This window comes from Dermacentor andersoni, chromosome 6 (genome assembly GCF_023375885.2).
Source record: "Dermacentor andersoni chromosome 6, qqDerAnde1_hic_scaffold, whole genome shotgun sequence".
Lineage (NCBI taxonomy): Eukaryota > Metazoa > Arthropoda > Arachnida > Ixodida > Ixodidae > Dermacentor > Dermacentor andersoni.
Window position 1 is genome coordinate 183,383,078 of NC_092819.1, and position 576,716 is coordinate 183,959,793.

The 576,716-nt window shown below is 47.0% G+C and overlaps 5 protein-coding genes and 2 long non-coding RNA genes across 14 annotated transcripts; 3 read left to right on the top strand and 4 right to left on the bottom strand.

Annotated features, from left to right (window-relative positions):
* Positions 1-39,953: 39,953 nt before the first annotated feature.
* On the bottom strand, positions 39,954-42,631 carry LOC129382800 (uncharacterized). Of its 2 annotated transcripts, XR_008610836.2 has the most exons (3): positions 42,472-42,631; positions 40,403-42,340; positions 39,954-40,334 (listed from the first exon to the last, which is right to left on the bottom strand). It is a non-coding gene; the product is annotated as an uncharacterized lncRNA (long non-coding RNA). The 2 variants fall into 2 exon arrangements; XR_008610835.2 differs by lacking the exon at positions 42,472-42,631 and having other exon boundaries at positions 40,403-42,462.
* Positions 42,632-48,569: 5,938 nt separating this feature from the next.
* Sod2 (superoxide dismutase 2) lies at positions 48,570-203,971 on the bottom strand. 2 transcript variants are annotated; one of them, XM_050172386.3, is made up of 5 exons: positions 203,807-203,971; positions 131,092-131,270; positions 85,839-85,955; positions 68,491-68,670; positions 48,570-48,783 (listed from the first exon to the last, which is right to left on the bottom strand). In XM_050172386.3, exons 1-5 carry the CDS (start codon positions 203,842-203,844, stop codon positions 48,635-48,637), a joined length of 663 nt encoding a protein of 220 aa, XP_050028343.1. In that variant the 5' UTR covers positions 203,845-203,971; the 3' UTR covers positions 48,570-48,634. The 2 variants fall into 2 exon arrangements, with proteins under 2 accessions (XP_050028343.1, XP_054922991.1); XM_055067016.1 differs by lacking the exon at positions 203,807-203,971 and adding an exon at positions 202,285-202,322.
* LOC126523981 (uncharacterized) lies at positions 137,335-138,224 on the top strand. Its single transcript, XM_050172385.3, has one exon. The coding sequence runs from the start codon at positions 137,335-137,337 to the stop codon at positions 138,028-138,030; it is 696 nt and encodes a 231-aa protein (XP_050028342.3). The 3' UTR covers positions 138,031-138,224.
* On the bottom strand, positions 165,790-175,430 carry LOC129382817 (uncharacterized). Its single transcript, XR_008610857.2, has 2 exons — positions 173,936-175,430; positions 165,790-169,850 (listed from the first exon to the last, which is right to left on the bottom strand). It is a non-coding gene; the product is annotated as an uncharacterized lncRNA (long non-coding RNA).
* A 444-nt stretch (positions 203,972-204,415) lies between the features above and the next one.
* On the top strand, positions 204,416-366,897 carry LOC126523976 (pre-mRNA-splicing regulator WTAP-like). 6 transcript variants are annotated; one of them, XM_050172375.3, is made up of 9 exons: positions 204,416-205,335; positions 205,438-205,487; positions 250,239-250,294; positions 270,449-270,516; positions 304,397-304,521; positions 337,755-337,838; positions 346,177-346,358; positions 366,045-366,199; positions 366,261-366,897. In XM_050172375.3, the coding sequence occupies exons 2-9, from the start codon at positions 205,452-205,454 to the stop codon at positions 366,722-366,724; spliced, it is 1,170 nt and encodes a 389-aa protein (XP_050028332.1). In that variant the 5' UTR covers positions 204,416-205,335; positions 205,438-205,451; the 3' UTR covers positions 366,725-366,897. The 6 variants fall into 6 exon arrangements, with proteins under 6 accessions (XP_050028332.1, XP_050028333.1, XP_050028335.1 ...); XM_050172376.3 differs by having other exon boundaries at positions 204,416-205,256; XM_050172378.3 differs by having other exon boundaries at positions 204,416-204,730.
* A 2,405-nt stretch (positions 366,898-369,302) lies between these two features.
* LOC140219142 (uncharacterized) lies at positions 369,303-369,965 on the top strand. The gene has a single exon (XM_072289034.1). It carries the CDS (start codon positions 369,303-369,305, stop codon positions 369,963-369,965), a length of 663 nt encoding a protein of 220 aa, XP_072145135.1.
* A 40,930-nt stretch (positions 369,966-410,895) lies between these two features.
* Positions 410,896-412,756, bottom strand: LOC126523940 (uncharacterized). Its single transcript, XM_055066979.1, has 2 exons — positions 412,073-412,756; positions 410,896-410,951 (listed from the first exon to the last, which is right to left on the bottom strand). The coding sequence occupies exons 1-2, from the start codon at positions 412,713-412,715 to the stop codon at positions 410,896-410,898; spliced, it is 699 nt and encodes a 232-aa protein (XP_054922954.1). The 5' UTR covers positions 412,716-412,756.
* Positions 412,757-576,716: the final 163,960 nt, after the last annotated feature.

A 576,716-nucleotide genomic window follows, 5' to 3' on the forward strand; every position in this document is an offset into this window, starting at 1 on the left:
AGCGCAGCGTGGGCGTGCTTGGCACATCGTTTGGCAGAAATCCACGTGCACGCTCTGGCAAAAACAGCATGTGCATGCTTAACTTGTGGTTTGGCAGAAAACAACGTGCGCGTCTACCAAAAGATGCATGTACATTCTTAACAAGTGGTCTGGCACAAATGCATCCGCGTGCGCTGAACCGCGCAGCATGGGCGTGCTTGGCACATCGTTTGGCAGAAATCCACGTGCGCGCTCTGGCAAAAGCAGCATGTGCATGCTTAACTTGTCATTCGGTAGAAAATAACGTGCGCGTCTACCCGAAGATGCATGTGCATTCTTAACAAGTGGTTTGGCACAAATGCATCCACGTGCGCTGAAAAACGCAGCATGGGCGTGCTTACCGCGTCGTTTAGCAGAAATCCACGTGCGCGCTCTGACAAAAGGAGCATGTGCATGCTTAACTTGTGGCTTGGCAGAAAACAACCTAACCTAACCTAATCCTAACCAAACCTAACCTAACCTAACGTAACCCAACCTTTCCTACCGTAACCTAACCTAACCTAACCTAAGCCAACCTAACCTAACCTAACCTGTCCTAATCCAACCTACCCTCTCCTAACCTAACCCAACCTAACTTAACCTAACCTAAAGCAGCATGTGCATGCTTAACTTGTGGTTTGGCAGAAAACAACGTGCGCGTCTACCAAGAGATGCATGTGCAATTTTAACAAGTGGTTTGGCACAAATGCATGCGCGTGCGCTGCAAAGCGCAGCATATGCGTGCTTGGCACGTCGTTTGGCAGAAATCCACGTCCACGCTCTGGCAAAAGCAGCATATGCATGCTTAACTTGCGGTATGGCAGAAAACAACGTGCGCGTCTACCCGAAGATGCATGTGCATTCTTAACAAGCACGCCCATGCTGAAAAGCGCAGCATGGGCGTGCTTGGCACATCGTTTGGCAGAAATCCATGTGCGCGCTCTGGCAAAAGCGGCATGTGCATGCTTAACCTGTGGTTTAGCAGAAAACAACGTGCGAGTCTACCAAAAGATGCATGTGCACGCTTAACAAGTGGTTTGGCACAATTGCATCCGCGTGTGCTGAAAAGCGCAGCATGGGCGTGCTTGGCACATCGTTTGGCAGAAATCCACGTGCGCGCTCTGGCAAAAGCAGCATGTGCATGCTAAACTTGTGGTTTGGCAGAAAACAACGTTTGCGTCTACCAAAAGGTGCATGTGCATGCTTAAGAAGTGATTTGGCACAAATGCATGCGCGTGCGCTGCAAAGCGAAGCATATGCGTGCTCTGCACGTCGTTTGGCAGAAATCCACCTGCACGCTCTGGCAAAAGCAGCATGTGCATGCTTAACTTGTGGTTTGGCAGAACACATCGTGCGCGTCTACCCGAAGATGCAAGTGCATTCTTAACAAGTGGTTTTGCTCAAATGCTTGCGCCTGCGCTGAACAACGCAGCATGGGCGTGCTTAGCACGTCGTTTGGCAGAAATCCACGTGCACGCTCTGACAAAAGCAGCATGTGCATGCTTAACTTATGGTTTGGCAGAAAACAACCTAACCTAACCTAACCTAACCTAACCCAACCTAACCTAACCTAACCTAACCCAACCTAACCTAACCTAACCTAAAGCAGCATGTGCATGCTTAACTTGTGGTTTGGCAGAAAACAACGTGCGCGTCTACCAAAAGATGCATATACATTCTTAACAAGTGGTCTGGCACAAATGCATCCGCGTGCGCTGAAAAGCCCAGCATGGGTGTGCTTCGCACATCGTTTGGCAGAAATCCACGTCCGCGCTCTGGCAAAAGCAGCATGTGCATGCTTAACATGTGGTTCGATACAAAACAACGTGCGCGTCTACCCGAAGATGCATGTGCATTCTTAACAAGTGGTTTGGCACAAATGCATCCGCGTGCGCTGAAAAACGCAGCATGGGCGTGCTTAGCACGTCGTTTGGCAGAAATCCACGTGCACGCTCTGACAAAAGCAGCATGTGCATGCTTAACTTGTGGTTTGGCAGAAAACAACCTAACCTAACCTAACCCAACCTAACCTAACCTAACCTAAAGCAGCATGTGCATGCTTAACTTGTGGTTTGGCAGTAAACAACGTGCGCGTCTACCAAAAGATGCATATACATTCTTAACAAGTGGTCTGGCACAAATGCATCCGCGTGCGCTGAAAAGCCCAGCATGGGCGTGCTTCGCACATCGTTTGGCAGAAATCCACGTCCGCGCTCTGGCAAAAGCAGCATGTGCATGCTTAACATGTGGTTCGGTAGAAAACAACGTGCGCGTCTACCCGAAGATGCATGTGCATTCTTAACAAGTGGTTTGGCACAAATGCATCCGCGTGCGCTGAAAAACGCACCATGGGCGTGCTTACCACGTCGTTTGGCAGAAATCCACGTGCACGCTCTGACAAAAGCAGCATGTGCATGCTTAAATTGTGGTTTGGCAGAAAATAACGTGCGCGACTACCCAAAGATGCACGCGCACTCTTAACAAGTGGTTTGGCACAAATGCATGCGCGTGCGCTTAAAAGCGCCGCATGGGCGTGCTTGGCACATCGTCTTGCAGAAATCCTCGTGCGCGCTCTGGCAAAAGCAGCATGTGCATGCTTAACTTGTGGTTTGGCAAAAAACAACGTGCGACTCTACCAAAAGATGCTTGTGCATGCTCAGCAAGTGTTTTGGCACAAATGCTTGCGCGTGTGCTGAAAAACGCAGCATGGGCGTGCTTAGCACGTCGTTTGGCAGAAATCCACGTGCACGCTCTGACAAAAGCAGCATGTGCATGCTTAACTTGTGGTTTGGCAGAAATCAACCTAACCTAACCTAATCCTAACCTAACATAAGCTAACCTAACGTAACCCTACCTAACCTAACGTAACCTAACCTAACCTAACCTAACTTAAGCCAACCTAACCTAACCTAACCTAGCTTAACCCAACCTAACCTAACCTAACCTAACCCAACCTAAACTAACCTAACCTAACCTAAAGCTGCAAGTGCATGCTTAACTTGTGGCTTGGCAGAAAACAACGTGCACGTCTACCAAAAGATGCATGTGCATGCTTAACAAGTGGTTTGGCACAAATGCATGCGCGTGCGCTGCGAAGCGCAACATATGCGTGCTTGGCACGTCGTTTGGCAGAAATCCACGTGCGCGCTCTGGCAAAAGCGGCATATGCATGCTTAACTTGTGGTTTGGCAGAAAACAACGTGCGCGTCTGCCCGAAGATGCATGTGCATTCTTAACAAGTGGTTTGGCACAAATGCATCCGCGTGCGCTGCAAAGCGCAGCACTGGCGTGCTTGGCACATCGTTTGGCAGAAATCCATGTGCGCACTCTGGCAAAAGCAGCATGTGCATGCTTAACTTGTGGTTCGGTAGAAAACAACGTGCGCGTCTACCAAAAGATGCATGTGCCTGCTTAACAAGAGATTTGGCACAAATGCATGCGCGTGCGCTGTAAAGTGCAGCATGGGTGTGCTTAGCACGTCGTTTTGCAGAAATCCACGTCCACGCTCTGGCAAAAGCAGAATGTGCATGCTTAACTTGTGGTTTGGCAGAAAACAACGTGCGCGTCTACCCGAAGATGCAAGCGCATTCTTAACAAGTGGTTTGGCACAAATGCATCCGCGTGCGCTGAAAAGCGCAGCATGGGCGTGCTTAGCACGTCGTTTGGCAGAAATCCTCGTGCGCGCTCTGGCGAAAGCAGCATGTGTATGCTTAACCTGTTCGGTAGAAAACAACGTGCACGTCTACCCGACGATGCATCTGCATTCTTAACAAGTGGTGTGGCACAAATGCATCCGCGTGCGCTGAAAAGCACAGCATGGGCGTGCTTGGCACATCGTTTGCCAGAAATCCATGTGCACGCTCTGGCAAAAGCAGCATGTGCATGCTTAACTTGTGGTTTAGCAGAAAACAACGTGCGCGTCTACCAAAAGATGCATGTGCATGCCTAACAAGTGGTTTTGCTCAAATGCTTGCGCGTGCGCTGAAAAACGCAGCATGGGCGTGCTTACCACGTCGTTTAGCAGAAATCCACGTGCGCGCTCTGACAAAAGCAGCATGTGCATGCTTAACTTGTGGCTTGGCAGAAAACAACCTAACCTAACCTAAACCTAACCTAACCTAACGTAACCCAACCTTTCCTAACGTAACCTAACCTAACCTAACCTAACCTAAGCCAACCTAACCTAACCTAACCTGTCCTAATCCAACCTACCCTCTCCTAACCTAACCCAACCTAACTTAACCTAACCTAAAGCAGCTTGTGCATGCTTAACTTGTGGTTTGGCAGAAAACAACGTGCGCGTCTACCAAGAGATGCATGTGCAATTTTAACAAGTGGTTTGGCACAAATGCATGCGCGTGCGCTGCAAAGCGCAGCATATGCGTGCTTGGCACGTCGTTTGGCAGAAATCCACGTCCACGCTCTGGCAAAAGCAGCATATGCATGCTTAACTTGCGGTATGGCAGAAAACAACGTGCGCGTCTACCCGAAGATGCATGTGCATTCTTAACAAGTGGTTTGGCACAAATGCATCCGCGTGCGCTGAAAAGCGCAGCATGGGCGTGCTTGGCACATCGTTTGGCAGAAATCCATGTGCGCGCTCTGGCAAAAGCGGCATGTGCATGCTTAACCTGTGGTTTAGCAGAAAACAACGTGCGAGTCTACCAAAAGATGCATGTGCACGCTTAACAAGTGGTTTGGCACAATTGCATCCGCGTGCGCTGAAAAGCTCAGCATGGGCGTGCTGGCACCTCGTTTGGCAGAAATCCACGTGCGCGCTCTGGCAAATGCAGCATGTGCATGCTAAACTTGTGGTTTGGCAGAAAACAACGTTTGCGTCTACCAAAAGGTGCATGTGCATCCTTAACAAGTGCTTTGGCACAAATGCATGCGCGTGTGCTGAAAAGCGCAGCATGGGCGTGCTTGGCACATCGTTTGGCAGAAATCCACGTGCGCGCTCTGGCAAAAGCAGCATGTGCATGCTAAACTTGTGGTTTGGCAGAAAACAACGTTTGCGTCTACCAAAAGGTGCATGTGCATGCTTAACAAGTGATTTGGCACAAATGCATGCGCGTGCGCTGCAAAGCGAAGCATATGCGTGCTCTGCACGTCGTTTGGCAGAAATCCACGTGCACGCTCTGGCAAAAGCAGCATGTGCATGCTTAACTTGTGGTTTGGCAGAACACAACGTGCGCGTCTACCCGAAGATGCAAGTGCATTCTTAACAAGTGGTTTTGCTCAAATGCTTGCGCCTGCGCTGAACAACGCAGCATGGGCGTGCTTAGCACGTCGTTTGGCAGAAATCCACGTGCACGCTCTGACAAAAGCAGCATGTGCATGCTTAACTTATGGTTTGGCAGAAAACAACCTAACCTAACCTAACCTAACCTAACCCAACCTAACCTAACCTAACCTAACCCAACCTAACCTAACCTAACCTAAAGCAGCATGTGCATGCTTAACTTGTGGTTTGGCAGAAAACAACGTGCGCGTCTACCAAAAGATGCATATACATTCTTAACAAGTGGTCTGGCACAAATGCATCCGCGTGCGCTGAAAAGCCCAGCATGGGTGTGCTTCGCACATCGTTTGGCAGAAATCCACGTCCGCGCTCTGGCAAAAGCAGCATGTGCATGCTTAACATGTGGTTCGATACAAAACAACGTGCGCGTCTACCCGAAGATGCATGTGCATTCTTAACACGTGGTTTGGCACAAATGCATCCGCGTGCGCTGAAAAACGCAGCATGGGCGTGCTTAGCACTTCGTTTGGCAGAAATCCACGTGCACGCTCTGACAAAAGCAGCATGTGCATGCTTAACTTGTGGTTTGGCAGAAAACAACCTAACCTAACCTAACCTAACCCAACCTAACCTAACCTAACCTAACCTAACCCAACCTAACCTAACCTAACCTAAAGCAGCATGTGCATGCTTAACTTGTGGTTTGGCAGAAAACAACGTGCGCGTCTACCAAAAGATGCATATACATTCTTAACAAGTGGTCTGGCACAAATGCATCCGCGTGCGCTGAAAAGCCCAGCATGGGCGTGCTTCGCACATCGTTTGGCAGAAATCCACGTCCGCGCTCTGGCAAAAGCAGCATGTGCATGCTTAACATGTGGTTCGGTAGAAAACAACGTGCGCGTCTACCCGAAAATGCATGTGCATTCTTAACAAGTGGTTTGGCACAAATGCATCCGCGTGCGCTGAAAAACGCACCATGGGCGTGCTTACCACGTCGTTTGGCAGAAATCCACGTGCACGCTCTGACAAAAGCAGCATGTGCATGCTTAAATTGTGGTTTGGCAGAAAACAACGTGCGCGACTACCCAAAGATGCACGCGCACTTTTAACAAGTGGTTTGGCACAAATGCATGCGCGTGCGCTTAAAAGCGCCGCATGGGCGTGCTTGGCACATCGTCTTGCAGAAATCCTCGTGCGCGCTCTGGCAAAAGCAGCATGTGCATGCTTAACTTGTGGTTTGGCAAAAAACAACGTGCGACTCTACCAAAGATGCTTGTGCATGCTCAGCAAGTGTTTTGGCACAAATGCTTGCGCGTGTGCTAATAAACGCAGCATGGCCGTGCTTAGCACGTGGTTTGGCAGAAATCCACGTGCACGCTCTGGCAAAAGCAGCATGTGCATGCTTAACTTGTGGTTTAGCAGAAAACAACGTGCGCGTCTACCAAATGATGCATGTGCATGCTTAACAAGTGGTTTGGCACAAATTTATCCGCGTGCGCTGAAAAACGAAGCATGGGCGTGCTTAGCACGTCGTTTGGCAGAAATCCACGTGCACGCTCTGACAAAAGCAGCATGTGCATGCTTAACTTGTGGTTTGGCAGAAATCAACCTAACCTAACCTAATCCTAACCTAACATAAGCTAACCTAACGTAACCCTACCTAACCTAACGTAACCTAACCTAACCTAACCTAACCTAACTTAAGCCAACCTAACCTAACCTAACCTAGCTTAACCCAACCTAACCTAACCTAACCTAACCCAACCTAACCTAACCTAACCTAACCTAAAGCTGCAAGTGCATGCTTAACTTGTGGCTTGGCAGAAAACAACGTGCACGTCTACCAAAAGATGCATGTGCATGCTTAACAAGTGGTTTGCCACAAATGCATGCGCGTGCGCTGCGAAGCGCAACATATGCGTGCTTGGCACGTCGTTTGGCACAAATCCACGTGCGCGCTCTGGCAAAAGCGGCATGTGCATGCTTAACTTGTGGTTTGGCAGAAAACAACGTGCGCGTCTGCCCGAAGATGCATGTGCATTCTTAACAAGTGGTTTGGCACAAATGCATCCGCGTGCGCTGAAAAGCGCAGCACTGGCGTGCTTGGCACATCGTTTGGCAGAAATCCATGTGCGCAATCTGGCAAAAGCAGCATGTGCATGCTTAACTTGTGGTTCGGTAGAAAACAACGTGCGCGTCTACCAAAAGATGCATGTGCATGCTTAACAAGAGATTTGGCACAAATGCATGCGCGTGCGCTGTAAAGTGCAGCATGGGTGTGCTTAGCACGTCGTTTTGCAGAAATCCACGTCCACGCTCTCGCAAAAGCAGAATGTGCATGCTTAACTTGTGGTTTGGCAGAAAACAACGTGCGCGTCTACCCGAAGATGCAAGCGCATTCTTAACAAGTGGTTTGGCACAAATGCATCCGCGTGCGCTGAAAAGCGCAGCATGGGCGTGCTTAGCACGTCGTTTGGCAGAAATCCTCGTGCGCGCTCTGGCGAAAGCAGCATGTGTATGCTTAACCTGTTCGGTAGAAAACAACGTGCACGTCTACCCGACGATGCATCTGCATTCTTAACAAGTGGTGTGGCACAAATGCATCCGCGTGCGCTGAAAAGCACAGCATGGGCGTGCTTGGCACATCGTTTGCCAGAAATCCATGTGCACGCTCTGGCAAAAGCAGCATGTGCATGCTTAACTTGTGGTTTAGCAGAAAACAACGTGTGCGTCTACCAAAAGATGCATGTGTATGCCTAACAAGTGGTTTTCCTCAAATGCTTGCGCTTGCGCTGAAAAACGCAGCATGGGCGTGCTTGGCACATCGTTAGGCAGAAATCCATGTGCGCGTTCTGGGAAAAGCAGCATGTGCATGCTTAACTTGTGGTTTAGCAGAAAACAACGTGCGCGTCTACCAAAAGATGCATGTGCATGCTTAACAAGTGGTCTTTCTCAAATGCTTGCGCGTGCGCTGAGAAACGCAGCATGGGCGTGCTTAGCACGTCGTTTGGCAGAAATCCACGTGCACGCTCTGACAAAAGCAGCATGTGCATGCTTGTGGTTTGGCAGAAAACAACCTAACCTAACCTAACCTAACTTAACCTAACCTAACCTAACGTAAACTAAACTAACCTAACCTAACCTAACCTAACCCAACCTAACCTAACCTAACCTAACCCAACCTAACCTAACGTAACCTAACCTAAAGCAGCATGTGCATGGTTAACTTGTGGTTTGGCAGAAAACAACGTGCGCGTCTACCAAAAGATGCATGTACATCCTTAACAAGTGGTTTGGCACAAATGCATCCGCGTGCGCTGAAAAGCGCAGCATGGGCATGATTAGCACGTCGTTTCGCAGAAATCCACGTGCACGCTCTGAAAAAAGCAGCATGTGCATGCTTAACTTGTGGTTTGGCAGAAATCAACCAAACCTAACCTAATCCTAACCTAACCTAACCTAACCTAAAGTAACCCTACCTAACCTAACGTCCCCTAACCTAACCTAACTTAAGCCAACCTAACCTAACCTAACCTAACTTAACCCAACCTAACCTAACCTAACCTAAAGCAGCAAGTGCATGCTTAACTTGTGGTTTGGCAGAGAACAACGTGCACGTCTACCAAAAGATGCATGTGCATGCTTAACAAGTGGTTTGCCACAAATGCATGCGCGTGCGCTGCGAAGCGCAGCATATGCGTGTTTGGCACGTCGTTTGGCAGAAATCCATGTGCGCACTCTGGCAAAAGCAGCATGTGCATGCTTAACTTGTGGTTCGGTAGAAAACAACGTGCGCGTCTACCAAAAGATGCATGTGCATGCTTAACAAGAGATTTGGCACAAATGCATGCGCGTGCGCTGTAAAGTGCAGCATGGGCGTGCTTAGCACGTCGTTTTGCAGAAATCCACGTGCACGCTCTGGCAAAAGCAGAATGTGCATGCTTAACTTGTGGTTTGGCAGAAAACAACGTGCGCGTCTACTAAAAGATGCATGTGCATGCTGAACAAGTGGTTTGGCACAAATGCATGCGCGTGCGCTGAAAAGCGCAGCATGGGCGTGCTTGGCACGTCGTCTTGCAGAAATCCTCGTGCGCCCTCTGGCAAAAGCAGCTTGTGCATGCTTAACTTGTGGTTTGGCAAAAAACAACGTGCGCATCTACCAAAAGATGCTTGTGCATGCTCAGCAAGTGTTTTGACACAAATGCTTGCGCGTGCGCTGAAAAACGCAGCATGGGCGTGCTTAGCACGTCGTTTGGCAGAAATCCACGTGCACGCTCTGACAAAAGCAGCATGTGCATGCTTAACTTGTGGTTTGCAGAAAACAACGTGCACGCATACCAAAAGATGCATGTGCATGCTTAACAAGTGGTTTGGCAGAAATGCATGCGCGTGCGCTGCAAAGCGCAGCATATGCGTCCTCTGCACGTCGTTTGGCAGAAATCCACGTCCACGCTCTGGCAAAAGCAGCATGTGCATGCTTAACTTGTGGTTTGGCAGAAAACAACGTGCGCGTCTACCCGAAGATGCAAGTGCATTCTTAACAAGTGGTTTGGCACAAATGCATCCGCGTGCGCTGAAAAGCGCAGCATGGGCGTGCTTAGCACGTCGTTTGGCAGAAATCCTCGTGCGCGCTCTGGCAAAAGCAGCATGTGTATGCTTTACCTGTTCGGTAGAAAACAACGTGCACGTCTACCCGACGATGCATCTGCATTCTTAACAAGTGGTGTGGCACAAATGCATCCGCGTGCGCTGAAAAGCACAGCATGGGCGTGCTTGGCACATCGTTTGCCAGAAATCCATGTGCACGCTCTGGCAAAAGCAGCATGTGCATGCTTAACTTGTGGTTTAGCAGAAAACAACGTGCGCGTCTACCAAAAGATGCATGTGCATGCCTAACAAGTGGTTTTGCTCAAATGCTTGCGCGTGCGCTGAAAAACGCAGCATGGGCGTGCTTACCACGTCGTTTAGCAGAAATCCACGTGCGCGCTCTGACAAAAGCAGCATGTGCATGCTTAACTTGTGGCTTGGCAGAAAACAACCTAACCTAACCTAAACCTAACCTAACCTAACGTAACCCAACCTTTCCTAACGTAACCTAACCTAACCTAACCTAACCTAAGCCAACCTAACCTAACCTAACCTGTCCTAATCCAACCTACCCTCTCCTAACCTAACCCAACCTAACTTAACCTAACCTAAAGCAGCTTGTGCATGCTTAACTTGTGGTTTGGCAGAAAACAACGTGCGCGTCTACCAAGAGATGCATGTGCAATTTTAACAAGTGGTTTGGCACAAATGCATGCGCGTGCGCTGCAAAGCGCAGCATATGCGTGCTTGGCACGTCGTTTGGCAGAAATCCACGTCCACGCTCTGGCAAAAGCAGCATATGCATGCTTAACTTGCGGTATGGCAGAAAACAACGTGCGCGTCTACCCGAAGATGCATGTGCATTCTTAACAAGTGGTTTGGCACAAATGCATCCGCGTGCGCTGAAAAGCGCAGCATGGGCGTGCTTGGCACATCGTTTGGCAGAAATCCATGTGCGCGCTCTGGCAAAAGCGGCATGTGCATGCTTAACCTGTGGTTTAGCAGAAAACAACGTGCGAGTCTACCAAAAGATGCATGTGCACGCTTAACAAGTGGTTTGGCACAATTGCATCCGCGTGCGCTGAAAAGCTCAGCATGGGCGTGCTGGCACCTCGTTTGGCAGAAATCCACGTGCGCGCTCTGGCAAATGCAGCATGTGCATGCTAAACTTGTGGTTTGGCAGAAAACAACGTTTGCGTCTACCAAAAGGTGCATGTGCATCCTTAACAAGTGCTTTGGCACAAATGCATGCGCGTGTGCTGAAAAGCGCAGCATGGGCGTGCTTGGCACATCGTTTGGCAGAAATCCACGTGCGCGCTCTGGCAAAAGCAGCATGTGCATGCTAAACTTGTGGTTTGGCAGAAAACAACGTTTGCGTCTACCAAAAGGTGCATGTGCATGCTTAACAAGTGATTTGGCACAAATGCATGCGCGTGCGCTGCAAAGCGAAGCATATGCGTGCTCTGCACGTCGTTTGGCAGAAATCCACGTGCACGCTCTGGCAAAAGCAGCATGTGCATGCTTAACTTGTGGTTTGGCAGAACACAACGTGCGCGTCTACCCGAAGATGCAAGTGCATTCTTAACAAGTGGTTTTGCTCAAATGCTTGCGCCTGCGCTGAACAACGCAGCATGGGCGTGCTTAGCACGTCGTTTGGCAGAAATCCACGTGCACGCTCTGACAAAAGCAGCATGTGCATGCTTAACTTATGGTTTGGCAGAAAACAACCTAACCTAACCTAACCTAACCTAACCCAACCTAACCTAACCTAACCTAACCCAACCTAACCTAACCTAACCTAAAGCAGCATGTGCATGCTTAACTTGTGGTTTGGCAGAAAACAACGTGCGCGTCTACCAAAAGATGCATATACATTCTTAACAAGTGGTCTGGCACAAATGCATCCGCGTGCGCTGAAAAGCCCAGCATGGGTGTGCTTCGCACATCGTTTGGCAGAAATCCACGTCCGCGCTCTGGCAAAAGCAGCATGTGCATGCTTAACATGTGGTTCGATACAAAACAACGTGCGCGTCTACCCGAAGATGCATGTGCATTCTTAACACGTGGTTTGGCACAAATGCATCCGCGTGCGCTGAAAAACGCAGCATGGGCGTGCTTAGCACTTCGTTTGGCAGAAATCCACGTGCACGCTCTGACAAAAGCAGCATGTGCATGCTTAACTTGTGGTTTGGCAGAAAACAACCTAACCTAACCTAACCTAACCCAACCTAACCTAACCTAACCTAACCTAACCCAACCTAACCTAACCTAACCTAAAGCAGCATGTGCATGCTTAACTTGTGGTTTGGCAGAAAACAACGTGCGCGTCTACCAAAAGATGCATATACATTCTTAACAAGTGGTCTGGCACAAATGCATCCGCGTGCGCTGAAAAGCCCAGCATGGGCGTGCTTCGCACATCGTTTGGCAGAAATCCACGTCCGCGCTCTGGCAAAAGCAGCATGTGCATGCTTAACATGTGGTTCGGTAGAAAACAACGTGCGCGTCTACCCGAAAATGCATGTGCATTCTTAACAAGTGGTTTGGCACAAATGCATCCGCGTGCGCTGAAAAACGCACCATGGGCGTGCTTACCACGTCGTTTGGCAGAAATCCACGTGCACGCTCTGACAAAAGCAGCATGTGCATGCTTAAAATGTGGTTTGGCAGAAAACAACGTGCGCGACTACCCAAAGATGCACGCGCACTTTTAACAAGTGGTTTGGCACAAATGCATGCGCGTGCGCTTAAAAGCGCCGCATGGGCGTGCTTGGCACATCGTCTTGCAGAAATCCTCGTGCGCGCTCTGGCAAAAGCAGCATGTGCATGCTTAACTTGTGGTTTGGCAAAAAACAACGTGCGACTCTACCAAAGATGCTTGTGCATGCTCAGCAAGTGTTTTGGCACAAATGCTTGCGCGTGTGCTAATAAACGCAGCATGGCCGTGCTTAGCACGTGGTTTGGCAGAAATCCACGTGCACGCTCTGGCAAAAGCAGCATGTGCATGCTTAACTTGTGGTTTAGCAGAAAACAACGTGCGCGTCTACCAAATGATGCATGTGCATGCTTAACAAGTGGTTTGGCACAAATTTATCCGCGTGCGCTGAAAAACGAAGCATGGGCGTGCTTAGCACGTCGTTTGGCAGAAATCCACGTGCACGCTCTGACAAAAGCAGCATGTGCATGCTTAACTTGTGGTTTGGCAGAAATCAACCTAACCTAACCTAATCCTAACCTAACATAAGCTAACCTAACGTAACCCTACCTAACCTAACGTAACCTAACCTAACCTAACCTAACCTAACTTAAGCCAACCTAACCTAACCTAACCTAGCTTAACCCAACCTAACCTAACCTAACCTAACCCAACCTAACCTAACCTAACCTAACCTAAAGCTGCAAGTGCATGCTTAACTTGTGGCTTGGCAGAAAACAACGTGCACGTCTACCAAAAGATGCATGTGCATGCTTAACAAGTGGTTTGCCACAAATGCATGCGCGTGCGCTGCGAAGCGCAACATATGCGTGCTTGGCACGTCGTTTGGCACAAATCCACGTGCGCGCTCTGGCAAAAGCGGCATGTGCATGCTTAACTTGTGGTTTGGCAGAAAACAACGTGCGCGTCTGCCCGAAGATGCATGTGCATTCTTAACAAGTGGTTTGGCACAAATGCATCCGCGTGCGCTGAAAAGCGCAGCACTGGCGTGCTTGGCACATCGTTTGGCAGAAATCCATGTGCGCAATCTGGCAAAAGCAGCATGTGCATGCTTAACTTGTGGTTCGGTAGAAAACAACGTGCGCGTCTACCAAAAGATGCATGTGCATGCTTAACAAGAGATTTGGCACAAATGCATGCGCGTGCGCTGTAAAGTGCAGCATGGGTGTGCTTAGCACGTCGTTTTGCAGAAATCCACGTCCACGCTCTCGCAAAAGCAGAATGTGCATGCTTAACTTGTGGTTTGGCAGAAAACAACGTGCGCGTCTACCCGAAGATGCAAGCGCATTCTTAACAAGTGGTTTGGCACAAATGCATCCGCGTGCGCTGAAAAGCGCAGCATGGGCGTGCTTAGCACGTCGTTTGGCAGAAATCCTCGTGCGCGCTCTGGCGAAAGCAGCATGTGTATGCTTAACCTGTTCGGTAGAAAACAACGTGCACGTCTACCCGACGATGCATCTGCATTCTTAACAAGTGGTGTGGCACAAATGCATCCGCGTGCGCTGAAAAGCACAGCATGGGCGTGCTTGGCACATCGTTTGCCAGAAATCCATGTGCACGCTCTGGCAAAAGCAGCATGTGCATGCTTAACTTGTGGTTTAGCAGAAAACAACGTGTGCGTCTACCAAAAGATGCATGTGTATGCCTAACAAGTGGTTTTCCTCAAATGCTTGCGCTTGCGCTGAAAAACGCAGCATGGGCGTGCTTGGCACATCGTTAGGCAGAAATCCATGTGCGCGTTCTGGGAAAAGCAGCATGTGCATGCTTAACTTGTGGTTTAGCAGAAAACAACGTGCGCGTCTACCAAAAGATGCATGTGCATGCTTAACAAGTGGTCTTTCTCAAATGCTTGCGCGTGCGCTGAGAAACGCAGCATGGGCGTGCTTAGCACGTCGTTTGGCAGAAATCCACGTGCACGCTCTGACAAAAGCAGCATGTGCATGCTTGTGGTTTGGCAGAAAACAACCTAACCTAACCTAACCTAACTTAACCTAACCTAACCTAACGTAAACTAAACTAACCTAACCTAACCTAACCTAACCCAACCTAACCTAACCTAACCTAACCCAACCTAACCTAACGTAACCTAACCTAAAGCAGCATGTGCATGGTTAACTTGTGGTTTGGCAGAAAACAACGTGCGCGTCTACCAAAAGATGCATGTACATCCTTAACAAGTGGTTTGGCACAAATGCATCCGCGTGCGCTGAAAAGCGCAGCATGGGCATGATTAGCACGTCGTTTCGCAGAAATCCACGTGCACGCTCTGAAAAAAGCAGCATGTGCATGCTTAACTTGTGGTTTGGCAGAAATCAACCAAACCTAACCTAATCCTAACCTAACCTAACCTAACCTAAAGTAACCCTACCTAACCTAACGTCCCCTAACCTAACCTAACTTAAGCCAACCTAACCTAACCTAACCTAACTTAACCCAACCTAACCTAACCTAACCTAAAGCAGCAAGTGCATGCTTAACTTGTGGTTTGGCAGAGAACAACGTGCACGTCTACCAAAAGATGCATGTGCATGCTTAACAAGTGGTTTGCCACAAATGCATGCGCGTGCGCTGCGAAGCGCAGCATATGCGTGTTTGGCACGTCGTTTGGCAGAAATCCATGTGCGCACTCTGGCAAAAGCAGCATGTGCATGCTTAACTTGTGGTTCGGTAGAAAACAACGTGCGCGTCTACCAAAAGATGCATGTGCATGCTTAACAAGAGATTTGGCACAAATGCATGCGCGTGCGCTGTAAAGTGCAGCATGGGCGTGCTTAGCACGTCGTTTTGCAGAAATCCACGTGCACGCTCTGGCAAAAGCAGAATGTGCATGCTTAACTTGTGGTTTGGCAGAAAACAACGTGCGCGTCTACTAAAAGATGCATGTGCATGCTGAACAAGTGGTTTGGCACAAATGTATGCGCGTGCGCTGAAAAGCGCAGCATGGGCGTTCTTGGCACATCGTTTGGGAGAAATTCACGTGCGCGCTCTGGCAAAACCAGCATGTGCATGCCTAACTTGTGGTTCGGAAGAAAACAACGTGCGCGTCTACCCGAACATGCATGTGCATTCTTAACAAGCGGTTTGGCACAAATGCATCCGCGTGCGCTGAAAAGCGCAGCATGGGCGTGCTTGGCACGTCGTCTTGAAGAAATCCTCGTGCGTGCTCTGGCAAAAGCAGCATGTGCATGCTTAACTTGTGGTTTGGCAAAAAACAACGTGCGCGTCTACCAAAAGATGCATGCGCACTCTTAACAAGTGGTTTGGCACAAATGCATGCGCGTGCGCTGAAAAGCGCCGCATGGGCGTGCTTGGCACATCGTCTTGCAGAAATCCTCGTGCGCGCTCTGGCAAAAGCAGCATGTGCATGCTTAACTTGTGGTTTGGCAAAAAACAACGTGCGCATCTACCAAAAGATGCTTGTGCATGCTCAGCAAGTGTTTTGGCACAAATGCTTGCGCGTGTGCTGAAAAACGCAGCATGGGCGTGCTTAGCACGTGGTTTGGCAGAAATCCACGTGCACGCTCTGGCGAAAGCAGCATGTGCATGCTTAACTTGTGGTTTAGCAGAAAACAACGTGCGCGTCTACCAAAAGATGCATGTGCATGCTTAACAAGTGGTTTTGCTCAAATGCTTGCGCGTGCGCTGAAAAACGCAGCATGGGCGTGCTTAGCACGTCGTTTGCCAGAAATCCACGCGCACGCTCTCACAAAAGCAGCATGTGCATGCTTACCTTGTGGTTCGGTAGAAAACAACGTGCGCGTCTAGCCGAAGATGCATGTGCATTCTTAACAAGTGGTTTGGCACAAATGCATCCGCGTGCGCTGAAAAACGAAGCATGGGCGTGTTTAGCACGTCGTTTGGCAGAAATCCACGTGCACGCTCTGACAAAAGCAGCATGTGCATGCTTAACTTGTGGTTTGGCAGAAATCAACCTAACCTAACCTAATCCTAACCTAACATAAGCTAACCTAACGTAACCCTACTTAACCTAACGTAACCTAACCTAACCTAACCTAACTAAAGCCAACCTAACCTAACCTAACCTAGCTTAACCCAACCTAATCTAACCTAACCTAACCCAACCTAACCTAACCTAACCTAACCTAAAGCTGCAAGTGCATGCTTAACTTGTGGCTTGGCAGAAAACAACGTGCACGTCTACCAAAAGATGCATGTGCATGCTTAACAAGTGGTTTGCCACAAATGCATGCGCGTGCGCTGCGAAGCGCAGCATATGCGTGCTTGGCACATCGTTTGGCAGAAATCCACGTGCGCGCTCTGGCAAAAGCGGCATGTGCATGCTTAACTTGTGGTTTGGCAGAAAACAACGTGCGCGTCTGCCCGAAGATGCATGTGCATTCTTAACAAGTGGTTTGGCACAAATGCATCCGCGTGCGCTGAAAGGCGCTGCACTGGCGTGCTTGGCACATCGTTTGGCAGAAATCCATGCGCGCACTCTGGCAAAAGCAGCATGTGCATGCTTAACTTGTGGTTCGGTAGAAAACAACGTGCGCGTCTACCAAAAGATGCATGTGCATGCTTAACAAGAGATTTGGCACAAATGCATCCGCGTGCGCTGAAAAGCGCAGCATGGGCGTGCTTAGCACGTCGTTTGGCAGAAATCCTCGTGCGCGCTCTCGCGAAAGCAGCATGTGTATGCTTAACCTGTTCGGTAGAAAACAACGTGCACGTCTACCCGACGATGCATCTGCATTCTTAACAAGTGGTGTGGCACAAATGCATCCGCGTGCGCTGAAAAGCGCAGCATGGGCGTGCTTGGCACATCGTTTGCCAGAAATCCATGTGCACGCTCTGGCAAAAGCAGCATGTGCATGCTTAACTTGTGGTTTAGCAGAAAACAACGTGCGCGTCTACCAAAAGATGCATGTGTATGCCTAACAAGTGGTTTTCCTCAAATGCTTGCGCGTGCGCTGAAAAACGCAGCATGGGCGTGCTTGGCACATCGTTAGGCAGAAATCCATGTGCGCGTTCTGGGAAAAGCAGCATGTGCATGCTTAACTTGTGGTTTAGCAGAAAACAACGTGCGCGTCTACCAAAAGATGCATGTGCATGCTTAACAAGTGGTTTTTCTCAAATGCTTGCGCGTGCGCTGAAAAACGCAGCATGGGCGTGCTTAGCACGTCGTTTGGCAGAAATCCACGTGCACGCTCTGACAAAAGCAGCATGTGCATGCTTGTGGTTTGGCAGAAAACAACCTTACCTAACCTAACCTAACCTAATGTAAACTAACCTAACCTAACCTAACCTAACCCAACCTAACCTAACCTAACCTAACCCAACCTAACCTAACGTAACCTAACCTAAAGCAGCATGTGCATCCTTAACTTATGGTTTGGCAGAAAACAACGTGCGCGTCTACCAAAAGATGCATATACATTCTTAACAAGTGGTTTGGCACAAATGCATCCGCGTGCGCTGAAAAGCGCAGCATGGGCGTGCTTGGCACATCGTTTGGCAGAAATCCACGTGCGCGCTCTGGCAAAAGCAGCATGTGCATGCTTAACTTGTGGTTTGGCAGAAATCAACCTAACCTAACCTAATCCTAACCTAACCTAACCTAACCTAAAGTAACCCTACCTAACCTAACGTCCCCTAACCTAACCTAACCTAACCTAACTTAAGCCAACCTAACCTAACCTAACCTAACTTAACCCAACCTAACCTAACCTAACCTAACCCAACCTAACCTAACCTAACCTAAAGCAGCAAGTGCATGCTTAACTTGTGGTTTGGCAGAAAACAACGTGCACGTCTACCAAAAGATGCATGTGCATGCTTAACAAGTGGTTTGCCACAAATACATGCGCGTGCGCTGCGAAGCGCAGCATATGCGTGTTTCCCACGTCGTTTGGCAGAAATCCACGTGCACGCTCTGGCAAAAGCAGCATGTGCATGCTTAACTTGTGGTTTGGCTGAAAACAACGTGCGCGTCTACTAAAAGATGCATGTGCATTCTTAACAAGTGGTTTGGCACAAATGCATCCGCGTGCGCTGAAAAGCGCTGCACTGGCGTGCTTGGCACATCGTTTGGCAGAAATCCATGTGCGCACTCTGGCAAAAAGCAGCATGTGCATGCTTAATTTGTGGTTCGGTAGAAAACAACGTGCGCGTCTACCAAAAGATGCATGTGCATGCTTAACAAAAGATTTGGCATAAATGCATGCGCGTGCGCTGTAAAGTGCAGCATGGGCGTGCTTAGCACGCCGTTTTGCAGAAATCCACGTGCACGCTCTGGCAAAAGCAGAATGTGCATGCTTAACTTGTGGTTTGGCTGAAAACAACGTGCGCGTCTACTAAAAGATGCATGTGCATGCTGAACAAGTGGTTTGGCACAAATGTATGCGCGTGCGCTGAAAAGCGCAGCATGGGCGTGCTTGGCACATCGTTTGGGAGAAATCCACGTGCGCGCTCTGGCAAAACCAGCATGTGCATGCCTAACTTGTGGTTCGGAAGAAAACAACGTGCGCGTCTACCCGAACTTGCATGTGCATTCTTAACAAGTGGTTTGGCACAAATGCATCCGCGTGCGCTGAAAAGCGCAGCATGGGCGTGCATGGCACGTCGTCTTGAAGAAATCCTCGTGCGTGCTCTGGCAAAAGCAGCATGTGCATGCTTAACTTGTGGTTTGGCAAAAAACAACGTGCGCGTCTACCAAAAGATGCTTGTGCATGCTCAGCAAGTGTTTTGACACAAATGCATCCGCGTGCGCTGCAAAGAGCAGCATATGCGTGCTCTGCACGTCGTTTGTCAGAAATCCATGTGCGCACTCTGGCAAAAGCAGCATGTGCATCTTAACTTGTGGTTCGGTAGAAAACAACGTGCGCGTCTACCAAAAGATGCATGTGCATGCTTAACAAGAGATTTGGCACAAATGCATGCGCGTGCGCTGTAAAGTGCAGCATGGGCGTGCTTAGCACGTCGTTTTGCAGAAATCCACGTGCACGCTCAGGCAAAAGCAGAATGTGCATGCTTAACTTGTGGTTTGGCAGAAAACAACGTGCGCGTCTACTAAAAGATGCATGTGCATGCTTAACAAGTGGTTTCGCCCAAATGCATGCACGTGCGCTGGAAACTGCAGCATGGGCGTGCTTAGCACGCCGTTTTGCAGAAATCCACGTGCACGCTCTGGCAAAAGCAGCATGTGCATGCTTAACTTGTGGTTTGGCAGAAAACAACGTGCGCGTCTACCCAAAGATGCATGCGCACTCTTAACAAGTGGTTTGGCACAAATGCATGCGCGTGCGCTGAAAAGCGCAGCATGGGCGTGCTTGGCGCGTCGTCTTGCAGAAATCCTCGTGCGCCCTCTGGCAAAAGCAGCTTGTGCATGCTTAACTTGTGGTTTGGCAAAAAACAACGTGCGCATCTACCAAAAGATGCTTGTGCATGCTCAGCAAGTGTTTTGACACAAATGCTTGCGCGTGCGCTAAAAAACGCAGCATGGGCGTGCTTAGCACGTCGTTTGGCAGAAATCCACGTGCACGCTCTGACAAAAGCAGCATGTGCATGCTTAACTTGTGGTTTGCAGAAAACAACGTGCACGCATACCAAAAGATGCATGTGCATGCTTAACAAGTGGATTGGCACAAATGCATGCGCGTGCGCTGCAAAGCGCAGCATATGCGTCCTCTGCACGTCGTTTGGCAGAAATCCACGTGCACGCTCTGCCAAAAGCAGCATGTGCATGCTTAACTTGTGGTTTGGCAGAAAACAACGTTTGCGTCTACCAAAAGGTGCATGTGCATGCTTAACAAGTGATTTGGCACAAATGCATGCGCGTGCGCTGCAAAGCGCAGCATATGCGTGCTCTGCACGTCGTTTGGCAGAAATCCACGTGCAAGCTCTGGCAAAAGCAGCATGTGCATGCTTAACTTGTGGTTTGGCAGAAAACAACCTAACCTAACCTAATCCTAACCAAACCTAACCTAACCTAACGTAACCCAACCTCACCTAACGTAACCTAACCTAACCTAACCTAACCTAAGCCAACCTAACCTAACCTAACCTGTCCTAATCCAGCCTACCCTCTCCTATCCTAACCCAACCTAACTTAACCTAACCTAAAGCAGCATGTGCATGCTTAACTTGTGGTTTGGCAGAAAACAACGCGCGCGTCTACCAAAAGATGCATGTGCATGCTTAACAAGTGGTTTGGCACAAATGCATCCGCGTGCGCTGAAAAGCGCAGCATGGGCGTGCTTGGCACATCGTTTGGCAGAAATCCATGTGCGCGCTCTGGCAAAAGCGGCATGTGCATGCTAAACCTGTGGTTTAGCAGAAAACAACGTGCGAGTCTACCAAAAGATGCATGTGCACGCTTAACAAGTGGTTTGGCACAATTGCATCCGCGTGCGCTGAAAAGCTCAGCATGGGCGTGCTGGCACCTCGTTTGGCAGAAATCCACGTGCGCGCTCTGGCAAAAGCAGCATGTGCATGCTAAACTTGTGGTTTGGCAGAAAACAACGTTTGCGTCTACCAAAAGGTGCATGTGCATCCTTAACAAGTGCTTTGGCACAAATGCATGCGCGTGCGCTGAAAAGCGCAGCATGGGCGTGCTTGGCACATCGTTTGGCAGAAATCCACGTGCAAGCTCTGGCAAAAGCAGCATGTGCATGCTTAACTTGTGGTTTGGCAGAAAACAACGTGCGCGTCTACCAAAAGATGCATGTACATTCTTAACAAGTGGTTTGGCACAAATGCAACCGCGTGCGCTGAAAAGCCCAGCATGGGCGTGCTTCGCACATCATTTGGCAGAAATCCACGTCCGCGCGCTGGCAAAAGCAGCATGTGCATGCTTAACATGCGGTTCGGTAGAAAACAACGTGCGCGTCTACCGGAAGATGCATGTGCATTTTTAACAAGTGGTTTGCACAAATGCATCCGCGTGCGCTGAAAAACGCACCATGGGCGTGCTTACCACGTCGTTTGGCAGAAATCCACGTGCACGCTCTGACAAAAGCAGCATGCGCATGCTTAAATTGTGGTTTGGCAGAAAACAACGTGCGCGACTACCCAAAGATGCATGCGCACTCTTAATAAGTGGTTTGGCACAAATGCATGCGCTTGCGCTGAAAAGCGCAGCATGGGCGTGCTTGGCACGTCGTCTTGCAGAAATCCACGTGCACGCTCTGGCAAAAGCAGCATGTGCATGCTAAACTTGTGGTTTAGCAGAAAACAACGTGCGCGTCTACCAAAACATGCATGTCCATGCTTAACAAGTGGTTTGGCCCAAATGCATGCACGTGCGCTGGAAAGAGCAGCATGGGCGTGCTTGGCACATCGTTTGGCAGAAATCCACGTGCACGCTCTGGCAAAAGCAGCATGTGCATGCTTAACTTGTGGTTTGGCAGAAAACAACGTGCGCGACTACCCAAAGATGCATGCGCACTCTTAACAAGTGGTTTGGCACAAATGCATGCGCGTGCGCTGAAAAGCGCAGCATATTCGTGCTTGGCACATCGTTTGGCAGAAATCCACGTGCGCGCTCTGGCAAATGCAGCATGTGCATGCTTAACTTGTTTGGTAGAAAATAACGTGCGCGTCTACCCGAAGATGCATCTGCATTCTTAACAAGTGGTTTGGCACCAATGCATCCGCGTGCGCTGAAAAGCGCAGCATCGGCGTGCTTGGCACATCGTTTGGCAGAAATCCATGTGCACACTCTGGCAAAAGCAGCATGTGCATGCTTAACTTGTGGTTTAGCAGAAAACAACGTGCGCGTCTACCAAAAGATGCATGTGCATGCCTAACAAGTGGTTTTGCTCAAATGCTTGCGCGTGCGCTGAAAAACGCAGCATGGGCGTGCTTAGCACGTCGTTTGGCAGAAATCCACGTGCACGCTCTGACAAAAGCAGCATGTGCATGCTTAACTTGTGGTTTGCAGAAAACAACGTGCACGCATACCAAAAGATGCATGTGCATGCTCAACAAGTGGTTTGGCACAAATGCATGCGCGTGCGCTCCAAAACGCAGCATATGCGTGCTCTGCACGTCGTTTGGCAGAAATCCACGTGCGCGCTCTGGCAAATGCAGCATGTGCATGCTTGACTTGTTTGGTAGAAAACAACGTGCGCGTCTACCCGAAGATGCATCTGCATTCTTAACAAGTGGTTTGGCACAAATGCATCCGCGTGCGCTGAAAAGCGCAGCATGGGCGTGCTTAGCACGTCGTTTGGCAGAAATCCACGTGCGCGCTCTGGCAAAACAGCATGTGCATGCTTACCTTGTGGTTCGGTAGAAAACAACGTGCGCGTCTGCCCGAAGATGCATGTGCATTCTTAACAAGTGGTTTGGCACAAATGCATCCGCGTGCGCTGAAAAACGAAGCATGGGCGTGATTAGCACGTCGTTTGGCAGAAATCCGCGTGCACGCTCTGACAAAAGCAGCATGTGCATGCTTAACTTGTGGTTTGGCAGAAATCAACCTAACCTAACCTAATCCTAACCTAACCTAACCTAACCTAAAGTAACCCTACCTAACCTAACGTCCCCTAACCTAACCTAACCTAACCTAACTTAAGCCAACCTAACCTAACCTAACCTAACTTAACCCAACCTAACCTAACCTAACCTAACCCAACCTAACCTAACCTAACCTAAAGCAGCAAGTGCATGCTTAACTTGTGGTTTGGCAGAAAACAACGTGCACGTCTACCAAAAGATGCATGTGCATGCTTAACAAGTGGTTTGCCACAAATGCATGCGCGTGCGCTGCGAAGCGCAGCATATGCGTGTTTGGCACGTCGTTTGGCAGAAATCCACGTGCACGCTCTGGTAAAAGCAGCATGTGCATGCTTAACTTGTGGTTTGGCAGAAAACAACGTCCGCGTCTACCCGAAGATGCATGTGCATGCTTAACAAGAGATTTGGCACAAATGCATGCGCGTGCGCTGTAAAGTGCAGCATGGGCGTGCTTAGCACGTCGTTTTGCAGAAATCCACGTGCACGCTCTGGCAAAAGCAGAATGTGCATGCTTAACTTGTGGTTTGGCAGAAAACAACGTGCGCGTCTACTAAAAGATGCATGTGCATGCTGAACAAGTGGTTTGGCACAAATGTATGCGCGTGCGCTGAAAAGCGCAGCATGGGCGTGCTTGGCACATCGTTTGGGAGAAATCAACGTGCGCGCTCTGGCAAAACCAGCATGTGCATGCCTAACTTGTGGTTCGGAAGAAAACAACGTGCGCGTCTACCCGAACATGCATGTGCATTCTTAACAAGTGGTTTGGCACAAATGCATCCGCGTGCGCTGAAAAGCGCAGCATATGCGTGCTCTGCACGTCGTTTGGCAGAAATCCACGTGCACGCTCTGGCAAAAGCAGCATGTGCATGCTTAACTTGTTCGGTTGAAAACAACGTGCGCGTCTACCCAAACATGCATGTGCATTCTTAACAAGTGGTTTGGCACAAATGCATCCGCGTGCGCTGAAAAGCGCAGCATGGGCGTGCTTGGCACATCGTTTGGGAGAAATCCACGTGCGCGCTCTGGCAAAAGCAGCATGTGCATGCTTAACTTGTTCGGTAGAAAACAACGTGCGCGTCTACCCGAAGATGCATCTGCATTCTTAACAAGTGGTTTTGCACAAATGCATCCGCGTGCGCTGAAAAGCGCAGCATGGGCGTTCTTGGCACATCGTTTGGCAGAAATCCATGTGCGCGCTCTGGCAAAACCAGCATGTGCATGCTTAACTTGTGGTTTAGCACAAAACAACGTGCGCGTCTACCAAAAGATGCATGTGCATGCTTAACAAGTGGTTTTGCTCAAATGCTTGCGCGTGCGCTGAAAAACGCAGCATGGGCGTGCTTAGCACGTCGTTTGGCAGAAATCCACGTGCACGCTCTGACAAAATCAGCATGTGCATGCTTGTGGTTTGGCAGAAAACAACCTAACCTAACCTAACCTAACGTAACCTAACGTAAACTAACCTAACCTAACCTAACCTAACCCAACCTAACCTAACCTAACCTAACCCAACCTAACCTAACGTAACCTAACCTAAAGCAGCATGTGCATCGTTAACTTGTGGTTTGGCAGAAAACAACGTGCGCGTCTACCAAAAGATGCATGTACATTCTTAACAAGTGGTTTGGCACAAATGCATCCGCGTGCGCTGAAAAGCGCAGCATGGGCGTGCTTGGCACATCGTTTGGCAGAAATCCACGTGCGCGCTCTTGCAAAACAGCATGTGCCTCCTTACCTTGTGGTTCGGTTGAAAACAACGTGCGCGTCTACCCGAAGATGCATGTGCATTCTTAACAAGTGGTTTGGCACAAATGCATCCGCGTGCGCTGAAAAACGAAGCATGGGCGTGCTTAGCACGTGGTTTGGCAGAAATCCTCGTGCGCGCTCTGGCGAAAGCAGCATGTGTATGCTTAACCTGTTCGGTAGAAAACAACGTGCACGTCTACCCGACAATGCATCTGCATTCTTAGCAAGTGGTGTGGCACAAATGCATCCGCGTGCGCTGAAAAGCGCAGCATGGGCGTGCTTGGCACATCGTTTGGCAGAAATCCATGTGCACGCTCTGGCAAAAGCAGCATGTGCATGCTTAACTTGTGGTTTAGCAGAAAACAACGTGCGCGTCTACAAAAAGATGCATGTGCATGCTTAACAAGTGGTTTTGCTCAAATGCTTGCGCGTGCGCTGAAAAACGCTGCATGGGCGTGCTTGGCACATCGTTTGGCAGAAATCCACGTGCACGCTCTGACAAAAGCAGCAAGTGCATGCTTGTGGTTTGGCAGAAAACAACCTAACCTAACCTAACCTAACCTAACCTACCGTAACCTAACGTAAACTAACCTAACCAAACCTAACCTAACCCAACCTAACCTAACCTAACCTAACCCAACCTAACCTAACGTAACCTAACCTAAAGCAGCATGTGCATGGTTAACTTGTGGTTTGGCAGAAAACAACGTGCGCGTCTACCAAAAGATGCATGTACATTCTTAACAAGTGGTTTGGCACAAATGCATCCGCGTGCGTTGAAAAGCGCAGCATGAGCGTGCTTGGCACATCGTTTGGCAGAAATCCACGTGTGCGCTCTTGCAAAACAGCATGTGCATTCTTACCTTGTGGTTCGGTAGAAAACAACGTGCGCGTCTACCCGAAGATGCATGTGCATTCTTAACAAGTGGTTTGGCTCAAATGCATCCGCGTGCGCTGAAAAACGAAGCATGGGCGTGCTTAGCACGTCGTTTGTTAGAAATCCACGTGCACGCTCTGACAAAAGCAGCATGTTCATGCTTAACTTGTGGTTTGGCAGAAATCAACCTAACCTAACCTAATCCTAACCTAACCTAAGCTAACCTAACGTAACCCTACCTAACCTAACGTAACCTAACCTAACCTAACCTAACTTAGGCCAACCTAACCTAACCTAACCTAACTTAACCCAACCTAACCTAACCTAACCTAACCCAACCTAACCTAACCTAACCTAACCTAAAGCAGCAAGTGCATGCTTAACTTGTGGCTTGGCAGAAAACAACGTACACGTCTACCAAAAGATGCATGTGCATGCTTAACAAGTGGTTTGCCACAAATGCATGCGCGTGCGCTGCGAAGCGCAGCATATGCGTGCTTGGCACGTCGTTTGGCAGAAATCCACGTGCACGCTCTGTCAAAAGCAGCATGTGCATGCTTAACTTGTGGTTTGGCAGAAAACAACGTGCGCGTCTGCCCGAAGATGCATGTGCATTCTTAACAAGTGGTTTGGCACAAATGCACCTGCGTGCGCTGAAAAGCGCAGCACTGGCGTGCTTGGCACATCGTTTGGCAGAAATCCATGTGCGCACTCTGGCAAAAGCAGCATGTGCATGCTTAACTTGTGGTTCGGTAGAAAACAACGTGCGCGTCTACCAAAAGATGCATGTGCATGCTTAACAAGAGATTTGGCACAAATGCATGCGCGTGCGCTGTAAAGTGCAGCATGGGCGTGCTTAGCACGTCGTTTTGCAGAAATCCACGTGCACGCTCTGGCAAAAGCAGAATGTGCATGCTTAACTTGTGGTTTGGCAGAAAACAACGTGCGCGTCTACTAAAATATCATGTGCATGCTGAACAAGTGGTTTGGCACAAATGTATGCGCGTGCGCTGTAAAACGCAGCATGGGCGTGCTTAGCACGTCGTTTTGCAGACATGCACGTGCACGCTCTGGCAAAAGCAACATGTGCATGCCTAACTTGTGGTTCAGTAGAAAACAACGTGCGCGTCTACCTAAAGATGCATGTGCATGCTTAACAAGTGGTTTGGCACAATTGCATCCGCGTGCGCTGAAAAGCGCAGCATGGGCGTGCTGGCACAATGTTTGGCAGAAATCCACGTGCGCGCTCTGGCAAAAGCAGCATGTGCATGCTAAACTTGTGGTTTTGGCAGAAAACAACGTTTGCGTCTACCAAAAGGTGCATGTGCATGCTTAACAAGTGGTTGCGCCCAAATGCATGCACGTGCGCTGGAAAGCGCAGCATGGGCGTGCTTAGCACGTGGTTTGGAAGAAATCCACGTGCACGCTCTGGCAAAAGCAGCATCTGCATGCTTAACTTGTCCGGTTGAAAACAACGTGCGCGTCTACCCGAACATGCATGTGCATTCTTAACAAGTGGTTTGGCACAAATGCATCCGCGTGCGCTGAAAAGCGCAGCATGGGCGTGCTTGGCACATCGTTTGGGAGAAATCCACGTGCGCGCTCTGGCAAAAGCAGCATGTGCATGCTTAACTTGTTCGGTAGAAAACAACGTGCGCGTCTACCCGAAGATGCATCTGCATTCTTAACAAGTGGTTTGGCACAAACCATCCGCGTGCGCTGAAAAGCGCAGCATGGGCGTTCTTGGCACATCGTTTGGCAGAAATCCATGTGCGCGCTCTGCCAAAGCAGCATGTGCATGCTTAACTTGTGGTTTAGCACAAAACAACGTGCGCGTCTACACAAAGATGCATGTGCATGCTTAACAAGTGGTTTTGCTCAAATGCTTGCGCGTGCGCTGAAAAACGCTGCATGGGCGTGCTTGGCACATCGTTTGGCAGAAATCCACGTGCACGCTGTGACAAAAGCAGCAAGTGCATGCTTGTGGTTTGGCAGAAAACAACCTAACCTAACCTAACCTAACCTAACCTACCGTAACCTAACGTAAACTAACCTAACCTAACCTAACCTAACCCAACCTAACCTAACCCAACCTAACCTAACGTAACCTAACCTAAAGCAGCATGTGCATGGTTAACTTGTGGTTTGGCAGAAAACAACGTGCGCGTCTACCAAATGATGCATGTACATTCTTAACAAGTGGTTTGGCACAAATGCATCCGCGTGCGCTGAAAAGCGCAGCATGAGCGTGCTTGGCACATCGTTTGGCAGAAATCCACGTGCGCGCTCTTGCAAAACAGCATGTGCATTCTTACCTTGTGGTTCGGTAGAAAACAACGTGCGCGTCTACCCGAAGATGCATGTGCATTCTTAACAAGTGGTTTGGCTCAAATGCATCCGCGTGCGCTGAAAAACGAAGCATGGGCGTGCTTCGCACGTCGTTTGTCAGAAATCCACGTGCACGCTCTGACAAAAGCAGCATGTTCATGCTTAACTTGTGGTTTGGCAGAAATCAACCTAACCTAACCTAATCCTAACCTAACCTAAGCTAACCTAACGTAACCCTACCTAACCTAACGTAACCTAACCTAACCTAACCTAACCTAACTTAGGCCAACCTAACCTAACCTAACCTAACTTAACCCAACCTAACCTAACCTAACCTAACCCAACCTAACCTAACCTAACCTAACCTAAAGCAGCAAGTGCATGCTTAACTTGTCGCTTGGCAGAAAACAACGTACACGTCTACCAAAAGATGCATGTGCATGCTTAACAAGTGGTTTGCCACAAATGCATGCGCGTGCGCTGCGAAGCGCAGCATATGCGTGCTTGGCACGTCGTTTGGCAGAAATCCACGAGCACGCTCTGTCAAAAGCAGCATGTGCATGCTTAACTTGTGGTTTGGCAGAAAACAACGTGCGCGTCTGCCCGAAGATGCATGTGCATTCTTAACAAGTGGTTTGGCACAAATGCACCTGCGTGCGCTGAAACGCGCAGCACTGGCGTGCTTGGCACATCGTTTGGCAGAAATCCATGTGCGCAATCTGGCAAAAGCAGCATGTGCAAGCTTAACTTGCGGTTCGGTAGAAAACAACGTGCGCGTCTACCAAAAGATGCACGTGCATGCTTAACAAGAGATCTGGCACTAATGCATGCGCGTGCGCTGTAAAGTGCAGCATGGGCGTGCTTAGCACGTCGTTTTGCAGAAATCCACGTGCACGCTCTGGCAAAAGCAGAATGTGCATGCTTAACTTGTGGTTTGGCAGAAAACAACGTGCGCGTCTACTAAAAGATGCATGTGCATGCTGAACAAGTGGTTTGGCACAAATGTATGCGCGTGCGCTGTAAAACGCAGCATGGGCGTGCTTAGCACGTCGTTTTGCAGACATGCACATGCACGCTCTGGCAAAAGCAACATGTGCATGCCTAACTTGTGGTTCAGTAGAAAACAACGTGCGCGTCTACCAAAAGATGCATGTGCATGCTTAACAAGTGGTTTGGCACAATTGCATCCGCGTACGCTGAAAAGCGCAGCATGGGCGTGCTGGCACATTGTTTGGCAGAAATCCACGTGCGCGCTCTGGCAAAAGCAGCATGTGCATGCTAAACTTGTGGTTTTGGCAGAAAACAACGTTTGCGTCTACCAAAAGGTGCATGTGCATGCTTAACAAGTGGTTTCGCCCAAATGCATGCACGTGCGCTGGAAAGCGCAGCATGGGCGTGCTTGGCACATCGTTTGGCAGAAATCCACGTGCACGCTCTGGCAAAAGCAGCATGTGCATGCTTAACTTGTGGTTTAGCACAAAACAACGTGCGCGTCTACACAAAGATGCATGTGCATGCTTAACAAGTGGTTTTGCTCAAATGCTTGCGCGTGCGCTGAAAAACGCTGCATGGGCGTGCTTGGCACATCGTTTGGCAGAAATCCACGTGCACGCTCTGACAAAAGCAGCAAGTGCATGCTTGTGGTTTGGCAGAAAACAACCTAACCTAACCTAACCTAACCTAACCTACCGTAACCTAACGTAAACTAACCTAACCTAACCTAACCTAACCCAACCTAACCTAACCTAACCTAACCCAACCTAACCTAACGTAACCTAACCTAAAGCAGCATGTGCATGGTTAACTTGTGGTTTGGCAGAAAACAACGTGCGCGTCTACCAAAAGATGCATGTACATTCTTAACAAGTGGTTTGGCACAAATGCATCCGCGTGCGTTGAAAAGCGCAGCATGAGCGTGCTTGGCACATCGTTTGGCAGAAATCCACGTGCGCGCTCTTGCAAAACAGCATGTGCATTCTTACCTTGTGGTTCGGTAGAAAACAACGTGCGCGTCTACCCGAAGATTCATGTGCATTCTTAACAAGCGGTTTGGCTCAAATGCATCCGCGTGCGCTGAAAAACGAAGCATGGGCGTGCTTAGCACGTCGTTTGTTAGAAATCCACGTGCACGCTCTGACAAAAGCAGCATGTTCATGCTTAACTTGTGGTTTGGCAGAAATCAACCTAACCTAACCTAATCCTAACCTAACCTAAGCTAACCTAACGTAACCCTACCTAACCTAATGTAACCTAACCTAACCTAACCTAACCTAACTTAGGCCAACCTAACCTAACCTAACCTAACTTAACCCAACTTAACCTAACCTAACCTAACCCCACCTAACCTAACCTAACCTAACCTAAAGCAGCAAGTGCATGCTTAACTTGTGGCTTGGCAGAAAACAACGTACACGTCTACCAAAAGGTGCATGTGCATGCTTAAGAAGTGGCTTGCCACAAATGCATGCGCGTGCGCTGCGAAGCGCAGCATATGCGTGCTTGGCACGTCGTTTGGCAGAAATCCACGTGCACGCTCTGTCAAAAGCACCATGTGCATGCTTAACTTGTGGTTTGGCAGAAAACCACGTGCGCGTCTGCCCGAAGATGCATGTGCATTCTTAACAAGTGGTTTGGCACAAATGCACCTGCGTGCGCTGAAAAGCGCAGCACTGGCGTGCTTGGCACATCGTTTGGCAGAAATCCATGTGCGCACTCTGGCAAAAGCAGCATGTGCATGCTTAACTTGTGGTTCGGTAGAAAACAACGTGCGCGTCTACCAAAAGATGCATGTGCATGCTTAACAAGAGATTTGGCACAAATGCATGCGCGTGCGCTGTAAAGTGCAGCATGGGCGTGCTTAGCACGTCGTTTTGCAGAAATCCACGTGCACGCTCTGGCAAAAGCAGAATGTGCATGCTTAACTTGTGGTTTGGCAGAAAACAACGTGCGCGTCTACTAAAATATCATGTGCATGCTGAACAAGTGGTTTGGCACAAATGTATGCGCGTGCGCTGTAAAACGCAGCATGGGCGTGCTTAGCACGTCGTTTTGCAGACATGCACGTGCACGCTCTGGCAAAAGCAACATGTGCATGCCTAACTTGTGGTTCAGTAGAAAACAACGTGCGCGTCTACCAAAAGATGCATGTGCATGCTTAACAAGTGGTTTGGCACAATTGCATCCGCGTGCGCTGAAAAGCGCAGCATGGGCGTGCTGGCACAATGTTTGGCAGAAATCCACGTGCGCTCTCTGGCAAAAGCAGCATGTGCATGCTAAACTTGTGGTTTTGGCAGAAAACAACGTTTGCGTCTACCAAAAGGTGCATGTGCATGCTTAACAAGTGGTTTCGCCCAAATGCATGCACGTGCGCTGGAAAGCGCAGCATGGGCGTGCTTAGCACGTGGTTTGGAAGAAATCCACGTGCACGCTCTGGCAAAAGCAGCATGTGCATGCTTAACTTGTTCGGTTGAAAACAACGTGCGCGTCTACCAAAAGATGCATGTGCATGCTTAACAAGAGATTTGGCACTAATGCATGCGCGTGCGCTGAAAAGCGCAGCATGGGCGTGCTGGCACATTGTTTGGCAGAAATCCACGTGCGCGCTCTGGCAAAAGCAGCATGTGCATGCTAAACTTGTGGTTTTGGCAGAAAACAACGTTTGCGTCTACCAAAAGGTGCATGTGCACGCTTAACAAGTGGTTTCGCCCAAATGCATGCACGTGCGCTGGAAAGCGCAGCATGGGCGTGCTTGGCACATCGTTTGGCAGAAATCCACGTGCACGCTCTGGCAAAAGCAGCATGTGCATGCTTAACTTGTGGTTTGGCAGAAAACAACGTGCGCGACTACCCAAAAATGCATGCGCACTCTTAACAAGTGGTTTGGTACAAATGCATGCGCGTGCGCTGAAAAGCGCAGCATGGGCGTGCTTGGCACGTCGTCTTGCAGAAATCCTCGTGCGCCCTCTGGCAAAAGCAGCTTGTGCATGCTTAACTTGTGGTTTGGCAAAAAACAACGTGCGCATCTACCAAAAGATGCTTGTGCATGCTCAGCAAGTGTTTTGACACAAATGCTTGCGCGTGCACTGAAAAACGCAGCATGGGCGTGCTTAGCACGTCGTTTGGCAGAAATCCACGTGCACGCTCTGACAAAAGCAGCATGTGCATGCTTAACTTGGGGTTTGCAGAAAACAACGTGCACGCATACCAAAAGATGCATGTGCATGCTTAACAAGTGGTTTGGCACAAATGCATGCGCGTGCGCTGCAAAGCGCAGCATATGCGTCCTCTGCACGTCGTTTGGCAGAAATCCACGTCCACGCTCTGGCAAAAGCAGCATGTGCATGCTTAACTTGTGGTTTGGCAGAAAACAACGTCCGCGTCTACCCGAAGATGCAAGTGCATTCTTAACAAGTGGTTTGGCACAAATGCATCCGCGCGCGCTGAAAAGCGCAGCATGGGCGTGCTTAGCACGTCGTTTGGCAGAAATCCTCGTGCGCGCTCTGGCAAAAGCAGCATGTGTATGCTTAACCTGTTCGGTAGAAAACAACGTGCACGTCTACCCGACGATGCATCTGCATTCTTAACAAGTGGTGTGGCACAAATGCATCCGCGTGCGCTGAAAAGCGCAGCATGGGCGTGCTTGGCACATCGCTTGGCAGAAATCCACTTGCGCGCTCTGGCAAAAGCAGCATGTGCATGCTTAACTTGTGCTTTAGCAGAAAACAACGTGCGCGTCTACCAAAAGATGCATGTGCATGCCTAACAAGTGGTTTTGCTCAAATGCTTGCGCGTGCGCTGAAAAACGCAGCATGGGCGTGCTTAGCACGTCGTTTGGCAGAAATCCACGTGCACGCTCTGCCAAAAGGAGCATGTGCATGCTTAACTTGTGGTTTGGCAGAAAACAACCTAACCTAACCTAACCTAACCTAACGTAACCTAACCCAACCTAACCTAACCTAACCTAACCCAACCTAACCTAACCTAAAGCAGCATGTGCATGCTTAACTTGTGGTTTGGCAGAAAACAACGTGCGCGTCTACCAAAAGATGCATGTACATTCTTAACAAGTGGTCTGGCACAAATGCATCCGCGTGCGCTGAACCGCGCAGCATGGGCGTGCTTGGCACATCGTCTGGCAGAAATCCACGTGCGCGCTCTGGCAAAAGCAGCATGTGCATGCTTAACTTGTGGTTTAGCAGAAAATAACGTGCGCGTCTACCCGCAGATGCATGTGCATTCTTAACAAGTGGTTTGGCACAAATACATCCACGTGCGCTGAAAAACGCAGCATGGGCGTGCTTACCACGTCGTTTAGCAGAAATCCACGTGCGCGCTCTGACAAAAGCAGCATGTGCATGCTTAACTTGTGGTTTGGCGGAAAACAACCTAACCTAACCTAATCCTAACCAAACCTAACCTAACCTAACGTAACCCAACCTTACCTAACGTAACCTAACCTAACCTAACCTAAGCCAACCTAACCTAACCTAACCTGTCCTAATCCAACCTACCCTCTCCTAACCTAACCCAACCTAACTTAAACTAACCTAAAGCAGCATGTGCATGCTTAACTTGTGGTTTGGCAGAAAACAACGCGCGCGTCTACCAAAAGATGCATGTGCATGCTTAACAAGTGGTTTGGTACAAATGCATCCGCGTGCGCTGAAAAGCGCAGCATGGGCGTGCTTGGCACATCGTTTGGCAGAAATCCACGTGCGCGCTCTGGCAAAAGCAGCACGTGCATGCTTAACTTGTTCGGTAGAAAACAACGTGCGGGTCTACCAAAAGATGCATGTGCATGCTTAACAAGTGGTTTGCCACAAATGCATGCGCGTGCGCTGCAAAGCGCAGCATATGCGTGCTTGGCACGTCGTTTGGCAGAAATCCACGTCCACGCTCTGGCAAAAGCGGCATGTGCATGCTTAACCTGTGGTTTAGCAGAAAACAACGTGCGTGTCTACCAAAAGATGCATGTGCACGCTTAACAAGTGGTTTGGCACAATTGCATCCGCGTGCGCTGAAAAGCTCAGCATGGGCGTGCTGGCACCTCGTTTGGCAGAAATCCACGTGCGCGCTCTGGCAAAAGCAGCATGTGCATGCTAAACTTGTGGTTTGGCAGAAAACAACGTTTGCGTCTACCAAAAGGTGCATGTGCATCCTTAACAAGTGCTTTGGCACAAATGCATGCGCGTGCGCTGAAAAGCGCAGCATGGGCGTGCTTGGCACATCCTTTGGCAGAAATCCACGTGCGCGCTCTGGCAAAAGCAGCATGTGCATGCTAAACTTGTGGTTTGGCAGAAAACAACGTTTGCGTCTACCAAAAGGTGCATGTGCATGCTTAACAAGTGATTTGGCACAAATGCATGCGCGTGCGCTGCAAAGCGCAGCATATGCGTGCTCTGCACGTCGTTTTGCAGAAATCCACGTGCACGCTCTGGCAAAAGCAGCATGTGCATGCTTAACTTGTGGTTTGGCAGAAAACAACGTGCGCGTCTACCCGAAGATGCAAGTGCATTCTTAACAAGTGGTTTTGCTCAAATGCTTGCGCGTGCGCTGAAAAACGCAGCATGGGCGTGCTTAGCACGTCGTTTGGCAGAAATCCACGTGCACGCTCTGACAAAAGCACCATGTGCATGCTTAACTTGTGGTTTGGCAGAAAACAACCTAACCTAACCTAACCTAACCTAACCCAACCTAACCTAACCTAACCTAACCTAAAGCAGCATGTGCATGCTTAACTTGTGGTTTGGCAGAAAACAACGTGCGCGTCTACCAAAAGATGCATGTACATTCTTAACAAGTGGTTTGGCACAAATGCATCCGCGTGCGCTGAAAAGCCCAGCATGCGCGTGCTTCGCACATCGTTTGGCAGAAATCCACGTCCGCGCTCTGGCAAATGCAGCATGTGCATGCTTAACATGTGGTTCGGTAGAAAACAACGTGCGCGTCTACCCGAAGATGCATGTGCATTCTTAACAAGTGGTTTGGCACAAATGCATCCGCGTGCGCTGAAAAACGCACCATGGGCGTGCTTACCACGTCGTTTGGCAGAAATCCACGTGCACGCTCTGACAAAAGCAGCATGTGCATGCTTAAATTGTGGTTTGGCAGAAAACAACCTATCCTAACCTAATCCTAACCTAACCTAACCTAACCTAACGTAACCCAACCTAACCTAACGTAACCTAACCTAACCTAACCTAAGCCAACCTAACCTAACCTAACATAACCTAATCCAACCTACCCTAACCTAACCTAACCCAACCTAACCTAACCTAACCTAAAGCAGCATGTGCATGCTTAACTTGTGGTTTGGCAGAAAACAACGTGCGCGTCTACCAAAAGATGCATGTGCATGCTTAACAAGTGGTTTGGCACAAATGCATGCGCGTGCGCTGCAAAGCGCAGCATATGCGTGCTTGGCACGTCGTTTGGCAGAAATCCACGTCCACGCTCTGGCAAAAGCAGCATGTGCATGCTTAACTTGCGGTTTGGCAAAAAACAACGTGCGCGTCTACCCAACGATGCATCTGCATTCTTAACAAGTGGTTTGGCACAAATGCATCCGCGTGCGCTGAAAAGCGCAGCATGGGCGTGCTTGGCACATCGTTTGGCAGAAATCCATGTGCACGCTCTGGCAAAAGCAGCATGTGCATGCTTAACTTGTGGTTTAGCAGAAAACAACGTGCGCGTCTACCAAAAGATGCATGTGCATGCCTAACAAGTGGTTTTGCTCAAATGCTTGCGCGTGCGCTGAAAAACGCAGCATGGGCGTGCTTAGCACGTCGTTTGGCAGAAATCCACGTGCACGCTCTGACAAAAGCAGCATGTGCATGCTTAACTTGTGGTTTGGCAGAAAACAACCTAACCTAACCTAATCCTAACCTAGCCTAACCTAACGTAACCCAACCTAACCTAACGTAACCTAACCTAACCTAACCTAACCTAAGCCAACCTAACCTAACCTTACCTAACCTAATCTGACAAGATTTCATGGTGGCAAGAAGACATATCAGACATGATGTGATCTTTCTAATTATTGTGCACAGAGTTATCAGCATGATAATTTCCTTAATGCTATAAAGAGTACCTCCAGCAAGCAGTCTATATGCTAATGCCTTTTTGCTGCTTATGGCAACAAAATCCAACATCCTTTGAAACATGCTCACTTGCTGTCTGATGCACAAAATGAAGAACGCTGCCTTCTCTAAATTTATTACGAACAAGAAAGCCACTCTGGAAGCAATTATATACATACACAGCAACACACACTAAAACCTACAAATGGGAGAAAAAACACAAACTAGGCTAACAATAACAGAAACCTGACACCAAACAAGTGTTACACGTTACTCAAGTATGCACATTCAAGATGGTCGACTCCCGCACTCCTGTGCATGCATGTGGATATGTTAAACCTCAGCTACTCTTTCTATATCATAACTATCCCCATGTTTGCGAATTTTGGTGTACAACCGCAAGAACAATGATGGCTTGACAGGTGGTTCACCTTTCACTGAGTTCTATAAGGAGGATGCATCAACTCTTCCAGCCAATGTACACATTACCACATGAAAGCAGCAGCTTATAAACAGCACAACACCACACAGCACAAATTATATATTTGCCACGTGTTATTAAACTTACATCATTAAAGTACATTAGAATTGGTGCTAAGGCTGGTGCACAATATATGCACATACTTTAAGCAATCATAAATAATGCAGGAGCTTGGAATATGATTGACTATTCTCGGAACTGCTTTGATAGTCCAAAAGTCAAGGCTTTGTTTTTGGCATCACCCACTCCAATTCGTTTTCTTTTTTTCAATTGAAGCATTGGCAAGGTTTGTGCCATGCGCATCGACCGTGATTTTTTGTTGTTCGTGCACGGCCATGACCATAATACAAGAAAATCGCCCTAGTAACGCAGTGGTTCCTGCCTACTTTTTCATATACTTTACCGCAATACATTACGTATGCTTCACCGCATATTATGACTGTATTGCGGCAAAGCTGATTTTATGGAACTGACATTATGTAACGGACCTTTTGTTCTTCTGCTGCTCGCATGAGCATAAGCTCGAAAAAGCACAAAATACAGACTTGGCTTGCTGCTGGTTGATTTCTAGCTAACATTTCGAGACGTCCACGTTGTTTAAAAAAAAATCGGTGAAGTTTCTCGCGCTCGGACGCGCTTCAAATGCAGCGTGACCACCTATAATTAGGGCAGTCATAAGCGGCAACGAAATCCACACAAGGTACATCAACTTCCACAAAGCTACTGGGCAACGCCATCAATAACTGGCACAGGGGCCACCCAGGAGCTGGCAAACGCTGCGATGACATCCACACAAACCACGTCGCTTTCCACAAAGCTATTGGGCAACACGATCAGTCACAGGCACAGGTGAAGTCCGCAAAACACTACATGGGCAGAACCACTACGGCCATACTCAATCACTTCGCCACAAGCTCTCACATTTAATGACATCAAACAGCTACAATCACTTCTCTGCAGCCACGGACACAGGCGAAGACCGCACGGGCAGAACGGAAGCACCGATTCAGAGCTCTCGTAGGATGGATGGATGGGTGGATGGACGTTATGAGCGTCCCCTTGGAACGGGGCGGTGGGTTGCGCCACCAAGCTCTTGCTACTATGCTGCCTAATATCCTACCTAGGTTAACCAATGAAAAGAGAAAAAAAAGAAAAAAAGAAAAAAAAACACTATGAACTACCGCGTCCAAACTTTCTGATCTCCTATTGCGAATTGTGCTTTTGTACGTCTCCGTCTTTTGTCGTTTCCCTACTTTTCTTCCACCAATCCTCCAATCGCCTCTTACTAATGTCTATTGCGGACCTGTTTGCTTTACCACTGCTCCCGCTGAACCCAAAGGCTTCAAGGAGGCCAGTGGTGCCTAAATCGACCGCTGGGTAGACGTCTTCACATTCTAATAAAATATGCTCCGTCGTTTCCCTAGCTTTACCGCAGCAAGCACATGCTTCTTCTTCCTTCTTATATCTCGCTTTATAGGTGCGTGTTCTAAGGCATCCCGATCTCGCTTCGAAAAGTAATGAGCTTCCCTTTGAGTTCTCATAAATGGTTTCTTTCCTGATTTCGTTTTTTCCTCTTAAGTAGTTACTCATGGCAGGTTTCTTTTCCATTGCTGCCACCCATGAGATTAATTCATGAAATTAATTCGTAGCGTTCATCGCTTTAGCGCCACCTATTTAAAAATAATATACGGAGCCAAGCCAAACCATTATTTAGCGTCTATTTGGGTGAACCTAACCACGGTGGAAGATTTATTCTTCCACCGTGAACCTAACGCTTTCGGGCCCTAAGCGTTCGAACGACCAGGGCACTATAACGCTTAACCCCCTTTCCACTCCGTCGACCGGGTCGCAGGAAATCCAATTTCCATAGAGTTACTATACTGACTCTAGAGGACAAGCTACCCATAGGCTCCATGCTAGGGTGGCCTACCCATGCATTGAAATCGGGAACCGCAAGAGCGCCGCCATGTTGCTACGCGCCGAGGTTTGCCAGCTCCTGAGACGCTTGCTAGACTTGGTGACAGTAGTCAGTTTTAATCCGGCAACCGTAGCAGCATAGCAGCATGGCGTCTCGCTTGTAGTGTCGTGATGTGTGCGTGCAGCCGTGTGTTTGGGCCACCGTTTGGGCTTTATAAGTTGGTTCTTTATTCTATGTTGCGGGACGGTGTGGGTGTGATCCATGTTGGCCGTACAGGTGGCAGTTATGCAACCGAGGGATGATCCTGTTGAAGTTTCCGGCGTTATGCGGTTTTCAGCGGTCATGCCTGTTGCAGGGGTGTCACGTACTCGACGAGGTTACGAGCTCGAAGCTGTGGTCAGATTCTTCGTTGGCGTTCCGTAATTCTCTTCGACCGGGCGCGGTATGTTGCAAAAGCCGCTTTCGCGATCTATCGTAGCGACGATAGATCGGGTTTCTTTATTATTATAAGTACTGATCCACCTGTAGGGCACATGTAGCCGACAAACGGAAGTCTCAGGAGAGCACCTGAGATTATAATAAAGCAGGCGGCACAGGAACTCCAGGGCACCCAAGGGACAGTGGGGTGATCAAAGCTCGAAGCAGAACGGTACGTAGGTTGGGGCCGCCGAGGCAGGTGTGTGCCAGGGAGTGTTCGCACGGACAGCTCCCCTGGCACGCGCAGCAGTGCCTCGCAAGGTCGAGATACTTTAAAGGCACCTGCGCCCATGATCTTTCTTTTGCCTCGGTGCAGTTAGCACGATTAATGAGAATAATATGGAGGGCATCCGGTGCAGTCGCGAATGCGTCATGGCAAATGTAGCTGGCGTCGCCTGGCGTGTGTAGTAATATCAGAGTTGGTTGTATGAACTTCATCATATTAATGCGCTTTGTTACGGTACCTTAACGGAATGGGTCTAGAGGACGGTGTTGATACATTTTTTTCGTACCGCCCTAATCCTGTTATACCCCCACTACAAACACACACACATACCCCCCCCTTTTTTTTTTTTATGTATACATACAATTCCTTGCCATGATGGATCATAGCCTCCTTTATTTTTGAAAAATAGAGGAGGCTATGGACGTATTGACCAGTTCAAGTTGTCAACTTGTCAGTAACTGTCATAGGAATGACTGTAATAAACACAATTCCACGATCGGATTGTTTACTTTCATTTTTTGTTGTAACACTGAGGACTACATAGAACTTTATTTTGTGTATGTGAGAGAAGTATGTGGATATCACGAGCTTAAGCCAATGTGCGATACACAGACAAAACATCTGCTACAACATGAACTGAATTGAGGGCCACACAACACATACGTAATTAAAGGTGCAAAATATAGGGGGAAGCTTCAAAATACGCTCTGTAGCACTGCAAAGTATAACATATATTGTGTGTGTACAATAAATGATCAAAAAAACAATGCATCAATGTCCCATTTGCCTTCAAGTTTATTATCAAGTTCAAGTTTACTGAAGTTTATTATGAGCATATGTACAACAGGAATCTACTAACACACCCGCAGTTAAGGTGGCTGTTCGAGGTGTGCTGGCTGCCTCAGCGTAAGAAAAAGAAATTGGGCGAATGTTGACACCAGTGCCACTGCTTCTTGCCTCTGACCTGCACGTGCCTCCGCGGCATCTTTGTGCACAAGTGTGCTAGCGTGGCAAACGTAGGAGTCATCCGAGAGAAAGAGTATCGTTTACATGGAGAAGTGGCTGTTCACATTGCCTGTCGCTTTCCCTCAAATGTTTCCTTGGCGACTAGGGTGACACACCCGCAGTCAAGGTGGCTGTTCGAGGTGTGCTGGCTGTCTAAACGAAAGAAAAAGAAAGAAATTAGATGAATGTCGATACCAGTGCTATTGCTTCTTGCCTCTTACCTGCATTTGCCTCCACGGCCTCTTGGCTTGCGGAGTCTGTATGAGGGAGCTTCTGTGGCTAGGCGAAGGCATTGTCGAAGGAAAAAGAAAAGGCCATTCAAATGGGGAATTATAGAAATAAATGCAGTTCTTATGTCTGTTTCTCGCACTGTTCTTGCCTAAAAGTTTTCAAAGACAGTGTCCAGAATACACCAGCACTTTAACTGCTTTTGCTGTTTACCTGCAAGTGTTGCTGTGAGATCCTTAGTATGGCTGCGTGCAGCATTGTAACACTTAGAGGAGGCATTTGACGTGGTAGCCAAAAATATAATTATCCTTGTCTGCATGAATGCTTTAAATTTCTAGATGCAGTGGTAACTATTACTATTGGTGCAAGGCCCCCCACATCTATGCGGCAAGTGCCATAGCTCGAAACTGAATTTTTCCTTTAGTGTTTCACAAGGTGTCTGATATGTCCACATTAGACGTGATCCGTTTCTTATTATTTATCCCAGTGTGGAGAGAGCATCATTAAATAGTATTTTTTTATTTTTGCATGGCTTGCTTTTTGGTTTGTTTCTGAATTTATCAAACAGCAGTCTCATGATGCTAAAGTGACTCATGATATGACAGTCATCAGCTTTAGTTTTTCAGAAAAACAACGCATTTCCTGACCCATTGTGTGCTATCCCATTACTCGCATAATTTCTCAGAGTATTCTACCTATACTGACTTGCTTGATTTCCACTAAAGAATCTTGCATCTTCAAATACCATTCTTTCCTTAAAATCATTCGACACTTCCCATAATTTCTGTACCTTGGGCTTCTGATACTCTGCATCCACCATTTTTGCTTGTTTCTGACTAGAAATGTCTTCTTTAATTTCGAGCTTAAATTTTACCTTTGGAACACACGGAAGGGCTTGCCATTGCATATCTGCATAAAAGGGAAACATGTTTCATGCGAAATCCAATTGAAGATTGATGAATGCAGCTTGCAGTGTGATATGACTGAATGATCCATAAAAGTAACTCATCTCACTTGGTAAATTAAAGCACTTATTAGTGTGATGTACAAGATACGTTACACTAACGTGGTGGCTTCTCTTGCTTATACAGCAAAAGAATCTGTGCGCGAGAAAAAAATTATTTTTGCATACCCCTTGTACACACTGATTTAAGGAAAATGAGCTGAAGCTGTCCACATAATCTACTTATTTTACCTGCGAGTATGGTCAACAAAAATGTGTCCCAGCTGCTTATAGTGGTATTTGAGATTATGTCAGTATTGCATATATGTGCCTGTTGTCTAAAATAACCGAATTTTGAAAATGCTCGCAGGGATCTGATGTGCATATCTGCAGTTTATGGGTACATGTAAAAGACTCAGCATCAAGTGCAAGTGAACGGACCTACAGGGCCGAAGTCGATCATGCAAATAGATTCGCTGCACAAATTTGTGACCAAAAAAGATATTCCACATGAAATGGCATGCAAGGAAGTGTTGAAAATATTGCACAGTTAGTAAAACGCCTACGTTATTAATATGTGGGTTGATACACTCGTTATGCAAAACGGAGGTGAGGCGTGCAGACAGGACACAAGAATAGAGTATTTACAAGCAAACATGCAACACGAGCGCCGCCCACTTCTCTACTCTTGTGTCCTGTCTGCACGCCTCACCTCTGTTTTGCATAATGAATCCTTACCAACTAGCTCAGCTTTCTGTCGTTCTAAGTCTCAATGCACTCGATTTCGTCCGCATTAGGCACTCGCCTCTGGACTACTTCGTGGCACAGAAATACTCGGCATCAGGCTGTTTTTCTGCTGTGGCCTTTGTAGAAGCATGATTGTTCAAAGTGCAACAATTAAACAGATTCTTTGAGTTGCTTGTGGCTTCGCCAGTACAATTCCGGTGCGCTGGTCCGCCTGTCCAGCAATTTCCTACTGAAGGGAAACCTGCAAATAAAAACGCCGCTCCGCATGTAGAAAAATGCTCTACTGTGACGCTTCTCAAACAATTGTGATGCCCCACAAGTGCTGCCTACTCGCGTGATATTCTCAACAAGGAGATGCATTCGTTTACTTACATGTGAAGGTACATGTCTGGGCACTTCGGGGCTTCGGTGGCACAGAAGGCACGAGTGTGCCATAGCGTCCGATGTCGACGCGCGATCGCATGTCAAACCTAAACTGTACGAAACTACTACGCATCCAAAAACCAGATTCGAAACCGAAATTCGCGTCATCCTTTATTAAATGAATGCGTAGTTCGTGATTTACATAAGTCACGGACTTACCGATTGCTTTCTGTAAACTTAATATTAGTGCACCACCTTCATAAAGCCATCAGGTATGCGTTTTTAGATGACAAAGCATAAGGTGACCTGTACTTGTTTTCAGCTCTTTCAATAGTAATTGCGCTGGCCACATTGACCAGTAGCAACAGGGCGGCGCCCTAGAGGTTCCCACTTTTCCGGCCCAGCTTTTCCTCTAGAGTTGTTCTACTAACTCTATGCCAATTTCGATGTGCTCGTGTTCATATGGGGCTCTTGCATTGCCCAGGGGGCGCTGCGAAAATGGTGCTAAAAAGCGCCCTCTGTCCTGAACTGCGTAGTACCAAGGTCGGTCGTCTGCTTCGGAAAGCACGTTTACAATAGGGACCCGCCACTTTCGGTTGTGTTGTACCACGGCTTGCAGCGAATATCGGGCGCCGAATATTTTTTCAGGGGTGGCACGCTGCGTAAAGGCAAGAAATCATGCAACGCCGAATACGTATGTGCCGTTCAAGAAACAATCGGCGAAGTTTTAGCGCGGTGTCAATCGCAAGTGAAGCGAGTCACGTACGAAGTTGAACTTCAGGTAAGGTTGGCACGCTGCCAGATTCAGGTGCACAAACGCGAGGAAATGCTTGCTATAAATGAATTCACAGCAGCGATAAGCAGACATCACGTGTGCGGAACTGCTCGAGCGCATGATCCTATACGCGCCGCGACAGCAGCGGTCTTTCGACATGCCGCGAAACGGCGGGCCTCCTACAATCTTTTTTGACAGCATGCCGCTAGACAAGTAGTTGTGCCCGCAGTGTAGCAGCGGCCGTCTGTCCCTTTAGCAACTGATAAATAACTGATGCAATGCATATGAGCTCGCAGTAACGTACGTGCGAATCGCTCTGCAGCGCGAGCACGTGCGCTGCTCGCTTGATGTATACTATAGCTTTTAATGACAGGCACATCGAACATCGATGTGCTGCAATCAGTACTACTTTGCTGCGCTGCCTCAACGTGCTGGCTTGAGGTCAAGGATGAGCACATTTAACTCTCTAACCTGTGCTGCCCGTAGTGGGGTAGTGAATTGTCACCGAATCAGCCCGACCATTTGTGGTCATTTGCACACATCTGGTCACTTCACCACTTCGCACCGGTCGAATTGTTAATTGTCGCGCTGTGGCTGGGTCTCGAATCGTGAATCACCAGCCATGCCTGCTGCTATGTCGGTCTGCCGTCGGGACTGTAGGTGCAAAAGACCGAATTTTAGAACGCAGATAATAAAGCAAGCTTCAAGACAGGCGAAGCAGTCAGCATGGCGCGAAGTTTCGCTTATCCAGCGCGACGAACTGTAGCTATATCCATCGCGCCCTACGCTCCGCTTCGTGAGGCCTTGAAAGAAAACGGTAGAATTTGATGTTGGGATTCAGGCCTTCTTGTTCATGGCAGCCCACGACGCAGAAGTAACGACGGTGACGCTTTTTTCGAGGCTGAGCTAGGTCTCTCCGGATCGGCGCAGTCGATTCCTTCTGCTTCCAGCATTGCGTCCCACGGAGAGTCCGCTTTCGTTAAACTATAGGCTGCGGCTAGCTCGCAGCGTGGTATGCGAGAAGTGACGAGCCTTTTCGCACTCGCAACAGGGTCGAAAAAAGTGCGAATCGACGCCAAACTCGGGCTAGAAACGTGCTTCGCCACAGCCAGCTATAGGGCTCAATACTACCCAAGCTGGTACTACCCAGATAACGTTTCGCGGGCCGCCACCAGGCGCCGCTACTATACCTCAAACTCCAGCGCAAGACGCCCATATAGGTCAGACCGGGCGCTGTGTTAATGAGCGTGTCAGGGAGCATGAAAAAAATGTTGAGCAAATGAAAGAGGGCCCAAATTTGCCTAAGCACATCGGGACCTGTACCTCACGCTCTTGTAAACCACGTTTTCCAGATGTGCGTATTCTTGCTCGAAGATACTAGAGCAAAGGAACTGGTTGAAGCTTATCACATAGGCAAGAAAGGCAGCTTGTGCATTAGCGAAACTTCGATATCATTATATAAGGCCGAGATGAGGTATCTTGAGCGTTGTGCGTCATGAATATTTGATCAGATGCGTGAATGAATGATTGCTCTGTGCGCATGTGTTGACTGACGGTATATATGTGCCTGCGTTCTGCAAATAAAACAGTTGCGAGTAAAAAGGCGCCCTGTCCCGTTCTCTTCTCTTGTGTGTGTCGATCGGTTTATTTGGTGTCTTCATATTTTATAATGCTTGGCATCACAGACTCAAATCAATATGACAAAGATATTTCCATCGCAATCGCGCTAAAGAGATTGGAAACTACTTGAATGGTGAAAGACTCGGTGCAAAATGAAATTCACTATGCTGTCTTTAGGTATCCAAGCTAACCTTCATGTAGCAACCACAAAAAGAATCAATGAGATGAGTTTCAGTACAGCTGGTTACATTCTTCAAGAGCTGAATACGTGCCTAGAGGCAGAATCATCTGCAATATTTTGTTGCTGCACAAAAATATGTAATTTTCTACAGTGGTCACTGATGTGCCACTTTGCACTGCCTGTGCGTGATTTTAATGGAAAAACTAAAATTTTCAACAAGTTCTTACAGTACTTAAACTGGTATAAAATAGATTCTGGAAAGTTCATTTAACATTTTATGTGTGTTAAGGCATAGTGCAACTTGCTACTGGTTTCCATTATTTCTTCAAGTGAATTGGATATTCTGCTGCAGTTCATTGCACAATCAGTCCAATTATTAAATTTAAACTTTCAAGTGTCCACTGTTCCAAGATAAATACTTCAAGTCTACGTAGATGTAAAATTTTTCAACATTAGTGAGAGGCATGTGAAAAGGCAAACAGAAGGCAGAAAATTTTATCGGCTCAGTGAAATTTTCTTTTGAATGCTATTTTCACATTTAGGGGCTGGACCCTTGTGCTTGCAGCCTTGTGTATGTTCTTCTAGCACTAGGTGGGCTCCAATTCAATCTGATGGGAAAAACAACAGTTGTCTATGTTGTACATGCATTGCACTGACAAAAGTAGACTGCAAGTTTGCATATATTGCAAGACAAGGATGCCTAAACTCACGACTGAAAAACTGAGACCATTATGTGAAGCCGTATAAAGCAATAAAAATGATATGTTCCATGTGAAAATATGATTGAACATGAGGGTTAGCCTTGCAAATCACGAATTTATGTTTAATGAAGATAAGCTTCTAGTGGCTGTGCATTATGGTATTCCTGAAAGCCAACAGACGGGTGTGCAGTGAAACCTCGTTAAACCGTAGTTGGCCGGAGCTCGGAAAAAGTATGTACTAAGCGGTAGTACTGCTTAACCGAAATAGCATGAGGTCACCCACTTACCTGTGAAAAGCGGAACTCAGAGAGAGTGCGACGAAAAGGGAAAAAAACATGCAGTTATTTACTTCGTGCGACAAAAGTGGTATTTTCGTGTGATGCTGCGGCGGCCAAGCAGTGACGACAGCGGCCTCAAACTTACTGAAGCTGCGAGTCAGCTTTTCAACCAGCCCCCTCTTCTCGGCAAACACTTGCATTGCAGATTCCTCATTGGCGTTGCATATTCTCCACGTGGGTGCAGTAGCGTTGTGGAAGTCGCGGGGCACCTTTTCATTGCGGGGTGCTGTTCTCGTCACGACGATTGCATTCGTGCAGCTTCTGCCACTCTCGGGCCTGAATCGCCCGTGCTGTCGCTTTCCGTGACATCCTTATCACTGTCGCTAGGCGACACTTCGGCAAAGCAGAGGCAACGATGGCCAAAAGTCGAACCTAGCAGCCGACATCTCTTCGCGGTCGCAGCAACTTCTTCACGTCCCAAATGCCACACACTTTAGTCAACAGTAAACCCATGTAGCGTGCCAGTGCCGACTTCGTGTCATGTTCGACAGCACGAATCATGTCTAATTTTTCTTCTATGCTGAGCACCCGACGTCTTTTTTATCCAAGCTTCAGCATGACTCCACAACACTCTCAGGGACGGCGCCGAAATGATGATCTTGCTTCGCGCACAAACGCACAGGGCGCTTGGAGGCCGTTGTTCAGATCTCCAAGGCTTGTTGTTCTGCCGGGCTGCCCGATGGAGGCGATGCACCACGGTGCTTGCGCAACGAAAAGTGAAAACGCTAGGTGTTAACTAACACGTACGCAATTACCTGGTACGGTTTATGCAGATACAAAACCCATTATGTTCAATGGTCACCGAGTCGGCGATTTGACTTTGCTACTTTTAAAACGAAACTACTGTTTAAGCAGGTTTGGTTTAACGAGGTTTTACTGTATATAAATTTACATTCGCACCGAATTTATTGGCTCGACTCCCATCACTGTACATCCCAATGATTATACAAGATTCAGAAGTGAGATGAAATGACAGGCAGTGTGTACGGGAGTGTTCACCTATGCCTTTGCTATAATATCTTGTGCACAACTATTTATATATCACACTTTAATGAATTTACTTCAGTGGATGTACTTTTCTATATCTTCATGCCTAAATGTAAGCAGGCCTTGTGCCACTCCCAGTGGCTCTTGACAGCCTGATCCTACCCCATTTTCCTAACTGCCCATCGTGTATGTCTGTTTTCATATAAAACATTGTAATCATCTGTGTGTGTTCGGCTAGCAATGAATTTAATGGTTATTTCTCGCACAGTTAAAGTAGCCAGCAAGAGGGTACACAGGGCAAAAAGCTGCTTTGATGCAGCTTGAAGACTGTCCAGTGCCGGTAATCACATTACAGCATTTTGACAACAACTGAGATCTCGACCTAGCTTCGTATAGGGCCAAGTGCTAATGGGTCGAACAGAGCCCAGCTGGGCTGGGTCAGGCCGGGCCAGAATCTTTCGGGCCCGGGCCAATGCGTGGCACTTTAAGGCTCGGGCCTGAAAAAACCAGCACGTGCAGTGCTCTAGCCTGTCGAGACCTATGGGTTTGCACTGTCAACCATCACCACAGTATAAAAGACATGTACAAAATTCTGGAATTAAAAGCCTGCAGAGCACCTTGAAATAAAACAGCGCGAAAAAAAATGAGGGCGGATAGAACGAGAGAGTAACGCCACAAGTGTTGTGTCTCTTGTTCTATCCATCTTTGTTTATTGTGCACTTTTTAATTCAAAGACGAAGCATTACCAACTTGCCCAAGTTGCAGTTTTATTGCATGTAGAGCTTACCTCAAGCAGGCTAGGCGACTATTTGTCACCGCCCCATTTTAAAGAGGATGCCAATAAATCACCACCATCGAGGACTGACACCACAGCCAAACAGTCGGTTGGGCATATTGTGGAAGTAATCTGTGCATCACCTTTTCGGGGCTGCCGACTGTGCTCGACGTTTCCCTTTGCAAACACCAAAGCTCCTATCTTTAAAAAATGCAAAAACAGTTTTAAAAAAAGCAAGATTTCTAAAGCCTTTCGTATCTTTACATGCAGGGATGCATGCTTCCTGTAGGTAACAGAAACAGAATATCTGTCGTGCTGATCCTTTTTTTCCTTTTGATGTGTATTCCTTCCTCATGCGTCTATATATTACCACTCGGTTGTCAGAGCTCTGTTCCGTGGTTCTTTTGCTGTGCTGCACAATTCAATGTTGTTTAAGAAGGAAATTGCTTTTGTGCAGAATCTACTGTGAACATCTGCAATTTTTCAGACTGGCTTTTGCAAGCATCAGCGACTTTCACTGTATTCCTCCTCGATCATTGCCTTCGCCATATGTTACCATTACGTGCACAGTTACAAAATAAACAAGTTGCAAGTCTGCTCACCATTGGTTTGTCCATGTGTTTTTTTTGCAATGTTGCACATAGCACAAGAAGAAATATATGAGCACTCTTTGTGTAAATCATATGGGAATGGAAAATGGCTGCAGTCGTGCCAAATTGACTGTGCTAGCTTCGCCACTTCAAGCTATTTATTGATCAGTCAAAAGTAAACACCTAAAGGTGAAGGGCTAGGATCTCATTCGCTGCGTGCCTTCTGCAGCCTCACAGCAACATTTTCCCAGTTGGCAATGTCCCAGATGGCCTTGACGTAGTCTGGTCGCACATTCTTGTACTGCAGGTAGTATGCATGCTCCCAGACGTCTATCGTAAACAAGGGCACCAGTCCTGCGAAGAGAAAGCCATGCATCAGTAAAGGACAATTTACTTCAGCGGCACTCTAATGCCATGTTAATTATACAAAGTGGTAAAATCTCCAACAATATTTCCTCAATCTTGTGCCGACACCACCAAGCAGTCCACATCGCTTCAAGAAATAAACCTTGTCTGCTTTGCTCTGCAAAGAACGAAGTATTATATGATAAGTAGGGGTGTGCGAATGCAGTCGAAGCCACTTATAACGATACCTGTTTGAACAATACATTGGCTATAACAATGAGAAGCTGCTGCACTGTCAACTTTTGTATGCTTTCCATGGTGAAATAACCCACTTACTACAATGCCCCAATGCCACACTATCGGTTATAACGATGAAGCCTGGCTGCTGGGTGGCCAAGCCAAAAGGTAGTGAAATGCGAAATTCTTGACAAGAAAAAAAGAAAACGAGAAATTTGAGGTGCTGGACAATGGGCTGTTGCTCCAACAGCTGCAGCGCACTCTTTTTCCAGCCATCTCCGTGCTCTCTCCTGTCCCCCTTCCGCCCCTCCGAACACAAATGGGCTGTGCCCACAGTTTTGCGCCACCCCACCCTTCGAAACACAAATGGACTGCACCAACTGCGTTGCTCGCAGATTGCTTGCATGTTGTCCGCTGACTCCTCATTCAGTGCACCTCTTCAAACAGCTTAATCACTCGCGTTCGTCTTTGTTGGTTGCATCAAAATCGTCCCTGGCCATGCAGTTTCTCAGCCTTGTTCGACTCGCCGCTGAAACGGAAGATGGCCGATTCGCCTGCTGATCATCGACAATGCACCACGTTGCCGGTGAAAAGCGCACGGCCATAGATTGGGAAAATAAGTGCTTCTCACTGATGAAACGATTGTTGCAAACGTGCTTGCATCAGATGGTGACGGCAGTGATGATGCAGTGATGATGCAGTAGGGCATGCTGCCTCAATGTTGTCCTCAAAAGAGGCCTGGCAGGTGATTCAGTCTCTCCGGGGCTTCGTTTTCACGAGGAACACTACGTGGAGCACCTGGATGCTTTGGAGAAGGATGTCGGCAAGCTTCGCGTAAAAGCATGCAAGGCTGACGGACATAGGGTTTTCACATGCAAGCCAATGAGAAGAACGTGGCAAAACACTTCGAGATCTCATCTCAGCGTTTCTTCTGTATTTCTCAATCTGAGAGGCTGCCATAGCAGCCTTCTCGCAATTTTCAAAAGGCCCCCTTTGTACACCAGGTACACCAGGTACAAGGATGCAAAGCTACGGTCTTGAGAGACACGGGAACCAATACCATTTTAGTGAGGAGGAGCCTAGTGCCACCAGAAAGCATGACCAGCTATTTTAAACCAGTAATCTTGGTAGGCAAGTCCATTAAATATCTGCCAGAGGCACGGATTCAAATATCAACACCCTTTTTTACAGGACTAGTTACAGCTAGATGTGTGGAGGACCCATTTTATGATTTGATAGTGGGAAATTTTTTGGAAGCTGATGACACAAGTATCATTGATAATGATGATTTGTTGTGTTTTATGGCGCAAGGGCCAGGTATGGCCAAAGAGCGCCAAGCCAATGGTAATGAGATCAAAGTGAAACGTTAAATTACAAGTAATGAATGTTACAGGGCTGTAGAGGGGCCTAAAAGACGGTTACTGCAAAATGCGTAATAGCTACATGTAATAAAACTATGACTGTAATTATGAAGTGTGGCAAGGACACGAAACAGGCAGTATAAAAGAATTACATCGTGATAAAATTGGTCATCTCGATAAAAAATTTTGAAAAAGCACTACTGCCCTAACAGAGACCTTGAAGCGCAAGGACCTGAAGGTGTGTGCTGTCCAGAACTACTATCAAAGCCGCATCCTCAAGAAAGGATGTGCTACGATACTATTGGGCTATTAACATGCAGAACCACATCACTCAAGAAACCTAAGACAGCTTTGGTGCTAAAAAGAGGTTCCTTACCAAGAAACATACCGGGATGGAGAGGGATACAATACCGGTATGCTAGGGGAAAATGTTTCCTTCTTTCTCTTTCGGCTTCCCGAAACTCCACGAGGACGTGGAGGACGGTGAGCCTTTCACCACATCTACCACAGGTAGGAGGTTCGTTGCCAGTAAGCAGAAAATTGTGAGTGCCATATGTGTGTCCTATTCTGAGTCTACAGAATAGGACATCAGTCTGTCTTGTTTTTGTAACGGGGGCCCAGAAACCTATCCTTGGTTTAATCAAGTGGAGCTTATTATTTGCTTCATTGTCCCACATGCGTTGCCAGTAGCTTCACAGTTTCGTTCGCAAAAAAGGCTTGAGGTCTGTGGCAGGAATAGCAGTTGTGGTATTACCAGCTTGAGGTGCAACTGATGTGGCCATTTGGTCGGCCAGCACATCACCTTCAATGCATCTATGACCAGGGACCCAGCATATTGTCACATGTCTACGAGACGAATAAATATTGCACGAGAGACAGTAAAGCTCAATGAAAACATTATTTTTGTGTTTTCTTAAGGACATTAGTGCTTTTACAACACTTAACGAGTCTGTGAATATTATCGCTTTCTCTAGCTTTAATTTGTTTATGTGCTTCACCGCAGACAGTGCTGCGTATGCTTCTGCAGTAAAGATGCTTGTATGGAGGTTCAGTACCCCTGCTTCAGAGAAAGAGGGTCCAACAGCCGCGTAAGACACACCAACATGCGATTTCGACGCATCGGTGTAGAATTCCGGACAACAGTACTTCAATTGGAGTTCATGGAAATGCATTCTTATTTCGAGCTCTGCTGCGTATTTTGTAACTCTTACAAAAGATATGTCACATTGTATCACCTGCCAATCCCAAGGCGGTAGCTGCTTCGCTGGAGGCATCAAGCGGTGTTCGAAGAGTGGAACATCCATTTCCAGGCTAAGCTCTCTCACACGGAGTGAGAAAGGCTGTCTCACAGAGGGTCGATTACGGAAGAGTGCAGTACATGTTGAATCATTAATAGTTTCACAACACGGATGTTCAGGATTAGAGTGTACTTTAAGGAAATATGTGAAGCTGATGTAAGATCTCAGCAGATTGAGTGGCCACTCGTTCGATTCTACATACAAGCTTTGAATGGGGCTAGTTCTGAATGCGCCTGTGGCCAGACGGATACCTAGGTGGTGGACGGGATTCAGCATCTTTAGTGCAGTCAGGGCGGCAGAGTTGTACACTATGGCACCATAGTCTAACCGTGATTGAATGAGGCTCTTGTAAATATTCATTATACACTTCCTATCGCTACCCCATGTTGTGTGTGATAGTATCTTTAGTAAGTTCATAGTTTTTAGACATTTAGTTTTGAGATATTTTGTGTGTGAGATGAAAGTAAGCTTAGAGTCAAGTATTACACCTAGAAATTTCTATTCTTTGTTAACAGGTATTTGTTGTCCACCCAGTTCCATGCACGGGTCTGGAACCAAGCCTCTCTTTCTTGTAAAGAGAACACATGTACTTTTGTGGGGGTTGACTTTAAATCCATTTTCGTCTGCCCACTTAGATATCTTGTTCAAACTCTGCTGTACTTGTCTTTCGCACACTGCAAGATTACATGATTTAAAACCTATTTGTATGTCATCTACGTACACTGAATAAAATATAGCTGGAGGTAATGAAGCGCGGAGTGTGTTCGTCTTAATTATAAAGAAGGTGCAGCTGAGCACACCTCCTTGGGGTACCCCAGTTTCCTGTATAAATGGCCGTGAAAGTACATTCCCGACTTTCACGCGGAATGTACGGTTGGACAAATAGGTTTCTATTAGGGTGAGCATGTTGCCACGGATGCCCATTCCCAACAAGTCCCTCAAGATCCCGTAGCGCCACGTTGTGTCGTACGCCTTCTCCATATCGAGGAATACGGATAGGAAATATTGTTTATGTAGAAAGGCGTCACGAATGTTTCTCTCAATGCGCACAAGGTGATCGGTTGTGGACCGCCCTTCTCTGAAGCCACACTGAAAGGGATCAAGCATTTGCTTTAATTCCAGGAAATGTATGAGCCGCCGATTAATCATTTTCTCAAACAGCTTACAAATGCAACTTGTGAGGGCTATCGGGCGGTAACTTGACGTCAACGAAGGGTCTTTACCTTGCTTCAGAATGGGAATAACAATCGCTTCTCTCCATGCAATTGGAAGATATCCAGCCGCCCAAATAGTAATAAAAAGTGCAAGTATTGACAGTTGTGTGTCAGTGTGTACGTTCTTAATCATGTCGTACATTATTCTATCGGGTCCCGGTGCAGAGCTGTTGCATACGGTCAAGGCAGAAAGGACGGTTGTACGGTGCGTTTTGTGGGGATTTCCGCTCAAATGCCTTACGTTCTTCTATTTGTCTGTACTTGTTGAAGGATTTTGAGTAGTGTATGGAGCTTGACACATGCTCAAAGTGCTCCCCTAGGGTGTCTGCCTGTTCTAAGGTATTCCCTTGATTGTTCACCAGAGGCAACGGATTTATTTGCTGCCCTTTTACCTTCCTTACGCCATTATAAACTTTCGCCTCCTGTGTGTACGAAGTTATACCTGAAAGGAACCTTGCCCAGCTTTCTCTCCTAGCCTGACGTCATATTCACCTTCCCTGCGATTTTATGTGTTTAAAATCAATTAGATTTTCCGTATTCGGCGATCTGCGCAATATTCCCCATGCCTTATTCTGCCTTTTCGTGCATTTCTACAGTCATTCCACCAGGGAACACGTCTTTTAGGTGAACCACCATTCGATTGCGAGATGAACTTTTCAGCAGCATCACAAATAAAAGCGGTAAAATATGCGACAGCATCGTCTATACTAAAATTGTTTATAAAATCGGGTGATAAATGAGTTGATTCCTTAAAATGCTCCCAGTCAGACTATGCTAATTCCCAAATGGGAAGACGGGGAGGGTTGTCATGCTGCGTTATTAAGTTTAAAGTTATCGCGAAGTGGTCACTTTTAAATGGATCATTCATTACATTCCATTCCAGATGAGGGAGAAGGGAAGCGGAGCCTATTGCTAGGTCAATGGATGAATATGAATTGTGTTGAATGCTGTAATATGTTGGTTCCTTCTTATTAAACAGGCAGGCACTAGAGGTCAGAATAAAGTTTTAAATGAGTCGGCCTCTTGCGTCGCAATGTGCGTCTCCCCACAGTGTATTGTGGGCATTAAAATTGCCCACAAGTATGTAGGGTTCCGGGAGCTGTTTTATGAGGTTATAGAAATCGGCTTTTTGGAGGTTATAGCTTGGGGATCTTCTGCAGCGGTGGCGTAGAGGTAGAACACCCGCCTCGCGTGCAAGAGGTCCGTGGTTCGAATCCCGGTGCCGCGCAATTTTCCACCGTATTAAAAAAAAAAAATCCGTGTGGTGATAAAAATTGCATAAACAGGCCTGGAGTGTGGCCTGATCCCGGTGACCAGAACCGGTAACACACTCCCTCACCAGAGCAGGATTGGCCACAACCTCCTATATGAACGCAACAATCAAACCCCGGCCCTCAGTCCCCAGCAGCTGCGAAGCAACTGACCACGGCGGCGGTCAGACCTGCGACGCTGCAGAGGGTGCTAAGAATCCCTGGCTCTGGACAGGCCGCCATTGGAATATGAACCTGGCAACGTTTAACGCTAGAACGTTATCTAGTGAGGCGAGTCTAGCAGTGCTATTGGAGGAATTAGAGGGCAGTAAATGGGATATAATAGGGCTCAGTGAAGTTAGGAGGCCAAAAGAAGCATATACAGTGCTAAAAAGCGGGCACGTCCTGTGCTACCGGGGCTTAGCGGAGAGACAAGAACTAGGAGTCGGATTCCTGATTAATAAGAACATAGCTGGTAACATACAGGAATTCTATAGCATTACCGAGAGGGTGGCAGGTCTTGTGAAACTTAATAAGAGGCACAAAATGAAGGTTATACAGGTCTACGCCCCTACATCCAGTCATGATGACCAGGAAGTCGAAAGCTTCTTTGAAGACGTGGAATCGGCGATGGGTAAAGTCAAAACAAAATACAGTATACTGATGGGCGATTTCAATGCCAAGGTGGGCAAGAAGCAGGCTGGAGACAAGGCAGTGGGGGAATATGGCATAGGCACTAGGAATAGCAGGGGAGAGTTATTAGTAGAGTTTGCAGAACAGAATAATATGCGGATAATGAATACCTTCTTCCGCAACTGCGATAGCCGAAAGCGGACACGGAGGAGCCCGAATGGCAAGACTAGAAGTGAAATAGACCTCATACTCTGCGCTAACCCTGGCATCATACAAGATGTGGATGTGCTCAGCAAGGTGCGCTGCAGTGACCATAGGATGGTAAGAACTCGAATTAGCCTAGACCTGAGGAGGGAACGGAAGAAACTGGTGCATAAGAAGCCGATCAATGAGTTAGCGCTAAGAGGGAAAATAGAGGAATTCCAGATCAAGCTACAGAACAGGTATTTGGCTTTAACTCAGGAAGAGGACCTTAGTGTTGAAGCAATGAACGACAATCTTGTGGGCATCATTAAGGAGTGTGCAATAGAAGTCGGTGATAACTCCGTTAGACAGGATACCAGTAAGCTATCGCAGGAGACGAAAGATCTGATCAAGAAACGCCAATGTATGAAAGCCTCTAACCCTACAGCTAGAATAGAACTGGCAGAACTTTCGAAGTTAATCAACAAGCGTAAGACAGCTGACATAAGGAAGTATAATATGGATAGAATTAAACATGCCCTCAGGAACGGAGGAAACCTAAAAGCAGTGAAGAAGAAACTAGGAATTGGCAAGAATCAGACGTATGCGTTAAGAGACAAAGCCGGCAATATCATTACTAATATGGATGAGATAGTTCAAGTGGCTGAGGAGTTCTATAGAGATTTATACAGTACCAGTGGCACCCACGACGATAATGGAAGAGAGGATAGTCTAGAGGAATTCGAAATCCCACAGGTAACACCGGAAGAAGTAAAGAAAGCCTTGGGAGCTATGCAAAGGGGGAAGGCAGCTGGGGAGGATCAGGTAACGATAGATTTGTTGAAGGATGGTGGGCAGATTGTTCTAGAGAAACTGGCCACCCTGTATACGCAATGCCTCAGGACTTCGAGCGTACCGGAATCTTGGAAAAACGCTAACATAATCCTAATCCATCAGAAAGGGGACGCCAAAGACTTGAAAAATTATAGACCGATCAGTTTACTGTCCGTTGCCTACAATATATTTACTAAGGTAATTGCAAATAGAATCAGGAACACCTTAGACTTCTGTCAACTAAAGGACCAGGCAGGATTCCGTAAAGGCTACTCAACAATAGACCATATTCACACTATCAATCAGGTGAAAGAAAAATGTGCGGAATATAACCAACCATTATATATAGCTTTCATTGATTACGAGAAAGCGTTTGATTCAGTCGAAACCTCAGCAGTCATGGAGGCATTGCAGAATCAGGGTGTAGACGAGCCGTATGTAAAAATACTGAAAGATATCTATAGCGGCTCCACAGCCACCGTAGTCCTCCATAAAGAAAGCAACAAAATCCCAATAAAGAAAGGCGTCAGGCAGGGAGATACGATCTCTCCGATGCTATTCACAGCGTGTTTACAGGAGGTATTCAGAGACCTGGATTGGGAAGAATTGGGGATAAGAGTTAATGGAGAATACCTTAGTAACTTGCGATTCGCTGATGATATTGCCTTGCTTAGTAACTCAGGGGACCAACTGCAATGCATGCTCACTGACCTGGAGAGGCAAAGCCGAAGGGTGGGTCTGAAAATTAATCTGCAGAAAACTAAAGTAATGTTTAACAGCCTCGGAAGGGAACAGCAGTTTACAATAGGTAGCGAGGCACTGGAAGTGGTAAGGGAATACATCTACTTAGGACAGGTAGTGACTGCGGATCCGGATCATGAGACTGAAATAATCAGAAGAATAAGAATGGGTTGGGGTGCGTTTGGCAAGCATTCTCAGATCATGAACAGCAGGTTGCCATTATCCCTCAAGAGAAAAGTTTATAACAGCTGTGTCTTACCAGTACTCACGTACGGGGCAGAAACCTGGAGGCTTACGAAAAGAGTTCTACTTAAATTGAGGACGACGCAATGAGCTATGGAAAGAAGAATGATAGGTGTAACGTTAAGGGATAAGAAAAGAGCAGATTGGGTGAGGGAACAAACGCGAGTTAATGATATCTTAGTTGAAATCAAGAAAAAGAAATGGGCATGGGCAGGACACGTAATGAGGAGGGAAGATAACCGATGGTCATTAAGAGTTACGGAATGGATTCCAAGGGAAGGAAAGCGTAGCAGAGGGCGGCAGAAAGTTAGGTGGGCGGATGAGATTAAGAAGTTTGCAGGGACAACATGGCCACAATTAGTACATGACCGGGGTTGTTGGAGAAGTATGGGAGAGGCCTTTGCCCTGCAGTGGGCGTAACCAGGCTGATGATGATGATGATGATGAGCTTGGGGATATATATATCGTACAGACAGTTACCAACTTATTGAAAAGAATCCCTCTAATTGACACTGCCTCGAGGGGCGTTTCTAAGGCTACCTGGTGACAAGCTACGCACTTGTCTGCAAGGATTGCTGCACTGCCGGACAAGGTGTTAGCCTCAACACGGTCCTTGCGGAAAATGATGTACTGTCGGAGGAAGTTTGTGTGTTGTGGTTTTAGGTGTGTTTCCTGTAGACACAGCGCTTTTGGATTGTGTTTGTGGATAAGCTCTTGCACATCATCAAGGTTTCTAAGAAGACCTCTGACGTTCCATTGAATTATTTGTGTATCCATATTGGAAGTCAATAGGTGCTGTGTGTACAGAAACAGAAGTAGTGATTATGGAAATTCATCATCATCATCATCATCATCAGCCTGGTTACGCCCACTGCAGGGCAAAGGCCTCTCCCATACTTCTCCAACAACCCCGGTCATGTACTAATTGCGGCCATGCCGTCCCTGCAAACTTCTTAATCTCATCCGCCCACCTAACTTTCTGCCGCCCCCTGCTACGCTTCCCTTCCCTTGGGATCCAGTCCGTAACCCTTAATGACCATCGGTTATCTTCCCTCCTCATTACATGTCCTGCCCATGCCCATTTCTTTTTCTTGATTTCAACTAAGATGTCATTAACTCGCGTTTGTTCCCTCACCAAATCTGCTCTTTTCTTATCCCTTAACGTTACACCTATCATTCTTCTTTCCATAGCTCGTTGCGTCGTCCTCAATTTGAGTAGAACCCTTTTCGTAAGCCTCCAGGTTTCTGCCCCGTAGGTGAGTACTGGTAAGACGGTATGGAATGGTAAGACTGGTACGGTATGGAAATTACAGAGATTAAATTACAGAGCCCTTACGAGGCCCTGTAATCGGGGTTTTGCCCTTTCTGGAGCGTTCGAGGGAGCCTCGCCACTCCTTAGGCGTTTGGTGCGCCTTCAGGACAGGTGTAGTGTCCATTGCCTCTAGTGAGGCTCCGGACATGTGCTCTTGCGAGCGAGAGGTTACCAGAGAGAGTCCCGCCTTGGAGGGCAAGACCCCTGCGCCCACCAGCCCGGAGGTCGATGGGGCTCCCTGAGGGATTTGGCTGCGCCAGCTGTTGCCAGCGCTGGAAGGGGCCGGGGAGGCTGGGGCAGCCTCGGCTGCGCCGACCTTTGGGGTCGATGATCCCTCATTCTGGGTTGACGGAGCAGCGCTAGCTGCAACCGCCACGGGGGCAGATGGCGTAGCTGCCGACTCACTGCTTGTGGGTCGGACTGCCGCCGGAGGCCGTTGTGACGCTGCCCCCTGACGCGCCACTTCGGCAAAGCTTTTCTTTGGCAGGTATGCTACCCGCCTGCGTGCCTCCTTGAATGAGATATTTTCTTTCACTTTGATCATTACGATTTCTTTTTCTTTCTTCCAGGATGAGCACGACCGCGAGTACGCGGCGTGCTCCCCATCACAGTTTACACAGTGGAGAGCGTTCTCACAAGTTTCAGTGGTGGGTTCTTTGGCACTGCATTTAGCACAAGTTTGGCGGCCTCGACAGCCCTGCGAGCTGTGGCCAAAGCGCTGGCATTTGAAACAACGGAGTGGGTTTGGCACGTACGGCCTAACATGGAGCTTGATGTACCCGGCCTCGATTGACTTGGGCAAGATACTTGATCCAAAGGTAATTATTAGGTGCTTCGTCTGAATCTCTTTACCATCCCGCCTCATCTTAATTCTTCTGACATTGATCACATTTTGCTCACTGAAGCCCTCCAGGAGTTCCGCTTCAGTCAGCTCAAGCAAATCATCATCCGACACAACACCACGGGTGGTGTTCATTGTACGGTGCGGGGTTACTGTTACGGGGGTCTCCCCAAATGACACTAGTTTCGGTAGTTTCTCATATTGTTTTACATCGCGGAGCTCCAAGAGGAGGTCACCGCTTGCCATCCTCGACACCTTGTAACCTGGACCAAAAACATCAGTCAAGGACTTTGACACATGGAACGGTGAAATGGTCCGCACTGGTTTGTCCGTCTTTTCAGAGTGAATAACGTGAAAGCGGGGGAAGTTTTGGATATGGCATCCGAAAAACTGGAATAAATCTTCGGTGTGCCCTCGTTTCTGAGGGCGATCAGGAAGTTTGGGGAAAGAAGTTTCCATGAAAAGATGTATACATTCGGCAACAGCGCCGACCGCCCACCACGGAGCCCAACGAGGGGACGTGGCAGAGCTTGCATACAAGTCTGCGCTACGCCAGTCGTACGCCGTCTCTATAACCGAATATGGTGTACCCAAGGTTGGATAGCCACGCAGGGTTAACCCTTGCCGCCAGGAGAAAGGAAGTAAAAAGAAGAGACGGAGACAGGAAAGGTAAAAAAGTGAGAGATAAAGACGAAGATTCAAGGAGACAGAGACAGGAAAAGGCGACTGCCGATGTCCTCCAGGTGGGTCAGTCTGGAGGTGCCGTCTATGTGAAGCCAAGGCCGAAGAGGTGTGTTGCCTCCGCCGGGGGGCCTTAAAGGTCCTAACACCCAGCATTGGCTCAACCCCCAGGATCCCCTTTTCCCCAGACACGGCTAAGCCGCGCACGGCTACACGCGGGAGGGTACAACCCTCATGTGCTCGGGTACGTGGCGTCGCCACACACCAAACGTCTGCTGACGCAGACGCCCCTGCGGGGCACAAGTATCTTTGACTACTTGTCATTTGCACTGGACAATTTTGATTCTCAAAGCGATATCAATACCATGTGGCAATCGTTCAAGCATATTATTTTCCATTGTATTAGCAAATTTGTGCCGGTTCGTAAAAGAAAGAAAAGTTAACGGAACCCTTGGATCAACTGGGACATCATCCAACTAAAACGTCGAATAAGCCGCCAGAGACTGAAAGTAACAAAAGACCATGCAAAAATAACTGAGTTGTCTGCACAACTGCGTTCTATGATAACTGAAGCCAAAAGTAAATATTACAAAGAAACATTGACAGATTTCATGAGGTCGTCTCCCGATAAATTTTGGCGTCACATGTCAAAAAAGGACAACGAGTCGCATAGCATTGTAGTTGATAACACTGTAGTTACTGATCCTGCAGTGATTGCTTCTTCTTACAACGAGTTCTTCCAGTCTGTGTTTTCAGCTCCATCGCAATCCAGTACTGAATCCATACTCTCCCCATCGCTTCGCTCGGAAGAGATGCCAGACGTTGAAGTCTCATATGAGGGAATTGTAGTTCTTCTACTAAACATTGACGTCAAAAAATCAGTAGGCCCCGATGACATACCCAACGCATTTCTGCGCAGGTATGCGGAATGGGTTGCGCATTACTTAAAGATTATGTTTGACGCATCACTTGCGGAAGGCCGAGTCCCTGATGACTGGCTTACGGCAAAGGTTATACCTGTGCACAAATCTGGAGATAGAAAGCTAATTGAAAATTATCGTCCAATATCGCTGACCTGCGTTTGCTGCAAGCGCCTAGAACATGTTGTAGCGAAGTCAATTTACACGTACATCGAAAATGCTAACTCATTCTTTCCCAACCAACACGGATTCCGACAGTGCCTTTCCACAACAACGCAGCTTCTTGGAACAATCCATGACTTTGCCAGCGCATTAAACAATAAGAAACAGATAGATGCCATCTGTCTTGATCTGTCGAAAGCGTTTGACAGAGCGGTACATGCAGAATTGATTGTGAAACTGACTAATATGGGAATAAACGCGAAAATAGTACAATGGATACCCGCGTACCTCCGGGGCAGAACGTAGAAGTGGAACACACTAAATCAAAGCCGTTGAACGTAACGTCTGGTGTCCCACAGGGGTCTGTCTTAGGTCCTGTACTACGTTTAGTATATATTAATGACATTTCCTCTGCAATTGACGAAGGAATCACGGTGCGACTTTTCGTCGATGATTGCTTACATACAAAAAAATTAATAGCACTGAAGATCAGAAATTGCTCAGTGACGCTCTTAGGGCTATAGAAAAATGGTGTGACAAATGGAAAATGAAAATAAATGAGAGTAAAACTGTTGTATTGCGCATAACAAACAAAATAAATCATATTTTTGACTTTAATTGCACAGTGAATTCTTCGGTGCTTTCTACGGTTGACGTGCTGAAATACTTGGGCATACATATATCTGCGAATTTAAGCTGGTTGAACCATGCTACAAAAATATGCCACACTGCGGAGAAGAAGCTTTGGTTCTTGTGACGGAAATTGCAGTTAACCTCACAGTCAGTAAAACTAACAGCTTATTTAACGTACGTTCGACCCACGTTAGAATATGCCAGCATAATCTGGGACCCTTATCAGTCCGGGTTAATTGAGAGACTGGAAAGAGTTCAACGTCGAGCAGCAAGGTTTATTCTATCGCGCTATTCTCGCACAGATTCAGTCTCCGAAATGCTCGGTTTGCTGAACTTTCCTACGCTCGCTGAACGCAGGCGCATAGCTAGGTTAAAGTTCTTTTTTCTTCTGACAAAAAAACACATTCAACATCAACAGCGAACAGTATTTGATAGAAAGACAAGGTAGAACACTACGGAAAAGCAAATATAATACTTATCAAATACCTCAGATGCACATTAACGCTTACGCATTTTCCTTCTTCCCAAGAACCCTTAAAGAATGGAATGAATTACCTGTGTTAACGCGAGACAGCATCAGTGCGGAAGAATTTGAGAAAAACTTAAAGCAACATTGAAAGATGTACGCACGCACACTTGCTAACCCTTTTCTTTTTTTTTTCTTTTTTTGAGGGGGAGGGGGTGTATAACCTCTTTTATTACCACTGCATTTATAGTCATATTGATCTGAGTATCTGCAGAATATTTCGCTTATGTATCTTCTTTATTCGCTTAGTTCACCTATTAAAACAATATTCATGTACTGCCTTAGTCATGTACTGTACTAATTCCCGAAATATTGCTATTGACTTGTTTTGTTTTTGTGCTAATGTATTATTGTAATGCCATGTATTGTACTAACTGAAGTGCTGCTTTGACCCACCCTGTAATGGCCAACAGTATGAGTAAATAAAAATCTACCTGGGGTGAGGAAGGCAGACGACCCTGACCCAAGTTGGAAGAGGATATGGAAGGACGTGGAATTGAAAGAACAGTCAAAAACTCATAAAGAGGGGATGCGAGAGACAGATGTAGCGGGTGCAGTAAAAACACAAGCAAGCAATAGTAGTACCAAACCTCTGACAGCATGGCAGGTTACAGCCATTAAGGGATTAAATGTAACGGCTGCAGAATTTAAAGAACTACAGAACAAAGACGAGTCAATACGAAAGTGCGAACTAAAGATAGGGGAACTGGTGTGAAGGAAAAGGAGTAGGGCCATGGTGAAGTTCATAAAAAAGAATAACCTATTATACCGGAAGTGTGTGTTTAGCTCAGGTAGGGAAGTACTACAGTTGATGGTCCCGAAGGAGATGAGGGACACTGTACTGAAGATAGGGCACGGTAGTGTAACCGCAGGTCACAAAGGAGTAAAGGATACATTAGAAAGGATCACAGAAGAGTTCTTTTGGATCGGGGTGCAGAGTGACATGAAGCGGTACGTGAAATCATGCGACGTATGCCAAAATACAGTGGCTAAGGGATGTGTAAAAAAGTATGAACAGAGGAAGGATAGGAAGGGGGAAGAACGAGCAGAAGACTAGAGTTTGCACGGTGACTGCAGAAGAGAAAGACCACGGGGAAGTGCACACTTATATTGGTGAGAAGACCTTGAGGGTAGGAGAGGGTTAGGTTACCATGGCCTAGCGGCAATACAAGTACAGAAGGTAAGGGAGTTGATTCATAAGTTTGAGGAAGTGTTTGAAGACCTCCCAAAGTGGACAGAAGTAGTGTGGTGTGAGCTATAATTAGTAGTAGGGCAGATTTCACGAGTAAGACATTGGAATGATGAAATGTCAAGAGTGTAACGCGGACGATTGAGTGTACATGTGTAAAGTGGTGAGAACAATGAACTCGCAAACGTTCTGAACTGTGCATGTCGTGAAACGTGTGTGACAGGCTGGTGATGTGTCATGAGCCACGACGACGCAAGAAAAAGCACCCAAGTCACAGCGGGAAAGTCAAATTCGCCACCACGAAGACCGACAGAAGGCGGTTAGAGAAAAAAAACTGAAAAGGGGGCCTACGTCATATGTAAGAGGCATGGGGCACCAAAGAAAAGAAGAGGACGATGTGCGACGACCAGTCTGAACGGCATGAGCCCTCGAGGCGCGTTACCCGAGGTGTGATTGAGGGAGAAGCGGCGCCAAGCTGGGATTATCGACGTGGCTCTGTGCCAAGAAGGTTGGAGTGCCAGCTTTGCACTGGCAATGGGAGCCATGGAGGTTTGGGCTGGCCCGTGATCCTGGCTATCCAGGGTGTGGCCGTCAACCTCGGTGACGTTCGAGCGAGGCACCCTGGACCTGCTGCAGCCTCCCACGGCGCGGCCGGGCACTCCAGGTATTGGATCCCCCTTCTTCGGCAGACCAGCACGAACGGTAGTCCCCGGGGTTTCTCGTCAGCACTCAGAAAGCTAGCGGCAGAGCCCGGTGGTAGGCCAAACCAGGAAGGCCAGAGTCCGTCACCGACATAGTTCAGGGCACCGACATCCGAGACGGAGGAGCTGGCTGGTCGATGCCACGACACCAAAGCTTTCAAGTCGGCAGGAGCACCGACTGGGATCAAGAGCCGATGCACATCAAACTTGGAATTACATGCGACAACGGAACTTTGTTAGAGCGTTCCCTTTTGTTAGCGTGCAGCCATAGGCCAGGGTTGCCAGACTTTCACGCGAAACGCGCTAAGGACGCACGCAGGCGAGGATAAGGACATTGTTTTGGCTATGCAAGTGTGTAGTTTTATTTTTTGCCAATTGAGTTTTGACTTTTCCTTTTTGAGTTTTGACTTTTCTATTTCGAGTTTGGGTAAATTAAAATCTGTTTGCTGTGCTTGCCTGCGTCTCCCGACTCCATCTCTCCCGACAACTGCACGGCCCTGAGATCAGTGACAGCAATAAACAAAAACATCCATAGCAAAGAAACAACAAACTAAGGAAGTTCGTCAGCATGCGTAAAAGGGCTTAAGACGCACCATGTGGACCACTTCATATTGTGCATGGCACTGCTGTGAATGCGAAATGCCATCTGGCACGACCTCATTGTCCAGTTCGCCAACACGTCGGATGATCTTGTAGGGTCCGAAATAGCGCCGTAATAGTTTCTCACTCAGTCCTTGTTAACGTATTCGGGTCCAAACCCAAGCATAGTGGCCAGGCTGGTACTGGACATAGCTTCGTCGGAGGTTGTAGTGCTGGCTGTCGGTACGCTGCTGGTTCTTGATCCGTAAGCGGGCTAGCTGTCGGGCTTCTTCAGCATGCTAGAGATAGGTGGCGACGTCAAGATTCTCTTCGTCGGTGACGTGCGGCAGCATGGTGTCGAGAGTCGTTGTTGGGTTCCTGCCATAAACCAGCTTGAATGGCGCAATCTGTGTTGTTTCTTGCAGCGTTGTGTTGTGAGCAAAGGTTATGTACGGCAGGACCGCTCGATGTCGACGTACATTGCTAGCATGTCGGCGAGGGTCTTGTTCAGGCGCTCCGCGAGACCATTCATATGCGGGTGGTAGGCAGTTGTCCTCCTGTGGCTTGTCTAGCTCTATTGCAGAATGGCTCGAGTGAGCTCTGCTGTAAAGGCCGTTCTTCTGTCGGCGATGAGGACTTCTAGGGCACCATGTCGTAGCAGGATGCTCTCAAAAAAAATTTCGCCACTTCGGCTGAGCTGCCATTTGGTAGGGCTTTAGTTTCAGCGAAGCGGGTGAGATAGTCTGTCGCCACGACGATCCACTTATTTCCGGATGTTGATGTCAGAAACGGTCACAACAAATCCATCCCTATCTGCTTAAATGGCCGGCAAGGAGGTTCGAATAGCTGTAGTAACCCTGCTGGCCCTGTCAATGGTGTCTTGCATCGCTGACAGTTTCGGCATGTGTTGACGTAACGGGCGACGTCGGCGGTCAGACGAGGCCAGTAATACCTTTCCTGTATCCTCGGCAGCGTCCGGGAGAATCCAAGGTGCCCAGCGGTTGGATCATCATGTAGGGCGTGCAGCAGTTCTGGACGCAGCGTGGAGGGAACAACAAGGTAGTTGGCGAGGACTGGTGAGAAGTTCTTCACTAGCAGGTTGTTTTGTAGCGTGAACGATGACAATCTGCGCTTAAATTCCCTAGGAACAATGTCTGTGTTTCCTTCCAAATAATCGACGAGGCCTTTCAGCTCCAGGTCTGCTCGTTGTTCGAGGAGGAAGAAAGAGGGCCACAGACTGTCTCCGCGGCACCATTGCGCGGGCCTGAAAAAATATAGGAGGCTATGCGCCGACACATGCAAAAACAAGGAAATGCACCCATTCAGCCACAAGTTGTGCCAATTGGATTGGATTGGCCAAGTTTCAGCCACTTGATGTCAATGGCGATGCTGCGTTTGGGTATCGCTTTTGTGCCGCGTTTGCCGTATTTTCGTTTTCGAGCTTTGGTGGCTGCCTGAAATCATCCGAATTATCCGAGGTGGGCTGGAATCCGTCCGAATTAACGAGAGTTTCGTCCCATAGACTCGTATATATAATTGTAGGGACCAGGCGCGAAGGTCGAATTATCGGATTTTCCGAATTAATGGAAGTCGCATTAAGGAGTGATTGGCCGAAAATTCTGTCCCTGCTCTTTATGTCGGCGAGACTGTGGTCTAGCTGCACCATGCCAACAATGACTACGCGTGAAGCGGTGATGAAGTCATCTGATGCACGGTTTACACTTTCGTCCGTCGCACAGATTGACCTTCACAAGCTGATGATAACAACCAAAACACACCTGCCCATAAAGCTAGGAAAACGCTTCTGTATTTTGGAGGTTATTCGGAAAGGAACACTTTCAATGAAAGGGAGAAATTGTCATCCACTCGACTGTAGCATGAAGCAACACAGGAAACCCGTACGGGTTTCTCAGAAAGAAAAACATCATACATTGCCTTTACTCTTGTGACATCGCTATGTCTGGGTCACACACTGTGCATCCAATTCAAGTGGAGTTTGCATTTCAGCACAGCTTGTAAATGATTCAGCAGATAAAAATAAAGAATGGATGATAATAAGGTTGTGGCCTTTGTGGTGGATAAACAAGAACATTTCACAAGATTGCTTGTTGCATAGGATGAAAGTAAAAATGATGTGCATCACCATGAGTTGTAAAGCATTTAGTTAACCGCATTACTAAAGCTTCACTTCACATAGATTCTAACATGCATGTTGGATCTACATAACTTCTTCCCTGACTAAATCCGAAATCTACCACAGTAAAAGCTTGTTAATTCACAACTCCTTAATTCCTTTAAGTTCTGTTAGCTTGTTAAAAAAGCCATGCTTTTTTGGTACTGTGAGCGCTGATCAATGTCACGGCCACCATATTTTTCTACATTACCTGGAGCCGCTTCTCGGCAGAACACCTCATAGAGAAAAAGCATAGCCTCCAGATGTAAAATGAAAAAAAAAAGAAAGAAAAAGAAACATGCATCGCCGTGTCTGCCTTTTAATCTTAAAGGTCTTGAGAGAGGGAGAGAACTGACCTGCAACAAAGGCATTGGCTGTGCCTGGCCTGGCGCAAACGAGTCTCTCTCCACTCGGGCCTAAACAAAGGGTCGCAGAAGGAAAGAACAAAGCTGGGTGGCCCGCGCGGTGACACCAGCATCGCCAACGTGCTCCCGTACACTAGCACTCTCCCCATCCACGATGGCACGGAGTTCGAATTATCAGTGGTGGTGCGAATTTGAGTGTCGATTAGCGCGATGCATTACATATTGCTTTCAATACATTGTTGGACAGGCTTCAGCGGCTACTTCGAATTATCTGAAATTTCAAATTAGTGTTGTGAATTAGAATGAGCTCGTGAATTAACAAGCTGTTGGGGAGTAAAACAGTGCCTGAAAGCCGGCATCTAAAGACAGATGGCTGGTGCTTGCAGTTAGCACAAGTGCCAGCAGAGCCACCGCAGCACTACGGCCCACTGAAACTACCAAGACGTGAAAGCGCAGGGGTCGGGTGATGTCGTTAAGTTCTTTTTTGAAGAATCGAATAAGTGCACAAGTGGTATCTTCTGCTGTGTTAAAATACAATGCAATGCCTTTTTTATTATCACTGGTTGAGTACTGTAACACAATTATAATGAGGCATTAAGACATTGTGGCGCAAAGAACTAGAATGTCCTGACAGTCTCAAATGACGCCCTAAATTTACCTCAATTTATCATTTACAAAAGTGCTGCTCTTGATAATACTGATGCCTTGGAAGTTTTCAAGCATTAAAATATCACTTTAGGTTGGCTTAGAATTTGCCTTCAGTGTCCGTTTAAGCATTTTTTTACACTGCAAGTAAACCAAAGTTTTGCTCATTTGTGTATGTGCGTGATTTGTTTCCTTTAATTTGTCACAAAACAATATGGCAGTTTTCTTCAGGTGAGTGATTCTCGAAGTCAACTTCAAAAGCTGCAATTAAACTAGATGATTTGCTGTTCATTTTGTCAATGTCAGCGGGTGCGTAGCTAGAATCCTTTTTTACTTGTTAGCACGTGGCAACGAAAGAAAGCAACCTTGTTGTCACTAAATCGCAGTTCCGGCAAGATTAGAGCAGGACTAGAGCTGAGTACAGTTTTGAAAGTGAAGCGATTGAAGAACCGGGGGCATTTTCATCGATTATGGCTAGGCATCACAGATCTGGCATCCAACCATAATGCCTCAATATCCCTTTTTTCTGTTAAACACATAAATAAAAATTATGCTTGTCTTGTGGAAGCTTGGTGTTAACAGCGTGAAACGTAGAAGGGACAGGACACGAGAAGTAAATACCACAAGCGCTGACTTTTAGTTTAGCTGAAAGAAACACGGCTTTTTATACATTTGCCCACATCTGTTACGTTTTGCACTGTTAACACCAGTACGGAAAACCAACAAGCGCAAGGCTGCTTTTCTAGCAATGGAAGCTGCTACAATCATCAAATGATAAACAAGTTTCCAGAGTAAAACAACTATTTAATACTAAGAAGGCCCCCGCCATCTCCTCCATGCAAAAAAAACACCCATCTTAAAGAGCATGGATCTTGAAGCAAATTAGAAAACTGCATTTGTGCAATACAGTAAAGGGCAGGGACCACACAAAAGATCAGAGGAGGAATACATGTTCCAATGACACATTGCCAGCCTCTTCGGTAAGGTCCACTGACCTTCAGCGTCAATTAGGGAGTCCTGGTTGAAAGTGTTGGCCACTTGTAGCTTCTGTGTCTTGGGGTTGTAGCCAAGCCAGGCCCAGCCAGAGCCCTGCACCCCTACTGCACGGGCAGACATCAGGGTCTTGAGAGCCTCGAAGCTTCCAAAGTCCGCCCTGATTGCCTCCAGCAAGTCACCTGCGCACCACATTTGGGTCAAGTTTTCATGGCACCACTGGTGTGTGAACGGCAAGGAAACGTTTTATTTATTGATGCAATACCCATGGTACATTAAAGGCCTCACAGTGGCCATAGTACACGACATGAAGTTGGTTCATGGCTAACAATCAACGTTAATTTTGAGACAAATACAAAAAGCAAAATTACAATACAGTAAGGAAACCTAGAATTTACACACACTGTTAACATGCAGGGGAAATCATAGCGGGCAGTAACATTTTATTACAAAGCACAAAATAGACCACTGAAAATGGCAGTCTGTTACACTCCCAAACTGTTTGTGGAAAGACATTCTAAACAGTTCTTCATTAGAAATTATTTTTGCATAACTACGAATATGACCTCCTTGCACTTTTGAGTGCATAACTTATTACTAATGTGGGACCTTGACTTTGTTTTACAACTGGAACCGTGAGGGATTCTCTCCATGCGATAGGAAAGTGCCCAGCAGCCCCTACAGCATTGAAAAGTGTGAGCAGAGTTATTTGAGTGCCACTGTGTGTTGCGTGGTTGGTGCCGCGCATGGCACGAGCGCGCAGGGACGGACCGAAACGTACAGCCGCTTGCTTGGACGAAAAGGGAATGCCCCTTCTTTATTGGGCCCGAACATATATAGAGACACACACACACAGATCACAGGGGGCGCCACACTCTGGTGGCAGCCTAACAAAGGAGGCTGAACTGTGGCGACCTCTACATCTCCCCCCTTGAAGCATTGGAGGTTAGACGGGAGAGATTCAGGAAGCCAAACACATCAAAAGTTTCACAAGTTCAAGTGGCGCGGCGGAACAATAGGCCGGCCGTAACGTGTTCGTGTCACACCTTCACTGCGGTCCCTGGCTGCAGGGGACTGTTGCCCAGACTGTCCGAGGGGGACCGTCGATTCCACGATGTTGGCAGGCCGAGGCTCCTGACAGCGAACTTGCTGCAGTGGTGGTGGTTCCTCTCCGGAGGCAGTAGGCCCAAAAGGCACTAGGTGATGCCGGTTGCGCTGTAGGGTGCCACCTCGCTCCGTTTCGACCACGTAGCTTCTTGGTTTTTGCCCCGGACTGAGGACTGTAGCCTGCACTTGATCAGGTCGCACCCAGATGCGCTGACCTGTTTGGAGTGGCGGTAAGTCTCAAGCTCCATGATGCCTGTTGTAGTCGTCGGCCTGCTTTTGCTTGTAAGTCACATCCTTGGTGACGACTTCTTTCGTTGGGGGCCAGTTGGGACATAGCTGGGAGCCTTGCTTTGGGACTCTGGTTCTGAGTTGACGTCCCATCAACAGCTGGGCTGGACTAAAGCCGTTGACTCCCGGAGTGTCCCTATAGCTGAGCAGAGCCAGATAAGGATCCTTTGACTTGCGAAACAGGTCCTTGATAGTACGCACCATCCTCTCCGCCTCTCCGTTCGATTGAGCGTAGTGTGGACTGCTGGTCCTGTGGTTAAAGCCATATGACGCTGCAAATGCCTCGAACTCTTGCGACGAGAACGGTGGGCCGCTGTCTGACCTGACTTCTTGCGGGATTCCATGGCGGGCAAAGATGGATTTGAGAGCGTCAATGACTGCCTGAGCTGTCGTGCTCCTCAGGGTCGCCACCTCGGGGAACCTTGAGTAATAGTCCACCACCAGAATGAACGTCTGGCCGTTGAGGTGGAACAAGTCCATTCCAAGGAACTCCCAGGGATGTCCAGGTAGGGCCGTGGAGAGCAGGGGCTCGGCAAAGTTCACGCGGGTGGAAGCGCACTGTTCACAGTTGGCAACGAGAGAGGCGATGTCTGTCGAGATACTGGGCCACCAAACTGACTCCCGAGCTAGGGCTTTGGTCCTGTTGATCCCCCTGATGACCTTCATGCAACAGCGTCAAGACCGCTGGCCGAAGGGACAATGGGATGACTATCCGGGCGCCTTTCAACAGAACTCCGTCGCAGACAGAGAGCTCGTCTGCCACAGAGGCGTACTTTGAGAGGTGCAGTGGTATCGTGGTCCTTTTAGGCCAACCATTCTGGCAGTAGGAAGCGAGGGCTTTGCACTCACCATCGGACTCTTGTGCCTGTCGCACGTCTTTAGGGCTGAGTGGCAAGACTTCCGACGTGCAGCCGACTACCTGTGCTGCAAAAAGTTCGATCGTGTCTAGAGGAGTGGGTGGCTTGTAGGTGATGCGCGACAAAGCTTTCCTGGCACGTGCAGCATATGGAACTGGTATCGCATGGTCTTCAGCCGTAGTCTCTGAATACGAGGCGGCAACATGTCCAGTTCCATCTTGCCGAGAAGCGAAACGAGTGGCAGGTGGTCACGACATTGAAGGGGATGCCACGGACGAACTCGTCGAACCTTTGAATAGCCCACGTCGTTGCCAAAGCTTCTTTTTCAGTCTGGCTGTAACGCTGCTCGGTATTGGTCATTGACCTCGAGGCAAACGCGACAGGGCGGCGCTCTCCTGAGGGTTGCGTCTTTAGCAAAACTGCGCCGAGTCCGAATGAGCTTGCATCAGCAGACACCGTAGTGGCGTACGACGGGTGGTACTTGGCCATGCACCTGTCTGACGTCAAGAGTTCCTTGATTTTCTCGAATGCTGCCTCTTGCTCGTGCTGCCACACCCAACTCGCAGACTTGTTCAGTAAGGCTCTGATGGGAGCTGTGACGTCCGAGATGTGTGGCAATAACCTGGCAAGATGGTTCACCATTCCGAGCAGTCTTCTAACGCCAGCAACGTCCGTTGGAGCTTCCATGGCTTTGACTGCTTCGACCTTGCCCGGATCTGGCCTGATGCCCTGTGCTGAGACGACAACTCCGAGGAAGGAGACCTCGGGAACCCCAAAACGACACTTGTCCTGGTTCAATGTGATACCTGCTTGTGCAAGGCGAGATAGCACCTGGCTCAGTCTGGTGTCATGTTCCTGGCGGGTGCGTCTAAAAACCAAAATATTGTCTATCATATTGGCGACTCCTTCTTGGCCCTCCAGGATTCTTGCCATCTGCTTTTGGAAGTACTCTGGTGCGGAGGTGATGCCAAAGGGGAGCTGGCAGAAGCAGTATCGGCCATATGGGGTGATGAATGTCGTAAGCTCTTGGGAGTCTTCAGAGAGCTTCACCTGGTGGAAGCTAAAATTGCGGTCGCGTCCAGCTTCGAAAAAACTGTTGCATCACCGAGGAGGCCAAGGACTTGCTCGACAGTTGGCAGAATATGTCTTTCACGAAGGACGACCTTATTGAGTTGTGTTAAGTCGACGCAGAGGCGGTAGGAACCATCGCCTTTCCGGGCGACGACGAGACCCGAGCACCATGGTGTTGGCTTGTCGACCCTACGGATCACGCCTGCGCTTTCCAATTTGTCCAGCTCGCGGCGGACGATCTCGAGCAGCGGGATGGGGATCCTGCGAGGTACGCTTAGTGAGAAAGGTACGGCATCGGGTTTCAACCGGATGTTGTATTCATCCTTGAGGGTGCCCAATCCATTGAAGAGCTCGGCGTGCAGCGTCGCTTTTGAAGTCTTGAGTTGATCAAGAAACCGAACTACTTGGAGGGCTTGGAGCGCAGGCAGTCCCAGAAGAGGCACAGTGAGAGACTGGATCACGTAGAGGCGCTGACAGCTTGCTTTCCTTTGCCACTGAAGTCGTGCCACATACGAGCCCAGCACGCGCAGTGGCTGTCCTCCCGGGCCAGTGAGCAGAGTGTCGACTTGGTCGAGTTTGGCAGGCAAGGTAGGAAAGTCGCTGGGAACAGCAGATACTTCGGCTCCGGAGTCGACCTTGAACTGCGCCATGTAGTCGTCAACGGTGACGTCGAACTTTGCCGAGGTGGGCGTCGCGACGGCGTGCAGGTGAACGGAGCTGAGCTTGTACTGCTTGAACTTCTGCGAGCGGCATACTTCGGCAAAGTGGCCTTTCTTTTTGCAGAAGTTGCAGGCGGAGCGTCGGGCCGGGCAGCGTATTTGGAACATCCAGAAGGGACAACATAGAATAAAGAACAAACTTAGAGAAGGGAAACTGTAGCTTCCACCGTGGTTCGAAAATAAGCAGCGGCAGCGCATGGAACTTACTTTGGGGGACGCCAGATGACGTTGCTCAATCCGGAAGCGGAAGTGCAAATTTTTTTTTTTTTAGAGCAAAATTCAATATGGCCGTTTTTTGCCGGTCGCGTACGCTGGTACGCGCCGTGCTTGCCCTGCAGGCTATGCGGCATGCCTCAATGCCTTCGCTACCGCGTAGCTGATGCGTTCTAATTGCCAAGAGCCTCTACTGACGCCCATACAAACAAGCCACAAGTGAGTGAACAGAACGCGCGACTTTATTGGCAGAAGACAAGCAGTGTACATTCTCGTGCAATAGCAGAAATAAAATTTGCATGTCGAGATACGCTGGAATCATTGACGCGAGCTCGTAAACGGCTCACCGTCGTCGTCGCACGTGGTGGTCAGGTTAACGAGCAACAACCAGCAGCGGAAACATATTGGACAGAGTGTGCCACTTGTTTGCAGCGACAGTCGCCGTAAAAAATGCCCAAATCGAAGCTATCGGGAGACGCAGGCATCTGCTGCCGCAGCCTACACAGCGACATGGACTACCCCAGATTTTAGCCGTTCACTCCTTTCCAACCTGCACGTTTCTTTTCTTTCGGGGGCCGCTAATGTGTGGCTCACACTTGGTGTCTCACATTGTCTCACTATGGACAAGTCGCTTTCGTGGGCATCGCCTCCATGAGCTACTTTTGCGGGCCTTTCCAACCATCTGGCTATCAACTTCATACGCATCGGACTATGTAAGCACGTATGCTAGTCTCCGTTCATGCCTAATCGCGGCCGAGAAAGGCCAGAGGCACAATATACCCATTGCTGCAGCAGGAAAGCGCGAACGGGGAGCACGAATCACGGTGCATGAAAATTGGGAGTCTATGTCGCTGTGCAGGCTGCAGGAGCGAATGCTTACTTCGAGAGACTGCTTCCCAGTGCAACCGACCAGGCCGCAATATTCTAAAAACATAACACTGCAACCATAACCAAGTGACATAACAGCAAAATTAAACTGCAATCAGTCACCGCATGAGGTTCAGACAATACATTATACATTGGCGACGAACCATATGGCAACAGTGAGCATTCACATACACGGGTCTCTTAGGGTACATTGAGCTGCCTACCTACAGGCGTAGTGCCTGCCTTCGTCGCACGTGGTGGTCTACTAACGAGCAACAAACAGCAGCAGAAACAGATTGGACAGAGTGTTCCACCTGTTTGCGGCGACAGTCGCCGTTAAAGATGAGCAACTTGCAGTGCAAAGCAATCGGGTGACGCAGCCTACACAGCGACATGGATTACCCATCATTTTAGCATTGACTCCTTTCCAGCTGCATGTTTCTTTTCTTTTGGAGGCCGCTAATGTGTGGCTCACACTTGGTGTCCCACATTGTCTCAATATGGACAAGTCGCTTTCGTGGGCATCACCTTCATCAGCCACTTTTGCGGGCCTTTCCACCCAACTTCATACACGTCCGACCATGTAAGCACTTATGCTGGTCTCCGTTCATGCCTAATCGCGGCCGAGAAAGGCCAGAGGCACAATTTGCCCATGGCTGCAGCAGGAAAGGGTGAACGGGGAGCACGAATCATGGTGTGCGTAAATTGGGAGTCTATGTCGCTGTGCAGACTGCAGGATCAAATGCTTACTACGAGAGGCTGCTTCCCAGTGCAACCGACCAGGCCGCAATATTCGAAAAACATAAAACTGCGACCGTAACCAAATGACATAACAGCAAAATTAAACAGCAATCAGTCACCGCATGAGGTTCAGACAATACATTATACCTTGGCTATGAACCATCTTACAGGCATAATGCTTGCCTTTGTCACATGTGGTGGTCTGGTAACGAGCGACAACCTGTGGTACAAACAGATTGGACAGAGCCTCGCACCTGTTTGAACCAACAGTTGCCGTTGAAGATGAGCAACTTCCATTGCGAAGCAATCAGGTGACGCAGGCATCTGCTGCCGCAACCAACACAGCGACATGGACTACCCGGCATTTTAGCGTTAACTCCTTTCCAACCTGCACATTTATTTTCTTTCGGGGGCCGCTATGTGTGGCTCACACTTTGTGTCCCACTTTGTCGCAATGTGGACAAGTCGCTTTTGTGGGCATCACCTTCGGCAGCCATTCTTGCGGGCCTTTCCACCCATACGGCTATCAACTTCATACACTTCGAACCATGTAAGCACATATGCTGGTCTCCGTTTTGAGCAAATCATGGCCAAAGTAGGCCACAAGCACAATTTGCCCATGGCTGTAGCAGGCCAGAACGAACGGGGCGCACCAGTTACGGTGTGTGTATACTGGGAGTCTATGTCGCTTTGCGGACTGCAGGAGCAAATGCTTACCTCGAGGGACTGCTTACCAATGCAACTGACCAGGCCCCCACATCTGAGAAACGTAACACAGTTACCACAACCAAGTGTGGCAGCAAAACCAGATTCTGCAATCAATCACTTTCACTGTAGCTTGCACAAAGACCCAGGCTATCAAGGAAGAGGAGCAATCATCGAGACTAGGAATATGGAAAATGAGAAAGCTTGCATTCAAGAGAGAAGCCACTCTGCTCTGCAAGCATTGAAGGCTAAAAACATCAAGAAAGGTAAAATGGTGCACAGCACATGTGCATAGGTTAATGCAAGGCGCATGCCGATGCTGCATCAGCTATTTCAGGAGAGGAATTGCGCATGACAACATGCACTAGAAGATACTGCTACAGATATGTTAGGCTGCTAGACAGTGACTGGTATTAAGTATCAGCGAAGAATCGGTTGACCTTTATATTTGGATGAGGATGAATGACCTCTAACAAAAATGGGCAATGAGAAAGCTTGCATTTATAGAAGAAAATTACACTTGGCACAAACGGAATTAACCTGGCTAGGAAGCTGATTAAGGGCAAACTGATGGAACTCAATCTTTTGGCCAGCGTCGTCCGTGCTTGGTCAGATGTTGCAGGTGCATCTGAAGATGAAGAATTTCTAGAAAGTCCTTCTTGAGTTACCTGGATGACTCAGCCAAATGTACGTGCTGGTGGAATGGTGGCTGAAGCTGTTTTCAGTCTTGACACAGTGCTCTGCAGACTTGATATCTCATTCATATTCTTCTGCATGTGCTTCTTTGTTCTTGGTGTAAAAGCCTTGCAAATTCGGCTCCAGCCTCTTCCTGTTGGCGCAGATAGGAGCTCCTGTGATGACCAAGATGTGCTTGGCATAGACTCTGTTGGGGCAAAACGGTGACACATGAGATACAGCACAGATTAGCCAAATTTATGTGTGTTTTATATGTTCGAACCAATTATACTGAACCATAAATATGAACAAACATTCATATCTGCTGCAAACAGCAAGCCAATACAGCATATATCAAACATATTTATTTCTGAACCATGTGTTGTTTACCTTGTAGTAGTAGCCAATGTCCACACAATGACCTTGTTGTAGCAGGCAGCGGCTTCTGTTTAGTGCGTGGAGTGTGTTGCTTTATACTGGTGCCGTCCTCATTACTGCATGTCTGGAACAGAAATTTTGACTGAATCAGAAATTGAAAAAGCAAATTTTTGCAATATGAAATGCAAAAAGGTGTGACATATATGTTGTAATGATTTGCAACTACAGAACACATGCAAATGTACACTGTCTATTCTAGGGTGCTTAAGCAGCATGTTAAATAAATATTGCTATTGTCCATAAAATTGATGTCTGCCTAACTACAATGCATGTCAACAGCGCAAGTACTATTCAGATCACAAATGAGAACATTTGTGGGTTCATTTATACACTAGAAGTGATCACACTGCTAGTTCCACAAGCAAATGCATGAAAGTCATGAAGCTATTAGAACTGATGCATTATTTTTCTGCACGAACGTGATGCACCGCTTCACTACTGCAAAAATAAATGCCCTACGGTAAACCAATCTGAACAGCAAGAACATTTGGAACCAACAAGTACGAAATATGGGTGAATTATCATGCTTGCAACTGTTTAATACATTAAATTCTGTACTTTCACTTCATTTTACCAAAGGATTGTTCGGTTTGGTGGACGAAAGACGTTGCCGGCCGACTCGAAAAAAAAGTTTAATATGTATATTGATAAGGCTACTCAGTCACCTACAACCACGGCTACAATAACATGAAAAATGAGACGCGCGTTCCGATATCGCTCTTTCTTTCCTGGTTGTGTGTGTAAACCAAACGACAGCCTCGCAAGTAAAGGTTTATTTAGGAAACAGCAACTGAGATCCTCACTGCCCATATGTAATGCAGGATCTAGTTCGTTAACTTGTGCCCGCCTGGAAGGTAATGAGACGGATATTATATAACGATTCAAGCAGCGGTGTTAAACGACTCACCGTTGTTGCCGTTGTCAGCCGCAGCAAAATCCAGCTCCCGTTTCGATGCAGACCTGTTCCGAATGGCTCACGACCGAAACCCAACTGCCGGGCTTACATGTACGCTTGCAAACACGTAACTTCACCCCAAGTTAAATAACGCGAGACATCGAAGCGCAAGAAACTAGTTTTAGAAACAAAGAAGCAACCAGTCTTGAGTGTACGAACGAATGAATCCGTGCCGCCGTGCACTCGGAAATACCGGTAAAAATTTTAAATCCAGGCCAGAGGTCACGTGAAAGATCGATGATGCTGAACGCTATTTGCGTTTATAATGGCAAAGAAACAATAAACTCACTAACAAAGAGTACAATATCTAATTAGCAATGATAATTTTGCACTGTTCTTATGTAAAAGAAAATGCTTCGGTAATTGTAAGAGAAAGTTTGTAAAATAAAATTGCGCTTATTACGACGCCTCTACCGGGAAATGTTGGAACTAACGAACGAATCCCGAGGTGACGCTACTACGTCGGCTTTGTTAGCAGCGGCGCGCGGTCGATTTTTTCGCCCTCTGTGGCCATTTGTTGAACTTGAGAGTGTGCTACTAGGGTGGCTAGAAGGGGAGGTGTGAATACCGGCGGCGCAAACGTGACCCCACAGCGCACCGATGCCGCGGGGCGGCGCTGTTGACCAAGGCGGGGTAAGGTCCCTCTAAGGCGGGGTAAGCACGCAGCCGAAATGAGCGCCTCGCCAGCCTCACGTCAGCTGCATCTCTACCACCGAAGTGAAAGTGAGCCCGTTTCGGCTATCGCGCGCTTTCTGCGAGCGTCAAAGAATGAATCTTTACCATGACAACAATGTTATGTCAGCCCACATCATTACTCCTGTGAAATTTTACGGGCCCAGTTCGCACTGTATCGAGATTAAAACGCGTTTCGTCTGTGCGCATTTCGTGAGCTGGCTTTGGGTGTTAGGGGCTAGTGGGGGGCTTCGAAATAATTTCGAGCACTTCGGGTTCTTTAACGCGCACTGACATCATACGGCACACGGGCGCCTTGCATATCGCCTCCCTGAAAATGCGACCGTCATCTTCGAGATCAGCAGTCAATCACCCTATGCGTGCCGTAAGACCTGTAAACTGCAGACATTACCTGATAAAGTCTGGACGTATTTACAAACCACTTTTTGTCTGCACTTGCAGACCTGTAGCATGTCATTTTGACGCTCATATAAGGAATTTACTATGATTGCAGACAGTGAAGCAACAGATCTGGTCATGAAATCGTTTATTTACAAGTGAGCAAAAAAATTTACAACACACAAGGTTTCAGTGTTTTCCGTTTCTTCTCACTGCTCTGCTGATTGACACCTTTAAGCAAAAAGTGAATCCTTGTGAGGCAATAAAAACGTATAACTGAGGCTTTCAGGGTAGCAGAATGGTCTAGGGAACCAATCTTTGACATTTAACCAATTGACTGCAAAATCTCGGCCGCAGCTTTGGCATGCTAGCGTGTTACACTGAATTAAAAATTATAGGGTTCTACGTGCCAAAACCACTTTCTGATTATGAGTGGAGGGCTCCGGAAATTTTGACCACCTGGGGTTCTTTAACGTGCACCTAGATCTAAGTACACGGGTGTTTTCACATTTCGCCCCCATCGAAATGCGGCCGCCGTGGCCGGGATTCGATCCCACGACCTCGTGCTCAGCAGCCCAACACCATAGCCACTGACCAACCACGGCGGGTTTTACACTGAATAAACGAGTGAGCTTGTTTTCAAGGGCATTGTCCAGCTTATAGAACGATTCTGAGGGATATAAAAGGCCCTCAAGGTCCCACTCTTTGGATGCCTCTGGTGGAAGCTCTCTGGGGATATTGCCTTTATGGTGCTTCGCAGTCTTCACAATGTGTGGGCAAAACACGCCTTCTCGCCACATAACCTGCAACGTAATAAACTAGCCGTGCGTCGCTGCGGTGCTCAACATAACTTTGGTGGTCCACAGCATCTCGCCCTCGAATGACGGAATGTCGGGAGGAACACTCCAAAACAGACGACGAGACCAACTGGCAGCGGAGGGCGCAGGCCAGCACGGGAGTACCACGCCGTAATACCACGCCGCGAGCAGCAGCGCCACGTTCCCCCTGGTGGCATCGGTGCGCAAGGGGGTCACGCGCGCCCGAAGGAAAGCGCCGCCGGTATTCACACCTCCCCTTCTAGCCACCCTAGTGCTACCCCTGGGGACAACGCATGGCAACCGCAGCGCCACACTATTGGCTGCCGGCTGCGGGGACGCGCCGTGGCGTCATGCCTAACAACGTACTCTCATCACCAGCGGTTTCGCGTAGCTTGTTGTGGGTCGTGGCCAACGCCGTGGCCGTTTCGTCGTGGCTGGCACGCAGACGCGGCTACATGAAACTGGCGTAACTATGTGCTGGCGCGGTCGCGAGCCGAGGGTGACGCGACTATCCATACCATCCATGGAAGCGCCCTCTCCGCCCTGCCGATTGATAGGAATCGGGATCTACGCCGGTGCGACAGTTTACGCTGCGAGGATCGCTGGGCGAAACCCATGCGCCCATGCCGACAAGATCGGAACCTGTGAGATGGAGTCGTATTCCACCACTACTGCTAACGATACGCAGCGCGATGCCCTCAAGAGGAAACAAAACGCCCTTGCGATTACTGTGCTGCTCACGTCCTGTTAATGCAATTCGGCATACATCGACACGGCGTGAAAGAACTGAATAGTGTTAACGTATGTGCGCTGGCACAAAACGTTATAAACAGTCCCGAAAGAGCCTATATTGTGTTGGATGTTAAAGTTCACTCTAGATATCAATAAATGTTGCAGGTATGTGCCAATTTCTTCACCTAGTTGCAGAGAACTCTCTCGGGCTGTTATTGCATTTTTATGGCTTCCTCCATGTCCCAATATGCTGAATTTCAAGTACATTGAGGTTGTTGCAGATGAGAAATGCCACTTTTATGATGTATTTGGTTCGCCTGTTAAATATAGTTTAAAAAGTTCTGTTCAAAAAGAAATTCCCATCTTTTTACAACTGGGATAAAAAAATGTTAGAGGTGGAAAGCTGTTATAATGGCATTATGCAAGCTAATACTTTAATTTACCTCTTTAAATTCGAAATATTGGACACAGACTGGGAACACTGCTTTCCAATACACTTGCTGAAACTTCCTTATCAGAACACCCTAGTACACAATGCAGATCCATTAGGACGCGACAAGACAGTTTGACAATTTTAATCATTGAAAGACTTAGCGAAACCTTTTTGGGTTGTTTTTTCTTGCTTTCAGACGCTGCACATTGCCTTTTAAGGCATGTTTTCAGTTTCTTTTTTTGTGGGGAGGGCGTGTTAACATCTTTTACACCATGTCAGTTATGTGGTGCCATAATGTGTTCTTGGATGGAGTCTTGCCCTTTCATTCAGTACAATATAATGTCGTTTTTTGTGTCATAGGCCGTTTTACATTTGAGTATGAGTGTAGCATTTTGCTAAGTTTTGCCTCTGTCACCCAAGCTTGCAAGTTTGCTACCCACTGCTGGTGACGTGTGACACATCTGATTTTGTTCAATAAAAGGAAGTCTGTCACTTATCCTGTGCACGGGTTGTCTTTTTGAATTACAATTTGTTGCCTATATTAGTTCTTTTGTTCCATCTCCGATTAGGAATGGCTATCATAGTTGACATCATTTAACCATATTGCACACAATGTGGATATGTACTTGCAATATATGGCCACCATAAATATAAATAGAAGTTAATAATTCAAGAATAGTGCCTTTGCATGATGGGACAGCCATGAATTGTAGCTACAAGGTACCAGCGCTGCAAGTAGCACTGTTTGTACAGAATATAGTTCAACTCTACTACTTTCAAACATCATTGTTTTTGTCTGTATTTGTATACCTCCAATTCCTGTGAACAACACACATCTGGTGGAAGAGTGGCTTGCACCTGCAGTTGGGCCCAATGAATAGCCAAATTTCTGCATGTTTTCATGTTATTAGCATATTAGTAGAGGCGGTCGTTCTTCTACACTTGGCCTGTTTGCCAAGTGTAGAAGCCACTGCGGGTGTCAGGATGTTGTACACATCTTCGGCTTTGCAGGGGACACAGCATCTGGCACATAGTTTGTCACAGGCCATGTCTTTGGGGCATGTTGGGTTTACTCACTTGCAAAGGGAGAACCAAGCTTGTTGGATAAGAATTAAACCGCCTGTACACTCAGTGGCCTTCTTCATTTTGTGTGACATATATGGTTATAGCTACCCTAGCTTTATGCACTTCTTGTCCGGCAGCAGTCCTGCTTTTGAAACACTTGGGATAGCTTTCAGCAAGCTGGACAGGAATAGCACTGAAAAACCAGCAGATGTCAATTGTCGCACTTGTCATGCGAAGCTTCATTCAGTATGATGAGGGCGGAAATTAATGAGGGTGTTCCTCAAGGCCTTGTAGCACATGTCATGAGTTTGGAGCAACGTGATGTATAGCACTTTTCTGATCACATACTATAGGTTCAGCAGGTGTGGCCGTGGTTTAAGTGCAGTGCAAGGTCAAGAAAACAGACATCTATGAGCAGCACCCTGGTAAAGGAGACGCTGGGAAAACTAATGGGAAGCCTGTTGAACATCTAATTGACCAAGTTGCTGGCTTCATCAGGCAAAGTGTGATAAAGAGAAGGAAGTCATCAACACATCAGAATGTTTTTGCATATAGACACTGCTAAGGTTCTCAGGCACGCCAACAAGTCTTAGTGCGCAGGCTATGCATGACCAACTACATATGCCTTCTGTTTGGACAAAGAACTGCTCATTGTAACTGGATGAAGATGGAGTGGACAGAAATAAACGGCAGCTCCATTAATCTGGTTTCACTGGCATCAACACTGACTTGTAATCCGCATCGCCATACTCCGCAATGCCTTCTTGGGTGACATCAACAAGGACCAGCTTGAGGCAAAGGGTAATAGACATCTTTGCAAGCTAAAAATGCATGCATGCATGGAGAGCACTTTGTGTCCAAAAAGTAGGCACTTCCACAGGGGCACGGGAAAAGGAACATATTATTGACAGTGGGCAAAGACAATCTTCTCTGCTACTATACACCCAGCATTGTTGCCATGTAACGACATCTGAAACAATCCCTCTCAAAGAGGAAATCATCTTTGTGTATCCATAAAGAGGGCAGCAGGCAAAGCCCCTTCAGCAATGATGCCAACTTCAAAAGGCCCACTTGCACATCCTGAATGCTTCCTTCTTAGACTTTGCTGGGTGCAAGCATTCTACTGTCCAAAAGTTGTCATTGAGAGCACTGTTCGTTTGGTTGCAATACAGTTCTGAAGTGATTGCAACAAATTTCCCTTCCTAGTTGGTCTGGAGGCTCACGGTGCTCATGTAGCAACACCATGAGATATGCAAGGTGACTGGATGCCTCCAAGCCCTTGTTTGTTTATCACACTGTTTTGTTAGTAACAACCATGAGATCTGAGACCAACAAGCTCACGTTCGGCACTCTAATGGTTACTGTGGAGGATCCATAAGAAGCACAAAACAGAAAACTCAACAGAAAGGATAAAGCACCATTTAACACTTAGTATTGCTACAGCCCACCCCCTACTTTTATTTTGTCTGGTCGTGCTACATCTTTTTACTATATATAGGCATGAACTTAGGTGATGTTCCCAATCAGTGTCCAATATTTATATACGCTATGTGCTGGTTCAATGATGTTTGAAACACTGCAATGGAAGCTTCAAGTAGAAAAGGTGCCTGGAAGATAAAAAAAAAGCTGTGCTGCAACCATCTTGGCAACATCTTGTCCCCTTAATAAAAATTGTGCTTTCATATCAACTTGAGCCCTCCAGTTTAGAGTAAAGTACTAGTGCGCTTATGAACAACGAATCAATTCTCAAAGAGCACGTGCAGTCCAGCCAGAAGCATAGGCATGAATCCGCAATGTGCTCCTGCATTGAAGGTGAATAATGCATTGCCAAATGGGGAATGTGCCTTAGTAAGCTTCCCGGCAATATGAATTTGTAATGTACAAAGAATTGTCAATAAAGCTTACCAAGAGCACAGATGCACTTGCAAATTATATCACAATTGAAAATAGTGAGTAAACCTATGTGCCCTTTCCACTCTTAGTATGCTTTACTGCACGATGCTACACCCCTGTATTGCGGTGTAGCAAGCTACGAAAGAAACGTTGCATAATTGAGCTTTTTATTATTACCTTTTTGCAATACACCTATGTACTGCGGTGAAGCATACTAAAAGTGGAAAGGGGCCACTGTCACTGGACATAAAAAGAGTTCTTTAATTACACTCGCGCAACCGCCGCCTCTCAGGTCGCCTGAGTGGACATACTATGCTGGGTGATAGCGGACCCCTCCCACTTTTAGTATCCTTCGGCGTGTAACTAAAATGTACTGCGGCGAAGAAGCAGTACATTTGTATTGGGTGAATAAACAAATGGTTTTTACAACAGTACAGAAATAAATGCGCACCATGCATCAGTCTACCACATGGAAGAGGGTCGCAACAAAAGGTAGCTGATTCACACAGGCTGTGTAGCCCGCTTATCAGTCGTAAAGGCTATTATGGGAAATTCAAAATTTCAGACACACAGAAATATGTTTATATGTTTACGTTCGTACTCCTTGCATAATAAGACTGCCAGAACTTCCACAATAGGAAGTAATTTACAACACACAAATGCAAACAACACAGACATATGCCTTGTTTTCAACTCGGTCGTCATGCAAATGACATATAGCACGGAAAAACGTGAACATGCGGTGTGTTAGCATCGTAAACTTCATACTAGGCAAGGAGCACACCACAATCCCGCGACAGCCGCTAATGAGACCAAAACGGGAGCACATATCTGTCAACGTGCAAATGGAAACCCCTAAGCCACTAAGCAGGGGGGCGTTATCCGGCCACTGTTGACACCATGTCGCGTGGTTGGTGCCGTGCGGGGCACGAGCGCGCAGGGACGGACCGGAACGTACAGTCGCTTGCTTGGACGAAAAGGGAATGCCCCTTCTTTATTGGGCCCGAACATATATAGAGACACACACACACAGATCACACGGGACGCCACACTCTGGTGGCAGCCTAACAAACGAGGCTGAACTGTGGCGACCTCTACACTGTGGAGGTGTTTAATCATGTCATACATGAATCTGTCTGGTCTAGGTAGAGAGCTTTGACATGCAGTCAAGGAGGATCGCAACTCGTCCATATTAGAAGGGATGTTATAGGATTCGTTCTGTCTATTTTCGGTTGATGGTCTTGTGCTCCGCTATTTCTTTGTGGGAATGCCTTGGAATAATGACTGGAACTAGATATGTGCTCGAAGTGTTCGCCAGAGCATCAGCTTGGTGTTCCAAGCTATTCGCTTCGTCGTTCACTAGGGACAACAGATGGATTTTTTGTCCCTTTAGCTTTCTTAGCCCATCCTATATTTTTTACTCTTGAGTATACGAATTTATACCCAAGGAAAACCTCTCCCAGCTTGCCCTCTTTGCCTGTCATCCTGCCCCCTTCCCTGGGATTTAACATGTTTAAATTCTATTACATTTTCAGCCGTAGGACATTCACGTAGTTTGCCCCAAGCTTTATTTTGTCTCCTTCATAATTGTCTGCAATCATCCTTCCACCACGTACCCATCTTTTGTGTAAAACTCTTGCTTGGGCTAGTTGGTTCATGCTTGAATGTGTAAAGAGCAAGGTGCAATAGACCAGGACAGAAGAACACAAACGACCGGACCGGCGCCACTTGAGACTGGCAAGCTGAGATGGCGATCAAGTTGACGCACAAAATGGCAGGATCGGTGCGAAAGCTTCGTTGAAAGAAAGGGCCCAATGTAGAAGAATGTATTTCTTCTACATTAGGCCCTTTCAACGAAGCTTTTGCACCGACCCTGCCATTTTGTGCGTCAACTTGATCGCCGTCTCAGCCGCCTCGAAGAAGACAAGTCCACTTGTCGAAACGTTGGCTCCTGCTTTCACTTTGTTCTAGTTTTGCTCATTGTCAAAGGTGGTTATGACACACAAGGTTAATCCTCGCTGCCTGGAAAGTTGGGAGTAAATGGAAGTGATTAGAAGACAGGAAAGATTGAACGTAAGAGAGAAAGACGAAGATTGTAGAAGGAAAGGAAAAGGTAACTACCGATTTCCTCGGGTTGGGTCAGTCCGAGGGTGCCGTCTACGTGAACCCAAGGCCTAAGAGGTGCATTGCCTCTGCCGAGGGGCCACAAAGGTCCAAGCAATCGACACTGGCTCAACCCCCAGGATCCTCTTTTCCCCGAAAACGGCTAAGTCGTGCACACGCGGGAGGGTCCAACCCTCATGTGTTCGCAAATGGGGGGTCGCAACATATCAAATGCTTGCTTACACGACGCCCCTGTGGGGGTGGGTCACACTCTGCAGACTTCGAATTTGAGTTCTTGCAGGCGGCATGAGCAATAAATGTGAGTGAAAACGGTTTGAATTCTCAAGCATGCCTCATTGCAAACACATTTGAAAGACTGCATCTGCATGATTGTTCCCTTTGCGTGTGCTGATGTGTAGGCTATCCTGCACTGCACAAAGGCGGTACCTGCCACAACGGATACCAATCATCAAATGAGATTAAGTTAGAACAATGTATAATAAATCTGCCTTAAAATAATGAAGTAAAAAGGGACACTGCCAACATTGTTTACCTGTGGAGAATAAACGTGCATGAAAAAGCTCTCAAGTGACACCTACCTGTGGGCTCCCCACCACCATTGGGCGACAGGTTTGTCCAGTAGATGCTGTGGTTCAAGTGTCCACCACCATTAAACTTGATTGCAGCTGCTGCCGAGATGATACTCTGGGTACAGTCTGTGTCAAGCAGACAAAAAAGTGGCATTGCATACAAACCAATCTGGTCATCCCAGACACATGCAGGCACGCTACTGGAGGCATGCGGCACACATCGCCCACGGACAGTGGCAAAAACAAGAGGAAGAAACAAAAAGAGACAGGGACGTTTCCCTTCATGAATGCAGGTAACGCGCAAGCATATGGGTGCTATGGCACATACAAAGCTATTGGCCCTCCGTGTGCCAAGACTGTCTGCATAGCAGATCATATTCAAGACAGGGCTTGCATGGCTGCGCCATATACAGCAGATGCCGGAGTAGAATGCCCCTTTGTAAACATTCGCTTACTAACTTAAAGCGTAGTGTCAGCGTGCACAGGTAAACATGAATGCATCACACTCGATGACCGCAGACGTTCGATGTCAAAATGCTGGCTTGAGGAATCACGGCAGCACCTGCAAGCAAAGTGACCTTCACGCTGTCTGTCCCTTCTAGCAAAATTGGGCGGCGAAAACACAGCGCACGCAAAGCTACGAGCCATCGGCCCACCTAGACTGTGCCCCCAAAGCAGATTGCGACCAAGATAAAGCCGGCGCAACCGTGTGTGGTCGAAGTACAATACCCCCCTCCTTCCCTCCCCGGTGGCATGCGTGCAATGGAAGATGGCGCAATCCCTCCCCCACCTCTCCCACCATTTTCTCTTATGCGCACGTGAGATTGAGCCGCCAATGTCGGCTCACCATGGCACGCTTTCACTCGTACCCTTAGCGTACAGTGCGTGAGGACGATGTTATCATGACATGAACCCAGTACCTCCGTATCGCAAGCGAAAACTGTAGCAACTGCCAGAGAAGGTCAACCCAGCGCGACTTTGCCTCGCTTCTCCTTCCCCACCTCGCGTAACGTCACGTAGACTTTCATCTAGGTTGCGTTGCTTTGCTGCGCATTCAGCACACTTCTTTCTACTTTCGCCAAGCTTGGAGCCTGCACTCATGACCGGTGAGGCAGCAGATTACTGTTTTAACTCCCTAGCGAGCTATTTCCAGCAGCACAAAGGTGCAGAATAACTTTTTAGATCACTTGGTGAGATGACATCGTTTGTGGTTGCTCGCCAAATTGCACAGAAGCGTGAAAAGTCCATCACGGACTGGAGGATGCCAAGCAAGAGTATCACTTGAAAACAGTTTTCTATTAGGTTCAGCTAAATAAATTATTTTTATGCCGTACCACCCCCCCTCCCCCCCCCCCCAAAAAGAAAAACTTTTCATTGTCTCTTTAAGTTCGTCTTAAAGCGAGTCTACTGTAATTGTGTAACAATAAAGTAATTACAATTGACATTGTTTAGACAACAAAGAATGTTATTATGCTTGAAACAGCGCAAGAAATTGGCGGAAAAAATCAGGAAGGGCCAATATGCTCCCACCAGTGAGCCTAGCCTTTGGTTTAGAAGAACTTGTTGTTGGGCGAGTTGGTAGATATTAGCAAACATTGTTTAACTGCGTGAACAAACGAACCACAAAGACAGCAAGGGACATGGACGGGCGCAGACTTGCAACTAATGTTTATTCCACAACGACCACATATAAGTACACCCCCGACATACACCACTGCGCGTGCGCAAAAAAAGGCAAGATAAAAGAAAAGTAAAACCTTGTATAAGCAAAACGCGACCTACCTACGCTCATCAATAAAACTCATCTCACTGTTGTGTAAATAAACTGAGGTGTCACTGACACATTCTTGTCCCTTCTTTCTAATATGGTACGCCTCGAGTAGCTCTCTGCCTCGGCTATCTCGGCAGCGGCACAATATCTTTACTTCCTTCATGATCAGCTTGATTGATGCTTGGCGTGCACGTGCAAGCCGAACATGAAGGAAGTAAAGATTTTGTGCCGCTGCCGAGAAAGCCGAGCCAGAGAGCTACTCGAGGCGTACCATATTAGAAAGAAGGGACAAGAATGTGTCAGTGACACCTCAGTTTATTTACACAACAGTGAGATGAGGTTCGTTTGTTCGCGCAGTTAAACAATGTTCGCTAGCCCTTCGTTGTGGCCGCTGGATGTGAATAGTGGCCCAAGAGATATTTTTAAAATGTGTAAGCATTTTTATGTTAACTGAATGGGAAAAGCGTCCATCTGTCCCGTAAGACTGCTGCTTTCGAGAGAGCACTAGCAGCAGCGAGCGAATTCAACTTTGCGCTGCCTCTCACTTCAACACCAACGAAGCGGCGAGAACACAGCGCTCGCGGAGCTTTCAGCACACGCCTACTCTGCCACTTTTGTAGCTGCTTTCAAGATACGGGCCCATGAGTCTCTCTTCAAAGCTAAGTAAGCGGCGAGTACACAGCACGAGAAGTTCTCAGCAGTCGGCACTCTGTCGGCATCGCAGGTCAGTTTCAAGGTGTGGCCAGTGTAGTGGTGCCATGCGAAGCCGCCCGCCCGAGTACGTTTGGTCACAATTCATAATGGTTGGATGCGGATGGATAAGGCACTCAAGAGCGATAATGGCTTATAATGATTGGAACATCATCACTGCTCCTTGTGCTGGTGTTGGCACCATGTTGCTACTGGGCTGTCGCTAGTACTGGCCTGACCAAGTTTCATTACATTGATCATGACACCAGGCTGCATGGAGAAGAGCGAGTGGCACAATGCTTCTGCATATTTAGACAACTCCCAGAGGAAATTCTGTGTGAATTTTATTTTGACATCGAAGCTGTATATAGCTACCCTCTGGCGGTGGTCGATGTCCATCCATCTATGTGTCACGTGGGCACATAAAAAAAAATCTCCAGTTTCTCATGAATGCCCCGTAGCTCTCAACCCAACGTAGGCATCTTGGAAAAAATCATACTGAAATTGGCTGCTAAGACAACTATCATTACACTGAGTTTCATTTACTTGTCATAATTAGTTCACAGTGAAGTTGTAAACGTTGCAGAATTCCTGTCTGCTGTCAATCCATGGCCGTCTACGGAGGGAGTATAGTTACAGAAAATGGCTGTAACTTTTGTTTTACTGGACCTATCCCAATACAAATCATACTGAAATTGGCCGCTAAGACGACTATCACTGTGCCGAGTTTCGTCTACTTTTCATAATTACATAGTTCACAGTGAAGTTGTAAATATTGTGGATTTCCATCTGCCATGCGGCAATACTTCTACACATCACTACTTCATAAAAGAATAAGGATAAATCACTCCATAGTCAAAAGAGGTGTGGTAGTGGCGAGCTACATGGCCAATTCAGTGGAAACGGAAGCAGATTAGTTTGTTGTCCACAGTTCTCAACACAATAGGGTTGCAAAATCATGGAGAATACAAGTCGTTGGGACAAACAGCTGTTGGCGCCGGTCTGGCATCAGGTGGGGAAACAGAGCAGGCAGCAGGAAAACCGAGGTTGGCAAATTCCTGCCATACAACTACATGGATGAGGGAGATTGCTGGTGCTGTTTGGTCAGTGGTGTGGTCAAATGGGCACAGATACAATGGGGCCGGACTTGCAGCCTCGAGCTTGCAGCAAACTATACATGTCACATTTGTATTGGAGGGACGTGCAATGGTAAGGTTGGTGCAGGATTACATCGTAGCTGTGTTTGGGAGGCGGGAGAACTGTGGAATGGTGCGGCGGCTTTTGGCCAGCTTGAGGCGGTGCCATTCCTTCACAATGATGTCGATGGTGGAAACACTGTAGACCAACAAGTTGAAGGCATCGTTCGCGATCCCTTTTAGGACATGGCCTACTTTGTCAACCTCGGCCATTTTCTCGTCGGCTCTCCAACAAAGAGCGAGCACGTCTTGCATGTATCAGACATACGATTCAGTGGAAGACTGCATTCTAATAGCAAGCTCTTTTTAGGAGCCAACTGGCGACCAGACGGGTTTTCAAAGAGGTCACAGAGCTTGTCCTTGAAGGCATCCCAGCTAGACAACTCGTCCTAATGAGTCCGACACCAGACATGCAGTGTTCCGCCCAAGCAGAATTTTACATTTGCAAGCATTATGGTAGGGTTCCAGCGGTTGTTTTCGCTAACACCCTCACACATGCCGAGTCAGTCCTCAACGTCGTTACCTTCTCTGAAGAATATGCCAAGGTAGTGGGTACTGGTAACCACGATGTAGACTGTTGTTGGAGTGGCAGGTGTAGATGCAGACAAGGTGTGACTTGGAGCCATGGGGAACAGCTGGACGGTGTGGCCGCTCCGGAGTTAAGTGGCGAGGACGGGGAACAGCAACCTCCAGCAAAATGTTATGCAAATGAGGGATTAAGCAGTGAAGGATATTGACACAACTATATTTGGCACAACCATAATGCAGCGGGTATGCGCCAGTGGGGACGACGCTGAAGTAGCGCGGGTTTTTAGGTGAAGCGGGGAAACGAAGAAGACGTCGTTTATCCCTTGGATGACTGATAAAGTGCATTTCTTGGCGGTGCTGCTCCGCATACTCGTCGATCCCACGTCGTTACACTGGTGGAGGTGCGGGGTATTCTTCATGCTTGGCACCCCTTTGCGAAGCCAACGATCGAGCCCGGAATCACCATCGCGCATCGAAACACCGGTCCACCGGTTCAGCCGTCGCCTTAGCTTCGCCTCGGGCTTAGCGCCAGAGTCCAGTCCCCTGCAAGAAACTTCGAGAAATCGTTTGCGTCCTACAAATAACATGGCCACCGCAGCTCCATCGCAAGTAACACGACAGAATCCTATGGTCCTGGAGAGCTTTCATGGTGATACCTTTGAAAACGTACAAGATTGGCTAGACCAGTTTGAGCGCATCGCCCAGTACAACCATGAGACCAGCTCGGCCGACAAACTCTCGAGCGTCTATTTCTATTTGAAGGACAATGCTCGTATGTAGTACGTAAACTGGGAGAGGAGCTTTGCCACGTGGGACGACTTCCGCGCACAGCAGCTGGATACCTTTTCAAGCGTCGACAGGAGGGAAAACGCGCAGCGTCTCCTTGAAATCCGCGTTCAAAAACCCAATGAGAGTGTTACTATGTTCTTGGAAGACATGGCCCGTCTTTTCCGTAGGGCAGACCCAGACATGCCAGGGGAAAGAAAGCTGTGATACTTCTTGCGAGGAGTGAAGGAGCAACTGTTTGCGTGCCTTGTGAGAAATCCACCGACAACAATGGCACAGTTCACAAAAGAGGCTACAGCTATTGAACGGGCCCTGCCGCAAGGATACCGCCAGCATGACATGAGCAACTCGGCGGCGAACACTTCCGTACTGGCTGCGAGTAACGCCATGTCTCTGTGTGAAGTTGTCCGAGAGGTGGTGCGAGAAGAGCTTCGGCAGCTCAGCTTTGTTGTTGCGCCTACGGAACCGATGCCAGCGTTATCTTTTGTTGCTGATGTGGTCCTGGAGCAAGTCAAGGAGGGGGCAAGCTTTTTCAGCACCAGACTGTGGGAACGTTCCGCGACGTCTCACTTATGTGGAGGCTGTTTGCCGTCCAATCAACGCAACTTTAACGCCGTTGACACCCACAACTACAACACCACCTACGCCACAAACAGAGCCAACACCGTCACCCTCGTCGACTCTACCGACCCCGCCGATCATGCCAGCACAAACAATGCTGTATTTTCGACATGTGCACACCACTCCTTGGCTCCATGGAGTATCGGAAAACCGATTTGTGGCGCATCGCCGACCGTGTGCCAGTGTGCTACTATTCTGGCGAAGCTGGACACGTCTATGGAGTTTGCCACAAATGGAAAAACTATCGCGCCGCTCAACACCTAAGCTTTCCTGCCAACTATGCTTATTTTTCGTACGACAGTTGACACGCTTGCAACGACGACGCTCCTGCGAACGGTCAGCCACAAAATACAACAACGCCCTGACCACGTTCTCCTTCTCCATCTCCTGCGCGCTACAATTCACCGACTCATCGCAGTTTTGCCGACATCACTAGGGGCAGATCCCCTAGCCCTGGACGGGGATACTAGCCGCAGTGACCTCCGGGGTGAGGTTGCCAATACTCTAACTTCTCCACATCCCCCGTTACCGACGAACGACGACGTGAAGACTACGATGACAAAAAAAGACACCCAGTACAACGACGAATACGACAAATACAAGTATGAAAGACGTAATTGACATCGTCAGCGCCGAGCTCATTGTTCACATTGACGGCCACGAAGTACCCGCTCTGGTTGACACTGGCTCCCATTTTTTAATCATAAGCTTGCAGATTGCTGACAAACTAAGGAAGATGAAGACACCATGGCACGAGCCCAACATAAGAACCACCGGAGGTCAGCTGATGACACCTGTCGGGAAATGTACGGCCCGACTTTTAATCACCAGTTCGACCTTCATCGCCACCCTCGTCATCCTTACTGAGTGTTGTAAAGAACTTATATTGGCCATGAATTTCCTACGTGAGTACGCCACCGTGATTAACATCCGTGACAGAAGCGTCACATTTGCCACGAGCTCGGATACTGTCACCCATGAGAAGCAACAACAACCTCGCTTACGTATTGTCGCGGACGACGCCATACTTTTGCCGCGGAGTTGCTCTCTCGTACAGGTGCACTGTGACAGCCTGCAGAATGGGACTGGAGTAGCTGAACACATCAGTGCGCTAGCACTGAAATGCTGTGTCTCCATTACCAGAGCACTTATCAATGTAATCGACGGAAGCGCCACACTCTTGCTGACAAATTTGAGTAAGGAGCGCCGACACATCGTTAGAGGCACTGCTGTCGCCTATTTCGAGAAGTGACACAAATACAAGACTGCCACTTAGCGCAGGAGTCGGCCTCTACAATCCACACAGCTGCGCCTATTGTAGACGTTAATCTAACATTAATGGCCGTTGAGCGGAACCGTCTTCTTGAGCTCGTCAATCAGTACCAGGGCTGTTTCTTCTCTGCGTCAAGAGTTAGTCAAACGCCACTTACCAAGCACCGCATCATTACTGATGTCGACGCCAGACCCATTCGACAAAACCCTTATCGTGTGGCCCCAAAGGAACGTGAAGCAATACAAAAACAAGTGAAGATGATGCTGGAAGATGGCATTATTCGACCATCTAAAAGTCCTTGGGCATCACCTGTAGTTTTAGTAAAGAAGGACGGTAGCCTGCGCTTCTGCATCGACTATCGGAAGCTCAATCAGGTCACCAGGAAAAATGTTTATCCACTGCCACGTATTGATGATTCCTTAGATAGGTTGCGAAACGCGTGCTACTTTTCGTCAATGGTCTTGAAAAGCGGTTATTGGCAGATCAAAGTGGATGAGAGAGACCGTGAGAAAACAGCCTTTGTGACGCCTGACGGACTTTATGAATTTCAGGTACTTCCTTTCGGTTTGTGGTCGGTGCCAGCATCATTTCAGCGTCTAATGGACACTGTGCTCTCCGGACTCAAATGGCAAACATGCCTGGTGTACTAGGATGACGCGATTGTCTTTTCCGCAACGTTCGACGTACACTTACGAAGGCTGAAAACTGTTTTTGATGCAGTACGCTCTGCTGGTCTCACTTTGAAGCCTGAGAAGTGCCATTTTGGTTTTCACGAGCGCCAGTTCCTTGGTAACGTCGTCAGTAGCCAAGGAGTCCGACCTGATCCACATAAAATTGCCGCCATCGCTAATTTCCCGATTCCATCAAACAAAAAGGCCGTGCGATGTTTTCTGGGACTCCGTGCACATCGCGCATCGCGCATCGCATGGCCGTTAACACAGCTCACCCGAGAAGATATGCCTTTTACTTGGGGCGAAGACCAGCAGCGGGCATTTCACGAGCTCCGGCAACGCATGCAATCACCTCCCGTATTAGCACACTTCGATGAGGAAGTCCCGACGATATTGCATACAGACGCTAGTAATGTCAGTCTAGGGGTGGTGCTAGTACAATGGCAGGGCGACGGCGAAAAAGTGATTGCTTACGCCAGTAGGACACTATCCCGAGCCGAGGCTAACTACTCCACTACTGAAAAAGAATGCGTCGCAATGGCATGGGCAGTTCTGAAATTTCGTCCGTATTTGTATGGTCGGTGTTTCACCGTCGTTAGCGATCACCATTCCCTCTGCTGGCTCATTAAGTTGAAAGATCCTTCCGGCCGGCTCGCACGCTGGAGTCTTCGACTCCAAGAGTTCGACGTTGTTGTTGCATACAAGTCGGGGAAAACGGCATGCAGACGCCGACTGCCTTTCTCGGTCTCCTGTTGAGCCGGCAGCACAAGACGATGACGACACGGTCTTTCTGGGACTCGTGGATACTGCTGATCTTTCACGCCAGCAACGGGATGACACTGAATTGCTGCCGCTTACTGATTACCTCAAAGGACGAACCAACATTGTGCCGAGGCTCTTTGCAAGAGGGCTGGCATCGTACTGCTTGCATCGCAACATCCTCTACAAGAAGAACTTCTCGCCCAGTGGCAGCAACTACTTCCATCATCGCTTCGACGTGACACCTTACACGCCTGCCACAACGAGCCGACTGCTGGGCACTTGGGCTACACTTGCACATTGGCACGGATTCGGCAGAATTACTACTGGCCGAGACTTACTGTGGTCGTTAAACGTAACGCTCAGACATGTCTGGATTGCCAACGTCGCAAATCGCCATCCGTCAAACCAGCCGGCTTACTGCACCCTGTTGACGTACCGGCCACACCATTTCTGCAAGTAGGCATGGACTTTCTGGGCCCCTTCCCAACGTCTACGACTGGTAATAGGTGGATAATCGTCGCCACGGATTATCTCACTAGATATGCCGTAACAGGTGCTCTGCAACGGGCAACAGCAGATGAAGCGTTTTTTTCTGGAATCCATCATTTTAAGGCATGGCACTCCCGCAGTACTCATCACGACAGAGGTATTGCGTTCATGGCCCAGTTTTTAGATATCGTTCTATGTCTAAGTGGTACCGCCCACTGGAAGACAACGGCGTATCACCCTCAAACAAACGGACTGACAAAACGACTCAATAGGACACTGGCTGATATGATAAGCATGTACGTAGATATAGAGCATAAGAACTGGGACGAGGTTTTACCTTATGTCACCTTCGCGTACAATACGGCTCGTCAAGAGACCACTTGCAAGACACCCTTCAGTCCCATATACGGCCGTGAGGTTACAACAACATTAGACGCAATGCTCCCTCATGAATTTGATGACGAGACGGGTGCTGAGAGATAACACGCCGAGCAGAGGCAGCTTGCGCGTCTGCGAATCCACGAACAACAGGACTGTGACGCCAGACGCTACAATCGTCGGCACAGAGCCGTAACATACAACATCGGCGACAAAGTGCGGGTGTGGACACCTATTCGACAGCGTGGGCTCTCTGAAAAGCTCCTGCGCAAATACTTTGGGCCCTACATAGTTCTCCGACGCCTGAGTGACGTCAACTACAAAGTCGTTCCAGACAGGTCTCACTGTTCAATGCGACGACGGCATTTACCCGAGGTCGTTCACGTGCTTTGTGTGAAGCCGTACTATGAGGACTGAAAAGACTGCGCAGTTCTTTACCGCTGCTCTTCAAGCCTCTGTCATCGGGACGATGATCTTTTCTAAAGGAGGAGCAAATGACACAACTATATTTGGCACAACCATAATGAAGCGGGTATGCGCCAGTGGGGACGACGCTGAAGTAGCGCGGGTTTTTAGGTGAAGCGGGGAAACGAAGACGACATTGTTTTTCCTTTGGACGACTGATAAAGTGCATTTCTTGGCGGTGCTGCTCTGCATACTCGTTGATCCCACGTTGTTACAATATTTACAATGTATATTAACAAAATAACTGCAGTGCTGGCCAGTTCAGCCGACAGCTCGAGAACCAGGTGCAGTTTGTCTTCTTTGTCGTGGTGCCCATGCGCACTGTCCAACAGAAGCAAGCAATACGCATGTAGCAATATGAAATATGGCAGCCGACTTTGAAACCACTACAAAACCCCGAAGAAACTAACAGGAACGGTAACACAGTAACAACAGTGCTTGTACTGTCTGCATGTGTCTGAATTTTACTGTCCCGTTCTCTGCGTGCTATTCATTGCTATTCAAAGGAGCGGTGTACTCTAGCCAGTGTTGCGGAATCACCACTCTGGAGTTGGAAAGAGTCCGGGATGTAATGGCAACAACGCCTGGAGGAATGGAATTAAGTGCCTTTGTCTGGAATGGAATGGGAATGGAATGGGAATGGAATTACGTCTTTTGCCGAAAAGAGAGCGCGTTTTTGTCTATGCGCCGTTTTTTGTCAAAATATGCCAAAGAACCAAGCAGTTCAAATATTAGTAAGTAAGAGCCTCGAATTTAACAATAAAGTAGTATTTTTAAAATGGCTTGGCTAACTACAAAGCACAATACATTTATAAGCAACGTGCCTACTACGATTCTGTCAAAGATTCAGTTATTCTGAAGTTTGTCTCGATTCTTTGAGGTTCTATAACATTAGCATTCGTCGTACGGAACTACGACAATGGCATAACCCCTGCCCCCCCACCTTGCAATTTTTTTTTTACCCCGGCGGCACCTTTGCCCCAGGCGCCTGCTGTCTTCCTACCCTTCACTGTGTTCTTGCTTCTGTCGCCGTCGGCAACTCGGACACATATTCGTAAAAGTGCTTTTCTAAGTTGCGATGCGTACTGACGCTGGCGCGATGCTTGCGTTCACTGCAAGCTTTCCCATACCAGCTTGCGCGCCGTCTAATTTCGTACTACCCCCCCCCCCCCAACCCTTTTGCAATACTGTTCCCCATGTCTAGACACACGGATGCCTTTGCCCGAAACTCTGTCGACGAAGGTCTGCAGGTGACCGCAGCACACAGTCAAACATGTACTGTGCCCCCTACCCGTCCACGCAGAGAGAGAGGGAATCAACTTTTGAAAGCATTGGTTAGGGAAGCCAGCCGATGTAGGAAACCCCACGTAACTGCCATGGCGGCACCTCCACAAGCCCTGACGCGAGGATTTGTGCTGAAGAACACCCACATTCACTCTGTTCTAGGGAGCTCTGTTTTAGGATGGGGGGAGGCCCAGGTGGCGCCACCATGCTGGTGCCTGTTGGTGGCTAGAGAAGCCCAACAGTTCATTTAGAAGCTTGCTCATACTGTGAATGTTACAGAATGCTTCGAAACATCCCCTCGACTTTCTGTACTACCACCCCCACCCTCCTTTCCAGCCTTCTATTGCAAATAAAAAGTGCTTCCATAATACACTGCAAAGAAAACAAACAAGCTGCAAGCTGCAAGCTTTGCTCCGAAACTATACATGCTGTAGTCAGAGCCTTATGTAATTTGATTTGGCACCTAAAAAGAAAGCATGAACTTGAGTACATGCAACAGGAGAAAGGGCTGGCGAGCCAGCTGAAGATAACGTCGGCCTCCACCGTTCGGTGCAGCTCTGTGCCTGTTCATCGAAAGGCTGCTCTTGATGACACCATAACAAGCATGATTTGCACCGACATAGAGCCCTTTCGTGCTCTCGAGAGGGAGGGATTCAAACAATCCATAACGGTAAGTTTAACAATATTATAAGCCGCCTTTCATCAAAGTAACCGCTTTGTATTCTTTCACATTTAGGTCGCCATCCCGGGCTACAAGTTGCAATTGCGGGACGACCTCGGTGAGAAGTTCTTGCCTGGGAAAGTACCAGCGCTGCAGACTAAAATATTGTCTTTGGGGGAAGCGGAATATGTATATTGCACTAGACACGTGAACGTCGCAGTATAATGAGGGCTTCCTGACTGCTGAAGCAACATTCGTGGACAGCGACTTCACGGCTCACACATACCTCCTCAGTTTCACTCGCCTGATGGGGAGCCACACAGCTGCTCAGATCCACTCTGAGTATGACGCAGCGTTGCTGTAGTGGAACATCGCTGACAAGGTGAAATATGTATTTTCGTAGAGTTTCACCTCCTTGACAGTTTTTATTTCATTTTCCAGTTGCTTGGCGTGGTGACAGATAACGCTTCATCAATGATAAAGACATTTGCCTTTACCGGGTGGAAGACTGAAGAGGACGATGATGATGACAATTTCGACAAGTGCCTGGAATGCCTAACCAAGTGAGTATAATTTATTTTATTTATTTAGTACCCACAGCGCCCATTCAGGAATTACAGTGGGCAGGGGGTGAGGGAGGTACAGATGCAAAACCAAGCATAAAAATTGCAGGTTTGCATGAATTTGTGTAAGTCAACAACACATTATTATACGCCGACAAAAAAAGCACACAGCCAAGTTGCACGTAGCCACGTCGGACAAAGGCACATTGCAGATGTCACATGTCACATTTGAAAAAAAGAAGTACATAAAGCACAATGATTACAAAGACTCATAAAGAAAAAGCAAAAAAAGAAACAAAGCGAATAACATGTTGCAAAAAAAAAAGGAACAACGCGGTGATTAAGATACAGTGCGACAAGGTGAAAAAAGAGGCACTAAAAGAAAATGTCATTTGCAACTGGGATTGTTTATAGGTAATGATTTTTTCTAGACTTACACAGGATATTTATCAAGCCTTAGGGATCAAAAGATTATATTGCTTTTAATGCAGAAAAGAACTTGTTAGGACAAGAAATTCCTACAACTGAGGAAGGAAGTCGGTTCCACTGACTGATGGTTCTTGGGAAAAAAAGAGCTGCTAAAGGCTGATGTATTACATTTGTATTCTCTTATCTTCTGTTCATGATCTTTGCGTGCTGATGTGTAGTGAGGCTGGTTTATGTACACGTCACGCAGAATTCGAGTATGAGAGTGATATATGCTGTGTAAAAGCTTCAGTTGAAACAACACTCTTCGGTGCTGGAGAGATTGCCAGTTTAGCATTGCCTTAGATTTAGGTGCACTGAACTGCCTGTCATACATTGCTATATCTAGTACATGTCTTGCCACCATGGACTGAACTTTGTCTAGTCTTTGTTAGTTACTGATGAAGGGTCCCACACAGAGCATGTGTATTCGAGCGCAGATCTTGCATATGATTTATATAGTAACTCCTGTGTTTGTTGTGGAAACGCACGTGTATTTCGTCGTAAAAATCCCAAGCTCCAACAAGCTTTGCCTACGGTATAATCTAGCGCAGCGTTCCATCAGTTGGAGCAATTTCGATTTGGCTGCGCCACCCACAGCCTGCAGCTTGCCGTAAAAGATGCCATTCGGCAGGTATGCGCTATTAAATAACATCTTGGTTTCATCCTACGTGCATTGATATGTCGTTCATTTATTACTATTTTCATGAACAATTGTTAGGGCCCAGCTTTGTTAAATAATTTGCCATGAACGCACGGAAAAAGAATGTATGAATATAACCAGGGTGTCTACCAAGTTGACATTTCCATATTCGCTGAGTTTTCCAGGTTTTCCCTGAGTGACACAGAACTTTGTTTTAAGTCAAGACAGGCTGACACCTTGACACCCGATGCTGTCACTCTCTAGTAAGCATGCTAAAAAATGACTTAATCCAGTTTGAATAGTAAGGATGATTATTTATTTTATATAAGCAAATCTGTAGCGACGGGTTAGTAAAATGCACAGCAAATAAAATAACTTTGAAAAAAAATGGTAAAGCTAATTTCAAATCAAGTGGAACATTTTCACATATGAATATAAAAACGAGATGCATACATAAACAAATGTTTTCGAATATCCACTTCAGTCACCAATTATGATCGACTGTCGATACATATGTGTGAAACATAGGTGGTGCTTGAGACTCCACTGAAAGCAAATCAAGGTGATAGAATGACTCTGGAGCAGTTTATGATGAGTCATATCTACAGAGTAAATAAATATTTGAATATTGTAAAGTCAGTCATGCTGTGCTTCTTCACAAAAAGGATTAAATCCCCTACTAAAATTACATGCACAAGTTATTCATCAACCTCAAGCATTTCAAGAAAGAAGTAAATACTATATATATATATATATATATATGTATATATATTTCACAGTTGCTACCGACATGCCCCACATCAAGCGTCATGTAAGACATGGTAGTGCCTTCACCAAAGCGATACTCTGTAACGATGCATATCACTCAGAAGCAAAATGGAAGTAATTTAGGTTAACAGAATATTCAATTTGCCGTAAGCTTAATGTTCATGCTCTATTCCTTGCTACCACTGCACGGAAATGGCAAAAATAGGTGGCGTCTACAAATGTGCACACAGTGACTGAAGGTGATATGAGCTACTTTTATCAACTTATAGAAAAGCTCATTGGCGTGAGGCCCGAACTTTGTCACAAATGATATTCTCCACAGCTGGTGTGTCACCCTCAACTCTCCTGACATACTCTCAGCCCGCGCACAACACCTCAGTGTTGCATTTCACTGCTTTAGCGAGTCTGTTTCGACTTGGATGAAGAACACCTGCATTCCAACGTTAGCTAACACTTTGTTTTTTGAGCTCAAGATCCTTGAAAAAAGCGGCGGCAGGCTTTCTTTCCCGTTCATTCCTCAATGCGTAGGTCCTTTCTGTTCTCGTCCTCCTCCCGCGCATTCACCCCACGGATGATTCAAAGCATCCTATTCGTCAGTTGTACAGTCAACGTCCGATTTTTCTGACTCCACGTCCGTAAAATCCGGCAGTCCGTAAAAATGAACGCATGTCTTTTACTGCCATTAAAGGCTCAAATCGCCACAGCAAATCCGAAAAGGCCACCAGCACGCTTATTAGGCATATCGGTGCCCGAACTGTGACAGGAGATGGTGGATGGACGCGTGTATAATTAAAGGGAAGCTGAAACACTTTTAGAAAAAAATGAGTTCTCTGCGGCATTCTACAGTTTTGAGTCCCCTGAACACGAATATCTGGTTCAAAAAGGGCGGAAACAAACGCAAGCGGCTGTTTTTCCAAGAAAACGCACACCAGCGCCTCAGGGCATCGCGCGAACGCCGCTGTTGCCCGTGATTGGTCGGGGCCGCTGTGACGTCTCTCGCGGCAGTCTCCGGTCGGCACCGCCGTTTCAGAGCGTAGCAAGCTGTTCTGTTCTGGCTTCATAGCCGAGTTGTAAGCATTATGGAACGTTCTCGCTGTCTCGGACAGCTTGTATTTTCACCGTACATGTTCGAACCGACAGCCGATACGGAAAACGATGGCGGCAACAGCGATGTAGAGTGTGCCAACAGCGAGAGCGATGTGTGCACCTTCTCGCGTGTTGGAAATGTTAGCTGGTACTTATGTTTTTTTTTTTTTTTTCATGTAGCTGCAGGTTCCAATGCCGGGAGAAAAAACGCGCTAACGTGTCACTGGGAACTTGCTGCTGGAAGAATGCCAAAGCACTAACTTCTCATTAGATTGTAAACACGGGTGCAATTCCGCGATGACAAGCACCTTGCCGCTGCTTGTCTAAAGTAGTCCCGTGGTTTTTTGAGTGTTGATACACGATCGTGAACATAAGTGCCGCGTTTCAAAGCGCGGACATGCAGTGCTGCGGGGTACAGTCATGGAAGTTGCTTATCATACAAATCCAGAGATGGCCAGAGGTATTATATGTGCAATATTCATACTATGGTTCGACGACCTTGCGATTGTGGCTCGATCAAGAATCGGTATGCGTGCTCCATGCTAGTGTTGACATAAAGATATTAGGCAGTTTTAGCACCGCCGTGTGGTAAACACGATAACTGCAACCGTACGTCGAATGTCACTAGGCAAGCCTATACTCCATTTCATACCTCAGGTGCAACGCTGTGGAAGCTACGCACGAAGTCCGGTCACCAAAATTTATTACTGCGCGCATTTCCGTCTAAGCTTCGCAGCGTGCCAGTGGCGTTTGCTCGCGCGAGCATGCACGTGAAGCTGCCGCGTCGGGCTACAATGAAAAAATACCGAAAAGAAAATTGATTTAGAAGAACGTGTTAGCAGCCGTATAAGTGCGCGGATTCTTTCTATGGGTAATTTCTTTCTTTTTTTCATTCAGAACTGAGCTTATATATGGAAAATTTTCTCAACAATCGGGTCAAGCAACACCAAACTTTTTCTAAGTGCGAACGCAGCCACTGCAAGAAGTATCTCAAGCCTCCACAGCGTTGCACCTGATGTATGAAACGGAGTATAGCAACGCTAGCAACAACGCGTTTCCGCATTTGTCGTAAGGCTATCGGGCTACGCTAAAACTGTGTTACCAGACGTTAATGGCTGCGAATGTTCGCATTTCTCGAGTGCATCAATGTGTGTCTAATCAGGCTTTCATTAAACTAGGTGCACCTGCATGTGCTGCGTATTGATGGAAAATGAAGAGCACAGCACAGTTGATTTCATCGGCACGAACTTCTCTCCTCACCGCACGGACCCACTGCGCTGCAAGCTTCTTGTCCTTCCGGAACCTGTGAAACACCACATCGTCTCGCCCGCCTGTGTTCGCGCAGCCAAATGCTGCACAGAACGAGGGCATGTTGGGCGCCCTTGGCTGTAGGCACTCACGCAGCACAGAAGGAAAGAATAGTTTACGAAAATCGCAAAAGAAAACAAACGTGAGCAGCGGCGGCAGATCTCTCATAGCGTCGTTCAGTAAAGCGCAGGATGGAAAGAGGCATGCCAGCACATGCCAGCACGCCGGTCCGGCAGCTCGGTCCTCGCCAGTGACGTCACTCTCGCCGGTTCTCTCCTCTGGCAACCACCTCACCCGGCGCTCCGGGAAGCGATGGGGGCGTGTTCGCGGGGGTGATTTAGAAAGCGATTTTCGCCCCTTATATTAACAAAACGAAAAAAAAAAAAATACGGAGCCGTAAATTATTAGGTCTGTTCTTCCCAATCCCAGCAATTCATGGAAATTGAAAACCGTTTCAGCTTCCTTTTAAGAGGAATAGATAGCGTGTCCCGTGACAATTGCCCCTTCCCACGCTTGTTATGCTTCACCGCGTAACACGTTTGTTTTGAGGCAAAGTTGACCTTTGGGAACCGGCATTATGCAACGCGCTGTACTTTCCGAGCTTTGAAGCCAATCGCGAGGACCACAAAGACGAAGTCAGTGCCACTGCGTAGAGCGGCGAATTCTTTCAATGAAAAACACGGCGCCGAACGGCAAGAAGCTTTATAACAAACATTGAAGCAGCTAGGCCTAGCGTTGCCGCAGTGGTGGCTACGGCTGCCGGCGGATCTGCGTGCGAGAGCGCCGGTTCGAGGCGGCAAGGTAATCAAAATGGCAGCGGTGGTGGCTTTGATTAATGTCGTTTCGCACCTGTGGTCACGGCAAAACGTCCGGAAAATCGGACGGCGAAGAGCTGTTGCGTCCAAAATTTCAGACGTTCTGATAGATTGACTCGTACGTCGTGGTGCCGCGAAGCCGTCCAAATTATCGGGAATCCAGAAAGTCGGTCGTTGACTGTACACTGGCAACTCCTCCAGCCGACAACAGGTCGTCAAAGACGATTCATTACGATTCTTGCCTGTTACTCGAGCCAGCATTTCCGCGGATTTCGACCCTTTCAATGAAATTACAACTAATTTTCCCTGACAGAGGCAGAAATTCTCTGAGTTTTCCCCGAGTTTTTCCAGACTACTCAATATCCCTAAGAATTCCCGGTTTTCCCGTTTGGTAGACACCCTGATAATAATTGAAGTTTGAAAAGTAGGGGCAGACAACTGTGCTTATTACAGTTTTGATGCTTTAATGCTGTATTATGCAACTACCCCCAGCTCATGTTTAGCCGAATTTTTGAGCGTGCTTCGCTCTTTCATCTTGTGGATTCGTGGTGCATTTGCCGCCATGACTGAGGTCACCAACTCTGCTTCCCATCAAATAGTGGCTGTGGATCATTCTTCTGCCGCAGGCCAGGCACCAAGCTTAGCGACGTCGAGGTCTGCTCTCACCAAGTCAAGTAACAATTCTGAAATACCTCTAAAGACAAACAAAAACAAAACTGGCACATCATGTAAAGAACACCCACGGTGTCCCAAAGATACATTTTAAAAGATTTGGATTTAGTTGATTCCTTGTTCAAGCTATCTTTCTCTTATTGTATTTTGTGCTCCTTGCTATATTTCTCCTTTCGTGATCTCCCTCTCCCTTCTTGTGGATTACCCCCCCCCCTCTCCCCTGCCCGGGAAAACGAAATTCTGCAAATGACACTCCTAGTACAAATCGCTGTGCCTGTAAATACAGATGCCTGGCATATAAGACCAGTCAGCGAAGTGGCAGTCTGCTGCTAGTATGTTTTTAACGCAATAGCGCTAAGGGCCCCGTGTTACAGAAAATTCAGCGCCGGCGTCCTGCCTCCGGCATCACTTCAGCAAAAAGAATTTTGAACCTAATTACGAACCACGCATGTCCAAGCACTCTTCTACCACCAAAGTTGCTCATACCTTGTCTTTCATTCTTTACAAAGTTATTTCTTGGAATTATTTCTTGGCCTACAAACAAATGTAATGAAGAAAAAAAGAACATTTACAGTGTATATATCTTTTATGTTAGCTCTTCTCAGACTGAAATATTAAAAGTGCAAAACAATAACAGGAGACCGACCTATGCAAGAGGCCACGTTTCTACCAGAAAGCTTGCCTTTGTGCATAGCGACCGCCGCCAGCATTTCCCAGTAAACATTACGGTTAAATAAGCTGCAGTTGCCCAGGAAGCATGAAAAGCAGTCAGGGGTCTTTGAATGCTATCACATTCTACTCGTAAAGGTGAAGCTTGGGTGTCCTCCAAATTTTTGAATTACGACGCCCATTTGAATAAGATAATACCAGCCGTAGTGTCGTAGCCAGGGCACTATGTGCACGACAATTACCTATTCCTAAAGAACAGGGAGGTGCAGCCTATGCATTTATGTGCACTCAATTTATCTTAGGGCTAGAGAAAACGGCTGTGTTTGTCCCCACTTTATTTTGTCTAATGCAGTCATTCTAATACAGTCTAATACAGTGTCAGTGTGTTGTTGAGTGCAATACCGTACAATTACATATGTCATCATTCTCTCTTTGAAAGTCTATTGCATTGCATGTTTGCTGTTTGTGCTACCTGTACCTGTACCTGAGTGGCAATAGTCACTCATTATCGTTCTCACTTAATTTTAGGACTCAAATGCCAAGGAAGTCGTACAAAAATGCAGCGCTATCGTTTCAGCTATGCGCAAGAGCACCGCCACCACGGAAGAAGTGTTGAATGTGAATCTCACAACGTGACGAGGTTGAACTTGCAGCTGTGAATGAGGAGAAAGCTCGTTACCACTTTTTCGAGTCATCCAGGCCTGACAGAAACTCTGCATGAGTGCGCAAGAAGGCTAAACTGTCTAAATATGAACTGAGGCTGGCGACAGACTTGAGTGAGCTTCTCTCACCTGTAGAGGAAGCCAAGAAGTTGCTGCCGAAAAGGCAAGGGACAGCCGTGCTTTTGCTTCCCATGTTGCGAAATATCAAATTTTCCCTTGCGGAAATCTTAAGCAAAGGCACACTTCTTTGCAAAGAGGCAGCTAAAGGCCTATAGTGTAGCCTGGAGAAGTGGTTCGCAAGCACATGGACTGACTGTTTCTTTTATAGGTGCCCTCCTAGACCCATGGTTTAAGTCTTCTTAGTGTTCAGCTGTAACAGCCAAGCAGATGCATTCTGCTGTGCCGGGGAGGGGGCCTCTTTTGTTATGGCAGGACAGCGTCAGCACCATCACAAATGCAGACTCTGAAGCAGGGCCAAGCTTACTGATGTTTAAAAACATCAGGTAAAATGAAAATTCCCGCCAAGACAATATGCCTGGATTCATTGCAAGGGAAATTTCTCTTTACCTTACAGAGGGAACTTATGCAGACATGGTTAAGCCCCTGACATATTGGAAAGCAAGTGCTAGCCGCTTTCCTTTCCTTTCCTGCCTCGCAAGGGCAGTTGTCACTGTGAATGCGACATCAGCCAATGTGGAATGCGTGTTTCCTGCAGTATCCTTGATAATCTGGTAATACGAGTGAAATCAGCTGTCAAGAACCTCTTTTGAGCAACTGATGTTTGTGAAGCACAACACATACTTAGGTAGAAGGCAATTATTTAATCTCACTTTTTTTGTTCTTAGAACTAACCGTTCAAGCAGCTGTCATTTACACTTCGGGTTTTCAAAACTAAACAGCAAGGCACTCATTAAGCTTATGACATTTTGTTGCAAAATTTCGATCAAGAAAATGAAAATAAACTTCTTTTTGCATGTTGCACTTCTTGCGACCTGGACTGCAGCACTTAAAAATCACGAGGACACCTAAGAAAAAATATACTATGTCGTCATTTTAGCATTAACATATTTAAGCTAAAACAATAATAAAATATTACAAGCCGTTAAAAGATGCTGACCATGCAAATACAGTTTAGCAGAATGCGTTGTTGGGCAAGTTGGTTCATTGTATTTGGAAAGATTGGTTGCGCTTTGTAGACAGTCACAAATAAGAAGACAGGACAGGCGCAATCCTGTCCTGTCTTCTTACTTGCGACTGTCCACAAAGCGCAACCAATCTTTCCAAATACATGCAAATACGGTAAAAGCATGTTAATTCACAATCCGTTAATTCGAAATTTCAGATAATTCAAAGTAGCCACCGCAGTCCATCCAACAATGTATTGAAAGCAATATGTAACGCATCCCGCTAATTCACACTGAAATCCGCACTGCCACCGATAATTCGAACTCTGTGCCATCGTGGATGGGGAGAGGGCTAGTGCGCGGGAGCACATTGACCTTGCCTGGCCAGCCATGGCCAACGCCTTTTTTTTGCAGGTCACTTCTCCCTCTCCCAAGACATTAAAGATTAAAACGCAGACATGGTGCTGCATGTTTTTTCTTTCTTTATATCTTTCTGTTATATCTTGGAGGCTATGCTCTTTCTCTATGAGGTGTTCTGCCAAGAAGCACCACCAGGTAATGGTGTTCGACCAAGAACATGGTGTTAAGGTGTTCCACCAAGAAGCACATGGCGAACGTGACGTTTATCAGCGCTTGCAGTACCAGAAAGCATGGCCTTTGAGCTTCGCGGCTATAACATGTATCCCAGCGATGCTAGGATACGTGTGTGGCCGCTGGCTGTACGTATAGTGGAACTCGGCAACATGCATCCGCTGCAGCTATGAAAGTACAATGGAGACCAACATCGCAGCAGGTTGTGGTGCGTTTCGGAAGTGCATTTTAGAGCGCAGCTGTTGTTTCTGCGGCCCAAAGGCGCGTTTATAGCCTGACGTTTTTAGCACGCATTGCTTGGGGCCAGTCACGCTATGCCGCTTGCACTGCGCCAGCCGAAATGCTGTCCCCTCTAGACTTCGGCCAAAGCACCTAATGCTTAACTTTCTGGTATAACGTAAAACTATTCCAATCAGTTTTTATTGCATTAGCAATTATATAGACACTCGAGGCACATTTCTGCCGTTGTTATCGCCATGATGTTCCGCATAATGTCCAACATTGTCGCTGCGTGCTATACGTTGTATGTGCGAGTGAACGTGCGTGGGTGAGCCAACGATGGCGGCTCAATCTCGTGCGTGCAAGGGAGTAAAGTGGGGAGAAAGTGCACCATTTTCCATTGCATGCAAGGAACTAGGGGAGGGAGTGGGGGGACAAGGGTTGCAATGTGGGCTTGTTGCAAACAAATCTATCTTGAAGGCAATCTGTGATGGGTACAGAGTGCACCGAGAGATGACAACTTCATGTGCACTGTGTTCCCACCACTTGGTTTGCGTTGAAGCGAGAGGCAGCACGAAGGTCAAGTCGCTTGTTGCTGCCGCGCTTTACCCAGCATTTTGAAACTGAGTGTGCGCGGTCATTCAGTGAGAGGTGTTCATGTTTGCTTGTGAGCTTCACCCCATGTTTGTTAGTAGTTTAGTTAGTAAGCGAATGTTTACAAGGTTATAGGGCTGATAAATCTATCCTTACTGCATACAGCTGTCTGCTAATTTGCTATCACAATCAATGTTCTTGAATTTTGGGCTAACTGGACTTATTATTCCAAATCAGCCATTAGCCCTTCATGATAGGTCAAAATGGCTCGGGCTTCGCCCACATGGGCATAAAAAACAGATTAGAATAGTTTTACATTATACTGGCCCTGTGGACCGAGACACCCACCCACTGGACCTGCTGCAATGCACACCTCTGTAATATCTAGTTCGCTTGAAGCACCTTCAGCCTATCTTTAATTGTTTTGTGCCTCAGCTAGGGAGCATCGCACTGCTTGAACCACTGAACCATATTCTAGTACCCTAAATGCAGCCACCCTGGCCATTCCAACAGCAGCGACAACAGCCGGGAGTGGCTGCACGCGTGCTGGCCACTTACTGGAAGCGCCGAAAAGGCCAGTGTTATGGGTGCGAAAATTACGGGAGGCTGTGCGCGAGGCACCGTCGCGTGGTGTGTGGAATGTGAATGGCTGCACTCTCTTTCAGAGAATGACTCCACTCACTGTTTGCGGCCGCTACCGGAGCACAGATGCCGAAGCCGTTTTGGCGCAGTGGGGAGCGATTTCAGTCAACTTTCTGTATTTGGTGCAGGAGCCCCACCCCTGCTATAATGATCCCTGTGCAGGAAAAGAACACTACGGAGTAGGTAGGATCTTTTAGTCAGGCTACTCACACAACAGCACGCAGTCAATTTCATACCGACCCTTGACGAAGCCTGACTAGCTGTCTAATCGCTTACATCTTGCACACTGCCTGTGCAAATGCCCTTATTTATTACTGTACAGCCCTGCACAGGAACTCAATGAAGCATGTAGAGGCTCCAACACCAGTTGTACATACACTAGACCACCTTACTTGCATAGAAAAGCTGATCAAACGCAATAATCAAGTGTGACGAGGCTTCTGCATGTTCCCTGACATGGCAACCATTGCTTTGCAAACCTAAAGGACGTAGTAAAAAACAAATTAAGTGCCTGCTGCAATGAGTAAAAAATGAATGCTACTTATACAATTCAGAAGAACTTCAGTTCGGCCTAGTTGGTGTTTACTACATGTCATATTGACCGCAAATAAAGACTGGAACAGCAGGAGAGAACACATAAACAACACCGCCCGTGTTGCTTATGTGTTCTCTCCTGCTGTCCCCGTCTTTATTTGCGGTGAATATGATATGCAGTACTTATACAATAGAAACTTGCCTGTTTTAACATCTTCGAAGCTACGGCTTTCCTGCATAGCAGAGGCTTGTATTGACAAGAAACCTCCATAATATTTTTTTGTGATCTGACTTACGAAAGTTGGAAACAAGGAGCCAGGTGCATATTTTGCATATTCAAGATTTTTTTCAGTCTTTGTACTTATACTAATAACAAATTATTACTTTCATTCATGCTCCTTAAGGTGCTTTGAAATTTCAGATAAGAATTCTCGAAATTGTCTGCACAATTATTACTGCTATACACCCATACAAAACACCAGTGATCAGACTAATTTCGTGTATCTCAGTACATGCTGCGACTACCATGTGAAATTGTAGCGCCGAGTGACGCCGTAAAGCAGGGATGCTATGGTCAGCCGGCTGCAGAAAGAAGAGAAAAAGTCGGGTGACACATGCTCGAGACGCAAGCAAAGCCTGCACAAGGTTGTTCTACAAGCCTGATATGCTGGCTCGCCACAGCCGCTGCTCCACTCGCTGTCTTCGACCTTCTGCTGAAATAAATGTAGGGACGACGGCACGGTTCGTGGGCCACCGTCACAAGTTCCTACAAAATAAAATTTTGAAACAAATGTTTCTAGCAGAAACAAAAACTTTAGGGACTGCCAAACTGGAGATTATTAAGGAGTGCAGGTGTTTTGATTGAAGAGTCACCATATCAGCCAACAATTCATGCAGCTTCCAAGCACTGCAGTTACGTCGTGCTGCTTGGACCTTCCACTGCCCAATCGGCTACCCACCAACCTTGTACACATCATTCACCGTCAAGTTGAGGCATCGTCCCTCCCTTCCTTTTTCACACACCCTTCCGACGACTCTCAACCAACTCTTTTAATTCAAGCCGTTGATAGGAAAGGGCTGGCTAATGCAGGACTCGGTTCTCCCATCAGTGGGCCGCACTGATTTTGCCGCCCACCACCAGCGGGATGCTCCCGAGCCAGAAACACAGGCCAGGAAGTTGGCAGTAATCATGGCCGATAACTGTGCTAGACCTATAGAACACTGCAGCCGTACTGTCGGGGAATGCTATTCTGGACACTTGGACCTAGAAAGACATCCTTGAGCTGCTTCACACACTGCATGAGTAAATCGTTCCCGCCGCTGCACTCAACTTTATTTCACAGCAAGCGAAGCGTGTTTCTCGCTTCGGCTGATGTCGACACCTCTCGAGGTCCTTCAAAATCGTTGCCATCGTCTTCCCCGTTCCCTCCATTTGTAGCCATCTTAGCGATTTGGGCTTCAGCAAATTCACCTGTTACTGGCACATCCTGGTTGCACAGCGTGTATTCGTGAAAGCTCATGTTGCCCCTTTCTTTGGCACCATTCCCGGTAATTCGGTGTTGTATGCATTTTTATTCTATGTTGCGTAGAATAAAGAATCCGTGCAGCATCCGTTGTGTACAATACAATTCAAACAGAAATCGCACCGCTGATGATAAATCATGTGCGCTGCATAAAGCAAACAAAACAATCTGCGTCAAGCCTGATATTTTGTAGGGCCTGCCTATGTGCATGTCTCTCCCTTCACATGATGTGCAACACTGTTGCTTCACAAAGCTGTTATGCTGCCAGGTTCAGACTTCAAATTCAGGGAAAGCGTCCGCTTCGTGGTAGGCATGGAAGACTTGCATGGTGCTTGTTAAACGGCCCAGTGGCTGAGTTTTTGTTCTACTCTCTGTCAAGGTTTCGAGATATACGAAATTTTACCCAAGAATACTTTGAGATAAAGGGCAATAAATACATGGCATGTATAGGAAATGGGCCAGTGCAGCGTAAGATTTACACTTTACCCTTTTTTCAATATACAGTAAAACCTCGTTAAACCGTACCCACTTAAAACAGTAGTTTCGTTTTGAAAGTAGTAAAGTCAAATCCCTGACTCAGCGGCCATTGAAAATAATGTGCTTTGTATCTGCATAAACCGTACCACCTTATTGTGTACATATCAGTTAACCATATGGGTTAACATGTAGTGTTTCCATTTTTCATTGCACGAACACAGCGTGCGTCATCTCCATCGGGCGGCCCAGCAGAACAAGCCTCAGAGATTGGAACAACGGCCTCCAAGCACCCTGTGCGTTTGCCCGTGAAGCCACACCAACATCATCATCATTTCGGTGCCGTGCCAGAGAGCGTTGTGGCATCGTCGTGCAACCAAGGTCTTGCAAAGCTAGGATAAAAAAGACGCCGGGTGCTCAGCATAGAAGAAAAATTAGACATTGTTTGTGCCATGTTCGTGCTATCGAAAGTGACTCTAAGAAGTCGGCGCTGGCACGCGACAGGGATCTGCTGTTGACTACGATGTGTGGCACTTGGATTGCAAAAAAGTTGCTCAGCAGCACTGCTGCGACTGTGAAGAGATGTCGACTTAAGAGGTTCGACTTTTCGCCATCGTTGCCTCTGTCGTTTGCCGAAGTGCTGACTAACGACAGTGATGAGGACGACATAGAAAGCGACAGCACGGGCAATTCAGGCCTGACAGTGGCAGAAGCTGCACGTTACGTCAGCCTCACGAATGCAATCGTCGCGACGAGAACAGCACCCCGCAATGAAAACGGCGCCCCACGACTTCTGCAATGCTACCGCGCGAGTGCACAGAGAGTACGTAACGCCAACGAGGAATCTGCCATGCGAGTGTTTGCCGAGAAGAGGGGGCTGGCTGAAAAGCTGGCTTGCAACTTCGGTAAGTTTGAGGCCGCTGTCGTAGCTCCTAGGCCGCAGCGGCATCAAACGAAAATAACACTTTTGTCGTGCGAAGTGAATAAATGCTGCGTATTTACAGGAACCTTTAAACCTTTACAGGAAGACATGAAGCTCCTTTTTGGGCAGCCAAGTTGATGAGATGGCACGGGCAACCAACCCCTATCAAACCTCAATACAGTAGAAACACTTTTCTTGCCAATCATGATATTGTCATTGACCAAACATATAGCCAACAGGTTTCCAACAAACTAATCCCGAGACTTCGTCTCGTCTAGAACCAGATTTTGAATCTTATGGCCCGTCGCTTCCCCTTGGATTGTCCCAGGGCAAAGAAGGCGGCTTTCGACTGTACTCGCTTCTTTAACAAAATATGTCGCAACAACAGGGTAAAGCTGCATATTCCTATTGTTACTGCCATCCACAGCGATCGAAAATACTTGCTGTTTTAGGGCACCCAGCAAAGAAGTCTCCGCTTGGCGGCCATTTCCCGAAAAATTGATGTCATCTTTGTTGAGACACAGGCGTAGCGTTTCGCTTCATCACACTTGGGAAACATCTTCCGGAAAAGTGGCGTGACATGATCGCCGACACTCAGTGGGATGTTGTGTTTAACTAAAAATGCCGTGAGGAGGCATTCTGCCTGAATCACACCGAGGTTGTTGTCACTGTGTACAAAACTTGCTAGGCTTGGCTGGCTGCCCAAGGCTTGCACGTATCCCTCATGCTTTTTCGAAGCGATGTGGACCTTGATGTCAGACTTGCCGCCATGCGAGAAGTTCACATCACAGGCAAACGGTGCAGAATCCCCTTTTTTCAATGGCACGAAGCACGAAAATTCTGCCGTGTATGATTTCAATAACACTTGGAAGTACTGTCGGGGCTTTGAGCCCGCCATTGCACTGTGGAGCCACTACATACCTGCCAACCTGGCGAGATAAAAAATCGGGAGACTTTTTATTCGTCTCAGGGGGGGTCATTCAAAACTCGTTCAAACATTCCGGCAGTGTTTGACGAGTCCTTTTGCAGGGACCTTACAGTAGCAGACTTCGCTCACTTCAAAAATTTGTCGGAGTAACTTTGCTCAAAACATGGTCCAGACTGATGGCTCTTCACTAGCAGCAGGTGTTGGAGGGCTGTGTTGCACATTGATGAGCGGAATTCAGTCCTAGTTTTTCGTGCCGTGCTAAAAATCCTCTCACACTCTGTGTTGCTATGCAGTATCACGTTGATGCGGTATCAATCCAGCGTCACCTTACCAACTCAGTGAAACATGTTTTCCATCAGTGTTTTTCATTTTTCCAACCATAGACCACTGCCCACCCCACCTTTTTTCATTCAGAATGTCCTCTGGAAGACTATATGCCGATAGTGTGGCAAACTCAGCTTCGAGAGCCTCCAAAGCGTCTTCAGCAGATTCATTGGAATCATGGGGCAGCAGTTGAGGGAAACTCTGAATAACGAAACGAAGACTTGAGAGCGATGCCTGTGAAATAAATTTCAGGTGAGCTACCTCCGCATTCTTCAGAGCTGCGTTTCAGAGTTGTGTCCACATCCATAATGCTCCGCCTCATCGCATCTAGGAAACATTTTCCGTAGAAGAGGCCCAATGTGGTCGCTGACACTAAGGGGTAGGTTCTGTTCGACGAGGAATCCCGTAAACAGGCACTCCACACGTACGACCCTGTCGTCGCAGTTGTTTCAGAGAAAGTTCACTATGTTGCCTTGCTGCTCAGCGGTGTGAATATAGCTTTGATACTTTGCCACAGAAACATGCAGTTTCAAGGCTTTGCCACTGTGAGACACGCTGACGTCATGTCAACATGTACAAAATGCAAAATGTTCTCCTTTTCTTGATCAAGAAGCACCGATATTCAGCAGTATAAGATTGCAAAAACTTGTGCAAATACCTTATCTTGAGCTTTGATAGCGCCATGGCATCCAGCACACGAGGATTCTAACTTTACATGGCGCACCGCACACAGACGACCTAGCCAACACTAATTATATGCACAAGCAGCAGCAACAAGATGCACCATGGAGGAAGGCATGCATGAAATGCAAGAGTTATATTGGTGGGCTTACTAGGCACCGCAGTTGGCTGCTTAGTCGATGATACCAATGGTGCTAGTGCGGCCGTTGTTGGTGATGCTGACGATTACGATGTGGCTGTAGATTCTGCGGTGCCAGTTTCACAAAAACCATTATTGTGTGAACAGAGATGACTTCTCAGGAGATATAGGACTGTGATCGTACAATCGGAAGGTTCAGCAAAAAATCGGAAGTCTCCCGGGTGAATCAGGAGGGCTGGCGGGTATGCCGCTACAGGCCAGTTGCACTGCGTCCGATGTGACAGCTAGTCACACAAAAGGCGAGGCCAACACTGCAGTGACTGAAGCCCAACCCCGTGCGCCCGTGAAAACAAAGGCAACAGCATGGCAACAGCTTTGCGTAGGCACTAGAGGTACTATCGAGCTTTGGATATGGATTCGTGACTCCCCTAGTAGACGAGAGAAGTCACTAAAACCTTGCAGCTGCTGATGATGATACCACACATACGTATTGCCCTCTCGTGGTGGCATAAGGTACCACGGTGAAGTTTTACATTTTCACATTTTTTTTCACAAATAAAATGTTTTCCGTAAAATTTCAAGCAAGATTCGTAAAATCATGACTGGTCAAAAGTTGTACATATTTCGGAAAATTAGGATGAGTTGGCAGGTATGCATACATATTGGCAATGCATGTCCAATTCACCAGTGATGTTACGCGGTGTCACCATCTGAATGCCAAGTTATTCAACAATAGGTTGACAATGTGTTAAAATAAGGCATTGAGGCACCCGTAAGTCCGTGGTTTTCCCCTGCCGTCTTAGTTAAAAAGAAGGACAACAGCTGGCGATTCTGTGTAGATTATCAGCATCTAAACAAGATCACCAAGAAAGATGTCTGTCCTCTTCCACACAGTGATGATACTCTGGATTGCTTCACAGCCTGACTTATTCTTCATCCATCGACTTGTGCTTTGGTTACTGGCAGATCACCGTTGTTGACAGTGACTGTGAAAAGTTGGCACATGTTACACCTTACGGCCTCTATCAGTTCAGAGTTATCCCATTTGGCAGGTGCACTGCCCCAGCCACATTCAAGCGAATGACAGATGGGCAAGCTATTGCACAGCTTTAAATGGTCTATCTGCCTGTGTTACCTGGCTGCAGTGATTGTGTTCCCTCCAACCTTTGCAACACACCTTACACTTTTTGCATTCATCCTATCAGTGTTTTGTGCGGCTGGGCTAGAACTTCATTCTTCGAAATGCCACTTTGATCGCTACCAAATTACTCTCCACGGATATCTTGTTGACTTATCTAACGTCCAATCCAATACTACCAAGGTTTGTGTGAGTTTCCTGTACAGTGAAGCCTTGTTAATTCGGATTTCATGGGAGAGAAAAAAACGTCTGAATTAACCAAATGTTGAATTATCGAGGGTATCAAGAAAATAATAAACAAATGCTAACTACATCAACAACTTTAATTTACTAAATTAAATGCCAATCCTCTTTCTATTTTGCACAAAAACAGTGCGGAAGCTGCAATTCTCATCATATAGCGACTGATTAGCGCTTGCAGAAGCAAAGGCCTAGCGACTTCCTTCACAGTGCGGCCGTGGCGCACGTCTTTATCTGAGAAGCTTTTTACCACCACACACACGTCCCGATTATTTTTTCGCCAGGTCGCCAACCATCGCGATGTGGATAGTGCTCTTCACCCTCTGTAGCTTTGCACTGAGTAAAAACGATACTACTGTTTGCATGGACACAACTGCGGCCGCTTTGCGACGCAACCGCGGCCGCTGTCAATGGGATCATGGATGGTGACCTTGCGATTCTGAAGGCGCACAACCAATGCCAGCACCAAGTCAAAATGAAACCGCCATTTGCCGCAATGGCTGCAGAGGAAATCGTGGCTGTAGCAACGCGATCATGGAAGGTGACTAAGCAGTCATGAAGGCACACGGCCAATGCGGTGCTATGTGCGGCAGTAAATGCAAGAATACAGGCTTTAAAGGCACAAATAGGCACGAAGTGTTCTGGCATTGCTGTCATTCACATACGATTTGCACTGATGACTTTGGCAATGCAAGCTTTGCCGCTTGATTTCTGCCAGACGCTAGCACCACTTTTGCCCTTTCGCATCGCACATTTGCAGCGCTCCGCACTTGCCAAGCTCCAAGAGTTGTGTCCGCATTAACCGATGTGTGGCTAAATACGTCCGAATTAACGAGGCTTTCATTGCATGAAGTAATGCATACAGCTGCCGGGAAAAAAGGAAGAGTCAAAATGGTTCGATTTTCCGAATTAATTAGGGTCAAATTAACAAGCTTTTACTGTACCAACCTGTGCCAAGGACGTTTGAAGCTTTCTAGGATTGTGCTCATTTTTCCTTCGTCGCCTCGCGGCCATTAGGAGCCGCGAGGCGATGCCGTATAGCAATCAATAGCAATTGTTTATACACAGAGCGCCCGACCCGTAGTACTGCTAGCACAAAAATCAGTTCACAGTACGCCCTGCGCACCGCTGAAACGCACACCTGCTGAGAAGGCGCGCTTCACTGCAATGCAGTGGGCATACCGGTTTTTGTCACGTGCTCTCGTCCCTGACTCCACATGCTCCTCGCAGTCGCAGCGATCACAGCATCAGCGCATGTTCTGTGCCGCTGCCACTGGCTGCCGTTCGCCCATTCTTTCCTGCGCCTACGGCGACCGTGTGTGCGCGCAACGCCGGTCTGCGCGGTTTTTGTGTGTGCGGCGGTTAGGGGTGTTGCAGCTAGCGTGGTGTTCTTTCTTTTCTTTCTGAACTGTGCAGAAGTGCCAGTGAGTGAAGATGCGAAAGTATAAGACTTTAACGCTGCAGCAGAAGTTCTCCTTGATACAAGAAGGGGGTAAATTACGAGTTCCAAGACCAAGTTGGCTGAAAGGCACAGCGTGCCCCTCTCGACATTGTCCACAATATTGCAACGGGATAGTATTTCCAATGACGAAGAGCCGAGCAGTAAGAAGACGACGACGACGATTGGAAGCTAGCGCGAGCTGTTGCCTCTTGGCCAACTGCGGCGTATTGCCTTGTAAATATACTTGTAAATAGCTTTTCGTCGGTGTCTTCCTACGTAACATATCTGGTGGAGGTGGACGTTCCCTGTACCTCGTCACGGAGCTTCGCAGTGGACGGTACGTCGAGCCTTCCTTCATGGCTCCCGGTGACGACAACTCGACTCCGCCGGCTCCGACACCTGCTGCCACTTCGACGACCTACATCACTCTCCCCGCTCCCCGTGATCCTGGCGTATTCTCGGGAAAAGATGGGGAAGACGTCGAGGACTGGATCAGCCTGTACGAACACGTCAGCCGCAATAACCGGTGGGACCCTACTATCATGCTCGCCAACGTAGTCTTTTACCTAAGTGGCACACCTCGAGTTTGGTATCGGACGCACGAAGATGAGCTCACCAGTTGGGATTCGCTTAAGCAAAAGCTCCGAGACTTGTTCGGCAACCCCTACGGTCACCAACTTGCCGCGCAGAAGGCGCTTTCTGGTCGTGTGCAGACGTCAACGAAGCCCTACGTCACGTACATTCAGGACCTCTTGGCTCTGTGCCGCAAAGTTGACGCACACATGACCGAGTCCGACAAGGTCTCCCACATCCTCAAAGGCATTGCCGATGACGCCTTCAACTTGCTCGTATTTAAAGTGGCGACGGTGGATGCCGTTATAAAAGAGTGCCGCCGCCTGGAACTCGCTAAAAGCCGACGTATCGACCAACAGTTTGCCCGTCTGCCCAACACCCCAGCGACATCTTCCTGTGCCAACGCTCCTCGTCCCAACAACACTGGCGATGTTACCAGGATTGTCCGGCGTGAGATCGAGGCTGCCTATCCGGCTGCCTTCGACTCCTGGCCCTCCAATGCACCTGCAGTCACTGTTTCCCTGATCCAGGCAGTTGTCCGCCAGGACTTCGCCAACATGGGTATTCACACCATCTGCTTGGCCCATCGCCCTGATACCCACCCGGCTTCTTCGATTCCGCCCCGTCCCGCACCTTCTTACCCACCACGTTTCCGTAACCCCTCTGAATGGCGCACTGCAGACGACAAGCCAATTTGTTTTCACTGCCATCGAATTGGGCACATTTCTCGGCACTGTCGCAGTAGCTGGAGTTCCCCGAACCAGTCTACATATATTGCCTACTCTCGCCCCCCAGGTGGCCTTTCTCGTTTCTATGCTGCCCGCTCAGATAATGCTGCCACCGATTCTCCTGTGCCGAACCGCCCCTATTCTCGTTCGCCTTCGCCCCAATGACGACAATCTCGCTCCCCCCAGCCCCGTCGCTCCTATTCACCGACTCCCTTCGGACGTCGCTCCCAGCAGGAAAACTAGACGATGCAGCGCCTCGAGGTGACGCTGCATTGCTCCCTACGCCGCCAAATCCTCTCCTGACGTTGCCCACTCATCTGAACCTTGACGCGCAAGTCGACGGTGTTCCTGTATCTGCTCTCATAGACACTGGGGCGCATTTGTCAGTAATGAGCGCTGACCTTCGTAACCGGCTAAGAAAAATAATCACGCCCGCCACAATGCCTGTTGTCCGTGTCACCGATGGCGGAACAGCCCCTGTAATTGGTATGTGTGCCGCCCGTGTCTCCTTCGCCGATCGCTCCACTACCGTGCTATTCACAGTCATCGCTCACTGTCCCCACGACATCATCCTTGGCTTAGGCTTCCTCTCCGCACATTCTGCTCTCGTCGATTGCTCCGCCAGTACTCTCCGTCTCGACCTACCTGTTCTGAATCCCGCTGAACAACACCCTACTCGCCTCAGTTCCGTCGACTGTGTTCGCTTGCCACCTTCGGCAATGACTTACGTTGACTTCGTGTCATCCCCACCAGTCCCCGATGGTTACTACATCGCGGCTCCTATGCAAGACGTCCTCCTCACACACGGGATCACAGTACGTCATTCAGTTTTATCCATTACGGCGAATTGCGTCTGCGTGCCAGTGGTCAATTTTGGCTTGACGACACAAGTACTGCCACGCGGGATGTCTCTGGCCCAACTTTGCTCATTCGAGGATCACTCTGTAGCATCGATTTCAGTAGACGACAATTCAGCCGATTCTCCTCTACCATCGCAGTCGGCAACTTGTACCATCGCCAACTTAGAGAAAATGATTGCACCCGACATGTCGCCCGCGCACGCTCGTGCGCCCTACCGCGTTCCGATTTCCTACCAAGATATTTTTTACTTTAACGATCGTCCTTCGGCCCAAACAACAGCTGTTAAACATCGCATTAATACCGGCGATGCCCCTCCTATTCATCGCCGCCCGTATCGAGTATCACCGGCTGAGCGTCAAGTTATTCACACCGAAGTTCGCAAAATGCTTGCCAAGAACATTATTGAACCGTCATGTAGTCCATGGGCGTCACCTGTTGTGCTGATAAAAAAGAAGGATGGCTCATGGCACTTTTGCGTGGATTATCGGCACGTTAACAGGGTTACCAAAAAGGATGTGCATCCCCTACCTCGGATTGATGACGCCCTTGACTGCCTCCACGGTGCTCACTATTTCTCCCCTATTGACCTTCGCTCCTGCTATTGGCAGATTGCCGTGGACGATCTCGACAGCGAGAAGACTGCCTTTGTAACACCCGACGGTCTTTATCAATTCAAAGTGATGCTGTTCGGTCTATGTAACGCTCCTGCCACTTTTGAACGCATGATGGACTCCCTTCTTTACAGTTTCAAATGGTACACGTGCCTGTGCTACTTGGACGACGTTATAGTATTCTCCCCAACATTCGCTACGCACCTCGAGCCCCTCTCAGCAGTCCTGGACGTTTTTTGGCGAGCCAGTCTGCAACTCAACGCATGGAAGTGCCAATTCGGCCATCGCCAGATTACCATCCTTGGACATCTCGTTGACGCGAACGGAGTGCAACCGGACCCAGGCAAGATCCATGCTGTGAAGCACTTCCCTGTTCCAAAGTGTGTCAAGGATGTGCGAAGCTTCATCGGCCTTTGCTCGTACTTCCGCCGTTTCGTGAAAAATTTCGCAGCCATAGCACGACCACTAACCGAGCTTTTGAAAAAAGATGCCCCTTTCCAGTGGGGCGATAACGAGGCCTCTGCATTCTCGCTTCTAATCGACCTTCTCACAACGCCTCCCGTTCTGGCCCATTTCGATCCTTCTGCGCCTACCAAAGTCCGTACTGATGCCAGCGGTCACGGAATTGGCACAGTACTGGCACAACGCCAGCGTGGCCACGACCGTGTTATCGCTTACGCCAGCAGGCTCCTCTCGCCTGCGGAGCGCAACTATTCCATCACTGAGCGTGAGTGTTTGGCCCTAGTTTGGGCAGTTGCGAAGTTCCGCCCATACTTATATGGCCGACCCTTTTCCGTTGTCACAGACCATCATGCGCTTTGCTGGTTATGCTCATTGAAAGACCCTACAGGAAGACTTGGTCTCTGGGCCTTACGCCTCCAAGAATATTCGTTCTCTGTCACCTACAAATCTGGCCGACTACACAAGGACGCTGACTGCCTGTCTCGCTACCCGGTAGACGAGCCTGACAACGCCGACAGTAGTACCGCCGACGGCATTTTCTCTGTGTCTGCCCTCGCTAACATCGCTGATGAGCAGTACAGAGACCTATCGCTGCAAGTACTCATCGAGCGTCTGCGCTCTACACCTACCGATGCATCCGTTTGCCGATATGTCTTCCAGGGTGGCATTCTGTACCGAAGGAACTTGCTCCCTGATGGCCCTGATCTTCTTCTTGTCGGACCAAAACATCTACGACAGACTGTGCTCTTTGAGATGCACGACGCACCCACTGCAGGACATCTTGGGGTAACCCGCACGTACGACTGCATCCGCCGTTGCTTCTATTGGCCTGGTCTCGCTCGCTCCGTCCGACGCTATGTTGCTGCCTGTGATCCCTGCCAGCGTCGGAAAACACCTCAGGTGCTACCTTCCGGTCATCTCCAGCCAATCACCGTCCCTGTGGAACCGTTCTTTCGTGTTGGATTAGACCTCCTCGGTCCCTTTCCCACATCATCCTCTGGGAACAAATGGGTAGCCGTCGCGACTGATTACGCCACCCGATACGCTATCACACGGGCTCTCCCTACAAGTTGCGCCACTGACGTCGCGGACTTTCTCTTGCATGACATTATCTTAGTGCATGGCGCCCCGCGACAGCTGCTTACTGACCATGGTCGTAACTTCCTCTCGAAAGTTATCGCCGACATTGTGCGTTCCTGCTCTATTCAACACAAGCTGACTACCTCATACCATCCTCAAACCAATGGCCTGACAGAGCGGTTAAACCGTACTCTTACCGACATGCTGTCCAAGTACGTTTCGAAGGACGGCCACGACTGGGACATTGCCGTTCCTTACGTCACATTTGCTTATAATTCTTCCCGGACCGCCGGATTTTCTCCATTTTATCTACTCTACGGTCGCGAACCGACCTTGCCCCTTGACACGGTACTTCCTCCTGCTGCGATCTCAACCACCGAGTATGCGCGTGACGCCATCGCCCTCGCTGACCATGCACGCCAGCTTGCCTGTGCTCGACTGACAGACTCGCAAACCACGCAGCAGCGTCAGTACAACGCCCGCCACCGTGACGTACAGTTTTCGCCTGGTGTACTCATGCTCCTGTGGTCGCCCTCTCGTCGCGTCGGACTTCCAGAAAAGCTCCTTTCGCGATATACAGGTCCCTACTGCGTGCTGCGCTAGGCGACGCCTGTGACGTACGAAATTGCTCCTGTGAGCGCAACCTCGTCATCTACTCTGGCATCTAGTGATGTCGTGCACGTCAGTAGGCTCAAGACCTACTACACTGCTTTAGAGTCCGGCCTTTAGTCGCTCCGGGACGGCGCTTCTTCCGCCGGGGCTAGTGCTACGGGATAGCATTTCCAACGACGAAGAGCCGAGCAGTAAGAAGATGACGACGACGATTGGAAGCTAGCGTGGGCTGTTGCCTCTTGGCCAACTGCGGCGTATTGCCTTGTAAATATACTTGTAAATAGCTTTTCGTCGGTGTCTTCCTACGTAACAATATTGAAGAACAAGTCGAAGGTACTGGAGGCCTACAGCAAGATATATTCTTCGAAGCGGTCGTGAGTACGGGCTCCCACGTACCAAGATGTGGAATCAGCTTTACTTCACTGGCTGCAGAAAGCAAACGCAGCCCACCTTCCCATCAATGGAATGATACTGCGGGAGAAAGCCAATGACTTGGCTCTACAGCTTGGGCACGAAGAGTTGAAGTGTAGCAATGGATGGTTCAGCCGTGTTAAAGAGAGCAATAATTCGACCTTCGTAGCCGTCTGTCGCGAAAGCGACAGCACAAACGAGAACGTCGTTGATGACTGGAAGAAACACACGTTGGCTCCGTTGCTTAGCAAGTACGGTGCAGACGAGGTGTACAACCTTGATGAGGCAGCCCTTCTTTACAAGATGCTGCCCACAGAAACATTCGCAGCAAAGGACACCGCAGCCAAGGGTCGAAAGCAAGGCAAGTAAAGAATAACCATTCTGTTCGGTGCGGACATGTGTGGTAAACACGAGCTGCTGTTACTCTTAGTTGGAAAGAATGGGAAGCCTCACTGCTTTAAAAATGCGCAGCTGCCGCCAAGGGATGAGCTTATCTGCCAGCACAACAAGAAAGCCTGGGTCACAGGCGCAGTATTTGAGGAATACATTCGGCAGCTTGACCGCAAGTTCGCGGCCACAGGCAGGAATGTACTCTTCGTTGTTGATAATTGCCCGGCGCAGTTTTGTTGATTGCCACGGTGGAAATTCTCAAATGCTGCAGGTGGTTGCCCAACTAGAAAACGTGACCCTTGGAGCCTCGAACTACAGGACGCGGCAAACCAGCAACTCTGATTAATCCAAAGATCGCCGAAGATTGTTCGAATTATGCAGTGGTGGTGTAGAGATGGAACATCCGCCTTGTGTACAAGAGGACTGTGGTTCGAATCCCGGTGCCGCACAATTTTCCACCGGATTAAAAAAAAATCCGTGTGTTGATAAAATTGCGTAAACAGGCCTGGAGTGTGGCCTGATCCTGGTAACCAGAACCGGTAATGCACTCCCTCACCAGAGCAGGATTGGCCACCCTGGTGCAGTACTTGGCCACAACCTCCTATATGAACACAAGTCATTAAGGGTTACGGACTGGATTCCAAGGGAAGGGAAGTGTAGCAGGGGGCGGCAGAAAGTTAGAATTAGTAAATGCAAGGCGCAGAAGAACAGGACTCAAGAACACACACGACAGGACCGGCGCCACTCACAACTAAGTTTATTTCCGCAACAAGCCTGCCTTATGTAAGTTAATCAAGCAGATTCACACACAAAACTGACGATTTTCGTCCGTTGATGATTTTCTAGTGGCTCTTAAGCTTTTGTTGCATCAGCAAAGCAACAAAAGCTTAAGAGCCACTAGAAAATCGTCAACAAAATAAAACTGGTTAAATAAAAGGAAGACAGATGGAAAAAACCTAAATAATATCACTCTAACATGAGGCCTAAGTGAAACCTTCTAAAAAAGTATTCTCCTTGTCACTAAGCACAATGGACAGCCTGCTGACGCATTTGTTTCCCTCTTGATGAAATAGGCTTCCACAATTTCCCGCTCGAACCTGTCTTTTCCAAACTTCAAAAATTTAGTTTTGTAGAACTGAGGGCAGCAATTAGTGCAGTCTCTGCAACAATGAAGGGAGTTTCCTTGCAGAGCAGACACTACAAGGAATTGCAGACGCTGCAACGCAGACACTGTTCTTTAGACCCTTTATTGGTCAACTGTTCTGTCCATTTCATTGTTTGTCACATGGTTCATTTTCCGCGTGGTCACATGTTTTATCAATTTTTTAGGTGAGTGACTATTAGAGATTTTAGTTCTGTTGCAGAAATAAACTTAGTTGTGAGTGGCGCTGGTCCTGTTGTGCGTGTTCTTGAGTCCTGTTCTTCTGCGCCTTGCATTTACTAATTCAAGCATGAACCAACTAGCCCAAGCAAGAGTTTTACTTGCAGAAAGTTAGGTGGGTGGATGAGATTAAGTTTGCAGGGACAACATGGCCACAGTTAGTACATGAACAGGGTAGTTGGAAAAGTATGGGAGAGACCTTTGCCCTGCAGTGGGCGTAACCAGGCTGATGATGATGATGACATCGGATTAACGAGGTTTTACTTTTAAGACGTGGAGAAAAGGCAGCTGGCGTATACAAAAACACGTGTTTGGCCGCGCTGGTGCTAAGCGAGGATGGCGCCGATTCCATGCCCAGTAGCATCTGTGTGAACTTCAGTAGTTGCGGATGGGTCGAAGTGAGCCAATATAGCCGGTGAAGTGAGCAAGTTGGTCAGTGCCAAGAATGCAGCAGCTTGGTCGTGGCCCCATGAGAAGGGGACATCCTTCTTTAGAAGGTTATTCAGGGGTCTACAATGATTGCGAAATTGTGTATAAAACGGCAGAAGTATGAACATAATCCCACAGAACTCCGAACATCTTTAGTAGATGGGGGTGCCGGGAAGTTCTTGACAGCGCTAATCTCGTCAGGGTCAGGTGGACACCTGTAGCACTTACAAGATGACCAAGCACAGTGATTTGCTGTCTGCCGAAATAGCACTTTTTGGATTTTAGCTGGAGTCCCGCCTGACGAAAGACAGCTAGAATGGTCGCCAAACAAGTAAGGCGACTTTCAAATATTGGGGAAAACACAACGTTGTCTAGGTAGCAGAGACAGATGGACCATTTGTAACCATGAAGGAGAGAGTCCATCATGCGTTTGAAGGTTGTGGAGGCATTGCACAGTCCAAAGGGCCTAACTTTGAACTGGTAGAGGCCGTTTGGTGTGACAACGGTCGTTTTTTCTCAGTCCAAGTCGGCAACAGAAATGTGCCAGTAATCCAAGTGCAGGTCCATGGATGAGAAGTATCTCGCACCGTGCAGACAGTCAAGGGCATAATCGATTCGTGGTAGCAGATACAGTGAAACCTCGTTAAACTGTAGTTGGCCGGAGCTTGGAAAAAGTATGTACTAAACGGTAGTACTGCTTAAGCGAAATAGCGTGAGATCGCCCACTTAGCTGTTAAAAATAAAACTACGAGAGAGATCAAAGGGCAGAAAACACGCAGTATTTATTCACTTCATGCGACGAAAGCATGTTATTTTCATCCGATGCCGCGGCGGGCTAGCAGCGACGATGGCGGCCTCAACCTCTCTCAAGCTACAAGCCAGCTCTTCTGCCAGCCCCCTCTTCTGGGCAAACACCCACATGAGGCTGACGTAACGTGCAGCATCTGCCACTGTCGGGCCTGAATCGTTCGTGCTGTTGCTTTCCGTGTAGTCCTCATCACTGTCGTTGGGTGACACTTCGGCAATAACAGAGGCAATGATGACGAAAAGTCGAACCTTGAAAATTCGAACCTCGTAGACAACGTATTTTCATGGTTTCAGCAGCATTGCCGACTAACTTCTCCTTCGTATTCCAAATGCCACACATCGTAGTCTACAGTAGATCCTTCTTGCATGACGGCACATACTTCTTCGTGCCATGTTCGACAGCACGAACGAAGTCCAATTTTTCATCTATGCTGAGCACTGGTTTTTGTCCTAGCTTGCACGACACCACAACACGGGCCACAATGCTCCGACTGGCACGGTGCCGAAATGATGCTGATGTTGATGTGGCTCCACCCTTCCAAGCGCCTTTTACATTTACACTTGGAGGCCGTTCCGATCTCCGAGGCTCATTGTTCTGCCGAGCCGACATACCGCCGCGATTTCACGTACGCAATACATGATTACACAATATGTGATTACACAATATATGATTACACATATGCAATAACCTGGTACGGTTTATGCAGATACAAAACGCATTAAGTTCAATGGCCGAAGAGTCGGGGATTTGACTTTACTCCTCTTAAGATGAAACTACTGTTTAACTGGGTACGGTTTAGCCAAGTTTTACTGTATACGTCCTTACGTGTTATTTAAGGCATGATAGTCGATGCAAAATCTCCAGCTGCCATAGTTTTTTTTTTGACCAAGACGACGGATGTCGCCCATGAAGTGGAAGAAGCCTCTATGATGCCTTTGGAGAGCACCTTATCGACCTTGCGATGTATGACCCAGTGTATGGAATGGGACAAATGATATGGTAGCCGTCTGATAAGACTAGCATCTTATTTTTTTAATACGAGGGTCAATGCCTCAGGGCATACAGGGGTATGGGATGGGGGTGAATAAAGATGATTAAATGAATGAAAAAAGATTTGCTGACCTAATGAAGTCCAAGAGGGATCGATAATGCGGTCCCTGCGTCCAAGCAGTGTAGTCGCTCGAATTATGTGGTGAGAGTCCCGCTACTGCGAGGTGTCGGAGCCTCGTCAGTTTCAGTGCAGGGCAAACCCACAGCACGTGGTGGATGTCGGCTTCAGCATTTTGCGACTTGCAGAGTGGAAACTCAGGACGACAATATAACGGGCGAAAGTGCGGCCACTTCCTAGTCACGGCAGGAGTGAGGGCAACCCTGACCCGGATCCTCCGAAGCGCAACCTCCTCTGCACAGGTAAGACCGTGGGGGAGGTTTACCGCACACAGAGGTATGAGAGCATGTGTGCGGCGCCGGAGGTGCTTCTTTCTTGTTAAAAGGAGGGTGGCATCATCTAGGTGAAAGAGTTGAGGCAGTGACGATGGAGAGGTCGCAGAATCCGCACGGCTTTGGAAGCTTAGAAGGTCGCGTGGGATCCACTCGACAGATATTGGCTGCGGGATGCGTGCCGCCAAAAGATGGATCTGTTGGCATATGTCAGGGCTGCGACTGACGCGTCGCGGAAGCCTCGTCACCTGGAGGGCATCAGTGCGGATGACGATGCGAGACGTGGGGACCATGGGAAAGGCGGCCACAGAGCACAATGCTTCTTGGACAGCAAGGAGCTCAGCACAAAAGGAGGAAAGAGATTCTTGGATTTGAAACCGGGTCGTCTTATTAAGGGCAGGTGCGCATGGGCAATAAATTGCAGTGGTTGTTTCACAGTCCTGAATGCTTGCATCAACATAAAGGACGATAGAGCCAAGCGGCAGGTGGGCATCTTGAGCTATAATTCGGTCACGAAGCGCCGCCGCCGTGTGAGTTGATGTTGGGCGATGTATATCAGTTGGCTTGTTACCACTCAGCTGTACAAAACTCCAGGGAGGAAGAACTGGCGATGGTGGTGGTAGAAGAGAGTTCAAGCGTAAGTCCTGAGAGCACACGTTGCGATGAGACCTGCAACACAGCCATGATGGCAGAAAGATAATCTTTACAGTTGTCATTTTCTTCTACACAGTATCCAATGTCATCTTTGTCCCATTGCTCGCAGTCATCATCATTGCAACGTGTGACTAGCATCTCCCGTATGTATTTCATGACTTACAAGAGACGTTTGACCCAGAGGGCGATTATAGAAGTCAAAGATGTCCCTGTAGGTCGCCAGGAGGTGGTGGAATTCCATGGCTTGACAGGTTGGAAGGTCAGGGGCAATCATCTTGGTAATTTCGTCAGGAACTGGACTCGCCGGGCTAGTTGTGAGGAAGGACGAACAAGTTTCAGCATCTAATGCTGCGATGTCACATGCATCAAGCACTGATGCGTTGGCCAACGAGATGCCTTGCAGGAGAGCTTGGGTTGAGTTGAAGTTGAAGAGCGGGAGCTGGATGTGGTTGTCGACAACAGTCATGAGGGTGTGCGGCACAGCAATATTTCGGGTCAACAGCCTGTCAACTAGTGGAGATACTACGTAGTCACCGTCGGGGACTGGTGATGCCGGCGTCAAGGGAACATATGCGGCGGCTTGCGGTGACAACCGAATGTAATCAACAAAGCATAAGCGGTGTGATGTTGAAGGTGGAACATCAACGAGTTGAGGAAGCTCAAACTGAAAGACGCCGGTTGCACAGTAAGTGAGAGCAGCATGCACCAACAAGAAATCGAATCCTAGAATGACGTCACTGGGGCATTGCTCAATGAGAGTAAACAAAACAGATATATGGTGACTGGACATGGTGATACGAGCTGTGCACATTTCGATGACCGCAGCACTTCGTCCATCAGTGATGCGAATAATACCAGTAGCGGCGGGGGTATTATCACCCCACTTGATCCTACCACATCTACTTTCTCAGACAATGTGTATTCTTCCAGCCTTAAGCCATACCTTTCGCCCACCACCCTGTCTTAGGAGCAGGGTTGGCGATTTCCTAGCCAGAGGTCAATGTCAGGAGACTGCAAGCAATGTGACAAAGATGACATTGGATACTGTGTGGAAGAAAATGACAACTGTAAAAAGATTGTCTTTCTGCCATCATGGCTGTGTTGCAGGGTATTGTAGAAAGCTTGTAAATATATCTTTATATTAATTAAGAAAAAATGAGACATCTACCCAATCGTAGCAATTGCTACAAAGGAAACCCCCATACGGGTTCCTCGAAAGAAAAGCCTCAAGTTTAAGAAAAATTCGTCCTGGTCTGGGACTCGAACCCGGGACCACCATCTTTCCAGGGCAGTTGCTCTACCATCTGAGCTAACCAGGCAGCTAGCAGATGGCAGGGCGAAGTCGAAGTTGTCAACTATTTGAAGCAAAGGCAAGAGTTTGACGTAATAGTTGTGCGGAAACCCGCAACATGGAGTAATCTGCTAGCCGCCTGGTTAGCTCAGATGGTAAAGTGGCTGCCCCGGAAAGGTGGTTGTCACGCATACGTTAACGCCTGGTACGCTTGCTTGAGCAGGCAGAATGAACACACAAATGCTAGGTGTAGCACACACAACATTTATTCGATACGGAATTTTAACAGCAGTAGCACATGGTAACATTCAACACTTATTGCACACGGACTGCGTCCTCCCTTGCTATGTTTTACGCTCGCACTACCGTGTTAACCAACGTCTGTGCGGCGATCGTTTATATGCTATCGTAGGAGCACTTACAGTACCGGTTCTGTTCGAGGCAGATATCGGCGTCCCCCGGTCTGTGGTCCGTTGTTGCAATCAGGTCGTCTTCAGTCATCGCTCGTGTCCGGCGTCAGCGGTGCCCCGGTCGATGTGACAAAAGCACAGTCGCTGAGGAGCTGTCATGCTCCGGCAGAGCAGGACTCGTGCTGGCTGGCGCTCCTGGTGCGTGCCGGCCCAGCTTAGTTCCCTAGATGGGACGGTGACTGGCTGCAGCCAGCCTTCGTGCGTCTACGCTCAGCGGTGTGAACGCTGCGTCCCGGCCACCACGTCCTTCTATGCGTGCCCCTTCTCCAAGATGGCCGCTCCACGCGCTCGCTTCACTCCCTCTTCCCTTTTTTCTTTTCCATCTCTTCTTGTGTGCCTTCAATCGTAGTATCGCTTTCTTGTCTTCTTTCTTTGTTTGCACTTGTCACTCCTGACAACGGTATTCCTGGGTTTGAGTCGTGGACCAGGACAAATTTTTCTTAAACTGCGAGGCTTTCCTTTCGAAGAATCCGTATGAGTTTCCTTTTTAGCAATTGCTACGATAGGGTGGATGTCTTATTTTCCCTTAATTACTTTTCTCCACCTTGTGGTTTTCTGCAGAACTATTACTTCAACATCTTTATATTGTAACATAGACTGAAGACGGAGTCTTGCAAAATAGACGCTTCTCTTTAACGGCGGGCCAGAAGAAGAGTGTGCAGCTTATGCGCTTCGTCTTTCATGGCGCCGACCTTTGAGCGCACCGTCCTGCAGTGCGGGAGCCCCACATTATTGTGTCAATATTTTTACCCGTAGCAATATACTGTGCACACACCAAAGAGCAATGTCCGTCACATGAAAGAACACGTTCTCGAGGTCTCCCATAACACAATGGCATCTTTGGATCAGAACAACACGAGACAGGCTGGCTACACCAGCCACAGCGGTCGCAGTGTGAGGCCACCACACTTGTGAAGAGTCACCTAAAGAAGGTTTCATGTGCGGACACACGAGAAGTGTCCACTATCATCATCATGACCACACCAGCTAATAGTTAAACCTCGACAGAACCAAGTGGCTAAAATTGGCAATTCACTTCATTACACTACGAAATTCAACATTTTATGCAAGTAAGTGCAGTCACTGATGGATCTTTCTAACATGGAAGGGGCTGCCAAAATTTCAGAATTATTGGACAATCAGAAATAAATTTTAATGAGAAAAACAGACTATTTTGTTAAGTTTGAGAGTTTGCCATGAAAGCCAGCCATGCTTTCACGTCTGCTCCGACGGCTGATGGTGTCACCTGCAGTGGGACAACACTGTCATGAAAAGCGCCAGCAGCAGGGAGCAAATGCTTTGTCTGCTTTGCACTTCAAGGCGTGTCTAAAGCTCAGGATTACTCAACCTCCAGTACTAAAAGAACAAGAAAGCGCACATGATGTCATGCAATCTGAAACCAGCTGAAACTTCTGCACGCAATATACACTGATGCGACAGGCATTGACAAGCTAAAATACCTTAAAGCACCCCACCATATATCAAACAGAAGAGACCGCAGTTTTAAAATACGTGATATTTCCTGCAAAATGAACTATATGAAGTTTTCTTTCTTTTTCCCGCAGTATTTCTGAATGGAATAAGTTGCCAGTTGAAGTTGTGAGTGCTCCTCGGGATGTATTTTTAAGACTAATCAATGATTTGTGATTGCAATCTTCTTCCAAACCAATGGCTGCAGGCTGAATGTACTTTTTTCTCTTGTACTGTTATTCGTGTACTTTCTTGTACTTTTTTCATGTACCTTTTTTCTCGATCTTGATGCATTGCTCCTTTGTCATCCCTCCCTTTTGTGCGATTATATTCTCGTGCTAGTCACTTTATGTTGGAATGCATCATGTAACTGCGCAAACAACAAAGGACAAAGAAGGAAACATACAGGACAGGCACGGATCTGCACCTTCCCTGTGTGTTTTCTTCTTTGTCCTTCGTTGTTTGCGCATGATGCATTTCAAAATCGACCACCAACTAGCCCGCTTCTCCCTGTTAAATATGTCACTTTATGTTGTACCCACTCCCTTGCTATAATGCTTCGGCGCTGCAGGGTGTACTGTAAATAAATAAATAAAATGTCAGCATGCCAACTTTTTGCGCACATAACAGATTATCCTAAAACAGGACACGCAGGCTGCATATGAGATCAGTCGTGTTCACAGCTATGCACGGCCACAGTACAAAAGACTATGCTTTTTCTGCCTTCTGCTATTTGGTATTGTTGCGACTACGAATGAATCGCTTGTGCTCATGAGATTGGGTGCATAGATGGGCTTAGAATGAGTTCATGTGTTATTTGAGAGCAATAGCTGGATGACTGCTGCACTCACTCTTGGCCAGTGCTTGAGACAGCTTCTCCTCGGCAGCATTGAGGTTGTTCACATAGGCTGCATGGTGCTTATCATGGTGAACCCGCATCAAGTCGGCCGATATGATGGGCTCCAAGGCATTGTAGTCATACGGCAGGTCAGGCAGGGTGTGCTTGCTGCGTGCTCCTGGACGGACAAGGCTGCCAAGTAGTAGGGGAGATAAAAGAACCTGTCAGTTTCCTTAATAATTGGCCTTTCTGCATATTTAAGTGGAGATAGGCCCCAGATCTTCATTGTTCGACAAAGTTTAGTAAAGCTACACACAGTGGCTTCATTCTTTCAAGTGTTTTAAAACATTGACATAGATTGCTGTAATCTTTTTTCAGCAACTGCTTTCACTGTCTAACCACAGTTACAAAGTTATCCCTAGGCAGCAGATGCATCTACATGTATCAGAACATGCCTAAATGCTGTTGCCGAATATATAGTGAAAAGTCTTGTGTAATGAGACTGTGTGCGATGCAAATGATGGTGTACATTCTGAAATGCACACGAGCAGCAGCGCTAGAGTGTACGATGAGTCATGACCCCTACTAGACCGGATTGCCGCTACTGTGCTCACCGCTATTGTTCTGCTACAAGTGCTGCTTGTTCTGCTGAGAAAGAGTTCGTCCAATAAAGAGATAGACTTTTTAACTAGGATTTTTGGCAGTTATGTTCACCTTCACTACAATGGGACAATACACAGCTTAAGTAAGATTACATTGTTTAACCTTCATTAACTTGAAAAATAAAGTAATTACAATCTGCTCCCTCGTGTGTGTGTGAATTATTGGAATCAAACTTCCGTCAATTTGAAGGCGGCACGTCATTTGGACAACCTGTAGGGCGTGCAGAGTGTAAAGTGCCTGGGCTGAAAAAAGAGCAAAAGTGACACGGCAGAATCCGTATTGCCCAGCAGGACAACAAGGACCTTTCTACGTAAAGGTATGATGGGGGTGCAATCCCTAAACACGTGTTCATAGTCTTACTTTCTGCCATTGCGCAGTGCTTCGTGTTGCTTGGCTCTCAGGCCCTTTGTGGCAGATTTGAAGATGTATTTGTACAAAAATGAATAAATATTGTCACGTGGTAGTGACAATAGTGACAAAGAAGGCAGTAAAACTGTGACTAACAAAATGAACGTATTATTGGGCGAACTTGTGCCCTCAAGAACAGGCTACACTAAAAGAACAACGGTAGCGGCGAACACGATCGGCGGTCGTCAAAATATGATCAGCAGGTCAAGCGCGTCGGCTTTTATACAGCAGTCGTCGAATGTTCCAGACTAATCGCTGGGACCCGCATGTCTTCCACAAAGTTCTACACCATTCATGTCATGCGATGAAATCGGATAACACAAGGTTCGGCGACAACAGACAGTGGATAGAAGCATCGACAACATTCCAGAAACTTCCGATACATGCAGGCGTGTCCCAAGCTGTGTGATAACATTTGTTAGGCAGCGAAACGTGGTCACCCGATAAAGATAGGCAAGTGTACGTGTCAATACCCCCCTCTTAAAAAGCATCGACTCGATGCTGCAGACAAACGAAAGTAATAAAGAAAAACACCCGTAGCAAAGAAACAACAAAACAAGGAAGTTCGTCAGCGTGCGTAAAAGGGTTTAAGACGCACCACGTGGACAACTTTGTTGTCCTTCGCGAGGCCACCAGCATCGAGAAGACACTCAAAATGCGGAACTGGAAATTCAACCGCCGCACGAACTCTACCAATTACGCAGGAATTCAATCACTGGCCACCGACGACCTGCGCGAGACTATCAGAGTGGTCGTACGGGAAGAACTGCATAGGTTGTATCCTAGGTCGCAGCCTCAAGTAGCCTCAATCACCGAAATCGTCAAAGATGAGCTTGAGTGATCACTTAGAGTTCCTGAGGTGCAACCTCAATTACCGCAGCCCCAGCCAGAAGCGATGACCTACGCCGCCGTCACACGTCGTCAAGGCCCCCCTCCGCGACCGCGCCAGGGCCCTGTAACGCCTCAATTCCGTCGTCCGCCAGCACGCCCACCCGTCGCCCAGCGCACCTACGCGAGGAAGACGGACATTTGGCGAGCCCCCGACCACCGCCCGCTCTGCTATCACTGCGGAGAAGCCGGCCATGTGTACCGCCGATGCCCATACCGCGACTTGGGACTGAGAGGGTTTGCCGTCAACGTGCCGCGTCCATGGCTTGGGGAGCGCCCACGTGACATCGCCGACTACCTAGCCGCCACTCAGTGGAACTCTTGACGACTGTCCCGATCGCCGTCATCAGGCCGCTACCTGTCGCTGCAGCGCCGACCATACGCTGGCCCAGCCCGGGGCCGGTCCGTCAGCCCATATCCGGAAACCTAAAAGCAGCAACCGATGGAGGTGCGGTTGCTGTTCGTCGAACTGACGAAGATCCTCCGCCGCCGCCGAAGACGCAGGAAAGACCATCTCAACGACATAACGACGACACAGCGCTGTTCCGACGAAGTCTGGCAGGAATGAACACGTAGACGAAAGACCACCTGACGACGCCACGTACCAACCACAGGTCAACGTGACGCAGCCGTGATCCGACGCCAAGGCCTAACTGTAATGCAAAACAAAGAATCACCGACCTCGACGTGCTTCTCAACGGCCACACAGTCACCGCCTTAGTCGACACAGGGGCCGATTACTCCGTCATGAGTGGACACATCGCCGCACAGTTGAAGAAAGTTAAGACTACATGGGAAGGCCCTCAAATTCGGTCTGCTGGAGGACACCTCATCACGCCGACTGGAATCTGCACGGCAAGAATTACCGTTCATGACCGGACTACCCAGCACCTCCACAGATGTCACGTGGTAGTGACGGTAAAGAATGGAGCAAAACTGTGATTAATGAAACGAACGTTTTATTGGCCGAACTTGTGCCCTCAAAAACAGGCTACAGTCAAAGAACAACGGTAGCGGCGAACACGATCGGCGGTCGTCGAGATTTCATCAGCGAGTCAAGCGCGTCGGCTTTTTATAGCAGTCGTCGAATGTTCCAGACTAAACGCTGGGACACGCGTGTCTTCCACGAAGTTTTACACCATTCGCGTCACACAATGAAATCGGATAACACAAGGTTCGGCGACAACAGACAGTGGATAGAAGCATTGACAACATTCCAGAAACTTCCGATACATGCAGGCGCGTCCCACGCTGTGCGATAACCTTTGTTAGGCGGTGTAAATTGGTCGCCCGATAAAGATAGGCAAGTGAACTTGTCAATATTACCCTTGTTCCATATAGCACCACTGTGCTGGCCTGTGCGGTTGCCCTCAGTAGTTGCCATCGTTAAAAGTTAAATTGCAGCATATCATAGTAAAGTGTGTAGTGGCATGTATTTTTTTATTTATGCAACTATCTACAGCGCTCATATCGGGGATTATTTAGGAGGGCAACAACATGAATAAGGCACAAAAGTAGCAATCAAGAGAAGCATATGAACATATGTGCTTGCTTATCTTTATCGGACGACCACGTTTCACCACCTAAAAAATGTTATTGCAGAGTGTAGGACGCGCCTGCATGTATCGGAAGTTTCTGGAATGTTATCGATGGTTCTATCCGACGTCCATCACCGAACCTTGTGCAATCCGATTGCATGTATGCGCAAGGCGAATAGTGTAGAACTTTGCAGAAGACACCAGGGTCCCAGCGATTACTCTGGAACATTTGACTGATGTATAAAAGGCAACGCACTTGACCCGCTGATCAGATTTCCAACGATCCCCGACTCTGTTCGCTGCTATCATTGTGCTTTAAGTTTAACTTGCTTTTGAGGGCAAAAGTTCGCCCAGTAAAAATTTAGTTTTGCCATTTACAGTATTGCTACTGTGTTCGTCACAGTCACTACCACATGACAATATGACAAAATTGTGTGAAACAGCACAGGTGATCAGTTTTCACGCAAAAACATGTTATTGCAGCAGAGTAAAAAAGAAAGATGAGGCGTCCACCAAGGCCGTAGACCTGGTTTTCCAAGGTATTCCCTTGGTCCTTTTATTACGAATAGTTGAGTACTAGTGACAGAATTATAATGAGGAGTGCCTTTGCCATCAGGCTAGCCCTTGAATGTCCCAGGGTTGTCTCTGTGTCCTGCATTTACCTCAATTTCTCTATTACTAACGCTTTGTTCAGAAAAATATTGCTACTAGGCGCTGCAGTAGCGAACGATTAAAAAAAAATTAAATTGTGGGGTTTTACGTGCCAAAACCACTTTCTGATTATGAGGCACGCCGTAGTGGGGGACTCCAGAAATTTCGACCACCAGGGGTTCTTTAACGTGCACCTAAATCTAAGTACACAGGTGTTTTCGCATTTCGCCCCCATCGAAATGCGGCCGCCGTGGCCAGGATTCGATCCCGCGACCTCGTGCTCAGCAGCCTAACACCATAGCCACTGAGCAACCACGGCGGGTAGTAGCGAACGATGATGAGAGAACTGACGAAGACAATGATCGCAGATAGTCGTGCACACGGGCTCCATCTTGTATGCCTGTCTTCTGCCCGTTGTACATATCTTGTAAATATATCATCAAGAGCCTTTTCTCCCAATAACATTTTGGTGGCGAGTGCGGGTTTTTCCAAGTTTCAAGATGTATTTTTGCCGTGGACGCTCCTTAGCATCATCTACAGTGCCCGCGCAAGGCGGGGACGAGAATGCTTCGAGCAGGTCACCAACAGTGCCTCAACTATCCGCCGCCAACTGCCCCGTCATCTTCACACAACCGCATGACCCAGGTAGCTTTTCTGGCTGTACAAACGGGTGAGCACTAGACACAACTGGGACCAGAGTTTGATGCTAGCAAACATCATATTTTACCTGGCAGGCACTGCACAAGTGTGGTTTCTGAACCCTGAACAGGAACTTACCAGCTGGGAGGTATGTAAATAAAAGCTCATCAATCTGTTCGGCAAGCCCATCGGACGCCATCATGCTACACAGAAAGAACTTGCATGCCGAGCTCAGACTTGAATTCAGGATGTGCTCGCACTTTGTCACAAAATCGATGACATGATGCCAGAAACGGAAAAGGTTGCGCATATCCTCAAAGGTACTACGAATGATGCGTTTACACTTCTGGTTTTTAAGAACTCATCCAGAGTGCAAGAGGTCATCAATCAGGGTGTCTACCAAGTTGACGTTTCCAAATTCCCCGAGTTTTCCGGGTTTTCCCTGAGTGAATTTGCAATATTCCCTTAGTGACAGAGAACTTTGTTTTATGTCAAGACGGGCTCCCTACATCATTTTGCCCAATGGTGTCACTCTCTAGTAAGCATGTTAAGAAATTAAAAAAAAAAAAAAACAGTCCAGTTTGAAATGTAGGGGGTATTGTTTCCTTTATTCAAAAAGAAAACAGTAGGGAGAGGTTAGTAAAATGCACAGCGAATAAAATATCTTCGAAAGAAATAGTAAAAACCATTGCATCTCAAATACGAATAGGAGATGCATGTAGAATATTTTCGAATATGAGCTATTTCTATCAACTGATAGCAAGCTAATTGGTACGAGGCCTGAACTCTATCACAAGTGAGATTATCTCGCAACAGCTGGTAAGTCAACCTCAACTCTCCTGACGTACTCTCAGCTTGCACACAACGCCTCAGTGTTGCATTTCACTGTTTTAAAGAGTTTTTTTGCTTGATGAGGGACACCTGCATCTCGGCATCAGCCAAGACTTTGCTTTTAAGAGTGCAAGCTCCTTCAAAAACGTGGTCGCATGCTTCCTTTCCTGTTCATTTCTGAATGCGTAGGTCCTTGTCTTCTCTTTCGGCAGCGCGTTCGCCATACGGACTATTTGAAGCATCCTCCTGGACAATTGTACCGTAAGCGTCCGATTTTTCGGACTACCTAGGAACCGCGAAAAGGTCCGAAAAAATGAATGCATTTTTTTTAAAGCCCTTAATGGTTCAAATCGCCACAGCCTTGCCGAAAAAGCTCTGAAGGGCGGCCAGTACACTTATTAGGCATATCGGAACTTGTACTTGTTATATTCAGTTTCGTTATTCATTTCAGTTCTTTATTCCCCAGGGGGCGCTTCTGTTCTTCATTATATATATTGGTTGTATATATATGTTAAATAAACGGCTTTTTACTTCGGTACGGCTGGAGTCTGAGTTCCACCTTTGGTCAACACCACATTGGCGACGAGGATGTCATGAACGTACCCCCAGCCCCGCTGCGCCATCCGTATCCGCCCACCATGAGCTTCACCGGGCTTGCTCCGCCCCCGTTTTTCCTTCCGACGCCCGGCCGTCCCTCATTGCTATGGGAGCAGTGGGAGCAGATGTTCAACGTGTACTTGCTGGCATCCGGAGCCGTCGCATTCAAGCCGCAGCAACGCAAGGCTATTCTTTTGCATTGTTTGGTGGCGGAGAGCCAGCGTATTTATCAGATGCTACATGCAGGGACCAGTGCCGCAGCACCGGCCGCGCCAAGTGCCGCAGCACGCGCCGATGACAAGTCTGTCGTGGCCCCTCCTGACGAATACGACTCTGCACTCGCCGCATTACGGCACCAGTTTTTGACGTCGTGCAACGCTATCATAGAGCGTCATCACTTTCACCGCCGCAGCCAACACACAGGCGAGTCCGTTCATGACGTTGTTGCCGCTCTACGGGAGCTAGCGTCACATTCTTCGTTTGCCTCGCAAGATGATGCTCTGCGGGATCAATTCGTTGCCGGCATAGCTTCCACTCGCGTACGTGAGCGGTTACTGCTCGAGGGCTCCACACTTTCATTCGAGAATTCTGTTCGAATTGCACTTCAGTTTGAGCAGGCGGCTGAAGAGCTAAAGGAGTTTTCTGCTTCGGTCGAACCAATTTCGTTGTGGCAGCGTCGTAAACCATCGTCGCATTCCTCGAAAAAAAAAGGAATTCACAACCAGCAGCCACCTTAGAGCAGAATTTAACGAGGAGCGCGGGCGGCTCACGTGCGCCGCAGCGGAACCGCCCCCCTGAGCGGAACCGAGAACAGAGTAGTCGCTCCGGTTCGCCACATTGTTTCCGATGCGGCTCGCGGGACCACATCGCGTCAGCGCCGCAGTGCCCAGCGCAAGGCAAGACTTGTTCGTTTTGCGGTCGCAAGGGCCACTTTCAAAGGGCAAGCTAACCCAAATGCAAGGCCGAGTCCGTGAAGTTGAATTACATGATGTTTCGTCATCCAATAGTGCTGAGGAAGTTTTGACTGTGCAACGTTCCGCGCGTAGCGGAATTCATATTCAAGTGCAAGTCGCGAATGTCACTTTGACATTACTTGTTGATTCAGGGTCGTCCGTTTCAATTTTGTCGGAGTAAGAATTCAGTTGATATTTTCAGTACGTTCCGCTTCTGCCTGCTCCGCATGTTAGTCTGTTTGACTACTCTCAACAGCCGATTCCAGTGCTAGGTTGTTTCCAGGCAGACGTTCGGTTTAAAGGCCGCACAGCGTCGCTACGTTTTTATGTTGTTCACCGAGGAACTTGTCTGATCGGTCTTGATGGCATTAAAGCCTTGGATCTTCGCATTGAGGGTTCTGCTCTCAAGTGCTTATACACGTCCGCTGCTCCACAGCCGACTGTACGCAGCCCCGTAACAAAGCTCTTCCGCCAGCCTTAGCACATGAGTTCAGTTCACTTTTCAGTCCAGAGTTGGGTCTTGCTAAGGGGTTCACGCATCTCATCAAGACACGGCAAGGCGTGCAGCCTGTAACTTCGAACCTTCGCCATCTGCCATATTCTCTCCGGTCACCAATATCAAACGAGCTTCAGAGGTTGCCGAGCCTTGACATCATCGAGCGGATCGATGCTTCTGAATGGGTCTCCCCCATTGTTGTTGTTAACAAGAAAGATGGTAGCATCAGGATATGCGTAGACCTTCGAGAGCCGAACAAAGCTATTGTTCCAGACAGTTTCCCATTGCCCCATACAGAGGAGCTGCTTCACGCTTTGGTAGGCGCTACACACTTCTCCAAACTTGACTTGGCTTCTGCTTACCATCAGGTTCTCTTGCACCCTGACAGCAGGGATCTGACAGCTTTTATCACTCATGATAGCCTTTTCCGTTTTAAAAGAGTTTGCTTTGGGTTGGTTTCTGCCCCAGTGGCATTTCAGAAGATGATGGCGAAAATCCTTGACCGCTGCCCTGGCGTGTTGTTCTACATTGATGAAGTCATCATTTTTGGCAAGACCGCAGAAGAACACCTTTCAAACGTGAAGACCGTGCTGCAAAAGATCAAGAACGCAAGTCTGAAACTGAACAAGAAATGCCTTTTCGACGTTCCAGAACTTGCCTTTCTGGGGCACAAGGTCACTGCTTGTGGTATTTCGCCACTTCCAGAGAAAGTAGACTCCATAGTTAACACACCAGTGCCAACTGATGTGGCCACCCTTTGTTCGTTCCTGGGTCTCGTAGAATGCTACTCCAAGTTTGTTCCACACTTGGCACAAGTGGTTGAGCCTATGAGAGTCTTACTTCGTAAAAATGAGCCATTCATCTGGTCTGCCGAAGCAGAAAGCAATTTCCGGAGGGTCAAGGAAATGCTTTCGTCGAGTACAGTCCTCCAGATGTTCGATCCGTCACTGCCAGTCATTGTGGCGACAGACGCGTCCGACTGTGGGCTGGGAGCAGTCCTGCGGCAACAAAGTGGTCACGAGCTCCGCACAGTCGCTTTCGCATCTCATACACTCTCGCCTGCCGAGAGAAAATATTCAGTCGGTGAACAAGAAGCTCTTGCGTGCATTTGGGCGTGTGAGCAATGGCACACGTACCTGTGGGGTCGCCATTTCACAATTTGAACAGACCACCAGGCCCTGGTGTCCTTGCTGTCGTCACAAGGACATGGAAGACGCCCACTCCGAATCGCACGCTGGAGTGCACGACCGCTTTGCTACAATTTCACTGTTGAATACCGCAAGGGGTCCACAAACACTGTAGCAGATGCACTTTCTCGGCTACCACCACCTACCTCGGAGGCAGAGATTGCTAAAGGAAGAAATTGTCTCGTTCATTGAGCCAGCCTGCGTGACTAAGGAGAAGTTCAGGCAGGCCGCCCTCGACGACAGTTGCCTGGAAACAGTCAAGTAATTCGTGCTGAGTTCCTGGCCGCCAAAGAAGTCCATACCAGAAGAGGCGAAACCATTCTACGCCATTCAGAAAGAACTTTCTGTTGTCGATAAACTGCTACTGCGTGGAAAGCGCCTTGTTCCATCCTCCCTCACGGCTCAGATCATCGGCACCGCGCACGAGACACATCCGGGTATAACGCGCATGAAGGCGCGACTGCGTGAGCGGTTCTGGCGGCCATGAATGGATAAGCAAGTGGAAACGGCATTAAAAAACTGCCATATCTGCCTGGAGGCAGATCATCATCAACCTGGTTACGTCCACTGCAGGGCAAAGGCCTCTCCCATACTTCTCCAACAACCCCGGTCATGTACTAATTGCGGCCATGCTGTCCCTGCAAACTTCTTAATCTCATCCGCCCACCTAACTTTCTGCCGCCCCCTGCTACGCTTCCCTTCCCTTGGGATTCAGTCCGTAACCCTTAATGACCATCGGTTATCATCCCTCCTCATTACATGTCCTGCCCATGCCCATTCCTTTTTCTTGATTTCAACTAAAATGTCATTAACTCGCGTTTGTTCCCTCACCCAATCTGCTGTTTTCTTATCCCTTAACGTTACACCTATCATTCTTCTTTCCATAGCTCGTTGCGTCGTCCTCAATTTGAGTAGAACCCTTTTCGTAAGCCTCCAGGTTTCTGCCCCGTAGGTGAGTACTGGTAAGACACAGCTATTATACACTTTTCTCTTGAGGGATAATGGCAACCTGCTGTTCATGATCTGAGAATGCCTACCAAACGCACCCCAGCCCATTCTTATTCTTCTGATTATTTCCATCTCATGATCCGGATCCGCCGTCACTACCTGCCCTAAGTAGATGTATTCCCTTACAACTTCCAATGCCTCGCTGCCTATTGTAAATTGCTGTTCTCTTCCGAGACTGTTAAACATTATTTTAGTTTTCTGCAGATTAATTTTTAGACCCGCTCTTCTGCTTTGCCTCTCCAGGTCAGTGAGCATGCATTGCAATTGGTCCCCTGAGTTACTAAGCAAGGCAATATCATCAGGCATCAGGCAGATAAGTCTGCCAAAACGTCACCAGCACCGTTGTAACCTGCTGAATGGCCTGAGCGACCGTGGCAAAAGCTTGGCCTAGACATTGTTGGTCCTTTGGAGCATGCAGCTTACAACAGCAGATTTGCTGTAACGCTTGTTGACTACCATTCTAAATGGCCAGAGGTGTATTTTTGCAGCGAAGTGTCCACGAGCACTGTGAAAGACTTTTTAACAAGTGTTTTTGCCCGTGAAGGATGCCCGGAAGAGATTGTTTGTGACAATGGACCTCAGTTCACTTCGCATGAGTTCATAACTTTCCTGCAAAACAGAGGCATCAGTCTTTCACATTCTTCAGTATACTACCCCCAAGCCAATGGGCAAATAGAACGTTTTAATCGCACATTGAAGAATTTCATTGAAGTTCCACTCCTCGAAAGACGACCACTCCGGCAAGCTGTCACAGAATACCTTGCCATTTACCGCTGTACTCCGCATGCCACCACTGGGGTCGCCCCAGCAGTCCTGCTGCATGGTAGAATGCCCCGAACCAGGCTGGATGTCGTGGGTTTCTCAGCACCAGCATTTGCTGAAGACCCAGCCAAGGAGTTGGCGCGACTTCGTCAAAGGGTTAGGCGTCAGCAGCAAAGCAGCAAGCACTACATGGACAAAAGGAGAGCCGCCAAGAAGACAAAGATAGCCGTAGGCGATTTTGTCCGTATCAAAAAACAGTCCGTTCGTTTCAAGGGAGACTGCGCCTTTTCTTCACCAACTGAGGTGATCAAGAGGAGGGGACCAGCCTCTTTCCGACTTGGAGACGGCCGTACGTGGAATGCCTCCAAGCTTTCCAGGGTCCGGAGAGGGGCACCTGGGAACCAGGCCCACCTGCCACGCCGCAGCCACAGTCTCCCGATGTGCTGCTGCCTGCCGTGCTACAGCCTCCTTCTCCCAGGACGCAGGCACTGTCTCCTGGCATACCACAGCAGCAGTCAACGAGCCCATTGCCAGTGCGACGTCCAACGCGGCCGACCCAAGAGCGCCGGCCACCGGCCTGGCTCCAAGACTATCAGACCAATTAGTTGGCGGTCTGACATTGTGTACATAGGTTGTAAATATCTGTAAATAATTACAGTGTGCATGCTTTGGGGTTTTCCTTACTAATACTTACGAACAACTAACCACTAAAAATAAGGGAGGGAGTATGTTATATTCAGTTTCGTTATTTATTTCAGTTCTTTATTCCCCAGGGGGCGCTTCTGTTCTTCATTATATATATTGGTTGTACATGTTAAATAAATGGCTTTTTACTTCGGGACGGCTGGAGTCTGACTTCCACCTTCGGTCAACACCACAGTACTGTGACAGGATATGGCGGGTGCACGCATGTATAATTAAGGAATACATACCGTGTCCCGTGACACTTGCCCCTTCCCACACTTATGCTTCACAGCGTAACATTACTGTAATGAGGCGAAGCTGACTTTCGGGAACCGGCATTATGCAACGCGCCATGCTTTCCGAACTTCGAAGCCAATCGCGATGACCACAAACGCGGTATCGATGCCATTGCCGACAGCGGTGAATTCTTTCAATAAAAAACACGGCACAGTACGGCAAGAAGCTTAATACCGAACCTCGAAGCAGCTAGGCCTAGCATTGCCGCCGTGGTGGCTACGGCTGCAGGCGGATCTGCGTGCCGGGACGAGACGACGAGGTTATCAAAATGACGGCGGTGGTGGTTTTGATTAATGCCGTTTCAGACCTGCGGTCACAGCAAAAATTCCGGAAAATCGGACGGTGAAGCGTTCTTGTGTCCGATATTTTAGACGTTCTTATACATTGACCCTATGGGGTATGTAGTTGTGCCGCGAAGGCGTCCGAATTATCTGGCGTCCGGAAAGTCAAGTCGACTGTACTCTGGCAACTCCTCCAGCTGACGCGGCGTCAAAGACCATTAGTTACTATTCCTCCCTGTTGCTCGAGCCAGCACTACCGCGACTTTCGTTCCCATTCAATAAAATTACAGCTAATTTTCCCCGATAGAAGCACCAATTCCCCGAGTTTTCCTTGAGTTTTTCCAGACTACTAAAATCCCTGAGAATTCAGTTTTCTCGGTTGGTAGACACGCTGCCAATGAATGCCGATGCTATGAAGAAGTAATAAGTCACTGCGATACTCTGAACTTCATGCTTCCAAAGACGGCTGCGATGTCTACATGCGAGGACCTCCTTCTCCCACCAGCTCCAACCGTTCCTGCTGCATCCAACAATATTGTGCGCACCATCCACCAGGAGATTAAAGCTGTCTCCCCAGTTCCCCTTCAGGCGTGTAACCCAGACGAGTCCCATGCAACTATTTCCCCTATCCAAACAGTTGTGTGTCAAGAACTAGCAAAGGCAGAATTACAGATGCTTTGTCCAGTGAACGGACCTGTCTACTACCCACCCGCAGCACCTGAGTTATACAGGTACCTGGGTTATACAGCACCTGAGTTATACAGGTATATGCTGTGGGCTCGGCAGCAGCGCTTCGGGAATGTTGCTTCAAAATCCGCTCTGCTTCTCGGTGCAGGTTCTCGCTACCCCAATCACAGTATGGTCACCGAACCGTGCTTGTGCATCGGACGGACTTCACTGCCACAATCTTGGTGACAGCGTCATCGAGGTATCAGTGGATGGCGACATGTGCGAGATCAGCGAGAACATCCCGCCTTTCCTCCTGACATCTGCGCTTGCTCCTTCATCTGTGACGTCGCATCACGTGGGACTTCCAGCGCCTTTAAAACGGGTCGCACTGCAAGTTGCCTCCTGTGGGCTCGGCAGCAGCGCTTCGGGAATGTTGCTTCAAAATCCGCTCTGCTTCTTGGTGCAGGTTAGTTCTTACTTACCTACGAAGTGCTATCGTAGTGACACCCGTTTCCTGATGCTGCTGCCATGCCCACTGCTGTTGTCCGATATGTTTCCGTTTGTGTTGAATCTTTTATCATGTGGCGATATTGAGGCAAACCCAGGTCCGACTGAGAAGGAACTCTTGATGAAGCTACTTGATGGCCAGAATAACATGATGACCACCATGAATAGCCTATTGTCGAATCAAAATAGAATGGAATTGGATATAACAGATATGAAGGAAAGACTAAGCTGTTTAGAGACTAACTCGTCTGTTGCATCTAACAATATTGTGCGCACCATCCACCAGGAGATTAAAGCTGCCTCCCCAGTTCCCCTTCAGGCGTGTAACCCAGACGAGTCCCATGCAACTATTTCCCTTATCCAAACAGTTGTGTGTCAAGAACTAGCAAAGGCAGAACAAGAATTTAAAAACGTGAAGTCATCTGTCGCTACTTTGCAAACACAGGTGTCATATTTACAGAATAAGTTAGATGACTAAGAAAATAGAGGTAGACGGAACAACCTGATCATTTACGGGATCCAGGAACATGACAATGAAACAACGGATAGCCTAACAAAAATACTACAAGACGATCTTTTCAAGGATAAGCTGGGACTCAGTGTTAGTGGCATGGAGAGATGTTACAGACTAGGCAAAAAAAGCAGAAAAGGCCGCCCAGTGATAATTAAATTCTTGGATTATCGTGAGAAACTAACAATTCTCAGGTCTTGTTCAAAGTTAAAAGGAACAAACCTTTCCGTAACAGAAGACTTTTCATTCAGAGTGCGTCAAATACGAAAAAAATTGTGGCTAAGTGCGAAACAGGAAAAAGAAAATAATGCTAAGGTGAAGTTGTTCCTTGATAAGTTAAGCGTGGACGGCGTAATGTTTGGCTGGGACGAAGCTAAAGATAAACGCTTTAAAATTACTAAACAGAAATGAATTGAGAAGATAAACAGCAGGCCTTTCACAATTCTTAACATGAATTGCCGCAGTGTCGTGAATAAGACTGTCCAGCTTGAGAGCATGCTTTTTTCACTAGAAGCCGACGTGGCAGTACTAACTGAAACTTGGTTAAGCGATGATATATTTGACAGTGAATTCGTACCAAAGAATTGTAAAGTGTTACGTAGGGACCGGGATAGAAGAGGTGGAGGTATTGCTATACTGTATAAATCTTCCATTATGCTGCAGACAATGCCTGATGTTCCGGATGTAGAAAGCATATTTTGTAAATTATACATCAATAATTTTAGATATATCCTTGCAGGTTTGTACAGACCTCCTAACTCCACTGTTGATTACTTGGAGCACTTGTCAACTTACATGCATTCATATGTAACGCAAGAAGATAAATTAATATTAACCGGTGATTTCAACCTGCCAAATATCAATTGGGAAACTTTTTCTTCATATCCAATTCAAAGTGCGGAAAGTGTTATGACTAATATAGCTTTTACTTTTGATCTACTACAAATTGTGCAGGATTTCACAAGAATTCAAAATGATTCAAGGTCCATTCTTGATTTGTTTTTTGTAAGTGGCGCCATTAAAGACTGCATCTCACATACAGTAACATCCGGTATTTCTGATCGCAAAGCAGTTGTCCTGACGTTGAAAAGTGCTTTAATCAATCGAACCAATAACGTTCAATATTTTCCAAATTTTTCAAGAGCGCAGGATGACTCTATAATAGAGGCGCTAGCTTTTAACTACGATCACTTTCAAGGCCTTGATTGTAGTGTAAACGACCTCTGGCTTTTTTTTAAAGACCTCATTTTTGATTGTGTGGAACGCTTCGTTCCTAAAATAGTGAAGAAGTCGGAGCGCCGCAATCCATGGATTACGCGGGAGACGTTACAGATGAGGCGGATACTTAAGCGATTAAAAAAGAAACGCGCCCTAATGAAGGACAGCGAAGAACTTAAAGCCGATATTGATAACTTGTCCGAAAAACTTCACGAAAAGATTGTCAAAGATAAAGAGCATTATCACAGCACATTACTACCAGACTTTATCAGATCATCTCCCGATAAATTCTGGAGGGTTGTGACGCCTGCCTCTTCATCTTAAGACACCTTTTTTATAAATGGCGAAAGTGTTCGGGATGAGAAAACTGTGTGTTCTGCTTTTAATAACCATTTTAAGAGTGCATTCACAAGTGATGATGGCTGTTTACCATGCTTTTCTGCTGAACTGCCTTCCCTTCCCGACATTGTTATTTCAAAACAGGGTATTCTAAATTTATTGTTAAAGCTTGACATTAAAAAATCTCCAGGACCCGACGATATTCCGAACTGTTTTCTAAAGCGTTACGCTGAATGGTGTGCAAAATATCTGTACATTCTATTTGCGAAGTCAATTAACGAAGGATCACTACCGGAAGACTGGAAAATTGCTAGAATAAAACCTTTACATAAATCGGGGGATAAATCACGCATCAATAATTACAGACCGATTTCATTAACATCAACATCTTGTAAGCTCTTAGAACATATAATTCATAAACATATAACTGGTTTTCTAGACGAACATAACGTTTTCACAAACATGCAGCATGGTTTCAGAAGTGGCCTTTCGACGACTACTCAACTAGTTGAAATCATACATGACTTTGCTAACACTGTAAACAAAGGGAAACAAACAGACGCGATATTCATGGATTTCAGCAAGGCATTTGATAGGGTGTCTCATGTTAAATTGCTTCATAAGCTAGGTGCTGTGCTTAAAAATGATAAAATATTAGCATGGATTAAAGCCTACCTAATAAACCGCCATCAGTTTGTTACTGTAAATAAAACAACCTCCGATATAGCTGCTGTAAATTCTGGTGTCCCACAGGGATCCGTTCTTGGCCCCCTTTTCTTTTTGTCATATATAAACGATATTGTCACTAACCTCTCTGTTAAAATCAGGCTTTACGCTGACGACTGCGTTCTGTACGATGAAATAACAATGGAAGAAGACTAACTTAGGTTAAACAGGGACTTTAAGAAGGTAGTTGAGTGGTGAAGACAATGGCAAATGAGCATTAATTTCGAAAAGACAGTATATATGCGGATAACATTAAAAAAGAAGCCACTGGTATATCGCTATGGCACAGAAAACGCTTTTTTGGCAGAGGTAGCGCAATATAAGTACCTTGGCTTGTACATAACAAAGGATCTTTCCTGGTCAAAGCACCTTGATACAGTAATAGCAAATTGTCGCCGCAAGTTGTTTTTTCTAAGACGCGTATTAAAATCCTCCACACCAACAGTACGTCTATTGGCATACAAAACACTAGTCCGCCCCGTTTTAGAATATGCTATAGTTATATGGGACCCGTTCACTAAAAGCGATATTGGAAAACTAGAAAGCTTACAGAAAAAAGCAGTTCGATTCATTTACAATACATATGGGCGTAGTTCTATTACTAACCTTTTATCTCGGAGCGGCTTGCCTTCTATAAGTGACAGAAACCGTGCATGTCGTTTAAAATTCTTTTTCCAAATAATAAATGGTCACTACAACATCGACACGTCTCGCATTATCACCTATGCAACAGGTTACACTACCAGACTGCGACACTCACTAGCTGTAACTTCATTTACAACACGTGTCAACTGCTTCAAGTATTCCTTTTTTCCGAGAACTATAGTAGATTGGAATAAGCTGGCCGATAAAACTGTAACACAGGACTCATTATCACTTTTCAAAACATATCTTTAACTTTTTTCTTTTTTTGCACTTGCTGAGATTGTCAGTGATAGCACTGTTTTACCGTGTGATTGGGAAGTATCGCTGATGTAACCTTAAAGCGCTTGTTTTTGCGCCTGTGTTTTTTGCGCCTGTGTTTTTTTGTGCCTGTTTTTTGCGCTTGTGTGAAGCGCTTGTTTGAAGAATTTTTGAGTACAATTCCCCATTTTTGTATTTATATTGTTTCGTGAACTTACTCGTGTACCACGCTGCTAAGATCTTGTTTAAGATCGCAGTATTTATAAATAAATAAAAAAAAAAGCCCAACTGTTCGTCCTCACTGTCAGAATTTTGCAGAATGGCGCACTTCCTATGACAGGCCCATCTGCTTCTGTTGTAGAGGCATTGGACACATTTCCCGCCATTGTCGCAGTACTTGGAACATATGATGTCCAGGTTGTAGTTCCTGAGTGCCGTTACACAATGACGACGACAGCGCTCCGCCATCATGGCTAGCACGATCAAACCACTCCCCTTCGCCATCCCAACACCTGCCCCGCTCACTTCTGCGTCAACGCTCTCCTCCTCCCTCATACTCCCGCCGTTCATTGGAAAACTGATGGGCGCAGCTCCGAGAGGTGAGCCTGCCACCACTCGACCCGAAATTCCTCTGCTCACACTACCTGGACATCACAACCTCATCAACGTAGACGTGGATGCTATACCTGTCATCACGCTCATTCACACCGGCGCCCACATATAAGTCATGAACTCAAACCTCCGTATTCGTCTGAAGAAAGTTCTTACTCCTGCTCCAATGGTTGTAGTCCGCATAGCCAATGGTGTGACTCTGGCTGTTGCTGGGTTGTGTACCACCCGTGTTACTTTTGCCAGACGCCACACTTCAGTTTTGTGTTAAGTCTTGGACCAATGCCCACATGCCATCATCTTAGGACTTGATTTCTCTTGGCACATTCGGCTCTTATTGACTGCTCTGCAGGGGTTATCCAGCTTGCCTTACCTCATGCCATTCAGCCTTCTGATCCTGCGCCGAGTCGGCTCTGTTCCGCCTATTACATTCGTTTACCACATCTAGCCGTGATGTACATTGATGTCTCTCCTGATCCCCCTGTGAACGACAGCAATTACATTGCGTTGCTCAATGCCTCTGTCCTCTGTTCGCAAAATGTCATGTTCCCGCACTCGGTCATCAGTATAAAGGGCGATGCCGCATGTCTCCCTATTGTGAATTTTGGGCTATGCCCTCAAGTGATTTCCCAGGGTATCTCTCTTGCAACCCCAGCTCCAGCCTCTGACTATCATGTTCTAGTCATAACTGAGCCTGCTGCACCGCCTATTGCTGCTATTGATTTGAACCCCACGATGTTAGATAACATGATGAAGATTATCACCACTGACCTTCCAGCAGAACACGCACAGGCGCTTCGGGGCCTGCTCATGTCGTACCAGGACAGTCTTGATCTCAATGATCAACCACTGGGCCAAGCAACAGTTGTCAAGCATCGGATTCATACCAGCAATGCGAAACCCATACACCGACGTCTTTATCGTGTCTCCTCCACTGAGCGCCAAGTTATACAAAAGGAAGTTGACAAAATGCTTGCCTGTGATATCATCGAAAATTCTTCAAGCCCATGGGCATCTCCTGTCATGCTGGTTGGAAAGAAGGACAAGAACTGGAGCTTCTGCATCGGCTACTGAAATCTCAACCAAGTAACAAAAAAAGATATGTACCCCTTACCTCGGATAGATGATGCTCCCGACTGTCTCAGTAGTTCCAAGTATTTTTCTTTATTAAACCTTCATTCTGGGTATTGGCAGATTGCACTTGAAGACATGGATCATAAAAAGACATTTATTATACCTGATGGGCTCTATCAGTTTAAGGTGATGCCATTCCGGCTATGCAATGCTCCCGCCACATTCAAAGGAATGATGGACACTCTCCTTCACGGCTTAAAGTGGTCAATCTGCTTGTGCTACCTCGATGATGTCATTGTCTTTTCGCCGACATTTGACACACACCTTGAGCATCTCTCGACAGTTTTTTCAGTGTTCCGAAAGGCAAGAGTTTAGCTCAATTTGACAAAATGCCACCTCGACCGCCGGCAACTTCCTGTGCTTCGACACTTCGTCGAATCTTCCGGTGTTTGTCCTGATCCGGAGAAAGTTTGCGCAGTCATGGGCTTCCCTGTGCCCACCTGCGCAACCGACATTCACAGCTTTGTAGGACTCTGCTCCTACTTCCGCAGATTCATGCGAAATTTTGCTGACATTGCACACCCTCTAACGGACCTTCTTAAGAAAGACTCGACTTTTGTCTGGGGTCCCGACCAAGCTAGTGCATTCACTGAGCTGATGACGCGACTCACATAGTCATCAATTCTCGGCTACTTTGACGTGTCCGTCCCTAGGAAGGTTCGCCCTGACGCCAGCGACCACGGTATCGGCGCTGTTTTGGCACGACAGCTCGGTTGCGACCATATCATTGCGTACGCTAGCAGTCTTCTATCACCAGCTGAACGCAATTACTCTATCACCAAACGTGAATGCCTCACCATTGTTTGGGCAGTAGGTAAATTTCGCCCCTACCTCTACGGACGGCCTTTCACGGTTATCACCAATCACCACACCCTATGATGGCTTTCATCTTTAAAAGATCCAGCTGGACGTCTTGGTCTGTGGTCTCTACAGCTCCAAGAGTACTATGACACAGTGGTGTATAAGACAGGCAGACTCCATGAGGACGCTGATTGCTTGTCATGTCACCAGACCTGAGACCGGCGATTCAACTTGCGTCCTCATGCTTACGGCGTTTGGTGATATCGCCGATGAGCAACGATGCAACCCTTACCTGAGAGACATCATTCCCCACCTGACGGACCTGCCAACTTCCCCCTCTTCGCTTATGTTTGTGCTGCAAGATGGCGTATTGTACCATTATAACATGCACCCTCATGGCCCTGAACTACTACTGGCCGTTCCCAAGTGTATGCATGAGACTGTACTCGCACAGTTGCATGATGTCCCAACTGCTAGTTATCTGGGAATGTCAAAGACACATGACCATGTTTGGCATTGTTTCTTTTTTCCAGGTATTTACTGTTCTGTTTGTCGTTACGTCGCCTCTTGTAAATCTTGTCAGCACCAAAATCTTGTCAGCCATCTTCAGCCCATTGAATTACCATCTCTGCCATTCTTTCGAGTTCGTCTTGGCCTCCTTAGCCCTTTTACTCTATCGCTTAGCGGGAACAAGTAGATAGCAGTTGCTATGGACTACACCACTTCGTATGCAATTATGCGGGCTCTCCCTACCAGTTGTGCAACCGACGCTGCTGACTTCCTATTGACGCTGTGACACTTCCCCACGGCACTCCCCGACAATTCCTTACCAACTGGGGCCAGTACTTTCTCTCACAGGTTGTCCAGGACATCTTTCACCCTTGCGCTACGAAGCACAAGTTTACACCGGCGTATCACCCTCAGCCCAACAGCCTCACAGAGCGGCTCAATAGAACTATCACAAATGCTCGCTATGTTTGTCTCTACCGACCACTGTGACTGGGATGCCACTCAGCCATTCGTCACATTCACCTACAATACGACGCCCGATGATTCTGCTGGTTTCTCTCCATTTTTTTTTCTCTTGTATGGACGAGACCCTATACTAGCGTTTGACACAATCCTACCAGCCCTTCTCGATATGTCAGAATATGACCGAGATGCCATATATAGAGCTATCGAGGCACGCAAGATTGCACGCCTGCGTCTGACCCAAAAAAGCAACAACGCATCTATGACGCTCATCATCGTGATGCCCACTTTAACTCTGGTGACATTGTGCTTTTGAAACTAGCACGGTGAGTTGGACTTTGTGAGAAGCTGATTTCACCCTACTAAGGCTTATACCGTGCTTGCGTCAAGTGACAGATGTGACCTACGATTTACAGCCTCTCCATACCTCCACACCGTGATCCTTCTTTGATATCGATATCGTTCACGTCGCTCGACTGAAGCGATATCGCTCAAACCTACCAAGCGCCGGGACAGCGCCTCTGCCGCTGGGGGTCATGCTACTAGGCGCTGCAGTGGCGAACGATGATGAGAGAACTGACGAAGACGATGATCGCTGATAGTCGTGCGCACGGGCTCTCTCTTGTATGCCTGTCTTTTGCCTGTTGTATAGATCTTGTAAATATATTGTCAAGTGTATTTTCTCCCCGTAACAATATTGATGCCTTAGACATATTGACTAATTATCAGCTCGGCTCGACTTAATAGTTACCTTTAGTGCGCACCAAATAATGCCACATCTAGGTTCCACATTGCTGCATACTTTCCAAGGTATGTATTTTTCATATTGCAAAAAGATCTGTTCACAAAATGTCGATATTTTATAAAGACAGGAAAATCATCAGGGCTCCTTGATTGAACAAATAGAGTGGGCTTGGCGGCACCGCGATGAAAGGACTGACAAACTCAGTTTTGCACTTCACACAGGCGGTGTTGCTGTCGTGTCCGGTTCAAGCGTAAGCCGAGGATGAATTCACACTTCTTCCCAAAATTGAGTTCTTCAGTGGGACCCGCTTCCGTGTATTCCGCTGGAACAACTGACATCATACTGCTGCGCACCCGGGCATTCACTGCATCGTGGGAAGCACTGAGGTCATTGGTATCACCGAATCGGGCGGTTTCTTCGACGATGGACTATCGCTGCGGCGACAGTGGGCTTGGCGGCACCGCGATGAGAGGACTGACAAACTCAGTTTTGTTCTTCACACAGGCGGTGTTGCTGTCGTGTCTGGTTCAAGTGCAAGCCGAGGATGAATTCATACTTCTTCCGAAAATCGAGTTCTTCAGTGGGACCGCTTCCGTGTATTCCGCAGGAACCACCGACTTCATACTGCTGCACACCCGGGCATTGACTGCATCGTGGGAAGGACTGAAGTCATTGTTATCACCGAATAGTGCGGTTTCTTCTACGATGGACTATCGCTGCGGCGACAGTGGGCTTGGCAGCACCGTGATGAAAGGACTGACAAACTCAGTTTTGTTCTTCACACAGGTTGGTGACAAATGCTCTTATGCTTGTTTCAAAGACGACTGTCCTGGTTTGCTAGTGCTGCCGAGCCCACAAGCCATTTGTGCAATTTCCAGTGAATGTTTGGATGTTATGATGCAATAGTTATGTCGTGGTGACGTTGAAATGAATCCGGGTCCTGAACGACAGTTACTAGAACAAATTCTGGCTGAAATTAAAAGGTTGAAGACAGATGTGACCGTCCTAAAGGCAACAGTTGCTAAGGTTGAGACTGTTGTGTCTAGTATTCCTGAGCTAACTAAGAAAATAGAACAATCAGAAATAGAAATTTCTAACTTACGTACGTGTTTGGATGGCATGCAGTCGAAGCAATAACCTCATCGTAATGGGATTCTCAGAGACAGAAAATGAAACAGAGAAATTGAAAGGTGAAGTAGTTGGCAGAGCTTTTTTAGAGAAGCTCAATGTTTCTGTTACGAGTGTAGAATGCCTGCACAGAATTGGAAAGTATTCTTCAGGCAAAACGAGGCCAATATTCCTGCGTCTTACTAATTTTGATGAAAGGCAGGCTGTACTTCGAAGTGCTCGGAAACTTAAAGGGACAGGTATTTTTATTATTGAAGACTACTCAAAAGATGTTAGACAGAAGCAACGGAACCTTTGGAACAGTGCTTTGAGGGATAGGGAGAGCGGGCGCAAAGATATCCTCGTTTACGACAAGATGAAGATTGACGGCACCACTTACGCCTGGGATGACGTGAAGAAGCAACGTTATGTAATGTATCAGCAAAAGGTTGACCCGAACGCAGCTGGAACTAGAGCGTTAACATCTGACTGATGTCACCAGACGCGCATGCTTCACTTGCTCAATATTAATGCCCGTAGCCTCTTAAACAAAAGCATTGAATTGGAGTATGTTTTAACCGAGCATGAGCCGGATGTAGTGATAGTGACGGAAACATGGCTCTACGCCGAAGTTTATGATCACAAAATCTGTCCGCCGGGGTACAAAGTAATAAGGAACGACCGTAGCAGCCGAGGTGGGGGTGTGGCGATTTTCATTGATAGCAGACTGCAGTATACGGTATTTGAATATCCTTTAGATATAGAAACAGCGTGGTGTAAAATTTCTTTTGGGGTAAACGAAGTTGTTATCGGTGCAGTGTATTGCCCACCTGGGACAAGCGCAGCAGCTATCGAGAGACTGAATGATTTTGTGCATTGCCTGCGTGTACAAAACAAGAATGTTATTGTAGCAGGTGATTTTAATGTTCCTGGAGTATCACGAGACAGCATGTTGCCGGGAAGTAGGTAATGCGAGTCTGCCACCACACTAATTGAAATGCGTTTTTCACACAGTCTTCAAGTTCTCAACAAATACACTTGTGTCCAGCAAGTCAGCAAATCTGTCCTTGACCTTATATTTCTGAGTGAGTACTTGTTCCTCCGGATACACAAAGTTGAAATTTTTCCTGGAATTTCTGATCATTCTATCGTTGGCATAACACTGATGTTGCAGCAAAATGGAAATGTATGCAGACGTGTTTCGACTTACAGGGACTACAATATGGCCGATGACACGGCTATACTTGAATTGGACATTTCTTTTGAAAGGTTTAAGGAGCTTCGTCTCCAACAAAATACGGATAGAAACAAAATTTGGCTAATGTTTAAAGTCCTTGTACACCAATGCAAAACCCAGTTTATGCCCTAGAGGGTAAAAAACAAACGTGTGCATAACCCCTGGATATCCCGCGAAATTATCCATTTGAAAAGAAAGATACAACCTTGAAATTTGAAAAGGAAGATCCAAAGCAAAGTACAAACGTGTTCGCGATCTAGATCTGTTCGATCAGATTATTGCAGTCAAAAAAAGAGTTGAAGGATAAAATAAGAGAGTCCAAACAGAAGTATTTTAATGTTACAATGCCAAAGTTCCTTAAAGACTCACCCCAGAAGTTCTGGAGGCACTTTTCAAAAGATAAAAAGGCAATCTCTGAGTTGAGTACGACTCAAGGCTTTATTACTAATGAAGAAGATATTGCAAATGAGCTTAACAGTTTCTTCTCCAGTGTCTTTACTACAGATAATGGCGAAGTAAACTATTGCTCAATCTAAAACAATGTAAATCACCTGGGCCTGATGAAATTCCTAACGCATTTTTAAAGAGGTATGCAGAGTGGATGGCCAAACAGCTCTTAGTTAACTTTCAAAAATCACTCTCATTGGGGGCTCTACCTGATGATCGGAAATTAAGTAAAATAATCCCAATACCAAAAGGCAGGGATCTTAACAACTACAGGCCTATTGCACTAACGTCAACACCATGCAACATTCTTGAGCACGTTGTCTCCAAACACATAAGAGAATTTCTGACAAGCAAAAATTTCTTCAGTGAGTCTTAGCATGGTTTTCGTAGCGGCCTCTCGACAGTGATCCAACTTGTGGAAACAGTGCATTTCATCTGTGAAGTGCTAGATCGAAAAGGCCAAGTAGATATAATTTATCTAGACTTAAGACATTCGATATGATTAGTCACACGAAACTATTATTGAAGAGTCGTGTTAGGTAACTGCAAAGTTGTCCAATGAATCAAAGCTTTTCTAATAAATCGCCGACAGTTCGTTAGTGTTAAAGAAAGCCAGTCTACAATATGTGAGGTTGTCTCCAGAGTGCTGCATGGCTCTGTGCTGGGACTCCTGCTCTTCCTAATATATCTATCAATGATGTGATAGCAGACGCATCGATTGAAGTCAAATTATTTGCAGATTGCGTTATTTTTACTGAAGTAACCTCCACAGCTGACCAACTTAAACTTAATTCTTACTTAGATCAAATACATGAATGGTGTAGGAAATGGGAAATGTCACTGAACTTGGATAAAACTGTATGCATGACAATATCACACAAACATGCCCCTTTACAGTTCAACTACTCCCTATCGGGTACCCCACTAACTCAAGTGACCGAATACAAGTACTTGGGCGTAACTTTGACTGCAAATATGAGTTGGACGACCCACATTGACAATATAGTAGGCAAGGCAAATCAAAGATTAGGATTTATTCGATGGACTTTCAAACAAGCACCTGCAGAATCCAAGCTTATCGTATACAAGATGCTAGTTCTTCCTATAATGGAATATGTGTGCGAAGTCTGGGACCCATACAACCAAAAGAACACACTAAAATTAGAAGGTGTGCAACGGCAGGCCTTGCGCTTCATTTTTTCCAAATATCGAAGACAAGGCTCGGTGTCACCGCTTTATGAAAAGGCAAACCTTCCTTTACTTAAAATGCGAAGGAAACGGAAAAGGCTGAGCCTTTTTTACAGCATTATAAATCACATGGTGCTGGTAAACAAGGAACGCTACATAACCGAGACAATGTCGCGGGTAGTAAGGAATAAACATTCAAAGTACGTGAAAGAGGGTAGATTTTCTAAGGATCGTTTTTAGTATTCTTTCTTTTTGCAAACTGCGAGAGAATGGAATAAACTGCCGGAGAGAGTGGTAAGCACGACAGACTGCGAGCAGTTTCGGACCCAACTTCAACAATACCCTTCTTAGTTGCGCGTGATTTCAGTTTTTTTACCTATAGTGCTGTACTTAAGTACCACAAGCTGATGCACTAAGTGTCATAAATTGTTCTTAATACTGTTTGTGTATACCTGATCATATGCGCTGCTGTGTGTTTAGTATTTGTTGTTGTATAGCATGTAATACGTTATTGTACTCATTCCTATCTTGGCCCTGTAAAGGGCTGATAGTATGTTCAAATAAAAAAAAATTTTTTTAAACATTTGATCTTGAGGCACTCATTTATCAGCCAAGGTTTACATATCTTACTAGACTTGTCTACGTTCCTAAATTTAAAGCAGTTAGTAGCTACTTTAAATTATACCCGTGCCACACGGGTATAGAAAATGGCATTCAGTAGTTAAGGCCTTAAGTTCCCGAATGAAATTTTTTTCGGCAGAGCTGCCACACGTCCAAATTTAATGGCATGTGACCCGATGATGTCGATGAAAGCGTCTTCTGAAGTGGGCAATGTTAGGGTATGAATAAAAAAATAACTGCATTTACAAGTTTAAACTGCCGTAATAAACAGTGACATGTAAAACTAAGCATACCATGGCACGGTTAGCTTGAGTGCCTTGCTGTCTTTTAGAATCGACCATAGCAACTGTGGCCAATGTATGTCAAATCCCAAGCCCAGAAACAATGTGGCGCCTGCCGCAACGAGACCGTACGGCGCAGCGCTAACCTGAAGAAGTTCGTCTTATCACGCGGAGCCCGTAAACAAAAATACTGCACGTCAACGGCCTGCGCGCGACGAAAGACTACCGTGCAACAAATACAACCCGTCCATAAGTGACTTCCGTCTGCTTCACAGGTAGCCAAACTTTTGTGCAGCTTCATTAGCTGTAACAATCCTTGTGTTCACCAAGATTGTTTGCTATAAACCAAAGGTTTCTTCTCATAAAAGTGCCGATTGCACATCAAAGTTATGTATACATGTTTTCTTACATGCTTAAATGCTTCAAATACCTTACCTGCACTGAGAAATGCGTACTCTCGACGCCGTGGCTTGTGAAGCTACGGCGTCGAGAGTACGAATTTTTCAGTCGAATGAGTTATGGCGAATGCATTAAATAACGAATGGCATTAAGGCGAATGCCATTTGATTTGCTCGTGTGGCACCACGCAAATGACATTAAATAATAAGGCATTAGGAAGTTAATGCCATTTTCTGTGCCCATGTGGCACGGGTATTAAACTGCCAATAATAGCTTACCATACAACTCCACCTTGCGGGTTTCCACAGAACTACTACGTCAAACACTTGCCCTTGCTTCGTGTTGTTGACAAATTGGACTTCGCCCAGCCATCTGCTAGCCGCCTGGTTAGCTCAGATGGTAGAGCGGCTGCCCCGGAAAGGCGATGGTCCCAGGTTCGAGTTCCAGACCAGGAAAAATGTTTCTTCAACTATGAGGCTTTTCTTTCAAGGAACCCGTATGGGTTTCCTTTGTAGCAATTGCTAGGAACGGGTGGATGTCCGATTTTCCCTTTATTCATTACTTCCCTCTACTTTGCGGGTTTCCGCATAACTACTACGTCAAACGGTTTATCCCTATCAAATGGTGAGCTCATCACAGCGAGCGGTTGGGGGACATGTATGTCAGAGGAATTTCTCCGCATTTTCAAGCATGTGATGGTGTCAAAGTCAGTTCATGCATGTTTATGCACATGCGGACTTGAGAACTAAAATGAGCATTTGAACAAGTGATTCTGCTCGTCTTGACAGAGTCAGCACAGGTTAGCTGCGAAAATGACTGGGTGCAAGACTCATGCAAGGCTGGAATCAACATTTGTACTGAAGCGTCTAATATTAAAACAAAAGCGGATACTCAGAGGAAATGCTAATGGAGCTAAGCAGTCAATGGAATACAGTTAAGGTGCGTCAACTGTTATCAAGCAAATGAGTGCTCCCCCCCCCCCCTCTAAAAAGATATATACTGCGCAGCTGAACGGGGCAGCAAGCAGTCCCGTAACAATGATTTATTGGCATGCCCTTAGAACCGGGGTGGTGACAAATACTAAACTAGCCTGCTAGAGCTAATCAAGTAATCTGTAGATATTGTTTCATTGTTTTTTCTCTTCCTTAAAACCTCTATGAATTGATACCACGTCATTGCTCATCTCTTCATGAAAGACCATAAGTCCCCATTTCTCTGCGCTAAACTGAAGGTCTAGATTTGTCATTGCATTGCCACACATATTCGCAAGTACTTGGTATAGTTACCTATGTCTGCAACGCATTCAGTCCTATCAATCTCTTCCCTGCTTTCTTTCCCACCAATACTCTAAACGTCTCTTGCTTACTCGACTGCTTACCAGTAAACGCTTCCATCCACTTTAAATCCAAGCACTTCTGGAAGATCTATGTTACCTACAGGCTTCACTGGGTTAATACCTTCACATTTCATTAGGATGTGCTGAGTGGTCTCCAGATTTTTGCTGCAGCATACACATGCCTCATCTTGTTGAGAATATTTGCTCTTGTCTTTGTCCTTAGGCAACCAGCTCGGGGCTGTAATAGCAAGGCATTGCTTTTTGCATTATTGTATGAATTTTCGTTGCTAATTTCCTGCTTGACATACTTGTAAATTTACATGGTCTTTGTTTCCCTCTTTTTCATCCAATTTACTGTCTTTGTTCCCCTCACTTTCTTTTTTGATGACTCCTGGTTGTCTACACTTTTAGTTACCTTGTATTTGGTTGCCAACATTCCTGACTTTTTTATAGTGTCCAGCTCTTCAGGTAGATTTATGCACTTTAGCCATCCATTTATTTTCACCCATTCTTGAGTCTTAAGAACTAATTTTGCTTTGCACTTCTCCAACTTCAAAAGAGATGGACCAAGCCATATCTCCCTGTACTGCCTCATTTGTGGTTTTACTGTGGGTTCCCAAAGCCAACCAACCTACCGATCTTTGGTTAACTTCCAAACCAGCAAGATATCCGATTTGAAGAGCAGAATGGCATTTGCTAATGTTAGCACTGGCACCATTGCTCCTTTCCAGATTCCATGCACTACCTCATATTTATTGTGACTCCAAAGTGCTCCATGTTTCATTATGGGTGCAATCCTCTTCCCATTTATTTTCAGACTATCTTGGTGGGTGCTTGAGTAAGTCCCTGCTTCGTTTATGCGTATGCCAAGACATTTATGTTGTTACTATAGGTATGACTTGCCGTTGAATGGACACCCAAGTAATGGCTCGTCTCTTCATTAAAGGTTGTAATTCCTGATTTCTGTGCTAAATTTAAGGCCCAGATTTGACACTGCATTGCCACAGATATTCACGTGTCTGTAAATCTCTTGCATTGTCTGCTAGTGGCACTATGTTGTCCGCATACATTAGTCCGGAGACCTTCTGTTGCGCCATTTGTCTATTACGCATGTAGGATAAATCGAACCCTAACTTCCTGTTTTTCAGTTGTCTTTCTATGCCGTTAACATAAAGTGTGAATAATACTGGCGACAGAGGGCCATCCTTATTCCAGCCCTTGGGGAATTTTCACAACTTCACAGCACTTTCAGCCTTCCCATACAATTTGCACTCGGTTGTCTCTATATATTTCACTAAGAAGCTCCACAAAATTAGTGTCTAAGCCTTGGTGCTTGAGAATATCTCGTATCAATTTCCTGTCTACGTTGTCGTAAGCTCCCTTTGTTGCGTCTTTACAGCTGTAGTTGGCTGCCTACCATCAATTAAACTTGAGGAACTGGAACATACTAGCAGGCAGTAGTTCAGGCGTCGGAGTAAGCACTGGCGAGGCATTCATTCCGAGAGGCGCGCTCATGCCAAGAGCGTCAGTGCCTTTGCGTGTACTCTTCATCATTGTCTTCTGGTGGCATGTCTTCACTTTGTTCACCTTAAAAGGACACTAAAATTAAATATTAAGTCGGTGTGGACTATGCGCAATGCGTTGGCGGGCTAGTTGGTGCGAATCCATGAATACTTTGTTTAGCGCAAAACAACAGACACAAGAAAGACGACAGGACAAGGCGCTACTCGAGTAGCGCCTTGTAGAGTAGCGCCTTGTCCTGTCGTCTTTCTTGTGCCTGTTGTTTTGCGCTAAACAAAGTATTCATTGACGTGGACTGTTAAAATACCATTCCAGGAACCTTGCAATGCTTGTTTCATGCCAAGAAATGACTTCGTTTACGAGAAAATTGCATCTGAAGGGTCTGAATACCTTTTTTGTAATTCAAATAGCCCGCCACCCAACCAGGGCAGTGGTGTCATTGCATACACCATCACCACCCTTAGCTGCCACCGGTGAGTGAAATGGTGCATGACAGATGGCGGTACCGAGCCAAAACAGAGCGGTGGATTCGGTGCAGCAGCTGCTTTTTGGTCAAATGGTGTAGAGCGTTCAGGCATCCCGCGACATCACATGGACGTCAAATTCTCAGCTACTTGCAGTTTGTGCGAGCAAGCGAAACCAGCGCAGCACTACGCGATAACGAAACTAGGGAAACGCGAATGTGTGGGTGGAATCGAGTGGAAACAAAACCTTCATCCGCCTGCGTCATTGTCAAGGGTAATTTCAACGAGTTATTTTTTTCTAAAAATGAAATATAACTGGACAAGTAGCATTTTATTTGGTCTTATACAATACAAGGATGTTTTTTGCAACGAGTGCTTGAGTACTAGTGACTGAATTTAACTGAGGAGTGCGTTCGTCATCGGGCAAGTACTTAAATTTCTCACAAGAGTCTATAATCATGTCCTGCATTTACCTCAATTTCTCTATTATTAAGGCTCTGTTCGCGATAATGTACACAGAGATTCTCGAGCACTAATCTACCACTTTAGCTTCACTTAATATTTGCCTTTAGTGTTTGTTTAAAGACCTCCTGGGGGTGGGTTAATATATTCAACAAATAAATACAAGTCACTGCATCATAATATAAGAGGTTACAGCATTTGTGTGTGACAATGGGCATGCAATGGCGACAACATCGGCGGGGAGGGCATTCCAGTCCACAACAGTGCGGGGAAAAAAGGAACCTGAAAAAGTACTTCGAGAAAGAGGCAGGTCAATCTGAAATGGATGTGCCGTGCGGTGAGGTGTGCGGGTTGGATGAGTAATGTAAGGTGTTTGATTTAGATGGCTATGGTAAAATTTGTGGAGTAAACAGAGGCTGGCGATGCAGCGGTGAGCTTCCAGGCTTTCGAGACCGGAGTTTGTCTTCAAGGATGAAACGCTGATGTTATACGAATATGAAGAATGGACGAAGCAAATGGCGCAGTTTTGAACAGACTTGAGTGGATTTTTTAGGTATATTTGGTGCAGGTTCCAGATCGGACTGGCATACTCAAGTTTAGGTCTGATGAGGGTTTTGTGTGCCAGCAGTTTCACGTGTTGCGGCGCATGACGAAGATGACATTTTATGAATCCTAGAGATCTGTTGGCAGATGATATGATTGCAGTAATGTGTGTTCGTCAAGAAAAGTCACTGCAGAGGGTGATACCAAGATACTTGAATGACTGAACGCTTTCTATAGGCGAGTTAGCAACTGCATAGGAAAAATTAAAGGGGTTGTGTTGACGATGAAATGAGACCAGTTTGCATTTGTTAGCGTTTAGCGTCATTAAGCAGAGGCCGCACCATTCAAGGACACGATTAAGGTCGTCTTGAAGGGTAGCTTGATCCGAAGTGTTAGTAATAGTACGATAAATTACACAGTTGTCGGCGAAGATACGGATTTTACACGATACTTAGAGTGCCAGATCATTAATATATATGAGGAACAAAAGTGGGCTGAGCACAGATCCCTGCGGTATGCCCGATGTTACAGGGAGAGTGCTGGATTGTTGATAGAAACGAACTGAGAGCGATTAGTTAGGAATTCTTTAATCCATGCTAGAGTATTAGGGTGCAAATTTAAAACAGCGAGGTTTAGTAATAGGCATTGGTGTGGTACCTTGTCAAATGCCTAAAACAATCTAAAACAATCTAAAAACAATGTATCGGTCTGCAGGTTATGGTCAAGGTGAGAATGTAGGTCGAAGGTGAAGATTGCCAATTGTGTTTCGCAGAAGAGTCCTCTACAAAACCCATGCTGAGCTGGAGGACTATCCTTAATGAAATGCTACACTAAAGCCATTGAAATCTCTCTATGCAAAAGTTAGCACAAAAATAATGCCAACCGCCTGCGCCCATTCTGTGGGGTATATTCTTGAACGTTCCCTTTCGGCGATACTTTCGTGTGCTGTAGTGCTCAACCAGCCAATCAGCTCACATATATATTTTATCACTCGTGTACCGCAGCGCATCATCCCCTCTTTTAGTAACTTTTAGTTGGTGCTTGTAGTGCGCATACATGGCTCCACAGAATCTATTTCTGTGGTCACAGCGCCACCACAGCATTTACTGCGCGCCTCACTGAAATGAATGCGCTGCCACTCGGCCGACTGGTGCCACTAGGCCTCTTCAACTTTCCGCTTTTGGCTACTCGTGAGCAGCCAGAGCCCGCAAGAGTGCCTTCGTTTTTCTCGGATTGCTCTGACCACTGTGCCTCGCACTTCTGCCAGGCATTTGTTTTACTCGGGCTGGACGGTTCTGGCTACCTGCGGGTTACCAGAACCAGCCAGGACGATTTCGGTCTGGCTGCTTTCTGGAAGTTCTCTGGCCAGCAGGCAACTAAAGGAAGGCGATAAGAGCTCGCCACCATTTTTTAGGGGACTCGACGGATTGCAATGCAGGCACGCTTGAGGACTTTACCTCGCTCAGCCAATTGGCTGCAGTCATTTTCACATTTCTTTACTTCTAGCACTACCTTCTTAGGTTCCAACGCATTGTTCGATATTGCGAAGCGGTGCGATACGAGTGGAGGTGAACCATTTGAAACTTTCGTGTGTGTCCCACGAAGTACTACTCAGTGAACAGCGCGCTGTGCTCCCATGTATGCATGTTATCTGCATCGTGTTCCACACAAGTTATAGACTCATTCGCACATATTGCGGTGCGTTTTCAGTTCATTTTTCTCTGGTGGCGTTCCTTTTCACACATCTTGCATATATATGCGGCAATATCTCCTTTTCTGCAGTTACGTGTCACAAAGGTGCCACAGCTAGCCCGTGTTCGCTCTGTCTCCATCATGTGATTGGGTGGCAGCTCAAAACAAATGTGTGTTGTAATTGCAGGACACTGATGTTAAGAATGCACTAGTTGAGTAATAGGCATACGTACATTAGCTTATTGCTTTCATGGTCGCGACCAACACTGTTTTTCGTGTGAAACTTTTCAGTGGTGACAGGCGGCGTGCATTTTCATGTGCAAGCTGCATCCCCAGCTCCTTAAGGTCATAAGAGAACCACAATCAGCCGAAACAAACTTTCTGAAATCAAAGCCCAAGCAGGTCTGCACAAATTTTTTTTTTCGTATAAGATGTACCAGACATAGGCGGAAAGTTTTCATTTTTCCTGGGGTCCGACCAGCTTTCCAAACCCCGTAAAAATTTATGTGTGTGTGTGTGTGTGTGTGTGTATATGTACACACACAAAGAAACCTCATGAAATATGAATACCACGTTCCTACCTACATCATAAAGCTGCACCCTCAAATTAACTGATTGAAAGCAACTGCATTGCCTGACGCAAACCCGAAGAGACAGCACATCACTTTGATAATGGTACAGAAGGAGCACCAACAGCAGGTTTCGCGTTCTGCAGCTATTCCTTCTCATTTCTAGGACACACTTATTATCCATTTCTCAAGGCCGACTGATCACATTGACAACAAAAAGCCCTTGATAACACAGTCGAAGCGCCGTTCTGACTATGCACGAAGTGTGAAAAGCAATGGAATAGGCATAGAATGTTTCAAAATCCCGGCTTTACTTGCACAGCATTGAAAAAGTGTGCGCACAGCTGTATTTCACGTCAGAAACTTGCTTTGGACCAAAGCCAAATTAAAGTGACAGTTTTATTTTTGATGAGTGTGTACACGTGCTGCAAAAAGAGGTTCGTGGCAAAAAACAAAAACAAACCTGGAAGCGACCCACGTATAGAGAAAAGGTAAAACCGATATGTTAAAAAAAGTAAGTAGAGTTGAACTTCAGAATAACGAAATCGGCGGGGAACGTGAAAAAAATTCCCTTTCGTGAGAATTTCGTTGTTGCAAAAAGACACAGCACAGATGGGTAATGCATCGCAGAGCAAAACTTTACTGTTAGAATTCCGTTAGCCTACTTTGCAAGCTTTGCTCAAGGATATAGAACCACATTGCCGACAAAGTGCGCTGCATGCGTCGACCAGTGGCAGCACTGCCGTAGTGCACTATTCTCGGTCAAGTGCTTTCGGAAATGCAATTACTTTAGTGAGATTTTGTATAACTCGGCACCAGACGCAGAGCAACAGCGCATGCACCAGCATTTCTCCAGCGCACTGTGTTGCGCGTAGGCGCCGACGCGTCCGGTGCCCAGTGTAAAAGTGATCGTATCTCGTGTACCGGAGGGATCGAGATAACTGCCTTTCCACGCAAATCTACGGCAGGCGCCGAATACGTAGGCGATGCCTGTCGGGTTGCACCAAAACCAGCATTCTTGAAGCAAGGGATGCATATTCCCGGACGATCACTCAATCTTGGCCCGATGCGTGACACTCCATATGCTGTGACTGCCATCTCAAGCGCCATAAACAATTTCATGTCGGTGGGACATGGATTTCCTTGTTTTTGCTGCATGTTTCTCACCGAGGTGCACATTACGCAGTGTACTGCTGCGATTGTTCTTCGAAACACGCGCTCAGTTGGCGTTCAGTTTCGCCTCATGGGATTGGCCTAGGCCTCGCTGAATCGTCAGCTGCAGGAAACACAAACTGAACGGGCGTTTCGAACAACAATCTACGATCTCACACAAACCATCGTCACATGTTGGTAGCAACATGTGTGCCGCTTCAAACAGGCGGTCAACAAACAAGATGGTGGTCGTGACGTGTTTTCAGCGCACTGACCGCCTCCGGCTTTTGGTTGTGTTTGTGAACAAAAATGGCGGTGCACAGGCAAGTGTAATGTAGTGTGAGAGTCGCAAAACACCTATATAAACTTAGAGAAGGGAAACTGTACCTTCCATTGTGCAAGGGAAATAAAAGTAGCAGTGGCGTTGAGAACTAAAGTATACAATTGAGAGATGGCACTGGCAAAATCAAAACTAATATCATCATCATTACGTAATTAGTAATATGCCCGCTGTGGTAGCGCTCCTCGTGCTACTCACTCACTGGTTTTGGCCGTTTTTTTACCGCTTTCGGGGTGGTATTCGTGCATACAGTACTCTAACATGACCACAGACATCTTTACTATGTCTCCAGGTGACCGAGAGGTCTAAACTGGCAAAAAAGCACTCAAAACAAGTACTAAGCTTACATTGTTTATTGTCAATGGTAAATGAAGCAGTACATGCTCACAGTTTTCATACAGGTCAGGTGGACTGAATGTTGTCGGTCACTAGGTTTACAATCTACAGAATCACAGATAACCATCTATTTAATGGAACTGAAAGCTAAATCAAGCGAATATTTCTCATCATGTTTGTCGTGCCGGTACAGCAGGGAGAGTGATACTGCAGGCAATATTTATGCTGGGCTACAGCTGTACTCGTAGCTGCGTACAGTGCGGCTTGATGTGTTTCATACTATACGTATATTGTCTGCGTTTGGCAATTTCAGGTACATAAAAAAAAAAGATGTGCTCGGCGAAGATGTGCTGTCAGCAAGATATGCTCTAGCTGCAATGCCCCACTGTTTTGATAACACATTGGTGAGTGGCACGTAGTCCAGGGGGAAAAAAAAACGTGCTAATTTTGCAGCACATATTGTCTGCTCTTGATACTTATGCTGCACGTTTAGTGTTCAGATGCGGCAGTAAATGCTTTGACACAAATGGAGTACTTGTAGGAACGCAAGAAAAGTTACGGAGACAACAGCGTTTACAAGGACTTCGGCAAATATTATGTGAATAAACAAGGAAACTAAATAAACTGTACTTAAGGCACTGGGCAGAGGGCATGGTGCTAGTGAATGAGAAGAAGACAACGAGAAGTACTTGCTTCCCCGTTTCGATAGAACGCCGACCTGTTTAAGCCTACTGCTACAACCTATAACTATAGAGTGCTGCTAGGCGAACACCCCCATTGCATTTGGTGGAGGCGCTGGGTTTCTCTTTGACATCCGGGAACTCTGCAGTCGGACGCTACCACCAGCTACTGCAATGGATGAACCGGGACTGTCCCAGGCTGCTGCTCCTGTGCCCCCGGCCATCGTCTGCTCTGGCGTCATCCGGCAATATTTAGTGGCACAGATGACCATGACGTGGAAGACTGGCTCGCCGAATATGACCGTGTAAGCGCCTATAATAAGTGGGACAACCGCGCCAAGCTCATAAATGTCATATTTTACTTGACTGACATGGCAAACCTATGGTTCCGCAATCATTAAGCCGATTTTACCACCTGGTCGGCTTTCACGACAACTTTGGCTGAGGTCTTTGGCCGTCCTGCCGTGCGCCGGCTCCGCGCTGAGCAGCGCTTGCGTGGTCGAGCTCAACGCCAGGACGAGACCTTCACCAGTTTACTGAAGATGTGATCTCTCTCTGCAAGCACGTCAACTCATCTATGGACGAAGCTGACAAGATCAAGCACGTCATGAAAGGCATCAATGACCATGCTTTCCAGATGCTCGTCGCGAAGAGTCCCCGGACGATTGCCGAGGTCATACAGCTTTGTCAGCAGTACGACGAGCTACGCATGCAGCGTGCATCCACACGTGCTGCTCAGCAGGACACCGCGGATTTATCTCCATTGGATTTTGGCTGCGACGCTGCCAACATCTCTGCTTTAATGCCGGAGATAAAGCAGTTCTTCCGTCAGGAAGTCGCACGCCAACTCTCTCTGGTGAATAGCACGCCCGAGCCGTCGACACCCTTGGCTCCTTCATTTCGTCATGTCATTCAGGCGCAAGTTGCTGTGGCGCTGCCATCTGCCCCTTCTCCGCAGCCTGCAGCTGGACCGCTAACTTACGCTGACGTTGTCGCCTGGCCTTACGCTCCTCTGGCTCCTGATGCCTACCGGGTCACCGGCACCTTCCATGTGCCGCCGCCACCTTCGCGTCCGATTGTCGTCCCTTAATCGGCCACTGAAGCCCCTGTTGTCCCCGTGGCGTACACCTGATAACCGGCCAATATGCTATTCCTGCCATTTTCCGGGCCACGTAGCACGATTCTGCCGCCGTCGCAGCCCTTCTTTACCTGACAGTGGGGGCGCCTCAAGCTACAGGCCTGTTCGACTTCTGCGTCAGGACCAATCTAACCTTCCTCCGGACTCGTCTTACAATCGCCTCCCCTTCGATTCACGCCGGTCGCCTTGTCCACGTCGCTGATCTATTTCGCCGATGGTTCGCCAACCCAGCCCATCCCGAGAGGAAAACTAAGTCACAGTTCCAGAGGCAAGAACTGCGTTTACGTCAAACATTTCAAGGCCTCATTCTGCACCAGCCAACGAAATTGAACTGTTCGTAGACGGCGTCACCGTTCACGCACTTATCGACACCGGAGCCGCCGTTTCTATTAGAAAGAAGCTATGCCGCAATTTGAACAAAGTCACCATACCTCTTATCTCTCTTTCTCACCGTACGGCAACCTCGTGTCGCATTCAGCGTCGTGCACAGCCCGGGTCATCATTCAAAGTGTTATGTATGTTATCGAATTTGTCGTCCTGTCTAGTTCCTCGCACAACGTTATTCTTGGATGGAATTTCCTATCTGTCAATCAAGCTCTTATCGACTGCGCTCGTGCTGAACTTACGTTATCAGTGCCGTGTTTTGACCCTGACGACCATTATTCTCCTAGAGTTGTTGCCGCCTCGGATATCGATATCGCACCATTCTCCGCCACTCTGGTTCCTGTGTCATGTAACTCTGCTGCGAACTCATCTGTTCAGTTTACATCGTCGGCCACTTGTGTGCGCTGCCGGAACTTTCTGCTTCCATTTGCTGTCGTCACTTTTTGCGATGGTTCTGCTGCCCTTTACGTGTGCAATTCATCCGCCTGCCCATCAACCCTACTCCGCGGCAAGTTTCTGGGTACCTCTGAACCTTTCGATTGCATTCTTCCGGCCCCCATGTTTGGTGATACGGCATCACTTCCGATTTGTGCCAACACTCCTCCCGCCACGACCGATGCTCCTGGAGACGTGCCATCAACGCAGAAGTCACACCTGCACAGCACTTGACATTGGCCAACCATCCTTGGGCAGAGCGTCCGCAGTCGTTCACCGTATCGACACCAGTCAACAAACACCATTGCGCCAGCGTCTGTATCGTGTGTCGGCCGCTGAACGCCGTGTCATCGACCAGCCCATTGACGACATGCTGGAGCATGGCATCATCCAGCCCTCTAACAGTCCCTGGGCATCTCCGGTTGTCCTCATTAAAAAAAAGATGGCTCCATTCGGTTCTGCGTTGACTATTGCCCCCTTAACCGAATAACGCTCGAAGATGTCTATCCTCTGCCACGCATCGACGATGCCTTGGACAGTCTGCAAGGAGTGGACTTTTTTTCCTCGCTGGATCTACGCTCCGGGTACTGGCAAGTGCCAATGGCAGAGGCCGAACGCCAAAAGACTGCCTTTGTAACTCCCGATGGGCTATATGAATTCACTGTCATGCCATTCGGCCTCTGCAATGCGCCTGCCACTTTCGAGCGAATGATGGACACCATTCTTCGAGGGCTGAACGTGCCTCTGTTATTTAGATGACATTGTGGTTTTTTCCACTGACTTCGCATCGCACCTCAGCCGCCACGAGCAAGTTCTTGCGTGCCTCTCCACTGTAGGACTGCAACTAAATTTGAAGAGATGCCACTTCGGCACTTGCACGCTTACTATTCTCGGCCATCTAGGTCAAAAGACTGTATCCTCCCGGGCCCCACAAAACTTAGCGCCGTATCCGAGTTCCCTAAAACCAACCACCATGAAATAGCTTCGCAGCTTCATCGGCCTGTGCTCATATTTCCGATGCTTCATCCCTACCGTATTTACACGATTGTAAGTCGACTCGAATGTAAGTCGACCCCCCCCCCCCCCCCTATATCATGTGACAGGAAAAAAAAAAAAAAAAAGGAGCATACCCAAGGGCACATTCGATAACGAAAATTTATTAGTAGCTGACGTGGTCACTGGACTACTCGTCTTCACTAGTGCTGCCATCGTCATCGTTGCTGCGGTCCCACAGTGCGTCGTCGTCCAGCGAAATTTCACATTTGGCAAACGACCGCACCACGACATCTTGTGGAAAAGCAGCCCACGTCGAATGCACCCAACTACACGCAGCCGTCAGGGAGGCTCTTTTGACAGGTCCGGTTGGCGTAATTTCGCGGTCTTCTGCTGCCAGCCCCTCGTTGCGCTCACGGCGGAGCAGGGCCTGAAAAGGCAAAGGTCCGGGCTTGTCTCATGTCCATGTGGCACTTCACGGGCGGGGACAGATCACGCATTTCAGCGACGTACGCCGCTAGCTTAGCCTACAGCTCCAGAAAGCGTCCAGACTTCGGCACGTGGGAAATTTCTCACTTGCCGTCACAGGGGAAAATTTCGCTTCGCTGCAGTCGCCACTCTCGCACCACCCGTTCACAAACATGGAAATTGCGGCCTGCTGCGCAGTGATTCGTTTCTTCGGCGTAGAGGATGGCAGCCCTCTTGAACGCTGCTGTGAACAAGTGCCGAACGATTAGTGGGCCTGGAGCACTCATGACGACTGGGAAAGCATAGAAGTAGCACGTAGCCGGCAGTCAAGTGGAACGCGTCAAACCAATGCCAATGCCTTTCAACAGAGAAAGAGAAACCCGCGAGCGGTGTCTGCTCTCCCATGAACCAGCGATACTCCCCGCAAGCGCCGCCATTCTGAGGGTGCCGCCGCAAATGGGAACAGCGGCGCTTCCATCAACTATCGACACCCTCCCCATGAGTGTTGTGTGCACTGTAAAACTAAAGAAATGTTGAAAAACCCTTCCGAAAAGCGACCAAACAGGCGGGATAGCGAAAAGATACGGGTAGGGCCATAGAGCAAACATAAAATTGTAACTATGTTGTAGCTCGTGTTGGTCTCGCTTTTTTGACAGGGCTATGTTTTGGTTTCGATTGTAAGTCGACCCCCCAACTTCAGACTTTCAAATTTAAGAAAAGTGGTCGACTTACAAAAGTGTAAATACGGTAACTTTGCTTCTATCATCGCCCCCTTGACGCAGCTTCTCACCGGCAGTTCTGACCTATCCGCCTGGTCCCCGGCATGCGACGACGCATTCCAAGAACTGCGATGCATTCTCATCTCTCCTCCAGTACTGCGACACTTCGATCCCTCTGCTCCAACTGAGATCCATACGGATGCTAGTGGTGTCAGGCTCGGCGCTGTTCTTGCACAATGCAAGGATGGCTTTGAAGAGTATGTTGTCGCGTATGCCAGCCGCACCCTTACCAAAGCCGAGACGAACTACTCGGTTACTGAAAAGGAATGTCTGGCCATCATTTGGGCTATCGGAAAATTTCGTCCTTATGTGTACGGGCGTCCATTTGACATCGTGACCGACCATCACACCCTATGCTGGTTATTTTCTTTAAAAGATCCAACTGGTCGGCTCACTCGTTGGGCATTGTGCCTACAAGAGTACGACATCCGCGTTGTTTATCGCTCAGGCCGAAAGCATTCAGACACAGACGCTCTATCCCGGTCACCCCTGCCCTCTGGTCCTGTCCACTCGTCTATTTCCACCTACGGAGCCTTCGCCCTCAACAATTCCGACATGCCATCAGAGTAGCGCAAAGACCCACGGATCTCTTCGCTTATTGACTTCCTGTCTAGCCAGTCGCCAGTGCTGATCTCTCGGATGCTGTGTCGTCAAGCCGTGCACTTCATAATTAGGGATAACCTGCTGTACCGCCACAACTGCAATTCGAGCGGCCACAAGTGGTTGCCTGTTATACCCCGACACCTCCGCTCCGGCATTTGCGCCACGTTCCACGACGACCCCCAATGCGGCCATGCTGGTGTATTAAACACATACTCTCACCTCCAGCTTTGGTACTACTGGCGCGGTATGTACCGTTTTGTTCGCCAGTATGTCCGGTCATGCCTCATATGCCAACGACGCAACACGCCACCTCAACATGCCACCGGCCCCTTGCAACCGCGCCTTCGACCGCATCGGCATTGACCTATATGGTCCGCTTCCCAGCACTCCAAGCGGCAACTGCTGGGTGGGTTATTATCGCTATCGACCACCTCACGCGGTAAGCTGAAACTTCAGCCCTAGCATCTGCCATAGCAAAAGACGTCGCCAGTTTTATCCTTCAAAACCTGATTTTACACCATGGAGCACCTCGAGAATTACTGAGCGACCGCGGTCGCGTTTTCCTCTCAGATGTCATTGCAGCATTGCTAAAGGAGTATCGCATCATTCAACGGACTACCACGGCATATCACCCTCAAACTAATGGGATGACAGAACGTTTGAACTGCACCCTTGGCAACAAGTTGGCCATGTATGTTTCATCTGACCACTTGAACTGGGATGGCATTCTGCCTTTCGTCACCTACACTTACAATACCGCCACGCAAAGCACCACTGGGTTCTCCCCTTTCTCCTTTATGGACACGAACCTTCATGCACTATGGACACGATCCTACCTTACCGGCCAGATGCTTCGGATTGCACGACTGTTTCTAGAGCAGCTGCTTACGCCGAAGAATGTCGTCAGCTCGCTTGCAAAACATATAACTATGCCCGCGGTTCCTTGGAAAATGCAATTTACAGTTTCATGTTGAAAAAAAAAAAAAGATCTCGGTTTGCGCATTTGAACAAAGCAAAGTGACTGCAAGGTGACAAACATTTCAATTGAATAACAGATGCGAGTTAGGAAGGCTCAGCCTGAATCCAATGTTTCAACAAGCAAACATATTTGTGAGGGCTGTGACGAAGACAAATTCCCACGCTGAGATGTCCCTTGCTCATCCACTGTTGATTGGCTGAATGTTAAGTCAAACCTACTTCGAGCATACTTCAAAAACTTCTTGGGAAAACACTGTGCTCAGGTTTATCATCTACTGTTTGAACAGAAACAAAAATTGGTTTTAATAATTTTGCTGTTTGAGAAGTGCGGAGTAGGCCGATTGTGTGAACATACCTTTTCTAGCTATCTCTTATGGTGCAGGGCTAGCCTAGTTATTGATTTCATGCAACCTGTACATGAGCCGTTTGCAATTAACAAATGTAAAATAATGTGCATATCTATATCTTATTCTAATCATAGCACTTGTCATGTTAAGTACATTCCCTTAGATTTCGTCATGTCATATAAATATCTTTCTGTACACATTACAAATAACTAAAAGTGGACCATTAATATAGATTACACCATTAACGACACTAATAATATATTTGGGTACTTACGGCGCAACTTTTACAAAGCACTGTCCACGTTAAAATCACAGCTTTACAAGACTGTAAGGCACTCGAAACTTGACTATGAATCTGCAATATGGAATCCCAGTTGCATTAACCTTATCACTCCACCTGAACTAGTAAAAAATAACTACTCGTTTCATTCTTTCTAATTATAACCGTAGTGCAAGTATAACCTCAATGAAAACTAACCTAACGGCTATTTAACTAGCTAACCGCCGTAAGGTCGCTCGTCTTTCGCTATTTCATAAAATTTTTTATCACACCACACTTCACGACTTCATGAAACAAGTGCAGCTTCAGTACATTTCAAAATGCGTCGATCATCGCAGTAAAGTAGGAATTGATTAATGTTATGCGAAGTCTTTCTTTCAATCTTTCATCCCCCATACATCTCAGGAATGGAACTACCTTCCTTCAAGTATTGTAGCCATCACCGATAACAAACTTTTTCGCAAAACATTAGCTAGAGTTGTATAATCAGGAGAATTATTTTAAATTACTAGAACTCACCGCACTTGTTTTACCCTACTACTTTGTAGCAACTCCCTCTCTAATGCCATATGGCCCTGAGGGTACCTTAAATAAAACATAATAAAATGAACAGTGACTCCCGAGTTTCAGTCATTATGAAGCATCACTTCCGCCAGATTGCATTGTGCGCATTTGATCGTTTTAAATTTCTTTGCATTTTCATGTAACAAATTATTGTTGTGAGGGAGCATGTGATACTCGGTGGTAACACCCATCAAGTTGATTTGCAAAGAGCATATGACATAGTTTGAGCATTAGAAAGTAGGAGCTTGCTATACTGTTTCTGTTCTGGTCGTCATGGCTATAGTGACTAGAAAAGAAAAAAACTTGGGACTCAACATGTTACTTATCCGTTTGTCATAGAATGCCTTTAAAAGCAAGTAAGCTTGTACGCAAAATTTTAGCATTCCAGCTCGGTAAAATACAAAACTGTAGACAGTTGCTCTCATAATAGGGCTCATGCCCCTCTATCTGGTAAACTTGCAAACATTCCATGGTGAGGCACATAGTTCAAGAGGACCTGTTGTCAATATGGTGACCACCGAGATTCTTATGCCTTGGAGTGGGCAGCTAGCAGACCAATAACCTCTATTTTGCCCATCTTTCTGAAAAGAGAAATGATGAAGCCATGACAAACATGCAAACAAAAAATGGTGAAACAAAAGTTAGTCCAATAAATGAACAAATCACGGTTCAAGTTGGTGTTCAGAAACATACCTTGTGAGGATTTTGGACCTTGATGTTACTACCACTGGTGACACATTCAGTGTTGACTTGTACATCCAGAGACAATAGAGTCCAAAGGGGTGAACAAGTGCAAGCAGCATCTTGGAGGCTGGAGTTGAAAGAAAAAAAAAAAAAAGACTCGGTTACTATGGTGTAAGAGTGATTGAGCTTGTGATCCATGTATGACCAAGAATGGTATACAAAACGCTCCATGGCAGGAAAGCACACACACACACACAACACTGTTTCGCATGTGCATTCCTTTCAATGGTATCTTTGTGTGGGCTGTGCTTAGTGAGGCCTCGATTAGATGACATTTTATCTGTCAGATATTAGGTAATAAACACTAGTCATTTTATTCTATCTCAAATACAATTAATCTAACTGTATCACAGGAAGTATGGTTGCCACTAATGAGCAGTTAATTTATTGCAGTGTATCCTTTGTACACAAACAAGCAAAACTACTTATTCACGCTGTAGTCCGTGTTGGGAATTTTAGCGACAAGACAAAAAAACAAGAGCCTCATTTGAATTGCCTTTGAAGAGCAATAACTTTATAATAATTATTACTTTCCACTTTTAGAAAATGACTACAGGAATCGGTTTTATCCGCCTCGCATGCAAAGAAATTCAAAGTTGAGAATGCGAAGGAATGCTTAACTCACCGGTGCACAAACTCAGAGGCTGCAACGTTAATCCACATTCGTGGGTAGTCTCCAAGCAGACTGTACTTGGTTCCAGTGATGAATTTTTATGCTAGCTAGCAAATTTTTTTCTAAGCAACATGTCATTACGCGGAAGATAATTAACGCGGAAGATCACTAATGATGGAAGTCGTGCCGCCATTATGCCAGTGAAACGCCATAGCTGATGAATTTCACCGTCTTTAAACAGGTTCGCCTGGTGGCGGCTATCGAATGTTGGACGCATAAACTGGCTGAAATATTATTGCTAATTAAAACGAACCTGCGTGATGCTGCTCAAAGGAAACGACCACCCCGTTTGCAAATATTCCCGTCGTACAATTCGAACCGATAAACGGCACAGAGTGCAAGATACTAGTGGGCTGCTGCTCATCAGTGAGGTCTCAAAACCTTTAATGAAGTAGTAAAGCACATACATTAATAACGCAAGTCCAATAAAACAATGCTCTGCTTATTTTGTAAAGCAATGACATGTTAACTACGTTTGCCAGTTATTATAAGTACATTTATAGACAGAATATTTAGCCGCATTGAGCACCCCTAGCAGAAAACTTACGAATTAAAGTATACAACCAAATTACAGTAGCTTCACCTGTGCGTTTCATGCTGGAACGTGCCGCGGTTGATTTTTCGACCTCTGTGGCGATCGCTGGAACTTGAGTGTGCGGGGCCTGGTAGAGCATGGAGCAAGGAAAGCTGAATGTGGTAGAGTGACCTGGAATTGGAGTGCCTGGAACGAGCTTCCAAAGGTGAAGCCAAACAACACCGCTGGGGGCGGTGCGATCGGTAGAAGGTCTGCCTCCAAGGGGCAGTGCAGCAAGGGTCTTTCTCTTTTTTTTTAATACTACATGCGTTGATGTTTATATTGTTTATACTGCTGCTTAATACTTGCTTCCGTCGCTATGTAGTGCAAGAAAGAGTGAACCATAACATGGAGGAATAACATCATCAACAGCCTCTTTTGTGTCCACTGCAGGACGAAGGCCACTCCCTGCGATCTCCAATTACCCCTGTCCTGCGCCAACCGATTCCAACTGACCCCAGCAAATTTCTTAATTTTGTCAGAGGAATAAGAACAAAATTAGAATTTTTAACATTGAACGATAATTTTTGCAGCCCCATCTCATGGGAATGAACAAAAGTATCCGCACCAAAGCATGGCCTCCGAGACCTGTACGCATACACAAGTCTGCCGACGGCAGCTCAACAGGCTTTGCTTGCTTCGCTGGCTGTGTTTTCCGGAGCCATCGACGCAAAAGGGAAACAGGCTGTAGTAGCCGACGTTTGGTTACCGCGAAACGGCGCAGGTTCGAATACTGCATATGCGCATACTCATACACTGAATGCACCCCAAGAGAGAAGTCTCCCATCGCTGATGGTATGCAAAAAGTATGCACTCCGGTAAATATATTGAAAAGTCAAAGTATTTGCCAATAAAGAAGGTTGCTGAAGAAGGGCAGTCTTTGCTGTTAATTAAACCTACCTTTACACGTAAATCTCATTTACATGCACTTCGCTCATGCACACCACTATGTCCATTGTTTCGTTTAGAATTGGCAAGAATGAAAGCACAGGCACAATGTCGTTTCTTTAGCAGTATTTGAACCTGCGCTGTTTCGCGGTCACCGAAATTACTACAGCCCGTTTCCCTTTTGAGTTGATAGCTTCGGAAAGCACAGCCAGCGAAGCAAGCGGAGCCTGTCAAGCCAGCATCAGTAGGCTTGTGTACGCATACAGGTCTTGGAGGCATGCTTTGGTTGGGATAGTTTTGTTCATTCCCATGAGGTGGGGCTGCAAAAATGATCGTTCAATGTTAAAAAAATTAACTGTCATTTCTCCATGTTATGGTTCACTCCTTGCATTACATAGCAATGGAAGAAAGTATTACGCAGCAGTATAAACAATATAAACATCATTGCATGAAGTATTAAAATAGAGAGAAAACCCTACCCTTTGCCGAGATTCGAACCCCGGTCTTTTGCGTGGGAATCAGATATTCTACCTCTGCACCACGCCCTGTGCGTGCTACAGATCGCAGCGTCCCCAACGGTGTTACGGTCTTTTAGCTTCACTTTGAATGCATTGAAAAAGCGGCCGTTCCGGACACTCTCCATGTTCTAGTATACCCTAGTAATGGTATTTTACGCAATTTTAGTGCAAAACAGTTGCATTTGAGCACATTTTGGAGCCTGCTAGTCCTACGTGAGTAGGTAATATGTGGAGTTACGTTCCGGCAAATTTCGTTGATGCAGGATTGCAGTACAGCAACATTTCGTTGCCAAGAGGTACGAAATGCATTGAATTCTATGGGCATTCGCTGGGGATAAGAAAATGTTTCGTTGTCGTGGGATTTTGTATCGTGGGTTACAACTATATACCACTTGTAAATGAGCGCAATTTGCAATCAAGATGTCTGCACAAAAAAAAAAAAAAAGAGAAACACAAGAAGAACATAAGATTTCAGTGTGTCCTTATTATCTATGCATTTGAAAGCACAGTCGAACGCCAGCTGCTGCCTAGAGGGTACGTTCGCGTAGGTCTCCTGCAGCAGCTATGCGATACTGAGTGCGTTTTATCACATCTTCAGCGACTTTCTTGATTACCAACGCTGGAATTCTACGACAGACATCAGTTATCCTTGCCTTGAGCTAATCTGATGTCTGTCTCGATCATGTAAGGACAATCTTTCACATAACCCGAAAAATAAAATTTAATGGAGAGAGGTCAAGTGACCTAGCTGGCCAATTTACAGGCACATGCGTTCCAATCTATTCATGACAGAGTGTATAAGCGCGACTGTTTTTCATGAGCAATCTATTGCTCATGAAAAGTTACATCCAGCCAGTTTTGTGCTCAGCTGCTGCCGTGTGCTGCCACAGAAGTGGAGGATGTTACAGTGGGACTTCGGTGAGAAACTTACCCACCACTCCAAGGTTTTCGTCCACATAATGCTGTCTAGTGAGTGTGTGATTGAATAACAATGGACCAATTATAGCACCGGCATAAGTTCCGCACCACACATTGAACGACCACTGGTAGTGGTGCCGATTGCGCTTTACCCAGTGTGGACTGGAGTCACTCCAATAGTGTAAATTATGCAAGCTTACCTGGACGTTTCTGCGAAAATCGGCTTCATTTGTGCACAAGACGCTGCTCAAAAAGTCTGGTCACTCATCGGCCTTTGTGACAACCCAATTAGAGAAATCTAGACGATTCTACAGGTGCCTATCTTCCAAGCATTGCTGCAGGTTTAGGCGGCATGGGTGAAAGGCCGAATTATTTAGAATCCTCCAAACTGATGACTCGGAAATTGGTACCTGAACAGCCATGTCCTGCACGCTAGCAAGAGGCTTTGTGGCCCACAAATGCTAGAACATCCGTGCACAGGCTAGTCTTGAATTCCAATGGCGGAGTCTGAGTGGCCGACAGACTCCGCGAGCGAGTACTCGACTCTGGAGTAGAGCAACGCCTCCAAATCCGCGAGTGGAACACAACCTGCACCGCCAGAGCAAGGCGGAAGCAGAACTTCTATCGCCTAGTTACCCAGGATGCCCTGCGTGTTGTCATTTCCTTCCGCTGTTTGCTCCCAGCACCGCCGCACCGGTCACTTGTCTCTTCTGCACCGTTCACCTGTAGTTTTTTTAAAAGTGCAGAATGGATATCTCGCCAAGCGTGCAGCAGCTTTTGCTTCCTGGCGAGTCACGACCGGTGGCGCCTCGCAGCAGACAAATGTGGTAAAGGAAATACGTCACGCAGAGTCCTGGTCCACTCCGCTGACTTTGGTGGAGCATCTTTTTCTGCTCCACGGAGTGACTCCCGCTCTGAATCCACTCCGGCTCTCTCATTGGAACACCGTACTCCCGCCCTCACTCTGTCATTGTAACAAACTTGCTGTGAAACAAGCAGAAAAACTTGCTCCGACTCCGCCATTGGAATTCAACATAGGACTGAAAGATGGAGCCCTCCACCGCTATTTCTTTAAGCTGCCAGTTAGTCTCAAATTTTCATAATTTCTGATAATAGTCGATGCGTTTGGTCTACCACCACACTTTCATAACTGATATATATATGTGCGGCCTACCTCTTGTTGCCATTTGCAGCTCTCAAGGCAAGGATCATGTTTACCTTTGCTCATTAGAGAGACATGGCAACTGGAACAAAACAAAATGTACCTTTAAATCTTTGCACTGATGTTGTCCAAGTCGCTTTTGTGGTGATAGGTATCGTGGGGGAGAAAAAGACATCCTAGTATTTTATCTACGCTAATACAACAGCTATCACAGCTTGTTTCCAACTAACACGAAATGCGATGTGTTACTTCAGCCAGGGCACAGCAGATAAAGAACTAGGTAGATCCCGATGGTTTCCTTTATTTCTTTCTGGCTAACTCAGAGGGAGCCTCTTCGAGGGCGCTGCTTTATGATGCGGGTCAAAGCCCCTTGATAATTTGAAAGAAGCAACACTCTCCTCCCCATGGTGCTTTCCTCCTCAATTCTCCTCACCTGCGGGCTACGCGCACTGCGCACAGCATGCTTTTTCTCCTGGGCTCCCGCGGACGGGTCCCAGTATTCTATGGAGGCACATTATTTTTGGGCCAGTTGCGTGCCTCAGTGGCGTTGAAAATTTTGAGAAATGCTGATAACAGCATCGATAATGCTGAAGGCAATGTTTATGAGGAGGTTGGTTTTTTCTGAAAGCCGTAGAACGGGGTATACTGATGCAAAGGAGCTTCGAGGTGAGTTCAATACTCCACACATTTTTCTGCCACATGATGGGATGCTTTGCTTTGTGTGTCTGATCTAGTATTGTTTGTGGCATATCCCTCTGTGTGTGGCTTATCAGTTGATTGGCTTATTAAAGGGCCCCTCACCAGGCCCCAAAGCAAATTTTGGTTGTACACTGGAAGTTGTTACATGTCCTCTAGGGAGCATCCTGCCACAAAAGCTTTTCAAATTGGCTCGTTAATAGCCAAGGCAGAAATATTTCAGTGCCGTGAACCCATGATTTCAGCAGGTGGGCTCCACTGCCAAGCAAGACGCTCTTTCCACTCGCCCCGTCTAGCCTTCGCAAGTGAAATTTCTTCCCTGCGTTCTCCCATACCAGACCTCGAGGATCGCGTGATGCATATGTCACACGCCCCGCCTTCATTTTCTTTTCTCCTCACTTTTTCCCGGCGCTACGCGTTTCCGCTGACAGCATCGCGCGCACTGTTTTCTCGTTTGTGCAGCACACGATTTTGAGCACCGGGCACAGGGAAACACGACTAGCGGTGTAATTCAGAGCTATATGAATACTGAGGCAGAACAAGTGGATCGCAGAGCATGATCACGTGCTGGAGCACAGTAGAAAATGGCATAGTTTCGGTACCTACGCATGTGACCGTATGACCCTGAGAACAAGCAGACGAAGCGGAAATAGATCTCTTTTCCTTCAGTGCAAAGTAAAACAAAAAACACGCAGACATTCTGTTTGTATGCTTTATTATTGCTCTAAACTTCAATTCGTCAATTCAAGCAACAGATTGCACAGATAACAGATGTTGTCTTGAATAATTCTCGAAGTCACGTGTCACCACAAGCGACGTTACACTGTGAACACGACTACGTAGGTGCAGGGGTACGACTACGTCACCGTTCGGCTTGGAGCACGGCAGCCAGGCGGAGAAGGAAAAACAGCGTTTCGTTTAAAATTTCAAGTCTTTCCCCAGCGTGTAGCGATTAATACTTCGCAAACACGATCGTTATCACTCAATGTATGCTCTGCGCTTGTGAACTCAAAATGGCCAGACTTGGTGAGGGGTCCCTTAAAGGGACACTAAAGGTTACCAGAAAGTCAAGTTAAAGTGGTAAAGCAATGCTCTAGAACATCTAAGGCATCAATACTATCACGAACAGAGCTTTAGTAACAGAGAAATTGAGGTAAATGCATGACACGATTTGAGACCCCCCAGCGACATTCCGGTACTAGCCCGATGACGAAAGCACTCCTCATAATTTATGTCACTAGTACTCAAAAACTCGTATTAAAAAGATCATCATTAGATTATAAGACGGAAGAAAATGCTACTTGCCTACTTTTAATCGATTCTAAGAAAAAAAAAAACATTTTCACGTTACCCTTGAGTAGTACGGATGATCGAAAGGTTTCGTTTTCGCTCGACTCTGCGCGCGCTTTGGAGTTTCAGTTGTTTCTTTATCACGTCGTGCTGCGGTGGTCCTGCTGGCTCACGAAACTTGCATTTGGAACAAGCAGTGAGAATGCCACGTCCATGTGATGTCGTGGGATGCGCGAACGGTCCGCAGAACTTGGCCAAGGGCAGTTGCAGCGGCGAATCCAACGTTACTTGTCACTGTGTGCCAAAGAGTGAACCTCTCCGTTCGAAATGGTTAAGTGCCGTACCTCTGCCACAGCCCCTTGGACAAGAGCCGAAAAATTACATAGTGTACTCGCTGCACTTTCGTCCAGAGGATTACGAGTTCAACGCCGACTTAGTGAAGTCGCGTGGAGTGCCTTTCAAAGCAGGCCGCCGGCGTAGTAGTACGCAACGACGCCGACAGCGCGAGCCCTCAGCAGCAGGTCACATTCATCACTGCTTAAATCGCGAGCCAACGACCCCAGCATCGCGAGCCAATGTGTCGTCAGGGTCGTCCATTGCAACGAGCGTTGAAGTTGGCGTCATAAAATAAAGCACAAGCTTATCGTCGCGCGCTTTCCCTTCCGCTCTCCACCATATTTCCGCTTTCGCGCTGCTGTCGGCTCTGTCTTGGCTCTGTTTCTGGCCGCGCGTTTTCGTTTTGCGCAGAAAAGCGGTAGCGCCGTCTGCGGGAGCCGTTTTACTCACCGACGGCGCAACGTCACTATGAGACCATGACGTCAATACTCCTCAATTGGGGGGCGGGCGATTTGAACTGCGCTAGAGCTACGCGGAAGCTTCAGAACGCATTTTCTCTTAAAATGTCTCTTCTTCGCATGAAACAAGCGTTTCAAGGCTTCTGGGATGGTATTTCAACAGACCACGTTGACTTAATATTAACCTTTAGTGTCCCTTTAAGCAAAAGCCTCAGATCTCTGTTGCAAGGTTGTGTTGTGAGGTACTGTATAGAAAATATCACGTGACCCAAGGAAGGCCAGAAGCGAACCAAAGCATGTCCAGCCGTGTAAGGGATGATTACTGATTAGCAAAGTTAATGATTGATTGGTGATTGTGTTAGGATAGATTAAGGAGGAGTAAGGTGTAATAAGGAGAATTAAGGTCGATGACTAATTAAGGAGGACTATGGTGGATTAAGGTTGATGAAGGAAGATGAAGACGGATTAGGGTGAAATATGCTGCAGTGCTAAACATTACTGCCTGCAGAATATTCTCTGCATTATTACATTATGACCAGAATCATGATATTATTACGATATAATCGAGCGATGCTCAAGGGACGAGCCGCCGCGAGGACGACGAAGTGGGTCTGTGCCCTTGGCGCGAGCGTCTGCCTGGCGATCTGTCTCCAGTGTAAATAGCCTGTATATAGCCTCTTTAACCTGAGTCTTTCCACACGTAACATTCTGGTGGAGGTCGGCGATCCCCGTCCTCACCACGGAACTCCGGAGTGGTCAGTACATCACGCTTGTCACCATGCCTCCCAGTGACGAGACCGCCTCTGCAACGGCTTCGGCTTGTCCGACTGCTCCAATCATCGTGGTTGCCCAACATCGCGACCCTGGTGTGTTCTCTGGCCTGGAGGGAGAGGACGTTGACGAATGGATCAAGCTCTATGAACACGCCAGTGCTAATAACAGCTGGGACCAAACGATCATGCTCGCCAATGTCATCTTTTATCTCGGCGGCACCCCACGCGTGTGGCACCAAACGCATGACGACGAGATAAACAGTTGGGACTGTTTCAGAGAAAAGCTCAGGGAACTGTTCGGCGACCCCATTGGGCGCAAGGCTGCTGCGAGAAAGGCTCTTGCGTCTCGTGTTCAGACATCTACAGAGCCGTACGTTTCATACATCCTCGACGTCTTGGCGCTCTGCCACAAAGCTGATGATACTATGTCTGAAGCAGATAAAGTGTCGCATATGCTAAAAGGCATCGCCGACGATGCTTTCAATTTGCTTGTTTTCGGCCATGTCTCGACTATCGACGCCATCATCAAAGAATGCCGTCGCCTTGAACAAGCTAAGAGCCGCCATATCCCACATCACATCACGCGGCTACCCAACACTGCTGCTATGTCGACATGTGAGGGTCGACCGCGTCAGACCACTCCCTGTGACGACGTAACTCGCATTGTTCGCCGCGAGCTCGAGGCTGTCTGTTTGCCAGCTTTCTCCGCGACGCCTCCCGATCCACCAGCAACCACGATTGCGCTGATTCAGGCCGTCGTCAGACAGGAATTTGAGAACATGGGTCTCAACTCCGTGTCTTCATCGTCTACACCCACGGTTCCCCAGGTCTCTAGCAGCCCCCCTTGTCCCCGGCAGTCCTTTTCTGCCACATCTCACCGCAACCCAGCCAAATGGCGTACCCCTGATGACAGGCCGATCTGCTTTCACTGCTGTCGCATCGGCCACATCGCTCGTCACTGCCGCAACCGATGGCCACCACCTCCTCGGATATACACTGCCGCTCATTCCCGCCCCTTTGGACCTTCTGTTCCCTATGCCACCCGCCATGAACCCATTGCCGCTGATGCTCCCGCCCCGAACCTTCGCTACAGCCGCTCGCCCTCACCTCGACGCCATCAGTTTCGTTCGCCCCAACCCCGTCGCTTCTCTCCGTCGCCTATCGCCTCCCAGATCCAGCCGGAAAACTAGGCACTGCAGCTTCTGGAGGTGAAGCTGCGTTGTCCACCCTGCCCTCAAATCCTCTGCTCACGTTACACACGAACCAAAACCTACTTGACGTTGACGGCTACCCTGTCACGGCACTCATCGATACAGGTGCACATCTTTCTATTATGAGTGCTGCCTTCCGACGACGATTGAACAAGCTCCTCACCCCAGCGTCGGCACGCGTCGTCCGCGTTGCGGATGGCGGTACTGTGCCTATCATCAGCATGTGTACGGCACGTGTTAGCATCGCCGGCCGCCACACTCCTGTCCTCTTCACCGTGATTGCTCATTGCCCCCACGACCTCATTCTCGGCCTCGATTTTCTCTCCGCGCATTCTGCTCTTATTGACTGCTCTGCTAGTACCCCTCGCCTTGAGTTGCCGATTCTCGCAGAACCTTCTGACGCACCCCAGTGCCGCCTACGCCCCACCGGCTTTATTCGCCTGCCGCCAAAATCAATAGCCTATATTGAATTCTCGTCTTCTCCACCAGCCCCTGATGGCGAGTACCTCGTCACTCCTCTGCCCGACATTCCACTACAGTATGACGTTACCGTGCCTCACAGTATACTTACTATTAATGCGAACTGCACTTTCATGCCTATCTTTAACTTTGGATTGGCAAAGCAAATTCTACCGCAAGGTATTTACCTTGCCACCGTTGATTGTCTCGGCGACCATCACGTGGCAACTTTATCGACCGATGCTTCTTGTGAGCTTAGCAGGCCCATCGTTCCAGCCTCGGCTGCCGACCCCAAGATACAGAAAATGGTTGCGACGGACCTGTCCTCTGCGCAGGCTGAAGACCTTTACCAAGTATTATCGTCCAACAGAGATATTTTCGACTTCGACAATCGCCCTTTAGGCCAGACGCTCGCGGTCAAGCATCGCATTCTTACTGGCGGTGCTACTCCTATTCACCGACGACCGTATCGAGTTTCTGCGTCGGAACACCGAATAGTTCAAAGTGAAGTCAACAAAATGTTGGACAAAAACATCATTGAGCCGTCTTCGAGTCCCTAGGCGTCACCTGTAGTGTTGGTTAAGAAGAAGAATGGCTCGCGGCGCTTCTGTGTAGACTACCGCCATCTGAACAACATTACTAAGAAGGACGTCTACCCGCTCCCACGTATAGACGACGCCCTTGGCTGCCTCCACGGTTCCAGCTATTTCTCTTCTATTGATCTTCGTTCTGGATACTGGCAGATTGCTGTTGACGATATAGACAGAAAAAACCGCGTTCATCACACCTGATGGCCTATACCAATTTAAAGTAATGCCGTTTGGATTATGCAAAGCCCCTGCCACCTTTGAGCGTATGATGGACTCCTTGTTCCGTCGTTTCAAATGGTCCACATGTCTCTGCTACCTCGACGACGTCATCGTCTTCTCGCCCACGTTCGACACTCACCTAACAGCTATACTTGATGTATTTCGAAAGGCGAAGCTGCAACTTAACTCGCCCAAATGTTGTTTCCGCCGCCGCCAAACTACTGTTCTGGGCCACCTCGTTGACGCTTCCGGAGTACAGCCTGATCCCGACAAAATTCTCGCTGTCCGAGACTTTCCGGTTCCGAAGACAGCCGCAGACGTTCGAAGTTTTGTCGGGCTATGCTCGTACTTTCGTCGTTTTGTTCAAGATTCTGCGGCAATTGCTAGACCTCTCACTAATCTTTTGAAGAAAGGCGTACAATTATCGTGGGGTACTGCAGAAGCCGCTGCCCCTTCTCTCGTCTCGTTACTCTTCTCTCCTCACCACCCATCCTTGCCCACTTCGACCCTGATGCCCCTACAGAATTGCGTACAGATGCCAACGGTCATGGCGTAGGTGCCCTCTTAGCCCAGCGTCAGCGTGGCCAGGATCGCGTTATTGCTTATGCGAGCCGCCTCCTCACACCATCGGAGCGCAACTATCCCATTACGGAACGCGAATGCCTTGCTGTAGTCTGGGCGGTTGCGAAGTTTCGTCCTTACCTTTACGGTCGCCCTTTTTCCGTAGTCACTGACCATCATGCTCTCTGCTGGCTCTCATCGCTAAAGGATCCTACATCGCTAAAGGATCCTACCTTCTCGGCCCATTTCCGCAGTCTACATCAGTGGGTTGCATCTACAAACAAGTGGGTTGCAGTTGCGGTGGACTACGCGACCCGCTATGCCGTAACCCGCGCTCTTCCGACCAGTTGCGCAAGTGATGTTGCGGACTTCCTCCTGCATGATATCGTTTTGATTCATGGTGCTCTGCGTCAATTGCTAACAGACCATGGCCGTACGTTCTTAGCCAAAATCATTGACGACATCATGCGTGCCTGCTCAATACAGCATAAATTTACCACCTCCTACCACCCTCAAACGAACGGCCTCACTGAGCATTTGAACCGCACCCTTACAGACATGCTATCCAAATACGGTTCAGACGACCACAGTGACTGGGACCAGGCTCTACCTTACATTACATTTGCGTATAACTCTTCCCGTCTCGAAACTGCTGGCTTTTCGCCTTTTTACCTCTTGTATGGCCGTGAACCGACGCTACCACTGGACACTGTGCTTCCATCCACCACAGCCTCAACTAGCACTTATGCCCGTGATGCTATCACCCATGCTGACCATGCTCGCCAACTTGCGCGCACTCGTCTACAAGTCTCAAGGCAAACAAAAGCAACGCTACGACTTCCGTCACTGCGATGTCCATTTTGTGCCCGGCACCCTCGTGTTGCTTTGGTCACCATCGCGTAAAGTTGGCCTTTGTGAAAAACTGCTTTCCTGCTACACAGGCCCATATCGCGTGCTTCGCCAAGTAACCGATGTCACCTACGAAATCGCTCTAGCCAGGCCCACTACGTCCTTCGCTGTGACAACCAGTGACATTGTTCATGTCGCCCGACTCAAACCCTACAACTGTCCACGCGCCTTGGATATTTAACAGCACCGTGACGGCGCTTTTGCCGCCGGGGGGTAGTATTACGATATCATCGAGCAATGCTCAAGGGACGAGCCGCCCCGAGGACGACGACGAAGTGGGTCTGTGCCCTTGGCGCGAGCGAGTGTCGGCCTGGCGATCTGTCTCCAGTGTAAATAGCCTGTATATAGTAGCCTCTTTAATCTGTGTCTTTCCACATGTAACAATATGATCGCTAAACCTTCTAAATCAAACCACATTGATGAAATGATTTTCATCATCATCATCAGCCTAGTTACGCCCACTGCAGGGCAAAGGCCTCTCCCATACTTCTCCAACTACCCCGGTCATGTACTAATTGTGGCCATGTTGTCCCTGCAAACGTCTTAATGTCATCTGCCCACCTAACTTTCTGCCGCCCCCTGCTACGCTTCCCTTCCCTTGGAATCCAGTCCGTAGCTCTTAGTGACCATCGGTTATCTTCCCTCCTCATTACATGTCCGGCCCATGCCCATTTCTTTTTCTTGATTTCAACTAAGATGTCGTTTACCCGCGTTTGTTGCCTCACCCAATCTGCTCTTTTCTTATCCCTTAGCGTTACACCCATCATTCTTCTTTCCATAGCTCATTGCGTCGTCCTCAATTTCAGCAGAACCCTTTTCGTAAGCCTCCAGGTTTCTGCCCCATATGTGAGTACTCGTAACACACAGCTGTTGTACACTTTCCTTTTGAGGGATAGTGGCAACCTACTGTTCATGATTTGAGAATGCCTGCCAAACGCACCCCAACCCATTCTTATTCTTCTGGTTATTTCAGTCTCATGATCCGGATCCGTGGTCACTACCTGCCCTAAGTAGATGTATTCCCTTACCACTTCCAGTGTTTCGCTACCTATCGCAAACTGCTGTTCTCTTCCGAGACTGTTAAACAGTACTTTAGTTTTTTGCAGATTAATTTTCAGACCCACCCTTCTGCTTTGCCTCTCCAGGTCAGTGAGCATGCATTGCAATTGGTCCCCTGAGTTACTAAGCAAGGCAATATCATCAGCGAATCGTAAGTTACTAAGGTATTCTCCATCAACTTTTATCCCCAATTCTTCCCACTCCAGGCCTCTGAATACCTCCTGTAAACATGCTGTGAATAGCATTGGAGATATCGTACCTCCCTGTCTGACGCCTTTCTTTATAGGGATTTTGTTGCTTTCTTTGTGGAGGACTACGGTGGCTGTGGAGCCGCTATAGATATCTTCCAGTATTTTTACATATGGCTCATCTACACCCTGATTCCGTAATGCCTCCATGACTGCTGAGGTTTCGACTGAAACCAACGCTTTCTCGTAATCAATGAAAGCTATATATAAGGGTTGGTTATATTCTGCACATTTCTCTATCACTTGATTGATAGTGTGAATATGGTCTATTGTTGAGTAGCCTTTACGGAATCCTGCCTGGTCCTTTGGTTGACAGAAGTCTAAGGTGTTCCTGATTCTATTTGCGATTACCTTAGTAAATACTTTGTAGGCAACGGACAGTAAGCTGATCGGTCTGTGGGATTTCGAATTCCTCTAGGCTATTCTCTCTTCCACTATCGTCGTGGGTGCCACTGGTACTGTATAAATTTCTATAGAACTCCTCAGCCACTTGAACTATCTCATCCATATTAGTAACGATATTGCCGGCTTTGTCTCTTAACGCACACATCTAATTCTTGCCTATTCCTAGTTTCTTCTTCAGTTTTTAGGCTTCCTCCGTTCCTGAGAGCCTGTTCAATTCTATCCATATTATAGTTCCTGATGTCCGCTGTCTTACGCTTGTTGATTAACTTAGAAAGTTCTGCCAGTTCTATTCTAGCTGTAGGATTAGAGGCTTTCATACATTGGCGTTTCTTGATCAGATCTTTCGTCTCCTGCGATAGCTTACTGGTTTCCTGTCTAACGGCGTTACCACAGACTTCTATTGCGCACTCCTTAATGATGCCCATGAGGTTGTCGTTCATTGCTTCAAAACTAAGGTCCTCTTCCTGAGTTAAAGCCGAATACCTGTTCTGTAGTTTGATCCGGAATTCCTCTAGTTTCCCTCTTACCGCTAACTCATTGATTGGCTTCTTGTGTACCAGTTTCTTTCGTTCCCTCCTCAAGTCTAGGCTAATTCGAGTTCTTACCATCCTGTGGTCACTGCAGCGTACCTTGCCGAGCACGTCTACATCTTGAATGATGCCAGGGTTCGCGCAGAGTATGAAGTCGATTTCATTTCTAGTCTCACCATTCGGGCTCCTCCACTTCCACTTTCGGCTAACCCGCTTGCGGAAAAAGGTATTCATTATCCGCATATTATTCTGTTCTGCAAACTCTACTAATAATTCTCCTCTGCTATTCCTAGAGCCTATGCCATATTCCCCCACTGACTTGTCTCCAGCCTGCTTCTTGCCTACCTTGGCATTGAAGTCGCCCATCAGTATAGTGTATTTTGTTTTGACTTTACTCATCGCCGATTCTACGTCTTCATAAAAGCTTTCGACTTCCTGGTCATCATGACTAGATGTAGGAGCGTAGACCTGTACAACCTTCATTTTGTACCTCTTATTAAGTTTCACAACAAGACATGCCACCCTCTCGTTAATGCTATAGAATTCCTGTATGTTACCAGCTATTTCCTTATTAATCAGGAATCCGACTCCTAGTTCTCGTCTCTCCGCTAAGCCCCGGTAACACAGTACATGCCCGCTTTTTAGCACTGTATATGCTTCTTTTGTCCTCCTAACCTCACTGAGCCCTATTATGTCCCATTTACTACCCTCTAATTCCTCCAATAACACTGCTAGACTCGCCTCACTAGATAGCGTTCTAACGTTAAACGTTGCCAGGTTCAGATTCCAATGGCGGCCTGTCCGGAGCCAGGTATTCTTAGCACCCTCTGCAGCGTCACAGATCTGACCGCCGCCGTGGTCAGTTGCTTCGCGGCTGCTGGGGACTGAGGGCCGGGGTTCGATTGTTGTATTCATATAGGAGGTTGTGGCCAAGTACTGCACCAGGGTGGCCAATCCTGCTCTGGTGAGAGAGTGCGTTACCGGTTCTGGTCACGGGGATCAGGCCGCACTCCAGGCCTGTTTGTGCAATTTTCTCAACACACTGTTTTTTTTTTTTTGTATTTTCCGGTGGAGAATAGCGCGGCACCGGGATTTGAATCACGGTCCTCTTGCACTGGAGACGGATACTCTACCGTCCCCGTAGGAGTTAAATTAAAAATTAATTTATGGGGTTGTACGTGACAAAACCACTTTCTGATTATGCACGCCGTAGTGGAGGACTCCGAAAATTTCGACCACCTGGGGTTCTTTAACGTGCACCTAATTCTAAGTACACGGGTGTTTTCGCATTTCGCCCCCATCGAAATGCGGCCGCCGTGGTCGGGGTCCGATCCCGCGACCTCGTGCTCAGCAGTCTAACACCATAACCACTGAGCAACCACGGCGGGTCCCGCAGGAGTTGTACGCCTCATTTAACCTACAGTGGTGCCCTATTTGGTCAGTCAAGGTGGACCAATCTGAGCTCGGTTATACCGCATGGATGGCACTCGGCTAGAGAACCTGGTATTTATGACCTGCACATGTGAGTGTGAGGCCATACATATTTGAAGATATATATTTATTTATTTATTTATTTATTTATTTATTTATTCAAATACCCTAAAGGCCCTCTTGGAGAGGGTATTACAAAGGGGGGGGGAGGCACACGAAACACACTAATAAGAATATGCGAAAAAAAAAATAGTAAGAATAAACAATTCAGCAAACATAGTAAGAACACCACAAAATACGCATACACCAATATTGGAAGTGGATTAAAGTTCGAATAAAGATAAGAACGAAGTGTGAAAATTGAAACACCGGGGGTTCAAGGATAACACAAAAAGAGAAAAAAACTGCAATACGATGTCAAACAAGATAAAAAGGTATTAAATTAGCCCTGAAAAAATATAGCTAACACCAAAGACGCATAGAGACGTCAAATTCTGATATGATTCCACAGCATTTGATGAAATTGATCGGTGTTAACTTCAGTGGCAATATCAGATGGTAGGTTATTCCAGTCAGCTATGGTTTTGGGGATGAATGATTGTGCGTAATGGGCCGAGTGGCAAGCTGGGCGTTTGACTTTACAGGGGTGATCACGGCGAGGAAAAATGACAGGGGGTGACTGAAAAGTCGTCGCGCAAACGATCATGATGATAAAGTTTGTGAAAGAGAGATAGGCGGGCATGTTTCCGTCGTAGTGATAGCGGAGGCAGTTCGGCACGAATTTTTAAAGATGTAACACTGGAGTACGGAGAAAAATCTGAAAAAAATGAAGCGAGCAGCACGGCTTTGCAGGGATTCAATGTTACGTATAATGTAGTCTTGGCTCGGGTCCCAGATGGCACATGCATATTCAATTTTAGGCCTGATTAACGTGGTGTACGCGAGTTTCTTTAGGTGTGAAGGCGCTTGCTTTAGTCTGTGTTTCATGATTCCGAAAGTACGGTTAGCAGATGCAAGGGTAACGTTGATGTGATGATGCCATGTTAGATCCGATTGCAAGTTGATTCCTAAGTATTTGTACGTGGTAGTAAGTTCGACAACATTGTTACCTATAAAGTATGAAGTTGGAATACGGGAAGAGGAGTGCGTAAATGACATGCACTTAGTTTTAGTATGATTTAGGGTCATTTGCCAGTGTGAACACCATCTGTTTATTGCGTTGAGGTCTGACTGCAAAGCTTGATGGTCAGTGTCAGTAGAAATGGTACGGTAAATTACGCAATCATCGGCAAACAGTCTTACTCTGGACGACATGCAGTTAGGCAAGTCATTAATGTAAATTAGAAAAAGCAAAGGGCCAAGCACGCTCCCTTGGGGAACGCCGGACGTGACAGGAATAAAAGGGGAGTTGCAATGATTAATATTTGTGAATTGAGTTCAAAAAGACAAGAAATCTTTTATCCATGCAATGACTTGTGCGTCAATGTTAAAATGTTTAAGTTTCAGTAGTAGCCTGTGGTGAGGAACGCGGTCAAAAGCTTTGGAAAAATCTAAGAATATCGCGTCGATTTGGTTGCCAGCGTCAATACATGAAAGCAAGTCATTAGTAAACCCTGCAAGTTGCCCATCGCATGAATATCCCTTGCGAAAGCTGTGCTGGTATTTGAAGATTATGTTATGTTCTTCTAAGTGTTTCATGATTTGAGAATGTATGATATGTTCGAGTAGTTTGCAAACGGTGCTAGTTAACGAAATAGGCCGGTAGTTAAGCGGTGATGAGCGATCGCCAGATTTAAAAATTGGTATGACCTTGGCTGTACGCCGGTCATTAGGAATTTGGCCGGATGATAATGACTGTGAAAAAAAGAGCGCACAAGATTCCCGAAATGCTTTGCGATGTACTTTTAAGCAACTTGTTGTTGAACCCAACGTGGTCAGATGCAGATGATACCTTACGATTATTAACTAGTGATATGATACCGGACTCGGTAATATTTATCTGAGGCATGATGATATCGGAAAGTGTACCTATGTTTGGGCATGAAGTGACGTCCTCGCGGGTGAACACAGACGAGAATGCATTGTTTAATATTTGTGCACACTTTGACTCGGGAACAGTGGCGCCTGTGGGATCGGTAAGCACAACATCAGGGTGATTGCTTGGATTTATTACTTGCCAAAATTTACGAGGATTGTTAGTCAGCATAGATGACAGGTCGTGGTTGAAAAAGTGACGACGACTGGATTTAAGTAACTCTTGGTATTCTTTGTCGCACTGTTTGTATTTAAGCCACGATGGTGCAAGACTGAATTTCTGGGCTTGCCTGTACAATCGCTTTTTTTTGTTGTTTAGACGCCGAAGTTGCTTGTTGAACCATGGCGTAGAGCTCCTACTCCTAATTGTTATGGACGGTATATATTTGTTAACGACGTCAGTAAACATATTTTTGAACGCGACCCAGTTTTCTTCAACTGTACGGGACAAGAAGTCATTAAGAAACTGGTCGGCAAAAAGAGATAATTGTGCATTCATTCCATCAAAGTTAGCTCTGCTATAGCATTTAATTTTTTTTTCAATGATCTTCCTACTGTTACGCCGACAAACAATGTTCCCAGTAATGACGTCATGATCTGAGAGCCCCTCTAGGTGACTAATGTTGGCGCAAATGTCAGGGATATTAGTAAGGATTAGGTCAAGAATACTGGAGCATGTGGCAGTGCGCCGTGTGGGTTGCATGATAAGTTGGGATAATGAAAAATCTAGACATGACTGAAGAAATGCATTCGATTCTCTTTCACTCTCCGTGACAGATAGAGTTGCCCAATTGATGCGTGGATAATTAAAATCCCCAAATATTAATAATACACAATTAGGAAATCGGTTACACACTTCACTCAAAATGCGATAGAACTCTTCAACAAAAGTACTGGCCATATCAGGGGGGCGATAAAAAACACCAATAAGTATGTCAGTACTGCTACCGTTTAACAACACCCATACACATTCAAGAAAAGTAGAAATTATGATGGGTACACATGATAAGTCTTTTTTTATTGCCAACAGAACACCACCACCTCTCCGATTTGACCTGTCGCAGCGAAATATGTTAAACGTCGCCTCGGTAACAAAAAAGCTGTCGTCGGGAACATTGTCCGTAAGCCACGTTTCCATGAACGCGATTAAGGATGCAGAGCATGAATCGATAAGCGAGGAAATGGGAACAGCTTTAGAGAGGATACTTCTGGTATTTGTATAGAGGAAAGTTAATGCGGTATTATGGCAAGGCTTATGAACTGACGGCAAAGAAGGGTTGATTACTTGAGCTGAGGCGGGAGAATGATTGGGTCATTCGTCAGCACTTCCGTGGGCGCCGTCCTCTACCTCTGGCGCATCATTTCCAGATGTTTGTAAACGGACTGCACAGTTGGCATCCGTGTCCCAGACGTAAGCTTCATCATTTAGAATGAGCTTGGTGAAAGCAAGGCGGGGACGATCACCCTCCTTTTTTATTGACTTCGAGAACTGCCAAAGCTTTCGGCGCTTATCGCGCACGGCAACAGAGTAGTCCCGTGCTATCCTGAAATCTGTTTCCTTCAGCTTGCTGCCATTGCTGAGCAGCGTCTCGATTTCTTTTTCATTGTAGAATTTAGCTATTATTGGCCGATTTTTCTCGGCTGAGAACCGACCCAGGCGGTGGGCCCTGGCAATAGACTGTACTGAAACCCCCAGTTTATTTTTACAAAATTCTCGAACTATAGCCTCGGTACTGTCCCACGTTTCTGAATGGTCGGTGTCTGCAATGCCAAAAAACAGTGCATTCGATCGTCGTGAACGGTTTTCGAGGTCATCAATTTTCTCTTGGAGTTTGCGAACGTTGCTGTCACAGGTTTCTTTGCGTTGGAGGCATAGGTACACGTTTAGATTCAAGGTCATCGACGCGTTTAGTTAGCGCGTCTAAGTCATTCTTAAGGATGCTATGCATTTCTAGAACTTTATTTACAGATTCTAGAAGGCTCGCGTTATTTGTCTCGAGACGCCTAATTGCATTGCACACTAAGTCAAGCTTCTCCTATGTTCTCCTATGTTCTATGTTTCTTTTCTTTTTTTTTAGGAGGGTTCCCGTACAGTGATAAAATAATGGAAAAGACATTAAAAGAAAGAAAAAAAAAAAGAAAGAAAAAGGGGCGAAAAAAAAAAAGGAACATAACAGGTGATTTGAACTCGTGACCCTTCGATGTTGCCCGGAAAGATAGCTCAGTCGGTTGGTTCGTCAGGCCCCAGGCTACTTTCAAGCGCCACAGCTCTTGCTCCGAGCCTCACACTTACGTGGAAAGAGACTCATGTTGTCCGCGATAGTCGGTTTTTGCTGATTCCGAGTAGTTGGAAGGCATGCTTTCTAGGAAAAATGGCCGCTTGAGGAGAAGAGCGAACTCGAGCGGCTTTAGAGGCTAGGAAAACTGCCTTAAAATATTTAGACTTGAGGGAAAGCTTCGTTAACGAACTATAACACGGCAATCAGCACTCGAATACGACGAGAGAAATTACTGAGACGTGGAAAATTCCCTTCAAAAAAAATCTGGTTTGCGAGACAAATGCTTGTATGTATTGAACCTCTTAAAAGATGAGGGGGGGGAAATATGCGCTCACCGAGAGGGCATCGTCAGCACGAGACATCCACAAGGCACCTTACAGAGATGTGGAGAACTTCGCGGCCGGAACGAAGCCTCCCTTCTCCGCCGGCCAAGAGGGGGAAACGCGCTTTCCGATCGCTCAAGGTTGCGCGGGCAAAGCATAACTCTAGCGTCTAGGAAAAGCTTAACCAGGTGCGATGGCGGCACGCATAGCGTGGGAAGCTAGCCGCCAGAATAACTATACCAAGGACTGCTGCTGATGAGGGCGAAATACCTTCGTGTAATTATAATAACCCTAATAGGACTACTTTCGAAAGAAAAAAAAAAGGAAACGGCCCAGAGGGCTATGACTGATAGTTTTCTATATATATATATATATATATATATATATATATTCATCTCATCTATGGGATCGCATGCGCGCGCGGTTGCTTTGTCTCTGCGTGTAGTATAATTAAGAGAGCCAGTTTAAGGGCGGAGAAGAAGAAAGAAAAGAAAAGAAAAAACTGCAGCGCCGTGGTTTTAAAGCGCACCCGTGGTAGAGAAACGGAATGCGATATAAGCGTGCGTAGCCATGATACGCACACGACAAACTGCCTTAAAATATTTAGACTTGAGGGAAAGCTTCGGTAACAAACGATAGCACAGCAATCAGCACTCGAATATAATTATAACCCTAATACTAATTGTAAATATTCATCTCATCTATGGGATCATCTATGGGATCTCATCTATGGGCTTGCGTTAAATCAATGAAAGAAGTTTCCCCGCAGAACAACACTGCAGAAAGATGACTTTAAAACCTTCGATATTATTGTGAAGACTCCTGGACTCCGCCTAGATGTCGGTATTGACAGCAAGTGTGCGCGATCATCTGAGCACCCCTGCAGGTTGCCCACACATGCGTGCGTGGAAGCGCAGTTCAAAGCAAATTCCGAAAATCGAAGGTGTCTTTAGGTGGACCTTAGGTCCTTAAGGCTCAACCAGACGTACATGCTAGAACGCGCCCGCACGTGCCGCGCCGACTCCCCGTTGCATCGTGCCCAGCGAAGGAAGAGGGCGCGCACCCAAACGATGCACAAGTTGCCGCACGTCGCCGCGCGTTATGATGCGGCGGCGCAGTGTTGATAGGTACCTGTGTTAAATGCAGCCCACCCTTCGCTTAACGGTCATGCTAAGCAATTTGCTAAAGATGGCAATAAAACACAATAAGCTTAAACTAAAAATTTTTTTCTATATATTAAAGAAAGATCGATATTGCAGGACTCCTAGTGTTTCAGTCAGCTCAACTGCGACTTAATACCCAGTATTGCGAACCCAGTGAAACCTGCAGCAGTGTCGGCATAGCATCCCTCGCATGCTGCACGCTGTGTCATGTCCCGAACTATGGCGATGAATGTTTCGTTAATAATGCACCCGTTACGGCTGAAGAATTCAGCGGCTGCCATCGTAAAATACCAAGGCCCGCAGAGAACTCCGATCACAATGCATGTAGCTTGCCCGGGCCTGCCTGCACACCGCGATAGGGATTGTTCCAGAAGTCAAATTAGTTCGTTGTTGTCACGTGAGGCGTGTCGAGCGGGTGACGCAAGCGGCAGCTCCCGGCACGGGCGCAAAAAACCTAGCAGTGCAAGTTCTCCACGCCGCCCCATGTCGACATGCGATGCAGCCTTTGTGCCTGACACCGTACGCGCTCAGACGTCTGGTTGGGGCTTTAGGCCTAAGAGGTGCGAATGCACAAGCCTTGTAAAGGCTACTGTAATTTACCTTAATTCATATCCATCAATCCTAATCCACCTTAATCTGTCTCAATCCTCCTCCATCAACCATAATTCCCCTTAATCACCCTAATCGACCTTAATCCTCCTTCATCAACCTCAATACGTAATCCTTCTTAATACACCTTTCTGTTCACAAGACGACCTTGAAACAGATCTAAAGGCTCTTGCCTTACAACTTTTAAAAAAATATGTAATGCGGACTAGCTAGCGTTGAACACCTCAACACCACAGGTATACTTGCCGCAAATTTGTTCAGTGCATGCATTATTTATGAATAAAGGGAAAATCAGACATTCACCCGTTCGTAGCAATTGCTACAAAGGAAACCCATACAGGTTCCTCGCAAGAAAAGCCTCACAGTTGAAAAAAAAAAATTCCCTTTATTCATTACTTCTCTCCACCTTGCGGGTTTTCGCAGAACTACTATGTCAAACTCCTGCATTATTTGTATGACTGACGCACACATCAACGTAAGCCAAAAATAATAGACAGTAATCTCCTCTACAAGCCACTATTTCAATTTTCAGTAAAACAGGCAACGGATCCTAACAATCGCAAAAAGTGCAATAGAGAGGCTGTATCTTGGGACACAAATGTTCACAGCGGAAAGAAGAATCTACAGTGCTGCATTTCCGACTGAATAACAGTTGGCGACGCACGAGGTGATGGTGTCCCAGCCAAATATTAAGCATACTGAGGACACCCCCATTTTTTGGCAACGTACAAATTGCCACAGCAAGAACACTGGTGAACAGGCCGGAAGAACTTAAAAAATGCAGCATTAGGGAACACTTTGATACAAGCGATAAGAAGGATGCCTCACCTCGCAAAGAACACTGTTCTTTGTCGGAACAAAGTTCTTTCAACTAATGTTATACAGCCACTGTTTCCTGTGCAAGCCGTCACGCTTTCCTTGTGGTATCATATGAACTGCATAACCATCTTCAGGCTTCTTTCTGCAGTTATCACGGCATAGCGCTAGCACAGAGAGCAGGAATCAGTGTAAAACTTTCACAACACCGAGCCAGCCGAGCTGAGGAGCAAAATGGAACAGAGAAAAAAAAAAAAAAAAACAGGAAAACGAGCAAAACGCAAGAGTTGTCCGTTTCCAAGGGAAATGACAGGGAAACCAACCGCTGTGCAAAAAAGAACAGGCGTAAGACCGCTTCCCGCGGGAGGGACGTGGAGGTCGCACAGCGGTGGCAGAGTTCAAAGAATGGTAGTACTTTCAAGTTATTAAGGGACTTTAATGCAGGCAGGAGCGCAGTCAAGTGGTATTTTCTATATTTCGTGGGATTTATTGATCTGTAGGGAAAATTAGTACGCAATTTGTATGTGACTGAAAACATACATGTCCCTTGGTTCTGCCTCCAAATGCCTCAATGACACTTCGATAATTAGGATAGTATGTCTCGAGTTAGATCATTATTTAGTTACCTAATTAAATCTCAGTAATAAAAATATTACTGGCAGCTACTCCACTGTACTGGAAACAATATGCACTAGGTTTTCTTTGAGTAACACATTGATCTTTTTTTCAAATCTTGGTACATGATAGTTAACTGGGACACACTGTATATATCTGACCTCTGCATGAAAGTGACGTTTCCATTTTTAATTAATGTCGTAAATTATTAGGAGTGTTCTTTTTTTCATGATTCGTTATCATTTTTTACTGAGAAGTCAAGCAATACTAAGACATACCATTCACGTGCATTTCACAGATGAAAGACTGCCGAAGGGGTCATTGAAGTCTACAGGCTTTTTTCAGGGTAAAAAAAACAAACAAAAAAAAACATGCAAAGCAAGTTGAAGCGAGGTGAACATACAGCAACATATTCTTTCTCTAGGCATAGGCTACTTACACATTTAGATATAATTGTTAATTTGCCTAGCCCCTCCTTCTTCAAGAATATAATAAACTTTATCCTGTATTTAAAGGTTTGTTTGATTCCAAAAAAGGTGCATGGCACCACAAACGAAAAGGTGCAGGGGTGTCAGTTATGGTATGCCGGCCTGCACCCACTCACTGCAAGGTTCAAGGGTGCACTGCACCATGACGGCACCTTGCCTTGCACCCCGTTCAATCGAGCATGGGAGTGCAGGGTGCACTGCTGCACCTTGGGGAATCGAACGCCTAGGTGCAGTGCACCGTGGTTAGGTGCAGGGAAACTTGGCTGAATCGAATAAACCTTACATATATTGTGTATGTACAGGCGCCGAAAAAAGTAGTATACTCCATGCAGTGGGAGCTGGAGCAGCGGCACACTGCATCGCAACGGCATCTACATTGACACGAGTCAAGCGACAATGCCTGCAGATAATAACGGGCACCCATTGGCTGTCTCGATCCCAGATGCTGCCTGTAGATGGCGTTGCGATGCAGTTTGACTTAGTGTTCCTGTATATGCTCCCGCAGGGAGCAGAGTTGCGCATAACTTTCCGGTGCCGCTCACACCGCTATTCGCCGAGCGCAATCACGTGGCGCAAAATGACGTCAAATGATCAACTGCGCGCTCCGAAGCCAACTTTACGGAAACGGCGCCGACTCGTTTTTTTCAGTGCCATCGAAGTTGCAGGCAGCGGACCGCCGAGCGTGCGTAGCAGCGATCGGCTCCGGGTTGCAGGTACGGTATACGAGGATAGTAAGTTAATGACTTTGGCGAAGTGCTACGAAGCAGATCATTTTGACACTTGTGTTCCAGTATGACGGGTTGCAGCGCACCAAACTGCACAAATTGCACGGAAGGTGACAAAGCTTTTTACGCGGTGTCGTGCGGACGGACGAGACCGGCCGGCTCCGAAAGGGACCAGGATATGCGTGGTCCGTTCGCCTTGTTCACCGAGGTGAGGTCGGCTTGTGTACACTAAAGCGACATTTATATCGAGTAACACTCCTGTACACGCTGAAATGCGTACCCCCTGGCATGAAAGGTTGTTCACTAGTGCAATTTTTTGAGTATATGTGCAGCGCAACACAAACGCGGTACAAAGAAAGGACGACACGACTGTGTCGCGCTGCACATATACGCCAAGAATGTTAACTTACCAACTCGCTCAATTCGCTTTGTTGCTTGTACGATTGTTCTGACTATGCGGCTCCAGAAAAGTGTGTTCAGAACAGAGTAAATACTAGCAGGTACAATTTGCGGGTGCTACACCCTGGCTTTTCTCTGCTCGGTTTTTTGTTTTCTTTTTCTCGGCGTTCTCATTTTTCATGTAAAGCCGATTGATGTGCTGGTGTTCATTGTTTTGTAGTAAGCGAAAACACCGTGCGCTCCCGCTTATGAGACAGCTGCGATAGCTTCAGCATTTACCGCCCGCAATATGTTGCTTGTTCGATCAGCCTAAGTCGATGTGAGGAATGTGAAATCATTTTTGTACGTTTAATCAGCGCTACGTTATAGTAAATTAACCTGAGTAGTATGAAGAGATGAAGAAAAATGTGCTGTCATATTACAGTCTGCAATGTGTGAATAATTTGCCAGTTTGTCATCTTATGTGATTAGTCCAAAAAAAAGATCACCAGTTGTTACACTTAATAACTTGTTGCCTTTCCAGTGGCTTTGAATTCTGCCGCCCCAAGGCTCCAAGAACCAGCACTCATCCCCTGCTGTCACCAGCCATTGCTCATCCATTCCCTTGAACAAAATAAATGTAATCTAGAAGTTTGTGCATCTTGAATCTTTTTCCACTTGCAGATTTGCTGCTACAAAGCAGCTGTTAAGCTTGCAGTATGAACCGTAAAAATAAGCTTTGCATAAGATATGCGCATGTGAACATTTGAAATGCGTTTAAATTTATGTGTCTGCACCGCATATATCGAAAACGTGCAGCTGCTGTGAACGACGTTTAGCGATGAATGACGGTCAATGGTCACTGACATAATTGCATGGCACGATAGTTCTGTTGGCGACATTCATTATTCGTCTCGTTTTGGCAGCCAAAATATGCTTACATAACTGTCTACCACACGTGTGTCAAGGTTTCCTTAAACATCCTTTAAAACATTTCTTGCCTTCCGCCTCCGCGATAGAACTTGGTATGCATGCTGAAAAACATTGCACCGCTTTTTGTTGCAAGGTAATGCACGTTTGCACGCGAACTTTTGAGGTGTTCGAGTCACAGGCGTATAGTCAGGATTTTATTTCGAGGGATCGAGGGGGGTCCTATTCTTTATATGTACATTCGTGCGTGTGTTTGTATATGTGCGTGTATATATGTACACAAACTAAAAATTTTGGGGAGTTGGCACCTCTCCAGCTACGCCAATCGTTCGAGCTTAGCCTGCATTAAAAAGTGTCATCTTGCTCAGCGCTTGCGCACAGTTGCCACACGTAGCTCGCGATCAGCAGGCAAAAAAGCAAATGGAACACCGCACGGCATTTGCCTCCTGCGCGCGCGAGGAGTGGCTCCACTGCAGAGCTGGATCATAAACCGGACCTATGCGCAACTCTGCTCCCTGCGGGAGCATATACAGGGACACTAGTTTGACTACCGGGTTTAATGTATGCGGACGATATTGTGCTGTTAGCAGATAGCCAGGAAGATTTGCAAACTCTGGTTAATTGCTGTGGAGACGAAGGAGACAGTTTAGGTTCAGTTTTAATGCAGCTAAGTCCGGTGGGATGTTTTTCAACGATACCACTGATCAGGAGCTTACAATACAAGGCCATGAAATACCCCGAGTGGCCGAATACAAATATCTCGGGGTATGGATAAACGAAGGGCAGAAGTACACGGAAAAGCACGAACAGTCTCTCATAGCAAAAGGGCGAGGAGATGCTGGGATAATGAAACATAGGGCATTGTGGGGGTACAACAGGTATGAGGTACTGAGAGGTATTTGAAAGGGAGTAATGGTGCCGGGGCTTACTTTCGGGAATGCGGTCCTGTGTTTACGGGCAGAGGTTCAGTCAAGACTAGAAGTAAATCAGAGAGCTGTGGGAAGGTTAGCGCTAGGTGCCCACAGGAAAACCACAAACGAAGCAGTACAGGGAGATATGGGCTGGGCATCGTTCGAAGCACGGGAAGCTCAGAGTAAAATCCTATACGAAAAACATCTGAGGAAATTGGACGATAACAGGTGGGCAGCTAAGGTGTTTAAATACCTATACAGAAAGAGCGTTGACTCACGATGGCGGAAAAGAACTAGGAAGCTAACCAGTAAGTATGCCAGACACGAGGACGTAGAAAGACAGAGCATTAAACAACAGACAAGTTAAAAACGCGGAAGATAAAAATTGTATAGTATAAATTCAATGGAAAAGAAGCATAGTGTGGAACTATATCGATACTGGAAACAGCAGATCAGGAAGGAAGCGTTTTATGATAACTCAAGAGGCAGTGCCCTACTTTTAAGCTAGATCAGGATGTCTTAGAACGCGGAGCTATAAAAAGAAATTTAACGAAGAAGAAGACACACATACTGTGTGTGGTAAATATGTAGAAACAATGGAACACCTCATGCTAAAATGTGATGGTATCAAGCCCGATGTCGATGCAGCCACAGTCACCCTTCCTGAGGCCCTAGGGTTCAGAGATAATAATAGTCATGTAAATAAATATGCGGTGGAAATTAGCAAAAGGCGATTGGAGGATTGGTGGCTCAAAAGCTCAAAATCAGAGAGGTGACATAAGGTTAAAGGGGTAGGAAGACGTATTTAAAGAAAATCGAGAAATTCAATCACACAACACAGATAAAAATAAAAGGCAAAATAAACATCTGAGCATGGTGGCAACTGCCATTGCCCCGTTTCAAAGGGGACGCTCCTACCTACCTTCTATCCATCCATCCATCCATTGCTCCGGCTCCCACTGCGTGAATATACCACTTTTGTAGGCACCTGTACATGGTGCTTACAGTGGAAATTTAAAACAATGTTGAAGTGAGCAAATACAGATGAGCAGCCACTGCTGATGCGCTTGTCCTCCTGTTGTCAGGATTTGCAGAATGCGTATGAACTGAAAGCTGTGCACGTCTGCGCCAACAAGGACGCGGTAAGCTATTAGCCAAAATAAAATTTTAAGTGAAAAGGTCAAGGCGAGAAAAGAAACCTCAGATGATGTGAGTGACAAAACTGGCAATGACACTTTAATTGGGGGTGTGGGCTCTTCCCCTTCCGGAAAACTCCAGAGGGCGCTCGTAGTCGCTCGTAGTCGGCGCCTATGGTACCCGATATCCTTCATTTTCATGTCTCGTGAAGTGATGACACAACAGCATCTCATCAATGTCGCCGATGGGCGACGTGATCGCCGCGAGCAGGCATCCTCGAGCGATCGTTTTCGGGGATACAATCACGCGCAATGTCGCGTCTTGCCATCGGACGCGTCGGAGGCCGTCGGTTGCGCTGTGCAAAGTGCGGTTGGCCAAGTGCATGTCCTGTGCCGAGTCGCGCGAAATTTCGCGAAAGTTGTCGTATCCCTGAATGCAAGTACATATTTTCAAGCCGGCAACATATAAATCGGCCGACTACGCCGAGCGCGCGCCGGCCTCGCCGGATGTTGTAGTGTTTACATTTAGCCCGTGGCCAGCCGGGGCAGGCCGTGCCGAGCTGCCCCGGCATTCGATTCCTTGGGCAACTGCCTTGGGACACCAGCCCACGTGAGCTCCTGTCAGGACCGGAACTAGCTGGCTGCCGTCTGGATGCCAGAACTCCGAAAATCGAAGAGGCCCACTATAAAAGCCTATGGTGCTCGCAATGTGCACATTGCAATTTTCAGTTGTATTGGTCTTCTTGTGCCTTTGCTCCATCTGTCTGTTCCTTCTCGTGTCAACACCACGGTGTTAGAAATATCCTGGACAAGAAACCCGTTCGCCCTTCAGCTATCATAAATTTCACCCCTAATGCTACGCCATATTGCCAGTTCGAATTTAAAAATTAAATTATGGGGTTTTACGAGCCGAAACTGACTGATAGGCACGCCGTAGTGGAGGACTCCGGAAAGTTGGACCACGTGCGGTTCCATGCACATGCACGGGTGTTTTCCATTCCATGCACGGGTGTTTTCGCATTTCGCCCCCATCGAAATGGGGCCGCCGTGGCAGGTTTAGATACCGCGAACTCGTGCGCTATCGGGAAATTTCCTGGTCTTCAACATATTCCGCGTTCCAATACTGCTGGTACACGTTCTTGAGTGCAAAATTATGCAAACACGTAAACAACGTCCGCAGTATGTTTGTTCGGCTGTTCGTTGAGGAACCCTCGTGCAGGGGCAAGACGACGGTCAGCCAAGCGGCATTTTAGGGGATGCTGCTCCACCTCGGCTAATGTAATGAAACGGTATGTCGACAACGCTTACCTTCGCAAAACAAGGTTTGCGCTGCGGGCTCCAAACATATTTCTGGTGTGCGCCAAGGGCGTAGTAGACAATCGGTACAAGGTGTAACACCTACACAACTTGCAACGGGTTGAGGTAGCCGAGGATTACCGTCTTCGCTGGACCAACGCCTCCTGAACCGATGGGACCGACACCGGTGGATGGATGGAAGCTAGGAGCTTCCCCTTTGAAACGGGATGATGGCAGTTGCCACCATGCTCAGCTTTTTATTTTGCCTTTTATTTTTATTTACCTGTGCTGTGTGTTATTAAAATTCTCGATTTTCTTTAAATATGTCTTCCTATCCTTTTAACCTTATGTCACCTCTCTGCTTTTGAGCCACCAATCCTCCAATCGCCTTTTGCTAATTTCCGCCGCATATTTATTTACATGACTATTATCATAGAGTTTCTCACTGTAGTGAAAAACTCTATGACTATTATTATCTCTGAACCCTAGGGCCGGAAGACTGATGCACAGCGTACCGGCAGTTTCGGTATCGTGTAAACACGAGCGTTTTCTCCGAACAAAGAAAAAAGATGTAACACTGACTGACAACTCGAACTTTCGCGATGCAATTTCGGGCATCTCGATTCCGCCGTCCAGCAGCAGTCAACAGGGAAAGTCTCGGGATATGCAGGGAACATTTGGGGAAATCCTTCTTTCTCTTCGCCTTCCAGCAACACTGAAGATGGTAGTAATGGCGGCGTGCAATTGTGTTTCGTCGAATGGGACAGTGCAAGCGCACTGCAGTTAGCGCAAACATCGTGCCCAGAGCCAAGGGCCCGAGTGAGTCCACTTCAAGCAGAGCAACGGTTTCGGCAGCCCCGTCGGTAGCTACTCCGTCCTGGACAAGTACTACCACGTTTGACTCGTTTCCGAAGCGTTTACTAAGCCTAAAAAGAGGTTTGGCTCGGCAGTTTGTTTTGGACCTTCATGTCGAACTTGTCAATCGCTTTGATCTGTCGGAGGTGAAATAACGTTTTCTGCGTTCATCTGGAACGCTTTATGCGGCCCGCGGGTCTCTGGCAGCCCCCCCTCCCCCCTTCCCGAACATCGGCTCGCGACAAGTGGCCGCCGCGCTTAATGCGTCGTCGACAGCCCGACTGCGAGTCGTCCATGCAAGCACCCCTGCAGCTTCTCGTGGATCGCATGCCTTCCGACCACGGTTGCCAAGGAAACTGCCATCGGACATACGCTTATCCCTCACAGGACTGACTCTCATAAGCTTGACTTTTACGCCAAGTGGCAGGCGCAGGGCAGGCCGGAAACTTTCTTGGAGCTGAACTGCAGTGACGCTTGTTTGCCCTATATAAGTTCCGTTAGCACATTGTCGGCGCGTTGCATTTATCGCGAGATTATGTAGTGAAACATGTTTGACTCCGAAAAGCCCTTGCTTGCGACTTGACCGAACCTCTGTGCTGTGTAAGCTGTAAGTTTCTGCCAAGCAAAGTTGTCACGCGTTGGTTTTCCTGTGGCAGAATGAATGCCTCGCCAGGGTTGCATTTTATGTGAGTGTTTGGAATTAAATGTGTGACACCATGGGCAGTTTCGATCGGTTGAAGCATGCGCACCAGCATGTGGGCATTACACTTCGTTTTGTTGTTTTGCAGAGGACTAAGTGAGCATGGTAGGTTCGGAAACACAGCCGCCTCCGCAGCGGGTAAGTTGTACTTCTACTCTTTTCGAGAGTTGGTTCCTGATGGCTTCACGTTTATCATTGTCATGGCCAGAATTTTGGTGGTGACGTCGAGTGCGAAAATCTCGAGACCATCGGAGTAGTGGTCAAAATGCACTGCTGTTCCTGATGGTAGCGTGCCAGCATTTGAGACTGTCATTCATTTTCACCTGCCAGCGTGCTTTAACCTCGCGCAGGTGTGACAGAAATCTTCACAAGACTATACCAATGAGCATGCTATGGTGGTGGTCTATACTGATCTAAACAGAGGATGAAGCACCACTTAAATCGGCTTCATAAGGCTTTGTGCGCGCATCAGATAAGGCCATTGAATAATGTCAATGCGGCTACCTTTACTAATTTTGATAAACACTCGCCAGCATTCAAAACAATTGTTTTCAGTGTCTTGTTACTCTGGCAAAATGACCTTGATCCTGTGCCATGTGTCTGGCTGACTGCTCTTGCAAATATGGGTACATTGGGAAAAGCCACCAACCAATATCATGTGTCCAGGAAGATGTGTTCAAAATAGAAAAAGGAAGTTGTTGGTGGAGAGAAAAAAGAAGAAACTGCGAATCTTGAGAAAAATTGTCATGCAAGCCGCATCTGTTCCTTGATAACATTGAGCGATGTGTGCACAGCAGCTGTGTAAAGGAGCACCTTGCACTCTCACCATTATTCTCGAGCACAAGTGGTTGAATTTAGTACGTAGGCGCGGAAAAAAAAAAAAAACGTACACAGATCTGGAATGCAGGCTGCTAGAGCTAGCACGTTGATGCAGTTTATCCTGTGCTCTCGACAGCTCACCTTCTGTGGCTGGTCCTTGTGCAGTTCTGGAAGAATGAATGAATGAATGAAATCACGTTTATTCCACATTAAAATGCGCGAAGACGCTGCGGTGGAAAGAGGAGGGGTGTTATTGGAAGTTCTGGAAGGGAATTTTTGAAATGGTTTGAGTGCTTGATGCACTGGCTTTTTCTTTCATTTATTTATACTCTCAAGGCCCTAGGGCATTATAGAGGGGAGTGGTAGGATTGAAATAAACATCGAAATTACTGGTTATGCAATATTATCTAATTATTCACAGCTAATGGTGTCTTGCATGATGTTCTTGGTTGCACATGAAAATTCCTGGTTATACAATGTTAGGTAATGATTTAGGAAAACTAGCAACATCTCATCTAGAGAAATTGATCTGGTCGGGGAAGGTGTTTCCAGTCTTCCCAAGTCCCTCGGCTAAATGACTATTATAGAGGCAAGCTTTGGTGCCACAGGTGTTGATACCGAGTTTATTACTGCAGTCAAAGTGTGAACAAATAAAAGTGGGTAGGGAAAGTTGATTAAATTAGAGCTGCAGGATATGGTAACAGATTTTTCAAGTAAGATATTTTACAGCGCGATGCAAGTCATGGCAGTGCAAGGGCATTTTTCATGAACATGACACTTGTTGTGCCATTATAGTTAGTAAAAATCTGGCAGAGTTATTCTGAACAAGTGCAATTGCTCCATTAACAAGCTTACTTGCAAATGGTGGATCATATATAGAGGCCTCACATTCCAGTTTACTTCTGACAAGAGTTTTGTAGAGTAATTTGCGAAAAGGGGCAGAAGAGAAATTGCGGCAAAGGTAACCTAGCATGTAGTTAACATCGTTAACAATACTGGTGATATGTCCATTAAAGATCTGAGGTAATGTGAACACCAAGATAATAAGAAGAAACAGGTTCCAGAATCATGTTGTTGGAAAGATAGCAGGGAGAAGTAGTGACAGTTCGAGTTAAACAAAATATTTTGCACTTAATAGGATTGAGTACCATGAGCCACATGTTACACCAATCAGATATGGCATCTAGATAGCTTTGTAAGGTGGTAGCGTTGTCATTGTTGTTAATTTCACTGAATATAACACAATCGTCGACAAATAGATGAATATTAGAAGATGTGGAATTTGGTAGGTCATTAATGTGTGTTAAAAACAGCAAAGATCCTATAACAGACCTTTGCGATACTCCAGAGTGAACAGGCTTGCTGGAAGATTTTGTGCCATTGCATGCAACAAACTAAATACAGTTGGTAAGGAAGTACTCGAGCCAAGTAATGAGATGAGCATCTATATTTAATTTGCTTATCTTGAAAAGTAGTAGTTTATGACACACTTTGTCAAAGGCATTTGAGTAATCAAGAAAAATGCTGTCAGCATTTCTAATTGATGTCTGGTGTGTGCGATTCACAGGCAGAATAAAGGGCAGCCAGAAAAGATGCACTCTTGCAGTGTGGGAAAAGCACTGCCCTGTTTTATTATCGTTGGCTTGTGCCAAGCATAAAAGCCTGTTTGACATATAAACAAATGGTTGGCACAGTGGTATCGGTACTGTGTGATACTGGGGATACACAAAATATTTCTTAAATACCTTTCATCTTAATGCTCGATGGAATCGGCATCTTAATCCAATGCTTCCTTACTAGATGCCTGCCACCTTACTCGTTTTTCAATTTGAGTGGAGGTTCCTGTGGTTCAGAGTAGTTGCAGAGAGACAGTGTTCGTAGCATCCAGTACTTCCTGTTGCGGCAGACTAGAAGGTTGGTGCGTGCTCCTGCCTGCGAGATTGCAACAGACGCCTTTTCAGAGGAATATGATTTAAGTTTGGAGTGGCCTACAGTGGTGGAGAGCAAGAGGAAAGGGGCTGGAATCGGCTGCCCAGCTAATTTGGCAGGCATCTAGCAAAGCAGGAATTGACTAAACAAATGCGAGGCATGCATTGAGAATTAAATATTTATTGGAGAATACTTATTTCACTATGGGAGAAAGGTGGCTTCACGGTGCACTTTCTTTTTCGAGCGGCAGGGAAGTAATGCTAAGTCGCGTGCCTTGCAAGCGTTGCACCAGCTGTGAAAATGTGGCACATGACACACACTTCTGAAGCAGTGCCGTGTTCGTTCATTACGGCTAGACTTAACAAGGCACAGTAGGCTAGTAAAACAGACAGGTGAACTCGCAACTGATTTTAGTAACAGCATGTGCCTTATGTACAGAGCTCAAAACATTACAAAGCTTACTTCCCCCATCAACTTCAGTGCTTAATATGTTTGAATTTTTTGAAGACCTCTCCTATATTTGATTTCATGGTGTAGGTTGACTATAAAAGAAGAGGTCAAAATCTAGTTATGGCACAAACGAAATGGGGTTTATTTAATAGGCTTCAAGGTGAGCCTCAGGCAGTCCTTCATTCTCAGTGCTCACTCTTCCACTTGTGCAGCTGCATTTACTGTAACGTTTCTCCCCTCTGGATAAAGCCCGCTGGGCGAGTCAGTCACATTCTCGGAGTGCAGGGCATCAGACGAGCAACGTGTATAGCTTCATTCATGGCGGAGCGTTGTCCAGTTGCGGTGAGACTCTCCAGTTGACAGTTCATTGAGTTGGTCAACAACAATGAAGGGGCCACTATAGTTAGCGAGAAATTTCTGACACGGGCCATGTTTGCACACCAGACACCATTGTCAGACTAAATTGCGTGGAGAATAGGTGACATCCCAATAATGCCTGTTCTACTGTGCCTTTCACCAGTCTTGCAAAGCTAGAGTATGCATGCGGGCCAAACGTCGAGCTTCTTCAGCAAGGCAGAGTCTCAGCGATGGGGGGATTGTCGTCAGTGGAGAAAGAAAATATGATGTCCAATTTGTGATGCAGCAGACGAGCATAGAGGAGGAAAAACGGGCTGTAGCCAATAGTTTTGTGCTTGCAGTGTTAGAGGCATATGTAATAAAGGACAGAATGTCGTCCCAGTCTTTATGGTCCAACGTGACTTACATGGGCAACATGTTCACCAGTGCACGGTTGGTACGCTTGGTCAACCCATTTGTTTGCGGGTGATATGGTGTGAGTGGCGAAAACTTGAAGTGCACAGTCGAAGCTCTTCTACAACATCTGCAGTAAACTGGCGGCCGCGGTCGCTGATGATGACTCGAGGAGGGCTGTGACAGATAATGATTGAGTGCAGCAGGAAAAGGGAAACTTGGCTGGCAGTGGTAGGTGGTAAAGCAGCTGTTTTGCAGTACCGGGTCAGATAGTCGGCATGTACGATGATCCAATGGTTCCCTTTTGATGAGCGGGGAAAGGAACCCAAGAGATCAATTCCAAGTTGTTCGAAAGCGCAGCTAAAAGACATCTGTGGTTGTAGGAGTCTGGCTGGTGTCATAGTTAGATGCTTGTGGGCCTGACATTGAGTGCAACTGGCTACATACATTTCAGACAACCGAAGCATTCAGGGCCAGTTAAACCATTCTTGGCCACTATGAAATGTATGTGCTGCTCCTAGATGTCCGGAGCTAGGATAATCATGCATGGCCTGCAGAATAGTGGAGTGTACCTTCTTCGGAACTCGAGAAGGAAGCAGACACCAATGGTTGCGAAATTCTTTTTATAGAGGTCACCATGAACAGAAAAGCCTTGAGTTGTTGTGTAGGTAAATGCAGCATTGAAAAGCGTTTCTAAGCTGAAGTCTTCTCACTCCTCCTTGTCAAAGGTCTTTTTATCAGGAAATGCTGGTGCCCAAGAAGTAATCAGGTGGTCGAAGTTATTTGCATCACAAATTGTCATGTTTAATAGCATTCATGAAAGGCAGTCTGCATCAGTGTGTCAATAACCACTCTTGTATGAAACTATGAAGTTGTACTCCTGGAAACGTAGAGGCCAGTGCGCGATACAACCAGAGGGATCACGAAGGTTGACAAGCCAGCACAATGAATGATGATGAAATCGAAGACATCGATGTCAATCGATTCTTCGATTGACATCGAAGTGGACACCCATACACATACGAGTGCAAACGTTGCGCAGCAAAAATGGCCGCTAGGCGTTCTTACTTTGTAATGGTGTAATTGTGTTCAGGCTTACTTAACGTGCAACTTGAATAAGCAATGATGTACTCTTTCCGGTCGCATCGTTGACCAAGGACTCCACTGATGGCACCGCATCGATGGGTCTCTGTCGGGACGGCTGGGCCAAAGATAGGGCCTGTCGTCAGCATGAAATTCAGTTGACGTAAAGAATTGTCGCACTCGTGAGTGCAATCAAAAGCAGTATCCTGTGCAGAAGACAAGTTTAGGGGATAGGCTAGATCAGCAAAAGCAGGTGTAAATTGACAGAAATAGGAGTACAGATTTAGGCAACTACAAAGCTTTTTAACAGACTGAGGAGGCCTAAACACTTCAACAGCTGCTGTCTTCTGTGGGTAAGGCCTGCTATCATTATTGTCTACAAGATGGCTGAGCACCAATGTGATGAGTGGCAATTTCTTAGAATTGAGTACTAAGCCAGCATGTTCGATGCAGCTTAAGACAATGTGGGAGGCGGCACAGAGAGGTAGCCACTGTAGCAACGGTTTATTTAGGCCGGCTAGCCATGGTGCTGCGAGATCTTGGGAGCGGCTGACAGCCCGGCTGCTCAGGTCGAGCGCCAGCGTGTTCTATCTCGATCGTGAGCCGACTTCTTTACTGGCTCTGGAGGCAATTGTGGTGCCGCGACAGGGCCCCCTTCTTAGTGCGAAACACGATTGAAATATGTGCAAAAGGCGTGCATTGTCTTGTGTGTTGCAACTCGGCAAGCAGGATTGAGACATATTGGCCGATTTTTGGCATGTGTTGAGAGTTTACGTCGTTGAGGGAAACAACGCTGAAAACTGTCTCGTCGAACGGTGTGCAACAGTGGCAGTGGCGTAGGTAGTGTCATTGGTAGTGGCAGTCACAGCTGTTGGTAGCGTCGGGTTCCGCAGTCGAAGAGATGTACCAGGCAGCACCGGCAGTTTAAGTTGTGAGCAAGGTGCAGCCGCAGTGATGCTGTAGCGCGAAGTCATGACCTGCCGCAGGTTCTCGTAGAGGCCCAGGCGTGTAGAAGTTGCAGCTCTGAAAGAGGACCGTCTGGCAGCTCACGACTTGCATAGAGATAGCACAAGTGTTGGTCACTCACGTTATTGATGTAGAAGTGGTTCTCGAGTTCAACAAACCAGATGGCAAAGCTGCTTCTGCAAAACTTCCGTAGGTCAGGCATCTGTGGAAAGTGTGAGCACAGTACATCGGATGACTCACCTGCTGCTGCTTGCAGTGAAATCTTCAATGCTGATGGCATCAGGGTTGCGGTGGTCACTGAAGGTATTGCGAAGTTTGTGCCTGTGGCATTGTGCTTGCGAGTGAAATTTTCACCTAGTGGAGCCGGTGGGAGAGCCTCAGAATCGGGGATGAGTGAGGTATCCCCGAATGGAAAGCGGGGATGTCCAAGAAAGCAGCGGGCCATAGAATTGCTTGTTTGACCCAGCGAATTCCTTGGAAAGAGTCGTTGCACAGCTGCCTTTGAGTTGGGAAGGAAGCTCCGAGTAGAGGTTTGATGCCGGGGCCGGTGCGTGCTGACGATCGGCACAGGTGGACGCAGGCGAGGTGAGACGGCAAGAAGTGGAATGACCTGATGGTTCAAATGGTGAGAGCTGTTGTGACTAAGTGCTAAAGGTGGCGTAGTGAGCAAGGACGGCTGCCCGCAAGTCCTCATAGAAGTCGAGGCCGGGGGTGGCAACTGAAATCTGGAACCCTGTTGAGACGGAAGTGGCTGTCTAGCTGGATGAACCAGATGTCCGGCACGTTGATGTAAAATTCCCAGACGCTCTACAATTAGGGACGTCTGCCGGACCACGTGAGGCCACACATCACTCTTATTTTGGTAGAGCTGGTGCGTTGTCGCGGGCATGTCTGGGCTTGGTCACCTGGTGTCACCAATTCGGGGGGGGGGGGGGGGGGGGGCGATGCAAAGAGGTATCTGCCGTAGCCATGGTTTAGCCATGGTGCCACGGGATCTCGGGAGCGGCCGATGCCGTGGCCGCTCAGGTTGAGCGCCAGCATGTTATCTCTCACTCATGCTCTATGCTTGTGGGCCATCTTCTTCTTCAGCTCCGAAGGCAGTAGTCGCACCGCTACAACAACTTCCGGGCACCAGTTCTCTTCAGAAGTGTAGACGAGGTCTCGGAAGTATGGAGTCCATGAATCTTTCGATAGTCATGGGTGCATTGCAGAGCCCAAACAACATGATGTTTACCTCAAGAAGGCTGTCAGGGGGTTATAAATGCCAGTTTTTTTTCTTGACCTCGGGTGCATTAAGTGTTGCCAGTACCCCGACAGCAAATCAACGAAAGAAAAGTAGGACGCCGAATGAAGGCAGTCCGATGCATCATCTGCCCTTGGCATCCGCCTTGGTTGCTTAGTGGCTATGGTGTATGTTGGGCTGCTAAGCACGAGGTCACGGGATCGAACCCCGGCCACGGCAGCTGCATTTCAATGAGGGCAAAATGTGAAGTCACCCGTGTACTTAGATTTAGGTGCAAGTTACCCCCACTACAGCGTGCCTCATTATCAGATTGTGGATTTGGCACGTCAAACGCTGTAATTTCCTTTTTCATCTCTCCTTGGAAGATGGGAAATATTTTTCTTGTTGGAATTGAGGCTGCAGAAATTTACACAAAATCTCCAAGTACGGTCTTTCTTTTTGACAAGTAGGACTGGAGCAGCTCGTGGACTGGATGATTCCTGGATTACTCTTTCCTGTAGCATTTCACAAACTTTATAATTGCTAATCCTGCTGTCTTACATTTGCTGGAATATTATTTTTGAATTTTGTGCAGTAATCCCAGGGCTGGTATGTCATTGTGATGTCAGCGTATTTTTTTGCTCTGTGGTTGAGTAAAAGTTCTACCCATGTTCAGTTTCTTGTTGTTTCCACCGACATTTAGGCCCAAGCAGACTCGTCAAAATGTGATGAAAGGAAATTTCAAGGCGCTGTCGCCGCCTGTCTTAATGTGTCTTCTGAGAGTGGCTTAATGGTTTACATAAACAAATATATCTGCTGAATGAGCGACCGACCCAACAGCCATGTGAAACCTGGGAAAGTGTGCAAAGAAAGCTTTGCTTTAAAAATTTATCAAATTTCCTCTCAACTTTAGAACCTAGTTGGAAACATGCTTTTCCAGATAAAATGGCTACTGTGTGACTAGCTTTCCAAACGTGCTAAATAAATACTTGCTGTCTAAGATAAACCATTATGGAAAAAAAGAAATGCTGCTGAAGGACCTGTGTGCTACAGACATGTAAAAGGGCCTGTTGCAAAGAAAGCATCAAATGTTGTGGTGGAATAAATAAAACTCTGCATGACTAAATTGCCTACATGACCGACTACAAGCAAAAGCCTCCGTTAGGTGTCTGACGCGAAACTAAAAACAAAGATTGCATTATGCATTTTGTTTCTGAAGCACTTGGAAAATCGTTTCACTTCTGGTTATGTGCGATACTTTTTTTAGCAGATGGACAACAGTAACCAGACTAACATTCAGTTGTTGCAAAATAATTAGTTTTGGCTTTTTGAAAAAAACCGAACAGTTCCTCGAACCCAAATGTGAATAGTTAGTTTACAGTAAGCGATTTGTATTTGAAACTTTCAATATTTGCTCACCCCTAGTGTTGTAATGTTTGGGGTCGGGCATGAAATAGATGGTAATAGATGCCGTCGTCCAACTTATCCACACTGAGGACGTTGTTGAAGGGAGAGACTTGTTCTCATCGAGAACGGGGAATTATTTATATTTATTGATACTGCAATCCCGGTATCGGGATTATAACAGGGTGGGAAAAAGAATTAAGCAGTTTCACAAAAATGGCAAAATGTAAACAAAGGAAATAAGGGTGCAGGTTGAAGCTCTGCAGCCAGCACCAGGAATACATTGGAACAAGATATCAAACAGTAAAAAAATAAAATACACAATAGAACAGTAAAGTGATGAAATGCAGTAACACAGACTAGGTAATATGTTGAGCTAATAACGTTAGTGACGGTTGCAACACTTCATTGTTAGTGAGGTTATTCCAATCGGTAATGGTTCGTGGAAGAAATGATTATTTAAAACAGTTATTACGGGTGCGAAAAGGAGTTAAAGTTAGCTGATGTCATTGTCGGGTCGCATACCCAGACAAAAAATGAACTAAATGGGTGAGTTCAGTTCTGTAGTGTCCTTTAATTACTTGGTACGTGAATTTGTCTTGCGGAACGATTTCGCTCGTTTATTGTCGGCAGACCAGCTTTGATTAAAAGATGTGTTATTGATGTACGTTGGTAATTATTATGTATGTATCGAGCAGCCCTGCTTTGAACCCTCTCTACTTTGTTTATGTTAGTCTTAGTGAATGGGTCCCAAATGATAGCAGCATAATCTAAAGTAGGCAAGACAATACATTTGTAAGCAAGGAGGCGGACAGATGGAGTGAATAACCGCAATGCCCGTCTTAAGAAAAACAATTTACGAAAAGCGTTACACGTTATGAAATCGATATGTTTGTTCCAGCTGAGATTGTTAGTGACCCAGAGCCCTGGGTATTTATATTCTGTTACTTCTGCAAGTCTCGCATCATTAATACTGTAATCAAACGGTAAGGCATTCTTTTTGTGAGTAACCCCCATCAATACAGTTTTTTCAAAATTAATGGACATTTGCCATGATTCACACCATGCAGAAACTTTTTGCAATGCGCTATTTAGTAGTATTTCATCTGAGACGCTTCTTACTTCTGTATAAATGACACAATCATCAGCGTAAAGCCTAATTTTCACAGCAATGTTAGACACAATATTATTAATTTATATGAAAAGCAATAGAGGCCCAAGAACAGACCCCTGAGGGACGCCAGAGTGAACTGTAAGCTTGTCAGAACAATGATTGTTAAAAACAACGAATTGTTCTCTGTTTAAAAGGTAGGCTGAAATCCACTTTACTAATTGTTTGTTATGAAGTATTGTGTCTAACTTATCAATTAACTTTTCGTGAGTGACCCTGTCAAAAGCTTTTGAGAAATCCATAAATACGGTGTCAATCTGTGTTCCATTGTGAATTGAGGAGGAAAAATCATGTATAGTTTCTACTAGCTGTGTACCAGTTGAGTAACCCCTCCTGAATCCATGCTGATATTTAGTAAAGAAATTGTTAGCTTCGAGGAAGTTTGATATGTGATTGTGAATTATGTGCTCAAGTAGTTTACAAGCAGCCGATGGTAGCAAAATTGGGCAGTAGTTCCTGTCTCCACTTTTGTGAAACGGTTTCACTCTGGCATTCCCCCAGTCTCTGGGTATTAGACTTTCACGCAAGGACTTTGTAAATAAAACAAACAAATATTTAGATGTCCATTGTGCATATCTTTTCAAAAAGGCATTAGGTGTGTTGTCCGGTCCAGGTGATTTCTTTACCTTGAGGTTAAGCAGCATACTTAAGATACCATGCTGACTAATGACAAGGTCCTCCAAAGGCGGCAGGGAGGCTTCAAATTTTGGAAAGATGTTATTGTCGTTAGCAAATACGGCCGTAAAATGTTCATTGAAGGCATTCGATAGTTCGTGTGCATCACTGACCAGAACACCTTTAATTTCAAACTGATCATGGGTCTTTGAGGTTCGGGAAACCGAACGCCAGAATTTCTCAGGAGACTCTGATATAAATTTGGGCAAAGATTTTTGAAAATAATGCTGTTTGTCAATGACCGTTTGCTTTTTGAGTTGAGATCTAAGGAAAGTTATATTTTGTTCCAATTTCGGAGAAATAATGTTTTCTTTTCTTTTTAGCTGCAGTGTCGCCCGAGAAATCCATGGGTATTTTGTTTTCTTTTTAACAATAACTGGCACGTGACATTCAATACATTCATGTACCATGGCCTTAAACTGGTCCCAAAGTTCTTGAACACTTGCAGTGTTATTACAAAATGAATAAAAATTAAAGGAAAGAACATCAATAATGGAAACATGGAAACATCGTCAGCACGGGAGAAGTTTCTAAAATGCATTTGAGGGCAAACTTTATCAATAGTCGTGCCGTAAAGAGCCAGGAGAACAGCCTGGCAATCGGAGATACCAGGTATCACTACACATTTCGCATTGAAGATTGTTCCAGAAACAAAGAAGAGGTCTAAAATAGATTTTGAATTCCCTTGTATTCGGGTGGCGTGCTCTACAGTTTGCGTCAAGTCAAACGAGAAAGCTATATCAAGCATTGCCTCACTTGATTCATCACTATGCGTTTTGAGTGCGAATGTTGACCAGTCAATATCCGGCAAATTGAAGTCGCCTGTTAAAATAATGCGATCATTTAGCCTATTAAAGGTTGTCATGTAATCTTTAAGGTTATCCAAGACTATGACAGGCGATCCAGGCGGCCTATACAGTGCTCCTACAATATACCGGACATTGTTATGGTATGCCTTACAGAAAATGCATTCAATATTAAGCACTTCAGGCATGTTCAATATATTTAAATATTCTTTAAAGAGTATGGCAACTCCTCCACCTTTACCACCACGGTCTTTCCGAAGTACACTGTAGCAAGCCGGCACGCATTCACAATCGTAAATGGTATCATTTAACCATACCTCTGTTAAGACTGCGATGTCAGGATCTTAGCAAAGTAAAATTCCTTCCAAATCACTAATTTTGTTTAATATGCTTCTACAATATACATTTAGTATTTTTAGTGATTTAGGAATGGGCTTGTGCTGTCAGTTATTTTTATTGCTCAGCTCATAACGGGCACCTTTAACTTCATCCCAGCCGTACATTACATTATCAACGGACACTTTATTGTGCACTAGTTTCACCTTGGCTCTATTAGCCTTTTCTTGCACATTCTCGCGTTCTGGTGGAAAGATCTTCAGAGATTGATATTTCGGAACCCTTTAGTTTGTGCGCGGATTTCAATGCTGACGCCTTTTTTCGGTAGTCTAAAAATTTGAGTATTGCGGGGCGTTCCCTATCTTTAAATTTGCGACCAATTCTATGACACCTCTCAATGCCAGAGACAGTTAATCCTAATTTGGCCTGAAAGACCTCAGTCACTACCTTATCAAGCCCAGTCAGTTAGGCCGTATATAACTAAATTGTTTCTGCGACTCCTATTTTTTAAGTCGACTTTAGAAATGAGAGCAGATAACTGTTTATCAACCTTCGCAACAGTGTCCTCCATTGTTTTCACACGTTTGTTCAGTGTGTTCAAACCAGCCAGCTGTTTTTCAAAACCTTCTATGCATTTCGTCAGGGCTGAAATGTTCTCAGTATTGCCTTGAAAGCTCTGCTAGGCTTCCACAAATGTGTTCAACTTTCCCTGGCCGATCAGTAATTCGGAAAGCATTTCTTTTTCTGTAGGACCCGCATTTCTATATCGCCACACACCAGCAAGTCACTTGGCATAGAAATGACATATCTGAAAACATTTAAAAAAGATAGTGGGCAGGGCAGCAGCACTAAGAAGTGATCATCGCTTCAATAGCATTTAGTAGGTAAGAACTGACTTACCTGCAGTACGAAACAGAAGGGATTCCTTAGCATGTTGCCGCTGAGGCTGCTGCCATGCCCGCTGGTGAAGTTCAGTGTGGTCTGGCCTTTTTAGCGGCGAAGCGAGTCATGTGGTCCGACGTAAATGCTGTTTGCCTAGATGCGGTGACGATAGTTGGCAGCGACGAATCTTTCATGAGGCAAATGTCACCGGCACGTGTCGATGACATTGGATACGGCCCCAGGATTTGATTGCTGCGTCGTGCAGCGGGAAAACAACTGCATGATGATGGCTCGGTTTGCAGCAGAACTGCCACAACCTGCAGTACGAAACAGAAGGAATTCCTTAGCATGTTGCCGCTGAGGCTGCTGCCATGCCCACTATATGGGTTTATTTACAGTATTTACATGAGAATGTTACAGTTCATCAGTCTAACATGACTGTAAGAGGAATGCACGCTGAGGAGCTGCCAATGGCTCCTTAAATACACTATGTCCTCCCTAGATCCCTAGGTGAGGGAAAACGGCCGTTCAACCTGCTACCAATTCGGAGTGTTCAAAGTCATCGTAGCCTACCCGACTTTGAGGGGGATGGTTTACACGCACTTCCGCACAGGTTTCGCTGGCCACGCCGAGGTGAGTGGGTTCTCGCAGACACGGTGCTTGACCCGAGCAGGCGCCTCTTCATCCCAGTGTTGACCCTGCAGACAATGGCCGTTGCGTCTGTCCACGACTTCTAAGCCCCGTGAGATGGCTGCAAGACATATTCTCCCAGGATTTCCACTGCGTCTAAGAAGCCATGACGGCGACGGCGAATCCACTAACAATACTTGGTCTGCCGACCGCGTTTAGTCATAGCGGCGCCGAGGGGGTGTTGATGCGGCACATCGTCACCCCTACAATATGAATTGCCGCAGCAGGTGGGGAAGGGTTCCACAGTCGCTTCTTGGAAGCTCGCCACCTTCGCAGCTGCAGCTGGCTGGGAAAATTTTGTAGGTCGGTACCCTTGCAGGCCGTTCATAACAGCTCCTCCATAGCCCGGAAAATCTCGACTGGCCAGTGCTGATAACCGCTAGGCAGGAAGAAAATGGCTGGTGGCAAAAGGCGGGGGGGGACACCTTGGCTTGCAGCAACCAGCTGTGAAATGAAGACACTGCCCCAAAACATCTACCAAGGACAGGCAACTGCAAAGCGAACCGCACAACACAGCTCTGCGCTGAGATGACATATCTCAGATCTCACTTTAGACCCACTAGGCTTCAAAGAAAACATAAGTGCAGAAATAAATGCTGCATTTCGCTAAGCCAATTTTTGAAGCAATTTCATGCTGACAAATTGAGCAATCATGAATGGAGTCCTGCTAAATGAGAGAGCATCTTCTCGGCAAATTAATAACACCCCCAAAATATAGGCAGGACCCTTAAATGCATAATTCAAATTAGCCTGCTCAAACCATCCGTATTGCTATGCAACTTGCCCTTATATCGAATGGAGTTGTACTCTTGGAGAGTGAGGCTCCATCGGAGCAAGCATCCATTTTTGTGTGACAGTTGATTTAGCCACATCAGAGGGCAGTGGTCAGTCTCAAAGATGAACCTCGCTCCGTACAAGTAACACGACAACTTTTGGGCTGCTCAAACTAAACAAGCACATTCCTTCTCTGAAGCGCTGTAGGCTTCCTCTCTTACAGTTTACGGCTGGCATAGAGGATAGGATGTTCCTCATTATCGTCGCCAACCTGACTAACCATCATGCCCATACCTGTGTCGCGTCGCACTGAACTATGAATTCCTTTGTGTAGTCTGGCGCGCGAAGCACAGGACGAGAAACCAATAGTGTTTTCAAACCCCGGAAAGCGTTCTCTTTGCCCTTGGTTACTTGGTGCTCCCTTTCTGAGGGCGTCCGTTAAAGGACTTGCCATTTGCGAGTAATTCGGAATGTACCTTTGATATTACCTCACAAGTCCCAAAAATGAACGAATGTCTGTTTTCGTGCACAGCTGAGAAAAATCTTCAATCGTAGCCATTTTCAGCTCGGCCGGCTGTCTCGTGCCCTGACCGACAACATGGCCCAGATAAGTAACCTGCGAACAGCCATACCTACACTTTTCCACCTTCATCGTTAAGCCGGCTTCCCTCAACCGTGAGAACTGCTGTTTGAGTTGCGACACGTGCTGTTCCTAGCTGTCCAAAAAAATTGCTACATCATCAAGATATGGCAAGGCGAACTCCTGCAAGTCTTTTAAGGCAATACCCATTAAGTTAGAGAAGCTAAACTGCGCGTTCTTCAGCCCGAAGGTGAGGGCGAGAGGGCGAAATGTGCCTACAGGTGAGATAAATGCGGCATAGCGGCTGGCACTTTCTTAAAGGCGAACTTATCAGTAACCCCGCACAAGATCTACAGTTGTAATGTATTTAGCAGCACTAATTCTTTCAATTCGTTCCTTAATGTTGGGTATCGGGTACAGCTGATCCCTAGTGATGGCATTTAACTTCTAGTAATCAATACACAGACGAGGGTCCTTATTAGGGGTTGCTACAAGTGTTAGCGGTGACGTGTAGTCACTCTCAGCAGGCTCAATAACTCCCAACTTTAGCATGCGCTGTATCTCTGCCTCCGTAATTTCTCTGTCATGGAGACATCTGTAAGGCTTTGATCTTACGGGTTCGGTTGATTTCAGCTTTATTTCATGCGTTATTAGTTCGGTTCTACCTGGCTGATCACTGAATCTGTCGAGATATTACCCTAACATACCTTTTAGCTCATCTAGTTGCTCGGGTCTAAGAGCGTGTGAGCTTACCGAAGGTTTTACTACTTCTAGGCTGATTTTAGAGTTGGAGGTCGCCTTATACTCATTAAACTTGGTAGTAGTGTCATCCTGCTCTTTGATGGTGCAGTTAATGACCGCTCCGACCTACGTACAGCTTCATCAAGTGGCAGTGGTATATTGTCGCCTCCTTCCTGCGACCGGGTTTACCCGAGCGCTGGCAGGTGTGGCATGATCTTACAAAGTTTTCTACGTCTTTGCAACAGCCAGGTCAGTAGTATTCCATAAGCAATCTCTCCTTTGATTTGTTTATGCCTAGGTGGCCAGACCACACATTTCCATGACAGAGACTCGGAAGGTCGTCCCTGTACCTTGTAGGTACGACTATCTAGAATCCTGCCCTTTCGGTCCCTCTAGTGCCGATACAATCCTCCTCTCTCTTGTATTGTCCTGTTGCGCCTCACAATGCCTTCTTTAGCTGTGTGATGTAGTTTAGCTAAGCTGTCATCCCCCTTTCACTCGGCTGCCAGTGAATCTCTGTCCACACATAAGAGCTGATCAAAGTTCTTTGAGGTCGGTGAAGTAACGACCCTGTCTCGCTTGCAAGTGCGTGAGCGGGCTCTTCCTGCAGGCATGAACTTTGACACCCTAGTGATCCGGTCTCATTGAGCTGGTCAGCTGGCAGGCTTTCCTCAACTGTTTTTTCGTCCCTCGAGCCTAGCTTGGATTCAGTTACTGAAGTTGCCTCTTTTGCTACTTCCACTGGAGCAGCTTCTGCATGTTGAGTTGAAAGTGATGTGATTTTACTAGCTTGGCCTCGCGTCAACGCCTGTACTACGCCCTCTCCCAGTTTAAGCCCTTTCTCACGCAGTAACTGATTTTTATTTATTTATTTATTTATTTATTTATATATTTACTCTCATACCCACAGCTCCATTTAGGCATTACAGTGGGAAGGTTACATACATCAATGTAAACAGCTTATGGCATCCAATAAACAGCATTAAACTATACAATACAATGAAAGAGAAAAAGAAAAAAAAACTGTAAAAATGACACGACAAGAATGGTACATCGGGATATCAGTGTACAGCACACGAAACTGCATCATACAATTAAGTAATAAAGCACTATGTAATGATAGCAAACTCTACAATTACTATATACTGTGAAATAAAGAAGAAAATTTCAAAGAGCATTTGCAAAATGTTCATTATTAAGTATACCAACTACGGCAGCAGGCAGTCGATTCCATTCTAAAATGGTTTTGGGGAAAAAGGGCTTTTGAAATGCTTAGTTCTACAACTGTATTCCCTAACCTTGAGCTCGTGATCTGTTCGTCTGGATATATAATGTGGCTGAAGAATATACTTATTACGGTCTATTCCAATTTGGCCATAAAATATATTGTGAAAAAGTTTCAAACGTAATGCCTGCCTTCTCTTTTCTAAGGTGTCCTATCTTAATGTTTGTTTTGCACTAGTAATACTAAGGTTTCTGTCATAGTTGCCGATTACATACCATGCTGCTATATTGTGAACTCTCGCAAGTTTATCTTGGTCGGTACACGTAGGAGGGTCCCATACGGTACATTCATATTCTAAAACGGATCTAACATAGCTTTTGTACAGAAGATCACGAGCCTGCTGGGGAAAGAGTTTTGTATTGCGCCGTAGAAATCCTAACACTTTGCATGCCTTTGCTGTAATGAAATCAACGTGCCTGTGCCAACATATGGACGGTGTGAGGAATACACCCAAGTACTTGCACTCGGAAACAATCTGCAATGGGGAACCGGATAGATAATATACGGCTTCTGGCACACACTTTTTAGTAAAGCGCATGTGGACAGTTTTCTGTGTGTTTATTTGCATATGTGACTCTCTGCACCAGTTCTGTAGTTTAACGAAGTCATTTTGCAAAATAACAGTATCGGCAATGCTTGTAATTTCCGTATATATTGTCAGATCATCAGCAAACAATCTTACGGAAGAAACAATAGTGTTGGGAAGGTCATTTATAAATATTAAGAAAAGTAATGGGCCCAGTACCGAGCCCTGGGCGACGCCAGACGTTACGCGGGCCGCACTAGATTCTGTGCCATTTACCACTACATGCTGAAACCGCAAAGAAAGGTATTCCTGAATCCATGCAATTACTTGTTCGTTGATATTAAACCAACGTAGTTTACATACAAGCAATGTGTGATCCAGCAGGTCGAAAGCTTTTGTAAAATCTACAAACACCGAGTCAACACAAGAACGAGCATCCAGTGCACCACAAACTTGAACGAATTCTGTTGAGTTGTACAGGAAAGCGCTTGCCTGAAACCATGCTGTTGCTGATTCAGGAGGTTGTGATTGGCAATGTGTGTCATTATGTTACTGCACAAGACGTGCTCTAATATTTTGCAGACAATACTTGTTAGAGATATCGGTCTGTAATTGCTGACTAGTTTGCGAGGCCCCGACTTATACACTGGCACAATGTACGCCATTTTCCATTCGTGTGGTAGGACCCCGGTGTTCAATGACTTCGAGTACAGTATCTTAAGAAAGGGAGAGATGAACGACGCACACAATTTGAGAAAAGCGCCTGTCAATCCATCAGGCCCCCCGGCATTGCTGGAATGTATATGTTCAAGAAGAGACCGTATTCCACTGTCATCAATAATTATATCATCCATGTTTTCAATGACCTCATTAGCAGACGGATGCGGAATTGCGCTCGAGGCACTGGGTGAGAAAATGGAAGCAAAAAACTTGTTGAAGCAGTTGGCTTTTTCTAAGCTATTTCTATTTCCACTTCGTCATGCTGAGGTTATGGAATACACGCTTTGTATTTTCTATACATTTTACAAGCGTCAAAGAATTCTTTTTTTGCCTGGCGGATTTTTGTTTGCAGCATTTTGGTTAAGGTCGCAAGTTGATCGCAAGTTTCCGAAATGGAAACCGATTCGAAAAAATGTAAGGGTACTGCTGCGACAAAAATTTTGAAACTGCAGCTTCGGTCACTAGCTCCTCGAACGGTCCGGTCCACTGATTTTGACTTTGGCCATGGGCAGACACGCTGTGTTCTTCTGCAGCATGTTTAATCCATGTTACTTCCCCAGTGAAGTCGTCTACCGTCACATAAAACGGATGGACAGTGTCCATCATGGCGGCACTGTTTCGCAGCACCCTGCATGCTTTGCCATGAACTTGCAGGTCGTGAAGATATGGGCTTAAAAGTTCCATATGCTCGTCTTTTTCGTCCACGTAGGAGAAAACTACGCTAGGATTCCCGCAGTTTACAGCGGTATGTCCGAGTTTGTGGCACTTATAGCAGCGGATCGGTCTAAAAGATGCGAATTTTATTTTCTGCTCTTTTTGTACGGTTTCCCCGTTTGATTTCTCTTTGCTCTTTTCCGAGAGCTTTTCCTCCACGTCTACAGGCTCCGGTCGTCTAGTCTGCGAACCCTTTTTGACCGGAAATGGTTTTCTTGGTCCATTTCAGCCGTCCCACTTTCTGTCCTCGGCGTTCAGCTTTCTACGCGTTGCGTACTCTTCGGATAATTCAGGTGCCCTTTCCACAGTGTTTACATTTCCTCTGTCTTGCACCCACAGCTTCACAGATTGTGGGATGGTTTTGTAAAACTGCTCTAGACACATGCAGTCAATAATCATGTCTCTGCTCTCGTATGCTTCCACGCTTTTCAACCACTCGACTAGGTTGGCCTTTAAGCTATATGCAAACTCCAGATATCCCTCGCTAGCCTGTGCTTCTGCCGAAAAGCTTCGGCTGAAAGGCAGTACTTTTTCAAAAGACTAGCCTTAACCTTTGCATAATGATATGAATCCTGTGCACTAAGTCTGGTGATTACTTCTGCAGCTTCACACGGCAACATAGACAGCAACCGCTGTGGCCATGTACTCGAACCGAAGTTCATCTTCTCGCCAGTCCTTCCAAAATTTCCTAGGAACAAGCCTATGTCATTCCCAACCTCAAATGGCTCTAACAGCCTGTCCATACGGTATGATTCTGCCTCACTTGATCGTTCCAGAGCCCCTTCATTTCCTTGAGACAACTCTAAACGTTTGCTTTCAAGTTCAAGTTGCATTTTTCTTAACTCGCGATCTTTCTCGTGTTCCTCTCTCTCTCTGTCCCATTCTTCTCTTTCCCGTTCTTTTTTTTCCTAAAAAGTTGTAACCCAATTTCAATGTCTTCCTCATTGGCCTGGTTGGAAATTAGCTGCAACAATTCCACTTTCAGCATTTCCTTGCGTAACTCTAGGCCCAGTTTCTCACCAACAATCAACAGTTCGTCTCTCAGCAGTGTCCTTAACTCCATGATTGCAGCTTTGCTGCGTGATGCTTATAGCGCGTTAAAAAGACAAGGACGAAAGTGAGACGTGACACACACAGGCGCTAACTTGCAACAATCTTTATTTACTTTAATCTTTACAGCTTTGCTGCCTTGATCGTGATCGCTAAACCTACCTAGGAAAACACAACCTAGCTAACAATCAACAATCCAGCTTCCCTACTGTTCTAAACAGAACCACAATATGAAGCCTAGAGAGTCAAAGCAAGAACCAAGCACTCGCCTCAGACACAGCACCACATCGCAAAGTCTGTCTCACCACTGTCAGCCAGTTGTAATGTTTGGGGTTGGGCATGAAATAGATGGTAGCTGGCCGATGCCGTCGTCCAACTTATCCACACTGAGGACGTTGTTGAAGGGGGAGACTTGTTCTCATAGAGAATGAGGAATGTGGGTTTATTTACAGTATTTACGTGAGAACGTTGCAGTTCATCAGTCTAACATGACTGAAAGGGGAATGCGCACTGAGGAGCCGCAAACGGCTCCTTAAATACACTATGTCCTCCCTAGATCCCTAGGTGAGAGAAAACGGCCGTTCAACCTGCTACCAATTTGGAGCGTTCAGTCATTGTAGCCTTTGAGGGGGAGGGTTTACACACACTTACCACGCCGAGGTGAGTGGGTTCTCGCAGACACGGTGCTTAACCCGAGCAAGGGCCTCTTCATCCCAGTGTTGACCCTGCAGACAATGGCCGCCGTGTCTGTTCATGACTTCTAAGCCCCGTGAGACAGCGCAAGACATCTTCTCCCAGGATTTCCACCGCTTCTAACAAGCCGTGACGGCGACGGCGAATCCACTAACAATACTTGGTCCGCCGACCGCGTTTAGTCATAGTGGCGCCGAGGGGGTGTTGATGCGGCACATCGTCGCCCCTACAATACGAGTTGCCGCAGCAGGTGGGGAAGGGTTCCACGGTTGCTTCTCGGAAGCTTGCCATTCCTGCAGGCCATTTGTAACAGTGTATAGTGATGTAATATTTTGCTGTAGATGAGAAAGATGTAGAAAGTGTTGTTTAATGTTGCACCTGTTTGCTGTGGTTAAATTATGAGTAAAGATTAAGGACAGATGACATTCTGGCCCATTGAAAGAAATCATGAATATGATAAATTAATAAGTATTCTGATGTTCAGTTTTCTTGCTTGAGGATCCCCACACCAAGTATGCATCAGAAAGCATAAGCAGCTGAATGTCGAACTAACAACATATGATTGTCAATGTGCCCTTTCCAAAGTGCATGTTTTTGAATATGTCATTTGACAAGATGGAAATTGCAATTTGCCTATATTCTGGTGCTAGTAATGCATCCTTTGTCTTACTTGCACTTATGCTTAAATTGTTGACAAAGGGACGAGTCGTTTAGCTTCTCTGGTTCAGTATTTCCGGCAGTGTTGTATTGCCTTTAGTCGAAACAAATATAGTCCAGCACCGCTATAACGAGGTGTTTGGGGCCCTGAAATTGTTTGCTATACAGGTCATTTCATTGTAAAAGTCATGTACAGCTCACTATAGAACCGGAGCACAATTATTACTTTAATGGAGTCTTTGTTTTACTTATGCTTAAGATGTTAAAAAAGGGACCAGTCATTTAGCTTCGCTGGTTCATTATTTCCTTCAGTGTTGCATTGTCTTTAGCTGAAACAAATAACAGTCGAAGCACCTCTATAACGAGGTGTTTGGGGCCTCTTAAATTGTTTGTTATACAGGTCACTTCATTGTAAACATTGTGCACAGCTCACAATAGAACCAAGACACAATTATTACTTCAATGCAGCCTTTGTTTTATTTGTACTTATATTTAAATTGTTAAAAAAGTTGCCAGTCGTGTAGCTTCTCTGGTTCATTATTTCCTGCAGTGTTGTAGTCTCTTTAGCTGAAACACAGTCGAGCACCTCTATAACGAGGTGTATGGGGCCTCTGAATTCGTTTGTTACAGAGGTCATTTATTTATTTATTTATTTATTTATTTCAAGAGTACTGCCAGCCTCTGATTAGAGGCCTTAACCAGGAGTGGTTACATACGCGACTAACAATACTCCATGTACAAGGTGCGAAGTGTGAGCAAAATGAAATAGCACTGAATTTGAAAATATGAAGAGCGTGTCATTTGTGAAAATGCAGCATTTAGCGCTAACAATGTGAAACCATCCCAGATGATAGATCAATTGAGCTGCTAACAAAAGAGGTCAACAAGACTTGGGAAAACAAATGTGTCCTGGACGAGTGGAAAGCGGCCTCGGTTGTGCTTATCCCGAAGCTAGGTAAGTCCCTAAACCTTGATAACCTAAGGCCGATATCGCTAACCTCTTGCGTAGGCAAGGTAGCGGAGCATGCAATCCTCCACAGGATATCGGATTACATAGAACGCAAAGAACTGTTCCCGCACAACATGGTCGGCTTCAGGCCTGGCCTTTCCACTCAGGATGTAATGCTACTCCTTAAGAAGCACATTTTCGATAAGAGCACTAGGGATGTTAGGGGCATCTTAGCCCTTGACCTGACCAAGGCCTTTGACACCGTATCTCATCGATTTGTCCTGCAGGCCACGGCCAGCCTAGGTCTGGGAGCAAGGTTTTAGGCTTGTGTTAGATCATTCCTCATAAACAGAACAGCCACCATCAGGATTGCGCAACTCAAGTCAGATGAGTTCACACTAGGGGTCAGAGGCACTCCCCAAGGAGCAGTCATCTCCCCCTTACTGTTCAACATAGTCATGAAGGGCTTATCAGAGAGGCTCAGATCACTTCCTAATATAAGCCACTCGCTATACGTGGACGATATCACTATTTGGTGCCCGGGAGGATCACTCGCAGAGGTAGAGCACGCTCTACAATCAGCCCTAGACGCAACGGAGTCCTACCTGGAAGACACAGGCCTCCAACTATCCCCAAACAAATCTGAATTGTTACTGTGCAGGCCGGCCAGGCAAGGCGTTAGGGGGCTCACTCCCCTTAACCAGCTTCCCATATCCCTCTTTGCAAGAAACAGGCAGCCCATTCCTCAAGTCGAATCTATCTGAATCCTGGGATTACTGATTGACGCGCGTGGATGTAACGCCAAAACGCTCACGCGCATCACGGCTAAAACCGAGAGCACGCCGAGACTCGTTGCTAGAGTATCCGGACGAAAGAAGGGACTAGGTGAAGACAACCTCCTCAGTATCCATCACGCTTTCCTAATGAGCCACATCAACTATGTAGCCACGGCCCTTAAGTGGACCAAAACCGAAAAAAATAAGCTTAACATTCTCGTGCGCAAGAGCATCAAAAAGGTCCTGGGGTTACAGTAACCACTTGCTCGGACAGGTTAAGCAAACTCGGTATGCACAACGACATTGATGAAGTGATCGAAGCGCAGGTCACCGCTCAGGTAGTCGGGCTCATCCGAGACGGGGCCTGCATGGCTCCAAGAATTCTCAATGAACGAAAAATCACCTTATCCAGGGAGGCACGGGCAACTTTTGTGGTCAGCCCATTCCCTTGGAATATGCATTCGCAATACAATGTAGGGAGGCGAAAAGCCCGAGCACGGGCGATTTTACAGAAGGCCAGCAAGAATCAAGATTCGACTGTCTTTGTCGACGTGGCTGAGTACGGCAACTCTAGCACGTTCGCGTTGGCAATCATTGACGGCAAAGGGGAATTACGCTCCTCGGCATCGGTTAGGTTAGCTACGAGCGGAGTCGCAGAACAGGTTGCCATCGCCCTGGCCATGACCGACCCCTCGCGCACCAACGTTTTCACCGACTCACGAGCGGCCATCAAAGCTTTCGAATTGGGTAACCTAGCCCAAGAGGCTGCCTCCATTCTGGAGAGGGGAACAAACCCTGGCACTCACTTCATCTCTTGGTTTCCTGCCCCTATGGGTGCGCACATTCATCAGAACATACCTAACCTCAACGAGCTTGCCCATGACCGTGCGCGAGATCCAACGCGCGGCGGCGGCATGGAGGCCTTATTGGGACAGGATGAAATTCAGCAGAACGATCCGCTCCTTACTTTTTCTTACTTGCACTTTATATAAAATGCAATCGTCAGCAAACAATTTTATTTTAACTGGCAATTCCTGTGCAATATCATGAATGAAAATTACGAAAAATAAGGGCCCAAGCACTGATCCCTGTAGGATTCCGGATAGTACAGGTCTTGAATGTGAATGTGTTCCATCTATGTTTATAGTTTGCCGTCTCGAAGTAAGGTATGCTTGTAGTATAGGTTTCAATTTTACCGTGAGTTTGGTGTGTGATACCCGGTCAAATGCTTTCTTGAAATCTAAAAAAAATATAAATTTGTCCTTGCTCATCCAGAATAGCTGCGAAATCATGAATGGTTTCTAAAAGCTGAATAGTGGTTGAAAGCCCTTTACGAAATCTATGCCGCCTGGCGTCGAGAAAACCATGAAGCTCAAGAAAAACTGTTAGATGTTTGAAGATAATGTGCTCAAAAAATATGGAACATGTGCAAAGTATAGAAATGGGCCGATAGGAAGGAAGCAGTGATGAGTCTCCTCCTTTTGGCACGGCAACAAGCTTTCCAAACTTCCAGTCAACTCGGATGAGGCAACTCGGATAGATATAACGACTTATTAAATATCACATATAAGAATTTAGAGCACCACTCAGCATACTGGAACAGGAATGTGTTGGGTATCGCGTCGACACCATAATATTTTTTCGTATCAATGTTAAGTAAAAGCTTTAAAACACCTTCTTCTGTTATCATAACATCACTAATAGGTGGAACGCCTTGCAATGCCGAAAATATGAGCTTTTCACCATTGTCAACTGTAAACACGGAACAGAAAAACTTGTTGAAGGATTCTGCAGCTAGTAATTTCTCCGATACTGTTTCACTATTAATGCAGAGGGAGAGCGTGGTTGCTGACATTGAAGAAAAAATGCCACCAGAATTTTGCAGGGGACGAAAGGAGAAATTGCTTCATAGTGACAGTGTGGTATTAGTCTTTTGCTTTTTTAATGCTTTGAGTGCTTTGAGGCTTTTAATGCCTTGAGGCTTAAATAAGTGCACAGGGCTGAAAGTTTGCACATGTTACTTTGAGAGGGTTGCTTCCGAAGTTGTTTTCTAGTCTTCTTCGCTGTTCATTCCTAGCGTACAATTTCTTTTGTTATCCATGGGCGGGTTTTGCTGACAATGATTACTTTAGCCTGTACGAAGTTATTCTCGCATTGCAACACAAGATTTTTAAAGCATTGCCAAAGGTACTCTACTGAATATAAAGCAGACTGGGATAGAGAAAGAAAGTTGGAAAAAGATAAGTCCAGAGCATCTAATATGTGTACATCATCTGCTCGTGAGAAAACAAGCATGGAACGCTTTTCATGCTCAACCCTAGCGATATGGCCCAAACACATTGTAAGACATACCATTCTATGATCTGATATGCCGTTGACGACACTAAGTCCCGAAACCTGAGGAAGCATACTTCTTCTAACTAAAAAATGATCCAAGATAGATTCTGAGTCATTATGTATGTGTGTAGGTTGTTTTACTAATTGCATTAGGTCATGATGCATTATAATATCAACAAAGGGTTCAGTGATTTGTGTACCGGGCTGAGGAAATTCACCGTCCCATACCACTGATGGAAAATTAAAATCACCGCCCAGTAGTATATTGCAAGATGAACCTCTGCATGAGCAGAGAAATTCATTATGTTGGTCGCTGAAAGTGCTGTCTGTGTTAGGATGCCGGTAAAATCCCCCAATAATGAGAGTTTTGTTAACTGTATGCACCTTTGCGAGGACGCATTCAATTCCAGGAATGCCTGCCAACCTTTCAATTCACAAAGATTTCAAAAACGATGGCAACCCCGCCACCTCTCAAAATTCTATCTTTACGAAAGATATTATAGCCGTTAGGCGCTATTTCCTTGTCACTGACATCAGGCTGCAGCCATGATTCTGTAATAATTACAATATGCGGCCTGTACGCAAGGATTGTGCTATCAAGGTTGGAATACTTGCCCACTATGCTGTGAGCGTTCAAGTTCAAGCACAAAAAACAGTTTGTGTCATTTTCATCGATTCATCGGTTTCCTGCCGCTGCATTTTCGGGTCTGCCTGAGGGGAGCATCTTTCCGTTATTTTCCCATTCGAACCATTCGCTGTCGACCTTACCTTTGTCATAAACAAGTTTCACCTTCTTGCCCGCCCTTGTGGCATCAGGACTGCTTCTCCCATTTTCCCTTTTGTACCTAGTGGTCACCGAGAAGTCTTCCGAGATTGAAGTGGTTCTGCCCTAAACTTGTAGGAATTCTTTAACACACTTGTTTTTTATCTGTGATTGAAAAATTTTACAATTACAGGATGCGTTTTACCGTGCTGCTTTTGTCCTATTCTGTGTATTCTTTCAACTGTAAAAGTCGTGCACAGCTCACTATAGAAGCGGAGCGCAATTATTACTTTAATGCAGCCTTTGTTTTACTTGTCATCATCATCATCATCATCAGCCTGGTTACGCACACTGCAGGGCAAAGGCCTCTCTCATACTTCTCCAACTACCCCGATCATGTACTAATTGTGGCCATGTTGTCCCTGCAAACTTCTTAATCTCATCCGCCCACCTACCTTTCTGCCACCCCCTGCTATACTTCCCTTCCCTTGGAATCCAGTCCGTAACCCTTAATGACCAACGGTTATCTTCCCTCCTCACTACATGTCCTGCCCATGCCCATTCCTTTTTCTTGATTTCAACTAAGATGTCATTAACTCGCGTTTGTTCTCTCACCCAATCTGCTCTTTTCTTATCCTTTAACGTTACACCTATCATTGTTCTTTCCATGGCTCGTTGCGTCGTCCTCAATTTAAGTAGAGCCCTTCTCGTAAGCCTCCAGTTTTCTGCCCCACCCCTGTACAAATCTTCTATATCTACACTAGATGCACTGATCGCATGCGTGATCACCCCTCTTTATTAGGCCATGTATTTGAGCTCCCTTTCAGTGAATTTTTCGTTTGAGTAAATGCCTTGTCCTGTTGTTCCTTCGTGTACTGTCTATCGTTGCCCTTAGTTTTCTTTCAGAACTTGAAAACTGCTGCATCTATTTCGCCTCTATTATTAATAATGCAACTAAATTGCGGATTACCTCACATAGTGGTCAGATAAGCCCTGTGTTGCTCATTGAATAAGAGGTTTTATTGTGACTGCAATATATGGACGCTCCAGGTGCATTTCTGCCATCGGCGTCGCCGCGAGGTTCTGCATAAATTTCAAGGGTAATAAAAACGTTCTTTCTTCTTCTTGATTTTAACTAAGATACAACTTGCGTTTGTTCCCTCACCCAATCTGCTCTTATCCCTTAACGTTACACCCATCATTCTATCCATAGCTCGTTGCGTCGTCCTCAATTTAAGCAGAACCCTTTTTGTAAGCCTCCAGGTTTCTGCCCCGTAGGTGAGTACTGGTAAGACACAGCTATTATACACTTTTCTCTTGAGGGATAATGGCAACCTGCTGTTCATGATCTGAGAATGCCTACCAAACGCACCCCAGCCCATTCTTATTCTTCTGATTATTTCCATCTCATGATCCGGATCCGCAGTCACTACCTGTCCTAAGTAGATGTATTCCCTTACCACTTCCAGTGCCTCGCTACCTATTGTAAACTGCTGTTCCCTTCCGAGGCTGTTAAACATTACTTTAGTTTTCTGCAGATTAATTTTTAGACCCTTTGCCTTGCCTTTGCCTCTCCAGGTCAGTGAGCATGCATTGCAGTTGGTCCCCCGAGTTACTAAGCAAGGCAATATCATCAGCAAATCGCAAGTTACTAAGGTATTCTCCATTAACTCTTATCCCCAATTCTTCCCAATCCAGGTCTCTGAATACCTCCTGTAATCACGCTGTGAATAGCATCGGAGAGATCGTATCTCCCTGCCTGACGCCTTTCTTTATTGGGATTTTGTTGCTTTCTTTATGGAGCACTACGGTGGCTGTGGAGCCGCTATAGATATCTTTCAGTATTTTTACATACGGCTCATCTACACCCTGATTCTGCAATGCCTCCATGACTGCTGAGGTTTCGACTGAATCAAACGCTTTCTCGTAATCAGTGAAAGCTATATATAAAGGTTGGTTATATAGTAGCCTTTACTGAATCCTGCCTGGTCCTTTGGTTGACAGAAGTCTAAGGTGTTCCTGATTCTATTTGCAATTACCTTAGTAAATACTTTGTAGGCAACGGACAGTAAACTGATCGGTCTATAATTTTTCAAGTCTTTGGCGTCCCCTTTCTTATGGATTAGGATTATGTTAGCGTTTTTCCAAGATTCCGGTACGCTCGAAGTCCTGAGGCATTGCGTATACAGGGTGGCCAGTTTCTCTAGAACAATCTGCCCACCATCCTTCAACAAATCTACTGTTACCTGATCCTCCCCAGCTGCCTTCCCCCTTTGCATAGCTCCCAAGGCTTTCTTTACTTCTTCTGGTGTTACCTGTGGGATTTCGAATTCCTGTAGACTATTCTCTCTTCCATTATCGTCGTGGGAGCCACTGGTACTGTATAAATCTCTATAGAACTCCTCAGCCACTTGAACTATCTCATCCATATTAGTAATGATATTGCCGGCTTTGTCTCTTAACGCATACGTCTGATTCTTGCCAATTCCTAGTTTCTTCTTCACTGCTTTTAGGCTTCCTCCGTTCCTGAGAGCATGTTCAATTCTATCCATATTATTTCTTATGTCAGCTGTCTTACGCTTGTTGATTAACTTCGAAAGTTCTGCCAGTTCTATTCTAGCTGTAGGGTTAGAGGCTTTCATACATTGGCGTTTCTTGTTCAGATCTTATGTCTCCTGCGATAGCTTACTGGTTTCCTGTCTAACGGAGTTACCACCGACTACCATTGCACACTCCCTAATGATGCCCACAAGATTGTCGTTCATTGCTTCAACACTAAGGTCCTCTTCCTGAGTTAAAGCCGAATACCTGTTCTGTAGCTTGATCTGGAATTCCTGTATTTTCCCTCTTACCGCTAACTCATTGATTGGTTTCTTATGTACCAGTTTCTTCCGTCCCCTCCTCAAGTCAAGGCTAATTGGAGTTCTCACCATCCTGTGGTCACTGCAGCGCACCTTGCCGAGCACGTCTACATCTTGTGTGATGCCAGGGTTCGCGCAGAGTAAGAAGTCGATTTCATTTCTAATCTCACCATTCGGGCTCCTCCATGTCCACTTTCGGCTATCCCAGTTGCGGAAGAAAGTATTCATTATCCGCATCTTATTCTGTTCTGCAAAGTCTACTAATAACTTTCCCCTGCTATTCCTAGTGCCTATGCCATATTCCCCCACTGCCTTGTCTCCAGCCTGCTTCTTGCCTACCTTGGCATTGAAGTCGCCCATCAGTACAGTGTATTTTGTTTTGACCTTACCCATCGCCGATTCCACATCTTCATAGAAGCTTTCAACTTCCTCGTCATCATGAGTGGATGTAGGGGCGTACACCTGTGCGACCTTCAATTTGTACCTCTTATTAAGGTTAACAACAAGACCTGCCGCCCTCTCATTAATGCTATAGAATTCCTGTACGTTACCAGCTATATTCTTATTAATCAGGAATCCGACTCCTAGTTCTCGCCTTTCCGCTAAGCCCCGGTAGCACAGGACGTGCCCGCTTTTTAGCTCTGTATATGCTTCATTTGACCTCCAAACTTCACTGAGCCTTATTATATCCCATTTACTGCGCTCTAATTCTTCCAATAGTACTGCTAGACTCGCCTCACTAGATAACGTTCTAGCGTTAAACGTTGCCAGGTTCAGATTCCAATGGCGGCCTGTCCGGATCCAGGGATTCTTAGCACCCTCTGCTGTGTCAGGTCTGACCGCCGTCGTGGTCAGTTGCTTCGCAGCTGCTGGGGACTCAGGGTCGGGGTTTGATTGTTGTGTTCATATGGGAGGTTGTGGACAAGTACTGCACCAGGGTGGCCAATCCTGCTCTGGTGAGGGAGCGCGTTACCGGTTTTGGTCACCGGGATCAGGGTGCACTCCAGGCCTGTTTGTGCAATTTTATCAACACACGGATTTTTTTTTTTTTTTAATTCGGTGGAAAATTGCGCGGCACCGGGATTCGAACCACGGTCCTCTTGCACGCGAGGCGGATGCTCTACCTCTACGCTACCGCTGCAGCCTTTACTTGTACTTATGCTTAAATTGTCTACAAAGGGACCAGTTGTTTAGCTTAGCCGGTTCATTATTTCCTTCAGTGTTTTATTGTCTTTAGCCAAAACAAATACAGTCCAGCACTTCTATAACAAGGTGTACGGGGCCTCTGAAATCGTTAATTGTACAGGTCACTTTATTATAAAAGTCGTGCACAGCTCACAATAGAACCAAGACACAATTATTACTTTAATGCAGCCTTTGTTTTACTTGTGCTTATGCTTAAATTGTCTACAAAGGGACCGGTCATTTAGCGTCGCTGGTTCATTATTTCCTGCAGTGTTGTATTGCCTTTAGCCGAGACAAATACAGTCCAGCACTTCTATAACAAGGTGTACGGGGCCTCTGAAATCGTTAATTGTACAGGTCACTTCATTATAAAAGTCGTGCACAGCTCACAATAGAACCAAGACACAATTATTACTTTAATGCAGCCTTTGTTTTACTTGTGCTTATGCTTAAATTGTCTACAAAGGGACCGGTCATTTAGCGTCGCTGGTTCATTATTTCCTGCAGTGTTGTATTGCCTTTAGCCGAGACAAATACAGTCCAGCACTTCTATAACAAGGTGTACGGGGCCTCTGAAATCGTTAATTGTACAGGTCACTTCATTATAAAAGTCGTGCACAGCTCACAATAGAACCAAGACACAATTATTACTTTAATGCAGCCTTTGTTTTACTTGTGCTTATGCTTAAATTGTCTACAAAGGGACCGGTCATTTAGCGTCGCTGGTTCATTATTTCCTGCAGTGTTGTATTGCCTTTAGCCGAGACAAATACAGTCCAGCACTTCTATAACAAGGCGTACGGGGCCTCTGAAATCGTTAATTGTACAGGTCACTTCATTATAAAAGTCGTGCACAGCTCACAATAGAACCAAGACACAATTATTACTTTAATGCAGCCTTTGTTTTACTTGTGCTTATGCTTAAATTGTCTACAAAGGGACCGGTCATTTAGCGTCGCTGGTTCATTATTTCCTGCAGTGTTGTATTGCCTTTAGCCGAGACAAATACAGTCCAGCACTTCTATAACAAGGTGTACGGGGCCTCTGAAATCGTTAATTGTACAGGTCACTTCATTATAAAAGTCGTGCACAGCTCACAATAGAACCAAGACACAATTATTACTTTAATGCAGCCTTTGTTTTACTTGTGCTTATGCTTAAATTGTCTACAAAGGGACCGGTCATTTAGCGTCGCTGGTTCATTATTTCCTGCAGTGTTGTATTGCCTTTAGCCGAGACAAATACAGTCCAGCACTTCTATAACAAGGTGTACGGGGCCTCTGAAATCGTTAATTGTACAGGTCACTTCATTATAAAAGTCGTGCACAGCTCACAATAGAACCAAGACACAATTATTACTTTAATGCAGCCTTTGTTTTACTTGTGCTTATGCTTAAATTGTCTACAAAGGGACCGGTCATTTAGCGTCGCTGGTTCATTATTTCCTGCAGTGTTGTATTGCCTTTAGCCGAGACAAATACAGTCCAGCACTTCTATAACAAGGTGTACGGGGCCTCTGAAATCGTTAATTGTACAGGTCACTTCATTATAAAAGTCGTGCACAGCTCACAATAGAACCAAGACACAATTATTACTTTAATGCAGCCTTTCTTTTACTTGTGCTTATGCTTAAGTTGTCTACAAAGGGACCGGTCATTTAGCGTCGCTGGTTCATTATTTCCTGCAGTGTTGTATTGCCTTTAGCCGAGACAAATACAGTCCAGCACTTCTATAACAAGGCGTACGGGGCCTCTGAAATCGTTAATTGTACAGGTCACTTCATTATAAAAGTCGTGCACAGCTCACAATAGAACCAAGACACAATTATTACTTTAATGCAGCCTTTGTTTTACTTGTGCTTATGCTTAAATTGTCTACAAAGGGACCGGTCATTTAGCGTCGCTGGTTCATTATTTCCTGCAGTGTTGTATTGCCTTTAGCCGAGACAAATACAGTCCAGCACTTCTATAACAAGGTGTACGGGGCCTCTGAAATCGTTAATTGTACAGGTCACTTCATTATAAAAGTCGTGCACAGCTCACAATAGAACCAAGACACAATTATTACTTTAATGCAGCCTTTGTTTTACTTGTGCTTATGCTTAAATTGTCTACAAAGGGACCGGTCATTTAGCGTCGCTGGTTCATTATTTCCTGCAGTGTTGTATTGCCTTTAGCCGAGACAAATACAGTCCAGCACTTCTATAACAAGGCGTACGGGGCCTCTGAAATCGTTAATTGTACAGGTCACTTCATTATAAAAGTCGTGCACAGCTCACAATAGAACCAAGACACAATTATTACTTTAATGCAGCCTTTGTTTTACTTGTGCTTATGCTTAAATTGTCTACAAAGGGACCGGTCATTTAGCGTCGCTGGTTCATTATTTCCTGCAGTGTTGTATTGCCTTTAGCCGAGACAAATACAGTCCAGCACTTCTATAACAAGGTGTACGGGGCCTCTGAAATCGTTAATTGTACAGGTCACTTCATTATAAAAGTCGTGCACAGCTCACAATAGAACCAAGACACAATTATTACTTTAATGCAGCCTTTGTTTTACTTGTGCTTATGCTTAAATTGTCTACAAAGGGACCGGTCATTTAGCGTCGCTGGTTCATTATTTCCTGCAGTGTTGTATTGCCTTTAGCCGAGACAAATACAGTCCAGCACTTCTATAACAAGGTGTACGGGGCCTCTGAAATCGTTAATTGTACAGGTCACTTCATTATAAAAGTCGTGCACAGCTCACAATAGAACCAAGACACAATTATTACTTTAATGCAGCCTTTGTTTTACTTGTGCTTATGCTTAAATTGTCTACAAAGGGACCGGTCATTTAGCGTCGCTGGTTCATTATTTCCTGCAGTGTTGTATTGCCTTTAGCCGAGACAAATACAGTCCAGCACTTCTATAACAAGGTGTACGGGGCCTCTGAAATCGTTAATTGTACAGGTCACTTCATTATAAAAGTCGTGCACAGCTCACAATAGAACCAAGACACAATTATTACTTTAATGCAGCCTTTGTTTTACTTGTGCTTATGCTTAAGTTGTCTACAAAGGGACCGGTCATTTAGCGTGGCTGGTTCATTATTTCCTGCAGTGTTGTATTGCCTTTAGCCGAGACAAATACAGTCCAGCACTTCTATAACAAGGCGTACGGGGCCTCTGAAATCGTTAATTGTACAGGTCACTTCATTATAAAAGTCGTGCACAGCTCACAATAGAACCAAGACACAATTATTACTTTAATGCAGCCTTTGTTTTACTTGTGCTTATGCTTAAATTGTCTACAAAGGGACCGGTCATTTAGCGTCGCTGGTTCATTATTTCCTGCAGTGTTGTATTGCCTTTAGCCGAGACAAATACAGTCCAGCACTTCTATAACAAGGTGTACGGGGCCTCTGAAATCGTTAATTGTACAGGTCACTTCATTATAAAAGTCGTGCACAGCTCACAATAGAACCAAGACACAATTATTACTTTAATGCAGCCTTTGTTTTACTTGTGCTTATGCTTAAATTGTCTACAAAGGGACCGGTCATTTAGCGTCGCTGGTTCATTATTTCCTGCAGTGTTGTATTGCCTTTAGCCGAGACAAATACAGTCCAGCACTTCTATAACAAGGTGTACGGGGCCTCTGAAATCGTTAATTGTACAGGTCACTTCATTATAAAAGTCGTGCACAGCTCACAATAGAACCAAGACACAATTATTACTTTAATGCAGCCTTTGTTTTACTTGTGCTTATGCTTAAATTGTCTACAAAGGGACCGGTCATTTAGCGTCGCTGGTTCATTATTTCCTGCAGTGTTGTATTGCCTTTAGCCGAGACAAATACAGTCCAGCACTTCTATAACAAGGTGTACGGGGCCTCTGAAATCGTTAATTGTACAGGTCACTTCATTATAAAAGTCGTGCACAGCTCACAATAGAACCAAGACAATTATTACTTTAATGCAGCCTTTGTTTTACTTGTGCTTATGCTTAAATTGTCTACAAAGGGACCGGTCATTTAGCGTCGCTGGTTCATTATTTCCTGCAGTGTTGTATTGCCTTTAGCCGAGACAAATACAGTCCAGCACTTCTATAACAAGGTGTACGGGGCCTCTGAAATCGTTAATTGTACAGGTCACTTCATTATAAAAGTCGTGCACAGCTCACAATAGAACCAAGACAATTATTACTTTAATGCAGCCTTTGTTTTACTTGTGCTTATGCTTAAATTGTCTACAAAGGGACCGGTCATTTAGCGTCGCTGGTTCATTATTTCCTGCAGTGTTGTATTGCCTTTAGCCGAGACAAATACAGTCCAGCACTTCTATAACAAGGTGTACGGGGCCTCTGAAATCGTTAATTGTACAGGTCACTTCATTATAAAAGTCGTGCACAGCTCACAATAGAACCAAGACACAATTATTACTTTAATGCAGCCTTTGTTTTACTTGTACTTATGCTTAAATTGTCTACAAAGGGACCGGTCATTTAGCGTCGCTGGTTCATTATTTCCTGCAGTGTTGTATTGCCTTTAGCCGAGACAAATACAGTCCAGCACTTCTATAACAAGGTGTACGGGGCCTCTGAAATCGTTAATTGTACAGGTCACTTCATTATAAAAGTCGTGCACAGCTCACAATAGAACCAAGACAATTATTACTTTAATGCAGCCTTTGTTTTACTTGTGCTTATGCTTAAATTGTCTACAAAGGGACCGGTCATTTAGCGTCGCTGGTTCATTATTTCCTGCAGTGTTGTATTGCCTTTAGCCGAGACAAATACAGTCCAGCACTTCTATAACAAGGTGTACGGGGCCTCTGAAATCGTTAATTGTACAGGTCACTTCATTATAAAAGTCGTGCACAGCTCACAATAGAACCAAGACAATTATTACTTTAATGCAGCCTTTGTTTTACTTGTGCTTATGCTTAAATTGTCTACAAAGGGACCGGTCATTTAGCGTCGCTGGTTCATTATTTCCTGCAGTGTTGTATTGCCTTTAGCCGAGACAAATACAGTCCAGCACTTCTATAACAAGGTGTACGGGGCCTCTGAAATCGTTAATTGTACAGGTCACTTCATTATAAAAGTCGTGCACAGCTCACAATAGAACCAAGACACAATTATTACTTTAATGCAGCCTTTGTTTTACTTGTGCTTATGCTTAAGTTGTCTACAAAGGGACCGGTCATTTAGCGTCGCTGGTTCATTATTTCCTGCAGTGTTGTATTGCCTTTAGCCGAGACAAATACAGTCCAGCACTTCTATAACAAGGCGTACGGGGCCTCTGAAATCGTTAATTGTACAGGTCACTTCATTATAAAAGTCGTGCACAGCTCACAATAGAACCAAGACACAATTATTACTTTAATGCAGCCTTTGTTTTACTTGTGCTTATGCTTAAATTGTCTACAAAGGGACCGGTCATTTAGCGTCGCTGGTTCATTATTTCCTGCAGTGTTGTATTGCCTTTAGCCGAGACAAATACAGTCCAGCACTTCTATAACAAGGTGTACGGGGCCTCTGAAATCGTTAATTGTACAGGTCACTTCATTATAAAAGTCGTGCACAGCTCACAATAGAACCAAGACACAATTATTACTTTAATGCAGCCTTTGTTTTACTTGTACTTATGCTTAAATTGTGTACAAAGGGACCAGTTGTTTAGCTTCGCTGGTTCATTATTTCCTTCAGTGTTGTATTGCCTTTAGCCGAGACAAATACAGTCCAGCACTTCTATAACAAGGTGTACGGGGCCTCTGAAATCGTTAATTGTACAGGTCACTTCATTATAAAAGTCGTGCACAGCTCACAATAGAACCAAGACACAATTATTACTTTAATGCAGCCTTTGTTTTACTTGTGCTTATGCTTAAGTTGTCTACAAAGGGACCGGTCATTTAGCGTCGCTGGTTCATTATTTCCTGCAGTGTTGTATTGCCTTTAGCCGAGACAAATACAGTCCAGCACTTCTATAACAAGGTGTACGGTGCCTCTGAAATCGTTAATTGTACAGGTCACTTCATTATAAGAGTCGTGCACAGCTCACAATAGAACCAAGACACAATTATTACTTTAATGCAGCCTTTGTTTTACTTGTGCTTATGCTTAAATTGTCTACAAAGGGACCGGTCATTTAGCGTCGCTGGTTCATTATTTCCTGCAGTGTTGTATTGCCTTTAGCCGAGACAAATACAGTCCAGCACTTCTATAACAAGGTGTACGGGGCCTCTGAAATCGTTAATTGTACAGGTCACTTCATTATAAAAGTCGTGCACAGCTCACAATAGAACCAAGACACAATTATTACTTTAATGCAGCCTTTGTTTTACTTGTGCTTATGCTTAAATTGTCTACAAAGGGACCGGTCATTTAGCGTCGCTGGTTCATTATTTCCTGCAGTGTTGTATTGCCTTTAGCCGAGACAAATACAGTCCAGCACTTCTATAACAAGGTGTACGGGGCCTCTGAAATCGTTAATTGTACAGGTCACTTCATTATAAAAGTCGTGCACAGCTCACAATAGAACCAAGACACAATTATTACTTTAATGCAGCCTTTGTTTTACTTGTACTTATGCTTAAATTGTGTACAAAGGGACCAGTTGTTTAGCTTCGCTGGTTCATTATTTCCTTCAGTGTTGTATTGCCTTTAGCCGAGACAAATACAGTCCAGCACTTCTATAACAAGGTGTACGGGGCCTCTGAAATCGTTAATTGTACAGGTCACTTCATTATAAAAGTCGTGCACAGCTCACAATAGAACCAAGACACAATTATTACTTTAATGCAGCCTTTGTTTTACTTGTACTTATGCTTAAATTGTGTACAAAGGGACCAGTTGTTTAGCTTCGCTGGTTCATTATTTCCTTCAGTGTTGTATTGTCTTTAGCCGAAACAAATACAGTCCAGCACTTCTATAACAAGGTGTACGGTGCCTCTGAAATCGTTAATTGTACAGGTCACTTCATTATAAAAGTCGTGCACAGCTCACAATAGAACTAAGACACAATTATTACTTTAATGCAGCCTTTGTTTTACTTGTGCTTATGCTTAAATTGTCTACAAAGGGACCGGTCATTTAGCGTCGCTGGTTCATTATTTCCTGCAGTGTTGTATTGCCTTTAGCCGAGACAAATACAGTCCAGCACTTCTATAACAAGGTGTACGGGGCCTCTGAAATCGTTAATTGTACAGGTCACTTCATTATAAAAGTCGTGCACAGCTCACAATAGAATCAAGACACAATTATTACTTTAATGCAGCCTTTGTTTTACTTGTACATATGCTTAAATTGTCTACAATGGGACCAGTCATTTAGCTTCGCTGGTTCATTATTTCCTTCAGTGTTGTATTGCCTTTAGCTGAAACAAATGCAGTCCAGTACCTCTATAACGAGGTGTTTGGGGCTTCTGAAATCGTTTATTTCATTCATTTCATTTTCATTTCCTTAAAGACCCCCGAGGGGGCATTACATAAGGGGTGGTTTTTTTTTTGTTAGACAGAATATTGTTGATAACGATCAGTGCGATGTTATATTTGATATGCTATGCATAAAGCTTGATGGGCAATAGTGGCCATGTTGCGAGAAAGGCCTTCCTGTCTTTTGTTGCTCTGGGAAAAAATGAAGCAGAAAATGTTTTAGTGCGGGCACGTGGGCGAGAAACTTGCAACGAATGAGCAGTGCGATGAGATATGTGAGCTGCAGGGATAATGTAAGGAGCGCAATTAAGTGGTGAGTGAAAGAACTTGTGAAATAGAGAGAGGTTTGCAATGCATTGGCGACAGGACAAAGGTGATAAGTTACACTTGGCTTTCAGGGATGAAGCACTGATTTCATATGAATATGAAGCATGAATGAATGTAGCAGCACGATTTTGAACGGATTCTAAGGTATTAGTGAGACCTACTTCAAGTGGGTTCCAGATGGGAGATGCGTGCTCCAACTTAGCCCTCACTAATGATTTATAAGCAAGTAGTTTTACGTGTCTCGGAGCGTTACGTAAATAACGTTTTATAAAACCCAGAGTTCTGTTAGCTGATGACGTGAATTTAGCAATGTGCTTGTTCCAAGACATATTGTTAGATAAGGTAACTCCAAGGTATAATTAAGTGGTTACTGATTCAACAGGGATGTTAGCTATGTTATAAGTGAAGTGAAGGGGAATTTCACAACGAGTGAAGGGAATGAGCTTGCATTTAGTAGGGTTTAGGGACATTAGCCAGTCATCACACCATTGTAGTATGTGGTCAAGATCTTGTTGTAGAATCATATGGTCAGATGGGCTAGTAATGGTTGGGTAGATAACGCAGTCGTCAGCAAACATGCGGATATTAGAAGACACATGCAAAGGCAGGTCGTTAATGTATATTAGGAATAGAAGAGGGCCGAGGACAGAGCCTTGAGGCACCCCCAATAACACTGGAAGTGGGCTGGATAATTTATTTGTAAACACTACTTGTGAACGGTTAGTCAAGAATTCTTTTATTCAATTTAGTACATTCGGGTGCAAGTTTAAGAAGGACAATTAGGCGTTTATGGGGTACTTTACCAAAAGCTTTCGCGAAGTCAAGAAATAAGGAGTCAGTTTGTACGTTAACTTCAAGGTTAGCATGAAGGTCATGAACAGAGATGGCAAGCTGGGTTTCGCTAGAGAAACCCTTACGAAACCCATGTTGAGAATGGTGAAAAAAGTTATGAGAGTCGAGGAAATTCATGATGTAAGTGTAAATGACGTGTTCCATGAGTTTGCAAGGTACGCTGGTTAAGGAAATTGGTCGGTAGTTCAGAGGTGAGTTTTTGTTACCGGATTTCAAGATGGGAACGACCTTTCCCACTTTCCAGTCATCTGGAATGATAGCCGTTGAAAGAGGTTGCGAAAATAATAAGAAAGATAAGCGGAAGCAATGTGACCTATATTTTTCAACACTTTAGCGTTAATGTCGTCCAGTCCAGATGCCAATGATAACTTGATCTTTTCGATGAGGGATGAGATACCATCAACAGAAAAGCTGATTTCAGGCATGGAAGACGTGATACGACATAAAGACATGGGTAAGGAAATGTCAACTTCTTTAGTAAAGACAGATTAAAAGGCCTTGTTAAAAGCATCGGCACATTCAGCTTCTGAAATAACCTCTCCAGAGTCGTTAGTAAGAGTGGTAGAAGCTACTGCTTGGGGGTTAATATAATAATCTGCCAAAACTTGCGGGGGTGATTAGTTAACATATTAGGCAAATCGTTGTTAAAGAAAGTGAATTTGGTGTTACGGATTCCTGTGAGATAAACTTTTCCTGCTACATAATATTTCTCCCAGTTTTGGGCGCCCCCTTTAAGTTTGGCATTCCGGAATAAATGTTTTTTCTTGTTATCTAGGCGGTGCAAAATTTTGTTAAACCATGGCTTTCGGCTGTTTACACGGATGGTAGTTTTAGGGATGAACAGGTGTATTAGCTCGGTTAGTTTCGGCGTAAAAGTAAGCCAGTTTTCCTGAACGGAACAATGGTAAAAATTGGCCTCATATGTCGGAAAAAAGGTGCAAAGTTCGTTATTTATGGCCTCATAATATCCCCTATTGTATAATGTTGTAGTTTTCTTGTGTGAGGGATTGGCAGTAGGGCAAAAACTGAAATCTACGTGAATAACTTTATGGTCACTCATTTCACGCAGATAGTTAATCGAAGACAGGCTATTGGGATGGGTCGTCAGTATTAAATCCAAAATGTTAGAGGAATCGCAAGTGACACGCGTTAGCTGAGTTATTAACTGTGTTAGGTTATAATCAAGGCAAACATCAAGAAAATCTCTAGCTTCAGTTGTGGTAGCCGTTGCAGTTTCTTCGTTCCAATTAATACCAGGAAAATTAAAATCACCAAAAAGAACGAGATCGGCTTTAGGATATGTCAAGGTAAGCTGGTTTAGATTATTAATAAGTGCACAGGAAAAGTTAGGATTGTTATATGGGGGCCTATAGCAAACACCCAATAATAGAGATGGTGGTAAAGCTTGAAATAATACCCATAAAATTTCCAAGTCGGAGTCAATGTTAACTACAGAACATGGTAATTGTTTACTGGCTGCAATGAGAACACCGCCCCCGCGAGTGCCTTTGCGGTCATTCCGATAGGCATTGAAATTCGGTAAATCGGCAAGTACTTCAACGTCGGCAACATCACTTGATAGCCATTTTTCGGTTAGTGTCAGAATACTGCTATCAGAAGACTTGACAAGATGGGACAGGTGCTCACGTTTGGGTATGAAACTTCGAATTTTAGTGAAGATTACGGAAAAAGAAAGGTTAGCTTTTGATCTAGGGTGAAAACTGGTGATAACTGCTTGACGCTGATATGATTGCTACTGGATTTCTTGTACTGTTCTTGAGGTTTCATTGAAAAGATAGCGTTTCGAGCCGATGTGAAGTGTTTTGCAGCGTAGAGAAAATGGAACAGATTTCTGTCTTGCAAATTTGACCAAGTGACTTCTGGCATTCTGAACCTTGCGTGAGAAATCCTCACCTATGCTATAGGGTGTTCCTTTCAACTTACATCCGCTTGAAAGGATAACGTCTTTTATGCTGTGCAACACGAATTTCGCTATTATCGGCCTACATCTCCCGCCTGTGTGGCGGCCTAAGCGATGTGCACGGTCGATTTCTTTAGGGTTAATATCTCTACCTAAATGGTCACGGCAATGTTGAATGATTATTTTCTCAGATTCGGCATACAATTCAGATGGCCTGGCATCTGGAAGGCCGTAGAAAATTAGATTGTTACGTCGCGACCTGTTTTCGGCATCATCCAAACGTGCTTCAATATCGTCGGTTAGGCGTGCTGTATGAACGGTGTTATTTTTTATAAGTTCTAGTTCGGCTTGGAGGAATGGCAGAGAATGGTAATGTTTTTAAATGTGGGCCATTCTCTTAGTTAGGTCAGATAAGGCTTGCTCTGTTGTTAATAGTTGGTTTTTTAGACCCTGCACTTCGCTTATTAGCGTTGACAGGGCTGGGGTTTGACTCTATGTCACCCGATAACAAAAGCAACAACAACTGAACAACACCAGCACACTCAATAACGGTCGCACAGCAGTAACGTGGGCTCGGTAGCTGCAGCAAGAAGTAATTACTTGTCTTCTTAGAAAAAAGGGATTATGATACACCAACCTGCATAGCAAGAAGTAGCGGGTTTGTAGGTGACGACACTAAGCAGCCACCAAGCCCACGAAGCGCGGCTGACAGTTGCAGCTTATTTATAGTTGGCAATGCAGCTGATGTTGGTGACGATGGCGCTGACCATCCACCATTCAGGGCCAGGCACAGCGGCAGTGGCGACAGGAAAGCAGATAGTGGTGGGTTCAAGCTTGACATGTTGACAGTTGTCAGCTGGATAGTGGGCGGAGCAGAGTTTTAGCACAGCAATCCACAGGCCGGCGGTGTGTCAGCAGAAGTAGTCACACCGGCAGCAAAGAGCAGATGGACGAGGACGGCGGATAGCATGTGAGTCAGGCAGCAGCGACGCCTGGTCAAGTTGCGGCTCAAGGACACAACGGACCTCCGACATGCACCACCACTGCCCATGCTGGCAGCGGAGAATCACGCGCCACAAAGACGACACACACACACTACGACGCCTCCAGCACACGCACCGTGCTCGCTGCAAGCGTGCAACACGACTCCACCGACCGTTCCCGACGCCTGCATGACTGCTGCGCTGAGGTGCGGGGGGCAAGCCACAGGTCAATTCACTATAAAAGTCATGCACAGCTCACAGTGGAACTAGGACACAATTGTTACTTTAATGGAGCCTTTGTTTTACTTGTACTTATGCTTAAATTGTTAAAAATGGGGCCACTCATTTAGCTTTGCTGGTTCATTATTTCCTACAGTGTTGTATTTTCTTTAGCTGAAACAAATGCAGTCCAGTACCTCTATAACGAGGTGTTTGGGGCTTCTGAAATCATTTTTTATGCAGGTCAATTCACTATAAAAGTCATGCACAGCTCACGATAGAACTGGGACACAATTATTACTTTAATGGAGCCTTTGTTTTACTTGCACTTATGCATAAATTGTTAAAAATGGGGCCACTCATTTAGCTTCGCTGGTTCATTATTTCCTGCAGTGTTGCATTTCCTTTAGCTGAAACAAATGCAGTCCAGTACCTCTATAACGAGGTGTTTGGGGCTTCTGAAATTGTTTGTTATACAGGTCACTTCACTATAAAAGTCGTGCACAGCTCACAATAGAACTGGGACACAATTGTTACTTTAATGGAGCCTTTGTTTTACTTGTATGCCTAAATTGCTGAAGAAGGGACCAGTCGTTTAGTTTCGGCGGTTCATTGTTTCCTGCAGTGTTGTATTCTCTTTCGCCAAAACAAATGCAGTCCAGTACCTTATAGAGAGGTGTTTGGGGCCCCTGGAATCGTTTTTTTATACTTGTGCTGATCAGGCAAAGAGGTCATGATCGAATGACTTGGCTTGGTGGGGGAACTGCTAACAAGATGAGGGCTGCGATACCACCACCATTGAGCTTTGGTTTAATTATTAGTGATGCACGCTTGGCCTTTCTTCACACCCACGCCATGGATCTCATATGTTTGTAGTGCAGAAAAAGTTCCTAGATATTGAGAGTACAATGTAATATACAAATGCGAGATGGTGATCTTCTTTCCCATTTTTCACAGTACTTTTTCTCATGATGTCAAGGTAATCCTTCTATATGGAGAAAAAGTTCTTGCTTGCCTAATGTCCAATGAGATTGAACGTTTAATAGTAGTAATTCACACTCGGACATTCTGTCTACGAGTCGGGCTTCGCCTGGAGTGCTTTGACGTTTTTGGTGAATCTTGGTGACCAGGCAAGCATAGGAATTTTTGCTCCAGGAGGGCACATATAGCTGGGAAATGGAGGCCTCAGGAGGGCACCTGAAGTTTAAACAAATGATGCAGACTCAACTGCAGTTGACATCTTAATGCAAAGCATGCTTGTTTTGGTAGAGAAGGGTTGTTATGAATCATACAAGTGTTCTGCAGGTAATGGTTACTGCTCTTGCAATGCTTTTATCTTCTCTATGTGTATACATATATATACAGTAGCTGACAAAAATATCATATTTTGCAGTTTTGGTTTTGAGTCTTGGTAGATTGCTAATGTATGTAAATGAAGTTATGGTAAATATAAAGTAGTGTGTCTGCATGAGAAAGTCTATATTTCTGCAAATAACAAGTCTCACTCTTTTTTAACTGGTATCGTTAAAAATTCTTCATATGTTAGTATTTGAAACTTATAAATGACTGCCCTTATCAAAAAAGAAATTAGCATAGGACACCATGCCTACAAATTTCTATAAAAGACACTGTTAATAATTCTTAGGGAAGCCATTTGCTTCGATTACAGTTGACAGTGGCAAGGCACGGATTCCAGTAAAGTGTCAATGATAGCTTGGAGTATCCTCAACCATTCTTGTTATGCTGCAGGTGATCGAATCTCTGGTTGGCATTGATCGTGGTTTTCTGCTTCCTACGGCGCTCCCATTGTTCTTTAACCCACTTGCCGCTGCGCGGACCTTCTGTATAGTAGCTTTTTTTACCAAAAGTAGTACAATTGAGCATTCCTACAACGAACACCTGTACAATGAAATTATCTGTATAACGGAGGATTAATTCTGCCCCCGTTTCATTGTGATCTGTGTGGGGCATGACTTTTACAATGAAGTGACCTGTATAACAAATGATTTTGGAGGCCCCAAGCACTTTGCTATGAAGGTGTTTGTCCCTTGCATTCTACATTTTTCTTTGTGCCATTATCGCCTAGGTAAAATATTTGGTAAAAATTATGAAACATGCATTTCTTTACATTTGAGAATAGTTGAAATTTTACTCTGTGCAGTTTCGAAGTCACAGGCGTTTCCTTGTGTGAAAACGTTTGCAACATGGGCCGCTATTCTTTGGTGAATCAGGGTCACACCAAACGTCAGGTTTATTTTCTTCTTCACAAGAAAGCTCAGAGGAATCGCTGTCGTCACAAAGCTTGTCATCGCTGTCAATGTCAAAGAGAATGTCCAATATCACGCTCAGACAGAGTACGCTAGTGATTGGACGTCTTCATTTCTTCTCCCACTCGAGATGATCAAAAACAACCAAGAACATACGAAAGTGCGTTCAAGCAACATGGGCAACTATCGCTATCTATTGGCAATGTATCTAACCATGCGCAATAAACCTACAAGTGCTGCCATCCGTCAGTAGCTGCAAGGAGTACAAAATATATGTGGGCCAGCTTTTGCGCCGGCTTCAGCAATATTGCCACTGCAGGTGCGCCTGGTGATTCACCGGCTTTGGCAGTCAGTGGTTTAAATGGTGTTCGCTAGGGTTCAGGTCTGTAGAATGGCTTGGCCAGTCCATCAGGGTCACCTTCCTTTCCTTGATCCAATCCTTTGGGTGGTTGTCTTGCTAATATATATATTGACTGCCAAATTTTTTTTTTTTTTGCCAGTTCTGTAAACTTGCAAGGATGATAGCTAGGATGACCAAATAAGACTCCTGTAGGACGTTGCACAAGCAGTTTGACGGGTCTGTTCACTCTGACAGCTCTTCTTGCTGTTTGCATGCATTCAGTCCTGAGAGCACTTTTGGCTATTGACGGCTTGCTAGAACTTGTCAGTTGCAAGAGCTGCTCACTGGGATTGTCTCGTGGAAGATGCGAGAGGCGTAGCAGCACATGGCAAACAGCCAAAGTGAGTGCCAGGATTTCCCACTGGGAAACGAAACCAAAAGTGACAGTTTCCACTGTTGCTATTCTTAGGGTCAAAGAGTCTGTGGCATGTCTGAGATGAACCACCCAGTTGCCAGAGATGTGCCATCACACCTCATACTTTGTGCAGCATGTGAGGGCCTGCGTGAACAGCAACACTGAAAGCAGTACAACAGACACATGAGATGGGTGTGCCCCCTGCCAGCCTAGGCACACATGGCCAGTGTATGAGACCACTTAAAGAGAGATAGGTGTGTCAAAGGATATGGTGACTAGACTGTGCCATGATTGTCTTAACATGTGTGCAAAGTGAGTCTTGCCTGTACTACATCAGTGTTTTCTCCACTCAGGTGCAGCTGCCCAAGGACGAGTTGGAGCGCCTGTCCAAAGAGGAACTGATTGCAAAGTGAGTGTCCCACTTGAATGTGCTCAAATTGGCTGCAAGGAGAGGTGCACACTTTTATTGGGCCTTCAAAAGTTTGGCACACATGAACAGAACAAAACCATAGACTTTGGTCAATTGAATTTTTCGTTATCCCGACCAAAGGCCCCAGACGGTGCCCATACACTTTAACGGGAAAAATCTTTGCTGAAACAGTGTGCACACTTCGTCCCACTGTTTCTCAAGATGATGTACTTCAAATCATTAAGCACAGGATGCCTTCCATAGAACTATAGTCGGATACAACTTTAGAAAAGATGGGGCGTTTACTCCTCTGAGGCGGAGGCACACGAACATCCACCAATGGGCGCGCACTCTGGACTAATGTCATGAGCCGGACAGACGGTGACCCCGCCGATGGAGAAGATGGCCGCCCGCGCTTCGAACTGGGCGAGGTCGCGTCAGCTGTGTGCTTCAGCCCCTCGTCAGAGTGAATTCCAGAACTGTTTGTGATGGTCTATCATGGCGGAAATGTTACTGCGAGCTTACGATGCGGCATTCGTGCCGCGTGCGTTTATTCTGAGCCGTGATCCGGTGAAGGAACATTGCAGCGAGCATCGCTGGCGCTGCGCTACGCTTTACCTGAAAACAGGATCCCGCGGCGGCCGCTACGAACATACATCCTGCGTGTTTGTTCCATGTTGTTTTATTTCGCTCCCGAGTGAAGTTACGACGAGAAAAGCTTTCCAAAGACTGATGCCTACTGTTAGCGGCAGGTGTGTTCATGTACTGTGTCGCTGCGTTCTTCTTCGGACGGGGTGAAGTGATGGAGCAAAACCATTCTCAGGAGAAATCAGAAAAGTTTGCGTGCATGAAACAAACCTACGAGTGTCTCAATAGAAAATATTTGCAGAAGAAGCCTACAGCGCAAAGATTTGTCGCCGTCAACTGAGCGTGAACAATCATTGTCAGCAGTGAGATAGTCTAGCAACGGTGTTGCGACGGCTATATATGACTTGTACAACATTTATCTTGATTTCAACCCACTAAAACATGTTTGCTGACGACGAGTACATGGTATATCGAATTCTTATTCTTCACAGAAACGCTCGGCAGTAACACGATGACTTAACTAACACTGTAGTTTAGATCCTGCCAGCACCATTTGCGTTTTTAACTGCTTCTCAAAAGGCCGGTCTGCATCAGTTAAACTTAAGTGGGGGTAACTTGAAGCAAAGCTGACTGAGGCTTACAGCTCTTAGCAGCACCCGGAAAGGAATGTACCAATATTTATTCCCTTTCCACGCTACACGTTCAGCTCACTTGAGCAATTTACTGGTGCTTCTTGCTTGAGAAACAGACATGATGAACCTCTTTGGAGAACTGACACAGGTTGCTCGGGCCAAATATTTGAGTGAAATATCCCTTTTGTACGGTTTTGCTGCAGCCAGCAAGAAGCCGAAGCCTCATTCATTAGTAGTGTGGCACCTATTGAAGATATCATTGCTCCTCAGTGGAGGTCAAAAGTGAAGTGAATTCATGTGAGGCTTGTGGTGTCTTCTTTATGAGGCGGGTATACGAGGTTTTCTTGTACGTACTGATGAAGCGAATCGTTTTCAGTTTGTATAATTAAGCAATACAAGATGAAGACATGGTGAGGCAGAATGTGTTTGAATTTTCTATTTCAAGGGAGCTTAAGCTGTGCTGTAGTGCCTCGAGTATGCTATAAGCATGGTAATTGGCGCTGTAAAGAGCTAATTCATGGTTTCAATTGGAAGTTGCAGTGAACGGTTCGGTTTCGCGAACAATGCGTGCCTTGCCGTAACGACAGTCGGTCGCTTCCGTTGCGGGAGGGGTGTGCCATGTCGTCGATAAAAGCTAGCGAGGGCCACTATGACACATTTCATCGCTTGCAGTTGACTGGTTCTCGATCTTAACCACGAAATTTTCTTTCATGTGATTGCTGTTATGGAATTCGTTAAGCATATATATACAATACATGATGCGCCATCGTGTTAACAGCCAATGCGTTTCTGGGTGCCTGTTTCAGAGAACGGTGAAAGTAGTACCAAACCTTCTCAGAAGAAATGCGCAACTAACACTTCCTTTTAGGTCTTAATACAGTTGCCACATTTGACTAAACCTCACCAGAGTAATAAGAATCATGATGAAAGCTTCCTTCTAACAGAATTTTATAATGTTGATACCAAATATCAAGGTTTCCTTGCATGTAAAATGCGATGTCTCTCACAGCTAACTACCGACAGAAAGTTAAGTGTTTAAAGGAGCATCATTCATAACTTCGCGTGTTGAGCTTGCAGACATTCTTTTTAAGCAACATTTATGGAAAGACACGGCATATATATGCATCGCAGGAACAGTAGACCCCTTCAGCGCTACATAGCTTGCGATATCCAAGTCGCAAATTTTCTCAATTCACCCGGTTTTGAAGAAGAAACTGCGGTTCAGGCATGGCATCAGAAATAATACGAAATATTCTTCTGTAAGTACGGCTCGAGCCACCAGTACTCCAAGCATGCACGAAGGGAACCAGCGCGCACGCAGCCGAGCGAGCCGGAGCGGGTGGCGTCCTGGCCGTGACGTCACTCGCAAGAGGGCGCCACACGAAATTCTCACTGCTAATAGAGATTTATACAGTACCAGTGGCACCCACAACGATAACGGAAGAGAGAATAGTCTAGAAGAATCTGAAATCCCACAAGTAACGCCAGAAGAAGTAAAGAAAGCCTTGGGAGATATGCATAGGGGGAAGGCAGCTGGGGCGGATCAGGTAACAGCAGATTTGTTCAAGGATGGTGGGCAGATTGTTCTAGAAAAACTGGCCACCCTCTATATGCAATGCCTCATGACTTCGAGCGTACCGGAATCTTGGAAGAACGCTAACATAACCCTAATCCATAAGAAAGGGGACGCCAAAGACTTGAAAAATTATAGACCGATCATCTTACTGTCAGTTGCCTGCAAAGTATTTACTAAGGTAATCGCAAATAGAATCGGGAGCACCGTAGACTTCTATCAACCAAAGGACCAGGCAGGATTGCGTAAAGGCTACTCAACAATAGGCCATATTCACACTATCAATCAGGTGATAGAGAAATGTGCGGAATATAATCAAAAAATAAATTATGGGGTTTTACGTGCCTAAACCACTTTCTGATTATGAGGCACGCCATAGTGGAGGACTCCGGAAATTTCGACCACCTGGGGTTCTTTAACGTGCACCTAAATCTAAGTACACGAATGTTTTCGCATTTTGCCCCCATCGAATTGCGGCCGCCGTGGCCGGGATTCGATCCCGCGACCTCGTGCTCAGCAGCCTAACACCATAGCCACTGAGCAACCACGGCTGGTGGAATATAATCAATCCTTATGTATAGCTTTCATTGATTACGAGAAAGCGTTTGATTCTGTCGAAACCTCAGCAGTCATGGAGGCATTACGGAATCGGGGTGTAGACGAGCCGTACGTAAAAATACTGAAAGCTATCTATAGCGACTCCACAGCCACCGTAGACCTCCATAAAGAAAGCAACAAAATCCCAATAAAGAAAGGCGTCAGGCAGGGAGATACGATCTCTCTAATGCTATTCACAGCATGTTTACAGGAGGTATTCAGAGACCTGGATTGGGAAGACTTGGGGATAAAAGTTAATGGAGAATACCTTAGCAACTTGCGATTCGCTGATGATATTGCCTTGCTTAGTAACTCAGGAGACCAATTGCAATGCATGCTCACTGACCTGGAGAGGCAAAGCAGAAGGGTGGGTCTGAAAATTAATCTGCAGAAACTAAAGTACTGTTTAACAGTATCGGAAGAGAACAGCAATTTACAATAGGTAGCGAGGCACTGGAAGTGGCAAGGGAATACATCTACTTAGGGCAGGTAGTGACGGCAGATCCGGATCATGAGACGGAAATAATCAGAAGAATAAGAATGGGCTGGGGTGCGTTTGGCAGGCATTCTCGGATCATGAACAGCAGGTTGCCATTATCCCTCAAGAGAAAAGTGTATAATAGCTGTGTCTTACCAGTACTCACCTACGGGGCAGAAACCTGGAGGCTTACGAAAAGGGTTCTACTTAAATTGAGGACGACGCAACGAGCTATGGAAAGAAGAATGATGGGTGTAATGTTAAGGGATCAGAAAAGAGCAGATTGGGTGAGGGAACAAACGCGAGTTAATTACATCTTAGTTGAAATCAAGAAAAAGAAATGGGAATGGGCAGGACATGTAATGAGGAAGGAAGATAACCGATCCGATAGTCATTAAGGGTTACGGACTGGATTCCAAGGGAAGGGAAGCGTAGCAGGGGGCGGCAGAAAGTTAGGTGGGTGGATGAGATTAAGAAGTTTGCAGGGATGACATGGCCACAATTAGTACATGACCGGGGTTGTTGGAGAAGTGTGGGAGAGGCCTTTGCCCTGCAGTGGGCGTAACCAGGCTGATGATGATGTATTTAGCCTTCCTGGACATAAGCGGTGCATGCGACAACGTGAACAGGGAACTCCATTGGAACATATCATTGTGATATCATCGAGTGATTCTCAAGAAACGAGCCGCCACGAGAACGACGATGAAGTTGGTTGATGCGCTTGGCGCGAGCGAGTGTCGGCCTGGCTGCCTGGCTCCAGTGTAAATAGCCTGTAAATAGTCTCTTCTGTCTGTGTCTGGTTGCGATGGACCTGTCCTCGGCGCAGGCTGAAGAGCTTTGCCAAGTATTATCGTCCTACCGAGATATTTTCGACATCGACGATCGCCCTTTAGGCCAGAAGCTCGCGGTCAGGCATCGGATTCTTACTGGCGATGCTATGCTTATTCACCGACGACCATATCGAGTTTCTGCGTCGGAACGCCGAGTAATTCAAAACGAAGTCAACAAAATGCTCGATAAAAACATCATTGAACCTTCTTCGAGTCCCTGGGCGTCACCTGTGGTGTTAAGAAGGACGGCACGTGGCGCTTCTGTGTAGACTACCGCCATCTGAACAACATTACTAAGAAGGACGTCTACCCGCTCCCATGTATAGACGACGCCCTTGACTGCCTGCACGGTTCCAGCTATTTCTCGTCTATTGATCTTCGTTCGGGATACTGGCAGATTGCTGTTGACGATATGGACCGAGAAAAAAACCGCGCTCATCACACCTGATGGCCTATACCAATTTAAGGTAATGCTGTTTGGATTATGCAACGCCCCTGCCACATTCGAGCGTATGATGGTCTCCTTGCTCCAAGGTTTCAAACGGTCCACATGCCTCTGCTACCTCAACGACGTCATCGTCTTCTCGCCAACGTTCGACACTCACCTTGAACGTCTCACCCCACGAGAATGCTTGATGTATTTCGAAAGGCGAAGCTGCAACTTAACTCATCCAAATGTCGTTTTGGCCACCGGCAAATTACTCTTCTGGGCCATCTCGTTGACGCTTCCGGAGTACAGCCTGATCCCGACAAAACTCGCGCTGTCAGAGAGTTTCCGGTTCCGAAGACAGCCGCAGACGTTCGAAGTTTTGTAGGGCTATGCTCGTACTTTCGTCGTTTTATTCAAGATTTTGCGGCAATTGCTATACCCCTCACTAATCTTTTGAAAAAAGGCGTACAATTCTCGTGGGGTACTGCAGAAGCCGCCACCTTCCCTCGTCTCATTACTCTTCTCTCCTCACCACCCATTCTCGCCCACTTCGACCCTGATGCCCCTACAGAATTGCATACAGATGCCAGCGGTCATGGTGTAGATGCCGTCTTAGCCCAGCGTCAGCGTGGCCAGGATCGCGTTATTGCTTATGCGAGCTGCCTCCTCACACCATCGGAGCGCATATATTCCATTACGGAACGAGAATGCCTTGCTGTAGTCTGGGCGGTTGCGAAGTTCCGTCCTTACCTTTACGGTCGCCCTTTTTCCGTAGTCACTGACCATCATGCTCTCTGCTGGCTCTCTTCGCTAAAAGATCCTACAGGCCGGCTTGGTCGATGGGCTTTGAGGCTCCAAGAATTTTCATATTCCGTGGTGTACAAGTCTGGCCGCCCGCACCAAGACGCTGACAGCTTGTCGCGTTACCCTGTTGACGACTCTGACTCCTCTAATATTGCCAGTGCTTCTTGCGTATTCCCTGTATCACAGCTGCTTCATTTCGCCGACGAGCAACACTGTGACGCCTACATCAGAGCACTCATCGACCGTTTTGAGCACTCTCCGGCTGATGCTGCTCTACGCCTCTTCGTCCTCCGCGACGGTACTCTGTACCGTCGTAACCTTCATCCGGACGGCTCTGAGTGCCTACTCGTAATACCTAAACACCTCCGCTCCACCATTATAGAAGAGCTCCACGACGTGCCAACGGCAGGACATCTCGGCGTATCTCGAACCTATGACCGTGTACGCCGCCGTTTTTTCCGGCCAGGTCTTGCCCGTTCCGTACGACGTTACGTCACCACTTGTGAAGTTTGCCAATGACGCAAGAAGCCTTCCCAGCTCCCCGCTGGTTACCTGCAGCCGCTCGACATTCCTGCCGAGCCCTTTCATCGTGTCGGCTTAGACCTTCTCGGCCCATTTCGAGAATCTACATCGGGGAAGAAGTGGGTTGCAGTCGCAGTGGACTACGCGACCCGCTACGCCGTAACTCGTGCTCTTCCGACCAGTTGCGCAAGTGATGTTGCGGACTTCCTTCTACATGATATTATTTTGATGCATGGTGCTCCGCGTCAATTGCTAACAGACCGTGGCCATACGTTTTGGGCCAAAGTCATCGACAACATCATGCGTGCCTGCTCAATACGGCATAAGTTTACCACCTCCTACCATCCCCAAACAAACGGCCTCACTGAGCGCTTGAACCGCACCCTTACAGACATGCTATCCAAATACGTTTCCGACGACCACCGTGACTGGGACCTGGCTCTACCTTACATTACCTTTGCGTACAACTCTTCCCGTCTCGAAAGTGCTGGCTTTTCCCCCTTTTACCTCTGAATGAAGCTTAGGGCATTGTGGGGGTACAACAGGTGTGAGGTACTGAGATGTATTTGGAAGGGAGTAATGGTGCCTGGGCTTACTTTCAGGAATGCGGTCCTGTGTTTAAGGGCAGAGGTTCATTCAAGACTAGAAGTAAATCAGAGAGCTGTGGGAAGATTAGCACTAGGTGCCCATGGGAAAACCACAAACGAAGCAGTACAGGGGGATATGGGCTGGGCATCGTTCGAAGCACGGGAAGCTCAGAGTAAAATCCTATACGAAAAACATCTGAGGAAATTGGACAATAACAGGTGTGCAGCTAAGTTATTTAAATACCTATACAGAAAGAGCGTTGACTCACGATGGCAGAAAAGAACTAGGAAGCTAACCAGTAAGTATGCCAGACACGAGGACGAAGGAAGACTGAGCATTAAACGACAGGTTAAAAACACGGAAGGTAAAAATTGGATAAATTCAATGGAAAAGAAGCATAGTGTTGAACTATATTGAGACTGGAAACAGCAGATCAGGAAGGAAGCGTTTTATGATAACTCAAGAGGCAGTGTTCTTCTCTTTGAAGCTAGGTCAGGATGTCTTAGAACGCGGAGCTATAAAAAGAAATTTAACGAAAAAGAAGACACATGTACTGTGCTTGGTAAATCTGTAGAAACAATAGAACACCTCATACCAAAATGTGATGGTATCAATCCCGATGTCTATGCGGCCACAGTCACGCTTCGTGAGGCCCTAGGGTTCAGGGATAGTAATAGTCATGTAAATAAATATGCGGTGGAAATTAGCAAAAGCCGATTGGAGGATTGGCGGCTCAAAAGCAGAGAGGTGACATAAGGTTAAAAGGGTAGGAAGACTTATTTAAAGAAAATCGAGAATTTTAATAACACACAGCACAGGTAAATAAAAATAAAAGGCAAAAAAAAGAGAAAGCTGAGCATGGTGGCAACTGCCATCACCCCGTTTCAAAGGGGACGCTCCTGCCTTCCATCCATCCATCCATCCGTAGTTCATGGAAGAGCAGGTACCGCTCGCGGGTTTCTCTTTGCCTGTTGCACGTGGGTCTCTCTATAGTTTGACGAAAGGCATTGGTTTGATACGTTCCACTTGAATGCCAGTCTATGTGCTACTTCTATGCTTCCTCAGTCGTCATGAATGTTCCACTCCAGGCCCACTAATCATTCGGCACTCGTTCACAGCAGCGTTCAAGAAGGCTGCCATCCTTTACGCCGAAGAAACAAATCGCTGCACACCGGGCCGCAAGTTCGATGTTTCTGAACGATTGGTGCGATAGTGGCGACTGCAGCGAGGCGAAATGTTCACCTGTGACGGCACGTGAGGAATTTCCCACGTGCCGAAGTCTGGATGCCTTCCGGAGCTGTAGGCTAAGCTAGCGGCGTACGTCGCTGAAATGCGTGATCGGTCCCTGCCAATGAATGTGACATGATTATGAAAAAAGCTCGGATCTTTTCTTTTTAAGAACCTGCTCCGCCATGAGTAAAACGAGTGGCTGGCGGCAGAAAACCGCAAAATTACGGCAACCGGATCTGTCAAAAGAGCCTCCCTGACGGCTGTGTGTGGTTGGTTGCATATGGCGTGGGCTGCTGTTCCACAAGATGTTGTGGTGCGATCGTTTGCCAAATGTGAAATTTCGTTGGACGACGACGCACTGTGCGACTGTAGCAATGACGACGATGGCAGCACTAGTGAAGACGAGTAGTCCAGTGACCATGTCAGCTACTAATAAATTTTCTTTATCGAGTGCGCCGTCGGGTATGCTCTCTCTCCCTTTCTTTTTTTTCCTGGCAAGCGATATGGGGGGGTCGACTTACATTCGAGTCGTTTGACAATCGTGTAAATATGGTAACTTCCAACGCATGCTCATCTTCAACTCCTCCCAAGATGTGCATGAATGTCAGTTTTTTATTAATTATATGTTACCTACTTGATAGGTAGGCACGTTCCTTGTTTGTTAAACACAAAGACTTATCACTAACACAAATTTCTTTCTCATTTCCAATGTGAAAAGCTCCTAAGATTTCGCGTTCGTATCTGGTCTTGCCCTTCCCTAAGATGGTCACACGACCGAACAATGGGGCACGTTTTTGCAGTTATTGCAGCTGCGGTAATGAATAGCCGAATTGCTTCCCTGGTCCCCCTTAAGGATAGGTTCTGTTCTTTCAAGTGCTTATTAACATACCTACCTGTCTGGCCTATATAGACTTTACCACAAGCGAACGGAATGCAGTTGGTCATTGTGTTTAACAAACAAGGAATGTGCTTACCTATCGAGTAGGTAGAATATGATTAATAAAAAACTGACATTCATGCACAGGTCTTGGGAGGAGTAGAAGTTGCACATGCATCGGCTGTTTTCACACGGTAATGTATCTTCGAGGTGTTATGCATGCACATTTCTTGGGAGGAGTTGAAGGTGCGCATGCGTCGGAGGTTATGTGCAGCAATGTAAATTTCAATAAAGTACAGTTGAACGTCCAGCGTTGGTCCATGTCAAACGCCTTTTCCTTGTGTGCGTGTCCTTTGTGTTTCGTTGGTACGCCCTTTTTAAGTAAAGATTCTTCTAGAGCGAGTTGGTTGATACACATAGAAGCCATTGCAGTCGAAAAAACACATGCAAAGGTCCCGTTTCTTTTTGCCTCCCAAGGTCAAGTTTATTTATTGCAGATTTAAAATCTTCAGACTGCCCTATTTTGAAAATTTTACTGCAATTTTTTTTAGAGTGACCATAAAGTGAAAAAAAAAAATTCCTTCGGTAACCAATCATTTTTATTTGTGAATGCAGATGGGATTGCATAAATACTTATAATAAGAATAAAAAAAGTAGGTGCACTGAACTAGACATATTCCCATGCAGCAGTTCGTCTGCATTGGAGGAATCGCAGCTCGACTCGCTTGCGCCACAGCTACGGGGGCACACGCCCATAGCCTAATCGAACCATGTGCGCATGCGAGAAAACTCAATGGTTGTCTGGCCGTCAGAAAAACCAATTGAGTCAGAAACTTGCAGTAATTAGGTGCATTAGCGCAAGTTCTTGGGCCAGTTGGTGCACGATAAACTTGAAAAAGGGGGGTACCACCGAAACACAAAGGACGCGCACACAAGGAAAAGGTGTTAGACACGGATGGACGCTGGGAGGAGTGCAAGATACGCATGCGTTGGAGGTTATGTGCGGCAATGTAAATTTCAATGAAATACAGTTGAAAGTCCAGCGTCCGACGGTGTCTAAAACCTTTTCCTTGTGTGCGCGTCCTTTGTGTGGTACCCCCCTTCTTCAAGTTAGTTGCAGTAATTCTCTGTCGCATCGCCAACAAGGGGCAGTGCTAGCGTCCCAAGAAGGCCGAAATTGAAGATCTGAGTGGTTTCATCCGCAGAGCCATCAAAATCTTGTTTGGTATATCCCAACACTCCACCAAGTCAACCAGTTCTAACGCTTAAGACTAACAGAAACAGGAGTTGCAGCACTCAAGAAGCTGGGATACAGAGAAAGCTTATAACCAAGAGATACCAAGCCGAGAATTCCGGAAGACCTCTGCAAACACATCACTGTGGCTCCCACCCATGAAATATGCATTGTGCCTACCCTAAAGACCAATGGCCAGTAAGAGTCCAGGTCCTAACCAAGGTGCACGGAGCACACCCAGACACCAGATACACTGATGCAACAACGTACCCAGGAAGACATGCCCACTTGATCAGCATTGTGCATTTCACCTTTGCCAAAAAGACCTACAGCTATTCCAACAAATGACATAGACACGGCAGGAGAAGTTGCAATTGCCTTAACCCTTTCGATGTGCAAAGAAGCTGCCATTATCCTCACTGACTCGCAATCCGTATGCAGAAGCTACCAAAAGGGAAGAATTTCTGCACTGGAGTTATTCTGCCCTACCACAGCAAGCCGCCTCTCAGATGCAGGGATGAAAGTTCTGGGCCAATTGCGCCAACCTGCACAAAAACACTAATATGAAAATGAAGTTGCTAAATTGTTGTGTGGAATTGAAGCCTAAGCAATCTGTTTCATCATTGGGGTCCTGGAGTGTAGATGTGCTTGGGGTAGCATTGCAACTTGGCCGCAGGAAAATCAAAATCGTGTTGTGCTATACAGTGCATTATAAGTGCTTTGTATAAGTCTAACACATTTGCTTATTATGCAGACAAGCTAAATATGATTTGAACTGGCACTCAATTTGTGGGGCAGTCGGGAAAGAAAGCCATGCCCTCAGCTGATTGAATAAGTTGTACAGTCTGTTTTAGGGCTCCCTTGTGCATGCTATGTAGACCTGTGTCAATTTACTCGCATAATGAACGCACCTTCTTTTTCCCGAAAAATGTGTACAAAGTTGGGGGGTGCATTCATTATACAGGGTAAAATTTTGAGCAATTTTTTTCCCTGCGGTAATCTCTGAAAAATTCAGTTTCACCCAAAATGCGAACCATCGATTGCGATAGAAAATGTGTAGATAGCTACATGAAGTAAAGGTAGTAGTTTTATTGGCCGTGTAAACTTGCAAACATTCGCTTCAATGCAAACTGAGCGATGAGAACGCAGCACGCACAAAGGTATGAGCTCCCATCCACTCAGTGCCCGACGCAAATCGCTTTAAAGATAGGGTGCGCTGCTGCCGTGCAATGCAAAGTTGCTGCCGGAGTAAAACGCTGCCCCCCATTCCTCCTCTCCCCACAGCGCAATGCGCTGTTGTGCCATTACCTCCAGCCCGGATTCCGAATCTGCAAGATGCAAAATTATCCTTCGAGCGCCCAAATTCTCCCTTGAAAAGTCAAGATGCTGAGCCGCCAGGCAGCGGTGTCCTGTGAGAGAAGCATCGGCGAGCCACTTTGTTCGGACATGTCGCCAAGTGCCAGACAGCCCGGCGCCGTAGACACCCACTAGGTGACCTCCGGCCCTTGCCTGAAGGTCACCGCGCCCGCCACAATTGAACCAGGTGGCCAGCGCGGTCGCCGGTTGGACCTCTCGGACGACCGTCGAGTGCTCGCTTTGTGTTGGGCCGTTTGGGTGACAATGGTTTTGGGGGCTTATAAGCGGAGGCGTGCCGCCTGAAAAACCGGATCCGCCGACCCACCGGGAGCCAGTGCCGCTCTCGACTGGAGCGAGATGTGTCACGCGTTTTCGCCGGACGTTGCCGTGCGGGAACTGTCGCGTTTGCAGTGAGCTCTCGGCCCCAGTGCCGATCCCTTCATGTCCTGTATAATGACCTGTATATAGTGTATAAAGTCCCTTTTGTTATTCTCATCGACGCCTGGCTCGGAGTCTTCGCTACCAACGCTCTGTCACGAAACGGGTGACGAGCGCTACGGGACCACAAAGTCGTAATAGTGGTGCAGCGGTGCAAAGCCGTAACAGTGGATGGCAGCTACGGGATTGACCGGCATCAGCTACCTCGGCGCGGTGAGTGCCTGAAGTTTACCTCAAACACCAGACTTTCTCTGACACAGGTTATAGTAGCTTAGGGAAGGATTTGGTGTTGCATTGTGTTAACCTTGTGTGTTTCAAGCCTAGTTAGAGTGTTTTGAAAACCAGGGGATGCTGAGGGGGTAAACAGGGCAGTGTGTGAAATACTTGCATATGTCTTACTAGTAGCATTATAGTAGCGTACGGCAGGTATATTCAAAAAGGGTAAACAGCAGGAGGACAGTGTGAACGATGGAGAAGTACAAGGTCAAGGAACTTCTCCAAATTTGTGAGGAGTTGGGCATCGAGTTGGGCTCAACCAAAAGAAAGAATGCGATCCTTGAGGTCATGAGGACTGGGGACGTAACGGCTGAGGAAGCCGAAGAGGCCTGGGCGGATATCAAGGAACGTCGCGAGGAGGAAAAGAGGGAGAAGGAACGTTGCGAGGAGGAAAGGAACGTCGCGAGGAGGAAAAGAGGGAGAAGGAACGTTGCGAGGAGGAAAGGAAAGAAAAGGAACGTCGGGAGTGGCAGGCAGAAAAGGAACGTCGGGAGTGGCAGGCAGAAAAGGAACGTCGGGAGTGGCAGGCAGAAAAGGAACGTCGCGAGCACGAGCTTAAAATGAAAGAGTTGGAGACCCGAAATAGCTCGCCGGCGCCTAGTCTAACTTCTAACGGTCCAAGAATACGCGATCAACTTCCACCCTTTGTCGTCGGAGAGGATATGGCCAAATACCTCGTGAAATTTGAGCACGTGTGCGAACGGAATAGCATTGAGCGATCCCTCTGGGCACAGAATCTGTTAGCCTTGCTTCCTGGGGAGGCATCAGACGTAATAACTTGCTTATCGAAAGAGGCGTTTGAGAGCTACAGTGATGTGAAGGAAGCGCTACTGCGAAAGTACAAATTGTCGCCCGAAGCTTTCCGGCAGAGGTTCCGGTATGCAAAAAAGGGCAAGGAGTCGAATGTTGACTTCGCGTTTCGTCTAAAAGCCGACCTGGTGGAATGGCTGAAGGGCGAAGAGGTTTACGACGACCGCGACAAAATCGTCGAATGCATCGCGTTGGAGCAGTTCTACCGTTGCATTGATGAGGATGTCAGGCTCTGGCTGCAAGATAGGCTAAAGGAGGTTAAGCTAAACAAGGCAGCAGAGTTAGCGGAAGAGTATTACACCCGCCGCAGCTTGCACAGCAAGGCAGTGCGCGTAGAAAAAGCAGATAGGAGAGATGGGTTTTCCGGGGAGCCCGACGAACGGAAGGAAATTACGCGTCGAGAGTTTCGGGAAGATGAGTCCCTTACCAAAGAAACTGTAAGGGAAGGACAAAATGCATCTCAGAATGATAGCGATGGTCCCAAACAGCGAAGCGATGCGACGCGTTCTTTTGAAAAACGGAAACCGTTAACCTGCTACAATTGCAAAAAGCAAGGGCACATCGCTGCGAGCTGCCCAGAGAAAATTGCTTTTGCAGCAATACAGGAAACTCACAAAAACATACGACTATTGGAGCCCTATGTGCAGGAAATTGAGGTAAACGGTAAGAAGTGCCGTGCACTTCGGGACTCTGCAGCAACTATGGACGTTGTTCACCCGTCTTTCGTCTCCTCGAGTGATTTTACGGGAGAGTGTGCTAGGATACGGCAAGTGGCCGAGGAGGAGAGTGTCTGTTTACCCATCGCAACGGTTATCGTTGAAGGAGAGTTTGGGAAACTTAACACAGAATCCGCTGTGTCTGCCGCCCTCCCGGAGCACTTTCCCTACCTCTTCTCAAATAGCTCGGAGCAGCTGCTGAAGGATCAGGGCAAATCGTTCTTTGCCGACGGGGCGTACATGGCCCTCACGCGATCCAAAGCGCGCCCGCTGTCGAGGGAACTTGACTTTGCGTCGGTGAGCGAACCACGGACCGATCAAGGTAACTTGAGTGGCGAGCAGGCACGGGAGAGGCAGAGCTCGGAGGCTGGCCTGGGCGAGCGTGTTCTGGAAGTGAGTGGGAGTGACACGTGCAGTGCTAGCCTCGATATGGACGCGACGCCGCAGTTAGGCGACGCGGGCTCCACACTCGCTCCGGTTTCCGCTAGCTGGCAGGAGCAGGCTGCAGTTGAAAGAGAAACTCTGATTCGCGAGCAACAGGAAGACTGTTCACTAGCCGATCTGAGGAAGAGCATCAAACGGGGAGTGAAAAAAAAGAGGGTATCATTTGGCAAGGAATCTGGCTTATTGTACCGCCGCTACACGGATAAGCAGGGTCGCAAATATAAGCAGCTTCGGATTCCGCGAAAATATCGCCGGGAAAAATGAATGACCTCATTTGCTTCCTCAGTAGTATGTTTTCGGTCCAAGTGATTTCAAGGGGACCATTCTATTTGTCATTATTATTGTTGATTATTAATTATTTCTGATATTTTGGTGTGTTGTTAAGTTGAAAACTGGTTGTTTGAGCCTTGTGTACTAGATCGTACACCTGCCTCTTGTTGCAGCGGGAGCAAAAAGGGGGATAGCAATTCAGTTAGGTTGATTTGGATTATAGCCTTGTCTGGTGTTTGACGGGAGACAGAGGGCACTTGTTCGTGTTGGGTGTTGCCTTTTGCCGGTCAGTTTTGCAAGCTGCAGAACGACCAACCGGGACCAGTGGCGAAAAGCAAGGGCTTAGGAACGACCCGAGAGGAGCTGGTTGAGGTGCCTTGGCGACAACGCGGTGAGCAGAGCTCCTGTCCTGGTGAGTTGGACCTGGGCACGTGAAGTTACCTGGCGTCCCGACACTGGACGTGAACTTGGACGAGCCTGACGAACGTGCGCGCCTGGCATCCGAGCCACGTGGAGGCAGCTCGTCTTCCCGGCGCCTTATCTGAGGGCGGGGATGCTGTGGTGCCATTACCTCCAGCCCGGATTCCGAATCTGCAAGATGCAAAATTATCCTTCGAGCGCCCAAATTCTCCCTTGAAAAGTCAAGATGCTGAGCCGTCAGGCAGCGGTGTCCTGCGAGAGAAGCATCGGCGAGCCACTTTGTTCGGACGTGTCGCCAAGTGCCAGACAGCCCGGCGCCGTAGACACCCACTAGGTGACCTCCGGCCCTTGCCTGAAGGTCACCGCGCCCGCCACAATTGAACCAGGTGGCCAGCGCGGTCGCCGGTTGGACCTCTCGGACGACCGTCGAGTGCTCGCTTTGTGTTGGGCCGTTTGGGTGACAATGGTTTTGGGGGCTTATAAGCGGAGGCGTGCCGCCTGAAAAACCGGATCCGCCGACCCACCGGGAGCCAGTGCCGCTCTCGACTGGAGCGAGATGTGTCACGCGTTTTCGCCGGACGTTGCCGTGCGGGAACTGTCGCGTTTGCAGTGAGCTCTCGGCCCCAGTGCCGATCCCTTCATGTCCTGTATAATGACCTGTATATAGTGTATAAAGTCCCTTTTGTTATTCTCATCGACGCCTGGCTCGGAGTCTTCGCTACCAACGCTCTGTCACGAAACGGGTGACGAGCGCTACGGGACCACAAAGTCGTAATAGTGGTGCAGCGGTGCAAAGTCGTAACAGCGCGCGACGGAATGTGGCGTGTTTCCTTCCCGCTTTCCTCCCTTGTATGTGGGAGACTATTGTCGGCGCCACTGGAGCACAGTTGTGCAAAATGCAGTTGCAGCCATAGTACAGCGCAGCTTCTGCCTTCCCCCCGGGCCTTTTGCGTGACAAAAGACGGCGTGCGAGGTGGAGCTGTGATCGTCGACTTTCCTCACGTGCTGTCACTCGCACCTGCATGACGCGGCTACGACGGCAGAAAAGTGCCTGGAGCGCCCATATAATTGCTCTCTCAATAAAAGTAGATCTTAGTGGCTATGGTGTTAGGCTGCTAAGCACGAGGTCGCGGGATTGAATCCCGACCACGGCGGCCGCATTTCGATGGGGGCGAAATGCGAAAACACCCATGTATTTAGATCTAGGTGCACGTTAAGAACCTCAGGAGGCCGAAGTTTCCAGACTCCCCCACTACGGCGTGCCTCATAATCAGAAAGTTGTTTTGGCACTAAAACCCCATACTTTAAAAGTAGGAGACACGGTACGATTCAGCGTCCGACGCGGCATTGGACACAATCGCACCCGCCAAATGCCACATCAGGCGCCGAATTGTACAGTGTGTCTCCTACTTCACGGCAGCAAGTTCAGGGTGCAATCATTATGCGAGAAAAAGAAACACACTTCTTGATTGGATAAGGGGGGGCTGCGTTTATTACGCGAGTGCATTCATTATGCGAGTAAATATGGTAATGGCAAATGCCCGTGCACATACCACTCCAAATCGCATGTGCACCACGTCCCATTACCAGGGTGATAGCGTGGCGTTGCTTTTGTTAAACTTCTTAACCAGAAATATCCAATGGTAACCCAAATCGTCACTGAAATTCATTCTGTTTGCTGTTTCCTGCACGACAACACCACGTAAAATCAGCTTATTGCCACCGCAGAACGCAAGCTCAGGATATAAATTTTGGTTTTAGTCGACCTCAGCAGCCAAATGGCTGTCGTAAAAACTCAGAGGATATGCAAACAACAGAAATTGCATTTGCAGGAACATGTTAATGTTGTTAAGGATGAGAATCGTGCAGATCGATTCTGAAAATTTTAAGAAACCATCATTAGGGTTCCAAAATATTGGTCAGTGTTTTACAGTGGCCTGATGGTGCCTGTAAGCCGCTAATGAGCCCTACTGACTGAGCTTGTGCAAAATATTGGTTGACAATGTGATCGTAAGGGCAGTGAAAAATATTTTTTTTTCTTTTTCTTTAAAGAAAAAAATTATCAGTTTTTTTTTATCGCCCAGCGATGGGAAATGCCGGCAAACAAACAATGACCAGGGAAGTCCCTTCGCATTTATTTTGTGGTATTCTGCTTTTCCGGTTGAATATTAACAAGAAGGAGGAAGAAACCTTATTTAAAAATATGAGCCAACTGTGGAATAGTCCGAGGTGGGCAGCATCCCTAGTCCATGACACCGTGGGCCTAGTTTTTGTCAACATTTAGTCAAGCAGTGGGAGGCCCATCTGAATGTCAACAAGACTTGAAAAATAAGAGTGGGCATTATGCCATTGGAGTTCACTGTACATTGATGGGTGTTGTTCACAGTATTTCTTGTTCATTGTGCCCCAGCATGTTTAATTGGGTAGTTTTATAAATTCCCTAACCGATGAGATGTCATTGAAAATGTTGTGGAGGATATTGTCACGTGGTGGTGACGTTGAAGAACACAGTAGCAATACTGTGTAAGACAAAACTAACATTTATTGGGCGAACCTGTGCCCACAAAAACAGGCTACACTTGTAGCACAACGATAGTGGCGAACACGGTCGCTGATCGTCGAAAATCTCATCAGCGAGTCAAGTGCGTCGGCTTTTATACAGCAGTCGTCGAATGTTCCAGACTAATCCGTTGGGACCCGCATGCCTTCCACAAAGTTCTACACCATTCGCGTCACGCGATGAAATCAGATAACACAAGGTTCGGCGACAACAGACAGCGGATAGAAGCATCGATAACTTTCCAGAAAGTTCGGATACATGCAGGCGCATCCTGCGCTGTGCGATAACATTTGTCAGGCGGCGAAACGTGGTCGCCCGATAAAGATAAGTACACGTGTCAATATTGACGAATGGCTGATAACAGCATTTAAAGCAACATAGGATTTGTGTGGGCCTTTTTTCTAAAAAATGAAAGCCCATAAAATTAATAGAACAGCTCTGTGCCCATGGCGGTGTTTCCGCAAGCCATGATTGCATGAATCTCAACGCTAACATCGTCATATACGGATACTGGGAACGAGCGGCTGTGCACTGTTTTCGACACTTAAGATGCCTTTAGTGCGCACCTTTGGTCATTATCAAACACAAAGCAGCATGATTTGTAATGGTTGAGAAAGCAAACCATTAGAAGAGCGTGGCTAGTTCACACATGCGTAATATACACAACGTACTAGATGATGCTTATGTCTAACACTTCTGATGTAGCACGTGAATTTTCGAAAATTTTGCGGGCCTTTCTTACTTCTTTCTTTAGCCGAAAAACAAGGACCGCACAGGACGTAGGTTGCTTTAAACGCTGTTATCAGTCATTTCTCGAAATCCTCCACAAACCTTTCCTTGGCACCTTATGTTGCCGCATGCATTATATTTAACTTAAATATTAGTTGCTTTGCACAATGAAAGCAAAAGCTATGGACTAGCATTAACAGACGCCTATCAATGTACAGTGGGTGTACAGGGGATTCATGTGAAGCCCATGGGCATTATTTTTTTGGCTGCTTCCGGTATGTAACTTCATTAATTTTGGTTCCTGAGAAGCCCATGTGGGTTTCCTTTGTCAGACGGATCACATTTTTTCTGTTTCCTCCACCTTGCCGGCTTTTGTAGAACTGATTTGCCACAACTGAATAGTGTTCTGCATAGTCAAACGAAGAACACTATTGCTTGATCTGCTTTCATTTCACTAATGTTGAGCTTTACCAAGCTGCTCCTAAGCACATATCTTCTGCTCCATAATGGACAATTCCTGCTCCAAACCTGCTACAAAGTGCCGAATTTGCTTCGCCCAAAGCTGCTCCAAAACTCCCTTGGCCACTTCCATCCCCGCATGTGCCTGCATCATGTGGACTCTGGACAACACCCAGCCGGCAGGAAATGGGGCCGCCAGTGCCTCAGTCCAAAGATACGCTAATGGCACACCGCTGGTAGAGGGATCTTGGAGATTAGAACGATAGAAAGCTGAGCTAGTTGGTAAGGATTCATCATGCAAAAAAGGTGAGGCCTGCAGACAGGACACAAGAGAAGTGGACAACACGAACGCCGACTATCCTACTGGATAGTCGGCACTTGTGTTGTTCACTTCTCTTCTATTGTGTCCTGTCTGCACACCTCACCTTTTTTGCATAATGATCTTGGAGAACCTGGGATGTACCCAAGAAACGTATGGACATCCTCTTGCACTACAGGCTTAATAGAAGAACATACCCCCTACCTCACCTGAAACTAACTGGAGGAAAAGCAGTCAGCCTCCAAAAAATTCAAACCAGCTGTCATGTCTATGGCACCTTTCTAGTACACAGGATCTCGCCCACCACTTACAGCTCTGAATGTGCATTCTGCAAAGTGCCAAACACCCTAGCACACATGGTGTGGTTATCCACACAGGGTGCCATCTCAGCCCGGACCAGTGTAGTCTGCTGACTGACTGGACTCGGGAGGTGGCTTGTGTCTTCCTGGACTGAGCCCACCTGGGGCGAAGCGCCTGCTCTCAATAAAAGTCTCTTCTTTTTCCCTTTGTTATGAATTTGCAAGAAATGCCTGGTGCATGAAAATGGCGCCTCCACAGTGAAAAACTTTGGTATACTTGTTCTCCTATGTTTCAGTCCACTTGCCAAAGAAGCGAAGTGCGCATGAAATATAAAATATTCAGTGGCATCTAAAATATGAACTTGCAGACCCATTTCGATCTCTCGTGGAATCACCGGTTTGTGTTGGAAGTACTGCCGATTGAAACAGCAGTAGGCTTTGGCATTTTGAACAATGCGAATAATGCTAGAGCATCCCTTATGTGCATCCTCTTCTTTCCTACAATTAATGGTGCTTTGTTAAACCTGACAGTGCTATATATTTTATCGTACCAAGGCGCCAAGATACTGGCCTTTATGAGGGCCACCAGCAGATGAAAAATTTGCGCACGCAATGTAGAAAAACCATGCAAGGGTCATTCCTGTGCAGCCTCAAAAAATGTTTCTGCGATTTCAGGTGGAAGGAGCAAGAGAGCTACATAGAGTACTTGGAGGGCCAGGCGGGGAGCTCAGCAGCCAGCAACCGTGAGTACCTTTCTCAGGCACCACTGGGTGACATTCCGAGCATGCCCACCTTGCTTTGAGGCGTAATATGCATTATGCAAGAGAAGGGAAGCGCAGTCAAAGACGGCAGAAGACTAAGTGGGGTGATGAAAATGGTAAATTCACTGGTGTTAGTTCGAATCGGTTAGCGCAGGAGAGGGGTAATTGGAGATCGCAGGGAGACACCTTCATCCTGCAGTAGCAGGCTTAGAAGGTACCATCACAGGCAGATACAGTCGAACCTCGATATATCGGAACAGTCAGTGATTGCGGAATAGTTCAATATAGCCAGAATTCGATATATAAAATCTCATAAAAAACGCGTCAAGAACTTTTGGAAATCAATAAATGAACCAAGGCATGATCTGGGATCGATGTTCGGAGTGCATGTTCAGTTGCACCGTGCGTAATTGGCCTAGGCCGCGCCAAGCCGGCACGGCCTAGGCCAATCGCGTGTGGCACAATCGGACGTGTGCTCCGAACAACGATCCCTGATCGCGTCCCAATTGTGGCGCAATGAATACTCACTTGAAGCTTCACACAAAGTATATTATTTATTTGGCTGGAAGTACTGCAGCAGTGTAGCCTGCTTCTTATTGAAAGCCGTGTGCTTAAACATGGAGTCCTCAACATAGTGTAAACGATCCAGAAGCGATAGGCCGGTGCCTTCTATTGGGCTGCAGTAGCGGCATAGAAAGGCCACAGCAGCTATAGCCTCCGTTGAAGTCCGGAGCGAGATAACATCAGCGCTTGCGGGATCAACCTCGGCAGCATTTTCATTTGGCCCCTACTTCTGCGATCTCCACGTCCGTCAATCAAAGCACCTTAAAACACTTTCAATAACAAAGTATTAAGTGGGGTCTGCCAAGGTGTGTATGAGTGAGCCTAGAGAGCGCGCGCTGTTGCGCGTCTTTGTGAATGCAACCCGCCAGTCCTCACTAGGCATGACAGGCACAGAGCACGGCACCGAGTAGAAGTCGGTACCCCAAATGCAATGCGTCGTTGACGTTATCGAACTAGCCAGGCCACCACGTGTCTACTCCGCTACGTTCCCCTCGGTGTGATCGATGTTTACAGCTTTTGAGAGAGATTTACCTAGAAAATACCGTTTTGCGTTAAATGGGAAGGGATGAGGAGCGAGGAGAGAGTTGATATCAACAAGGGACTGAGGCAGGGGTGCCCTTTATCCCCATGGCTGTTCCTTTGGTAGCCACACATTAGGTGTCGAAAGTAGGCATTTAATTGTGGCCAACATGCTTTCCGTCAGGCTTTCTTTTTCATTTCGGTGCCCTTGGTCCACAAAAGAAAGACGTGGTGGCACAGTAAATTGTCTCGTGGTGAAAGTTCGATTTTGTTACCTCTTTTGTGGTAAGTGATCAGCCGCGAGATGCTTCGGTTGGCGAATACTCTTATTATATTATTGTGATAGCAATTATATGGACACTCCAGCAAATCACTTTCCTGCCGTCGCCGCCACCCTCACCTTCCCTATCAAGTCCAACGACGATAACATAATGACTGCGCGCCGCATGCTGTATGTACGAGTGAAAGCGTAGGAGGGGGGGGCATGGGTGAGCTGACGATGGTGGCTCATTCTTGTGTGCGCAAGGGAGAAAAACGGGGAAGATGCACGCTGCCTTCCGTCGCACGTAATAAGTCGGGGGGAGTAGATTGAGGGGTGGGAGGGTGACCCTTAGGATTCTGTGATCTGTGAATCTGTGGTTGAGCAACATGTTTCTTTGCCTTGTTTGATGCAATATACACAGTGACTTTTTCTTTGATACATAGATGTATTGGAGACTTTCACCTATATTTAAATATCTTGTTGCGAGTTTTTGTTTATGTGCACTGGACTTTGTTTCCAGTGACACTTTTTTGCCCTTTATCAAGTTGTATCTTCGCATTTGTATATTTCATTGTATCTCCGCATTTCTAATGTACGAGGGCGAGCCAATTGAAAGTGAGCCAACCCATCCCGCGCAATAATGGTTCGGTTCATTATCTGCGATGCATGCGCGTAGCACACAGGCATCTCTCATTTACAAAAGGGACACACAAGTGTGAGGACAAATGTTCTATGGGCATCTATTGTGCACTTCATCATCTGTACATTATCATCATCATGTGTGAGCTCCTCTTCTTCATCGTGCGCGTAGCCGCATCATCATAGTAGACTGGGTCGAGGGTCCTTCGCTGCATCTCTCAGGCTCAATAAAGGTCGGCCCTTAACTGTGATGTCACAAGTGGTGGAGGAGCTTCTTGGTCCCCCGTCCGCTGCACGACTGGCATACTCCCGGGAGCTTCGTTCAGGTCGCCGCTTGTGCTGACTGTCCGCCAGCATGTCGCAGGACGAGCAGCCTAGCGCTTCTGCTGTAACCATCTCGACACCGCAAGCCGCACCTTCTCTGATCATCGTTCACACTTAGTCGCCAACTCAGGCTTCATGGCAAGACAGGAATAATTTGCGAGTACTAAATTTTGCGAAACAATACTTACTCGCAGGACCAAACGTTCACATGATGTTCGCGATCGCAAAAGACACCCTGTTTACAGTATCTGCTAGAGTGCACATGCACAGAAATCAGGCCGATTAAGGCTGACTTAATATCTACGCAAGAAAAGACTTCATCTTTAAAGCATGTGCTACGCAAGATTTCATATGACGCAGAGAAAAAAAGAAGGAAGAACGACTTCGAAACTGCTTTCTCTGTCCCCATACAATTTTATTGCAGCCACTCTGCATTTCCACAAGAATCATCCTGAGAGCTTTAATGCACTTAACAAGCAGTGTAGAAATTGAGTTAAGTTAGTCTGTTTAGCTTCAGGTGCTGTGCTGCCTTTCTTTTTTGACAGCATATGTGCTTTGTTCAAACCTTTGATAAAAAAATGGAGCCGTATGGTGACATAAAAGCTGACTGACTATGCAAGGAGTCGGGCTCTCTGCATGGGCTCGGCATCCCACCTTCAAGCGAACGGCACAGTGAATCATGTGCAGGATGTCCATTACACTTTCCCAAGAACGTTTTGTGCACTAAAGCAATTTGGGAAAAGCCTTGTGATAAAACGGAACAGTTCCACTGAGAGGTAGAGCAAACTTCCTTCATCATTGTGGTGCACAAATTCTGTAGCATGCAAGCATTACCCTTCTTCGGTTGGAATTAAGAGGCCGTAATTACATGCACAGCATATGGCGGGCAGCACACACTTTTTCACCACATATCCGGAAATGTAATAAATATTTCAAGGTTCATTTATTTCTCCAAGAGAAAAAGGCCGGGGACATGTTCCTCTGGACATGGTACTCATGTTCCACTGCTTCATTGCCATGCGAACTCAAAGGTCCCGCTTGATTTTCTGTGCAAAGCTTCATCTGGTCAATCAGCTGTTGCTTTTAAAGTTTCTTCCCGGTCCCCAAAATCAAGAAGAGAACTGATGACATCTCTCTCTGCATTCCCACCTGCAACACTGTGCGCCAAGTTATTAAAAGAGAGACAGTGAACAGTTAGCAGAAACTGCTGTGGCTTCGGGTGTGAGTTGCAGCCAGATGAGAGTCTAACAATTTCAAAAAAGTTTTCCACTTTATCCTGGCTCAGCCGGGATGTCTACAAGTAGCTAAAGCCAACTTGATCATGCAAGTAGCGAGGGGGCTCAAGAGTACTTGTTAGGGTAACTCTTAAACCTTCTGCAGTGGATTCACTCAGAAATGTCTTCTATCAACATGGTGCTCTCAGGCAACTGAGCATTTCCTTAATGGTTTCTTCCCCGTGCAGAACGGAGTCGGAGAGCTTCGGCTGTGTACCTTGCAGTCATCACAGCAATCAGTAACTTCATTCTCATGAAGAACTTCTCTGTCGCTTCAATTTTACCACAGCTCCTTTCCAACTTAGTATGGTAATGAAAGAATGCCGGCAATGGACCATGCCCAAACAACTGGAATGCATAATGTGCCTGTATTTTTTCGAAATTGTTGGGTAATACATGGACGCTAGTTATTCCAGACGTTGCTTTCATTGTGACAGCATTGCTATCCAGTTTGAGAGCTTCTCTTGCAAACTGCATTGAACTGCACCATTAGGGGTGTCAGAAGTTGTGGTGAGAAGCCTGTTTCGCACGTTTTTGATGAGGTGAGGAAAATTGGAAAGAAAATATAAGAACCAACTGCTGTCAACAGGATGTGGCTTCTTACAGACCACTTCCTTTAAAGACGCTCGAACATTAAAGATGCACCACATTTTCCTGTTCCAGGCCGCTGCATCACACGTTACAAAGAGGCCAGCCCTTTCTGCTAAAATTGTGGACCCAAGCACAATTTTGGCCAACAGGTCCCCTTTGACATTCTCGTTGCTCCCGAAAACACCAATAACCTGAGTCCAACAGCCAACCAGTGGCACAAACATTACAACGGGGCCATGATTATAGGGCAGTGTTTCTTCTTTTTTGGGAGCTTACGGGCCCAAGTCCACGAAACCTTCAATCTTCGCGCTTATGGTCTCTGACAAATGTTCATCTAGCTTCATTTCATCCACGACTATTCCACCATGTCTGTCTAATACATCCAGGTGGGCAACCTTTCTTTCCAACACACTCAGCATTTGCTCATTGAACCTGTAGCCGCTTCTGTACTGAGCAGTGTACAGTGGCATCCCGGTTACACGTCTCCCGGTTTTGCGATGACCTGGGTTTTACGACGGATTAGCGCAGTCCCGGCAAAGTCTTAATAAAAGCAATGCATTAAAAACCCCGGTCAAACAGAGGCAAGGAAATCCCATCCTAAAATGAGCTGATGGAAGCATGGCGACAGCACAGCAAACTGTATGTGGTGGACAATGCCGTCGATCATTACAGGCACAGTACAAAACACGGAACAGTGGATAGAGTCCCCTTGAGCTGCAACCAGCAGTGGTCCATCGTAAGGCGTAACTTTTCTGAGATGCTTACACAAATCAACATGTATAACAGATAATGTGGCACCAGTGTCCACCAAAGCTTCAACTTGCACACCCTCAACGAACACAGACATCATACTACAAGGGCGCGCTGTAGTAATTGTAGTACTGTCGGTAAATGCAGTTTTTCCTCCGAAAACTGCATTACTTAGTTTTCCGGGCGACGGTCACAGGTGAACGTTGCAGGCCGGAGCGATGACGAGGAGCGGTGGAAGGGCGAAGGTGGGTGGTGTCTGGTGCTGCGGTAAACGTTCGGTGTCTCGGTTGTTGCGGGCGGAGATGTGGAACGGCACGGAGGGGACGCGTAACGCCGGTTTTTAGAAGTGGCACCACCAGAATACGCACTCATGTAGTACCCGCGGCGCTCATTTTGTTGGTGCTTGCAGCAAAAATGTGATGTGTGGCCACGATAACCACAGTAATAGCATATAGGGCGAGAAGGTCGCCAAGGCGGGTTGTAAGGGCCCCTTGATACGCTGGGAGATAGTGCAGTTAGATGGTGCAATGAAGGCTCAAGTGGTATTGAGGGGACATTGGCTGGAGGAGTGACAACAACCGGCGTGTATGTGGGTAGAGACAGCATTGAACGGACGCCGGTTGGAGGCACGGTAGCAACCTGGGTGTATGTTGGCTGGTGGCGAGGAGCAGGAGGGTCAACATGTGTAGTGCAAGTGATGGATGCGAGCTCCTCCTTGATGACTTCACGCAACGCTGCACCAGAAGGCTGAGGAGGAAGGACCAACGGAGATGAAAAGCGAAGGGATTGAAGTTCCTCGTGGATAATCGCCCGAATCATTACACACAGGTCAGGGTCAGCCATAGAACGATGTTCGCAGTCCAGCTGCAAGCGTACGGACTTGAGCTCGTCGAGGCGCTGGCACGTCAAGACGATGTCAGCCACTGTAGCCAGGTTCCTCATGGCTAGCGCATTGAAGGCCACAGTCCCAATGCGTTTAAGAATATGACGCACCCTGTCCGACTCCCTGTCCGAAAAGAGCGCACCTTCTCTGACCCGCGTTATATGACGACCCTCGCGAAGCACGGGACGGAAAGGCACAAGAAAGAAAAGTGCCGCGGCTTTCTTTCCTTTCTCCGTCTCTCTGCATGCGGAGCGCTTCACACTGCTCAACTGGTTTGTTCCGGCACGGCTTTCTTCCCTGCCTCGTCTCATCGTTCGTCTCGGCACAGCCCGCGACGCTCGCTGTGCTGAAATAGCGGCTTTTCTCCTCCACAATCATTTTCTTCCTTCTCGGCGGCGTCACCTCTCATCGCGCTGGGAAAGCATTTCTCTCTTTCCAGTTTCCCAGCAGCAGATCGCCGACAAGGTAGCTCGGAGAGGCCTAGGCTTATCGCACATGTTCTTCATCGTAATCCTAGCGACCAGCCTTCATCGGAGGTTCTGAGTTGTGTGGTGCACGATGTCCCCAAAGCGGACAGTTCTGTCGCTCGGCAATAAGCTGAACATTATCGAGGAAGCGGAAAAGCAGCATGGAGCCACGAAAGCCAGCATTGCCTGGGACCTTAGGATACCCAAATCTTCGCTTCGTCTCTTTCGATAATACTAAAGGAAAAATTATCTACTGCGAAAGAACATTACTATTCCCACACGTTATCACGGTTTATGAAAGATTCGCCACAGCGTTTTTGGCGTCACTTTGCTCCATCATGTGAGGATGTGAGGTATGTTACTAGCAATGAATCTATAATTACAGACTTCGCGCAAATTGCTGATATATACAACGAATTTTTCCATTCTGTGTTTGACCCTCCCCTACCATTGCCTGCAGAAATAAGAGAGAAAATTACTAATGCTTGTTCAGACATGCCAGGCATTACCTTAACTGTAGAAGGTATACTTTCACTTCTTTTAGGTCTAGACACGAAAAAGTCTCCTGGCCCAGATGGCATCCCTAATGAATTTTTGAGACGATATGCTGAATGGATTGCGAAGCATTTGCTGATAATTTTCCGTGCGTCTCTTCAACAGCACAATTTACCAAATGATTGGTGAATGGTGCGAGTCGTGCCAGTTCATAAAACTGGCGACAAACGTAGAGTTCAAAATTACAGACCCATTTAAATTACATGTACTTGCTGCAAGATGTTCGAGCATATCCTATCAAAAAGCTTGTTTAGCTATATCGAAAGCTCGAACATATTTATTTCTAACCAGCACAGATTTAGGAGCCGATCGTCCACTATCACCCAGCTTGCAGAAACAGTACACGATTTTGCTCAGGTAATTAATGAAACAGGTCAGGTGGACGGAATCTGTCTAGATTTATCAAAAGCCTTCGACCACGTTTCACACTCGGATTTGATTGATAAACTACTTGATATCAGAGTTAATTTAAATATAGTTAAGTGGATTCTTTCATACCTTACTAACAGATCGCAGTACATGGAAGTGAAAGGAAACAAATAGAAAATTCTAAAAGTAACATCAGGTGTCCCCCAAGGGTCTGCGTTAGGACCTGTATTGTTTCTATGTTATATTAATTACATGACAAGTGGCCTTAATGATAAGATAATGGTTCGTTTATTTGCAGATGATTGCTTAATACACTCTAAAATCTTGTGTCATGAGGATCAATTAAAATTAGATTCAGCACTAGAATCAATCACCAATTGGTGCAAGCAATGGAAAATGAAAATAAATTAAGAAAAAACTGTTTATGCACGAATAACTAGAAAAACAAGAATTGGGTTACATTACAATTACAAGTTAGATGGTAAACCAATAAAACAAGTGAGCCACTTCAAGTATTTAGGCATTACGATATCAGATGACTTATCTTAGAAAAAACACATCACTAATTTATGTAATGCCGCAGAGGTTAAACTTTGGTCACTAAGACGGAGGCTTAAACTTGCTCCCTGAGATGTTAAACTAACCGCATATCTGGCATTGGGGCCTCCCGTGATAGAATATGCTAGCATAATATGGGATTCTTATAAGAAGAATGAAGTAAATAAAATTGAAAAAATACACAGATGTGCAGCAAGGTTTAGTATGTAAAAATATACGTACACGGATTCTGTGACTGAGATGCTCACTCAACTAAACTTGCCCGAGCTTTCATTGCGGCGAAAAGTGGCTAGACTAAAATTTATTTATTTAATGAAACATAACTACTTCAATTTAGACACTCAAAGGTACTTACAAAAGAGAACATCACAGATATTACGGTCCGTTAGGTCTAGCCACGAGGGCCAATATATGCCCATACCAGCAAAGGTTGACTTATTTAAGTACTCCCTCTTTCCTAAAACGATTCAAGATTGGAATGCGCTACCACATAGCTTAATGAAAATTGATTCTCTAGAACAGTTTGAAAAATCTGTACTGGCCTTATTCTTCTATGTAACCATCCTCTCACATTATTAGCTTTTTTGTGCAATGATAAGCAGCATGTGCAACATGACATGATTGAAATAATCCTACAGGATATTGAAGTTTCTGTTTGTGATGTTGAAAATATTATTTTGTATGGTGCAGTTGTTGCTTGTAATGTTCGGTGCCTGTTATACAATGCTTATATTCTTGTGTAAAATTGGCACACCTAAGCAGTTGTATTTTCTGGATTGATTTGTGTAGCGATCTTTGAAGCTTATTTTATGATTACTCCACCCTGTATCGGCCTTTGAGCTAACAGTATCAATAAATAAAATAAATAATAAGACAATCCTGACAAACAAAGCGGTGATATTGCAGAATGCCCACAAGTTCGGGCTCAAGCGGAAAGCAGCAAAAGAAGGACAGCATGAGAAGTTAGAAAAAGTTCTCAAGTGGTTGCATGAAGCACGGAGCTCTGCGATCAACGTTTATGGTGCCATTCTAAAAGGAAAGGCGGACCTTGTGGCATTACGTCTGGGCATCAATGACTTTCAGGCATCGAACGGGTGGCTAGATTGCTTTAAAAAACAAAACAGGGTTGTGTACAGCTGCTCCTGTAGAGAAAGCACTTCCGTGGACGTTTCGACGGTGAACGAGTAGATGGAGTCGCTGCCGGAGGTGATTGCTGCATTCAAGCCCTGCGATGCTTTGAATGCCGATGAGAGCGATATTTTTTACCATATTCAACCCGAGCAAACCCTTGCGTTTAAGGGTGACAGCTGTCATGGTGGCAAGCGTAGTAGAGAGTGTATGAGGGCACTATTCTGTGCTAACGAGGACAGTTCCGAGAGGCTGCCCGTGCTCGTTGTTGGAAAGTTTACAAAGCCACGGTGCTTCAAGAACTTGAAGACGTTGCCCTGCAGCTACAATTTCAACAAAAAGGCGTGGATGACGTCTTCTCTCTTCAGCAATTTTTTGCAGCAGCTGGATAACAAAATGGGTGCTAAGGCAAGGAAAATATTGCTTTTCGTGGACAACACACCATGCCACCCACCCGAGGCCGACGACAATGTTGCGATCTGCGGCGACGTGTCGCTGGATGACGTCATCGAGGAGGCTTTGCCTAGTGCCGACACTGCTGCGACATCGGACGAGGACAGCAATGACGCCACAGATGCCGTGCCTGTGCCTACCACATTCGCCGAGGTGCTACGGCACATAGACGGCATCCAGAACCTAATCTTTTCACGCTACGCCGCAGAGGACCTTCTTTTGGATGTTGCCCAACTCGAGCGAAAGCTCTTGGTTCACGGATCAGACAAGGTCATCCATCATCATCATCATCACCATCATCATCATTTATTGACCCCTAAAGGCCCCTGTTGGGGTATTACATAAGGGGGGAGCATACATAAGAAAAAGAAAGGTACAAACAGTCATGACTGAAGTAAAAAACAATAACAATAACATTCATAAGGGGTAAAGGAGGTGTAATCAAATTAATCTCAAACACAAAAAGTAATAACCAATGCACTAAAGAAATGTGTGATGTAGCAAAAATAAGTCAAATCCATTCAGCATCAATACTCAGAAAGCTTGTTAGTATGTTTCGAAACGTGGTAGGGTTAGATTCGATTACTACGCGGTCCGGTAAACTATTCCATTCTGTAATGGCTACTGGCAAGAAACAGCTGTTGAAGGATTTAGTAGAGCCGTGAAGAAGTTGAATACTGAGGTTGTTTGAGAGATGGGGTGAAGTACGGTTGGGTGGCAAGAGAAGTGTCTCGCGTAAGTGCGGGAAATTGTAATAGAGCTTTTGAAAGAGGCACAAGCGTGAGATTTTTCGGTGATGTGCTAATGATTGGATGTGGAGGGATGATTTGATGTTTCTAACACTTAGCGGATAGTCGTACTGGGATGCAATAAACCGGGCTGCGCGATTTTGGACGGCTTCCAGTAGCTCAACAAGGTACGCTTGATGGGGATTCCATATTGCTTACGTAAATTCCAGTTTAGTACGGATAAATGTTTCATATGCTAGTTGACGGATCACAGGGGGTGATGATGATAGTGACCGTCTTATGAATCTCGGGGATCGATTAGTGGCAGTGACCAGATTCTGGATATGTTCTGACCATGTAAGCTTGCTAGTGAAGGTGATACCAAGGTACCTGTATGATTGAAACAGCTCAATAGGAAGGGAATGCAAAGAGTAAGAGTATGACATGAGAGAGTGTTTCCGCGATATGTGCATAAACTTACATTTTTTTACATTTAGCTGCATGAGCCACTCTGTGCACCATTTTTAAATTGTAGCGAGGTCACGCTGTAAAAGCAACTGATCATTGTATGAGTTTATACGGCGGTACAGCACGCAGTCGTCGGCAAAGAGCCGGATGGATGACGAAATACCAGAGGGGAGATCATTAATGAAAATTAAAAACAAGAGGGGTCAAAGGACTGAACCTTGCGGTACTCCAGATAATACTTCGGTGATTGTAGAGGGACAGTGTCCAATCACTGTAAACTGTGATCGGCCAATTAGGAAGCACCGGATCCAGGAGTGATTAGAGGATGGAGACACAAGCTGTTCACTTTGATCATTAGTCGTTCGTGAGGTACACGGTCAAAGGCTTTCGAAAAGTCTAGATAAATAGTCGGTTTGAAAGAGAGAATCAAGGTTTAAATGGAGGTCAGTAGTGAATTCAAAGAGTTGAGTTTCACAGGAGTGACCTGGTCGGAAGCCATGTTGGTTACAGAAAAGGAAAGAGTTAGCGTCAAGATGAGAGGCAACATGAGAATAGATTATGTGTTCAAGAAGTTTGCAGGCAATACAGGTGAGTGATATCGGGTGATAATTCGATGGATCAGTTCTGTCACCACTTTTGAAAACCGGGACAACCTTGCTTAATTTCCAGTCGTTAGGAATGGTACTGGTAGTTATGGACTGTGTAAAGATGATTTGTAGAATTTTACTATAGTAAGCACCCTAGTGCTTTCGACAACTTCAGCGGGAATGTTATCCGGGCCGGGAGCACTGGAGACCTTGATATTATCGATCAGGGCCAAAATGCCCTCTGATGTGATGTCAATCGAAGGCATGCAGGAAAAGTTGCAGTTAGCTAGGGTACTGTTACCTAATGCGGGTTCTTGAGTGAAAACGGAAGAGAAATAAGAATTCATGACATTGAATTGAATTGAATATATCTTTATTTCCAACAGATTGGGGGAGACGGGGAAGAAAAGCTGCAAGTGCAGCTTGAAAAACACCTTGCCGCCTATGACCACAAGACATGGGCAGCGCGGAGCTGCCGCGTGTTTTTAACAGTACAAAAATATACAGTTTTGCAAGAATGCATGAGAAGCGCTAAGTGAAAAGTGAGTAGTTGCGCGTAATGAAGTCACAAAACGTTTCACATATGACAGATGAAAAAAAAAACATATATACACATATATATGTAATATAAATGTGAACAAAAAGCTGTAAACTCATCTAATCTGCACTTCTGAAATAGCTGGCCATATAAACATTAATATTAATCCCACTGATTTAGTCGAGAAAATTCTGATGGGGTAAGGGCACATACCGTATTTACCCGCGTATAACCCGCCCCTGCGTATAACCCGCACCCCTAACTTTGAACTCGGCGGAAAAAAAAAAAAAAAAAAACTCGCGTATAACCCGCACGTTTACCTGAAAAAAAAAAAATGAGCGCTAGAAAGATGCAACTGAAAGATGCAACTCACACTCAGTGATCATTTCGTTTTCAGAACATTTATTCAAACGACCGCCACCACGTCACTGGTTATCCGATTCTTAATCGTCGCCGCTCTCACTACTGCCATCCGAGGCTTCATCGCCACTCTCAAAGACGTAGTCGTCCTCGGAACCATCCAAACTATTACTGATCGCACATTTTTTAAAGCTTTTGCGCACCAAATCGGCCGGTATCGCTTTCCACGCATCCACGATCCACTGGCACAGCAATGGAATATCAGGCCTTCGCGCGCGTCCCGTCGGTGTGAGGGTGTAAATGCCGTCGGCCATCCACTGGGCATACAGCCGCTTCACGTGTGCCTTGAACGGCTTGTTCAGGCACACGTCGAGTGGCTGTAGCATGGACGTCATGCCGCCAGGTATTATGACGAGGTCGGTGCTGGTCTCGGCAAGGCGAGCCTTCACCGCATCAGTGCAGTGGCCTCTGAAGGAATTTAGTACGAGCATCGACCGGCGTGCCAGCAAGGCACCTGGTCTTCGCTCCCAGATTACTCGAAGCCAGTCACCGACTAGGCCACTGTTCATCCACGAATTTTCTTCCGCACGCACAACGATTCCTGGGGGCAGTGGAATGCTAGGTAGCGTCTTGCGTTTGAAAATGACATACGGGCGCAGTTTCGTGCCGTCAGCCAAAGCGCATAGCATGACTGTGCAGCGCAGCTTGGCATTTCCGCCGGTCAGCACGCTGACTGATTTGGAGCCCTTTTTTTCCATGGTCGTGTCCATCGGCATCTCAAAGTACACAGGTGTTTGGTCAGCATTTCCCACCTGAGACAGCAAATAGCTGTGCTCCTTCCGAAGTGCGATCACATATCGTTGAAAGTTCAACAACTTTTCCTCGTAGGCTTCAGGAAGCCGCTGGCACATGGTTGTTCGCCGCCGCATAGAAAATCCATGCCTTCGCATGAAGCGCTGAAGCCATCCACGGCTTGCACGAAACTCACGTGGAATGTTCAATTCCCGGGCCAACTTCAGGGCTTCCATTTGCGCCATCTCAGTCGAAACAGCGTGGCCACGACTTCTCTGCTCCTCAATGAACTTCGCAAGCTGCGTCTCGAGGTGGGGGTACGCGCCAGTCTTCGGACCCCGAAACGCTCGCCTGTCCCGGTTCGTTGCTTCGAGACTCTCTTTTTTCTTCCTCCAGTCGCGAATGCACGACTCGTCGACGTCATGCTGTCTTGCAGCAGCTCTGTTGCCGATTTCTTCGGCAGCGGCTATAATCTTTAGCTTCTCTTTCGCTGTGAAACACTGCCGTCGAGTCGCACTCATGATGCCAAAACAAAGCAGGCAAACAGTGCAAACTGGGGTAAGTACACTAAACAGCGCCTAACGCGAGGCTCAACAATGCTGGCCTTTCGTTGGCCCTTCATCGGCTTGACAAGCGTCGATGACGATGGGGATGGCGGACTACACGGGGAGGCCGCCGCACATTGCGGTGAAGCCGACCCCCCCCCCCCCCTCCCAAGGAAAAAATTCGCAGATAACCCGCACCCCCACTTTTTAAACGCGTTTTTTCACATTTTGGTGCGGGTTATACGCGAATAAATACGGTATATTAATGCCAGATTTGTTGTAAGCATTTAAAAGCATTGGTAAGTTGTTCTTTACTATTTGTGAGCTGTAATTAGTTCTAAAATGGTGCACAGTCCAGGGTTCTGTGTTTCTTGTGAAACGTGAGGGCATACATTCTTCTAAACATGATAATTTAATAAGGGATAGATCGCTTTTCCTGTTCATGTAATAAAACTTCTGCAAAAGTCGACGCCTATAGATTTCGTGCGCTGCGATAATTTTAAACTTGTCAAATAAATGCTCGGTGTGTGAATCGTACAAACATTTGCTAGGACGCGTACTATCCTTTTCTGTAATAAAAATAATTTGTTTAAATTCGTATCAGTTGTAGTGCCCCATACGAGGTGACAATAATTGAGATGAGAGGCGAATAAGGCGTTGTATAATAGTACTTTAACTGATGTAGGAAGAAGGTAACGGTTACGGCTTATTATACCTGTTATCTGACTCAGTTTTTGCGTTACAAAGTTTACATGGTCATTCCATAGCAGCGATGAAGAAAAATACACGCCTAGAATTTTGATGCGTTCTACAAATTCAATCGGAGCATTATTATAGGCTATGCCATGTAGTAAAGGGGAGGTGCTTACTTTTGGACGAAAAATTATAGCTTTAGTTTTGGTTGGGTTGACACATAAACAGTTTTGCTTAGACCATGTACTAAGTTTCAGGAACACTTCATTTGATGTTGTGGTAAGCTCGGTATAAGAACGTGATGTTAGAAATATACTGGTGTAGTCTGTGTAAATTTAAAATTTTACATTGAAATGAATATTTACAATATCGTTAACATATAGATTAAAAAGCAAAGGACCCAGAATGCTGCCTTGAGGTACTCCAGAAAGTATAAACCTCTCTTGGGACCTGAAATTATTTATCTGTACATATTGCCGTCTATTTTGAAGATACGACAGCGGATCGACGGATCAGTTGAGACAGGTGTTCCATCGGGATATGACAATGTTATATTGTGAGGAGCACTGCGTTTTGTGGGTAGAAGTTTCCAAAATTTCTGTGGGTTTTCACGAAGGATACTAAGAAGGTCGATATGAAAAAATTTCTTTTTTGATTGCTTTAACCAATTATTGTATTGGCGGAGGCATGTGAAATACTTTTCCCATTTGGAATCTCAGTCCGAGTGTTTAGCTGCCTGAAAAAGGCACTTCTTTTTGTTTACGAGCTTCCTAAGGGAGTTGGTGAACCATGGTTTATCGACATCGCCCCGAATGCCGACAAGTGGCACATATTTCTCGACAAGAGACAATATCTTCTGTTTATAAAGTAGCCAATTGCTCTCTACATTTCACGAGGAAGCGGACTGCTCAAAAGACACAAAAAAAGCGTCTAATTTCTGATTTATTTTCGAGAAGTCTGCTTTGTTGTAATCGCGGATATATTTTGTTGAAGGTTGACTGGTTGGTGCCTGAAAGGTCAGGTCAAATAACACCATCCTGTGATCACTTAGGCCGTCAATACACATTAATGATTGAATGATTGAACAGCATCGGGGTTGGAAACGAAAACTAAATCAAGAATATTGGTACCGCGAGTCAGCGTAGACACCATTTATGTGAAGTTAAATGTTAGAGCAAGATCAAGAAATTCTTTAGATAGCTGAGAAGATGCTGTCATTTCATCCCAGTTAATGTCAGGAAGGTTAAAATCACTGCAGAGGATGAAGTTACTTTTGGGAAATGTAGCAAATAAATGCAAAAGCAAGTTGTGTAAGTCTTTCGTAAAAGATTTATTGCAGTCGGGCGCACGGTAGCACGCTATAATAATATTTGTGCAAAAACGAAAAGACACTTTAACGCAAAGAATTTCTTGTTCGTTGTTGATTGGTAGTGTGGAGGAAGACAGATCAGATTTAATCAGTAAGAGAACACCACCCCCCCTGCGACCAACCCTGTCAATTCTGAAGGCGTTGAACACGTCATTGGACAAAATTTCTTGCGTGTCTATATCAGTAGTAAGCCATGACTCTGTAAATATTGCAATGTCGGCAGAACTATCATCAGTAACGGCTTCTATTAGGTTTTTTTTAGGAAGATAGCTTCGTACGTTTCCCAGAAGGAATGAAATACTGTTGTATACTGGGACTTTAGGCTGGTGTGAATGTGGCCATGTAGTGTGGCAGGATAACAGAGAGCGAGTTTGCGGTGAACGCTACGACTTTAGTTCTCGAACGGTATCAGTCAGATAGTCGTAAATGAATTCAGGTCCAAAAGAAACTTATCATATCGCAAATTCATATCGCATTTACTTTTTTGGTAATTTGGGTTTCCAAGCCCTCCAGAGTATGTTATTAGTTTACATTGAAGTTTCTTGTAAATCCATTGCGCGAAATAAGTAGTATTTCTGTAGGCATACCGTATTTACACGCTTGTAAGTCGACCCCCCCATTTCGCGTAACAGGAAAAAAACAAAAAACAAAGAAGGCACACCCGAGGACGCATTCGATAACTCAGAGTTATTAGTAGCTGACATGGTCACTGGACTACTCGTCTTAACTAGTGCTGCCATTGTCAGTGCTGCTACGGTCCCACAGCACGTCGTTGTCCAGCGAAATTCCACATTTGGCAAAGGACTGCACCACGACATCTTGTGGAACAGCAGCCCACGCCGAATTCGCCCAACCACATGCAGCCATCAGGGAGCCTCTTTTGACAGGTCCGGTTGCCGTAAGTTCGCGGTCTTCTGCCGCCAGCACTCGTACTCACAGCGGAGCAGGTCCTTAAAAGGCGAAGATCCGGGCTTGTTTTATGACCATGTCGCACTTCATTGGTAGGGACCGATAACGCATTTCAGCGACGTATGCCGCAAGCTTGGCCTACAGCTCCAGGAAGCGTCCAGACTTCGGCACGTGGGAAATTACTCACTTGCCGTCACAAGTGCAAATTTTACTTCGCTGCAGTCGCCGCTCTCGCACCACCCATTTAGAAACATCGAACTTGCGGCCCGCTGCGCAGTGATTTGTTTTTTCGGCGTAAAGGATGGCAGCCCTGTTGAACGCTGCTGTGAACGAGTGCCGAATGATTAGTGGGCCTGGAGCACTCATGATGACTGAAGAAGCATGGAAGGAGCACGTAGCCGGCACTCAAGTCGAACGCTTCAAACCAATGCCTTTGATCAAACTATAGAAAAAACCTGTCAGCGGTGTCTGTGCTTCCATGAACTACTGATACTCACCGCAAGAGCCGCCGTTCTGAGGGGGCCATTGCATATGGAACAGCGGCGCTTCCATCAACTATCGACACCTCCGCCCCCCCATGAGTGTTGCATGCACTGTAAAACTCTCAGAAATGTTGAAAAAGCCTTCCGAAAAGCGAACAAACACGCGGGATAGCGAAAAGCTATGGATAGGGCCATAGAGCAAGCATAAAATTGTAACTACGTTGTAGCTCCCGTTGGTCTCGCTTTTTTGGTTGTGCCATGTTTTGGTTTAGATTGTAAGTCGACCCCCCGCTTCAGATTTTCAAAATTAGAAAAATGGGTCAGCTTACAATCGTGTAAAAACGGTAATTTATGTTCAAATTTTACACCGCTTTTTCGCGGTCCTGAGAAAGTCGTATAATTAGGGTTCTACTGTATTTACGCAGGGTTGTTTCACTTGAGAGCACAAAAATGTTCTGCCTCCGCATATACTGATATAGCAGTGGGCTTCTCATTTTGTGCAAGATGCATTCAAGGATCCATTCTTTGTGTCCCACGGGCTCTTCCTTCTTGATGCCTCGAAGTACTGCCTGATAGGGAGCTGCTGCTTTGGCGATAAAAAGCTTAACTTTTCAGCAAGTATCTCTTCAGCTGTTGCAGCACACTCACTTTTGATTTTCTTGAGGACCTTTGACAAAAGCTGCTGGTTTTTACGGGTACATACTTGCAGCTTCTTCAAAACACTGCCGCACCACCCCGCATCATTGCTGCTCTGGTTCTGACCTCTTTCGAGACGCCACTGCCGCCTAACAAGGGCTTTACTTAGATACTTGCAAACAGCGCAAGCAGTTACTTTCTTTATTGTCGTGCCTTGGCAGTTAGTGCTATAAACTGCTCTTGCTTTGCGCTTAATTTGGCCTTGCAATCTCATTGTTAAGCTGGTCGTTAGGCAGCTTTCATCACGTGACACTGCGCCTTTGCAGATATGCATATTGTGCACTTCCTGCAGAGTGGTTATAGCATCTTGAATAGTTGCCAATGACGCGCCAGCCACCTGCTTACCCAGCATGAACATCTTCGAGTGCATAGCACTGTTTGCAGTGAAAAACGTGGCCTTTTTCACAGTCACCTCACTTGAGAGTGAGTCGAGGGAATATGAAGTAAAACATACTCTGTGTATGTCGGGAAGTTCATGTAGTGTCCAGCGCTTCCCAGGCACTTTGATTTTCATCACCGCAGTGACAGTCGCAGCTGCACAGACTTCGTTTTCACCCATAGCACCCATAGGTTCATTAACTTCTGTTGCCTCTGCAAGCTGCCCTCGTGCCTTTTTTTGTGGTCGGACTTCATCATCGCCCTTCCTTTTTCTCTCGTTCCTCTTGAGAGTAGGCTGCTTGCTCAGATAAGCTGGTTGATGCAGCAAAATTGTGGGGACTGCATCCAGAGTAAACGTAGGCGTACCGCATGGGATGTGAACTTCTTCACCATTTATACGGTACACATAGTCCCTGACAATAAAGCACTGCTCAAAATGCAGTTCACATACTGCGGAGTTTGTGGTTAGCAGCTTGTCGACTCTATGTAGGTTTCTCTCCCACTTGCATCTCCGTTCCGGGTCTGCAGGTGCCTTGAATAGTGACAGCTTCTTCGCACTGTTAGTTCGAGCGTATCCTGTGCTACACCCTGTGCAGTGTTTGAGACGTGGCTTTGCACTCATTGATGCAAGTGGCCACATTCACATGAGAACGCTTGCGAAACACAACCGCACTGAACGAAAAACAACAACCAAAATACACCACTGAAATGCAATGGTCGTGCGTGCCAACACCGGTCGCCTGCAAGAGTGGTCGATGGCAGCACCACCGCTTCGGGTGCCACTTCTGGGGACACGTGCAGCAAGGCCCCCTTCTGCTCGTTGCACTGCATTGCTTCTGGTTCACTGTAGCCCAGGGGTTTCTATACTGCTTGTGGGTGCCATATTGAGTCACCTTGCATATCACCTATAGGTGACGGTACTTGCGATTCCGTCGTTGCAGACGGCACGGGATACCCGGCAGCTCGCCGCTGAAGTCATGCTGCCGCTGAACATCGACGCCTTACTGCTCTGCCGGATCTCGCATATCCACATGCCAGTTACACTTGCATGGGTATTGAACATGACTGTCATAACTGAAGAGAAAGTGGATAAGAGCACATGAGAAAGCTACGTTCGACAAGATTGCATTTACGACGGTCACGGAGCGAGAAATTTGGCGTTTTGTTGAAGATCCAACCGCCGATAGTGCAACAGCCTCGGTTTCGAAGCTCGCTACTTCGAACATTGTCGTCGGGCTTGTGGCAGTGAACAATCTTCACGGCGTTTTCTTGTGTAATACTTGCGGTGGTTCTGTGTAGCTGGTGTGGAGAGACCGGGATTACAGTCTCACTTCTAAACCGAGTCTGGTTTGCGAGGTCTGTGGTGAAGTTGCATCGAAACGGAGCTCGCGGGCCGAGAACGTGTAATCATTTTGAAATGAACGTACTTGCAATGCATGCTATGTCATCAACTGGCAATGGCCAAACAGCCATGAATTATACCTAGTGCCTACTGTTGGCCTTTGGTGCCGTATGAAATGTTTTATCTTGTTTTCTCAAAACCAAAATTTTGATGATGATGCTGTATTGGAGGTGCATTATCTCAGCTTCTACTTGTGCTGTCACTGTAATTCTTCTTTTCCAGAAAGGCAAAGCTGTGTAGAGTGCAAATAAACTATATAACGTTATAATTTGTTAGAAAATTGTATAAAAATGTTCACTTTTTTTAGCAGTTAGATGGATTTCTCTCACGGAAGTCTACAATGTTCTTACTTGATATAAAATTGTGTTAGAACACCTTACTTGCTTATTTGCACTCTCTGTTAGTTGCACATCATTTTCTTATGTAGATATTTATTATGCCATGTATAGTTTAGTAGATAGCTCACCTCCAAGCAAATTATGAAATAAAGCTGAATTTATTCAATTTCAGGAAAGTTACTTACTGTGCAAGAAAGCTGGATGTATACTTAAAACTAGCACATTGAAATACATAAACTCGGCTATGAACAAGAAGGAAGTGGGTTAACCAAGGGGCCCGATTTTTATTAATCATCATAAGAAGCCAACAAACAAACACACCAAGGACAACACAGGGGAAATTACTTGTACTTGTTATAGTCGGGTATAACTTTTAAAAAAAAAGGGAGGCCACGCCCAGATGACTGAAGCGCGACAACCGATTGCCTCCGCGACTAAAATAGTACCGCTCGAAAAATCGTGCTCCTAAAACGCGTAATTCTCGGTATAAATAAAGACTTGTATTTTGATGACTGGTTTAGTAGAGCATGTGTTACAACAGCACATGCCGGATAGTGACGGAACAATAACCCCGTGCCTTCTACAAACAACACTGCCCGTCGTCTGCTCTTTAGCTTCATTGCAAGTGACGAAAGTAGAAAGAGCAGCTCTGCAGGCCTTTTGCACTTGTTCACATGTGCATGGCGTATCTACTACTCGTTTTCCAAGCTTAAAATGAATGAGTTGCTGTTGAAAAAGTACCTATGAAAAAGTACAATGCATTTATTGCAACCATTGCAAACCTGGGGCTAGAATATGGTCGAGGCAGGAAGGTACAAAAACGATTCATTCCTCGTTTTAAATAAATACTCTTGGTTTTAAATTGCACAAAATTTATATATTTTGGTTTTCTGTTTTCACAATTTTTTTTTCTTCTCATCTTCTTTTTTTTTCAAGTCTGCAATCTTGCCAATTCGCGGAAGGCATTGCGTGTGAGTTTTCCGCTGTGGAGCCCAGCGAGCTGACATTGGACTTTGTTGCCGAACAAGCCTTGTGTCGCCTCGATGTCCGCACCACCAAGGAGCCTCGGTAAGAACAACAAGAGTGGCCATATCCTGAATAGCGATTCACGCAACATGATCCTCCACTGCTACACGTATTGGCATAACAGGGAGCCTGAATGCAGTGCTGAGGCCACGACCAAGTTTGTCGCCGAGATGCTCGATGTCAGCGAAAGCACAGTGTTCAAGGTGAGGAGGGAGGTCAAAGCGTCACATATTTTGGGTGGAAAACTGTCGATGCCCTCGCGAAAGCGCCCACGAAATGTGGAGAAAAGTCCGCACTTCTACACCGTAGTGCAGAAGCGCGGACGCTTGTACGTTCGAGCAAATGGCCTGTCGATGGGTCTGAAACAACCTTCTGGAAAAGGCCAGCGCCTAATTGTGACGCACAATGGCAGCGACATGGCTTCTTCGACGGCTGCTTAGATGTATTCTGAGGCCAAAAAACAGGCGACTGCCACGAAGAAATGGACGGCAATTCGCTACGAGGGATGGTTTGATGATGTTCTGCTAAAGTTGCCAGCTGGTAGCGTCGTTGTTTTGGACAATGCACCTTACCATACCTGGCGAAAAGAGAAATTGCCGATGACAGCTTGGAAGAAGGAAAAAATACAGGAGTGGATCAAAAGCAAGAACATCACCTACAGCGAAAGGATGGTGAAAAAGTTGCTGTTTAAGTTGGTAGCATCTGTAAAGCCACACTTTCTGAGCTACATCATGGACAATGCAGCTGAAAGGGGGCTTGCATTGTACTCAGGCTCCCACCGTATCACTGCGAATTTAATCCTATCAAGCTCGTGTGGGCAAAGGTGAAAATGGCATTGCTGCAGACAACAGAGTCTTCAAGCTGCCCACAGTCGAAGACGTCTTGAGGGAAAAAATCAAACACTTAACGGCTGCAGACTAGTGGAAAAACATTCACCACGTGATGGACCTGGAGGCAAAGTTCAGGCTTGACATGTCTGGGTGTGACCACATCCAACCCATCATCATCCAAGTGGGTGAAGATGACACTGAAGAAAGCGACTCCGACTGCGAGCTGACTGGCATTGAGCCACTCGACGAAGCATAACAGCTTCTTATTAATGAAATATCAGCCCTTATTAGGGCTACCAAAACTTTGCCGGTGGGTTCGCAGCAGCCAACCATCCTCCCATGACCTTTCATATAAATAAACAGTTCATTTGGTGACACATTCCTTTTAATGGAAGCTCAATTCTGAAAAAGCAACGTACCGCACAGACGTGCTCAATATGAGCACTGGCATGGAAACGTGCTCAAATGCAAATACAATTATTAACCCTGAATAACTATGTGGGGCCCAAAATTCTCATTTGGGCAGCCACTGTCCAGCTTGACACAAAAAAGCATTGTGAAACATAGTCTCAGCGCACATTTGGACAAGGAGAGAAAGACAACACGAACGCCGGACTTGAACTGAATTTTATTCATGGAAAACAGGGCTTTATGTACACAGGGGGTGGGGGACTGCTAGTGCGCAGGACCACTCAAAAATATTTCCTTGGTCTAGGCAAAGGTCATCAGAGGTGTCAAAACAAAAATTAAAAAAAAAGAAAAACTTTTTCCTCTCTTTGTTACATTACTCAGTACAACCTTGTTCATCTCCCGCCCTACCTTGCTGGTTCGACAGCCCCGTTTGCCCGGAGATAATCAATTTCTTTTGTCCCGAGTGCAACAGAAGGTGCACTGACACAGTAATCGTTTTCATTGTAGATACAAAACGCTTCAAATATTTGTTATATGTTTATATATATGTTTATTTATATGTTTATATATGTTTATATATGTTTCATAATGCTAATCATAACCTACTAGACCAGCTGTCCATACTTAACAAAAAAGCAGTAGTCAATGCCAAATTGACATCCACTGTTAGCAGCCTGCATGCCAAAGCACATTCATCTGGTTGCTTTGTTCACTTTGGTTATCCGGCTCTGGCAAATAATGCAAATAAGAGAGCAGTTATAAAACATCATTAGCTTAGTGAGGCCCAAAGTGCTCACTAGGGCAGCCACTTTCGAGTTGACGGGCCCAATGGTGAAGTAGCAGCAGCCGAGGTGAAATTGACCGCCAATGTTGGCAGCCTGCGTGTGGAAAGGAAAACAATAGCAGTCGTTTTGTAGCCATCATAAAGCTTTGCATGCCCCTCAAGGCCGCCAATACATGCAGCCCAGCAATAACAGAAACACACCGTTGGCTCGGTTTACTCCACTGCACAGTCATTGTTAATTTCATCAAGCCACTTGAACAAATAAGAGCAATGGAGAGCGACATGCCCCTTTTAGGCTGCCTGCTTCCAGGTAGTTGTGCTGACCCTACTGTTTTTTCCAGCCTATTGAGACAAATAATGCCAATGTCAGAAGGCCCAGAATACTTTATTGGGCAGCCACCACCGAGCATGATGGTCCGTGTGATGAAATAACAGTAGTCGGGGCACGCTTGAAAGGCACCTGTAGCAGTGTGCGTTTCAAAGCGCAGTCATGCATAGCCATTGTAGGTGAAACAGCAGTAGTCAATGCGAAATTGACAGCCACTGTTGGCAGCTTGCATGCTAAAGCATAATTATGTAGTTGCATTATTTTGAGTACCTGGCTCAGGCAAGTAACGCAAATAAGAGAAGAATTATCAAACATCATTAGCTTAGTGAGGCCCAGAAAACTCATTTGGTCCACCACCGTTGAGCTTGATGGGCACTTTTGTGCAATAGAAGCACTCGAGGGGGGGGGGGGGGGGGGCACACTTGAAAAGCACCTTTAGTGCCTGCACTTCAAAGCGCAGCCATGTTATAGCCATTGTAGGTAAAACAGCAGTAGTCAATGCGAAATTGACTACCACTTTTAGCAGCTTGCATGCAAAAACACATTTATGTGGTCACATTCTTTATTTTGGTTGTCTGGCTCAGGCAAGTAATGCGAATAAGAGAACAATTATCAAACATCTTTAGCTTAGTGAGGCCCAAAATACTCATTCGGGTAGCTATTAATAGTAGTAGTCGAGGGAATGCTTGAAAGGCACCATTAGCAGTCTGCACGTCAAAGCACAGTCATGCCGTAGCCATTGTTGGAACGGCAGTAATCAACACGAAAATGACAGCCACTGTTTGCAGCTTGCATGCAAAAGCACGTTCATGTGGTTGCATTGTTTATTTTGGTTATCTGGCCCAGGCAAGTAATGCAAATAAGAGAACAATTATCAAACATTAGCTTACTGAGGCCTTGAAAACTAGTTGAAGGCACACTTGAAAGGCACCATTTGCAGTCTGCACTTCATATCGCAGTCATGCTGTACCCATTGTTGCATTTGTATATCTGGCTGGGCAAGTAACATGAATGTAAGCACAATTATTCATCCTAAATAGCTTTGCTAGCATTGTTTGTACTAAAAAATTCTGAGTAATGTTGAATGTGTTTTATGAGGCAATTCCTTAATTCACAAGCCGTCGGCATAGCGATGGTCAGGTTCAGGCAATGACATTGGTGAAGTAATAAATGGTGAAAGTTGCAAAAGCTCTCAGTGCACTGCTTTGCTGGGCTCCATTCACTGAAAAATGTCTGTAATGATGAAAGCGTCAGACAGGAAATGACACTGTGCTGCACAATGTTATTCATGTTGTGGGAGATAAGGGGTTCTCCTCCGTACTCTTGGGACAAAGGAACGACAACACAGTAGTGCAAACAATCACAAGGGCATTTATTGCACCTTTCATAGATCAATGCCAGCTAGCCGAGTTGCTGTCCGCAAAACATGCCGATGGGCGCGCGACAAATCTAGAAGTCCGACTCACCGCGACGACCGCATAGCGAGCGAATATGTTCGCCCCATGCTGGATCCCAACGCCGGGTCGTTCGCGTGTACAGTCACGCCAATGGTGGCACGTTCCAAGGCGGCCACGCGAGACGGTCTTGCCGAAGCATGCGTTGGCACACGCGCGGCACGGCACGTCCGTCCCGCTCGCTGTCTCGAATCCGCCTTGTCTCTCGGCGCCCGAGTAACCCCGCCGCGGCGCGACAGTCGCGCCATCTCTCGCACCGCGCTTGTACCACTCCGACCGCCGCGGGCGCCAGGCCATGCGAGCCGTGCAGGAAAACAGCATATCAGGGGATGCGTGAGAGTCGCGCATCCCCACAATGTTGAAAATTTGTTCCAGCATGTGTGATGGGCAGTGAAACTGTCTGTTTACTAAGACTGGTAGTGTGAAAAATGCAACAGCATAGCAAGGTGCTGTTTCACAATATGGCACCCTTTCATGTGCACTTCTAGCGAGTTGCCGCATGCACTGATGCATAAACATGAACAGGGGTAAGAGGCAAAGTTACTCTGCAACCCACGCGACGCTTCTAAGAAAATGTATCTGTGTACATTTCTGTTTTCATGGGTGATCGAAATTTGTTTTGTGCAGGTTGGTTAATCACATTGCGGCAACAACACAAGAAGCAAGGACAGAAAACGCAGCGAGTAGGCACATTGAGAAGATGAGGTAGATCAGTGAGAAAGGCTTTAATGGGATGGAAGAGGCCAGATCTGCTGTTTACTGGAGTTGGTGCTTTGAATGAGATGGGTTAATGAAAATGTGTAAAAAGACTTTGCCAAAAGGAAACTTGCAAAAAGAAATCCTAATATAAAATAAAAGGACAGAAATAAGAGTAAGTGCAAAGACACATGGAAGCAGGAACATTCACGCACAAACGCGAAAACTAAGAAAATCTTAACTGTAAAGAAATTGGGGAAATAAAAAATTAGACAAATGCAAGAAAACATAAACACACATTTACAGACAGACGCAAGTAGAGGTACTATTAGGAGCGGGTTCACAAGCTGCTGTGCCTACCCTCTTGTATGTTTCTTTTTCTTTTCTTTTATTGTTCTCTTAACACTGTCTTGGGAGTTTTTAATTGCAACATATCACGAGAATAGAAAAGCAGCATGGAGCTGTGTTGTGGAAAAGCATATCAAGTGCTGGCAACACACCTTATGCCTGAATGTATCACAGCACGCATCCTACAGCTTGCGTGTGCAGTGAGCACTGGTGGACAGCAATCAATCGACGGTGCTATACAACGCTAGAACACCGCCGCTAGGCGCTCTGTTATCTCACTGCTGATAATGATCGTTCACGCTAAGTTGACGGCGACAAATCTTTGCATTGAAGGCTTCTTCTGCAAATATTTTCTGTTGAGACACTCGTAGGTTTGTTTCATGCGCACATACTTTTCTGATTTCTCCTGAGAATGGTTTTGCTCCATCACTTCACCCCGTCCGTCGAAAAACATTGCGACACAGTACACGAACACACCCGCCGCTAACAGTAGGCAAAAACACAACTCTTTGGCAAACTTTTCTCGTCGTAACTTCACTCGGGAGCGGAATAAAACATGGAACAGACATGCAGGATGTATGTTCGTAGCGGTCACCGCGGGATCTCTTTTCAGGCAAAGCGTAGCGCAGTGTCAGCGATGCTCGCTGCATTGTTCCTTCACCGGATCACAGTTCAGAATGAACACACGCGGCGCAAATGCTGCATCGTGCGCTCACAGTAATATTTCCGGCATGATAGACCATCACAAACAGTTCTGGAATTCACTCTGACGGCGGGCTGAAGCACACAGCTGATGCCACTTGGCCCAGTTCGATGCGCGGGCGGCCATCTTCTCCGTCAGTGGGGTCACCGGCCGTCCGGCTCATGACATCAATCCAGAGTGCGCGCCCGTTGGTGGATGCTTGTGTGCATCCGCCTCGGAGGAGTAAACGCCTCCTTTTTTCTAAAGTTGTACCTGACTATAATTGAAATAAAAAATGATAAATTAGTGTAATTGAAAGTGGATGAAAAAAACTTGCCACAGGTGGGAAACGATCCCATGTCTTCGCACTACACGTGCGATGCTCTTTCGCGTGCGTAATGCGACGACGTCTGCCAGTTTGGCCGATATGCTCTTTCCCACACTTCAGCAGTATGGGATATACGACCCATTTATCACACTTCACAAAAGGGTTTGTATGTTTGATAGAACACTCTACTTTCTTAGAGTCATCAGATCCAATCAGGCGGCACAAAGCACCAAGTTTCTGGGGCGCAGAAAATACCTCAGGAACTTTGTACTTCACAGCGACGTCTTTAAGATTATGCGCCACCTTGTGGAAATACAGTATCACTACTGGTTTAGCTTTCTTTTCCAATGATTGACCGTCTTCACTGCTTCTTTTTCTTTCTTTTTTCATATTTTTCAATAACACCTCCGAAACTTCACTCAAAACCAAACAATGAATGCCAGCCTTCCTTAACTTCCTTTCTTCCCCTATCCCCATTGCTATATATTCAGCCACCTTTGACCTCAATACAGTAGAACCCCACTGTTACGTTCCTCACTGCTGCATTTTCCCAGCTGCTACGTCGTTTTCATCCGGTCCCGGCATAGCTTCCATAGGATCCAATGTATCAGGAACCCCGCTGTTACGTAGTAGCTGTGAAAACGTTCCCGCATGATACGTCGCAACTTAGCACCCCGAACCCCCCTGGGCTAAAGTAGGCAACGCGCTCCAACTGCCATTTTGGCTTTTGATTAGTTTTGGCCGGGCTTGGCTATAGAACTGGCTGCAAGAAGCCGCACGCCAGTTCGAAAGGCCGCCACTAAGTTTGGTTCTTGGACGGGCCGACACACGGAGGAAGGAAATTCGGGAGAGGCCCTGATGTCACTCTGTGTGAAGCTAAAGTGAAGCCTGAAGTTGGCGTTGCTCCGCCTATCGGGCCAGCTCTCCTCTCTTGTTTACATTTCTCGCGAAACCACGCTGCGCCGCGCGCTACCGTGCTACTCGGACATGCGCGCTCCGCAGCAATACTAAACAATCGTTAGCACGTTAGCATGATTACGCCAAAGAGGGCAAAATTTCCCGCGGATATTCCTTCGTCCGTTGCCATTGCCGTGGCGCGGGGACGACGAGGAGCACGAGCCGCATGATGCTGGTGAGCTGCCAAATCATAGCTTTGGAGAAGCCATCGCGGCTCTGGACCTCCTCCGCAGGTACGTCGCACCTCACAGCGACGACAGCAATGCAGCCTTCCAAGCTATTGAGAAACGTGTGGCGATTTCTAGCAAGCCTTGAGAATTGTCTATAGTTGAAGCTGCACTTTTTTCATTAATTGTCGGAGCTTTCCTCACTGTTGCGTTTTCCCGGCTGTTACGTTTTTTTTTTCCCCGGTCCGGTGAAAAACGTAAGAACGGGGTTCCACTGTAAATAGTTGCAGGTATGCTTTGTCCTGTTATTGTTTGTTTCTTCATTGGTGTGCTGTTCCTGTTGGCACTTCATCTTTTGAAAGAGGTTATGAACTATGGCACGCAACAACACCTCAAGCAAGCACGTCTTGCTCTGTGTTCTGTATTCTTTGCAGATAAACAGCGGTAGTGCACGCAAGCTAACATTTACCATAAACTAACCAGTCTCATATTTCACTAAACGCTGAAGAAATTAAAAATTTGCCATCAACATCACCGCTAATTATTGTCCATCAAAGCAAGCAGCATGGAAAGCTTCGCTTATGTTGACTCCCACAGTATGTTGGATCCGCATAATCTTTAATAATTGAAGTTTGGTTTTCGTCTAGAAAATGTGACCGCTTGAGTGATGCACCATGCTTTACAAATTTCAACTATGGCTCGCATTAATATTGTGTTTTTGCTTAAGTTTTTTGTTTGATTTAATGAATGTGGCTTGTTGGGATAGTTGGTACATGGTTATTCTAGAAGAATGCCAGCACACTGGAAAAAAAGTGAGAGACAGACATAGACAAAGTGATAGGAAGGTGGCTGGTCCAACAACCTTCTGACATGTATTTCGACAAGCGTTCTGACGGGTATCAATCAAGCATATTAAAGTTTTATTGCAAAAATACAATCAGCAACTCATACTAACATGGAAACATTGCCAAATTGCTGGTTTGTAACAAAAATGTCCATCAGGCTTATTGTTCAGCAGTACCAACGCACATAGCTAGTTTTCGCTTGCGGTACAAGTGAACTATTACTTGAACAGTTCCAGTGCAAAAAAAAAACACATTTTTGCTGGCTGAAGATGACGAACAAGGTGAGTACGAAACTTGTTTGTCGAGGGAGGGCTGCTGGCTCAGTCTCGCTCAAATTTTGGAAAGAATTAGCATATAGCAGTGGTTTAGTTTAATAGCACATTTGCAGGCCTGTGTTGTCCACAATTAAGCTAAAGTGGGCAGCAGTGCCACGATGTTGATTTAGCTGCAATGGAGAGGTGGTGCTCTCTGAAATGGCGTTTGGCTACAGGCAAGCAGTGCCCACATACAGGGTATTAAACGAAGTCCACTGCATAAAGAGCCAAAGATGCACCGCGATGGAAAATGTGCCTTTATTTTGTTGTCATCTTTCTGCCAAATCCAGTTTCAATACGTAATTACTTTGTTTAGTGCAAAACAACAGTTCAGCATTGTGCTGAATTATCCAGTTTCAATATCAGTTTGCCACCAATCCCGGCTCACCACAGCCAAGAATACAATAAAACCTTCTGGGGAAATGAGAGTGCTCTTTGGACAAAGGAATGACAACAATGAAAATGAGGGTATTTATTGCACCTTTTATAGACTGATGCCAGCTAGCCGAATTATTTATTTATTTATTTCAAGTACCTGCAGCGCCCGAAGGCATTATTGCAGGGGGGAATATACAGTGTACATAAGCTCGACAAAATACAGAACTGGTCAACCAAAAAATAACAACAATAGAAAAATTCACGCAACTATATGCTCAGCAGAAATGCTTTCACTGATGCTTCAGTGTGACAATCAGCAATTTCCTGCGGTAGCTGATTCCACTGTGATATTGTGTGTGGAAAAAATGAATGCTTGAAGACGTTTGTTCTACAAATGAGTTCTCCTATTTTTAAATAGTGGTCACTTCTGTGAGATAAGAAATGAGGAGGTAACAGGTAAGTTTCTCTATCTATTTTAACCAGGCTGAAATAAATTTTAAAAAGCATTTCCAACCTCATGTTTTTTCTGCGCGTGCTTAATAATTCCCACCCCAAGTTGTCCTTAAGTGATGTAATACTAGAAGTAAAGTCATAGTTATTACAGACAAAACGGGCTGCGCGGTTTTGTACATGCTTGAGCATATTAGACAGAGTTTTGGTTTGCGGGTTCCAGGCCATGCAGGCATACTCTAATATGGGTCTTACGTTCGAAAAATAAAGTAGTTCTTTAATTTTGGGAGGAGCTAGCCAGAAGTTACGTTTAACAAAATTTAGCATTTTACAGGCTTTCGCTGTAACATATTCAGCGTGCTTAGTCGAAGTTAAATTCGATGAGAAATAAACACCAAGATACTTATACTGAGTTACTCGCAATAGCTGGACATTGTCTAATGTATAATGAAATAGATGTGGATTTTGTTTACGTGTAAAGGACACGTACTGACACTTACTGGGGTTTAAAGACATTTGCCACCTAACACACCAGCGTGTTATACAGTCCAAATTGCGTTGCAAACACTCGTGGTCAGTGGCAGACCTAATGCAGTGATAAATCACACAATCATCCGCATACAGACGCACTTTGCATGACACAACCTGAGCAATGTCATTGATGTAGGCCAAAAACAGCAATGGCCCTAAAACAGATCCCTGGGGAACTCCCGATGTAACATCAACATAATCAGATTGTGAGCCATTAACTACAACACGTTGCATGCGTTCTTGTAGATAACATTTAATCCAATCAAGCAATGAAGGAGAGATACCGAGGGATGATAGCTTATACAACAGTAAAACATGGGGAACAGAATCAAATGCCTTTCTAAAATCTAGAAATATACAGTCAGTCTGTATACCGAGATCGAATGAATGAAAAAGATCGTGGCTGAATTCTAGGAGCTGGGTCGAACAAGAACGACCAGACCTAAAACCATGCTGATATTTACTAAAAAAATTATTGTTTTCTAGATGTTTTATTAGCGAACTGTATACAATGTGCTCCAGTGTTTTACTACACACACTAGTTAGAGAAATTGGCCTGTAGTTGGAGACAATATTTTTTGGGCCACTTTTATGGATTGGTACCACGTTTGCAACTTTCCACTCCTTAGGTAAACAAGAAGTACTTAACGATTTCTCAAAAATAATAACCAGATAGTGGGCGATTGTCTCAGAACAAGCCTTTAACACATAAGAAGGTATACCATCAGGACCACTTGCAGAAGAAACATTTATATTGCCAAGTAACTTAAGTATACCACCATGTGTCACGACCAGTTCCGGCATAGGTTCGAACACATTGTCGGGAATAGGCGGTAATTCATTCTGGCAGGGAGTTGTGAAAGATGATTGGAAATAACGATTGAAGCAAGAAGCTTTATCGACGTCATTAGTAAGAAGTTCACTACCGTTTTTTAAGGTCGGGATGCCAACTGATTCTTTGCTAATCGTTTTCAAACACTTCCACATTTCTTTCGGGTTATTTTGTAACTTTGGGCCCAGTGCTAAGAAGTATTCTTCCTTAGCAACCTTGTTTTTTACTTTTATATCTTTTCCAAGGGTTTTCAGCAATACAAATACAGAAGGGTTACGCTGCTTTCTATAAGCATTCAGAAGGCGATGTCTCTTTTTAATCAATTGCTTGACTTCCCGAGTTACCCAAGGCTTATCACTACGATTTTTTGCAGACAAATGTTTCCATGGAACATGTGTGTCAACCAGGTGCTTTAGTGTGGAGGAAAATGTATCCCACAGGGTATTGCAATCTGGGGACTGAGCTAAATGACTGAATTCCTGCAGGAATATAGCAAGATCATTAGACAATGAAACATAATTGCCTTTCTCAAAAAAGTATACCTTCCTTGGGTGATCATGTGCACATGAGAAGGGGACAATCTGCACATGCGCCACAATGCAGTCATGGTCACTAATACCAGGAATTACGGCGTTATCAGACACAAGCAATGGCTGGTTTGAAAAAAGCAGATCTAAGACAGAAGAGCTATTCGGACCATACCTAGTAGGTTCAGTAACAAACTGATAAATGTCATTGGTAACTATTGCCTCGCGAAATGCTACAGACAGAGCGGAAGAATTAGCAAGGACAGGCTTATAGTGGACCCACCTCACGTCAGGCATGTTGAAATCACCGCCAACAATATAGTCATTATTTATTGTAGAAAGAAACTCGGATAGGGTTGTGAAGGTCTCAGGCGATGAGGAAGCGGGGGAACGGTAAGTAATAGAACATGCTATGGGGCACTGATGAATTGAGGAAGTCAGACTCACCACGATGGACAGGTCATTGAGCGGCGCCCCATGCAGGACAGCAATGCCTAACCATTCGTGTGTGCAGTCGCACAGACAGCGGTGCCTCGCTCCAAAGCCTTTTGCGGGATGGTCTCGCGAGGCAGGCTGACACATCTTGGTGCACGACCGAGTATCCACGTCGTCTGGTGATGCTAGCATTGGAACACCATCTCTTGTTCTACTTTGTGGCTACACTAACCACAGGTGGCACACAGCTACGCTAGGGACACTAGAGCCACACTATAAAAAAATAGTTCACAGCCTTTGGGGCTTATCTTGTCCCCAAACAATAATTGTCATCTGCATTGCTTGCGTTTCCTCTCTTTAAAACTCGGCGTTCACTAGTTTCCTGCTGTGAATGCAGTGTCAAGCTGATAACGTGCAATCCGTTCCTGACTAGGAAGTACTGGGCTTGCAGCGTTAAAGAAAGGAAATGCAGGCAAGAGAGATGACGATCATTGTTCGCGGACAAAATATAACCGAAAGGGTGTAAACCTTTTTGAGAGTGAATGCCAGCAAAACAACAGTAGGCACGAGGAAGTCAATCGTCCCCAAAAGCTCGATATAACCAAGTTGGTCAAATCGGCACCCTAATTCGTTGTATCATAATTTCGTTATCTTTTATGGAAATAATTACAGCTGCCAATGAATGTTTGGTACACTGAAGGGGCCGTCATATCTTCAGAATTATCCGTCAATTGGAAAAAACGAATTTCAATAAAAAAAATTTACATTTTCATGAATTTGAGCGTGGGTGATGAAAGATACAGTTTCATGCTGTGCCGGAAATATCTTCATATTTGCAGTACGCAGTGAAGCGTCCACTCCGCCGGTGCGGCTGATAGTGTTGCCCGTAGTGGAATGACCTTATTAGTGGATCACTCTCCACACATGCCAACCCACGCAGCATCAAAACCCATCAAATGCCACAAAGAAAGGTTCGCTTTAAAATTGCATGAAATCAAGGTGAGGAGCAACAGCCTGTTGTTCGTGGCCGCCATGGCGGTCGTAATTTTTTATTGCATGCCTGTCATGTTTGAGAAACTGAGCAAGATCTGGCATGCCGTCAGAAACTTGGGTAGTCGTTATGCATTATTTCTAGTTTTTGGCTGCAAAGTAAAACATGGATAGCAATAGCAAAGTGTTAGACAACTACACGAAGGTTCGTAGTTTTATCGGCCATATAAATTGCAGTAAACATTAACTTCCTAAATAATTGAACCAGCATGGTGACACGCATCTACAGGCAGATTTGAACAGATCTTACTCGCTGCTGCAACGTTGGCATGATGAAGAGCACCAGCAGAGAATGTGCAGGAAGAGAGCGTTCGTGGAGCTACCCAACATGTGCTCCTGCCACCACACTATGTAATTGCTTTGTGCCCTGCCATTCCCTTGGTTTGTGGAATGCAGGGAAAACTGGAAGGCGTCGAAACGACAGGTTGCATTCTAGCTCATCAAAAACGACCTTGGCCTTGCATTGTGACACAGGTACCTCTTTCTAATAGGGCCTGCGCAATTTGCAAATGCAGCGAACACGTGAGATTTGGAAAGTGCATGGCATTCAAAAGAAAAGTTCTGCCTTTGTTTCTGCTGTCTTTTAGTTTTTAGTTGTTTACACATGATGGTTATCTTTACTGTGTTTTTTATTGTTTAGAAGTGCCTTCAGCTGGCCCACATGATGCAGTTAGTAACAATTGCTGACTGGCCCTAGCTCTTGCCTCATTTGGTGCCTAATGACTTGCAGCTTTAGTTACGTTGGCTATCTTCCCTGGTTCCCGCCTTTTGTTGGGTATATTTCCGTTCTTAGAATGAAACCACCAGTTTGTGGTCAGTGCCCGTGTCTTGTTCTACCATGCAAATTGTGATGATGATGATTGTGCAGAGGAGCTGGTGAGCCTGCGGGAGTCTGAGGAGAAGCTGAAGCAGCAGCAGATAGAGGCCACACGACGGGAGAATGTGCTTGTCATGCGGCTCACCACCAAGGAGCAGGAGATGCAAGAATGTGCGGTGAGTGGATTAGAAAAAGATCAAGGGCTGCTCTCTGGTATCAAATGAGAACAACTGCTGGGATATTCGGGGTGTTGCCAGAAACCTTGTGCTGTGAAATTTCCTGCTGCGCATTATACAAATTCGTAACTGCATTCATGGCAGCGTGCAGGTTGGTAGCAACAGTGTACCATTACGAGGGCCCATTTTAACATGTTACCGTATATGCTAAATAAGGAGCCGTGTCACATATTCCAAAGATTTTCACAGGATCAACTCGGAAGTGATTGGCCCAGGCGTATGTGATTATTGCAGCCATCAGGAAGTGGGGAATATGAAATGGTTGGAAAGCAAGGATGTCAATAAATTGGTCATTTGACAGATGTGCGAATAAATTGGAAGTATGCATTGTGCCGAAACAGGCGGAGACAACACACTACCCAAGGATATCCTGTGGTTCGACGATATCAGTTCCTGAAGATTCAGTTCCTGAAGATTATTGAGCAGATGTGCGACAGTGCTCGAGGGTTTTGCACACACCGTCTCAAAAAAACCCGAGGGCTCGTGCATTAGATGCACAATGCACAGCTGGATTCACGCATGGACAAATAATACGTACGACATATTGCAGATCACTTTGGTGCTAGCCTTGGCGCTGCAGAGAGAACTCATATCTGTGCGGTTTTCAATGCAGCCTCGGAGATGGCCGTACATTGACTCTATAGAGTACATGGCGGTGACACAAAGGCATCCGAATTATCAGGGGGTCCGGAAAATTGGTTGTTGACTCTACAGGACACCCGCCACTAACAAGTAATCGGTGATGCGCGCTTGCACATGCCTGTGCACAAATTTCCGCAACTTTTTTTCTTGTTCTTCTTTCTTTATTTTCTCTATTTTTCCTTCGTGTGCGGCATTGAGGGGTCTCTCCTAAGCTCTTCCTCTATGGCGGCGGGGTCAGAGGAATGCTGGTCAGAGGTGTCACCATGTAATTTGGTGTGCTGCTGAGAGCACTGTCGGAGCACGGTATGCTGCTAGCCTTGGCACTGCAGAGAGAACCCATATGTGTGCGGTTTTCAATGCAGCCTCGGAGATGGCCGTACTGGTAATCTCTGACGCCGTGCTCCCATCGGCTAACCTGCCAGGTGCACGCAGTGTGTGCTTAGCTGCTCTGGTTGGCCCAGAGTGCTTCAGTATGCTATAGTCGAACCTTGACATATCGGACTGTGCGGGGATTGCAAAATAGTTCTATATAGCCAGAATTCGATATATGAAATGACGTAGGAAGTGTGTAAGTCCTGTGTAAGTCAATCAATAAATCGCTCATGGCACAGTATATACTCACTTCAAGGGTCGAACAAACAATTTGTTGCTTTGTGTTAAAGAACTGCAGCAGTGTAGCTTGCGTCTTCATGGTGACTGTGTGCCTAGCCATGGCCTCCTGTACATTATCCGAATGGTCCACAAGAAGTGCTGGACCTTCTACTGCACTGCACTGGCGGCGTCCAAGGACCAAGGCAGCCACAGCCTCACTTGAAGTTGGGGCAAGGTCATTGCTCGCAGGGTGGCAGCAGCTTTGTTATGCCAATCACATCTGTGGCAATCTCGGCATCCTTACGCTTGGTTCCAGTGGTCTTGTCACCAATGTCATGGCTCAGCACCATTGAAACACTCCTCAAGGTGCTCCTAGTTGAGACAAAAACACTTTTCAGTGCGGAGAAAAAAAAAAAACGAGAAAGAAAAAGAGAGGTCCTGGGACGAAAGGACTGCAGAAAAGATAGAGCACAGGCCCCATGCTCCATCTTTCCTGCAGTACTTTTGTCTGCGCACCTCTTCCTTTCTTATACGCTGGAACATGTCTCTAAAGGCTCGCTAGTCTAACTCTCTGCCTTAAATTGACTGACAACTAGCCAGAATGTGTTGTGAAAGGTTGATGGAAGTAAAATTACCATGATTTATAGTGATAGAATACAGCACTGTTTGCAGTTCAAGTAAGAATTATAACTGTATATTTGCAACGAAAGTCTCAAAAAACCAGTACATGGTGTGGCCTGGAGGTGAAGTCGCGTTACTTCTCGTTAATTTGAACACACTTAATTTGAACTTTCGGTGTATTTGAACTGACACAGTGGTCCCGTCAAAGTTATGTGCATTCCAGTTGCCAGAAACACTTTGCAATTTGAACAAACAAGCATTTGTGATGGTTAATTCGAAGATACTGTGCTCTGACAATGCTTTCAGCAGCGCGCCAAATCACACGGTGGCGCGTCCGACCAGCATTCCTCTGACCCCGCCACCTTAGAAGAAGAGCTTATGAGAGACCCCTCAATGCCACGCGGGAAGGCAAAACAGAAAAGTTGAGGACATTTGTGCGCAGGCATGCGCAAGCACTGACCACTTGTTAGTGGCAGGGGTCCTGTACAGTCAACGACCGATTTTCCGGACCCTCTGATAACTCCGAAGCCATCGCGGCACTGCCATGTACCCTATGGAGTCAATGTATAGGAACGTCTTATGATTTGGAATGCAAAAAACTTTCGCCATCCGATTTTCCAGACTTTTTAAATAAATCTGTGTGAATGAATCATGTGAATAGTATACCTTCTAAAAGCGTGATAAATACGGCGTTCTTTTGCCCAAAGACGCGTGGTTGAATATTATTTCGCGTTAATTTTTTGTCGACAAGCGCGTGATGTTGTCTAGATTGCGAAAATAACAAAACTGAAAAATCGACTTTTTAGTGATTTTTTTTCGTCTCCAAGACCCATGTACCCCCTTAAGTTGAAGCCCATGCTTGACTTGATCTAAGTGACTCCTATCGTGAACGCACCAAAGAAGACGCAGTGAGCGTCTTTGGGCATGTTATTGCCAGGCGTCATATAAATCTAGTCAAGCAGGGGCTTCGACTTACGTTGCATTTCTGAATACGGGGGTAAGAAATTGGGCGTCAGTCCGAGCATTTCTTGACGTGTTTTTACTGTTTGCACCGTCGGCCATCTTTGGTACCATGTTTTGGTCACACTGCCACCGGATTTTTGCGAAATGGGGCATACAATGCTTTTATATAAGGCTTGGCTAAAGAAATAGCCTGGCACATGCAGCCAACAAAACCATGGCCTTCGAGATTGGTTTGTGTTACTTGGAGGGCGCCGTCGCTGAGGCACAGATTCGGGCACCACCTGTTATGGTAAAAATAATCAGCGCTTCATAAAACATGAACAGCAGGAATATCAGCTTGATAACAAAATATTACTTTCTTACAGCAGAGCTGCACTTGTGTGCTTCCCACCAATGCCGGCGCATAATTGCACTCGCCTATCACTGTTTCCAGCATGTTTCTTGAGCATGATTACTGTCTATGCTGATGGGAAAATTTCGATAAAAAATGCCCCATAGCAGTGTCCACATTGTATGATTAGACATTCAGACTAGTAACCTTCCCATTGCAATGAAAAAGAGGGCACTATAAAAATTGGTTGCAAGTCCCTTAACTCTTTCTCTGCCCATTGGACATGGTTAGCCCGCTAGCAATAGCTTGAAACGCCGCTTTCGAGACCTTTTGTGCCGCTCACGGACACACTGCGCTATCTACGTCAAGTGGGAGAACTATACTTTTGCTTTCTAGGCAGTTCACTTTTTTCTGACCAGGCAGTGATTTTTTTACTCGCTTTGACGTTTCGCGATTGTCAAAATAGAAAGCAAAAATGACCACCTGCTATCGGTTGTTCGAAATGCCTTTTTACAGACCTTATGCACCACTCACAGGCACACTGTGCCATTGGACGTGGAGGAGAACTACATTTTTGTTTCTAAGCTGTTACATTTTTTTTTTCACGCCAGTCAGCAATTTTTTAATGTGTTCTGAAATTTTGCGATCGTCAAAGTAGAAAGCAAAGATAGCCGCCTCCAGGAGTGGCGCGCATGCTTCGAAAGATCGCAGATGTCGCAACTCCCGTGGGTCTGCGGCTGGTTTTATCCATGGATCGAGCAGCAGCGAGTCTCGGGATGCTGCCTATTCGTCGGATTTTGACTGTGAGAGCGAAAACGACTCAAACCAGTTTGGAACATCCGTGGCTGTAGCCCGGCATGCCCTACTGTAGTGTTTGCAGTTAAATTTTTGTAGTGGAATACCTGTTCAATGAAAAATGTTAATTTTTTGATAAATAGTGCCTATTAGACGGCAATACATTTTGTATATCATAATTTTTGTTACATAATTTTCTTAGTAGATACAAGCGTGTCTTTACAAACTTTGTTCAGTTTTATCCCACAATTTTTTATGGCATACATCTCGTTAATAAAACTTTTATGTGTGAAAGGTGCATTCATTCTCCTTTTTGTTTGTGTTACGTAATATATCTAGTGCAGTCTTTCCTTCAGAAAAAAAAATCTGGCATAACCTACTAAAAACACCTATTTTCTCCATGGTAGGGAAAGGGTTAAATGCTCTGTGTTTGTTCGAGCTGGCATTTTTCTTCTAAGCCATTCAATGCTGCATCCTTTGTGGCTTCCTGAGGAGTTCCTCTGGCATGGGCAATGAAACTCGCTTACCGAAAGCAGTTTAATATGATTGACTGCTTCACATTGTCCCGAGAGGCTTTGAGCACTCGGATGGCACCCAAGAGGTCTAGATCTCTTGGGCCATCCGAAGCCTCACAAGCACTGCTTCAATAACAGTTGCTTGTAGATTGACTTGAATGGGCGAATTATGCCCCGTTGCAATGGCTGGAGTTAAGGTGTAATGTTTGACGCCAAAACTTTGTTTCTATGTAGCTCGGTGGGATATCAGTTTGGTGTGCTGTGCAATTATCAATAATGAGGCGCACCTAGAGGTCCTGACCGGCCTGTTTCCAGTCCTTCAGCCATTTTCCAAAGAAATTGTGAGTCGTCCACGACTTTATGTTCTAGGTGTGTGCATCACAGGAATACTTGGGTGGCTCCTCTTGCCCCTCAGCATCTAGGTCTTCCCTACACAAGGGACTACCATTCATGTAGGCCACCAGCCATAGCCCCATGGGTGTCGAGCATTTGTTGCGAAAGCATTTGCCAAAGCAGACCCATTTCGTCTGCATTAAATATCTCATTCAGCTCATACTTCGGGAGAACCTGGGGCCACTCTTCTCCAAGCCAGTTTTTGATGTTCTGTACTTAGGGCATCGCTTTCCCCTGAGAGGGTCTTACCAACCGCGCTAAAACAGGCTTTAAAGCGTTATAGCCACACTCTGCTTGCAGCGAAGTCCTCGGCGCCAAGAATGCACACAAAGTTCTTGGTCTTTTGTGGAAGCATTGGTCCCGACACAGGAATATTCTGGTCCCTTTTATCCACGAACCAATTGTGCAGTGACTTAACGTCTTCAAAGGCAGTATTGCGCACCCGCCGCCATTGAACAAAGCCCGAGTGCTGGCTTTGTTCCACCTTGGCCTTGACGTCACTCTTCGTTCTTCTTGAATAAAGTACTCACAGTGCTCTGCAGTGTGCCCAAAGCTTCAGCGACGATCCACATCTCTCCATGCTCGATGCTACGCATAACCGCCAGTGTCGCAGCAGATGTTGGTGACCTTCACGTCGTCACAGTGCAGACCACACCACCCTAACCATCATTGGCCTAGCAGGAGCGCTGGGGAATGAGTCAGCACATCAGGTGAACTACACTGACAGACTCACAACGTATAAAAATCAGGCACGACAACAAAGAACTACCAACCAAACACATAATACTTGCTTTTGGCTCTAGCACGCTCCCGGATGCAATAGAAACGGGCTACCTCAAACTGCGTGTAAGACCTTGCATTCTAAATCCACGACGCTGCTACAAGCGTCAGAGGTTTGGTCATGCCTCTCAAAGCTGCCGAGTACGACTAACTTGTGCGAAATGTGCTACAAATGATCACTCTGCTGACAAATGTACTGCTGAGGTCCATTGCATGAACTGCGATAGCAGCCACTCTGCATATTGCAGGTCTTGTGCAGCCTGGAAGAAAGAAAAGGAGATCATGACTATCAAAGTCGAAGAGAATATCAGTTTCTGGGAAGCACGACGTCTTTCACCTTCATTTACAGTGAAAACTTCATTTGCCGAAGTGGTGCAACAGGGGGCAGCACCACCATGAATCCCAGCAGTCGCCCAAGGTACGCACAGCGTACTGAGGCAGAAACCTTGATGATGTTCAAGAACTTCTTTATGAACTCACTCCAAAAGTGCCGTGTGTACACGAAACCCATCTTAAATTTAAACACACTTTCTTCATCATCATGTTATTTTTCGTAAAGATCGTGATGATGCCATCGCATCATCTGGTGGTGTAGCCATTATACTCAACAAAGGTATGGCGTGTCAGGATGTACAACCACAAACACCCCTAGAAGCAGTGGTCGTTCAAGTCGTACTTCTAAACAAACTTATTACCATCTGCTCTCTGTACATACCCCCGCATTATCAGCTCCATAAGCATGAATTCTAAACATCAATAGACCAATTACCGCAATCCTAACTGGTTCTAGGAGATTTAAATGCACACAGCAACCTATGGGGAGACTCTCACTGCGATGTGTGAGGTTGACTGATTGAACAGTTTCTCTTGCCTTCTGGTGCATGTCTTTTGAATAGCAAGGCACCTAAATATTATAATATTGTACGTAAAACGTATTCCTCTATAGACCTCAGTATTGCATCTCTGACCCTTTTACGTGATCTTAAATGGAATGCATGAATACTTTGTTTAGCGCAAAACAGCAGACACAAGAAAGATGACAGGACAAAGCGCTACTCTCAACTGACACCATTTTATTGCGTCACTCCTTTATAGACATCTGAAACTAGAGGAACATGCGCAGTGAGGGCCATGTGGTGGAGCCACCAACATCCGATCACAAAAGCGCACTCTTGCGACAGAATCCAAAAAACTATATTCAGCGCTGTACAAGGCTAAGGAAGGCCCACTAATGCCCTGTGACCCCAATGACTGAATGAAGAATGCTTCCGATAACTCTCGGGCGGTGGTGTCGCGGCTCTTTTTCAAAATCGTGGTATCACGAAACATGGGTTTGCACTTGCATATTTTACAATGCTGAGCCAAATGGGAACCTGTGCCTGTTGGCATGGATCGCTCATGTTCTCTAAGGCGCTCGTTAACACAGTGGCCTGAGTGCCCTATGTACACTTTGCCACATGACAAGGGAATCTTCTATACCACACCGACGCTGCAATCTACAAACTTCACGTGGTTCTTTTCACAATCTGGTTTTTTACTTGCTTTAGAAATACGGCTGCACAACATTGACAGTTTCTGAGGAGCGGAAAACACTACCGGAATTTGGTATCTAGTAACGACATTCTTTAGATTGTGAGCCACTCTGTGGCAATACGGCACAACTTCAGGCCTCTTCTTTTGTTTAATACAGTTACTTTTGTGCCGCTTGCCTTTCAGTTTCTGAAGCAATATTTCTGAGACAGACATCACCACCACACTTGAGTGAGCAGCAGCCTGCAGCCTATTTAACTGTGCAATGAAACTCAAGTTCGCAGTGTGATGACAGGATTTCATTAACGAAGATTGTAGACACATCAAAGCAATGGCGCGTTTCACAGTCTTTGAGTGCGCAGATGCGTAAAGTAAAAGTTCCTTACGTGCTACGTGGCGAGTAGATCGGCGAGTAGACGGAGCGATCACAAAACCGCCCTCTTTTTCACTCAAGAACAGCTGTCTTCAACAAAAAAGCCACTCAGTATGTCAACAAGAACTTCATTCTGGCAAATGAGAAAGCTTCGAAGGTAAAACGCAAAGCCATTTCTTTGTTGGAAAATATAGGCCTCACCAAGATTGTGAAAGATGTAAAACAATGTAAGGTACTTGCTCTAGAGGTTTTTTTCACTGCAAAAACGCACAAACCGGATGTGCCTTTTCGTGCAATAGTCAGTGAAAACAACTGTTGGCAGGTTTTGGTTAGCCGCTTTTTGCAAAAACAGTTAAAGCATTTAACTATTGACGATCCTTATGGCATAAAGGATTCTTTCGATGTTGTTTCCTTTCTGGAAGACAACCATTCAGTAGCCGACATTTTTCCTGTTGACATCGGAGATCATTGTTATTCACTACCGCATGATGAGCTATTTCGCAGTGTGATGACGTGCATCGAAGAAAGTGGCGAGGTAGATTTTCGCAATGCGACCGGGTTGTCCTCGGAAAGTTTCATGTCCCTTCTTAAATCTTATTTAAGTGCAACTTTTATCCGGTTCAAAAATAACCTATTTATCTAGAAAAATGGTGTGTGTATTGGTTCATGTGTGGCGCCTGCTCTTTGTAATATTTTTTTATCGTTTGTTGACCGCGCTCTTAGGAGTGCCTTAAACAATGACTTGCTTCAAATTTTTAGATATGTTGAGATTTCTCATTTTGAATAAACAGACTAACAACGAGTGCTCTGTTACGGTAGTTAACATTTCAACTCTGTTCAATGAAGAACTTCAGAAGAACTTCAGTTTGGCCTAGTTGGTATTTACTGCAAATCATATTGACCGCAAAAAAGACGGGGACAGAGGAAGAAAACACATAAACACATAAACCGCCCGTGCTGTTTATGTGTTTTCTTCCTCTGTCCCCGTCTTTTTTGCGGTCAATATGATTTGCTGTTCAATGACAATGGCAAATGTTTAACTTTCACACATGAGCTATCTAGGGATGGTAAGATTCAGTTTTTAGATTTGCAGCTATCCTTACAAACGGGCCACGCCTGCTGGATCTACTCGCCACGTGCATGTAAGGAACTTTTACCTTACGCGTCCGCGCACTGAAAGACTGTGAAACGCGCCATTGCTTTGAGGTGTCTAGAACCTTCATTAATGAAATCCTGTCATCACACTGTGAACCCGAGTTTCATTGCACAGTTAAAGGAGTACTGACACAAAAAAAATCCACGTGTTTTTTTCTGCTTTAATAAGTAGTTAATGACCCAGTAATCACGGCACGAAACCTCATTTACTTCAGAGCGCGACAGGTAATTATTTGCAGTCTTTTTTGTAGCGACCAGTCGAAGTTTCGGTTCCAGAGAGCAACGAGACAGGACACACGGGAATGTAAACAAAGTGGTCACGTGTTCGCAAAAAGCCATGACATATGCTCTGACGCGCAGCCAGCGTGCGCGACAAACTTGCTGAATATTGCCGTGCGACTGCCGCATCGGTCGGACGACCGCAGCCAATGACAGCACCGGTAGCCTGAACGTCATGGCCACGTGGTAGACCCTGCGGGGCGGGGCCGGCGAGCGGACGCCTCGCCGCTCCTATCATGTCTTTTTTTTTTCTCTCCCTGGTCGAAACTTGGGCCTCTTTCGCCGCTGACGGCGGCACATAAATGGGCTACAATTAGTTTCTGACACGAAATAACTTCTAGAATAAAGTGACCTCAAAAGAGTGCGAGTTATAAAACGTTGTGCGAAATAGTAAATCGTTGGCGTGATTTCTACTCGGACGCGGTAAGCGCAGACGCGCCAGCAATCGTCTGTATACGAAGCGGCTCGCCTGACTGGCCTGTTTACTCATCGCTACTAACGGCACCGGGAAAAATAACCGTATTTTCACTTAGGAGAAACATAAATGTTCAGGCATTGATTGTGCTGACGAATTTAGGCGCTTTATTACGAGCTGCGGACGCATCGCAAGGACCCTCAGCCCCATATAGACAGCCGGCGAGCTAGGCCTACATCGTCTCCCAGCGATCGCAAGCTCACTTGGCATGGTCGTTCGCTTCTGTCGGCGCCAATGAAATCAAATATGCTGCAATTTAAGCGTGGCATAACTGTGTACACGTTGTGCCGACTAACATAGGCGCTTCGTTATACGAGCTGCAAGCGATCGTGTCACAAGCGCAACCGGTGTCGGATTCGATGGCCCAGCGAGCTATGCCTGCCGGCTCTTGGCCATCGGTGGCTGTCAATGGATCCGATACTACTAACGCGGCCTTGCAGAAACACGTCTACAGTGCTCGCATAGACTTGTTAATATAGTCATCGTTTGTTTCAAACAAGATAGCTGTGCAAATACGGTTGCTTTCACTTTCTGTTCGAAGTTACGCAGCATTCCGAACTTCCACGCAGGGGTGCCGGTTCTGGGCCACCGCTCGCTCACTCGTACCATGTGTCCCGAATCGCCGCATGCGGCCAATCGCACACGACGCGCCGTACTGCAGGTCGCACGGAAAATCGCGCCATGTGTCTCACGCTTTAGACGTGGCCAATCACTTAGCGACTCAGATATTGCGGCCGGCGATGGCGAGGACGAACCTCAACAAAACCCTCGCATCAGCCACAATCAATGGTAAGACACAACAAATCGGCGTTGAACGTTGTGGCAGCACAGTCAAGCTGATAGTGTGGGAAATATCCCGATGGACACGACAAGAACTGCAGTTGCAGCGACACGGAGAGCGTCCCACTACAACAGCTAGAACAAGCAACAACGGAGGAGAAGAGCACTTGTAAGCCGCATGGCAGCCAACGAAAATTCGTGACGTAGCCACATTACGTAGCGTTTTCTTGGCTATTTACAATCCCGGTTGATGTCAATGTTGCGAGGTGCTCTGTTTTATGGTTGGCTGCACGCACGTACTTTAAAATTGATTTTAATGGTGTTATAAGCGATATTCGCCGCTGATATATTATAGACGATGTGTGTGTGACCAACTAAATCGATCTCACAAGTTATCTCGACTTCAAATTTTTGTGTCAGTACTCCTTTAAATAGGCTGCAGGCTGCTGGTCACCCAAGTGTGGTGGTGATGTCAGTCTCAGAAATATTGTTTCAGAAACTGAAAGTGAAGTGGCACATAAGTAACTGTCTTACACAAAAAAAGAGGCCTGAAGTTGTGCCGTATGTCCACAGAGTGGTTCACAATCTAAAGAATGTCGCCACTAGATACCAAATTCCGGTAGTGTTTTCCTCTCCTCAGAAACTGTCAATGTTGTGCAGCCGTATTTCTAAAGCAAGTAAAAAACCAGATTGTGAAAAGAACCACGTGAAGTTTGTAGATTGCAGCGTCGGTGTGGTATAGAAGATTCCCTTGTCATGTGGCAAAGTGTATGTAGGGCAGTCAGGCCACTGTGTTAACGAGCGCCTTAGAGAACATGAGCAATCCATACCAACAGGCACAGGTTCCCATTTGGCTCAGCATTGTAAAATATGCAAGTGCAAACCCATGTTTCGTGATACCACGATTTTGAAAAAGAGCCGTGACACCACCGCCTGAGAGTTATCGGAAGCATTCTTCATTCAGTCATTGGGGTCACAGGGCATTAGTGGGCCTTCCTTAGCCTTGTACAGCGCTGAATATTGTTTTTTGGATTCTGTCGCAAGAGTGCGCTTTTGTGATCGGATGTTGGTGGCTCCACCACATGGTGCTCACTGCGCATGTTCCTCTAGTTTCAGATGTCTATAAAGGAGTGACGCAATAAAATGATGTCAGTTGAGAGTAGTGCTTTGTCCTGTGTCTTTCTTGTGTCTGTTGTTTTGCGCTAAACAAAGTATTCATGGATTCGCACCAACTAGCCCGCCAACGCATTGTGTTAAACGTAATGGTATTAGACATCCACATGGGAGCGACCATTTCTCGATAGTTCTGTGTACATCGAAGATGACTGAATGTTCCCCCACAGTTTCCTCGGTGGAAAACTGATTCAGCCGACAGGGAACAGTTCCGAAAGATTACTCTCATATTGTGGGCTGACATTTCTGCTCTAAGCCTGGACGCTGCGTTTGAATACTTCACCTTTTTTCTGATTGATGCCGCGACTAAATGTATCCCAGAAACAAGCGGATCATGTAAGAAGCACCATGTTCCGTGATGGAATGAGGAGTGTCGTAACGCACATAAGAAGCAGAACAGAGCATGGGGGTTACTCCGCGATTCTCTGACAGCAGAAAACCTAGTTAATTTCAAGCATGTCAAATCTCAGGGAAGGAGAATGCACTGACAAGCAAGAAGAGAGAGTTGGCAAAAATATATGTCAGGAATTAACTTTTACACAGGTGAGACAAAGGTCTGGAATAGAGTGAACAGAATAAAAGGTCGACAACCTTACTCGCTACCCTTGTTAAGTACTCGGGGAGATAGTATAGAAGACCAGGCTAATTTTGTAGGTGAAAATTTTGAACACATATCCAGTTCGTCGCACTACTCTGACACATTACAAAACGCGAATAGAATGGCAGCCATCGGAACGAAAAAGTTTAAAAGATGAGGTTTACAATGGACTATTTTGCACAGCAGAGCTTCAAGCAGCACTAAACGGCTGCAACAAATCTGCTCTTGGTTCTGACCGCATAGCATATGAAATGTTAAAGCACTTGCCATCTGAAACACAAAAAACCCTTCTTTTTTTTTACAATGGTATATGGTGTTACAGCCAGATTCCCTCTGTCTGGAAAGAGGCTATTATAATTCCCATTCATAAACAGGGTAAGGACCCTTCCTTGGCAAATAGTTATAGGCCTATGGTGTTGACAAGTTGCCTATGCAAAGTCTTTGAAAAGATGGTGAACAAACGCTTGCTCTGCTATCTTGAAAACCAACAAAATATTAAGACCCATGCCAATGCGGTTTCATGGAAGGTAAATTGACGACAGACCAGCTTGTTCACATGAAAATGTACATATAGGAAGCCTTTTTCCATGAACAGCTTGTCGTATCTGTATTCCTTGATATGGAAAAGATGATGAGCAAAAAGAGAACAAGGTCTAAGCAGGAGCCAACGTTTCAACAAGTGGACTTGTCTTCTTCAAGGCGACGTATGCTTTCCTCGCCACAGTATATATAGGTGGGGTTCTTCTAAAGGGGAGAGGGTGTAAGGCGGGTGGGTGCGGCAACAAGGGAAGGTGTGTCAGCTTGTCGAATTGAGAATAAAGGAATGCTGTGCACAAGGCCAAGGCCATGCCCCCCCCACCATTCCCGGTCTGTCAACCACGTGTCAACGCACGCATGCTAGCCAGCCTGTCAACGGCGTCTGGCACACCGGCTGACAAAAAAGAAAGAGGAAAGGAAAGGAAAAAAAGGATACGCCAAGGAACCAAACTAAATGTTGTTGCCTATAGCTTGAAATTTAGCATACCGAATAGATTCTAAAGCTCCCTTTGAAATGTTTATGCCTATTGGTTGTAATGTCTTGAACTTATGGATAAGGTATGATTTTCTCTCTCGTTCAGAACGGAAATTTGACTAAGATGTAGAGTTTAAGTTCATCAAAGTTATGACCTGGTTGGTTTAAATGTTCGGCGACGGCTTTGGGAAGCTTTTTAGCTGTGTCCGCGCGATGTCCGTTTAATCTGACGTTCATTGATTGTCCTGTTTCACCGATATATTGTTTCTTACAGAAGGAACATTCAAGCATATAAATCACGTCCAAACTTGTACAAGGGAAGCTAGATTTGACTTCATGTGTATAACTATTTGTGGGTGCTTTTAATTTTAATGTAACTTTGAAGGTTTTGCACCTGGAGCTTGCACCTGGGTTTTGCACCTAATCTTACTTGAAGGTTTTCCACCTGGGGCGACAGCATGCTTTTATTATGGGGGAATGCTGTTGGCTGACTTTTGCGTGCACTAACATGTCTTTAAAGTTCCTGTTTCGGCGATAGGTAACCCTAGGTACATCCGGGAACGCTTTTCTCAGACGCTCGTTACTTGATAATATTGGGTGGTATTTTCATAGAATGTTGTTTATGTTTGGGAGTGCATTAGAATATTTTGTTATAAAGGCCGGCGGTCTGTCAGATTCTAGTGTTAGCTGTTTCTTCGCCAATTCTGACTGTCTCTCCAATCTTGACACGGCATCATAAGCTCTATCAAGAGCAACTTGGGGATAGTTCCTTTGTGCTAGCGTTGTTTTAAGGTCATTTAGGTGGTGGATATAATCGTCGTCTTCGCAGCTAATTCTTTTTATTCGTTTTGCTTGTCCAACAAAAATTTCTTGCTTGCAATGTCGCGGGTGATGACTGTTATAGTCTAAATATTGTTACGGGAAGGAAGAAGCGTTCGTCTATTTACAGGTGGCTTTTAATGGCTCAGCCAACAAGCGTAGAGCATCGATACTGCTAAACACTTATTCGTCGTCTCTAAGACCACCGTCTCTGACCACGGCGGCGGTCAGACCTGCGACGCTGCAGAGGGTGCTAAGAATCACTGGCTCCGGACAGGCCGCCATTGGAATATGAACCTGGCAACGTTTAACGCTAGAACGTTATCTAGTGAGGCGAGTCTAGCAGTGTTATTGGAGGAATTAGAGGCCAGTAAATGGGATATAATAGGGCTCAGTGAAGTTAGGAGGCCAAAAGAAGCATATACAGTGCTAAAAAGCGGGCACGTCCTGTGCTACCGGGGCTTAGCGGAAAGAAGAGAACTAGGAGTCGGATTCCTGATTAATAAGAACATAGCTGGTAACATACAGGAATTCTATAGCATTAACGAGAGGGTGGCAGTTCTTGTTGTTAAACTTAATAAAAGGTACAAAATGAAGATTGTACAGGTCTACGCCCCTACATCCAGTCATGATGACCAGGAAGTCGAAAGCTTCTATGAAGACGTGGAATCGGCGATGGGTAGAGTGAAAACTAAATACACTATACTAATGGGCGACTTTAATGCCAAGGTAGGCAAGAAGCAGGCTGGAGACAAGGCAGTGGGGAAATATGGCATAGGCACTAGGAATAGCAGGGGGGAGTTATTAGTAGAGTTTGCGGAACAGAATAATATGAGGATAATGAATACTTTCTTCCGCAAGCGGGATAGCCGAAAGTGGACGTGGAGGAGCCCGAACGGCGAGACTAGAAATGAAATAGACTTCATACTCTGCACTAACCCTGGCATCATACAAGATGTGGACGTGCTAAGCAAGGTGCGCTGCAGTGACCATAGGATGGTGAGAACTCGAATTAGCCTAGACCTGAGGAGGGAACGGAAGAAACTGGTACATAAGAAGCCGATCAATGAGTTAGCGGTAAGAGGGAAAATAGAGGCATTCCAGATCAAACTACAGAACAGGTATTCGGCTTTAACTCAGGAAGAGGACCTTAGTGTTGAAGCAATGAACGACATTCTTGTGGGCATCATTAAGAAGTGTGCAATGGAAGTCGGTGGCAACTCGGTTAGGCAGGATACCAGTAAACTATCGCAGGAGACGAAAGATCTGTTCAAGAAACGCCAATGTATGAAAGCCTCTAACCCTACAGCTAGAATAGAACTGGCAGAACTTTCGAAGTTAATCAACAAGTGTAAGACAGCTGACATAAGGAAGTATAATATGGATAGAATTGAACATGCTCTCAGGAACGGCGGAAGCCTAAAAACAGTGAAGAAGAAACTAGGAATTGGCAAGAATCAGATGTATGCGTTAAGAGACAAAGCCGGCAATATCATTACTAATATGGATGTGATAGTTCAAGTGGCTGAGGAGTTCTATAGAGATTTATACAGTACCAGTGGCACCCACGACGATAATGGAAGAGAAAATAGTCTAGAGGAATTCGAAGTCCCAAAGGTAACGCCGGAAGAAGTAAAGAAAGCCTTGGGAGATATGCAAAGGGGGGAGGCAGCCGGGGAGGATCAGGTAACAGCAGATTTGTTGAAGGATGGTGGGCAGATTGTTCTAGAGAAACTGGCCACCCTTTATACGCAATGCCTCATGACCTCGAGCATACCGGAATCTTGGAAGAATGCTAACATAATCCTAATCCATAAGAAAGGGGACGCCAAAGACTTGAAAAATTATAGACCGATCAGCTTACTGTCCGTTGCCTACAAAATATTTACTAAGGTAATCGCAAATAGAATCAGGAATACCTTATACTTCTGTCAACCAAAGGACCAGGCAGGATTCCGTAAAGGCTACTCAACAATAGACCATATTCACACTATCAATCAGGTGATAGAGAAATGTGCGGAATATAACCAACCCTTATATATAGCCTTCATTGATTACGAGAAAGCGTTTGATTCAGTCGAAACCTCAGCAGTCATGGAGGCACTACAGAATCAGGGTGTAGATGAGCCGTATGTAAAGATACTGGAAGATATCTATAGCGGTTCCACAGCCACCGTAGTCCTCCACAAAGAAAGCAACAAAATCCCAATAAAGAAAGGCGTCAGACAGGGAGATACGATATCTCCAATGCTATTCACAGCGTGTTTACAAGAGGTATTCAGAGACCTGGAGTGGGAAGAATTGGGGATAAAAGTTGATGGAGAATACCTTAGCAACTTGCGATTCGCTGATGATATTGCCTTGCTTAGTAACTCAGGAGATCAACTGCAATGCATGCTCACTGACCTGGAGAGGCAAAGCAGAAGGGTTGGTCTCAAAATTAATCTGCAGAAAACTAAAGTAGTGTTTAACAGTCTCGGAAGAGAACAGCAGTTTACGATAGGTAGCGAGGCACTGGAAGTGGTAAGGGAATACATCTACTTAGGGCAGGTAGTGACCACGGATCCGGATCATGAGACTGAAATAACCAGAAGAATAAGAATGGGTTGGGGTGCGTTTGGCAGGCATTCTCAGATCATGAACAGCAGGTTGCCATTATCCCTCAAGAGAAAAGTGTATAATAGCTGTGTCTTACCAGTACTCACCTAAGGGGCAGAAACCTGGAGGCTTACGAAAAGGGTTCTACTCAAATTGAGGACGACGCAACGAGCTATGGAAAGAAGAATGATAGGTGTAACGTTAAGGGATAAGAAAAGAGCAGATTGGGTGAGGGAACAAACGCGAGTTAATGACATCTTAGTTGAAATCAAGAAAAAGAAATGGGCATGGGCAGGACATGTAATGAGGAGGGATGATAACCGATGGTCATTAAGGGTTACGGACTGGATCCCAAGGGAAGGGAAGCGTAGCAGGGGGCGGCAGAAAGTTAGGTGGGCGGATGAGATTAAGAAGTTTGCAGGGACAGCATGGCCGCAATTAGTACATGACCGGGGCTGTTGGAGAAGTATGGGAGAGGCCTTTGCCCTGCAGTGGGCGTAACCAGGCTGATGATGATGATGATGAAGACCACCATCAGCGTCGTCATCTTTCCACATTACCGACTGTGACATCACCCCCGTCGGAAAAAGCACCTGATTGGTGCGGCTCATCGGTCTGAGAAAGGTAAGGTTTGAGACGGCTGACGTGGATGATGTCAGAGAGAGGTGAAGGCACCATGGCATTCAGTGGAGACACCTCATAATGTGACAGGGGTCACCTGGCGAAGGATGCGGTAAGGGCCATAGTATCGCGAGAGGAATTTCTCGGAAGGACCAACATGCCGAGTTGGATACCAAACTAGCACAAGAGCACCTGGTTCGTAGTTCACGTCATGATGGCGCTGGTCGTAACGGCACTTCTGACGTGTCTGTGAAGCGGAAAGACGAATGCGGGCAATCTGGCGTGCTTGGATCGCTGTGGCTATTACATCCCGAGTGTACTCTGTTGGCGAGTCGAGTGTGGTCGAAAGGAGAGTCTCGAAAGGCAAAGTCGGCTCACGGCCGAAGAGGAGATAGAAGGATGAATAGCCAGCTGTGTCGTGGCGCGAGGAATTGTAGGCGAACGGGACAAATGGTAGAGCAATGTCCCAGTCGCGATGATCGGAGGAAACATACATCGCTAGCATGTCAGTTATTGTGCGGTTCAGGCGTTCAGTAAGACCGTTAGCTTGAGGATGGTAAGCGGTAGTAAGTTTGTGTTTAGTAGCACATGATCAAAGTAGGTCGTCTATGACTTTGGCAAGAAAGTATCTGCCGCGATCGGCGAGAAGTTGATGAGGTGCACCGTGGTGCAAGATAACGTCGTGAAGCAAGAAATCAGCGACGTCTGTAGCGCAGCTGGTCGGTAGGGCTCTAGTAATGGCATAGCGAGTTGTATAGTCCGTAGCGACGGCAATCCACCTATTTCCGTCCTTGGATATAGGGAATGGTCCGAGGAGATCAAGGCCAACGCGAAAAAAAGGGTCGGCCGGTATATCCAAAGGCTGCAGCAGTCCGGCAGGAGGCACAGCTGGTCTTTTTCGGCGTTGACACGACTCACACGCGGCAACATAGCACCGGACGGAGCAGTTGAGATGGGGCCAGAAAAACCGTCGCCGAATTCGGTCATCTGGACACCTTGGCGTCATACCAAGGTGTCCAGCGGTGGGAACGTCGTGCAGTTGCTGCAGTACAATCTGTTGCAGATGAGGCGGAATGACGGTTAGGAGCTCGGGCCCGTCGGGGTTCATGTTGCGGCGATACAGGATGCCATTTTGTAGTACGAACATGTGAAGGGATGGGTCAGACGGAGCAGAGAGCAGGCGTTCGATAATGGGGCGTAACGACTCATCGCGTCGTTGTTCAGCGCCAATGTCTTGCAAGGCTGAGAGCGAAAGAACGCAGATCGGTGCGACATCCACTAAACTGTCCAGTACATCGACGGGATGACGAGACAGGCAGTCGGTGTCCTGACGTAGACGACCCGACTTGTAGACCACAGTGTAGGTGTATTCTTGCAGCCGTAGGGCCCAGCGACCGAGGCGTCCGGTGGGATCCTTGAGGGAGGAAAGCCAAAAAGGGCATGGTGGTCAGTTGTAACTGTAAATAGTCGACCATATATGTAGGGTCGGAACTTGCCCACTGCCCAAATGAGGGCAAGGCACTCGCGCTCAGTAATCGAGTAATTGCGCTCGGCAGGAGAGAGGAGGCGACTGGCGTAGGCGATAACGCGGTCGTGCCCACATTTGCGTCGAGCTAAAGCTTCGCCGATGCCGTAGCCACTGGTGTCAGTGCGAATTTCTGTCGGAGCGGAGGGGTCAAAATGGGTGAGAACAGGAGGTGTGGTACTGTGAGAAAGCAGATGCTTGTTCAGAGCCCCAACAGAAAGGAACGTCTTTCTTCAGGAGGTCAGTAAGGGGACGGGAAACATGGGCAAAATTTTCCACAAACCTGCGGAAGTAAGAGCAAAGGCCCATAAAGCTGCGAACATCTTTGGCACAAGTTGGTACGGGGAAATTCTGCACAGCATGAACTTTAGCGGGGTCGGGGCGAATGCCTGACGAATCGACGAGGTGTTCGAGCATGGTTATTTGGCGGTGACCGAAGTGGCACTTGGATGAGTTGAGCTGCAAGCCAGCGGTGCGAAAAACAGAAAGAACAGATGAGTCTTTCAAGATGAGTCGCAAAAGTTGGAGAATACGATGACGTCATCCAAGTAGCACAAACAGATGGACCATTTCAAACCACGCAAGAGCATGTCCATCATCCGTTCAAAGGTCGCCGGGGCATTGCACAAGCCAAATGGCATTACTCGGAACTGATATAGGCCGTCTGGTGTGACGAATGCAGTCTTTTCACGGTCCATTTCATCCACGGCAATTTGCCAATATCCAGAGCGAAGGTCTATAGATGAAAAATAGGTGCCACCGTGGAGACAATCCAGAGCATCGTCAATGCGGGGAAGTGGATATACATCTTTCTTGGTGATCGTGTTTAGATGACGACAGTCAACGCAGAATCGCCAGCTGTTATCCTTCTTTTTGACGAGAACAACAGGGGACGCCCACGGGCATGAAGAGTGTTCAATAATCCCTTTGGCAAGCATCTTGTCAACCTCGCTCAGGATAACTTGTCGCTCAGAGGGCGACACCCGGTATGGGCGTCTGCGAACAGGTGCTGCATCATCGGTATTTATTCGATGCGTCACGACCCTAGTTTGACGCAAAGGGCGATCGTTCAGATCGAAAATGTCGGAGTAGGACTCGAGGAGGCCACGGAGCTGTGCGGCTTGTTGGGTTGAGAGGTCCGGTGCAATCATCTTTGTAAAGTCGTCGGTCGGGCCTGATGCAGAAGGCGCAGAATGAGCAGTGGTCAAAGACGGCGCAACAGATAGAGCAGAAATGTGGCACTCGTGCGTTGGTGACAACATGGCAAGAGACATGCCTCGAGGAACTACTTGCGGGCACTGTCCGAAATTTAGGATGGGAAGACATGTCTGATTGTCCACAACAGAAACAATGGTGTGTGGCAAGGAGACATTGTGAGAAAGCAGGACTGACGTCGCGGGAGTAAGCACATAGTCTCCGTCAGGTACAGGTGGGCTGGCTAAAACAGGGATGAAGGTTGCTGCAAGAGATGGCAGGCGTATAAAATCCGCGGAACAAAGCTGAGCTGGAGCTTGAGCAGGAAGGTCAATGGGAACAGGTAGGGGTAACACGCTTATGCTGGCTAATATAATATTCTACCTCAAGAAAACAGCATGGGTCTGGTTCGAAACACATGAAGAAGAGATTACGAGTTGGGACCAGTGTAAACAGAAGCTGAGAGATTTGTTCGGCAAACCCGTTGGCCGCCAACGTGCTGCGAACAAGGACCTTGGGACCCGTGTACAGACGTCCACTGAATCTTACGTGGCGTATATCCAGGACGTCCTCGCTCTTTGCTGCAGAGTAGATAACAATATGGCAGAGGCAGACAAGGTCAGCCACATCTTAAAGGGCATCGCAGACGACGTGTTTAACCTGCTTGTTTATAAGAACATCACAACGGTCAATGAGATGATTAACGAATGTCGCCGCTCCCGTTCGCCCCAGCTGCGTCGGTCTCCATCCCCAGCTTACCGTCGCCGCTCTCCGACGGGAAACTAACTGGGGCAGCTCCTGGAGGTGACGCTGCTCTAGAACACCAGCCTAAAATTCCTCTGCTGACCCTGCCTACTAATTGGAACCTTCTGGACGTGGACGTGGATGGTTCGCCCGTTACAGCACTCATTGACACTGGAGCCCAAATTTCCATCATGAGTGCGGAGCTTCGAACGCGCTTGAAAAAAGTACTTACTCCTGCTCCGACTCGACTGCTCCAGGTCGCCGATGGTGGAACTCCGGCTGTGCTTGGAATGTGTATTGCTCGTGTCAGTGTCGCCGGTCGGCACACGTCCGTTTTGTTTAGTGTGCTTGAACATTGCCCTCACAATGTGATCCTCGACTCGACTTTTTGTCTGCCCATTCTGCTCTGATTGACTGTTCCGCCGGTGTTGTACAACTTGACCTATCCAGCACCTCCACCAATGATGTTACGGAAAGGAAGAAGCGTTCGTCTATTTACAGGTGGCTTTTAATGGCTCAGCCAACAAGCGTAGAGCATCGATACTGCTAAACACTTCTTCGTCGTCTCTAGGACCACCATCAACATCATCTTCTTTCCACATTACCGACTGTGACAATATTGCTGGCTACCCGTAGGCTTCCGCTAAAGTGTAGTTCTCAGTTTTCCGTTTTCTATGTAGACCGTCGTGTCTAGATTTAAATTTACTGCTCACAATTCTCCTAGTCAGATCATCTTCCTGGACACTTTGATGAACTTAAACTCTACATCTTACAGTCAAATTTCCGTTCTGAATGGGAAAGAAAATGCAGAGAATCATACCTTATTCATAAGTTCAAGACATTGCAACCAATAGGCATAAACGTTTCAAAGGGAGCTTTAGAATCTATTCGCTATGCTAAATTTCGAGCTATAGGCAACAACACTTAGTTTGGTTTCTTGGCGTATCCTTTTTTCCTTTCCTTTCCTCCTTTTTTTTTTTTAGCCGGCGTGTCAGATGCTATTGACACGCCAGCTAACATGCGTGCGTTGACACGTGGTTGACAGACGGGGGGGGGGGGGGGGCCCTGGCCTTGGCCTTGTGCACAGCATCCCTTTATTCTCAATTTGACATGCTAACACACCTTCCCTCGTTGCCGCACCCACCTGCCTTACACACTCTCCCCTTTAGAAGAATCCCACCTATATATTGTCACGTGGTGGTGACGTAGAAAAACACAGTAGCAATACTGTGAACGAGAAAACTAACATTTATTGGGCGAACCTGTGCCCACAAGAACAGGCTACACTTGTAGCACAACGATAGTGGCGAACACGGTCGCTGATCGTCGAAAATCTCATCAGCGAGTCAAGTGCGTCGGCTTTTATACAGCAGTCGTCGAATGTTCCAGACTAATCGTTGGGACCCGCGTGCCTTCCACAAAGTTCTACACCATTCGCGTCAGGCGAATAAATCAGATAACACAAGGTTGGCGACAACAGACTGCGGATAGAAGCATCGATAACTTTCCAGAAACTTCGAATACATGCAAGCGCGTCCCGCGCTGTGCGATAAGATTTGTTAGGCGGCGAAACGTGGTCGCCCGATAAATATAAGTACACGTGTCAATACCCCCCTCTTAAAAAGCATCGACCCGATGCTGCATACAAACGAAAGTATAAAGGAAACACCCGTAGCAAAGAAAACAAAATAAGGGAGTTCGTCAGCGTGCGTAAAAGGGTTTCAGACGCACCACGGGGACCACTTCAGATCAAGCGCGGCGCCGCTGTGAATGCGAAATTCCGTCTGGCACGACCTCATAGTCCAGTGCGCCAATACGTCGGATGATCTTGTACGGTCCGAAATAGCGGCGCAAAAGCTTCTCGCTCAGTCCTTGTCGGCGTATAGGGGTCCAAACCCAAACGCGGTCACCGGGCTGGTACTCGACGAAGCGTCGTCGGAGGTTGTAGTGTCGGCTGTCAGTCCTCTGCTGGTTCTTTATTCGCAGGCGGGCGAGCTGTCGAGCTTCTTCGGCGCGCTGGAGATAGCTAGCGACGTCAACATTCTCTTCGTCAGTTACGTGCGGCAGCATGGCGTCAAGCGTCGTCGTCGGGTTCCTGCCGTAGACCAGCTTGAACGGCGTGATCTGTGTTGTTTCTTGCACCGCCGTGTTGTACGCAAAGGTTACGTACGGCAGGACCACGTCCCACGTCTTGTGTTCGACGTCGACGTACATTGCTAGCATGTCGGCGAGGGTCTTGTTCAGGCACTCCGTGAGACCATTCGTCTGCGGATGGTAGGCAGTTGTCCTCCTGTGGCTTGTCTGGCTGTACTGCAGAATGTCTTGGGTGAGCTCTGCTGTAAAAGCCGTTCCTCTGTCGGTGATGAGGACTTCTGGGGCGCCATGTCGCAGCAGGATGTGCTCGACGAAAAATTGCGCCACTTCGGCTGCGCTGCCTTTTGGTAGAGCTTTAGTTTCAGCGAAGCGGGTGAGGTAGTCCGTCGCCACGACGATCCACTTATTCCCGGATGTTGACGTCGGAAACGGCCCCAACAAATCCATCCCAATCTGCTGGAATGGTCGACGAGGAGGTTTGATCGGCTGTAGTAATCCTGCTGGCCTTGTCGGTGGTGTCTTGCGCCGCTGACAGTCTCGGCATGTCTTGACGTAACGGGCGACGTCGGCGGTGAGATGCGGCCAGTAATACTTTTCCTGTATCCTCGACAGCGTCCGGGAGAATCCGAGGTGCCCAGCGGTTGGGTCGTCGTGTAGGGCGTGCAGTACTTCTGGACGCAGCGCTGACGGTACAACAAGAAGGTAGCTGGCGCGGACTGGTGAGAAGTTCTTCACGAGCAGGTTGTTTTGTAGCGTGAACGAAGACAACCCGCGCTTAAATGCCCTAGGGACAACGTCGGTGTTCCCTTCCAAGTACTCGACGAGGCCTTTTAACTCCGGGTCTGCTCGCTGCTGTTTAGTGAAGTCTTCCGCGCTTATTATTCCAAGGAAGGCGTCCTCGTCCTCGTCGTCTTGCGGCGGGGGATCGATGGGGGCACGTGATAAGCAGTCGGCGTCGGAGTGTTTTCTTCCGGATTTGTATATTACCGTGACGTCATATTCTTGTAGTCTGAGGCTCCACCGGGCCAGCCGTCCTGAAGGGTCCTTTAAGTTAGCTAGCCAACACAACGCGTGATGGTCGCTGACCACTTTGAATGGCCTGCCATAGAGGTAAGGGCGAAATTTCGCAGTAGCCCAAACGATGGCGAGGCATTCCTTTTCGGTTGTAGAATAATTGCCTTCCGCTTTTGACAACGACCGGCTAGCGTAAGCTATCACGTGTTCATGTCCATCTTTTCTCTGGACTAGGACGGCACCGAGGCCTAGGCTACTGGCGTCAGTGTGTATTTCGGTATCGGCGTGCTCGTCGAAGTGCGCAAGTACGGGCAGCGACTGCATGCGTCGTTTGAGTTCTTGAAATGCGTCGGCCTGCGGCGCTTCCCACTTGAACTCGACGTCACATTTAGTTAGCTTTGTCAGCGGCTCAGCGATGCGTGAAAAGTCCTTGACAAAGCGCCTATAGTAGGCACACATGCCAAGGAATCTGCGCACTGCCTTCTTGTCGATTGGCTGCGGGAACTTTGCGATGGCAGCTGTCTTCTGCGGGTCGGGGCGTACTCCAGATTTGCTGATGACGTGGCCTAGGAATAGAAGCTCATCGTAAGCGAAGCGACACTTTTCCGGCTTCAGAGTGAGCCCTGATGACTTGATGGCCTCTAATACTGTCGCAAGCCGCTTAAGGTGATCGTCGAAATTTCTGGCGAAGGCGACGTCTTCCAAGTAAACAAGACAGGTCTGCCACTTCAATCCTGCTAAAACCGTGTCCATCACGCGCTGAAACGTTGCAGGCGCCGAGCACAGTCCAAATGGCATAACCTTGAATTCATAGAGGCCGTCTGGGGTGATGAAGGCGGTCTTTTCGCGATCCCTTTCGTCGACTTCTATTTGCCAGTAGCCAGACTTGAGGTCCATCGATGAGAAGTATTTAGCATTGCAGAGCCGATCCAATGCGTCGTCTATCCGTGGGAGGGGGTATACGTCTTTCTTCGTGATTTTGTTCAGTCGACGATAATCGACGCAGAAACGTAGGGTTCCGTCCTTTTTCTTCACTAAAACAACTGGAGACGCCCACGGGCTTTTCGACGGCTGGATGATGTCGTCGTGCAGCATTTCGTCGACTTGTTGTCTTATAGCTTCGCGTTCTCGCGTCGAAACTCGGTAAGGGCTCTGGCGGAGTGGTCGAGCGCTCTCTTCGGTTATTATGCGATGCTTGGCGACTGGTGTTTGTCGAATCCTTGATGACGTCGAAAAGCAGCCTTTGTATCGTCGGAGAAGACTTCTGATCTGTTGCTGCTTACTCATAGGAAGACTTGGATTCACGTCGAAGTCTGATTCGGGGACAATGCTCATCGGGGTAGATGCGGCTGAATCCGAGAGGACAAAGGCATTGCTGGTTTCCACAATTTCCTCGATGTATGCGATTCTCGTGCCCTTGTTGATGTGCTTGAACTCTTGGCTGAAGTTGGTTAGCATAACTTCCACTTGCCCTGCGTGGAGTCGAGCGATCCCTCCTGCGACGCAAATTTCACGGTCGAGCAGTAGGTGTTGGTCGCCCTCGATAACGCCTTCTACGTCAGCGGGTGTTTCGGTGCCGACGGAAATAATAATGCTGGAGCGCGGCGGGATGCTCACTTGATCTTCGAGCACACTGAAGGCGTGGTGACTACGACAGCTCTCCGGCGGTATCGCTTGATCTTGCGACAGCGTTATCGATTTCGACTTCAGGTCGATGACTGCGCCATGTTGATTCAGGAAGTCCATGCCGAGAATGACGTCTCGTGAACACTGTTGGAGGATAACGAAGGTAGCAGGGTAAGTCCGGTCATGAACGGTAATTCTTGCCGTGCAGATCCCAGTCGGCGTAATCAGGTGTCCTCCAGCGGTCCGAATTTGAGGGCCTTGCCATGCAGTCTTAACTTTCCTCAACTGGGCGGCGATGGGTCCACTCATGACGGAGTAATCGGCTCTTGTGTCTACTAAGGCGGTGACTGCGTGGCCGTCGAGAAGCACGTCGAGGTCGGTGGTTCTTTGTCTTGCGTTACAGTTAGGTCTTGGCGTCGGATCACGGCTGCGTCGTGTTGAACTGAAGCTGGAACGTCGCGTCGTCAGGTCGTCTTTCGTCGCCGTATTCTTTGCTTCCAGACTTTGTCGGTACGGCGGCGTGTTGTTATGTCGTCGCGGTGGTTTCTTCGGCGTCTTCGTCGGCGGCGGAGGATCTTCGTCAGTTCGACGAACAGCAACCGCACCTCCATCGGTTGCTGCTTTTAGTTTTCCGGATATGGGCTCGCTGACCGGCCCCGGGCTGGGCCAGTGTATGGTCGGCGCTGCGGCGACAGGTAGCGAGGCAAGGCCGGGTGATGGCGAACGCGACGGTCGTCGAGAGCTCCACTGAGTAGCGGCGAGGTAGTCGGCGATATCGCGAGGGCGTTCACCTTGCTGCTGGCGCGGAGCGTTGACGGCGAAACCTCGCAGTCCCATCTCCCGGTACGGGCATCGTCGGTAGACGTGACCCGCTTCTCCGCAGTGGTAGCAGAGCGGGCGGTGGTCAGGAGCGCGCCAAACGTCTGTCTTCCTCGGGTGGGCCTGCTGGCGGCGGCGGTGGTGGTCGACGGAATTGCGGCGTTACGGGGCCCTGGCGCGGTCGTGGAGGGGGACCCTGACGGCGGGCGACGGCGGCGTAAGTCATCGCTTCTGGCTGGGGCTGCGGTACTTGTGGTTGCACCTCAGCAACACCAAGCGATCGGTGCACCTCTTCTTTCACGATGTCGGCGATCGAGGCCACTTGAGGCTGCGACGATGGCAAGACCTCGCGCAGTTCTTCGCGCACAATGGCCCTGATGGTCTCGCACAGATCGTCCGTGGCCAGTGATTGAATTCCGGCGTAGCTTGTCGGCTTGGTGCGTCGGTCGAATTGCCGGTTCCGCAATTCCAGTGTCTTCTCGATGCTCGTCGCCTCACGAAGAAACTCGTCGACGGTCTTCGGTGGGCTTCTTACCATTCCGGCGAAAAGTTCCTCCTTTACACCACGCATCAGTAGGCGTACTTTCTTCTCCTCGGACATTTCTGGGTCGGCGTGGCGGAACAGACGGCTCATTTCCTCAGTGAAGATCGCGATCGTCTCATTTGGCAGCTGCGTTCTGGTCTCCAGTAGAGCTTGGGCTCGCTCTTTTCGCACGACGCTTGTAAATGTTTGCAGGAAGCCGCTTCGGAAGAGGTCCCACGTCGTCAGGGTGGGTTCTCGATTCTCGAACCACGTCCTGGCGGCGTCCTCCAATGCGAAATAGACATGTCGTAGCTTGTCGTCGCTTGCCCAGTTGTTAAACGTAGCGACCCTCTCATACGTTTCCAGCCATCTTTCCGGGTCCTCAAATGTGGAACCGCGGAACGTCGGTGGTTCCCTGGGCTGCTGCAGCACGATGGGGGACGCTGGGGCTGCCATTGGGGTTGCTTTGGCCACAATCTTCTTGGTCTTCGCAGGTAGAAGTCCGTGCTCCGGAGGCAGCTGTTGAAGACGGCGGCTTGCTCGATGGTCCGGGAGTACGTTGGTGTTCTCTTTGCGGTCCGGGCTTGAATTACGGCTTGTCGGGGGCGTCCGGTACATGAACGTAAAGCACCTCCACCAGATGTCACGTGGTGGTGACGTAGAAAAACACAGTAGCAATACTGTGAACGAGAAAACTAACTTTTATTGGGCGAACTTGTGCCCACAAAACAGGCTACACTTATAGCACCACGAAAGCGGCGAACACAGTCGGCGATCGTCGAAAATCTGATCAGCGGGTCAAGCGCGTCGGCTTTTATACAGAGTCGTCGAATGTTCCAGACTAATCGTTGGGACCCACGTGCCTTCCACAAAGTTCTACACCATTCGCGTCAGGCGAATAAATCAGATAACACAAGGTTCGGCGACAACAGACTGCGGATAGAAGCATCGATAACTTTCCAGAAACTTCGGATACATGCAAGCGCGTCCCTCGCTGTGCGATAAGATTTGTTAGGCGGCGAAACGTGGTCGCCCGATAAATATAAGTACACGTGTCAATATACTGTGGCGAGGAAAGCATATGTCGCCTTGAAGAAGCCAAGTCCACTTGTCGAAATGTTGGCTCCTGCTTTCACATTATTCTCGTTTTGCTCATCGTCTTGAATTTCCATTTCCCGCATTCCCCGTGTTTTCCCTTGATTGATATGGAAAAGGCGTATGATACTACGTGGCACTTTGGGATCCTTTGGGATCTTTTTGGAATGGGTATACGGGGCAGCTTGCTGACCATTATTGAGAGCTGCCTGTCTCACAGAACGTTTCGTGTTAGAGTTGGCAATGTGGAGTCTCGATCATTCATACAGGAAACAGGTGTACCGCAGGGTGGATGTGCTGAGCTTTACGCTCTTTATTGTGAAAATGAACTCGTTACATACCATCATAGCTCGCACTCTTTTACTCGGTCTGTGTGGACGATGCACAGATAGCTTTTAGGTCGTGCAATCTTAGCATCTGCGAGAGACAGCCACAGCTTGGCCTAAACAAACTCTCAAAGTAGTCAGAATAAAATGATTTTAAATTTAACCCTCAAAAAAGCACATGTGTCCTCTTCTCAAACAAGAGAGGCATATCAGCAAAACCGCTGTTGACCTTAATGGAGACGACTATCGGTCAGCCTTGAACACAAATTTTTAGGTATTATCATGTGCACAAAACTCAATTTTATTCCCCACTTAAAATATCTTAAAGCAAAGTGCCTGAAGACTATGAACCTGCTTAAGCTACTGCCTCAAACAAACTGGGGCAGTGACAGGAGGTATTTGCTTAGCCTGTATAAGAGTCTTGTACGATCACGCCTCGACTATGGAGCCGTGGTGTACCAATCCGCATCAATTAGTGCTTCAAAATTCTCGACCCAGTCCACAACCTAGGTATACGGCTGGCAGCAGGCACATTTAGGACAAGCCCTGTGGAAAGTCTGTGTGTCGAGGCAAACTAATGGTCCTTACACCTACGCAAAACATATCTAAGCTTCTCCTACTTTTCGACATGTAAATCGAATAATGAACATCCGTGTTACTCAACTGTACTTGACTTGTCTTCTGAAAGACTTCACCGTAACCGCCCATCTGTTTGAGCTCCTCTGTCTGCGCGCTTAGAACAACTGGCTAATGAAACCAGTATTAAACTTCGAGAAACAGTCCTAATGACCCCCACTAACCTTGCACCACCTTGGGAATGGCAGATTATCCAGTGTGATATCTTTTGTCGCAATAACAAAACATGCGCCTGAGGCGCACATACATTCACACCTTCTCGAACTCCAGGCGAAGTACTCCTGCACAGAGTTTTATACAGACGCTCCAAAGTCTACTTATGGTGTAGCTTATGCAGCTCTCGGACCGTCATTTTCAACATCCGGTGCATTAAATCCAAACACCAGCATTTTCACAGCTGAGGCATACGCGATCCTCTCGGCTGTGAAACGATAAAACAAACTGGTATAATAAAGGCTGTCATATTACAGATTCATTAAGCATTGTTAGGGGCATATCAAATCTACGAAAACACAAGAACTCTATCCTTAATGAAGTCTACAACCTTCTGTGCTCAGCATACATGTTGAACCAAATAATTGTTCTTTGTTGGATGCCTCGTCATAGAGGCATAGAGGGCAACGTAGCTGCTGATGAAAGGGCTATATATGTAGCTTTTTGTGATACAAACATTAATATACCTGTACTATACACAGACCTTAAGCCATTTTTACTATATAAACTACGGAAATATTGGCAGAGGCAGTGGGACACTCAGGTATATTCTAAGTGGAACTAACCCTCCAACATGCACAAGGTGTGGCAGTAGACTTGCAGTCCTTCATGTTCTCTTTCAGTGCCCAATAGAAGAGGAGAGAAAAAAGTTCTTCCCTTCCTTATACTGTCATAACATACCTTTGCACCTAGTCTTCTTTTTAAGCAATGACCCTTTATTTAATTTTAGATCAGTACTTAAGTTCTTTGCAGAAACGAATACCATAGAAATAATTTGACCAGGCTATTTTTAGCGCAGCCTCTCCTTGGAGGCTGTAGCTGCAATGCAGTCAGTTACAGAGCACATACCTCGCAGCCCTTGTGCTGAAGGGGTCTGCAGAGGCACTGGTGCTGCTATAATTAAAACGTTTTAGTATGTAATTCTTCATAACGTAATTTTGTAACCATAGGACTCACTTGTCATTGACATTATTTTAATAGATACATATTTACACTATTTAGAGCGAGTATTTTAGGCCATTATACAGCCACTCGATTTCCACCATATTCAACTATTCACATTGCCATTCATCACCAAGTGTCATGGTGCTCTTAGGTCATTTCTGGCCCTTGTGCCAAAAAAACAATATTTATCAATCAATAAAACTTGAATAAAACTTGGTGCTGGGCTAGTTGGTGATGCATTCTTTAAAACTGATGGTAGCGCTAAAAAGGACAGACACACGATGAAAAGACGACACGACGACGAGGAAACGCTACTGACAACTGGTTTATTTATCGAAAAAGTTCTATATTTAAAAGAATCACAACACATGTGCACAACCGAACTACACCAGCCTTCTTTATCGCCATATCGAAAAACATTGTCATGCACGAGAAGCGAGATGATAAAACTCCCGAGCAGCAAAAAGTGAACACATGACCAATTGAAGAAAGCCATACCGCTATGGTTTTTCAAATTTCCCCAGAAGTGTGCGCTCAGCCGAGTACAAATTTATTGAAGCATCTCTGATGCACAGACCCGCCTTTTTTTGTATGTGGAAAGCTTCCAGCAAAACTCTAGCTTTAGCACTTGCACTTCTGCCCAGAACCACTCTCAAAACTTAACGAAACAAGACAAACTTGCGAATTTAGTTTCTCATGTGATGGTTTGCGAGTGCGTGCCACGGTTTAAAGAAGCAAAGGTTTTGGGCAGAAGTGCAAGTGCTAAAGCTAGAGTTTTGCTGGAAGCTTTCCACATACAAAAAAAGGCGGGTCTGTGCATCAGCGATGCTTCAATAAATTTGTACTCGGCTGAGCGCACACTTCTGGGGAAATTTGAAAAACCATAGCGGTATGGCTTTCTTCAATTGGTCATGTGTTCACTTTTTGCTGCTCGGGAGTTTTATCATCTCGCTTCTCGTGCATGACAATGTTTTTCGATATGGCGATAAAGAAGGCTGGTGTAGTTCGGTTGTGCGCATGTGTTGTGATTCTTTTAAATATAGAACTTTTTCGAAAAATAAACCAGTTGTCAGTAGCGTTTCCTCGTCGTCGTGTCGTCTTTTCATCGTGTGTCCGTCCTTTCTAGCGCTACCATCAGTTATCAATCAAGCAGTCAAACACCCACCACGCCACCACTATTTTGAGAATGTGTTACGAGAAAGCCTGCCGCCTGTCACACCAGAGCGCACATGATTTAGTTGCACATCTGGGGCAATCGATACTCGCGTATCGCCAGCATGTAGCAGTCGGAAACGCCTACTGCCTGTCAAAAGAGGGCAGATGTTCTGGGGTAGTGGAGTTCGATGCTACGGGGAGAAAAGACGCTTGACAATATATTTACAAGATATATACGATGGGCAAAAGACAGGCATACAAGATGGAGCCTGTGCGATGATCGTCGTCTTCATCAGTCCTCTTATCATCATTCACTCCTGCAGTGCCACGTAGCATGACCCCCGGCGGCAAAGATGCTTGGTAGGTTTGAGTGATGTCACTTCATTCGAGCGACGTGATGATATTAGAGGCGGATCACGGTGCGGAGGTATCGAGAGGTTGCAACTCCTAGGTCAAGTTTGTCACTTGACGCAGACACGGTATGGGCCTGAGTAGGGTGGAATCGGCTTCTCACAAAGGCCAACTCGCCGGGCTGGTTTCCAAAGAAGCACAGTGTCACCAGGGTTAATGTGGGCATTGCGGTGACGAACGTCATATATGCGTCGTTGCTTTTCTTGGGAAGTGGTCAGACGCAGGCGTGCAATCTCATGTACTTCGGTCGCTCTAGATGTGGCATCTCGGGCATATTCTGACCTTGTTTTGAGAATGGCTGGGAGGATCGCGTCAAACGGTAGTTAGGGGCTCGTCAATGCAAGAGAAAAAATAGAAAGAAACCAGCAGAATCATGGCGAGACATATTGTAGGCGAATGTGACAAATGACAGAGTGGCATCCCAGTCACGGTGGTCGGTGGAGATGTACACAGCGAGCATTTATGTGATAGTTCTATTGAGCCGCTCTGTGAGGCCGGAGGTCTCAGGGTGATACACCGTTGTAAACCTGTGCTTTGCAGCACAGATGTGCAAGATGTCCTGGATAACCTGCAAGAGAAAGTAACGACCCCAGTCAGTAAGGAGTTGTCGGGGAGCGCTGTGGTGAAGTATCACTGCATTAAGAAGGAAGTCAGCGACGTTGGTTGCACAACTGGTAGGGAAAGCCCACGTGATCGCTTACCGGGTGGTGTAGTCCGTAGCAACTGTTATCCACTTGTTCCCACTAAACGATAGAGGAAAAGGACCAAGGAGGTCAAGACCAACTCGAAAAAATGGCGAAGATGGTATTTCGATGGGCTGAAGACAGCCAGCTCGTAGGGCTGCTGGTTTTCTGTGGTGCTGACAAGAGTTACAGGAGGGGATGTAACAGCAAACTGAACAGTAAATACCGGGCCAGAAGAAATGATGCCGAACACGGCCATATGTCTTTGAGACTCCTAGATGACCAGCGGTTTGGACATCATGTAACTGTGCTAGCACAGTCTCATGCATATGCTTGGAAATGACCAGGAGCAGTTCAGGACCATCCGGGTGCATGTTGTAATGGTACAATATGCCATCTTGCAGCACAAACATATGTGAAAAGGGGGAAGTTGGCAGGCCCGTCAAGCTGAGAATGATGTCTCTCAGGTAAGGGTTGTGTCGTTGCTCATCGGCGATGTCACCAAACATGGTAAGCTTGAGGACGCAAGTTGACTCGCCGGTCTCAGGCTGGTCTGGTGTTGTGACAAGCAATCAGCATCCTCATGGAGTCTGCTTGTCTTGTACACCGCTGTGTAATAGTACTCTTGGAGCCGTAGAGCCCACAGACCGAGACGTCCAGCTGGATCTTTTAAAGACGAAAGCAGCATAGGGCGTGGTGATTGGTGTTAACCGTGAAAGGCCACCCGTACAGGTAGGGGCGAAATTTACCAACTGCCCAAACAATGGTGAGGGATTCACGTTTGGTGATCGAGTAATTGCGTTCAGCTGGTCATAGAAGACTGCTAGAATACGCAATGACATGGTTGCAACCGTGCTGTTGTTGTGCCAAAACAGCGCCGATACCATGGCTGTTGGCATCGGTGCGAACCTCCGTAAAGGAGGACACGTCAAAGTGGCCGAGAATCGATGACGATGTGAGTTGCGTCATCAGCTCAGTGAATGCACTAGCTTGGTTGGGACCCCAGACAAAAGTTGCGTCTTTCTTGAAAAGGTCCGTCAGAGGGTGTGTGACGTCAGCAAAATTTCGCACGAATCTGCGGAAGTAGGAGCAGAGGCCTACAAAGCTGTGAACGTCGGTTCCGCAGGTGGGCACAAGGAAACCCTTGACCGCGCAAACTTTCTCCGGATCGGGGCAAACACCGGAAGAGTCGACGAGGTGTCCAAGCACAGTAAGTAGCTGGCGGCCGAGGTGACATTTAGTCAAATTGAGCTGAAGTCTTGCCTTGCGGGACACTGAAAAAACTGTCAGACGCTCGAGGTGTGTGTCAAAAGTCGGCGATAAGACAATGATATCATCGAGGTAGCACAAGCAGATTGACCACTTTAAACAGTGAAGGAGGGCGTCCATCATTCGTTTGAATGTGGCGGGAGCATTGCATAGCAGGAATGGCATCACCTTAAACTGAGAACCCATCAGGTATAATAAGCGCCGTCTTTTTGTGATCCATGTCGTCAAGTGCAATCTGCCAATACCCCGAACGAAGGTCTATTAAAGAAAAATACTTGGAACCACTGAGACAGTCAGGAGCATCATCAACCTGAGGTAAGGGGTACACATCTTTTCTTGTTACTTGGTTGAGATTCCGGTAGTCGATACAGAAGTACCAGCTCCTCTCCTTCTTTCTAACGAGCATGACAGGAGATGCCCATGGGCTTGAAGACGGTTTGTTGATATCACGAGCAAGCATTTTGTCAACTTCCTTTTGCATGACTTGTCACTCAGTGGAGGAGACGGGATAAGGATGTTGGTGTATGGGTTTTGCATTGCTGGTGTGAATCCAATGCTTGACAACTGTTGTTTGGCCCAGTGGTCATTCATTGAGATCAAAAATGTCCTGGTATGACATGAGCAAGCCCCAAAGCACCTGTACGTGTTCATCCGGAAATTCAGTGGCGATCATCTTCGTTATGTTATCTAACATTGTGGGGTTCAAATCAATAGCAGCAGTAGGTGGTGCAGCAGGCTCAGTCAAGATGGAAGCATGATAGCCGGAGGCTGGAGCAAGGGTTGCAAGAGTGATACCCTGGGGTATCACTTGAGGGCATAGTCCAAAATTCATAATAGGGAGACATGCGGCATTGCCCTTTATACTGATAACCGAGTGCGGGAACATGACATTTTGCGATCAGAGGACGGTAGCATTGGGCAATGCTATGTAATTGCTGTCGTTCACAGGGGGATCAGGAGAGACATCAATGTACATCACGGCTAGATGTCGTAAACGAAGGTAATCGGCGGAACATAGCCGACTTGGCGCAGGATTAGAAGGCTGAATGGCATGAGGTAAGGCAAGCTGGATAACCCCTGCAGAGCAGTCAATAACAGCCGAATGTGCCAAGAGAAAGTCAAGTCCTAAGATGATGGCATGTGGGCATTGGTCCAAGACGTAGCAGAAAACTGAAGTGTGGCTTCCGGCAACAGTGACACGGGCGGTACACAACCCAGCAACAGCCAGAGTCACACCATTGGCTATGCGGTCTACAGCCATTGGAGCAAGGGTAAGAACTTTCTTCAGACGAATATGGAGGTTTGAGTCCATGGCTAATATGTGGGCGCCAGTGTGAATGAGTGTGATGACAGGTATAACATCCACGTCTACGTTGATGAGGTTGTGATGTCCAGGTAGTGTAAGCAGAGGAATTTCGGGTCGGGTCATCGTGGCAGGCTCACCTCTCGGAGCTGCACCCATCAGTTTTCCAATGAGCGGCGGGAGTATGAGGGAGGAGGAGAGCGACGACGCAGAGGTGAGCGGGGCAGGTGTCAGGATGCCGAAGGGGAGCGGTTCGATCGTGCTGGTGATGATGGCGGAGGGCTGTCTTCGTCATTGTGTACCGGCAGTCGGGAACTACCACCTGGATGTCAAATGTTTCGATAGCTCGGCCAAGGCTATGAGTTTCAAGCACTGCAACAATGGCGGGAAATGTGCCTAACGTGTCCACAACAGAAGCAGATGGCCTACCATCATTCTGCGGAATTCTGATAGCGAGGACGAACGGTTGGGTGTCTGTATAACTCAGGTGCGGCGGGCGGGCAGTAGTCAGGTCCGTTGACTGGGCAAAGCGTCTGTAATCCTGCATTTGCTAGTTCTTGATGCACAACGTTTTGGATAAGGGAAATTGTTGCATGGGGCTTGTCAGGGTTACGCGCCTGAAGGGGAACTGGGGAGGCAGCTTCAATGTCACGATGGATGATGCGCACAATATTGTCAGATGCAGCAGGAATGGGTGGAACGGGTGGGAGATAGAGGTTCTCGCAGGTAGATGTCGCAATCGTGTTCGAAGACCTGTGAAGTTCGGAATAATGCGGCAACTTTCTGCTTCTTCATAGCATCAGCATTCATTGATGACGTCTTGCTCTGTGGATGAGTTCTTCAAAACTAGAAGCATAAACGCACCCACGATACCTTTGAAGATATGCACAACATTTTCCGTTTCTGGCATCGTGTAATCGATTTTGTGACAAAGTGTGAGCACGTCCTGGATGCAAGAGTGAACTCAGCATGCAAGTTCTTTCTGTGCAGCACAACAGCGTCCAATAGGCTTGCCACACAGATTGATGAGCCTTTTGCTTACATACCTCCCAGCTTGTAAGTTCCTGCTCGTGGTTCAGAAAGCATACCTGTGCCATGGCCGCCAGGTAAAATATGATTGCAGTAAAACACGTTGTGGGGCTAGTTGGTGCATAGCTTTCAAAAAATGAAGCGCCAACGGTAACGGCACACAAAGAAGCAACAAAAGACAGAACAAGGCGCTTGCTGTTTTTTGTTCCTTCTTTGTGTGCTGTTACCGTTGGCACTTCATTTTTTGAAAGTTTTTAAAATATGATGTTCGCTAGCATCAGTGTCAGGGGCGCTATAACGTAAAGCTATTCCAAACTTTTCTATTCCAATTCTGTAATCACCCCTCCACAATTGGTCAAAAGCTTTTTTGGACCATCCCCACTTCACCTGTCTGTCACGTGACGTCATAAAAACCGCGATAGCTCCCCTTCTGATATGACTTGTACACACTGATTATGCATGATTTGATCGAACAAAAGAAAAATAGTTATTTCTGATTCAACGGCCTTTTGCCATTAGCCCTCGGCTATGGGTCAAAAGTTTTTGGGCTGCACCCACTTCAGCTGCCTGTCACGCGGCGTCACAAAACCGCTAGAACTCACCGTGTCAAAGTGACGTGTACGCGTTAAAGATGCATTAATATGCCAAACAAAACTGAATTTTCATAACTGCGAGTCATAACTGCGAGAATTTTCATAACTGCGAACATAACTGAATTTTCATCTGAATAGCCACAGGCTGCCCCATTCCAAAAGGAATAAAAGATGGCTGCCGCCGATCGCTCAGGCACTGGCTACTTGCTCCTGTCGGAGAGCATGGGTGTATTTGCGTATAATAGAAATTTTTGCGTGACCGTGTATCATTTTCGAGCACTTTTGACATGTTTACGACCTTGTTCTGCCAATTCTTCTTTGTTGAGTATCCATTTTAACGTCATTCTTAAGCTTCCGTTGCATGCCGCCGCAAGCTAAGTATGGGAAAGCGGACCAATCACAGATGCCAGCAGCACCCTATAATGCTTTGCATACCCGCTCAGCAGTTGTGGTGGTTTTCAACAGCTTTGCTAGACATTGTGGGGATTGAGGAATGCACCGGCACCATTTGCGCTGGCATTCACGTGTTCTGCTGTCCCTACGCCTCTCTGTCTTTTCACTCACGACAGTTGTCGGCGGTGGTGCTCCACTCGTGATGGTTTGTGGTAGGGTCACTCACGTTGCGGGCTAGCCTTTTTCGGCACCTCCTGATGGGAGCATGAGTCTTCACCCCTGGGACAGCGCCGAGTACGTACATGCTTTCCACTCGTCCGCCGACACCTTTGTGTCTAGGACTTGAGCTCGTGCACGGTGCCTTTGCCCGTGCGGTGAGCGCATACTTTGTGTTGATTATTTACGGACACTAAGCTGAAGAGTAGTGCCTAGTGCTCGTGTGAAGTTGTGCTATGCCGAGCGGCACTTATAGCAGGCCCAAGTTGTAGGAGATTGCCTTAGCTCTCGCAAGTTGGCCCATTTGTTATCGCGATAGCAAGTAGCATAGCCGCCAGAACTTTTCCTAGCGGCGTGTGTCAGTGGGAGCCTTTGCTCTCGCAGCGACGTGCTATAGGTGCCCCTGTCTCGATTTTCGCCTTGGCGTGGGAGCCATTTGGTTCCCGTGAACCCCCGGGATCGGGCATTTGTACAGTGTTTGGTGCCGCCGGAGACAATAAACGGTTTCCGGCATCTCGGGGCATTACTGTGTTCTCTTGCGTGCATTGTGCTCGGTAGCCCTTTGCAGCCTGAGTGTGCGCTAGATGCAACAGCTGACACGGCCCTGTGGTTCACTAAGCTCAAACCCGTGGTAGTCGGTACTCCTGTGGGACCCTAGGACCCCATAACATCCACTTTGGCAGGGCTGAGATGGCGAGTCATTTCTTCTGCACGCTAAGAAGGCTTGCTTATTGTCGGGGCACATATGATCTTTCCTTTTTAGCTTTTTTTTTATTTAAGCAAAATATTTTTGTTGCTGCAACTTAACTCTTTCCTTATTGGGCCTATATAAACTATCAATTTGATTGACAGTTTTTAAACAGGCTGTTAAACATTACCTTTAGAATACTTCTACTATGTGCCTCATAATCAAATCTTCGGTTTTGGCATGTAAAACCCCAGTATTCATTCATTCATACTTCTGCTAGCAATGCCATGCACCGTCTAAAATGATGATTGAACTTTAACTATTGCACAGATTTTACAATTATTGGTAGGTTCGGCAGTCTGCAAAAATAAAACTTGCCTAAAAGCATCGTCGAAACTAGAATCTGGTGCTCCTACCACTCCCTCAACAAAACACAAAATTTGCACTTTGGTCAACTTGGCAACATAATTTTTAAATGACAGCAGCACTGAAGACACGGAAGCTTCTGTCCAGTTGTTCAGTTTTCCGATTCGATGTCTCAAACAATCATAGATTCTGATGAATTCGTGTTATTTTGTTATGTTTGACTAATATCAAGTGCAACATTACTTTCCCTACCGTGGGTTGCTTTTATGCATCATCGCTTCAACAGCGTATTATGTAAAAGTTATTACGAGCATTCTATTTCATTGTGTGGTGTTTTTACTCCCACAAAATTACACAGTTAATTACAGGTAGACCTTCGCACGGAGCTTGGATAGCCGTCTAATTTCTTATATTTTGAACACTGGCTGTGCTAGTGCCCTTATTGATTACTGTACAGTGCTGTGCAGAAACTGTGCAGGCTCCAGCACCAGTTGAACACGCACTAAACCAGCTTACTTGCTCAGAAAAGCTGATCGAATGCAATATACAACTATGAAGAGGCATCTGCATGCTTCTTGACTTGACAGTCATTGCTTCATGAGTCTAAAGATTGCAGTAAAAAATAAACTATGTGCCTGCTGCTGTTAGTTAAAACGAATGCACCCTGCACAATAACAACTTGCCCATTTTCATGTTTGAAATGCTACTGCCTTCCTGCATAGCATGGGCATCACTATGGCTAGTATTGATCTATATAATAGTTTTTTTTTTTTTGTGGCCCGAGTTACAAAAGCTGGTAACTAAGAGCCAGGCACATATCTTGTATATTTCAGATATTTTTTTTTGCTCTCACTACTTGGGCTAAAAGTAGTAAATTATTACTTTTACTGATGTTTCATGGCGTGCTTCTTTGAGGTTTCACATAACAATTCACAAAGACTGTCTGAGCTTACATAATTGCTTTGCATGAGTTCAGTGCACCAATGATCATGCTAGAATTTTGCGTATCGCGGTATACGTTGTGGCTACTATGTCATGAAATATAACTTTAAAACATAAAAGTGCTGAATATGAGTACATTTCTAGTGGTAAGGAAAGAGTTAAACTTGAGAGAGAATTACATCAACACTGCTCCTCCTGCTCCCCCTTAAAGGGTCCGCACCAGGTTTGGCCATTTTGCGCAGTTGACGATTGTGTCTGCAAAGTATTGCTCCACTATGCGCCCTTCTCGAGGAAGCTGCCGGAGAGTCGAGGCCAGACACACAAGCGCGCCTATATAACTCGCACTGCTGAACCATCACTCGTTTTGATACAGAACTATTGAAGGCTACAGTAGGTATTTCTTTGATCTGTTGCTTAAATAGAGGACTTAAAGTTTAGAGAATAATAAAACCTACAAACTGAATGTCTGCAAGTATTTGTTTCACTCTGTGTTGTAGCAAGAAGGATGTAATTCGGTTCTGTCTGCTTGTTCCCACATCATACAGTCGCACGGCGAGAAAACACACAGTGAGAATGCAAGAGAAAAGAATAAGGCATGGCCCTCGACGTAACGCGATCCTCCAGCTCTGGTATGTCAGGACGCAAGGAAGGAACTTCACTTGTGGAGGCTAGACGGAGCCACCGGAGAGAGTGCCAGTGTTGGCAGTGATGCTCGCCTCCTGAAATCCTCGTCCCTTTAAATATTTCCACCTCTGCTGATAGCGAACCAGTTTGAACAATTCTTTGGTAGAGTGCTCTCCAGAGGGCAGGCACTTCCAGCGTATGACCAAAATTTGCTATGGGGCCTCGTGAGAGGAACCTTTTAATAACAGTGCATTCACAATCGTGGCAAATAATGTAGCGATTTAATTTCCTTATGAAGGTTATTGATAAAGAGAGATCATTTAACACAAATTTATTAGAAATTGCAAAGGAAGAGATAAAGGAAAAAAAAATGGCCCAGACATTGTATTTACTTGTGCAGTAGAGACATGATAAACACAACTTTGGCCTATGCCATTTGTTCTTCCAGTGCAACAGCCAATCAAAATAATGCCTAGACAGTTGCACAACTAGGAGTGAGTGAGCCCTATTTTAATCATCATCATCATCATCAGCCTGGTTACGCCCACTGCAGGGCAAAGGCCTCTCCCATACTTCTCCAACTGCCCCGGTCATGTACTAATTGCGGCCATGTTGACCCTCCAAACTTCCTAATCTCATCCGCCCACCTAACTTACTGCCGCCCCCTGCTACGCTTCCCTTCCCTTGGGATACAGTCTGTAACCCTTAATGACCATCTGTTATCTTCCCTCCTCATTACATGTCCTGCCCATGCCCATTTCTTTATCTTGATTTCAACTAAGATGTCATTAACTCGCGTTTGTTCCCTTACCCAATCTGCTCTTTTCTTATCCCTTAACATTACACCTATCATTCTTCTTTCCATAGCTCGTTGCGTCGTCCTCAATTTGAGTAGAACCCTTTTCGTAAGCCTCCAGGTTTCTGCCCCGTAGGTGAGTACTGGTACCCTATTTTAAAGTGAAGGTTTACTTTTCTTGGCACTCATCATGGTGGTGGTCATCGGCTATCTTGCCCAGCTGCCGCTATCAGACGCGTGTACGGCCGACAGTATTCGTGGTGCTTTGCCAAGCTAGCAATCTGTGCACCGACTTGGCAACCCTTTCAGTAATCTACTTAGAGGTGTCCATTGTCGAGTGTTCCTGTGAAGATAGCTATCACCAAAAGTGATCGCTCAGGATTGTCACCCACTCCCCTCCCCTGTTTCTCCTGAAATACAGTTAAACCTCTCTATATTGAACTTCAATGTAACAAAATTCACGATATAACAAGTTGTGTAACTTCTACCTTTTGGAGACGCATTAAAGCGAGAAGCAGACGAAGCATTCCTTCCCCGCTGCTGGTGTTTTTCATGATAGCATTGTCCCACTGCAGGTGACACTGCTGGGGCGGATTCGAAAGCGCGGCTGGCTTTGCTTCGTGCTGCCGGTGTGACCGACACAGCACGAGGCCATATCCTCTGGCTCTGTAATTCAATAGAATTAATTTTTTCTCATCCAAATTTGTTTTTCTGATTGCCTGATAATTTGAAAAATATTGCGGCCCCTTTTGTGTAATAAAAGTCCATTGGCGACTATCTTATTTGCATTAAAGGCCGAATTTTATTAAAACAAAGGTAATTGCCCATTTCACCAACTGCATTTATCTAGGTTTAACTGTGTGACCCTTTCCTTGAAATGCCACGATAAATGTTGACCATTAAAGCCAGGTTCATTCTTGAAATCTGCTGCATGTATCTTATCGTCCTGTGCCATTTTGTATCATAGGCTCATCAAAGCTTCAATTAAACTGATTATCAGAGCGCATCTTTGCTACAAAGGCAACTTTTCTATGACAGGATTGCTGCCAGTCTTGTTGCATTTTGTTGATGACCCCTAATTCGGCCAGTTCGAAGTCAAAGGCTGTGGAGCATGGGGAGCATGCTTTGTCAAGGCCATTTTGGCACTGACACAGTCGGCAAGCACTACTGAGGGAAGTAGCATGAAAAGCTACAAGTTGTAAGTGTTTCTGTGGGCTGAAGACCGGAACACTGTTGCTGTTTGCAAGTAGTAGATGTGTAAAGTACTTGCTGGAGAGCTGAGTCCTTACCGCCTGCTCTTTGTGCCATTATTACACCTCTTTGCCACAGCACCAGATCCAGGCACTGAAGGGTGGAGGCAGTGTGGGCTGGACGCAACAGCTGCGTGCGGCCATGCTGGACCCGGCCGTCAACTTGCTGTTCGAGCGGATGCGACATGAAGTGGACTCTATGCGTAGCCGCCTCGAGGAGACCCAGAACGAACTGAGCGCCTGGAAGTTCACCCCTGACAGGTGCTGTTGCTTGAACACTGTGCAGTCTTCTTCTTCTCCTTTTCCTCAGCACAGTGCATGGCAGACGCGCAGGCCACTTGTCGCTAGCAGCAATGTTATGTAGCTGGCTGCACCTGAGACGCCCGTGCTGCAAATGCAGACTATTGTTTCCCTGATGATGCTATGCTGGTGTCAACGCCGTGCCAAGCTGTCAGGCACGTGGAATTTTCCTGCACCAACTTTCTCAAACAGTCAATCTTGCATTCCATTGCCTCTTGGGATGCCCTGAGTAGATAAGCCTTTTCCTTCTTCAAATCTGCACATTCCTGTTTCACAGATTGATAGACCTTGTTTGTGTCATCAAGGCTCTTACTCAGCTCAGATTTCTTTCCGAATGTCCCATTTAAAATCAGCAAGCTCAGTTCCCATAATCAAGTAGTACCCGGTGTTGTGTCGGCAGCGGCAGGCAAGCGGGGGGCCCCGACGGGCGAACGCGCGGCTAGCGCCGGCGCAGTGAAGGAGACTCGGAGCTAACTACTCCCGATGAAAACCGGAACGAAGACTCGGCCGACCCGCGGCCGTTTATTATTAAAAAGGCTTCACATGCCAGATGACACCTCCCGATTGGTACAAGCTCGTCACATGACAGAAGGGGGGTGCGCCATCTAGCTAAACAACTACAAAACATACATGTACGATGACACAGAGATCTGACAGGGGGCGACACTATACTACATCATCCCCCCCTGGAAACAAAGCAAGCATACAGTGAAACGCGCACACAAGGCGCGCACTTAAGTCCAAAAGCAATTTCAGTTCGTTCCCCCCCACGTTCACACACACGCACCAGTTGCACACAAAGCACGCACTTAAGTCCACAACAAATTCAATCCATCCCCGCCCAAGTTCACATACACGTGCACCAGTCTTGGGCACCAAAACACAGGCAGTCACTAAGTCTGACAAAGAACACGGCACAAAACTCACTGCACCGCAACAAGGAGCACATTTTATACCTGTGTTAATGAAACATGTGGACTGTCTCAACGAGGCCCCTAGCCGTGGCATTTCAAAGACGTAAATACGCTCTACACTACAAAAACAAAATCATCGAGCCACGGAGGCCGTTTTCTGTCACGATGAGGACGCGTGCGTACCTCAGAAGAACTTTGGGGGTTGCGACGCGTATCGGTCGACTTTAAAGACCCAGTCGTCCCACTATTATTTACCTCCCCCTGGTTGGAAAACTGAATGTGGTTGTCGCTCAAAGCTGGAGAGGGTTGCCCAGGAAGCTCCTCTCGACGTCCCAACAAGTCCTGGGAGGCTACCAATTCCCCAACGGAATCAGAGACGACTGCTGACTGTGTAGACTCGGAAGTGATACAGTCAGACGCACAACTTAACTGAAGCTTATGACTGAGAAGACGCTGTCACTACAGACAAGTCATCGGAATGACTATCCAAGTTTGAATATGACTACAAAAAGTCCCTATTACTTGTACACAATGTACTACCTGCTGGATCCTTCATCACTACGGTTAACTTAGACACATGCCACGTTTGCCCATCACTGAGTAGAAAAGTAGATGGTTCTATCTGGGCCTTGACTTTACGAGGTTTACTGTACTTAAAAAATCCTTTGCTGTTAAATCTTATTCTGACGGTGTCTCCCACCTTGATACGAGTTGCCTGAGCACCTCTACGTTTGTCTACGTACTGTTTCGTCTGCGACTGTTTCTGCAAGACCCTTTCTTGAACTTGAGACACCAGACTGTCCTGTTCCCGTAGATCTACACAGAGCCGCATGGTTCCATCCTTCTTGCGCACCACCACGAGTGGAGACACCCACTCAGTAGCGTCGACGCGCTCGATGACGTCGCAGTCCTCGAGACGTCGCAATTCATGTGTGACCTGGTCACGGAGAGCCAGGGGTAGTCGGCGCGACTTTGAAGATACTGGTTTCGCATCTTGCTGCCGATGAATTCGGTGCACAACGTTGTTGACGAGACCCAACTCGTCACTGGAAAGGTGATAAAAATCCGGAGGCACACCTGTGGGGCTCTGTACTGAAGGAAGCGATGGTAGACGACCTGTCAGCGACATACCGTCGATCTGTATGCCCAAGCGTTGGATGGCGTCTAAACCCAGCAGTGATGTTCCTGTAGTCGTTACGTGGAACGTGACGGAGCATGATCTTTGGAAAAACTGGACAGTGGCTTGAAACAGGCCTTGAATGTCGATGCGTTGCTTGGAGAAATTTTTCAAGTCCACTGTTGTTTGTGACAGTCTGTGCTGTCGACCAAAGTGCTTTCCAAAATCTTCGGCCGTCATCAATGAGACAGACGCTCCCGTATCCACCGGCAGTCGCATGGAGACGCTGTTCACTACGACTGGAACTTCCAAATCTTTTTTAGTTTCAAAAGCGCTTACCGTCAAGACAGACGCGGACGGCTGCCCTGCGGAAGTTGAAGACAGCGTCTCTGCGGAAGAGGCGTGTTGAACAGTACGGGTTTTTCGGCATACTGATGCAAAATGGCCCAACGTGTGGCAGGCGTTGCACCGCCGGTTTCTTGCGGGGCAATTCCTGTACGTTGCAATATGCTTCGTGCTGCCACACTGATCGCATGCACCACGGTTCCCGGAGGAGCCATGTGCGAAATGTCGGCCCTCTCGGCAGCTTCCCGGAAGAAGTCGGCCCTCTCGGCGGCTTCTCGGAAGAAGTCGGCCCTCTCGGCGGCTTCTCGGAAGAAGTCGGCCGTCTCGGCGGCTTCTCGGAAGAAGTCGGCCGTCTCGGCGGCTTCTCGGAAGAAGTCGGCCGTCTCGGCGGCTTCTCGGAAGAAGTCGGCCGTCTCGGCGGCTTCTCGGAAGAAGTCGGTCGTCACGGCGGCCTCTCGGAAGAAGTCGGCCATCTTCATGGCTTCCCGGACTACGTCGGCCATCTTGGCGGCTCCCCGGAAGAAGTCGGCCATCGTCATGGCCTCCCGGACTACGTCGGCCATCTTGGCTCGTCGACGGAGCGCCAAGTTGAGCTGCCTCGATTCTTTGTATTTTCTCCGGGTCGAACGCGCGGTTCGCTCGATGCAGGGCTTCTAACGAGCGTCCAATTTCTTCTGCCTTGTCCAGGGTCAGGGTTTCGCCATGAGCCAGCAACTTTTCGCGAACGCTGACGTTCGCTACCCCATGTATGATTTGGTCTCGGACGCGCTCGTCATAGGTTGTGCCGAAGTTGCACTGTACCGCCTTCTCCTTCAATGCGGTCACGAATTCCAGGAATCCTTCTCCCTCGAACTGCTTCCGACTGGTGAATTCGTGCCGTTCCGCCAGGACATTTGTTGACGCGGCGAACAGCCGGTCAAGCCGCTGCAAGAGTCTCGGAAACTCTGACGCTGGCGGGACCGCATCACTTGACGTTGACGCTGCGCCGGTCGACTGCCTAGCTGCTTCGCTTGAAGCTGACGCTGCGCTGGTTAACTGCCTTGCTGCTTCCTGCTCCTCGTCTGCAAAGTACTTCCGTTGTCCCTCACGCCCGAGAGCGCTGACGAGCGCGGACGCTCGTCGCGCGTCCGTCCAGTCGCCACCGCCGGCCGCTTCGAGGTGGGCCTGAAAAATTTTTTTCCAGCGATACCAAGGGATTAACGGTGGGCCGGGCACTTCAAGAAAAATGGGAAGGTTCGCCGTAAAAGCCATGCCGGGTAGCGTGCAGGAGACAGTGCAGGAGGCAAGCCGGAGCTCGCCGCAGGAATGGGCAAGGAAGAACAAAGGGGGCGAGTAGGCCTAGGCTCGGAAGCCTCGCGACGCCGAGTGCGTCGGCGGCGTTTGCCTGCCGTGCGGACACGGGAAGGGTCGCTTCACTTACGAAGCTCGTTGGTTTCCCGGGGCTTCGGTCGGAACCGCTGCGGGAATCCCATCCTCGTCGCCAAAAGATGTTGTGTCGGCAGCGGCAGGCAAGCGGGGGGCCCCGACGGGCAAACGCGCGGCTAGCGCCGGCGCAGTGAAGGAGACTCGGAGCTAACTGCTCCCGATGAAAACCGGAACGAAGACTCGGCCGACCCGCGGCCGTTTATTATTAAAAAGGCTTCACATGCCAGATGACACCTCCCAATTGGTACAAGCTCGTCACATGACAGAAGGGGGGTGCGCCATCTAGCTAAACAACTACAAAACATACATGTACGATGACACAGAGATCTGACAGGGGGCGACACTATACTACACCCGGTACAAAGACAACTTGGCAACAGAGGCAGTAAGAAAGAGAAATTGCAAAAGTGCCTAAGCTGTCAAGTCAAGAAAAAATGAATCTTCGCTGCCAATTGATTGTGCATGCGGTGGTCCCCGTCTTCTTAAAGGGGCCACGGAACTACGCAGTCACGTGGTAAGACCACGGGCCGGATCATCGCTGCACTTGCGGCGCTCTATCCTCTTGATCCAAGTAGCAATGTTGAAATCGGCCACGGTATGCCCAGTGCATGTCAAGTCGAAAACAAATGAGCCTCCACTGTGTCTGCTGCCTCTGCTGCCAATGCTACAATGGCATTGCTATGCGCCATGTACGTCTGCGCCATGTACTCACATAGAGCCACTGCACTTTCATGCTCAAGTGTCATCTGCATTTATGCACACGGAGGTGCAGCCGTGTATATCTTATTGCATTTTGTGTTTACAGCAACCGCCTCGAACACTCCATGCTACTTTCTTCATGCCTAAATAGATGTGAACAAGTATTTATTGCCTTTTGGAGAAGCAATAATAAAGTCTTCCAGTCCTGGCCATATCAAGCACATTATTGCATAACTATGCTGGCTTGAAATGAGAATCTTGTGATTTATTGCGCACTTGCAAAAACTTCAGTAGTACCTCATGGCTACTAAAGTAATTCCAGTACTTAAATCTGGCTCTAAACTTGAATTTCATTGCTATACTTGCTTTATTGTATGCACAGGTTGTGCATTATTTGATCACAATTTGTACATTGTGACTCATTTATTTATTTAAAGATGTCCTTACAGGCTTCATATGAGGCATTAGGTAAGGGGGCGTTACAGTAGGATTAAAAGAGTATATAGGGCATATAACAAAACATAATAGACATACATTATTAATAGACAGTGGAAAAATGTATACACATCGTATACAAGCATTAAAGCATTGTACAAAATAACAGGGTTCATAATGTACATATTAGAAAAAGACAAACAATTCAGTTCCTTCAATAAACAATGAAAAAAGAAAACATGTAGCCACTCCAGTACAAATACTAAACAATAGTACTAAAACAAATACAAGAATAATAAGCAAAATGATGAGCTCATAAACAAGAGAGCACATAACTGGAAAAAGAAGAAAAAGCATGCACATTATTGAAGTTAGGCGGTGGAATATGAACTGATGAGCTGGCGGAATTTATCGGGATTAGGTTCGAACACGGTGAAATCAGGAAGAGCGTTCCGCAATCGAATCGCACAAGAAAGCGTTGACCATTAAATGCATGTGTGTTCCCGTAGATGCGTGTGAAGCTGAGGTGATTATATAATCTGCGAGATGTGAACGGTGCAACTTGAAGCCGTAAAGAAGATTTCCTATCTGCATGAACATACTACTTGCGAAATAACGTACTTGTGAACAATGCATTAACATTGTAACAAAAATGTCGCAGTTTCACCCAAAAGGTGAAGCACCGATTGCTATAGCAAATTAGTGGATAGCTATAAGAAGTAAGGATAGTAGTATTATCGGTCGTCAAAACTTGTAAACATTCGCTTACTAACTAAATTAACAATCACGGTTTCCTGCGCACACAGGTAAACAGGAACACGTCTCACCCCAAGACAGCAGAAACTTGCTGTCAGTATGCTGGAGTGAGGAATCACGGAAGCAGCAACGAGCGAATTGACTTTCGTGCATCTGTCGCTTCAACGCCAACAAAACTTCGAAAGAACAGCACATACGAAGCTGCAAACATCGCAGATTGCCTTCAAGATACGGCGGCCAGATGGCCGCGCCGTTAGCAGCCTCCAGCGAAGAACACTCCCCCTCACCCTCGTGAGGGGGAGTGTTCACACTCGGGCATGGCAGGAGAGAGTGCGCTTCTGGCCTGCCTGCCTCAGTTGCGCATGCAGGATTTAGCCATGTTTCCCGGCTCACCCTCGCACGCTTTCACTGGCACATTCAGCATACAGTGCGCGGCGACGATTTTATCACCCTTGAAATTTATGCAGAACCTTGCGGCGACGCCGATGGCAGAAATGCAACTGGAGCGTCCATATATTGCAGTCACAATAAAACCTCTTATTCAATGAGCAACACAGGGCTTATCTGACCACTATGTGAGGTAATCTGCAATTTAGTTGCATTATTAATAATAGGGGCGAAATAGGTGCAGCAGTTTTCAAGTTCTGAAAGAAAACTAAGTGCAACGATAGACAGTACACGAAGGAACAACAGGACAAGGCATTTACTCAAACGAAAAATTCACTGAAAGGGAGCCCAAATACATGACCTAATAAAGAGGGGTGATCACGCATGTGATCAGTGCATCTAGTGTAGATATAGAAGATTGGTACAGGGGTGGGGCAGAAACCTGGAGGCTTACGAGAAGGGTTCTACTTAAATTGAGGACGACGCAACGAGCTATGGCAAGAAGAATGATAGGCGTAACGTTAAGAGATAAGAAAAGAGCAGATTGGGTGAGAGAACAAGCGCGAGTTAATGACATCTTAGTTGAAATCAAGAAAAAGAAATGGGCATAGACAGGACATGTAATCAAGATAACCGATGGTCATTAAGGGTTACGGACGGGATTCACAGGGAAGGGAAGCGTAGCAGGGGGAGGCAGAAAGTTAGGTTGGCGGATGAGATTAAGTTTGCAGGGACAACATGGCCACAACTAGTACATGACCGGGGTAGTTGGAGAAGTATGGGAGAGGCCTTTGCCGTGCAGTGGGCGTAGCCAGGCTGATGATGATGATGATGGACTCCTGCTCCATTTGTGTCATTTTGATACAAATGCAAATTTCCGGAAACATTGAGATTAGAAGCTTGAAAACAAGTTATGGACCGCGCAACGAGCGATGGAACAAAGAATGTTAGGCGTAATGTTAAAAGACAGGAAGAGAGCAGTGTGGATCAGAGAGCAAATGGGAATAGCCGATATTCTAATTCAGATTAAGAGAAAAAAATAGAGCTGGGCAGGTCATATAATGTGTACGTTAGATAACCGGTGGACCATTAGGGTTTGAGAATGGGTGCCAAGAGATGGCACATGCAGTCAAGGACTGCAGAAGACTAGGTGGGGTGGTGAAATTAAGAATTTCGCAGATGCTAATTGGAATCAGTTAATGCAGGACAGGGGTAATTGGAGATTGCAGGGAGAGGCCTTAGTCCTGCAGTGGACATAAAATAGGCTGCTGATGATGATGCAAATTGCTGTGCCAAATTGTGCCAAACATGTAAAATTGACCAACATTGTGCCACGCTGTGCCAGAACAACTTCAGCATGTGCGCTCTGGCAGTGGCTGCAAACAGCAAGCAGATTCATTCTAAAAAAAAAGTGCAGCCGTTCACTTCAAAAAGTGCAGCCCCACGCGACGGCGCATCCAGCACAGTTTCTCGTAATTTTCGCGCTTATAACGCTGGTCTTTTGAGCACTTTAGGCAAGGGGCCAGAGCGCACGCAACCACTCCCAGCTGGTGTCAGAATGGCCCGGGCGGCTGTACTTGGAGGGCACTAAAATACGACTGAGTGGGCCGAGCGGCAAAGCACTCCCTAGCTGAGGCGCAAAACAATGACAAGTAGGCTCGGGGTGCTGTGAGCGAACAAGATATTCAGGAGGCATGCGCTGCAGCGGGTGGGCGTTTCTGTACCCAGGGTCAGTGTAATGTACAACTATTCCAATCTGTTTTTTGTGCTCATATGGAAGAGGCGCCATTTCGACTTATCACGAAGGGCTAATGGTGGATTTGGAATAAAAACAGGTTGGAATAGTTTTTCCGTTGTACCAGCGTAAGGTCGAGTGTGGCTCTACGGGTCTGCAGTGACATATGGTGATTCAGAAATTAAGTTGCCGCGTCGATTGGGCCGTATAATTGGAGAGCATTTTTCCACTATCATCATGAACATTGATGCAGGAATATATAGTTTGATCGTAGTGTCACCATGTTTCTGGCTTTACAGGAAAGTGTGCACCGTGCCACCACGTAACCCACTCTCCATATTCTAGTATGCTATAGCTACAAAACACACTTTACCGACCCATGTTCTGGTTGGCTTGTGGCAAGGTGAAACTGTTTTTATTACGTAGAAATGTTTTTTAATGAACCACAGTACATAACTCTGGCTTCTCTGTATGGTCTGTTGATGAAGTGCATTTCCAGGCACTTCACCCACACTGTCAAGCCATTAAAGAAAATTTATTTATAAAGAATTTCTTGGGCTACTTTTCAAAATTTCGGACTGCCAGTGGAGAATGCATGATTTTTGTATTGCTACTACTAATTGAAAATCTACAGGCACTATTACCAAAAATTTGCATTCATTAAAGTTTCAGTATCAGGATAATCTGCTTCAAAATTCAGCATAAGACGTTTGCTTGATGCAGTTGCAGTACAGCGCTCGTGTTGATTTGTTCTGTGTCCCGTTGTGGTTTCAATGTGCGCTGCCATATTCCATTATTCGACCAAAACTCAGATTGGCCTGCTCAAAACTGCTTCAGAATGACATTTTATGTGCTCTAGATTGCTCCAAAATAACCGTTGCTTCAAAATGCAGTTTTGCCCATTCCACAGTGCTCCGAAATGCAATTTTGCTTGCTAAAAATGATGCTGTAAAATTACTCCTGGCAGTCCTACCCCTGTTTGTACTATTCTATCCCCCATGGTGAATTAATGGCCTGGGTAAAAGAATCTGTCACGGTCGATAATGACTAATATTCCTTTTGCTTGAATAGTGAAACTTCAGTTGCAAGCTTCTTTCAGTTGCTCTGTTTCGACTTAAAGTTTGCATTTAGTTCTTGGGAAGGAGGCCTTTATGTTCAGCGTTCTGGGATTTGTATAGGATCGTCAGTCTCACCAAGCGAAAATTTTTTAGGTAAGTTTTATGTGGGCCTGGAGCGTCATCTCTCAGGACTAGCAAAAGATGTCTTTAGATAAGTGGATGATTTTCTAGTGTTGACTAATTCCAATAAGCCGTTTCGGGGTGTTGTAAACATATTGAAAGTTTTCAAGGAAAGCGGCTTAAAGTTAAACTTTTATTTTGAATTGTTCCAAGATAATCAGTTACAGTTTCCTGATCTAAGATCAATCTTTCAACTGCTTCACGTTTGCTGGTGCTACTGACCCAGATGTATTAAGCGTATGCTTAACTACAGGTCGGGCCATTCGAAACTAGAGAAAGAACGAATTGTTAAAACCGGTTTGGGTCCTGCTTTGAAGAAATCCTGGAAGACTTGATGGATTTAAGCTTCCACAATCAGATCGACAAGCTGGAACAAGCTCACTATTCACAGAACCTATAAAATCAGTTTGCGCTAACACTAAAAGAAATCACAGCCATCGAGAGAGAAGCCCGGGCATGAGGATTGTCGTAAAGCAAAAGAAAGTGAAACCGTTGCATACTTACATAGAACATCATATGAATTAAAACATATAGGCTCCAGGTACAAAGTGGACATCCTTTTTTCAGGCAAGAATAACCTTGAAACTATGTTTGCATTTTCACAGAAAGCGCCCAGAAAGTGGAAGTGTATTTCTTTTGTGACGAAAGGTGGGTGCATAGGCCTCACAGGGTCGCCCGTAGTACAGCTGTGTGCACTTCATGTCACACTTAGTCAACAACATGCCTAGAACTTATACAACTAGAAAGCATACATAACTTATTGCATGAGTGATACAAACAGATACGTGATAATTGTTTGCAAATATATAAAAAAATGTCAGTCATAAAATAGAACAATAATACAAAGCTGGCAAAATGAGTGTAAGAGAAAATCATCTCATATTTAGTAAAATAAATATAAAGTATATTGTCACGTGGTGGTGACGTTTAAGAACACAGTGGCAATGCTGTGAAAGACAAAACTAACTTTTATTGGGCGGATCTGTGCCCACAAGAACAAGCTACACTTATAGAACAATGATAGCGGTGAACACGCTCAGCGATCATCGAAAATCTGATCAGCGGGTCAAGCGCGTCGGCTTTTATAGATCAGTCGTCGAATGTTCCAGAGAAACCGCTGGGACCCACGTGTTTTCCATAAAGTTCTACACTATTCGCGTCGCGCATACATGCAATCAGATTACACAAGTTGCGGTGAAAGACAGTGGACGGAACCATCGATAACATTCCAGAAACTTCTTTTACATGCAGGCGCGTCCTGCGCTGTGCGATAACATTAGTTAGGCAGTGAGAAGTGGTCGTCTGATAAAGATTTACCCCCCCCTTAAAAAACATCGTCCCGATGCTACAAATATAAGAGAGAAACGCAAAAGGACACTTAGTAAACAAAAGTAACAAAACAACGAAAAGAAACAAAGTCCAAAGGTCAGTTACACGAAGTCCCAAAGTTCATTAAGGCTGGTAGTACGGCTTGAGTCGCACAACGTGGACTATTTCAGGTCGTGAGCGGCGCCGCTGTGATAGCGAAATGTTGTCTGGCACGACCTCATAGTCCAGTGTGCCAATACGTCGGATGATCTTGTACGTCCCAAATAGCGACGCAAAAGCTTCTCGCTCAGTCCTCGTCGGCGTATAGGGGTCCAAACCCAAACACGGTCACCGGGCTGGTACTCAACGAAGTGTCGTCGGAGGTTGTAGTGTCGGCTGTCAGTACGCTGCTCTTGATCCGTGGGCGGACGAGTTGTTGGGCTTCTTCGGCGCGCTGGAGAAAGGTCGCGACATCAAAAATCTCTTCGTCAGTGACGTGCGGCAGCATGGCGTCGAGTGTCGTCGTTGAGTTCCTGCTGTAAACCAGCTTAAACGACGTGATCTGTGTTGTTTCTTGCACCGCCGTGTTGTAAGCAAAGGTTACATACGGCAGGACCGCGTCCCACGTCTTGTGCTCGACGTCGACGTACATTGCTAGCATGTCGGCGAGGGTCTTGTTCAGGTGCTCCGCACCTTCATCAGTTGCTGCTTTTAGTTTTCTGGATAAGGGCTCGCTGACCGGCCCTGGGCTGGGCCAGTGTATGGACGGCGCTGCGGCGACAGGTAGCGGCCTGGTGACGGCGAACGGGACGGTCATCGAGTGTTGCATTGAGTGCCGGCTAGGTAATAGGCGATGTCACGTGGGCGCTCCCCAAGCTGTGGACGCGGCGTGTTGACAGCGAACCCTCTCAGTCCCAAGTCGCGGTATGGGCATCGGCGGTACACATGGCCGGCTTCTCTGCAGTGATAGCAGAGTGGGCGGTGGTCGGGGGCTAGCCAAATGTCCGTCTTCCTCGCGTAGGTGCGCTGGGCGACAGGTGGGCATGCTGGCGGCGGTGGACGACGGAATTGCGGCGTTACAGGGCCCTGGCGCAGTCGCGAAGGGGGCCTTGATGGCGTGTGACGGCGGCGTAGGTCATCGCTTCTGGCTGGGGCTGCGGCAATTGAGGTTGCACCTCGGGAAACCCAAGCGATCGCTGAACCTCATCTTTCACGATGTCGGCGATCGAGGCCACTTGAGGCTGCGACGAAGGCAGGACCTTGCGCAGTTCTTCGCGCACAATGGCCCTGATGGTCTCTTGAAGATTGTCGGAACACAGTCCTTGGATGGCGAACTGCGGCGTGAGCCCCTGGTGGTTATATTGCCGGGTGCGCATCTCCAGAGTTTTCTCGATCGTCGATGCCTCTGCAGAAAACTCGGCTAGTCTTCGGTGGGTTACGAATAAGTCCGGCGAAAAGTTCTTGCTTGACGCCCCGCATCAGGAAGCGGACTTTTTTCTCCTCCAACATTTCCGGGTCAGCGTGCCGGAAAAGACGGCCGATCTCCTCCGTGAAGATCGCGATCGTCTCATTTGGCAGCTGCGCTCTGGTTTCTAGTAGAGCTTGGGCTCGCTCTTTTCGCACCACGCTTGTAAACGCTTGCAAGAAGCCGCTTCGGAACAGGTCCCACGTCGTTAAGGTAGCTTCTCGATTCTCGAACCACGTCCTGGCAGCGTCTTCCAATGCGAAGAAGACATGTCGCAGTTTGTCGTCGCTGTTCCAGCTGTTAAATGCAGCGACCCTCTCATACGTCTCGAGCCAGGTTTCCGTGTCCTCGAATGTTGAACCGCGGAGCGTCGGAGGCTCCCTGGGCTGCTGCAGCATGATGGAGGACGCTGGGGCTGCCATTGGGTTCTTCAATCTTCTTGGCCTTCTCAGGTAGAAGCTCGTGCTCTGGGGGCAGCTGTTGAAGACGGCGGCTTGTTCGATGGTCCGGGACTACATTGGTGTTCTCTATGCAGTCCGGGCTTCGATCACGGCTTGTCGGGGGCGTCCGGTACACGAACAAAAAGCACCTCCACCAGATGTCACGTGGTGGTGACGTTCAAGAACACAGTGGCAATACTGTGAGAGACAAAACTAACTTTTATTGGGCGAACCTGTGCCCACAAAAACAGGCTACACTTATAGCACAACGATAGCGGCGAACACTGTTGGCGATTGTCGAAAATCTGATCAGCGGTTCAAGCACGTCAGCTTTTATAGATCAGTCGTCGAATGTTCCAGAGAAACTACTGGGACCCACGTGTCTTCCACAAAGTTCTACACTATTCGCATCGCGCATACATGCAATCAGATTACACAAGTCGCGGTGAAAGACAGTGGACGGAACCATCGATAACATTCCAGAAACTTCTTTTACATGCAGGCGCGTCCTGCGCTGTGCGATAACATTAGTTAGATGGTGAGTAGTGGTCGCCCGATAAAGATAAAGAAGTATACGTGTCAATAGCAACTAAATAAATATCCCATTCCATTTGTTCCAAGAGGCGTTTAAGGTAACTTACATAACAGTTCCCCAAACACGAATGCAGTGTGGTAACCTTGAGTACAGAAGCGTGCAATACATGGATATCTTTAACCAGGGGGCAACAAATGAGATGTTTTACAGATAACTGAATGTTTTACTTGGATCAGACACTAATATTGTGATGGGACTAAGAAATATTCTCATTGAGCAGACACCAAGGAATTTCTGCTTTGAAAATTTCTTTAGTTCAATATGCTCATAGAGAACTTTCAGAATGATACTTTCTACTGTATTGATAGAATTAATAATAATGTAGTTTGTATTTGTAACATTTAACCAAGTAAATTTTAGGTTGTGTGACAGGCATCGTGTACTTGATTCCATTCAGTTGTGGCAAAGTGTATGTGTCCTAGTCTGGGTGCTGCGTCAAAATAGCACCAGACTTCAGTTGAATCATGGGAGGTGTTGCATGTGGCCACTCACTCTAGAGAACGCGGGTGCTATCTCACGCTAAATGAAGCTGTCTTGAAAAGCAACAATCAGCTAAGTCAAGCTCAAGCCTACCATATCAGAAAAAAGATATGGCTGCCGCCCTTCTTTGTTCACAATTGCTTTTGGTCACTCCTGTTTTTTGTGCTCCCTTTCAATAAATCTTTTAATTGTGAGTAAGCTCCTTGCCCTGTTGTTTCTTCGTGTATGTCTATTGTTGCGCTTAAAAGGTTTTTGGGATGCAAATCAACCAACTAGCTTGGTTGGCCATTTTGTTGCTTTTCATGCTGTTCCACATGCAGATCTTAATACTAAGCTTTCTTCCATAGGAATACATGATTCTGTAGAATAGCATTGAAACATTACTATATGTCAGAAATTTGGCAGCTTCCATGCAGGAATTACAAAATACAGTCGTCTCCAATATAGCTAAAATATCCCTAGCATTATCTCCTGTCATTGGTTGTCTGTTAAGTCGGCTCTCATTTCAACGGACCCTGATAATCCAACAAAAAACGCCCGTTTTATCCAAAGTCCGTACTATCCGAAACGCCTCTGTCACGATCTACCCGCGTTCGTGAAAAAGGGAGGGCTCGAGGCACCCTCCGTTAGACACGCTCCGCAGCTTAGTGGTGCTGAACGATGACTGACCGTCGAGCAGCCGTGCTCATCGGTGTTTGTTGCGGTGCGGTGACCATTGTTGCCTACCGAGCTTAGCAGGCCACCGAGCCTGGCGACAAACGAACATTGTGCCTGAGGGGGCGTCACATGCTTGCTACACCCCCTTAGTCCCAGTTTGTTTGTTAAATAAAAAACAAACGTCCATGTTCAAAATATGAGGCTCTGCCTCCACCCTAGCTGGGTCTACGGTGCCTGCTATCCAGGCGAGTAACGGTCCGGTGGCCTCCGCCGTCGAGCACTCTGCCTGTGCACCGGTGTTGATGGGTCGGGTGTGGCAACGCCAGATGCTGCCTGAGCCAGCCTCATCTCCATCCGGAGGGTCCGTAGTGGTCAGCCTCATGAGTGGTGCTGGGCTCGACACCGGTCCAACGGGTGCCACACCACTGGCAACGGTGGCTGCCTCAGAGCTGGGTGGTGCTCTGCTAGAAGCGACTGGTGCTGCCACTAGCCCTCCTGCGGGCTGGAACTCAGAAGTGGCAGTCAAGGGTGCTGGCCAGGTCCCGAGGCGAGGCCGGACATGGTCAGCGTGTCTGTGCCACATGGCCCCGTCTAGCATGCGGACGAGCAGCGATGAGGCGCTGGCAGGAGACACCACCTGTCCGGCAGACCAGGGTGGGCCAGGACGGAAGTTCCTGGCAAAAACTGGAGCTCCCGACTCTGGCAAAGGCCCGGGACGGCACCCTTGGCCAGCAGCCAGCTTCTGCTTCAGCTGCTTCAAGAGCACTGTGGATCAGAGGTCCAGATGCAAGACGTCCAAGGATGTCTTGACCATCCGACCCAGCAGGAGCTCACAGGGGGCACGGCCAGTGACATCGTGAGGCGTGGTCCGGTACTGAAATAGTATCCAGGCAATCTGCATCCGGAAATCCCCAGTCTGGCTCTTCTTGGGCTTCGCTTTGATGGTTTGCACCACCCGCTCGGCTGCACCTTTTGAAGCAGGGTGGTACGGCGGAACCATCATCCTGCAGATTCCGTTCTTCGTCAGCCAGGCCAGGTACTTTGTGCTTGTGAAAGCAGGACCATTGTCGGACACGATGACACCCGGCAAACCCTGAGCGGCGAAGACCTGTCGTAGCGCTGCAATGGTCACGCCTGCTGATGGAGTGGTGACATAGAACCTCCACCCACTTCGAAAAGGCGTCCGTCACCACCAGGAAGTAATGGCCCTTGAAGGGTCCCCCAAAATCCACATGTAGGCGGGACCAGGGTCTCTGTGGGAATGGCCAGAGGGTGCTTTCCACATGACGCGAGGCTCGCTGATGCTCCTGGCAGATTTGGCAGCTCTGCACCACATGCAGGCTGGCTTCCGATTACTCTGGCAGACGAACACTCAGTGCATGAATCCGGTTTCGGCCCAGCAGCGTCGGCGACGACCCCTTAGTTAAGTAAAGGGGAAGAGTTGCCTCCCTGTCGCCAAAACGAACGCTCACCTGTGCCTGACCCTGGACCTGGGAGAGTTGCCTGGAGGAGCTGCGCAGCATCACGCCTGAAGCCTCGACAGCCACGTCGGGGAAAGCACTCTTGAAGAGTTTCCCAGCCATTACACACGCTGGCCCCTGTGTCCAGCTCCATGGAAATGGGGTGCCCACAGATTTCGACGGTCAGCATGTACGGCGGCACAGACGACGGTACAAAGCCTGTGTGCCACATGTCGAAAATCGGTGGGTTATCGGCCACGACGTGGAGCCTGGCCGCGGAAGAACTTGAGCCTGCTGTCGCACGCCCCCGCCGCGTACGCTTGCGACGGCTGCCCTGGCCGCGGGCTTGTGTGGTACCTGGGCTTGAACCAGGCTGCTGCTGCTGCTGTTTGCCGGTCGTCCTCCCTCTTCGGCATACACGTGCCAGTTGCCCAGTTTTCCCGCACGTAAAGCATTGTGCTTGAGAGAACTGGCACTGTGATGGGGAGTGAGCACCACCACAGCGACCGCAGGTACTGCCCTTTGTTGCCAACTCGTTGACCGCCGATGGTGAGCCAGTCGCACGGGAAATCTCGCTGGCGCCCTTGGCGGCAGGTTCCATTGCCAGCGCTGCCTTCACGGCGTCGTCCAGCGAGGGGTCAGGAAGCTCCAGGAGTCGCGTCTGCATGGCGGGGTTGTTGATGCCACAGACGAAACGGTCTCGGACCAGCGAGTCCAGCTGGGCCCCGAAAACGCAGGCACTCGCTAACCCTCGCAGCGCAGCAACAAACTGCCCGAGGGTCTCTCCTTCCCATTGGCCCCAGTTGTTGAACCGGAAACGCTCCATTAGTGTGGACGGTGCTGGGTTGAAATGCGAGCGCAGTATATCGAGCAGCTCACCCAGCATCTTAACGTGCGGCGTGGCTGGCTTGAAAAGGTCGAGCAAGAGGCTGAAGACGCGGGTCCCGCAGCTGGCCAGGAAAATGTCGCGCTGTTTGGCCTTGGGTGTATCGTTTGCCCGGAAGAACACATGGACTTGCTCCTCGTAAATTTGCCAGGCAGACCTATCTCCTTCTAACGGCTCGAGCCTTCCGTACAGCGGCATGGCGGCAGCATTGGGGGGCGGTGTTTCGCCGCTCGCGGTGGCGTGGGACGATCCGTGGGTACTTGTCGCCAGAGTCACGAGTATCCCATCCTCGTCGCCAATGTCACGATCCACTCGCGTTCAAGGGAGGGCTCGAGGCACCCTCCGTTAGACGGATGCTCCGCAGCGTAGTGGTGCTGAACGATGACTGACCGCCGAGCAGACGTGCTCGTCGGTTTTTATTGCGGTGCGGTGACCATTGTTGCCTGCTGAGCTTAGCAGGCCACCGAGCCTGGCGGTGAACGAACATTGTGCCTGAGGGGGCGTCACATGCTTGCTACAGCCTCACTGCCGGAACTTTCGTCGCGATGTCTACCAACTTTATTGCAAAGTGTGAGTGACAATCTTGCAAAGTAAAACACAAACAAAAAAGTCGCAGTCTTGCCCGAAAGGCAAAGCATCAATTGTAACAGCAAAGTAAGTAAGATATGCACGGCAGCAGCAGCGAGCGAATTGACCTTCGTGCTCTCTTGCGTCAACGCGAACTAAACGTCGAAAGCACAGCACATACGAAGCTGCCGGCACCGGGTGCACTTTGTTCACATCGCAGATCGCTTTCAAGATACGGTGCCCACGCGAGTGCAGGCTTTGTCCAGATCGCTTTCAAGATAGGACAATTGCACGGCCGCACCATTAACAGCAGACACAAGAGTAGAGAACCCCCCTCCACGTGCCTTGCAAGTGACAGGCAGCACGCTACTACCCCGCTTTCCTCCCTCCCTCGCGCGCAAGATATTGAGCCGTGATCGTCGGCTGACTCTTGCAAGTCAGTTGCCAGCCTGTGTCATACCCCTGACACACAGGCAAAACTAAAGTCCTTTCCAGTAAACCCCTTTTGCTACTCTGAAGGACCCTTTGCAGAAAGGAGTTGCGCCGATGACACACGGCACCGCACTGAACTTCTTTAGGTAGTTCCTCAGATGAACGCCGCAAGAAAAATAGCGCTGGCTGTTAAAGCCACAAGAGAGAAAAAATTCTTAAAAAGCTGCGTATTTAATTACACTTAGCTACTGTAGAACCTAAAAATATATTTTTTTTTATTGTTGATGGCTACTAATGCTTATAGTCGTTTATTTTATTCGTGTTTTTGCGTTGTTAGCAGCCATTTAACTTGGTCCAGCAACTATGTACAGCCGGTGTTCTGCTGTGCGTGCTGTTTATTCTGGTGATGCCCACGTTTCTGTCGTCCTTTTTCACGTCTTTGTCGTCCCTTCCTTTGTGCGCCAGGCGTAACGAGTTTTATTCAATATGTTATTCCAACAACTGTGGTTTCTTCTGGGTATTTCCTGCGGGCGCTGTTTGTGCAGTCTCCATCTCGCGACGTGAACACACCACATACATGCAGCAAACGACGACGACACTGCCGGAATTCAACATGGCAGCACTAGCGACGTTATGCGAGCGTTTGAGGGTATAGCTAGAGGAAATCTTCACTATTCGACAAATTGTATTACCACTAACAATTAAAACATTTTCGCAAGGTAAAAAAAATACTTATGGACACCGTAGTTGTGTGGCAGGTTTCCTTCTATTGACGAGTTGTGCACGCTGTGTGCGAGAGTAACTCCTTTTCCGCTCGAAAAGTAGTTGCGTGATCTCCTTTCCTGAAAAGGAACTTCGCCGTAAAGGAGATACTCCTTTGTCGTGTATCACTGCACTTGAACGCCTTTCCGGTAGATGTCCCCTTACCTAAAGGACTTGAGAGTGCCGTGTGTCAAGGGTATCAACCATGCAAAAGTCCCCTCTATACGCCCGATTTTGACAAAAAATGCCACTAATTTCATCCGCTGTAGCCAATAGTCCATTGTAACTTAACCACGCTGCAATGGAAAATCGTGGTCCGTTAAAAGAGAACTTCGTTGCATTAATAAAATAGGTAGAACAAGCTAAGGCTGGAATATAATCCTTTATACTGGGAAGTCTGTTGTATGCGGGTCCGTTGTAATGAGCGTAGACTTTATATGCAAAAACATTGCATTATGTATTTCCAAGTACAAAAGAAAACAGTGAATAGTGCTCCATATCCTATGCCTGTCTTTTAGAATGTTGTGCCGCACTAGCGTCAGTTTTAATGATGGCTTCTGTTTTCTCCAGATTGGTCACAGGTTCGATCCCAGTCGCAACGATCACTTCTTCAATGGGCACGAAATGCAAGAATGCTCATGTACTTAAATTTAGATGCATGTTAAAGAACCCAGGTGGTCAGAACTACAGTGTGCCTCGTGATCAGCATCTTGTTTTGGCGTGTAAGAACGTTACAATTTATTCTTTCTTGAATTGGAGTAAAGAGATTCTCGGAACTGTCCTTATTGGTTCTCTGACGGCCCTTATCTGAACACATTCAACATTATTATTTTGTAATTTATTGTAGTACTTGTATGTGGTATCAAATTTCGTTTAGTAATGTTCTCTTTTGCTCAGTAAATTGTGGCATGCGTTCTGTAATTCTGTAAACTCTTCTGTTTAACCAATGCACTTCAGGTGTAAATAATTGTGTAAGTGTTCTAAATTGTCTATGCATTTGTAAATCAGAGTTGTAATTCGGAGCTTTTCTCAAGGGTAACCTTCGATGTCATTTTTTTGTTGTTGCTACTTCATAAGATACATTTGTCGAGCACTGTAAGACAGTTTTTTAACCATTCAGTATTATGTATGGCTCTGTTTGTATGCACTCGTTCAAGGGCCTGAATTTGGTATTCGAATATAATGCAAGTGCAACAGCGCGAGCCCAGCTTCTATAAAGCGGCTCCTTATAATAACAATGACAAGAAATAGTATGTACGAACTTGTAGCATCTGGTACTGCATAGTTGTCTTGTGACAATGCACTTGTATCCAGATAGGAAAGATCATTAAACTTGTAATCTGCACTAACACGTGCATGCGCACGTGTTGTGCATGTGCCAGCAACATGCTGCAGTGGATATCCACAAGTAGGTGTGCCATGGTGCAAGTAAATCATTTTCCATTGTCGGAGCGGGTTCTCTGTACAAGTGAGTGTGCGTAAACTACTACAGCGGGATGAGCAGGAAGCAGTTTGGTTAGAGGCAAATGTGCTTCTCCATGCAGCAACACGGGCAAGCGGCTGATGGCCAAGTGCCGGCTGCTCTACCAGGAGAACGAGGAGCTGGGCAAGATGATTTCCTCGGGCCGCATGGCAAAGCTCGAGGGTGACCTGGCATTGCAGCGTAACTTCAGTGAGGAGATGAAGAAGAGCCAGACTGGTGAGCGCACGTGCACAGCTGGCAGGACTCTCTCTTAAGCCCCCCCCCTCGCTGTGTGCAGAGCAAGATGAGTTCCTGCTGGAACTGGACGAGGAGGTGGAAGGCATGCAGAGCACTATCTACCTGCTGCAGCAGCAGCTGCGTGAGGCCAAGGAGGCGCGGATGCAAGCCGAGCGGAGGCTGGCCAGCGAACGTGGAGATGAGCCCGTGCTCAATGGGCATGTTGCGGGCTCTACTGCAAGCACACCGGCTGCTGCTCCGCAGCCAGCCAGGGGCGGAAAGCGCACGACATCGCGGGCAACGCGGGCAGCACCTCGGCGAAGTGCTGCACCTCGGACTCGAAAGCGCGCACGAGAGCAGGGTGCGGACGGGCCAGATGCCAAGGTGCCTTCGGCACTCGAGATAGACGCAGACACGGAGGTGCAGGTGGCACAGACACTTGCCTACCTGTTTGTGGCTAATAAAGAGCGCCAGCAGGATGGCTCATCTGACTCTGCCGCAGCCGATGACGCGCAGGACCTCTAACGCCACGGGCAGACTTGTAAAATAGCATCTCGTGTGAGCGCCATTTCTCATTGTGTGAGTGTGACACTGGAGGTGCGCGCATTCTTAGTGAGTGCAAGTGGGGGTGTTTGGGAAAATCACTTGTTCATGATTTGTGGTATCACTGTGAGAAATAAACTGACTGATGAAGTGTATCCTAGTGTACATTTCCCCGCTTACCACAAGACACTAGCTGTGCATTTGCCCTTGACCAAGTACGAATGTGCCTCTAGTCTCGCATTAATTTCTCATGAATGGTTGAGGGCCCGGTCAAGTATCATGCTGCCTTTTTGCTTTTTTGGCCAATACTGCCACCTGAGGTTTTCACGTACTTAATGATATCAGCTAGTGCACATGCTTTCTCTTTCATCTGTGCTGACTGTCTCACAATGTTACGCTAATCATTTTCCCTTCCACTGGTCGTGGCACAGTCTAGAGACTTTCGTTACCATTCAAGTTATCCCCACAGCTGAGTACTGATAGAATTCACTGATTGTACACTTCTTAAGGATATCAGTAAGCTGCCTGTCATTATTTGAAAATGCCACTCATATGCACTGCAGCCTAATTGTATTTGTTTATGATGAGAGTCTTCCTGTGAATGCTTGGCTTAGATAAATTTACTTCTGTATGTAGTTCCAAAGGCTTGTTGCCTTGCCAGGCCTACTGTTGCTGAACAAAACAATGTTATCTGTGAACTGTAAGTTTCTAGAATATTCCCTCTTTATTGTTGCCCCTAATCCCTCCCAGTCTGCCACCTTAAATACTTGTTTTCATCATATGGTCCATAATATTGTAGAAATTGCATGTTGCCCTCACCTTGCACCTTTACAACCAATATCTTTTTAGTTCGAAGAATTATCGTACCTTTGGAATTTGCAGATCACTCCCAAGATATTCGTGATAATGATGATGACTAGCAGGGTTTATTGGCGCAAGGGCCAGATGTGGCGAAAGAGTGCCAAGGCAGTTATAATGGCTCATCAGGGATACACGAACTGTGAATTATCAGGAGTGAATGAAATGCGGCTGTGTGGAGGTCTAAATAATTCACCGAAGATTACTAGATATTAAATTTTATATATATATATATATATATTACGATACTCCCTAATCCGAAATTTGAGTGCAGCTCTATACTTCATAATGGCGGAGCATTACTAATTACTATACTTGTTTTCATATCGCAATGTACTGGCTGACATTGACAAACTGCCTCATGCAACATGTTGCAAGAGTGAAGTGTGGCATGACTGCCTCACTAATTTGGTGATCGCGAGAGGCAGCGCATAGGTGACGTGTTGGCACGATTCACAACAGCCACCGCAGACAGATCTCCGAGACGAGGTGCACTACTTTAGTGCCATCTCATAGCCATCGTCGCCATACTACGCTTTTCTACTGGCGTTCACCATACCCTCCTCCTCCAGTTTCCTCCTTGCGTCTTTCATCCCCCGCTGCGCTCCGTGTTCGCTCTTTCATCCTTCGCTGTGCTCTTTCGCTCGGTTACGCCGAAGCCAATGTTTGCCGCAGGAATGGCCGCCTAAGAGCCGTACTCGGAAAACATTTGCTGAAAAGGTCGTAAAATATATCTGCTTTAAAACTATGACAATGACAAGTGACGTGTGGTATGAACAAAATATAATATTAGTGAGCGGTTACATACTAAAATGTGTCACTGTAAGCAGCGTAACTGCATCAATAGAGCCCTTAAACACAAAGGTCTTGAGACATGTGCCATACAAAATGCTACTATCGTACCAGCAGCCCCTGGTGAGGCGGTGTGCTATGAATCTCTTGGACTTTTAACGTGCTATAAGCCAACATCCCATAAAAAGTTTAAACCAGACTTATGGTCAAAAACTTGTTCCGATTCAAGAAACAATGCCAGATGAAAGGGGATGTGCCATTATTATGCTAGAAGAAAGGTCTTTTATCTTTGAACTTCTGCTTCTGGACACTCGGCAAGACATGGAGGATGGTTAGTATTATGCTACATTTATTGCAGGTGAGCGATTCATCACTGGTAAAAAGGTAGGAGTGCGGACTGTATGTATGTCCTATCCATTGTCAACAGCATATGACCTCAATTTGCCATATTTTTGTTGTTGGCAGCCAGTTTCCTAAGCACGGCTTAATGGACCTTATTTGATGTTTGACTATCCCATATTGTGTGCCAATAACTTGAGTTTTTTGTGCATGAACGGTGTTGAGAATTGCTAGTGACCGTCGCACATTTCTTGCAACCATGGTTGGAGACGCGGCGACGCACCAAGAGGGAGCCGGCGAACCGACGAGGGGCGCCCTGCTGGGCTGGCGTCCCGACCGGCGCCTCAACCCGCAACCTGATCCGTGCCCTGTCTTTTCGGCGGACCGCCTGCTGGGCGTGAATGGCTGGCGCTTCTGAGAAGGACAAAGGCGTCGGTGCGGCCAACGGACAACTTGGATTTTGTATTTTCTTTTCTCTTCCTTTTCTCGTCACTGCGATGTCTTTTGTAAAATAAACGTTCAGTATTGAAGCGAACCCCGACGAGTGAAAATCCCACAAATTTACTGCGATATGGTGCCAGCACCTGAAGCTTCCACCGTCAACTACCTCGAAGACCAAGGCCTCGATCTCGTCGACAGTTCGCAAGATGGAGCAGAGATAGGGCTGCTGCTGGGATTCGATTACTACTGGGAGGTCACAACCGGTGGTGTCAGGCGCCTGGACAGCGGTCTCGTAGCCGTGGAGACCATCTTTGGCTGGACCCTGCAGGGGACAGCGCACACCACAGAATCAACAGCAACGTACGTGTCCACTGTGGGAGTGTTGCGCGTGGCTGTCATCGGCGAGGAAGACCAAGACGACACTGCTGTTCAACTTAAATCGTTTTGGCAGCTCGAGCACATTGGCATTGTCGACGAAGAAGAGGCCGACGTGGAAGACAACCAAGTTGTGCGGGAATTTCGGGAGAATGTCTCCAGGAGCAACTGCCGATATCAAGTTTCCCTTCCCTGGAAAGAGAATGCTGCCGATTTGGCAGACAACAAAGCCACGGCTTTCCGTAGGTTCAGGTCGTTGACGACAAGATTGATGGGCAACAATGACCTTATGCGCGATTATCGCCAGGCAGTTCGGAACTACGTGCTTGCTGGACACACGGAAGAGGTCATCGAACTGGGTGAGTCCCCAAGAGGGCCCGTTTATTACATGCCTCACCGCGGCATGGCCCGTCCATGAAGTCAGACCACAAGATTAAGAGTCGTCTTCGATGCGCCATCTAAAGCGCCGGGAAAACCGTCTCTAAATGACGTCCTGTTCGCCGGGCCTAATCTGAACCCAAATCTGTCGGATATTTTAACTCGATTTCGAGTACACAATGTGGCTATCATGTCCGACATCGAGAAGGCATTCTTGCAGATTGAGCTTAATAGGGATGACCAGGACGCCCTTCGTTTCCTCTGGTATGAAAGTACATTGAAACAGGGACAAGCACTCCCTCCAATCAAAGAGTACTGGATGACGAGGGTCCCGTTCGGCGCAGCATCCAGTCCGTTCCTTCTCGCCGCGACACTAAAGCACCATCTACAGTACACAAGGAATATTTTTCTGGAGACAACAAGCATGCTAAACAATGACGGGTATGTGGATGACTTGCTCACAGGTGCCGATACTCTAGAGGACGCTATGCGCATATACAAAGAGGCCGAACTTATTCTTCAGATGGCAGGCATGAATCAGAGAAAATGGAAGTCCAATGACCCAAACCTTGCAGCAGAATGGTCAGAAGAGTCGGGAGATGGACACGGAATTTCAGAACATATCTTAACTAAGATCCTTGGCGTAAGTGGAAACCGACTACAGATGAATTCACGTTCGAAATGAGTTCCCTGATTGACTTTCTAAAACAGCGTCAGGACACAAAAAGATTCCTTCTACAAGCGACGGCTCGCATATTTGACCCATTTGGATTCCTTGCGCCCATCACTATCACGACTAAGATTATGTTTCAGAGCCTATGGGAACGAGGTGCTCAATGGGATGACCGACTTCCGTAAGACATTCTCGAAACGTGGAACAAGTGGCGTCAACAGCTTCCTGACTTAAGTTTCCGTTCCTAGAAAATTGGGGCAGGACATAAAGAACGACAGCGCAGAGCCGGAATTACATGTGTTTTGCGACGCGAGTCCAAAAGCATACAGTGCCGTTGCTTATATTAAATCGAGGATGAGTCAGGGAATGCACATTGTTTTGCCGATGGCTAAATCAAGAGTGGCCCCACTGAAACATTTGTCACTACCACGGCTGGAGCTCATGAGTGCTTTGATCGTCGCACGCCTGGCCCACTACTTAATTGAACGGTTAGGCATACTAACACTTCATGTACACTGCTGGTCCGACTCTAGCGTCGCTTTGAGCTGGATTAAGAGCTCCGCGCTGAAGTGGAAACCATTTGTGAGCAACAGAGTACAGGAGATACAAGCACTAACTGATCCCGCTGTTAGGAAACATTGCCCGGGGAGAGAAAATACAGCAGATCTGCTGACACGGGGCATGCTGCCCTCCTCTTTTATTGTCAGCGAGAGCTGGCGGACGGGACCTAAATGGCTAAAAGGTATTCAAACGTACGGCGCGATGCCTTCACACGTCCCTGAAGCTGAATGTGGCACCAAAGAGCTCCGGAAAGTTCACGTGCTGAACACCGCGACGCTGGTAGACAAAACGCCTCTCACAGATCTTGCGCACAAGAGCTCAATGACACGGGTACTCCGTGTCACCGCATAGGTTATGCGCTTTCTTCATAACGCACAGAACGCGTCAGAGAAGCGAAGGGGAAGCCTGTCGGCGGAAGAGTTGGCACAGGCCAAGAGTTACTGGCTGAAAGTATCGCAAGAGAAACCTTTGAGAAGGACATCCATTCTCTAATCTCTTCCGGGACACTTAATCGTAAGTCCGCCATCGCAGTTTTCTATCCATTCATTGACAGCGACGGCCTATTGAGAGTTGGAGGCAGGCTACACAATAGCGCGCATAAAGAAGAGACGCGGCACCCAGTCATTTTGTCCGCTGTGCATCCGTTTACACGCTTATTGGCGGCCTGAAAGCATAGGCGGCTTTTACACGCTGGAGTAAGGGACACTCTGACTCAACTTCGCGAATAATATTGGATCCTGCGAGCAACACAGGCCGTGAAGAAAATAATTCGTCGTTGTGTTCTGTGTCAGCGACAAAGCAGCCGCCCCGCGGCTGAGCCGTTCGCACCGCTACCATACGACCGTATGCGCGAATTAGAGCCATTTGAAATTACTAGAGTGGACTTCGCAGGGCCGATATTTTATACCGAGCTTGGAAATTCCTACAAGGCCTATATAGCCCGGTTCACATGTGCCACCACGCGAGCTGTGCATCTGGAACTCGTAAGGGACTTGACAACAAAATCTTTCCTTACGTCTTTTCAAGAGGTTCGTGGCCCGGCAGGGAATGCCCAGTAAAATTTATTCAGACAACGCTCTAACGTTCAAGCGAGCGTCGAGAGACTTGGGAAAAGCTCTTCTATGCTATAAATGTAGGCAATATGCAGGCTTACTTGGGCGACAACCGCATCGCCTGGAAGTTCATCGTCGAAAGAGCACCGTGGTGGGGCGGTTTTGGGGAACGCATATGAACTGTTAACACAGGGCTGCGAAAGGACCTTGGAAGAAGTGCCTTACATTATGACAGATTGACCACCGTCCTCACTCAGATCGAGGCGGTTGTGAACTCTCGCCTGCTCACGTTCCTTCACTCGGACGCGGGGAAGCTTCTGCCCCTAACGCCATCGCATTTCTTAATTGGGCGCCGAATGACAAGTTTGCCTAACACTGGAGAAACAGTCTCCACCGAATCTACGAAGGCTGCGCTCACAAAACGCTGCAACACCGTATGACACTTGTGGATTCATTCTGGAGACGATGGAGGCAGGAATACGTACTAGAACTTCGCTCTGCTCATGTTACCGCTACGCGCAAAGAGAAGGGCATAAGTGTCCTACTCGGGGAGGAGAAGGTCCCGCGACAGATGTGGAAGCTGTGCTGGGTTGTCGAAATGTTTCCTGGAAGGGACGGCCGAGTTCGAGCATGCAAGATTTCTCTGCCAGACCGAAAGCTGCTGCTACGACCGATCCAAACCCTCTACCCGCTTGAACTAGGGGAGGAATGAGCCGACGCTCATTGCAGGGAGGTTGTTGAGAATTGCTAGCGACCGTCGCACGTTTCTTGCAACCAAGGTTGGGGACCCGGCGACGCACCAAGAGGGAACCACCGAACGGACGAGGGGCTGGCGTCCCGACCATCCGTGCCCCGTGTTTTAGGCGGACCGCCTGCTGGGCGTGAATGGCCGGCGCTTCCGAGAAGGACGAAGGCGTCAGTGCGGCCAACGGACAACTTGGATTTTGTATTTTCTTTTCTCTTCCTTTTCTCGTCACTGCGATGTCTTTTGTAAAATAAACGTTCAGTCTTGAAGCGAACCCCGACGAGTGAGAATCGTTCCTTCGAGGCTCCTGCGTGCGCGGCCGCTATACGCCGCCCGAAAGTCTCTCACGCAGTTTTGTAGTCGCACTCGCGAAGTGACCTCCACAGCGTTGGTCGTAGCCTTAATTTGGCTACAAACGGTTTTAAGGCTCTGGTGGGGATAGCTATGGAGCAGTTGCGGCTTTCTTTGCTTTGGACGCTGCGAGTTCATCTGCGTGCATGTCGCCCTGAATCCCTTGGTGTCCAGGCACCCAGCATATTATGACATGTTCTTCTGGTGTGTAGGTTGTACACAGGAGTGAATAAAGATCAATAATTGCACGATTCATATGCATCTAAGCGTTAAACCTTTTACGATGCCTAAAGAATTTGTAAGTATGATTGCTTTCTGTAGTTTCAATTTCTTGATGTGTTTAACCGCCGATAATACTGCATAGGCCTCTGCTGTGAAAATGCTTGCAGGTTCAGGACATCGGATTCGGAAAAGGATGGTCCAAGTGCTGCAAAAGACATGCCGGACTGTAACCTTGATACACCTAATTAAGGAGTGTGCAATAGAAGTCGGCGGTAACTCTGTTAGACAGGATACCAGTAAGCTGTCGCAGGAGACGAAAGATCTGATCAAGAAACGCCAATGTATGAAAGCCTCTAACCCTACAGCCAGAATAGAACTGGCAGAACTATTGAAGTTAATCAACAAGCGTAAGACAGCTGACATAAGGAAGTATAATATGGATAGAATTGAACAAGCTCTCGGGAACGGAGGAAGCCTAAAAGCAGAGAAGAAACTAGGAATTGGCAAGAATCAGATGTATGCGTTAAGAGACAAAGCCGGCAATATCATTACTAATATGGATGAGATAGTTCAGGTGGCTGAGGAGTTCTATAGAGATTTATACAGTACGAGTGGAACCCACGATGATAATGGAAGAGAGAATAGTCTAGAGGAATTCGAAATCCCACAAGTAACGCCGGAAGAAGTAAGGAAAGCCTTGGGAGCTATGCAAAGGGGGAAGGCAGCTGGGGAGGATCAGGTAACAGCAGATTTGTTGAAGGATGGTGGGCAGATTGTTCTAGAGAAATTGGCCACCCTGTATACAAAATGCCTCATGACCTCGAGCGTACCAGAATCTTGGAAGAACGCTAACATAATCCTAATCCATAAGAAAGGGGACGCCAAAGACTTGAAAAATTATAGACCGATCAGCTTACTGTCCGTTATCTACAAAGCATTTACTAAGGTAATCGCAAATAGAATTAAGAACACCTTATAGTTCTGTCAACCGAAGGACCAGGCAGGATTCCGTAAAGGTTACTCAACAATAGACCATATTCACACTATCAATCAGGTGATAGAGAAATGTGCGGAATATAACCAACCATTATATGTAGCTTTCATTGATTATGAGAAAGCGTTTCATTCAGTCGAAACCTCAGCAGTCATGGAGGCATTGCGGAATCAGGGTGTAGACGAGCCGTACGTAAAAATACTGAAAGATATGTATAGCGGCTCCACAGCCACTGTAGTCCTCCATAAAGAAAGCAACAAAATCCCTATAAAGAAAGGCGTCAGGCAGGGAGATACGATCTCTCCAATGCTATTCACAGCATGTTTACAGGAGGTATTCAGAGACCTGGATTGGGAAGAATTGGGGATAAGAGTAAATGGAGAATACCTTAGTAACTTGCGCTTCGCTGATATTGCCTTGCTTAGTAACTCAGGGGACCAACTGCAATGCATGCTCACTGACCTGGAGAGGCAGAGCAGAAGGGTGGGACTAAAAATTAATCTGCAGAAAACTAAAGTAATGTTTAACAGTCTCGGAAGGGAACAGCAGTTTACGATAGGTAGCGAGGCACTGGAAGTGGTAAGGGAATACATCTACTTAGGACAGGTAGTGACTGCTGATCCGGATCATGAGAGTGAAATAATCAGAAGAATAAGAATGGGCTGGGGTGCGTTTGGCAGGCATTCTGAGATCATGAACAGCAGGTTGCCATTATCCCTCAAGAGAAAAGTTTATAACAGCTGTGTCTTACCAGTACTCACGTACGGGGCAGAAACCTGGAGGCTTACGAAAAGACGCAACGGGCTATGGAAAGAAGAATGATAGGTGTAACATTAAGGGATAAGAAAAGAGCAGATTGGGTGAGGGAACAAACGCGCGTTAATGACATCTTAGTTGAAATCAAGAAAAAGAAATGGGCATGGGCAGGACATGTATGGAGGAGGGAAGATAACCGATGGTCGTTAAGGGTTACGGACTGGATTCCGAGGGAAGGGAAGCGTAGCAGGGGGCGACAGAAAGTTAGGTGGGCAGATGAGATTAGGAAGTTTGGAGGGTCAACATGGCTACAATTAGCACATGACCGGGGCCACGGAGGAAGGAAACTAAGGAGAGGCCCTACCCCCTCCGCGCGCTAGGAGAAAAGTGTGGCGGAAATGACGTAGTAGGTTCTCATATTTTTGCTGCTTTTTTGTTTTTTTTGGTTGTATGGCCACGCCTTTTGGGCCACAATGGCGGCGTTGTTATGGTTTTGAGCGCTCACACGTGTTGCTCTGGTAGGTTTCGGGCCGTGGCAAAGGCGCTGAGTGGGCGGGTTTGCGTTAGTCACCGTGTCTTGTTGCGCTGTGTTACCTGCACCGTGCTCTGCCAGATGTTGCGCGAGCGCGCGCGACACCACGCGCAACGCGGCGTGGTTTCGCGAAAGATGTAAACAAGAGAGGAGGGTGGCCCAAAAGGCGGAGCATCGCCATGAGCAACGCCAAATTCCGGCTTCACTTTTGCTTCACAAAGAGTGACGTCAGGGCCTCTCCTTAGTTTCTTTCCTCCGTGACCGGGGCAGTTGGAGAAGTATGGGAGAGGCCTTTGCCCTGCAGAGGGCGTAACCAGGCTAATGATGATGATGATGATGAACCTTGATGCGTCGGTATTAGACTTTCGGCATGAATACAGTCGAACCCACTTATAACGATACCGGTTTTAACAATATATCTGTTGTAACAATGAGAAGCTGCTGCACCGTCAACTTTTGTATGTTTTCCAATAACCTGCTTACTACAATGCATCGATGCCGCATTATCGGTTATAACGACGAAGTCTGGCTGCTGGGTGTCTTAAGCCGGAAGGCAGTGAAATGCGAAATCCTTGAAAAGAAAGAAAACGAGAAATTCAAGCTGTTGTACGATAGGCCGCTGCTCAAGTTTACCACCGCCACCAACAGCCACCGCGCGCTCATTTTCCAGCCGTCTCCACGTGCCTCTCTCCCGTCACCCTTCCACCCCTCTGAACACAAATGGGCTGCACCCATAGCTCTACGCCGCCCCATCCTCCGAAACACGAATGGGCCGCGTGAACTGCACTGCTCCTAGCTTACTCGCACGTTGCTCATTGGTTCCTTATTCAGCGCAGTTCTGCCAGCAGCTTAATCGCTCGCGTTCGTCTTTTTTGCATCGAGATCATTCCTGGCCACGCGGTATCTCAGCCTCGTTTGACTTTCCGCCGAAACGGAAGATGGCTGATCCGCCCGTTGATCATCGGCAATGCACGACGTTGTCGAAAAGAAAGCGCACGGCTACAGATTTGGAAACTAATGCCATCTTCGGCTGGTCGGCTCTGAGCGCTCTGGAGCGCTCTCGCGAGCGGCGTTGTCTTCGGCTGGTTGAAAGAGGGAGCGCGCCCTGCGTTCGGCTGGTTCTTCTCGATTGCTCTCCTCTATCTTCGAGCGCTCTGAGGCGCTCCGAGCCACTAGGTGGCTTTGTCCGAGCCCTCTCATCGGAGCAGTCGTCGAGATTGAAACGTCATCGCAGCACCGCGTCGCTGCTGTTGGCGACGGCCCACTGTAACCTAGGCAACCTAGGCCACTGCATGCTGGCGTCTCGACGAACGCTCCTGCCGCCGGCGCGTCTGCCGGTTTTCTCGGCAGCGCCGGGAGCTTTTGATAGGCGAAACATTGGACGTTGGCTGTAGTCACGTGGTTTCACACCTGCCATTTCCTCCTCCGAGAGCGAGTCACACGTTCGGCTTGCGCGCTTGTCCTCTGCCTCTGAGCTCGGGGAACGCCGGATCTGCCCAACTCTGCTTCGGGGGATGGAGGCGACCAGTCGAAGATACCATAAGTGCTTCTAACGGATTAGGCGATTGTCGCGAATGTGCTTGCGTCAGATGGCGACGACTGCAGCAATGACGCGGTAAGGCAGGCTGCCTTAACAGTGTCCTCGCAGAAGGGCCAGCAGACCATTTAGTCCCTCCGTGGCTTCATTTTCGCTAGGAACCTTCTGCTGCACTACATGGAGCACCTGGGTGCCTTGGAGAAGGATGTAGGCAAGCTTCGTACAAAGCATGCAAGGCTGATGGACATGGGGTTTTCTCGTGCAAGCAAGTGAGAAGTACATGGCGAGATGCTTGTGGCGATGTCGCCTCAGTGTTTCTTCTGGATTTCTCAAGGTACAGGCTGTCGCGGCAGCCTTCTCGGAATTATTTAAGGGCCCTTTTGGGGCCACCAAAGCGATGCCTTGGCGGTGCTCGCATATCGCTTGCCACCTGTGACCCCTCTTTGCAGTTGTTATAGCAGTGCCATTCTTTAACACTGACAGCCGCGGCTTGTTAAATGCGATCGGAGTGCCCAGGGAGCAGTTAAACGAGTGAACACAGTCAGCAGCCAGATGGAGGAAGGTGGTGGGGAGGGGCACCGCCATTAAACTTTTCTCACAACAACTCTGCCATCCCCTTATTTTGATTTTTTCATGCAACCCGGTTATAACGTTTTTGTTGCACTTGAGTATTGTAATCATCGTCAGCCTGGTTACGCCCACTGCAGGGCAATGGCCTCTCCCATACTTCTCCAACTAACCCGTTCATGTACTAATTGTGGCCATCTTGTCCCTGCAAACTATTTGATCTCATCCGTCCACCTAACTTTCTGCCGCCCCCTGCTACGCTTCCCTTCCCTTGGAATCCAGTCCGTAACAGTTAAAGGGACACTAAAGCGAAAGAATAAATCAGGTTAGACTAATGAAGCACTGTTTGAGAACCCCCCCAGGCAGTCATTTCAAAAGAATAGTTTGATTATTAGATCAGAAAATTAAGGTCCAAGTATAAGTACTTGAATTTCGCGCCGAAACCTCAGTGCCGGTACGTCAGCGTGACGTCAGGGATTCCAAAGTATGTTTTCGCATTTGGGCCGCGTTGGCGAAAATAAAGGTTCCCGAAACTAGTCATGTTTAATATTTGGTTCCTTTAGAACACATTGTAGTCAATCTGTACCGCTATATATAATTAGTAGGCCCTAGAAGGTGCTATCAAAATCCTTCACTTCAGATCATGCTTAACCAACACGCCCAACTATCCATCCTAACAACAAAATCCTAGACGTCACAGCCCCCAGCTGCGGGAATATAAGTAGGCGTCGCCACCCGTATTTCGTTCTTGCGCTTTTTCTGGCTTACCAAACGTCTTATCGTTGTAAGAGTGGTGTTTTTGGTTTTGTTGAACGGTTATTTACTGATGCAGAAGAAATAATCTTTCACTTTAGTGTCCCTTTAATGATCATCGGTTATCTTCCCACCTCATTACATGTCCTGCCCATGTCCATTTGTTTTTCTTGATTTCAACTAAGATGTGATTAACTCGCATTTGTTACCTTACCAAATCTGCTCTTTTCTCATCCCTTAACGTTACATCCATCATTCTTCTTTCCATAGCTCGTTGCGTCGTTCTCAATTTAAGTAGAACGCTTTTTGTAAGCCTCCAGGTTTCTGCCCTGTACGTGAGTACTAGTAAGACACAGCTGTTATACACTTTTCTCTTGAGAGATAATGGCAACCTGCTGTTCATGATCTGAGAATGCCTGCCAACCGTACCCCAGCCCATTCTTATTCTGATTATTTCAGTCCCGTGATCCGGATCCGCGGTCACTACCTGCCCTAAGTAGATGTATTCCCTTACCACTTCCAGTGCCTCGCTACCTATCGTAAATTGCTATTCTCTTGCGAGACTGTTAAACATTACTTTAGTTTTCTGCAGATTAATTTTTAGACCCAACCTTCTGCTTTGCCTCTCCAGGTCAGTGAGCATGCACTGCAATTGGTCCCCTGAGTTACTAAGCAAGGCAATATCATCAACGAATCGCAAGTTACTAAGGTATTCTCTATTGACTCTTATCCCTAATTCTTCCCAATCCAGGTCTCTGAATACCTCCGATAAACACGCTATGAATAGCATTGGAGAGATCGTATCTCCCTGCCTGACGCCCTTCTTTATTGGAATTTTGTTGCTTTCGTTATGGAGGACTACGGTGGCTGTGGAGCCACTATAGATATCTTTCAGTATTTTTACATACCGCTCGTCTACACCCTGATTCTGTAATGCCAGCATGACTGCTGAGGTTTCGACTGAATCAAACGCTTTCTCATAATCAATGAAAGCTATATATATGGGGTTGGTTATATTCCGCATATTTCTCTATCACCTGATTGATAGTGTGAATATGGTCTATTGTTGAGTAACCTTTACGGAATCCTGCCTGGTCCTTTGGTTGACAGAACTATAAGGTGTTCTTAATTCTATTTGCGATTACCTTAGTAAATATGCTTTGTAGATAACGGACAGTAAGCTGATCGGTCTATAATTTTTCAAGTCTTTGGCGTCCCCTTTCTTATAGATTAGGATTATGTTAGTGTTCTTCTAAGATTCCGGTACTCTCAAGGTCATGAGGCATTGCATATACAGGGTGGCCAGTTTTTCTAGAACAATCTGCCCACCTTTCCTTCAACAAATCTGCAGTTACCTGAGCCTCCCGAGCTGCCTTCCCCCTTTGCATAGCTCCCAAGGCTTTCTTCACTTCTTGTGGCATTTCAAATTCCTCTAGACTATTCTCTCTCATTATCGTCATGGGTGCTACTGGTACTGTATAAATCTCTATAGAAATCCTCAGCCACTTTAACTATCTCATCCATATTAGTAATGATATTGCCGGCTTTGTCTCTTAACGCACACATCTGATTCTTGCTTATTCCTAGTTTCTTCACTGCTTTTAGGATTCCTCCGTTCCTGAGAGCATGTTCAAATCTATCTATACTGTATTTCTTTGTCAGCTGTCTTACGCTTGTTGATTAATTTGGAAAGTTCTGCCAGATCTATTCTAGCTGTAGGGTTAGAGGCTTTCATACATTGGTGTTTCTTGATCAGATCTTTCGTCTCCTGCAATAGCTTACTGGTAACCTGCCTAACGGAGTTACCACCGACTTCCATTGCACACTCCTTAATGATACCCACAAGATTGTCGTTCATTGCTTCAACACTAAGGTCCTCTTCCTGAGTTAAAGCCGAATACCTGTTCTGTAGCTTGATCCGGAATTACTGTTTTTTCCCTCTTACCGCTAACTCATTGATCGGCTTCTTCTGTACCAGTTTCATCCGTTCCCTCCTCAAGTCTAGGCTAATTCGAGTTCTTACCATCCTATGGTCACTGCAGCGCACCTTGCCGAGCATGTCCACATCTTGTATGATGCCAGGGTTAGCGCAGAGTATGAGGTCTATTTCACTTCTAGTCTTGCCATTCGGGCTCCTCCGTGTCCGCTTTCGGCTATCGCAGTTGCGGAAGAAGGTATTCATTATCCGCATATTATTCTGTTCTGCAAACTCTTCTAATAACTCTCCCCTGCTATTCCTAGAGCCAATGCCATATTCCCCTACTGACTTGTCTCCAGCCTGCTTCTTGCCTACCCTGGCATTGAAGTCACCCATCAGTATAGTGTACTTTGTTTTAACTTTACCCATCGCCGATTCCGCGTCTTCGTAGAAGCTTTCGACCTCCTGGTCATAATGACAGGATGTAGGGGCGTACACCTGTACGACCTTAAATTTGTATCTCTTATTAAGTTTCACAACAAGACCTGCCACTCTCTAGTTAACGCTATAGAATTCCTGTATTTTACCAGCTATCTCCTTATTAATCAGGAATCCGACTCCTAGTTCTCGTCTCTCCGCTAGGCCCTGGTTGCACAGGACGTGCCCGCTTTTTAGCACTGTATATGCTTCTTTTGTCTTAGCTTCACTGAGCCCTATTATATCCCATTTACTGCCCTCTAATTCCTCCAATAGCACTGCTAGACTTGCCTCATGTTTAGCGTTAAACGTTGCCAGGTTCAGATTCCTATGGTGGCCTGTTCGGACTCAGCTATTCTTAGCACCCTCTGCTGGTCACAGGTCTGACCACAGCGGTGGTCACAGGTCTGACCGCCGCTGTGGTCAGTTGTTTCGCAGCCGCTGGGGACTGAGGGCTGGGGTTTGATTGTTGTATTCATGTAGAAGGTTATGGCCAAGTGCTGTACCAGGATGGCCAATCCTGCTCTGGGGAGGGAGTGCGTTACTGGTTCTGGTCACCGGGATCAGGCCGCACTCCAGGCCTGTTTATGGAATTTTATCAACACGCAGATTTTTTTTAATCCCGTGGAAAATTGCACGGCACCGGGATTCGAACCACGGTCCTCTTGCACGCGAGGCGGATACTCTACCTCTACGCTACCGCTGCAGTATTGTTATAAGTGGGTTCAACTGTACTTCACCTGAAATTCAAAGAAGTACATTTGAATGTGTGCATTGTTATCTTGATAAACGATGTGTCCCATTCTGCCACTGCCACGGCTCTAGCAGCTTTGCTGGAGGCATTAGACAACGTTCAGGAAGTGGGACATGCATTTCTTCACTGAGCTTCCCCACACACAATGAGAAGGGCTCCCTCGCTGTGGGCTGATTATTAAATAATGCACACGACACAGTGTTTACAGTTTTGTAACAAGCTTTCTCAGGATACGAATGCAGTTTCAGGCAATTTGTAAACGTGGAATATGACCTCGTAGACGGAGTGACCACCCATTTGATTCTACATAAAGGCTTTCTACAAAGCTTCTCCTAAAAGCACCAATTGCGAGGCGGATACCTAAATGATGAACAGTGTCTTGGATTTTTAGTACACTTGGGGTCGCAGAATGATATAGTAAAAACTAGATAGAACGAAATTCACAATACAATGAAGTATTTAACTTCTTTAACCTCTTGTCCATGGAACATCATCTATTTATAACCTCAATATCACGAAGTGTGTATGTTATTTCCATATAACGAAATATCACTGCCGCCACAAACTAATGCCGAGACAATAAACGGAAACTTATGCGGGCGCAGATGGTAGTAGGATTGAATTACAAGCTAGTGTTCACAAACGCACCTCTCAAATTATGCGCGGCGCGACAAGAGCGACCGCCGAAGTGGAGCAGCATCATATGTGTTCCGTGTAAAGGCCAACTGCGATAAAATCCTATCGTGGCCCGCGCGCTGTGTGCTGTAGGTGTGAGGATGTATGAGAACAATGGTGGCTCCACGAGTGCTGGCTTCCCGCGCGAGCAAAGGGACACATTGGAGGGGAGTGAGCTCGCGGTAACGCGGTGAAGCCGCGCGTTGGGGGATCAGTTGGTGCGCGTTTTGGCCGTGGCTGTGCATGGCTGCAAGCGCGACTGGGAGCATACGCAGCCGCGCACCCTGTTTTAGAGGCAAGCTGCCGCCTGTGACAGGCGTAAGCGTGCCGAAACGGTGTGGCATCATGTAAGCTATCTTCCTGCGCGTTTAGTATTAGAGGTTCCGTAATCTCGAGTTCGGTGACCCATTGGAGCGAGAGGCAAACGAAGCCTTAGCTCTCCGCCGCCGGCGCTTTTCATGAGAGCATCGTCGCAGTGCGGGCGACGCTATCAGCCGTTTGGGTGGATCGCGTGCGAAAGCGTGGCTGGCTTCGCTTAATTCGTACCGCCAATATGAAGATATCTTCGGCGTGGCATGATACCATGTCAGTCGTTGCCGACTCCCAAATTCATCATCAAAAGGAATAGTTTTCTCATTCAAATTTGCCTTTTTTTGGTTGTCCGATAATTCGGAAAATTCTGCGGCCCCTTTCCGTCCAGGAAAACTTGATCGCCGACTGTACTTGCATAAAAGGTCCAAATTCAATACAGCGAAATTTAGGTATAACGAAGCAACAGCAGCAGAACTGTTAGTTGGGCGAGTTGGTAGGAATTCATAGGGAAATATTTAGCGCGCACTATCGACAAGCACACAGTGAAGGGGGACACACGAGCGCTTACTCACAACTGTTTATTTTCTGAAAGATACAGAACATATATACCCCAGCTATCAGCACTGAGCATGTGCAACAAGAGTCGTCAGTATAAGCAGAAACAGATTAGAAACAGAATAAAAAGGTTCAAGGATCAAAAAGGTTTTGGTATGGGGACGACTTTCGCGTACTTCCAGTCGGTTGGGATTCCCGCGCATGACAGCGATTTCTCAAATATTAAGGTTAAATACTTTGAACACCATTCGGCGTACCAGGAAAGAAACGCATTCGGGATTCCATCAGCTCCGGGCGATTTTTTAGCGTCGAGGTTAAGCATAAGTGCGAACACACCTTCCTCAGTAATTATGGCATCACCAATAGGCAGAATGTGTTCATAGCTAGGGAACTGTGGGCTCATACCTTCGTCACGCGTAAACACTGAGCAGAAGTATCGGTTGAGCGCATCTGATCCACAACACGTTCGCTGAGCTGTCGGACGCGGTTATGGCTTCGCAAAAGGCCAGACTACAGAACACGGCGGCGGGCAGAGCCATCCTCCACCGGACCGGAACGGCAACGGAGCTCCGTGCCCTCGATGGGCAACGATCACTCCCGCCTGAGGTCAGAGGCAAGATCATGGCGAACCCGATACCGAAGCACATGAGCCATGAACTCCATGAAGGACGACGCAAGGCTCGCGTCGACAGACAGCGCCGACAATTCAAGGGTGACCCGTACGTAACGTACGTGGACGTGGCGGCGTACCCTGTAGGGGGCCTCTTCGCGGTAGCCGCCGTGAACGGGAGAGACAACTCCTTGACTCTCGCGGCCTCCGTAAGGGCAGAGACCCCAGCTGCGGCTGAAACCATAGCTGCGGCGCTGGTAATAAAGCAAGAAGACAGGGTAGGCAGGGAAGCCCATGTCGTTACCGACTCGCAACAGGCCTGCCGTAACTTTACCAACGGCCGAACACCGCTGCTGGCGGCTCATATTCTAGGCCCGAGGCTGCAAGAATACCATCAAATCACGTGGACGCCGGGCCACGCGGGTCTGGAGGGGAACGAGAGGGCGAACGCCCTAGCTCGAGCGCTAATCAACCGAGCGGGGCAAGACGAATCGTCTCATCAATCCCCACCATTTACCTTCATGCCCCTGCCGTCCAATTACTGCGACCGACTCGAGATCCAGCGACTCAACCGCAGGATTTATCCTCCGCCTCACAGAAAGCTCAGCACTGAAGATGCCGTAGCTCTCCGACTTATTCAGACAAACACATTTCCTAACCTACACAAATACAGTAAAATGTTCCCACATACATATCGCGGCATCTGCCCCTGGTGCGGCGACACACGCCCTACACTCTTCCACATCTCGTGGGGGTGCGGGGGCAAACCTCAACACTTAAAGACGCCTAGCACGTCATTTGAGCGGTGGGAGGTACAGCTGACCGGCGATACCCTGGCGGGACAAGAAGCTCTCGTCCAGCAAGTACGTCGAGCAGCCATGGCCAGTGGAGTCCTGGAATGAGGACACCACCCACTCGACCTCATAGCAACCACCTCGATGGTTCAAATAAATGTTTTTTCTCTCTCTGCGGTTTAGGCACTGTCGGTTAAAAAGGTATCACCGAAACAGAGTTGGGTGCAGCTTTTTTTTTTCTTTGGCGATGAGTGCTGCCTGATTTTTTAGCGTGATACTATTATAGCATTCTTCTGCTTTTTTTTTTATTTTATCAGCTAATAATGTACGCAAGCCAAGAAGCTGATCGCTTGCGGGAACAGTTGTGTATTGCTTGAGTTGTTTTTCTTTCCTTTTTCAGCTTCTGTTCTATTCGTACTATTTCTTTTGTTACCCAAGGATTGCGCTTCCGCAGCACTTTTTGCTGCGGAAGCGCAAATCACAGTACTGTTCAGAACCAGGAACTTGAAGTCGCCACATATATCATCAATAGAATGTTCGTTTGATTAACACATGGCATGAAATTCTGAAAAAGTGCCGTCTAGGGCGCCAAATGGCACTGGCACGGGAGAAGTCTGGGACAATTCTTTCTTGTTTTTCAATCTTTGGAGAAAAGTTCAATTCCAACGCAAGGTATACCATGTTGTGGTCTGATATACCTTCGAAAGCCTGAATTTGTGGGTTGCGGCCGACTACGGCAGTATTTGCAAGAAAAGGTCCAGAATTGATAGTGTATTGTTTTGAATATGGGTAGGTTCTTTGACAAGCTGTGAAACGTTTCGGAGCACTACTATATCTACGGAATGTTCAGGAGCACTTGAGCGGGGCTCAGGGAAATCGTTATTCCAGTTTACAGAAAGAACATTAAAATCACGCATAGGTAGCATACTGCAGCGTTTATTCTCGCAGGTGCACAATTGAACTCATCAAGATTTTCAAAGAAGGTGATGTTGCAATTTGAAGGCCGATAGAACCCTCCTATGATTAGATTGCACTCGTGAAGAAAAAATTTCACAATACCACAATCAATTCCTGTAATAACAGGCAGCCTAGCAACACTTGTTTCTTGGAAGAGAATTGCAACGCCGCCGCCAGAGGAATCCCTGTTATGTCTGTATATTCCGTAACCGCGAGGTGTTATTTTAGAGTCAGGGTTATCACTATGCAACCAGGTTTTTGTTAATAATAGAACATGGGGTTTGTGGGCAGTTAGGATAGTAATTCGGCGATTTTGTTTACTATGATCCGATCATTTATGTTTACACACCAAAACTTTTTTCTTTTTTAACACAGGAACGGGGTCATTGCAGTCCTTTGGGATTTTCTTGTCGGAAGGTGACGGGTATGCGTTTCATCTGAGCGCTGTCCCATCAATATGTTTGATTGTCAACCTTTATCTTGACGTACTGACGCCTTACTTTGGCACCTGCTTTCCTATCGTCAGCTGTGCTGTCCCAGAGGTCCTTCCTTATTTGCCGTGGCTCTGCCGAAAAATCTTCCTAAATTGAAATATTTTGCCCTTTGAGCTTGTGGCAGTTGCTCAGCATGGTTGTTTTTTCTCGGTGCATCTATAAACTTCAGAATGATAGGCCGGTGCTTCTTTGTCTGCTTACAGCCCATCCTGTGTGGTCGTTCAACGGAAGATACTCAAGCACCTAAATGCTTTAAAAATAATTCTTCATTTAATGTGGTCAATATCGAATCCGATGTTTCGTTCACATCTTCTTTAAAGCTGAAGCCTAATAGGTTGTTTCGTCTGTTAGTATCTTCTAAATCGACTAGTTTATTTTCTCGATTCTGTATTGTTCGTTGCATGCTCTCGAAGTGTGCTCTGAGTTCCGCATATTAGGCTGCTATGATTTCCACGTTCTCAAGTTTAGACTCAATGTTGTTTAATCACTTCTGAACACTGTTTTGTCCATCAAGCATTTCCCTCAGCCACTGTTCAGTAATGGTTCCAGGATTGGATTCAATATCCCCAGTGAGCAGCAGCAACGAGGGTAAAAAATTTTTAACGAACATGCATACAGTACAAACGCTGGAAGGGCACGCCAGCTGGACTAGAAAGTGGTGAGAGGTTTTGACGGAGGAGTATGTGCTACTTACCTGCGTGAACAACGTGAACGGGTTGGTGATGGCTCTGATGGATGACCAGCTGGCGTGCCCACTGAGAGTATTCTGGGTCAGGAGGGTGTTTAAGTAGTTGGGTGGAAGTTGAGTGCGCTGGTTTCCGGTGAAGGCAGAGTCTAGCTAAGGTCTGTTTGCGCAGTCTCCACAGAGTGTGAAAGGGAGTGCAGGTGTGATGCGGCCGGTCGTATCTCGAAGGGCCATCGCTGTCGCAGTGGGTAGAAGAATCTGCGTGAGCAACAGGTTGGTCATAGCTCTCACGGATGACCAGCTGGTGTGCCCACTGCAAAATCTTAGCCTGAATTAAATTTTACTCTCAAAACGCATTTGTATGTTCCTACGAATTGTAAGTTTACATGCAACAGATGGTGGTGGTGGTAACAAATTTATTGAAAATCCGGAAAATTCGTGGCCTGGGCCTAGGCCGCTCCCCAGTAGGGCCAGAGATCCAGTCTCCTCGCCGCCTCACAAGCTTGCTGGATGGCCCATAGTTGATCTTGGAGGTTTTAGTTGCCTAGCGCGGCCGTCTACCCCGCCGCAGCTTTGTCTGGAGGCACTGCATTTCCTCTGCCTATAAGCTCACATTCCCAGAGAATGTGTTTTAAATGCGTAAACCCTGCCGCATAGTTTCCAGTTATCGTCTGAATAGATGTCTGGATATATCCTCCTGAGATGAACGGGATTGTGGAAGGTCTTGGTTTGTAACTGCCTCTAGTCTACCGCTTGGGCCATGTCGAGGGGTTAGGGGGTGGATAAACACGCCTGGAGTTTTCATAAAATTTTGAAATGTCACTGTACCTGGTCATTCTGTCCCTCAGCGTCCGTGCCTCCGTTAGATTTCAGACCACCAAAGAGGGTCCTTCTACGCATGGGGTAATTATATTTTCGGAAACTAAAATAATTTTACGCGCCGTGGTTGCTTAGTGGCTATGGTGTTGGACTGCTGAGCACGAGGTCGCAGGATCGAATCCCGGCCACGGCCGCCGCATTTCGATGGGGGCGAAATGCGAAAACACCCGTGTACTTAGATTCAGGTGGTCTAAATTTCTGGCGTCCCCCACTATGGTGTGCCTCAATCAGATCGTGGTTTTGGCACGTAGAAGAAGAGAAAAACAACGCTGTGCTCCTGTCATTTTATCTGTATTTTCTCATTGCTATTCATATGGCTTCGTGGTACATCATGTCGAATAGAATTACTGTTTGCCAAAGTGCAAACCTCGCATGCAGAACATGAAGGAAGCTTGTGTGTTTGACAACTTGATTTATCCATAAATACCTTGAATACTTGCTGTGGCTGCCTATGTGATTGTCTGATTGACATGCTCACTGAGAGAAATGAATCAGCCAATGTAATTGTTATGGTTTGTAAAAAGACACAATGCTCTTGTGTAGTTGCCTTGTTTGACTTCCTTTAGCATTTATTCATGACCTGTGAAATCTGTAAAACAGTTCATCTATTAGCCTGAGTGGATATTGAGCGCATAAACTGCTTTCCTTTGTGCAAGTTGGTTGTTTTATTAGTATCGCGATATTTTGTTATTTTTCTTTGGTTTACTAAAAAAACGTCTTGTGTGTTTTGTTAGGTGGGTAACTTACGCAGGAGCTCATGGAGTAGCTCTACAAGTAAGTTTATGCATCAACTCATCTTTGTGTATTGAGTTGGAGCAACAAACACATCACAAGAAGATGTAAATAGTGATGTCGAATAAGGAATGTTTTGGGCTAGAGCCAATGTTGTGACAAACTCATCTTTGTCAACTAGTCCTCTTGTTGAAACACTGGCTGCAGCCAGCGGCCTCCCTTGTTTAGGGGATGTTAATCACTTGTAGAACAATCACTATTGCAAAAATAAAGAGGCTATAAGATAAACTTTTTCATCTACAGTAAGGTTTCAACATTTTCTGTTAATAACCCAACGGAAGAAAACCATTGAAGTAAAATTTTCAAAGCTCGAAAAGGCTTGCGCTCAAGTGTAATACTGCATGCAGAAAAACAAAGTATTCAGGCAGGTGTCGTCTTCAAGCTTTGCTTCACAATCGCAGAAGTCTAGCAAGCACCAAGTATGAAAGAATAAAAACGCATTTGCAGTTCTCATCTGACGAAATTTACGGTGCTTTTACAGAAATGAAAATCATTGAAAATGAAGTGGGTGCTTACGTTGAGATATGAGCACGTAATCTGTAAGCCTCGTAAGCTTATGTCAAGTAAAACAACATGAAATCCTGGGAGACCGAGCTTTTTAAGTACACATGCTATAATAGGAGCACCAACCTTCTTCAGTATGATAAAAATCACTGTAGATCAATGTTCTCGACGTAGCGGAAACATTGCTAAATCTGTAAAGATGTGAATGTGGGCAAGTTGGTAGCAAATTTCTAACTTGCTAGAGCACATTACTGTCCTCATCGAACAAATAACTATGGTTATATGGAATATATAGTCATGCATTAAATTACTCGACATTCTCATTCAAATGCGTTGTTACTTCTTATTACTTGTCTTCTCTCACTAAAGATTGTAGATTCGAGTGCCTTAAGAGAGAGAGAGAGAAAAGCAAAAGAAACAGAGGGAGGTTAACCAGAGATTATATCCGATCGACTGCACTGTACTGGGGCAGGGGAAACGGGATGTGATAGGCAAGAAAGAAAAAGAATGGCAAAAAAAAAATGAGAAAAAAACGCGCGCGCACACACACTCATGCACACACACAATACACAACTGTTTCTGTGGGCACTGTCACATAGTCTGCGAAGGCGTTTCTAGTGATACACACTGTCATATGTACCTTAACATGTTCACTGCGACACGCTTTCTTTAGGTCTTGTTTTACATGCGGAGTGACCTACCGGTGGGACACGCGGCTATGCCTCTTTCTTTTGCTCCAAAGAGATGGCGCTGGTATCTTTGCGGCTGGCGTTTTGCATGTTTATTTCAAATATGCTAGAAACCTATGTTGAACTACAAAGTACTTTCCACCAGAAAAGACAAGAAGTCAGTTCCTGTGTTAGAAATATTTATTAGTTAGAGAAAGGCTAAAATTTAGTAGGAACAATAACCATGTTTTGAAGTTTTCATCCTACTCATTTTACAGTTGAAGCTAGCTTGCTTCTCAGGTTACTTGTGCTTAGAATTAAAGACCAACAAAAAGATGAACGACTTGCCAGGGCATTGTCCACAGAAAGTGGTCACTTTTCTCACCGAAGTGTTTGGGCTATGCTGGTACTGTCGGCCGCATAGCAGCCCATGCAGTGCGTCGTGTGCCAATGTGCCAGCTTTCTTTAGCATGTGGACACTCCTCCCACGAGTTTCTTCGATGTTGTCTTGACGAGGGCCGAACAGTGAACGAGCCAGTTCGTATCAAAGTTTTATCATTGGCGTAGAGTTTCCTTCAAGCATGCCACGATTGCTCCACGCATTTACGATGGCACTTCCAACAAGCAACTGAACAGCTACCTATCTGTACCATTTGAGTCCTTTTCTAAGGCAGTTGTGGGATGACGTCACTTGGTCACTATAGTCGACGCCTTTTTTTTGCTGCATTGTGATCGAGAACGGCCTGATATTTAGTTATTGGGGCTTCGTCCCTTGTTTTCTTGCTACTGTCCGCCAAAGTTGCTTTATATTTGGCGACAGATGTATGTGAACGGGCCTCTTGTCCATCCACTTCAGTACCTACACTCCATCTTTGGAGTGAAGTCCGGTAACACTGCCATTTGCAACCTTTACTTCAATGACATCTTTTGGCAGCCCTTTCCTCACTGAGCGAACTGCGGCACAAATGAAAGTGTCTTCCTTTAGAAGGCGAAGAGTGAGCGGCAAGCTCACGTAAAAGTTGTCTACGTACAGTGGGCACACGACTTCCTTGTTATTTTGCATGAGTTTCAAACATACATCTTCGGCGTGTCTGATGCCAACTTGTCAGTCACACTTTCCGGCATATACATCAACCTTTAGCGTGTAACCGTCTTTTGTATATGCCTTGAGGAGCCTGACTCTGTACGAACGATAGTCGGCCACGCCATGGCACTATTGTTTCATCTATCACAACCTCCTTTCCCAGCTCAAGTACAGTGGCAAAAATTTTGGTTAAGTTTCTCTACGAGATTCTGGAGCTTAAAGACATGATCATGCAACTCTGCAATGTCCGCAAAATGCCGGAACCTCAAAAATAGGAAGAAGGCAATCACGGATCATATTTAGACGGATGAGTTCAACACCATACAGGTTACTTTTTGCGCAGTAGTGACTCATAGTATGAAGATGGACGAGACCAATACAAATTAGTATTCCAACAAATGCTTTCGTTTGTTGGATAATGGTTTCCATCCAATTCTTCAACTGTGATTTAGATTTAGGAGTAGGAAGACGGAGGAGACCAATACAAATCAGCATTTGAATAAATGCTTTAATTTCTTTGGCATTGGTTTCCGTCCAATTTTTCAACCGTGATTAATATTTGCGAGTAGTTTACTTGAACACTTGTTGTGTGAACCTGTTTCTTTCATTGACCATTATTTGCCAGATTTCATCTGTAGTAAATAGTGAGCATAAATACGGGGCATAATGGCTAGATGGCAGCTGAATGATAGTGGGCGGCCTAGAGTACGGTGTCACACTAGGCGAAGTGGTCGTTGCCGGTGCCCATTTCTCTAGAGATGGCCTGAGAGAAATGAGAGTATCGTAGCCTAAATCATTCACCTCAGAATTATCAGTAAGGTCCGACTCTCCATTCGACGTGCTGGCTGAGGTCTTTGACGGTTCGTAACCACTATCTTTGTCACTGATTCCACTGTCTGTCCACTGCTGAACATCTGACACTGAAGCACTTGGCTCATCAACCGGTGATTGCGAAGTTGCGGGTGCATTCTTCTGGCCAAAACTAAGTTTATTTGTTTCCTCTGTGTTGTGCTTTCTTTTGCATTCATAAGAGGGATGAGGATCTATTAGACACGCTGAAAAGTTTGGGAGTAGAAAGAAAAACGCAGATACTTATTCCAACAGCAAGTATTTCAAAAACGGTGCCGAAAATTTTGCAACCAACCCAACTGAGAAATGAGCAGCCACTCCACCCTAGGGAAAGAAACTGGCCCCCGATGTCCAATGCAATAAAAGATATATTAGTTGCAATGTCAAACATCAGATGGCAACACAAGAGGGAGAATTCTCGTGCGTGGGTCACTGGTGGGTCACGCCGCACACAGCATAAAAACGTTTTCATTGAGTGCATTGTGAACTACCGGTGGGTCGTAGCATTTAACATCAGACAAGTGTTCTACTGGCTATCTATAACCTCGCGCAACAAAAATCATACCTCCACGTTCAAGTGTCATAAAGTTATCGCAGCAGCAAGCAGATGAACCCCTATAACTTTGCTGCCACATAGGAGGAGCACAGGCTGTGACCCAGCGGTGACCCACAATGCAGTTAAAGTGTTAATTAAAGCTACCTTAATTAACTGCGCTTTAATCAACATTGCCCTAATTCACACCAAAGGTTGGGGAGGTCAGTGCCTTAATGAACTCTATATTTAGTGTGCATCAATCAACTTTGCCCTAATTAATACCAAAGGTCGTAGGTTCGAGTGCCTTAACTAACTTTATATAACTGTACCTTCCTTTTTTGCATGATTAGTGGCATCGATGTGGAAGAAGACAACGAACGCGCGAGCAGTGCCGCGAGCGCTCCGATTAACCATGCCTTTTGTTTGGCATGATAGCGGCATCAATGAGGCAGCGATATGGAAGAAGACGACAAATGCGAGAGCAGTAGCACGAGCGCTCTGATTTTCTGTACCTCACAAAGCGACCTTGAAACGTAGAGATCTAAGGCTTTCGCCTCAAAGGGCCCCTCATCAGGTCTGCGCATTTTGAGTTGACAAGCGCAATGCTTACAAAGCACGCTAATGATCGTGTCTGCTAAGTATTACATCCCTACGTGCCGTGGAAAAAGCTTAACTTTCAAACCATATTGCCTTCTCCTCACGGTGGCCGCGCTCCCAGCCAGACAGTTGACGTTAATCGCACAAGTGCGCCTACGTACATGGCTGTGCTGTGATGTCACTCACAGTGACACGTGACTTATTCTAGGCAGTATCAGTTATTTTTTGAATGTGTTGCTTCAGTGGACCAATTAAAGTTTAGAGAAATAATAAAAGATACAAACCGAATGTCTGGGTGCTTTTGTTTTACTTCGCACTGTAGCAAGAGAGATGAACTTCCATTTCGTCTGCTCTTTCCCACGTTTGCGGGCAGAGAACGAAACTATATGTCATTTTCTACCGTGTTCCAGCACTGCGATCATGCTCTTTCATCCTCTCGCGTCTGCCTCAGTGCTGGGGCACTGACTTATACCGCATATCAAGTGTTCTCGTGCAGAGCGCGCATTATCGGCCGCTACGGGAAACGAGACAAGCGCGACAGCTCGCGCGCGACACCGTCACCGGAAGTGTGCGGTGACGGTGTGGAAGAAGAAGACGGTGAAAAAAGAAGACGGCAGGGTATACCAACAGCGCGATCTCTCGGCTCCGGTATGGGAGAACGCAGTGAAGGAATTTCGCGTGCGGAGGCGAGACAGGGAAAGTCGAGAGAGTGTTTATATAGGCGGCGACGCTCGCCTTCCGAAATCATGGGTTCACGGCACTTCAATAATTCTCTCTCTGCTGTTAATAAACCAATTTGAAAAATTCTTGAGGTAGAACACTTCTTAGAGGCCATGTAACAACTTTCAGCTATAACCCAAATTTGTTATGTAGCCTGTGAGCTAGGGGCCCTTTAAAAGAAACTCGGTAAAAATCGGGTGGACCGGTGTTGTTACAGCTCCGTCAAACTTCACAGCCCTCTCTAGCACGAGCATTAATTGCTGTGAAGACTGTGGCAGAAATAGAGTTTTATGAAATGAAAGGACTGCATAGAGCGCGCTCTCGTGGTGTGCTACGTGAATGAAATCATTCGTTGCCTGCCTGCACAAACGTTTCCATCTGGAGTGAATTTCGAGCACACCGTAATAATCATGCTGTTCCGTCGAGCTTCGCAGCACTATACGCAAACATTGCTGTAAAGCTAGTGGTAAAGGTACGGTGTCATGAAACTAGATGAATGCATATACCACGCTCTTGTGGTGCGCTGGCTGAATGAAAGCATTCGTTGCCTGCCTGCACAAACGTTTGCATCTCGAGTGAATTTCGAGCACGCCATAATAATGTGCACTTCCGTTGAGCTTTATAGCACTATACGCAAGCATTACCGCAAAGCTAGTGGCAAAAGTGCGATACCATGAAACCATAAGAATACATATACCACGCTCTTGTGGTGCGCTGCGTGAATGAAAGCATTGGTTGCCTGCCTGCGCAAACGTTTGCATCTCGAGTTCACACTAAGCAGACCATAATATTGTCACGTGGTGGTGACGTTAAGAACACAGTAGCAATACTGTGAAAGGCAAAACTAGACTTTATTGGGCGAACTTGTGCCCACAAAACAGGCTACACTTATAGCACAACGAAAGCAGCGAACACAGTCGGCGATCGTCGGAAATCTGATCAGCGGGTCAAGCGCATCGGCTTTTATAGAGCAGTCGTCGAATGTTCCAGACTAATCGTTTGGACCCGCGTGCCTTCCACAAAGTTCTACACCATTCGCGTTACGTGATGAAATCAGATAACACAAGGTTCGGCGACAACAGACAGCCGCGCGCCCGGGGTAGAAGCATCGATAACTTTCCAGAAACATCGGATACATGCAGGCGCGTCCGTCGCTGTGCGATTACAGTTGTTAAGCGGCGAAACGTGGTCGCCCGATAAAGATAAGTACACGTGTCATTACCCCCCTCTTAAAAAGCATCGACCCAATGCTGCAAACAAACGAAGTTAATAAACAAAAGCACTCGTAGCAAAGAAAAGAACAAAAATGGCGAAGTTCGTCAGCGTCCGTAAAAGGGTTTAAGGCGCACCACGTGGACCACTTCAGATCGTGCGCGGCGCCGCTGTGAATGCGAAATGCCGTCTGGCACGACCTCATAGTCCAGAGCGCCAATACGTCGGATGACCTTGTAGGGTCCGAAATAGCGTCGGAGTAGTTTCTCACGGAGTCCTCGTCGGCGTATCGGGGTCCAGACCCAAACACGGTCGCCAGGCTGGTACTCGACGAAGCGTCGTCGGAGGTTGTAGTGTCGGCTGTCGGTCCTCTGCTGGCTCTTGATTCGCAGGTGGGCGAGCTGTCGGGCTTCTTCGGCGCGCTGGAGATAGCTAGCAACGTCAACATTCTCTTCGTCAGTGACGTGGGGCAGCATGGCGTCTAGCGTCGTCGTCGGGTTCCTGCCGTAAACCAGCTTAAACGGCGTCATCTGTGTTGTTTCTTGCACCGCCGTGTTGTACGCAAAGGTTACGTACGGCAGGACCGCGTCCCACGTCTTGTGTTCGACGTCGACGTACATTGCTAGCATGTCGGTGAGGGTCAGGCGCTCCGTGAGACCATTCGTCTGCGGATGGTAGGCAGTTGTCCTCCTGTGGCTTGTCTGGCTGTATTGCAGAATGGCTTGGGTGAGTTCTGCTGTAAAAGCCGTTCCTCTGTCGGTGATGAGGACTTCTGGGGCACCATGTCTCAGCAGGATGTTCTCCACGAAAAATTTCGCCACTTCGGCTGCGCTGCCTTTTGGTAGAGCTTTAGTTTCAGCAAAACGGGTGAGATAGTCCGTCGCCACGACGATCCACTTATTCCCGGATGTTGATATCGGAAACGGCCCCAACAAATCCATCCCAATCTGCTGGAATGGTCGGCGAGGAGGTTCGATCGGCTGTAGTAATCCTGCTGGCCTTGTCGGTGGTGTCTTGCGTCGTTGACAGTCTCGGCATGTCTTGTCGTAACGGGCGACGTCGGCGGTCAGACGCGGCCAGTAATACCTTTCCTGTATTCTCGACAGCGTCCGGGAGAACCCCAGGTGCCCAGCGGTTGGATCGTCGTGTAGGGCGTGCAGTATTTCTGGACGCAGCGCTGACGGTACAACAAGAAGGTAGCTGGCGCGGACTGGTGAAGTTCTTCTTCACGAGCAGGTTGTTTTGTAGCGTGAACGAAGACAACGCGCGCTTAAATGCCCTAGGGACAACGTCGGTGTTCCCTTCCAAATACTCGACGAGGCCTTTTAGCTCCGGGTCGGCTCGTTGCTGTTTAGTGAAGTCTTCCGCGCTTATTATCCCAAGGAAGGCGTCGTCGTCCTCGTCGTCTTGCGGCGGGGGATCGATGGGGGCGCGCGATAAGCAGTCGGCGTCGGAGTGTTTTCTTCCGGACTTGAATATTACCGTGACGTCATATTCTTGTAGTCTGAGGCTCCACCGCGCCAGCCGTCCTGAAGGGTCCTTTAAGTTAGCTTGCCAACACAATGCGTGATGGTCACTGACGACTTTGAATGGCCTGCCATAGAGGTAAGGGCGGAATTTAGCTGTAGCCCAAATGATGGCGAGGCATTCCTTTTCAGTCGTAGAATAGTTGCTTTCCGCTTTTGACAGCGACCGGCTAGCATACGATATCACCCTTTCAAGTCCTTCTTTCCTCTGGACTAGGACGGCACCGAGGCCTAGGCTACTGGCGTCAGTGTGGATTTCGGTATCGGCGTCCTCGTCGAAGTGTGCAAGTACCGGCGGCGACTGCATGCGTCGTTTGAGTTCTTAAAATGCCTTGGCCTGAGGCGTTTCCCACTTGAACGCGACATCACATTTGGTTAGATGTGTTAGCGGCTCCGCGATGCGTGAAAAGTCCTTGACAAAGCGCCTATAGTAGGCACACATGCCAAGGAATCTGCGCACTGCGTCGGTTGGCTGCGGGAATTTTGCGATGGCAGCTGTCTTCTGTGGGTCGGGGCGTACTCCTGATTTGCTGATCACGTGGCCTAGGAACAAAAGCTCATCGTAAGCGAAACGGCACTTTTCCGGCTTCAGAGTGAGCCCTGATGACTTGATGGCTTCTAACACTGTCGCAAGCCGCCTAAGGTGATCGTCGAAATTTCCGGCGAAGACCACGACGTCATCCAGGTAAACAAGGCACGTCTGCTACTTTAGTCCGGCTAACACCGTGTCCATGACGCGCTGAAACGTTGCAGGCGCCGAGCACAGTCCGAATGGCATGACCTTGAACTCGTAGAGGCCGTCTGGCGTGATGAAGGCAGTCTTTTCGCGATCTCTCTCGTCGACTTCTATTTGCCAGTAGCCAGATTTGAGGTCCATCGACGAGAAGTATTTAGCGTTGCAGAGCCGATCCAATGCGTCGTCTATCCGTGGAAGGGGGTACACATCCTTCTTCGTGATCTTGTTCAGTCGACGATAATCGGCGCAGAAGCGTAGGGTTCCATCCTTTTTCTTTACCAGGACTACAGGAGAGGCCCACGGGCTTTTCGACGGCTGGATGATGTCGTCGCGCAGCATTTCGTCGACTTGTTGCCTAATAGCTTCACGTTCTCGCGTCGAAACTCGGTAAGGGCTCTGGCGGAGTGGTCGAGCGCTCTCTTCGGTTATTATGCGATGCTTTGCAACTGGTGTTTGTCGAATCCTCGATGACGTCGAAAAGCAGTCTTTGTATCGTCGGAGAAGACTTCTGATCTGTTGCTGCTTACTCATAGGAATACTTGGATTCACGTCGAAGTCTGGTTCGGGGATAATGCTCATCGGGGTAGATGCGGCTGAATCCGAGAGGACAAAGGCATTGCTGGTTTCCACAATTTCCTCGTTGTATGCGATTGTCGTGCCCTTGTTGATGTGCTTGAACTCTTGGCTGAAGTTGGTTAGCATAACTTCCACTTGCCCTCCGTGGAGTCGAGCGATCCCTCTTGCGACGCAAATTTCACGGTCGAGCAGTAGATGTTGGTCGCCCTCGATGACGCCTTCGACGTCAGCGGGTGTTTCAGTGCCGACGGAAATAATAATGCTGGAACGCGGCGGGATGCTCACTTGATCTTCGAGCACACTCAAGGCGTGGTGACTACGACAGCTCTCCGGCGGTATCGCTTGATCTTGTGACAGCGTTATCGATTTCGACTTCAGGTCGATGACTGCGCCATGTTGATTCAGGAAGTCCATGCCGAGAATGACGTCTCGTGAACACTGTTGGAGGATAACGAAGGTGGCAGGGTAAGTCCGGTCATGAATGGTTATTCTTGCCGTGCACATTCCAGTCGGTGTGATGAGGTGTCCTCCAGCGGTCCGAATTTGAGGGCCTTCCCATGCGGTCTTAACTTTCTTCAACTGGGCGGCGATGTGTCCACTCATGACGGAGTAATCAGCCCCTGTGTCGACTAAGGCGGTGACTGCGTGGCCGTCGAGAAGCACGTCGAGGTCGGTGGTTCTTTGTCTGGCGTTCCAGTTGGGTCTTGGCGTCGGATCACGGCTGCGTCGTGTTGAACTGAAGCTGGAACGTCGCGACGTCAAGTCGTCTTTCGCCGGTGTAGTCTTGGCTTCCTGACTTCGTCGGGACGGCGGCGTGTCGTTGTTATGTCGTCGAGATCGTTTCTTCGTCGTCTTCGTCGGCGGCGGAGGATCTTCGTCAGTTCGACGAACAGCAACCGCACCTCCATCGGTTGCTGCTGTTAGTTTTCCGGATATGGACTCGCTGACCGGCCCCGGGCTGGGCCAGTGTATGGTCGGCGCTGCGGCGACAGGTAGCGGCCTGGTGATGGCGAACGCGATGGTCGTCGAGGGCTCCACTGAATAGCGGCGAGGTAGTCGGCGATGTCACGAGGTCGTTCACCTTCCCTCGGGCGCTGTGCGTTTACGGCGAAGCCTCGCAATCCCAGGTCGCGGTATGGGCATCGGCGGTACACATGGCCGGCTTCGCCACAGTGGTAGCAGAGCGGGCGGTGGTCGGGGGCGCGCCAAATGTCCGTCTTCCTCGCGTAGGTGCGCTGGACGACGGGTGGGCGTGCTGGCGGCGGCGGCGGTGGACGACGGAATTGCGTCGTTGCAGGGCCCTGGCGTGGTCGCGGAGGGGCACCTGGACGGCGTGCGACGGCGGCGTATGTCATCGCTTCTGGCTGGGGCTGCGGTAATTGTGGTTGCAGCTCAGGAACTCCTAGCGATCGGTGCACCTCTTCTTTCACGATGTCGGCGATCGAGGCCACTTGAGACTGCGACGATGGCAAGACCTTGCGCAGTTCTTCGCGCACAATGGCCCTGATGGTCTCGCATAGATCGTCCGTGGCCAGGGATTGAATTCCGGAGTAGCTTGTTGGCTTGGTGCGTCGGTCGAATTGTCGGTTCCGCAATTCCAGTGTCTTCTCGATGCTCGTCGCCTCACGAAGAAACTCGTCGACGGTCTTCGGTGGGCTTCTTACCATACCGGCGAAAAGTTCCTCTTTTACACCACGCATCAGTAGACGTACTTTCTTCTCCTCGGACATTTCGGGGTCGGCGTGGCGGAACAGACGGCTCATTTCCTCAGTGAAGATCGCGATCGTCTCATTCAGCAGCTGCGCTCTTGTCTCCAGTAGAGCTTGGGCTCGCTCTTTTCGCACGACGCTTTGAAATGTTTGCAGGAAGCCGCTTCGGAACAGGTCCCACGTCGTCAAGGTGGCTTCTCGATTCTCGAACCACGTCTTGGTGGCGTCCTCCAATGCGAAATAGACATGTCGTAGCTTGTCGTCGCTTGCCCAGTTGTTAAACGTAGCGACCCTCTCATACGTTTCCAGCCAGCTTTCCGGGTCCTCAAATGTGGAACCGCGGAACGTCGGTGGTTCCCTGGGCTGCTGCAGCACGATGGGGGACGCTGGGGCTGCCATTGGGGTTGCCTTGGCCACAATCGTCTTGGTCTTCTCAGGTAGAAGTCCGTGCTCCGGGGGCAGCTGTTGAAGACGGTGGCTTGCTCGGTGGTCCGGGACTACGTTGGTGTTCTGTTTGCAGTCTGGGCTGGGATCACGCCTTGTCGGGGGCGTCCTGTACATGAACGAAAAGCACCTCCACCAGATGTCACGTGGTGGTGACGTTAAGAACACAGTAGCGATACTGTGAAAGGCAAAACTAGACTTTATTGGGCGAACCTGTGCCCACAAAACAGGCTACACTTATAGCACAACGAAAGCAGCGAACACAGTCGGCGATCGTCGGAAATCTGATCAGCGGGTCAAGCGCGTCGGCTTTTATAGAGCAGTCGTCGAATGTTCCAGACTAATCATTTGGACCCGCGTGCCTTCCACAAAGTTCTACACCATTCGCGTTGCGTGATGAAATCAGATAACACAAGGTTTGGCGACAACAGACAGCCGCGCGCCCGGGGTAGAAACATCGATAACTTTCCAGAAACGTCGGATATATGCAGGCGCGTCCGTCGCTGTGCCATTACAGTTGTTAAGCGGCGAAACGTGGTCGCCCGATAAAGATAAGTACACGTGTCAATATGTGCAGTTTTGTCGAGCGCTTCATCGCGCTACACGCAAGCATTGCCCTAAAGCCTGTAGTATAAATAATAATAATAATAATATTTGGGGTTTTACGTGCCAAAACCACTTTCTGATTATGAGGCACGCCGTAGTGGAGGACTCCGGAAATTTTGACCACCTGGGGTTCTTTAACGTGCACTTAAATCTAAGCACACGGGTGTTTTCGCATTTCGCCCCCATCGAAATGCGGCCGCCGTGGCCGGGATTCGATCCCGCGACCTCGTGCTCAGCAGCCCAACACCATAGCCACTGAGCAACCACGGCGGGTTGTAGTATAAATAGGGTTTCATGAAGTCTAATGAATGTATAGACCGCGCACTTGTGGTGTACAAATTGAACAAAGGATTCGTCGCCTGTCTCCACAGTAGTTGGACACGATGATTTGTATGAGCATATAGGTTCATGTGCCACATCTATCTCTGTGATGAGAAAATGAGCAAGAATGTCAACTGCTACATGTCGGTGCATGTGCTTTATTACAAAATGTAGGAGCAGTACATTTTACTGCGTGAGTAAATCCCTTATGAAAACAGTGTGTTCCCTGAACATTGTAGCTATTTAATAGCCTAGGAAGTGCGTTTCTTGTGGAGGTTGCAATTCTGCTTTTTTGTATTCACTAAATTAAGTCACTCAATGCTTTCCAAGAAAGCAAAGTTCGCAATGGTACGGGTGCTGCGTGAGTAAATCAAGAAAGCAGCAGATTAATTAGGTTAAACTTTAGGTATATCTACAGGTAGAGATTTATACAAACGTACAGAGTATTTTTTTAAATGTTTTCTCAAATGTTTTCAATGTAAGGAGTCGCGTATGCGTCCAGCGCTGATTTTTTCTCTATTTTCTGCAGGCTTTTTGTTGAACCTTGATGTAACAAACACGTCACATTCAGCACTCTACTTCGTTACTTCAAAATTTTGTTACAATGCAATACTGCATTCTACGTGCCGCGCATGCGCCCCAAAATTTTGGCCCCTCTAAGGAAGTCACTGTTTCACCCGAACCTTAGATAACGCTAGTTCCAACATTCATGAAACCAGCAGCCACGTCGGCTTGCCGCCTCTGCACCGACCGCACATTGCTTAAGAATATATGGCACGCGTGGGCCGTGCATGCGATCCGTTGCGCACGGACAGCCGTGCACGGGCACAGCCGGGCAAGAGACGCTCCCACCCTAGCGCACGCTTGACCCGGGACGTGGACAGCGCGCATAAAGCTGCCATCCTTCTCGGCTCACCCTTGCACCCTTTCATTCGCAATTAACTCCAGCATGTGGGATGCAGCGGGGCACTTATTGCAGTTGGACCGAAGCGAAAATTCGCCTAGGGTGCCCAAAAATAATTGCCATTGCAATAATGCATTATAGACAAAGGTATTATGAAATTTTCTGTGGATGGGTCGAAACTCCCTTAATTTCCCAATCGCGCACCCGTCCACGGGCTCGCTGCACACATGGATACCGCGCGGCACGGTGCATCGATCATTAAGGCGTATCGGTCTTCTCTAGCTCCAAGATTATTTCTGCAGTGGTCAGTTGGCGAGAAGCTTAATTTTCAACCTATGCGGTAGTGTCATACCTGAATTTCAAAAGCACATGGACCCTATATGTTGGCGAAATAATCGGGATTCACTCAGACTCGCCAAAATTATACTTAGCTGTTGAATTGAACTCATAAGAATTCTACTCAGCCGGGCTCACTCGGGCTCAAACTCGCCAAAATACTGCTCAGCTGGGCTTACTCAGACTCATGGGATGATCTGAGGGAGTTGACTAACGAGTGAGTTTGCCAGCATATGATGTGTGCTGAACCACAAACTTGGCTTTCTTAAATAAAAACAGTTTGTCGGAGCAACATGCATCCCGGTCTGTATATGAATGCACATATATGTATAATACAGAGAGCGCGACATTTTAAAGGCTCCCACAGTTACCATGCCATGCTGCAGCTCGTTTCAATCATGTCAAATGCAATACCCCAGCCAGCTTTGAGTCAGTCGATAAAATTCGATTGCTATTTACTTATCTCATCACAACACCTAATTTTCCTGCCTAAGGCCTTGGGTGAATTTTCCTTGGCATCCATTGTGTTACTCAAACAGGTTACCAGTTGTCTGTTGTCTAGAGAGAGAGAGAGAGAAAAAACATTTATTCGAATCATCGAGGTGGTTGCTATGAGGTCAAGTGGGTGGTGTCCTCATTCCAGGACTCCACTGGCCATGGCTGCTCGACGTACTTGCTGGACGAGAGCTTCTTGTCCCGCCAGGGTATCGCCGGTCAGCTTTACCTCCCACCGCTCAAATGACGTGCTAGGCGTCTTTAAATGTTGAGGTTTGCCCCGCACCCCCATGAGATGTGGAAGAGTGTAGGGCGTGTGTCGCCGCACCAGGGGCAGATGCCGCGATATGTATGTGGGAACATTTTACTGTATTTGTGTAGGTTAGGAAATGTGTTTGTCTGAATAAGTCGGAGAGCTACGGCATCTTCAGTGCTGAGCTTTCTGCGAGGCGGAGGATAAATCCTGCGGTTGAGTCGCTGGATCTCGAGTCGGTCGCAGTAATTGGACGGCAGGGGCATGAAGGTAAATGGTGGGGATTGATGAGACGATTCGTCTTGCCCCGCTCGGTTGATTAGCGCTCGAGCTAGGGCGTTCGCCCTCTCGTTCCCCTCCAGACCCGCGTGGCCCGGCGTCCACGTGATTTGATGGTATTCTTGCAGCCTCGGGCCTAGAATCTGAGCCGCCAGCAGCGGTGTTCGTCCGTTGGTAAAGTTACGGCAGGCCTGTTGCGAGTCGGTAACGACATGGACTTCCCTGCCTACCCTGTCTTCTTGCTTTATTACCAGCACCGCAGCTATGGTTTCAGCCGCAGCTGGGGTCTCTGCCCTTACGGAGGCCGCGAGAGTCAAGGAGTTGTCTCTCCCGTTCACGGCGGCTACCGCGAAGAGGCCCCCTACAGGGTACGCCGCCACGTCCACGTACGTTACGTACGGGTCACCCTTGCATTGTCGGCGGTGTCTGTCGACGCGAGCCTTGCGTCGTCCTTCATGGAGTTCATGGCTCATGTGCTTCGGTATCGGGTTCGCCTTGATCTTGCCTCTGACCTCAGGCGGGAGTGATCGTTGCCCATCGAGGGCACGGAGCTCCGTTGCCGTTCCGGTCCGGTGGAGGATGGCTCTGCCCGCCGCCGTGTTCTGTAGTCTGGCCTTTTGCGAAGCCATTACCGCGTCCGACAGCTCAGCGAAGGTGTTGTGGATCCCGAGGGCAGCTAACTTCTCGTTTGAGGTGGTGACAGGGAGACCCAGGGCCGTTTTGTACGCGCCTCTGATGATGGCATCGACTTGTTCTTGGTCGCGTTTGTTTAGCGAGTGATAGTGATACGGCATGCTATACGTGATTCTGCTGATCACCAGAGCCTGGACGAGGCGAAATGTGTCCTCTTCTCGCATGCCCTTGCGGCTTCTTGTAATTTGTTTTATAATCCGCGAGATCTGGTTGGTGGCAGACCTTAGGGTTTGGATGGTGTGGGAGGCTTTCAGGTTGCTCTGGATCCAAAAACCCAGAATCCTAGTCTTATTGCCTTCCGTGATCTTCTGGCCCTCAAGATAGAGGTCGATAGGGCCGGGGGACTTGTAGATTCCTCCTCCGTGCACCCGGATCACCTCGGACTTTTCTGGCGCACAACGCATCCCGCTCGCTGCCGCAAATCTCTCCACGGCCGTCGCGGCCTCTTGAAGGGTCGCCTCTTTTCGCGCTAGGGAGCCCTTGGTGGCCCAGAGCGTGATGTCGTCTGCGTACAGGGCGTAACCTAGGTCGGGGATCTTCCGCAGCTCTAGGAAAGTTAAAGTTGTGCACATGTTATGTGGGCTCCATGCCAGACTGGTAGTACTGCTTGCGTTCTTGCAGTTATGTCTAGAGTTACAGAATCTCGTGCGGGAGCTACTTTAGTTAGCAACTGTAGCCTTGGAGCAAATACGTGCATGAGAGAGTGCTTAAGTGTTACCTGTCAAGACTGGGAGTACCAAGGTAACTTGTGCAGTAAAGGCCTGGGCAGTACGAGCCCATTAAGTGTGGCTGAGGTGATGCACCTAGACTTCACTATGAAGAGAACCAAATATAAGATCACCTACCCATCATACCTATTCTGGAGCCTTTTCTTGAGCTTTTCTAAAACATTAAGCTCAGCATCTACACTTTATCACAGCATAATTAAATTGAATTAAATTATGGGCTTTTACTTGCCAAAACCACTTTATGATTATGAGGCACGCCGTAGTGGTGGACTCCGGAAATTTTGACCACCTGGGATTCTTTAACGAGCACCTAAATCTAAGTACACGGGTGCTTTCGCGTTTCGCCTCCATCGAAATGCGGCCGCCGTGGCCGGGATTCGATCCCGCGACCCCGTGCTCAGCAGCACAACACCATAGCCACTAAGCAACTGCGGCGGGTTATAACTTAATGCCATAGTGTTGGAAGCATTTAAGAGTACTTATTGCTTCTGCACCAGTTTGAGAGTGAAAAAATGTCTTTTTGGAAGTCGATGCAGTGGTGAACACCGTTGACCGTCTGAAATAGTCTGAATGTCTGAAATGTCGGCACACAAAGTCATGCTGTTCATTTATTAAAATGCTCTTAGCACTAACAGAAAGCGAGGAATCCCATATCGATTCAAACACCTGACGCACTGAAGAGGATAAATATAGGTCTGCAGTTAGTAACTGCACATCTAGCACCTGATTTGTGCATGGGCAATGTTCATGCTACCTTCCGAGTGCTAGAAAAGGTACTAGACTTTAGGGAGCTATTGAAGACGCTTGTGAGAACGAGGAACAAGTATGCTTCCATACGTCTTAACCCTTTCAGACACCACTTTATCCCGTTGATTGAAAAGTTGTTTCCACCACATCTCTTGCATCCTCAGAATCGTAGAAAATGTACAGCTGTAGCAAATATTAAGAATTTTCAATTGTTTAGCGAGTCTTGTCAAGTTTACAAAATTTCGACTCCATGCGAAAACTCACTACAGGAACACAAGATATGAGAACATGTACTATTTCGTGTTTTGAAAAGCTTGAAAAGCACTTATCCAGCCACTTGACAATTATGCCTGGTGCACAACATTGTAAAAAACAATGAAAGAAGTGAACCCACTACATACAACATACTGACACAGTAACAACACCCAGCCGTCTACCTTCCCACTCATTTTGTTAAAACATTCTGCACGTTATTCAAAATTGCAGCACAGTTCCAATAATAAGTGTTTCAATATGTATGAAACACATTTTAAATACCATTACTTTCATCAGTGCTTTTGCTATTGATGCACGCTCCTGCTGTGCACATGTCCAATTGTGTAGACAGCGTCTCAAAGGGTTAAGCTCTGTGGAGGAAATACCATCAACACCACAAGAAAGGGAAAGTTTAAGGCAAAGTTTAAGGCACTTCATATACTTGGAAACGAGGTTTTCATTGACTGTTAGCATACACTGCGCCAGACTGAGAAGGAAGGTTACTTGAAGCATATTCACACCATATAGCAAACAGAAATGTTCTGCAAAGGCATCAGCAGTCTTCGAGACAAGACCACTATTTTCATGAAGAAGACGTACATCTTTGGCACTTCTTTTAGAAGAGAGAGCCCACAAAGCTCCAGAAATATTTTGAATTATGTGTCACGCTGGCTTCAACACAATCAATGTGGTCAAAGTGATGATTCTAATAATAATATTAATAATAATAATCTTAGTGGTAACTTGGCACACTAGACTAAAAAGAAGGCTGATGCCTGTATGTTAGAGCATCTGATAACCAGCCATCTAAAGCAGGAATTTGCAGGATGCAGAAGACAATTCCTTCCCCTCCACGTGCACACACACTTGCTCAATAACACAGCACGGCACACACGCACACATTCGACAGGTGCACAACACACAGGAGTGCCAATGAAGTCTCGTTCCAAGGAACGAGAATCCAAATCGCCAGGGGGGTGGAGAGAAAGCTCTGCATGCCAGATATAATCATGGAGTTGTGGTGTCGGGCCATAGAGGCGTGATGAGGGCTCAGGCTGTGCTGACCACTTGTTCAGACGAACTGAAGAAAGATTAGTGCTGTCCAGAGAGACGTCAAACATCCTGCAGTATAGACTAGTGCAATGTTGCGTTGGTATTGCAGGGTGTGCTACTTGAGGGGTTTGAGGCAATCCTCGAAGGCTGGCATGAGCTTGTGACAACCGAAAAGACGGGAGTAAAGGGTGCGTATTTTCCGGCGCTGAACAAGCTTAAGTTTGTTAGCGTCGCGAGTTTGGTACGGGAACTATACTGATGAGCAGTACTCAAGTTGTGACAGAATGATAGAAGTGTAGAGTGCTCGGAAAACCTTAGGTCATCAGGGAAGGGAGACACGGGACACAAAGCCAAGAAAGGGCCGGTGCTTACATACAGTGCTGGTGACATATGCGGAAAAGTTGAGAGAACAGCTAAATGCTACACCCAGAATGGGAAGAGCCCGAACAGTCTTTATAGAAGTGCCTCCAAGGAAGAAGGTTGGACGTGCAGCAGTTTCGTTGTGGCTGATTCGCATGGCAGCACTTTTTACGGTGCTACTACAAAGTTTGACATTGTAGGCCCAGTCGTTCACCTTTACGGAATGTATTTATTGTAAGCACATATGCTGTGCATCGGCATATTGTTGTTGTGGAAGCGTTAACTTGTTAATCAAACACATTCTGCGCAGATGCATTAGTAACTTGGTTTTGAGTAGATCTTTGTCCTGACTACAATTTATAGTATCGCAGCAAGAAACATTTTAGTAGAGGCTGAAGGGATTCCAGCAGTTTAAGCATACTGACTGCACAAAACACTGATGACACCTTTTCACCTTCCCCACAATGCACTCACACCATCTACACTTTCCATAAGCAAAAAGTGAGATAAAAAATCAATTACAGTTTCATAGACGAGAAAAGCATGGCCAGGCGGCGCTACTGCGCCTCCCGACAGCGCCCCAATGTGGAAACGCCAAGCAGCGCGGTCGCGTCGCGGCGTAGTCTCCGCTTTGTTTACGTTGTGCCGTCCGCGCTTTTCATCGCTGCTCGTTCTCACGGCGCTCCGTTTTCGACGGCGGCAGATCGCCTGCTTGCGCAACAGCGATGCAAAGATTGCCGTGCGGTTTCAAGAAGGTTGCCGACGCCGACAGCTTTTTTTCGTGGCGGCAACCTCACGATAGGGGAGCGTCTGCTTCCGAACGTGTACGGCGTTGAACAAATTGTGGACGGTGATGTGAGAGTGAAAGCCAAGTGCGTGTCACAGGTGTCCGACAAGATCGTAGACGACGTCGAGTTAGAGGTACGCACCATGTTCAGAAATTTAGCCACTTTTATTTCAATTACAACATAAGGCACACTGGCAGCAGGAACTTCTGTTGTTATACTACTCGATGACTGCAGATCCATTGGGCTGCTTCTTGACGGTTCCGTCACTTCACAAAGGCATGTTCTGGAGTCTGTTTCACACGTGTCTTGCTGCTGCTCAAGAGCTGTGTCGCTGCAGTACGAAAGCACATGTCCCGGTGGTGCTGACTGCTGAGAAGACTGTTGTGATTGCCATTGGTCTGTTTGGCGCCGCTTCCATCTGCATCGCATATAAATGAAACAGTATGTGTGCCTATTTGTTTTGGGGATTAAATTACTCCCAATAATATATTTGCAAAGGTAACGTTCCTGTGATTGTGTGCATATATTATTCTACAAGAGTGGTACCACTACAAGTTATGATACTTGCACACTTAGATACTTAGAAAGCATGGGCAAACAACAAACATAACGCGCACGTCTGGAGCGGCTGTTTTCCGATCTGCCGCTTCCCGACGCACGCGACGATCGCGGCTTGCATTAAATACGGTCTGCTAGCACACAAAAGTAGCGCGCGGCCCCTTTCGTTACCTGCAGAACTAGTAATTTAAGTTGCAGCGTTTGGAAAAGGGAAATAATTCTCTTGAGCTCGCCCATGCCGATCGCGAGGGAAGCCACAGTGCAATCAAATGAATTCGGGGATTCTAAGTGCCGAAACCATGCCAAAACCACGAAATCATTATGAGGCCCGCTGTAATGGGGAGTCTCAGGAATAATTTTAACCTCTGGGGGTTCTTTAACGTGCACAAAAATCAAAGCACACGGTAACAAGGGTGTTCTTGCATTTTGCCCCCTTTCGAAATGCGGCCGCCGTGGCTGGGAATTGAGCACGCGTCGTAGAGCTTAGCGGCGCAACACGCATGCATTTACCACTAACAAACGGCGGGTGCCACCACAATTCAACAACGCGACACGACTAAACAAACGGCCGTGCACTAAAAACAGGCATAGGACTATTCCGCTTTCAAGATATTACACGCGAATGCGAAAGTATGAGACTTACTTGACTCGGCCGCGCACTTCAGTTATCCATGCTTGTCGTCTGTCCTTCTCGTACCACTTCCCAGGAAATCTGTAGAACTTCACGGGCGGAGTAGGACCTTTCGTGTTTTCGAGGCTGCTGTGGCAATCGACAACACATCAGTATTGCGTGCCACTTTTCCTGGCTGATGAGGTCGCACTCGGCATCGCAAAAACCACGCGCACGAGCGCTCCCGCCGTACAGAGCACGGGCGTGCGCCAGCGCAGCGACGACCCTCGAAACTTCCATCGGTCCGCTAGGGGAGCATTCGGCGCTGGTGCCGCGCGGGCAAACTTTAGGTTGCCTCGTCTATTGACTCAGTACTTGCTGCTTCTGAAGCGGGCATCGAAGCAATCGTGGTATACGCTGCTACGTGCATAGGTCTTGCATGATGCAGGTCCTGCTATGCACTGCACACAGGGCACACGTTGCAAACAGATAATTTTTTTTGCAGTGCTCAACTATAACGACACAATGACTCAAACATGACTGCGTTGTCACGTATGCTTCAGTGCGTCAGTGTTCTTGATTGCTACACGAGCGATTTATGCCCAACTAGCCCAAAAGACGGACGCACTAGAAAAAAGTGAGTGAATGAGTACAGTGAACTTGTACTGAACTGGATTCACATGCCGAATAGAAAAGCGCAGTGTCAGCTGAAACAGGCGGCACGGCTGATTATGTAAGTACTTCCAATAGTTCGGCTACTAGTGTATTTCGCTTTCGGAAGTTATCTTTACCACTGGAAACAGCGCAGAGCTTGCCCGTTAAACTTGAGTCAACCGACACCACACGAAACACGCCACGGTTGAGCAACCCAACTTCCACACGGTTCATTCACCACATCACAGGTCACACGAAGTCAAGAGTGCCATATTTTAAATCACTGCAGCACCAAACGGACCTGAAAATTCATGTCCTTCGACAGAGTTTCTCAGGTGAGTTCGTTCACTCGCCAGTTACGAACTCGATGGACGCGCTAGGCCTACGCGTAACGTAAACAACATCGGCGATAGGCAAGTGTTGATTATCCAGACTTCGGAGCTCGTAAACGTGTTTCCATTCGTTTTGAGCACAACAAAATGCACATACAACAAGCACAGACGTTGCGGCAATCATGATTCGGTTGGCTGTTTTAGCAGACGATCGTACCGAGCCCGGCGGAACCCAGTGGGCAGGTTGGATTAGTCGGCGTCGTTCGAAGTCGCTTCGGATCCACGTAGCACTGCCACAACCCACGGTCGTCGGTCGGTCGGTCGTGTCGTTGTCGGCCTACTATTACAACACTGTCTTTCAGGAACACTGTCGCGCGCGTCGTGCGTCCAAAAAACTCGGACGATCGTTGGTGCCGGGGCCTTCGCAATGCTTCGCACGGTCGGCCATTACAGGCCTAGCAGCCGGAGACTCCGCAGCCTCCGATTGGTTGACGCCTGCGAGGCGTCGCAGCCTCCCATTGGTGCACGCCGGCGCAGCTTCGCCGCGCGCCGGCAAACTTCTAGCATCGGCAGTAGACATAATCGCTGCGCGACGTTCCGCTTCAGCGAGTTCCCGACCGACGCTTTGACGCATTTGACCCTTCGGCGCGCGCCGAAGCTTTCCGGCGCGTGCCAGTGGTTGGGGCATAAGTCGTAAGCAGAAGCGTCACATGTCAGCTGTATTTCCTTCGTTACATCATACAGGTCCAAGACCATGTCTTCACTGATCAAATTCTCACAGCGACTGAAACATGCGTCCCACTGGCTCGACCATTTCCATGTGCTGCCGTTGCGCAACAGTTGGTGGAGAGGTTCTAGCACATTTGCTAGGTCAGGTAAAAATTTAGCGTACTAGTTTACTAGGCCGAAAAATGCCTTTAGCTGAGTCACATTACTTGGTTTTGGCGCTTCTCGAATCGCCTTTACTTTTTCCGCTGCTGGGTGTACGCCATGCTTGTCTAGCTCGTGCCCCAAGTAACAAACATTTTCTTGAAAAGAATTGCATTTCCCTGTGTTTACACGAATGCCGTGCTTACTAAGCGCTTGTAGCACTTGCTGGGGACGGTGATAGCACTCTGTCAGGTTTTTACCTGCTATTAACACAACGTCCAGGTAACAGGCTGTCCCAGGTATGTTTTGTAAAACCTGGTCCATCACGGCCTGAAACATTGCGGGTGCGCTTGCCACTCCGTACGGCAATCGCCGGCACCTGAAAAGTCGCATGTGCGTATTCACCGTGAGCAGTTGCTGTGCCTGCTCATACAGCTCAAGCTGTAGGTAAGCCTTCGACAAATCTAGTAAGGTGAACACGGTCCCTCCAACCAGTCACGCGAATATGTCCTCTGGCAGAGGCAGTGGATAGTGGTCAAGTTCAATATCCCGATTGACCGTGACTCTGCAATCCCGACATATCCTAATTTCTTTTCCTGTTTTCTTTGGCACGATAACTAGCGGTGTAGCCCAATCACTGTGCCTGACTCTGTACACCACACCAGCTTTCTCAAGGTAATGCAATTCATTCTCCACTTGTTCGCGCAATGCATATGGTACTGGTACAAAATGTTGGATGCACATCGATTTTCATTCGTATACTACCAGTGAATCCTTTGATAGAACCATAGCCTGGCTCAAACACATCACCGTACAACTGTTTCAACTTCTTTTCAGCTTCCGCTGCTACCATCTGCCTGCCCTCCTGTACGTTATCCACGTCACGTTGCAATTGCTGAACAGCATTTTGCAGGTCAACTTTTAGTGTAGTCATCCAATCGCGACCTAAAAGCGTTGGCATGCGGCCTTCATTTTCTTGCTTTGCAGCTGTCAGAGGCAGATCGTAGCTTCGGTTCTGATAAGATACATTGACGTTTGCTACGCCTTTCACTTTGAGTGCGGTACCATTATACACTCCTAGACGCACGTCGCCTTTGGAACATGGGTAGTTTGAAAAATTTTCATCAAAGTCTCTTTCAGACATTATGGTCACAGCTTCTCCCGTGTCTAGTTCCATCGGAATCTCCTTGCCGTTTACTTTTACTTTAAGCACAATAGGCGGAGAGCTATGAACCTGGTTAGTCGTACTAACAGTAAGCAAGTCTGTTGACAGCAAGGTCTCCTCAACTTTGTGCACGACCTTTGTTTTGCACATTTTCGCTACATGCCCTGGCTTCGAGCATTTGAAGCAGGTACTTTTGAGAAAAGGACAACTCACTGGCGCGTGCAGTGCGCCGCATCTATGACAGGCGCGTACAATGCCTTTCCCACGTTGCTTCCTTGGACCGTTTTGGGGGGCACGCTGCTCGTTGCTAGCGGTCTTCGTAGCGTGTCGCCTGCCTTGCGTGGTGGGCTCCCGATGCCAGTAAACGTCCGCAGGACTGGCAGTTGACCCCTCCTGTAGCATTTCTCGGGTATCTTTCTGGGCCGTTTCCAAGGCGGTGGCAATTTTGCATACTCGCCCCCAGGTTACTTCGTCGTCTGACAGAGCAAGAAGACGGCATCGAATCGAATCCGTCCTGATTCCAGCGATCAGTCGATCCCGGAGCGCTTCTTCCAAGAAGCTTCTAAACGTGCACGTTGCAGCCAGTCTTTTCAGCTCGACGATGAACTGCTTTAGGCTTTCGTCCGGCTCTTGCTTTCGCTGGTAAAAGTAATACCGTTCGGTAACCACTGACCGTTTTGGAGCATAGTGATTTCGGAGAGCTTCTGTAGCTTCTTCGTACTTGACTTCCGTTGGTTTCTTCGGCAGCAGCAGGCTACGCAGAGTCACGTAAGCCTTTTCACCCAGGATTGTTAAGAAGACTTGCAACTTCTTACTTGGGTCTATTCCATTGGCGGTTGCATACAGGTCGAGCCTTTCCAGGTAGACTTCGATATTACCAGAGTCTGGGCAGAAGTCGGCCAAAGATCCCAGCGTGGTGGTCATCACTGATGTCCTCGCTTGCCGTGACGTCGTTGCCGTTTCCTCAGGCTTGGTCATTGCCTCTGCCCGAACGATCCCATCTTCGTCGCCATGTTGGCCATAGACGCCGTGAAGCCAAGTATTTATTCGGACAGCAACATGAACAAAACAGCAACGATTCAGTGGCTTCGCCTTATAAAGGGAGCATGGGTACAGCCGAGGCATGCGATTGGCTAACGATACAATAGCACACGTGAACAATGACCGTGTATCAGATATGCGGCGCACAGTGACAAGAGAATACGCGTGATAAACGTTGCACAGATACAACAAGCACGACATCACTTGCCTTGTCCAAAAAAGAAAAAGAAAATGTACTTACAGAATAGTTTGCCACATTTTGATTTGATTGTGCCTGTACTGTTTTAACCCTGTGCGCGCATGCACCACCGAAATGTATATAGCTACCTTCTCTCGCAGTAAAACCTCGGTTGATGCTTAGCGCTCGTCCTGTCGTCTTCTCTGCCTGTGTCTCTGTCATTTGTGCTAGTCTTTCGATTAATGATGACACACCAACTAGCCAGCTTTCTGCCTTGATCGGAATGAATGATGCATTTTCAAGGCAATCCTTACGACACTTGGTCAAACTGAACGAAACTTAATGAAACTGGAAGCGCATTTAGTTGTGTTCATCTATCGATTATACGACTGCTGCCTCGAGCATTGTGCCTGTTATTTAGCCTTTCGTTTCTGTTCTATCAAGTTCAAGTATACATGTACTTTACCACTGTACAAGCAGAAAGGCTTCAAGACTTCTCCAGGGCATTCAACAGTCACTGCTGGGCATTCAACAGTCACTACGGGACACTACTAAGAGCCATGTGCGGCCGTCATTGTGGAAGTTAGGGCTGTGAAAAAGTCTGTCGCGGATGGTGAAATGCTGCGCCTGTCGGCGTAACGCTCGATGTGCCGAAGCGGCCGGAGGATTTGACAAAAAGTCGGATATCATGACGATCCATGAGCTTTTACGTTGCTCTGAGGCAATGTCCAGGATGTCAAGCGGTGAGATATCAGGTCTGTAGGTAGAATTACTGCTGTCGGAAGTTACTGGGAAGCGCGAGAGGGCATCGGCGTCAGAGCGCCTGCGTCCAGAGCCATAGACGACACGCATATCATAGTCCTGAATTCGGAGGGCCCACCGAGCGAGGCGGCCCGACGGGTCTTTGAGGTTAGACAACCAGCAAAGAGCCTGATGATCCGTCACCACGTCAAAGGGTCGACCATAGAGATATGTGCGAAATTTTTGAAGAGCCCATACGATAGCCAGGCACTCTTTTTCTGTTACTGAGTAATTGGCTTCAGTTTTTGTGAGTGTACGACTGGCATAAGCGACCACGTATTCGGCATTAGGGTTCTGACGCTGTGCGAGCACAGCACCAAGGACGACACCACTGGTGTCAGTGTGAAGTTCTGTAGGTGCGCTGGGATCAAAATGGCGCAAGATCGGCGGAGACGTGAGTAGGCGACGAAGAGTCGTAAAGGCATCATTGGAGGCTTCCGACCAAGCAGAAAGTTGTCCTCTTGTAGGAGTTGGTTTAGTGGTGCGATCACAGTAGCGAAATTGCGAACGAAACGTCGAAAATAGGAGCATAGGCCAATGAAGCTGCGTAGTGCTTTTAAGTTAGTAGGCTTCGGGAATTCGGATACGGCGCGAAGTTTAGCAGGATCAGGAAGGATGCCTTCTTTGGAGACAACATGGCCCAATATAGTCAATTTTTGAGCTGCAAATAGGCACTTTTTTAAGTTAAGCTGGAGCCCAGCGTTCCGGAGACAGGTCAAAACTTGATGTAAACGGCGAAGATGGGTCGGAAAATCAGGGGAAATGACTACAACGTTGTCGAGGTAGCAGAAACAAGTGTGCCACTTCAGGCCACGCAGGATGCCGTCCATCATGCGTTCAAAAGTAGCGGGCGCGTTGCACAGACCGAACGGCATTACAGTGAATTCATGCAAGCCGTCTGCAGTTACAAACGCAGTTTTAGAACAGTCAGCGTCAGCCATGGGCACCTGCCAGTAGCCAGAGCGGAGATCTAAGGAGGAAAAAAACTCCGCACCTTGCAAACAGTCAAGGGCGTCGTCGATACGTGGCAAAGGGTATACATCCTTTCGGGTAACCTTGTTAAGCCTTCGATAATCCACTCAAAATCGTATGGTGCCGTCTTTTTTTTTAACTAGGACGACTGGTGATGCCCAGGGACTACTCGAAGGCTGGATGACACCGCGTTTCAGCATATCGTTCACCTGGTCATTGATAACACGTCTTTCGGTCGCCGATACTCGTTAGGGACGCTGCCGAATGGGCGCATGGCTCCCAGTGCCGATGGTGTGTGAGACAGTCGTTGTGCGGCCGAGGGATGTTGCTTGGCAGTCAAAGGAAGAAGAGAAGCCTTCGAGCAAGTGCAGAAGTTCATCGCGCTGCGTCGACGTAAGGTCACTGGCAATAGCTGGCGTAAAAGAACGCGGCAGTGACTGAGGAGGTGATGCCTTGAGAGCGGCAATATAAGTGGAGTCGTCCGTCGTGTCAAATATTGAAGATGAGGCCAGGGGTTCTGCTCTGCCAAGGCTTTCACGGCGGCGTAAAGTAATTGGTTCGGCCGATAGGTTTGACACGCACATCAGAGAGGCGCCAGTTTTGAACTCCAGGATGGCGAACGGCAGTCGTAGTGAACGGCGGCGAACTAAATGTTCAGACGGAGCGAAGAGTGCTGTTCCGTCATCTACAGAGTCACAAGAGATACTGACAAGGGCGGAAGACCAGGCAGGTATAACGGTGTCTTCAGAAACGGTGATTTTGTGACAAGGGTCCCGCTGGTCAGTGATAACATCGCCCGAAAACTGAAACAGCTCGATTTCGGCGCGGGCGCAGTCAATGATCGCATTATGTGTGGAGAGAAAGTCCCAACCTAATATGACGTCGTGTGAAAAAGATGGCAACACGATGAATTTTATGATATAGAGGACCTCCTGAATGACGACACGAGTGGTGCAGGCGGCGGATGGCTCGACGCGCTGCGCGTTTGCAGTCCGAAGGGACAGTCCAGAAAGCGGCGTCGTCACTTTTCCTATCTTGCGGCAAATACGGGCATCTATCGCTGAAAGTGCAGCGCCGGTGTGGACAAGTGCTACCGTCAATGTTCCTTCTATTGCGACTTCAATAACGTTTTTCGGGGAAGTGTGAGGCCTTATACATTTCGCAGACACCGCAGTTCTCGACTCCTGAATTGCGATTTTTAGTTTTCCTGGCGCAGAGGGCTCCGCCGACGGTGCATGGGGGAAAGGAAGCGGCGGCGAGGAGAACGTGAACGGCGACCGGAGAATGCGATCTCGACGGCAGGAGATTCAAAGGTGTCAGAATAGTTGCGGCGTTGTTGGAAACGTGGTGCATATGAACGCACATTGCTGGGGACGCTCGGTGTAAAGGCGACAGTGACGTGCTACGTGTCCAGCACGGCCACAATAAAAACAAATCGGACGATTGTCTTCCGTGCGCCAATGATCTTGTGGTCATGCATACTGCACCAGTGGCCGGACTGGAGCGGATACGGTGGGCGCAAAGGCGGGCGAAGGGGACCGTAGGTCTGTGGTGCAGGCCTCGAAGCGACTTCAGCGTACGTCAGGGGAGCGGCAACCGGAGCCTGCTGGAGAGAAGGGGGAATGTGGTCGGTTACCTGCTCCTTGATGACAGACTGGAGAGCGGGCGCCAACGGAGAATTCGACTAGCCGTGTGTAAGGGGAATCAGAGAAAGCTGACGAGCCACCTCTTCAAGGACGAACTCCTTGATCTGCAGCAGCAGCGACGTGTTATCGGGGGTAACAGGCAAGCTCGACAGTGACGTCGCCTGAGGAGGAGATTGGCGGGTGGCTATGCGTTGTTTGGGGAGTTCATCGAAGCTTTGGCAGAGACTGACGAGTTCCGAGACTGTCGCCGGATTTTTCGCCAACAGCATCTGGAAAGCGTCGTCTTCAATGCCTTTTAAGATATGGCGGATCTTCTCGGCATCAGCCATTGTGACGTCGACGCGGTTGCAGAGGTGGACAACATCTTCTATATAACTAGTAAATGTCTCCCCGCACTGTTGCGCACGACTGCGCCAACGTTGCTCGCCGCGAAGCTTGCGAACGGCGGGGCGCCCGAATACCTCCGTCACGTTAGTTTTGAAGGCTGTCTACGTCGTGAGATCACGTTCATGGTTGCGGTGCCACACGCTGGCGACACCACTCAAATAAAACGATACGTAATTCAGTTTTTTGGTGTCGTCCCAGTGGTTGTGGATGCTCATCCGGTCGTAGTCAGCGAGCCAATCTTCTACGTCATGGTCGTCGGTACCGCTGAAGATGGGCGGGTCGCGTTGACGCAACGGGCCGGGGCAGACCACGGTAGTCACCGGGGCAGTGGGTTGTGGTTGCGGTGGTCCTTCTTCCGGCATAATGAAGACAGGCTGCAGTGTCCGGTTGCGAAGTTCCAGAATTCCTGTTGTACCCAGCACCTCCACCAATTGTAAAGGGTGTTTATTCGGGTCCTAGAGAAGCAGCGACCAACGCGGCAGCAGCAGCTAGGGCGCAGCCAGTATGAACAGGGTATGAGCCACGCGATGGCAACGGGGCTTTTCAGCCTGCCGATCTTCTTCGTCACAATTCCTATAAACCTTCCTGCATCTCAAGGCAAGAGAAACTTATTAATAAATGCTGGCAGTATAAAAACACATGTATTTAAACAGGACATGTTTATTTTCAGCACTTACGTTCTTCCTGATGTAGATATAGTGCTGGCTCCCTCCCTCCTTGCCCGAAACATGTGCGTTCTGTCATCATCCTCATCATCATCAGCCTGGTTACGCCCACTGCAGGGCAAAGGCCTCTCCCATACTTCTCCAACTGCCCCGGTCAAGTACTAATTGTGGCCATGTTGTTCCTGCAAACTTCTTAATCTCACCCGCCTACCTAACTTTCTGCCGCCCTCTGCTACGCTTCCCTTCCCTTGGAATCCATTCCGTAACTCTTAATGACCATCCGTTATCTTCCCTCCTCATTACGTGTCCTGCCCATGCCCATTTCTTTTTCTTGATTTGAACTAAGATGTCATTACACAGTGCTAGATGATGGCTTCCTAGGTCAGAAAGTCAAATTGAAACAAGAGACATTTTCTTTTAGCTCTGGAAAGAAACAGCAGGATTAAGACATTAACATGTAAAAAAATACTTGCCTGAAGAAAAATTATTACACAACCAAATTCACTAAAGCGGTTCACTTTCAAGAGCAAAAGTATGGTTACGATGAAAATTACAAGAAAGCTTCACTGCTCATTGAGCTTTTGGTTCAGTATTTGTTGAGTCACGAGAGTTACCATGCTACATCTTGCATATTATGCCTAGTAGAGCAATATTGCACTTTGAACAATGTAGTACCTATTTAAATGAAATGACAAAGAACGCTGAAACTCCACGATAGTTTGGTCTGCATAAGATATGATACAGACACTGTACTGCATTCATTTAGTGTGTTGTCACTGATCTCATGCACAAAGGCCATTCACCCCTATCCTACATGAAATGTAGTTACTTTTTTAAAGCTTCTAGTCCTTGAATTTGCTGCATGCTTATGTCTAATGGAGTTCGTTTGGTTGCTGTTAATGTGGTATATCTAAGCAACTGCTATCAAATGCTCATAGTGTTCTTTTGCATGTACAAAACATCCTTGGCCCTTTCAATGCACAATAGTCATTACATTTTACACTTGGGACTCGTGCAAGTTGTCATTTAGGATTATATGCCTGTCCACATGTGATAATACCTTCATAGCTGGGTCAGTCCCATGCCAAATGCCTTGCCTGTTACTGTGATCATCTCGCATTTTCCTTTAGAATCTTGTCCACTATTAAGGGAGCCATGCCACGACACAGTGTCATCACCCTAGTGGTGCGCTATGGAGTTAACTCATGCGCTAGTTGTAGCAGATGACGTCAACTGAAGGCCACTGAAGATAAGACTCTCTGCGAGAATTCCTTTTGCACAAGAAATGCGAACAATACAGTATAGTCAAAATGCAGTTGCCTGGCAAGACTGGCTGCATCCATTATCTTTGTTTGGTGCAATTCTGAGGTGACTCCATGTTATGAGAGGCTTGGCGATCATTGTCATGTGACTGTTCAGGACTCTTTAGAGCGCGAGAATTGCCTTCTTCATCCACCTATTAATCAACAGCAAACTTAAATGCGACGCAATGAATAAATGAAGCTATGCCAATAGGTTTTGCTGTGAATATCCCTCCAGGTCGAATTCTCAATACACATAATAATTTGAAACTGAAACCTACGCTTAGCTTCTTTTTTGGTGTGATGTGCACTCCAAGCCTGAACTTAGTGTTTTAACAAACCGCTTATTTGGTCTTGCACTTTAACATCAGGCCTCAACTACCCAATACAATGCTCCAGATTCATTTTGTCCACAAGAAAATGTCGCATGAGAGAAATCAAAGCACTAGTACTAAGGTGATGTTTGTCAAAGCTGTTAACTAAGCTCTAGGCCATGTGACAGCTTCATTAACACTGGATTTGCACTTGTAATGAGCTGAAATTATGCAAATCAGTGATTAAAATATTGTCTGTTTGTTGAAATTTGTCGCAGACTCATTAGCTGCAGTTCTGTTCGATATATTAGACATGGAGGACTTCACAATGATTAAAACGTTCATGCAAGAAAATATGTCTTCTTTAATACAGTCTAAATTTACGTACCAGGGATTACAACCTTTGAAGCCCTTGCATCTCCTAGCTGGGGAGTCGACGCATATCACAAAAGTGGACTACGTACATGGCAGTGCTGCACGCGATACTTAAGCTCTGGTATGGGAGAACGCAGGGAAGGAATTTCGCTTGCGTGGACTAGATGACGCAACTGGAGGGAGTGTCTCTTTTGGCAGTGGCGCTCGTCTCCTGAAACCATGGGCGCGCGGCACTGAAATAATTGTATCTCAGCTATTAATGAACTAATTTGAAAAATTATTGTGGCAGAACACTCCCTAGAGAGCACGTAACAACTTCCAGCGTATAACAAAAATTTGCTATGTGACCTGGTGAGGGGCCCTTTAAAAGGTTCAACTGATTTGCCTGCACCACCGTAAACTAGCGCGAGGTGGTGCGCCAGAGGTTCAGAAATTATCTGAGGTCCACTTGATTTGCCTGCAACACGCTGAACCAGTTCATGGCGGCGCACAAGAGTTCAGAAATTGTTTAGCTTGTTGTCTGCGGCGCAGGCACAATGGAACACTTCATACGAATGCCAGAGTGCAGACGCAGTGCAGGCATTGTGTTTTTGTCCATTTAATGTACACCGTAATTTTCTGAGCTCCTCAACTGTGGGTATAATCAGTTTCTGAGGTGCTAATACACCGCGCACTTACGTAGAAACAGCAGATGCATGAAACATAGTTTCAATGGCACCTGTGTGTTGCACCAATTCGGCACCTACAGTAGACTGGGTAAAGCAAAATTGTTAACCAGCCCAGCACGCATACGTGGAGTATTTTTTTGGGAGGGCTGGGGAGAGCCCGACCAGCTTTCTGAACCGCATATGTATATATATATATATATATATTTAGAACAAGACAACAAGAACAAGCGTTGCGTTCAGGCTTCTTCTTCTCGAGCACCCTCGCTTGTACACACGAGGTCATCATCTTCATCGTCAACGTTGTTGGGCACAGATGGCTTCGCGGCATTTGCCCCCCTCCAGAAGGAGCATCGTCCCGATGCTCGGCGGGTAGAATCCGGTGTCCAGCAAACCAGAGAGTGTCCATGTCATTCAGAAAAATAAGGTTTCATGCGCACCACGTGCACAGTCTCAGGCAGGTCCTGACGGCGCCTCGAGCAGGATGAGCTGTCAGGAACGACTTCATAGTTGACGTCGCTAAGGCGTCGTAGAACCTTGCACGGTCCGAATTATCGGCGCAGAGGTTTCTCCGCGAGGCCTCAACGGCGTACTGGAGCCCAAACCCACACTCTTTGCCCGGGCTGGTAGACGACGCATCGATGGTGTTCATTGTAACGTCGGGCATCACGGTCTTGCTGGCTAGCTATGCGAACGCGCGCGAGTTGTCTTGCTTCTTCAGCGTGCTCTGTAAAATCTGCGGCGTCAGTCTCGGAATCGCTGAAGTCATGAAGAAGCATAGCATCCAGCTTTGTAGTCACTTCTCGACCGTGGAGGAGACTGAATGGCGTCACTCTTGTTGTTTCTTGCCGAGCCGTATTATAAGCAAACGTTACGTAGGGTAATATTTGGTCCCAGTTCTTGTGTTCTAAATCCACATACATGCACAGCATCTCTGCAAGAGTCTTGTTGAGGCGCTCCGTAAGTCCATTGCTTTGCGGGTGATAGGCTGTCGTCCTTCTGTGTGCCGTGCCACTGAGGGTGAGTACAGTTCGCAAAAGTTCAGCCGGGAACGTGGTTCCCCTGTCTGTTACGGTGACCGCTGGAGCACCGTGCCTCAGGACGACGTTTTCGATGAAGAACTGTGCGGCCTCGGCCGCTGTGCTGCTAGGAAGTGCCTTTGTTTCAGCATATCGCGTGAGGTAATCTGTCGCGACTATGATCCACTTATTTCCGGCAGCAGATATTGGGAATCGGCCCAAAAGGTCCATCCCAATCTGTGCAAACGGTGTTTCCGGCACTGGAACAGGATGTAATAGTCCGGCAAGTTTCGTAGGCGGCACTTTTCGTCGCTGACAGTCAAGGCACGTTTGAACGTAGTGCTTCACCTGTGCTGCGAGGTGTGGCCAGTAGTACTTTTCTTTGATCCGTGATAATGTTCTTGTGTAGCCTAAGTGACCTGAGCTACGTAGCTTCATCGTGACAGGCCTGCAAAATTTCATTGCGGAGAGTTTTAGGGACGACTGGTAGATATCTCTTCCCTGTTGAAGAGAAGTTGCTGCTAAAGAGAACACTGTTGCGTAGGTAGAATGACAGGTGCCTTGAGAACGATCTGGGCTTGTTTGTGGTGCGGCCTTCTAAGAGATCAATTAGTGACGCGAGCTCCTGGTCCTCTTGCTGTTGTTGAGAGATGGTGGCCGCATCAACAACTCCTAAAGAGCCTGCGGATTCGCCACCATCTCCGCCTGACGACTCGATCGGCGATCTGGAAAGGCAGTCAGCGCCTGAGTGCTGCCTTCCCGATTTATAGACCACCGTCATGTCGTACTCTTGAAGCCGTAGGCTCCAGCGTGCCAAACTTGCAGATGGATCTTTCATGTTGGTTAACCAGCAGAGAGAATGGTGGTCACTTATAACTTGAAATGGGCGGCAGTATATGTACGGGTAAATAATTAATAAGAACTAGCTAAGAATAAGAATTAATAAGAATGATTAATAAGAACATAGTTGGTAACATACAGGAATTCTATAGCTATAACGAGAGGGTGGCAGGTCTTGTTTTGAAACTTAATAAGAGGTACAAAATGAAGGTTGTGCAGGTCTACGCCCCTACATCCAGTCATGATGACCAGGAAGTCGAAAGCTTCTACGAAGACGCGGAATCGGCGATGGGTAAAGTTAAAACAAAGTACACTATACTGATGGGTGACTTCAATGCCAGGGTAGGCAAGAAGCAGGCTGGAGACAAGTCAGTAGGGGAATATGGCATTGGCTCTAGGAATAGCAGGGGAGAGTTATTAGAAGAGTTTGCAGAACAGAATAATATGCGGATAATGAATACCTTCTTCCGCAACTGCGATAGCCGAAAGCGGACACGGAGGAGCCCGAATGGCAAGACTAGAAGTGAAATAGACCTCATACTCTGCGCTAACCCTGGCATCATACAAGATGTGGACATGCTCGGCAAGGTGCGCTGCAGTGACCATAGGATGGTAAGAACTCGAATTAGCCTAGACTTGAGGAGGGAACGGATGAAACTGGTACAGAAGAAGCCGATCAATGAGTTAGCGGTAAGAGGGAAAAAACAGTAATTCCGGATCAAGCTACAGAACAGGTATTCGGCTTTAACTCAGGAAGAGGACCTTAGTGTTGAAGCAATGAACGACAATCTAGTGGGCATCATTAAGCAGTGTGCAATAGAAGTCGGTGGTAACTCCGTTAGACAGGATACCAGTATGCTATCGCAGGAGACGAAAGATCTGATCAAGAAACGCCAATGTATGAAAGCCTCTAATCCTACAGCTAGAATAGAACTCGCAGAACTTTCGAAGTTAATCAACAAGCGTAAAACAGCTGACATACGGAAGTATAATATAGATAGAATTGAACATGCTCTCAGCAACGCAGGAAGAGTAAAAGCAGTGAAGAAGAAACTAGGAATTGGCAAGAATCAGATGTATGCGTTAAGAGACAAAGCCGGCAATATCATTACTAACATGGATGAGATAGTTCAAGTGGCTGAGGAGTTCTATAGAGATTTATACAGTACCAGTGGCACCCACGAAGATCATGGAAGAGAGAATAGTCTAGAGGAATTCGAAATCCCACAGGTAACACCGGAAGAAGTAAAGGAAGCCTTGGGAGCTATGTAAAGGGGGAAGGCAGCTGGGGAGGATGAGGTAACAGCAGATTTGTTGAAGGATGGTGATAGAAAAATGTGCGGAATATAACCAACCTTTATATATAGCTTTCGTTGATTACGAGAAAGCGTTTGATTCAGTCGAAACCTCAGCAGTCATGGAGGCATTGCGGAATCAGGGTGTAGAAGAGCCGTATGTAAAAATAATGAAAGATATCTATAGCGGCTCCACAGCCACCGTAGTCCTCCGTAAAGAAAGCAACTAAATCCCAATAAAGAAAGGCGTCAGGCAGGGAGATACGAACTCTCCGATACTATTCACAGCGTGCTTACAGGAAGTAATCAGAGACCTGGATTGGGAAGAATTGGGGATAAGAGTTAATGGAGAATTCCTTAGTAACTTGCGATTTGCTGATGATATTGCCTTGCTTAGTAACTCAGGAGACCAACTGCAATGCATGCTCACTGACCTGGAGAGGGAAAGCCGAAGGGTGGGTCTAAAAATTAATCGGCAGAAAACTAAAGTAATGTTTAACAGTCTCGGAAGGGAACAGCAGTTTACAATAGGTAGTGAGGCACTGAAAGTGGTAAGAGAATACATCTACTTAGGACAGGTATTGACTGCGGATCCGGATCATGAGGCTGAAATAATCAGAAGAATAACAACGGGCTGGGGTGCGTTTGGCAGGCATTCTCAGATCATGAACAGCAGGTTGCCGTTATCCCTCTAGAGAAAAGTTTATAACAGCTGTGTCTTACCAGTGCTCACGTACGGGGCAGAAACCTGGAGGCTTACGAAAAGGGTTCTACTTAAATTGAGGACGACGCAACGAGCTATGGAAAGAAAAATGATAGGTGTAACGTTAAGGGATAAGAAAAGAGCAGATTGGGTGAGGGAACAAACGTGAGGTATGGATATCTTAGTTCAAATCAAGAAAAAGAAATGGGCATGGGCAGGACACGTAATGAGGAGGGAAGATAACGGATGGTCATTAAGAGTTACGGAATGGATTCCAAGGGAAGGGAAGCGTAGCAGAGGGCGGCAGAAAGTTAGGTAGGCGGATGAGATTAAGAAGTTTGCAGGAACAACATGGCCACAATTAGTACATGACCGGGGTAGTTGGAGAAGTATGGGAGAGGCCTTTGCCCTGCACTGGGCATAACCAGGCTGATGATGATATGTACGGGCGGAACTTTGTAACTGCCCATACTACAGCCAAGCATTCCTTCTCTGTGGTGAAGTAGTTCGACTCGGCACGTGACAATGTTCTACTCGCGTAAGCGATAACTCTCTCAGCGCCGTCTTGCCGCTGAACAACGGAACAGGCGGAGTTTGTAGACGGTGCTGCAATTCGTTAAATGCCGCCTCCTGCTCCTCGCCCCACAAAAACGTGACATCTTCTCTGGTTAAGCAAGTGAGCGGTGAGGCGATGCGTGCAAAACCCGCAATAAATCGCCGGTAATATGAGCATAGGCCCAGGAGCCGTCTGACTGCCTTTTTGTCTGTAGGCCTTGAAAACTTTGCGACAGCTGCGATTTTCTGAGGGTCAGGTTTGACACCTGTGTGACTTACTACGTGGCCCAAAATCTGTAGTTCTTCATAGCCAAAGTGGCACTTTTCAGGTTTTAAGTTAAGCCCAGCAGACCGTATTGCTTGAAGAACCGACCGTAGCCGTCTGAGATGTTGATCAAATGTGGCAGAATAAATGATGACATCGTCTAGGTAGACTAAGCTAGTCTTCCACTTAAGGTCTGAGAGAACAGTATCCATTAGTCTTTGGAACGAGGCTGGGGCGGAACACAATCCAAAAGGGAGAACTTTGAATTCATAGAGGTCATCAGGTGTTATAAAAGCAGTCTTTTCGCGATCCCGCTGATCGACCTGTATTTGCCAGTATCCACTTTTTAAGTCCATCGATGAGAAGTACCGTGCATGCCGTAACCTGTCGAGGGAATCGTCGAGGCGTGGTAAGGGATACCCATCCTTTTTTATAACCCGATTGAGCTTGCGATAATCGATACAAAATCGCAGGCTACCATCCTTCTTCTTAACGAGTACCACGGGCGATGCCCAAGGGCTTTTTGACGGCTGGATGACACCATTTAGCATTTTCTTGACTTGCTGCTGTATTGCTTCACGCTCTTTCTCAGCCACGCGATACGGATGCTGTCGGATGGGTATTGCTGTTTCCTCCGTAATGATGCGGTGTTTCGTCAGTGGTGTTTGACGCACTCGGGACGTTGTAGAGAAGCAGTCCTTAAAATTGTCAAGCAGTTCCCTCTGTTGCGGCGCTAAGCCTGGGTCAACGTCGACGACGGGTGCACGCGGCGGCATCGTATCGGTGGTCAATTGCTCTTTTACAGCAAAACAGTGTTGAACGTGGTCAATATCATCAAAGTATGCCACAGCGGTGCCTTTACTGATCTGCCGGCGCTCATTGGTGAAATTTGTCAGAAGTACCTCTGTGCGACCACTGATTAGGCTGACGATACTGCGAGCGATGGCAACACGTTGATGGAACAGAAGTGCAGCTGGGTTCTGCTACACCGTCCTTGCTCAACTGTTCTCCGCAACTGACGGAGACAAGACTGCATGATAAGGGTGGTATGCAGGGGTCGTCGTCGGCGACACGTAAGGATGTACGTTGGCGCTCTTCATCGTGGCTCGTCTCTATACTAGTTGACAAGGTTATCTCGCCGTCCCGTATGTTAACCATGGCACCGTACTCCCGCAGGAAGTCCATTCCAAGGATGAGTGATCTGCAGCAGTCCTTTAAAATAATAAAACTGGCGACAAAAGCTGTATTTTCTATCTGGAGTCGTGCAGTACATTTTCCTGTAGGTGTCATATCTGGCCCCCGGAATTTCGAATATAAGGGCCCATCCATTGCATTTTGACTTTGTTAAGTCGGTCTGCAAACTGCTCACTCATTATCGAAAAGTCTGCGCCAGTATCAACTAAAGCTGTCACGTCGTGCCCATCAATCGTTAAGAGTAGGTCGGCACTCACAAAATGCGTCGGCGTTCCGTTTCTCCGGGTTGCTCTGCTCGTTTCTCTGTAATGTTGGGGACTTTAGGCGGTTCGAGGACTTGCAACCTTCCCCCCGGAGGTCGCCGATTTCAGTTTCCCCACCGTGGGCTTGGAGAGCGGCCCCTCACCACGTCGGCAAAACTGCGATGGTTCGGCGAAGAATAACGCAACGGAGACGGCGAGCGCGACCGGAGGTTAGCTGGGCTGCCTTGTTCCCGACACTGTCGTCGAAGCGTCGATGACTCTCTGGAAACTGTCGCGCAGTGGCAGGTGACATTTCTTGGATGCCACCCTGGCGATGAGGGCAAACACGATAAATGTGCCCTGGTTGGCCACATTGAAAACAGAACGGTCGGCGATCAGCAGTGCGCCATACGTTGGTCCTGCGAAGCTGGGGTCGCCTGAAATGCTCCCACTGTATCCAGGCAGCAATAGGTGGCCGCTGGTGGTACTGCTGTACCAGCACGGTAGAAAGCAGGCGACGGACAGCGTCTGCGTAGCTATATGCGCGTGGCTCGAAGCGTGGCTCGGGACACGGTTCAGGGAGTGGCTCAGGAGATGCTAATGATTGCCGAATTTGTTCGCGAACAACTTCAATGACCGAAGCAACAGTAATCTCCTTCGGTGTCACAGTTTGCTTCGCAATCTCCTCGCGCAAAATGTCTCTTATCAGTTGACGCAGCGAGGTCTCGTCTGTCACTGTGACTAGTGCGGCTCCTGCAGGCGCATCGTTAGTCAGGCGTTCGTATTGCCGACATCGCTGCTGGAGCGCCCGCTCGATTGCTGTGGCTTCCTTAATGAACTCTTCCACTGTTGTAGGCGGCTTACGCACGAGACCAGCGAATAGCTGTTCTTTGACGCCGCGCATGAGATGGCTCAGCTTCTTCGAATCCGACATGATGGGATCCGCGCGGCGAAACAAACGAGACATGTCCTCGGCAAACATGGAGACACTTTCGTAGGGCTTCTGAATGCGCAACTCAAGAAGGCGCTGTGCATTATCTCGGCGATCAGTGCTTCCGAATGTGTCAAGCAGCCGACGGCAAAATTCGTCCCACGTTGTCAAATGTGGCTCGCGGTTTTGGAACCACGTCCTTGCGCTGCCTTCAAGAGCGAAGTGCACATTGGAAAGCTTCTGGTCCGGACGCCACTGATTGACCTTAGCTACGCGTTCGTACTGGTCCAGCCAGTCTTCGGCGTCTTCGTACGCGTCTCCGTGGAAGCTTGTGGGGACTAGACTGTTTTGGTCAGTTTTGGTCACCTGTGTTGGACTTGCAAGCGCCATTTCCTGAGTCGGTGAAGTCGCTGACGAAGTTCGTTGCAAGAGACCGAATTCCGGGCACAGACCTTGCCAGCGGCGGCTTGCGCGGTGCACAGGTGTCTCGACGCGTGGATGATGTCTTGAAGGGCTGGATGCACGGCTACTCGCAGGAGTCGTCCCTATCATTAGGCGATGGTGCGATACCCAGAACCTCCACCAGTGTCACAGCTCACTTGAGACAAAGGCGGAGGGCAGTATTTAATCTAGAAAATTAGAACAAGCGTTGCGTTCAGGCTTCTTCTCTAGCACCCTCGCTTGCACACACGAGGTCGTCGTCTTCATCGTCAACGTTGTTGGGCACAGATGGCGTCGCGGCAATATATATACCGCATGGGACACACGAATACCCAAGAAAGTGGATAGGAAAACGCCGCCGCGGTAGCTCAATTGGCAGAGCATCGCACGCGAAATGCGAAGGTTGTGGGCACGGTTCCCACCTGCGGCAAGTTGTTTTTTCGTCCACTTTAATTTCCATTAATTTATCGCTTCTTTATTTCATTTATTAAGCTTAAGTAATTTCCCCTATATTTTCCTTGGTGTCAGTGTTTGTTGGCTTCTTCTGATATGATTAATAAAGGTCGAGCCCCTCGGTTAACCCTCTTTCTTCTCGTTTATATATATATATATATATATATATATATATTGTGGGCGCAACACGTGCCTGACTTTCAACTTCATCAACTGCAGATATCAGCATCCATTGTACATCTTCTTCATCACCAGCAGTACAGTTTGATCCTCGTGGTAGTAGCCAGAGCTCGGCTGGAATAAATTGGTTCCCTTGGTGGACGGTTCTTTTCATTCCCCAAGGCCTCTCGCGCGTTCTCACTGGAGCTTCACTCGGGTCACCACATAACACGCCCCGTCATGCTCACTTCAGCGAATAGAGGCACGTCCGAGGCCGCTGCTCCACTGCAACCTTCGCCTTCCGTCGTGACCATCAAAACAGCTGCCAACGCGAGCCCCAAGTCTTCGGTGGTCTACGCGGAGTTGACGTAGATGACCGGCTCTAAAACTACGACCTCGTAAGCAACTTCAATAAGTGGGGCAGTTCGCAGAAATTACGGAACGTCCCGCTCTACATGTATGCTGTCGCGAAAACCTGGTTTTGGAACCAAGAGCCAGATCTTCTCGACTGGGCGACGTTCACGCAACAGCTTCGGCAGATATTTGGTGCCCCAGCTGTTTGCATTGAGGCCGCAAAAAAGCTCAGTGAGCGCATCCAATTCGCTGGGGAACCGTACACCTCGTACACTGAGTATGTGCTTGCATTGTACAAGCGTGTGAACGCCACCATGTCCCAGAGTGACCAAATATGCCACATTATTAAAGGCATAAACACCGTTGCCTTCAGCGCCCTTGCTACGCAAAATCCTGCTACCATCTAGGATGTGATAACTACTGGCCAGCGACATGAGGAGCTCCAGTCTTCAGCTATGCTGAGACACCTCCGACATTCGTGCCCGTTCGAACATGGACATGCGCACGCTTATCCTCGACGTCGTCCGTGAAGAGCTTCACGGGCGGTGCTCTTCCTGCCCTCCACAAAGTACCATCCCTTCTCCACCGACTGGCTTGCGCGACATCATTCGGCAAGAGATCACGTTCGCACCGCGTCTACCGTGCTCCGACAGCCCCTGCACTGATCAGGTACCCACGTATGCCGACATTGCGGTGCTCTCTCCTGCCATTACCGCCCCTCTGCCTACACCGGGGGACCACCCTCCAGTGCCTTCGTTGTCGCCACAAGTGCGTGTACAGCGTCACTACGCTCTGCTTCCTGCCAGGTTCGTTTGCTACTACTGTGGCTATTGAAGGCACATCTGCCGATTTTGTCGACGGCGTCAAGAGGATGAGCAAAGGGGCTACGCTGCCGAGGAGCGCACAAGTGTCCATTCAGCATTGGGATATCAGCGCACGTCTTACTACTCTTATTGCCGGTCACCTTCTGCTTCCTAGCCTGCTGATATGCCTGTGAATTCTCGTGAATCACGCCGCAGGTCGCCGTCTCCATGTCATCGTTCGGTGTCGCTTCTCCGACCCGCTTCTCATGTCACGAACGCCCCCTTGGAAAACCTCCCAACGTAGTTTTAGGAGGGGAAACTGCATCGACTGGACAGCCTACAATTCTTCCGGAGCGACCGTCCAACTTGCTGTCAGTGTTTGGAGAAGGTGTATACGTCGAAGCTCTCGTTGATACAGGCGCTGCCATTTTGATAATTTGCGCTGACTTTTGTTCCCGCCTCCGAAAAGCGACCGCGCCTTACTTCTGCCTTTCTTTTCTTGCGGCGACCAACGTTATTATTCGTCCAATCGCACAGTGTCCATAGACCGGATTCGTCACCACATTGTTTTTGCGGTATTTCATGAGTAACCCATGAACTCATCTTGGGGTGGGACTTCTTTCCTTTGGCGTCCACTTCTATTTCTTGTCCTCAGCGCCTCATAGAACCGGATGCCACCGGCAATTCTTTTCCTAACCACGAAGAACGCATTCGTCTCATCACCTCTTCAGATTACGTTTTTTGGCCACCTAGAGAAGAGATTATAAGTGTCAACTCCTGTAACATTGTGGATGGCGACGTACTCATTCTAGCTTATGACCATACCCTATCTCGAGCGATTCTGATTACCCCTGGCCTTATTCGCTTCTCTGAGGGGTCTGCATTGCTTAACGCATTAAACCAATCTCTCGAACCTCAACTGCTGCCTCGTGGATCAACTGTCACTTGAGATGTTGACACTCATCCCGTTGCAATTGTCACGAAGACAGCTCAGTGTGTTCTTGCGTCTATTACCGTGCGCTGAACAAAATCGTGCGAAAAGATGTTTACCCCGTGCCACGGATGGATGATGCACTAGATTCACTCCACGGTGCTGAATAATTTTCTAGCCTTGACTTTAGACCAGGCTACTGGCAAATACCGATGTCCAAATCCGACAAAGAAAAAACGACATTTGCTACCCCTGATGGGCTCTACGAGTTCAGTGCGATGCCTTTTGGACTCTGCAATGTGCCTGCCACATTCGAACGCATGATCGATAAGTCTTGTGTGGCTTGAAATGGAAAACCTGCCTGTGCTATCTCGACGACATTGTGTTTTCAACCATGTTCTCACAACATTTGCAACGTCTTGATGAAGTCCTTGCCTCTCTTGCAAATGCTGGTTTGCAGCTGAACACACACACACAGAAATGCAGTTTCGCCAGCAAGGCCATCAAAGTTCTGGGGCACATAGTCAACAAAGAAGGTATTCGACCGGACCCCGAGAAGCTTACTGCCATCCTCGAATTTTGTGTCCACTGCGTCAAAAAGACGTGCACAGTTTTCTTGGACTTGCTTCTTCCGGCACTTCATATGCAACTTCGCTACGCTTACGTCCCCGCTCCATCAACTCCTCGCCAGTAATGCGCCCTTCGTTTGGTCCGACGAATGTGAACATGTTTTTCTGGTTTTGAAACATGCCATGACATCAGACTCAGCACTGTGCCACTTTGATCCGACCATGTCCACCATCTTTCACACCAACGCTAGCAGTCAGTCTCGGTGCCGTTCTACTGAAACCTGACAACACGTTCCGCGAACGAGCAGTTGCTTATGCTAGTCGTGCACTAACCACTGCAGAGAAGAATTACTACACCATAACCAAGCAGAACTGCCTTGCAGTTGGGCAGTGCAAAAATTTCGCCCATACCTTCATTGCCGCCATTTCACAGTCGTTACCAACCATAACACACTGCGCTGGCTTTCATCGCTAAAGAATTTATCAGGTCACCTGGGCCGCTGGGTGCTTCGCCTACAGGAGTACGATTTCAATGCCACCTACGGGGCTGCAAAGAAGCGTCAAGACGCCGATGCTCTCTCTCGCTACCCTCTGCCGAATCATGACGATTCACCATCACCTCTCCATAATAGTGTACGTCCCGAGTCCTCTTCATCTGCTTTACCCATTGTAATCCTCGATTGACTAAGACCCGACAGCCCATCTGTCCGTGTGCACCACCATCACATCGACCCATACTGCCGAACTATTTTCCAACGCATGGAAGATTCTTCGTCACTTCCGAATGCCCGACTTCGTCGACAACGTAATGAATTCGTGCTGCACAATGGGGCTTTACATCGCTACATTGATAACATCGATGGCAACAAATGGGTCCCGGTCATACCACGTTCTCTGCAACGTAAGGTGCTCGAAGCCTTTCACGATCATGCGACGGCCGGTCATCGAGGCTTCCACAAGACTTACAACAGAATATGGAAGTCGCTGCTCCTGGCCTTGCCCGTCTTCAGCCGTTGCGAAGTATGTTGTATCCTGCGTTCAATGTCAAAGCCGCAAATGGCCAACAACAGCTCCTTCTGGCTCTTTACAACCTCTGCCTTGCCCCGCTTCACCTTTCGAAGTAGTTGGAATAGACTTGTACGGTCTTCTTTCCACGACCTTACATGGTAACCATTGGATTGTAACGGCCGTAGACCATCTAACACGCTATGCGGAGACAGCATCTATATCATCCGGGACTGCTGCTGAAGTCGCCGATTTCTTTCTACACAACATTATCTTACGCCAGAGGGCTCTGCGCTTTCTCCTCAGTGACCGCGGCAGTCTTCCTCTCTTCTGTCCTTACCGAAGTTCTGCGGGCCTCTAACACAATTGGCAAGACGATTCCCAGTTACCATCCGCAGACCAACAGCTTGACGGAGCGTTTTCATCATACCCTCTCCGACATGATTGCGATGTACATCCGCCCCGACCATACGAACTGGAATGCAATCCTGCCGTTCGTGACATTCGCCTATAACATGGCTGCGCAACGTACTACCGGCTTTTCACCTTTTTTCTTAATCTATGGCTGTTCACCAAGTTTCGTTCTTGATGTATCGTTCCTTCCGACTCCTGTACCCCCATGATCTCCTTTCTCGGAACAGTTTGCGTCGCCTCGCGGACTGCCGTCACCTCGCCCCGCTTAACACCGGCATCTCCCAGGACGCTTGCAAGTTTCGTTACGACTCGACCCACCGTGCTGTGAGTTTTTCTCCTGGTGACGAAGTTCTTCTTTGGACTCCTGTCCGCGTTCCTGGCTCATGCAAAAAAGTTCTCACGTGTTTTGTTTTACCATACACGGTCATTGAGCAGAGACCACCTGTCAATCACCATGTCTCGCTCGTCAGAACGTCATCTGATTCCCGTTGCCGTGGGACAGAGATAGTGCATGTCTGCCACTTCAAACCAAACACCTGACGCCTTTCATAATACTTCCGCGCAGTCAGGCGGCTGCTTCCACAGCGAGAGAGAATTAGTGTGGGTGAAACACATGCCGGACTTTGAACTTCATCATGTGCACATCTTTTTCATCTGTGTATATCATCACCAGCAGCACAGCTTAGTCCTTGTGGTAGTAGTCCGAGCTTGGCTGGAATAAAGCGGTTGCTTACAATATATATATATATCTTGCACTAGAAGAAACTTCGTGTGACCTCGAAGAATGGCGCACTGAAGTGACGGTGCTATGAGTATATACAAGACCTCATAGTAGGAGATAGTTCCATTGCACAGCCTGAGTCCTCTTGGTGGTGTAATCTTCCTTCGTGTAATTGTCGCATACTTGGCTATCACTAACACTGCTTCGCCTTTCTGGCAACACTGCAGCCTCTCTGTTTTTTTTCTGCGAGTCTGAGCATAAGCGCTGCCGCACATGACTGCTGTTGATTCTGATTTCGAGTGAATCCGGCTTGGCCTCATTTCGGTTCCTGAGTGAATTATACAGAGAGGGAGAAATAGAAGAGAGGAAATGCAGAGAGGTTAACCAGACGCATGTCCGGTTTGCTACCCTGCACTGAGGAAAGGGGTATCGGGACGAAGAGCGAGAGTGTTCTCCAGCTATCATGTACCAAGACTTAAAAAAGAACAGTTGCGTTACTCGAAGAAAACCTAGTGCATATTGTTTCCAGTAGAATGGAGTAGCCGCCACTAATTTTTCGTTACTGAGATTTTATTTTTATTTGTTTATTTCCAATACTGTGAGCCCTGCCGGGCTGTTACAGGGTGGGAATACAGAGCACAAAGTTCACGCTAAGAACGCAGTAAAGTTTTCTTCAAAAAAGTCAGCCATGTTATTGCTCGGAAACACACAAGAATTCAAATTATTCCACTCAACAATTGTCTTGACAATGAAAGAGTGCTTAAGGACATCAACTCTTGGCACATAAGGCATTATAGCGTAATTGTGGTTATTTCGTGGTGAAACCCTTCCAGGAGGCTTCAAATACAAGCTGGAATTCAGGTTCAGCTTATTGTGATAGAGTTGATGTAAAAACTTAAGGCGTGCGATTTTCTTGTGCACAGCCAACGTAGTGAGACCAGCCCTGGTGAGCATGTTAGTTACCGAGGGCGTTTTGTCGTAATCAGAAAAAATAAACCTAACCGCCATTCGCTGAATGCGCTCTAATTTATCTGTTATGTATTGTTGATGAGGGTCCAAATTATACAAGCATGCTCTAAATTTGGTCTAACAATGGTGGTGTATGCCTTAAGTTTAATATCTCGTGCAGCATCTCTCAATTTACGCCGTAACAAACCAAGCTTGCGCTAGGCTGATCCACATATGTTTTCGACGTGTTCATTCCAGTTGAGGCTACTAGTGATTGTTACGCCAAGATAGTTCAGCTTTGTGGAACGCTTAATTACATTATTATTTACAGCGTACGAAAACATCAATGGAGTTTTCTTATTCGTAACTGTCATGCAAACAGATTTATCAAAATTGATTTGCATGTGCCATTTTTCACACCAGTTATAAATTTGACATAAAGCATCATTTAGTCCTTGATTAGAAACACTCTTAACGCGGCAGAACAAGAGGCAGTCATCAGCAAACAACCGCACTTAAATCATAGGATGTACATCAGTTGCGATATCATTAATATACAGTAGGAACAAAATTGGACCCAAAACCGAGCCCTGAGGTACACCTGATGATACAGGAAGGAAAGAGGAGCACTCGCCATCCATTTCAACAAACTGTTGTCTGTTGTGTAAGTAAGCCTGAATCCACTTAATAATTTTTGAATTTACGTTATACCCATAAAGCTTTTCAATTACCTTGCTATGGCTAACCCTATCAAATGCCTTTGATAAATCCAGAGCGATGACATCAGCTTGTTCGAGACAATTAAGGGCTTCTGCAAAACTGTGTATTGTTTCAAATAATTGCGAGACAGTTGACATACGCCTTCGAAAACCACGTTGTTTGTTGTAAAAAAATGTCATTGTTTTCAATATATTCTACTAACTGTTTACTTATTATATGCTCTAAGATTTTGCAAGCCGTACAAGTTATGCAAATCGGACGGTAGTTCCTAATGTTTAGCCTGTCTCCAGCCTTACAAACAGGCACAATCCTCGCTAATAACCATTGACTTGGTAATGCACCATTTATTAATGACACAGAAAATATTTTAACCAAAAAGCTTGCAATGCATTCACAGTATTGCTTTAAATACTCATTCGGTATTTTGTCAGGACCAGGAGACTTTTTGACGTCCAATTTTAGCAACATGTCGACTATACCTTCTTTAGAGATAAAAATGCTGTCATTAGTAAGGTCCTCGCATTCTAAATCTATTGCAGCACTCTCATCTCTTCGGCTGAATACAGAACCGAAAAAAAGTGTTGAATTCTTGGGCAATCAGTTGGGGATTGTTGCACACGGTATCATTTACAACTATTCCATTGATTGAAGGCTTTGATCGGGCAACGTATCGCCAAAATTTTTGAGGTGATGTTTTAAGGTAATTAGTGTTGTACCGAAAAAACACGTTTTAGACGCTCTTAATTTCCTGCGAATTTGAGTGCTAAGGGCCGATATTCTCTCGGGATTTTTTGCTTTTCGTCGCCGCGCACGACGTAGCTGACGTTTTAAATGTATTAACTCACGAGAAACCCATGGATTGCTTTTGTGTAAACGCTTAGCTCTTTTTGGGACAAACAGACATAATGAACTGGTCACCACCTCTGTAAAATATCTCCACAATTCATCTACATCATTTTCTTCCGACATATGGTCTAAAGCCAATTCTAAATAATCCAAGATGGCCGTATCATCGGCTCGGTTAAAATTATAGACATGAGCTATCCGGTTTTTATTTCAACATTTCATATTTTTTAGAGCGACTACGACCATTTTATGGTCCGAGATTCCTCCCCCCACTTCAATATTATATTCAAAGGTACTCTCTGACATGAATAAGAGGTCTAACATGGCGCTGGAATTTCCTTGAATTCGCGTAGGTTTCTCGACCGCTTGAACCAAGCCATGTTTCACCATGATTTCCAGCGTAAGTTCCGCATGTGGGCTCTGAAGTGTCCCAGGGATTCTTGCATCCCAATTTACTCCCGGTAAGTTGAAATCACTTATCAAAATAACTTTACTTCTACCTGTAGTTGTTGTTAAATGCTGATCAATCTTCTCAAAGAACTCAATAAGGTATCTCGGGGGTCTATAAATTACACCGATCACCAACGAAAAATCGTGGAAAAACAACTTACGCCATACGCTTTCATGCGCGTAAATTGACGGCGGAACTTCATATCTAAGTGATTTTTTAACTGACAGTGCAACGCCTCCACCTCTCGACGCCCTATCTGTACGCAGCACGTTATATGCGCCCGGAAAATCTTCATCGTCCGCGATACCCTCATGCAGCCACGTTTCAGTTATTGCTAACATATGTGGATCATTTAATAGCGACACGCATTCAAGTTCGTGCACCTTTTTGACAATGCTGCGAGCATTTACGTTTATCAGCCTGAGTTCATGCTCCTTTCCTTGTCAGTCTTGGACACGAGGGCCGGCTTCGGCGTTTCTGCGCATCCTCGCCCTACAGTTAGATTGGGCGTCCCATGTATGGGGGATGTCGTTAATGAAAAGCTTGTCATGAACAAGCCTTACCTTAGATCCTTCATTTTTATCAGTTTTAACCGATTGCCAGAGCAACTTTCTTTTTTGAAGCGTTTCGTACGAGTAGTCGTCAGCGATACTTATCTTCGTGCCCTTCAGTTTCTTGCAGTTTTTGAAGATAGCTATTTTTTCATGGTAGTCGTACAAGCGTAAAAAACGGGTCGATCATGGTCATCCCTTCTTTTACCAAGTCTGTGAATTCTTTCGACAGACGTGGGTTTGACACCAAGCAGTGTGAAAAATATGTTCCTGATGATCTTACCTTCTAAGTCTTCTCGCGTCTCGTTAACACTTTCCTTTACACCAAACACAATCAGATTGTTACGCCGGGCTCTGTCTTCGATATATAGTATTTTTTGTTGTTGACGCTGAACAGTGCTTTGGAGATTTTTAACAGTAGCCTCGATATTTGCCAACTTCACACCTTGCTCGGCAAATAAATCAAGCTTCCCTTCAATATGCGTCAGCCGTGCTTCTAGTAGCGTTTGTTTTTCCAAGATTTTTTCAAGCATTTCTTAAATAGGAGGGCCGAAGTTGCTTTCTATGTCCCCGGCCAAAAGGAGTTCTAATTGTGACCATAGTGCATGCAAAACATCACGGCACTTCACTGGGAGCGGCAGCACAACAAGGCACAAACAGTTCGATCGTAACTGCGATACATAGGAGTAGTAACGAACCTGTAAGGCAATCCAAACGTGTCTAAACGGCATTGTCGTTGTGGTGCCGCCGCTCCCACTGAAGGTGGTCAGGTACGGGTTGTGCCTTATATGCTCGATGCCGGTCGATGACGTGCTCCCGCCTGGAAGGTTCCATTGGCTCATCCCGAGAAGGTCACCATCGCCTGCTTGAAGCCATGATGAATCGGGCTGAAGTAGACTGTCGTTGCTGGTTGATACGGCGCTGGCGATTAGCGGCAGCATCTGTAAGGCAATCCAATTGGTAATTGCAATTAATTATCTAATTAGAGAAGTATTGTCCTAATTTTCAAAGTGTCAATGAGGCAATTGAAGGCATCCCAAAATGACACCTAACTGCAGTGTTTTCAGCGACATACTAATTGCGTACAATTTTTTCGACTGGCAAAAACCTCACGAAGTATGAAAAATACCGTGTCAGTGAGCTCCCCCCCCCCCCCCCCCCCCCGCATAATAAAGCACTGCCCTCAAATAAGCTGATTGAAAGCAACTGCACTGCCTGTCGTGAACCCGAAGAGACAGCACATCACCTTGATAATGGTATGGAAGGAGCCCCAACAGCAGGTGTCGCGGCTTCGCAGCTACTCCTTCCTCTCTCCGTCTCTCAAGGCCTACTGATCATTGACAACAGAAGCCCCTTGATAACGCAGCCGAAGCTCTGACCACACACAATATGCGAAGAGCAATGTAATAGGCACAGAATGTTTTAAAATCCAGCCTTTGCACGCACCGCATCGAAAGAGTGCGCGCGAAGTTATATTTCGCACGAGAAAGTTGCTTCGGACCAAAGCCAATATAAAGTGAGTGTTTTATTTTTCATGCGCGTTTTATGTGTGAAGGAAATTGTTGAAGTGAGATCTATGTACTATATGCCATTACTCTCTTTCCTCTCTCTATTTTCGTTGTTGCTCTTTCATTTCTTTTTCTTCTTTTTTTCTCTCGCTCCTTGCTGTCTGCTGCCTTTTGGACCTTCTGGTTATTAGGACCAGTCAAGTTGCTTTTGTTGCAACTTCTTTCCTAATGCATTGGCACTTTGTACCACTTCTTTTTATGAATGAATGTATTATTATTACTATTATAATTAATAATTATATTAATATTATTATTATTATTATTATTATGGAGAGTATACGTGGTGAAAAGACAGGTTCGTGTCATCAAATGAAGGTGTAATAAACACACTGGAAAGCGCACAACTTGCAAAGAAAAGGCGAAAGCAATGGGTTTTATTTATTTATTTATTTATTTATACATACTGCAGTGCAATTTGCGCTATAGCAGGAGTGGGTTAAGAAAAGGTACAGAAAATGCAATGGAGTATACAGCGGTAAGCACAAGTGAACACTTTTAAAGAGCACTGATTAAAGGAAAATACACAAATAAACACAAGTGAACACTTTTACAAAAGAGCACCGATGAAAGAAAAATACACAAGAAGTTATACAAATGCTGCCAGGCATGGGTGAGCACGATTATGCATCTGGGATGAGCATGAGCGAATGGACCCAGGCAATGAATTCCAGTCTTCGATTGAGCGGGGAGAAAAGCTGAATTTGAACATGCTAGTACGTGCGTAGTAGGGTATCAAGTTTAGGTCATGATGTCTTCTCGTTGATGATCCCGGCGCGAAGTTAATGTAATTATCATTTGAGAGCCTAACTAAAGAATTGACAATGCAGTGCAAGAATTTTAACAATTCGACACGGCGACGAGAAGAGAGCGTGTTTAGGTTCAAGGAAGAAAAAGTTGAAGAGGGCGAAAAGTCGCGATCGTAACGATGACATATAATTCCCACAGCTTTTTTCTGTATAGCTTCTAGTTTATTAATCTCTAACGGCTTATGCGGGCTCGAAACTGCAGATGCATAATCAAGAACAGGGCGGATTAGAGATTTATACATTAGTAACTTTGTGTCTTTAGGAGATCGGGTTAGCGTTCGCCTCAAGTAACCTAATTTTTTTAGTGCTTTACTGCATATGTAATCAATGTGTTTGAACCATGACATGTTATGCCTAAATATGACACCAAGATACTTATACTCAGAAACCTTATCTACAGCACAGCCATTGAACGAGTAACTGAACAGGGAGGGACAAGATTTGTTGCAGAAAGACATCAGAACGGTTTTACTGAAATTAATGTTCATTTGCCAAGTGTTACACCAATCGCAAAACCTAGAAAATGACTCTTGAAGGCGATAATGATCATTAGAAGATTTAATAACTTCATATAGAACGCAGTCATCAGCATAGAGACGGATATTAGAAGAGCAGTGAAGTGGCAAATCGTTTATATATAATAAAAAAAGAAGCGGCCCAAGGACGGAGCCTTGGGGCACACCTGGTGTCACATCAACAGTAGCGGAGTCAGTCGAACTGTAAGAGATGAATTGGGAGCGAAATGAGAGAAAGCTTAAAATCCAGTTAACTAAATGAGGATTATTCAGTACAGCATTAGGTTTAGCAATAAGTTTAGAATGTAGAACGGTGCCAAATGCATTCGAGAAGTCTATAAAAATGGCATCAACCTGGTTGCCTACGTCAAGGTTAAATGAAATGTCATGCGTGAACTCAACTAGCTGCGTTAACGTGCTAAAACCACGCCTAAACCCATGTTGCATGTTAGACAGTAAATTATTTGATTTATTTGAGACAGTGATTATTTGATTATGAATAATGTGTTCCAACATTTTGCATGACTGTGACCTTAGTGAAATTGGTCTGTAGTTCGACAAACACTGCTTATCTCCAGATTTATAAAGACGGAGCACTTTGGCTAACTTCCATGAAGAAGGCACAGTAGAGGATGATAAGGATTTTCTGAATATGACTGGCAGATATGTTGATGACCACAACGAATAACGAACAAGGAACGCATTGTGTATCCCGTCCGGACCGCTGCATTTCTTAACATCCAGGTTTAATATAAGGTTGAGGATGCCTTCGCAGTTTATCTCAACGTCACTGATTGCTTCAGAAGAAACTGTATCGGTAAGTGTCGGGATAAAGTTGTTATCGAAAACAAACACGGATTGGAAATACTTGTTGAAAACATCGGATATCACCGCTGGGTTGTTGATGACGTCATTATCTATTCTGAAAGAAATGGATGAAGCATCGCGAGGTAAAATAGAAGACCAAAATTTTCGTGGGTTAGTTCTTAACAAATTGTGCAGGCGAATGCGAAAAAAGAAATCCTTGCCATTTTGCAACTTAAGATTGAGTTCTTTCTTTGCCTTAACACGAAATTAAATATACCACTTCTAAATGAACCGAACTGGCAATCAGAATGTCGGCACACACAAAAAAACAACTGTGTGCTCTCATCATCTATGAACTCGTAAGCTCAGTTGAACATCAGCCGAGAGGACGTGTTCAAATAGGTCTCCTTTTGCAGCTACGCAGTACTGTGTCTATTTTATCACACCTTTAGTGGCTTTCTTGATGAGTGACGCCAGAATTCTATGGCAAACATCCGTTATCCTTACCTTGAACTAATCTGACGTCGGTCTCGATCATGTAAGCACAATGTTTCACATATCCCCAAAGAAAGAAATAGAACGGAGAGAGGTCAGGTGACCTAGCCAGCCAATTTACAGGCCCGTGCCTTCCTATCTATTGCGCATGAAAAGTTGCACCCAACCAGTTTCGCGCTCGGCTGCTGCTGCATGCAGGTGCCCCATCTTGCTGGTACCGCAGAAGTGGAAGACTTGACAGCGGGACTTTGCTGAGAAACTCATCCACCCCTCCTTCAAGGATTTCGTTCACGTAACGCTGGCCAGTCAGTGCGTGATCAAAGAAGATGGTACTGATTATTGTACTGCCATAAATTCCGAACCACACATTGAGCGACCACTGGTACTGGTGCCGATTGCGCTTTACTTAATGTAGATTGGAATCCCTCCAATAGTGTACATTATGCAAATTTACCTAGGCGTTTGTGCAAAAACTGGTTTCATCTGTGTACATGATCTTGCTAAAAAAGTCCGGAGACTCATCGGCTTTCGTGAGGACCCACTTCGAGAAATCTAGACGACTCTACAGGTTCATACCTTCTAAGCATTGGTGCTATTTCAGGTGGTAGGGGCGAAAGGCCGTCCTTTACAATCCTCCAAACTGTTGACTTCGAAATTGGTATCTGGGTGCCCACGTATCGGCATCAGGGTTTGAGGCCATAAATGCTAGAACACCTATGCGTAGGTTAGGACTCAAATATGGAGTCCTCTGCCGCTGTTTCTTGAAGCTGCCGGTTTGTTTCAGGTATTCATAATTTCTGATGATAGTCGATGCGTTTGGTCTACCGCCACCCTTCCATGACTGATACATATATTTGCGACATTCCTCTTGTTGCCATTTGCAGACGCCAAGGCAAGAATCATGTTTACCTTCTGCTCAATAGAGAAAGACATGGAGACTGGGACAAAACAAAACGCCCGTTTAAACCTTTGCACTGACGTTGTCAATTAGCTTTTGTGGGAAAAAAATTGAACATCCGTGAACTTTATCGATGCTAAGACAACAGCTATAACATGTTTTTTCCGACTAACATCAAACACGACGTGTTACTTCAGCCGGGACACGCCAGAAAAGGAACTTGCTCAATCACGATGTTTTTCTTTATTTCGTTCTGGATAACTCAGAAGGAGCCTGGCCGAGGGCATTGCTTTATGGTGGGTGGGAGCGCAGTTACCTGGTATTCTCCATATTTCGCGGGGTTTATTTATCAGTCTGAAAAAAATTAGTACGCAATTATTACGTTGCTGAAAATACCGTAGTTAGATGTCTCTTGGCTGTGCCTTGAAATGCCTCATTGACCCTTTGATAAGTAGGATAGTAGGTCTCAACTTAGATACTTAATTACAATTACTTAAGTAAATCTCAGTAACAAAAAAAATGCTGGCAGCTACTCCACTGTACTGTAAACAATGTGCACTAAGTCTCTTTTAGTAATGCGTTGCCCTTTTTTAAAATAGTATTGGTGTATGACAGTTAATCGGGGCACCTGCATATGTTTACGACCTTTGTATGCGACTGACGATGTTTCCTTCCGTAATATAGGTTGTATATTATTAGAAATGTTCTTTTTTGTTGAGTCGTCAGCATTGGTTACTCGAAAGAGAAGGATTACTGAGACACACAACACTCACGTGCATTTCACACGCCATTGAATAAAGACTCTGCCAAATGGGTCACTGAAGCTCATAGGTTTTTTCATGGTCAAAAAGTACGCAAAGCAATTTGAAGCGTGGTGAACATACAGCAACATATTCATTCTCTAGGCATAGGCTATTCATACCTTTAGAAGTAAATTTTAACTGGCTACTTCAATCTCTTTCAAATTTGTAATAAACTTCGTCCTGTGTGTATATTTAAACATATGGTGCATATGCATTGTGTTTAAAGTGGAAATGTAAAACAAGGTTGAAGTGAGAAAATATGTATGAGGCAGCCGCCGCTAGGCGTGTCCTCCTATTGTCAGGACTTGCAGAAATAATGCGAAAGTGTGAATTAAAAGCCGCGCACATCCACACCAACAATGATGCAGCAAGCTACTAGTCCCTGTAAAATTTCAAGTGAAAAGGTCGAGTAAAGTCGAAAGAAACCTCAAACAATGTAGGCGACAAAGGTCTGGTAATTGCACTTTAGGAGTGTGTGTGTGTGTGGGTGGAGGGTCTTCGGCATCACCCGGGGTAAGGGCGGAGCCTCCCCCTGTAATCGGCGCCTATGCCTGCTCGTTTTGAAACGAATGATACGGTTCAGAGGGCACCATTGCTGCACCACTAAAATTAATGGAAGAGTGCAGCACCTCGTAAACTGTTTTAGATGGTGCTGGTGATACAAACCTTTAGCTCGAGTTCGTTTGCATAAGCTTGAGAGGCAGAGTACAGTGCAATGACGGGTCCTGAACTCCAGATACAAGTCGATGTCTTGAGATCATTGGTCATAAAAATAGTGGAAAGCAATGTCCCATTTCTACTGGAAGCAAGAAATAATGTAGAGAAATGAGCAAATGCTCGGAACTGTACGGTTGGTTCTGTCGATGAGAGAAGTAGTTTAAATACATGCTTTATGTTAATAAATATCAATTTTTTCGCTAGAGATGATCAGACAGCATTTTCTAAAAGCAAAATGCACCGTGGAAGTGAACGTCAGTATCTTGGAATGAACTGGTCATGCCTTCGTTAACAAGAATGCAGACAATTGTTTTTCTGTAATAAATTTTACAAGGCAATAAGAGCACAAGAAAACTACCAATGCAGATGTATTGACAGAGGCATATTTAATCTGAAGTAGCATTCAGTTGATCAGTGCAGACAGTTGATTCGCAGCCTAACGGCAAATACAGAACATGCTAGTGTACATGCATGCAAAGCAGAACACACAGAGCGTAGCGTAGATACAGAAGATGTGTGGAAGTAGGGTTTCGGTGGTGCCTTGTCTGCTGCATCGCTTATTAGCACCTGTACTGCACCAAAGCAGCAATGTATCAAACATGCTGCACCGAGGGATGGTGCTGAAAAATTGTTAACCAACCAAGCACCTTTTGAAATGAATAGCGAGGGTTAGAAGGCACTATCAATGAAGCACTGAAATGAATGGTAGGGTTCAGCACCATGTGAACTGTTTTAAATGGTGCTGGCGAATCGAATAGCCATAAAATGACACGCGCACAAAAACAATGACAAGGAAAATATGGTCACTGAAGAAGAACCAAACTCCAAGTGAAATTCTGTTTCTAATCATTTTGACAACATTTATAAATTCTAGAAACACTATTATAAACAATGGCACCCTGTGCTGATACTGAGAGGTGATTGAGAAAGCTGTCAATGTAGACATCACTATTGATGCGATAGATACTCGTGCGGTGCACAGAACAGGTGCTTAAATTGGGCAGCGGTGCTGGTGCAGCAGATAAACAGTGCCATGGATGCTGATTCAGCACGCTGCTCGCACTTTTCAATCAAGTGATGATGTGTACGGCATGTTATTTGCTTGGTTGGATCACTCAGTGGCCTCGTGCATACGGCTACTTTTTGAATCAGTCCGAGCTTCTTATGGACTGCATAAGGGCAGTGAATTGGGCGAGTTGGTGTTCCATGGTAACAATAAAATTCAAACAGCGCTAGACGACAGGACCAGAAAGAGGAGGAGACAAACACGGCGCTGAACTTACAACTGATTTATTTGAAGCAAGAAGTCAATTTATACGTACAAAAGCGGGCACACGAGCTTCTTATGCTTTCTGTAAAATTCTAAAGCACTTCCACAAAGTTGCGCCATCAACGGCATTGCCTGCTCGGCCTGTCGCATAGTCAAGCAAATTTGCGAAGAGCTTTAAATATAAATAAATAAATAAATAAATAAATAAATAAATAAATAAGTAAATAAACAAATAAATGAATAAATAGCAATTATAATAATAATATACATACCATTGTACAGTAAAACCTTGTTATAGAATTGATATAGACCATCAGGAATGATGAACGCGATCTTCTCTTGGGCCCTTTCATCCACAGAAATTTGCAAATAAGCAAGACTGAAGGTCTATTGACGAAAAGTATTTGGCACCGTGGAGACAATCGAGGGCCTCGTCAATGCGAGGCAAGGGTAGACGTCTTTCTTGGAAATGCAGTTTAGACGACGATAATCTACGCAGAAACACCATGTTCAATCTTTCCTTTCAACAAGTACCATGGGCGACGCCCGGCGACGCCCAAGGGCTCGACGAAGGTTCACCAATACCGTTGGCAAGCATCTTGTTCACTTCATCTTGAATAATCTTACGCTCTAAACAGAAATTCGATATGGCCGGCGATGAATAGGACTGGCATCACCAGTGTTTATGTGATGTTTAACAATTGAAGTCTGCTCCAATTGGAGATTGTTGAGGTCGAAGATGTCGTGGTAGGAAACCAAAAGGCGACACAGAGCTGTTGCTCGTTCAGGCAATATGTCCGCAGCAATCACGGCACAAAATGTTGCGTCAGGGCAAATATCATCCTGTAGACATGTTGAAGAATCTGAGCAGACGTCTACTGAAAACGTCGTGACGTGGTCATCTCCTGTAGCACGCAGCGTTACAACCGATCTGCCTCGGGGTAGAACTTCCTTTGTTAGGCCAAAATTGGCAATAGGGAGGCATGTCCGCTTATCGGCGACAGTGATGACGGAGTGGGGCACACGATATTGCGCATCAAAATGACATCAGGAACAGGTGTGGTGGCGTAACCACCATCGGGCACAGGAAAAGATGATAGTAAATCAACGAAAGTCAAGGCTTTAGGTGGCAGGCGGACGAAGGCGGTCGTACTAAAGTTGTTCGGCACGAATATGCACGAGTAGAGGATGTTCGAGGCGTAGGGTACCGGCAGAGTGGTCGGTCAAGCTGAATTCGTCGTAAGAAAGTCGAGTCCAAGGATTAGGCCATGGGGACAATTGGTCAGCACTGCAAAAAGAATAGGAACGTGCTGGTCGGCGATACTGATAGGAGAAGTACACATTCCTGCAACGTCAACAGTGCTACCATCGGCCACGCGTACGGCTCGAGTAGTAGGAGGCGTGAGAACCTTCCTCATTTGACTACGAAGCTTACAACTCATTATGGTTACCTGGGATCCACTATCTATTAACGCCATCAAAGGGACACCCGTCGACGTGAACATCAAGTAAGTTCTGGTTCGTTGGGATTGTCAATGGAGGTTTTCGTCATGACGAAGATAATGCAGCACTACCCCCAGAAGCTGCATGGTCTAGTTTTCCGTCTGGGAGGGTCCATAATTCGTCGGCGAGGAATAGCTGTTGGTTCGACAGGGACCGACGGCGCTGAGGTGATGCCTGAGGTAGGAGGCATACGGTGAGGCGAGTAACGGCGTGCGTCAGCATATGGGCAAGGAGATGGGGAAAAGGAGCTCGAATACGGCGACGTCCAGGTGGTGCGGCAGTGGCGAGCGAAATGGCCAATGCGGAGGCAACGAAAGCAAATGAGCTTGTCGTCCGGAGTTCTGCACTAGGTAGGGTTGCGGTATCTCGGAGGGGAATACGGATTGCTGTGAGACAAACCTGTCGGCACTAGAGTTACTGTATATGCTACCACAGGTAGCAGAGTGGCGCGTAGGTCCGCCATCTTGCCTGGGAAGCAACCAAATCTATGCGGCGAAGCCGCACTCCGTTTTTGCAGGCGGCATGCCTACCGTATCGTCGATCGACAGTTGGTAGTTTTGCATCGCTTTCGTACTGCTTGTCCGCCTAACCGCAAACAAAGCGCATCGAAACAGCTGACTGCATAAGATCGTCAAGAAAAAGGCGCCGAGATCGCTCCCCACCGAAGCTTAGGCCTAGCGTATCCGCCGAGTCCGTCTGCACGCTCTCGGCGCACCTAGGCTCAGGAATCAAAAAGTCTAACACGGATAAATCATTCTATATTTCAGGTTTCGCATCGGTGTTCTTAAATAAACCATTTTTTTCATGTTTACAGTGCCAGCACAAGTAGCGATGAGCGCCGATGTGACGCGTCATAAACACAGGTATATATGTGCTGTCGCGGAAGGCTCCCGTCACTAGCCTGCGCTTCTCTAACGAAGATATATGACTAGACAGACGTGTCGACTGAAAGGCATCACTGAACTAAGAAAACGTTGCATATTCTTCGCGTAAAGAACAAGAAACAGCTATCCAAATCAGTAGTAACAGCCCATACAGCGTCCCGGGTCGGCGGTTCATTTAGGACTTTTTTCAAAGTTAAAATGCCAGTCGCAAGTGAAAATCGATGTTGTGGCACTTCCGAGCATTCTACTGAATACGGGCAGCAAAATGTTCTTTGTGGTACAGGCGTGTGTTGTATATGCAGGGCGATAGCGCATCTACCATGACTGAGCGAGACATCTCTGTGAAACTAAAACTGGTTCTCGATCCTTGACATGGCATATTATCCATCGGTGTTACCATCCCGGCGTGGCGCAGTGGTAAAGTACCGGGCTTGGGATCTGTAGGTCCGACGATCGAAGCCTGGTCGCAGCTTTTTTTTTTTTCTTTTTTTATTGCACCAAATCGCTCTATGTTGCTTTTTGTATTCCAACAAAATATATACGGTGTGCAGGCACCGCGTGTTTAACGCGCTATAGTTATTTTTCGCACCAGTACCCAGTGCCTCCGAGTACGCGCGCCTGCCCAGCATCCAGCGCGCGGCACTGGGCCCATAATCCGGCGCTGCACTGAACACTGGATAATGGGTACTCGGTTTTGCATTAGGGATACCTGCTTATGTGCCAAAGCTCTCAACGTGTAGGCAGTCTAAAACATTACTGGTGAATCAATTACCAACCATTAGTATTTCGACACTGGTACCCCATTAGACTTGCTGTAGAAGCGTACCCACCTACTAGCAGGCACTGGATATCAGCCACACTGGATATCAGCCACACCTGCAAGTACCACTTCATTATGTGCCTTTTCACTGCAGGGATGCCAAAAGTAACCTGTGGGAGTGTAGTGAAAGTTTTTCTCTCGCAGGATTGACATAGCTACATTGACATATCTATATAGCTAGCTCACCGCAGCTAGCCCGCACGCGAACAGCGAACGCCAAGGTCGGCCGGATTCGCTTTGAATTTGACTGGCGATAACTTGTGTCAATCCAGTTCGCTGCAGCGGCGGCGTCGGGAAATACAAAAATTGACCCGAGCATCTGCTTCTCCGCAATGCACGGTTGCTTGACTACCACGTGATGACGCTCTGCCAATAGAGGCGCTAGCGGCGTGATAAAACAGACGCGCAACTCTGCTACCTGTAGTAGCATATACAGTAACTCTAGTCGGCACCACTCGGGCGTCGGGTCGGGAGACGGAGCAGGAAAAAAGAAAACCGAGGTTGGCATATTCTTCCCACACAACTGCCTGGATGAGAGAGATCGCTTGGGCTGGTTGGTCAATGGCGGGGTGAAGTGGACGTGGATGGAACGGCGCAAGACTTGTAGCCTCGATTTCACGGCGAACAATAGTAGGACGTGCTTATTTATGGTTGCTGAAGCGGTAAGGTCGACGCACGACGACGTTGCAGCCGTGTTAGGGAGCTGGGAGAACTGTGGAAAGACGCGGCGGCATACCTTGACAATGACGTCGATGGCGGACACATTGTTGAAGACAAACAAGTTGAACGCGTCGTCCGCGATCTGTCTAAGTAGGTGTTCGACTTTCTCAACCTTAGACATTTTGTCGTCGACCTTCCGGCAAAGAGCGAGCACTTCTTGCATGTATGAGACATACGATTCAGTAGAGGACTGGACTCGGGTAGCAAGCTCTTTTCTAGCAGCCCGCTTCCGACCGGTGGGATTTCCAAAGAGGTCGCCGAGCTTCTCCTTGAAGCATCCCAGCTACAGATCTTGTCCTTGTGAGTCCGGAACCAGACCCGAGGAGTTCCACCCAAGTAGAATAGGACATTCGCTAGCACAATGGTAGGGTCCCAGCGGTTGTTTCGGCTAACACGCTCATACAGGTTGAGCCAGTCCTCAACGTCGACATTATCTTGGCCGGAAAATATGTCAGGATCGCGGCGGTTAGTCCCCGTAACGTAAGTTGTTGGCAAGGTCGCAGGAGTAGAAGCAGATGAGGAGTCGTCACCGGGAGCCATGGCGGAAAGGACGCTGCGGAGCTCCGTGGTGAGGACGGGGAACGGCACCCTCCACCAAAATGTTACTTGAACGAAGGATTAAGAACTGGAGACTATTTACAAAGGATAATGCAGTGCTGACCAGTTCAGCCGGCAGTTCGAGTGCCAGAGAGCGTTCATCGTCTTCGTCGGGGCGCCCGCGTGCATCGTCCACAAGAAACGCAATATGCATGTATCAATATGTACCCACTTAATAAGCAATACAATTGAAATATAGCCATAATGAATCCCCTGCCATATTGCCATTCAACCTGGTGTATTGCCTGAGCACTTAGCCATAGTTGCTTAATGCATGCTGTTAATGTGTAGTATTTACTTCATTTTTCAGATGGTGCAAGCATGACACCTACGAATGAGTGCTTAAATCGTAAACGAGAAGGAAGGAGGTTAATTGCGACCCGATTTTCATTAGTCATAGCATAAGAAGCCAACAAACACTGACACCAACGACAACATAGGGGAAATTACTTGTGCTTAGTAAATGAAACAAGGAAACAATAAATTAATGGAATTTAAAGTAGATGAAAAAACAACTTGCCGCAGGTGGGAACCGAACCCACAAACTTCGCATTTTGCGAAGGTTGTGGGTTCGGTTCTCACCTGCGGCAAGTTGTTTTTTCATCTACTTTAAATTCCATTAATTTGTCATTTCTTTATTTCACTTATTAAGAACAAATAATTTCCCCTATGTTGTCCTTGGTGTCATTGTTTGTTGGCTTCTCGTGATATTGACTAATAAAAATCGGGCCCCTCGGTTAACCCCTTTTTTCTCGTTATTACACAACGAGGGTCTCGAATCCGTCAACATTGATGCCTTCAGGTAGCATATGTGGCTTTATTGACCAGTTTCCTTCACCCAAAAAGATCACGTTCTCGTGACGCCTGCGGCAGAAAGGACGTTCCACGTCCGCCACAAAGGTCTGTGAGTGTTGGCGCTGGCTAACACTCCCAGGGTTCTACTAGGACACAAATACCCAAGAAAGTGGACGGGTAAACGGCGCCGCGGTAGCTCAATTAGTAGAGCATCGCAATGAAATGCGAAGGCTGTGGGTTCGGTTCCCACCGGCGGCAAGTTGTTTTTCATCCACTTTAATTTCCATCTATTTGTCATTTCTTTATTTCGCTTATTAAGAACAAATAATTTCCTCTGTGTTCTCCTTGGTGTCAGTGTATGTTGGCTTCTCGTGATATTGACTAATAAAAATCAGGCCCCTCGGTTAACTCCTTTCTTCTCCTTTTCTTGTTGATATTTTTTGTCTAGTGTGGACCATTCTTAAGAGCACGCTTTTATTTAACGGAGAGGTTTAAAAGCTTTTTAGATATGTGCATGATTTTTAGGTATTTTTATCGCTTGACTCCTCCTACCAGGATACGATGGATAATGTTTTATATGATTTTAATGAACATGGGCAAGGTCTTGTATTTACCCACGAGAGTCCACAAAACAATGTATTGCAGTTCGTGGAACTGTAGCTGTTGTTCTGTGAACGCCATGTGGGTTGGGTGTATCAATGCCGTGCGAAAAAGGAACTTTTGTCCTTTAAGTCTGCACACTCAAAAATTGTGAAAAGAGGCATTGTGTGGTGTTCTATGGAATCGGCTCTTAAAAGTTCGTCTGTACACAATATGCAAGAAAGTTTCGATAATCAGATCAGCCGACTTCTGGCAGCGGGGTTACCTATGTCGCTTTTGACTACCGTGGTTGAAGCTATGGTTCAGAGAAGAAAGACCACAATAAGGCCGGGCGCCGAACGTGAAACGCGATGGTCCGCGGTGGTCCCTTATATACATAAGGTCACCCATCAACTCAAGAAAGTTGCTTGCAGGCCTGGTGTTCCTTTGGCGTTTTCTGCGCCGAACAAGCTTTCAAAATTAAGCTCCCACACCTGTAGGGAGAGCAGGGGATGGCAAATTCGGCATAGTGCTTCATACCTGTCGTGCGCTGTCGGCGTGGTTTATGCCATTCCACTCTCATGTGGTAAGACGGACGTTGGCCAGACAGGGTGTTGCGTCAATGTGCGACTCAGAGAACATGCGCAAAAAGCAAACAAAAATGTAAATAGAGGAGCGCCCCTTGTTGCGCATATACACTCTTGCAACAATTGTGAGGCGCGACTTGTAGGAACGTCGATTTTTGGCAAAAGCCAGAATGAGGATGCGCGGCTTACCTTAAAGGCTTACCACCTAAAAATACAAGGTGATAATTGCATCAGTGACGCATATTTGACCCTGCACACATCTGAATTTGACTTCCTACGTTTGGGCATGGGATAATTTGGCAGATCTCTGTAATGTAATCTGTGCTCCTGGCGCGGTTGTGTGGCCTAGGGTTTATATAGGCATCGAGGACGAAGAAATAAAGAAGTTGTTAGTCAGCGCCAGTCTGTGTCGTATTGTCCTTTTACGGTCCGTCTTAGGTGTTTGCGCTGTAAGTTAAAATTCTCGGAAGGGACGCCTCACTACCACCGTGCACGCCGTTTGAGACGCAAGACTTATGCCGCCACCTGGAATTCTGCATGAACAACACGTGCTTCGTGTTCATGATTGCGATAGTAAATTACTAGATAGCTATGCGAAGTAAGAATAGTAGCTTTATGGGCCGTATAAACTTTTAAACATTCGCTTACTAACTAAATTTACAAGCACGGTTTCACGCGCACACACGTAAACATGAACACATCTTGCCCGATAACCGCGGAATCTCGCCGAAAAACGCTGTTGTGAGGAATCGCGGCAGTAGCAGCGAGCGAATTGACTTTCGTACAGCTCTCGCTTCAACGCGAACGAAACGTAGAAAGTGCATCGCATACGAAGCTACCGGCACTACGTGCACTCTGCAAAGATCTCAGATCGCTTTGAAGATGACGCCCACGCGGGCGTGAACTTTGGCAACATTGCAGGTTGCTTTCAGGATACGGCGCCCGCATGGCCACACAGTAATGGTGGATCCACACGACGGACACTCGTCACGGATTCATGCCGTCCGCGCGTCGTCCACGACACCTACGGAAGGAAAATGCCGAGCTATTTTTCGCATCCGGATTCTGGCGGTCGGATGATGTGGATTTAGCCTAGGATGCTCTATAAGTCTCCCAATAATGCACAGACGTGAGGCCATAGAGTTTCTAAATAAATACCCTGGAGGGCAATGTGGCGCTAGTGTCTACGGGGCCTCCTGAGCGTGCCTCAACCTACATGGGAATGATGGGAAGTACAGGCTTCGGATTGACTTCCCTCTTTCGACCGGCTGCGTTTGATTAAGGAAAGTGTCTGCGTTCCCTCGGTCGACGAAACGCCTGCGTTAGGTTCACCCAAACGTCAAGTCCGGGATGTTGCATTCATTCTTTGTTTTTCGAGTCCCTGATGTCACATCCGTCTTTGGTTATGGCGCCAGAATGGCACGCTCAAAGAGGAGCTGCGCTCAAGCAACTGCACGAAGATGTTCATTGTTTATTTTTGGGGGTTTGTGCTAGCGTAGGTCGTAAGGTATCGTAAGTACTTCACTTTTCCATTCGATGTGCATCTACTATGCAAACCTACGCTTTCGACTGCCTGATACATCATTTCCAGATTCCTTACTAGCTTATTTTCCTTGTGACGCATCCCACGGACCACCGCACCGGCCAGCCAGTGCTACAGTGTACTAGTGTCGAGAATGCTTATTAGACGAAACTGTTTATCTTAAGTGCCTTCAGACTTCTTAAGAGCTTTTCAGAATCACTTAAACGTGACATAATAACTACACGGAAGAATATGTAAATGGCGGATGACCCAAGTGCGTTATGTGCGGGCACTTGTTGAGAGAAAATAAAGAGTATTCATCGTTTATCTCGCAATGGAAACGCACATTCCTGACGCATGGGTCAGGTCTGCCATCCGCCGACTAAGGGTGGTAGTGAATGAAGTCGCTAAATGAGTGGTTTACGGCGTCATTGCACGCGCGGGAAACAGCGTTCGTTTTACAGCCAAAGCAATACCGCTGCGCTGTCAACAGCCATTCTCTTGTAACCTTTCTCCGCAGCGTAACGCTCGAGTGCTCTGTGCAGATGTGACGGAGGTTGTGTGTGCGGTCGGTATGTGTGATCTTTTAGAAAGAAGAAGCTTCATTACAAAGTGCATTATGAGGCTGCGTGGTCGTCCGTTCTACTAGAGCCGGACAATCAATATTCATTCAATTAATCATTTGGTCATTTGGCAGCAGCAGCGGCTGGACGTGAACTCGTCTCTCACGAACGCCGCTTCCATTCTTCAGCTATCTGCTGCTGTTTCGGCGCTTGTCGTCCTGGCTTTCCTGGGGCTTGTCAAGATTCCTGATCATCGTGCCTCCGTCACAACCAGCCAATATTCTGCTGATCTGCGCATGCCCAGACGCATCTACACCAGGCGTGCAACTAACTGACCTATGACGTCACCGGTATATAGGCGCCACCTTGGGCCATAAAAGCGGCTGCCTCACAGTGAAACGAGTCATTTGGCAGCAGCAGCAGCTGGACGTGAACTCGTCTCTGACGAACGCCGCTTCCATTTTTCAGGTTGGTGTCACAACCCTATTGCCTAAACCCGAGCTCTATTTTCTGAAGAGTGCTTTCGCTGCTGCTGCTGCCATCTTGCATTTGTTAGTCTATGTGTTCGTAATGTTCGTAGTATTCTGTTCTTTTTTTGCGTATTCTTGTGACACCATGACATCGTTGCAATATACTATATGCACCAAATGTAACGGGAACTTCAGTGCTGATGAACGCTCGATGTTTTGTTGCGAATGTCTCGGGGCCTATCAGTTAGGCCCATGTTCAGGGATTTCCGAATCCCCGTTCAAGTCAAAGGGAGCAGAGCAAAAAAAAATGTAGAAGTGTCAGGATTGCCGTAAACATTGCAAAACTGGCGGCTCAAGTCACAAAGAGAGCGATGATTCTACCATTGCCACCGTGCTACTTCACATCAACCAAAAACTTGATGAACTGCTTCCTCTGAAGAAATCGTTCAAGACATGGAAGAATCCCTGAACATGATGGCCAAGAAATACGACACCATTGTTTGTGATGTTGTGAGGCACAATCGTGAAATTAAGAACCTGAAAAACAGAGTGTCCAAACTTGAGGAAATCGGTGCCTGCGCAAAAATAAAAAAGGTTTCTTGTGCAGTTAACGACCTGGAATACCACAGCAGGAAACTAAACATTGAACTTCATGGCATCCAGAAAAAACACAAGGAATGTTTAAGGTCTGAGGTTAACGCTATTGCGTCAAAACTTGAGCTCGCACCATTAACTGAGCAAAGGGTATCTGCGATCCGCCGGCTGCCGTCTAGCTGAGATAAGATACCTGGAATCCTCGTTCGCTTCTCGAATCAATTGACTAGGGATCAATGGCTCGGTAAACGTAAGGCTTTGCCAACTGTTCCGAACATGATGGAAAAACTCACTACGCAAAACAGCACCCTACTGAGGTTTGCTACAGCGTGGATGCATGAGCACGACTTTTGCTACGCGTGAGTGTTCGTTCGAAAACAAGAGGGCGATCGTGCGCACTTCATAAAATGCCCCAATGACCTTGCCAAACTTGTTTCCTCAATTCCTTGTGTGTGTATTTGTATACGTCAACCATGTCTTGTGCTGATTGGGTGTGTCCTTCTGACTTGTTTAACTACTTTGGGCCAACACACAGAAATGTTGTAAAATGCGTTCATTTGAATTGTCAGTCTGCTTGCAATAAACACGATGAGCTCGACACATTTCTTGGACGTGTAAGCATCTTTTGCGATTTTATCATGTTGTCAGAAACGTGGTAGCACCAAAACTCGGCATTTTGACAACCTGCGAGCTACAGATGCTTCACGAAGTCGAGGACGATTACATGTGGCGGTGGAGTTAGCATTCTGGTTCGAGAGGAATTAGTAGTGCAGCGTATAGAAGATTTCTGTACTGTGACCGAAGATTATGAGGTCCTTTCAGTTATATGCTCAAATGTATTGGTTACTGTATGGTATAGGCCGCCTTGGTAACATTGAGCGTTTTTTTCTGTTCCTTGAAAACTTCTTTACTTATACCTCTAATAATCACTATGAAGTTATTTGGTTTGGCGACTTTAATATTGACCTACTTGCATTAACCCCCTTGTGTCGTGACTTTAAGCTCTTGATACCTTTCTACGGTTTTCCAAATGTTATCTCGGTGCCTACAAGAGTGACCGGCCACACAGCCACCTGTATTGATTTATTTATTACCAATTTCCTTGAGTGCAATACAAAAGCTGGTGTCTGTTCTTCTGTTCTTAGTGATCACATTTCAATTGTTTTCATTGCAAACCGTAAAATTAAAAGATGTTTCCCATGTGAATTTTCCACTCGGCTGATTACACCATTGCGAATGCAGAAGTCTCGTGATGAACTGCGACATATTGATTGGAGTTCAATTTTTCAGTCAAAATGTGCCAAGTTCGCGTATGAAACTTTCTTGCGCATTTCTTGTGTGCTCTACGACCGGCATTTTCCGACTTCTACTAAAACAAAGCGCTCCTCAAAGATAAAAAACCGTGGATCACGGCAGAACTGTTCCAAGAAATAAAAGAAAGGAATAGTCTATATAACAAGTTTATTGTGTCCCGTGACATGGTAGATCTAGCCATGTCACGAAATAATAATATAATATATTAATAATAATAATAATAATAATAATAATATCGAAATATTTCGAATCCTGTTCGAGCGATAGTAGGAAAGTATGGAAGAAGGTCAATTCGCTACTCGGTCGTTCACCTGAAGCCCTACTCCCAGTTATTATTAAGAAAGACGGGGTTGATATTAGCGCTGAAATGTTACCTGATGTTTTTAATGATTATTTCACCAACATTAGTACGTTGCCCACAAATAGCAGTGCTTGCCGTTATATAAAAACGCTCCTCATGGCACCGTTTTTCACCGGCCGACTGATGAAGGTGAACTTATCTGTATTTTTTTCAAATTTAGAAGACAGTAGCACGTGTGATCTAGATAACTTGCAGATGAAACCTGTTAAACATGTTCTCGATGTAATTGCCCCAATGCTAATGCATATTTATAACCTATCACTCGCTAGTGGCGTCTTCCCACTTAAAATGCACGCTGCAAAAGTGTTAGCTTTATTCAAGAAAGGTGATAAAACAGCTATGTCCAACTACAGGCCAATATCTATACTCCCGATCTTTTCGAAAGCTTTAGAAAAAATAATTTTTATCCCTGTATCTACCTTGCTTGAAACTAAAAACCTCCTCACTAACTCGCAGTATGCCTTTAGCAAACACAGGTCGACTCAGCTTGCACTTGTTAAGCAGAAAGAATACATTTTACAAAATTTTGAGGACCGCCAGCTTACTTTAGGGGCACTTATTGACTTTAGTAAGGCATCCGACTCCATCAGTCATGAACTATCATTGAATAAGCTTACCTACTATGGCATCCGTGGTGTCGCCTTAAAATTATTTCGGTGACACTTGCAGCATAGATGCCAATATGTGCTCCTTAAGAACAAATCGTCCAAAATTTGTTGTGTTACGGCAGGTGTCCGCCAGGGCAATATCCTTGGGCCTCTTCTGTTTAATCTTTACGTCAATGATCTCGTTATTATTTATCCCGATGCCAAATTTATAATCTATGCCGACGACACTACTGTCCTGTTTTCGTCCAATGATGCTTCGGAGCTATTATCAGTGGCTAACTCTTGTTTGGAAAAATATATTTACGGTCTTAGATAATGGTCTCAAGATTAACGCTGAAAAAACGAAGGCAGTTTTATTTCAACCGAAGAATAAGAATACCTGTCTTTGTAGGGACGCGGTGTTACGGTCTTCTAAAATTGAACACGTCCCTTCTGTGAAAACACTCGGGGTATTTTTTGATGAAAATATGAGCGGGAGCGATCATATTGATTTTCTTGCAGTCATACTCTCCCAAATTACTGGACGCGTTTTCCCATTTCGCTGCATGCCTCGGAAAATTAAAATGTTAATTTATAATGCTTCGTTTGCGAGCCACCTTCATTATTGCTGCCGTAATTGGGGCACCAAATCTGTTACAACTATTAACCGTTTGTTTGTAATACAAAAGAAAATTGTTCGCGTAATTAGTGATATGCCCTTTGACTCCCCATCTCAGCCTCTAATTAAAGAACTTCGGGTAATTAAAGTCAGTGATATGTTTAACTACCTCTTCCTCTTGGATACCTAAAAGAAACCAAATAGAACTTAAGCCAGCTTCGTACAAGAAATGGCGATCTCATACCTAGGGTTGATAAGATCAGGGTTCTGGGGATGATTATTGAGTCGAACGGCGCCAACACGCTGACGATCCAGAAGATCATTGCCAAGACAGACAATGCGGTACGCCTAGTGAAGAGGGTGGCCAACAGGCAGACGGGGTTCAAGGAGGATAGTCTCATTAGACTTATGCACGCATTTGTATTGTGTCACTTTACTTATGTGGCGGCAATGCACAAATGGAAACCATCGGAGAAGGAGAAGCTTGACACGCAGATTAGGAAGATCACGAAGAAAGTGTTGGGAGTGCCAATGTGCACCAACACCGACCGACTTCTCCAGCTGGGAATTCATAATACCTTGGATGAGATAGCTGAGGCTCAGGAGAGGACGCAGATGGTGCGTCTCTCTACGACTAGCACGGGTCGGCAGATTCTGAGAGAGTTAGGTGTTCCTCAGGAGAAGATTTCGCAGCTTCATGTCGGTATTCCCGTGAAGGTCCGTAATCGGTATCACGTCAAGCCTGTTCCCAGGAATATGCATCCGGAGCGAAATGTTGGTAGAAGAAAGGCCAGGGGAGCTTGCCTACTGAGACTCATTCGTGCTGAGAATCAGAAGGTTGGCTTCGTCGATGCTTCTTTTAACGAGGAGAGAAAGGTGTTTACCATAGTTGTCGTGGACAATGAGGGCAGTCTCGTTAACGCTGCTACCGTTCGGACTGATAGGCCAGAGGTCGCGGAGCAAGCGGCTATTGCGCTCGCCTTGGTTGACAGGCGCAGGCCTTTTGTATATAGCGATTCAAAGTCGGCCGTTAGGGCCTTTGAGAAGGGCTTGGTGGCTAAGGTTGCTTTTAAAATTATGCAGACATGTGAGATCTCTCAACATTACTTATGTTGGTTCCCTGCTCACCTTGCGATGATTGAGGGAGTCCCTCCGAATCTCAATGAGTCCGCTCATGAGGCAGCGCGAGATCTTACCCTCCGCTCTGCCCCGCGCAACGGCGTGGCGGTACTCCCCGAGAACAGAGACTCCCCTTCCACATACAATGAAACCACGAAGTATTACCTTCTTAATCGCAGGGTTTACAGTTCGCCGCATCCTAAACTAAACAGGGCTCAGGCACTTACATTACGCTTACTACAGACTGGTACTTATCCTTGCCCACGGAGACTGAACATGTTTTATCCAGAGACGTATACAGAGCCTTGTTGCCAAGATTGTGGTGCTTTAGCCTCGCTCGAACACATGCTCTGGTCTTGCGAAAGAATTGAAGACTCGGCGATCAAGGATGCGTCCAGGTGGGAGGCTGCACTTCGCAGCCCGGACCTGGATGAACAATTCTGGGCTGTCCAGCAGGCTCACGATGTGGCCGTGAGGCTTGGCCTTCCGGTCCCAACGTGGGAGCGGCCCGCTTAGTGATTAATTATCACTACTTGCAGGACCACATAAAGTTTTCCTTCCTTCCTTCCTTAAGCCTTGTTTCATCTCTGGCAATTTTAAAACACAACATTCCATGTTATAACACCAGGTCCCCGGAATACTGGCATGTGCCGCATGTGCGGTCAACCTATGGTAACCAAATGAGTTGTTACACTCTCCCTACTCTGCTGAATAATCTCAGATTTGCGTCCATCGATGTACCTAATTGTTCTGGCAGAGACCTGTATAACTTGTATTGTCCGAAGGATTGTGTTTAACCATGTAGCTAATGTTTGTCTCTTTAAGAGTTTTGTGTATCTATATGTAATATTGTTTGTTTTTCCCGAGCTGTTTCATGTGTGAAGCAAATTGTTTAAATGACATCTATGTACTACATGCCATTACTCTCTTTCCTCTCTCCATTTTCGTTGTTCCTCTTTCCTTTCTTTTTCTTCTTTTTTTGCTCTCGCTCCTTGCTGTCTGCTGCCTTTTGGACCTTCTGGTTATTAGGACCAGTCAAGCTGCTTTGGTAGCAACTTTTTCCTAATGCCTTGGCACTTTGTACCACTTGTTTTTATGAATAACGGTATTATTATTATTATTATTATTATTATTATTATTGATAGTAAGCGATACAAGCATAGACAGACACATGCTGTTGCCAAATAATCCTTAAGGTGGGTCCATTGAATAATTGTGATTTCATCATAAATGAAAAGCTGGGATGCTCTCTTTATGTGCTTGCTTCGAAACAGGATAAATCAAAACTTGGCCAACCAATTTTACTAGTGCTATAAGGTTTTGTGAGAAAGGCTGTTGTGTATTGCTTTGTAACTAGTGGCTTTAAGAGTGTGGCATTGTCTCCCAGCGCACGTGTATTTTCCCGGCTGGCAGTGATGTTCATGGGCTCAACAGTGCTTCAGGAACCCTCTGAGCACTTACACGTTGATATTACAGCCACTTGTGAATTCTGGTCCTAATCTAAGCATTAAGGGGCTTTAGCACTCATTTTAGTGATAACTTTAGGCGTTAATTTTATAGTGTATATTGGTGACTGACAAGAGAAGCTGGGTCTGGTAAGTTTTACATCTTTACACTAAGAACCTGTGGCACGATGAGTTTACGCAAAAGAACAGTGCAGTTGCCATCATATATACGTTCATGGTCCTTGCCTTGTGCTTTGAGTCCTGAACATCACTGTCAGGTCTTTTCCATCTCATCAAAATGTTAAACGTCTAATGTAATTGATGTCAAAACATTGTAGTACATATGCCTTTGTGCTACCATCAGTGAGAAACAGGTGTCAAGGTTCTTGAAAAAGAACAAACTTTAATTTGGCTTGTTTGCTATTGGGTGCACAATCAATATCCGCTGAAAAATCTTCCCTGAAGACTGCTTTGATAGCCTTATCGTGGAGTGTCACTCAGTGATGCGCACAGCTGTGGCTGAAATGGCTGTGGCACTTTGGCATGCTGCAGACATGGTGGTTGATGTACTAAATAAGGTGTGTCCAATTTATCCACAGTTTACTGCACCATGCGCTCCAGCCATGGCGTGCTGTCCCATAGCCCTCAATTCTTTGGTGCAAAAGCATGCAGCTGCACAACAGCTCTCAATTGTGGCATGGTGTATGTGATGTGCTACTGCGTTGCAGGAAACCGTTGCACCTGCTCGTTAGGAGGTGCTGCTGAGGTTCGCAGCACCACGCAAACGATGCTCACAGGGGTGATGTTCGTAGACACAGTGGGCACTTACAGTGGGTGTGCAAACACTCCGTAACCTCTTTAACAAGGTTTCAAGATGCAGCCAGAAAAGTGTCCAGCACATAGATATTTGTTGCGGGCACTGTTACTTTAAAACCTCCTTAATATGTAGTTGGCGGGTAACATGGGTCAGTTATGCACTAATCGATGTACTAATTAGCCGAAAATCACAGATGAGCGGCTATAGACTTACCAGGTAAAAAAAAAAAACATGTTAATTCTCACTCAAACACACGCTGACAAGCTTTATTTGCGGGCAGGCAGCAAAAAAAAATGGCTGTGGCTTAGCTAAGGTTAAGCCCAGGCTGCGAATCATACTAGCCTTTATTTTAGTTGTTGAACCACTGTTTAGCCTGGCGAACTGCTGTTGCTTGGCTATATTTGGTTCGGCTAGACGAAGAAACAACTCATGCGTTACTCTGCTTCGCCTTCAAGAGTGGAACGCGACAGCGTTCCCGTCGACCCGCCAAGGGGTGTAAGACAATGGGCTACGGCGCAGCGACTACGCGCCCGGCATTGGACGCGGTGAGCGTCGAGCAACGCAGCGTTCGGCGCGGCAACGAAATGTGCGCCTGAGCAAGCGACGCACGCCTGAGCCTTAGAAATAGCTCGTTTCTAAGGCAACACCGCATTCACTAGAGGCGCTTTTGTACCGCTTTGAAGCATTGTACTCGTGGCTCAGTGGTAGCGTCTCCGTCTCACACTCCGGAGACCCTGGTTCGATTCCCACCCAGCCCATCTTGCAAGAATTGAGCCAAAGCCACCTTAAAAACAAGCGCAGCTGCTTATATACCGCCGCGACGCCGCGAGCGACGGCGCGAGTTAGAGCCCCGTTTCTCCTCTGCCGTGACGTCATGTTGTCACGTGGTCAGCCTTGACGGCGACGCCGCGAGCGACGGCGCGAGTTGGAGCAACACCCTCTAGAGAGTCTAGGAGGTGTTGGTTGGAGCCCCGTTTCTCCTCTGTCGTGACGTCACGGTGTCATGTGGCATGCCATGGGGTCGGGTCACTAAAGGTCATTGAAGGCGACACCGCCGCGCCTGAGGAGCTGGGTTGAGCTCTAGTAATGTGCTTCGCATAAAACTAGTGACTTTCACTTGCCGCCGTAGCGACATTGCAGTGGTGAATGCATCCTAAAACACGGCATGTCCATCAGTCCCCACTGATCTGCAAATGCCCTGATGATGGTCAACACACTACGCATGTCAGATATGGAAAGGCCATCATCCATGTCGTCATCCGTGACGACGACGTGGAAGTGCTAAAAGCTATGGGAAAGGGAAACACGTCGTAGCTACCGTGTTTTGACGTCACTATCAGTGGCAACTGCAGTACGGGAAAGGTCCATGTGCCACACTTTCGCTATCTGTGGTCTGAAAGCACAACATTTTGCCAATGTCACACTTGTACACGCCAAAAAATGAAGTAAATGCTACGCATTAACCACTTGACATGCATCAAGTGACTACGATTTAAGCATAGCATAAGAGGCCAACACTGACACCAAGGACAACATAGGGGAAATTACTTGTGCTTAGTAAATGAAATAAAGAAACGATAAATTAATGGAAATTAAAGCGGATGAAAAAACAACTTGCCGCAGGTGGGAACCGAACCCACAACCTTCGCAGTTGCCTTCACGAAAGAAGATCACGTTCTCGTGACGCCTGTGGCAGAAAGGACGTTCCACATCCGCCACCAAGGTCTGTGAGTGGTGGCGCTGGCTAACACTCCCAGGGTTTTACTAGGACACATAAATACCCAAGAAAGTGGATAGCGAAACGGCACCGCGGTAGTTCAATTGGTAGAGCATCACACGCGAAATACGAAGGTTGTGGGTTCGGTTCCCACCGGCGGCAAGTTGTTTTTTCATCCACTTTAACTTCCATTATTTTGTCATTTTTTCACTTCACTTATTAAGAACAAATAATTTCCGCTATGTTGTCCTTGGTGTCAGTGTTTGTTGACTTCTCGTGATATCAACAAGAAAAGGAGCAACACATGACCCAATACAAGTACCATTCCGTTGTAGATATGTTTGGTCGTTAAAAACAATTAAATAATTCGAAGGTAATATTCTAAAAGAGTTAAAAAAATTCCCACTGAAAGTCCGGCATCGTTCTGGAACAAAAGCGTACCACTATCCTCAATACATGCATGTACCAAAGACAGGAGTTCACGCTGTGGAACGGAGTAAAATAGCTCTTCAACATCAACGGACAAGCCACAACCTACATCCTGATTCCCAAGCAAGAATTGCACCACGTCATCGGACTTCTTTGTTCGGTAAGGGTCGTTCACTGCTAGTAACCTTAAATTCTTTTGCAGGAATTTGCTTACTCTTCTGCCAACAACCAGATCCTGAATGGTGAATCTTGCTTGTGGGTCTTAGCCTTAAAAATACCGATAGGCAGCTGCCTCGACTGTTTTCTATGCTTTTTGCAAAGGACATCAGATTGAGTTTTTACAGAAGTCTATAAACTTTGGTTTTACCCTAACTGAACTTCTCTAAATAGGAACTAAGTTTTTTAGCACTGCCTGCAACGCTTTCCCGTTAAAGATGACATTTTCGACAACAAACCTTCTTTTCTTATCTGCTTCCACAAGGCAGAGGTCCTTATCCTTTAGGAAAGACACCGTTCGTCGAACACTGACATCAGAACAGCGAGAAGGTCCTTTAGGCACCACCCTATCCAAACGCTCGATACCTTCAAGAAGGCAGCGGTCACGGACTTCTTCATTCGCCTTGGAAGCAAACATATCTATTTATAGCAGAGAGTTCATGACCAGTGACACTAGAAGGAACACAGAACTTAGGGCCTTTCACTAGCAAATGGTTAACATCATCAGGCAGAACAACGTTACCAAGTGCCTTAACACTTTCTGCTTCATCAAGGGTAATTTTTTCCCCAGATCTAAACAAAACATTTCACATCGGATTCCACCTTGATTCCGTGAGCTGAGCCGCAAGGCGAAGATCGGTATTCCTTAAGAGCCTATCTTTGCAGAGTCGGATTTGCCGTCACAGTTCCGAGAGTAAAGGTTTACACAGGCCCTTGACACGACCCCACGCAGCAGACACAGGACTGAACAAAGCACTCACTTCTGTCGGCACAAGTCCTTTACGCAGGGACGACCCGTAAAGTCTCGCTCGGCAAGTCGCAAGTATGATGTGGCTGAGTAATGCATTGTCAACAGCAGAAGTTGAAGAACATGAAGACACACAAAAAAGGGACCCACTGAACTAGAAAGGAATTTCAGTAAAACTTCATTTTGGCCTAGTTGGTACATAGTTCAGAATTTTAACTTACAGCGCAAACACTTAAGACGGACCACAAAAGGAAGATACGACACAAACTGGCGCTGCCTAACAACTTCTTTATTTCTTCGTCGTCAATACATATATAAACCCTAAGCCACACAACCGCGCAAGTGCACAGATTACATTACCGAGATCTGCCAAATTATCACATACGCAAACGTAGGAAGTCAAATTCAGATGGGTGCAGGGACAAAGATGTGTTACTGATGCAGTTATCACCCTGCCTTTTTATGTGGTAGGCCTCTAAGGTAAGCCGCGAGTGTTCATTTTGCCAAGAATCGATGTCTCATCAAGTCGTGCCTCACAATTGTTTCTAAAGTTTATATGCGCAACAAGGTGCGCTCTTCTATCGACATTTTTGTTTAATTTTTGCGCGTGTTCCCTGAGTCGCTCCTTGACGCAACGCCCTGTCTGGCCAACGTACGTGTTACCTTAATCTTGGATTGTAGCTCGCAGTGACGCGGACAGAGACTCTGCAGGACGTCTGCTTCTAGTCTCTGTCTGTGTCACTTCGCGCTACAGTCCAAGGTTATGTTACTGTACCAACGCGCCCAACTTTCCATCCTTTTGCAGCACGTCTTACCACATGAGAGTGGAATGGCATAAACCACGCCGACAGTGCACAACACATATGAAGCACCATGCCGAATTCGGCATCCTCCTGTGCTCTCTCTGCAAGTGCAGGAGCATAACTTTTAAAGCTAGTTCGGCGGAGAAAACACGAAAGGAACACCATGCCTGCAAGAAACTTTCTTAAGTTGATGGGTGACCTTATATACATAAGGTCACCCATCAACTTGTTGGATCAGCCTTGTTGAAAACGACGAAATTTCACAATTTTCCAGTGCGCAGACTTAAAGGACAAAAGTTCCTTTATCGCACGGCGTTGATACGCCCAACACACATGGCGTTCGCAGAACTTCAGCTTCAGTTACAAGAACGACAAAACATTGTTTATTGGACTCTCGTAGGTAAACACAAGTACTTAGCCATGTTCATTAAAATCATCTAAAACCTTAATGATCTTATCCTGGTAGGAGGAGTCAAGCGATAAAAATACCCCAAAATCATCAACATATCTAAAAACTTATAAAACTGCCTGCTCAATAAAAGCATGGTCTAAAGAATGGTCCACACAAGACCAAAAATATATTAACAAGAACTGGAGCAACACATGGCCAAATACATATACCATTCCGTTGTAAATACGCTTGGTGAAAAAAACAATAAATGTAACTCGAAAGTAATATTCTAAATGATTTAAAAAAATTAACCACTGAAAGTCCCGCATCATTCTGGAACGAAATCGTAAAACTATACTCAATACATGAAACACTACTAAACAAAAAAAAGTTCAAAAAAGGGCAGTACGACTCATATATAATTCGTTTGGCCGCACTTCCGCTACAGAGCTCCTCAAGAGAAGTGGATTGCCATCTGTGGCACCAAGGAGCCGAACATGCCGTTTAAAATTTTTATTTCAGCTCATAAAAGGGCACTACAACATTAATAGATCACGCTTGATCACTTTCTCTACTCGGTATGCTATACGTCATCGACACTCACGGACAATAACACCATTAACTACTAAAAAGAATTGCTTCAAATTTTCCTTTATTCCTAGAACCATTGTTGAATGGAATAATCTCACTGATAACGTTGTAACCCAATGCTCACTGCCATTATCTGAGTGGCACCTATGTTTATGTAGCGTGTGATTTACTGTGTGTGCTTCAGTTACTGCTTGTATTTGCACATCGCGAGTGACTTATGTTATGTATCGCAGTATTTTGTACTTAGATTTCTCAATTTCACTTTGTATGCACCATGGTAAGGTCCTCGAAGCAGGACCGCAGTATCAATAAATAAATGAATAAATACATAAATAAATAAAACTCTGGCAAAAATTGTGAGGCACGACTTGACGGTACGTTGATTCTTGACAAAAGCAAGAATGAGCATGCGCGGCTTGCCTTAGAGGCCTACCACATAAAAAGACAAGGCGATAACTGCATCAGTGACACATCTTTGTCCCCGAACCCATCTGAATTCGACTTCCCAAGTTTTCGTATGTGAGAAGTTGGCAGATCGCTGTAATGTAATCTGTGCGCTTGCGCGGTTGTGTGGCCTAGGGTTTATATATGCATCGACGACGAAGCAATAAAGAAGTTGCTACACAGCACCAGTGTGTCGTATCTTCCTTTTGTGGTCCGTCTTGAGTGTTTGTGCTGTAAGTTAAAATTCAGAATTATGTACGAACTAGGCCAAAATGAAATTTTACTGAAATTCCTTTCGTGTGCAGTGGGCCCCTTTTTTGTATCTTCATGTTCTTAAACTTCTACTGTTGATAATTCATTGCTCAGCCACATCATACTTGCGACTTGCCGAACAAGACTTTACGGGTTCTTCCTGCGTAAAGGACTTGTGCCGACAGAAGTGAGTGCTTTGTTCAGTCCTGTATCGGTTTCGTGTGGCCCTGTCAGGAGACTGTGTAAACCTTTACGCTAGGAACTGTGGCGGGAAATCTGAATCTTTAAGGACTGGCTTTGGTCTGTTTTCCATGTTGCTGACTCTGAGTGGATAGCTCTTAAGAAATACCGATATTTTAATCGCTTTGCGGCTCAGCTCAAGGAAGCAAGGTGGAATTACATGTTAAAAATTTTATGTAGATCTGGTGAAAAAATTACCTAGGTGAAAAAAAGTGTTAAGGTACTTGGTAACGTTGTTCTACCTGATGATGTTGACCATTTATTAGTGAAATGTTCTGAGTTCTGTGTTCCTTCTAATGTCGCTGCTCTTGAACTCATAGCTGGATGGATGGATGGAAGGATGGAAGGTAGGAGCGTCCCCTTTGAAATGGGGTGATGGCAGTTGCCACCATGCTTAGCTTTTTATTTTTGTTGAACTGTGTTGGAAGTTATTAAAAGTTTCCATTTTCTTTAAGTACGTCTTCCTACACTTTTAGCCTTATGTCACCTCTCCGCTTTTGAGCCACGAATCCTCCAATCGCTTTTTGCTAATTTCCACTGCATATTTATTTACATGACTATTGTTATTTATGAACCCTAGGGCCTCAGAAAGCGTGACTGTGCCAGCATCGACATCCGGATGGATACCATCACATTTTAGTATGAGGTGTTCTATTGTTTCTACAGATTTACCACACACAGTACATGTGTCTTCTTCTTCGTTGAATTTCTTTTTATAGCTCCGCGTTCTAAGACATCCTAACCTAGCTTCAAAGAGAAGGGCATCCCCTCTTGAGTTATCATAAAGCGCTTCCTTCCTTATCTGCTGTTTCAGGTCCCGATATAGTTCTAGACTATGATTGTCTTCCATTGAACTTATCTAATGTTTACCTTCCGCGTCGTTTAATGCTCTGTCTTTCTCCGTCCTCCTGTCTGGCATACTTACTGGTTAGCTTCCTAGTTCTTTTCCGCCATTGTGAGTCAACGCTCTTTCTGTATACGTATTTAAATACCTTAGCTGGCCACTTGTTATCGTTCAATTTCCTCAGAAGGTTTTCGTATAGGATTTTACTCTGAGCTTCCCGTGCTTCGAACGATGCCGGGAAAACCGTTTGTGGTTTTCCCGTGGGCACCTAGTGCTAATCTTCCCACAGCTCTCTGATTTACTTCTAGTCTCGACTGAACTTCTGCCCTTAAGCACAGGACCGCATTCCCGAAAGTAAGCCCCGGCACCATTATTCCCTTCCAAATACCTCTCAGTACCTCATACCTGCTGTACCCCCACAATGCCCTATGTTTCATTATCCCGGCGCCTCTTCACCCTTTTGCTACGAGAGACTGTTCTTGCTTTTCCGTGTACCTCGGCTCTTTGTTTATCCATACCACGAGATATTTGTATTCGGCCACTTGGGGTATTTCATGGCCTTCTATTGTAAGCTCCTGATCAGTTGTATCGCTGAAAAACATCCCACCGGACATAGCTGCACTTTAACTGAAGCCTAGACTGTCTCATTCGTCTCCACAGTAATTTACCAGTTTGCAAATTTTCCTGGCTATCCGCTAACACTACAATAGCGTCAGCATACATTAAGCCCGGTAGTCGTTGCTCAACAACCTTTCCGCCTAATCTGTAGGACAGATTATACCCTAGATTGATTCCTTGTAGCCTTCCTTCCATACTTATCATATAAACCATGAACAGCAGCGGTGATAGAAGACAACCTTGCCTAAGTCCTTTGTGTACCTCGAGAGTTGTCGTACTCTTTACTCCTTCCCATGTTATTTCAACACTATGTTCTCGATATATTTCCTGTAGAAAATCAATTACCTAAAACCTATGAGGTATTAATAGAAATGTTGCTTCCAAGGCGAATCAAGAAGTCCGTGATCGCTTCCGTCTTGAAGATGTCGAGCATTTAGATAAGGTGGTGCCGAAAGGACCTTCAAGCTGTTCTGATGTGAGTGTTCGACGAACGGTGTCTTTCCTAAAAGATAAGGACCTCTGCCTTATGGAAGCAGATAAGGAAAGAAGGTTTGTTGCCGTCGAGAAGGTCATCTTTAACGGGATAGTGTTGCAGGCTGTGCTAAAAAACTTAGTTCCTATTTAGAAAAGTGCAGTTAGGGTAAATACAAAGTTTATAGACTTTTGTAAAAAAGTGGAACTGATGTCGCTTGCAAAAAGCATAGAGAAAAGTGGAGGCAGGTGCCTATTGGTATTTTTTAAGGCTAAGACCCACAAGCCAGATTCACAATTTAGGACCATTGTTAGTGAATCTGGTTGTTGGCAGAAGAATGTAAGCCAGTTCCCGCGAAACAACTTAAAGTTACTAACAGTGAACGACGCTTTCCAAACAAAGAACTGAGATGACTTGGTGCAGTTTTTGCTTGGGAATCAGGATGTAGGTTATGGTTTTTCTGCTGATTTGAAGATTTATTTTATTCAGTTCCACAGCGTGAAATCCTGTCCTCGGTACATACATGTATTGAGTATAGTGGTGCGATTTCGTTCTAGAATGATGCCTGACTTTCAATGGGTAATTTTTTAGCTCTTTTAGAATATTACCTTCGAGTTACAGTTATTGATTTTAATGACCAACCGTATTTACAACGGAGTGGTATCAGTATTTAGTCATGTGTTGCTCGCGTTCTTGTTTAAATGTTCTAAAATTTTTTTAGATATATTGATGATTTTTTCATATTTTTATCGCTTGACGCCTCCTACCAGGATACGATCTATAAGGTTTTATATGAGTTTAAGGAACATGGACAAGGTCTTGCATTTACCCACGAGAGTTCACAAAACAATGCATTGCAGTTCGTGGAACTGAAGCTGTAGTTCTGTGAACGCCATGTGGGTTGGGTGTATCAGTGCCGTGCGAAAAAGTAACTTTTGTCCTTTAACTCTGGGCACTCGAAAATTGTGAAAAGAGGGATTGCGTCGTCTTCTATGGAATCGGCGCTTAAGAGTTCGTGTGTACACAAGATACAAGAAAGTTTTGATAATCAGATCAGACGACTTCTGGCAGCGGGGTTACCTATGTCGCTTTTGTTTGCCATGGTTTAAGCTCTGATTCAGAGAAGAAAAACCACAAGAAGGCCGGCTGCCGAAGGTGAAACGCGATGGTCTGTGGTGGTCCCTGATATACATTAGGTCGACCATCAACTCAAGAAAGTTGCTTGCAGGCCTGGTGTTCCTTTGGCGTTTTCTGCGCCGAACAAGCTTTCAAAGTTATGCTCCCGCACCCATGGAGAGAGCAGGGGATGGCAAATTCGGCATGGTGCTTCATACCTGTCGTGCGCTGTAGGCGTGGTTTATGCCATTCTCCTCTCATGTCGTAAGACTTACGTTGGCCAGACAGGGCGTTGCGTCAATGAGCGACTTAGGGATCGTGCGCAAAAAGTAAACAATAATGTAGATAGAGGAGCGCAACTTGTTGCGCATATAAAGTCTTGCAATAATTATGAGGCACGACTTGAGGGGAAGTCGATTCTTGGCAAAAGCAAGAAAAAGCATGCGCGGCTTGCCTTAATGGCCTACGACATAAAAAGACAAGGCGATAGTTGCATCAGTGGCACATCTTTGTCCCTGCACCCATCTCAATATGAATTCCTACGTTTGCGTATGTCATAATTTGGCAGATCGCTTTAATGTAATCTGTGCGCTTGCGCGGTTGTGTGGCCTAGGGTTTATATATGCATCGACGACGAAGAAATAAAGAAGTTAGACAGCGCCAGTGTGTCGTATCTTCCTTTTGTGGTCCGTCTTGAGTGTTTGCGCTGTATGTTAAAATTCAGAATTATGTACCAACTAGGCCCAAAACAAGTTTTACTGAAATTCCTTCTCGAGAAGTTCCTTGCAACACTGGACTTGGTAATCGACGGGCACGGAAGTAAACATTGACTTTACGTCGAAAGAAACTCATCGCCATCCACGGTGATATCTCTTAGAAATTCAGTGAAATGTGCGGAATCCTAGACGTAAGTGGGTGTGCGTCCTACCACGGGGCGTAGGACACGGTGCAGGTAGCCGGATAATTCGTACAACGGAGAGTGTGGGAAGTGGGCAATTGGTCTGAGGGGGAAGTCGGGTTTGTGAACCTTCGCGAAACCGTAGACTGCAGGCGGCGAACCGTTATGCCACAGAAACTTGTAGTACAGGTTTTTTTTTCAGGTGTCAGAAAGTTAATCAATAACGGGAGTAGCTTTTGTAGCTCGGATTCTATCTTTTTCGTTGAGTCCCGGCCAACCTGGGTATAAGTTGTTTCGTCTTGAAGCAACGACGTTATCTAGGCGACCCAGCCTGAGCTGTCAAGGATGACCGTTTCCTTTGCAGGTGGACAGAATAACAAAGTCCTTATTCTGGTGAAGCCTTCGCAACGCTGTCTTCTCTGGAATAGGTATCGTGTCAGTCTTTCACAGGTTGGAGAGGACACCGATGGCGCGTGAACGTGCATCTTCTTGTAGAGGAGGGTTGACCAGGTGTTCCCAATGTTCCATGGCACACGCCGTTTTTTCGTAGTTGGAAGGTAACCCACGTTGAAGTTTAAGCCGCGGCTGAGATGTTCTTCTGAGGGGTCGAGCTTGTGCGAAGACAGGTTGCGAACAGCCGGCATCACAGAAGGATCGGGGTTCCGACGCAGCAGGAGGGAGAACATGGCGTCCTGGTACTCTATCTTGGTTTCGCGAGTCCAGCAAGCGACGCTATTTCCATGTAGTAACGCATCGTGAAAATTGTTCCAAAGGCTATATTCATGTCGTCGTTGGGCAAAGAAAATCTCATTTCCCACTTGATCAACCGTTTATTTGGTTTCCAAGATGCGGGCTTGTAGTAGACGATGTTGTGCTTGGGTGATCATCTTTCTGCCCATGGCCGTACGTACAACGAGGGGCAGTCGCAGAGATTTTGGATGAGGCCAGAAGAATCCCAGTGGTTGTTGAATACCAGGTGGCTTTGCAATGCTGCCAGACAAGACTTCAGATTGACGAACTGACGAATAAGTACATTAACGGGCGCCCCGTGCTTCTCTCGAAGTGTAACACCATCCAAAGTTTGACGAAAACTCGTCAGGCGATGGCGATACATTGTCAACTAAATTGGCACTCGTGTAAGGTTCAAAAGAAAATAAAAGACAAAATGACGTTTCGAGGCCACTAAGGGTCCCTTGTTCACAATGAAGGTGAACGCACAATATCGAACGCGTAATTGCCTCCTCTCGTACCGCACAAGAGGCGGCAATTACGTGCTGGCTGGTGTAGAGTGCGCATGTATATCTCGGGGAGATTACCCCGTGTCCAATTAATCAAGTTTGGGGTCGTTTGAATATGTAAAGATTCTGAGAGTAGTCTTGAAGACAGGCGACTAGAAATATCGACTTTTACTGTTAGCCTACAAAATTGCCGTGCGACTGGCCGCTCGAGATACATTGCGTGTATTCGTGGGCTTCTTTCACGTTCGGAAAAAACACTTTTATGTAGCAGTTATTGAGCAAGAGAAAGCTGTATCGGGAGTTTTTCATATCGCTCTACAATTTTCTTATTGACACTTTTAACTTAAATGTAATATTTGGTAAGTTGAATATACATTTAGGACTAATTATCTAATTAGGTAAAACGAAAAAAAGAAATGATCTGAGCATCTCTAAGCGATCACAAACAACATTACCTTGGTTCTGTTCAGCTACGTGGCATTCACATATTATTAAACTCTGGCTAAATTTAGCTGGGACACCGTGTATAATAGCATCTGCACAATGTTCTGCAGTTTTTTTTTACGTTGAGTAAATGCTATGAGTAACAGACAGAGCGTCCCAGCTTTTAATCAGGCTTCTCAACAACAACAACGAAAAAATGACCAACTCTTCCCCTACCGCAAAATGGGGGTACTTGTTCTGCGTGCACCTGACCGTCGTCACAGCGAACACAGGCAGCGGTGCCGAATTGCTTCGGCCTTGCTGAGCTCGGGATCTTTTCGTTGCTGCCGGATTGCCTGGCCTCGGGCGCCTCTAACGGTTGGATCAGCGTGCCGACAGCGAGCCCTTTCATAGGCGAGTTCTCGCCGCCTATGGAACCCCCAACTTGCCCATATCGCTTCTTATTAACACTGAAAGCATTGAATCCATTGACATCTGAACGTGTGGCAGTTGAAAAATGTTCTTTGCTTTTATATCTTGTTTAGTTGCAGTGTTTGTGAAATTGTTATTTCTTATTTTCCTGCAATCATTCCAATGTAATTAATTCTTACTTCTGTTTTGCTAATCACGTACTCTTGCATTTCCTTGTTGTTTTTTCCTGTACTTCTGCCCCTCCTGCAAGGGCCACTACAAGGCCTGCAGTAATTTCTAAATAAAAAAAATAAATAAACGCTAGCTTTTCCTCGGGGGAACGCACAACGCGTAGCCATCCCATCCGTTTTCCGAGACTGAACGGAAACGGCGCCAACGGCGCAGCGGCCGCGAAACCCTTTCTTGCCTTTTCGCTCCCCAGCTGAAGCGAAACGGCTCTGATTGGTTACACGCGTGGCGTGAACACCCGCCTGTGTTTAATTCTGTCGTGGGACAGCTTTGCTAAATTTTGGTGGGCCATTGTGTATGCTAGCATGTGCAAAATGGTTTGCCGGCTTCATTTTCTTAAAGCTGTGTCTTAAGTTTTTTGCTTGAAGGCTGTATCACTGATCCTCTTAATTTTACCATATGGCATTTTTACGTTACCTTTTCAGGTAATTGTCAGGAACTATACATGTATTGCAGTACGTTGCAACTGTGAATTTGCGCGGCTATTATGCAAGTGTCCATAAAGCGGACTGTCCATTGAAGCGCACTGGAGACAACTCGGAGTCAGGAAGCAGCCGCCACCCATTGGACCACGAATATCCTCTGGACATCCCGATTAGATCCGAACGTCCCGGTGAGTACGTCCAGTGAATAACATGTGCACAATAATTTCAGGATGTCCTATTAAAGACATCCTTCGGATATCCACACGATTGAACTTCTGAGATCTAAATAAAATCCCAAAAGTTTAATCCTATGGATGTCCGAAGGATGTTTTCAACGAGATTTCCCATACCAGCCATATGTGGGGTTAACACACACAATCGAACACGTACTACGTGATCACATCGCGGAATGTTAAGTCTCTTCGACGGCTGCCTTCAGCGCATGCTCTTCCGAAAAGACATGTCAGCCAGCAGCCGTGAAGCTGCTGCACTCAGGATAAAACTTCCAATGCAGACGATAAATTGAGAAGTTGCAATGAACGACCGAAACTGTAGAAGAAAATCGGGAGGAAACGTTACAAAGCGGGAGGCAGAGTGCCCGAGCAGCTGCGCATTACCACCTCCCGCAAGGCGTGACCGAATCAATCGTGTCCTACGCTTCTACGCTCGACGAACATGTCGAGAAAGCCGAGCACTGCTACCAGTGCAACGGCTGCAACACCTGCCGTAGAATAGAGCAGTCACTGCCTTTACCCAGTCGAATCGCCAGTGTCTGTTGCATGCATGCGCGCGCTTTACGCTGATTGGCGCGTAGTCCGTCACATGACTTAACGCCGCCGTCTTATTGGATCTCTTCGCCTTTCTCTGTAAGCTCAGAATGCCCGAAGGTTGCTGGGTTGGTGCGCTTCGCGCTCTCAGACGCTCAGGTGGCGCGCTTTCTCTGAACGTGGTGATAGTGTCATGAATATTTTCGTCGTGCGCCTTGGAGCTTAATTTCCGCGGCGCCTGTACGTCTTACGCCTATCAAGAGGTAAGTGACAGTTCATGAAGTCTGTGTTTTTCTATTAGCAGTCCTGCAATCTTTTCAACTAAAGTGTGTTTGCGCGTAATCGTATGACGGACATTGTAGATACCCATGGTTTGCGGCGACGGTAACATCAATCGGCGATTGCCCATGCGTTGTGTTGCGGTTGGTCGCATCGTACTAGTTTTCGGCAAACTTACGAGCTGACTCTGTCCTATATTTCTCGCAGCGCTGAGATCCACCGAAATTTCTGAATGCGAAACTTTATAACAACGAAGTCCTTCCGTGTAGCCCACAGGATGGGTCCGCGACAGCTATCGTTGTGTCTACTGAAAAGTGGTGTATAATAAGAAAATTAATATTAATAAGAACTTCTCGACAGACACTGTCAGGAATACCCTTGCTTGGGCTTCATTTGCGTTTACTTTGCGTAACCGCGATTGCGACAACAACCAATCGTACAACTGCGTAAGGTTGAAGTAGCTGAAAATTTTTACGCATTTGTATCACGATCGGGGAGTTTTCTGCACGTTATGGCGAGCAACACTGCCGATTTTTAATACGCCTGTCTTTTGGGCTGCTATATTGCTCATGCCAAACAGTGCCATGGACGTTTCTTGGAATAACGAAACTTTAGGGCGACTTGTTAGACTTCTGCTTACACGTGATCAGGTGGCAGTAAGGTGGTGACATTAAGAGAAGTTTATTCCTCGGCTCTCTGTGATGAACGAAACGTTTGCACCGACTTATTTGCTCTTTCGCACGTGATCGTACTATTTATTTGCTCAGCTGACTGATTCTTTGGCGTGCTCGTAATGATAAGTGCGTCGCTTAAACTTCGGTACGTGTGGTGTTGGCGTTTTGTTTGCGTAACAGCGATTGCCAAAGTAATCGTAAAACTGAGTACCTTAGGAATTATAGAAAGTTTATTGACGTTTGTATTGTGATCTTCGATTGTGCTGCCCGTGATAACCGGTCGCACTGCTGAAGTTAACCACGCGTGAATGTAAGGCGCGTGTATTTACGAATCTAAACCTGGCAACGTTTAACACTAGAACGTTATCTAGTGAGGCGAGCCTAGCAGTGCTATTGGAGGAATTAGCGGGCACTAAATGGGATATAATAGGGCTCAGTGAGGTTAGGAGGACAAAAGAAGCAAATACAGTGCTAAAAACCGGGCACGTCCTGGGCTGCCGGGGCTTAGCAGAGAGACGAGAAGTAGGAGTCGGATTCATGATTACTAAAGATAAAGCTGGTAACATAGAGGACTAGTATAGCATTAACGAGAGTGGGGTGGGGCTTGTTGTGAAACTTATTAAGAGGTACAAATTGAAGGTCGTACAGGTCAACGCCCCCACATCCGATCATGATGACCAGGAAGTCGAAAGCTTCTAAGAAGACGTGGAATCGGCGATGGTTAAAATCACAACAAAATAAACGACTCTCTGGGCGACTTCAATGCCAGGGTAGCCAATAAGCAGGCTATAGACAAGTCAATGGCGGAATATGGCATAGGTTCTAGGCATAGCAGAGGAGAGTTATTAGTAGAGTTTGCCGAATGGAACGTAGAGGAGCACGAATGGCGAGACTAGAAATGAAATAGACTTCATACTCTGCACTAATACTGCATCATACAATATGTGGACGTGCTCGGCAAGGTGCGCTGCGGTGACCATATGATGAACTCGAATTAGCCTAGACTTGAGGAACGAACAGAAGAAACTAGTGCATAAGAAGCCGATCAATGAGTTAACGGTAAGAGAGAAAATAGAGGAATTGCGGATCAAGCTACAGAACAGATATACGGCTTTTACCCAGGAAGAGGACCTTAGTGTTGAGGCAACAAACGACAGTCTTAGGGGTATCATAAATGAGTGTGCAATGGAAGTTGGTGGCAACTTCCTTAGACAGGATACCAAGTAAGCTATCGCAGGAGACAAAAGATCTGGTTAAGAAATGCCAAAGTATGAAAGGCTCTAACCCTACAGCTTGAATGGAACTGGCAGAACTTTCGAAGTTAATCAACAAACGTAAGACAGCTTTCATAAGGAAGTATAATATTAATAGAATTGAACATGCTCTCCGGAACGGAGGAAGCCTAAAAGCAGTGAAGGAGCAACTAGGAATAGGCATGAACCAGATGTATGCGTTAAGAGACACACCAGGCAATATCATTACTAATGTGGATGAGACCGTTCATGCGGCTGAGGAGTTCTATAGAGATTTATGCAGTACCAGTGGCACGCACGACGATAATGGAAAAGAGAATAGTCTAGAGGAATTTGACATCCCACAACACCGGAAGAAGTAAACAAAGCCGTACGAGATATGCAAAGGGAGAAGGCAGCTGGGGAGGATCAGGTAACAATAGATTTGTTGAAGGATGGTGGGCAGATTGTTCTAGAAAAACTGGTCACCCTGTATACGCAATGCCTCTTGACGCACCGGAATCTTGGGAAAACGCCAACATAATCTTAATCCATAAGGAAGGGGACGCCAGACTTGAAAAATTATAGACCGATCGGCTTACTGTCGGTTGCCTACAAACTATTTACTAAGGTAATCAAAAATAGAATAAGCAACACCTTACACTTCTGTCACGCAAAGGACCAGGCACGATTCCGTAAAGGCTACTCAACAATAGACCATATTCACACTATCAATCAGGTGATAGAGAACTGTGCGTAATATAACCAACACTTATATATAGCTTTCATTGATTACGAGAAAGCGTTTGATTGAGTCGGAACCTCAGCAGTCATGCAGGCATTATGGAATCAGGGTGTAGGCGAGCCATATGTAAAAATACTGAAATAAATCTATAGCTGTTCCACAGCCACCGTAGTCCTCCATAAAGAAAGCAAGAGAATCCCAATTTAGAAGGGCGTCAGACCGGGAGACCCGATATCTCCAATGCTATTCACAGCGCTTTTACAGGAGGTATTCAGAGACCTGGATTGGGAAGAACTGGTGATAAGAGTTAAAGGAGAATACTTTAGTAACTTGCGATTCGCTGATCATATTGCCTTGCTTAGTAACTCAGGGGAGCTATTTCAATGCATGCTCACTGACCTGGAGAGGCAAATCAGAAGGGTGGGTCTAAAAATTAATCTTCAGAAAACTAAAGTAATGTTTAACAGTATCGGAAGGGAACAGCAGTTTACGATAGCTAGCGAGGCACTGCCAGTGGTAAGGGAATACATCTACTTAAGGCAGGTAGTGACCGCGGATCCGGATCATGAGGCTGAAATAATAAGAAGAATAAGAATGGGCTGGGGTGCATTTGGAAGACATTCTCAGATCATGAACAGTAGGTTGCCATTATCATTCAAAAGAAAAGTGTATAACAGTTGTGTCTTACGTCTACTCACCTACAGGCCAGAAACCTGGAGGCTTACGGAAAGGGTTCTACTTAGATTGAGGATGACCCAACGAACTATGTAAAGAAGAATGATGGGTGTAACGTTAAAGGATAAGAAAAGACCAGATTGGGTGGGAGAACAAACGCGAGTTAATGACATCCTAGTTGAAATCAAGAAAGAGAAATGGGCATGGGAAGGGCATTTAATGAGGAGGGAAGATAATCGATGGTCATTAAGGGTTACGGACTGGATTCCAAGAGAAGGGAAGCTTAAGCAGGGGGCGGCAGAAAGTTAGTTGGGCGCATGAGTTTAAGAAGTTTGCAGGGACATGGCCACAATTAGCCCATGATCGGGGTAGTTGATGTATGGGAGAGGCCTTTGCCCTCCAGTGGGCACAGCCAGGCTGCTGCTGATAATGATGTATTTAAGGCTGATATCGTTTCTGGCTAACAGTGTCGTGCACGTTGTCGTAAAAATGAAACATCTGGGTGACTTGTTAGACTTGTGAATATTTACACGTGAACGGATGCATGCTAGTATTGTGTTAAGGTCAACTTCACGTCTCAGCCGTGTAACGACGAAATTCGTGTGCGCTGATTAGCTCGTTTACACGTTGTGGCATTTTTTTTTAAATACTAGAGTTTGGCACGGTTTACTCTACCGCAGGCTCGTAGTCAGTAGCCGTGTCGCTTACGCAAGGAAAAGTTCTGTAGGTCCGGTCCATAGGTAGTTGAATAAACGAAGGAGCACATTTACGAAAATGGCATTTTTAATGTTTTAACGTTTGTAACGTTCCAAATTTATGGATGAAAAAAGATTCTCTCTGCTCGCGTGCACGGGTGTGTTGGAAACCAGAATGCAAGAGCAATCTGGTTTCCAACACACCCGTGCACGCGAGCAGAGAGAATCTCTTTTCATCCATAAATTTGGAACGTACACTAAAGGAATTAATGAGAGTCCGGGGCGGCTGACGTGCCTCCGGGATATGCCGTGAAAGTGCATGGGAAACGCGAGTACATGTTCTGTACTCTAAAATTGAGACGCTTGCTATTCACTGCTTGCTCACCCCTCCGCATGCACCTCAAGGGCGCGAGCGGAAAACCAATAAATTCAGTTTCCTGGACCCTGCCACTGAAGTGGTCATTCTGAGTGACCTATTGCCCTTCTTGAAATACGCACGTGCTGACTTGATGGCAGTTGTCTGTTAAACGTTCAAAAATTGGACCACAAGGAGGCTATTTAACTCGGCTCCCTAAATCTAAGCCCATGGGCACACTTGCTTTGCGAATCCCACGCATATATTCTTTTTGGAACTATATATTTTTTTCGCACCGTAGCTGGACCACAGAGTTGCCGGAACGGGCCGTGCCTTGTATATGTGTACTGTGACACTGTGTTTCTTTCCACAAGTTGCCGCTCTTCTGTCTTCCTTCTGGGCCCCTTCTCTATTGTGCCCCCCGCCACCCGATTCAACTTGCCCTCTCTCCCGCTACAACGGCAGCCCACGCACTGGTGCTGCGGAACGACCGTTTTCTCCCTCCTTGCCTCGGGTGCACGGGAACCTAGCTGCCGCTACTTCCCGCCCCCCTCACTCTCCGACTAAGTCTCCCTCCTCCTGTGTGCTTTTTTCTTTTTCTTTCCTTTTTCTTTCCTTTTCCCTTTTTTTCCTCACTGACCTCCTTGCTCTACATACATGTGACTCCGCCTTCCTCTTGCCCTGCATAGCTGCCAAAGTCCGCTGTAAATCTGCCAAGGCGCCGAAAATCAATCACTGTCACAACTGTTCCTCTCGGTTTGATGTATGTAAGAACGACCGGGCACCCGGTCTGGTGTCTTCACTACCAGGGCCGAACTGCCATTTTTTTGTAAACCCTGATGAAGATCGGTCCACCGATCGAAACTGTCGAAATTAAATACTTGTTATGTTTACCTTGTAGCACCACTCAAGTTCTTTATATATATATATATATATATATATATATATATATATATATATATATATATATATGTATAAATTTTTTTGTGCCGAACAGGGCCACGCACATTTTCCGCGATAACGAAACTTTTGTGGCGACTTCTTAGGCTGCTGCCCATTTGCATGCGGTCGCATGCGTGCTATTATAATGGTAAAAAGATCAGGCTTAGGTCTCAGCTTCCTGTACCGATCTACACATTAGCGCTACTTAAACTATCAGTAGTTCGCGCGTGGTCTTATTGTTTGGTATTAGTAATGGGGAATGTTTGTCGATCTTCGTTGACTGCCATATTTGTGTCATGCGCCCGCCCTTACTGATTAACCGTGTCACTTGAGCTTCGTCTACTGTTTCAGTTTTCTTTGCGTAACCGCGACTGCGAGAGTGATTGTAAAACGGCGTACGGTTGAAATAACTAGGAGGAGGAGGAGGAGGAAAAAACTTTATTCTGGTCCTGTACAAGGTGTTGCCACCTGCCTGGCTAGTCCCATGTCGGGACCGGGAGGTTAAGCCTCCTAGCCCTATCACGGGCGTACTGGACAGCCAGGACTTGAGGGATATGATCTGAAGATCTGATCATTCCTAAAAACCAATTCCGGGAAATGCCAGGGCCGAGCGACCCACACTCCCAGAGCAGATGTTCAAGCGTGCATATCTCCTTTTCGCATGCTTTGCATAAAATATTCATGTCTGTAATGTCATACCATTCCTTTATTTGTGCAGGTGAATAATAAGACTGTGTTTGTAATTGCCTAAGTGTAACTGCTTGTGCTGTGTTTAGCCTATAGTGAGGGGTTGGAAACTCCCTCCTTTCCATGTAGTAATGTTTTGTAATTTCATGTATGTAATGAGTGTATTTCTTTGTAGGTTCTCCAATCCAGCAGAATCAAAACCATATGTAAAAGCGGCCCGGTCTGTAAGGTCGTGGGCGACGCTGTTGGCCGATTCATTTGGATTAACAGGAATGTCCTGTCACATGACCGGGGCATGACCACATGACCACATGACCGGGGCAGTTGGAGAAGTATGGGAGAGGCCTTTGCCCTGCAGTGGGCGTAGCCACGCTGATGATGAAGATGATGAATTTCCTCAAATGAACCAAGGTGTGCCGGGAACCAGTAAATGTAACGCGTAACGTTTGTTTGCATTTGGTTAATTCTTCTAGCAGCCTGTGGGGCAATCTTTCCCCTATTGAAAGCTGTAATAGCTGTTTTCGAGTCACTGTATATTTCTGTGAATCTATCGTCTGTTAGTGCCAATGCAATGGCAACTTGTTCAGCGACTTCAGGTTTGCTAGTGTAGACCGTGGCGCAGTTGGTGCATTTGCCCTGATGATCCACTACCACCGCCGCGAACTTAGTTCGATCCTTGTAGGCAGCCGAATCCACAAAGCAGGCTCCTCTGCCCCCTTTATCCATTTTCTTGATTAACGCCCTGGCTCGTGCAACTCTCCTGTTGATGTTATGTTTTGGGTGCATATTCCTGGGTAGCGGTGCGATCGGATCGGATCGGAAAACATTTATTGGGCTCTAGAAAAGAGATCTTCGCGGCTTCAGACGGCCTCTTCCATCTTCTGATGGATTCTTCAGTCTGCAATCACAGGGTTGGTGCCCTAGTCCAAGGCTCCACTGAGTATGGCCAACCTGCGAGCTCGCTCTACTAGGCGCTTTTGGCCGTTCAAGCTTACGCTGGAAAGCATACTCTCCCACTGTTCCGCACTCGGGTTTTTAATTTTATAGATAGTTGGGGACTCAATATTTTGACAGGCCCATGATATGTGGTACAGATCTGGTTTTTCTCCGCACCATGGGCACTTAGCCTCATATTGCGTCGGGAAAATTTTATTCAGAAGGTTTAGATTCGGGAAAGTACCCGTCTGCAGTTGTCGCCATGCAACAGCATCCTCTCTGCTTAAATCCTTATCCGGGGGTGGGTACTTCAATCTGACCCCTTTATAATAATTTAGGATATCTGAGTAGCCCATGGGTACAGACTCGGGTTCCTCAAGGCTGGATGTGTCGGACGCCCGGTTGGTATGCCCTCGAGCTATCCTATCCGCCTCTTGGTTCCCTGTTATGCCAGTGTGCCCTGGTACCCAGATTATGGCATGCTGAACTTTGTTTCCCGGGTCGCATGAGCAGAGTATGTGGCGTGCTCTGCGCCCAATTCTGCCGTTTGTATAATTACGGCATGCTGCTTGAGAGTCTGTTATTATTGTTAGGGACCTGCCAGATCGATAGCCCTCCAGTGCTGCCAGAGCCACAGCTGCCTCTTCGGCCTCGACTACCGTGCAGTCCTGTAGTGATGCGCTGGTGATCTCCTTGAGGTCCGAATTAACCACCGACGCCACTGCTCTGCTGTTGTGTCTTCCGTCTTTGACGAACGTTGCCACGTCCGTATACCTTGTGTTGTCCTTGTTCGCCAAGGTTCTCTGCACGTACTCCGCTCTTGCTTCTCTACGCGCCTTGTGCAGGTTCCGGTCCATATTCTTGGGTATCGGTGCGACTCGGAGTGTACTGCGATACTTGTCCGGAATGGCCTCGGTACGCTCGATCTCTTGGATCATATTGCCCCCACCATATCTTCGCAGGAGCACCCTTCCCGTGGGTGTCTGCATCAACCTACGTGCCTGAGAGCATAGTTGTGCTTCTCTTAGTTCACTGAAGGTATTGTGCAGTCCCAGGGCCAGCAGTTTCTCGGTCGATGTGCGCTGCGGCAGGTGAAGCGCAGTTTTGTACGCCTTTCGCAGTATGGCGTCCGGTTGTTCTTCTTCTTGCTTGATGCATTTGTGGTAGGGAAGGCTATACACCACTCTGCTAACCACGAGGCTCGTGACTAGCCTAAGTGTGTCGCTCTCCTTCATGCCGTGTCTCTTGCTAGATACTCTGTTGATCATACGGGCTACCTGCATGGTGGCAGTCTTCAGAAGTGTCAGAGTATGATTGCACCGTTGATCGGACTGAAGCCACATCCCCAGGATCCGAATGGTGGTCTTCTCCGGAATGCGTTGTCCCGCGAGGTATACGTTGAGGCTGAGCTCATCGCTTGTAGGGACCGTTCGATTTTGTTTGCCTCGCCACACCCTTAGGAGCTCGGACTTCTCCATCGAGCAGGTGAGGCCCCTGTCCCTAACGTAGGTTTCTACGCAGGTGGCCGCTTTTTGCAGGCACTCTTTTTTTTCGCTGAGCGATCCCCGGTTCACCCATACCGTGATGTCGTCAGCGTAAATGGCGTGCTGTATGCCTTCAAGTTGTTCGAGTTGTCTTGCTAGCCCGATCGTTGCGACGTTGAAGAGGATGGGGGAGACGACCGACCCTTGAGGAGTTCCCTTGTTTGGGGTGCGAAACTTCTCTGATCTGACTGCTCCCAGGCCGATTGTTGCTGTCCGGTTAGAGAGGAAGGCCTTGACGTAGCCATGAATCCTTCTGCCACAGTTCAGGCTGTCCATTCCTGTGAGTATGGCTTCGTGGCTGACATTGTCGAAGGCTCCTTTAATGTCCAGTGCCATGATGACGTGTTCGCTGTTTCGTGGGACGTTGCTGAGCACCTCCTCCTTGAGCTGGAGGAGCACGTCTTGCGTCGATAATTTAGCGCGGAATCCAGACATGCTGGGGGGGTACAGCTCGTTGTCCTCCATATAATTTTGTAGCCTCATTGTAACCACCCGCTCGTACAGCTTGCCTAAGCATGACGTCAGAGAGATTGGTCTAAGATTTTCTACTTGCAGTTTTTTGCCACGTTTTGGAATCATCACTACCTCCGAATGCTTCCACTGCTCGGGTACTGTCTCCTCCGCCCAGTGCTTGTTGAGACAGTCAGTAAGCTCGACTACCAGTTCATCACTGAGGTTGCGAATCAGCGCGTTTTTTGTCTGCGCCTGCAGCCGTATTCCTAGTGGTATTTCTTATTGCTGCGTATACTTCCTCTTTGGTTATAGGCCTGTCCAAATCCGAATTGGCTTTCCCCTTGTAGCACTCCGTGTAGGCTGCTGGGTCACCGTCCCCGAAGCACTTGTGCCTTACTCTTTCTATGAGCTCATACTCTGAGCCCTGAAACTGGTGAACCAGCCTCTGTATGGCCTTGTTGTTCTCCGACTTGGTTTTAGTCGGGTCGAGGAGTGCCTTGAGTATGCTCCACGTTCGGGCGGTACTCAGGGTTCCGCTTAAGGAATTGCTAAATTGCTGCCAATTTGCTGTCGCCAATTGTTCCGCATACTCTTCTGTTTTTTGCGTAATTTCCGCAATCTTCAGTTTTAGCTTCCTATTAAACTTCTGTCTCCTCCAAGGTCAGGCTCTGTCTTGCCTCCCATAGCCGAAGCAGTCTAGAGTCAACCTCCGGTATTCGCTCTGTGCGGTCAATCTCCTTGGTGCACTCGCTTCGTCTTTCCTTCAGCATATTCCCCCATTCCTCGATTGACAGTATCGCGCCCAGCGGATGTTCATCACAGGCTTGTCTAAAGGCATCCCAATCCGTTATTTTTGCTATACCTATCCGACGCTTTACGTGAGCCATTCCGATTTGCGTCTTGATGATGTAATGATCACTACCCAGGCTTTCCAGCATATTTTCCCAGACCGCCTGTCTCGCTCTTCTTACGAAGGTGAGGTCAGGGCTGGTGTCCTCCTGGACGCTGTTTCCCATCCTGGTGGGGACCTCTGGGTCCGTTAAGAGTTGGCAGTTTATGTTGTCAGCCGCCTCCTTGACTGTCGTACCCTTTTTATCGGTGGTCTTGTATCCCCAGCTAGGATCCTTCGCGTTGAAGTCTCCAACGATTACGAGCGTGTTGTTTTTAGCCAACCTGCTCACACCGTGGAAGAGGTGCGTGAATTTGCCCTTCTTCTGCTTTGGAGGACTGTATACGTTTACAATAAAAGTACTTTCCCCGTTCTTCTTTTTCGGTATAATTTCGGTAATATCATGATCTATGTCTGTGTCAGCAATCTTGTCGTGTGCTATGGCGGCAAGGGTGTTGCTGATCAGAATGGCTGTTCGACCAGTGACCCCGTTTGCTTGGCATGTATACCCCTGTAATTTTGGCGTGAAGCCCCAGGTCTCTTGCAGAGCAATGACGTCGGGCGGAATTAACTGCTTGTTGATGAACTGTTGTAATTGTCCTTGTTTTCTTCAGTAGCCTCTGCAATTCCACTACCAGATTTCAAGTTTTTCGTTTTTGCCTTTTCCTTTATTGGGTCTGGCCATGATTAGTTATCTGAATACAGGCCTAATGTTGGACGTCGCTGGTCAAATTTGTCTTTGAACCCTTGTGTTCTTTCTTGTTTACGCATGTTGCGTATGTCTGTGTTTTGCATCTCTATTCGTTGCTCTATTATGTTGAATTTCTGTCTCATCTCTGCCATGAACTTGACAAAGTGTTCGGGTGCTTCTGATGCCTGTTCTTGTGGATTCGATACCCTGTGAGGGGCTCCCGATTGGAGGTCCCTAACTGCTCTCATTAGCTCTTCAATCTTTTTATCCTGCTCCTCTACCTTCTGTCTGAGGACCTTATTTTCTTTTTCTAACTGAGTCTCGTGTGTACTGATGTTATTTCGACTATTGTTACCCGAGTGCGGAACAAGGGCCTGCATCCCAGCTCACCTTGCCGTTGTTAATGTTGTTGTTGGGCTTCTGCTTCTTCTGGTGCCGCTGCTGCTGCGGCTGTTGCTTGCCTCCCTTGATGCCTTGGGACGACTGGGGAGCGTTGGTCCGTGATCGGCTTCGCGAACTGTTCCGTGAACGGCTCCGCGAACTCCCCCTCCGCTCCTGGCTCTGGTCCCGGGATTGGGTCTGGTCGCCCTCTGAGCTGAGCCATCTCTTCCGATGCTGCTGCTGCCCGCTCCTGCTCTTTTGGCGGCTTTGCCGCCCGCCATAGGCTGGCCCGCGAAGCTCCTTGAACTGCTTCAGGCGCTCCTTGCAGTCCCTGGACCCGGTGGCATGGTCGCCTCCACATACCAGGCAAATTGGCTGGCATTGATGTCCTTCCGGCGGGTTCCGTGCTCCGCACTGCCTGCAAGCCTTGGCATCCGGCGTCGGACATACGTCAGATCTGTGGCCTTGCAGTCCGCAGTTGTAGCACACTTGCCTCGTCAGTCGGTATGGGTGGCATTTGTATTTGCCTCCCCACCAGTTGACCATCCTGGGAATGAAGGGTCCGTCGAAGGTAATGAGGGCTGTCTTCGACTTCCCCAGCATTCTGGCCCCCAGTATGGTTACACCCTGGGTGCGCAGTGTCAGGTTTTCCATCAATTCTTCTTCCGTGGGCCCGGCGTCTATCCCGTGGATCACGGCACGCTTGCAATTTTCAGGTGTCGCTACGTAGGTGTTGACTTGAAAGGAGCGTCCTCCGAAACTCAAGCTGGTGATTCCTCGAATTATCTTCGCGGTCTCGTCGCTTGATGTGCTCGCTATTATGATGTTGGAGCCTAGTCGCAATCTGATGATAAAGTCCTTGCCGCCTGTAATCTTGTTTCCGCAGGCCGCACCGATGGCTTTCGCTACATCGGCTCCTTGTAGTGCCTTCACCGGCAATCCATCCTTCGGTCTAATAATAATCTTCGCGTCATTTTTCGGGAGCGGTGGCGCCCTTTGCCTAGGCCGCTGCGTTGCTCTCCTTCCGATTGAGTTTGGCGCTCTCGCGCTTTCCGCGCAGGCAGCTGCGTCGCTCGTTGTGACGGCACTCGCCGGCGCCATCTTGCCATTGTTTGCCCCTGCCTGGGGCTCTCCGTTCTTTAAAATGGCGGCGTTCCGTAAACCGCGTTTTTGGGCCTTAATTTGGCGTATGGTCAGGAAGAGCGTCCAATCGTACTCACTCTTCTGATGATTTGTTGGGTCCGCTGCTTCATGAAGCATAAAGGCGCCTTCGTAGTCCTCGGTTTCCGCTGCCTCTAGGTCGGAGGTGGCCTCGAGGTGGTCGGCTTCCATTTCTTGAGCTTCGAGCGGATTTTCGGCGACTCCGCTCAGTGTTGATTCAGAATTCGGCAAATTCGTGTGGCGGAGACCGATTTCAGGCTGCGTCGATGCCATGGTGTCGGTCTTGCAGGCCGCAAGCGCCGTCAAAGCGCTGGACCTAACATCAGGCCCAGCGCCTGCGCTCCGCTAGGCCACGCGGGAGGCCTCAAAGGTCCGATAAAAACCCAAAAAACGGGCCTATTGGCTTGAAACCGGTATCCAGGTGGTCGGAAACTTGAGTGGTATCAGACACAACCGGTGGTTAATGGCTCGTTGATGGGTAGCGGTCCGAATTGGTCGAAAAATGCGGAGCCCATGCAACGCACGGCCAGCGTCTCGCGAACTTCTTCTTCTTCTTCTAGCGGTGCGACAATTATGTTGTCTGCGAAATCTTGATGAACTTTAGTGTAATTTGCTGGATCCGTAATGGGGTTGATCATGATCTTGTCCAGGATTGATCTTCCCGTGCTGGTTGTAGATAATCTCGCTATTTGTGATGTTTCTTGGGCCTCCGCGATCTCCATGGTCGTGTTGTGTATTCCTAACTTGAGCAATTTTTCAGTGCTGGTTCGAATTGGGAGCCCCAATGCGCTTTTAACAACCTTCTTGATCGCTGCGTCAAGCTTCTTCAGTTGAACCTGCGTCCAGTTGTACATGGCAGCGGCGTATGAGATATGGCAGAGTACGAAAGAGTTCATTAACCTGATGAGGTTATCTTCTTTCATGCCCTTGTGTCTTCCTGCCAGGCGTCTGATCATCCTGTACGCGTTATCCGTTTTAAGGGTGATTTTCTTGACTTCCGTATGGTTTCCACCGTTGGCATCAATGAAAAAGCCTAGTACCCTGATCACGTTGACTCTGGGTATATTGACACCATTTTCTGTATGTAGGTATACATTGGTTTCCGAGAGAGGTTTCCAGCCCTTAGGCCTGCCCCCTTTTTCCCGTCTATAAAGTAGCAACTCCGATTTATGTGGGGAGCACCTGAGACCAGTAGGTCTCAGGTATTCCTCCACCGTCTTGATCGCTTCAGTCAGTGCGTCCTGTATCTGCCCTTCACTGCCACCAGCACACCATACAGTGAGATCATCAGCATATATGGTATGGTCAATGCCCTTAATGTTGCGCAGCTTTCTGGACAGACTAATCATGCACAGGTTGAAAAGGACGGGAGAGATCACCGATCCTTGGGGGGTTCCTGGATCTCCGAGCTGAAACACTTCGAAGTATGGGTCGCCGACCTTTATCTTCGCTGTGCGTGCTTCGAGAAAGGATTTGATGTATTTAAACATCCTCAATCCCAGTCCAATGTCTTCTATCGCTTTGAGGATGTACTCATGCTTGATGCTGTAGAACGCTTTTTCCAAGTCTAATCCGAGTATGGCCTTCGTATTTCTAGAATATCCGTCGAGCATGTGGTGTTTAATTTTCTTCATAGCATCCTGCGTGCAAAGTGCGGACCTAAAACCCAGCATGTTGTGAGTGTATATATTATTTTCCTCTAAGTGGTCCTTTAGCCTATTAAGGATTGCGTGCTCAGCAACCTTCCCCACGCATGATGTAAGAGATATTGGCCTTAAGTTGTCCAAGCTTGGAGGTTTACCCGGTTTCGGTATTAGTATAACTTGGGAAGTTTTCCATTCGTCTGGGACCTCGCCTGAAATCCATGCTTCATTGATGAAGTCTTTCAGCGATTCAATTGACGGCTCGTCGAGATTGCTAAGTGATCTGTTTGTTACTCCATCAGGACCGGGGCTGACTTTCGATTTAGTTCACTTGACACCCTCCGGATTTCGGATGTGGTGAAGGGTTGGTCGAGCTCAGGTTGAGCGGCTCCCCTGTATTCTGATGGAAGTGGTTGGTCCTGCTCATTTCTAACTGGTAGGTATTTGTCAACTAGTTGTTTGGTAACTGTTTCGATGGGCTGATCCTTAAGGGCTACGTGTATAGCTCAGACAAGGCTGTCTCTGGTTGGCTTTCGTGCCGTCTTCATCCAGCAGATGCTTGATCAATTTCCACGCCTTGCCGTTCCTTATTTGCCCATCGATTGACTCACAAAACTCGTCCCACTGTTGCTGGCAGAGGGTGTTACAGTGTTGTTCGATTTGCTTGTTAAGTTCTGCGATTCTTTTTCTCAGCCTACGATTTAGCCTTTGGGCCCGCCACCTTCGGGTTATGGCTTCCTTGGCTTCTATTAAGTGGGCAAGTTTCGAGTCCATTATCTCTACATTAGTGTCTGTAACAAACCTTTTCGACGCTGTTTTGATGTCCCTTCTGATGCCCTCACACAAGTCTCTGAGATTGAGTTTGGTGGTTTCTTTTCTGCTTTGGGCTCTTAACTTACAAAAAAGGTCCCAATATTGACACGTGTACTTATATTTATCGGGCGACCACGTTTCGCCGTCTAACAAATCTTATCGCACAGCGCGGGACGCGCTTGCATGTATCCGAAGTTTCTGGAAAGTTATCGATGCTTCTATCCGCAGTCTGTTGTCGCGGAACCTTGTGTTATCTGATTTATTTGCCTGACGCGAATGGTGTAGAACTTTGTGGAAGGCACGCGGGTCCCAACGATTAGTCTGGAACATTCGACGATTCTGTATAAAAGCCGACGCGCTTGACCCGCTGATCAGATTTCCGACGATCGCCGACTGTGTTCGCCGCTTTCGTTGTGCTATAAGTGTAGCCTGCTTTGTGGGCACAGGTTCGCCCAATAAAATCTAGTTTTGCCTTTCACAGTATCGCCACTGTGTTCTTAACGTCACCACCACGTGACATCTGGTGGAGGTGCTTTTCGTTCATGTACCGGACGCCCCCGACAAGCCGTGATCCAAGCCCGGACCGCAAAGAGAACACCAACGAAGTCCCGGAGCATCGAGGAAGCCGCCGTCTTCAACAGCTGCCCCCGGAGCACGGACTTCTGCCTGAGAAGACCAAGAAGATTGTGGACAAGGCAACCCCAATGGCAGCCCCAGCGTCCCCCATCGTGCTGCAGCAGCCCAGGGAACCTCCGACGTTCCGCGGATCAACATTTGAGGACCCGGAAACCTGGCTCGAGACGTATGAGAGGGTCGCTAGGTTTAACAGTTGGGACAGCGACGACAAGCTGCGGCATGTCTATTTCGCACTGGAAGACGCCGCCAGGACCTGGTTCAAGAATCGAGAAGCCACCTTAACGACGTGGGACCTGTTCCGAAGCGGCTTCTTGCAAACGTTTACAAGCGTCGTGCGAAAAGAGCGAGCCCAAGCACTACTAGAAACCAGAGTGCAGCTGCCAAACGAGACGATCGCGATCTTCACGGAAGAGATGGCCCGTCTTTTCCGGCACGCCGACCCGGAAATGTCAGAAGAGAAAAAAGTCCGCTTCCTGATGCGGGGCGTCAAGCAAGAACTTTTCGCAGGACTTATTCGTAACCCGCCGAAGACCGTAGCTGAGTTTTCGGCAGAGGCATCGACGATCGAGAAAACCCTGGAGATGCGCACCCGGCAATATAACCGCCAGGGGCTCACGCCGCAGTACGCCATCCAAGGACTGGATTCCGGCGACCTTCAGGAGACCATCAGGGCCATTGTGCGCGAAGAACTGCGCAAGGTCCTGCCTTCGTCGCAGCCCCAAGTGGCTTCGATCGCCGACATCGTCAAAGAAGAGGTGCACCGATCGCTTGGAGTTCCCGAGCTGCAACCACAATTACCGCAGCCCCATCCAGAAGCGATGACATACGCCGCCGTCGCACGCCGTCAAGGTCCCCCTCCGCGACCACGCCAGGGCCCTGCAACGACGCAATTCCGTCGTCCGCCGCCGCCGCCGCCAGCACGCCCACCCGTCGCCCAGCGTACCTACGCGAGGAAGACGGACATTTGGCGAGCCCCCGACCACCGCCCGCTCTGCTATCACTGCGGAGAAGCCGGCCATGTGTACCGCCGATGCCCATACCGCGACCTGGGATTGCGAGGGTTCGCCGTCGACGCACCGCGCCCTCGGGAAGGTCAACGCCCTCGTGACATCGCCGACTACCTCGCCGCTACTCAGTGGAGCCCTCGACGACCGTCCCGTTCGCCGTCACCAGGCCGCTACCTGTCGCCACAGCGCCGACCATACACTGGCCCAGCCCGGGGTCGGTCCGTCAGCGACCATCACGCGTTGTGTTGGTTAGCTAACTTAAAGGACCCTTCAGGACGGCTGGCCCGGTGGAGCCTCAGACTACAAGAATATGAAGTCACGGTAATATACAAGTCCGGAAGAAAACACTCCGACGCCGACTGCTTATCACGTGCCCCCATCGATCCCCCGCCGCAAGACGACGAGGACGACGACGCCTTCCTTGGAATAATAAGCGCGGAAGACTTCACTAAACAGCAGCGAGCAGACCCGGAGTTAAAAGGCCTCGTCGAATACTTGGAAGGGAACACCGACGTTGTCCCTAGGGCATTTAAGCGCGGGTTGTCTTCGTTCACGCTACATAACAACCTGCTGGTGAAGAAGAACTTCTCACCAGTCCGCGCCAGCTACCTTCTTGTTGTACCGTCAGCGCTGCGTCCAGAAGTACTGCACGCCCTACACGACGACCCAACCGCTGGGCACCTCGGATTCTCCCGGACGCTGTCGAGGATACAGGAAAGGTATTACTGGCCGCGTCTGACCGCCGACGTCGCCCGTTACGTCAAAACATGCCGAGACTGTCAGCGGCGCAAGACACCACCGACAAGGCCAGCAGGGTTACTACAGCCGATCGAACCTCCTCGTCGACCATTCCAGCAGATTGGGATGGATTTGTTGGGGCCGTTTCCGACGTCAACATCCGGGAATAAGTGGATCGTCGTGGCGACGGACTATCTCACCCGCTTTGCTGAAATAAAGCTCTACCGAAAGGCAGCGCAGCCGAAGTGGCGAAATTTTTCGTCGAGAACATCCTGCTGCGACATGGTGCCCCAGAAATCCTCATCACTGACAGAGGAACGGCTTTTACAGCAGAGCTCACCCAAGCCATTCTGCAGTACAGCCAGACAAGTCACAGGAGGACAACTGCCTACCATCCGCAGACGAATGGTCTCACGGAGCGCCTGAACAAGACCCTCGCCGACATGCTAGCAATGTACGTCGACGTCGAACACAAGACCTGGGATGCCGTCCTGCCGTACGTAACATTCGCTTACAACACGGCGGTGCAAGAAACAACACAGATGACGCCGTTTAAGCTGGTTTACGGCAGGAATCCGACGACGACGCTCGACGCCATGCTGCCGCACGTCACTGACGAGGAAAATCTTGATGTCGCTAGCTATCTCCAGCGCGCCGAAGAAGCCCGACAGCTCGCCCGCCTGCGGATCAAGAACAAGCAGAGGACCGACAGCCGACACTACAACCTCCGACGACGCTTCGTCGAGTACCAGCCCGGCGACCGTGTTTGGGTATGGACCCCTATACGCCGGCGAGGACTCAGTGAGAAGCTGCTGCGACGCTATTGCGGACCCTACAAGGTCATCCGACGTATTGGCGCACTAGACTATGAGGTCGTGCCAGACGGCATTTCGCTGTCACAGCGACGCCGCTCAAGACCTGAAGTTGTCCACGTTGTGCGACTCAAGCCGTACCACCAGCGTTGACGAACTTTGGGACTTCGCGTAACTGACCTTTGGACTTGGTTTCTTTTCGTTGTTTTGTTAATTATGTTTATTAAGTGTCCTTTTGTGTTTCGCTCTTATATTTGTAGCATCGGGACGATGCTTTTTAAGAGGGGGGTATTGACACGTGTACTTATATTTATCGGGCGACCACGTTTCGCCATCTAACAAATCTTATCGCACAGCGCGGGACGCGCTTGCATGTATCCGAAGTTTCTGGAAAGTTATCGATGCTTCTATCCGCAGTCTGTTGTCGCGGAACCTTGTGTTATCTGATTTATTTGCCTGACGCGAATGGTGTAGAACTTTGTGGAAGGCACGCGGGTCCCAACGATTAGTCTGGAACATTCGACGATTCTGTATAAAAGCCGACGCGCTTGACCCGCTGATCAGATTTCCGACGATCGCCGACTGTGTTCGCCGCTTTCGTTGTGCTATAAGTGTAGCCTGCTTTGTGGGCACAGGTTCGCCCAATAAAATCTAGTTTTGCCTTTCACAGTATCGCCACTGTGTTCTTAACGTCACCACCACGTGACAATATACTACCTCGAATTCTCGAGTTCGGCCTTTCTCAACTTCCAGTTTGACTTCTATCACGTAATGATCGCTGCCAAAATTCATGTTTGTGTTAGTCCATGAAACATGCTCTGCGTTCTTAATGAACGTAAGGTCAGGTGTGGTGTCTCTGCAGACAGAATTGCCGAACCTTGTGGGATGTGTCTTATCCGTGATTAAGACCAGGTCTAGCTCATCCGCGTGGTTCCACAGATTCCTGCCCTTGACATTCGTCGCAGTGTAGCCCCATAGCTCGTGGGCTGCATTGAAGTCTCCTAATATTATCAGAGGTCTACTTCCAGCTACATTAGTAGCCTTTTCGAACAATCTCTTGAACTGTTGTTTCTGGTGTTTCGGATTGCTGTAGACGTTGAGCACGAATAAGCTATTGTTCCTTTGATTTTTGTGGGAAGTTGGAACTACAACCTCAACCATGAGGTACTCTAGGTTTTTGTCTATGATGCCTAAGTCATGTGAAATGTGTGTAAGCTGCTTATTTACAAGCACGTACAGGCCCCTACAAAATGTTTGACACTCTATGGCTCTGTATCCAGTGAGTGTGACATATCTATATCCTGTCTTGTAGTGCGATAATTTCCGGTTTAGACCGAAGTGACCTAAGGTATTGCTGGATGATGGTACGTTTGTTATTGTACCCCCCGCAATTCCACTGCCATATTCGAAATTCCCTCTTAGTGTGAGCCATATTGCATATTCGTCTCCCCCGCCTGGGGAGTAAGTGTAGCTCTGAGGAATGACGACCCGCATTGTTCCCTTACGTCCATTGACATAGTCATCATTTCCAGGGTTTTGATTCTTTCGCCGAAAGCCTTCAGTCCCTCCTTAGGGTCATTCAGTGCCGTCTGTATTTGGCCTACATTCATTGTCAACTGTGAGACACTGTCCATAAGCAGCTGCATGTTGTCTTTGAAAGACGCCAGCGCTTGTTAGACTTCCTCCATCTGTGTTTCAGTGTTCTTGAACTTACTTTCAACAGCCCTACGCTTGGCTGACATAGGTCCCTCACCAGTAGGCGTGGGAACTGGGGCTTCATTGCGTGTATTAGTGCTTTCTTTGTTTTCTGCTTGTTTAGCCTCACTTAAGAGTTTCCTTATTGCCATCATCTCTCTAATCATTTTCTGATTCATTTCTTTTAGTTCTGCATTCTCTTTCTTAAGTCTTCCTATTTCACGATCCCTACTTTGCTCTGGGGGTGGGTCACAAAGCATGGCACTTACCGGATCGGTACGCGCGTCGTCGGCCCAGATAAGTCTTGTCTTATTGGTGTCCTGGTGAGGCAGCGTTTTGTCCTCTACAGCCGTTCCCTTGACTTTGTCAGCCCACGTGGAACCGTTGCTTCCTTCCCCGGGTTTCGATGCAGCCTGTTGACTGCGATCTCTTGATCCGGATTGCGCCCTGGATTGGGATCTGGATCCTGGTACGGATCTGGACACGCTTCTTCCCCGGGAGCGTGAGCGACTGCGGGACCTGGACCTGCCGCGGGACCTTGATCTCGGCGGCGGGTCGTTATGGTCCTTGTTGACGTTGGTTGCTAGTGCTCTTTCGTTTCTCCGTTTTCTGACCACGTATGGAGTTGTATAGCGCTGCTTACACATTTTGTCCGCCGTTGGGTGTGGGCCACCACACAGTTCACACCTAGGTTGGCACTTATGTTCGTCAGTCGGATTCACTGCACCACAGCCTCGGCATATTCTCTCTTGCGGAAACGGGCACACGTCAGCTCTGTGACCGAGCCGACCGCAAGCGTAGCATACGTCGACTTGTTTCTCGTATAGTGAGCCCCTTACAAGGACCGGGCCGTATCTGACGAAATTCGGAACCTTGTGTCCATCAAAGGCGATGATCACCGTACCAGTATTCTTGATTCGTTTAACGGCGAGAGCCAAAGGGTTTCTTGGATTGACTATATTCTTCTCCAGCTCTGCCGGACCATCTGCTACGTCAATGTTCCTTATCACTCCTTTGCACGTGTTGTGAGGTGCAGCCTCATATGCATTGATCTCGAAGCTGCATCCATCCAGGTTAATTGACCTTATTCTCACATATTTCTCAGCATTCTCTCGGTCCGGGGTACTCGCCACAATTATGTTTTGGTTGACGTTCGGGCATATGATGTGTGATGCAATGTGGTTCGAGCTCAGACCAGCTGCTTGAACGATGGTTTTACCTATCTTGGTGGAGCCAATCTTGGTAATATTGAGTCCGCCGCGTGGTCGGAGTATGATTTTAAAGTGATCTTTCGTTCGGCAAGTATGGTATTCGGGACGTCCTGGCGATCCTGTTCTTTCCTCAACTGCCGTTCTCGAATGTTCTAGGCGACGGAGCCATATGAGACCTAGCTCCTGCTGAATTCCCGCTAACACCGGATCTGGTCGAAATTCGCCTAGAAACTGCTGCCTGCCATCCGTACTCTTCGGTACACTTGTCGGGAGGTAGTTCCTCCTCTTCCATCATGACTTGCATGTCTGACTCGCCTCCAATCGCCACACTCAGGCAGCACCTGGCCTAGCGCGGCGGTGGCGATGGCAGCTCGAAAAAGTCTCTTAAGATGCGAAAAGTCGACCCACCGTAGAAATCCTGGTGTCGCCGTGATCCTCTCGATGCTAAGCGTCGATTTATGTAACCGAACCAAGGGTACACTCTGATTAACGGGTCAAAACCGATGTTGAAAGCGGGAGCCGATCTTTCTCCATGTTCTTCGATGCTTCTTCTTTTCCTGAAATAACTAACGATTTGTGGGTATTTGTATCGCGATCGCAGCACTTGTTACACGTGATCATTGGCCGGCCGCGGTGCTGAATTTTCCCACGCCGTTTCTGTCAAACAATTTCTTACACATTCCTTTCCTGGAACAGCGAAACATTTGGGTGACTTGTGAACTGCTATTTATTTACACGTTCTCGGGTGCATGGTAGTATGTTGGTGAGGTGAAGCTTAAGACTCAGCTGTCTGTAACGACCGAAACATTTACGCTTTTTATCAGTCTATTGCTCCGAATGAGCACGTTGTCGCATTTTTAGTAATGGAGTCCCGACCACGGCGCCGAAGTCCCCAATATTGCGTGCTTTGTAATAAGATTGTGGTTTTGGCACGTAAAAGCCAATAATTAAATTTTTTAGTAATGAAGACCGTTTGTCGCTTTTGATTGGTAATCAAATTTGTGTTAGGTGATTTACCGGGTCGTTTAAGCTTCGTCTACCGTTTGGGTCTTTGCGCAACTGCAATTGCAAGAGCAACCGTACAACCGCGCGTGTTCCGAAAACCGCAACCATATTGTAGGCATTTGTGTTTCAATGGCAGCACCTCTCACACAGAGTGGTTGACCAACCGTGCTGCTTCAGTTTTCTTCTTGCATTGGCTATCGTTTGGGCCAGCTTATGTGCTGACATGTGTGCGCGAAGCGCTGCAGAAGATAACGAGACTGTTTCATCCCCATATTGTCACTGCATTTTTACGGAAACTATATAGTCAACATTCGCACACTTCTTTTTATCATTGCGGTAGAAACTGTAGCAACACTCGTGCCGAAATTCCGCTGACGCTGACGTGCGCCGTGGGGGGTTGTGGCTTCCTGCGCAGCTTAGTGTCGAAGGTCGCCTAAACTGGGCCCTGGAAACGCACTGTAGCTGGAAGCAGCAAGAAGCGATCGCTTATCACTGCTGCTTCGCTTCATCACGCCAGCGTTCCTACGGCTAGTTTACCGTCAGTGAGATGTGTTCTGCGCACGACACCAAGTTTGTTAATTTAACAAGGAAGCGAAGGTTTACTGTAATTTACATTGGCTATAACACGTATAGCTACTTAAATATTGCTGTCAGGTAATTAGGTGTCGCAATCATTCGTTCACTTTTCGGATGAAGGTGTGACATTTTTTTACTGTTATCAGCTCGCTTGACACAGCTATGCCGACATGGAGACTAGAATTCCTTTTATCGTGGTACAGAGTTGACATCGTTAGAACTTCTTTTCTGAGAACTGTTAGCTCAACGAGTTTGTATTAAGCAATAAGGAAACAAAGTTTCTGTGAGAGCCTGCAGACTGCTGTTAAAAGTGCATGTTTTAACATGCACGTGGTGGATAGCAATTTTCGTACATACTTCTAAAATTTTTTATTGCATACTTTACAGCCATGCTGTGTTCCTGCCATCAGCCTGGTGTCACTTTGGATTGACATCATTCTTCGTTGATGATCAGCACAGAATTAAAAAGCCCACGGAAATCTGCTTTGTACCTCTGTTCTTAACAATGCATTTTCGTGTCTGGGATCACTGGAACCGATCCAGCAGGATGACTAGGAAATTGTGTAGCGTACGCGTGATCTCTTCTCTTCTGCTTCTGTAACCATGGATGAAAGGTTGCACCCAGCGTGTGGGAACTTTCTTATGGGCCGAAGTACCTGTGTATCCTGCGTTTATTTTTGTCTCCGGGACTGGTCAAGCAAGTCCACAGAAATGCCCCACTAAATTTCTTAGTGCATGTGAGCTGCAATGTAGTTGTCTGTGACGACTGAGCCAGCCTGCAAAGAGCCTTAGTAAAATGTTCAGTAACCAAGATACCTGTGATCTTTTCAGAAGTAGTTGCATCTCTTGCCACGGAAAAACAGCCACGCTCCGCTTCTGGTAACTTCCGTCGAGGCTGTCTGATGCCCGTAAATTTTTAGGATGAACTTGAGTTTGCCACTGAAGCAAGCCCACACAAATCCTTTGTTAGCTTTTGGTACGGGTGAACTCATATAATGGATTTTTCTGTTTATGACTGCTCAAACGAGCCTGCTGCAAGCCATTAGTTAATTGTGTAGTCGCCAAGATACCTGTGACGGCTTCAGCAATATTTGGCTGTGACCACGGAAGGATCGCATTCAGCTTCTGTTCACTTGCTTAGAGGCCTTCGAGCATGAGAACACTTACAGCGAATTTGTGTTTGTGACCACGCAAGTACAGCAAGTATCTTGTAGCTTCTAGTACCTGTGAAATCAGTTTGGTTTTGTGCCGAAGTGTCTCGTAGGTGCTTTTGTGTCCGTGAACTCTGCAGTAATGTTCTTGTTGGCAACTGCTTAAGTGATCCTTTAGTAATTTTATTAATGCCCAGTGTATCTATCAGATCTTTAGTACTTTTACTGTGTGCGACCACTGAAGCAGCCCCGCAGAAAGTCTGGAATGGCTTCCTTCATGGCTAAGGCACTTGTGAATTTTCCAGCAAATATTGAATTTATGTGCCTGCGATCGTTGAAGTGAGCCAGCCTGCAGCAGCCCTCCTTCTAACTTCCTTTGTACGCCCCACCCATGCAGAGAGCTTTTAAAGTTTATTTTGCTGGCCGAGATGCATCTGCAGATTATTAGCTCAACTGAAGTGGTCTCGTCACTACACGAAAGTGTCAATGTTTGCTCTGGTGATCTTTGCCAAAACTTGTTATGGATGCATAACGCATTTGCTCTGTAAATGGATGATCATACAGCAGCTTTGTATCTATATATGACAACTGAACTAATTTCAAGTAATTGCGTAAATGCCTAATGTACTTGTGGCATCTTTAGCATGACAGGTGTTAGTGTGTATACCTACTGAATATGGCGCTCAGAGAAAGGCTCTCGTAACTTGAAGGGTCTAACATATCTGAACTGTTCAGCAAATTTTGCATTGATGTGCCTGCGACCACGGATATGAGGCCACAGCAAGCCTCGTGTAACTTCCGTAGTAACCCCACTGCGAATTCTTAAATTTTCTTGCTACCCAAAGTGCATCTTAAACTGTTTTATTCATGCGCACTTTGATTAACCATGGTGGGTCATAATTAACTCGTAATGGCTGATCTTGTATGATGAAATTATTGCGTTTTATTTGCACTGGTGTGCTCTACTGAAAACTGCCGAGTACATTTGACAGTTGAACTCGTCATCTTCCTGCAACTGTTTTATTGAAGTAATTGTCGTAGTTTTATTGAAATTGTCAAATGATTCAACAGCCTGCAAAACTTAGTTCTGTAGCTTCGTTTCTGTTCGCACAAAAACGTATAGCTTGCATGTCTTTGCTTCGAATGAATGCACTGATATGAAGTTGTATATAATTTATGAACTTACCGTATACGGGAATTATGTGCACAATGCTTAGCTGCACCGCAGCCTTCTTTTAACGTGCTTTTAGGTGTGGTAAGCTGCATTACTGGGCTGTCTCCTGGTACTTGAGCTCTTACATGTCAAAAATGTTTCGTCACCTTATTGAACCACTGAGATGGATCTTCAAGAGCCATGCAGCTCCTTTTCATCATTGTCCCACAAGCCCACACAAAGCCAGGCCAAGCTTACCTTGTTAATGGTATGTAAGATGCAGCAGGCTTGCTGCACTGCTAGGGCACGTTCTTAGCAAGGTCACAAATACGTTAGTTTATAATCAATATGGATGCCAAATCGATATCCTAAATCCACAACCAAATATGCCACAAGCATACTTTGGACGACTGGTACTACAAACTGTCCCAGAAGCGTCCTAAACCTTAACAAAAAAGACCTTGGGACGTAATCTGGATTACGCAATAAAAATAATCCATGCATAAAGTTCTCTTGGACGTCCGAATATCGCATTATGAGGTTCGCGGGATGTTTATATGAACGTCCATTAGCGTGCATGGACAATCTCATGGAGATACAAAAATGATCCGCAGGCTCCTTAGGTTTATCCTAGGGACGTTCAAATGCACCGTTTCGAGTCTCTGCTGGACATCTGTAGAGCGTTGATGGTCCAGTGCGCATTCGTTGGCCCCAGAAATCAAGTTCTATCCAATCAGCGCGCACTGAAATGGGCAGTCCACTTTGTCTACATTTGCTGAACCACCTTGGGAGATGCACATTGGGCTATGATCTAACAGCACATTTTGGATAGCGATGATTTCATTGCCACTACTAGTGCGTTAAACTGGTCCCTGGAAAAGTTAGCGAACTCTCTGAGGTACAGTGATGCCTTGCATCTTTCTTTACGTGGACAAAAACGTAGCTGTAGTTTCGGTGGAGCAGTCGGCGGACATGGCCAGCATTTAAACAAGCAGTGTGCACCTGCATGCTCAAGGTAAGTGTGTCACATTTTATATTACAGAATACAGTTCTTCGGAACCAAGAGTGCACTTTTCACAGCACATGAATTGGTGAACTTAGTCAAGTTCATACTTACTATGTGTTCAACAGTGTGCGCTGGTGTAGGGATATTTGCTTGTGGCCTCTTTCATCAAATTCGTGGCTGTATATATGTTTAGCAGCTGTTTAATGTTCAGCAACATCCCACATTGTACTTCACACACAGCCATGGCTCCAAATCAAGAAGGTGAGTCTCGCATGTCCTCCAGATAGGCTTCAGATGGAATAGGAAGCAGTTGCACTTGTTCACAAGGTATGAACTTCAATTTGGTTGAGGGATCACCAGATAATAATTCATCACCCTATGCTTCCCGGTATATTGGAAGCATGTCTTCATTACTGCCGGAGATTTATTCTGAACACAATGTGCCTGCTGGACCAAAGGTTGTGGTAATACACGCTTGAACTCCATGCAATATCCGCTTGCATTGGGCGTTTGGTATAATTGTAAGTTTCCGTGTAGATGATGCAGTGGTCGACATGGCGAAATTTTCCCCCACTCCTGGTAGCCGTGTAAGTAGCATTGTAATGCGTACGGGTTGAAATTGCTTGCAAAAATTTAGATAAAATATTTTGCATCATTTTTAGTTCTATCTCTGCAAGGGGGTGACAGTCACAGCAGACCAGGCTGCTAAGATGTTGAAGAAAAAGAACGCCTCAATTGTCATTAGAGACGCTGCCCAAGTAATTTGGGGTCTTAAAGCATTGGCCCTAAGGACAGTGAGCGGACTAGCGGTGCCCGGTGAAACAATGAAGCAGCTCACACTTTCCAAAATTCGAGTTGTGCAAGAAGGGCTTATTATATGTGTGTTTCTGTTCTCTAATGAACATGGAATTCTTTTCTAATGTAGTATTTTTCTTCTAAAGGATGTCTGGCCTACTGGGGCAGAACAAATGGCAAAGACCGCTTGCATTACAACAGTGGCTGTCCGTGGAGTGCTGAAGGTGCTGAGCGAGAAGATACAAGACATCAAAAAGAAGCTGAAACTCGACAAGGAGTAGCGTGCAGGCTTTGGCAATAAGTAAGTTCTCATCTCCGCAAACCTGCCCTCCTTATTGCATGAGCACGTGCGCTTTTTTTTTACTGGGAACAGCATGTTTCTCGTTTGAAATGCTCCCGATTTCTAGCTGGAATGGCTTCCATTTTCAGCTAGAACGGCTTGGCTTTCCGGCTGGATTGGCTCCTACTTCCAGCCGGATCGTTCCACTTCCAGCTTGAAAACCTTTAATTTCCTGCTGGATTGGCTCCCAGTTCCAGCCTGAACGGCTTCCATTTCCAGGCAGAACGGCTGCCATTTCCAGCTGGATAAATTCCCGCTGGAATCTACTTCCTGTCTAATAATCCAGCCGGGACTGGAAATGCTTTCCCTTGGGCACCTATGCACAGAGTTCTGCGCGCAGTCTAATCACGCGTCCGCACGATTCACCACGAGCATGGTGACTGAATTGCGGAAATGATGCTATTTTCTGTAGCCCTATTCGCACGAGTACTCACCGTTTGCAGTGTATTTTATTTAACGAGCTAACAAAAGGACCACATGCTTAGCCTTATGCGTGAAAATAGGTCAACGCACATGCCTCGCACCAGTTTTCTCTATTTCTTTCTTTTTTATCTCAACAACGTTAGCGTCACGTACTATACTGCGTAGATTCATGTGCAATTCCATGCAAATACGATGACAGTGCACGAAAGCAGCATGGTTCTAACCGTGCACAAGCACCGCCGTCTGGAAACGTCTTTGATATCGAAGCCGCTGGTGGCGCCACCGAACGTGTAACATACCCGCCTCAGGCAGGGCACCCGAGTAAGCCCACTACCCTGTTCTGGCTAATTTTAGCAAAGAGCACGGTGGAACAAGAGAGGTAATCCAACGGCGGCGTGGGGCGCAGCCACTTTGTGGGACGGACGCCGCTACCAGGGGCAGCCCCTGTTCTGGGGGCCCCCTTTCTCGCTCGCTTTTGCTGGCGCTTCTACGGGCGCGCTCGGCAGAGGCGCTTTATTTATCTATTTATTTATTTATATATTTATTTCAGGGTACCTTACAGGCCCCGAGGGGAACATTGAGTAAGAGGGGTATAAACATGAAAAGCGATGTAACACTCGCGCAGGATAGCGTACATAGCGCGAGCACATAAAGCAAACAAAATTGAACCAAAAACAACAACAACAAAAAAGAAAGGCATGACCCATATGTGACACTTATTATATGACATGACATATGTACAGATGAACATATTTGTTGTGATGAAGACTGCAGGTTCAGTAGTCAGGATTTATCATTGCTCATTAGAGCGACAGTGCTGTTAGGAAGCGACTTCCATAACCGAATCGCTCGGGGTATACAGCCGAGAAGTTAAAGGCGTTCGATGCATGTATTTCGTTCGCCTGCTTAAAGCGGCTCTATTTGATTGGAGGAACGTCCATTTATATATATTTCTGCCCACATACCGAGCTTTAATTCGGCTCGAGACCACATGAGGGATTTATATAATTGAGGGCTCTACCAGCTGTCACACCAGCGTATGGCTGCATGAAACACTAATTTTGATATTTACGAGAAACATGGGCAACATAATTGTATACTTACTCAAAGTTCCAAAGCGCGTAACGTGTTACATGCATTCAGAGGAGTGCTAGGACACTAGATAAGCGTACGTTGTTGCCGACATGTACTATAGTCATGAGTTTCTCAAGCTTCAAAGTGTCATGGCACGATTTGAGGGGTGCTATAATCGATTTGTGAATTGTGTTAAGAGTTCAATAGCTCTTGCCTTATATTTATTTTAAGAGAAGTAACGCCCTGCATTATAAGCTGGACGTTTATCTCGTTTAAGGAAACAGGTAATTTTGTACTTGAATGGTTAAAACAAAGATATCTAAACAGAAAAGTTAGACGCAATGCAGAAACACAACCGGCACAGCTTGCCTTTGTTTCCTTCAGCAGTGGCACACGGTTGCAAGCACGTTGTAAGCTTTGGCCATAATGACGGTGGCTCCGCAGATGTTCGGTTTCGTGTTACCATGCGCTGCTGGGCATTTTAAGCCGCGTAGAAGTCGCGGAATATGTGCCTTCATTCGATCACTCGACGGCCGGCTGTTTGCAGCAAGAGCTTTCACATTTGACCCCTCTGCTGGCAGAACAACGGATGTAGCTCACACAAGCTTCGCTAGCTTTCTCAAGTTGCACGACGTGCTGCTGTAAGACCATCTTTGTTTGCTAAACTATCGCATCCCCATCGCAACATAGTAATTTAAAAGATATGCGGCAATATCTACTTTGTGCTCAGCACATCAAAATCAAGTGCGATGCTTATCAAGCATTTCGTCGATGGTGAGGTTTTAAGCATCGGGCCTTTCAGCTTGTTTCCGAGAAGCTGCTTCGGTTCTCTCCAGCATTTTAAATATGTGAGCAGCCGAGTGCAGCAGTCGGCCTTGAGGTTTACAAGAGCAGTCTCCGGTCGTTTACAAGAGCAGCCTGCGATTACGCGAGGTCTGCTCGATCAGACGACGCATCTCTCTCGTGTCGGAAATGACTGTGTTTTGACAGTAAGTGGCACGAAACCTTATACCTGCTCAGAATGATCATCATAAACAACGAAAAAGGGCATATCTTTAGGTTTGGGGGTTTTAATGCTGACTGTGATCCACGCTCGTGCCGCTGCTCCACAGGAGCGCCAACAGAACTGGCAGAGAGCGAGGCCTCTCGAGGCGGCGCTGTCTTCCGGTCGCACGAAGTGGCCGCTCTCTCTCCCCCGCGCAGGCGTGCCGTCGCAGCACCTCTCTTCTTCCACCGTGGTTCTGACAGATTCTAAAATTTTCAAGCTTTCTGTCTCACTGATTCGTCCGTGAGTGCCGAAAACGCAATGTAGGAAAGCGAAATTACACTACTGCGTAGAACACTACAGTTTACATTCGCAGTACTGCCCCAGCGTCGACTGGCCGGCCGGTCAGTGCCTGATAATGGCGCGAAGCGACGAGCTCAGCAAGAGTAACGCATGCGCACAAAGTTCACTGGATAGCGCAAGTTACGTCTGCTAGACATGACATCACCTCTGTCGCGATTAACTGAGCTTCCCTGCTTATCGCAAACAGCAAGTGCGCCTGAACACGGGCTCGTCTTAGGATCTGGGAAAAAAAGTAAAAGCCCCTTTCTTAAAGATCCCCCCATGTTGAGCTGACAAGCGCGAAGCATAATATGCGCGCTAACGATCGTGTCTGCGAAGTACTACATCGCTAGGCGCCGCAGAAAAGATCTGAAATTTCAAACCGAACGCCGTTTTCGCTTCTCCTCGCGGCCACCGCACTCCAAGTCGGTGATGACGTACACGTGCTAGCGCGCCTACGTACACGTGTTCGTGCTGCGACGTTGCTCGTGGTAACACGTGACTTCGAGAAATATTCAAGCGAACATCTGTTATTTGTGTAATATGTTGCTACAATAGAGGAATCAAAGCTTAGAGAAATAATAAAACACACAAACCGAATGTTTGCATGTTTTTGTTTTACTTTGCAACGCAGCAAGAGTGATATACGTCCGGTTTGTCTGATTGTTCCCACGTCTTGCATTCGCGCAGACTCTAAAAACAAAGTCTCTTCGAGTGAGTATCTGCTTGTCCCATATTTTACTCTTTCCGAGAGTAGATGAACCCCCTTTGAGGGAGAGTAGAATAACTCCCCTTGACAGACTTTTATTGCTCCAACGCAAGGGATTGCTAGTACTCTTCCACAGAGTTCTAATACTCTCCCCACAAGGGCAGTAGTACTTCCCCAGACAGAGGGCTTCTACTCCTCCACACCGAGTGTTTCTACTCCCCCATACAGAGTGATTGTACTCCTCCTAACACAGAGATTGTGCTCCTTCAGAATTTAGTGCTAGTACTCTTTCCAATAGGGTGAAACCACTGACGATGTAGAGCCATGGGCACGTTGGAAGGGATTCGCAATACACCCATTTGGGAAATATTTGATTTCTTCCTAAGCAGCTCTTGCACTTATGATTGGTGAACTAAATGTAATCTGTAGTCGCCGAGTTACTCGATTGAAACATTTCTTTCTCTTAAGAGGTACAAATCTTTATTGAGCAGCCACAAGACTGAACAATAACGCACATAAAATCAGATTACAATAATGCCCATGAACTTTACAACACATCTTGTAATCATAAGTATATTCTCCAAAGTTTCATCAGTAATAGTGCATAAATATACTTTATTTTCAGTTGGCTCCTTCTTTTCAATAATAAACTATATAATGGAAAGTTAAGCATGGAACAACCACGTGCAAATTCACAAAGTATTGACACTACGATCGAAGAGAGATATGCGCCAAATTACTGGCTAGCAAGCGCATTTCTAAAATAAACGCATGCACTTATGTGGGAGAAGTTACCAGATGAGCTGCTAAGCATGGCGCTGGTAACGTAAATAACTTGTGCAAGCAAATTTTTTGGGCCATATTCTAACACAGCAGCTCATTTGATAACGTCCTCCACAACGTATGAATGTTCCTGACTCAGAGCAGAGTGCATTTAGAAATGTGTCGTATATTTTCATGTGAGCTCCCAGGTCTAGCTTTAGTTATAAGTATTTCACATGAAGGTATCCATGTATGGGCTGCACCCCATTGCTTCTAAGAGTGTCTTGCGTGGTTCTGCAGTAATATCCCGCCCAGTCTCAAAGCAGTACAGAGGCATATCATATTTCCTATTCGGTTGGCGTGCTCACGAAAGTAGTTTCCTAGTGCTCTTGGGGTTGATCCGTTACAGTTTCTCACAAATAAATAAAATTGAATTTGAAATATTATCTAGCGTGTAGCAAATCAGTAGAAAACTGCAAGGCACTAAAATATTGCGCATCCAATTTCTTGTCGCATATGGCAGCTTTTCATTCCGCATTACGGTATGAAAACTACAGTGCTCGCGAGCAGTTTGCATAATTACATGATCAAGTATTGTGATTAATTGGAAATGCAATCTAACTAAATTATAGCATGGCTTCAAATGTGAGCCGACAATCGTATGTGATGAATATGATGAATCAAAGGCCGGACAGTGTACAAAAAAGACAAATGAGCAAAGCATAAATTGGAAAAGGCACCATCCTGATTTACATATCCCTTCCATCCACGTGGATATTGCATGCGGCTATGCATATACTTGCACAATGAACCAAATAGATGAAACCAAAGCTTTTTTCCTACAAAAGTGGTTAAGGCACGCTAAAGTAAGAAGAATGATCGCTCTTCACAGAATCTTTGTCTCAAAACAAGTACATATGCTTCTAGGAGGGCTAATACAGTACCTCACTGGGCACTCTATCTTAAATACAGAAATTTACTATGTGCAAAAATGCTTTACTTTATTTTGCCATAAAAATTATGCCTGCATCATCGTCATCATCATCACCATCATCGGCCTATTTGTGTCCACTGCAGGATGAAGGCCTCTCCCTGTGATCTCCCATTTACCGTGTCCTGCACCATCCGATTCCAACTAGCACCCGCAAGTTTCCTAATTTCGTCGCACCACCTAGTCTTCTGCACTCCTCTACTGCGCTTCCCCTTCTCTTGGTACCCTTTCCGTCACCCTAATGACCGAACGGTTATCTAATCTGAAGATTTTGTCCGCAGAAGCCATCAAACTAAGGGGCTTTTGCTTAATTAACACTATATGTTCACATCCGCCAATTGATGAACAAGTGTTCCACGCAGATGCTCTCAATTCTTTGCACTGAACACATCCATGCCTCCCCTGGCAGACTTAGCTGGCAAGTAGATTGTGTCACCCTAATGAAAATCTCAAATACCTGGCAGAAGCACACATTACTATTGGACAGGAGAAACCACTATTTTCGGTGCCAAATTAATTATTCAGTTGCGAGCGACACTGTGGCTTCTAATTGAGACATAAGGTGCGCACAGTTAAAAGTCTTGCTCCCGCTTCGGGAGCCGCGAGCAGTTTTATTGAACTGGTTTCGTGAGCATGCACGTAGACGATAATGATTTCTTAAACCTGGGGTACCCTGCCCCCAATGCTTACCCTTTCTGGAACTTGAGCCATACTTCTAAAATCAGGTGTAAAATAGATAAAAGGGAAGATATGAAAATCTGTCTGCTTCATATCAGCGTTTAAAATACAGAATGACAGTGGTTTGTGTTTGCACCCTTGCATCTGCATGCTGTTAAATTATGTCAGCAACCAAGCATGAGCTGTTGCTTTTTATAGTGAACACAAGCACCGTGCTCACTGGAATTACCTTGTGGAGTATAAACTCAGACCTGTAATATCTGACAAGGAAGGTTATTTCGTAATTATGCCAGATGACATGCTTTCAGAAAAAGCAATTTCAGCCAAAGAAAATATACAGCCAGTAAAACTCAAGCCGTCGGCAGTTAAGCAACGTGCGGTTCACCTCCTGTCAAGACATAATCTTGATAGGGTTGTCTCTAATGTCAAGAAAGCAAAATCCCTCATCTTAGAACTGGTTTTTCTCAGCGAAGACCCATAAGCAAGAAATTCCTTTTCGTGCTATAGTGTAAGAGAAAAGGACGTGGCAGGTCTGTGTCGCTAGTTACCTACAGAACTGCTTAGCTTCACTAGTTTTTTCAGACCCCTTTTGCTTGCGTAATTCTCAGGCACTAGTTAAGTATTTGACGAGGGTTGCAATGTGGGCTTGTTGGTAATGCATCTTCAAGGGGAGTACGGTAGCGCGATTAAAAGACGGGACAAAAGAAGACACATAGGGACACACACAGCGCTAACTTCCAACAATGTTTATTATCGAGAGAGGAAACAGCATTTGAAAGAGAAAAATCCTGGTGATGGTACAACTTTCAGTATGGATATCGAAGACCTGTATTATTCCTTGCCGCATGACGGGTTGCTAAATTCCGTAAATGAGTGAATTAAAGAACAAGTGCAGGAGTCGGCTTTTATTGAAAGATGTGGTGTTTCCACGGGAGCTTTGCTAGAAATTCTTTCAATGTACTTGAAGTCGACGCTGATAGGGTGGAGAGATGCCTTTCTTCTGCAGAAATCAGGCATTTGTATTGGCTCAAATGTTGCCCCTATTCTTAGCAATATTTACTTGAGTAAAGTTGACAGCTGCTTAGAGAAAGCCTTAGATGATAGCGCTATCAAGATATTTCGTTACGTTGATGATTACCTGATTTACTGCAACAGGGACGAATTCGATTCCGCTGCTACCATAGTAAGTGAGCAATTTAAACTTTATGGAGGAGGATTAATGTTTACCCAGAAATTTCCTCAGCGACGCGTAATGCAGTTTCTTGAAATTTCCTTGGTCTTAGCAAGGTTTGGGTACGGGCTAGCTGGTATTCCATGGCATCAAACGTCACTTACAGCGCATACACGGACGAGGGACAAAAAGAACGATGAAGACAAGCACTGACTTCAAAGTGATTTTTATTATGAGAAACATACATATATATATATACTGAGACACCAAGACAAAAGCGCCCCCTACAAAGCAGCAACCCGACATGAGTATGCATTCAAAGTTTAGAATTTATTGTCACGTGGTAGTGACGGTGAGGAAAGCAGCAATACGGTGGAATACAAAACTAGCTTTTATTGGGCGAACCTGTGCCCACAAAAACAGGCTACACTTATAGCACAATAGCGGCGAACACGGTCGGCGATCGTCGAAAATCTGATCAGCGGGTCAAGCGCGTCGGCTTTTATAGAGCAGTCGTCGAATGTTCCAGACTAATCGTTCGGACCCACGTGCCTTCCACAAAGTTCTACACCATTCGCGTCACGCGATGAAATCAGATAACATAAGGTTCGGCGACAACAGACAGCGGATAGAAGCATCGATAACTTTCCAGAAACTTCGGATACATGCAGGCGCGTCCCACGCTGTGCGATTACATTTGTTAGGCGGCGAAACGTGGTTGCCCGATGCAGATAAGTACACGTGTCAATACCCCCGTCTTAAAAAGCATCGTCCCGATGCTACAAATATAAGAGATCGAAACACAAAAGGACACTTATTAAACATAAGTAACAAACAACGAAAAGAAACAAAGTCCAAAGGTCAGTTACGCGAAGCCCCAAAGTTCATTAACGCTGGTAGTACGGCTTGAGTCGCACAACGTGGACTATTTCAGGTCGTGAGCGGCGCCGCTGTGATAGCGAAATGCCGTCTGGCACGACCTCATAGTCCACTGCGCCAATACGTCGGATAATCTTGTACGGTCCGAAATAGCGACGCAAAAGCTTCTCGCTCAGTCCTCGTCGGCGTATAGGGGTCCAAACCCAAACACGGTCACCGGGCTGGTACTCGACGAAGCGTCGTCGGAGGTTGTAGTGTCGGCTGTCGGTCCTCTGCTGGTTCTTGATCCGCAAGCGGGCGAGCTGTCGGGCTTCTTCGGCGCGCTGGAGATAGCTAGCGACGTCAACATTCTCTTCGTCAGTGACATGGGGCAGCATGGCGTCGAGCGTCGTCGTCGGGTTCCTGCCGTAAACCAGCTTAAACGGCGTGATCTGTGTTGTTTCTTGCACCGCCGAGTTGTAAGCGAAGGTTACATACGGCAGGACCGCATCCCACGTCTTGTGCTCGACGTCGACGTACATTGCTAACATGTCGGCGAGGGTCTTGTTCAGGCGCTCCGTGCGACCATTCGTCTGCGGATGGTAGGCAGTTGTCCTCGTGTGACTTGTCTGGCTGTACTGCAGAATGGCTTGGGTGAGCTCTGCTGTAAAAGCCGTTCCTCTGTCGGTGATGACTTTTGGGGCACCATGTCGCAGCAGGATGTTCTCGACGAAAAATTTCGCCACTTCGGCTGCATTGCCTTTTGGTAGAGCTTTAGTTTCAGCGAAGCGGGTGAGATAGTCCGTCGCCACGACGATCCACTTATTCCCGGATGTTGACGTCGGAAACGGCCCCAACAAATCCATCCCAATCTGCTGGAATGGTCGACGAGGAGGTTCGATCGGCTGTAGTAACCCTGCTGGCGTTGTCGGCGGTGTCTTGCGTCGTTGACAGTCTCGGCATGTATTGACGTAACGGGCTACGTCGGCACTCAGACGCGGCCAGTAATACATTTCCTGTATCCTCGACAGCGTCCGGGAGAATCCTAGGTGCCCAGCGGTAGGATCGTCGTCTAAGGCGTGCAGTACTTCTGGACGCAGCGCCGACGGAACAAGAAGGTAGTTGGCGCGGACTGGTGAGAAGTTCTTCCTCACGAGTAGGTTGTTTTGAAGCGTGAGCGAAGATAATCCACGCTTAAATGCCCTAGGGACAACGTCGGTGCGCCCTTCCAAATACTCGACTAGGGCGTTTAGCTCCGGGTCCCCTCGTTGTTGTTCGGCGAAGTCTTCCGCGCTTATTATTCCAAGGAAGGCGTCGTTATCCTGGTCATCTTGCGGCGGCGGGTCAGTGGGGGCGCGTGATAGGCAATCGGCATCTGAGTGTTTTCGTCCGGACTTGTATGTTACAGTGATGTCGCATTCTTGTAGTCTGAGGCTCCACCGTGCCAGCCGTCCTGAAGGGTCCTTTAAGTTAGCTAGCCAACACAACGCGTGATGGTCGCTGACCACTTTGAATGGCCTGCCATAGAGGTAAGGGCGAAATTTCGCTGTAGCCCAAACGATGGCGAGGCATTCCTTCACGGTTGTAGAATAATTGCCTTCCACTTTTGACAACGACCGGCTAGCGTAAGCTATCACGTGTTCATGTCCATCTTTTCTCTGGACTAGGACGGCGCCGAGGCCTAGGCCACTGGTGTCAGTGTGTATTTCGGTATCGGCGTGTTCGTCGAAGTGCGCAAGTACGGGCGGCGACTGCATGCGTCGTTTGAGTTCTTGAAATGCGTCGGCCTGCGGCGTTTCCCACTTGAACTCGACGTCACATTTAGTTAGCTTTGTCAGCGGCTCAGCGACGCGTGAAAAGTCCTTGACAAATCGCCTGTAGTAGGCGCACATGCCAAGAAATCTACGCACTGCCTTCTTGTCCATGGGCTGCGGGAACTTTGCAATGGCAGCTGTCTTCTGCGGGTCGGGGCGGACTCCAGACTTGCTGATAACGTGGCCTAGGAACAGAAGCTAATCGTAAGCGAAGCGGCACTTTTCTGGCTTCAGAGTGAGCCCTGATGACTTGATTGCCTCTAGTAATGTTGCAAGCCGCCTAAGGTGATCGTCGAAATTTCCGGCGAAGACAACGACGTCATCCAAGTAAACGAGACAGGTCTGCCACTTCAGTCGTGCTGAAACCGTGTCCATCACGCGTTGGAATGTTGCAGGCGCCGAGCACAGTCCAAATGGCATAACCTTGAACTCGTAGAGGCCGTCTGGGGTGATGAAGGCGGTCTTTTCGCGATCTCTTTCGTCGACTTCTATTTGCCAATAGGCTGACTTGAGGTCCATCGACGAGAAGTATTTAGCGTTGCAGAGCCGATCCAATGCGTCGTCTATCCGTGGAAGGGGGTATACGTCCTTCTTCGTGATCTTGTTCAGACGACGATAATCGACGCAGAAACATAGGGCTCCGTCCTTTTTCTTCACCAGGACAGCAGGAGATGCCGATGGGCTTTTCGACGGCTGCATGATGTCGTCGCGCAGCATTTCGTCGACTTGTTCTCTTATAGCTTCACGTTCTCGCGGCGAAACTCGGTAAGGGCTCTGGCGGAGTGGCCGAGCACACTCCTCGGTGATTATGCGATGCTTGGCGGCTGGTGTTTGTCGAAACCTCGATGACGTCGAAAAGCAGCCTTTGTATCGTCGGAGCAGACTTCTGAACGGCTGTTGCTTAATCACGGGGAGACCTGGATTAATGTCGTGTTCTGGTTCGGGAACCGTGGTCGTCGGGGTAGATGCGGCGGAATCTGAGAGGACAAACGCGTTGCTGGTTTCCAGAATTTCCTCGATGTACGCGATCGTCGTGCCCTTGTTGATGTGCTTGAACTCCCGGCTGAAGTTTGTCAGCAACACTTCAGTTTTCCCTCTATGCAGTCGAGCGATCCTTCTTGCGACGCAAATTTCACGGTCTAGCAGTAGACGTTGGTCGCCTTCGATGACGCCTTCTACGTCAGCGGGTGTTTCGGTTCCGACCGAAATAACAATGCTGGAGCGAGGCGGGATGCTCACTTGATCTTCGAGCACACTCAAGGCGTGGTGACTACGAGGGCTCTCCGGCGGCATCGCTTTATCTTCCGACAGCGTTATTGACTTCGACTTCAGGTAGATGATTGCGCCGTGTTGGTCCAGGAAGTCCATACCGAGAGTGACGTCTCGTGAACACTGTTGGAGGGTAACGAAGGTGGCAGGGTAAGTCCGGTCATGAATGGTCATTCTTGCCGTGCAGAGTCCAGTCGGCGTGATGAGGTGTCCTCCAGCGGTCCGAATTTGAGGGCCTTCCCTTGCGGTCTTAACTTTCTTCAACTGGGCGGCGATGTGTCCACTCATTACGGAGTAATCAGCCCCTGTGTCCACTAAGGCGGTAACTGCGTGGTTGTCCAGAAGCATGTCGAGGTCGGTGGTTCTTTGTCTGGCGTTGCAGTTAGGTCTGGGCGTCGGATCACGGCTGCGTCGTGTTGAACTGAAGCTGGAACGTCGCGTCGTCAGGTCGTCTTTCGTCGTCGTATTCTTTGCTTCCAGACTTCGTAGGGACGGCGGCGTGTCGTTATGTCGTCGAGGTAGTTTCTTCGGTGTCTTCGTCGGCGGTGGAGAATCTTCGTCAGTTCGACGAACAGCAACCGCACCTCCATCAGTTGCTGCTTTTAGTTTTCCGGATACGGGCTCGCTGACCGGCCCCGGGCTGGGCCAGTGTATGGTCGGCGCTGCGGCGACAGATAGTGGCCTGGTGATGGCGAACGCGACGGTCGTCGAGAGCTCCACTGAGTAGCCGCGAGGTAGTCAGCGATATCGCGAGGGCGTTCACCTTGCTGCGGGCGCGGAGCGTTTACGGCGAAACCTCGCAGTCCCATCTCCCGGTATGGACATCGTCGGTAGACGTGACCCGCTTCTCCGCAGTGGTAGCACAGCGGGCGGTGGTCAGGAGCGCGCCATACGTCTGTCTTCCTCGGGTAGCTGCGCTGGGCGACGGCTGGGCGTGCTGGCGGCGGGGGTGGCCGACGGAATTGCGGCGTTACAGGGCCCTGGCGCGGTCGCGGAGGAGTACCTTGACGGCGTGCGACGGCGGCGTAGGTCATCGCTTCTGGCTGGGGTTGCGGTAATTGAGGTTGCACCTCCGGAACCCCAAGTGACCGCTGAACCTCATCTTTGACGATGTCAGCGATGGAGGCCACTTGAGGCTGCGACGACGGGAAGATCTTCTGAAGCTCCTCTCGTGCGACTGCCCTGATAGCCTCGCGCAGTTTGTTGGAGGCCAGCGATTGAACGCCGGCATAGTTTGTAGAGTTGGTGCGGCGGTCGAATTGCCGGTTTCGCATCTCGAGTGTCTTCTCGATGCTAGTGGCCTCGCGAAGAAACTCATCGACGGTCTTCGGTGGGCTTCGTACCATACCGGCGAAAAGTTCCTCCTTTACACCACGCATCAGTAGCCGGACTTTCTTTTCCTCGCACATTTCCGGGTCGGCATGGCGGAATAGGCGGCTCATTTCTTCCGTAAAGATGGCAAGGTTCTCGTTTGGTAGCTGCACTCGGGCGTCTAGCATAGCTTCAGCCCTTTCCTTGCTAACGACGCTTGTAAAGGTGCTCAGGAAGCCGCTACGGAACAGGTCCCACGTTGTCAAGGTCGATTCCCTGTTCTGAAACCAAGTTCTGGCGGCGTCTTCTAAGGCGAAGTAGACATGGCGCAGCTTGCCGTCGGAGTCCCAGTTGTTGAACGTCGCGATGCGTTCGTAGGTCTCCAGCCATGATTCCGGGTCTTCAGTCGCTGCTCCATGGAAGGGTGGTGGGTCCCGAGGTTGTTGTAGGATAACGGGGGACGCTGGGGCAGCCATAGGGGTTGTCTTGACCACGATCTTCTTTGTCGTCTCAGGTAGAAGTCCGTGCTCTGGGGACAGTCCTTGCAGTCTGCGGCTAGCACGCTGGTTTTGGGGGATGTTGGTTCTGTCCTCGGGCTTCGGGCTTGGATCGCGGTTTTGCGGGGGCGTTCGGTACATGAACGCACAAGCACCTCCACCAGATGTCACGTGGTAGTGACGGTGAGGAAAGCAGCAATACGGTGGAATACAAAACTAGCTTTTATTGGGCGAACCTGTGCCCGCACAAACAGGCTACACTTATAGCACAACGATAGCGGCGAACACGGTCAGCGATCGTCGAAAATCTGATCAGCGGGTCAAGCGCGTCGGCTTTTATAGAGCAGTCGTCAAATGTTCCAGACTAATCGTTCGGACCCGCGTGCCTTCCACAAAGTTCTACACCATTCGCGTCACGCGATGAAATCAGATAACATAAGGCTCGGCGACAACAGACAGCGGATAGAAGCATCGATAACTTTCCAGAAACTTCGGATACATGCAGGCGCGTCCCACGCTGTGCGATTACATTTGTTAGGCGGCGAAACGTGGTTGCCCGATACAGATAAGTACACGTGTCATTATTGTTGGGCGAGTTGGTACATATTAGCGAACATTGTTTAACTGCGCTAACAAACGGACCACACAGACCACAGCAACTGCACCCGTCCTTGTCCCATACTGTCTCTGTGGTCCGTTTGTTAGCGCAGTTAAACAATGTTCGCTATGCATTCAATATTCATGACCTAAGAACAACGAAAGCGCATGTGCGACCTCAGAAAAACTAGTTCTTTGTCAGTTAATGCAATTGATGGCTTGCTAACTGAGTCACCATCGGCAATCGCTGCTGCTTCGATGACAAGTCTGGTGCCTTCATTAGAATGCCTCGCTAAGATAGTGGTTGCTTCGAAAAGGGGGATACAGCCACACTGTACGCAATGAACACCTAGAAACCCTTCGTGCCCTTTGCGCACTTTATTGCTGTGTTCTTGTAACCTGACGTTAAGACATCTACCTGTCTGCCCTAAATCTGCCCTGAGATCGGTCTTATATAGACATAAGAATGAAGATACGCGTCTTATGGTAGAGGCATGGCATATCTATAATGGTGGAAATGCATGCGTGAGTCAGCCTTCGATTACTTTAGATAAGAATGAGATTAAGTGCCTTAACAGTTATCTCTAACATAGACCGGCACGTGTACCCGACTGACACGTGGTGACACCATTCCTGAGCATCCGCAGATGAGTTTTGTGTTTTCTTTCTTTTTTCACCTCAGTGCTCCCTTCAGTTGATAGTCCGCGTTCGTGTTGTCCACTTCTCTACTATTGTGTCCTGTCTGCACGCCTCACCTCTTTTTTGCATTATGAATTCTTGCCAAGTAGCTCAGCTTTCTGTCGCTCTAAGCTGTCTGGAGATGTGTATTATGTCACTAAGCAAATCTGCAATGTTATTGTTCCAAAATTTTTTTTGTCACATGGCTTTATTGCTTGAGAGGCAAGACACAAACGGTCACTTCTAACAAAACTATTCAGCTTTTCTTTTAAACACATTTCAAACTTTTCCATTACACTTGCTCCTATGTGTTTGCCTCCAGAGAGCATAGTTAATCTTGACTTTCCCATCAGAGATATTACAAAAATACCCTCTTAAGATGACTGCCTAGAGCACGTGGGAATTTTCATCTTGGCGTGACATACTGTATTTCGAAAGTTTTGGTGAGATTTAGTCAAATGGTACACCCATATACCCACATCCTAGTTTCCTCTTCCAAATTGCATTGCCGTGTATTTTGATTCTTTGGAGCGCGCTCCTCCGCACTACGTGGAGTCGGGCTGGGCTGGCTCTTTGACATCCTTGTCTCCTTGCAGCTGCCTTGTGTTATGTAACGTTGCTAGTTAAAGGACACAATAGACATAAAGCATTGCTGTGGAACTGGCGTCCATCTTGTCTACCTTTATCCTCACTTGATTCCCCTCTTCTCTGGTACCCAAGTTCCTGCGCTTCTTCATCTTCTATTCGAAGGATCATACCGCTTCACCCTTCCAGGTTTCTTTTGCTAACCCCTCCTGGGGTAATACTTGAAAACGTTTCCAATCGAAGCACATTTACCTGAGCCACATTCACCAATGTACCACACAGTCTTCAATATTCTTTTCTTAGTGACTGCCTTTGTTACAGAGTAAGGACCATAAAATTTGGCACTGGATTTTCTTACTCCTTTTCTAACTTGAACGAGGTAGGTGACTTGAATGCCTGGGATATTTGAGCCATGTCTCTTCTCAAATTTTTTTTCATTAGTTTACGGTACCTGCGTTTACGCTACCTGCGATCTCCTCGACGACCTTGAGATTTTCTAACAGCCCCAGCTCACGGTCCGCCTGAAGAATAGAGGTTTGTCCTGAAGAAGCGAACTATGGGCTGCGTCCCAGGCCACTAGTGTCGGAGGGATTTGTGATGTCTTACAGCTCCTTTTGAAGAGCATTTCCATCCACCAGGGAAACTATCGTACATCCTGATGTATTAAAACGTGAACAAGGTGAATGCACGAGTCAACGTTTCGACAAGTGGACTTGTATTCTTCAAGGTGACGTACGCTTTGAAGAAGACGTACGTCGCCTTGAAGCGTACGTCGCCTTGAAGAAGACAAGTCCATTTGTCGAAACGTTGGCTCCTGCATTCACCTTGTTCCCGTTTTGCGCATCGTCTTGAATTTTCATCTCCCGCATTCCCCGTTTTTTCATCCTGATGTATTTCACATCTGGTATAGCACGCCCTGCAAGCCCATTCGCCGTGGGATGGTATGGCTCACAGAATTTGATTGATATATTGTTGTCTCGAGCCTATCTTGCTAGTTTTTCGCTCTTGAACGCTGGACCAGTGTCACATACGATCGTCCTGGTTGTCCTAAAACCCATCCCGTCGGAGGAGTGGGACGACACTATTCGCATCTTCTTTTCCTGCCCGTGCTGCGACCATCCTGGTGCATTCACGTATGGCCACAAGAAAAGCTGTCGTTTTTCGGACTCCTCGTTTCTGAATTAGCTCGGCAAAATCCAGGTGCATAACTTCAAAAGGCACGTTCGAGTGAGAAGGTATTATCATGGAGTGTGTAGGCTCCGTATATTGCACTTTGTTGACTTGACAAATGTGGCATGAACGAACGTATTGATTTGCTTGTTCTTTGATTTGAGGCCACGTAAACCTCTTCACAAGTTTGTTGCAGGTGCGACAGAATCCGTCGTGTCGTCCAGATCCTGGGCTATCGTGGTACAAATAAAGCACGTTGGAAACGAGCGTTCGCAAGACTTGATAGCGACCTTCCATAAAAATCAATCATTCAGTGCCTTCCCACAATTTTACATTATTGATTTCTTCTGATCGGTCTTTATTGGCCTGTATCATCAGTCTATACATTGCATCTGCGTCAGTCAAAAGAGATCCAGGTATGTGGGAGAGGGTGAAATTGAACTGCTGCAAGAAGTTCGCCCATCTGCCGATACGGCCCTTAGGTTGGGTCATATTCAAGAGATGAGTGAGGGCCTGTTGATCGGTGAAGAAAGTGAACTTTGCACCTCCTAGGTACGTACAGATGTACTAAATTGCTTTAAAGACTGCAAGAGCTTCCTCTTCAGTAGTGGTGTAGTTGACTTCAGATGGCTTGAGGGTGTAGCTGTTGTAACTCTACTACGTGTCGCTTTTCTCTACAGGATGCTTCTCGACATTTCTGGTACAAGACTGCACCTGTTCCATAGTGTGAGGCGTCGGTATTCAGCGCAAAGGGTAAAGGTAAATCTGGTATGCGTAGAATAGGGTGAGCATAAATTCTGGGCAACAGATCACGTTCGACTCTCTCACATTCCTCATCCCATTCAAATGGAACTTCTTTCTGCGTTAGGGGCGTGAGGCATCTAATTTTATGGCAAAATCTTTTATGAAAGGTCTCAAATGTCCCGCTAATCCCAAAAACACACACAATGAGTGGACGCCATCTGGTTTTACCAGTTGGGATACCCTCTCGAAGGGCTCTTGTGCTTTTGGCAGTCTCATCAAAGACTCTACCAAGGAAAAAAAACTTTGCTTTGAAAGAATACGCTTTTATTAAAATTCACCTTGAGGTGTACCAAGCTCAAGGCATTTAGTACCTGAGACAGCTGTTCCTGATGCTCAGCCTCTGTTTTGGAGAAGACGATAATGTCGTCTATGTACACGTTGCAAAAGACATCTATGAAAGGCTTCAGGACTTCGTTTATAAACTTCTGGAACCATGCTGGCGAGTTTTTCCAGCCGAAAGGAAGCCGGTTATACCCGTACAGAACGAAGGGTGCGATAAAAGCAGTGTAAATTTTTTTGCTTCGGTTAGCGGGATCTGCCAGAAACCTTTGCACAAGTCAATACGTGAAAAATTTCGCCGACAATCTGTCTCATCTATAAAGGTGTCTATCTTCGGCATTGGAAATGGCATAAGTTCTGTCTGGCGATTGAGAACCCTGTAATCTGTGCACTCACGGAAAGTTCCATCTTCCTTCGGCGCAATTGTTATGGGAGAGGCGAAGGGTGACATCGAAGTTCGGATTATATCGGCGTCTAGCATCTCGTGCAATTCTTTCTTCAACCATATCTTGCGGTCTCTTGACATGCTATAAGGTGATTTTCGGATGACGGTCTTGTCGGTTAGTTCGAAAGGCACCTTGTGTGACGTCATCACTTGTGGATAGCTTCCTATGCATACAAGTTGAGGGTAGGTCGTCGCAATATTCTGCGCGCACTTGACAACTCGTAGGTTATCTTTTCTACCCTGCTGTACCTCTTCCCTTGATTGTCATTCCACTAAAACCGCATCGACCCTGTATACGTTGGTATTTAGTTTCTTTATATCTGGTCTTGTATAAGTGTATAACAGCTGTGTCTTACCAGTACTCACGTAGGGGGCAGAAACCTGGAGGCTTACGATAAGGGTTCTAGTTAAATTGAGGACGACGCAACGAGCTATGGAAAGAAGAATGATAGGTGTAACGTTAAGGGATAAGAAAAGAGCAGATTGTGCGAGGGAACAAACGCGCGTTAATGACATCTTAGTTGAAATCAAGAAAAAGAAATGGGCATGGGCAGGACATGTAATGAGGAGGGAAGATAACCGATGGTCATTAAGGGTTACGGACTGGATTCAGAGGGAAGGGAAGCGTAGCAGGGGGCGACAGAAAGTTAGGTCGGCAGATGAGATCAGGAAGTTTGGAGGGTCAACATGGCCACAGTTAGTACATGATCGGGGCAGTTGGAGGAGTATGGGAGAGGCCTTTGCCCGGCAGTGGGCGTAGCCAGGCTGATGATGATTATGATATCTGGTCTGGATAGCAGAAAGTCGTACGTCACCCCCATCTATCACCACGCACTGTCTATTTCATGACCTTGGAACTCGATGTTTAATGAAGCCCACTGATTATGCATTGACACTTTTACATCATAACCTTGCACCCGTAGTACTCTTCTAATTTGCAGGTGACTTGCATCTACCGGCTTGGCATTTATTATAAACACAGGAGCACCGCTTTGACAGGAATGTGAAGTAGGCTAGATCAAGTTAAATAAATCGTCTCAGTTGCAGTCATCGGATCGGACTGATCGCCCTTGTTTATTAGTTTTCTGTCGTCTGAAACTCTTGAGCGTCCGAAAGTAGGGGAACAGGGTCGTTGTCGACGTTATTCACCCTACCTCTGGGAGCGCGCCAACGCAAGTTCTCTGTGCTGCCTGCAAGGTGGCTCGGTTCTCGTTGATTACGGCTTGACCAATCCGCGCCGGTGTATCTGAAGCGAGTGCTTGAGTTAGCGGTTATATTTTCTTTTGAAGTAGATGCTATGTCCTGAAGGCACTCCAGGAGCCCGTCCATAGTTTTAGGTGATCGTGCTTGCACTTGCTTCAGGAATTCCACGTGCAGTCCGTGCATTATTAGTGATGCTACGGCAGGAGAAGGAAGCATATATGCTCGGCCAGCTTTAAAAGGCGGTGTTTTTCAAAGAAGTGCTTGACGAGGGAGCCGTGTTTGAATTTGAAATTAAGCGTGGCGTCCCATCTTTGCACTGGGTTGCTTCGGAATGTCGTCAATAATTTTTCCTTCCACTGGTTCCAAGAGTAGCCAGCTTCTTCAATAATGTGAAGAAGGCGTGCAACACCTCTTAAGTAACTACGCATGTTAGTAATCTTGTCCTCATTAGAGTGCCAGTTGTTCTTCCCAGCGGCATATTCATAGAATTCAAGCCAACTTTCTGGACTTGAAGACAAGCCGTCAAACGCATCGGGTTCTACATTTTATTCACTGGCTTCGCAGAGTTTAGAGAGCTTATAAGCGATGTCACCAGTTCGTTTTGTTGCACAATCTGTTTTTTCTGTAGCTGAAGAGCTTTAAAAACGAGGCTCACCTCTTCTGTCGAAGAGTGTGAGCCAGAGTTTTTTCGACGCATCGGTTGAAGAACTAGTTCGTCGAAGATCGCCAGATGCAAGTTCACCTTTACAGCACCCTTCCGACGTAGTTCAGCAGTGTCCATGGAAGCCTCCTATAAAACCAGGTTCACGAGTTCTGCCGAGTTGAGTTCCCGAGGTAGTTCCACCGCTGGTTCATCTTGAGCTTGGTATCTCGAAAAGATGTTTTCTACGGAGGTCTCCTTAAGGAAAAATGTCACCCACATGTTGGAGTCGGTTGTCGGCTGCGCCAAAATATTGTCACGTAGCAAGACGCCGACGACATGCTATATACAAGTATATTTATAAGGCAATACGCAGCACTTGGCCAAGAGGCAACAGCCCACGCTAGCCTCTAATCGTCGTCGTCGTCATCACCCTGCTCGCCTCTTTGTCATCGCAAATACTGTTGCGTAGCACTACCCCCGGCGGCAAAAGCGCCGTCCCGGAGCGGCTAAACGCTGGACTCGGAAGCAGTGTAGTAGGCCTTGAGCCTACTGACGTGCACAGCATCACTAGATGCCAGAGTAGAGGACCAGGTTGAACGCACAGAGCAATTTCGTACGTCACAAGCGTCACCTGGCGCAGCACGCGGTAGGGCCCTGTGTATCGAGAAAGGAGCTTCTCTGAAAGTCCAACGTGACGAGAGGGCGACCACAGGAACACGTGCGCACCAGGCGAAAACTGTACGTCATAGTGGCGGGCGTTGTACTGACGCTGCTGAGTGGTTTGCGAGGCCGTCAGGTGAGTACGGGCAAGCTGGCGTGCATGGTCGGTGAGAGCGATGGCGTCGCGCGCATACTCGCTTGTTGAGATTGCAGCAGGAGGAAGTGCCGTGTCTAGGGGCAAGGTCGGTTCGCGACCGTACAATAGATAAAATGGAGAAAATCCGGCGGTGTCGTGCCGGGAGCAATTGTACGCAAATGTGACGTAAGGAAGGCCAATGTCCAAGTCGTGATGATCCTTGGAAACGTACTTGGACAGCATATCGGTAAGAGTACTGTTTATCCGTTCTGTCAGGCCATTGGTTTGAGGATGGTATGAGGTTTGTCAGCTTGTGTTTCATGTAGCAGGAACGCACAATGTCGGCGATAACTTTCGAGAGGAAGTTGCGACCATGGTCAATAAGCAGGTGTCGCGGGCCGCCATGAAGTAAGCTTTCTCTGTCACGCAAGAGAAAGTCCGCGACGTCAGTGGCGCAACCGGTAGGGAGAGCCCGCGTGATAGTGTATCGGGTGGAGTAATCAGTTGCGGCGGCTACCCATTTGTTCCCAGATGATGACGTGGGAAAGGGACCGAGGAGGTCTTCTTTAACAAGAAAGAACGGTTCCACAGGGACGGTGGTCGGCTGGACATGACCGGCAGGTAGCACCTGAGGTGTTTTCCGACGCTGGTAGGGATCACAGGCAGCAACATAGCGTCGGATGGAGCGAGCGAGACCAGGCCAATAGAAGCGGCGGCGGACGCGGTCGTGTGGGTGTCTTACCACAAGATGTCCTGCAGTGGGTGCGTCATGCATCTCAAAGAGCACAGTCTGTCGTAGATGTTTTGGCACGACAAGAAGAAGATCAGAGACGTCAGGGAGGAAGTTCCTTCGGTACAGAATGCCGTACTGGAGGACATATGGGCAAACGGATGCGTCGGTAGGTGTAGAGCGCAGACACTCGATGAGTACTCGCAGCGATAGATCTCGATACTGCTCATCGCCGATGTCAGCGAAGGCACACAGAGAGAAAATGCCATTGGCGGTACTACTGTCGGCGTCGTCAGGCTCGTCTACCGGATAGCGAGACAGGCAGTCAGCGTCCTTGTGTAGTCGGCCAGATTTGTAGGTGACAGTATACGAATATTCTTGGAGGCGTAAGGCCCAGCGACCAAGTCTTCTTGTAGGATCTTTCAGTGAGCATAACCAGCAAAGCGCGTGATGGTCTGTGACAACGGAAAAGGGTCGGCCATATAAGTAAGGGTGGAATTTGGCAACTGCCCAAACTAGGGCAAGACACTCACGCTCAGTGATGTAGTAGTTGCGCTCCGCGGGCGAGAGGAGCCTGCTGGCGTAAGCGATAACACGGTCGTCGGCACGCTGGCGTTGTGCCAGTACTGAGCCGATTCCGTGACCGCTGGCATCAGTACCGACTTCGGTAGGCGCAGAAGGATCGAAACGGGCAAGAACGGCAGGCATTGTGACAAGGTCGACTAGAAGCGAGAATGCAGAGGCCTCGTTATGGCCCCACTGGAAAGGCCCGTCTTTCTTCAAAAGCTCGGTTAGTGGTCGTGCTATGGCCGCGAAATTTTTCACGAAACGGCGGAAGTACGAGCAAAGGACGATGAAGCTACGCACATCCTTGACACACTTTGGAACAGGGAAGTGCGTAACAGCATGGATCTTGCCTGGGTTCGGTTGCCCTCCGTTCGCGTCAACGAGATCTCCAAGGACGGTAATCTGGCGACGGCCGAATTGGCACTGTAGCTTTCCTAGTTAAAAAACACAATAGACGTAAAGCATTAGTGTGAAACTGGCATCCATCTTGTCTACCTTTACTGTCATTTTATTCCTCTCTTCTCCTGTCTTGTCTTCTCTTGTCTCCCAGACAGTGGCGCGTACCCACTATGGGGGATTGGCCAAGAAGCAGGCGGTTTTCCGTAAGGTTAGAATTATAGAGAAACTAGATTTGAATAGTGGAGCGTGGGACGATAGAACTGTAATTTAGACTTGCAATGAAAGTATTGGTAAGAATTTTGCTAAAATAATTTAACGTAAAGGAATTAAGTAATAGAAACTATGGATAATTGTAGAAAATCAGCAAGGTACTCTTTTTGTCTCTCTAATAAAATTGTAAACAGCAAGAAAAGCATCCCTGTGGCTGGTTCCCAGTGAAGTTGCCCCCAAAGAAAGAATGTTTGTCGAGGTTAGTGATAGGCCAAGTTTGGTAAATGAGTATTCTAATATTCTTCTTTGTCTTAGAAAGCGGCGGCATGAGAGAAAATAATGTTCGATAGTTTCAGGTGCACTGCAATAAGAACATAGAGGGGACGTCGCGAGACCAGACCTGTGTAAGTAAAAATTTAGAGGAGGTATACGGCATCTCAATTTTGTAAAAGATACTTCCAATTGCCTTGAAGGACACCAATTAATATTCCATGGGAAGCCAAGATGGTGGAATTCAGAACACGGTGTTAGCATGGATATTGCAGAATTTTGAGATATAGCGAAATTTCTGTACCTTGCCGCGGTGACATAAGCTGATGTCGGCAAAACAGGTATGATAGGGCCGTTAAGGGATGCTCGTGCGAGTGAATCTGCCATTTCATTCAAGTGCAACCCACGATGTCCCGGTACCCAAAGCAAACATACTTTTCGTAAGTACGGAGGTATCATGGAACGAAATGTTCTTTGAATTGCTGAATTTAATGATGCAGTTAGTGCGGTGCATACAGATAGCGAGTCGGTCATGATAACAGCTAATGGGTCTTTTTGGGGGAGTTTTCGTAATGCTAATATAATCGCTAATAGTTCTGCCTGAAATATAGGTGTGAAGTCGGGAAGGCGAAGGGAGTAGGACCATTGAAGAGATTCAGAGAAGATCCCCACTCCTGCCTTCTCATTGCAAACAGAAGCGTCAGTAGCTACTACGTTGTCAGTGGTTAGCTGGTGCAGGTGGCCGTGTAAGATATTAATTAAACATTGCCTTGGTAATAGTTTTGCATGATTAGGAAATATGTCCTCGAACTCAATTTTGTGGTCTGTAAAGGCATCATTTGAATGGTAAACTTGGCGTATGGATACATCCAGTTTTTGTAACTGTGCTTGTACGAATACTATCTGAGGGCTGTGCAATCTCGACCACGATACTTGGAAAAACTCAGCAGGTTCAGTGATAAAGGCATATTGCGTACGTCGTTTTGAAAACTCATAAATTTTTAAAAATGTCTGAACCGTAAGCATGCGGAATCTGCAATCTAGGGTGGGTATATGAGCTTCCTGATATAAAACAGCATTGGCAACAAATCTAGGAAGCCCGAGGCATGACCGTAGTGCTTCTCTTTCCAAAAGTATGAGAGGTTTAATTTTGTAGGCGGGGCCACCGGAAAGTATCACGCAGCCGAATTCTAATATGGGCCGAACATACATTTTATAGATCATCAGTAAGGTATCCCTGCGTAGTCCAGAGCGACGGTGGCTGAGCCGGCGGAGCATAGCTACGGCTCGTTCTGCCTTTGTTTTAATATGTTCAATGTGACTGCGCCAGGTGAGTTTGCCATCGTAAATGACACCAAGGTACTTGACTTCGTCAACTTGAGGAATGATTTCCTGTCGGTATTGTAAAGTAATTTGCACCTGTGCAGTTAATGGGAATACCAATACTGCACTTTTGCTAATATTTAACGACATGCATAACCCCTCTAGCCATGTCTCCAGCATTCCTAAGTAATTCTGCAACGACTGTTGTAGTGAATGTATATTATTTGCGGACGTAAAAAATGCGATATCGTCCGCGTAAACATAAACATGTACTTCCGGACACAAAGGAATTGTGCTTAGCAAAATATTAAATAATATAGGGGAAAGAACGGAACCCTGTGGTACACCTCTTGTCTGCTTGTGTTTGGACGTCGAAATACCGCGTTGGTAACAATAAAACTCTCTATCTCTTATAAATTCATAGATCCAAGCGGTTATATATTGTGGGATATTCGTAGACTGAAGTTTCTCGAATAGAATACAATGTTCTACAGAGTCGTATGCTTTTGCTACATCTAGCGTCACCAAAGCTGCGTACTCTCGTTTGCGGCGAGCCAGTTTAACGCGGCTCTCTAAGTCTACATGGGCGCACCATATGGAGTGGCCGGGACGAAATCCGATTTGGCAAGGACTGAGAAGGGTGTCATTCTCCATAAAATTTGTTATACGGCCGTGAAGAACTCTTTCTATTAATTTGACGACATTGGAAGTAAGAGAAATTGGTCGTATGTTGTCTAAGTCAAGTCCAGCTGATTTTTTCTTTAATAGTGGAATAACTTTAGCTACTCTCCACTCTCTTGGAACCCATGCATTCTTGAGAGAGAAATTTATTATGTTTAGGAGGTCCTGAGGTGCATTATCAAATAAGACTTTTAGCATTCCTGTTGTAATTCCATCTGGACCGGGGGATGACGCTGGCAGCGAACTAATAATGCGTTTTATCTCTGTCGCTGTTATTATCTCAAAGTCGTCTGCCAAGGGAGGTTTCTTTAGGTTTAAGGGCAATTTATGTTTGAAACGTTGCGCAAGTCCTTGAGCAATTTGTTCAAGTGATTCCGATACTTCTTTTGTAGTTAAAACGACAGAATCGACATTCACGGGCGCCGGTATAACTTTACGAGATCTAAGAAATTTAAACAGGGCCTTTTTATTGCAAGACTTTGAAAGGTATGTGTAGTGCTTGGAATCATAATCCTCCTTAGCTTTTGAGACTGTTCGTTTAAATGTAGTAGCTATATATGTATAATCAGCCCAATTAACAGGACTTTGGTTGAATAAAAGTTTCTTCCACGCTGCTTTTCTACGTCTAAAATCTCGTTCGCAGTCAGAATTCCACCAGGGACAATATGATCCACCCTTAGTGGATTGCACAACAAACTGAGCTTTTTTTGATGACTGTTTTAGAATGGAACATAGGCTCATTGCTTTGATATCCCTCTCCATGCCCTCCTGAGCGTGTAAAGCTGATTTTAGTGCATTTTTGAATTTTTCGTAATTAACAAAAGTGCGCACATTACTATCTAAACTAGTTAACGGGGTAAGCAGTTCAAAAATTATAGGGAGGTGATCACTGTTAGTTCCGGAGTCTACAGTCTTCCAGGAGGTGACAGACATGCTCGAGGTAGCAAACGTAAGATCTAGGGCAGATCGCGACTGACCCCGTACGAAAGTATGTGCTCTCGAATTTAAACAAGAGAATTGATTCGTTAAGACCCAATCCCACAAGCGTTTGCCACAAGTGTCCGTTCGGAAACCCCACGATACATGATGAGAATTGAAATCTCCCACCAGTAGGATGTTTTTCTGACTACGTGCAATACAGGTATCCAGATAGCGGGTATCTTGCACTCCAGCGGGGAAGTACGTGTTAATTATAGAAAAAGGTGTGCAACCAGGGAGTATTATATCCAGCGCTAAGATTTCACAGTCTGGGGACATTATCTGGTATGTTATAGTAGCTCTATGACAGATTTTTGATGAGATAAAGAAAACTAAACCACCGCCTCGGGATAGGCGATCCAATGAATGCCTCACCTGCAACAAGCCAAGTTTCCTGTAAAATAATAATATCTGGATAATATTTAGAAATAAGATATAACAAATCTGTTGCAGCGGAAAGTATGGAACGACAGTTCCACTGAATTACTGTTAAAGTTCCTATGGTGAATAAATCCGAGCAGTAGAAACTGCTTGGTCTAAAACGCTCTCTTTTAAAAAGTCCTTATTCGTAGGAATCTCTCTATCGTACTTCTTTGCCTTGGACTTGGTGGGAGAGCTAGGTTTTTTCTGTGTCGGTGACCTTGTTCGTTTAAGAGATCGGGGGTCCATATCTACATCTTGATTTTCCATCCCGTCTGTGTCAGAAAGACAGATCTGATCGATTTTCTTAGAAGTTGCTGGCTTAGATGGCTCGTTTATTGTGGATGTCTGCGCGGTCGATATTCCAATTGGTGGACTCCGCGGTAGATCTGACACCGGATCCTCACTATTGGCTTTATTAGTTAGTTGAAGCCACTGAGTTAGTTGGGAGGACAGCACCTGAACAAGGGAGTCGGTGAGATTTGTCATGATACGCTCCATTGCTTTCTCCAATGCCTTTTCTACGGAAGCAGCCACAGCCTCAGAGATTGAGTTTTCCATAGACAATGTTTGGCGGGCCGTTATACCAGCATACCCTTGAGATCTGCTCTGAATTTCTCCAATGGCCTCACGACGAGAGCATCGACGTCTGTCAATTATTTCGAGGATTTGCATTTCTTTTGCCCTTGCAGGGCAATAAGGTTCATTTGCGGGGTGGGGACCACTGCAAAGGCAGCAGGACTCATTTCGGGAAGAACAATCATTTGAGTGATGGCCTTCTCCACAAATTCGGCATCGTGTGTTGGATCTGCAGCCTTTTATCGAGTGCCCGAACCGCCAGCACTTTAGACACTGAAGGACGCGAGGTGATAGAGGCTCAACTCGGTATATCAGTGGCCATGCCTTGATTTCCGATGGGCGGTTCATTCCAGCGAAAGTAGCAATGACTGTTTCAGTGGGCATGCGCTTATTGTCAACGACACGGCTGCAACGATACACAGAAATCACGCCTGCTGCTGAAAACATTTCCAAAATTTCTGCCGGACATAGACTTATGTCGACACCGCGGACTAGGCCTTTGGTACATGCAAGGTGATGAGGAATGAAACTGCTCACCGGATGTGTCGCGAAAACATCGCACTTCAGTAAATCTTGGACACAAGCCTGGTCTGACGAGCAGCAAAGAATCCCCCCTCGGCCGAACTGTCGAACCTCGGTGATTTGTTGAAAATTGGCCGAGGCCATCCGGAGTTCGCTTTGAATCGCTTTGGGATTCTTCATGCGAATCGCACCGCCATCACTCGGAACCAAAGCCACAGGTACGCTGCTCGTCCCACTGCGTAAGAAGAGCTCCACCGGCAAATCAGAGTTAGGAACAGAAGCCGACCAGGAGGAAGCCTCCTGGCCTGGCGATGAGAGTGACATTGCAAAAAAGACAGGAAATTACTCTGTAAGGTTAGCAGATATTGAAAGAAAAGGTAAAAACAAATACGTAAAATACACAGATTAACAGAAAACCGCCAGCTACTTGACCAGAACCAGTGTTCCTGTACTGTTCCTTCTCCTGTACCCAGGTTCCTGCACTTCTTCATCTTCTATTCGGAGGCTCATACCGCTTCATGTTATATAAACAGGTGCCTGAAAAATATCGTGTGCAGAGTTCAACGCGTGGACATGGTGTAAAAACAAGACAGTCAAGAAATAAGATCATTGCACGAAAAAAAATTCTTAGCTCTTAGTTTTTCTACTGAAATGCATGCGAAAGATCGAAATGACTTCAATAGTCAATTGCTAAGCTAACTTCAAATTTTAGATTTAAAGAAAAAATAAATAACCGATAGTTGATCCTCGTTCAGCGCCAGTGTTACAATACTTCCATTCATAAATAGAATATTGGTCACTGTCAGATGTGATCAGTGTGTCATTAGTCGGGTGTGTCACAAACACCACTCGTGACACATCTTACCCCTATGAAAATGATCATTGCCTTTATGTTTCCTTTATGTTTCCTTCTTGCGCCCTATGTGACCTTTATGATTCCTTGTCCTTTGTGTGACCTCCGGGACGCCAACTTTGTGTGTACCACATGTTTACTCATCCTAACGTATACCTCGAGGAAGTGACCTTTATTATGCGTCTAGGATGTGTCCTTTATGTTTACGGCAGGATGTTAACTGGGTGTGTACTGTGTGTTACCTGAGTGTACACTTGAGTGCACATGTAGGTGACATAGAGTGCACATAACAACTGTCTGTACATATAACACAGGCAGATATATCTGTACAGTGTGACAGCCATTGATACACTCTGCAGAGTCATTGTAATACTAAATCTTGAGTTATCCTTTCATTTGCCCCAAGAAAACAACCCTTATTATAATTATTGTAGGGTGTGCCCTTTGTGTTTACGGCGGTATGTTACCTAGGTGTGCACTTCAGTGCATACGTAGGTAACATAGAGCACTAATCCATGTATGGTGCGCATGCACTCTATATATGTTACCTACATGTGCACTTGAGTGCACATGTAGGTAACAGAATGTGCGGATTGAGCATCTTTTGCAAATAGTACAGTTAAATCTATCTGTACTGTATGTTAGTCACTGGCAGATTCAGGGAAAAGGCACTGCTTGCCCCCCTCACACTAGACATGCCGACCGGCACTAATTGTGCCTATATTGTGCGGAAAATTGAGCATGCCATGAAATAGGATGGTGTATATAATGATTTATGCTATGCATTCTCTTAATATATAAAGTATTTCTTACTTTTTCAACCTGCTATTCTCCAGTAGCAAGCCAGATGCAGAAATCTGCAGTATTTAACCTAATATGCAAGAATTTTATGAAAGTTTTGTGCCAGCTAGACCATCAAATATAGTTGATTGAATGTTTAAGACGCTTCTCATAGCAGGCGTCTTTCAGATGCTCCGCTTCGCCTCCAGTTTGGGAAATAATCTACGTAATTTATATATCTGGCTTATATATAAGCACTATATTACCTGTGTGGGCACTCTATGTTACCTAACTGTGTACTCCCTCGAGTGCACCTCCAGGTAACATAGAGTGCGCCCAATGATTATCTTTTTACACATGCTACAGATAGATCGTCTACATGAAAGATGTATTAACTTTAGCTACTGGCGTATCACAGTAAAAGAAATGGGGGGGTGCACCTGCCTCCCCCTCCCTATCTATCTTGGCTGTATTGATCACCACGCGCCATCAACAGTACATACGTACACCAAAGCCTCATGCAGCGAATAATCTCTCACGACAAATAACAATTGCGCGGCGGCTGGAGACGCGGTGGCACGACGCGCAGTGTTCGATGGCTTGCGCTACATGAACCGAAAAAGAGGCGGACGCCTCCGCGGCCAATCCGCCGTTTGTATGATTATACAACCATTTAAGCAGCTGTTCGCGGTGTTGTATTGGCTTCATGATAGCCTCATTACACATAAATATCTAATACGTACATTACGATTGTCTCTATAATATCCTCGTAAGATTTCTTTGCAGCCGTCAGCAGGAAATGCGAGCGCTGCCACCTCCAAAGCTGAACTGGAGCTGCCGCTAACTTTCAGAACGCTTAGTTCAAAAGAATGCACTGAAATTGATTATCTATAACGTTTCTGATACTCTAAACTGAAAAAAAAAACTCGAACATTGGGAGACGCTGCCACTGCTCCACCTCAAATCCGTGGTCTTCGAAGCACTTTTTGACATGTTGCTTTTTCTACGCAATTTTTTTTTCAGCCCTCGGCCTTGTCATGATACCTTTCCTTTACTACTCACACAGATTATCCACAAAAGTATGGTCACTAACCAATGCATAACCGGCGGTCGATGCTAAAAGTGCCTATTTTTCTTTTTAAAACTGCATGTGATTGCTGTAGCGAGATAGAAAAGTGGGCGAGTTGGTTACGATTCATCGTACCTTTAGCAACAGCGCAAAAGCAACGCGGAAACAAGGAAGAAACACTCCTAAGAAACAGCGCCGTGTTGTTCTGTTTCTTCCTTTTGTCCGTGTCACTTTCGCGCTGACCAGAAGTACGAGTCATTGCTGTGTCAATATTAGCAGGCGTAGAAGTAGGGCAGCGCGGATCCCGTAAATGCTTGCTTGGGCGTACAACTGAATAATTTATAATTGTGAGTTGGCTGAGTATGAAAGTTGTGTGTGGAGTATGGCGGTATTTGATTACGCGAGCATGCAAACAGTACGCCTGTTTCACTTTGGCCAAAGCTCCAGCTGCCGCTGCAAGCCAGCCATCGCCACATTTTGTCGTCTTTATTCCTTACGCTACGAGGAAATATGGTTCCACCTATTCAAGATAAGGCCTGACATTCTCAAGAACACGCCACTGGGCGCCATAAGAAGCATGTATATGTGTGGTGATTCCGAATTTCTGATCGGTGGGTCTCAGAGCTATCGCGGCTGCCCGCACACCGTCCGCCAGCGCAAGGAGACGGAGCTGCACATGATGCGCGCTGATTGGCTCGTGTCCGTCGGCAAAAGTTCGCGCATAGTTCGTCTGAAATCTCTGTATATACTTTAAAAGAACAAGGCAGTGTACTAAGACACTTTAAAGTCAATAATTTGTGTTTAAATACCAGTCTTCCTTCCAGCTACGACTTTTTTCAAATCTCGAAGGCCGTGCTTTTACGAAATGCCCGCTCTAAAAGAAAATGTAGATCTCGGAGGCTAAATTCACTTGTTAACCGCAGCGCGGCGCTGCCGCAGTGCGGAGCTATAACGCACCGCAACGCGGAGCCAGTGTTGCCAGGTTTGGCTATATATAGCCAAATTGGGCTACAGAAAAAAATCTTTGGGGTCGACTTGGGTGGGTTGGCTACGTGGCTATATTTGGGCTACTGAAAATCTGCGACTTGGCTTTGTGTGGGCTACCAGTGGCGCATTAATCCACTCTCTAGCGGTGAGTCTCACTGAGTAGAATAAATCTCCAAGGCTACGTTTTAACAGGCTGAGCCGGCAGCGTGACTGTGCGCGTACGCGCGAAATGCCCCCCCCCCCCCCCCTCAGTGCATCGTTCTCTGAGCCGATGACTTTTAATCTTGACGCGCTTAAATTGACACCGCGCTTCACCATGCTAACATTTACGCCAGCAACGTCGTCTCATCTTCGTCTTATCCCGACACCCGATCACCGGGCGTCGGGATGAGCCTGGGAGTGGAGGGTGCTTCATAGTACACTGTACTAACATGGCTATGCTCAGAACGGGGAGAAATGGAGTCGCGCGATCGTGGCGCCTGCATGACAGAAGGGCAACACGGGTAGATGACGTGCGCCAGTGTGTCCATGGCGAAGGCGTCTGGTTGAAGTATCATGCTGGGCATAGCTTCGGACCTACTCCGCGTTTCTCACTGTAAGCTTTATTGCGACTTTCCTTTGCGTGCGAGATGAACATTAACGCAATCGCGTTAAGGGCCCCGTGTCACAGAAAATGCGGCGTCGACGCCGTTGTATGTGTGAGAAATGTGATCCCGAATCATGTAGGCCCTACGCCTGGCGCATATGCGTGACTGAAATAATTGAATTTCTCAAAGTAAAACGCGTCAGAGAATTCGTAAAGTACGACTTACACTCAACCTGCAGACATGGTAGCGTTGAATTGTAATTTGAATATACGAGAAAACATATGTTTGTTACACGGAATCTCGAACACAAACCCTTTTTGCAGCTGCCGTTCGACGTCTTATTAGGAGGGTCATGGTTTGGGCTTCGTGGTGCATTGCTAAGCGGAAGAGGGGACACAGGAAAAAACGAGGACAAGTGGTCACTGCTAAGTAGGAGCGGCGCGCCCCGCTCGGTCCCCCGCCTCCGCGGCAGTGGCGGCGCCTGCCGTGAGGGTGGGATGAAAAAAAAAGAACCAGAAAGTTCGCCTTCGTGCATATCGGTCGCCTCCTTGTAGCGGCGTCTGCAGGTAAACATTATGGTTACATAAGCTGCAGTTGCCGGGAAGCGTGGGAAGCAGTCAGTGATCTTTGAATGTTATCGCGTTCCACTCTTAAAAGTAGAAAATTAAAGGGACTGAGAACCAATTTTCAGGGAACCTATTTTTTAATGCAATGAAAAGCTTACCGGTCAGCGTGTCTAATCAAGAAGTGGTAACGTGGAAAACGCCATGGAACATTTTTTATAAGAATTTTTTATCTGCAGTGAGGAAGTAGTCGTTCACTGAAAGCTTGCTGAAAGCGGCGATAGGGCAGCGCGGTAGCGATTAAACGCCGGCATTAGTGGGAGGCAGACGAAAAGTGCGGCCGTAACTGTGACAAATTATTTTGTCTAGCAATTCAACGTTCCTGCGATTCATGTTTTCCGACGTGTTAAGTATTTCTGGGGTAATATCTTCGTGTTTTCATTGTTTCCTGTTCAACTGCTTTGGTATTTAACTCTTTCCCTACCTTGGGGAAAATAGGTATATTTTGTAGGTTACGCCAGGTTTTTTTTCTCAAGGCAATGCTGCATTAAATATTTTACGTAGTGCATAAACAAAGAGCAGAAGGAGTGCACTTTTCACGCATAAAAGTTTTATTAACGAGATGTATGTCATAAAAAAGACATTGCCAGAATCAAGATTGTGGGATAAAATTGAACGAAGTTTGTAACGACAGGCTTGTATCTACTAAGAAAAATATGAAAAGAAATTATGAGATATACATAATGTATTACAGTCTAATGAGCACTATCTCCGAAAAAAAAATAAAAAAAACTTCATTGAACAGGTATCCCACTACAAATGTAACAGCAAGCACTACAGCAGGACGTGCCGGCCTGCGGCCGCGCATGTTCCGGGCTAGTTTGCATCGTCGTCGCTATCAGAGTCAAAGTCCGATGAATCGGCAGCATCCTGAGACTCGCTGCTGCTCGATCCATCGAGAAAATCAGCCGCAGACCCACGGGAATCGCGACATCTGCAATCTTTCAAAGCGCACGCACTGCTTCCGAAGGCGGCCATCGTTGTTTTCTACTTTGACGATCGCGGAACTTCGAAGCGCATTCAAAAATTACCACCTGGCGTCAAAAAATCTAACTGCTCAGAAAACAAAATGTGGGTCTCCTCCTTCACGTCCAAAGGCGCAGTGTGTCCGTGAGCGGTGCGTAAGGTCTCTAAAGCGGCGTTTTAAACAATACACAGGAGGCGGCCATTTTTCCTTTCTATATACTTTGACGATAGCGAAACATCAAAGCGCGTTCAAAAATAACCTCCTGGTTGGAAAAAAGCGAACTGCTTACAAAACAACAATATAGGTTGCCTCGTTCGCGTACAATAGCGCAGTGAGCGGCGCGGAAGGTCTCGAAAGCGGCATTTCAAACAATCGTCATCGAGATAACCACGTGCAATGGGCGCGGTAGGGAAAGAGTCAAAACAGTAAAAGGGAAACCAATCGGATTGATAACAAAACGACGGTTTTACACGTGACATGCAGTTCAGCGTGTCGCCGTAGCCATGCGTGCGCTTTTGATTTACGAAGCATAGAATAAATCGCAAGTGTCTAATACTATGGCAACTGCAATTTTAAGCAATAATTATGTTGTAGTTAATAACAGCCGACTTACAGTAATCTCATGGACTACACCCGAAGTACCAATATTTCATTGCCAGGCCTCGCCACTTTCTTTGCCAATTCAAAATTATAATCCCAACTTCAATTGCGAACAGTGTGCCTGGTTCTATCACTATAAATTATGATCATTTCAATTCCATCAACGTCTTACAACACATTCTGGCCAGTTGTCAGTCGCTTTAAGCGTCCTCCAAGTTTTTTGTTCGTACTTACATTTGATATTCATTTCGGCAGGTTCTCCCTCAGCAGCGATTCGTTGGAACTTGAGTTTCCGGGGCCAACAAAAAAGTGTCTGTGTGTAAGCATGATGTCGATGTGGTGGATGTCAAGGGTCGACCATCACAGCGTCACGGACTTTTTCTTACGACGGGTTGTGCAAAAAGTGATCAACGCAGTCGAATGTGAAAATGTACGTATATACAAATTAAAATGGCTATATTGGCTACAAATTTGTTTCGCTCTTTCTTGTGCTTGGCTACATTTGGGCTACTGTTTCTCTAGCTTTGGGCTACGCCGCTTTGTCCGACCTGGCAACACTGCGCAGAGCTATAAAAAGAGATCTAACGAAGAAGAAGACACATGTACTGTGTGTGGTAAAGATGTAGAAACAATGGAACACCTCATACTAAAATGTGATGGTATCAACCCCGATGTCGATGCGGCCACAGTCAGCCTTCCTGAAGCCTTAGGGTTCAGAGATAATGATAGTCATGTAAATAAAGGTGCGGTGGAAATTAGCAAAAGGCGATTGGAGGATTGGTGGCTCAAAAGCAGAGAGGTGACATAAGGTTAAAAGGGTAGAAAGACGTATTTAAAGAAAATCGAGAAATTCAATAACACACAACACAGATAAAAATAAGAGGCAAAATAAAAATCTGAGCATGGTGGCAACTGCCATCGCCCCGTTTCAAAGGGGACGCTACTACCTTCCATCCATCCATCCACGTTGTGTTGGTGTGCGCGGTGAGAGTGCTCGTTGCAGTTACACGGTAATTCAATCATATTTTCGAACTGCCTAAACAAACTGTGATCCGTATCGTGTGCATTAACCATCAGGAAACCTCTGGACTCGTGTAACGCCATTCATTCGCCTTATGTTTCCTGTGATACGCCTGTCTTATGTGTACTACAGCGCCCGTCCGAGCTGCCTTTGTTCTCGTCTGTCCGCGTTCGCTCGTGAAATACCTGGTACTGTGGCTTCGAATTCTGGTGCGTGGAAGAATTTGTTGAAAGTTGTGCTTTCGTGCGCTGGTGTTCATCGGCAATTCGACCGGATTCGCGCCGGGAAGAGCGTCGTCGCGTGGTGCCTGCGAGACAAAGGAGCCGTTCGCCGACCGCATTGAAGGTGAGCAGGTCTCACGTTTGCGCGCATTCTCGCAGCTTATGGTTCATGTAGTAAGCTTTGTGGAACGACAACAGAACACTTTCGTAGCGTATGTTGACCACGTTGCTGTGCACATTGAGCAAAGCGTTTGACGAGGGGTATTTCTGTGAAATGTATTATTTCTCACCGCTTACTTGCTTTATGCAGTGATGTGCTACCACCGCCGATTGTTGGGACTTAATGGGCAAATATTTACGTAAACGCTGAAAGTTACTGTTTCCTCGGTAGTTTCCCAGCACAAAATTCTTCCGTAGATATGCATTTCCGCAAGTTGCGTGTGTAATGCATGTCGATGTGTCACGGGCATCGCGAGTTGGCACTCGACTGCGGTGTTTTACACTTGAGCAGATATTAGCTTATGTGAAGATTATTTTATTGATGCAGTTTAGTTAGAAGTCCAGCTTCGCGAGAACCTGTCTGCACTGTTTCTGTTCTTCGGCGTGTTCGCGTATTTGTCTTCTATATTGCACGGCAAATATAGACCGATGTTACAACAGCGAAATTTCTTTTTAATCGAGGCATGTCAATCAGACGCTCGTTTTCATTAATATTTTGATCTGAAGGACAGGATGTCAGCTCCTGCGATTGTTGTGAAAGTATGTGGGTTGTAGCACTGCGTAAATAGGGCTGCGATTTTGTTGCGATGCTTTCCACTCGATGTTTGCCTCTCTTATAGGCCACCATTCACAGCTGGCGGTTCTAGTCAATAACGATGGCGGAGTGTCAGTCAGACCACTGAGGAAAAGGAGTAGCAAAGGAAAGGGCATCGCTACAAAATCGCGGCCTAGGTTTTAGACCGTTCATAAACGATTGTTTTGATTCTCTACATGTTTAGGTTTTGGTGATAATTTCACAGATACTCTGATGTTTGCTGCTGGTTTTATTCCCGCCTGAATTTTAAAATATAACAGTGTAACCTCGTCAGATATAACTACGAGACATCTGTACAAGCAGGCACAGATTGATGTGAGAGTCCCTTTTTTTTTCAATTCCACATGACACTAAATCACACGCTTGAAGCTTCACGTCGCAATAAATTAATCCTTTCTTACTGTTGAAGGTTATGAGGGTTCTGGAGTCAAGCCTACAACCTGTAGGAACCTGCTGCACTGCTACATACTGGATCGCACAATGATGCACTTGACCTGCATGCTTGACCTGCATGCACTTGACCTGCATGCACACTACCTTACTGCACGTTAGCGTATTTCTTACAGTGTATTTTTTGCATATGTATTCACATATGTATTCTAATTATTGTATAACCTTTGAGTGTACTCGCCCCAATTACACAATGCCTCTAGGGTCCTGTAAGGTATCTTTAAATAAATAAATAAATGGTTTAGGCAGAAAGCCTCCTAAGTAATGCTGTCACACGAAAGTTGTATAACAGTGCGGTATGTATTAAGATTAATCATAACTAAATTTGTGGCCTTCAAGCGCTAGCTTTTTCAACACAATTGTGTGTGCAACAAACACCGTGCTTTTTAACCACTATTCTTATGGTGACAGACTTCTGTCTGTTTAAAGTAAGCGGTCCAATATGTCTTACTATTTCTGGTTAATGCCACTGCATTCTTGACTGTTGCTGCAATGGTGGCGGCTTCAAGGCCAACTAGATGTCCCAGACTCAGCTGAAAGCATGGACACAGTGTTTGTTTCTTTTGATGATGGTTGTACGTGTGACTAAAGCCTAAACAACTCGCCATACGAATAACACCTTTCTTGCTTGTGAAGCAGATGCTGCTACATATACACAGAATGTTTGCCTCCCACCTTCTGTGGCATGCTGAAGGTAGTAAAGTGTTGTGCTAAAGGCTTTGTAGAATGCACACCTACAGCCTGCAACTGACAATAAAGATGTGTAAGAACTACAAAAACTTTGTGAAAATGTGAAAAATGCACAGGATATTGTAACGCCTTTCAATTTGGTATTAGAATGTGTGCGCGGCTAACTTTTAACCACATTACCTTATGGCATCGACAGTAGCGTTGCGCGATGGGAGCTTTCCTGGTAGATACTGGCAAGTTTTTGCTCGTGGCATAGTGAGGGCCTCAACTTCGGGAACCTCGATACTCGAGGTACCACACAAAGGTTTATTGGCCAGTTGCCTACTCGTACAGTTCATGTACTACTTAGCAGCTGCTGCAATAATGATTAAAATAATTTGCGAGCAGTTTCATACCTCAGTGGACTGGCAAACAGTGCAGTCTGTTTCAAACAACTAGTTAAAAGCTTCTGTGTTGCCCTGATGTTTTTATGAGCTATTTTTGACTGCTGCAAGTTTCTTAGCTGTGCATACAGGCCAAGCTGTTCTTGCTTATATGAATATTTTTGAATAAGTGAGAAAGATTGGCTTTTGTTTCGTTTTTCAGGTGCCCTGTGAGCTCTCATCCAAGCACCGCATTCCAGAGGTCTGCTGTGAGCAGACGTGGCAAATTGAAGTAACATGCAGATAGTCCAATAAACTACTTGTAATTTCAGACTTTACAAAGTATAGTCAAAACTTTCTTTTAAAAGTGTAAGCACTAATATAATCTAATTTTCCAATCAAACAGTACATTTTATATTAGTAAGAAAGACATAACTAGAACAACAGTAGCACTGCAGTGAAGAACGTACAATGGTACTCAAGTGTTATACTGAAATATTATATGAAGGCCAATTAGTTTGTAACTTTAGAACGAATTGGCATGAATTTCTGTGCCGTAGCAGTGTTCCAATCCTTATACTGCATCATGTAGGGAAGAGTAACTTTACAATGAAACCAGTGCAAAACATTAAAACTCACAAAAAGTGCATAAATATAAAATGGGTACAGGGAACTCTTCATCTATGCATGTCTACGCGAAATAGAGGATTTAATCACTGGGGATACATAAAGGATGCATAAAGGTGGGACATACGAAGGAAACATAAAAGCAGTGGCCAAATTTCAACATGGAGGAAATATAAAGGACGGTAACGTAAAGGATGCACAAAGGAAGGACACATATAGGAAACATAAAAGCAGTGGCCAAATTTCAACATGGAGGAAACATAAAGGACGGTAACATAAGGGATACATAAAGGGAGGACACATGAAGGAAACATAAAAGCAGTGGCCAAATTTCAACATGGAGGAAACATAAAGGACGGTAACATAAGGGATACATAAAGGGAGGACACATGAAGGAAACATAAAAGCAGTGGCCAAATTTCAACATGGAGAAAACATAAAGGACGGTAACATAAGGGATACATAAAGGGAGGACACATGAAGGAAACATAAAAGCAGTGGCCAAATTTCAACATGGAGGAAACATAAAGGACGTTTCCTCATGTGAACTCCGGGAAACATACAGTAAACATAAAGGACATAACCATTTTCATAAGGGTAAGCACATGCCCACTGTGCCCCCCGCACCATCTCTGGTTGTGTCACCGCTCATGCCATAATTTGAGGATTGCCTCTGCAAACATGATGTTCAGCAGGGATGAAAATTTGGTCCTCCAGTTCAATAGATAATACTGGATATGCTTATAAGCATGGGCAACGAGGCTTATTAATGCAAGCTTACCCACATTTCAAGACTAACAAGAAACATTTCACTGCAGCCCGCATGTAAGCTTAATAAAAGGCATGAACTCCATTTCATTTATGAGGAAGGAACTCAATTTTATGAGGAACTCAATTTCATTTATGAGACTCGCCTGTACCTGCAGTTTGAAATCTAGCAGTTTACATTCTTCAAGTACGTAAATGGTGCAGTTAGACCGCAGTTCTTAGTTTATTAGACCGACTCTTTGTTTTGTTTATGACAGACGACTTTTACCAACGAATTAAGGTGACATTTTATTTTGATACTATATTTCTCCACTAAATATAGCAAAGCGATAAACACATTATGATACGCAACGCAGCAAAATGCGCATATTACGCTTCTAACCCTTAGTGGAAGGGTGATCGAACTGTTTATATGACAAAACTCTGAAGCGCCAGCTCATATTAGCAAATGAACAGCAAATGCACTTGAAACTTCACCGAGGTCGTACACATAAGAACCATTTCACATTTGCACTGCGCTCGAAAACCGCAACACGATACATAAGATCAGAAAGGTAATCAAGAGAGAGAGAGAGAGAGAGAAATCAAGGACAGGAAAGGCACGGAGGTCAACCAAAATAGTAATCGTATGCAAAACGACCCTGCAACTATAATTCCACACAGTAGCCGCTATATTCGATTCCGATGCATAACTCGCCGCTTGATTAATTCACCGAGTTCGGGCACATAAGCACCCTTTCACATTCGCATCGTGCTCGAAAAACCCAAACAAGACATCAAATCAGGCATATAATCACACTTGACATGAAAACAGTTTACAGCGCAAACACATGCAACCACAAAGTATAAGGGACAGGACACAAGCGCTGACTGTCAACTAACTTTTATTAACGGAAGACGGGTGCCTTATATAAGGGGAAAGGCAGAAGTGAAGGGGGAAGGGAGTGATACAATCGGGGAAAATGACGATGCGCATCGATGAACGAACGTGCCAGCACTCAACGCATTCAGACGCGAAGAAACAAGAAAACGAAAAAAAGTAGACAAACACTAACAAAAGGCGAGGGATACTAAGATACAATGAAATCAGTAAGCAGCCGCTTCCAAAAAACGAAGCTCTGCCGCAAGAAGCGATACAGAAGGGGTGCTTACGCACTTGCTGCCATATTTGTGTATGTAGAACGCTTCCAAACTGACGCGCACCGTCGCGTCGGCACTTTTGCCAATAATCTTTGTCTCTCCCAAACGAGCCTCGCATCCTGTGCATCCAATTACATGCGCGACCAAATGTGCGTACTTGTCCTTTAAGTTGCTTAAATTTCGGGCATGTTCCCCCAAGCGTTCATTAATGCAGCGGCCGGTTTGGCCGACATAAGCCTTTCCACACTTCAAGGGAATGGCGTAGACCACTCCTGTGGCACACTTGATGAACGGCTTCTCATGTTTTAGCTGGCAACCTCTTTTTTTAGAGTTGCAGATGCGTGGGCATAACTGTGCCAGCTTGTTGGGTGCCGAAAAAACAACGGAAACACCATGCCTGCTGGCTACCTTCTTAAGACTGTGCGAAGTCTTGTGCAGGTACGGCACAACCAAAGGCTTGTCGGTCTTCCGACGGTCATCTTTTACTCGTGTTCCCAGTTTTAGCTTCTGAAAGAGGGTCTCAGCCACCGCAATCAAAACCGAATGGGGGAATCCCGCTGCCACAAGTCGGCTGGCCTGATTCTCAACACTTGTCTGCATCAGGTGCGGGCACGACTTCTGAAGAGACGATTCCAAACAGTGCGACGCTATAGCTATTTTTACAGTTTTGGAATGCGCTGAATCATATGGCAGCAAGTCCTTTTTTGCGCGAGGGAAGTAGCCCCAGCAAACGTGCTCTTCATCAAAGGTTAGTCTCAGGTCTAAAAACTGTAAGGCGTTTGCGTCAGGTAGTTCGTGGGTAAAAGTTAGCCTAAGTGCATGCTTGTCAAATGCGTTTAAAACTTCACCTACTGTAGAATGGTAGGTGAAGGCCGTATGCTTTTTTAAAAGCACTAAAAAGTCATCTACGTATCTAAAGACCTTGAAAACGAACCCCCCCAAGAAAGACCTATCTAAAAATCTATCTACCTTTGCTAAAAAAATATCGCAAAGAATTGGAGCCACGCAGGACCCAATGCAGATACCGTTGCGCTGCAAAAAAGGCAGGTTGTCATAAACAATAAAAGTAGATTTGAGGTAAAACTGCAATAACGATACAAAATTATCTACTGACAAGCCTGTTGAATTCCGGAATGACACTTCGCCGTTTGCTTCTACGCATTCTCTAACAGCCAACAAAAGCTGAAGCAACAAAAGGACTTGCTGCCATATGATTCAGCGCATTCCAAAACTGTAAAAAGAGCTATAGCGTCACACTGTTTGGAATCGTCTCTTCAGAAGTCGTGCCCGCACCTGATGCAGACAAGTTTTGAGAATCAGGCCAGCCGACTTGTGGTGGCGGGATTCCCCCATTCGGTTTTGATTGCGGTGGCTGAGACCCTCTTTCAGAAGCTAAAACTGGGAACACGAGTAAAAGATGACCGTCGGAAGACCGACAAGCCTTTGGTTGTGCCGTACCTGCACAAGACTTCGCACAGTCTTAAGAAGGTAGCCAACAGGCATGGTGTTTCCGTTGTTTTTTCGGCACCCAACAAGCTGGCACAGTTATGCCCACGCATCTGCAACTCTAAAAAAAAGAGGTTGCCAGCTAAAACATGAGAAGCCGTTCATCAAGTGTGCCACAGGAGTGGTCTACGCCATTCCCTTGAAGTGTGGAAAGGCTTATGTCGGCAAAACCGGCCGCTGCATTAATGAACGCTTGGGGGAACATGCCCGAAATTTAAGCAACTTAAAGGACAAGTATGCACATTTGGTCGCGCATGTAATTGGATGCACAGGATGCGAGGCTCGTTTGGGAGAGACAAAGATTATTGGCAAAAGTGCCGACGCGACGGCGCGCGTCAGTTTGGAAGCGTTCTACATACACAAATATGGCAGCAAGTGCGTAAGCACCTCTTCTGTATCGCTTTTTGCGGCAGAGCTTCGTTTTTTGGAAGCGGCTGCTTACTGATTTCATTGTATCTTAGTATCCCTCGCCTTTTGTTAGTGTTTGTCTACTTTTTTCGTTTTCTTGTTTCTTCGCGTCTGAATGCGTTGACTGCTGGCACGTTCGTTCATCGATGCGCATCGTCATTTTCCCCGATTGTATCACTCCCTTCCCCCATCACTTCTGGCTTTCCCCTTATATAAGGCACCCGTCTTCCGTTAATAAAAGTTAGTTGACAGTCAGCGCTTGTGTCCTGTCCCTTATACTTTGTGGTTGCATGTGTTTGCGCTGTAAACAGTTTTCATGTCAAGTATGCACCAACTCGCCCAGAAAGAAGTTTTAATGAATATAATCACACGATTATTTTAATACATGTGAAAAACAGTTCAGTTTTATTCAGCCTAAAATATGAATCCCTCATGCGTTTTCAGTAAATTCAATATAACGCGCCCAACCGACTTGCAGCATGCAGCTGAATGCCTGCGGCAAATATTCCAACTAGCACTGGCGCTGCACGTAACTTCAGTGGTCGCAGATTGCCTACGAGACAAAGAAACCGCCAAGGGCGCGGCTTATTATAACTAAAGCTTGCCGCCAGCAAAATGACGCCTTCTGTTATGCGACTCATTATTTCCACAGCGTTCTGTACACAGTAGACTGCCAAACTGAATAAATTCAAACACACATAAGGCACGCTAAGCACGCTCCGCATAGGCTCGGAATGATTTGCTGGTAAACAAACCATTTTATGCGTCCCTTCGCCTCTATTCTTATTGAACATTCCATGGTTCTGGCAGCATTTGCGATTTTCAATGTTCTTACGGATAGCGGGAAGTGCTAAAATCACATGCAGTTATCGCGACAACTGCCTTTTTCGATTGAGGTCGAGAGACAAAGCGCGCTTGCCTAATCCGCAGTCGCGCCCGCTAAACGTCGGACGACATCCTGGCGATAGCACGTCACATACGCAGAATGTGCACGTAAGTTAGAATTCACTTACCGTGGAAGATTAGTTGTTATATCCAACGAATGACGAACGACACGATATGGCTGAGACACGGCCTTCCTTGGGTGGTGTGCGTTGCTGCTCGTTGGACGGATCACCTTTCTCCGGTGCTGTGCTGTTCCGCCGTGTTATGCGTGCGTGCACGCAATGAGGCGACTCCGAGTGAACAAGTAGAGGGCTGGCTGCACTTGTCATTGCACTGTGGCTGCCTGTTCTCTTTGAAGCAAAATGGTGTGCTATTTACTCAGCGTGTGCGAGTGATAAATCGCCATGTTCGGGGCCAGCCTCTTACAGCTGAAACAGGAGCTTACGCTACGTTCTGCTCTCTATTGCCGCAAGAGTAGTAAGGGCATTCTACTCTCTCTCAGAAGGGGGCAGTGGAAAGAACATTTCTCTATCTCCTTACTAACAGAGTGAACAATGAATTTCACTCCACTCGACATTTTGAGAGAGTAAAACAACGCTTTGAAGAGTAAATTGGCCCCTTTACTCCTGCGATACCCTCCCTAGTTTTTAGAATGCGCGCAGACACCGAAACTATGTCATTTTCCACCGTGTTCTAGCGCGTGATCGTGTTCTGTGATCCGCTTGTGTCTGCCTCAGCATTCAAGTAGCACCGTCTTTCGTGGAGAGATGGTTTTCGGCGCACACTTGAGGTCTAGAGACGAGGTAGAGCGGAAAGAAAAAAAGTATAAGCAAAAATAAATCAGCGGAAGTGATGTCAATCTTACGTCTAAGACCAAACCACACGCGGTTAATCGTGCGCGCCTGGCTACGCGTCACGCGTCTGCGAGGCCGTTCACGCCTGTCCTACGCGTCTAGAGAAGGGAGACGCGCAGGAATCGCGCGCGTCAAGGAGGTCTTGATCTTGGGCGTCATTTTGAGCGTATGCGACGGAAGTGGCAAGTTGTGCGCCCACGTCACGTGGGCCGCATGCACACTTCCGTCGGTTCGGAAAGGTTGTTGCAGTTTCACGATCGTATGGAGACGTCGGGCGTAGCTGCTGGTTTCGTGTCGCTAGAGCACAGAGGCTATGGAGGCGTTCAAGAACGAACAGCTGATCGCCTGCGTTGAGGCACTACCTGCGCTTTGGTGGCAGGCGAGCGCCACAAGAACGAGCACATGACGAGGTGCTCGTGGATCGTCATGCCCAACGCTGCCTAACAGGTGAGTGCTCGGAAATTTATACGGGCGTCATAGTGGAGCAGTTTCAATCACGATCGAGCCCGATCAGAATCGGATTTTGTGATCCTGATTGCCTATACCTCGCAATCTGCTTAGAACTGATCGTGATCTAGAAATTTGATCGCGCTCAATCGCGATCGAAAGCCTGTGTGGAACGGGTATAAGCTGCCTCTCTCATCAGCCTACTCCTAGATGCCGAAAACGCATTTCATCTGTGAAGATGCCGTTATCACAGCGCTGCAGAAGTGATGGAAGTCCTTGGGGAAAAAATTTCGGTGCCTTGGAAGACGCTTCAGAAAAAAAAAGGGCCTCGCCGTGCCAGACGACGTTCAGGACGACGTCATGTGGCTATCTTTCGGCCAGATGATGCTCCTTCGGGACACAACGGAGTGTATACGGTAAGTGATTTTGAAGTTTCCTTCTTAGCCGGCGTGTTAAAAATAAAACACAGGATTCTAGTGCTTTCCCTTTCCACGTCGACCGGCGATTCCAGATGTTTTTATTATAGCTGGCAATGCGCCGCATTTATGGGGATCGACTCAAAATTGTGCTTACACAAGTAAATCGACGCGCAGTATGCATTATATTAAGCTTTGTCTAATTGGCGATAAAACTATTGTGCGGCATCGCTGCTCCGATTATCGCATATTTCGTTAAATGTGGTCTGGTAAGGGTACATATAAGTAGTACAAGGATAGCTTTGTATATTTATTTGTTTAGGTACCCACACAGCCAGTTTGGCTTTGGAGTGGGGAGCAAAGAAAGCTGAAATACAGGTACAAAATAACAAGTAAAATCGCACATAAACCCTAACATAATAAAGCACAACACAGAAGTAGAGAGAATATCCCACATAAACTTGTAGAATGAATAAAAAGAAAAGGACTTGCATGATGCGCACAAAAAAACAAAAACACAGAAGATGCAAGTAGTTTCCTTTGATTCAGTCCACTGATCCTAGAAGATAGCATGCAAGTCAATGGGCAGTATTTAACCATGTATTGAATGTTGTTTTACTCACGTGTGTCTTGGGCACTGCAATGAACAGCTTTAATTTTGCATTTTGTTGCTTGCCAGCAGTGTGCAAGTTTCTGCTTCATCACAGACCCTCAAATTTTACCTAGCTTGCTTAAGGATTTATTCAGTGCCCTCATGCTGTAGGAATAAATACGCCATAGTACCAACGACATTATCAGCTGTGGAATTGATAATGCTCAGTAGCGTCCTTACCTAATTATCTGCTTGCGGTTATCCTGCAGATATCAAGCGCTGTGGTTACTGTTTAAGCGAAGCTTTCACGATGTTTGTGGAGAACTCTGTTCCTGCTTAGTAAAATTTCCAAGACTAGACGATCCAGCTAGACCCATTTTAACTGTGCATAAAATGATTACTGGATTTTCACATGCGAAAACCACGACCTAGTTACATTATTATATCCGGTATTTGCACTATGTCTGGTACTAGTCACCCGTGCAAGACAGTAGACAGTCAGCTTGGATGACAATGGTTCAGCGACTACATTATTATCAGTACGAGGCATTCAGTAAGAGCTATTTGGCAAGACAGCAGCAGCAGCGGTGGGAAAGTCCAAAGAAGAGGCAAAGAAAGCTTAGCTTAAACAAATCGTCAGGAAGGGTTTGCGAGCTAAAATCAGCTTCACTGGGCCAAAACGTCCTTTACAAGGCAGATGGCAAGATGACAAACACGATTATACATAACTTCCTAAATACAAACAGCAAATACACCGACTGCTACGTACACAGCTTCACACGGTGTTCAGACATACATTCAATTACGAAAAACAGTTTAGAATGAGATGAAGTTTGCAAACAAATGAAAAGAAAACAAAGTTACAAACCAAGGACATTTCAAGTACAAGAACTGTTAAAGCAAGACATAAGTACAAAATGTTAAAGCAAGACATAACAATACTACTAGACTATGTTTAGAAAGTACAAGCGTAGGTCTTTCAACATAAAAATTAATTAGTGGTTGTACTGATTAAATGTATTGAAATGCTTGCTGCTAATTATCTTGAAACTGAATCTGGTATGTTTCAGCTTCGAATAGTCCCTACAAAACTGAGTCAAAGCTTCGGCGTTCTTCTCTAATAAAATGACACTTTAAACCAATGTAGACGGCCTTGAACCATCACATATTTTTGCACTCAGGCTGACACATTATTTGCACATTGACAATATGTGCAAACCTTATTACGCTCACATACAAGACGTCCGCCAACCTTCCACCAATGCCTACATCGAGTGAGGAGGGAAGCGCTGCGGGCATCTTAACGAAGATGAGCCAGTTTTCTAATCTGGCAACGCTTGAAGTGCCGTCACTGTCAGGTGAAGAGTCACAAACGCCAGCATCGACTTTGTCTTTGGCGTCGCACGATTCTGTGGAGTCTCGGGTCATTTTGGAATCTCTTGAATCACCGGTGCTTCAAGAAGTGCTGGTTCCTAAGGCTTCCGAGGCCCACCACAGCAGGCCGCACTCACAAGAGTCGCTGGCTTCAGCAGGCAGTCACAAGCTTGACACATTGGGAAGCATTGCTTCTGAAGCGACAACGTCAAGAGGCACGAAAAGGAAAAAGAAAGATGAGGGTCAGTTAATATTGCAGGAATTAGGCAATGTTTCTAGTGCAATCGAAAGATTAAAATCACAGGATGGCCTCGAGCTTTTGCTGTCTCTCTGTTCATACAGATGAGGGAGGTCAATGAGGTTTTTAAATTATGGGGTTTTACGTGCCAAAACCACTTTCTGATTATGAGGCACACCGTAGTGGAGGGCTCCGGAAATTTCGACCACCTGGGCATCTTTAACGTGCACCTAAATCTAAGTACACGGGTGTTTTCGCACTTCGCCACCATCGAAATGCGGCCGCCATGGCCGGGATTCGATTCCGCGACCTGGTGCTCAGCAGCCCAACACCATAGCCACTGAGCAACCACGGCGGGTAGTAAATGAGGTTAAGCATCTCGGTATGAAAATTAAATTGATGCAAGTAGTAAAGTAATTCAAAGAATAATGTTTTTTAATGCATACCTTTTGTATAATAAAGACAAGAGACAATGATACAAACGAACTCAATGAGGAATTTAATTACTTTATATTGAAATGGAGAAATAAGGAGGAAGATATACACTCAGCGGCAGTGGACCGAACGAGACCTTCTTCAAGCAGCTAACAATAATCCGTTACTACGCAGGAACTTCGGAAACCTTTTGAAACAGCCACCACCACGCTGCAGCCCCAAGAGGGACTGCCATTGGCCCTCAAGTCAACAAGGGCCATACGTCGCTGACAAGAAGCTACAAAAGGCTGTGCTACCGAAGAAGAATCTGCATACACTCAGCGGAAGTTGCACGAACGAGACCTTCTTCAAGCAGCTAACATATTCTGGCCGATAGGCAGCGCCTTTTGTCCGCCACGCAGGCGGGGCAAGCTAAGCCTATCATCTCCACGTACGCCACCATTGCCCGGCCGCCACGGCGGCGGGGCGTGCCAAGCCTAACTTGTCGCCGGAGCTCATTGGGGCTCCCAGACGCCGACGGCAACGTGCCAGGCCTTTCCCGGCGTTAAATGGAAGTTGTCCAGGTGGAAGGAACAGAGGTCAGGCCGGAAGATTTCGGCGAGGGAGCGGGGTGGTGCGATGTCAAGAGGAAGAAACAGGCCGACGGTGTGACCGAGTCGGCGCATAACCAGCAGGTGCACATGCAGCGACGGACGGTAGCCACGTCGAATACGGGAATCACCACAGCGCAGTACAAAAGGAAGTACGCCCGACAAGTGCATCAGATTGCCATGGCAAGCCGAATGCCAGAGTTACCGCCGGACGATTACAAGATCGTCGTGCGCCCCCGAGGCGGTTTCAACGTGCGCGATTACGGGACGGATCGCATTTACTGCTGCCTACGTAACGCGGCGGGTGTAGGCAGAGAAGCGGCCGGGGAAGATAGCATCTGCCTCAACGTTAAACAGAACGTTGTAGTGCTCAGCACGCCGTCTGAAGACAGAGCTAAACGTTACGGAGCTATTAGCAAGCTTTGCATTGGAGACCGAGAGTTCGAGGCGAACGCCTATCAAGCCGCCCCGGAGAACACTTCCAAGGGCCTGATCAGGAACATTACAAAGACCGAGAGCCCGGCAGACGTCATCGTAATCTAGTGACGCAGCGCAACCCCGGTGTGCTGCACGCCAAGCGCATGGGCAACACAGACAACATAATCGTTTTGTTCGACGGATTCCACGTACAGAGATACGTATATTACGGACCTATGCTCGTCAGATGCTCCCTCTACAGGAAGCAAATTGACGTATGCTACGAGTGCGGGAGGATGGGACACCGCGCCGACGTGTGCCCCAACCCCAACGACAAGATTTGCCGTGGATGCGGACGCAACAATCCGTCGCCTGACCATCGATGCGAGCCGCGTTGTCGACTATGCGGCAAGGGACACATCACGGGAGACCGCAGGTGCAAGGCGCGATACAAGACCCCGTACATAGTCAAGCGCCGCCAACTAGAACGAAAAAGACAAGAAGAGGAAAAAGCGGCCGTAGAGTACGGCAGCTGTTACAACAGCAGCAGCGACTGTAATGGCAACGGATGCTACTACCTGAATTACCCAGAGATAGACCGTCATTTAGTCACCGACAACCGAAGAGGACGCTCGGCTAGCCGCGGCGGAAAGGGCGGCGTGGGAAAATCCCGATCCCGATCCCTATCCCGCTGTCGCAACCGGCCACAGCGGCCGAGAAGCACGTCGATGGTGCGCGGTGGTGCCGGTCCGGGCATCGCAGCTGTCGGCCACGTCAGTCAACAAAGTCAGCAGCAGCAGCCATGGCAGCCGCAACAAGGTCGCAGGAGCATTGGGCAACAGGTGAGCTGGGCGGCTGTCGCCGCTTCTCCCGGCGGCGGAGGCGCTCCGGTGGGAACGAGCTCGAGCGAGCGATAGAGCGAGTACTGCGACAACGCATTAGAATCGATGATTGTCGAGCTTAAACGCGAGAATGCACCCCTTAGAGAGGAAAATTTCAAATTGAAAGGCGAGGCTCCACAACCGCATCAACCACAGCAACGTCACACGATGATGCCGCCGTCCTCGGTGCCTCGATCACCGACTCCATCTTGGCCTGAGTCGGCCGGGTTGGACACGGATGACGAGGGTAGCTCGGTGGAGACGGCGGATGAACGGGATAATCGTCCACTTACCGCGAAAAGGATCGCATTAGATCCCGCAAGACCCGACACCAAGCAGCGTTGCGGCCGTTACGAGAAATTAGAGAAACGAGTAGACAGCATCGAGAAGAGCCTCGAGGAACGTTTTGCAAAACAGACGGCACATATGAACGAAATGTTTAATAACGCGGTAGCTAAGCTGTCTGAGCAAATAACACAAATGCTCGCCGCGCACTTGGCGCTCATAGACGACATAGAAGCGAGGCTGCCGCCAGCCGCGGGTAGACCAATGAGAACGATGAGCAAGCCGTACTCTAGACAGCAACAACACAATCAGCCGTAGCAAAGCACGCTCACAGACATAGACACGCAATCGCAGCAGCAACCAAGTCGCCTCGATGGCGATGGGTTAAATTAAACACAGGCATCATCATGGCTACACACGCAACGAACCACACTAACACTGGGAAACAACAACAATACACCATCTGGCAGTGGAACTGCCGGGGCTACAGGAGGAAGCGCGCTAATCTCCAGCAATTCATACGCAGCCGCGAGACGAAACCGGACGTGATCCTTTTACAGGAGACAAACCATCCGGTCAAGCTAGCTGGCTACAAAGCCATAGATGCGACCGCGACGGACAACAGACAAAGAAGGAAACGGTCAACACCCCGCGTGGCAAATGGGGCGGTGGTGGCGCGCCGGCCGTTGCCGGTCGCCGCCGTGCTCGTTCGGCGTAACGTCACTGTAGCGCAGCGCGAACTTCCCTCCGTAAGGATACCTCACGTATTCGTAGAATTAATTCCTAAGAGTGGCCGCGGACTCTTCGTCCTTAACGTGTACAGTAAACCCACGCTGCAGCACCGCTTCGGGGACCTGCTCCGGGGCGCGCGCGCGGCTTCAGGCGGCGAGCCTCTACTTGTTGCGGGCGAATTTAATGCGCCCCACGGAGCCTGGGGCTACGCCAGAGAAACACCCAAAGGCAAACACCTTTGGGAAGACTCGCTAGACCAAAGGCTTGAACTGATCGCGAATCCCGCCGATCCTACACGCAGAGGGAACAGCGTGAGTGTCGACACGCTACCAGACCTCGCGTTCGTTTCGAATGTAACCACAGCGCACTGGCAAAACACGCAAGAAGATTTAGGAAGTGACCACATGCTGATCGAGATGACAATAGGCATGGGCCCGAGCGGTCGTGGGACTAACCCTGTAAGCAAAGGCCGTAAACTCAAACTGAAGTGGGACATGTTCCGCAAGAAACGAGAAGAAGCGGGGCGAGGCGACGAGCCGATTACGTACATAGACGAATGGACCGAGACGCTCAGAAGGGATGTAGACGCGGCAACGAGCGAAATTCTGCCCGAGGCGAACCTTGAAATAATTGACAGCAGGCTGCTACACATGTGGGAAGCAAAGCGAGCACTTCTAAAGAGATGGAAATGTCAAAGACATAATAAGGCTTTGCGCAAACGCATAGCACAATTAGACAGAGAGATCGAAGAACACGCACTCCAGGTATCCAGGGCACAGTGGGAAGACACGTGCAACGGCCTCGAGAGGCAGATGGCGGGGGCGAGCGCTTGGCGCCTCTTTCGACACCTATTAGATCCGGAGGAGACTAGGGCCGCTCAAGGCCACAAGACTCGTAGACTAGTAACAGATTACAAAGGTGATAACTTCTTCGACGCAATACGTGATCGTTACTTTAAGAAGGCCGAAAGCACCCAACATGACGAATACGACGGCATCGCAAACGAGAAATTGTACGCGGAATTTAGCGAAGCAGAAATTCGCATAGTCCTGTTCGTACTAAACACCCGATCGGCTCCCGGACCGGACCGGGTTACCAACAAGGCTCTCCGTAACCTAGACGACGAGTCGATCTCCCGCCTCGCGACCTACGTCAACGAGTGCTGGCGAGGGGGCTCCCTTCCTGAAGCGTGGAAACGGGCCCGCGTTATCATGATTCCAAAACCCGGCAAGCAAGTTACGCTCGATAATCTAAGACCAATTTCGCTTACGTCTTGCGTCGGCAAAGTCATGGAGCACGCAGTTCTCACCCGCGTGACCAACTTTCTCGAAGATCGTGACGCGTTCCCGCACACCATGCTAGGATTCCGCCGCAACCTCTCCTCACAGGACGTATTGCTTCAGCTTAAACACCATATCGTAGACGACACTACCAGTTCCACTAAGGCAATCCTCGGCCTAGATATTAAAAAGGCATTTGATAACGTTAAACATGAAGCAATCTTAAAAACAATTAGAACATTAGGACTTGGCCAAAGAACGTATAATTACGTTAGAGATTTCCTCGCGTGCAGGCGTGCATGCATCGTCGATGGCGACGAGGAATCACCGGAATTTGAGACGGGTCCGTCCGGCACGCCGCAAGGATTCGTCATATCACCATTACTCTTTAATTTAGTCCTAACTCGGTCTACCCGAGAAATTAACAGAAGTAGAAGGATTGCATCATAGTCTATACGCAGATGACATCGCCCTCTGGGTTCCCGGGGGAGGATGTGACGGTCACGTCGAGCGAACGCTACAGGCAGGAGTAGATGCGGTCCAGAATTACTTGCGTGGAACGGGCCTCGAGTGCTCGGCTACCAAGTCCGAACTGTTAATCTACAAACCCACAAGGAGAGGTCGTAAAATCCTGCGCGACGAAGAACGGGAATACTCCAAAATACATATTATATTGGCAGATGGTACTCGCGTACCGCACGTAGTCAAAATTAGAATCCTGGGGTTACACCTGCAGGCAAATGGCCATAACGGAGAGACGGTGCGAAGACTTCGTCGTTCGGTCGATGACACGATCCGACTCTTGCGTCGCATCACGAATAGACGCAATGGTATGCGTGAAGACTGCGTGATCCTTCTCGTGCAGGCGTACGCGATAAGCCGCATAACGTATGTTGCCCCCTACCTTAAGTGGATAGGGTGCGTAAAAAACAAGGTCGAATGCATGATACGCAAGGCTTTTAAGAGGGCGGTCGGCGTTCCACTCAACGCGAGCACCGACAAGTTTCTGGAGCTCGGGCTTCACAACTCACTTGACGAGTTAATCGAGGCGCACGACATCGCGCAGTACGAACGATTATCTAATTCAAAGACAGGTCGATGCATCCTCGAGGCACTCGGCATCGCGTACCACACTCAGCAGGGAGAAAAGATGGCGGTTCAGGCCTCGGTCCGCGACCACCTGATCATCCCGCCGCTTCCCAAAAACATGCACCCGACGCACCACGCCGCGAGACGCAACAAACGAGCAAGAGACCTTCAGAAGAAGTTTGGCAACAGCAGCGAGGCGGTGTATGTAGACGCTGCGCGATATGAGGGAGAGAAAATCGCACACGCGATCGCGGTTGTAGACCGCATGGTTAAGTGCCTCGCGAGCGCTACAGTGACCACGGGACACACGGAGGCGGCCGAAGAAGCCGCAATAGCCCTAGCACTGGCCACGCTGCCTAGAGCTGCGATTGTGATCAGCGACTCGCAGGCGGCTATCCCCGGCTTCGCGCGCGGTCGCGTCTCGCGGGAAGCGGTCCGCATACTCCAAATTTGTGACGACGGCGACTCGTCATCGCTCTCGCAACCCCAAAATTCTACAGTCTTCCTCCTCTGGACCCCGGCACACACCGATGTCCCGCTCGCGGGCAACGAGGCGACCCACGCCACGGCTCGAGGTCCCACACGCCGAGCCGCCGCAGATTATGTGGCCGCCGCCCCCGCCCCCGAGAGCGGGGCATCGGATATGCCTGATCGGGACACAACAACAGAAATGCGGCTACAAGAATCACAATAGGCGTGGGGCGATCGCCTGACCACGTTCAGAGACCTCACCCAACACTACAGACTCCAAAGACGCACATTCCCGCCACTACACGACAAGTTAAACAGGAATGAGGCCGTAACATTACGCTTGCTCCAGACACACAGCTACCTTAGCCCCGCGGTCCTACTTCACTTCTACCCAGGTTTATATACAACAGATGCCTGTAAAGCTTGCGGACAACGAGCAACGCTGCGACACATGCTCTGGGAATGTGCCGGCAACCACGGTAATGGGACCACATCCGTTCGTGACGCGTCCGTAATCGCGGCCGTTACCACAGTACAGGAAGCCTCGAGCTCGCTCCTCCCCGACGCCGCCCCAGCTGCGGGGGCCGCCGGGGACCTTCTCCATCGGCGTCGCCGCCGCTAGGAGGCGGCTCTCAAAAGTTCAGAGTTGGCAGACCAGCTCTGGGCCGTGCGGCAAGCCAAAGATGCCGCCCGAGTCCCAGGACTTCAAGCCGCCACCTGAGGCCACCACAACGAAACTGCCGGCCATTCATTAATAAAGTTTCTTCTCTCTCTCTCTCTCGTTACTACGCAGGTTGGTCTTTTCACCTTTTCACACTTATATTTATTTATGTTACATGCCACTGCTGCTGAGTGATTCCAGTGATACCACTGCTGGTTTACTTTGATCGCACAAGCACAAGAGCGTCTGCCTGCACTTGAATCTGTGCTTATGCTTCAGTGCCGCATGCTTTTCCTTCCCGGGTGCAATGGCTAGTTCTGCTTCCGATATATGTCTGGTTTGTAAGCAGTCCCTTCTAACAAATGTCTCGTTCCTTGTCTGTTAAGAGTGCGGGTATGGTTACCATTTCGGCGCCTGTACCGGTACGAACAAGACTACCTACAAAGCAATGGCAGACACTGCTAAAAAAAGTTGATGTCAAACATGTGTAATTTCAGCTGCTCGAGGCCCCCCAAAAGTAACAAAGCAGGTGCAGAAAGAGCAGTCGTTCACTGAAAAGATGCTAATAGAAATCAACAAAAAGCTTTGTGAATTGTCAGATATTTAACAGGAACTAGATGTTCTTTTCCTGGTCAAAGAAACTATGGAAAGTATGGAAAAGTCAGTCAAGCACCTTTCAGATCAGTACAATCAAGTAATAGCAGAAATGAAGCTTCAGTCAACTGAAATTGTTGCTTTAAAGAAAAGAGTTGAAAAGATTCAGGCAGTGAGCACTGATCACGAAGTCGTGGAACTGCGACAACAAATGAACAGCTTGGAACAATATAGTAGAAGGAATAATTTAGAAGTACATGGACTTGTGCAAGCCGACAATGAAAATCTGTTCCAAAAGATTACTGCTATTGCCCAGGATTTACGCCTGGCTCAGTTGACTAAACAGGACGTAGAAGGCCTTCATAGCCTGCCGACTGAATGTGGTAAAACCCCAGCAGTTCTGGTTCATTTTTCTTCGCGTGCAACGAAGGATCAATGGATTGTAAGGAAGCAAAGTATGAGGAAAGCTAAGTCCAATGTATGCTTTCTTGATAATTTAACGGCGCAGAACAAAAAACCTGATGTGGATGATGAGGGCAAAGGCTACAGAGGAGCAGTATGCACATGCACGGCATAGTACTGGGAAGCTGTTGGTGCGCCAGTGCAACGGTGAACCGGCGATACCGATTGCATGTGATGCCGACCTAGAAAAGATAATCTAACAGATGCCGCTGCTCCTGTGTCTTATTTATCTGTTCGCCTTCCTTTTTTTTTTCATGGCATCACAAACTGGGCCCTTTTACTACGATGCTTTATCCTTCAATTCTGCTGTGCGCATTTCGATTTTTCACGGAAATGACAGGATGTCAGTTTTTCACGTGAATACAAGAAGCATAAAAAATAAGCACTTCGAAATACAGATGGCCTTGGGTTACTTAAATCATAGATTTGATATACTTGCGTACACAGAAATATGGTTCACCAGTGAAAATGATGTATCCTTCCCTAGGTACAAATGTGAAGGAATGTACAGGGAAAACCGTAGAGGCGGTGGCGTAGCATTGTACGTTAAGGAAAATCTTCAGTATGAATTTTTGTCAGACTTTTCTTTTGTTCGTACGCACTACGAGTCGATTGCTATGAAATGTTGTGGAACCCTGGTTGCCTGTATTTATCGACCCCCATCTAGTGAAATTGCCAAATTTGTTCGGTTTGTACGTGATCTGCTTGAATATGCACGTAACCTAAATATGCCTGTTGTTATAGTGGGAGATTTCAATATTGATATGCTGACAAACAGCTCCCCACCACGTTTTTTTATCAAGCCATTGATACCATTCACTGCACCAATTTTATCCAGTCACCAACCAGAATAACCTTAGAGAGCGACACATTAATAGATTTGTTTGTCACAAACCATGAGTTGTCTAGTGTTCTATCTGGTGTTCTAACATTTGATTTAAGCGACTACCTACCTATTTTCTGTTTTTTTCCCCGGTTAATAAGGAAACGAAAAAAGCTACCAGCTCAACAAATCGTATACCGAAGTTTCAATCAAGATAATCTGGCTACGTTTAGAGCTATGATAGAAAGCATTGAATGGAGCGATATTTACAATAAAAAAAAATCCTAGTATAGCGTACAATATATTCCTTGAGTTAGTAAAAAGCAAATATGATAGTGCATTTCTATTGTTAGTGAAAAACCAACAAAATGTCTCGAAAGACATGGGTAACAAGGGAGTTGTATAAACGAATTGTAGCACGTGACAAACTTTTTGACAAATTCATCTGATCGAAAGACCCAGTCACACTTAAGGAATATAAAAAATAAGAAAGAATTTGGGTGCTGATATAAAAAAAAGCACGGAAAGATTACTACAAGAATAAAGTTCCCGCAATTTCAAGCTGTCCTAAAAAAATCTGGAATTGTCTTGGCGACCGCATGGGAAGGGCTACTTGTCATTTTCCTAACACATTAAAACTCAATAATGTTGACTACAGTGGCGTTGCCCTGGCAGACAAATGTAATGCGCATTTCTTATCCTCTGGTGAATCGGTTCGAAAACAAGATAAAGAGCATGAAATTAACCAATACATTGCCTCTCCAGTTGTAAGTTCTATATTCTTAAAGCCGTGCTGTAAACACGAAGTGTTGACGTTCCTTCGAAACCTAGATAAATCCACAGTGGCTGGAGCAGATGAAACTAAGGCCGAACCAATTATTGCTGTTGCCGATCTAATCAGCTCGCCACTACAACATATTTGTAATGACGCTTTAGACCACGCTGCTTTTCCAGGCGGTATGAAAATTAGAAGAGTGGTTGTTTTGCACAAAGGTGGCCCCTATGACAACATAAACTATAGGCCTATATCTGTCCTTCCTTTGTTTTCTAAACTACTGGAATATTCGAGAAACAAAGACTATGTAAGTTTCTCAACACCAGACAAATTCTTGTGAAAGAACAGTTAGGGTTTCGGGAGAGGAAGTCAACTGAAATGGCACTATTTAGTATGAAGGGAGAAATACTTTCTAATATTGATGAGAAACAATTCACAGTCTGACTTTTCTTAGAATTCAAAAGGCATTTGATTCTATTAAAGCTGATATTTTATTTTATAAGCTACCGTTGTATGGCATTCGAGGATTTGCCTTAAATCTGATTCATAGTTATCTTCCCGGTCGCGTGCAGTATACATGTTTGAATAGCCATCACTCACAAAGGAAACAAATAATTTATTTATTTATTTATTTAAAATACTTTCAGGGCCCAAAGGCACTACAGAAAGGAGTGGGGAAGAAATGGCAAGGCGTGCAGCAAACAAACAAACAGAAGTATTACAAGGCGTCTTGTAAAGCGATCTTGAACTGGTGGTCATCAGCAATGCTGGCGATTGTGGAGGGAAGGTGGTTCCATGCGACACTTGTTCTAGGCAGGGGCGTAGCCAGGGGGGGGGGGGGGGGGGGGGCTTATGGGGCTCCAGCCCCCCCCCGAAATTTTTTCATGCTGTCTATGCACCGCCAACCAAAGCAACCCCCGGCGCCGAAAATCATTCTGGATTTTGTCTAGAATGTCTTTTTCACGCTCTAAAAGACATTTCACAGCGAAGATTGCGAACTCAGGCTGGATTTCGCGCCAAGGCCCATGTACTGGGAGTCACATGATTAATGAGCGTCGCGATTATCGGCTCTTGTGTGCGCAATGGATGCCCAAGATTTTGAACCACCACCAGAAGGTGGAGCAGTTCGGCGCTGCCTTGACTCATCTGATCCCGCAACACAATGACGGTGACGACTTCTTGTCTGAAATTGTGATTGGGGACGAATCACGGTGCCACTACTACGAGCCTGAAACACGACGGCAAAACTTGCAGTGGAAACATTCGAATTCACCACGCCCAAAGAGAGCAAAGGCCGTCATTTCCGCCGGGAAGGTGTTGTTGACTTTTTTTTTCGATCGTCAGGGACCATTACTGATAGAATTTGCTAAATCTTGAGAGGCTGTCAATTGTTTCCGACATTGTGAAACGCAGGGACGGCTGCGTGTCGCAATCAAGAACAAACAACGTGGGAAATTGACGAAGGGGGTCATCTTACTCCTCGACAATGGCCGTCCCCACGTCGCTGATATGGTTAATACAAAACTGGCAAAGTTCAAGTGGGAAACGCTGCAGCATCCGCCATACAGCTCAGACCTGTCGCCTTGCGACTTCCACATTATGGCCCAACCGAAAAAACAGCTAAAGGGAACCAGATTCGTGTCGGACGATGACGTGAAAGAGTCGGTTGCAGACTTTTTGAAGCAGCAACCCAACACGTTTTGTGAGACGGGAATCACGAGACTCGTTAGTCAATGGGACAATTGCCTAATGCTCATGGAGACTACTTTTAAATGAAGTACCACGCTTGTCGTATATTCGCATTGGCTCACTTTCATTTGGCTCGCCATCGTATATTTTGCAGAAGTCCTGCTTTTTATACATGCTCTCTCTTGCGACTATAATTTCGGTGCAATTACTCACGATACTCGACCGGTGACAGCTACTTCTGCGTAATGCACTGGAAAAATGACAACGTCATTGAGATTTTTCACTGGTTGTTGCATATGTACAAGAATGTAAACACGTGGTTCTAGAACGACAGTTTCATTAACATATTTGTCCTCAACTTGTTCATTTCATGGCCTTTACTTTTTTCATATCAGCTACATGCACTGCCTTGCTGGTTTCGAACTGATCTAGTTCTAAAGTTCGTGTGATATTTCCTTTACTTATTAAATAGACAAAAAACATGGAAGCATTGATATCAGTTATTTCGGGCTTAATTTTTGGCACATGGCACATACGAGTATATTCTTTTATGAAAAAATACATATTTTACTTTTTTTGACATTGCGTAGCGTTTAAGAATTCGTTTGCAGCATCTTTGCAGTGGCAGTGCAGTTATTCAGGTATTTGATCCCTTGACAAATTGTTTAAGAGGAAGCTTTAGCTCGGGCCCAACTCCGACGCGGCCTATTCAAATAAACGAAAAACGCAGAAACACTTTTCTGAGACCTGGATCGCTTTTAATTAAATTTGTTGCATTTGAGAAAGTTAAACACGAGTGTCTCTTGGAAGCGGAATTTCGATTTAGGGCCTGAATCTTGTTTAAAATAGGTTGAAAAAATCAAAAGTTCGAAAAAAAATAGCAGCACGACGTTTACAAACTAATAGCTCTGCATCAAGAACAGATATCGCGGCTCTGTAAACGGCATATATTATAACAGTCAAAGCGGACAAATTTGGTATGTCAATTTGTATGTTAGATGAATTGGTTAAGTGGTGTACAAGTGTTCTGCAAAAGCCGAATTTCCATATTACTTATCTTTTTTGACATTCAAGTGTAACAAATCAATTTTGTCTGCTGTAGATGTACTATTAGGTGCTATTCACAGAATTGTGATATCATTTTTCATTGTTGAGTTAGAGTTTTAAACTGGATAGTTTCGTTTGCGAAAAATGTGCGATTTTGGCCAATTTTCAATAAAGAATTGACAACCTAAATGAAAGACTCGAAACCAGCCGTCACTAGAATTTAAGTTTTTGTTTTAAATGCAACAAACCTCGTCCAATTTGGTGCAGTGGTTGCCGCGAAAAAGGAATTCCCCTTTTAAATGTATTTAGATATGAGCACCCGAGCTGTTCCTCTTAAGAGGAAGCTTTAGCTCGAACCCAACTCCGACGCGGCCTATTCAAATACATGAAAAACGCAAAAACATTTTTCTGAGATAACCCCTGGACAGATTTTAATCAAATTTGTTGCATTTGAGAGAGAAAGTTAATTTCTAGCGACTGTTGGAAGCGGAATTTCGAGCTGGGCCTGAATTTTGTGAAAAGATTTTCACATATACGACCGTTTGAAAAAAATAGAAGCAATACGTTTACAAATTCATAGCTCTGCATCAAGAACCGATATCGCGGTTCTGTAAACGGCATCCATGAGATCATTCATACGGACAAATTCGCTTTGTCTTTTTGCATCTTACGTAAATTTGTTACGTTGGGCACAAGGGTTCTGCAAAAGCTGCATTGCCATATTATTAACTTCTTTGATATTCATGTGTAACATATCAATTTTGCCCGCTTTAGATGTACTATTAGATGAAATTTACAGAATTATATTACCCCTTTTCGTTGTTGAGTTAGAGAGTTGTAAACTTGATAGTTTCGTTTTTTGAAAATTTTCAATTTTGCCAATTTTTAATAAAAGATTAACAACCTAATTCAAAAATTACAAACGAACAATCACTAGATGTTGAGTTTTTCTTTTAAATGCGACAAACCTCGTCAAATTTGGTGCAGTGGTTGCCGAGAAAAACGAATTTTCCTTTTATACGGAGGAGGCCGAGCTACAACTCGAGCCCCCCCCGAACGAAATTTCTGGCTACGCCACTGGTTCTAGGAACAAAAGAGTCATTACACAATTTTGTGCGACAAGAAGGTAGCCCCACCTTGAAGCGATGATCGGTCCTTGAAGATATGTAATGAGGTGGATGGAACAAAACGTCCTTCATCTCGTTGTTATAGTAATAGATTTTATGAAAAAGGCTAAGGCGAGAGGACTTTCGACGCAACGAAAGGTCAGGCAAGTTTAGGGTTTTCTTCATAGATGTGACACTGGAATGACGTGAATAATTCGACAAGATGAAACGTGCGCCGCGATTCTGAATGGCTTCAAGAGTTTGAATGAGTGTAGTCTGAGTAGGATCCCATATGGCGCATGCGTACTCTAATTTATAACGTACCAAGGTTTTGTAAAGTGTTAACTTCAGGGACGATGGGGCATCAAAAAAGTTTCGACGCAGATAACCAAGCATGCGATTGGCGTTGTTAGTTACAAATTCTACATGCGTATTCCACGATAGATTAGAAGAAATGTGAACACCAAGGTATTTATAGCTGTCAACAGATGGTAATGGAATATTATTGAGGCGGTAAGCACGCGGACAATGATTAGTGCTGTGGCGAGAAACCTGCATACTTTTACATTTAGTTGTATTAAGTGTCATGAGCCATTGACTGCACCATTCAAATACCCTATCTAGATCACGTTGCAGATTGAGATAATCGTCATGGTTAGTAATTTTCTGGTAAACCACGCAGTCATCTGCAAACAGTCGGACAGTTGAGGAAGAAAGGCAAGTAGGAAGATCATTAATATTAATCAAGAAGAGCAGAGGGCCCAAAACTGACCCTTGCGGGACACCAGATGTTACGGCAGAATTACGTGAAGAGAAGTCGTTAGCCGTCACATACTGACTACGGTTAGAGAGAAATTCCTTAATCCATGCAAGTACATTGGGGTCTAGGTTAAGTTGATTAAGCTTGAAGATAAGTAGATCGTGTCAAATGCTTTAGCAAAATCTAAATGTATGCAATCAGTATCAAAGTCATGATCCGCGTTAATGAACAAGTCGTTAGTAAAACATAACAATTGCGTTTCACACGAAACTACTTTACGGAATCCATGCTGATAAATGCTGAAGAAGGAATTGGACTCGAGGAATTCAATGAGGTGCGAGTATATTATATGCTCTAGGATTTTTACTGGAATGGATGTTAATGATATGGGGCGGTAATTATTGGGGGAATGTACATCACCAGATTTATGCACAGGGACCACCTTCCCTATCTTCCAATCAGAGGGCAGTGTAGACATTTGTAATGACTGTTGAAAAAGCTTTGACAATATCAGTGCAGAATAAACTTGTGTACACTTCAGCATTTTTGATGAAATACAATCTGGACCGGCCGACGAAGACACTTTTAAGTTGACAATCAGCCTTTCGACACCAACTGCATCAATAGCGATATAATCCATTGGGAAGAAGTTGGTTCTTGGTATATGCGGAAATACTGCGGGAGTGCTCTTATGAAAATGAGTAACAAACACATTGTTCAGAACATTGCAGCATTCGCTTTGAATTACTGGGACATCAGATTGGATTAACTGAATGTGTGTCGTTTTAGTACCGTTAATAATGCTCCAAAATTTACGGGGATTAGAACGAAGTAGCAAAGGAAGAGTTTTATCAAAGAATTCCTTCTTGGCTTTTGAGAGCGCAGTACAGAATTCTCTGTTAAATTTTTGATAGCAAGACCAGTGGTCTATTCTGGCTGTGAATTTTGCGCGTCGAAATATCCGCTTCTTTTTGTTGCGCATGCGCTTTAACATGTTATTGAACCATGGTGAGCGAGTACATGATGAAACTTTCCTTTTAGGTACAAAACGATCAATAAGAGACAAGAGTTTGTTTTTATAAAGCAACCAGTTATCCTCAACCGATCGCTGATCAAAACCGGGGAAAAACCGATCAGCAAAGACCTGAAATTCCCCATTCATTCCAGTTACGTCTGCTTTGCCGTAGTCTTGGATGACCCTAGTTTTTTTCTTCTTAGAAATCTTTGCCCGTAGAGTGAAGTGAATTATCGAGTGATCGCGAATTCCCGGTGAATGAGTTAAGGCGGTAGCTAGGTCGGGTGTAGTGGTAAGTATTAAGTCTAGAATATTAGCGGAAGTGGAAGTTATGCGAGTGGGAAAGTGAATGAGCTGAGTTAAGTTGAAGTCGTGACAAAAAGTTAAAAATTCTTTGCTTTCAGCTGAGTTGTGTTTTAAGGAAACCGAGTCTCGTTCCCATCTGATGTCAGGAAAATTGAAGTCGCCAAGTAAGAAGAGGGGCGATTTTGGGTATCGGACGAACAGCTGATTGACAACATCGTGCAGTTCATTACAGAACGATAATGATGCAGTTGGTGGCCGATAACAGACACAAAAAATTATTTCGCGAGAATCAATGAGCACGCGCGCACACACAAGCTCAAGCGAGGATACAATTGGAATAACATGGGAAGCAAGACTATCGGTAACCGCCAGCAGAACACCACCACCAGACCGGTAATCACGATCACATCGGTAAAATTTGTAGCACTTTTCACAGTCTTGCGTATCTTGCGTATCCACTGATCGTGCTGAAGCGATTTCGCGTACGTTGTCACTTACTGAGCAGTACACGTACGTTTTTTTGTCCATGATTAGTTTATTCATGCGAAGAGAGTACGTCTTCCCGGCTACCTTTGCAAATTCTGTTAGTTTCCTCCTTGAGTTTCGCGTAGCTCTGCAATAATCTTCGCTAACTGATACACCAGTCCCCTTGAGCTTGTATTTCTGCGCCCAGACTGCATCCCTGACTTTAAACGACGAAAACTTGATGATAATTGGCCGAGTCTTTTTATCTGTGTAGGATCCTAATCTGTGTGCTCGGGAAACTTCCGAGTCGGAAATTTGTATTTTAAGGTGACGAGACAAAACGTCTTGAACAAGGCCTTCTGACTGAGCCCATGTCTCAGTCGGGCAGTCCGGTATTCCAAAGAACAATAGGTTATCTCGTGTCGACCTGTCTTCAAGATCGTCCAGTCGAGAATTGAGTGCCTGGCCTTCGATTCTGACAGCTTCGGTGATTAGACGTGGTGCATGATTAAGAGCTGCAGAACCGTCGAATGATTCGACAAAGGATTCAACCGCGCATAATCTTACTGATAGATTAGCGACGGTCTGTACTAAGACCTCCTGCTTTGTCTTTAAGTCGTCGAGAGCTGCCTTGAGCTCAACGTGACGGTGGTCAACGTTTTCAGAAAGTTTAGTGATAGCATCAAGTATTTCTTTGTTAGTAGGACCAGGGTTGAGTTCAACGTCACCGCAACACATTAAGAGCTTCGTAACAAATACGCATTCGCACAAGCACTGAAAGAGCACACTTGGGCACGGTAGGAGCAGCAGGCAGACGTTGCTAGTCCGCTTACAATAGAGAGAGGGGGGTTTACTAACCTGCACAAAAAGCAAGATCGGGATTTTGAGCGACTGCATGGCTGCCGTTCCACCGTGCCCACTGAAGGGGCGTAGGATTTCCAGTGCTGTTATATCCTCCTGTGTCGCTGCAGTCGCCAGCAGTGTTGTCGACCCGCTGACCATGGAAGGAATGTGTCCGGTAAAGCAGAACTGATGACATGAGGACGCATTATTGAAGATCGGGACCGTCAGCAACGCTGGTGATGGACAGCCGGTGATCGCTGGATCCGAAGGTTGTAGCCACGTGCCAGACCGAGCGATAAACTGCACAAAAAGCAAGATTGGGATCTTGAGCGACTGCATGGCTGCCGCTCCACCGTGCCCACTGAAGGGGCGTAGGATTTCCAGTGCTGTTATATCCTCCTGCGTCGCTGCAGTCGCCAGCAGTGTTGTCGACCCGCTGACCATGGAAGGAATGTGTCCGGTAAAGCAGAACTGATGACATGAGGACGCGTTATTGAAGATCGGGACCGTCAGCAACGCTGGTGATGGACAGCCGGTGATCGCTGGATCCGAAGGTTGTAGCCACGTGCCAGACCGAGCGATAAACTGCACAAAAAGCAAGATCGGGATTTTGAGCGACTGCATGGCTGCCGCTCCACCGTGCCCGCGCCGCGTGAATGGTGGCGCGCAGCCCGTCGATCACGCCGGCCGCCTTGCTGTAGTCGACCGCGACGGCCAGGTGCGACGGATAAATTTTCCCGATTACGATCCAGCCGTCGGGCTTCGCAACGATGCAGTTTCTCGTTGCGCGCAGATTATCGCGAGCCTGCCGAATCGCCTCGCGGGTGTGCTGCATCACGTAATCCCGGAAGACGACCAAAATGTCGTTCGGGAGGGACCGAGGGTCGTATTCGCTGTGGAACTCTATGTTCACCTGGAAGAGCGTTACGTGAAACGCGTCGTCCCGGGTTTCGAGGACGAACAGGTTCCGCAGCGCGTCCCGCGCTCTGTGCAAGCATTGCTGGCGATCCCGCAGTTTCACTACCACCCCAAAGCCCGGTCTCGTGTCTCTAATGTCTCTGCCCATGAAAGTGGTAGAGTTCCACAGCGGCCTCTCGGTAGTCATCAAGCGACGGACCTCGGCGTCGGTCTCGCTCTCGGTTTCGCTCTCGTCGTCGTTAGCGGCAGCGGCTGCAGCAGCGGCAGCTCTGGGTGTTTCTGCTAGATAGAGCCCACCGTCTCTCTCGGTTATTGTGGCAACCGCGTCGCGGTCTCCCATGGCGGCGTAGTGCACCTCGTGTGTTTTTTTCTTCTTCTGCTGCTGCTGCTGCTCTGCGGGTCTTTCAGTGAGTCTCTGCTGCTGCTCTGCGGGTCTTTCAGTGGGTCTCCGTTTCTGCTGCTCTGCGGGTCTTTCAGTGGGTCTCCGTTTCTGCTGCTCTGCGGGTCTTTCGGTGGGTCTCTGTTGCTCTGCGGGTCTGTGTGGCTGCTGCCTTTCCGTGCCGGGAGCGTCTATGGCGAGTTTCAGATGGACGTGCCCGCCTTTTTTTATAACGGTGCCGTCCACGCGCCCTCTGACGAGATAAACTACGTCATCAGGGTGGGCGGTCGCGACCCTCGGCTCCGGCCTCCTGCTGGGAGAATTGGGAGGTGCAGCAGTGGGCGGCCGCCTCGACGTGCTCGGTTGCTCGAGTACATGTTGCTGTTGCTGCCACTGCTGCTGCCGCTGCTGCTGCTGTCGCGTGTACGACGTGGCGTAAGTAGTAGCATATTCGGTTAGGATTGGAGGAGGAGCAGAAGACGACGTGACCTAGGGTTGTTTCTTGAGCTAGATGGTAATTCATGATCAATAATAACGTACAGCGCGAACGACAAGGACTGCGATAGACGACATACACAGCGCTAACTTCGAACAATATTTTATTGCGTTGCCACATCATATGTATACAGTGAAGTCTCAGTTGAGTGAACTTCAAGGGACCGAAGGAAATAGTTCACCTAAATGAAAGTTCATTAACTGAATATTCACTAGACCAACATAAGACATGGCAGACAGAGTCAAAAGTTTGAAGTGCATTTCATGGAGCAAAATACATGGCATCCATAGTGTTAGAAATGTGTGAAATAGAATTTGTACATATCAACAAGTACAAGGTTCATAACAGTTATAATGCTGTCTTTCTCACTTAGAAAAGAAATCTGTAATCTTCTTCTGCACTTGTACTTTTAAAGCACAGGAAGTGACAAAACTGTCCAAAGAGTGAATGTTGCACACTTATTCTGGCACAACTTGCTGTTGAGACACAAAGTCTCTCAACTTTCCAATGTACCCTACAACCTCAACTAGAACTATAGGGTTTGAAAAGGGCTCGATAGTTGCCTCTTCGCCTCTTCTTCGTCTTCTTCGCCTCTTCTTCGAAAGAAAGAGACGATGACCATGCCACGACTAGCCGGTCCGAAAAAAACACACACCACGGGTTTTGTGGTGTGACAGATCGCCGCTTTGCTCTGGTGGCGCTGTAAGCGCCAGCGATGTTAATTTGTTCATGGCCTCCGAAATTACATGCTTGGTTGTTTTGTGTGGGCTATCTCGGAGGCCATGCCTCGTTGCCGTTCGCTTTCCGCGCCGCTGCTTTGCCACAGGGCCGCTCTAGCGCCAGCGACGTTACCTCGCTGCTGGCGCGACGGTTTGATGAATGCGGGCATCGGTTCTGATTGTAAAAATAACCCTTGTTCCTCCTAGTGAGTTCGTTAAACTGAAATATTGACTGTTCCGAACTTCGTTTAATTGAAATATTTTTGCATAGAATCTTTAATAAAACTGCCTAGGATTTTTCAAAAGTTCGTTATTCTGAAATATTCGATAAACCGACGTTCGTGCAACTGAGAGTTTACTGTATATACAAGAGGGGGCATGCGCAGAAAATGAAAAGCAATCACATGGAGTGTTCCTTAAGCAAGTCACTGAACTAAGAGCATGGTCACCTGAAAAAAAATAATATATACAAATATAAAATCAAAAAAATTAAAAGAACTTTACGATTTCTATCTGTTTAGATACTTGACTTCACAAAGGGTCAGACCAGTTGAGGCCTCGTCCGCCAGCCGTCGCTTGTGTACAGTCGTCGTGTTCTTTCGCATGCGTTGATAAGATAAAGGTTTCCGCAGCCGCTCAGCCGTGCTCGGAAGTTGTCAATATCCCTTGGTGTTATGTTCTGTAAAATGCAATGCATACTTGCAAAAACGTGCCTACACCACCGTCACTGCTGCCAAAATGCCGATCAGTGAGGCTGTGCCGGATATATGATGATCAGACCCCGTGACCAGTTGAGGCCTCGTCCGCCAGTCGTCGCCTGTGGTCAGTCGTCGCGTTTTTTGGCATGAGTTGATAAGATAGTGGTTTCCGCAGGCATTCAGCAGTGCCCAGAAATTCTCGATATCCCTCGGGGCTGCGCTCTGGAAAATGCAATGGATACTTGTAAAAACTGCGTGCACTGCGGTCCCTGCTGCCAACTTGCCGATCCTTGGGCAGATGCGCGTATATGAGGACCAGACGCTGTCACCAGTTGAGGCTTTGTCTGCCAGTCGTCGCTTGTGGTCAGTCGTCGTGTTCTTTCGCATGCGTTGAGAAGATAGTGGTTTCAGCAGCTGTTCAGCAGTGTCCGGAAGGCTTTGATACCCCCCGGTGCTACGCTCTGGAAAATGGAATGGATGCTTGTAAAAACATGCGCACACCACTGTCACTGCTACCAAGTTGCCGTTCCGTAGGGCGGTGCCGGATATATAAGGACCAGACGCCGTGACCAGTTGAGGCCTCGTCCGCCAGTCGTCGTATTCGTTCGCATGCATCGATAAAATAGTGGTTTCCGCCGCCATTCAGCAGTGCTCAGAAGTTCTCGATATGCCTCGGTGCTACGCTCTGAAAAATGCAATGGATACTTGTAAAAACGTGCGTACACTGCTGTCACTGCTGCCAGAATGCCGATCCGTGGGGCGGTGCCGGGTATATGAGGACAAGACGCTGTGACCAGTAGAGGCCTCGCCCATCAGTAGTCGCTTGTGGTCGGTCGTCGTGCACTTTCGCATGCGTCGATAAGGTAGTGGTTTCCTCAGCCATTCAGCTGTGCTCGAAAGTTCTCTTTATCCCTCGGTGCTTCGCTGTGCAACGTACAATAGATTCTTGTAAAAACGTGCGTCCACCGCTGTCACTGCTGCAAGAATGCCGATCCGTGGGGCGGTGCCGGATATATGAGGACCAGACGCCATGACCAGTTGAGGCCTCGTCCGTCAGTCGTCGCTTATGGTCAGGCGTCGTGCTCTTTCGCTTGCGTCGATAAGATAGTGGTTTCCGCCGCCGTGCAGCAGTGCTCGGAAGTACTCGATATCCCTCAGAACTACACTCAGGAAAATGCAATGGATATTTGGAAAAACGAGTGTACACCATTGTCACTACTGCGAAAATGCCGATCCGTGGGACGGTGAACGATATATGAGGGTCAGGCCCGATGACCAGTTGAGGCCTCGTCCGCCCGCCGTCTCTTGTGGTCAGACGTCGTGTTGCTTTCATGAGTCGATAGCATAGTGGTTTCCGCAGCCGTTCAGGAGTACAAGGGAGTTCTCAATATCCCTCGGGGCTACGCTCTGGAAAACGCAATGGATACTTGTAAAAAAGTGCGTACACCGCTGTCGCTGCTACCAAAATACCGATCCTTGGGGCGGTGCCCAATTTATGAGGACCAGGCGCCATGACCAGTTGAGGCTTCGTCCTACAGTCCTCGCTTGCGGTCAGACGTCCTGTTCCTTCGCATGCGTTGATAAGATAGAGGTTTCCGCCGCCGTTCAGCTGTGCCCGGAAGTTCTCAATATCGCTCGGGGTACGCTTTGGAAAACGCAAAGGATACTTGTAAAAAAGTGCCTGTATCGCTGTCCCTGCTGCCAAAATGCCGATCCTTGGGGTGTTGCCCAATATACGATGATCAGAAGCAGAGACCAGTTGAGACTTCGTCCGCCAGTCGTCGTTTGTGGTCAGTCGTCGTGTTCTTTCGCATGCGTCGTCAACATAGTGGTTTTCAGCCATTCAACAGGCCTCGGAAGTTCTCGATGTCCCTCGGTGCTACACTCTGGAAAATGCAATGGATTCTTGCATAAACGTGCGTACACCGCTATCCCTGCTGTCGAAATGCCGGTCGGTGGACCGGTGCGGGATATGTCAGGACCAGACGCCGTGACCAGTTGAGGTCTCTTCTGCCAGTCGTCGTTTGTGGTCAGTCACCGTGTTGTTTTGCATGCGTCGATAAGATACTGGTTCCCGGAGCCGTTCAGCAGTAACAGGGAGTGCTTGATTTCCCTCGGGGCAACGCTCTGGAAAACGATATGGATACTTGTAAAAACGTGCGTACACCACTGTCGCTGCTGCCAAAATGCCGATCCTTGGGGCGGTGCCCGATATATGAGGACCAGACGCCATGACCAGTTGAGGCTTCGTCCGAATGTCGTCGCTTGTGGTCAGTCGCCGTGTTCTTTTGCACGCGTCGATAAGATAGCGGTTTCTGCAGGCAATCAGCAGTGCCGGGAAGTTCTGGATATCCCTCTTAGCTACGCTCTCGAAAACGCAATGGATGCTTGCAAAAACGCGCGTACACCGCTGTCACTGCTAACAATATGCCCATCCGTTGGATGGTGCTGGATACATGATAATCAGACACCGTGACCAGTTGAGGCCTCGTCCGCCATTCGTAGCTCGTGGTCAGGCGTCGTGTTCTCTCGAATGCGTCGGTAAGATAGTGGTTTCCGCAACCGTTGAGCAGTGCTCGGAAGTTCTCGATATCCTTTGGGGCTAAGCTCTCGAAAATGCAATGGATACTTGTAAAACCGTGCGTACGCCACTGTCACTGCTGCCAAAATGCCGATCTATGGCGTAGTGTAGGATATTTAAGGATCAGACGACGTGACCAGTTGAGGCCTCGTCCAGCAGTCGTCGCTTGTGGTCAGCCGTCGTGCTCTTTCGCATGCATCGATAACATAGTGGTTTGCGCAACCGATCAGCAGTGCTCGGAAGTTCTCGATATCTCTCCGGGCTACATTCTGAAAAATGCAATGGATTCATGTTAAAACGTGCGTACACCACTGTCACAACTGCCAGAATGCCGATCCGTGGGACGGTGCCGGGTATATGAGGACCAGGCGCGGTGAGCAGTTGAGGCCTCGTCCGTTAGTCGTCACTTGTGTTCAGTCCTGCTGCTCTTTCGTATGCGTCGATAAGATAGCGGTTTCCGCAGCCGTTCACCAGGCCTCGGAAGTTAACAATATCCCTCGGCGCTACGCTCAAGAAAATGCCACGGATTCTTGTATAAACGTGCGTACACCGCTATCCCTGCTGTCAAAATGCCGATCATTGGGCCGGTGCCGGATATGTGAGGACCAGACGCCGTGACCAGTTGTGGTCTAGTCTGCCAGTCGTCGTTTGTGGTCAGTCACCGTGTTCTTTTGCATGCGTCGATAAGATACTGGTTTCCGGAGGCGTTCAGCAGTACCAGGGAGTTCTTGATTTCCCTCGGGGCAACGCTCTGGAAAACGCAATGGATACTTGTAAAAACGTGCGTACACCGCTGTCGCTGCTGCCAAAATGCCGATCCTTGGCGCGGTGCCCGATATATGAGGACCAGACGCCATGAGTAGTTGAGGAATCGTCCGAATGTCGTCGCTTGTGGTCAGTCGTCGTGTTCTTTCGCATGCGTTGATAAGATAGTGGTTTCCGCAGCCGTTCAGCTGTGCCCGGAAGTTCTTGATATCGCTCGGGTCTACGCTCTGGAAAACGCAATGGATACTTGTAAAAACGTGCGTGTACCGCTATCACTGCTGCCAAAATGCAGATCGTTGGGGTGGTGCCCAATATACGAGGATCAGACGCCGTGCCCCTTTGATGCCCCGTCCGCCAGTCGTCGCTTGTGGTCAGTCGTCGCGTTCTTTCGCACGCATCGATAAGATAGTGGTTTCCGCAACCATTTAGCTGTTCCCGGAAGTTCTCGATATCCTTTGGTGCTACACTCTGGAAAGTGCAATGGATTTTCGTTATAACGTGCGTACACCGCTGCCACTGCTGCCAGAATGCCGATCCGCGGGGCAGTGCCGGATTAAGAGGAACAGACGCCGTGGCCAGTTGAGGCCTCGTCCACCAGTCGTCCCTTGTGGTCAGTCGCCGGGTTCTTTTGCATGCCCCGATAAGATACTGCTTTCCGCAGCCGTTGAGTAGTGCAGGGAAGTTCACGATATCCTTCGGTGCTACGCTCTGGAAAATGCAATGGATACTTGTAAAAACGTGCGTACGCCACTGTCAGTGCTGCCAAAATGCCGATCTGTGGGCGGTGTCGGATATATGAGGATGAGACGACGTGACGAATTGACGCCTGGTCCAGCAGTCATCGCTTGTGGTAAGACGTGGTGTTCTTTAGCATGCGTTGATGAGATAGTGGTTTGCACAGCCGTTCAGCTGTGCGCGAAAGTTCTCGATATCCCGCGGTGCTACACTCTGGAAAATGCAATAGATTCTTCTAGAAAACCGTGCGTACACCGCTGTCCCTGCTGCCAAAATGCCGATCATTGGGGCGGTGCCGGATATATGAGGATCAGACGCCATGACCAGTTGAAGCCTCGTCCGCCAGTCGTCGCTCTTGGTCACCCCTCGTGTTCTTTGGCATGCGTCTGTAAGGTAGTGGTTCATAGTAAAATATTTAGCGCGCACAATGGAGAAGAACACAGTGAAGGGGGACACACGAGCGCTCGTGTGTCTCCCTTCAATGTGTCCTTGCCAATTGAGCGCGCTAAATATTTTACTATGAATTCGAACCAACTCGCCCAACTATCAGATCTGCTGAAGATGGTGGTTTCCGCGACGGTTCAGCAGTGCTCGGAAGTTCTCGATATCCCTCCGGGCTACGCTCTGGAAAATGCAATGTATACTTGCAAAAACGCGCGTACACCGCTGTCACTGCTTCCAAAATGGCGCTTCGTGGGGCGGTGCCGGATACATGGGGACCAGACGCCGTGACCAGTTGAGGCCTCGTCTGCCAGTCGTCGTTTGTGGTCAGTCACCGTGTTCTTTTGCATGCGTTCATAAGATACTGGTTTCCGCAGCTGTTCAACCGTACCAGGGCGTTCTCGATATCCCTCGGGGCTACGCTCAGGAAAACGCAATGGATACGGGTAAATACGTTCCTACACCGCTGTCGCTTCTGCCAAGATGCCAATCCTTGGTGCGGTGCCCGATATATGAGGACCAGACACCGCGACCAGTTGATGCTTCGCCCGGCAGTCGTCGCTTGTTGTCTGTCGTCGTGTTCTATCGCATGCGTTGTTAAGATTGTGGTTCCCGAAGTCGTCCAGCAGTGCCCGGAAGTTCTCGATATCCCTCGGGGCAACGCTCTGGAAAACGCAATGTGTACTTGTAGAAACGTCCGTGTACCGCTGTCGCTTCTGCCGAAATGCAGATCCTTGGGGCGGTGCCCAATATACGAGGATAGACGCCGTGACCAGTTGAGGCCCCGGAGCGTCCGCTAGTGGTCACTTGTGGTCAGTCATCGCGTTCTTTCGCAAGCATAGATAAGATCGTGGTTTCCACAGCCGTAAAGCTGTGCCCGGAAGTTCTCGACATCCTTTGGTGCTCCAACCTGGAAAATGCAATGGATTCTTGTAAAAACGTGCGTACACCGATGTCACTGCTGCCAGAACGCCAATGCGTGAGGCGGTGCCGGATATATGAGGACCAGACGCCGTAACCAGTTCAGGCCTCGTCCGCCAGTCGTCCCTTGTGGCCAGTCGCCGTGTTCTTTTGCATGCGTCCATAAGATACTTCTTTCCGTAGCTGTTCAGCAGTGCCGGGAAGTTCTCGATATCTCTCGGAGCTACGCTCTGGAAAACCTAATGGATACTTGGAAAGACGTCTGTACACCGTTGCCACTACTGCCAAAATGCCGATCCGTGGGGCGGTGCCGGATATATGAGGGTCAGACCCCATGACCAGTTGAGGCCTCGTCCGCCATTGGGCGCTTGTGCTCAGTCGACGTGTTCTTTCTCATGCGTCGGTAAGATAGTGGTTTCCGCAACCGTTCAGCAGTGCTCGGAAGTTCTCGATATCCATCGGGACTACGCTGCGCAATATGCAATGGATTCTTGAGAAAACATGCGTACACCGCTGTCACTGCTGCCAAAATGCCGATCTGTAGGGCGGTGCCGGATATATAAGGATCAGATGCCGAGACCAGTTGCGGCCTCGTCCGGCATTCGTAGCTTCTGGTCAGTCATCGTGTTCTTTCGCATGCGTCGGTAAGATGCTGGTTTCCGCAGGCGTTCAGTGGTGCCCGGAAGTTCTCGATGTCCCTCGGGGCTACGCTCTGCAAAACGCAGTGGATACTTGCAAAAACGTGCGTACACCGCTGTCCCTGCTGCCAAAATGCCGATCCTTGAGGCGGGGCCCGATATTTGAGGATCAGACCCCATGACTAGTTGAGGCCTCGTCCACCAGTCGTCGTGTTCTTTTGCATGCGTCGATAAGATACTGCTTGTCGCATCCGTTCATTAGTGCCGGAAAGTTCTCGATATCCCTCGGTGTTAGGCTCTGAGATACGCAGTGTCTTCTTGCAAAAACGCGCGTACACCGCTGTCAGTGCTGCCGAAATGCCCATCCGTTGGGCGGTGCTGGCAGGCACGTACGCAGGATTTTTTTTCGCGGGGGGCCCAGCCCAAGGTAACTTTTCTATGCAAATGACGGAGAGGGTACTTTTACTAGTACAAATGTGAATAATGCCCCCCATTGGCCATAGAGACGCGTAAACCCGCCAAAGAGAATAGAAATAACGTGTATCTCACAGGTACCGCTGTGAGATACACCTCTTCTTTACTTGGCAAACAAAGAACCACATCAAATGGACTCGTGCAAAGAAGATGCGCAGGAAGTACCTTGCCAAGAAGAAGTTAACCAGAAAAAGTGCAAAATAAAGATCTCTAGTAGCGTTCTGCGAATGATCTGTGGAAGAATTATAGCGAAATGTGTATTTGCGGAACAACCACAGTTCTTTTGGATCCCTCCTTTACTGCTCTACCAAATGCCAAAACCGACTCGTGTTGTTATTTGGGAAGTTGCATAACGATGCCTGGTCACAAGTCCCGTACAACCGCGTAGAGCGCAGGACGCTCTGGTTCTAGACGTACTACGCCCACCACGGAAGGTTAGAAAAACACCCCCATTAGCGCAGCAGGGAAGTGGCAACGTCAGGCGGCTCGAATGATAACTGTAGAAGAGTCATTCAAAACACACGGAAATATTCTCCACTTCCGGCAGCGTTTTCTCTACTTCCCTTTTAAATAAAAAGATGATCCATAAATCTTTTCACAAACAATTCTCGCTTTTCCTACCTGTTTGCCTGTTCCCTTGGCTTTCTCCCTTAGTAGATCGCTGAATTTCTCATCTCCTTGCGACTCTAGTTTCCAGTTGCCAATTTTGCACGAAAAGTGCTGTACAATTAAGGAAAACAAGACCATGTAAGGGGTGACTGTCACATTGCTTATGGGTTGAACGGTTATTCCAGGGCCTGATGATGGACGCTGTCTCGCAATGTAATATTTTCCACCTTATCTAACCCATATCGCGGATATATGGTTCCGAGGATCTGCCAGCGTCGCGGAGAGCCATTACTCAAGGAAATAATGAAGCAAAAGGAAAAGTTAAACGCAACTGGCGCTTTCTCCGGCCGCAACTCGTTACATCAGCATACACACCAGCTCACTATTAAACGAGTTTCTTTCCTAGCTCCTGGATCAGTCTAAACAAAGAAGGTTGGACTAACGAAGCAACAGCGATGCGCGTGATCGTTGAATAGATGGTGACATAAAATCGTGTTGGGCATTATAAATAAATTAAAATATTATAATTAAAGCAATAAACTACGCCCTGCCTGCTGCAATAGATGGTGACAGCTGAATTCATCTTAAGTTAATAGCGCGGGCACCGAATCGATGAGAAAACTGGCCTCCACACACCAGGAGATGCCGATAACTACCGCCATCCAAAAGTAGTGAAAAACTTGACAACCATTCGACTCTGTGAAGACGGAATGGCAGCGAAAGCTGACGACAGTCAAAGCTCTCAAACGAAAAGCCAAGTGGTTCACCTCCGTTGCGGGTCGGCCTGAAGATAGTGTAATATCAGGCCAATCCACGGCGGAGGTGAAGCTGGAATTGAGAACTCCCAATACGTAGGCCGATCCCCAATATATTGCAATACCATGCCCACCCGCGGCGGAGGTGAAGCAGGCGTTAAGCACCCCCCCCCCCCCCCCCCCCCATACGTGGGCTGCTCCCGAAGATAGTGCAACACTGGGCGGGCCCTCGGCGGATGGGAAGCAGGCATTAAGAACTCCCCATGCGTCAGACAATCCCGAATATATTGCGATACCGGGCCCACCCGCGGCGGAGGTGAAGCAGGCGTTAAGCACCCCCCCCCCCCCCATACGTGGGCCGCTCCCGAAGATAGTGCAACACCGGGCCGGCCCTCGGCGGAGGTGAAGCAGGCATTAAGAACTCCCCATACGGCGGCCAATCCCGAAGTAGTCCAATGACGGGCCGACCCGCAGTGGAGGGGAAGCAGGCGTTAAGCACTACACATACGTGGGCCCATCCCGAAGACTCCGAAGCGCGCGTTATTGGTTCCCGAGTCCACAGGCGTATGTGCTATTGATCTTGGACCCCTTTTGCACATCACCAGGATGGGCCCACATTATGATTTTTTTCTGTTAACGGACACCGAAAAAAACTACGGAAGTTAGTCATACACTGCTTTCGCTTTAAAAGGCAGCAGAATGTTGACCGCCGCTAGATTGATTTGTCGGCGCTTTATGAATGTGTGTGAGTAGTGATGGCGCGGGCTGGTAGGGGGGGGGGGTATGTAACTTAATTTCGGGGGGGAGGGGGTCCGGGCCCCCCCGGGCCCCCCCTTAGGTACGTGCCTCGGTGCTGGGTATATTATGATCAGACCCCGTAAACAGTTGAGGCCTCGCCCGCCAATCGTCGCTTGTGGTCAGTCATCGTGTTCTTTTGCATGCGTCGATAAGATAGTGGTTTCCTCAGGCATTTAACAGCCCCCGGAAGTTCTCTATATCCATCGGGGCTACGCTCTGGAAAATGCAATGGATACTTGAGAAAACATGCGCACACCGCTGTCACTGCTGCCAAAATGCCGATCTGTGGGGCGGTGCCGAATATATGAGGATCAGACGCCGTGACCAGTTGAGGCCTCGTCCGCCATTCGTAGCTTGTGGTCAGCCGTCGTCTTCTTTCGCATGCGTCGGTAAAGTAGTGGTTTCCGCAGCGTTTCAGTAGTGCCCGGAAGTTCTCGATGTCCCTCGGGGCTACGCTCTGGAAAACTCTATGGATACTTGCAAAAACATGCGTGCATCGCTGTCCCTGCTGCCAAAATGCCGATCATTGGGGCGGTGCCGGATATATGAGGATCAGACCCCATGACTAGTTGAGGCCTCGTCCGCCAGTCGTCGCTTGTGGTCAGTCATCGTGTTCTTTTGCATGCGTTGATAAGATACTGCTTGTCGCATCGGATCAATAGTGCCGGGAAGTTCTCGATATTCCTCGGGGCTAGGCTCTGGAATACGCAATGTATACTTGCAAAAACACGCGTACACCGCTGTCACTTCTGCCAAAATGCCCATCCGTTGGGCGGTGCTGGATATATGATAATCAGACCCCGTAAACAGTTGAGGCGTCGTCCGCCAGTCGTCGCTTGTGGTCTGTCATCGTGTTCTTTTGCATGCGTCGATAAGATAGTGGTTTCCGCAGGCGTTCAAAGCGCCCGGAGGTTCTCGATATCCATCGGGGCTACGCTCTGCAAAATGCGATGGATACTTGCGAAAACATGCGCACATCGCTGTAACTGCTGCCAAAATGCCGATCTGGGGGGCAGTGCCGGATATATGAGGATCTGACGCCTTGACCAGTTGAGGCCTCGTCCGCCATTCGTAGCTTGTGGTCAGTCGTCGTGTTCTTTCGCATGCGTCGGTAAGGTAGTGGTTTCCGCAGCGGTTCAGTAGTGTCCGGAAGTTTTCGATGTCCCTCGGGGCTACGCTCTGGAAAATGCTATGGATACTTGCAAAAACGTGCGTACACCGCTGTCACTGCTGCCAAAATGCCGATCTGTAGGGCGGTGCCGGATATATAAGGATCAGACGCCGAGACCAGTTGCGGCCTCGTCCGGCATTCGTAGCTTCTGGTCAGTCATCGTGTTCTTTCGCATGCGTCGGTAAGATGCTGGTTTCCGCAGGCGTTCAGTGGTGCCCGGAAGTTCTCGATGTCCCTCGGGGCTACGCTCTGCAAAACGCAGTGGATACTTGCAAAAACGTGCGTACACCGCTGTCCCTGCTGCCAAAATGCCGATCCTTGAGGCGGGGCCCGATATTTGAGGATCAGACCCCATGACTAGTTGAGGCCTC

What these genes read in the sequence shown, in the direction of transcription:
- LOC126523981 (XM_050172385.3), top strand. Translation starts at nt 137,335, where the DNA reads ATGAGCTTCACCGGGCTTGCTCCGCCCCCGTTTTTCCTTCCGACGCCC.
- Sod2 (XM_050172386.3), bottom strand. Translation starts at nt 203,844, where the DNA reads ATGTTTGGAGCCCGCAGCGCAAACCTTGTTTTGCGAAG. An exon ending in TGGTGGTGGGGAGCCCACAG is followed by an intron (nt 68,671 to 85,838) that starts GTAGGTGTCACT and finishes TGTGGTGCGCAG; the next exon opens with GTGACTTGCTGGAGGCAATC. An exon ending in CTCCCTAATTGACGCTGAAG is followed by an intron (nt 48,784 to 68,490) that starts GTCAGTGGACCT and finishes TTCTCTTCGCAG; the next exon opens with GACTGGTGCCCTTGTTTACG.
- LOC126523976 (XM_050172375.3), top strand. Translation starts at nt 205,452, where the DNA reads ATGGTAGGTTCGGAAACACAGCCGCCTCCGCAGCGG. An exon ending in CACAGCCGCCTCCGCAGCGG is followed by an intron (nt 205,488 to 250,238) that starts GTAAGTTGTACT and finishes TTCTCCACTCAG; the next exon opens with GTGCAGCTGCCCAAGGACGA. An exon ending in CGACGAGGTGTCCAAGCACA is followed by an intron (nt 337,839 to 346,176) that starts GTAAGTAGCTGG and finishes TCTTTGCCACAG; the next exon opens with CACCAGATCCAGGCACTGAA.
- LOC140219142 (XM_072289034.1), top strand. Translation starts at nt 369,303, where the DNA reads ATGGTGCCAGCACCTGAAGCTTCCACCGTCAACTACCTCGAAGACCAA.
- LOC126523940 (XM_055066979.1), bottom strand. Translation starts at nt 412,715, where the DNA reads ATGACCAAGCCTGAGGAAACGGCAACGACGTCACGGCAAGCGAGGACA. An exon ending in TCGGGAGCCCACCACGCAAG is followed by an intron (nt 410,952 to 412,072) that starts GCAGGCGACACG and finishes GCGACTTTTCAG; the next exon opens with GTGCCGGCGATTGCCGTACG.